The sequence below is a fragment of the Phodopus roborovskii genome, unplaced genomic scaffold (genome assembly GCF_943737965.1).
Source record: "Phodopus roborovskii unplaced genomic scaffold, PHOROB, whole genome shotgun sequence".
NCBI lineage: Eukaryota > Metazoa > Chordata > Mammalia > Rodentia > Cricetidae > Phodopus > Phodopus roborovskii.
In genome coordinates this window covers 10,229,398-10,749,754 of record NW_026126433.1, presented here as the reverse complement: position 1 = coordinate 10,749,754, position 520,357 = coordinate 10,229,398, and the positions used below count along the sequence as shown (strand labels likewise).

The window sequence follows — 520,357 nt, the reverse complement described above, 5'->3', positions numbered from 1 at the left end:
TCTTTTTCCCCATAAGCCTTCCTTTTTGTCATAGTCACTGTTCTATTGCTCTGAAAAGACACCACGACCAAGGCAACTCTTGTGAAATACAGCATTTATTTGGAGGCTTGCTTACAGTTTCAGATGGTACATTCATAATTATCATGATAGGGAGCATGGTAACAAGCAGGCATCTGCCGCAGTAGCTGAGAGCTAAGTCTTCATCTTTAGGCAGAGAAAGAGTGTCTGGCTTGTAGAGGCCTTTGAAACCTCAAAGCCCACCCCCAACTCCATAACAAACTTCCTCCAACAAGGCCACACCCCCTAATCCTTAAACATATTGCCACTCTCTAGTGGCTAAGCATTCAAAAATATGAGCTTATGGAGGCCATTTTTATTCAAGCCACCACACTCTCCTATAATTCCCTCCTCTGTTTTGATTTTGTTTGTTTCTTTGTTTTGATACAAAGTCTCATATAGCCTAGGCTGGTTATAAACTATGTAGCAAATGACCTTGAACTTCAGTGTCACCTGCTTCTACCTCTGAAGTGCTGAGATAACAGATGTGTACCACAACACCCAGCTCCTCTCCCGTGGGTACCATCTACCCAGTTGCCCATAATTCTGGAAGCCTTGGACTCATGCAATAGTATTCCCTTTCCAAAAGCTTTAATAGCATTCCTGTACTTCACACAATTCTTAAATTCATCAGGTCAGCCAGGCATTAGTACTTCATGCCTATAAACCCTATTATCTCAGGGCTAAGGCAGGAGCTTCTCCAGTTCAAAGTGAGCCTCAGATATAAGGCTTTTTATAAATAAAAAGTGTCTCTAGAATCTAAAACAAACTAAATCAAAACAAAATAAAATCTGTTACATACCTCCCATCCAGTCTCCAGGCTAACATCTTTTCTTCCTGCCAATTAGCAGCCACTCACTGTGAGAGTTACATCTTGTAACATGCAAATCTGAAGGCAGTACCCAGTGCCTAGCCCTCAAGACAATTTAATCTGCACAGCTTGGCAAACAAGGCTCACTCACCTCATCTATATGTCTCCTTGCTCCTGTGGCAAAGGGAAAGCACTCTGCCCTGACTTTGTGGGGTATCAGAGCACAGGAAGGAAAAGTTTTCCAACAGAGGAAATTTAAGTATGCTGTGTTAGGATTCTCTAGAGAAACAGAACTGACAGATAGAATGAATACATATATGTGTGTGTTTGTGTGTGTACATATACTCATATCCATTTATGTCACATACATGATTTATTGGAGTGACTTACAGGCTGGGGTTCAGCTAGTATGATAATAGCTGCATCCCAACAGAACATCCAAGAATCCAGTAGTTGTTCAATTAATGAGGCTGGATGTATTAGCAGGTCTTCAATGTATGTCAGGATCCCGAAGAAGCAGGCTTTAATACCAGTGAATGCCTCAGGAGCTTACCAGTGACTAAAAATAACAGAAGAAAGTGTGGCCCAGCATTTGGGTGGGTCTTCTGAGCTTAAATGATCCAGTTAACTAAAACTCCATCAAAGGTGTTCCATACTGCTTGTGGGTTTGTTTTGTTTTGTTTAATTCCCGATATAGTAACTTTGACAGCCAAGAATAGCCATCACATGTGAATACCTTGGAACTAATGGTAACTTTACATCTGCCAGGTTACCTTCCTTAAGTTAATGATCCACTAGGCACCATGGTGCAAGTCTGTAACCTCAGCATTGGTGTGCACATGTAAGCTAGAGGAAGACATTGGTGTCCTGCTCTATTTTACTCTCAGCCTTATTCTAGGTCCCTGAGATAGTCTCTAAATGAACCTGGAGCTAGCCTGGGAGCCAGCAAGCTGGGACCATCTTATTGTTTCTACCTCCCACAGGGCTGAGGTTACAGGTACATGGGGATACATTGTGGCTTTTTACATGGGGGCTGGAGATTCAAACTCAGGTCTTTAATACTGCACTGCATTCTTACCCTCCCAGCCTTCTCAGTTCTGGCTGTTTTTGTTTTTGTTTTTTTTTTTTTTTTTTAAGGCAAGCACTACCACCGCCCCACAAAGATTTTATTTGTTTGTTTGTTTATTTATTTATTTATTATACAATGTTCTGCCTGCCTGCCTACCTGCCTGCCTGCCAGAAGAGGGCACAAGATCTCATTATAGATGGTTGTGAGCCACCATGTTGTTGCTGGAAATTGTACTCATGACCCCACGCCCTTAACCTCTGAGCCATCTTTCCAGCACCCCCCCTTCTTTTAAAGAGAAAAAAAGGATCATTTTCTTTTCATTTGCAAGTTTTTTTTATATTAAAGCTTATTTATAAAAAGTAGAGTGCAATTAGATCCTCATCTTACAAATCATATGCACTCAGTTCAAGTGGACTAACGACTTAAACATGACAATTGATCTCTCTACAGAGTTGATATGAACATAAGTGAGGTTGTCAGGACATCTGTTTGGGAAACAAATACTGTGACATAAACCAAAAGGCACAGGAAAAGCAAACGTATTAAAACAAAATTGCTTCCCTATAGCAAAATAATCTCCAGAGTACACGTGTAAGGCAAAGAATCTAAGACTGTGTCAATGTCCAGAATATACCTAAGTTGAAAGATAACCAACCTGATGAAAAAGGGTTAAGGATATGATGAGGCCATTTCTGAAAATAAGATGCAAAATACCCAGCAGTATATTATTATGAAATCATTCCTAATGATGAGGTGGATACATATTAAAGATAGAGTTTAAATTTCACAAGTGACTTAATGGCTGTTACTGAACACAGACGTGTAGTGAGATATTCACTTTGTCCACACCTGTGGCACTGACCATGCTCATTGGGGATGGGGACAGGGGTGGAGGTTACTGGGGGAACTAGGTCTGGGGAAGGGGCTCTTGCTTGCAGCACGGGGACAGAAGAGCACCCGGAGGCATCCTTAGGACCAGGAACCTGTTGGTGTTCATTTGTCTCTGTTGTAAGTTATTTCTCCCTGAATAAACATCTATTCAGCCTATATGTTTTTCCTGATCCTTATTAAACCACAATACAGAAGACTTCTTAATGAGAAAGAGGCCTTTGAGAACAGTTGTAGCCTATGTCAGTGGTGTCACAGAGGCTTCTACTTATGTTTAGGAGGGAGGGGGAACTAAAGACAGCCCAAGATAGTTGGCTCCAGATGGTGCAGGCCATTCCAGGCTCCTACAACCACTAAGTTCTACTGAGTTAATTAGCATTAAAGAAACTTTGACATACTTGTGGCTTTTTCTCCCCTCAGAATTTCAGTTATAAGTCATTTCCTTAGAAAGCCACCTGACCACCCAAAACAACATTGCAACCATATGCTTTTAGATTATTTCAAACTACAGACTATGTCCCTGGCTTGTTTGATTTAACTTACCTTTAAGAGGACAATGTAATCAATGTTAGCATACCTTGGGACTCCCCATGCAGTCAACTTCTACAATCTCAACAAGCTTTAATCTTAAATCTTGTTCGCTCTTTCTCCTGCATTAACTTACCCTCTGAATCAAAGCAACATACTGTGTGTAAGGTGAGGCAACTAGGCCCAAGACTGCCACTGAAAACAGAGACTTGAAAACAATAAATGACCCACAGAAAATATTGAAAGTGACACAGTTTGATAATATCTGCGGTTTTGCTTGCTGTTGTGAAAATTAATTTCTTCAAGAAGTAAAACTCCTCTGTCCTTTTCCACACCATATTTGATGTGCTGTTCAATAAATAGAGAGGATGCTCCTTTGCTTGGGAGACCAGGCTCACACTAGATAACCTACTCAGGAGTCAATTCCCTTTCTTTACAGGGTATTGCCACAGCCAAGGTTGACCTTGAAATTCTGATCTGCCTACTTGCTGAGTGCTGGGCTTACAAGCATGTGCCAGCACACCCTGTTCTTGCAATGGTGAGGAGCAAAGCCATGGCTTTTTGCATGCTGAGCAAGTGTTACACCAAGAGAGCTTTGTTCTCAGCTTGTGTTCTCCTTTCATAGCGGTAATTGTGAATGGTGAAACATCATGAGCCCCAGGAGTCAGTGTAAATTCCAGCTTTCAGCAGATGTACGGCTGGGGTCTCTCTCTCTCTCTCTCTCTCTCTCTCTCTCTCTCTCTCTCTCTCTCTCTCCCTTTCTTCCTTCATTCCTTTCCCTCCCATTCTTTGACAAGATCTCACTATGTAGCCCTGGCTGGTCTGGAACTCACTATGCAGACCAAGCTGTCTTCAAACTCATAGAAATTCTCCTGCCTCTGCATCTCAAGTGTATTAATATATTATTTGTGATTTTTTTTTAAAGCTTGCCTGTGGATTCAGAAAGCCATAGAAGCCAGGCACACATTTTTAATCCCTGCAGCCAGAAGCTAGGAGGTGGTGGTGTACACCTTTAATCCTAGGACTCAGCATTAAGAGGTAGCTGGATCTCTGTGAGTACAAGGCCACCCAGAGCTACACAAGATTGACCCAGTCCTAAAGAGAAACAGCTCACATAAAGATGATCTCAGCACCTGGGATCACACTCCTTTAATCCCAGCATTAGGGAGGAGCAAGGTCTCAGTATCAGGCATTCATTCTCCAGCCACATTGAAGAAGAAGGCATTTATTTTTCCAGCCACACTGAGGATAGGAAGACATCCAGTCTCAGGATTCTCCAGCCACACTGAGTCGAGGCTTCAGAGTCAGTCTGTTCAGCGTGAGGTAGTGGTAAAGGATAGCTAGTGGCTGGCTGCTTTGCTTTTCTGGTCTTCAGCTTGAAGTTTGAACCCCGATATGAGTCTCTGGGCTTTTATTTATCGTGCAACACTCAAGTTCTGGGACTGAAAGTGTGTGACACCTTGCCTGTCTACTTCTTTCAATGCCTCTGAAAGAAAGGGCTTTAGTTCATCTTAATTGGTGTCATTAAAAAAAAAAACTATCAAAAAGAAAAGGTTACAACTACAAAACTCTTTTCCAAGCTACAAAGGGAGCACCAAGAATCATTGCAGTTTCTTAAAACAACAATAGCAACAAACTATTTAGGGCTGGAGAAAGGGTCTTGCAAAGGACCAGATTTCAGTTCCCAGCACTCATGTCAAGCTGTTCACAATCACCCCTAACTCCAGCTCCAGGGGATCTGATGGCTTCTTCTGGCCTTCAGTGGTACTTACTCTTGTGTGCACATTTCCACACACAGATACACAAAACATATAATTAAAGTCAAATAAATAATTTTAAATTTTATTTATTATATATACCATATTCTTTCTGCACACACGCTTGCATGCCAGAAGAGAGCATCAGCTCTCATTATACAGTTGTGAGCCACCATGTGGTTGCTGGGAATTGTTCTTCTAGGTCCTCTAGAAGAACAGCCTGTGCTTTTAACCTCTGAGTCATCTCTCCAGCCCACAAATACATACTTTAAGATAAAGTCTTTGCTTTACTTTTTACATTGGTACTGAGGATTAAACCCGGGTCTGTGCATGCTGGACAATCACTGTATCATTGGACTGAACTCCCAGCCCTCCCTTTTCATTATCTTTCCCCAGCAAGGTTTCACCCAGGCTGACCTCAAACTTCTGGTCCTCCTGTTTCTATCTACCCAGTTCTAAGATTACTGGTGCCATTACCACACCCCGCTGAGAATGGGATTTTGGAGCTAAGACATGAGAAGAGTTATACTGACCCTGTTGCTTGAGCTATGAGAAATCAGATTCTCTGTCTGTCTGTCTGTGTCATGTCCACGCCCCTGCCTGCCATCATGTAGCTCTGGTTGGCCTAGAACTCACTACGTGGACCAGGCTGATCTCAAATTCACAGAACTCTGCCTGCCTCTGCCCCTAAGTGCTGGGATTAAAGGCGAGCACCACCAGCAGCAGATCTCTTTGAACATCTTACTGAACGTACATTCCATTCTTAGTCTTATTCTAGAGAGAGGATTTTTGCTATCTTTTGCAATAGTGTTTGTTTTGGATCAGATGATTTATATGCTCTGGGAGATGCACAATGCAATTATTTGAGTTTTATATTTGTTTGTTTGTTTAATATTTTGTTTTTCTTGAGACAGGCTCTCTCATCTAGGCTAACACAGCCTCAAACTTGTCATGTAGTTCAGGATGATCTTGACCTTGGTGATCATGCTCCCACCTTTCAAAACAGGTGTATGTGCTAACCCCAACTTATTGTTTGTTTGTTAATGTTAGTTTTTCTTCTGAGATTGTTTCAAGTAGCTCAGCCTAGCCTGAAACCCCTTTGCAAAACTTCAGAAGGCATGCTGGCATCGCAGGCGGTCATACTCACAGCGTCCGCCAGGGGTTGCTGTGCGCCCTCCCGCCGCTGCAGCACCACCGCGCTTCCTGCAACCTGGCGAGTCCGTAGCTCTTGGCGAGGACACCGCGGAGGGGGCACATCCGCGCTCCCACTTCCTCCTGACGCAGCCTGTGATTGGCTCGCAGCCGTAAGACAAACACGTGAAGCTGCAGCTGAGACTGGCAGAAACTTACCGGCGGTCTCCGGGTAGCATCGCACTGTACGGCGATCAGCTTAGGACAGCCTAGGACAGCCCAGCCTGGGGACAATGAGGTCGTCGTGCGTCCTACTGGCTGCGCTGCTGGCGCTGGCCGCCTACTACGTGTACATCCCACTGCCCGGCGCGGTGTCCGATCCCTGGAAACTGATGCTGCTGGACGCCACTTTCCGCGGCGCACAGCAAGTGGTGAGCAGAACGAAGGGGATGCCCCATGTTGCCCCTGCTCCCCTAAACTAAACCCCGATTGCTTGTCCAGGTTTCCAATGGGTCCATTGCGATGTCATATTTGCATCCTTGCTCTGCAAGAGGGACACCCCAAGTGTCCCCTGTTCCCGTGAACGCTCATCTCCCCTCCCTATCGCTTCTTCCGTTCCCCTGGGTGTCATGTTTGTATCCTTGCAGTGCTGTGGGGGACACCCAGTGTCACCCCTGATTCCCGGAGCGCGCGCTTCCCCAGATCGCTAGCTCGATGTTGTTTGCATCCTTGACGTCCGCGGGCAGATAGGCGTCTGAAAACAGATGAAATTCTCGCCTGGCGGCTCCGTGACAGCTGTTTAACCTTTTCTAGGTCCTGCCCTGCCTTGCGCCAAACCCTTTTGCATTTTATAAACCACCCCACCCCCATCTTCGTCGTCCCACCGGCAGGCACAGGAGGAGTTAAATGTTTTTAGAGAAAGGCATTGTGATTCCCTGAAGAAGAGCAGAAGCGGGCGCGGGAGGCTTCCCGACGTTTCCAGGCATTCTGGAGACAGCAGGCCAGGAGGAACCGCCGTGACCTTCGATTCGCTCCCTGGCACCTCTTAGCTCAGCCCAAGAGAGAAGGAGGCTAGGAAACCTGGAGGGCTGTGAATGTTCTTGTTTGCAGGCTGTGCTTTCTGTTTGCCTGGCGGCGTTTGTTTTGTGTCCTTCGATGTCGGGAGATAACTTTGGCCTGAGCTAGGGCGATCTGGCCTTCATTAGCCTGATAGGGTGACATTTCTATCTCCACTGTACCCAGCACATGTAGGTTGCTCCCCCCATGGGCAGGACAGTGTAACTGTTTGGTGATAGGATTGTTTTTAGTATCAGAAACATTCTGCAGTCAAGGCTGAACCCCATGAGTGGATAGTATCTTTGACTGGTCTACATTATCCAGCTTTCCCAACTCTCCTTTACAATCAAGTCACCCTTTACCTCTGCTCTACACTGAGCCTTAATACTGTTTTTTGTTTTGTCTTGTTTCTTTGGCTTTTTTTTTTGGGGGGGGGCAGTGTTTTTGTTTTTGAGACAGGGTTTCTCAGTGTAATCCTCACTGCCCTTGTACTCAGTATGTAGACCGGGCTGGTCTTGAACTCACAGATCCGTTTGCCTCTGCCTTTAGTGCTGGGATTAAAGGTGAGAACCACTACTGCCCAGCTGTTTTTGTCTTTTTTTAGTATGTGATCATGTATTACATTTGTTTTATTACTAATTTTTATGTATGGATGTTTTGCCTACATGTATTATCTGTATACCACATGCATGCTGTGCCTCTGGAAGCCAGTAGAGGGTGTTGGATCACTTGGGGCTATAGCTATAGAGGATTATGAGCCTCGTGGGTGCTGGGAATGAGCCCAGGGCCAATGCTCTTAACCCATAAACTTCAGCTGGTTTTCGTTTTGTTTTTGTTTTTGTTTTTGTTTTTGTTTTATAGACAGGGACTCAGCATGAAGCTCCATCTGGCCTGAAACTCAATGTGTAGCCCAGTCTGTGACCTGCCTCTCCCTCCCAAATGCTGGAATTGCAGACCTGGTCCACTTTCTTGGCTTTAAGAGTGTTGACCTGTGGAACAATGATGTTCTCTTCTCTACAGGCATGCCAAGAAAGTCATTCTCTCCTAAGAAGCCTTTATAAAGTGAGTGTACCTTGTACAAGTAACACCTTTCTGAGATTCCGGAGAAGAAAGAGTGTTTACTGGGCTGGATTGGCCATCTTTAAAAAGTAGAATAAGAGAAGAAGAACACTGTATTGGCGTGAAGGTGCTTTGTTTTCTTGTTTTAGGTCACTGAAGCACTCTTTCATATCATACTAGTTTAGGGAAAGCCCATATTTGGAGGGAAGCTTTTCTTCCCAGCATGCCTTCCAGACAACCAAGGCAAGGCATTGCTGGGCTTCTGTGGTGTGCCCTCCAGCATGCTGGGAACCGGGAAAGTGTAATGCCAGGCAGGCATCCCCGAACTGAGGAGGTAATAAGTATTCTCATCTGGTGCTGGCCTGGGAGAGGGTTTTCAGAGAGTGACTCTGGTCACCTTCCTGCTAAACTGAGATTACTAGCAAGACCATTCAGACCAGAAAAAATATATTCCACTGAGAGAGAAATTTGCCTGAGTTTCCTCCAAACAGGGATTAGACTCAGAGTTTTGTACACACTGGGCAAACAGTGGACAAGTGAATGAGCTACACCCTCACTCTGGCCCAGTTACGTTTGTGGGTCTTTTTTCTCTTTTGAGACAAGGTCTCATTTTGTAGCTCTGGATGGTCTGGAACTCACTATGTAGATCAGGCTGGCCTTGCAATCACAAAGATCTGCCTACCTCTGCCTCCCAAGTACTGAGATTAAAGGTGTGCATCACCATGGCCCTCAACTGTTACTATAATTTCTGTTTGAGTGGTCCTTTTGAGACTGGATCTCTCACTTTATGTAGGACAGACAGACCTGAAATTTACTGTGTGGGTTAAGGAGGCTTCCAATTCCTGGCAGTTCTCTTTTCAGAGATTACAGATCTGTCCCCACTATGTGCTCTCTCTCTCTCTCTCTCTCTCTCTCTCTCTCTCTCTCTCTCTCTCTGTGTGTGTGTGTGTGTGTGTGTGTGTGTTATTGTTGTTGTTTGAGACAATATATCATGTAGCTAAAGCTGACTATGAACTTGTTATGTAGTGAAAGGTGACTTTAAATTCCCGGTCCTTCTGTCTTCACATCTCTAGTTTCAGTTTATAGATGGGTTGGTCTTTTCTTATTTTTGTTCTTTTGCATCCAGAGCTTGCTACCTGTCAGAAGCTGGCCTTCAGCTCACGATCATCCTGCTTTGCCTCCTGAGTGTCCCAGGAGTTTGTTTAAAGACCTGTGGCCTGTGTGGTGGAGGGAAGCTTTTCTTCCCAGCACGCCTTCCAAACTACCAGGGAAAGGCTATGCTGGGCTTTAATGGAGTGCAGAGCTCCACCATAGATTGTGGGGGAACTATGTAGGATTGTTCTTTTTGTTCAAACAAGATAAGCTTATTTATGGTTGCTGGGTGGTGGCAATGGCGGCAGTGGCAACACACACCTTCAGTCCCAGCAGTAAGGAGGTGCATCTCTGTGAGTTTGAGCCTCACTCAGTGAGTCTGCTGTACAGAGTGAGTTCCAGGACAGTCAGGCTACACAGAGAAACCCTGTCTTGGAAATCCTAAAACCAATCAACTAAACAAAAAAAAAAAAAAAAAAAAAACCAGAGAGTTGCCATGAAGTTGGCACACTCTTGTTTGCCAAGTAATTTTTGGCTCAATTAAAAAAGCCATTAAAGTTATTTAAGAGATTAAGCTGGACCTACTTTCTAACATCAAGAAGTTTGAGTGCAGCATGGTGTGGCGGTGCATGCACCTTATCATCTCCAGTACTCGGGAGGCAGGGGCAGGCAGTTCTGGGTGGGTTTAAGGCTAGCCTGGTTTACATTGTGAGCTTCAGGCTAGCCAGGGCAGCATAGTGAGAGCCTGTCTGAAAATAATTACTATAAGTGCTTCCTTGTTCTGTTGTCGTTGCCTGCACCATTTTCTTCACGTTTTCTACCATTTTTTTTTTTTTTGTTGTTGTTGTTTTGTTTTGTTTTTCAAGACAGGGTTTCTGTATAGCTTTTAAGCCTGTCCTGGACCTCACTCTGTAGACCAGGCTGTCGTCGAACTCACACACAGTGCCTGCCTGGCAGAGCTGAACCCCGGTTTCTACAACCACAAGGAAAATAACTGATAAAACCACTGGAAACACCCAGAATTCCAAGTAAATGTGGTATGGGATGACCTAGGTATCTGGAGTGTTTAAGCAGTCCTAACACCGGGGAGCTGGAGACAGGAGGAGACGGGTTCAAGGCTATCCCCTGCTGCAAGAAGCACAAACAACAAAAAGCAAAAGAAAGGGAGAGATCTGGGCAGCTAGGACTCCAAGGAAGGAAAGCTCAATAAATACAATCGCAATGATTGGACATAGGGCACAAGACAGAGGAAAAAGCTGGGTGGTACTGGCACATGCTTTTAATCCCAGCACTCAGGAGGCAGAGGCAGGTAGATCTCTGTGAGTTCAAGGCCAGCTTGGTCTACAGACTACAGAGCGAATTCCAGGACAGACTCCAAAGCTACAGAAAAACCCTGTCCTGAACAAAAAACAAACAAACAAACAAACAAAAAAAACAAAAAAAAAAGAAAGAAGTCCCCTCAAATAGTACTATAATATAAATAAGATGTAATACTATTATGAATATTTATTTTGGATATTATTTGGATATATTGTGGATGATATGTATTTTGTGTAACCTATCTAGGAAACCTAGCATGTATGATTATGTTATCACATTAGTTGGGTGATCTTCAAGAGTCTAAAGCTATGGGTTTTGACCCCCACAGGGATCACATACCAGAAACCCTGCTTATCAGATATTTATGTTATGATTCATAACAGTAGCAAGGTTACAGTTATGAAGTAGCAATTGAAATAATTTTATGGTTGGGGGTCACCACAACATGAAGAACTGTATTAAAGGGTTACAGAACTGGGAAGGTTGAGAAGCAGCAGGTGAAGAAGGTACAGCTGGATGCCAGAGGACAGAAAGGAGCCATGTCTAAGAGCTTCTTTCAAATGTTATGTATGTAAGTGGGATGGGGTTGTAGTTCAGTTGGTAGAGAGTTGGCAAGCACGGATGAGGTCCTGGGTTCAATCCTTAGTATCACGTAAACCAGTTGTGGCACTACATGCCTGTGATCCCAGAATTCAAGAGGTGTCGGCATCCTTATCTTCAAAGTGTGTCTTTGGCCAGCCTGGGATACATATTGGGGAAAAAAAGGAAAGGAAAAGGTTGTTGGGGTGAAAAGATGGGTGCTGTGTTGAACTTTGAGAGGTGAGCTGAGGAGAGCACAAGACCACTTCCTCTGGCAGTTTGGCAGTACCCGTCAGAACCCTTTGGCACATGTTTATTCTTGGCCACCAGTCCCTTTGGGTAGAATTTGTTTTGCCTTGGTGGATAGAAGCTGTAACTAGAGATGCAGATATTTTATAGGATTAAGAACCTTCTGCCAGTCCAAACACATGATTGTTTGTAAGTCAGGCCGTGGTATGGCATGCCTTTAATTCCAGCATTCAGGAGGCAGAGGAGGGCGGATTTCTGAGTTTGAGGCTAGCCTGGTTTACAGAGTGAGTTCCAGGATAGTCAAGGCTACTCAGAGAAACCCTGTCTTGAAAAACCAAAATAAATAAATAAATAAAAGGATGGGAGGGAAGGTGGGAGGGAGGGAAAATGGATTCTGTGTCAGAGGAAAGGTTTGGAGGTAGAACACAGTGGTAGAATGCTTATCTTGTATGCATTCGTCCTTCAGTTTGGTTCCGACACCCTGTAGTCATTTGAGTGAATGAAGATTCAGGAACAGTGGAAGAGGAGGGTGGGGTGTAGCTCAGCGTTGACTGTCTGCTCCTACTTCTGAGAACTATGCAGCTAGAATGTTTATGTTGTAAAATAATGTTTAGCGGGTGCTAGGAGATGACTCAGTCAACAGAGCAAAATGCTCTTTGTGTACATATGAGGACCTGAGTTCAAATCCTCAGTATACAAGTAAAACCTGTACATAGTACATGTGCCCAGATTCCCAGCTCATGCCTGTATACTCATTATCACATGCCTGTATTCCCATGTAGAACTATAGAAGCAGACAGTAGGATCCCTGGGACTTTCTGGCCATCCATTCTGGCTGAGTCTGGGAGTTCCAGGTTTAGCGAGAGACCTATAGTGTGTTAGTTATAAATCTTATGATAAAATGTAAAAAAATAAATAAATAAATAAATAAAAGTTACTAAAATAGTATTTCTGCTGATTTCACAATTTCACTCTATTTTTGAGCGTGGCAACACACACCACCAGGCAGTGTCTTCCTTCTTCATATGAATGACCACACTTTTGGAGTAGTTGAGCAAAGCTGTTAGATGTCTGCTCACGCTTAGAGCTTAATGTGACCTCATCTGAGCTCTCTAGGAGCCATGCTATGCTCCCATGTTGTGTGGGTGTGACTGAAATTGCAGCCCAGCTGGAAACTGCAGAGCTCCAGTGTACCGGCCTTTGTCATACCTTTTGAACTGGAAATTATACTGATCTCAAGTAAATTTTAACTAAGAATAGAAAGTGTTTATTTTGGCTTGTAGTTTCAGGGAGTACAGTTGATGGGTCAGGGAGGGATGGAAGTCCAAGCAGCTGTTCACAAGGCATCTGTAGTATGGGTTGTGATGGGAGGGGAAAGGGGGAGAGGGGAGGGAAGCCCAAGGCAGCAGCTCACATGGCACCTGTAGTCTGGGACGGGATAGGAGCTGGAGGTAGCCACTCTATTACATCTGTAGTCTGGAAGAAGAGATGGACACTGGAGCTCTAACTTCAAAATATTAGTAAATTAATTTTAATGATTTCCCTTTTTGAAACATTGTCTCACACTGTAGCCTCAGCTGGCCTCAAACTTACCATGTCCTGGGTGTAGGCTGGTTTTGAACTCACAACAACTCCCTGCCAGCCTCTGGATCACTGGGACTGTACTTGCAGGCCGTGATGCTTGGTAGCAAACAAGTTTTGTTTGCCACCTTTAGACTTGTGAGGAAGAACACCACTGCACAGAAGTTGGAGCGTTCAGTAACCATAGTGATGTGTAGCTGATTCAGTTGGGTTTCCTACAAACACAGGGCCGGGGAAGGACTTCGGGGAACGAGTTCTGACAGGTGAGCAGGAGCAATTGTGACCTGCAGACAGCACTTAGGAAATATTAAGGTCAAATTAATTCAGTTACCAGATGTGTAAGGCAATGACTAATTAATAGACTCATCTTAATGTTTTTATCGCTTCTGGAAATACAGCCCTGAGCAGAGAGAAACTGCCACTCTCATGTGATTGTTTGTGAGACAGCACATCCTGTTTCTTCCAGGCAGCCCAAGCCTGATCTGCATTTCTGCAAAGTGTGGAAGTGTGGTTTTATCATTCATTCCAAAATGTTCTTTTAATGCACCTCCTCTCAAAATAGTGAGCATGAGGCTGGATGTAGCTGAACAGTGGAGTGCTTTCCTAGAGTGAGTAAGATTGGATTTTATTCCTCTCATACAGAGGAGGTGAATAGAGAGGGAGCAGGAGGAAGGGAGAGAGGGAGGAAGAAGAGAGAGATGGGTGGGTTCTGGTTTTAGCTGGGTACGGTGGTATACTTGTATAATCCCAGTGACTAGACAGGCAAGCCTGGCCCTGGAGAATGGCAAGCTTAAGGCTAGCCTGGGCAACTTAGTAAGATACCTAGCTCAAAGTAAAAACAAAGAAAGCAGTGGTCAAGGAGAGATGGGGGTGGAATGTATACCTAACAAACACAAGGCCTTGGGTTCAAGCACACTTCACAATAGTAAAGAATGAGTGACTGGAATGTGTTTCATCTCCAGTGAAACTATGCTGAAATATTTGCTTATTCATTTTCTCCATTTTATGCTTATATAAAAAAAGAAGAAAGGACCTAATGTGAAGTGGCACATATCTGTAGACCCAACCTTGGGAATCAGAAGCAGGAGGATTAAGAGTTCCAGGGTCAGCCCTGGCTGCATAGTAAAACGCTGCCTCAAAGACAAACAGAAAACGAGAATGGAGACATGGGGCCTGGGAATGTAGTTCCGTGGTAGAGTACTTGTGTACAGTGCAAGAGGCTCTTGGTTCATTCCCCAACATCACAAACACGGAAAAGAATGTCATTGGTTGCCAAGTGACAGTCCTAGCAGCACTCCCAGGACAATCTAAGGTATGTTATATTATGAAATGGTAGCAATATATTTTTCAGTGTTTCTAGAATGAAGTTAAAACCCTACCACCTGGATGTCCTCATCTCTTACATATAATGTGTATGCATCATATATATTCTGTGTATAAATAGGGTGTGTGCACATGTACATGTGATTGCTAGGGACCCAGAACCTTATGCATGCTAAGTGTATTTCCCATTGAGCTACACACTCCTAGGCTTATTCAATAAAGAAATGTCCATTCTTTTCAGTGTATGTCTGAGGTGAGTACATCTGTGTTTATATATTCACATGTGTTTGGGCACACATGTGCAGGTGTGTGCTTACTTGAAGTGGCTAGAGGTTGATGTTTGGGATTTTAAAAAGTATTTTTTTATTTTGTAGTTTACATGTATGTATATGTGACATGTGTAGGCATGAACATGTCATGGCACACATGTGGAAGTCACAGGATAACTTGCAGGACTCAGTTCTCTCCATCTACTGTGTGGGACCTGAGGGTCGAACTCTGGTCATCAGGCTTGACAGCTGGTGTCTTAATTCATTGGCTTATCTCACTGTCCCTGAGCCCAGAATATCCTGCAATCAAGTCTTCCACCTTATTCTTTGAGGCAGGGTCTCTAGATCAAACCCAGAGCTCTGCTAAGGCTGTTGCCTCTAGCCAGCTTCTTCCAGGGCTTCTCCCAGGTTTCCCTGCCCCTGCCTCCCAAGGCTGGAATCACTGGTGAGCCACCACGCTCCCTCAATATTTACCTGAGTTCTGGGGATCTAAACTCCAGTTCCCTTGCCTTCACAGCAAGGGCTAAACCACTGAGTCATCCTCCCCAACCCTTAATACATATTAACCGAACACCAATGCTAGGAGTGGCAGAATGAATGGCAGACAGGTAACTGACAAGGTTACCTCTTGGTGAGGTGCAAACAAACACCTACTTATCCAGGATAAGGCACTGTGCTAGTTTGAGTGAAAATAGCCTCCATGGACTTATAGGGAATGACACTGTTGGGAGGTGGGGTCTTGTTGAAGTAGCTATGACCTTGTTGGAGGAAGTGTGTCATTGGGGGTGGGCTTTGGGTCTCTCTCTCTCTCTCTCTCTCTCTCTCTCTCTCTCTCTCTCTCTCTCTCTCTCTCTCTCTCTCTTCCTGCTGTCTGCTGATCCAGATGTGGAACTCTCAGCTCCTCTACAGCACCATGTCTGCCTGCATGCTGCCTTGCTTCCCACCATAATGATAATGGACTAAACTTCTGTAACTGAAAGCCAGCTCCAGTGAAATGTTTATAAGAGTTGCCAGGGTCACAAGGTTTCTTCACAGCAATAAAACCCTAAGACAGGCATCAGTGACAATCGAAAGAAACCGTACCACCCAAGGCTTGCTTAGTGAACCAGTGGGTATATGAGTATGTTATAGGAGCATGGGTGATTGCAAAGGCAGCTGTATCATGGAAAAGCCCACCCTGACTGGATGGTGGTACTCTGTAGCTCTACCAGAGAAAGTCACCTGTGCTCAGAAATTGTTACTTGTATTCCCTTGGGCGTGGGAGTGTGTGAATTTTGTAACATTCCTGAGCTTCCTGGGCTCTGTGAATTTTCTTCCCTTGCAGGGTTCTTAGGAGGAGCTTTCTTCCTGTTTTAAATTAACGTGTTATAGTTACATAACACACTTGAGTTGCCAGTGGAGTAAGAAGTGATAGATCATCTGATAGTGACAGGAACTATCACGGCACTCAATGATAAAATGTAAGTTATAGATGGGGCTTTTATTGGCTCCTGTGATATCCTTGAAGAGGACATCAGACATAGACCTGCAGTCAGAGCAGGGAGGTTATACACACACCTGTAATCCTAGACTGGAGAGGTGAAGGCAGGAGCACCAGGAGTCAGGGCTATATGAGACCAGACAATAGCGAGTAGCCCTGGGAACTGCGGCTTGTTCCCTTTCCTTTGGCATCTAATCTGTTAGCAAGGCTGAGTGTTGGCAGTACACTTACCGTCTGTTTAAGCACCTACTCTCTCGGATCCTATGCTCTGTGCTTTGTGTGGGATTCATTGGGTTACTCTAGTAACACACCAAAACAAAGACAAGTAACTTGCTCAGGATGACAGATGAGGAGGTAGGGCTGCCTTGTTCCATGTGCGGGAGTTTAGCCATCATGCTAACCGACTGCCCAGGGATCAGCTGAGAAAGGGGAAGTTGGCACTTACAAGAAAGGGGTGAAAGGGCATTTTAGCCAGAGCAGCAGTGAATGAATGAGGCCCAAGGGGAAATGGTGATAGAGTCTTAGACCAGCTAGAGCCTTCAACATTTCAAGACAAGAGTGGGGTCAGAGGGAAGTGTATGCTGGGCAGGGAGTGGCTTTTTGTCTGTGGTCCAGAAAGAAGGCAGGAAGTTATAGTAGTCAAGTCTGTGTCTTAGACTGTTTAATACTCAGCATTTTTTTTTAAAGACTTTCATACCCTAGGCTGGCCAAGAACTCCATGTAGCCACTGATGACCCTGAACCTCCTGTTTCTCGGCCAAATGCTGAATATACATGCTTGCACCATCCTGTCCTGCTGATGAGGTGCTGGCACCCAGTGACTGACTTTCAGGGGCTGCTGGTGGGTGAAAGTAGGGCTTGGGACCTTGAGGAACATTGCTGGGGATAGCTTTTAGTGCATACCTGAGTATGCTGGCTTACTGGAAGGTGACCTGGCTGCATATGTGGATTTCAGGGTCACTGCAAATGAGCACTTGTGTATAGAGTAGGAGTGAGACGGGGAAATCTTGTCCATGGTATTCCCAGAATACATACACAGGCCTAGGACTTCCATTGTGCTTGTGGCCCACTCCTATCATTCCAACACTCATGAAGCCCAGGCAGGAGGATTGAGAGCTCGAGCCAGTCTGAGCTATATAGTCTGATGCTATCCTGGGCTACATCCAGAGACCTTGTCTCAGAACGTCAGAAACAGCCAACCAGGCAAACAGACATGACTTTTATATACTTTGTGTAACACTCTGGGATTTGTGCAAGATTTCACTTAGTGCCTCATTTAATAGATCAAAACAAAACAGAACTGTTAACTGGTTGGCATTGTTATTTTTTAGTCAGCTGAACCTGGTGAGCTGAAGTGAAGGGTCCTGGCTGGCTCCCTGCTGGGGTGCTGTGTATACTTCACTGCTATGGCAGTCTTTGCATCTTGTCTCCCCCTCCCCCTTTAAATTATCTCAGGAAGCCTAGAACTGGCCAACTAGCAAAGGAAGGCCTTGGCTTTGAAATCCTGCTCCTCCTGATCCTTCCAGCCATGCTAGGATTGCAAGCATCATCATCATCCCAGCTTTTGGCAGTGATGGATGTTGAACCCAGTACTTCTTGCATGCTAGACAAGCCACCAACGAGCTCCCTCCCCAACTCCCAGGTCACTTAAGTTAAAGCAAAAACAAACAAAAGAACCATTTATTTATTATTTTGTGTGTTTGCCACCAAGTTTATGTAATTCAGTGTGGGGGAACTGTAGGAATTGGTTCTCCCTTCCCATCATGTAGGTTTCAGGGATCGGGGCCCAGGTTGTCAGGCTTGGCAAGCATCTTTACCATCTGAGCCCTCTTGCCGGCCCCAAAGACAACATTTTACAGACAATCATTCCAAGACGAAACTAGATAGATGCGTGCATTGCATTTATTTGACTTGTAGACATTTGGCCCAGCTGTAAATGTCCCTTATGCTCCAGTCACCAGCCCTCTACCCTCAGCTTCCTGCCCTTTTGTTAGAGTCCCACTCCTGCCTTGCTGTGAACTGTGTTGTACATGTGTGTGTCTGACACCTTTCCTCTCGCTCAATGTCTTCGTCCTCCTACCCTCTTGCTCCGCCCAATAGCCCCCATGTCTGTCCAGACGAAGGTCCTGGCGTTCTTGTCTACAAGACATATTTCCCCTTTGACCACCTTTGGTGTTGACAGTCAGTTATGATACAAGCTAAGAGAGTTGCAGGTTCTAGTTCCCTTCAGTCTGTTGCTCTGACCGAGTTGAGAATCTGACCTTAGTGTTCACAAACTTCTTACTGTGAACTTAGCTAAAAGTGGCCTTTTGTCTCTTTACACGCCCCTCTGTCTTGGGGGGGGGGTGGGGAGAAAGGAAAGATTTTTCCACCATTTTCCTGTAAGATGCATTTGACATTCCATCTCCCATTCACAAAAAAACATGGTTACATTCGTGTTGAATAGGCTGCTTATGTGGGATAAAGTAGACTTCTAATGCCAAGCTGCTCTCCGGGTTACAAGCATATGAGCTGCTTCTATAGTTAGGGAAGCGACTAATGAAGCCATATGAGTGGGAAGATGGATCCTCCCTGCACAACAAGAGATTACTTTGAAGACAGTTGATTAAAAAACATCTCTTTATTGTTAAGCCAAAGAGGTAGCAAAATTACAGGATGTGACTTAACAAAACTGAGGCCCAGCAAAGGAAGTAAAAGTGGAAGGAGGTACAGGACAGTTACAAACTAACAACTCAGGAAGGATACAGAGAAGGAAGAAAATGTGGCTGTGAGGACTCTTTCTGCCTTACAGGGTGAGTCAGTGGAAACTTTTGGTTAGAGGTTAGTTGGTGGTTTCTGATTGGGCAGCCTTAAGTTTCCTTTTACTGTTCATATTGAACTGGTTTTAGTTTGTTGAAGACAGAAAATCTGGCTCCAGGGACAGCCTGAGGCTGATAGCTTTTTCATTTGTCTTCATAGTGTGTTACCGTTGCAGAGTTCCATGGTTAGGTAACACTGGGAAATACTATTAGATGGTTAGTCTGTGTGGAAGTGTATTTTACAATCTGGAGTTTTAGAACTGAGTGTGGTTCTACCTTTCACATCTTTAATCTCAGTACTTGGGAGACAGAGACAGACACATCTCTGAGTTTGAGGCCAGCCTGGTCTATATAGAGAGTTCCAGGCCAGCCAGGGCCTTGTCTCAAGAACAATTTGAAAAGTAAGTACATTTATAACAAGCATACCTTGTACTCAAAGGCCAGAAGGGGACATTCGATCCCCTGAAACTGGAGTGAGAGATGCTTGTGAGCTACCATGTAGGCACTGGGAATCAAACCCAAGTCTTCTGCAAGAGCAGTTAGTGCTCATAAGCACTGAGCCATCTCTCTAACGCCTCTAAACTAATTTATTGACTGACAGGTAATTATATAAATGTGTGGAGTATATAGTATATTGTTAACATACTGTACTTTAGTTGCCCATCAGGCATTTATCATTTCTTGAGGATGAGAATACTCTGCTCCATGGGAGGTAGAGAGAAGAGGACCTATTCCTGAGGTTTGCTGGCTCCCAGCCTGGCTGAGAAAAATGCTAGCTAGCTCCAGGTTCAGGAAGAAACTCTGCCTCAAAGGTCTGGAGAGAAAACAAGAGATGGAGAAGATACCTAATGCCATTTTTCTGGCATCCATGTACATGTACACACACACACACACACACACACACACACACACACACACACACAAATAATATTTCAAATAATCAAAATGGTAGAGCTCTTGCCTAGTGTGTGAGACCTTTAAAACAGCCTTTAAAACAAACAACAAAAAGCAGTTGCATACCTGCACAATGCATGTTAAGTTTCATTTGACAGAAAACAATGTGTTTTCTATTGTTTAGTTTTAGTTGATTTTTATTTCCAACAAAATATCATACAAAGCCCGGATGTGGTGGTGCATGCTTTTAATCCCAGCATTCAGGAGGCAAAGGCAAGCAGATCTATGTCTGAATTTGAGGCCAGCCTGGTCTACAGATTTATCCAGGACAGCCAGGCATATACAGAGAAATCTTGTCTTAAAAAAACAAACAGACAAACAAAAACTCAACAAAGAATCATACAAATCTGACCTATTGTGGCCCCAGAGTTTCAACGAACACTAGAATTGTGAGTGGCCTGGTGTCTTACCTGAGACAGAAGCTTCCATGTGTTTGGTATACAAAAGGCTGTGGACAGAGTGCTGGCTTGCATATCTGAACTATCAATCTAATCCTCTTGCCATCCTCTCTCACCCTCTACTCTGTTCCTCTCCCTCTTCCTTAGTTTATTGACACCACTATCAATAACTACACTTGCTGATTTTATATTTCCCCTGTCTTTCTGTGGTAGTGGTCCAGTAGCATCTCACTCCATAGTTTGGTCGTCTTTGAACTTATGGCCATCATTCAGTCTCTGCCTGTTTTTGGATCACAGGAGCCCCCACTCCCAGCTTTGCTCAGTTACCTTTAATTTGTTTCCCCAACTAAATCTGTCTTCCTCTGCCTGGCTAGAAGAACCTCAGAGGGAAAGGGACATATGTCCGTGGGTTCCCCACCCTATGTACCTAGCTTTGAAAAGTCCCTGTCACAAAGTAAAGACTTGTAAATTTCCTAAATGAACAAGTGAATAAGAGACTCGTAGTAGCACAGAAGCTGTGACCAAAGAGGGCAGTGGTGACAACATTGCACAGGAGGTTACATCCCTTTTCTCTCTGGAGGCATCAACCTGCAGGGTCAGCTGGCCAGACCGTTTACTTCTGCCCTGCATATCTGTTTCCTTTCCATGAAGAACCTAAGTAGGAAGTGGATGGGGTACATTGTCCACTGCTTCAGAAAATGTGAACCCCGAGGTGACAGGGAAGAGAAACATGAACGGTAACACCACTTACCCATTTAACTGTCGTCTTCAGTTAGGCCTGGTGATACAAGCCTGCAAACCCAGATACTCACAAGGCCGGGGCAAGAGGATTTCAAGTTGAAGGTCTGCCTGAGCTTCAGAAAGACCTCAGAGCTGGCCTGAACAACTTTGTGAGACCCTATCTCAAGACAAGAAGTGGAAAAAGAATAGGGAATAGAGCTTCGTGACAGTTTAGTACATGGGTTCAATCCCGAGTGGGGCAAAAACAACCTACCAGCCAAATAACTATCCCTGCTCAAACTCATGCAGGTGACATGTAGCTAAGAGGGAGAGTGTGAGTTGGCTGGTTTCAGGTCTGTAGCCTCTCAAGTCCTCGTGGTGCTGTGGGAAGGCAGGTGCCAGCCTTCTTCAGGGATGCTGCTCTAAAGGCTCCTGCTCCATCTTGGATGCCATGGCTAGTACTTGGGATACTGCTAAGCTGTGTCCATAATAGTTCGTTCCAACTCATTTCATGAGTCCGTGTGGACTTTAGCCTCATAAAGTTTTGCCTCATTCATGAACAAAGTTAAACCTTCAGTTGTGTCACAGCTTGTTGTAGAACTTTGGCTTCCCCGGATCCAACTTGATTCTTGACCCCTACTTCTCGCATGGTAGAATTACTGGGGTAGAATCCAGGCTTCACGCATGCTCAACAAGTACACTGCCAACTTAGTTAATCTCTAACCTTTGTTCCTAGGTCTTCGTATTCAAGGAGTGAACCACAGTCTCTGTACAAAGTTGTAAAATTGTACTTTAGTAAGTGATAATGTGGAGGCTTAAGTAGCCCCCCCCCCCACCTCCCAGTGGCTACAGTACTTGGTCTGCAGTTGGTGGCCCTGTGTGGGAGGTTTCAGAGGTGATCATGCTAAAGGAAGTATGCCATTGGGTACTGGCTTTGAGAGCTTAAATCCTGCTTTCTCAGCATCCTGCATGTGTTTGAAGATATAAGCTCACAGCCTCCCACTGTAGCTTCTATGCCTGCTGCCCTCTGCCATGCTTCCCTGGTGTGATGGAAATCTTCTTCCTCTAACCACAAGCCCAAACAAACACTTTCTTCTATAAGTTGTCTTGTCCATGGAATTTTATCACAACGGAAAAGTAATTAATACAGGTAGCCATGCAGGATCACACATGAACTTGCACCTCTTTGTCAAGGGTGGAGACATTACCTGCTCTGGAAGTTGCTTTGTAATAGGTTTTCTGTAGCCCTATAATTGATTTCTCTGCTGACACAGTAAGCCAGATCAAGCTGAATCGAAACAGCAGAATAGGTTTATTTGAGCAAAGCAACTCCCAGGTAAGTCCTCTAGTCCCAGAAGTGGAGGCCAGAGAAGTCATGGGCTCAAACTAAAGCAGGAAGGTTATATAGTCTGTAGGTGAGGTGGTGATGATGTGTCCACCACAAGCTGGGTCTGTGACCAACTATGGTCAAAACCTGAATGCTTTCAGTGAGTATGTGGGCAGCTGGCAATTTCAGGGGGAGGAACTGCCACAGCTACCAAGAATGCAGAAATGGGCTTTTTGATGGGTTTTCTTTGTTGGAGATTCTCTGAGAGAGCAGAGTTTGTGTGCTTCTCAGACCATGCAAGAGCAAGCTGGAGGTTCCAATTGAACACTTTGGCTTTCTGGTTGGGTCACTGTCCTCTTCCATTGAGCTTGGTTGTGCACCTCTGTATGTCTAGGACACTTCTGGGCTACCACATAGTCATAGCTGTTTGACAAACTCAAGAAGAAGGGTCAGAGAAAATACTGTTAGGTCTTGTCTGTGCCCCTTAGCACAGTTTTGGGCATCATCATTATAACACCAAGTTATAAAGAGCCTTCCTGCTAGTATTTAGTGGATATGGACAGTAGCATCCCTGGTGGGTGCTGAGGGAGACAGCATAGGCAGCCTGGGTTTTCTATATAGGCCAGTGTCATTTCTTTTAAATAAGTCTTTTACATTTATTGTGGGTGTGTGTATATATATATATATATACATACATACATACATACATATATTTTGGGAGTCTGCTTATGAGCATACCTCTGATTGTTTGTTTGTTTGTTTGTTTTTCAAGACAAGGTTTCTCTGTGTAGCCCTAGCTGTCCTAGAACTAGCTCTGTAGATCAGGCTGGCCTCAAACTCACAGAGATCCACCTGCCTCTGCCTCCTGAGTGTTGGGATAAAAGGTGAGCACCACCACCACCTGGCTGATAGTTTTGTCTTTTCTCTCTTACTTTTTCTTGTTACTCCTTTCTTTAATCTTTTTAGTCCTTGATTTATGCCATGTGGAGAATGAGCCCAGTCTTTTAACATGCTAGGGAAGCACTTTTAAAAAATTAAATTAATTAACTTATTAATTTGCTTGCGATGGGATTTTACTGTAGCCCTGGCTGGTCTTGAACTGACTATGTAGACCACGCTAGCCCAGGACTCACAGAGATTCCCCCTGCTTCTGCCTTCTGATTGCCGGGATTAAATTTGTGTATCACTATGCCCAGCTTTTTATTGTATTTTTAAAACTCAGCATACATAGTAATAGGTTTCATTATGGTTCCGTGCCCTAGCCACTGTGAATACTGCCGTGATCATTGTGGACATGTGCTGTCTCTGTTAATTAACTTCAAGTCCTCTTGGTGAAGAGCCAGAAGTGAACAGCTGGGTCTTATTGTGGGGTTTTACTTTTTGTGGGAGCTCAATTCTTATTTCTCTAGTGACTTCCCATAGAGTAGAAGGGTTCACCCTTATCCATCTTGACTGCATTTGTTTTCATTGTTTTGATGACACCCATTTAGATAGAATTGTGATACAGTTTTAATTTGCATTTCCACATGTCTAAGGATGTTGAGCTATTTTTCAGAAACTTATTATTCATGGCTATTTCTTTTGAGGACTGTCTATTATGAAAAAACTATTACAATCTCAAAAACTAAAACATAATCATCAACAACAAAAACGTGGCTTATTTTAACAACCAGGAAGAAAAAGAAGAAACTGGAAAAACTATTATAATCAAAGGGGGGGGGATAAAAAAAAAAAAAAAAGGAACGCCTTTTTGGTTCATTTGTCTAATTATGGGTGATTTGGGCTTGCATATTTAGTTTTGCAGTTTAAAAAGATTAGTTTACTTGTTGAGTGTATATACACATGCTGTGGCATGCGTGTAGACATGCACAAGTCGTGGCACGTATGTGGAGGTCGGAGGACAGTGTCATGGAATCAGCTTCCCCATCAACCCTTGCATGGGCCCTTGGGGTTGAAATCGGGGCATCGGGCTTGCATGGCAAGTGCTCTTACGTTCTAGGCCTACTCCTCAACTGTTTGCCGCTCTTGATGTATTATGAATAGTAGTCCCCAGTCTGATGGATGGTGGGCACTTTTCCTCCCTACTTTGTGGGCTGTGTTCTCTGATAATTATTTCCTTTGCTTTGCAGAAGCTTTGTAATTGTCAATCCCTGGAACTGGTTCTTTTTAAAAAAAAAAAAAAAAAAAAAAAAAAAAAAAACCCTGCCTGTGCCAGTGCCTTAGGATGTCCTTCCTACCTTTCCTCTGGCGCTGTCAGAGTGTAGGTCTTACATTGAGGTCTGTGGTGCAGTTTGGCTGGGTTTTTGCACACAGTGAATGACTCAGCCCTAGTTCCATTTGTTGTGTGCATCCTGTCTCCCAGCACTGTTTGTAGAACAGGGTGTCTTCTCCGTATTGTGCAGGGTAGGACTTAGTTGCTCATATAGGCTCTTAGGCCGTTCCTGTGGCTTCTGCTGGGTTAAACCTGTGTCAAAGAGCTGAGTTCACACTGCTCTTTTCCCTTCACATAGCTAGGGCCTCTGCTTGCCAAGCTTAGAGAGCATGTGCTGGGCAGGTCCTCTCCACCTCCTCAGACATCATCCCCTTAGGTGTTCTAGCTGGGATGTAACACTGGGAGTGTGAGCAGCCTCAGGTCTGTGCAGGCAGAGGTCCTGTCTCTGTACTTTCAAGCTCTCCTCAGTATTAACCACCCCTGTGGAGGGACACAACTGTAGATGTCAAATGACCACTGGCTTTCAGAGTTCTATAGCTCTTCAGATAGCTAGCTTCCAAGGCCAGTTGTCCCGTTGACCTCAGGCTTGGGTTATTCTCAGTTGAGGTCTGATATTGGCCACACCACCAATGGGGTTAAAGGTTAGGGAAAAGTGTGTGTGTGTGTGTGTGTGTGTGTGTGTGTGTGTTTCCTGCCTGAGCTGAACTTCCTGTAACCTGTACAGCCAGCAGCTGCTTCCAGGCTCGTTTTTCTCACCTTGAGACTGTAAATCACTTGTCCGTAATTTTTCCCCACTCTCAGGCCCCCAGGGTTACTCAGTTTTAAACAATAGGCTCTCTCTCGGGACCCCAGCACTGCCTTCTGAGACATTTTGTGATAGATGGGCTTCTTGTCCACCTGAGGGAAAGACTGCCAGTCTCTTTTCTCCCAGGACTGCCTTCCTGTGGCCCACCATGGAGCCACAGGCCCAGGGCAGTTTGAATTGGCTTCAGTACACTCCCTTTTGTTTTCTCCACACTCTCTAGCTTTTCCCGTCACTACTACCTTCAGGCTAGCTTTCCTCAGCTTGAGACAAACCTCCCTGGGAAGAGGGATAGAGGGTGACTGAGTCTCTGGTATTTCCTTGATGAGTGATTGACAGCCCACTGTGGTTTCAGGAGGTAGAAGAAAGGTAGCTGAACTTGTTCTGGAAGCAAGCCCCTAGGCAGCACTCCTCCGTGGCATCAGTACTGCCTCCAGGCTCCCTGCTTGAGCCTCTGCTCTAAACCACTGAGCCATCGCTTCAGTCCACCCCTCAACTAGTTTTTAGAGAATTTAGTGGGTGGGAAAAGATTAAACAGAGTTTAATAAAGTCTTCTTTACCACTAGGACGTCTCAGTGTCTTTAAAAGGCTGAGCTGCTGTGAACCCGAGGGAACTGATCCATCCCTGTGTTACAGGTCACAGGGTTTTTGTTCTTTGTTACTAGACACGGCTACAGTGACTGGAGCTTCTAGGCTGAAAGTCTGGACAAAGGCAGCCCCAGCTGGCATGGTCACTTAGCCCCAGCATGCCCATTTAGGAGAGATTAATGTGAAAATGGGGGAGGAGATTTGATTAATGTGATCACATTGGAAAGAACAGGTCCATAAAGGGGTTCCAGTGACCCCGAGTCCATCTTATGGTTGTTAAGGGTTAAATGGAAGAATCAGAGCATTGAGCAGAAGATATCATAACAAAGCTATGTGGTCTGAAGTCTCCTTATTGCTTGAAGGGTAAAGGGGTTGGGGTAGTTAATTCTTAGGATATGGTTACTTCTGGTAGCAAAATGGGACTTGGTACCATGGCTGAGGAGGAACATATGAAGGTCCTTATTTGTTGTCTGTGTATCTATGTTCTGTCATCTATATATCTGTCAGGGCTGGAGAGATCGCTCAGTGGTAAGAATGTATACTGCTTTTGTAGAGGACCAGAATTACATTTCCAGGACACACACCGGGAGGCTCACAATGGCTAGCTAGTAACTACAAGTCTAGGAGATCTGACCTTATCAGGTGTTCAAACTCACACGCACACACACATACATAATTAAATATAAAAACAAACAAATAAAATCTACCTTTGTGTTTTGAAATATGGTCTCATGGGGGTGCATGCTGATCTTAGACTTGGTGAATAGTCGCTTGAAAACCTATTTCTCTTGCTTCCACTTCCCAAGTTAACCAATGATGACCCTTTATTAACATTTCTGCACAGACTAGGTTAGATCTCACTGAATCTTTCAGGGTCAGTATTTCTGTTGAGTCTCTTGGTAGTGTGTTGAAACAGAGAAATTTTGTTCAAGGACTGTGGTAGCTCAGTTGGTAGAGGGCTTACACAACATGCACCCATGGACTGGGGTGGCTCAGTTGGTAGAGGGCTTGTGGACTGGGGTGGCTCAGTTGGTAGAGGGCTTACATAACATGCACCCAAGGACTGTGGTAGCTTAGTTGGTAGAGGGCTTACACAGCATGCACACAGCCCTGGCTTCAGTCCACAGCACATTTAACCATGTGCTCCTCTAATAACAGCAATAACTTGAAGGAAGTTTGAGACCAACCTGAGCTACAAGATATCCTGTGATACCCTGTGTCAAAGACAGACAAACAAAACCAAAATAATCAAAAAAGATTTTGCCCCAAAGTTTCCCAGAAAAAAATTGTGTAGCCCTGAAAGAGAGCAAAGCCCCAAACTCTAGCAAATATTAATGAAATGAGGCAATTTTAAATATTTACCTCCAACTTTTATCTCCATAAATACTTATTCCACCATTTGTTGACTGCGTATTGTAGTTTAGTGTTAGGGTGAAGTAGTGAAAACATACCTTATAGTTTTCCTTATAACTCGGATGGATGAGTACCTGTCTTTAAAGCAAAACAATTACACCTTTATTTATGGTGTGCACACGTGAACGTACTATATTGTGTATGTTATGGTGTGCACATATGTGGGTGTGTGTACTCTAGAGTGTGCATTACATGCAGACCATAAATTGGCTACAGAGTCATGACATTCTTCTCACTGAACCTGGAGCTCCCCAGTCTCTGGGATCTTCCTGGTTCCCTCATCCCTCCAGTACAGAGTGAGACCTAATCTTCAAAAACAGAACAAAGAGTGGATGGCAAATACATGGACTCTTTGCATGTAATTAGCCCCTAAATTCCCCTCAGAGGGACTATTTAATATACCGTTACCCCATTTGATGTGTAGATGTTTTGGTGTTGACTGGATATGTCTAGTATTAAACACATTGTTTGTGATTGTGGGTGTAGAATAAATTCTCTTTTAAAGATTTATTTTTGTTTATGTATGTGGATGTATGTACATGTGAGTGTACGTGCCCATAGAGGCCAGAAGAGGGCATTGGATCCCCTGGAACTTGACATGGGTCCTGGTAACCAAGTGCGTTCTCAGGAAGAGCAGCCAGCTCTCTTAACTGCTAAACTTTTTGTTGCTCCAGTCCCCCTAGACTACATGTTCTTCAGAGTGAGTCAGTTATTTCAATGACCTCAGTCTGCCAGACCCTTAGCTTCTGGCACACTGTAAACACTGCAGTGCTTAGGAGTTATCCAAACTTGGTTCTACATGGCAGCAGCTCCTGTACCTCTGTACCTCTAAGCCTTGCAGCTGCTCCTGCAGACCAGCCTGCCTCCTGAGGCTTCTAGCCAAGTTGTGGCTGAGTTGTTTGAGTCTGAACTAACCAGCAGCTGTGGATGCTTCCTGCTGCCTAGGTTTGGACTTTTGTTCTGATGCTGATTTTATCAGGCGCCCTTGTTGGTGACACCCTGGTCCCTTGCACTGCTGAGTAGAGCTGCTGACAGAAAGAATTTGCTGCCCCAGGGGCAGAATTTGGGGGACTCTTCACAACCCACTTCCCTCCTCCATCTGATTTTAAAATTTGCACATTCTAAAGTTGCACAGCATGTATAATGAAGAGGTGTGCCTCAGAGCACTGGTTTGGGTAGTGGCTGCCTTCCAGTGATGAGCAATAATAGTCAGAGTGATGAGTCAGAATCAGGTGAACTGTTGAGTCAGATACCCATGCTGTAATCTGTGCTGTAAGGTCTGAGCAAAGCAATTAATGAGCGTCAAATAAGTGGTCTACTCACCCTTTTCTATCCATAAGATTGTCAGAGAACACAGAAAGTGAAGGCTCAAGTAGCTTAAAGCTGTACAGAAGGGTACATAGTGCATTTTAAAAATAGCTCATATAGAATGCATTACTTACTTATCATCATTGTGGATATTCATGAATGGGTTATCTTTACCCTCTGACTCTCAGATGTTGGTAAATATCAGTCAAAACCATATGCCTTACATATTTACAGTCTGCTGGTCAGTTTTTAAATATAGAAAGCCCTAGGAGTAAACACAAAATCATTTGTCAAAGACCTCATCTAATTTTCTGCTTCCTGAACTTTGCAGACTGAAGAAGATGAATCCAGCTCGTGCAGTACTCTGTGTAGTTTGTGTGTGAAGCCAGGCACAGGGCATGAGCAGGCAAGCATGGGCTGCTGTATTCTGGAAGCTGCAGGTTGTGTCAGCTGCTGTTTGGAACAATGAAGTGAAAACAAAAGCTTCTTATCCTGGCCATTAGAGAGGCGCTTTTGCAGTGGGGAGTTTAGGGTCAGTTCCCAAGGCGGTAGAAAATATTTTTAAAATCATTATTGGGGGGGGGCAAGAAAAGACTTCAGTGCATTTAAAAAATAGTTTAAGCTGATAGCTTAAGTGTCAGTCAAGCAAACATAGGAACTCAAGGTTAGATTGCTGAACTCACATTTCGTTTTTGCTTTTGCTGTTGTTTAACAAGCTAGCATGGCATCATGTTACTGTAGTTCCAGTGTGGAGCTCATTGGGCAGCCAACCTAGCAGAACCAATGAGCTCTAGGTTAAGTGAGAGGCCATGTATTTAAAAAAAAAAAAAAAAAAGATAATAATTGGGGGCCTGGAGAGATGGCTCAGTGGTTAAGAGCACTGCCTGCTCTTCCAGAGGTTCTGAGTTCAATTCCCAGCAACCACATGGTGGCTCGCCACCATCCACAATGAGATCTGGTGCCCTCTTCTGGCCTGTAGGCAAATATTCAGACAGAGCAATGTATAAATCTTAAAAAAAAAAAAATGTGGAAAGACACCCAAAGGTGACTTCTGGCCTCCATATGCATGAATATATACATGCACACACACACACTGACTTCTTGCCTCCATATGCATGAACATATACATGCACACACACACACACACACACACACACACACACACACACACGCACGCGCGCACACACACATGAACATATCCCCCCACACTAACAAATGCATGTGCCATACCACACACATATGTGTTTGAATATGTGCTTGGAAAGAGGCTTATATTCAAAATGTGAAGAACTCTTAAAAGTCAGTAATAACCACATCAAAAGGGTTGATCAGATTGACTGTTGACATTAAGGATTGAACCTAGGGTCTCCTGGGTGCTAGGCTCTGCTCTGCCCCAGGAAAGGAACTGGGCCTCAGACCCGGGCCTCGTCCTACTGTGCTCTTGATCACCTTAGCATTGGGGTAGGTAGCAGAGTTGATAAGGTCTGAGACTGGCCCTGACCACCCTGGAATCCTTGACTCAGCCACTGTCCACAGTGGACAACTTAAACAAAGAGACCATAGTGAAAAAAAAGGAGACTTAATTAGTGGAGTCGTACTGGAAAGATGGATAAATAAAGAGGTCCAGTGACCTCCGTGTTCATCTTCAGGTCTTAACAGGAGGTTTCAGCTTTACAAGAGGTCCAGAGATCTGCACAGCTCTGCAGTGTGGTCACAGTACGGTCCTTCTTCTGCCAGGTGTCTGACAATTCAAGACTGTGAGATCTCTTCCTGAGACAGGTTCCTCCTCTGGCTGGCATCAGGTTTCAGCCTTTTCCTTCTCCCAAGGTAACATTTTTGTTGAATACTTTGATAGTTTGATAGCTGAGGAGTGGTACAAGTGTGTCTTTAGAACATCTTCATTCCTCCCAAGATGTTTACAGGATGAGTAGAAAACAGCTTAATTCATGTTTTTTGTTTGTTTGTTTTGGTGGTGCTTAGCCTCCATTAAGTATACTCCCAGCCAGAACTCTTATCTTTTTATTCTGATTTTCACATCTCTGGGCTTGAAAGGCAAGGGAGATCAAGAAATGCACAGGGCTGATATTGGTACAGGTAGGGATCAGGGCTGGAGGGGAGTGATGCTGACTCCTTGGTCCTGACCAGTCCAGGCTGGAGCTGTTATTTCATCATTGCCGAGCCTGGGAGAGTCCTGTATCCTTTCCCAGATGTTTAAATGTCCATTTCGAATCCAGTTTCACTGCGTATAACTACAACAGGCTGAGTGTTCTGGATGGCTTATGATGGAGATCTACTTTTAAATGTGTTTATTGTTTTTGAGAACAAATTTGGTTCCCCAGTTATCACCTGTGGTCACTTTTGCTAAGCTTTCTCTGTAGTAAGAACAGTGATGACAGCAGACAATGGCAGCACATGCAATCTGTTCCATTGAATGATCGTCTAGAATGAAGGCTTTTTGAAATTTAACTAATACCTTAGCCATATGAAATTACTCAATTTCTGGTGATAGTGAAAAGACCCCCCCCCAAAAAAAAATCACAAATAAAGATCGGAAGAGGCTAGTGCATCCTCTTTGCTCTCCCTGAGATGCATCTGTAGCCCTAGAGGTGATCTGGGAGAACAAACAGCATTTAGAGGGAAAAGTCTGGGTATGTTGGATCTCTCCTTCTTTGGCCTAGAGTCTCTTGGGGAATTAAGGTGCTCAGGTTTGCTTTGAAGCCTGTATTGGAATTCTTGAATATGCAGGTTAACAATCTGAAACGAATTGAATAGCACTGTAATACAGTGGCCTCATGAGAGTCTTGTTTTTATAAAGCTTTGGTGTTAGAGACAAAGTCTCATGTGTCTCAGGCTGACCTTGAATTTGCTGTGTAGTTGAGGATAACTTGAACTTCTGTTCCTCTGCCTCTACCTTCCAAATGCCAGGATTACAGGCTTGCACTACCACACTTGCAGTGATGTGACTGTGGGTCAAACCCAGTTTTGTTAAGCCACCCCAGGGTGGCTTAGTGACGTTCTCTGTTTTTCTGTGGAGTCTATGCACCTGTGCCCAATACAGAACTCTGGGTCCAGCATACTCTCAGTGTTGGAAGAAAAGGCTTGATTTGACAAAATAATACTGGACAAAAAAAAAAAAAAAAAAAAAAAAAAAAAAACAGAACAAAGAAGGATAGAGGGATGTGTTGAAACAGATGGAGCCTGAGTAGGTTTCCCATCATTTGTAGTGGATGCTAAGTACCATCATCAAGACGTTTGCACTACAGCCAGGCTCACATTCTTGACTGCTGTCAACTGATGTCCAACGTTTCGGTAAAATTATCAGCTGCTTTGTGGCTCCAGGTGAGAAGCCTGCTTGCTCCCAAAGGACACTGCCAAATAAAATAGCAGGTAAAAGCTAAGTCATACAAGTTATGCATGAGTACAAAGGGTGGGGTGAGAGAAATGTGATTGCTGCATAGAATGGGACCAAACTGGAATGCTTAGAACACATCCATAACCCCTGCCCCAGGAAGCAGGAAGTTCAACAGGATCCTTAGTAGCCAGGATGATGTCAGCGCTCAGGGTGGGAACCTGATAGTAGTGGGTAACAGGTTACTAGGAAGAGCATTAGTAGGCAAGCTCTGGGAAGGCTGGGCGCCTTCATCTAGGCAGCTTGAGGTGGTGTCACCAGGGTGCAGGTCCATGAAATTGGTAAACGGAAAGTGTATTTATAGTTTGGCCAAGTTGGGGGACAGATTTCTAGTTTCTCTCCACTGTCTCCAAGGCAGTGAGCATCCCAGGCCAGAAGCAGGGGTGCATTTGTGGTTTCCCTCAGTGTCAGAATGTACTGAATAACAATAAACTCACAAAGTATGCTGGTTTCCTTGGCAGCAATTGCCAGTAGCCCTGCTTCCCCTGAAGCTGGCTGAGGTAAACACACGTCACAAAGTACAGTAAATAGAAGTTATCTATATTTATATAGGTAATATACTTATGTGTATCGTTAGGTCACACTATGGCTAAAGCAGTCTTGGCAGAATTCAAGGAGCTTCAAAGAGGCCTAACAGGGGCAAAGTGGAGGAGCTGATAGGAATGCAAAAAGTGTTTGAGGGTGTGGAGAACACTTGTAACACAATGAAACTGGCTGGATACAGTCTTGAGCGGTAAATTTGAGTTATAAAGGCAAAGGGTAGGACCCTCTCCAGGTGACCATATATGTTAATGGATGGAGAGCAGACCCAGACAGCAGGACAGACAGGGGCAGATGACAGACATTCTAGGTAGGCTACATCAGGGCTAGAGCCTGAGTGGAAGCCCCTGGGATAGTCAGGCATTCTCTGCTTGTTGGTTCATTAATGTGCACACTGGCTGGTCAATGGTGGAAGCCATCACCATTGTCTTTAGGTGTCTTCCCCTTTAGAGGGTCCCGGTGAGAAGGTTTCTTCCTTTCCTCAAACTAATGCCTGGGCAGTCCTCAGGCCTGGTGTACCTCACGTGATTTAAATGTGCCCATGCGATCCTGTACCCTCAGTCCATCCCTATACATTTATAAATCAACCCTTCTCTCCCAAGCATAGGTCCTTTGTCAGTCTGTGCCACATAGAGATGCCAAACAAATGGTGCCGTTCAGATGTCCACTAAGGTGCACAGTTATTCTTTCTCCTTAAAACAGACTCAAATGCTGCTTGTAAATATAGTCTCAGGGCAAGAAAGACTGACAGGCCACTATTCTGTGCAGTACAGAGTGACTGTGCGCAGGGCACAGCCTGATCACAATAGCAATGTTACTGTTTTAGAGAAAAGATTAGACGGAGGCCTGGAAATAATGTGTGGCAATTTAACCATAAGACAAGCTGTTGGAATGGTGTGAGATCATTTTCTGCTGGGCAGGCTCTTCCTCTGGTTGTCTGTCCTCTGACATCAGGGCATTCTCTGGGACCCTGGTTTTAGGGTCACTGTTTTAGTCGTCTGATAGCTGAACAGCGAGCACGAGGGTTTCTCTGTGGAATATCTCCTTGCTAGGGCTCAGCATAGGACCATCATGACAATGGGAACCCTATGAGAGCTACATTTAGAACATGTTGGCAGGAAGAATAGAGATGAGTTGATGGTTGCTTGGAAATAATGAGAAACAAGGAAGGAGCCAAGCAAAGAAACCAAGGTGTGTCTGACTAGAATCTAGATGTAGGCATGTAGTGAGTTACTGATGGAGAGTGTGGAGGGAAGAGTAGACCATGCAAATTTTATTTGTTTGTTTGACATAGGGGACTCATCATGCAGCCCTGGCTGCCCTGGGACTTGTCATGTAGACCAGGCTGGTCTTGAATTTATGGTGATCCACCTGCCTCTGCCTTCCAAGTGATAGGATTAAAGATGTGAACCAGTAATACAGTGATCCTCAACTTTCCTAGGGCTTTGACCCTTTAATACAGTCCTCATGTTATGGTGATCCCCAAACATAAAATTATGTTGCTGCTACGTTGTAACTGTAACTTTGCTACTGTTATGAATTGTGATGTAGATGTTTGTGTTTTGTGGTGGTCTTGGGCAACCCCTGTGGAAAGGTCCTCCAACCCCAGGTTGAGAATAGTTGCAGTAGCCACCTGACCAGTTTAAAAAGTTTGTGTTGCCTGGGATTAAACCATTGCTAGCTACTTAGCTCAATACTTCCAAAAACAAACAAACAAACAAAAACAAAACAAAAACAAAATTCCCTGAAGGAAAGCAATTTAATTGAGGATTTATTTTGGCCCATGGTTTTGTTGTTGTTTTCTGTGGTCTGAGGATCCAGGTAGGGAAGACACGATGGCAAGAGCATGAGGCATCTGCTCACACTGGATCTGGAATCAGAAAACAGCCACATGAACACCGGAGCTGAGCTCGCTTTCTCTTTCCCCTTTTCTGGTCTGTTTGGGAACTCAGCCCATGCGAGTGGCTGCCCATAATCAGAGTGGGTCTTCTGTCGTAAGTTGTACCTCTCTATAATGACGTCAGCAGTACATCAGAGGTGGTCTCTAGGTAATTGGAAACCCAGTCAGGTTGGCAATAAAGAGTAACCATTAGGCCGCACAGCACTCTACATTCCCTGTCCTGTCCGTGATAATTTTGAGGGACTTATAGGCTAGATCCTAGAGATGGCTGGAAGTGTGGATGTGGAGTTTGAAAAAGACAGATGAGGGGCTGGTGGCAGTGCCCGAGTAGTCAGTGTTTGAATAGCACCACCACACCTCAATTTAGTGAGCAGCAGGTGAGGCTCTCTTGTGTGCCAGGCACTGGACCATTATGGTTCATTGTCTCTCAAGGACAGCAAAAATTATGAGGTTGAGTACAGTAAAATATTGGACTTTGAGCTATGTCAAATGCAGGCTTGTAAATCCAGCTACTCAGGAGACTGAGGCTGCAGGATTGGAAGCTGGAAGCTGGGGCTAGCAAGATGGCTCAGCAGGTTAAAAAGGCTTCCTATACAAATCTGATGACCTGAACTCAACTCCTGGAACCCATGGAAGGGAAGACTAACTCTCGAAAGTTGCCTCTGACCCTGGGTTATAATTGCTGTGGTGGAACTCCATGACCAAAGCAAGCTGGGGATAAAAGGGCTCCTTTTGCTCACGGTTCCATATAAGAATTTAGCATCAAACCAGCGAGGACAGGAACTCAGGATGGCCAGGAACCTGGAGGCAGGAGCTGATGCAGAGGCCATGAAGGGATGCTACTTACTGGCTTGCTCAACTTACTTTCTTTTTTTCTTCTTTAATTTTTTTTTGTTTGTTTCATGTACATTCATATCTTGCCCACATGGTATATATGTGTGAAGGTATTCGATCCCCTGAAACTGGAGTTTCAGGCAGTTATGAGCTGCCATGTGGGTACTAGGAATTGAAACCAAGTCCTCTGAAAGAGCAGCCAGTGCTTTCAACTGCTGAGCTATCTCTACAGTCCCTTCCTGCTTTCTTAAAGACCCAGGACCACTAGCCCAGGGGTGACTTCCCCCACAATGAGCTGGGCCCTCCCTCATCAGACCCTAAGAAAATGCCCTACAGGGTCATCTACAGCCTTATCTTATGGAGGCGAGGCATTTTCTTTTAAAGAACTGATCCAATGGGATGGTTGTGAACCACAACATGGTTGTTGTGAATTGAACTCAGGACCTTCGTAAGAGCAGTTAAATGCTCTTAACCACTGAGCCATCTCTCTAGCCCTGGACTCATTTTCTTAATTGAGGTTCCCTCCTCTCAAATTACATTAGTTTGTGTCAAGTTGACATAACACTCTCCAGCACAGAGTTTAAAACTAAAAAGTTCAGTTAGAGAGACAGCTTAATGATTAAGAGTACTTGCTCTTCTTGCAGAGGACCTGGGTTCTGTTCCCAGCCTTCCAAGTTGGGCAGCTCACTACTGCCTATAACTCCAGTTCTTGAAGATCTACTGTTCTTTTCTGGAATCTGAGGGCAGCCACGTTCACATGTGCACATACTAAACACATATACATGCTGCAGTATACACATAATGTAAATAAAAGTTTAAAGTTCAAGACTACTATAGGAAACAGTGAGACTTGGCATCAAAACAGAATAGTTTAAAGAGGGTGGCTCAAGGAGTTACTCAATAGTAGAGCACTTACCTAGTGTTTGAAAAACCCTGAGATCAACCCCTAGTACCAAAACAAAATAAACAGAAACAAAACAAAAAACAAACAAACAAAAACAGAGCTTTGGAGATACCAGTATTTAAAGAAACTCTGAGATGGGCCATGGTTTTAATTCCAGCATTGGGAGGTAGAGAAAAGCAGATCTCTGAGTTCCAGGATAGCCTGGTCTACAGAGTGAGTTCCAGGACAGCCATGGCTACACAGAGAAATGCTGTCTTGAAAAAAAAAAAAACAAAAAACAAAAAACAAACCAAAACAGCATTTGTGCTGAAGATGAAGAACTGATCTATAAGATACATACATATACACAAAGGCAGGAGTTGGTTATGTTGGCCACACTTTAGTCCCAGCATTTGGAGGGTTGAGACAGAAAGATCCCAAGTTTGAGGCCAGCTGAGGCTATGTAGCTAGACCTTGTCTTGAAAAACAAAAAAGGTCTGGGTATGTGGCTCAGTGAGTATGTGGCTCATTTGGTAGCCACATTATGTAGCATGTAGGAGGCCATGGGATCCCTGGCAATTTAAAACCCAGGCATGGTATACATGTCTGTAATCCTAGCACTTGGGAGGTAGAGGTAGGAGAACCAGAAGTTCAAGGCTGTCTTTGGCTACAAGGTAAATTTGAGGTCAGCCTGAGCTATATGAGACACTGACTCAAAAGATAAATAAATAAATAGGGATTTGTGGCACAATAGACCAGAGCCCGGGGAAGTTAAAGGGGGGAACAGAGGAGATGGTTGGTGGAGCTTAACTGGATGCCATTGGTGAACTTAGTTGGGAGATGCAGTGCTGGAGCTCAGATTGTCATAAGGAAAAGCTAAAGAAATAGGACTTTTCATGTGGACAGACAACTTCACAGAGACGAGGGCAGTGGATCAGAAGAGAGAGAAAGCAAAGCAGAACATAAGCATAGAGTAACACAAGTCATTCTGTGCAGCTCGAGAAAGCGTGTGACAGACAAGATCACAGAAAAGAATGGTGTTGGTTGTGATCTCAAAGGAAGAAAGAAGAAATGGGACCTAGAAAACAAATGAAGGGGTGGTCTCCAGAGAGATCACACGAGTAGTTTATAGGAGTCAGGTGGAAGGTGACCCTCAGCCCTTGGAGAATGTAATTTCCACTGGGGCAGTTCTATCTTAATCCCCTTTGGTTCCCCCCCCCCCCAGTTCCCCTGCTCCTTCCTCTTTGCTTCTATCTCTATAGTCCATGCTCATCTGAAACTGGTGATCTTTTTTGCCCTTGACTTCTACAGACTGGGGTTATAATCTTGAGTCACCAGGCCCAGCCAAGTTCGGCCTTTATCTCAAAGAATGCAGTGTACATGCAGACTGCCCTCTTTTTTTTTTTTTAATTTATTTTTTATAACCAAGTCCATTTAAATGAAAACAAACATTTATAGACAATATTTAGGAATTTGGGCGTCGTTCTTTCCAAACTACTTCCTGCTGGTAAGAGGCGCTGTCATGCAGAAATCCTGCCTGTAGTCTGCAAGGCTGCTTTGTCCGGCTGTTTTGAATGTAGGATCTCTTGGTACTCTGTTTCAGACAGTCTGGCTTGATCAAACCACATTAGTCTGGAAGGAATACACATCTTTTCATTTTCTGTGGAAACAAAAATAGAAATCCCTTTCCCCAGTAACTTGTCCTTGAACTTAAATTTTTGAGTCAGAGCATTTTTTTTAATTTATTATTTTACATGCCGATCCCAGTTCCCTCTCCCTTCCTCCCTCTCCTCCCTTCCTTTTACCCTCTCTGCCCTCTCACATGCACCCTAACCACACTCCCTTCCCATCCCCCCACCCCAATTCCATATGTAGGGGAATGCCATCTAGTTGGGGTCATGTAGATCCAACAGGTCATGTGAAGTAGGGACTAGGGCCTCTCTCCTGTCTCTAGGTTAAGGCAGTTTTCCCTTCATGGGGGATGTGTTAGCAAGGTCTTTTTGTGCACCAGGGATACATCCTGGCTCCACTGTCTGAGGTCCCTTAGACTGCTCAGTCCTTCTGGCTGAGACTCATATTCAGGGGGGCCTAAGTCAGTCCCATGCTGGCTTCCCAGCTATCCAGACTCTCCTCTTTGAAGCCAACTCACTGTAGCTCATCCACCTATCCATCTACCCACCCATCCCTGCATGCATGTATCCATCCACCCACCCATCAATCCATTTATCCATTTATCCATCCACCCACCCACCCACTCACCCATCCATGCAGCTATCCATTCATTTATCATCCATGCATTTACCCATCATCTTATCCATACATCAGTCCATGTATCAGTCCATGGCATCAGTCTATGAAGCCATCCATCCACCCATCCATCTATCAATTTATCCACCCACCCACCCATCCATACATGCATGCATCCATCCCCTATACTTACTTACATCCATCCATCCATCCATCCATCTATCCATGCAGCCATCCACCCATTCATCCATCCATCCATCCATCCATCCATCCATCCATCCATCCATCCATCCACCTGAGGGAAGACAGGAAATAGTTAATTCTTGAATAGGTAGATACTTAGGGAAAGAGGCCTTGGACTGAATCATGCTGATCTCTGAATACTTTCCATTTAATCCAAGATGGCCTAATTCCCAGTTCTTGTCTGAAAGAATTCCTCTTTTGGTGGGGTTTATTCCTATTCTGGGCACAGGCATATTTTTCTCCATGGGTATTTCAGAAGTCTGCCCCCCTCCCATCTGGTTCTGGCTGTACTTAAAGTGACCACACCAACAAAGTGCATTTTGTCCATCCAATTCAAGAGGAAAGGGGATCTGGCCCTGTTACTACACACTGTAAAAGATAGCATGTGAGGAGTACCTTTGCTTCCCTATGTCTTGGCTGTGGGCTTTGGATTGCAAGCACCTCATCCTGCAATGCTTTACTAGACTGAGAAAGGGACCAGAGAAGGGATTGCTAAGAGGCAGCAATCTGTCTGTCTGTCTGTCTGTCTGTCTATCTATCTGACTCATGTTTGACCCACCTGTCTCAGCATCCCGAATGTTTGTATCACCATGGACATAGAATCCCTTTTACAGGTTCTTAGTATTGCATATAACAAAAGTAAAAACTGGACATAGGCGAGAATTAGACAGTGATGGACCGGAGAGAGGCAACACGAGGGCAACAAGCTGGAGCTCTCAGCAGCTGCTGCAGTGAGGGAGATGGACAGAAAGCAGTGCTGTTTTCTGAGTTGGAACTCAAGATGGTACAGGTCCAGCAAGGCGGCCTTTCAGCTGTCCTGAGAGCAGGGGCAGGCAGATGGGGTGCGCTGGGGATGGCGCCCCATCCTTTCACCAGAGTTAGTTGTTTTGGAGGACTTTGGTACCTTCACATTTTCTTTCTATCCTGGGTAAGGATAGAAGGGGTTGAAATGTGGGACCCTGCCTGCAACCAGAAACATCACTACTCCACCTTTCTCCTCTCCTTCTCTAGCCTACAGTAGAGTCGTGGAAGTTGAATGCCAACGAAAACTAAAATTAAATCTGCACTTCAAAATGACCATGGTAGCATGTGCTCTTAATCCTTGCCCTTGGGAATCAAGACAGGGAGATCTCTGTAAGTTCAAGATCAGCCTGTTCTTTACATAGTACGTTCCAGGACAGCCAGAGCTACATAGAGAAACCCTGTCTCAACTGACTCTCTCCCTAAATCTGCACTTAAAAGTATACTTAGACATAAGACTGCCTCAAAACAAACTCACCCCGAATAAAAACAGTACTAAAAGTGCACTGAAACCTTGTTGTGTTTATATATATATATATGTATATGTATTTATATATATATGTATATGTATATATATTATATATATATATGTCTAAATTTTAATGCAAAAAAATCTTTCTTTCATCCAAGTATATATTTTGCTGTACTTGATAAAGAAGAGCAGAATGTGGAGAGGGGAATCTTAAAAGATCTAGACAGAAAGAAATGACCACAATAGCGAAACTGAAGAACCACTGTCGTAGAACCCAGGCTATCCATCAGACCATGATCTGCAGTGGAATCCTGAGAGCAGCAGGCTCAGGTTGCAGGTTACTGAGATAGATACTCATGTGGCTGAAGCATCGAGCAACAGGTTCTCCCGAGCTCCTCTCCCTGGGACCTAAGAACACTTACAGTCTTACTAAATTTTCTGTTGCTGTGATGAAACACCATGACCAAACAATTTGGGAGGAAAAGAGTTGTTTCAGCGTACAGCTGGTAACCCATCCTTCAGGGAATTCAGGGCAGGAACTCAAGGCAGGAGCTGGTGCAGAGGCCATGGAGGGAGAGTGCTTACTGGATTGTTCCTCTGCTTGGTCAACCCACTTTCTTACAGCACCCAGAACCACTGCTCAGGATAGCACTGCCCACAGCGATCTGGGACCTCCCACATCAATCCTCAATCAAGAAAACGGACCACAGGCCAATCTGGTGGGGGCAGTTTTCTCAACTGAGATTCTGTCCTTTAAAATGACTAGTTTGTATCAAATTGACATAAAAACTAGCCAGCATACATATATAAACTTTCTCTGGTAATTTGTTTACCACTTTTAGCCAGCAGTTTCAGAACATGGCTGTCAATCCTTTTGTTTGGCGTTTTATTTTGTTTTGGAGACAGAGTCTCCCGTGGCCCAGGCTGGCCTAAAACTGTAACAGAGGGTGACCTTGGATTGCTGATTTCCAGCCTCACCTCCCAAGTGCTGGGATTACACATGGCTACCACCAATTTTCCGACTAGTTGCTGGTATTCTCTTTTTATAGATGGGAAATAGTGGCCCAGACGGGTAGTGATTGACTGGCAAGAGGAGATCTGGGATTTTGACTCAGGCACAGTGGCTTTGGAGTTGACACTGTTGGCCTCTGTATACTGTCTTTGCCTCTTTCAGACTGACTATATGTAGATATGTGTTTTCATTTATTACTAACAAGTTCATATATGTACATAATATATTTTGATCATACCTACCACAAACTCTCTTCCCACTCCATTAAGGCACTTCTGGCATGTCCCTTCCCACGCGTGCCCTTTTTATTTATTTATTTTTTAACTTGCTGAGTCTTGCCTATTGGGATGATGGTGTGTTGATAATCATGGCTGCAATGAGCTTGTGGGTACAGGAGCCATGCCATGTCCTGAAGACAGCATTCCCTAGTCCTCCTCCCTGGCCTGAGCTCTTACATGCTTCCTGCCCTCTCTTCTATGATGTTCCTTAAGCCTTGCTTGTGGGAATGGGGTGCAGCATGTGATTGGGCAGCATGGTAGAGATGTTCCTTTAGGGCTGAACACCCTTGTGTGGTGTATTGCCCCCCCCCCAATGCTGTTTTCCTCCTCTTTGCTACTTTGCCTTTTCTACAAGTAGGTATTTGATTAAGATGCCTGTCCATCCATTTTGAACTGGGCTTCAGCACGTTTCCTAGTTGCTCCTATCTTATCTTTGGCTCAGCTCAGTTCAGGCTGGATGCTCTAGCTGCATTTCATCCCTAGCAAAAACAAGCCTGTCCACTCTAAGCTGTACAAACCTTTGTCTGGGGCCGGGGTGTCCAACCTTTTGATGTTGTGACATGGTGTTATCATCTATAAAGATTACACATGGGAACTCTGCAGTGGAGTTAAAATGTTATTTTTTTTTAAGTACATTTGCCTTTCTGTATTTGAAGCTCCTGGTAGAGTCATGTATTGTGTGGACCTCTTGTCTGCTCTTACTGCTTAGCTACTGACTTACTAGTGATGATTCACTTCTGTTTTAGTTTTTTTTTTTCCTTTTGGGGGAGGGATTTGAGACAGGGTGCTTTTATTTTTCTAAAGCTAGGTCTTTCTCTGTAGTTCAGGCTGGCCTGGAACTTACTGTGTAGCACAAGCTAGATTAAAAGTCATTTTAATCCTCTGGTCTCAACCTCTGAATTACTGGCCCCACATTTATTACTTAGCCCAGTCTGGCCTCATACTCTTGGTGGTCTTCCTGCTTCAGCCTGAGTACTAGGAATATATGAATGTACTATCTCATTGAGTGTTCTCTATTACTTGTTTGTATTGCTTTCCTTTGTTTTGAGTCAGGGTTTCTCTGTATAGCCTTGTCTGTCCTGGAACTCGCTCTATAAACCAGGCTGGCCTCAAACTCACAGAGATCTGCCTGCCTATGCCTCTCAACTGCTATTCATGAGCCACCACCATCTGGCTTCCTTTTAACTTCAGAAGACTGCCTCTTCCTTCACCTCAAAGCTCTCCATACCCATAGCATTGCCCATACTTTCTGCATTGAATTCGTTACCAGAGATTGGTCCAATTAAAAACCAAAACAAGGGCAGGGCAGTGGTCACCCATCCCTTTAATCCCAGCACTTGGGAGGCAGAGACAGGTGGATCTCTGTGAGTTCAAGGCTAGCCTGGTCTACAGAGGGAGTTCCAGTATTGCCAGAGCTATTACACAGAGAAACCCTATCTTGAAAAACAAACAAGAACAAAAGAAAAAAAAAATCATGCCTCAAACAATTTATATACTAACAAGCAGAATACAGTTTCTTTACTGTACTCTTCGTTCTTTGTACAAATACTGTACTGTATTCGTTCTTTGGCCATCTGATCTGGGGAGGTAGACACATTTTGAGCCAGGATCTTGTATAGCATGGGCTTAGCCTCAAACCTACTACTTAGCCAAGGATGACCTTGAGCTGCCAAGCCTCCTGCCTCCATGACTTGTACTGGATTACAGATGTGCACCTCCACACCTGGTTTATATAGTACTGAGGATTGAACCCAGGGCTTTGTATGTGATGGGTAAGCACTACCCTAACTGAGCTACATCCCCAGGCCCCATTTCCACTGACTACAGGATAGCTGATTTAGTTTGTTGAGACAGGAACTTACATGTCCCAGGCCGGTGTTGACCTCACTATGTAGCTGGGCATGACTTTGAACCCTTCAGGACCCTTCTCTGCCCGCCAGTGCTGGGACTGTGGGCTTACACTATCACACCTGGCATTAGGGTAACTGCTGTTTTCTTCTCTGACATCACCCGTTCTTTGGAAGCTTTCTGGGTTCTTTGTCTACCACCTGCTTCCCCTCTTCCCCCTTGCCTTCTTTCCTTCACAGTCTGTTCTCAGTGCCACACCACGCCCCACCCCCAGCTGATGTTGTAAACAGAGCACACTGTCTATCTTTCAGAAACTCAGCTCATGTAGAGAATGCAAAGTAAGAAGCAGAACCGTTTCTGGGACGGCCTGGGTAAACTGAGACACGTGTTGGAACAGCATGTGGTGCCTCCTGACAGTGATGCCCTGGTCAGTGTCGGTGTACACCTGGTGGTTCTCACTGTGCGAGTCTAATGCTATTTTCTGATTTGCCAAAGAATTTAAATTTAGGATTTATGATTGCGATTTCATGTGCACTCACACACACACACACACACACACACACACAAAACCCTCCATGCTCATGTATTTGTTCCCCCATCTATTTATTTAGATTTAATGACTTAATTAATTTAGATTTATTTAATTAAGTATTTGTGTGCACATATGCTGCGACAATCATGTGGAGGTCAAACAGCAACTTGCAGGATTCAGTTTCCCTTTTCATAAAGGTTGCAGGGATCAAACTCAGATTATCAGGCTTGGCAGTGAGTGCCATCACCCACAGAACCATCCCGCTGGCCTTCCATTTATTTAATATGATGGATATTAATAATTATTTTAAGTTTTCAGTAAGTTGGACAGTTATGTCACATACAGAAATTGAATTATCTCATCAATATTCATTTCCCTATTGCTTATGGCAAATGAATATTCCCCAAATGCCGTTTGCTCTTAGCTCAGTCACCTCCTGGCTTGTCTCTCACGAATACTGGCTGGTGGGCTTATAATGCAGTGCTTTTCAGCATTTCCTGGGTGTACTGGGTAAACTGAGTCAAGTGATTTTGACTTAGCACACACTTCAGAGGAAGCTGTCGTATCATGTGCACCATCTCATCTGTAAAAACACCTCCATGGGGTCAGTGGATCAGGACCCTGCTGTGCAGAAGCAGAGGCATGAGTTCTGAGGTCTGAACTCTGGTCTTCATGATTGTGTAGCTGTGCTCTTAATCCATGAGCCGTCTCTCCAGCCCTGTTTGCTAAGGATCTTGTAGGAGTAGAGAGACAAGAATAAACTCCAAATGATCTTCGTTGCTGGGTGATGAGGATTCTTTTCTGACTGTCCTTTCTATGGGGCCTCAGTGCAGATGTCCTTTTGTTTATTTTTGAGACAAGGTTTTACTGTATAGTCCAGGCTAGCCAGGAACACTGTGCAGCCCAGGCTGCTTTGCCCTGTGCCTTGCTTGTATACTCTTTAACGATTTCAGCAAAGTTCCTGGTTATGCCATTCCTCCTTTCTCAGGTGTTCATTACTTCTCCCACTTTAAAAAAGACCAGACACATCTAAATGTAGAAGCTTTAAAACGCCTTCAAAGTGCTTGATGTAACATAAGACTTTGCTTTCTTTCATTTACTTGAGACTATAGTGTGTTTATTTGGAACGTTAGACTGGTTTTAGGAACTAAACATATTACAGTCATTTAGAAAACTACAGTTGGGCCTGGTGGTGCAGGTCGGAAATTCCAGCTCCTCTAGAGTGGACTACACAATGAGTTCAAAGCCAGCCTGGGCAATTTACTGAGACCCTGTCTCCAAAAAAAGAGTTTTTTTTTTTTTTTTTTTTAATTATTTGGAAATCTCATGTCATGCTCCCTGATTATGCTCACTTCCCAGTCTTTCCATGCTCAACACCCCTCCCTCGTGAGCCCCCCCCCACAAAACAAGAAAATGAAAAAGCAAGTCTATTTTGTGTTGACCAAACACTCATGAGAATGGTCAAAATCCCAGAGGCCACCTCCTGCCCCCAAGGTGGAAGAGTCTTTCTCTGCTGCTTCTTTGCAGAAGCCATCAGCTGAGGAAAGCCACACTGTGGCTGGGGACAGGGTGGAGCTGGTTTCCCAGGAACATTAACTTGACATATATGGTTCATGGCCCTTAGCCATATATGGGTCACAAGCCCACTCATGGCCCTCAGCAGCTGTGTGGGTCATGAGCCTCTCAGCATGGCCTCAGGTGGCTAACATGCGGCTCACATCAGGATGTCCCCCCAAGGCAGTAAAGACCGAGGGCAGCAGCACAGACTGTATAAGTCCACATGAATCTCAGGCTTCAACACAGTTTGGGGCAGCAGCATGGACCACAGATACCAACATGGCCTCCAGTGGTATTTCAGATCACAGTGGAACTTCGAGTAGGTCCACTCCAGACGGTGAACCTTCCCTCATCCTAGGCCTCTGTTGTTGTCCAAACTAGGGGAATCCCATAGCCGGGCAGCAGGAACCTAGGTTTGGGCTGCATCTGCAAAAGCTCCAGGTTATTGCACACCAATCAAGGACCATGCTGGGCAATGTCCACCAGCCCTCTTCTGTAAGGAGTATGGGTTTTTCCTCCCGCCGCCAGTCTTGTCCCGCCGCCGCGCCAGCCCCAAATAATACACAGAGACTCTGTATTAGATATTATACTGTTGGCCAGTTACTACTTTCTTATTGGCTAGCTCTGTCTTAAGTATTAACCCATTTGTGTTAATCTATGTATTTCCATGTGGTCTTCTTACCGGGAGCCGGCTGCCGCATACAGCTCTCTCCAGACTCTCCATCTTTGCCCCTCCTTCCTACTTCTTCTTTCTCCTTGTCTCCTAGTCCCTCCTATCTTCCTTTCCTATTGGCCAACAGTGCTTTATTTATTAACCAGTATGAGAAACATATACAGAATGACATCTCCCATCATCTCCTCTTTTCTTTTTTCTTTTCTTTTCTTTCTTTTTTTTTTTTTTTTTTTTTTTAGGCCGAATAGATGTTTATTCAGGGAGAAATAACTTACGACCTAGACAGATGAACACCAGGAAATTCAACCAGATCCTCTCCTGTCTGAGTCACGCCAGAAAGAGAGAGCCTTTCCTGGCCCCTCCGACCTCCTTCCACAGGTCACTCCGCCCATGGCTCCACCCCCAATGGGCGTGGTCAGTGCCACAGAACTATCTCACTACACTCTCCCTCACCTGTCACCCCCCATTATGTCTCCAGTTCTGCCTCTCTCCCTAGTGCATGCACCGCTGTGTTTTTCTACCCTTCCCACCTCTCCATTACATATCTGTTTATCATGGTGACACCCAGATACCCGGTTTGATAAGACTGGGCAGTGCTTGGGGTCCAAAAAAGAGTTTTAAAGGGAACTGAAAATGTGTTGTCAGCGCTAGGGCTGTGGCTTGGTGGTAGAATAGTTGTCTAGTGTTCTCAAGGCCCTGGGTTTGATGCCCAGCACTGCTAAAATAAACAATAAGGTCTGGGAGCATATGCATAGGTTCTGTGTAAACACTACTCTTAAAACAGAGGAAGGTGTGGGAGTAGGAATGTGGGGGGAGAGGAGGGAGAAAGCTCTAAGACCCAAAAGGGACTACAATTTGTTGTCATGTTCTAAGTGTCAGGTGACCTCTCTAGTCGAGGAGCAGTTGTTTGTAAGAATTCAACTGTCCCCAGGCAGCCAGCCTAGAATATGGAGCAAATCAAGATGCAAACTAAGCCAGGTTGTTGGTGGATGTTTGCCTTTAATCCCAGCACTCAGGTGGCAAAGGCCTGCAGATCTCTGTGAGTTCAAGGCCAACCTAGTCTGCAAAGCAAGTTTCGGGGCCTCCAGGGCCACACAGTCAGATGTTCTTCCTCTCCTTCTCACTCTCCTCCTTGCTCTCCACTCCTAGCTCTACAAACAAACAAACAAACAAACAAACGAAAAAATCCAACTCCAAAGGTGGAGTTGGTGAGCATGGTTTTGTGGGGGTCACTCTGGTGGCAACAGTTAACACCACTCCTGTTTTCCCCTCAACCCTGCAGAGTAACCTGATACACTCCCTGGGGTTGAGCCACCACCTGATCGCACTAAATTTCATCATCGTCTCCTTTGGCAAGAAAAGCGCAAGCTCTTCTCCGAAGGTGAAGGTGACCGACACTGACTTTGATGGGGTGGAAGTTCGAGTGTTTGAAGGCTCTCCAAAACCCAATGAGCAACTGCTACGCAGCGTGGTCTATATCCACGGAGGAGGCTGGGCCTTGGCAAGTGCAAGTAAGTCCGAGTCACCTTCAGGTGGGTCAGTGTACTTGGCTCTGGGAGGGAGTGTTTAAAAATGGGACTGGTTCTCCTGGACCATCCTGGTTTCTCCTGTCATTGTGGCCACATGAGCAGTGCCTCTTCATCTATAAGATTATGATATAGAGAGGTTTGGCTTATTGGTCTCTCCCTCCCTCTCTCCCTCCCTCCCTCCCTCCTTCCCCCTCTCTCTCTTTCCTTTCCTCCCTCTCCCTCCCTCCCTTCCTCTCTCCTATTCTTTCTATTTGCAGTGCTAGCTATTGGAAGCAAAGCTTTGTGCTGTGAGATGATGACTCCACCAATGAGCTATAGCCCCAGTCCTTGATTTACTTTTTAGTGCTGACAGATTGCTTTGTAAATATTTTCTGAGCTAGGAAAGTAGTTTAGGTGGCAGGGTGTTGTTTTTAGCATGCACAAACTTTGGTTTGAGTCCCAGAAGCTCCTGGTTGGATCCTCAGCACTACATAAACCAGAGGTGCTGTCATACAATTGTAATCTCAGTTGGAGACAGGGGAATCCGGTGTTCAAAGCCTTCTTTAGTTACGTAGTAAGTTTGAGGCCATCCTAGGCTAGAAACCCTGGCTCTAAAATATATAAAAGTCCTGTGATATAAAAATCCTAGACATACTGTGATCCATTGATAACTAGCTTTCTGTATCAAAATAAGGTAAACTTCCACTGGGCAAGAATATGGGGAAAGTATCTGTAACTCTGGCCACCAAGCCTGATGACAGAGTCTATCCATGGGACCCACATAGTAAAGGGAGAGAACTGACTCCCAGGAGTTGACCTCTGACCTCTACATGGGGATCATGGCACGTGTGTATCCTACATAGACACACATGAATGAAAATGTGATTTTAACAAAACAGAAAGAAAAGCAATTCAAACTTGGTCTTTTCCTTTATCATATTGTTATATGAATTTTTAATGCAGAAAATGAAAGAATGTACAGCTTTCTTTTACAACTCCATACCGGTCATTTATTCTGTTACTCTTTGGTTTGTTCCCAGTTTCAGCATGTGCTCACTGTATACATGTTTTCAGTACAGATACAGCCGTGGGCAGACCTGGACCATGGGTCACTGTATCAGTTGCTTTTTCACTGCTATAACAAAATACTGAACAAGAAGCAACTTGGGAGGAAGGGAAGGAGAGAGGGAGGGAGGGAGGGATGACAGGAGGGAGAGAGGGAGGGAGGGAAGAAGAAAGGAAGAGAGAGAGGGAGGAAGAGTCCATTGTGGCAGGAAGGTTGGCCAGGAACATTAGGTGGACTGTTACACTGCATTAAATGTTAGTTGTTTTTTTCAGTCATGGAATAGTGCCATCCGTAGTCAAGATGGGTCTTCCTTACCCCATTAAAAAGTCTAGAAACTTGTCACGGACATGCCCAGAAGTAATTCGATATCCTACAAAATTGACAGCTAGTGTTAACCATTACATTTACTCTTATGTGTGCTAGAGACAGAGATTCAAAAATGAGTAAGATAGGGCATCCGCGTTAGAAAGGGCATCTGAGTCTATGGCACTGTACACTTGACAGAGGAGATGCCATTGTCCACAACATGGAGTATGGATGGAGAAGGGTGTGGTCATGAGAGTCAGTCTGGCCACTGCCCCTTGATTTTGGCTGGTGTACCCAAGGTAGAGCCAGGCTGGTGAGTGTGTGCAGGTGGGCATGCATCCCTTAGCCTGCTGGCTCTAAGGCTGCCTTGCAAGCCCATACAGAAGGGAATATTAGGCATTCTGCTGAGACAGTAAGTCTCTTTTTGTTGTTTACTTGTTTGTTGTGTACTCTAGGCTAGCTCACCTCTATTACAGGTATGTGCCTCCTTCCCACAGTTTATGTGGGGCTAGGAACAGACCAAAGCTTCATGTATGTTAGGCAAGTGCTCTACCAACTGAGCTATGACCCTATCTGATGGGATTTAAATGAAGTTGAACAATTAGAAGGAATCAATTCTTGCTAAAATAACTTTTGTTCCTATGAACATTTGAGTCCCCTTTCTAGGAAATGTGAAAACCACCTAAAATTCTTTTTCTTTTGTGTTGGCTTAAAGAGACTTCTGTATTCTTCACACTGCCGATTTCTTGAATCACAGCAAACGAGGGTGTTAAAAGTGCAAAATCTTATAATTTGAAGAAGGAAACTGCCAATTTGCTGTGATTTGCTTTGAAAGCGTATATTTGAAGAGCTCCAAAATCAGAATTAATTTAGTATATTTCATGTAACCTGTTTTCAAATAAATGTTTCGCAAGTTAAAAACATATTCAAAGCTAACCTAATGCTCATTTCCTGTTAGTTATAGTAATTACATTTTATCAGAGAATAGATTTAATTTTTGCATTTGAATGTGTCTCTGTTTGCTTACCTTTCATTCTCTCACTTTCTAATCCTTCCCCCACTCCCTCCCTCTGTCCCTGGCCCTCTCCTTCCTCCTGCCTTCCTTTCCTTACTTCCCCCTTCTTCTCCTTTGGTTTTTTGACATAGTCTCATGTATCCCTGGGTAATCTCCATGCTAGCCTTGAACTCCTGACCCTCTTGCCTCTACCTCTCTGGTACTGAGATTAGAAGCAAGTGTTCCCATGCCTGGCTCACATGCAGTTTTCAGTGTTCGGTGCTATTATTATCTTAGCTTAAAAACAGTGTGTACTCAGAAACATGTGTGAACAACCCGAATGGCCACTTTTGTAATGATCCCTCCTTCCTCTCAGAGATCAGCTACTATGATGAGCTGTGCACATCAATGGCCGAGGAGCTGAACGCCGTCATTGTTTCCATCGAGTGAGTACTTACTAATATTTGTAATATTTTTATTTTTTTTTATTTACATGTGTGTGTGTCCATGTCTATGTGTGGGTATGTGCACATGAGTGCTGGTGCCCACAGAAGCCAGAAGAGGGCATCAGATCCCCTAGAGCTGGAGTTACAGGCTTGTGAGCTGCCCAGTGTGTGCACTGGGTACAAAATCTGGTCCTTTGAAGGTAGCAAGCACTGTTCACTGCTGAGCCACTTACTTCACCTCCCATAATCACAATTGTTATGAAGAATTCACCATCTAATAACCGTGTAGTAAAATTAACATATAGGGTCAAACTTTGGGATTTCAGATGTGTGTCGCCTTGTCTGTCTTCTTAATATTTTTTTGGACTGGGTTTAATTACACATTGAATTACTTTAAGTATTTATTCATTTGCTTTTTGACTCTGCAGCACTTCCTGTTCACTTGGTGAGCGCCTTCATAGTAAGCTGTATTCCTAGTCATCTTTTTATGTAGTGTTACAAACTTTTGGAAAAGAAATGAACTAGAACTAGCAACCTGTAAGTTTGATAGTAACTTTTAAAAACTAAAAACAGTTGGGATTTTTAAAGAGACTCTTGTTCACAACCAGCACTATTTCCTTTAAGTAGGTTTCTGTAACCCTTGAAGCTAGAGCACTCTGCTCAACAAATCTTAGGCAAGAAACTAATAGTAAACCTTATAGTAGAATTGTCTCTGCTGACTCGTTTGTTTGTTTGTTTGTTTTTCGAGATAGGGTTTCTCTGTGTTGCTTTGTAGACCAGGTTGGGCCTTGAACTCACAGAGGTCAGCCTGCGGAGTACTGGGATTAAAGGTGTGTGCAATTAGAAAATAGTTGAGTAATTTGACAGCTGTTGTCATGGTAACGTCACATCTCATATCTGTCTCCTGCCAGCATTGTCCCAGTGCTTTCAGACCCTTGTGTCACCTAACTTAATCTTCCTTAGGGTTTTCCTCTTCCTTGTCAGTTTTCCTACAGAAAACTTCAGCCACTTTCCTCTGCTTTTTTATATCCTGACACCATCTTCCATGTTTGACAGATTGTACATTTGACTGCAACCGGAATTAATGCATGTGGGGATGTTGGGGATTTCATTGCTGAATCATTTGTGTTCAAAAACATCCTAACATAAACAGGAAATTAAGTTATTGGCTGTATGGAGAGTCTAAATTTCTAAATTCTCATATAAATCACCCAAGCAAATATGGCATGGTGTTTTATTATGTAATCCTAGCATTTGGCTAGAGATAGGAGAAATGCTATGAGTTCAAGGCCAATCTGGGCTATATAATCATTTCTAGGTCAATCTGGGCTGTACAAAAAAGCCCTTTGTCTCAACAAAACAAAACAAGGCTAGGGAAGCTTGCTCGAAAGACCCCTTCATATCCTTAGCACTCACAACAATAATAACAAAACAAAAACCCCTGGTATGGTAGTGCATGCTAAAATTCCAGTGCTGAGGAGGAGGAGGAGCCAGGGGGACCCTGGAGGCTTGCGAGTAAGCCAGTCTAGCTGGATGGCTGAGCTCCAGGTTCACTGAGAGACCTTGTCTTAAAAAAGAGAGCAATAGAGGAAACAGCAGTGCTAACCTCTGGTCTCCTCACACTCATTCACAGGAGCATGAAGCTGCACACACATATCTCTCTCTCTCTCTCTCTCTCTCTCTCTCTCTCTCTCTCACACACACACACACACACAGTATGTATTTTACTATTTTACAGAAGAGGAAAACGGAATCATCTCATGAGATCAGATAGCTGAGTAGGAGTCTACACGATGTGGGGACCTAATTCCCTATTGGAAACTGTAGAGGACCCTATACCTTACTGATGACCAAGCCAGGAGTAGCGAAAGCTACTAATGCCACATGACCACACAGTGAAGGCACCATCATCTTATGTGACCCAGGCTAATCCAATTCTCCCTTCCCTCTGACGTCTTTCCATTCATGGCTCACCTCTCTCTTGCTCATTGTGGATCTGAGCTCTAAGGGAATCCTTCCTGATGTAGTGTGTGTGAAGAGCTGCTCTCCTGAGGCACCCGGCAGCCCCACCCTGTGAACAGAACCACACAGGGGTCTGAGGAGGCTGCCACCTCAGATTTAACTTCAGTTACTCTGTACACCTCTGAGGCTTCTGAACCTGCAGCCAGGCCTTCCAGATCCCCGAGGACTCTTGGTGAAGTTCAGCAATGCAGGAATCATCCAATAAACTGTGTGCAGGCCTCAGCCACTGACCTGGGGGTAGAAAAAAACACTGAAGGAGCCAAGCCCTTAGAGCAAGGCCCTAGCGTGTGGTGTTGAAGAAGCTTGAAGGGCCCTTCAGTAGTTTCCGCCACCTGTAGTTACTCAAAGGCCTGGAGAAGGAAGGAACTTGGGCTTACTTCACTTGGCACCTCAAGGATCGTGTTCACTTCGGGAACTTCTTTACTTGCTCTCAGGACTTCAGTATCAGCAATGGCCAGAACACCCTGAGCTCTTCCTACACACTCTTCTCAACCTTGGAGCCTCTTGACCCCAGTGACACAGGTGTTGCTTTTGAGTCTAGGCTTATCATAGAACAGGGAAGGGGAGATAAGATGTACTCCCGATTTTTAGAAAGCTAAACCCCAGACGCAATTGCCTTCTTACTTTCCCACTGTGCTGACTACATAAAGAGCATCCAGATGCTCAACCACCCAGGGTGGAGGGTGGAAGGGGGTGGGGGGGGTATTGCAGGGGCACCTGCTTCAGGAAACTCCCTGAAACTCAGAAGAAAAATGGGTTAGGAACCATTCTGGGAGCAGAAAACAAGAGCCCTTCACCTGGCTCCAAGTGCCTTATGTACGGCTGCAGTGTGAACACTGAGTAGATCCATGCTGACTTGGGGTTAAGGACCACACAGACTGTCCAGGGACCAGTTTAGGCAACTGAGATAAAAGGGCTTCTGATGGTCTAGTAGGCCTGCCCCAAGGGATAGTGCCCCAGGATAGTTTGGATGTAGTCCAATGTATTTATAGATGACAGCATCATGTCACAGTGTCAAACAGTTGGACAACTCCTCCTGATGCAGTGAGCAGATCTGCAGGAGTAGTGCCGCCGTCACATGCCGAAAGGTCAACTTACAAAGTAGTCGGTGCACACCTGGAATCCGAGCACACTTACCGTGGACGGAAATAGTGAGAGGTAGTTAGGGCCCAGGCCTGCCACAGAAAGCCTTCTACCCTGTGCTGTAGCTGAAGGATGGCGAGCATCATGTGACCCTTGTGTTTTACCTGAAGACAGCATTTGACGGGAGCTCAGTTCTTAGTGGCTCACTCCTTTCCTTTTCCTGCTGGTCCATGAATATTGGTTTAATGTCTCTCCTGGGCTAATTGCAGTGTTAAGTTCTGGTGACATAGCAAGTTAAGAGTTTATGCCCACCCTCACAGTCTAAATAAGAAACCTCCACCCAATAATTAAAGTGTGATGAGTGTTGAGAAGCAGGTGGAGAGCAGGTGAGGCACCTGGGGGCAAGACTATCTACTGTTTGAAGGGTCAAAAAAGGTTCCTTTAAGAAAGTGGTATCTGGGGCTGGTGGTATAGCTCAGCTGCTTGCCCAGCATGTGTGAAGCCCAGGGTTTGAGTCCCAGCACCGTATGTTGATGTTCTCCAGTGATCCCATCACTGGAGTGTTGGAAGCAGAAGGATTCATTCTTGTCTACACAGTGAGTTTGCTGTCAGCCTAGGCTACATAAGACCCTGTCTTCAAGAAACAAAAGAACAAAACAAAGAAACTGAAGAGAAGTAATGTCAGAACAGAGCCCCTTAAGGAAAAATGGGACTTGGCTAGACAGGATACCAAGGTTGTGGAAGACTACAGTGGCGGGAGGAGAGGGCTTTTGGAGGGAAAGTGCAAGTGAAGGACCTGGTCCCATCAAGGAAAGCAAGCAGAGGATCCTGTGGATCTCCAGGAATGGGGTGGATGCTGGTTTCTCTCAAGGCCTCCCCTTCCCTGGGCAGAGAGAATGTACTCTCAGCTGCACCTTATCTTTAGTGGCCCTCCCTTGGGGTAGGGGTGGGGTGGCATCATGGCTTTGCTTCTTGTGCACTGTGGTTTTAGTGAAGATGATGTCTCTGGAAGCATGGACCAGGGCAGCCTGGAAATGAATCATCCTGTGTGATATAAGCACCAAAGATAGGAATTCCTACAAATGTGTTGCCTATGCTGGCCGGCAGGGGTTAGGGGCATGCCTGATGGCTAACTTGCATAAAGGCCTTTAGTTTTAAAAAGTAGGTAAATCCTGAACCTACTGCTTTGTGCCTTTTAGCAGTTATCGAATGTCAATTGAACATTACGTATCTGGTAATCTTATATCTAATTTGCATGGTCATATTCTTATTCACATAACCTAGGACCATCTTGTTTTACATTTAACCTCTGTTGTTTAGTAAAACACAAAATGAAGACCATAAGATATAAGGGACAAGAGAGATTCATACCTTTCTTTCAAAGAAGCAGTATGACATAATTTTGTTAGTCGGGATTCTCTAAATGATATGTGCTTGTGTGTATAAATGTATATTCTACAAGGGATTTATCATACCACCTTTTTTTTATATCACCCTTTTTGATGTGGAAAACTTTCAAGTTTTTGCTTTTAATTAAATAATTATTTTTTTCTACATTTATGCTCCATTTTACAAAGCTGTTTTAAACCACATCCCATTCCACCAGATATCAGGTGAGAACTCAAGGCTTTGCAGAGCTGTAGGTTCCTGTTGCAAATGTGTCACACAAGATGTTGATGTGCTCGGGCTTCGATGGTCACCAGGGTATAAGCACTGGAGACTTCAGGTCCTTGTTTTTATTGCCCATGAAATTTTGGGTTACAGACTTCCAAAGACATAGTGCTCTAATGGGACGCCTCCCGGTGCCCATGTGCTTAAGTAGCTTTAGGGATACATGACCTAAAAGCCACATGGTCATCTTACTGGTAAGTATGCCCCTCTTTGTCCTCTTCCTCGTTGAAGCCATGGAGGGATAGACACACAAACACACACACACACAAGAAAACAATGGCACCAATGGGAAGCTCTGCTCAATACATGCCTACTCAGCCATGTCAGCTCCAAACAGCATCACAAGGTCTAATTCTACAGAGAAGACTGTATGGCTGCTTTGAGAAAATAGATTGTCTGATTTTCTTTGCTGAAGCTAAGTAACAAATCACCCTTTTCAAGTGTGCTAAGTTAATGTATGATATTTCTGATCACTTCTTAATTCAAAACCCAAAGGGGAAAGATGCCCGGCCATTCTCTTACAAGTTAGATCCTTTGGAATTTTAGATGGGAGGGAGTGGTTCAGAGAGAGAGCGTGCTCATTTTGTAAAGTGTGTAAGAATGGAGGATAAGGTCCACCCTCAGAACTTAAACATGGAAAAACCCAAGTGTGTTGGTGGTGGTGCACATTTGTAATCTGAATACAAGGGAGGTGAAGAAAATGGATACCCAGGGCTCTCTAGCCTGCTAGTCTTGTTTCCAGGCCAATGAGAGATTGTCTCAAAGGCAAAGTGGTGGCATCCTGAGGAATGTCAGTCAAGACTGACCCCTGGCCACCACTTACATATGCACACACAAACTTGTACCAGGAGACACTTGTACACACACACACACACACACACACACACACACACACACACACACACACACACACGGCTCTGTGTTGCATCCTTAGTCAACCTATGATTGAAAAATCCCCTGAAGCTGCTTCACACTGAATCCATGGATCCCCTTTAGCCTCTGGAACTACACCAAGAGACACTAGAAGCTTGTGGTTTCCTGGACTGCCTGGGCTCCTTCTGTGCCTGTGGCTGGGTACCTTGGCTGAGGGTCAGGGAGAGGATGTTGAGATAAGCACCTGGAAAGGGAGTCTCTCAGCCTTTACAGATACATCTCATGAAGACATGCCCTTGGGGACCTGCTGAGTTCTACACAAGTGTTCTACCACCGAGCCACTTCACGTGAGCTCTGTGACATCTTAAACTAGGACCAGCACTTTGAGAGGTTCACATTGTTTGAAAAGACTTCACTTCTGGGCTCAGGCACTCCATCTCTAAGATTTTGGAGGGGCCTCCTAATACCTACCTAATCTTTTAAACCTCCAACGTGTGTGTCTTTGAGTGTCTAGGTGCACGTGCACATGCATATAAAGGTCAAAGGGCAACCTCAGTGCTCTTGCTCAGGAGCTGTCTTCTTTTCTTCCGGAGATGAGATCTGTCACTGGCCTAAGGAATCTTCCAGTCTCTGCCCTTCCTGCACTTGGATTAGAAGCACCACCATGCCTGGCTCCTCGTGTGGGTCCTGAGGACAAAAGTCAGGCCCTCCTTGAGCATTCACAGCAAGTGCTTTCCACACTGAGCTATCTGCCCTCCCCCAACTTTCTGAGACAGGTCTCATTCTGTAGCCAAGGTTGGCCTGTAGCTCACACCCACGGTAGTCTTCTTGTCCAGCCGCCAAAGTGCTGGGGTTACAGATGTGCGCCTCCGCACCTGCTTTATTGAATGTTATTCTTACCCAGTCAGCCAGATCTTGGCTGTGATCTCCATCCTCCCTTGCTGAAGGATTGGTGGTCAGGGTAGAGTGAATGTTTGTGTTTGCAAGAGGCAAACTGAAAGCCGAAGCAGTAAGGGAGACCTGTCACCAACGTTCATGCATGAACCACACACTTCAAGGAGAGGATAAGCAGCTGATGACCCCAGTCCCCCCAGTCCTCCTACTGTCTGATCTCTTTCTCCCCCCCTATATTTTATTTTTATTTATTTATTGGAATAAAATCTAACTGAAGCTGGTTTTGAACTTCCTATGCAGTTAAGGATAGTCTTGTACTGTGATGTCCCTGCCCTCGCCTGACTTCTTGAGTTGCTGGGTTTATGTGGTGGTGGGGATTGAGCCCAGGGCTCCCAGCATAGTAGGTAAACACTCTACCAACCGAGCTCCATCCCAGACCCCACTGTATGGACTAATAAAAAAGAACTTTGTTAAAGGAACACATAGGTCATTCCTCTGGAGTTGTTTCTATCCAGTAGAGGGCATGAGATGGATATAATTATTAATTTATTTTGGATTTCTCCCTTCTGAAGATAGAGGATCTCCAGACTTGGAAGGTGGTAAGCCTCTATAAGGTTTCCAAGATGAATGTATTGGAATTTTCTTGGGAGAGAGGACAAGGGGCTGGGAGTAGCTAAAAAGGTTGTGAGTCCTCTCTCTGTTGCACTGAATCAACAGGAAGATGATGTCATTCTTGACTGTCAACCTTTCACCTACCTGGCATGACCTGAGGCAAACATTGTCCTCCTGCAAATAGCAGAGGGCATGGCTTCCATGTTATGCTATTTTTGAGGGACAACGCTTGTTCCAACCTTGATAGTCCAGATTATCGGTCTCTCTGCAGTGCCCCGTTTCCCTGGTCACTAATAAATATTAATGTGAGTGCTGGGGGCTAGAGGAAGAGTGAGTGCAATGCATGAAATTCTGGTTTCCATGCTAGCAACACTTAAACCATGTCTGTAATGCTAGCACTCAGGCAGGAGGATCCGATGTTCAAGGTCATCCTCAGCTGTGTAGTTTGAGGCTAGTCTGGGCTGAGACATTGCCTAGCAAAACAAAGGGTTAGCTCTCAGGGCCAGTGCTCAGTGGAACTGTTTGACATCATTCTAAACTCTCCTCTTCTCGACACATCTGAGGTGTCTGAGTTACAGTTTATGTCAGAGACCTTGGCTCCAAGAAAGGGGAGGGACCCAAAGTTATTGAAAGAAATGTCATTTAAAATGAACAGAAGGGGACTTTTGATGAGGAAATGATGAGGGAAGGTTCCTAGGGACAGAGAGGGAACCAGTGTGCTGCTATGGAAACAGAAGCATGTGCTGGTGTCCTTATGGGGACCTCGTGCAGCACTGGGATTTCTTGGGGATTTTTCTTCTAAGATAGATGCTGGGTCTCTGCCCACGGTGGTGGGATTGGAATATTTGGGCAGGGCTCACAGCTCAGTGTTTTTCAAAAACAGCATTAGGTGAAGTACAAGCCGAATTTAAAAGGAAAGTGTGTGTGTATGTGAGTGTGAGTGTGATGTATTTATCGTGTTTTGAGACACAGTCCTGCATATATAGCAGCTCTGGCTGGCCTGTACATGCTCTGGAGCTCGGCTAGCCTCGGACTTTTGACATTCCTCCTCCATTGCCTCCTCAGTGCTGGAGTTACATGTATGCACAGTATCACAGTGCTTGAGTTACATGTGTATAGATAACCACAGTGCTTGAGTTACATGTGTGTAGATAATCACAGTGCTGGAGTTACACATGTGTAGATAACCACAGTGCTGGAGTTACATATGTGTGCAGATGACCACATCTGGTGTGGGAGATCATATGTTTTATTTTGGCTAAGGTTTTGTGTTTGCTTATGACATTCAGCTCAGGTTGGTGGCTATTATTTATCTTGAATGTCTGGTCTTCCCACCTCCATAGCCTGAGGGCTAAGATCTCAGGTGTGTGCCACCACTCCTGACAAGGAAAAGAATGTTGTTAATGTGTAGTAATTTTGTATTGGAAATAATCGTCAATCCATCAAAACCATGACAAATGTTCTGAGATACCAAAAGCCTAGCTTGAGTGTTTCCTGCTCAAATGAGGAAAGGTGAAGTAGCATTGGACGAGAACAGACGTGTTTTAGAATGGGGTGGGCATGGGTTTTAGCGCCATCTTTAAATTCTACTTCTGCAACACACTCCACGTCTTCTTTAGGTACACACACACACACACACACACACACACACACACACACACACACGTGTGTACGCCTACAGTCTCAGTAGAATTAAGAGTTCCCAGTCATTCTTAACAAATTTGAAACCAGTCTGTTTGCATTACCTGAAACTTTGCTTCCCAAAGGGGAGGGGTAGAAAGAGGGAGGAGAGAACCCAACCAATAACACGTGTTAAGTATGTAAACAAATGTAGAGTTTGTGGAAAAGAAAACAAGAAAGGCTAACTATAATGGAACAAGGAAGGACTAAGTGCAGGTAATGGACACAAGTTATTAAAGAGGATATAAAGGCTAATTATATTTCTAGTTCTGTCATTATTTTTTTTTAATTTTGGTTGAGATAAGTGCATAAAAGTATATTTAATACTGATAGTGTAAATCAAATGTGAATTCAGAATGGCTAGATGTCTGGACTTCTGATCTGGTTAATTTTAGTGTGATGGTGTGTGTACTGACTGTTAATCCCAGGCCTTTTATTTATAATATAAAACTGATTTTTCTAGTGCTTTCCAGGGACATAACTTGGAGCTTGATCTGTTGACCACAGGCACCCTCTTCCACTCCATCCTTCCCTTCCTCTCTTGGGTCTCACACATGCTAGGTAAAGCACCTTCCCACTGGGCTATATATCCAGGCTTTTATTCTGTTTTATATTTTGAGATAGGATCTTCTGCAATCACCCAAGATGGTTTTGAACTCACTCTTGAGAGTCACTCCAGTCCCAAGAAGGTAGTATTAGTGGCCTGATCCACTAGGCCAGGTTGTCTACTTTCTTTAGATAAACCCCCATGAATTTCCTCCTAATTCTGTGTCTATTCCCACCTTTGTTGGATTTCTCAGGTAAATTTTCAGTACTTGAAGGTAACCTGAGTAATACTGCTTCTAGTACATTCATCCTCTGGCCTCCAAAAGTAGTTTCCTTTCTTACCAAGTAAAACCAATGGATGCTTTCAGCATCAGCAAAGATGCCAGGCACAATGGTCCACACTTGGTCCCAGCGCTTGGGAGGCAGAGAGAGGCAGTGATCTTTGTGAGTTCCAAGCCACCCATGACAACACAGTTAACCTTTGTCTTTAACAAAGATTGCACAGAGATCAATTGAGAGCCTAGAGTATGGACTTGTGTGGGGACTAATGGTGATTTAGAGTCTCCCACTTGCTAGGGGACTCTTCCACTGGAAGGGAGTCTTAGTAAGTTGCCCAGTCTGGCCTTGAACTCACTTGATAACCCAGTCTGGAACTGTCAGTCTTTCTCCCCCAGGCTCTGGGGGATCACAGGCTGGTCCCACCAGGCTGTACTAGACTGTGGATCTTCAGTGATACCATAGGTGTTAGCATTGTATACAGGATTATTTGCCATGCTAGCTCAGCAAGTTACCAGCTGACAGGGTTGATCACTAGGTACCCGAGTTCCCAGATTTTATTTCCCGACACCCAAAGACTCCGAGGCCTTGGTACAAGAGTGCTGAAAGTTCATCTTAATGCATGTGCATATCCTATTGCATATGTGTGCTGACTGCTTGTGTGCACGTGTGTGCTGACCGTCTGTGTGCACATATGCACTGACCTAGTTGCACATATGCAACTAGGAATGCTGTGTACTATGATATAATGGCCATGCTGGCTGCTCTGTGTCAACCTGACACACAAACTAGAGTCCACTGAAAGGAGGGTCCCTTAATTAAGAAAATGCCCCCATAAGATCCGGCTGTATGTCATTTTCTGAATTAGTGATCATGGGGAGGGCCCAGCCCTTTGTGAGTGGGTTCTATAAGAAATCAGGCTGAGCAAGCCAGTAAGCAGCACCCTCCACAGTCACTGCATCAGCTCCTGCATCCAGGTTCCAGCTCTGCCTGAGCAAACCCTTTACGACCCAACTTGCTTTTTGATCATGGTGTTTCGTTACAGCAATAGATAGAAACTGTAACTAAGGTAGTGATAGAATGAGAAACAAAACAAAACATTATTTTCCTGTCTTGACTCCTGAGATGCATCTGTTTTGTTTTTGTTTTTGTTTTTTTGTTTTTTGGTGTTTGTTGTTTTTTTTTTCAGATCAGAAATTACATGGAAGAGTGGGGATTAATACAATCTTGAGAGATGTCGCCACCTAGTGGAGAGAGTGGTGTAATCCCACTCATGTCAATGGAGGAGTAGCATGTGCTGTACTGAGCTGTATTGCCCAGGCCTTTTTTCTATTTTTGTTTTATGACAAGGTCTCACCGAGTTTCCCAGGCTGGACTTGAACTCACCATGTAACCCAGCAGGACTTTTGAATTTGGGATTCTGCCTCAACCTCCCAAGTGATTGAGGTTACAGTGTGCCCAGCCCAAGGCAGTGCTTGAATGGCTCACTCAGGCCTGGAAGCAAGTGGAATTACAGTCAGACTTCCCAGTTAAGGCTCAAAGGCTCGGTATAAAAAGCACATGAGGGGGCGGAGACTGAGAAGGTGTGAAGACTGAACTATAGGTACATACCGTAATGATGTTGAGAGTGGCCCCATCACGATCAGAGTTCTGGAATGTTTTGCAGAATTAAGATGACAAAGAACTCTGCCATTTGCAAAGTGTGCCCTAGGAGAAACCTCAGAAATATCCCATAGTGTCTGGACAAGGCTCTGTGGTAACCTAGATTTCCTTCTCCAGTTAAAAATGACATTTTCCAGAGTTCCAGCAAGCACATGCATTCCTTGGGTGAATGGCCGGCTGACACAGACCCCTTCAGCAGAGACAGCTGTATTTAAAGAATCGTGGTAAACGTGAGATTAATGAATTAATGATTAATGATGTTTAGCTTTTAACCAGAGCTGCCATGAGTGGTACATAGACTTTCAGAAATAAATCCCCAAAATCCATTATGGAGCCACAGTGTCTTAAGAGTACCTACACATTACATCAGGTGGTAGGTTTGATGTGTGAAAGCTATTTTTGTTTTGTTTTGCTTGTTTTTGAGATAAGCTCTTGCTATTTGACCCAAGCTGGCCTCAATCTGCATAGGCCACAGGTTCTGTACTCGAAGGGAAGCAGTGGGGGAACCAGAAATGTTAAACACACAAGGTTGATGCTTCAAAGAAAGAGATGTGTAACCTGATTTCCTCCCAGAAGGCTGAGAGTGAAGGTAGTTTATAGCCTGGCGACCTTTGTTCTGTCTGTGAGTGAGACCACGTCAGATCCTTCCCCAGGTCCCTAAGATGTCACCGGCACTCAATCTGTAGAACCCATCTTTATGGAAGAGGTCACATGTACTTTACGGAGTTATAAAGTTTTGATGTAGGCTTTATTGTGTTCATGGTATTGAGTTAATTATCACCAGGAAACTTTTTTTTCCAAATTTGCTTTACTTAACTATGCCTAAAATAACCTGATCCATGTCAGACTCTTGGCATTTGAACCAGCAACAGTTACTGAGTCCTGTTGAATGAGACTTCTTGCCTCATACAGTTTGACACTCTGCTGACTTTTGTGGTCACAGAGACCACCCTCTCCCCCCCATCAAACTCCAAGTCCTCCTGCATCAGCTTCCCCTGGGATTATTGGTGTCCACCCATCATGGTTGATGTTCTAGTTTGCTTTTCTGTTGCTGTGATAAGACACAACCAACAGCAACATGGCAGGGGGCTTATTTGGCTTACATATCCTGGTTCCAGTCCCCACTGAGGGGAGTCAGGGTGGAGATCTCAGGGTGGCAACACCCACCGTGTGCTGGGCCGCTCACATACATCAACAAGCATGAAATGCCCCACACATGTGCTCACAAACCAATCTGATGGAGGCAGTCCCCCAACTGAGACTCCCTCAGATTACTCTGGGCTGTGCCGCATTAACAGCTGAACTAACCAGGAGAGCCAGCTTGAACATCTTTAAAGGACTTTTGTTGGTACCAAGTTACCAACTCTACCTATTTTATGAGAAAATAAAGTATTTATCTTTGTTTTACATTTATTTTAATTTCTTACATATTTCTGTTGTTTTTTTTTTTTTTTTTTTTTTTTTTACTTTCCATTTTTTTCTCCGTACATGTTGAGTGGCCTTTACAATGTGACGACATCCTAAAACGACACCACTTTTGTCTTGGCAGATATAGGCTAGTTCCACAGGTCCACTTTCCAGAGCAAATTTACGATGTCATCCGTGCCACAAGATACTTCCTGCAGCCAGAAGTCTTAGAGAAGTACAAGGTAGACCCTGCAAGAGTCGCAGTTTCTGGAGACAGTGCTGGTGGGAATTTGGCAGCTGCCCTTGGACAACAGGTAACAGGGCAGCCTCGGGGCACTTGTGATAGATAGCAGGGTTGGGGGAGGGGGTGGACATGTCCCGGCTAGTCTGACCTTCTTCACATGCACTGCTGGGCTGCTCACCCTGTGGCTAGCACCCTCTTGTGACTGACTGCCCTGGGGGCAGTGGGCACAGAGACACTGAGAAGTGTCCCTAAAAAGGCTCAGGAAGACTTGTGATCTCGGCATTTGGGAGGTAGAGGACTATCTCACTACAGCCTCTTGCCTCTACCTCCCAAATGCTGAGATCACAGGCCTGTACCACCACTCCCAACTTACATGACTTGTGTTTTTGAGACAGTGTCTTGGTATGTAGCCAAGGCTGGCCTAGAACTTCTGCTCCTATTGCCTTAACTATCTGGAGTGCTGGGATTGTGGGTGCATACCACCATGCCTGGCGCATAGGCCTCAAAGACAATCAGAATTTCAGCTCCACCTTGGAGAGATACAAGCCCATGCCGAGGTCCCTTTGATCTATGTGAAGATAGTGTCCTCTATCTGCAGGAGTGTTGCAGGACTTCGTGCGACCACATATACACAGTGCTCACACATATCTTACCAGGAGATGGGACTCCAAGCAAAGTGAGGGTTGCTCGGTTTCCCTGATTCCATCCATTTTCTTTTGAGATATGGCATTACAAAATGGGGCAATATAGTCACCCTGTGGAGAGGCGTGGGTGAGCTGAGGTTGCTGGCATTGGAAGTCATATCCCTTCCACTTCAAGCTCACTCTGGGCATGCACTCATCGCTTGTCTGTATGAACTCACTGTCCCAGCATAGCGGCTAACTGCTCGTCACTGAGCACTGTAAACCTTGGAGCCTGTTCTTCGCCTCTAAGAGAGGAAGGTTTGAGATCCCCCCCCCCACTCCAGAAGCCATTGCCATTTGTCACCTTATAGGGATTAAAAAGTTAAATAAGACCCACAGTTTACTTACACATAATATGCAACAAGGTTTGTAAGTATTAAAAGATAAATAGAAACAAGCAGAGTGTTATTGGGGGTTTAGAGGCCTCAGGAGTCACAAAACAGTGAATTCATTCAGAACCTTGAGTCACAAACAACAGACATTCCTTAGGAATTGCCCAGCAGCTTAGCAGGGCGTGGCTATATGGAATGCTTTATTTCATTCATAAAAAGGCCCACTCGTTTATTTAAAACATCTGTAAACTGCTTTCTATAAAAGGATCCATGCAAATGACATGATATGTTTCTTCTATTCTAGTTTACTTACATTGCCAGCCTAAAAAATAAGCTCAAACTGCAGGCTTTAATCTATCCAGTCCTCCAAGCGTTGGATTTCAACACACCTTCTTACCAGCAGAATGTGAACACTCCAATCCTGCCACGCCACGTCATGGTGAAGTACTGGGTGGATTACTTCAAAGGCAACTATGACTTCGTACAGGCCATGATTGTGAACAATCACACGGCCCTTGATGTGGAAAGGGCTGCAGCCCTCAGGGCCCGTCTCAACTGGACATCCCTGTTGCCCCCATCCATCAGAAAGAACTATAAGCCTGTCATACAGACCACAGGTGATGCCAGGATCACCCAGGAGATCCCTCAACTGCTGGATGCCACTTCTTCCCCGCTCATCGCAGATGAGGAAGTGCTTCAGGACCTCCCGAAAACCTACATCCTCACCTGTGAGCATGATGTCCTGCGGGATGATGGGATCATGTATGCCAAGCGCCTGGAGAGTGCAGGTGTGAACGTGACCTTGGACCACTTTGAGGATGGCTTCCATGGTTGTATGATTTTCACAAGCTGGCCAACCAACTTCTCTGTGGGAATCCGGACTAGGAATAGTTACATCAAATGGCTGGATCAGAACCTGTGATGGAGTACACACCTCAGATGCTCGAAGCTCTTGACCTCCTCTGTTTGCTTTGGAAAGACCCGCACTTTTCAATCATTGGCACTTTTCCTTGCTTCTCATGAGTACTGGAATCTGTATCTTGCAGACCTTATAATAATCTACATTTAAAGAGTGACTCACTGACAAGTTTAAGAACATCTGGGCCATTTTCTCTATTCTTTATTATAGCCCGTGTGGTATTAATGGTCACAGTTTGAGGAGCTAGAAATAGCCCTAGGTCCTGCCTCTATTGTGTTCTTCTCTGGCTGTGGGTGAGGTAATAACTTTTGAGGAGCTAAAATTCATGTGAGCTTTTCTTCAGTTCTTCAGGTTGAAGTGGGGTTCAGAGCAGGGTCAGGGACACTCTGAGGCCAGCACTGGGGACTACATCTCCTCTCTGCCTCCGACATGGTTGTGTTTCCTGTGGGAATTTTGACAGGATTTCTAGCAGGACATGCTTCTTTTCAAAAGCTTTCCTTCTCCCAGAGGGTTAATTTATGAGAAGGATGCTGTACATTCAGTGGGAGTTAAGGGCGACTTGGAAATTACTTTCTACTCCTATTCTGAGAAGGCAAGATACTGCATGTACTGAATATTTCCCTGAGAAAATCTTTTGGAAACAAACTTATTTAAATGTAGAGTAAGTTACCTATTATGAAATAAGTCAAGATAGAAAAGCAAAATAGCCTATTGTTACTTAGGCATAGTCCTGGCATAAATTACTAAGAGTGGAATGTATACATTTGTAATAGTGAGAAAATAAACCCAGCTTAATAAGACCTTAAAATTATGAGAAATACCTTTAGAAGGGCTAGTTCATTTTTGGGAGAAGGGCTAGTCCATTCTTGAAAACCCAACTTTTTCACTTGTAGCTGAAAACTAGACAATTTTGGTATAGTATATTGTTTATTTTTTAAGTTATTTAATGTTAATATATATAGCTAAACAGGATTTTTCTGAAAGATATCTATTATAAAAAATTCAAAGATAAAAGGTATTTTAAAATGAAAACTACCATAGAGTTATATCCATGTGAGTAGCTAGATAAATTATAATAGTAAGGATCAAATACTTTGATATTTATATGCATATGTAAAATACAGTAATTAAAAACATTTTTACCTAGTGCAGACATCCAGGTAATGCTGGTTGGTCATCCTAATCCAAAATTTGAACTATCCCAAGACCCAGATGGCACAAGTGGAAAATTCCAGACCATGGAAGCTTATTTTGTGCATAAAATTATTAAACCTGTTGTGTGAAGTTACCCTCAGGCTATGTAGATAAGGTGTATAAAAAGCACAAATGAATGTCTTAATTAGACGTGGGTCCCATTCTCAAGATATTTTGTTATATATATGCAAGTATCCCAAAGTCTAGAAAAATTTAAACTCTGAAACACTCTTGTCCCAGGCTTTTCAGATGAGGGATACCTAACCTGTAATTTAAAGACACATATGCTCATCTCTGCCAGGAGAGCCCTCACGGGAATCCCTGTGTGTGAAGGGCAGACGCCAGCACTGCCCACTCCCCCGAGTTTCTCTGTGTAGGCTAGACATTCCAACTGCCCAGCCTTACCTTCATAAATGGTCTTCACTGCCAGTGTGGGCATCTTGTGTATAGGAAGGGATTCCAGATTTGAGATGAACACCCTGCCCTCCTTCCTGCCATCCCAACTTCTGCCCATGATGCATGCTACATTTAGGGACTGTCCAGAGGACACTCAACCGAGTCGTGAAGCAGTGCATCATGAAAGGGGAGCAGAGCCTTTCCAGTCCGTGAAGCATGGGTGCCTCCTGTTCCCAGCAAAGAGGACAAGTGACTTTCACTCTGACTTTCATTTATCTTACTAGCATCTTTATATGTAAAACAAATGTAGCACTGTGTGTGTGTGTGTGTGTGTGCTGTGTGTGTATGAAGATAGTCTTACAGGTGACCTTGCTGATTTGCTCAAGTCACTGTCACTGGCCTCCCTTTTGTCTGAAATTTGAGAGCAGACTTGCCTGACCTTCTAATATCCGTCTTTTCTGTGGTAATTTTTGATAGGTTGTACTTCTGAATACACCAACATCTCTAAACACTGATTTTACTTATGAATAGATTTTTAAAAATTGGCCACCTGGCATCAGTACCTCCCCCACGGGACCATCATTGTTGATGTTTAGGGTATAAACTGATGCCCATCTTCAAAAATCACAGGGCGTTTTTAAAACCTGAAATTTCCGTTCTTATTTGAGTGCATCTTGTCAAGGTGCTGCGCACGGAACCCAGGGCCTTAAACACTTGGCAAGTGCTTTACCCTGAGCTACACCTGGAGTTTCATTACTGTTCTACGCCATTTAAAGGTGTGAAATATATGTTAACTTTACCTCTAAGAAAGAGGAAAGTTAATATATTCACAGAGTTCCTTAAAATGGTATTTTCTTCCCAAATTATGAGCCAAATTCTGCAGAAATCATTCAGTGAATGGCCACATATGTCTGAAGAGCTCTCAGGATGAAAGGGGAATGGAGGGGACAAAGGGACCACCCGCTGTATCTGACAGAATACTTGGGTTTTATTCTTACAGGCATGTTATGCTTCATAATCTTTACAGTATACGACAGCTTGGTTCCTTTTCCTGTTTTATGGAAAGGTTGCACTTTGGAATACTAAGGTCTTTGAAATCAGAACATTAACAAATGAAGGAAAATGTTGAGATGCTGCAAAGTGTCATGAAGTACGATTCATCTTGTGTTTTCACATTTGTTTGTGAGGACTTGAAGACTTGCCTAATGATGGTGAATGGAATATTGTGCACCACATTTTAACCTTTGACTCTTTGCCAATTTCCCACTGCACAGGGAAAGGCCGATTTTATGAAGAGTTTTAGGAACAAGTGTATTTTATGGACTGAAAACCCAGTATGGCACTGGGAAAGTTTGTGTTTGCATCTTGTTTGGAATTAAAACAGGTCCATCTGGAAGCACGCCTCTGTCTCTTGCCCTGCCTACACTTCTGGCTCCAACTGGATTCAGTGACCGCTTTCTTTGTATCCAGATCCAGCCCAAATCCCAGGTCCAGCCCAAATCCTTTCCCCCTAGGGTTGACAGGTGGTTGGTTCTGTGACCTCCCTGATGACACTGATATCTTGTCTGATACACCATATCCCTGTCCAAGTGAAGCCTGCCATGGACTGGCCTTTGTCTGTGAAGCTCCATGCCTGTCCTAAGTGTTAGAAAAGGTGTGTGTGTGTGTGTGTGCTTGAACCATCTCAGCCAGAAAAGTCTCAGTAGTGAAAACAAGTTCTCAAGCCAACTCTGTTATCCCATTTCAGACTTGAATATTAGCTTAGTTCATATCAGTATTGTCTTAGTCACTATTCCATTGCTGTGAAGTGACACCATGACCAAGACAACTGTTACAAGACAGACAAAGTATTTAACTGGGGGCTTGCTTATAGTTTCAGAGTTTAGTGCATTATCAGCATGCAAGCAAGTACCACATTCTACTCTTGGCCCCCATAGGCTTGTAGCATATCCTAATGTGAAAATGCATTCAGTCCAACTTCAAGAGTCCACACAGCATTTCAGCCACTATTCCTAGAACAAAGAGCATAGTCAGGGCTGTCACAGCAATACCCCACTTCTGATACCAACTTCTGTGTTAGATACTGTTCTATTGCTGTGAGGAGACACTATAACCAAGACAACTATTATAAGACAAAGTATGTAATTGGGTGCTTGCTTACAGTTTCAGAGGTTTAGTTCGTTATTGTCATGATGGGAAGCATGGCTGCATACAGGCAGGTATTGGAGCAGTGGCTGAGAGCTATATTTTGATTCACAGGCAGAGACTCTGGGTTTGGCTTAGTCTTTTGAAACCTCAAGGCCCACTCCCAGTGACACACTTCCTCCAACAATGTCACACTTCTTAATCCTTCTAATTCTTTCCAATAGTGCCATTCCCTGGTTATCAAATCTATGGGCCTATGGGGGCCATTCTTATTCAAACAACAACAAATATAGAAATTTAGAATGCTTTTTTTTCCTGGACTAAATTGTTTGTATTGGTATGAAATGGTCACACACCACTTAACCCATGTCTATAGTGCCAGCACTCATTGTGCAGGGATAAGGCCTCAAGATTAAGGGTTTGAGACCCTGGTGCGCACACACACACACACACACACACACACACACACACACACACACACACACACGCGCGACATGCAAGTGTTCAAATTAGGCTTTCTGGTTAATTTATGGGGGACTGTGGATGCTAGGGAGCTGATAGAGTGTTTTCTGACAGCACATAAAGCTCTGCACCACATAAACCCATAAAACTAGAACAGTGGAATCTGTCTGTATTCTCAGCACTTGGAGATCCAGGCAGGATGATCAGAAATTCAGTAGCATATTTAATTATACATAGGAAGTTTGAGGCCAGCCTGAGGCACATTAGACCCTATCTCAAAAAGAGCCAAAAGCACAACAACAAAATTAAGATCCACCAATACTTTTAACCAATTTTCTTTGGGACTTCTTATTTATTTATTTACTTATTCATTTATTATGTATAGTGTTCTGCCTGCATGTATGGCTGCAGGCCAGAAGAGGGCTCCAGATCTCATTACAGATGGTTGTGAGCCACCATGTGGTTTCTGAGGAGTGAACTCAGGACCTCTGAAAGAACAGCTAGTGTTCTTAACTGCTGAGCCATCTCTCCAGCCCTCCTTTGTAAATTTTAAATACAATTTTTTAAACTTTTAAAAACAATTTAGTTTTTTGTTTTATTTTCAATTGCAGGGCTGAGACCCAGAGTCTGTACATACTTTGTGAATCTCTACCGCAGAACTGTCTGTCAAATCTTCTGATTAGTTTAATATAGTTTTTATTTTTATTTTTTTAACATTTTAAGATTTTATTGTGTGTTTCCCATCTCCATCATGCCACTGTGCATATGTGAAGATCAGAGAATGGCCTTTGAGCCTTTGAGATCAGTTCTCTCCGTCCACAATGTAACTGCCAAACTTGGGTTGTCAGGCTCAGTGACAGACACCTTTTAACACTGAGCTGTCTTGTTGGCACCTAACACTGTTTTCATTCTTTTTGACACCCCCTCCCCCGGCCATAACAGTACCTTAGGTTTTATTATGGAGCCACTATTTAGTCATCTAGTGTTATGAGTAATAATGCATGGAATCATCCTTAGCGGATTCTATGGCAGGTGGGGGGGGATTTGGGGGGGGATGACAAACACTCCAGGCAGATAGAGCTTAAGTGAGAAGTTTTATTAGAAAGGGAAGGGAAGGGGGAAGGAAAGAGAACAGAGGTAAAGACACAGAGAGACAGAGGACAGAAGAGAAGAGGGACACAAAACAAGTCCTGTCTGCCCCAGGGAAAGAGAGAGCATAAGTGGGAGGTCTTTGCTTTAAATGGGTCCTTTGCACCTGGGCTGACCAGATATTGCCTGAGTGCTTTCTGCCAGGTGAAAGGGGCAGGCCAGCGTAATGCCTGAATCCTTACATCTACGATATTGCTTTTAATATCAGGTTACCCAGTTCCACAGGTGAAAAATGTAATTTTTAGCCATGTCACTCAACACATAATTTTGTCTCCTTGGACAGTGAGAGGGCAGGTGACATCAGCTGCCTATTTGGGTGTTTTAAGTGGCTGACTCACTGTGAACACTTCAGATAATATGTTCCCTCCTCTAAGACCCTCCTCCGCCAAACTGTGCAACCAAGTTCTCTCTTAGCCCAACCTTCAACTCAGGCCGTTTTGGTCCAGGGTTGTATTTCCTATTCTCTCTCTCTGTGGAATAAACTTTCTGTTTTTTCTGTGTTGCTTCTGTGTGAACAGGTCCTTTCCTGTCATTTCTACTTCATCAATGCTCAGAGCTCATAGCAGACTTTGTTCTTTGGAGTAGGGTCTCATGAGTCCAGGCTGGCCCCAGTCTTACTGTGTAGCTGAGGTGACCTTGAATTTCTTAGTCCCTCTTCCTCTAGTGCCAGCAATACCATCTGGTCCACTAATTGGCCAAAGGCCTAGAGATTGAAATAAGAGACAAGACAGCGGGTCATTCGTTCAACTGCAATGTCAGAATGCCGACTGCCATTTATTGAGGGGCAGGAGTGGGCTTATATACTGACTCACAGCACAGTGGAAAACAAGAAGGTCAAGAGTGCAAGTAGGAAAATCCACCTTGCAAGCATTGTATTCTTATTCTGTGTTTCTCCTAGAAGTAACACGTTAGTGTCAAATGCCATTAAGGTGTGACATCAGATGAGGAAGGTCATCCGTGACCACACAGCAAGTGCAAAGCCATTTTGGGCGACACAAGGACCTGTTTCAGAAAAAGAAGAAGAGACTTACTTATAGAAAAAAACTATAGAAAATACATATGCTGTTTCAGAAAAAGAAGAAGAGACTTACTTATAGAAAAAAACTATAGAAAATACATATGCTGACTTTTGTGTATTGAAAACAAATCAGCCTTTCCCTCTTCATAGTGCTGGGTCAGTCTGAGGGCCTCGTGCGGGTATCCTAGGCGAGTATGAGCCTTCAGAGTCGCTCAATGCACCAATCTTGTGGTCTAGGAATGAGCTGGCAGTGTTTCTTGGAAAGACTTAATGAGTACGAGGGATATAAACTCAGGCTTTGGGATGGGTCTTCCACACCCAAGGCTCAGATTGTGTGCTCACGCCCTGCTGGGCCAGCCTGTCTCCATGGAGGTGCACTGCACTTCACTTGTTTTACACACTCCTGCTTTATAACTTCCCCTCTTACCCAAATCTGAATTTTTAACATTTTGTTCAATTTTTTTCCTTTTGTGATGGATGATGGCAAACATTTTTAATCCCAACAATGAGGAGGTAGAAACAGGTGGATCTCTGTGAGTTCGAAACCAGACTAGTCTACAGAGTGAGTTCCAGGACAGGCTTCAAAGCTACAGAGAAACCCTGTCTTGAAAAAGCAAACACGTTTTGATAGGTAAACTGGGTGGTGGCGGCACACGCCTTTAATCCCAGAACTCGGGAGGCAGACACAGATCTCAGTGAGTTCAAGGGCATCCTGGTCTACAGAGTGAATTTCATGATAGCTAAAGGCTACATAAAGAAACCCTGCCTTGAAAATCAAAAGCAATTTTTTTTTTTTTAAAAAAAAAAAATATGTGTTCATATATCCTAGGCTGGTCTCAGACTCATTGTGTAGGTCAACCTGCACATCTGACCCCCTGGGATTACGGGGGTGTGCCACCTTGCCAAGTTTATGCTGTGCTGTAGCTTCCTGCCTGCTAGGCAAGTGCTCAACCAACTGACCCATGTCCCTTTTCTCCCCCATTGTTGTTTACGACACAGTTTCACTTGGTGTCCCGTCCTAACTCAAATGCCCTAGCCTAGAACTCCTAAGTGCTGTAGTTGTAGCCTTGTGTTATCATGTTTGGTTTATGAGACTTTTTTCATAAATGTTCTCTTTCTACCCCGTGCTCTAAATCCTATTCCGTGAAAAAAAAAATAATAGTAATACTGAAGCCCACAATAGAAGTTTAATAAAATAATAAAATAAAAACATCTCCAGTAGGTGCCAGCAGAGGGCGCCCATGAAAGTCGATGGCATTAGCCACCTCACAGCACACTGTTAAATTGAAGAGAAAACATTTCCCAGTACTTTTCCTTTATTTATAAGAGATGAATAAGAAACTATGTCATATTTTGTCACAAAATAAATTAGGTGTGTTTTTTCAGTAGGGAAAATTTTAAATTCTCCTGAGCGCCTGAAAGAAAATGAGTTTTCCCAACAAACAAAAAGGACTCACGCTAACCCTTTGTTAGAGCATGACTCATCTCTCTGCTCATCAAAGGGTTTCATCTTTTCAAATTTTTTATTATTTCCATGTTTCTATTCAAGGTAGATATATTTGCTATCCACTTGGAGAATGATGGTGTTCTGTGTTTTGACAGCCTATTCATGTTGTGTTGATGGCAGACCCCATGCACTGCACTGTGGTTCTTCAGGTGTGAAGAAACCACCTCTGAAAATAAGAAGTTAGGTGAGGCTGTGTGGCCTTTGAGAGGCAAACACCAGGTCAGTTCCAGCAAAACTCAGCAGGGATATCTGTGAGTCGGCCATATTCTTAAAAATTAGATATAGCGTGTTCCAAGTTTAAGGAGAAAAGCTTGGCCCTTGGTTCACGTGGACCAGAGGACATGGCATGAACTAACACGTGGGCAACAGATCTTAGTTCCAGCTCTGCTGGCTATCTGTCAGTCAGGTCAATAGCCCCAGTCTTAGCTGTACCTTGCTGGGCAGGACACAGCCATTGCCACCATGAACTCCTAGGTGGCGGATGCTTGTACTGGCTCTGCAATGGCATGAGCCTTTTAACAGTCAGGCCAGGATGGAAGGGCTCCACCCCTCATTGCTGAACTTTTTACTACTGATAGATGAAGAGATGGGAGTTGTTAGCTTGCATCTGCTGGTGGCCTCACTAGGCTCCAATGGACACTTTCAATCCAACGATCACACAGATGGCCCTTGGTGGACAAAACAGAACCAAAAGTCATGAGCTTAGGAAAGTAACTGGAAGGGCGGGGCGGGGTGGGGGCTTTTGGTGAGATGGGAGGGGGTAAAAATGGTAGGGAGAGAGTAATCAGAATGCACTTTGAACACACATGAAACTGCCAAACAACAAAATCATAAATTATTATTCTTAAAGTTATATTTTTCTTTGCTTCGTACTTGAGCCTTAGAAAAAGCAAGTCATCCCCATAATGACTTGCCCAGCATGCACATGCTCCTGGGTTCCATCCTCAGTGTGACAAAACCAAAAACACTACAGTGAAATAAATGGTAGCACACGAGCAGTAAATCACAGCCAAAATGGGGATGGACATGCCAGTCAGAAAATTAGGGTTTGTAGTGGAACTGGGGGCTGCACCTGACAACCAAATCAAAAGACAAAAGTCAACAGTGATTAGGTCTTTAATTTAAATTTTGCTTGTTTGAGAGTCCTGCTTTGTAGCCCAGTCTTGGCAAGAACTCATGATCCTCCTGCCTCAGACTCCTGAGCAGCTGCAATTATGAGCATGGGTTCCCACACCCCACACTAGCCTTCATTTCAGGAAAAAAACCATATCTTCCAGCTTCTCTGGAATAATGATGTGTATGTGTGTGGTGTCATGGTTTTTAAATGTGTGTGTGTGTGTGTGTGTGTGTGTGTGTGTGTGTGTGTGTAAGCCAAAGCTTGATATCAAGTGTCTTCCTTTTTCATTCTCCATCGTACTTTTTGAGACAACGTCTTGCATGGAATCCAGCACTCGCCAATAGGCTAGCCTGGTTGGCAAGCCAGCTTCCAGGAATGCATCTATCTCTGTTTCCCAGAAACAGAATTACAAACACCTGGCACCTTGTCTGGCTTTATATGGGTTTTAGTGATCTGAACCCAGGACCTTGTGCTTGCATACTAAGTACTTTGCTAAGGGAGCCATCTCTCTTCCCCAGTGATGGTGTTTCCATGTAGCACTCACTTAGAAACAAAAAATAACCAACCAACCAAGAAACAAACAAAACAAAACTTCCTACATTGACTTAATGAAGCATCTCTTCAATTATCTTAAAGCAAAAACAATAGGAAGTATCCCATAACTAATTATTTAATGAGCTTCCCTGAGAACTGAGGTTGTGATTTAGACTTCTTCATTTCCATATATTAAATCAATGAACATAATTCACTTGTCTTACTGTCTGCCTGAAAGACTATTAAAGATAAAGCCAGAGAAGGGCTTTTCTACAAACTCTCCATTTAGTAAGTGTTATGTATTATTCAGTGGGTATCTAGGTATATTAGTTATAAAGTAATTTATTTTTTGTTCTGTTATAGTAGTGTTGGTGAAGTGAACAAGGAGACATCAAAGGGACATAGCAAATGAATTGAGTTTATATAAGAAATTAGTAACAAATGCAGGAACTGACGGAAGAAGATGTGGTTACCACAACCAAGCACTGGGCTGAGCTCCTGGATTCAGTTGAAGAGAGAGAGGAGAAATCATATGAACAAGGGATTCAGGACTGACACCTAGGAACCTGCATGGAGCTGAACTAGGCTCTCTGAATGTGGGTGATGGTTATACGGCTTGATCTGTTTGGAGGAGGGGCTGACAGTGAGACCAGGACTTATCCTGGGGTGCGGTGCATGAACTGGCTTTTTGGAGCTCATTATCTATGGTGGGGATTTCTTGCCCAGCCTGATTCAGGGGAGGGGCTTGGTCCTGCCTCAACTTGGTATTCCAGACTTCAGTGACTCCCAAGGGAGGCCTTATCCCCTCTGAGGAGTGAATGGGGGGTGGGGTGGGAGAAGGTGGGGAGGTGTGAGAAGGGGAGGAGGGGGAACTGGGGTTGGAATTTAAAATGAAAAAAAAAAAAACTTAATAAAAAAAAAAAAAAAAAAAAAAAGAGAGAACAGAGAAAGAAATTAGTAACGGGCCAGCAAGATGACTGAGCAGGTGAAGGCACTTGCCACAAGCCTGATGACTTGAGCTCAGTCTCCAGAACAAATATGGTGGCAAGACAGGATTGACTCTGCAAGTTGTCCTCTGACTTCTTGCATGATGTGGCACATACATGAGTACACACTCACACTCACACTCACACACACACACACACTCTCTCACACACACACACTCTCACACACATACACTTAACACACAGACACTCACAGATGTACACACAACTCACACACCCACACACACAGACATACACTTACACACACACATATACACACATTCACATACACACATACACTCACACACACATGCAAACATACACACACATACACACACAAACACTCACACACACACACACACACGAGTAAAAAATTGGCAACTAACGTCTCTTGATACTGGTAAGGAGAGCTGTGGGGACACACACTTTGCCCCCTTCTAAAATATTTTAATAAATTGCTTGTTATTATTTAACAGTTTTCAAATGAGAAAGAAAGGTTAAGTTATTCATAGGTAATACTCTATATGGAATCAGCAAAATGACTCTAAAACTGACTTTAATTTTCCTTTAATTATGTCAGAGCACCCTTCAAAAGCTGACCCTTGCAAGGAACAGACGCTGAGGCTGACAAGGCACAGGTGGGCACAAGTGAAATCCACACATCCATCATCAAACACGTGGGACAACAAGAGGTCAGAGGGCTGTCCTTAGATAGTGTGGTGTAAAAAGTTTGAAGAAATGGCTAGTGAGATTGCTCAGTGGTGAAGAGCACTGGCTGCTCTTTCAGAGAACCCACAGTTGTCTGTAATTCCAGGTCCAGGGAATCTGGCACCCTCACACAGACATGCATGAACACACATAAAATAAAAGTAAATGATTAGGCTAGGGGCTGGAGAGATGGCTCAAAATCCAAGAACACTGGCCCTCTTTCAGAGGTCCCAGGTTCAATTCCCAGCACTCATACAGAGGTGCTATGAGCAACCATATGGGTTCTGGAAACCAAACCGGGTTCCTCTGGAAGAGCAGCCAGTGTTCTCATCAAGTGAGCCATCTCTCCACACCCCCCTCCAAGCTAGTATTTCTTTAATATCACTCTGCATATGTGAGATGGGCCAGGATCTTGTAAGGATGCAGACTCCTGTTCAGAAGGTCAAGGTGAAGAAGCCTGATGCCGAGGATCAGCAGAGAAAACACCAAGCAGTGTGACCTGATAGCTAGCACACATTTACTTTCCTGAGTTCTCATCTTCACATGTATATACGTATGATGTTCAGGAGAAAGATATGAAGCAATTTCTAAAGAAATTGCCAGTGACTTGCTAACATTTTTGGTGTGGAAAGAGGAGTAAAAAAAAAAATGTATTTTTTTTTTAAAAGAAGAAAAACAAATGTACAACTCAGAATGGATTTGAGGCACATTGTGCCATGGCAGATTTTCTCTGAATGTCTAAACAAAGTTTAAAGCACAAATGCCAATAAAAGAAGATGATTCTGGTATAAGGCCAGCACAACAAAAAATAGTGATGTGTGGTTCAGTTGATAAAGAACTTGTCTAACATACATGAATCCCTGAGTTTGTGAGATCCACAGAACCCCATGGACCAGGTGGGGTAGTGTACTCCTGATATCCCAGCTTTGGGGCAGAGTGGAGATAGGAAGATCAAAAGGTTAGGGTTACCTACCGCTGTACAATGAGTTACCTACAGCTGTACAATGAGTTCGAAGCCAGCCTTGCCAACATGAGAGCCTGTCTCAGAAATAAACAGGCTAGTAGTATATTTTTAGTTATTGTTTTTATCCACCTGAGCCAAGATAATGGGCATAGATATTATACTAGAACTACAGCTATTACTACTGCTAAGTGACATTAAAATTGAGCATCGCTTTTTATTATTTTGTTGCAATTGCTCCAGCAATACAAGTGAACTAATTTGCCTCTGTGAAATGGAACAACATCTACTTGCTTTCATTATCTGCCCTGAAAAAGAACCATGTACAAGATTTAGACACTAGACCCTACTCACTCAATGTCTTTCTTCCAGGTCACCCACAACTCTTCTTCATTTGGCTGTGGACCAGAACATCTGACACATGCACATGGCATGATGGTCTCTCTTGATTCTAGTTCAGCAGGTGGGAGGAATTGGCAGAAGGATGAACTGAAGAGAAAACATTTCTGTGGTTCCTCCAATGCTGGCCCTTGAAGGGACACAGCTGATGTCAAGAATGAGGACCTGTTCTTTCCCTGCTTATTAGGTTTGTATGAGAGTTCCTGTGACTGCGTGATTGCTAAACCCAGCCTATAGTGTGTGTGTGTGTGTGTGTGTGTGTGTGTGTGTGTGTGTGTGTTATAACAAGGCCCTATGTTTAAACAGTTTATGCTTGGTATCTTTTGAGGGTTCTTGGGGTATTGATTTGAAAATTTGTATTCACTGAATCTGCACAATTTGCCAGTCATTACTTCTCTTGCCGGTAGCTACTCATGAGTTCCTGATAGCAAGTTGTCATCCTCTGTACTTTCTTGTCCTTCAACTTGGTGGGGTGATGGGAAATTTCCTGTGACTTCACATATTTCATGTATCTAAGAGGAATAGTTGATTTAAATAACTTAAATCTTGTATATATGTGTATATGATTTGGTGTGTGTATGATTTGGGGTATGTGTGTGTGGGTGACAGAACAACACTGTAGAATTGATTCTGTCCTTCAACCTTTATGTGGGTTCCAGGGATTGAACTCAGGTCAGTAGGCTAGTGTGCCAAGTGCCTTTACTTACTAAACCATCTTGGGGCCTGAATTAGTTGATTTTAAAGCTTGTTCCTCTCCTTCACAAACAGGACAAGGTGACAACTCCCACATTCACTACCAGACTAGACATTGGCAGAAGGACTACAGTGATTGTTTTTGTTTTGCCTGTCAACTTGACATAAATTGACACAAATTAGAGTCATCTGTGAGGTGGGAGACAGTACCTCCATCAAACTGGCCTATAGGCAAGTCTATAATACATTTTTTGATTAATGTTTAATATGGGAGGACCCAGCCCACTGTGGGCAGTACCATCTCGGGCAGATGTCCCTGGGCTGGATAAAGAAGCACACTGAGCAAGCCAGAGGGAACAAGTCAGTGGTCAGCTTTCCTCCAGTTCTTGCCCCAACTTCCCTTAGTGACTGGCTGTGAGCTGTAAAATGGTGGTTAATGTTGTCCATTGGACAGAATCTAGATCACCCAAAAACAAAGTCCTGGATATGTCTGTGCCATTTTATATTGGGTTAATTGGGTGGAAAGACTAAGCTTGCACATAGCACCATTCCATGGTCTGGGGGCCCCAACTGAATAGAAAGGAGAAAGTGATCTGAATGCCAGCGTTCATCTCTCTTGGCTTCCTGACTGCAAGGCCATGTGAGCAACTTCCTCATGCTCTTGCTGCCATGACTCTCTCTCAGGCTGTATTTAACCTCAGACTGTGAGAAAAGCAAGCCAAGCTTGAAGAATGACAAGACAATACAGAAAGAGGGAGCCTGGGAGGGAGGAAAGTAGGCAATGGGGTTTATCATGAGGCATCATGCCCTACTGGAGACTTCCCTTGGGTCTGGCCCTATCACCCACATGACTTCTATGATTCCACCCCAAGATTTGTTTCCAGGGTGGAGCCTATAGACAGGCCAGCTATAGTCAAGCTTGTATTATTTGTTCCAGTTCTGCTGAGTAGGAGTTGAACAACAAGATAATGTAATGAGCAATGTTCTGTCAGCCCTCATGGTCAACATTTGTTCTTTTTACTGGGGCCATAATAAATTTGTGTCCCAAACAGCACACAAAGTTCTATGTACCAAATTAAAGTGACCTCTAAGCCCTAATGACATGGTTGTTTTTAGTGTTTTTCCAGTTCAGAAATTGGCCTGGCCTAATGGAGAAAGATTGCTGTAAACCAGATGGAACACGGTCACCGTTGATGGAGTAATGTGCCCCATATCCTCCTTAGCTTGACTGCCATGTTTGGTGCAGCAAAAACTCAATGAAGGTGTAGGACACCCCAGTTTCAAAGCTGGGGATGGAGGAACATGGGCACATGAAACACCAATGTCACAGTGTGTTTAACTTTTATTTAATATTGTAGGTGCATTTCAATGGCATTCAGAACCACCACCACCACCACCACCACACACACACACACACACACACACACACACACACACACACACTTAGGCTAGATGTGACGTTGCCCTCACAGTCCCAACATACTGAAGGCAGCAGCTGGAGGACCACAGAGTCAAGGTCACTCTGTACTGTATATGGGGTTCAAGCACAGCCAGACACTGTCTCAAAAACAAAGCCAAATGACACAAGAATGACACGTTAGCTACTCTAAATAATTTTCTGCTTATAAATTGTCTTCTCTGTTACCTCAAATTCTAAGTGCAAAAATATTCTTTTAAAAAATATGACATAAAATCCAGAGGGAAACACTAACAATAAGAAACAGGATATATGGAATGCTCATATTTGTGACAATCACATCACCAATATTTTCTCAAATAATCTCTAATGCTTGGTGCTTTATGAGTCAGGGAATTGATAAGTTAATTGGTTTATTCAAGGTCACATGTGTTTTAATCTTGATTCTTCAGAGAAAATAGAATATATGGATTTTTCTGTGCAAATGTATGTTAAGGTACGTATATATTTATTTTAAATTTGTTATTTTTATTCATCAGGCATTTACATATCTGAGAAGCTGGAAGAGGGCATAGATTACTTGGTACTGGAGTTGGTGATGGTTGTAACCCACCTGGTGTGGGTACAGCAGCAAATACTATGACCCCAAAACACTTCTCCAGCCCCCAGGCCACATCTATAACATGTGTGGGACTGGTGATGTAACGAACTTGCTGATGAGCTTAATGCCTGATGTTGATCCCTAAAACTGGAGCAGGTACCATTTCCTATATGTTCCCTGATCTGTATCTGTGCACCGTGACAGGCATGCACATGCACACACACACACACACATGCATGTATGCACACACTCTACATAAATGAATATTTAAAGTTTACAAAAGAATGTGTGCACTCTAGTATATTAAGTAACAAAATATAATAAAACTAAAAATGTAATGTTGGGAGAAAGGGTCTCACACACTATAACTTAAGTTGACCTAGAACTGTTGCCCAGATTGCTATGTAACTTGCAGCAATCCTCCTGCCTTTGCCTCCCAGGTTCTAGGGTTACAGGTATTTGCTACCATGCCTGACTTAATAAAAAGACATCTCAAAGACTTGGCTCCTACTGGATGAATTGAGAAGCCCAAGGCCTGCAATTGATGGGCCAGAGCCTCAGGAGCACTAATGGCCTCATGTGTCTGAACCAGTGGGTAGAGCACCAAGGTCACAGCTCAAGGTCACGCAAATCAAGAGAGTGAATTCTCCCTTTGCATTTTGTTCAGGATTTTAAGAGACAAGTGAGGAAGGCAACCTGGTTTGTTCTGTCTGCAGAATAAAAATGTTAAGCTTGCCCAAAAATTCTTCACATTCACAGTAACATTTGACCAAACACCTGGAGATGTGTCTTAGTTAAGGATTGTATTGCTGTGAAGAGACACCATGACCACAGCAACTCTTATAAAGGAAAACTTTAAATGGGGGCTGGCTTACAGTTCAGAGGTTTAGCCTTATTGCAGTCATGGTGGGAATCATGGCGGTGCATAGTCAGACACGGTACTGGAGAGAGATCCAAGAGTTCTACATTTAGGTTGGCAGGCAGCAGCAGGAGGAGAGAAAGAGAGAGACAGAGACAGAGAGAGAGAGAGAGATTGATACTGGGTCTGGCTTGAGCATTTGAAACTTCAGTACGCACTCCAACAAGGCCACACCTCCTAATAGTCCCAGTCCCTGGTGACCAAGCATTAAAATCCCCTAATCCATTAGGGGGCCATTCTCATTCAAACCACTGCAGCATGCCACGGCTCAGTCAGCTTGGTATGTATGGTGAAATATTAACTATCACCTTTAGAGGATCCAGAAATATTTAGAGAAGCCTTGAGTTTCTCCCTGAGGGAGTTCATAAACCGAGTGAATTGACATAGTAAGATCCGCTGTCTTAGTTGCTGTGATAAAGACTCCAAGACCAAAAGTAACCTGGAAAGGAATGAGTTTTCTGGACTTACATATCCTGATGGTAGTCCATCATTGAGGGATGCCAAGACAGAACTCAAGCAGGACCAGAATGTGAAAGCAGAAACTGAGCAGAGACCATGGAGGAACTCTGCCTATTGCCTTGCTCTCTGTGGCTTGCTCAGCTTGCTTTTTTATATAACCCAAGACCACCTGCCCAGGGGTGGCAGCACCTTCCACAGTAGAAAAACCTTAATCAACAAAGTGTCCCACAGACTTGTTTACAGGCCAGCCTTGGCGAGACGTTTCCTCAACTGAGGTCCTTTCTTCCTATATGATCCTAGCTTGTGTCTCGTGACAAAATAAATGTGACTAAACAGAGCACCTATCCCGAATGTGGTCAGTTCCATTCCATGGGTGGAGGCACGAGACTAAATGAAAGGAAGCAGTTATTTCTCTTTCCTGTGTGTTGATGCAAAGTGAGCATTTTCTTACACTCTTGCCTCCATGTCTTCCTGGTCATGGTGGATGGTACCCTTAAACTGTGAATCAGAAACAAATGCTTCCTAGGGTTGCTTTTTGTCAGTTATTTCTTTACAGCAATGATAAAAGTCACTAATATGATATATAAAATTAACATAACAGCTTGAAAGTAGCTGAGAGAGGTGTTGGTGAGTTCATGCCAAAGTCTTCACACACCTGCCTCCCGGATGAGTTCTCTGATACAAAGCTCTGAACTGATGAGCTGTGCTGAGTGCTTTGAGCGGAGGAGACCTAACCACTGAGCCATTCCCCAGACCCCCATAATCTCAGCATAGCTACAGGCAGGAGGATGCAGAGTTTGAGCTACAAAGTAAGACTTTATCTTAAGTTCCCTTCCTCCTACCCACCAAGAGAATAAATGTTTACATTTGAAATTTTACATTGCTTGGCAACAGAATTTTCAGTCAGTGTTAGCTTTTTGTATTTTGTTAGAAACATTTATATTTACTCTGTAACTCATATTAATATTTATGCGTCATGCATTCATGTATGTAATAATATAGAATTTGCATATAACTTGCATATACGGTATATGACTCTTAAGAGTAAGCCAATGGAATGTCTCTACACCTCAGGTGGCTCGTCCCTTCCACCCCACCTGGAATAACTGGTGTGATACCTGGTTGGTCTGCTCTTAAATATTGTACAAGTCATGTATTATGTATGCCCAGCATCTGGTTTCTTTAGCACTTGGTACATATCAGGAGTTTGTTCTGGGATTCCATTGTGTACTGCTCCATAATCTCTCCGTCCTTGAATGTCTGCACACCCTCTTCCTGATCCAGTCTCTGCAGTGCTGGGGCTGGAGCACAGGGCTCTGGGCATGCTGGGCAAGCACTCTGCTGACAGGAGTTCCAGCACCAGCCTGCTCGCCACCATTTGTGATGCACATGTCTCCTCTGTGTTCTGGAAGTGTTGGTGTTTGGCCTCTGCCTCAGTGTCTGCAGTGAGGCTTGTTTTATTTCTTTTTCCTAGCAGGCCAGGAGCTCTTCTGGTCTCAACTTTCATATGTTGTTTAAGTCCTATAGGGATGTGTTACTTTTAAATAAGAACAAATTCATATCTTATGAGCATCCTTGTACTTTGATTTGGGTGAGCATAAGTACTTGCAATACTTGTGTACTTAGTAAGTCCTTGTGCAAAGGGACACATTCCAAAATCCAACATGGATGCCTGGAACCAACAGCAGTACTAAACGTCACATACACTATTTCTCATTTAATACATAATCTATAATAGAGTTTAGTTCATGAGTTGAGCATAACAGGGGCCTAACAATGATAAAATAGAATAATTGTATGTAGGTAGAGTTTTCTGTGAACACACACAGAGGCCAGAGGTCAACACCAGGGGTCTCTCTCTATCACTCTCCATCTTATTATTACTATTTATGTTTAAATATTTTTATCCTTGTGAATGTGTGCATATGTGTGAAAGTGTGCCATGAATATTCAGGTGCCCTCTGAGCTAGAAGAAGGCTGCAGATCCCTGGAGCTGTAGTGCAGCTGGTTGTGAGTCACTTAGCTTCTATGGAGGAGTAGGAGAGGCACCTGTACAAATAAACATTCACACACACATATACTCATGTGTACACACAAGCAAAAAAATAAAAACAAAAAAAGAAAAAACCAAAACAGAATGAGTTACTCATGTAATTAATCATGTAGAATTTCATTATTGATCTTGAAATATGGTCCTAATTATAAAAGGATTAAGTAACTTCAGCCCTGTGATGGTGCTATTCATCCTTGACTCCTGGCAGGTCTGTGGAGATGGAATTATTCATTGTATCCACACTGTGTCTCAGGTATTTTGCAAGGAGGCTCCTTACTTCACAAAGAGTATAACATCACACAGAACAGCTAAGAGATCTGAAAGGTCACGATGGCTCTGCTAAATCCATGGCTGTCTGCTTCCACAGTCGGCTTTTCAGGTCAGAATGCCTCCCAGGACCTCAAAGCCAAGATGATTTCCTAACCTTGGCACCCATGCCCTTTGAACAAGACACTGGTATCTTGATGCTCACTCTCCCTAGGTCAGTGGGCACTGCGCTGGTAGCCCCCTCATGTTTGTACAGAACACACATTTTGTGGGGGCCTCTCTGATATCAGAACCTCTCAGATTTCCGACGGCACTTCCAAAATGGCCCTACGTTCTTAATGTCCATGAGCAAACTTTGATAGATTCAGTTGAGAACAAAGCAAGAATTGAATAGCTAAAATTGCCCTACCATACAAAAATGGTGAGGACTTTGTGTCATATAATGCCAGTGCTTTGTCTCTGCACAGTACAGGCTTTCTTGGCTCATTTGCATAGTATGACTTTTCTGGAACTGTCCTATCTGTTTCACATAGTTCTGTATTAAAGTTTATACATTCCAAGGCTCATTAGCACCTTAAGTCTCCATTAAATGCGAGTAATTGTGGAGTGTGTGTAAGTCTGTCCACATGTTCATTCCAGATACCTACAGAGGCCAGAAGAGGGCATGGGGCAGCTTTGAGCTGACTGCTGTGGGCTCTGGGAACCTAACCTAGGTACTCTGTAAGAGCAACAAGTGCTCTTAACCACTGAGCCCATGTGTGTGCATTTCCATGTTATATCAAACCATAGATTACTTCATATCCTCAGAGTGCCTCTACCCAGTGAGGGTTTCCAGCGTTGGCAACTGTTTTCCTCATATGCTAATAGTTTCCAAGTCTTTGTGAAGATCTCCCAGACTTTTCTCTGGTTTCACTCTGTGCCACACTAGAAGCAGGTGGAAAAACTGAGGCTCAGAAAGCTGAATGATTTTTCCACGTACTCACAGCTCAGAGCTGCTCTGCTGAGCCTGGAATTCATTGTGGAAAACAGAGCCACAGGGCAGGTTTTGTTGACACAGTACTGCACTGATGTCGCTACAAGCATTGGCCAAAATGGTTAGTGATGGACATGTGGGTGGGATCAAGAATATGAGCCAAAAAAAAAAAAAAAAAAAAAAAAAAAAACAAAAAAGCTACTCTGGAAATCCAAAAGTAAACACGGATACGATCTGTTTTATAACAATCTTGGCAGAAAGCCACTTTTGTGTAATTCTGTATGAATCTGGCCTTGGGGTCAGAGCCTTTCTCTCTTGCCTCTTACTTTTGGCGGCCTGTCTCTGTGTGTCTGTCTGTGGTCAAGCACAGCTTGTGTGCCGGTCTGCAGCATGTGTGCTGATGCCTAACTGTGTGCAGGCTGTGTGCCAGTATGTGCCCAGGTGCCTGCCCTTGTCTGCTACCTAGCAGTTCATCCAGGCAGGGCCATTCTCTGAGCTAATAGACTGTATAGCATGGAGATGGCAAGGTAAGTACTAGATGCATACATTGGTGCCTCTCTGTTTCATGACTGAACATGCAATGTGACCAACAGCCTTACTCTACAGCTGCTGTGACTTTCATGAATGACTTACCTGGTACTGTGAGCCCCTTAGGCTGTTTTTGTCAGCTTTTACCACAGTGACAGAAAAGAAACTGACACCCCATAAAAACTCATATATATATATATATATATGTATGTATGTATGTATGTATGTATGTATGTATGTATGTATATATATTTTTTTAATTTTTATGATTTTTATTATTTGTGTTTGTCAGGTTTGATCACTGAGCCATCTGGCTGGTCACTTCCTTTTGAAGGAGGGGAATCCTTAGCCCTGAAGCCTAGACTTGAATAATACTGTCTCCAGCAGTCTCTGTCTTCAGGTTGGCTTCAGCAGAGGCGTGGTTGATTGGATGGACCTCTGGGCTTCAGCTAAAAGGATTAAGGCTCTGCTCTGAGATGCTAAGTGGGTTGACCCTCATGTTTCCTTTCCTTTCATGTTTCAAGTTCACTTTTCCAGAACTTTTCTTCAATAGAGAAACCGCCAATAGCTGCTGATGCCCAGCTTGAGACTAGCCTGCCTTCTGCAGTGGAAGTGTGTGGACAGAGATGCCCAGCCTGAGGCTAGCCTGCCTTCTGTAGTGGAAATGGGTGGGCAGAGATGCCCGGTCTGAGGCTAACCTGCCTTCTGTAGTGGAAGTGTGTGGGCAAAGATGCCCAGCCTGATGCTAGCCTGCCTTCTGTAGTGGAAGTGTGTGGGCAGAGATGCTCAGCCTGAGGCTAGCCTGCCTTCTGTAGTGGAAGTGTGTGGGCAGAGATGCTCAGCCCGATTCTAGCCTGCCTTCTGTAGCGGAAGTGTGTGGGTACAGTGCTTGGAAAAGAGGATGAACCCTTTCCTCGTCCTTCCTCAGCCACTAGAGACTCTTCTTCTAACTGAATGCTCTATCTACCTTGTCAGTGTTAGACTGAGGCTTCAAGACAACTCCCCAACCGTCCTTCTAGCCAGAAGCTGGTACCTACAGAAGTCTTCTAATGGACAAAGAAATTCCTTCTAGAAGCCCTCGCTCACAAAAGCCCACACATAACACTGGACAGAGTGGACACTTAGTTCTGGATTCCAAAGTGACATTGGACTCAGGACACATCTACACAAACACAGGCCAATATTCCAATACTGTATCAACCATGCCACTGCTTCCCACCCCTCTCCTACAAAAAGCCCTTAACCCAGTCCAGCCATTGCTGTTTTTTTTTTATTTATTATTATTTTTCTATTTTTTAAATCAATGTTTCTTCTGACAAATACAATAAAGTGGCTTTTCTTATGGTCAGACTTAAATTATTTCACTCCTTTCTTTCACTCGTATTTTTTGCAGGCTTGATGGTTTGACTTGAATCAGGGACTCATTATATAGCCCAGGCTAGCCTCTTGCCTCCACAACTCAGTCTCGGGGATTATGGGCATGCATATTGTGCATAGAAACAATTCTGTCCTTTCCCTTTTCCTCTCTCTTCTTCCTCCTCCTCTTCTGTCTCCTTTTTTCAGTGACATGGGGATGTATTTTGTAGCTTAGTCTGTCTTTGAACCCATGGTAATCCTCCTGGGAAGCTTCCCAAATATCAGGAATATGTATGTATGTACATGTGTATGTGTATATATACTGTCTTGTCATTTCTTCTCTTTTTTTCCACTCATCTTTATTCAACTCCATTTTCCTGATGATAGAAAAAAAAAAGATACTCATCAAGAGAAAAGATGCATGTTACACATGTACTGACAACATGAGTATTACTAGAATTGTCTTACCCTGCACTAAGGAAAAGGAAACACTTAAATCTGGGCATGCCTCCACCAGTCAGCCTGTCTTGTGCATTTCCTGTTTGGTCTGAGAAGGGTCAGTGCCCTAAGTGACCAAGGTGTTGTAATCCAGGCAAACCTGGCCCCGACTCACACGCCTGTGCGTGGCAGGTGTATGTATCCTGGCTCTTTAAAAGAAATACCCCTGCCCACTTTCCCTCTCTTTCCCGCTGTTCCCCTGGGGCAGACAGGACTTTTCCTGACTCCCTCTTCTCTTCAGTCCTCTCTCTGTCTCTGTGTCTCTTTACCTCTTTTCTCTTTCCTCCTCATCCCCGTCCCTTTCTAATAAAACTGCTCACTTAAACTCTGCCTGGCATGTTTGTTCCTTGTCAGCCATGTAATCATCCTCCGCCAAGGCCCCCCATGGGCTTTATTCCTAACACAAGGAATGCCAGCAACAGTTCTCTGGTTTCTACAGACAATAAACTTTTAGTATTGTTTTTTTTTTTTTTTTTTTTTTTTACTGGGGTACATTTTATGCACTCTAACTTCCTTGTTGAGTTCCAGTTTTGTGCCACATCCCAGAACTAGCCTCATTTCCAGTCATCCTTAAGTTTCAGTTCTGTGTAGGTTTCACTTTTGTTTCTCTGCATGGATTAAAAGCTGTTAGTGATTAACTCCAATCACCCAGAATGAATTGGTGTTGCTTTAAGGAAAGAAATAAAGCCACCTTTCCTTGGAGTCACTTAACCAAAATTGAGTCCAGGCTGGAATTCTCTAGTTCATGCTTCCCATATCTTATGTCCTCTGTTGTGTGAGTCAGAATTGTCTGCCTGAAGAAGGCAGTGAGCTTGTTACTCTATCCCTGTGTCCATGTCTGCCCAGGAGTAAGTGTCTGTCTCTAATAAAGATCTTTGCATTCTTGTTTATTGAACAGTATGGAAAGCATCACATGGGGGCGGGATTGGGTACTTCACAGAATTCTTTCAGAGTTTTACAAGGGATTACAAGGGATTTACAAGGGCTCCAACTGACCCACACAATGAATATCATTGTTTATCTATCATCATCTATAAAAGTTGCATTCAACCTTTATGGTGGATTTTCAGAAGTTGCAGCTTTCAGCAAAGGGTGTACATGTGGGAGAGGACATAATTTAAAATTATGGCCACGCACTAGTTTAGTCTCTAAAGGTTGACTCCCTGGGAAATGCACGGCAAGTAAAACTGATCCTTCTCTTAAAGGCAGACTAGGAAAACAGGCTGAGTACACAGAACCATAGCAGCCTTGCACCTTAAGCGACCTCATGTTATATTATTAACTCCGGCTGTGAGGTCCATCAAAAGTCCCATCTCTAGGATGTAAGAGATAGTTTCATCATAATGCATCACCACATTTCTCCTTTCAGTGGGAAGGTGGAGTGGACATTTATAGGTGGAAGGATCCCACCGCTCAAGTTACACATTCAGAAAATTAAGACAAGGCTGGATTGCAGCCCAGATGTTCAAGTATTTGCTTGGTGTGCACCAGACTTCCAGTTCAAGCCTAATCAAGCATGCATAAACCAAGCATGATGGCACATCACTGTAAGCCCTCTTGATTTTGAGTTACAGGTTGTATTACCATGAGCCAATTTGGTGTAAATGTTAGGTAAAATTTCACTGCCTTTTTGCTTTTGTTTCCATTTTGTGAATATCAAGTTATGGGCATATAGCCCAGGCTGGCCTATGGGGCCTCTTGCTTCAGCCTTTCAGGGAGCGAGATCACAGGGTTGTACAACCACATCCAGCTCCTTTGCCATTGTTTGCTTAAAACTTACAATTATAACGATATTTGAAGCACTCTGGAAGTCAGTTGCAGTAAGATGATATAATAATCAACAGAAATCATTCCAAAAGCAAATTAAGAACCAGTGAGTTGGCTCTGTATGCAGAATACTTGCTGCCAAGCCTGAGGATCTGAGTTCAAGTCCTGGAACACACACGGTGGAAGGAGAGAAGTGACCTCCACAAGCTGTCCTCTGACCTCTACACGTGATGTAAAGTGGTGGCTTGAGTGCATCCATGATATGCCTGTGTGGGAGAATGCATGTGCATGTGCACGCACAAAGAAATAAAATGTAAGCAACAGCAAAACAAAGGGCAGTTTTAATCAGTGTCCTTCAATGTTTAAGACATTTAATGGCAGAAAGCCCTTGAGTGAGAGGCTAACTATAAACACTTGACCAAATGAGACATGAATACTAGGGGGAAGAAGAAAAAAAAACCCAGCAGCTGTTTTTCTGTCTCCCACAGAAAGCCAAAACCATGAAAAACAGATAAAAAAATGGAAACCTAGAAGACTTAACAAACCAGCATAATGGCAGTTGGGATCCTGAAGTGAAAGGGTCCCTTGAGTCCCACCCAACACTTGGGAGGTAGGGACAGGCTGAGCTCTGTGAGGATGAGGCCCTCATGGTCTACATGGTGAGTTCAGACTAGCTGGGGCTACATAGTTCAACCTTGCCCCCCCCAAAAAAAAATCCACCCCCCCCCACTTCCTGCCCACACACCTACCTATACAGATGCTGGTTCTCTTCATGTATGTCCATGTGACATCAGTATTTCTAGGTCATATTCTGCCATGTAAGTCATTCCTTTCTCAGCAGAAGTCCAGCTGTTATTTTGATAGACTCACAACCAGCAGCTGTAATGACTTTGTTGTTTTCAGAGTTTGCCTATAAGCCTCTGGTGCTCCAAGAATGGCTTGGCAATAAGCAAAGATGAACCTCAATAAATGCTGAGAGTTGGGAATGTGTAAAGATGTGTAGGAAGAGGATATTTAGGGCAGTAAAATTATTCTGTATGATGTGACAGTCATAGACTAGTGCCATTATATAGTTGTTGAGCATGTAACTTAGTGTAAAATTTCATGTGTGTTATCAGGCAGCTAGTACATCAGAATGAAGTCCAAGTAAGTAAAGAAAGTGGGAATTCAGTTTACACTGGTGGGCTGAGTTTCAGGCATGGTGAGCAGGAATAAAAAAGGCAATGTTCCATAAATAGTGTTGGATGATTTCATAGTCTTCGTTATCGTTCATAATTTAAAGACAAACCCCTATACAGGGGTAAAACCCATTCATATAGTTAACCTTGAATACCTGGTGAACTGCTGAGCTACACAAGTCTTTAACTTTGAAAATGTTTGCCCTACTCTGAGACAGGTAATTGCTTGTTTTCTTCACAGTCAAATTCCTTGCCAACCAAAATTAATGAAGAGCCCTTTGTTCTTATTGATATGATTTCCTCCTGTTGATTTCTAGGAAGTAAAAGGTTCTTCCCTTGTTTTGCTTTGGTTCAGATTCTATGCCAGGAACAAATACAAGTTAAGTTTTGTTTTCTAAATTTTAATTTATCTTTCTTATCATTATTGTTATTCTCTCTCTCTCTCTCTCTCTCTCTCTCTCTGCCCCCCCCCCCAAACAGGCACGCATATGCCATAGCACACATGCAGGGGCCAAAGGAAAACTTTCTGGAGACAATTCTCTCTCTTCACTGTGGGATCAGGGGACTGAATTCAAACCAGCAGGTTTTTTGAGGAAAGCACTTTTATTCAGAGAGCCATCTAACCAGCCCAGAGTTTTCATTTTAATTTTTAAAATCACAAACATTGAGGCCTAGAAGACTGATATATTTACATTTTTTTAACGGTGTAAAGACTTTTATGAACAAAAATGCTGTCTTTTAAATGTCAGCGAGAGGGTGTGGTGGAAACACACTTACTTATCCTTTTACCACTGAGGAAGCTGAGGCCAGAGGCTCATGAGTGCAAGGCCAACCTGAGTTACATAGTGAAACTGTCTCAGAGTAGAAGTCAGGAAGAAATAGATACATCCTAACAGAAACAAATGATAAGGGACTTCATTATCACAAACCCTTCCTAAAAGAAAGGCTAGAGGAAATGCTACAGGCTGAAAGAATGAAGCCTATACAATCCATAAAGTGTATGTATGGAGAGACAAAGGTCTCAGTAAAGGTGAGAACAGGAACCATCAGGAAAGCTACTCTTGGTCTGGAGAGGTGGCCCAATGGGCAAGCACTGGCTGCTTTTGCAGGGGACCTCAGTCTGATTCCCACCACCTACATGGCAGCTCACAACCACCTAGTTCAAGAGGATTCAGTACTCTCTTCTGGCCTCTGCAGGTACCAGGCATGTAAGTGGTGCATTGACAGGCATGTAGGTAAAACACACACACACACACACACACACACACACACACACACACACACACACACACACATATATATATATACATATATATATATAAAATAATAGTTTAAACTTTTAAATAGAAAACCTGTTCTTCCTATAGCAATGGGTGGAAACTCTGTGTTTTGGTTTTCATGGTTTAAGGAATTTTTTGTTTTGTTTTGTTTTTAAATAGCAACTAGGCAGATGAGGTGTTTTAGGCATTTGATCTTAGCACCCCGGAGGCAGAGGCAGGCAGATCTCTGTGAGTTCAAGATCAGCCTTATCTACATAATGAGTTCTAGGACAGCCACAGCTACATATAGTAAGCCTGTATCTTGGTTACTTTTCAGCTGTGAAAATGAGACAACACACCATGACCAAGGCAACTTATAAAAGAAATAGTGCCATGCCTACATGGCAGGAGACTGAAAATCTGCAGAGGGTGTCGGGATTAATAACTCAGGCTCTTGCTTGATGTTAAGAAGGCTTCCCCTCTCCCCCCATTTTACTCCGGGGGCTAGCTTATATACCCCAGCACCAGATGGAGGAGGGGGAAATGGAGGGCGGTGGTTAGTCATCTCAGATTCCAAAGATTGGTTTGGGTGCTTTCAAGGTTGCGGAAACCAAAGGAGCATTTTGCCTTAGAAAACATGTTTGTTTTCCTGTGGGTACAGCTGTCTGCCCTGAGGGCAGCAGGGGGAAGTGAATTCTTAGCCAAGGTCTTAATTCCTACAAAATAGTTTGATTTTGGCCTCATGGTTAAAGAGTGTTGGAGTCCATGACCATCATGTTGGAGATCATGGCATCATGCAAGCTGCCATGGTGCTGAAACAGCAGCTGAGAGCTCACATCTTGATCTGAAAGCATGAGGCAGAGAGAACTAACTGGATATGGTGTGCACTTTTGAAACCTCAAAGTGACACACCTCCTTCTACAAGGCCACACCTCCTAATTCTTCTCAAACAGTTCTATCAAGCAGTCAAACATATGAGCCTATGGGGTGTATCCTCATTCAAACCTACTCCCTGTCTTGGTTAATAATAAAATAACAGCTACAGTCTTAAAGCTATTCCATGTTGAGTAGCCTTTGCTCAAAAGACTTGGAGCCAGAAGCAGTCAGATTTTAATTGTTTTCAAATGTTTGAGAATTTGCATATGCATAATGAGGCATCACTGAGGCAAGACCTTGGTCTAACTGTAAAACCTGTTTATCTGATCTTATATATCTCAGACACACAGTCAGAAGGAGATTCTATTCAGATGTTCTGGTGAATGTGTTAGCTACAAGCTATATGTCACATCAGGTATGGAATTCCCATCTGTGGAATAATATCAGTGCTCAAATAGCACTGAATAGTTAAGATTTCAGACTTGTGGATTATGGACATTCAATCTATATTGTAGTCATTTTGGACTATAATTCCAGTTTGATTCTGAAATAATTTTAGAAATAAGTGAACTAACATTCAGGGAATGGTGCCATCCACTTTTACCTTGTGTCTCCCTACCTCTATTAGCCTAATTAGCATAATTCTCACACACACCCAGAGGTTAGACAATCCCTCACAGGTGTGCTTGGAGGTTTGTCTCCAAGGTGATTCCAGATCCTGTCAAGATGACAAGATGTCAAGATGAGAAGATGTCAGGATGACAAGACTAATCACTCATCACACCAGGTCTGGAACAAGGGGCCACCTGCATCTTTAGCACTTCTCAAACAAAAGGTCACAGATGTATGTCTAGTTTTACAGTGGCTTGCCTTTAGTGTTTTGCTTATGAACCCTGGAAACGTCATGGTTAATGGTCTAAAATAGCCCATGTTGACCTGTTTGTTCTATTGTTACTGGTTTGATAGAGGGGCCTTTGTTATGCCTATTTACATAAATGACAAATATTTTGTCTTTTGACCAGGCTAGATTTTTGTTTGCTTATTTTGTTTTGCCATATAGTCTGCTTCCAGGCCACCCTGGAGAACTCAATGTGACCCTCCACCTCTGTCTTCCTGGGTGCTAAGGTTACAGGTGTGTGCCTCCCTCCTTGCTAGCACAGAGCTGGTTTTTGCTGTAGAACCTGTCCCAAGATTGGCATCTCGATTTAATTTGGTTTTGTTTGTTTGCAATTTTTCTGACTCTATAGTGAGGTCATTGGATATGGCCCAGAAATCTGAAGGTGTAGCACAGTGTGTGGAAGAGGGAGTTGGCGGAAGCCTGTGTGGCTGGCTGCATTGCAGACGATTTTGTCCATCAAGTTGGTGAGTCTCATATTTCATGGGTCATGACTGGCCATGTAGAGAGCAGAGTCCTGTCATCAGCAGAGTGTGACTTTGGGTTGACCTGTCAGTGAACCAGAGTATGTTCTATGGGGGAACTTCCTTTGGGAAAGGCCTTCAATTTGCAGTAGTAGTAAAGGACTGTCTACTTGTGGAATTTCTGCAGACTAAGTGTGTGACCAAGTAGGCATGGTCCTGTGCACTATTTCAATTTAATGATAGAAGTGGATTTAATGACAGTTTTAATTGACCCAGTAAAAAAAGAGGCAGATTAGGTCTCAGCAGCACTGACAACTGACAGGTGGCATTTTCTATCCCTGGTAATGTCCGGTGACAGGCCAGTCACTGCTGTTTAAGATAGGCATTTGATTACTGCTACCAGGAATGGCACCCACCTATTGCCAGTGGTGTCCTGTCCTTGTCAGCCACAGTTGTTATGCACAAGTGTTATGGAGATTTTCAGTTTAAAAGAACCAAGGAGGGCATGGGATGAAGCACAGTCAGTAGAGCAGTTGCCTCCCAGACATAAAGCCCTGGTCCAGACCCAACACTGGATAAAATTTGGTGTGGTGGTACATGCTTGGCAGCATATTGAATTTGAGTTCACCCTGGGCTATATGAGATGAGACACTGTTTCACAAGTAAATGAATAAAACTGTGAACCTCCAAAACCTGCATAGGCAGGATACTTTTTCTGGGGTTCTCCTTCCTTCTTTCCTTCCTTCCTTCCTTCCTTCCTTCCTTCCTTCCTTCCTTTCTTTCTTTCTTTCTTTCTTTCTTTCTTTCTTTCTTTCTTTCTTTCTTTCTTTCTATGGGCTGGTTCATATAGCCTGGACTAGCCTTGAACTCACTATGTCTTCTCTAAGACATAGTTCATCTGCTCTTATGCATCTGACACTCCTACCACCATCTCCCAAGTGCTGAGGATTTCAGGTGTGCACTACCATGCACAGCTGTGCACCACACACAGCTGTGCACCACACACATCTGTGTACCACCACACATAGCTGTGTACCACCACACAGCTGTACACCACCTCACACAGCTGTGCACATCTTGCTTTGTAGTCTTGTTTAGGGCTGGGAAGGGGAGCAGAGGAAGAAGGAAACACCCAGCAGTGGAATGTGCAGTCATCAGTGCCCAACAGCCTCATGGTTAAGGTGCTTTTGTCTTAGAGTTTAAGAGCCTGTTGGTCATGGATTTTTTCCTTAATCTTTCTTGATTTGTTACAGCGTGCTCTGACCTTAATTCTTCTTTTCAAAATTATTTATTGAGCTGTCCCCGACTTTTATCAGAATTAATGCTCTAGCCAGTTGAGGTCACTGCCTGGAACACATTGTCCCTCAAATCATATTTTTATCTGAGCCAACCACAGTGATGTTATTTATGTAGTTCAAAGAGAGGAGCTCATTCTTTCTAGGGTCAACCCCACTGAGGGAGAGCTCAGTTGTCTCACTATGTGCTTCCCTAGCCACATGAAGAAAAATTAATTTTGCCCAATTTTCCTTAAGGAAATGGAGAAGGAAGCACTGGCTGGTCAATGGCAACTTGCCAAATCTCGTTCTGATGGTGAAGAGTTACCACACAAGAGAGCTGCTGCTGGTTTGCTGTAACTTCTATGTCCTTAACACGAGAGCAGACTTTTCAAATTGGGCAATGGAGGGGCTGGAGAGATGGCTCAGTGTCAAGAGTCCTTGCTTCTCTTTCAGAGGACCAGAGCAATCCCCAGAACCCACATTTGTTGGCTCACAACTGCCTGTAACTCCAACTCCAGGGAATCTGACACCGTCTTCTGGCCTCCATGGGCAACCCTACATACTAACATATGCCCACACACATACACATAAATAAAAGCATATATATGCTATATATCTGATATATATGTGTTGGCTATATATGCATCATATGTGTATGTGTGTCCAGGTATATACACACAGGTATATAGCATATATGTGAAGGGAAACTGGGAAGTAGTGGGTCACAAAGATTCCAGCCTCCATGAATTCTTACAACAGTTATCTTCTTTTCTGCAAGTGAAATGTGGTATACATCAGTTTGGGCCACTTCCTGTGACATGGGCAGTTTGATTGGCTCTTAAAAGGAAGCACATCCCATAATGACCTAAATAGAGCCAACTCTGGGATGCACCTGGACCAGTGGTCTGTTCCATGTACAGGAGGCCCTCACAGCGACAATCACAGGCTCCAGTCTGCCACAAGGGCCAAAGGAATTGGTTACAGGATATGTCAGCGTTCTGAGTTCCTGAGGCTCCTAGGGCACTATGTATGAATCACAGTAGAGTAACTTGAGCATCCGTGTCCCTGACAGCCACAAAAATTTGCATTAACCCATGTTTACACTGCTACCCATTTATACTGAGATGTAGGCCATCTGTCCCTAGTAGGGGGCCTCCAAGCAGCAGTCTACCCCTAGGCTGTCTTCTTACAAAAAGGATAGGTGGGGCAGAAATGAGGGAATTGGTTCCCCCCTCCAGTCTTTCTCTTGACAGTAGCATGCATCTTTACTTTTGTAGCCCCCAGGATGTTGGTGAGGATGTGGAAGTCAGAGACCTATCTTCAAGGTCAGACCTGTCAAAGGAACTTTCTGCTACTTGAGTGCACCCGATTAAGCATTTTACCCTTACTGTGAAGGTGGTTCCTCAGCTTAGTTTAGGACTTTCAGTTGTGGGAAAATCTTACTATAGTGGACCCCTGTGTAATCACCATAGGAACACAGTCCTTCTATGGATCCAGGACTTAGCCTGGGATCTCTTATTGTCATTATTATGTATATGGAAGTGTGCTTGCCATGGCGCATGTGTGGAGATCAGAGGACAACCTCTGGTGTCCCTTTGAAGGGTCGAGACCCTCACCCAGCTCCTGCTTTGGCAGCCAAGAAAGGCTGCAGAAAAGACCTAGCAAGACACAGGCTCCTGACTCAGCAACATGTACTCAGCTCCCAACCTTACTCTAATTACTAGGAAGCCAGATACCCTCTATGTGGTGAGGAACCAATCAGAAGTTAGCTGGCGGGCTCTGGATGTGCATTACTGATAATAGTGGAATGCAGAACCTAGCAACCATCCTGGTAGGGCCTCTAAGCAAAGAAACATTTCTGCAGCTGCAGCTGACCAATCAACTCAGGACAGGTTGTCCAAGCCCAGAGGTGCACCAATCCTGAGACTGTTGCTATGCAACTAACGGACCCCCCCAGACACTCCCCTTGCTCTACCCCAATATATGCCCTGCCCCACTGCTGCCTGGGGTCCCCCTTGCTCCACCAGCTGTGTCGGATGAACAGAAGACCCGAGTTAATTCCAGTTAACTTGGTAATTATAAAGACTGTTTTGGCTTCTGATCTGGTCTTGTGGTGGTTTTGGGTCCAACACTATCTCTCTAGACAGTCTTCCTCCTCTTTATAAAAATAAGCTTTAGTTTCATTTTATATGTGAATCTGTGTCTATGTACCATGTACATGCTCAGTGCCAGCAAAGGCCAGAAGAGCATTGTAACTTGAGTTACATGTGAGCCAATGCTCTTCTTCTGGCCTTTGCTTGAGAATTGAACCTGGGTCCTCTGGAAGAGCCAATACTCTTAACTGCTGAGCTGTGTCTCCACTTCCAAACACACACACACACACACACACACACACACACACACACACACCTCTTTTTGAAAAATCAAGACAAGGTTGAATGTATACTGTGCTGGTCATGAACTTGTTATGTAGCTAAGAATGGCCTGAAGTTTTGATCCTCCTGCCTCTACCTCTAAGTGCTGGGGTGACATGCATGTGCTCACATGCCTGGTTTATGTAGTGATGGGGTCACACTTAGTGCTTTGTGTGCTAGGCAAGTACACTACCTGAATTCCAACTACCAGCCCTTTGGCCTTCTCTCCATGCTGTATTGCTTTCCAGCAATGATTATAGACAGGGAAGCTTTCAGTACACGACGGAAACATTTAAATGAAACAAGGGCTTGCCATTCTCCTCCTAAGAATAGCTCCAACTTTAAAACTCTCCAGAGTGGAAAAATGAGTGTGCCCTGTGAAAAAGGAAGAATCTTTTCCACTCGATTGTGTGTGTGTGTGATCACCTAAGGATCTTCAAGTCCAGATCCAAAATTCCCAGAGTTCATCATGAAGAGATCCTCCATTCTTCCAGACTGGAAGAATGGTTCATCAATGGTTCATTAATCCCAGCATGGCCCCTTGTGTAGATTCCTTAGACTCTTGGAGTTTAATTTCTCAGAGAGACATAGAAACCCCAGTAGCAGACTACTTGAGATTTGATTTAAAACAAAACGTACTGTGCGTGAGACTTATCAAGGCTAGTGTGAAAGGAAAGCAAATGACTGTGGAGGTGGCTCTGGTGGCTGTTGTCTGTGGATCCTGGTGAAATAGTAGGGATGGTGAGCATTTCTAACTTCCATTTCAGATGTCCTTGCCTCCAAGCTCACACATGTCAGGCTGACTGTGAGCTGCCTCTGTTACTGGACTAGCAACATTATTCCTGTACACGACAGCTCCAGTTTTGTGTTTTCTGCCTGGAGGATGTGCTTCACATTTAAATGTGTCTGCAGTTTTGCTTACATTTCTCAGAGACTTCCACCCAGATCCAAAGATGACTGAAAAAAAAAAAAGAGGCAATAATAGCCTCTGTTTCATATCAGCTCCATGGTTCCATTTCCTTATCTCTCAACAGCACCAAAGGTGACCCCAGTGGAAATGCAAAACAAAGGTAGAACACTTTATTTTAGGTACTGGTGCTAAGCATTCCCCAGTCTTAATTCAGAGGTGCACCTGCCAGCCAGTCTGGGAGAATACAAAACATTTCTTTTACCTAGAACAACATTTGCTCTGATTGATGACCATGAAAACATACATGACCCATTCCATTGACAATATGTGACAATGAAATCAGGGGAGACCAGAAGGGCCACTTCTGTGGCACCCAGTTTTGCCTGCCTCCCTCCCTCCCTCCCTCAGATTTATTTATTATGTATAGTGTTTTGCTTGTATGTATGCCTACATGCATAAGGGAGCAGCCAATTTCACCAGATCTCATTATAAGCCACCATGTGGTTGCTGGGAATTGAACTCAGGACCCCTGGAAGAACAACCAGTGCTCTTAACCACTGAGCCATCTCTCCAGCTTCTGGCAATCACTTTTCTAATTGCAGCTTTATCCTTCCCAGACCGCTCCTCTGTATTTTTAACTTTTGAACCCTTTTCAAAACATGCAGGGGTAAGGGGTGCTGAGATGAATGGATTCTGGGGACTTGCTGGCCAGCCAGCAAGAACATAGAACAATGAGTTCTATGTTCAGTGAGAGACCTTATCTCAAACCTTGATCAAAAAATAAGAAGGAGGGCAATAGAAGAAGGCACGTGATATGGACCTCTGGCCTCCACATGCAAAGCACCTGTACACACACACACACACACACAATGTCACACACAAAATGCACAGAATCATTCATTAGTTTCCTTTGATGTTGTAGACATATTATCCTGATTTCCTTTCTAGTGCTGTGACAAAATACCAGGGCCAAAACTGAGCAAAGGAGTGAGTGCAGAATGGGAACTGCTGTAGAGACCATAGAGGAGCTGCTTATGGCTTGCCCCTATGGCTTGCTGCTTTCTTGTACAACCCAGAAACCATCTGACCAGGAATGAAACTGCCTACAGCGTCTGGGCCCTCCCACACCAGTCATTAATTGCTAGATGACACCTGCCCAGACTTACTAGGCCATTCTGATAGAAGTATTTTCCAGTTTCAGGTTTCTCCTCCCACATGACCATACCTGGTGTCAAGTTGACAATAAACTAACCAATACAGAATTGTATATGAGAAACATGACCTGGAAAGTTTATGCCTTTTGACAAGAGCAGTCTTTATTAAATAACAGTAAATTCATAAGCTATGTTAGTTTAATTGGCTGCAATTTACCAAGTAGTCCCCAAGTCTCTTGATAACTGGTTGAAGCAAATACAGTTCATTTATTCCAATCTTAATGACTATATTTATTTATTCATATGTGAGTGCACATGTGTGCCAGAGTACGGAGGTCACAGAACAACTTTCAGTTCTATCATGTTGGGTCTGGGAATTTAGCTGAGTCAGCAAATGCCTTTACCCACTGGACCATATTGCCACCCCCAGGTACCTTAATTACTAACAATAAGTAAGTCTCAGAAAATGCACACCACGGAGTAAAACATGCATACATGTATATTACAGAAGAAAAGTTACAGAAGTTGAACCTTGCCAAGGCAGGCACAGAGCTGAACAGCACTGCAGTAGCTAGATTAGAAGTTTCCCCTCTATCCCTTAAGTTATTAAATACCCACGTGTGCAATTCATACATTTTTATTCTTTATATTAATTAAAAAATAAGTTATGCTTATATGTGTGCTTCTGTTTGAAAGTATGTGCACCTGTGGGTATAGATCCACCGGGAGGCCAGAAGGGGGCAATGAATCTCTGGAGCTGGAGTTATAGGCTGTCGTGGTCCACCTGATGCAGGTGCTAGGAACTGAACTCATATCCTTGGCGGCAGCAGCACATGTTCTTAACTGCTGAGCCAACTCTCCAGTCCCAGCTCCGTTATTTTAAAATGTTAATATATTTCCAACCTTGCATTTATTTAAGCTCCCCAGGAAATATTTTTAGGTGTCAATTAAAATGTGTGGAGCAATATATTTATAAAATTCTTCTAAGGATTCAACTGTAGTTGTGGTTGTTTTGTCTTTTTTTTTTTTTTTTTTTTTTTTTTTGAGATAGGGTCTCACTATGTAGCTCTGGCTAGCCTGGAACTTGTTCTGTAGACCAGGCTGACTTTGAACTCATAGCAATATGCCTGCCTCTGCCTGCAGAGTGTTGGGATTGAAGGTGTGCACCACCATGACTTGTTAAGCAGAATGGTTTTAAATAGGATGTTTACATTTTCTGATGTGCAGTTATTGGCTTGACTTCTCAGTTCTTGTACCTTCACAAACTAAAGGGAATGAGGAGGTACTCGCTTTACACCAACAGCAGTAAGGCCAAAGAGGTAAATTGCTTATTTTCAACAAAGAGTTACATTTTAAAAATTATTTTCAATGTTGCATATATATGTGCCTCTGTGTGATTAAGTACACATGAGTGCAGTGTCTTTGGAGGTCAGAAGAGGGTGTCAGATCATCTGGAGTTGAAGTTATAGGCAGCTGTGCACCACCCAACTTGCATTCTGGCAACTGAACTTAGGTTTTCTCCAAGGGCAATACATGCTCTTAATTACTGAGTCATCTCTCCATTGCCTCATAAATACAAATAAATAAAGATTTTATTTTTAATTATGTGTATAAGGGTGTGTGTGTATGTGTGTGTGTCTGTGTGTGTCTTTGTGTATGTGCACATGTAGAAGCAAGACATTTCAGTACTAACATCCTGGAAGATAAAACAGTGGTAGATAAGAGGGAAGGTTATGGTGAAGCAGTGGGGAAAATCTACGTGGAACCCAGGCCAAGGTGGCTGTTCCAGTTTTTACTAGAGCTGTGAAATCTCCTCCACTCCCAACATTTGTTAGTTCCTCAAGTTATTTTTTGCCTACATTGTGCACTACCGGTGACTTGCCAAGGTCAAAGATTACTTCTCAGCTGTCAATGGGAAGTGCACAAGAGTGTCCAGGGGAAAGCCTGCAAAACAGGAAGCTTGGTTCTTCCTCAGTTGGGGAATTCAGCACTTCCCTCACAGGTTAGCTCATACTTGCAGGCCCTGCTTTAACTACAATGGAAATTTAAATGAAAAGACAAAACAAGACAAAACAACAACAAACTGCCCAAGTTCTTATTTTACTTTCCAAAGCTAATCCTTTCTTGAACCATTGTGGTACAATGGGGTTTTCTTCAGCCATGAAGAAAAATGAGATTGTTGTTTGTAGAAAATGGATGGATATGAAGACTATCATCTTTTGGACAACACGCACTTCATAAGATAAATAAACACACACACATGAACACACACACACACACACACACACACACACACACACGCACGTGTACATGCACCAACACATGGTATGAAACTAGAAGGGGGGTCGCTGGGAAAAGGGATCAGTGAGAAGTCTCAGTGGGACCAGAGACTGCAATGACAATGTGGGTAGGGGATGGAGGATGGGAGGGGGGGTGGAGGGATGAGGGGGTGGCAGTGCCTTGAGCTCATGGCAACCTCCACTGTAGACTGTATTGCTTTAAATCCCTCCTTTAAGTAGGACTGTGACATTTGTCTTTCACTTAATCCCCCCCACCCCCATCCCAAAACTTCATTCTCATCACTACATATGTCTTAGTTTTGTTTTATTTTCATCTATGTTTGTGTGTCACTGTCTGTGTGTATGTAACTGTCTGTGGAGGTTAGAAAAGGTGTCCAGTCCCCTGGAGCGGGAGTAGTGAGCTGCTGGACGACAGGGCAAGAAACTAAACTCCAGTCCCCTGCAACAAGTGCTCTTGAGTGCTAGACTACCTCTGAAGCCCCTCTTTTTAAAAACTGAGTACTATTCCACTGCATATGTGCATCAGATCTCCTTTCTTCATAGCTCTGTCAGGAGGCCTACAGGAATGTGTAGTAATTTTCCAATAGACTTACTCCAAGTGCTTCTTCTCTGTGTGAGTGTTCATGTGTGTGGCAACGTCAAGATCAGAGGATAACAGGGAGTCAGTTGTAGCCCTCTGCCATGTGCGATCTTCAGATACAACTCAGCTTGTCAGTCTCGGTGGCAAGCATCGTTATCTGCTGAGCCCTCAAAGGAAGCCATTAGCCCACACTTTTGCCATGGTCCCCCAGATTTGGCAGTTTGTTGACAAAGGTTTTCCTATCTGATACTGGGAATTTGACTGATTCCTCCTGTTAAAACTTTTCTATTTACTGGAGAGACATTTCTGTGAACGACAGGTTAGGCACGAGAAGCCACAGAACTTGGAGTTTGTCAAGCCGACACGAACAGGTGACCTTTAACTGTAAAAATGTGTTCTTGTTGCAGAATTCTGCCTGACCTTGACTTTATTGTCAGAGAGGGGTAGAAGAAATATCTTCTCTCAATTCAGTCTCCAATAGCAGGGACCACCAAAAAAAAAAAAAATAGCTCCAGCTATGTTTCTCAGCTCAGAATTCCCATTAGAACACACACTGGTAGAGCTGTCTTTACTTTTTGTTTCAATTCGTGGGCTCTGTAAATGACAGTTACACTGACATAACAATGAAAAGTTATTTTTTTTTCTCTCACCATTTTGCTCTAGGCAGAGCTGAGAGGCCAGAGGGACTGTCCAAATCTGTGACTAATTCCCAGGCAGGTGCACTGGACACATTCTCAATGGATGCGTTCATTTCCCCTATTCTTCCTCCCTTGCAGGAAGTAGCACAGTCAGAGAAATAAATACACAATTGCCTATACATCCGAGAGAAGCCATTCTCTCTCTTAACTTTTTACAGTTAGTTTTTCAACTATTTCCCCATTTATAGATCTTACGTGCTCCAACCCCACACTGCCTAATGTTTTCCTTTTCCTTTTCTTTTCTTTTTTCCTTTTCCCCCCCCCCTCTTCTGATAGGACTGCACCCAGGACCTCAGAGTGCTAGCCAAACACTCCACCACTGAGCTGTAACTCCAGCTCTCTGTCTAAGCATTGTTTTTGTTTGTTTGTCTTTCTTTTATTTATTTATTTTTTTGAGACAGAGTCTCACTGTGTTGCCCTACCTGACCCACATCTAACTTTGGAGACCAGGCTGGTCTTGAACTCACAGAGAACCCTGCCTCTCTAGAGTTTGGATTAAATGTGTGCACCACCATACCTATCCAATATTTTTTAAGTGATTTTTATTGCAAATAAAACCCTGAGACCACTTGGCTCTTTTGGAGGACTAATTTATTCTCTTGTTATTTTATGGTGGTGCTGGCAATTAAATCCAGGGCCTCATATAAACTGTGCAGGCATCTCTACCTGATGGTCATCCTCTAGCCCAGGCTGTCTGTTTTTAAGGCAATAGTCACTGGAAAGGCTTGATGTGAGTGAAGTTCAACCACTCACCTCGTTGTTGCTCTTCAGGCAGAATGGAAGTCAATGTCAGACCAAGCTGTACACATGCAGACATCTAATACAAACATTTGCCTGTGCATGTCTGTGTGCTGTGCTTCGAACATGAAATGGCTGCCACAGGCTTGTGTGCTTGAGCAGGGAAGGGCACAGAACCTGTAGGAGGCAGAGCCTTGCAGAGCAAGCACGTCACAGGAGATGGGATTTGAGGGTCTGTAGCCTGGTCCTTTTCCTTCTCCTCCTTCTCTCTCTCCCTCTCTCTGTCTCTCTGTCTCTGTCTCTACTTCCTGTGTGCAGATGACATGTGATTAGTCTGCTTCTTGACTGTCAGCCTGCTCTTAGGCTTCTGCTGATGGGCCTTCCTCACACCAGTGACTTTTCATCCTGTGGAATTATATGCTAGAAAAACAAAAAATACAAAACAAAACAAAACAAAACAAAAAACAAAACAACAACAAAAAACACTTTTACCCAAGTCTCTGATGGTCAGAGCATGCTTTCACAACAGAAAGTAAATAATGCAGTGTGGCTCACACAGCTTTGTTCTGAAAAGACTGAGGACACCCTTACTTTCATATATTTAGAGGGACAGAATTCCACTCTATCCCAATGGGCTGATTTTGGACTAACTGTGTAGCCTAGGCTGGCTTTGAACTTGCAACAATACTGTTTTAACCCTCCTGAGGACTGAGATTACAGATGTCTTATGTGAAAGGTTCATTTCTTCTACAAATAGTACCAAGCAACCAGGAATTGTACTTTCAAGAGTATGATTAGCACAAGCATCCAATGGCTAAATGCACAGAAAGCAAGGATTAAGACCTTGCCACCATTCCTACAGTTACAAGAAGACAGGAAATGCTTGGCACATATGCCTTCTTCATAAAAGAATGGTGGGTGTCTAAAGCACTCTATTTCAGCTGGTCCACACACCTTCCCTGCTTTTCATTTTACCAGAGAGAGCTTGTCTCCATAGTCCACCTGTTCCTTAGTCAGCATTTTCCCAATAAAAAAATAATACCTAATGTTTACACCAATTAGAAAACTGCAGGGTTCTCTTCAAGGCTTTCACATATTTATTAAAAATACTTCAAATTATAATTTTTTTGAGATACTCATAACCCAGGTGTTTAAGCGACAACTTCTGCAGTTTATGCTGCTAGATGACCAGCTAACGTTTGCCTTTAAGGCCACAGGCTGAGTCTATGTTGACATTATTTGAAAGGAAATTAGAAATATCAGCACATTTTCATAGTGAAGTACCTATCTTTCATTTGTAAAACACCATGTTAAGTGAAACTAAGTAAATTTGGACCATATATATCATGTTGTCCCCTTTGCATATTGATGTAGGGGCCATCCATTGACTCATGGGAAATCTAGCAGTAGTCACACAGATTTAAGACTTAAAATCTAATGTAACACAGGTAAGATGGCTTAGCAAATGAAGGAGCTTGCTGTCAAGTCTAACAGCCTGAGTTCAGTTTTTGAGATCCACATGGTAAAAAGGGAAAACTGATGTGGCCACACAGAGCTTGGCAGAGGGTGTCGGGATTGAAACATTTAACAGATCACCACAAGAAGTTAAGAAGAAGCTGCTGCCATTTATTATAGAGAGTAATGGGCTTATATACCCAAGCCAGGGGATGGGCTAAGCTTAGGAGAAAGTCAAGCACCACCCATACCGGAAAATTCTGAAAATAACCTTGTTTGCTCAACCTTGCTTGCACAGAAGTTCTACAGCTGGGTGGGGAGAAGAGAGCTGTAAGCAACTGAAGCCAAGGCATTGTGCACGCTTAGCACTCTGCCAGTGAGCTGCATCCGGAACTTCTCTTCTTTTTTTTTAGGAACACAATCTTGCTCTTTAACCAGCCCCTGCTGGTCTCAAACATACAGTCCCCCTGCCTCAGCTCCTTTCAATGTCTGTCATAGTAAGCAGCCAAGGCTGATGGAAGTACACTGTGTTTCTCAGTGAGATGGGTCAGAGGAACCAGCATCAATTACTACTGATTTGGAAGACACAAGAATAGTTGAGAAGTTGAATCCCAACATTTCCTATAATTTATGAAGTCTAGTAATATAGTGTTCCTCATTTCAACTCATTTGATCTTTATAAGCTCCCTGAACTTGAGGTACCATTACTACTTTCATCTGTCTCAGAGGCAATTTTAAGATCAACTCAGCCTAGCTTGGGATGCTGTAGCTACCAGCTACTGAATAGAGGAACTGTAGCTAAAATGCTACCCACAAACAGTCCCTGTCCATGTAAACTACTTAGCAACTCTGTGTATTTTACCAGTAATGCTATCTAGACTTTTTTCAAATTCTTGCTTTGTAACCTCTTCATCATCACTGAGTCAGGAATTCTGAAGTCCTGGGAGGGAGCTCATCAGGAAAATGTGCCAAATGATGAAGTAATTGAATTTGAGTTTTAAAGAAGCCAAGTGTGTTGAAGTAAGTCTGGACTTCCTCATATCTTCCACCATTAGCTAGGTGCTGTAACATGTTTTTGTCCTCTGGAGTGGAGTGTGGAGTCAGTTCAGTTGGATTTCTCTGCAGTCAGGTCATGATATTGGTGATCAAGGTAATAGCAAGAGTTTTCTCTGCTTCACCCTACAGGCCTACTGGAAAACAGTCTCAAAGTCCATCTCCCATAACACAGGGAGTACAACTTTAGAGACCACATGGCTTTTGTTTTTCTTTTGTGTCTCTGTCATGAGCCTGAGCAAGTACATAGGAATGCCAACAGCTTTTCCTCAGGCTTCACCGCCTTGCCCCATGCACTGTTCAGCCTGTGCTTGCTACCTCCCAGGTTCCGCTAGCCTGGTGGGAAGCACATCTCTCCCAGAAAAGCATCCTTTTGAAAACTTTTCCTCCGCTGTATATTTTGGCCACCTTAGGAGTACAAAGAGTGCTGGTTCCTACAGCTTCTTACTCAACTATTCAGCCACAGAGCCAACCTGGGGGTGGACATGTTTGACCGCCATAGCCAGCTAGCTCTAGCTGCAAATGAAGAAGAGCCAATGATAAGTCTGTGAAAGGCTCAGATGAAAACAAAGTGACTTTTCTCCAGATCAAATTGTAGTATGTGTGTATGATTGCAAAAATAATGCAAAATTGGCATAGCAAATTAAAAGCAATATACACACAGATATATATATTCATAGTTCCACACCATAGGCGATAAATGTGAATTAAGGTCTCGCACACATCCGATTAGCACTGCAAGGACATTTTATTCACTATTCGTTGTACCCTCTTTTTCTCTCTAACCAATACATTGTGAGTTTTTCTTTACTCCATTAAATATTCTTTCACCCCATGATTCTTTTATCCATACATCTGGTTTATAAATTATGGCCAATCTATGTAATGTATTTGCTCCACGGCCACTGAAATAGTTGAATGTAATCAGTTTTATGTGCCTCAGTCTTTTATCTTTCTATTCCTGGGTCCTTGGGTTATTTCTATGTTTTAATTTTGTAGACAACAATGCAATGAATATTTTACACATAAATCTTTCTGCAAAAGTAATTGTTTTCTTGGCATGAATTCCTAGTGGTTGGAACTGCTGGTCTAAGAAGGATGGGCTTTTTATGGCTTTGATGCACAATACCAGTTTCCCTCTACATAATACTGATTCTTTCATGCCCAGTTATCAACCTTAACTCAATTATTTTGTTTAGTTCTGTTAGTGTAGCGTCTTAAAAATCATGTGACTATTGTTACCTTCTCAGCGAAGTGTTCAGTTTATATTTAATAAAGCATCGTTGTTGTTTTGAACAGCTTCACTAAGTCATTAACTAATGTAGGTGCAAGGATAAAGTGTGATCCAGGTACCACGGAGAGGGGAACATAGCAGAGGAAAGATAAGGAGACACAGTGTAGGTGTATGTGTGCAGGAGTATGCATGTACACTGTATGAGGGAATCTTGAAATCCACTCTTTTGTAGGCAATGATTGAATGTCAAAGAAATATGGCATTCCTCCTAAAGCACCAAATTCTAAAAGCACCTCTTAAAAGTTAACATGATTCAGCCACAATGGGTCACAAACTTGGTTGGAAAAAACCTGTGTCTGCAGAGAGACTAGGTAACCAACAGAGTTCATGGGGGGATACCCTGATCTCCCTGGGAAGGGTAAACAGAAGAATATTCATGAGTGGATTGAAGGTAAGTAGGGATGGAGACATGAGCAATCAGGGTGGGGGAGGAGCATGGAGAAGGAGAGTTCTGAGGGGGCTGCTTGGCGACATTTCCTGAAGGCAGAGGCCTAGTTCAAGGAATCTGCCAGAAGTCTATGGGAAGGACTCCAGCTTAGACTGCTAACAACAGTGGATAAGTAGTCTGAACTTGTCCCCTGTAACCAGATTGATGACTGGCCCAGAGAGATGTCATCCAGCAAAGGATGGAGGCAGATATAGAGACCCTCAGCCAAACATTAAGCACATTTTGGGAATCCTCCTGAGGGTAAGGAGAAAGGAGTGTAGGAGCCAGAGGGCTCAAGGACACCATAGGAAGGCTCACACAATCAACTAAGGCTGGCAGAGACCGAGCCAACAATCAGAGAGTCTGAATGGGACTGACCTAGGCATGATGTATATATGTTACAGTTGTGTAGCTTGGTCTTATAAGATTCTTAACAGCAAAAACAGGCTGTCTCTGACTTTTTTACTGGCCTTTGGACCCTACTTCTCATACTGGGTGGCCTTGTATAGCCTTAATAAGAGGGGAGGTGCCTAGTCTTATTGCAACTTGATATACCATTGTTTATTGTTACTCACAGGAGATCTGCCCTTTCCTGGATGGAGATGAGGCTGGGATAGGGGAAAGGGACTGGGAGAAAAGGGTGAAGGGGGTATGGTTAGGATGTAAACTAAATAGATGAGTAAAAAGTTAATGAATTAAAAACAAACAACAAAAAACCCTGGGTGTAAGGATTGCTTTAAAACCTCATTGTACTTTGGAAATTAAAGCAAGTGCTATGGTAGTACTTGACTTGAAAAATGTTATCCAAAATATATATTTTTTTTTTTTTACCATGAGGCCATCCAGACAGTTTAGAACCAACATCCTTGCAAAGAAAGAAAACCCACCAGCAATTTATCCCCAACACACTGTCTGGGTCAATGGTCACACACTTTCTGAAGTCCTCTCCCTCATTTTGTTTTACCACTAGACCATATCCAGTAATTGCTAGTTTTTTTTTTAAAGATTTATTTATTATGTATACAGTGTTCTGCCTGAGCACCAGAAGAGGGCATCAGATCTCATTATAGGTGGTTGAGAGCCACCATGTGGTTGCTGGGAATTGAACTCAGGACATTTGGAAGAACAGTCAATGCTCTTAACATCTGAGCCGCCTCTCCAGCCCGTAATTGCTAGTTTTATAGCTTGCAATTGCTTTTAAGAAATTACTTTGTGGAGATAAGACAAGGTTGCTATGATCTTTATACTGAGATTAAACTACTGAACTTTGAGACTCTTGCAGAAATAGATTTACAGCAGGATTGGAAACACACACATAGAGTTTGCCTGCACAGTCAATGGCTGACATGTTCCTTATTGAATTATCCAGCAATTGCTGTTTGATTTAGTAAGTCATATTAAGCAATTTCACTCAAGATAGTCTTCTCCTTCCTAGAATATGCTAACTAGCTCATACTAGTTATTTTGTGATGAAGTTGCACCTGCACCTTTCTTCTACTAAGTTGTGTATTTGTAAGGGTGAAATAACAGGCGATTGACTGCTTGATTCTCAAAGCAGGAGTAATGGTTATAATTTCTGTGTGTACATATATGTTCATATATGTGTGCATATGTGTGGATGCCAGAGGTCCACATTGGGTGGCTTCCTCAGTTGCTCTCAGTTTATTCATGAGACAGGGTCTCTCACTGAAATCAGAGCTCATTGGTTGGGTAGAGTGGTTGTCTCTGGGAGCTTCTATGAACCCAAGTTAATTGACTGGGTGAGCCTTAAGCACCTCTGTTTCGGCCACGAGCTTCTGCAACTGGTCAGGCTACGAGTATGTTGTCCTGTGAGTGTATTTTCCATACTGCTTACTTGAGATTTGCTTGGGTATTTGTCTTTCTAGGGCAATGGTCACTAGGTTTCTGTATGCTGCCTGGAACTACCTACCATGCCAACTGCTTGAGTAGTGTTGAAAAGACGGTTCATATTTGTCCAGATTCTTCAATGTTGTGACCTAACACTGACCCTGAACAACTTAGATAAAAAGAGTCATTGGAAGTGTTAGAATAATACAAAAGGCTAGGTTATCTAAACTCCAGATCAGGAGTATGGGGCACAGCCGTAATCCCAGAATTTAGGAGGCCCAGGCAGGAGGACTGCTGTGAGTGCAGACTACATGATAAGATGCTTTATCTTAAGATAAAGCAAACAAATACAAAAGCAAACCACATATAGACAAACAAAGAAAAAAAAAACAAAACAGAAAAAAATAAAGGAAAAAAGAAAGAAATCACCAACAATCCCAGCAGGAAGTGAGGGCAAAGCTAAGCTTTAAACAGGGTTGCTGTCACCGTGGATACTCAGAGCTAGTCAACTGTGTTCTCACTGTTGCTAAGCTGCAGAACTCTCCCAGTACTGGATTCTGGGATTTTGATTCCCATAGCTGTACCTACAGTGACTAATACCCTCCTCCTCTGGCTTCTGTAATAGCAAGTGAAGCCTGATCTCTCACTGTTGTTGGAGTCTTCTCAAATAAGGAGAACATTTGTATGGTAGGGAGCCAAACAAAACAAAACATATATCCATTATGTACAGTAATGACAGGGCAGCATTCCTCAAGAGTATACCTGTCACTGCACAGCCAAGTTGAACCCTTCACCCTGCAATGTTCTGTTCTTGCTGGGTAAGGATTTGCTTTTTTTTTTTTTTTTGCCTGTTGTGTCTGGTCTACCATAAAGGGATGCCACAGAACATTATCTCAGGCACAGAACAAGAAGTGAGCATATAAAAAGATGATGGACCCCATGGACTTATCGCATTCTTGCATGCTGCACCCATCACCAACCCTGACTCAACACTGCTAGAATGGTGCTGGTGGCAGACACTGCTTCTGCCTCTCCCTCCTTCCCTGCTTGCCTCTCCTTTCTCTGCCTCCTTCCCCTCTTTTTCTTCCTCCTCCTTTTTTGCTTCCTCAGGTAGGCTCTTATATAACCCAGGTTTGCCTCAGATTCTATATGTAACTGAGTGTGGCAGTTTTAATTGTGAACTTGACATGATCCATCTTGATGGGGGATGGCCTTCTGTTTACATGTTTCTCCTATTGGTTGATGGATAAAACACTGTCTGGCCAATGAGGCAGGACGATAGGCAGGACTAGGATGAGAAGAATTCTGGGAAAGATAGGCAGAGGAGCCTGCCAAAGACAGACGACATGTAACCACCAAAGGAGATACAGGCCTGGGCATTCTTCGGTAAGTCAAGACCAGGTGGAAATGCATAGGTCAATAGAAATGGGTTAATAATTTAGATAGAGCTAGCCAATAAGAAGCCCTAGTCACCCACCAACAGTTTTGTAACTAATATAGCATCCGTGTGTTTATTTGGGGCTGAGAACCTCCACAACACTATCTTCTAGTACCCATTTTGGGTGGTTCACAACTACCTGTTACTACACTTCCAGAGAGAGGATCCAATACACTCCTCAGGTCTTCAAGGGCAGGCAGACACATATAGCACACACACACACACACACAGACATAAAAATAAAAATTTAAATTAATAAATGGGATAGAAACCACATTCCTTTCAAAGGGATATGTTTTCCCTTCCTTCCTCCCTCCCTCCCTCCCTGCCTCCCTCTCCCTTCTCTCTTTCTTTCTTTCCTTCTTTCTTTCTTGTTGTTTCAAGACAGTTTCTCTGTGCAGCCTTGGCTGTCCTGGAACTTACTCTGTAGACCAGGCTGGCCTTCAACTCACTGAGACCCACCTGCCTCTGTCTCCCAAGCGCTGGGATTAAAGGCATGCAAAACACTGCCTGGTTGAATGTGTTCTATTTTTGGCAGACATGGTTGAGAAGAGAAACCACATGCATTTGTTACAGAAGCCTACTTCTAACACCTCCATGGAAGGAACAACTACAGCTGGGTCAGGCAACAACTGAGTTAAAGTGTTGACATTTAGCTTTTACCTAGCTCATATGGTTGAATCTTCTGGTACTACCTTAGTTACATCTGCTAAAAGTCAGAGCCATGTGGTAGCTTTCTGAGGGTCCAGCACTATCGCTTTGGAGGCCCCTTATTTCAAATAAAAATTAATAATTACATTTTATGACTGCAGTGCTTAAATGAGAAGTATAATTTGGGCTGAAGTAATTATTGTGCACTTATCATCTCACATTCATTTTCTTCTAAATTTAAAAGAATGAAAATGAAAATTTATCTAAAGATCCTGAAAAATTTTATGAGCCTTAGATAGTTGGCTTGCCATGCCTAATTGGGTAAGTTAGCCCTGATGAAGGAGTGGACAGTGAGCAATCCCTAAACTCTGTTAGCCATCATGTTTAGCCAATTTCCTTCAGTGCCGTAATTATCATTCCTACAATTTGTATGACATAAATATTAATATTATTCTCACTTCAAAGATGAGAAAATTATAGCCTAATGAAGTCACAGAGGATGTTAAAGAGAACCTAGAATCAAATTTAGTTAGTGGTGATTGTACAGCCTAAGAGATTCATGACTATGTCATATTATTCAATATTTCTAAATGAAACTTGAGCCAAACAGGTCATAAACACTATCCCAATATCTTTACCCGTTAAAAATACAGACCACAACAAAACACAAGTGACAACCATGAACTCCAGTACTGCAGGTGACTCTGGCCCAGTTAAAGTAATCACAAAGGAGCTGTCTTTTTGAGAGAAAAAGGAAAGTTGATATATTTATTTTTTCCATGCAGGGAATTGAGTTCAGGGACTTGGCCATACTAGGCAAGCACTCCATCACTATACTCCCATGTTACGAGTAGGCTTTCCCACTGGCCTGGTCTGACTGCTGCGCCAGCCCCAAAGAACACACTGAGAAGCTGTATTAGATATAATGCTGTTGGCCTGTTATTAGCATTTCTTATCGGCTAGCTCTGTCTTAAATGTTAACCCATTTCTATTAATCTAATTATTTTCACATTGTCTTATCTTACCGGAGGGAGGGGCCACCAGAATTCTGATCTCCCTGTCCTACATGTTGAATCCCCTCCCCTCTCCTCCAGAATTCTCCTTGTCTCCTACCCTATCTTGCTTTCCTATTGGCCAGCAGTGCTTTATTCATTAACCAATAAGAGAAACATATTTATTGAATGACATCTCCCATCATCTCCTCTTTTCTGTCTAAAATAAAAAGGGTTTAAACTTTAACATAGTAAAATACATAACAAGAGAGATCCGCCTATCTCTGCGGGTCCATTTGGAGTTCCTGCAGGCAAGATCCTTGACCCCCAAATCCGGGCCCTGCCAAAGAACGAGGTCTCAGCTGGAGAGCGCCAGTTTCCAGTGAGATCCCACTACCCTGCAAAACCTTCTCAAGTTCCAGCCCAGCCCTCGTCCTCTTCTGCCGGCTATTGGCCAGAGGTGAGTCTGGGCCCAATCGGGGCTGCCTGTCCCCTTCAACCTCTTTACCCCCCTCCCCCGCCTGAACTCCCTGGATTGGCCCCTGATCCTGCTGCTCCTGTCTCCGGTCCCCTTTGAGAGCACCCTTGGAGCTCTGATACACCCCCACCCATCCCAACCTCCAGCCTACCCCCCCACCCTGTGCCCTACCCCACCTACGGTCCTGCCGCTCTGGTTGAGCACTGGGACAGAGGGTGGAGCCAACAGTCCACCCTACTTCGAGAGACCTCTCGGAGCAACTCCGAACAAAGGAGACCTGACTATCCACGTGGGACCACCTGTAATTTCCACCGGCTTGGTCCCTGACCCCGCCTCCAGTCCTCTGCTGGAGTCCCAGGCCCCTCCCAGAGATCCGCCTATCTCTGCGGGTCCACTTGGAGTTCCTGCAGGCAAGATCCTTGACCCCCAAATCCGGGCCCTGCCAAAGAACGAGGTCTCAGCTGGAGAGCGCCAGTTTCCAGTGAGATCCCACTACCCTGCAAAACCTTCTCAAGTTCCAGTCCAGCCCTCGTCCTCTTCTCCCGGCTATTGGCCAGAGAGAAGCCTCCTAGAGAGCTTGGACCACACAGAGATACAGACATTGAATCTTTGATCCACATAAGCCCATCTGGGAAGGACCATAGAGAGAGGGAAGAGACACCACCAACACCTACAGGAAGAAACTATGGGAAGAAGGCAATACAAGAGAACACCTAACAACAGAAAGACAAACATGACACCACCAGAATCTAGGGAATCTACACCAACTAGAATGGAACACAACAACAAAGCAGAGGAAGCAGAAGGGTATGACTTAAAAATCACCATCATAAAAATGATAGAGGCCCTCAAAGAAGATATGAGAAAATCCCTTAAAGAAATAGAGGAAAAAACAAACAAAAAAGTGGAAGAAATGAACAAATTCCTTAAGGAAAGTACAGAAAGCCAAGAAAAAACAATTAACCAGGTGAAGGAAACGGTTCAAGATTTGAAAACCGAAATTGAGAAAATAAAGGCAACACAAATGGAAGGAAAGCTGGAAATTGAAAAGCTGGGCAAAAAATCGGAAACCACGGACACAAGCATAACCAATAGAATTCAAGAGATGGAAGAGAGAATCTCAGGCGCAGAAGATAAACTAGAAGAAATAGATTCATCGACCAAAGAAAACCATAAATCCAACAAATCCTTAACACACAATATCCAGGAAATGTGGGACACCATGAAAAGGCCAAACCTAAGAATAATAGGCATAGAGGAAGGTGAGGAGGCCCAGCTCAAAGGTGCTGAAAACATATTCAACAAAATCATCGAGGAAAACTTTCCAAATCTGAAGAAGGACATGCCCATGAAAGTACAAGAAGCATACCGAACCCCAAATAGGCTGGACCAAAGAAAAAAGACCCCTCGACATATAATAATCAAAACACCTAGCATACAGAATAAAGAAAAAATATTAAGAGCAGCGAAGGAAAAAGGACAGGTAACATATAAAGGCAGACCTATCAAAATTACACCTGACTTCTCCATGGAAACCCTCAAGGCCAGAAGGTCCTGGATAGATGTTCTAAAAGTATTAAGAGAACACGGATGCCAGCCTAGGCTACTATATCCAGCAAAACTCTCAGTCAATATAGATGGAGAGAACAAGATATTCAATGACAAAACCAGATTTTCCCAATATGTATCTACAAATCCAGCCCTACAGAAAGTATTGGAAGGAAAATTCCAACCCAAGGAAGGTAACTACGCCCACAAAAATGTAGGCAACAGATAATCCAACTACACCAGAAACCTAGGGTGAAGCAGAACAAATATATTCACAATACCACTGCCAACAACAAACCTAAATCAAACAACCATCAACAATCAATGGTCCTTACTCACCCTCAACATTAATGGTCTTAACTCACCTATAAAAAGACACAGATTAACAGAATGGATACGAAGACAGAATCCATCCTTCTGCTGCATACAAGAAACACATCTTAGCTCCAAAGATAGACATTACCTCAGGGTAAAGGGTTGGGAAAAGATTTTCCAATCAAATGGAAATAAGAAGCAAGCAGGCGTAGCTATCCTAATATCTAACAAGCTAGACTTCAAACCAAAACTAGTCAAAAGAGATGAAGATGGTCATTTCATATTCATCTCAGGAGAAATCCATCAACACAAAGTCTCAATTCTGAACATCTATGCCCCTAATACAAAGCCACCCACATTCGTAAAAGAAACACTACTAAAACTCAAAGCTCATATAAAACCTCACACACTTATAGTGGGAGACTTCAATACACCACTCTCAACACTAGACAGGACCACAAATCAGAAACTCAACAAAGAAACAAAAGAATTAACAGAAGTTATGTCTCAACTGGGGCTAACAGACATCTATAGAACATTCCATCCAAAGACAAAAGAATATACCTTCTTCTCTGCTCCACATGGAACCTTCTCTAAAATCGACCACATACTAGGAGACATAACAAACCTCAACAGATACAAGAGAATAGAAATAGTCCCCTGTATCTTATCGGACCACCATGCTTTAAAATTGGAATTCAACAACAATACAAATAGCAGAAAACCTGCAAACTCATGGAAACTGAACAATGTGCAATTGCACCACTCCTGGGTCAAAGAAGAAATAAAGAAAGAAATTAAAGACTTTCTAATATTCAACGAGAATGAGGATACAACATACCCGAACTTATGGGACACCTTGAAAGCAGTGCTACGAGGGAAGTTCATTGCACTAAGTGCCCATATGAAGAAAACAGAGGATAGTCACATAAATGAATTAACAGCGCAACTGAAAACCTTAGAACAGAGAGAAGCGAATTCACCCCGCAGGAGCAGACGCCAGGAAATAATCAACTTGAGGGCTGAAATCAACAAAATAGAAACCAGGAAAACAATACAAAAAATCAATGCAACAAAGAGTTGGTTTTTTGAGAAAATCAACAAGATTGATAAACCTTTATCCAAATTAACGAAAAAGCAGAGACAGAACATGCAAATTAACAAAATCAGAAATGAAATGGGGAACATAACAACAGACACAGAGGAAATCCAGACAATTTTCAGGTCATACTTCGAAAATCTGTATTCCACAAAAATTGAAAATTCAAAGGAAATGGACAAGTTTCTGGATAACTATCACTTACCAAAATTAAATCAAGAACAGACAAACAACTTAAATAGACCTATAACCCGAAATGAAATAGAAGCAGTCATCGAAAGCCTTCCAACGAAAAAAAGTCCAGGGCCAGATGGATTCAGTGCAGAATTCTACCAGACATTCAAGGAAGAACTAATACCACTACTCCTCAAACTGTTCCACAAGATAGAAACAGAAGGTTTATTGCCAATCTCTTTTTATGAGGCCACAATAACTTTGGTACCCAAACCTCACAAAGACACAACTAAGAAAGAAAACTACAGACCAATATCCCTGATGAACATCGATGCAAAAATACTCAATAAAATAATGGCAAACCGAATTCAAAAATACATCAGAGAAATCATCCACCATGATCAAGTAGGCTTCATACCTGGATTGCAGGGATGGTTTAACATACGAAAATCTATCAACGTGATCCACCATATAAACAAACTGAAAAAGAAAAACCATATGATTATCTCCCTAGATGCAGAAAAAGCCTTCGATAAAATTCAACACCCTTTCATGATAAAGGTATTAGAGAGGTCAGGGATAACAGGAACATACCTAAACATAATAAGAGCAATATACAGCAAACCAACTGCCAACATCAAACTGAATGGAGAGAAACTTAAGCCAATTCCTCTAAAATCAGGAACAAGACAAGGCTGTCCTCTCTCTCCATATCTCTTCAATATCGTACTAGAAGTTCTAGCTAATGCTATAAGACAACAAAAGGAGATCAAGGGCATCCAAATTGGAAAGGAAGAAGTCAAACTGTCTCTATTTGCAGATGATATGATAGTTTACATAAGCGACCCAATAAACTCTACCAGGGAACTCCTACAGCTGATAAACACCTTCAGCAAACTAGCAGGATACAAGATAAACTCAAAAAAATCAGTAGCCCTATTTTTTTCAGACGACAAAGAGGCAGAGAAAGAAATCAGAGAAACATCACCCTTTACAATAGCCACAAGCAACATAAAGTATCTTGGTGTAACGCTTACCAAACAAGTAAAAGATCTATATAATAAGAACTTTGTGACTCTAAAGAAAGAAATTAAAGAAGATACCAGAAAATGGAAAGACCTCCCATGCTCTTGGATAGGTAGGATAAACATAGTAAAAATGGCAATCTTACCAAAAGCAATCTACAGATTCAATGCAATCCCCATTAAAATCCCACCACAATTCTTCACCGACCTTGAAAGGATAATAATTAACTTTATATGGAAAAACAAAAGACCCAGGATAGCCAAAACAACCCTATACAATAAAAGAACATCAGGAGGCATCACCATTCCTGACTTTAAGCTCTACTACAGAGCTATAGTTCTGAAAACAGCCTGGTATTGGCATAAAAATAGACAGGTAGACCAATGGAATCGAATTGAAAATCCTGATATTAATCCATGCACCTATGAACACCTGATTTTCGACAAAACAGCTAAAATGATACAATGGGGCAAAGACAGCATCTTCAACAAATGGTGCTGGCACAATTGGATGAGGGTGTGTAGAAGACTGCAGATAGACCCATGTCTGTCGCCATGCACAAAACTCAAGTCCAAATGGATCAAAGACCTCAACATCAATCCAGCCACATTGAACCTCTTAGAAGAGAAAGTAGGAGGTACCCTTGAACAAATTGGTATAGGAGACCGCTTCTTGAACATAACTCCAGGGGCACAGACACTGAAAGAAACAATTAATAAATGGGACCTCTTCAAACTTAGAAGCTTCTGTAAGGCAAAGGACACAGTTGACAAGACCAAACGGCAGCCCACTGACTGGGAAAAGATTTTCACTAATCCTATATCCGACAAAGGGCTGATCTCCAAAATATACAAAGAACTCAAGAAACTAGTCAACAAAACACCAAATAACCCTATTAAAAAATGGGGTACAGAACTGAAGAAAGAATTCTCAATGGAGGAAATCAAAAAGGCTGAAAGACACTTAAGAAAATGCTCCACATCCTTAGCTATCAGGGAAATGCAAATCAAAACAACTCTGAGATACCATCTTACCCCTGCCAGAATGGCTAAAATTAGAAACACCAGTGATGACTTATGTTGGAGAGGATGTGGAGAAAGTGGAACACTCCTCCACTGCTGGTGGGAGTGCAAACTCATACAGCCACTTTGGAGATCAGTATGGCGGTTCCTCAGGAAAATGGGAATTAGTTTACCACAGGACCCGGCAATCCCCCTCTTAGGCATATACCCAAAGGATTCACATCAATGCAACAAAGACATCTGTTCAACTATGTTCATAGCAGCACTATTTGTAATAGCAAGAACCTGGAAGCAACCTAGATGCCCTTCAATTGAAGAATGGTTAATGAAGATGTGGCACATCTACACAATGGAATACTACTCTGCAGAAAAAAATAATGGTATCTTGAAATTCGCAGGCAAGTGGATGGCACTTGAAGAAACCATCCTGAATGAGGTAACCCAGTCACAAAAAGAGGAACACAGTATGTACTCACTCATATATGGATTTTAGACCTAGATCAAATGATCACCAGCCTATAATTCACATCACCAGAGGAACTAGGATACAAGTTGTATTCTAAGAGATTCATATAAAGTCCCTCACAGAACTGGGAAGGGACAAGTCCCCCAGACCTCAGGTATAGTGGGGGAGGACAGCTAATGGAGAGAGAAGTAGGAAAAAATGAGAGGGAGGAGAGGAAGGCATGTGTGACTAGGAGGATTGAGCCTGGTTAGGAATGGAAAATAGGAAAGAGAGAGAGAGACAGAGACAGAGAGAGAGAACATAAAAGAGGGAGCCAATATTGGTTTGAAGATAAAGTTGAACACAAAGAAAGGTCGAGGGAACTACAAGACTGCTCCCAACTAACAATCTCAGCTTCCGTGGAAAGGCTATCATAAATGCCCTTCCCGGAGAGTGAGATCAACAACTAACTTCTCCATGGAGTCCTCAACTAATGCCTGTTGAAAACAGGAGCAAGCACCCATACATAAACACTGAGTCAAACTAGAACCCAGAAGCAGATGGAGAGGACAAGACCATGCGGTAGAAGTACATAGAGACAGCTTACCTGAACAAGGAGGAGCTAAGGGCCACTAGACTGATAGCTGGGAAGCCAACAGAGGTCTGACTCGGACTCCCCTGAATATGGGTCTCAGCCAGAAGGTCTGAGCAGTCTAAGAGACCTCAGACAGTGGAGCCAGGATGTATCCCTGGTGCACAAAAGGACTTTGCAAACATATCCCCCATGGAGGGATAACTGCCTTATTCTAGAGATAGGAGAGAAGCCCTAGTCCCTACTTCACAGGACCTGTCAGATCTACATGACCCCAACTGGATGGCATTCCCCTACATATTGTATTGTGGTGGGGGGTTGGGAGGGGAGGGTGTTTAGAGTGCATGGGAGAGGGTAGAGAGGGCAAAAGGGAGGGAAGGAGGGAGGGAGGGCTTGGGGGGAGGGAGGGAGGGAGGGAGAGGGAACTGGGATCGACATGTAAAATAATAATAATAAAAAAAAAAAAAAAAAAAAAAAAACGCTTTGACTCCAAAATTTAAGTTGAAGAACAAGTTACTGGGGAAAAGTATTTCTATTTTTGTTTCCACAGAAAATGAAAAGATGTGGATTCCTTCCAGACTAATGTGGTTTGATCACACCAGACCGCCTGAAACAGAGTACAAGCTGATCCTACATTCCAAACAGCTGGACAAAACAGCCCTACAGACTACAGCTAGGATATCTGAATCTTCTTCGAATCCCCCAAGACAGCGCCCCTTACCAGCAGGAAGTAGTTTGGAAAGAACGACGCCCAAATTCCCAAATATTGTGTATAAATGTTTGTTTTCATTTAATTGGACTTTGTTATATAAAATTAAATAAAAAATACTCTATATGCAAAAAAAAAAAAAAAATACATAACAAAACAGTTTTCAAATAAGAACCACAGTTAACAATATTTTGTTCATTAACATTTAGCAAGATTTAAAGAAAATATTCTATCATCTATCCTATCTTTGTGAGCCTAAAGTCCTATATGTAACTTATCTTTAATCCTAATTAAGGAAAACTATAACCATAACTGTCTTCAACTCCATCAAAGACCACAGAAGGACAATATATAAACGCTAGAAATGACAGAGACAACTTGCCGCCTGGTCAGTCACCTGAAGTTCTTCTATAATGTTCCATCTTCAGTCTATAGGTTTCTTATTGGCTAGCTCTGTCTTAAATATTAACCCATTTCTATTAATCTAAATGTTTCCACAAGGCCTTGGCTTACCAGAGAGAGGGCCCGGAGTTCTGTTCTCCCTGTCCTACATGTTGAATCTCCTCCTACCTCCTCCTGAATTCTCCTTGTCTCCTAGTCCCACCTGTCTTGCTTTCCTATTGGCCAACAATGCTTTATTCATTAACCAATAAGAGAAACATATTTACAGCAGCTGAAGATGACTGTGAAGTTTTAATCCTTTTTCCTCTGCCTCCTGAGTGATAGGATTACAGTGGAGTGACATCGGTCCTGGTTTAGGCAGTTCTGGAGGTAGAGCCTGGGCTTTGGGCTCCGTGGATAAACACTCCATCTACAGAGCTACATCCTCAACCCTCCTTAGAGACTTTGTTGAGTTAAATTCTCTGTGGACAATGAAGATGTTGCCACTTATGGACCTTAGCTAAGACCTTCATGTCATTGCTTACAGAGCAGTGGGAGTCACAGAACCTGACCACATGACAGTGGCCCCACTGAAAGGTCAGAGAGGATCCAAAAGAGGGACAAGACAGTGCAAGACACCCATAGTACAAAATAACAGAATTCTGACCACAGCTGCAATGAAAATGGCCAGAAATGTAATTACAGGCTGAGCAAAACAACTGACCTGGATTCTCCTTGCATGGCTCTCAGAATAATTAACCTGACTCCAGTCACACATAGTGATCCCCATTAGCCAGATAAGGGGGTGCAAACAGGTTGTGTGCCTTCACTTCCGGGCCAATTACTCAAGCTCATGTCCCTGCCAGCAAGGTGTCTGGAACAACAGCCCTTTAAAATCTCTCTGTTCTCACATCCCTTGTGGGGAAAACATTCTGCAGGTGAGGGCCTGCTCCAAAGTAGAGGCAGGGGTTGTTTAGCTTCCCTTTCAGCAAGAGGGAAAACTGAACTGCCTGATGGCACTTTCAGCTGGATTTCCTCTTTCCAATAGCAACTATGGAGGAGAGCCCTACAACCTGGTCCAGACAAGTGAGCAAATGACAGATGGGTGGCATTTGAATAAGATGGGTCAGTAATCTGGACCAAGATGAACTGATGCTTCAGAGACAGTCAGGGTTCTCTGCCCAATGCTGCATGTCAGGTGGCCAGATAGTAGATTGTGGGGGATTTTCAGTATCACAATGTTAGGATCTGAGTGAGGGTATCGCCTCGTTTCTTGGATTGCAATGTTCAGTAGGTTCTTCAGGCTGACTTTTTCTGATGTGATTTTAATGTACCCATGTGCTCACATGGTCCCGACCTATTTTGAGAAGTTCAGGAATATGTTGTCAGTCTGTGGTGATTAACAGAAGATACTGTTATGTTTACGACAAGGAGTAGAGTCATCCTATCTCCTCCCAGACTGGAGCCAAATGCTGCTTAAAAGATGAAGTCACCCAAGGGAAGACACAACCTGAAAACACTGCTTTGTACAGTCTGTAGTGGTGTACAGCAGGTGTAGCCTTGTTTCAACACTCCTTATTAGGAATAAGTAAGCTAGCTATTTCTATCATTTCCCTGCAGATGGCTACAGAGAAGACTCACACACCCTTCACAAGCTTGAACACAGTTTGGAGAGTGGTCTGGATGTCATATATCTGTATTGCCACAGAGCAGGATCCCTCTAACCCAACTGCTACCCCCTTTTGAAGCTGGAGCCCTGTAAGAACGCATCCTTCCCCAGAGTCAGCCGACATAGCTACCAGTTCCACCTTGTCTACATGGTTGGTAGTAGCATCATGACTCAACAGAGAGCCCCAAACCCTGGCTTGCACTCACAGGATGCTTCATCCTCCAGAACACACAATTCTGCTCAGAATTGAAGCTGACACATAGCTAGTGACCTCTGTGCACCTGCACCTGGCTGACAGACAGCCAAATACCAGCTTATTAGTCAGAGAGCCATCCTTTCATTATCCCTTCTGTCCTAAGCATGCTGTCCAAGCATATGGGCTTGGCACATGCTCAGTCCCAGCCCAGTATTCACTAGGGCCAGCCCCACTCACTTATTAAGAATCTAACATAGACAGCTGTCTTTCAGTGCCCATCTACATCTGGCCTTAGTGAAACAGTCAGCCGAGAGCAGCTGGGCTAGTGTTGATGGGTTCCCTCTGCTTTCTACTTTTCTTTTCCCATTCCCAATATGTGTGGTATGCATGTATATATATGTATGTTTGCATCTGGGGCACGTGTGTGTGTGTGTGTGTGTGTGTGTGTGCACACGTGGTCCTAGGCTGGTGTCGGGAATAATTTTTGATTCATTCTTCTATCTTTATCATAGAATCAGGGTCTCACAATCAAACATAGAGTGCATCGATAGGGCTAATCTCTCTAGACAGCTTACTCAGAGGATCCCCTGTCTTCATCTTCTGGGGCTGGAATTCCATGGTCCACCATGGCAGGCTGGCAGTTACATGGATTCTGAGGGTCTGAACTTCAGCACTTATGCTTGAGCAGTCTCTCCAGCCCCAGTGTTTGCTTTCTGAGAAAGACTTCATTTTATCTTCATTTCTCAAGGACAGCTTGCTGGGCAAACAGTGTTCTTGGCTGCACTTTTGTTATGTACTCTTGACTATATTATTCCATTATCTCTTGGCCTGTAAGTTTCCTGCTGAGAAATCTGCTGGTGCCTAATGAGGGTTCTCTTAGATATATTTGGCACTTTTCTTTCGACATTTGGAATCCTCTCTCTCTGACTCCTTGATGATTACATTAATTGGAAAGGTCTCAGGTTGAGTCTAATGGTATTCTTTGACTCTCATGGATCTGGCTGTCAGTACCATGCCTGGCACTTGGGAACCTTTCAAATACTGTTTTGATAATACATACTCTTTATGTCTTTCTCCTTTTCTTCTCTCCTTGGAACTGATGAGAAGGATCTTTTTGTTTGCTTGATGCCCCATGGTCATGTAGGCTTTCTTCCTTCAGTTTCATCCACCACCACATCCACTTTCAGTAGGCAAAATAAAAGAACTGCATTCAAGTTCAGAAATCCATTCTTCCAGGTGGTGCAGCCTGCCATGTGCTTGTATCTAGAATGTCCCCTCACAGAGGCTCATGTGTTAGGGGCTTGGTTCTGGGCTCACAGCACCAAGGAGAGGCACAGGAGCCTTTAGGACTTGGGGGGTGGGGCGGCTAGTAGGGGGTGTTAGGTCGTTGGGATTCCCTGTTTTCTTCTTTTCTATTTCACACTCCTCTCTGCAATTCTGCCCCATCTGCTGTCACACCTAGGCAGAATCAGCAAGAACACCTCCTCACGGAGCCCATTTTCAAAACTGTGAGGTAAAACAACACTTTTAGCTTTATAAGTTTGTCATCTGAGGTACTGACGGTAGTAACAAACTAACACAAGTTTCTAGAGAACTTTAGCAAAATTCCTATACTGAAAACCTCACATTTTAGCATTATTAATTTTATGCCAATTGAGGAAAAGAAATGGAGAATGATGAGAAATGAAGAAGAAGAAGCATATGGTCTTGACTTTTAGACAGGAAACCCACCCCAGCTTCTAGTTTCTGTTGCACAACTCTAAATGGAGCAGCCTGAAGATGAGGCCAAAGAGTGGAAGAATAGTGTGGCACTGGGATCTGCATCTAGATGGCGTGGGAGTCCCAGGCTAGCACTTTGCTTATGCCTGGGCCCATATGTGAGCAACTCACTTCCCTCAATACTTTCCTGTGATTGACTAATTAAAAATTTATTCTGTGATTTCAATGGAGTAATAACTAACAAAAGCAATAGCCGGATACTTACTCAAGGTGCAGTTCTTCCAACAGTGATCCGAAGTCAACATATCTGACTGATATTCCACAATGCATTATGTGTGTCCATGAGTTACTGTGAAGTAGAAATGCATCCAGTCTCACACCTTTTCCTAAGAGCAGCTCAGTGATTTTGGAAGGGGCTAGCAGGCTAGGTACAATACAGAGGATACAGACATAATGACAACTCCAGTGCATGTCCACAATGTCACTAGGATAATAAATAAGGTTATTACTAATTTTTGTGTTCTTTGCTTTTCTTTAGACCATAAATGGAAGCTGTTAGCATGAACTTGAGGTAGATATATAATACATGCATAACTTTAAGCAAACTAATTTTAATAGCAGTGCATCTTTCAATATTGGAAATAGTATCTGCTCATTTGCATTTTAACTTGAAGGATCAAGGACAGAACATTCAGCTTGAGGTATGAAGGGGTACGCAGACAGCCGAGAACCAAAGTTCACAATGTCTCCTGTCCCTTTGTTCTTACTACAGACTTTGCAATGTCTTGAGAGGACTTCTTAGAGAGAGAGAAAAAATGCCAACCACAAGTCTAATGTACTCTGGGATGGACCAAGAAGAAAGCAAATCCCATGGTGAGACTTCACCTTGCTTCAAATAAATTGCCATACCTTTCCCTTCTTATAAAACATGATTTTAGTTTTTTATAAAAAACTGAAGTACTAATGTTTGCAGCTTTCAAGCAAATTCTGGTACTTAATTGGTATAAAGTATGTGAGACAAGGTTGGGTGAGATAACCTTATCTTCAGCGACGACGTCATGCATACCAGACCCTGGCATCACTCTTGCTAGTAAGAGCACAGCATGCTTGCTATGCCTCTGGAGATCTTATATTTCTAAAACTGGATGTGTCTGCTACTCCCATGTATTCTTTAACGTCTTATTTGTTAGTGTGAGTTAGCAGTCCAGCTTTCCTTAGGTGCTTATGGGCTCAAATTCTGCATCATTCTTCTCTATTACAGAAACCCCTGTTTTCAACAATTGCAAACTCTGTGTTCATATGGGAAGTGTTCCAGTGAGAAAAAAGAGACGCTTGGCTTCCAGTCCTCCCATGTTGGGAAGCGTGTGGTATTGATTAGCCCATCTTCTGCATTCCTTCCTGTTATAGTAGAAATGCATATAAGCACATTGGTGGAAACTTGACACAGAAGGGCAATTTTACCTGCATTAGCCAAGCTGACAACTATAATGTTCCCCTGTGACTGAACAGTCTCTAAGTCTGGAGAAGAGGAGTCCTATGAGGTGGTGATACCCCTTCCAGTCATTGACTTCCTGACTTATCTGGCCTACACTAAATGGGGGTGCATTGTCCTGGAGCCTCCGTTTCTGCATCTGCTTCTAGATCATGAACAGAAGCCTGGGACAGACCACATCTGGTGTCTGAGCCCCTGTGAACCTCAGTTCTTCTTTGCTACCCAAGGCATTTCCTTTAACTACCACACAACTTATTTTCTTTGTTGAGTTTTCCTTACTTTATGACACACTGTTTGCTCATCACCAGAGCAACTAGAAACATCAGCTATTCATTTCTGTCTCTCCGCTAAGACAGGCTCTGTCAATCAGGGCCACAAACACATGAAACAGAAACTGTGGTGAATTACGAGGGCCCGTGATTCATAATGACGTAGACACCTGGTCGATTCTGTTCTGGGGGCATGGCCAGTAGCCACTTTGGTTTCCAGAAAAAGCAGTATGAATGAGTGTAGAGGAGTCACCGAAGGTCTGACATGGCGGTGCCTCTGATGTGTCAGACCTAAATGATGTGTGGGCAGTTTGTGGTGGCATCCTTGGACACTTCAGATTCAAATCTAAGTTTTTTTGTCTCCTCCCTCCCTACCAAAATTTCAGCATCCCTTTTCACAACTTGTCACTTCTGTTTCCATTTATTTGAATTGCTCTTGTTTGACTGGCACTAAAACTCCAGTTGGGGTTTTGTTGAACTGTCATTTATAGAGTTCTGTGTCCACTGCAGCTCACTGAGGAACTCTTTCCTTTACTACCTTTGCTTCCTGTCTCTGGTTAGTGATTCACTTTGAATTTCCATTTGAGATGAAACCGTTGCTTGCAGAATGAACAGTCACCTATGGAAGGGGAATCATGCACAGAGCAGCATGTGGGAGTTTTCTCTGTACACTTTGAAAGGGGGGCTAAAAGCCCCACATTTGTGACCTTCTCCCCTTGCAGATGACACTGACTTGCCATCGAAGGAGCCTGAAGATTCCAGAGTCTTATGTCTACTCAGCATACATGGTGTGCACAGTGGGCCAGGCTCTGTGCGAGGAGCTGCCTACAGCATATGTGCCAAGTGTGTCATCCTTTCGTGCCACTTACATTCTTATAACAGGATGTCTAGGGGGAAAAGTGCACAAAAGCATAGATTATACTAACAGATTTCCGTTTTGACTTCCTGTAAGCTGACTTACAACAAGTAGTTCTTTTACATGTGCGTGATGACCTGAAACTACTCTCCAGATGCTAATGTCCTTATGTCCCTATCCTATACTTCTAACAAGAGTCAAAGGATCCCCAATACTGAATAAGCTAGTTGCTAGTTGATGGCATCACATGATTCAACTAAATATTATGGCACCAGTGAAACAGGGGGTTGTTTTTCAAAACATGAAGCTAAATGCTTCAGAAAGACTTGATACAGAAGGTTACAGAACATACAGTGTTCAGACAAGTGTTTGTAATCCCAGAGTTAGGGAAGCTGAGGCAGGAGGATTGTAAGTCTCAGCCTAGCCTTGGGTACATAGTGAGACCTTGTCTGAAGAACACAAAAGGAAAATGATGTATTGATGTGTGTGCCTGTTTCCTTATCTATTCCCTCATGGCAAGGTCTCTCCCTAAACCTGGAACTCATTTTCTCATCTACTCTGGGAGCAGCAAGCCCCAGCAATCTCCTATCTTTGTCATACCTGGAACTGGGGTTACAGGTATAGGTCTGACCTGTTATATGGGTACTGGGATCTGAACTCTAGTCTTCATGATTGCACAGTATGGATTTTTAACTGTTGATCCATCTCTCCAGCACCCATATTTTCTTTTTAAACTATGATCTTAAATGGAACATTGACAGTTTTGTATTTCTTGAACCGAATATACTCAGGAATGTGTCCCCCACCCAAGTGCTTTTCTGACTGAATATGCATGACTGCCCCACATGAAAGCCCTATGCTTTATTTATTGAAAAAGGACATTCTTTTGGTGCCACGAACCATCCCAGCCAGGTATGGGGGTCCCTGGGATGAGGATTTTCATAGACCAGGTGGGTAAGGATTCGGCAGTGACAAACAGAAACAAACACAGAGGCAGTTTGAATCTGAGTGTATTTTGCAGCTTTCAAGCAAGGCTTTTTATCCAGGATAAAGCATAGCTTCTCACTGAAGTAAACCCAGATAGAACAAATGACTTCATCATTACTAGGCACAGTAACACACAACTTATCCAAGGCTAACAATAAATCAGAAAATCATTCAAGGCTAACCATAGCTAACCACCTGTTTTGTAAGATCAGGTTAATAAATTTTTATAGTCAGTTATTGTTTAACATTTGTTGCCTAGCTTTTGTGAATCTTTGAAATATTGAACTATTTTGATTTTTTCTTATCAAAGACTTTCTTTACCAAACTTTTAAACCTACTCTCAATTACATATGTACAGCCATATGAAGTTGTATTGTTGGTAAAGTTTTCATCAATACTATTTGTACTTATGTGAATGACATGAATGATTTGAAAAGCGCTGGTTTTCCTGGAGCATAGGCTTTCAGGAACATTTCATCAATATGAGAAAAGAATAAGAACAGAGATTGCCATGATAACTACAGCTCAATATTTTTCCCTGGCTGAGAGTTCTACAACAGGTTCCAGGAGACCTTCTTTTAAAGTTATTGCCTCAGTCTGTGGAACTTGCCACACAGAATCTACAGGATTTGGTGTGGCATTTTGGAAACAAATTGCATGCTATTCTTACTTTTGGCAAGCAATGTACCATTCTTCACTCTTGTGTCTCAGTCATGCTTTTTTTGGCTTTGCAAGCACCAAGATGCAAACCCATTACTTTACTGAAGCCAGGGCACTTGCAACATTGTAGGCACAGAGTGAGTTCCAGGATAGCCAGAGCTACACAAAGAAGCCCTGTCTTGAAAAAAAAAATGTGATAAGGATGCTGAAGTGTAGCTCTCCATAATTGATGGCTTCTGGTGGGGGTGCAGGTGGGGAAGGATTCAGTTTTCTTTAAGGATGGTCCACTGGAGGTTTGATCATGCTCCAGTGAGTATGCGGGCAACACAAATTTGTTTGTTTGTTTGGGTGGGGGGGGTCACAAGGGTGAGGGTAAGGACCTGGGGAGACAAAGAAGTGGATGTGATCAGGGGCATTATGTGAAATTCCCAAATAATCAATAAAAATATTATGTTGAAAAAAAATTCCAACATAGAGCGCTATCAGAAAAGCTTATTGGCAGTTGGTGTCTGTTGAGGAAGGGAGAGTTACTCTCTTTGGGGGCTGTGGTTGCTGACTGGTTTCTCATGACCCAGTGGGTGGCCACACACTCATTGTTTTTATCAGCAGCATTAATTGGGCTCAGAGGGTTATTAATACAAACTAAAAAGAGGACAGGAAGCTGGACGAGGTGGTGGGGGCACCAGAGGGAACTGGAGAGAGGCAGTGGTAGGTAGACACAATCAGTATATGTTGTCTGTTCTGAAATGCTTTCCTGGCTGTGATAAATCACTGACCAAACTAGCTTGAAGAGAAAAGAATTTATCCGGCTTATTGGTTGAGAAAAGCCACACAGGAGCTGAAGCAGAGACCATGGAAGGACGTTGCTTACTGGCTTGCTTCCCTAGCTCGCTCAGCTACCTTTCAAATACAGCCCAGACATACCAGCCCAGGAATGACACTGCACCCAGTGGCTTGGGTCCTTCTTTGTCAATTAGCAATCAAGAAAATATCCCACAGATATTTCCAGAGGCTTGTCCATGGAACCCGTTCTTCAACTGAGGTTCCATTTTGTCAAGGATGTCAAGTTGACAACTGAGATTAGCAATGTCATTGCATAAACTGTAAAAGAATAAAAATACTATTATAAAAGAAAGAAAAACAAAAATATGGCTATTAATAGACAAGAAAATATGACATTTGGTTTATGTGATTTTTATATGTCACAAAGGTTACTCTTGATTTCCTTTCAATAATTTGGAAGTATAAAAATCAAGAGCAGAATGGAAACATCATTTAAATTCCTGAGATTAAAAAGTGCTAATGGTTGGGGCTGGGGAGATGGTTCAGCTGGAAAAGTGTTGGTTGTACAAGTATGGAGCCCCAGAACCCATAGACTGGAATCCCAGTGTTGAGGACACAGGAAGATCCTGAGGTGAGTGCCAGACAGTGAGATATTGTCTCATAAAGAAGATGGACGCTTAATTACAACACCACAATGGGGAATTATCTCTCAAAATCTTTAAATCATGTCTCACTGGCCTGCACTAAGCTTAGCCTTTCTGCCTATGTGTGTAAATAGCCTGTGTTAGTCAGGTAGTCATCAAGCACTTGAGATATGGTGAGGATGACTAACCTTTTGGTTTTGTTCATGTCTTGTAGCTTCAAATGACCTTTAGCTTCTGTTCCTCCAGGTTCAATTTTAATTTAAAAACTTATGTTTGATGTGAGTGTTGGAATGTTTTTAGAACATGCCACAACTAAGGAATGAAAATTGAGAAGTCTAAATGCAGATCAAGTGTTTAGATGAAGAGTTAGTTTCAAGGGTGGTGACATTCACTGAAATGTCATATATGTATCCTGTTTTATTTGTATTTATTTTGTAATTCTTGGGAGTCAACCAAGGTTCTCATGCTACATTTCCAATCCTCAGTATATAAAAACATATATCAGTTACATGTGGACATTCATAGTATTTTGTTTGTTTGTTGTCTGGTCATAGTTTGGGAGTGGGGACAAGCCCCCTAATTCACTCAAGTGCACTTCTTTTTCTTTTGGAATTCCATACCTACTGTCCATCAAATCTTAGCTTGATGAACAGGCTGTGGCTCTGCCCTCTTAGTCTGTATTTACTAGGCACCTCCTAAGAGCCAATCATGAATTATTCATTTCATCCTCCTGAAAACACTCCCCCCCCCCCCCCCGCAGTGTTAAAGTCTGGGACCAAAGTCCTTAGTCTGGCAGAGTGACCCTAGGATGGGAAGGGCAGAGATCTGACTCCAGTTAGCCTGAGCACCACTGTGTTTTGCTTGAAACCCAAAAGCCACAAAGGTCTCTTATCAGTTGACACTGGCCCCATACTGCCTGGGAGCTATGGCTTTGTTGTTAAGTAGCTGCCAATGGTAGCATTCTGTGCAGCAGCCAGCATCATCAGACCCAAGAGAATTTGAATTCTGTCACAGGCAGACTTCTTTGCTCCCCATAATGGGGTACCAGCCTGAAAGATGTTGCATAGGAATCAACACTGTTGCTGGAAGCTGTGCCTGTGTCAGACTCAGAGTCACAGAGGCTGGGCAGGGAGCTGGAGCAGTTTTAAGTATGCTTGCTTCCTGAAATGGGTGGATACAAGCTCTGCTCCTACTAGCTCTGCTGCAGAGAAACTCAGTTTCACTTTTGCTCTCAACAATGAAAAGAAACTGTGCCTAACTGACTTTTCAGTCCCTTGCTTCTGGGCTGCAGTTTCTCTGGGAAGTTAGACCCGGACAGGACCATGCCCTCCATGAGGACTCTGAAGGGTCCCAGCTTTGGCCAGCAGTTCTGGATGATGGTGATCTGCACAGTGCTCCTGCAGATGCTCTTGCAAGCCCTGTCTGTGGCTGTGACTTATGTGTACTTCACTAACGAGATGAAGCAGGTTAGTAGCAAGGTAGGCTCAGCAGTCTCTCTTCTGCCTCCCAGCTCGCTCCTCTTTGAAACATGAGCTGTGTGTTTATATGTGCCCTTTCTGGTTGCAGACTCTAACTACCCCTGATGAGAGGGCTTCATAAATGTGCAAGCGTGAAAGACTTCCAAGCAGCTATAGTTACAGCGTGGCTCCAAGTGCTACAGGGAGATGCCACAGCATTTCTAGGAAGTTTGTGATCAGCTTTTAAAAGTGTCTGTGCTTCATGATGTTAGTACTGTCACGGTGCACAGATGCTTTCTGAAAATGCTCTAGAGTTCCTTTTGTGTGTGAGAGAGACAGAGAGAATGAGTGAGTAAGGAAGAGAGGGAGAGAGAGGGAGGGAGGAAGGGAAAGAGGAAGAGAGAGGAAAAGAGGGAGAGAGAGGGGAAGAGAGGAAGAGAGGAGGAAGAAAGAGGAAGAGAGGAAGAGAGAGGAAAAGAGGGAGGGAGAGAGGGAGTAAGGGGGGGGAGCATGTGATGTGGAGATCAGAGGTCAATGTCAGGTGTCCTCCTCAGTTACCCTCCATCTTTCTTTTCTGAGACAGGGTCTCTCACTGAACCTTGAATTCCCTGATGTGGCTAGACTGGAATGTCAGCAAGTCCCAGGGAATCTTTCTGTCTGTGATGTTGGAGTCCCAGGCTTCTGGGGACCTAACTTGGGCCATCACACTTACACAGCAAGCCTTTAACTGACTGAGCTATCTCCTCTCCCTGTCTCTGGAGTTGCCTGAACTTCGGAGGCGAGGGAGGAAGCACATTGCCTTTTAGTGTCTGAGTGTTCCACATTTATTCTTCGCACTTTGACCCTGCAATAACTGCTGTCCTACATACGAGGACATTTACCTGGTATGGAATGAGAGCTGTAATAACCTGTGGATACAGAAATATGCATTTAGACGACAGTTTAATGCAGTGCTGTTTGGCAGAATAGTAGTAGGTATTCCCTTAGGGCAGATGAGCTCTCTGGCCATGGTTTCTTTGCTAGATTGATAGCACCAGGCACAGGTTTCCTCCTGTGAAGTGGATTTACCTCTAATAAGGAAAAAACTGGTTTCCCCATAATGCTCAGGCCACTTGTTGTTGTAGCTTGCAGGACTCACAGCTGGATACAACTGGTGACTTTTCTCTCCCAGCAGCCCACACAGCACCTTCTGGAATGGTGAGAGGCAGCCAGCAGGAAGGAGGCTTCCTACTCAGTACCTGTTTGATTACATCATGTCCTGTGACCATGTGTGCACCGCCTTCAACGATCTGGTCCTACCATGTGTTGGTAGGCAGCTGAGGGCAATGCCATCTCTTCTGTTGTTTGAAGGAGGCCTCTGGTTCCATACCTCACTTTTAAATGTCTCACACAGACAAGTCATGCTTTGAAAAGCTGGCAGGTAGAATAGTATATATCTGAACTAAAATCAGAAGAGAAGATTGAAATACCACATTTCTCAGTCTAACAGGGCTGAGGGTGGGGTGGATGTTAACCAGGTATTTGAAATGTTCTGGGGGGCACATTTAGTGAAGTGTTTACTGTGTAAGTGTGAGAACTGGAGTTTGATCCTGATCACCTAGCAGACACTTGTAATCCCAGTGTGGGGAGGAGGACACAAGAGAATCAATCCCTGGGGCTTGCTGACTGGGGGTGGGGGGTCTAGTCTGATTAGTGAGAGACCTTGTGTCAAAAAATTGAGGTGTGTAGCTCTTGAAGGATAGTACTGAAAGTAATTCTTGGGAACACACACATACACACAGATACTTTTTTTTTTTCTTTTTAAAAAAATATGTTTTGGTTTTAGGACTGTGGAGTTCCTGTATTGACAATAAGTGAGAACACATGGTCTGGATTTCAGCCTTTTTTCCCCCTTGGATGTAGTCTTGACTAATGATTTATAATAAGGAAGTTATCTGGACTTAACAACTCACAAAAAAGCAGTTGGACTTTAATTCAAGAAGAACCCAGATATAAATACAGATGTGAGCACAGAGGAAGAGAGTCATGTCCTTTCAGCCTGTGCATTTCTCAATCATGAGTCCCTGAGATTGGACTCAAGTTCTCACACCTGTCTGATGAGCACTGTACTGACTGAGCCGTTTCCCCATCTTAGTTTTCTATATTTCTTTCTTTAAAAACTTTAAAAATGTCCAGATATTGGTGGTACAGCACTTTAATCCCAGCACTTGGGAGGCAGAGATAGGTGGATCTCTCAGTGAATTCAAGGCCAGCTTGGTCTACAGCGTGGGTTCCAGGACAGCCAGGGCTGTTTTACAGAGAAACACTGTGTCAAAAACAAACAAACAGACAGACAAACAAAAAACCTAAGAAAAGAAAACAAAGCAAAAAAAAAAAAAAACCTTTTAAACATTATGTCTATTTTATTTATATGTTGTGGGGGGGCACATGTATCATGTGGGAGTATCAGAGGACAACTTGGAAGAATTAGTTCTCTCCTTCTACCTTATAGGTCCTGGGGACTGAACTCAGGTAATCAGGCTTGAAGACAAATACTTTGGTCCTTGAAGACAAATACTGCTGGCCCCAAGTTTGTATATTTCTGAGAAAAAAGGGGTAAACCTATAATCATTTTTTAAATTCTAAGTTTACATATGAGATTGGAGCATAGCTATGTTTACTGATTTGTGGCAGCACATCCTGAGGTTTGTTAACTTTGTCACATAAACAGAATGAGACTGTGTCTCTATGCACAGGAGGCTGCACCAATTTGCACACATTGCAAGTTTGCCTTATTTTAAGACTGACCTGATCCTCTGTTGACTCATGTAGTTGTCTGATTGTATAATGTAAAATTGTATATTGTCTTCAAAACTCTGCTAAAAATTTGCAGCAGTTTCAAATACAGCTTAGAATCTCTTTGCTTAGGCATGTCTTCTGAGGAAGAAAGAATGTGGTAGAGTGAGGATGTGGAGGGTGAGAGACAGCAAAGTGTTCAACACCAGTCACTCAGCATCTGTGACCAACATTGGTTTAGCACCTGTGGGTGCTGAAGGGGACTGGGGGGCGGGAACTGAGGCTTCCTCCCTGCATTTCTTTTGTCCAGAAATCATTACTTATGCATAAAAATGTCTAGTAAGACCAACACCAAAAGCTGACAGCTGTGATCTCTAGAGGGTAGGATGAAGTTGGTTCTTAGTTTTAATTTTTTATATATATTTTATACTTTATAAATCTGCTGTGGTGAATGTCAAAAAATATCTAAGCTCTCAGATATGGTTTTTATTGAGGTGTGCAGTGCTTAGAGTCCAAGAACTCGGGCAAGCAAAGCAAAAACTCTGCTATTACAAGTAGTTTTCCTGCCAGCCTGCCCCACAGCTGCGACAGCCCCAAATAACACACAGAGACACTGTATTAGATATAAAGCTATTGGCCAGTTACTAAAATTTCTTATTGCCTAGCTCTGTCTTAAATATTAACCCATTTCTATTAATCTAAGTGTTTCCACCTGGTCTTATCTTACCAGAGAGAGGGTCCAGAGTTCTACTGTCTCAGTCCTACATGTTGACTCTCCTTCTACCTCTCCCTGAATCCTCCTTGTCTCCAAGTTCCACCTATCTTGCTTTCCTATTGGCCAACAGTGATTTATTCATTAACCAATACAAGAAATACATTTACAGGATGACATCTCCCATCATTCTGCTACTGAGCTTTGCATTCAAGGACATACCACTTCCGTGTAACTGTAAGAGAAAACACACAGCAGAGTCTGGTCTCAACCATGCACACAGAGAGTCGAGCAGAGCCTAGGTGGATGGGGTTATTTTCAGCATAGCATTTTGGTTTTGTCTCAGAGTGTCATTAGATGGGGAGAGAATTTGCAGTTACCTTTATGAGAGTGTCCTTTACTTTTCTATGTCTTCTGAATGAGTCTAGATGTCCCAAAGTTTTTTATTTTTGTCGCTACCAGTGAGTCGCACCTCCAGCTTCATTGCCATTTATGTAATCACATTTATTTAATCACATTAACTTGTGTACCTTCTCCCAGAACTGGACTCAATCAAGATTTCCCCTCCCACATCCAGAAAAAGTTTCTGCAAAGTCCCAGAAGGTAGCTGTCTGCTATGGGCTCAGCTAACTCTCTTTCCTGGATACTTTGTATTCTCACCCTCCACCTCAGCTAAAAAGGGACAGTTAGACACCATCTTGTCTGAACAAATACAGCCACAGCAGCTCCTTCCTGACCTAGTTCCTAGCCTTCCAGGCTCCCTTTGAGATAAGCCATTGCTAGGAAAGAAGGAGACAAAGTCTCCAAGGACCTTAGTGTTCTCCACAGAGGTCCCTGAGGCTGTTCACCTGGTTTAAACAGTGGACAAAAGGTCTTTTTGAGGACATGTAGAAGCAATTCATTAACTCAGGTTTGTACATTTGCTTAGAGGTACATTGCTGAGTTTAAAACTATGTGGTTCTGAACAGGACCTCTTATGAATAAAGGATTTTTTTTTTTTTTTTTAATGAGATGGCTCAGGCTGGGAGTGTAGCTAAGATGTAGAATGCTTGCCCAACAAATAGAAAGCTCTGGTTCAATCCACAGCACCATATAAAATGAGGAGAATTATGGAATGCTGGTAACCCCAGAGCTTGGGAGGTAGAGATGGGAGGAACAGAAAATCAGGCTCATCCTTGGTTCCGGAAGGAGTGTGAGACTAGCCTGGACTCTATGAACCTGTCTCAATCAATCACTCAATCAGCAGATTTTTTTTTTCTATAGGAAGTGTGAGTTGTTAAATCTACCACCACCCCTAACTTTGCAGTACACCAAGTTTAAATAATAGATAAGATTATTATGTTTAGGCTAGGCATGCTGGGGCACACCTTTGATACCAGCACTCAGAAGGCAGAGGTAGGTGGAGCTCTGTTTGAGCCCAGTGTGTTCTACGTAGAGAATTCCAGGCCTGTTAGTTAGAGCTACAGAGTGAGACTCTGCTTCAAAAAACAACAAAAAGTTGACTTTTCAAAGTGACCACAGTTAAAGGCAAATCAACAGATGTTTTAAATAAGAAAACATTTCGTTTTTCCTTTGTAGTGACAGGGTCACACATGCTAGACAAGCTTTCTTCCAATGAGCTAGACCTCAACCCTCTGTTTTTGTTTTCTTGTGTTTTGTTTGATTTGTGCAGACTGATCTTGGATGTACTCTTTAAGCAAATCTTAAACGTGTAATCCTCCTGCTTCAGCATCCCAATTAACTGAGTTTATAGGCCTATGTCAACAGGCCTTGAGAAATAACCTGTTGCAAATTTAAGCTATTAGGAAAACAAAACCAAAGCCGAAAGAAGAAAAAAAATCTTTGAGGACTGATTCCTCCCCCTCTTTGAACCCTTACTTCCTCCTCTTCCTTCTTGCCCCTCCCTTTCCTGATTTGGTAACAGCCTTTGGTATGAGAATGTTCTGGAGCGATGGGATATGCATGAGAGTTATGGTATTAGGTAGTGGTCATTGACAAGGGTAAGAACTTTGTTGGCAATTATGAGGCTATTGTAAACATTGGCTTCCAGTTCTGGCAGAAACACCTTCAGCATGTGTAGTCTCCTTAGATCAGTCCCTAGGCTTTGTGAAGCATCAATGAGGCAGGGTACAGATTCCTAGTAGAATTGTGGAACCATCCAGAGTAGGAACCATGCAATAACTACAGTCTACTCAGCTGCAGGAGCTGTGGTGAAGATGCAGAACATTTCCCATACACCAAGGGCTTGGTTGCTTTTGTTAAGAATGTGGATTCCTCTCTCTACTTTGAACATAGGCAGCGTCCCAGCTTTGCAGGGAGAGCTGCACTGTCTCTGAGCTTGAAGAAACCTCATTACCACAAAGGTCTAATGAGAAACAAGTTCAAGTAAGGGAAAGCAAGAGCGATGCTAGAGAAAGGTCAGCGAAGAGCACCATGAGCCAGGGGCCTGGCTAGTCCTATACCCTGCTGCCACACCCAACGGCTTGGTTAACATCAATTTTGACTTAAACTTCAAACTATTCATGGTACCCAAATGCCTGTCAATTTTCATTATTCTTCATTTTTTCAGCTTCCAAATAGGTAAAAATATAAAGAACATGTGTATCACAGTTATATCCTATCTCCACCCAGCTGCAGAACAAATACTCCAGAAGTGGACTGCATTGCTTATTAAGGGAGGATGAGGATCCCTGGAGCTCCACTGAAGAGGAGATCCAACATTGTCTGCAGACTAAGAAGCAGCTGTATCAGTTCGTTGAAGAGGTAAGTACTCAGCAGGAACGTGAGGCCAGGGGACAAAGAATTTTCAGACTTTCAGGTCTGGAATTCTGTATTTTGCAAAAGAAGAAACTAAGTCCCAGAGGGCTTACGTGATTTTCTCCAACATGGTGCAACTCCATATTAGGCAGCAAGAAAAGCCTGGGCTGACTTTAGCCAGCTGCCTCCTTTGCATCTTACTCTGGAAACACAGACAGCATGTGCTCAGGGTTGCCCAGGGTCTCCTTGTTTGTTTGTTTTTATTTAGTTTTATTAAGAAAACAGAGAGGCCAAATGATGATATTTTTTATTCATCTCACATGGCTGATAAATACACATTTATTTATTTTGTGTGTGTGTGTGTGTGTGTTTGTGTGTGTGTAAAGAAGAAGAATACTTTGGGAAATTGGAGGTGAGGTCACCTCAATTCATTGTTAACAAATGATAAGTTAGGAAATGCATCTCTGGATGCAAGTTGCTTCACTGGGATCTCTGGCAGAAAGCTCAGGTTTGTTTTACTGTGGTTAGCTGATTTTACTTTTAGATTAAGTCAGATCTATCTCCTGCCTGCTTCCTTCTTAGGAAGCTGGCATTTATAAATATTTGCCTTCTGCCTTTCTGAGAAGGTCAGATGGAGACACTGATATTAAAAATACTCTGCAAGCTGTGAGGCCCCGTGCATGACATCACTGTCTAAGGATATGGTGGGAATTCCCAGTGTGGGAGTAGGCTGTATTCTAGACAACCTCAGCAGTCTATTATGTGTTCCATGGAAACAGTGCTGTTCCCGTGATCAGGGTTCCAGTGGGTGAATTGAGTGGTATTCACAGTATCATCCAGATATCACCTGGAATGTAGCTTCTAAGTCAAATGAATTAGTTTTCCACCTGGCATTCTGTGACTGCTCCTGGGCTGGGTGCCATTTCCAACCCTGTGAAGGTAACTGTACAGGAGGCCTCCGAAAAGCCCAGGCTTTGGATAGCTCTAGAAGAACTTTAGACATGGGACTTCTAAAGCCCTTGATTTAGGGGTACAGTGGGTCATCAGGAAGAGAAATTTGAACTAATCTGAAGGCTGGGGTACTAACAGGCAGAAAGCCTTCTATGTCCTGTAAACATTTGCCCATTTTGAACAGCATCCCACTGAATTCGAAGAGTATCTCGCAGGGAAGGAATCACCATTATGCTTTTAAAGACATTTTCAAACAGATAAAGCCCTTTCAGGTCAGATCAATTAAATTACTTAAGCCTTCTTAAGGAGCTGTAGAGTAGCCTTGACTCATGGTCACCTGACCTGCTTAAAATCATTCTTGTAGAATGACCCTTTCTTCGTTTCTTGCTTTCTTCCTCTCTCTATTCCTACCTCTCTTTCCTTTCCTTCCCTGTCTCTTTCCCTTTTGTCCCTGTCTCCCTCTTTCTTCCTTGCTTCCTGTCCTAGAATAAGAGAAGTAAAGAAAAACAGAAAAGAGAGGAGAAGTGGTCAAATCCACTGTTACTCCTTGTCCCTTCTCCAGAGCCCATGGGACAAATGCCAGTGAATGGTCACAACTAGGGTAGAGTCGAAGCAGAGTGAGACAGAGAGCTTCTACTTTCAGGTACAGGTTCACAGATGATGAGTTTCTGACATTTGCAATGATGTGGCAGTGATGGCATAGACATCAAGAGTAATGTGGGATAAATGGGATTCAGAAGTCATAATGACTCAAGTCAGGCTCTGCTTCCCAAACAGAAAGACTCAGTGTTCCCTTTTGTACTGATCTTCGCCATTGGTTACCACAAAGGGATGGGAATGTCACGATGTTTAGCAAGTTATGGGACTTTGGTATCATTTGTTTGGCATGAACTCAACATTATCAAAAGTAGAGAATAACACAGTGATGCCAAGTCAGACATTCATAGAGTGAACATATCTATGGCCATCTGTGCCTTTTGCGTTGCTTACATTCTATGGTTCAAATTTAGCTAATTGCTTTCAGTTGCTGGGCTTTGTCAATCACACACACACACACACACACACACACACACACACACACACACACGCACAGAGAGTGGAGGAACATAGTTATCGTCAGCTTCATGGAGACCTATGACTGCCCTAAAAGCAGTAGAGATGCCCTTCCGCCTCAGCTGCTCCGAGTGACAACCAGAACTTTCAGACTATCCTTTTGTCATGGTATCTGAAGATCCACCCCAGATCCTTCACGAATACCTATGTTTGGGTAAAAGAAGTTCTATATTGATATCACTGTAAAAATACCTGTCCAATGTCAGGATGAAAATCTAGAAGCATGTGTATTCTGTTAAATTTTTAGGGGAATTAACAAGCTTTATTCAATATTATTTGCAGGTGACTTTGAGAACTGCTGAGGGAATCTCTTCTACAGTTCAAGGTAGTGATATTTTGTAGTTACTTTTACTTGTTAATCTCTACTTCACAAGCTGAATAGCTTTCCAGTCTCTCCTTGCTCCCATTCATACACACCAATTAGATCCTCTCTGCCCACTGCTTGCCATGTTTATTGATTCTCTCTGTACTGAGGACTAACTTCTAGGCATACTCACAGTCAGAATTTTATTCTTTCTTTCTCTTATTTTTTTCCAATATTAACTTTCCCTTGATTTCAATTTCTTCACTTAGTGAATTGTTTTGTTTTTCCAATATACTATAAACAAATCATGTTAAGTATTATCTATAACTTGGCAGGAAGTAAAAAAGATAAAATCCTCCCAAAATTACTCATCTTTTCTGCCTCTGACCACAATGCCTCCCCCCCAAAGCCCCTCACTGCACCCCTCCTTCCTGGGCAAACTCTAACTACCCATGATCTCAGCTGTGGCTTCTACTAGAGGTCACATGCTCACCATCCTGCAGAATTTTCTTCACAACAGTTCTCATTGTCTTGACACTCAGGCTGGTGTATCTAACCTTCCATCAGACTCTCCTCCTCTGGCCAGTGTTCCCTTCACTACTTCATAGCTCTTTTGCTCACAAATTTCTCTTCTTGGAACATTTTTAAGGAAGTTCCCCTGTGTTTTGTTATTTCCATAATACTTCCTTTGATTGTCTCATTGTATGTTATACATGATCTTATCCATGTACCTACACGTCTTCTCTTCCATCACATTGAAGTAACTGTGAAGAAAATATTTGCCAAATCTTAATGCATAGAAAAGGCAATCTTAAAATTCATACTGAAGCATATAAGATCCCAGATAGCCAAAGCAATCTTGAGCATAAAGAATAATGCTGGTGGGGATTTGTAGTTATACTACAGAACCATAGCAACAAAACAGCATAGCACTGATGCAAAAACAGGCATGTAGCTCATTGGAATGGAACAAAAGAAGCCATCATCACCCACAGAGCTACAGATATGATTCTTGACAAATATGTCAAAAGTCCACTTTGGATACAAGTCACCAAAAGATGCACATGTCCACCACACACAGAAGAATGGAGAGAGACAAATAACTAAGAATGGATGGAAGACCTTGATGTAAAACTTGAAAATCTGAAACTATCAGAGATAAGGAGGTACAGACATGGGTGTGGACTTTCTGGAAAGAGCTCCAGGCACTCACACAGAAGCCATCAACTGACAAAAGGGACTTCATGAAATACAGCAAAGGAGATAGTTTATTGAAAGGATAGACAACCAACAAAATGGGAGGAAATCTTTGATAGCTACACACATGACAGAGGGTTAATATTTAGAATGTCAGCACACACACACACACACACACACACACACACACACACACACACACCTCAGAGCACAGAATAAGAAGTCATAACCTGATCAATAAATGGGCAGACAGTTCTCAAAACTCAATAAAACAGGAAATAAATATTCAACCTCACTAGGCATCAGAGAAATGTAAATTAAAACGCTGACATTTCATCTCACCCCAGTCAAAATGGCAGTTAGTCTTAAGAAAACAAGTTACAGCAAGCACTTCTGGGGATGTGGGCAAGAGAACCCTAATGCACTGCTGGTGGAAATGGACAGTCCAGCCCATGTGGTAACAAGTATGGTGGTCATCAAAGCATAAAGCTAACCCTCACATGAACCAGTGTTTACATAAATCAAGACACCACAGGCACACTTGCATGGGTACTCTATGTAAAATAAGTAAATGTGGCACCAATCAATCTAGATGCCTTACAACAGAATAATGGAAGGTAAAATGTCAGACAATGGAATTCTTTCAACTATAAAGAATGAAGTTACATCATTTGTGGAGAAATGGATACAAGTAGAAATAATAAGTGAGTTAAGCCCATCCCAGAAAGACAACTACTACATGCTTTCTATTATATGTAGATCCTAGATTTTATATAAACACACTAAATTATGTACATATGAAAGATATGAAAGTAGAAGGGAAACTATCTATGGGACAAAAATAACTAACAGGTGATGGGAAGTAGGGAGAAGGGGATGGGGGAGTCGGCTCAATGTACATTGTGTATCTGTATGAAAATGTTCTAATGGGACACAAAACCATTGTACCATGAACAATGAATATGTAAAATAAAAAAATTAAAGGTTAATTTTTTAAAAGATTTTATTTATTTCTACCTGCAATTTGCCTGCATGCCAGAAGAGGTCTTATTTTAGATAGTTGTGAGCCACCATGTGGTTGCTGGGAATTGAACTTATGATCTGGAAGAGCAGCCAGTGCTCTTAACCTAAAGGTTAAAATTTGACTCCCAAATCTCTATAGCCATGAAATTATTTCAAATGCAAACTGGACTGACTTGTCTATTAATTATTTAAAAACAAAATTTTAAGGGGGAGGTACAGGCAAATTATCAATTGTGTAGCAAATACAGGAGTGGTGAATGGACACAGTTGAGCACTCTGAAACTAAAGTGTAATTGACTCTGCATCTCCCCATCACATTAGTCTTGGATACCTTCCCAACATGCAGTTACTCTTAGGAATTCACAGCTAATGCCCTGGCCTCAGCAGTCATGCTGGCATTGGAATGATGCAGAGGTTGCCATAGCTCTTGTCCAAAGCATCACACACATTTGGGAAATGTTCTGTATTTTTAAGAACTCTGAAATCGCCCACAAAGGCGAATCAATTGGAGTAACAGCTGGCCTCTCAGCAGAAACCCTGAAGGCCAGGCAATCAGGGCTGATGCTTTTCAAGCCCTGAAATAAAGTAACTGCCAACCAAGACCACTATATCTAGGGCCAACAATATGGTTCCACTGGTCAAGATATTGACAATCTGAGTTGTATCCTCAGGTCAATGAACCAGTTGCAAAAGTTGTCCACTGACCTCCACATGCACACTGCAGCAAACACACACACACACACACACACACACACACAGAGAGAGAGAGAGAGAGAGAGAGAGAGAGAGAGAGAGTTATGTAACACTTAAAACAGACTACTATATTCTGCAAATAAAAATCAGGAGGACCAAACCTAACCTTAGCTACAAAGGAAATTCGAGGCCACCTTAAACTATACAAAACTGTCTCAAGAGAGAGCTAGAAAGATATTTCAGTGGGTAAGAGTGCCTGATGTATAAACATGAGGATCCAAGTTCACTCACACACAAAGCTGGACGTGACCACACATGACTGCATCTATTAGCACTGTAGATAAAGAGATGGGCAGCCACCAGCAAGGCTCCAGGTTCCAAAGCAGAGAATTAAATAGAACAAGACACATGACATCCTCTGCTGACCTATACATGATACATGCACCCTCCATGTGTACATACACAACACACAGACACACACACACAAAGAAAGGAGAGATAAAGATCTTTCATGATCTCACCCCCATACCGCAGTCATCATGAGTATCATAAACACAATAGAACAAACACTGGGGGCACCAGGGAGATCCTCCATACACTGTTGGCAGGAATGGAAATTTGTCCATCTACTGTGGAAATGAGGATGGAGGTTCCTCAGAAGTCTAAAAATAGACCTGTCTCACAGCCCAGCTACACCAGTCCTGGGAATACACCCAAAGGGCTCTAATCTACCTTTCTCCATCTTGCTTGTTTCAAAACCACATAGAATTTATCAAGTTCCTGGGAAGCTTTCAGGAGATTTTTTTGCTCAAGAAGAAAACATCTTCCTAAAATAATAAAAGTAATATTAACTGTGATTTATCACCAATATCAGATTTTAGAAGTGATTTCTCCTTTTTCATTCACTGACTAGTTGTGAAATTTTATTGCCTGGTTTTTCTCCCTGAACTTCCAACCTGGAAGATGGACCAATGCTTTCAACACTGTAACTTGCCTAGCTGCCTCCAACTTCACTTCCTCTGCCCATCAAACCAGACCTTGACATAAGTAGGCCTGAAGCAAATGCAGCTCTTCCCACTGTCTAGTCTTTAAAGGCAGCCAGACATCAAATCTTGTGTTTTGTTTCCTTCAAGCCAGACCGGAACAGCTCCCTGGCCTGTCTTCTGCCTTGAGCCCCAGCTTTAGCTCTCCAGAAATGCTTCACTTCTGTCCCTACTTATCTGTTCACCTCTGTGTCTTGGTTACTTGTGATCTTTCTCCTTGTCCCTGGAGTGGTGCCTGGGGTAGATGTGGTGGGCACTGGGCTTACTGACTGAAAAGGTCTTAACACCATCTCCTCAGCAAGCCCTCCCTGACCTCCAATCAGCTTACCCCCATCTCTGCTTCTCATAAATAATGATTTTATTTTCTGATTGGTATCTCATAAAATATAGCAAGTTCCTCAAGGACTCAGTAGAATCAGTGGCTAATCTGTATAGCTCTGAATAATGTGGTATAATTTCCTGTTCTTGCTATTTTTTTTTTTTTTTTTGCTGATAGAATATGGTTTATCTTAACCACATGTGAGCAGAAATGGGGTTTTGAAGCTAAGTTTTAAAAGACATGATTGTACCGGATATACATATCTGTGTGCAGGTGCTTTGGGAGGCCAGAAGAAGCTGTCACGTGTCCTCTCACAGAGAGCCCCTTGTCTGGCTGGCAGCAGTAACCCAGTGTAAGGAGTATGGTTTTTCCACCTGCTGCCCGGTCTTGTCCCACCGCCGCGCCAGCCCCAAATAACGCGCAGAGACTCTGTATTTGATATTATGCTGTTGGCCAGGTGTTAGTTTCTTATCGGCTAGCTCTGTCTTAATTATTTTTTATTTAATTTTATATAACAAAGTCCAATTAAATGAATACAAACATTTATACACAATATTTGGGAATTTGGGCGTCGTTCTTTCCAAACGACTTCCTGCTGGTAAGGGGCGCTGTCTTGGGGGATTTGAAGAAGATTCAGATATCCTGGCTGTAGTCTGTAGGGCTGTTTTGTCCAGCTGTTTTGAATGTAGGATCAGCTTGTACTCTGTTTCACTGTCTTAATTATTAACCCATTTCTATGTATTTCCACGTGGTCTTACCGAGAGCAGAGGAATGGCGGTTCTGTTCTCTCCAGGCTCTCCATCCTTACTCCTCCTTACTACTTCCTCTTTCCTCCTTGTCTCCTAGTCCCTCCTATCTTCATTTCCTATTGGCCAACAGTGTTTTATTTATTAACCAGTATAAAAAAAATATACAGAATGACATCTCCCATCAACCCAGTACCCTCCGTCTCCATTCCCTCCTTCCCACTGCTCTCGCCTCGGGATACAGGCATGTGCAGTGCCTGGGTCTTCAGACAGGTGCCAAGAAACCAGACTCAGATCCTAAAGTTTGCTCTAGAACTGGCGTTACAGACAGTTGTGTTGGGCTCAAACCCAGGGCAGTGTTCTTCACCCCAAGGCACCTCTCCAGCTCCACTATATGGGCTATTTTATGAAACTACAGGATCGACACCTGGTCAGACACAGCTGTGTATAAACAGGGCAGTGTATCTGAGAACTATTCCGACAAGTGCTAATGTTTCTCTGTGTCTTTTAGAAAAGCAACTAAGTATTCCTTTCCCACCCAGAAGTGGGAAACCTCAGAGAGTGGCAGCTCACATTACCGGAATCAGTCGGAGAAGCAGCTCAGCTTTAGTTCCGAGTAAGATCATGAGGACTGGAGCAGGGGGTGGGGCTGGCAGGGATTGGGATATTGCTGGGGCTGGGGCTGGGGCTGGGGCTGGGGCTGGGGCTGGGGCTGGGGCTGGGGCTGGGGCTGGGGCTGGGGCTGGGGCTGGCAGTGGGGTGGGGGCGTGAATGACACCCAGAAGTCTAGAATTGTTGCAAGTAGTTTATTTTTAGCTTTTATCTGAAATATTTCTATGACTGTAAGTGTCCAACAATGATCAAGTATCTGTTCTGACAGACAAAATTATATGCAAGGTGCCTGGCATAGCTGGCCGTGGAAAAGTGTGATGAGAGAATGAGAATGTTGCTCTCAGACTCCCACTCAGCCACCTTCCCTGCTGCCTTTGCTGTCTTGAGACCACCAGGCCCCTTCCTTCCACCATTACCCTTTTCTTTCTCTTCTTCTGCTAAAACAGTGGCTCATGGAGCCTAGGCTGGCTTTGAACTCCAGTTCCTTCTGTCTCAAGCCCCCAAGGGCTGGAATGGCAGGCAGCACCACACCCAAGCTTTTTTCTTCATCTCTAAAGTCGCCTCTCTCTCTCTCTCTCCATTTGTATCAACTCTTGCTTCTCCTCAAAAGGTCAAATGCACAGCATTGATTTTCACCCACCACAGGTGCTCTGGCCTCGGGGTCAGTCAACAGGGACCCTGTGGGAGGGAGGGAGTGAGAATGAGGGAACAAGAGAGTCGATAGATGAAGACAAGACAGTGTTCTGATCAAGTCTAATGACTATAACCACGGGGTTTAAGTAGTGGGAAAGTGTGGGGATAGGCCAAAGGGACAATGTGAGGGAGGCAGAATGTCCTTCCAACCAGAATGCAGCTGTTCTGCTATAAGTTTCTATATGGTAAGCCTGCAGCTGGGACTCTTTCAGGGTCAGGCTGCATTATATGCTTAACAGGAGAACAGTCTTAGGGGAATGGGAAATTACCAGTATGTTTGTACCTAAGAGAGTAGTAGGAAAGATGGCTGTTAAGATGCTAACTTTGCTCTGGGGTTCCCCCCACACAGGGACTCTCCTGAACCACAGGAACTGCCAAGCTTGGGTGTGCGGGGGTGGGGGGGCATGGCTGACAAATGAGGTACTGAAAAGTGTGGCAATTGCAGCAGGTCAAAGAGGTAGAGGAGGGTCCCAGGGTCATGTGGTTACAAAAGCCTTTGTAATCCAAGTCACACTGAAAGGTTAAGAAGTTGGTTTTGGATGGACATTGAGAAAGCTCAATGAATATACTGATTATGCTGAGCAGCTGGGGGCTCTCCTCACTGTGATGCAAACTTCCTCCTGACGTTTCTCTCCTTTTCCTGTAGTGTCCAAGGATGGGAAGACCTTGGGCCAGAAAATAGAATCCTGGGAATCATCAAGGAAAGGGCATTCATTCCTCAACTATATGCTTTTGAGAAATGGAGAGCTGGTCATCCAGGAACAGGGCCTATATTACATCTACTCCCAGACATACTTCCGGTTTCGAGAGAATGAAGACACTTCCCAGACAGTCTCAAAGAACAGAGGCAAAAACAAGCAAATGGTACAATACATCTACAAATACACCAGCTATCCAGACCCCATCATGCTGATGAAAAGTGCTAGAAACAGTTGCTGGTCCAGAGATGCAGAATATGGACTCTATTCCATCTACCAAGGCGGACTGTTCGAGCTGAAAGAAAATGACAGGATCTTTGTTTCTGTGACAAATGAGCATTTGATGGATTTGGACCAAGAAGCTAGCTTTTTTGGAGCCTTTTTAATTAACTAAATGACCAATGAAGGTCAAACAGTTCTTAAATGTCCAGTCATCTAGAGTGATGACTGTAGTTCGTGCTGTCTCCAGATACCATGCACAAGTCCATGCTCCATGCTGCTGGTGACTGTAAAGGGCAAGGAAGCTACTTTTGCAGTGGTATTGATGGCTGCAGAAAGAGGGACATAGAAGGTTTCTGTGACAACCTCTACCCCTACCACCCCCATACTAACAACCTAGATAGACATGAAGTCAGCTATTAACAAATACAATAATGGCTACTCCTGAGGTGTGGGTAGGGAAGAACTGTTTTCTTTAAGATGCTGGCACTGAGAGTTTGACCATGCTCCAATGAGTATATGGACAACACACATTGGACTTTGATGGGGGGGGGGTTCACAAGAGTAGAGGGTGGGCCTGAAAGGACTGGGAAATGAGTGTGATTGGGTTACAATCCTCCAATTGTCAATGAAAATATTATGTTGAAAAGAAATCACGATATCTCTCACCTAGAGTTTTAGGAGGTGTGTGTATGTGTGTGTAACTTTTTTTATGGTAACTTAGTGTGTGGTTCTCAAGTGTGACCCCTCTGTATAACAACATTGAGTCCCAAATTGGGATTACTGAGCCACTTTAACTTTGGGAGGAGGCAGGACTAAGATCTAAATCTAGGATCTAGATTCCAACACTGAGTGACACCCTGCCTTAATGTTTTAGGTAGCAGAAACAACTGAACACTGTAAGGTGTACGGTTTTTCCTCCTGCTGCCGGTCTGGTCCTGCCGCCACACCAGCCTCAGTTAACACACTGAGACTCTGTATTTGATATAATTCTGTTGGCCCGTTACTTGTTTCTTATCGGCTAGCTCTGTGTTAAGTATTAACCCATTTCTGTTAGTCTAATATTTCCATGTGGTCTTCTTACCAGGGAAAGGGGCCAGCGTCTTGTCTCTCCAGTCTCTCCATCTTGACCCCTCCTTACTACTTCCTCTTTCTTCCTTGTTTCCTAGTCCCACCTATCTTGCTTTCCTATTGGCCAACAGTGCTTTATTCATTAAACCAGTATGAGAAACATATACAGAATGACATCCCCCATCAGAGCACTATTTTAATTCCTGGTCCCCAAGTCTCCACCAAAGGAAACTTCACAGCACTCCCTATTGTTTGCCAGGCTGGCAAATGAAAAGGTCTGATTTCTAATTTTTATGTTGAACATAGACATTCTTTGTTTGCTATTTCGGTATGTTCAAAAGCCATGGTCCCAAGGGTCACTCTACTGAGAATGTGCTGGGGAGCATTTTACAATGCTCACGCCTGGATTCAACCACAAACCAACCGGATCGGAATCTTGGAGTGGTGCCCAAGGATTGTTTTGTGTGTGCATTTTAATTTCCTCAAGTAATTAGCAGGCAGCCTGCAGGACACATATTTATCAAAATGCCAAATGCTATGATTTAGAAATTAAATATTTAAAAATGCAACATATTCAGACCCTCATGATTAGATGTTCAAAGATTTAATTGGTGTGCAACATTAAACCCCATGACTTGTTTAAAGAAGCCTATATAGTCTTTGCTAAAATTGAAAACCCATATCTCAGGAAGCAACAGTGGAGAGAGTATTTTGGAATGATGCCTTTCTGGACAGTCATGAGTCCTTTTTTAAAAAGCACAAATACTTACCTGTTTGAAAAAGAAATAAATTCAGGGGGATGGGATAGGGCCTGCCTGTTCCTTGTTGAGTTCCAACCCAGCAAACCTCCCCACTTGAAGAATAAAGACAAAACTGCCATTCCGGCTTAATTAGACTGGGGGTCCTGGCCAAAGCGCTGGGTTTTAAGTGACAATGATCCCAGAGGACAGGTCCTCTCTGTGGTTTTGGAGAAGTGTCTAGACAAAAGCTTTTTCTCCTGCTCTTCAGACCAAAAGGGGCCATCTTATTGTCACAAACCATTAGTGCCACCAGGTGGCGAGGTTCCCTTAATTTCCTCAAGGTATTTATCCCTTTAAAGATGTGAGTGTAAAAAGTCTTCAAATTCTCAGGTTTAGGTGGCTAACCTTGGATCATAGGCAACTGGAGCTACAGGCAGGAAATCAGCTTGCAGATCAGGCTGGTCTTGAACTCGCATAGATCCACCTGCCTCTGCCTCCCAAGTGCTGGGTTTGAAGGTGTGAGCTTTGTTCTTTTATGTCAAATTCTAGGTCACACTGGTCTTTTGTCTTAAAAGCCCCAGAAAGCCATTTTGATGTCAACACTGAAACTGATCTAGTTATAATAGATATGGAGGCAGAAACAGAGTTCTGATTGTTCTTATTTTGTGAAAAATCAATGTACAAAGCACCCAAGATCACAAGCTATAACCTCTAATGGTTTATATTTTCCTCTTACACTTTTTTAAAAAATTATTTTATTGTCAGTTGTTCTTTACACCTTTGGGATCAATGTATTCTTCTGAATTACATAGTACTGAGACACACTTTGTCATCAATCTGAGGGTCTCTGTATTTGATCTAATGCATTTTCACTTATTTAAAAACTGTAAAATAGGTGCTCATTCATGTGTCTTTGTTCCTTGTTTAGTTTTCACTTTGTACTTTTTACTCATTCTCCAATCTTCTGTAGGATAATCTTAATGTGTTTAATGTAATGTCCTAGTTTACTTTCCTGTTGCTGTAATAAAATACCCTGACAACTACAATTTAAGGGAGGAAGATTTTGGTTTACAGTTCCAGATTATAGCCCACATTGTAGGGAAGTCACAGAGGCAGGAGATTTTGAGGACAATTTAGAACAGACAGCATTGAATTAAGGCAGACTTAGTAGTTCTAATTCACTTTCTTTATTTTTATACAGTCCAGGATCCTAAGCACAGGGAATGATGCCATACACATGAATAGGTTTTCCCACATAAATTAATATAATTAAGATAATCCCTCCTAGACATTCTCAGAGGTCCTTCTACCAGATGATTCTAGATTATTTCAAGTTGACAATTAAAGCTATCACAGGTAACTTTGTAATTTTTAAGGTTTGTTTTTAGTATTTGTTAATTTTGTCTTACAAGACCAATAGTTATGTTCGTTTCTCCATCTAAATGTAAATGTTATTGATCTTTGAATCTTGGATTCTTATCTACCTGCCTCAAACAATGGGGTTTAATTTAAGCAAGCTTCTTGGTTTTCTCTTCGGTGTCTCCATATTGCTGTGGAAACCATCAGTATTAGTGCTGCTGGTGTTGCTATGGGGGGCATTGCTTGCTTACACATTAATGCATGAGTTATTCCTACAAGACAGAACAATGGATTTCTCCACTGGCCTGATCTTATACCATAACTATGGGTTAGCACTACCACTTCCTTTCATTGAATTCAGAGGGAAAGAAACAACCCATGTGAAAGATCTCTTTTGTTTGTTTGTTTGGTATTTTGTTTTGTTTTGAAACAGGGTTTCTCTGTGGTTTTTGGAGCCTGTCCTGTAACTATGTCTTATAGACCAGGTTGGTCTCGAACTCACAGAAATCTGCCTGCCCCTGCCTTCCAAAATGTTGGGATTAAAGGCATGCACCACCACCGCTGGGTGTGAGAGATCTTTTGAACCCACCTCTCATCAGTGACCCCCTGTGCTCCTTCACCCCAGACCTGAGCAACCTCCAACAGGAGGAGGGCACCTCTTACCTTCCTGGTGATCTCTGGACAGGTTTATATCACTTGTCTTTACTACCTGAGGCATGGCAGTCCTGGGATAGGACCAGATTAACAGGCTGTATCAGGGGTCTGTGGTAGCTGCTATCCTATTTGAAACTGTGAATCTAGTTTTGCTCTTATTAGTAGCCATAAGAGAGACTATGTATGCAAATTCTCAAAAATAATTACATCCATGTCTGTGATGCATTATAGAGACATATTTTTCCTCTTAAATTTTAAATGGGTAAGAAGTTTGGACAAAGAAAAACTAACAATTTCATGATAGCAGTATTGAACTATTTTCAGCTGGCAGACTTTAAGGTGAGAGTCATAGTCATGACTAAAATATTAGAAAAAGCTTGCTTCCTCACTTGTTTATTTAAAATTGTAATTTGATTTAAAAAATAGACTAAGGAATATAATGCATAAAGGGCTGGGAACTGGAGAAGTTCATTGTGAGTGCATTTTCCTCTCCTGTGTTTCATTGATAACAAAGTTCAAGGAGAAAATTGCTACACATATTACTTGTACTTGAACATGAACACAGACTTTATTAGGACGATGATAGCTAAGACATTCCTCTCCTTATTATGTTACCTTTTCTAGAACAGGTTGTCTTTAAAACTAGGAAGAGGCTTCAGAAGAGATAGAACACTCATGCTATCTTAGTTACTTTTCTTGTTGCTATGACAGGATACTTTGCAAAATCAATGCAAGAAAGGAAGGGTTTATTTTGGCTGCAAGTTTGAGGATAGAGTCCATCATGGTGAGGAAGCCATGGAGGCTCCTGGTGGACCAGTTGTCACATTGAGGCAGTTAATCACATTGTTCCCAGAGTCAGGATGAGGAGGGTAACAGATGCTCCTATCCTGCTCCCTCCTTCCTTTTTATTCAGTCCAGGATTTCAGCCTGTGTGTGTGTGTGTGTGTGTGTGTGTGTGTGTGTGTGTGTGTGTGTGTATTCTTTATTGATTCTATGGAAATTTCACATCCCAATCCCGCTCATCTCCTAATCCCTCTTTATCCACCCCTCACATTTGCAGCATCCCCCCCACAAAGAAAATACCCTCAGATTAATTAAAAACAAAACAAACAAAAAACTACCTCTCTTCTCTGTCTTTCCAACACCCTTCATTTGTCCTGGTGGCATTGAAAGCCAAGGCGTGTCACAAAGTGTACCAGTTTGTCTGTCTAATCAGCCCCACTCACAAATGTTCATTGCAGCTAGTCATTGGTCTGATATGGGAGGCCATGGTGATGTCTGGGCCTAAACTTCTGCCAAGCGCCATGTCTGGGTCCACCCAGATCAGTGTGGACCCAGTGGCCACATGAACCTTGGACACTAACATGATCTCAGGTGGCTGACCAGACCCTGGACATCTGCAGAGCTCTTGGTGGTTACAGGAGTCATGGTCATCAACTCAGACCCTGGCTGTTGCAGGGCCATGGACCCAGACATGACCTTAGGTAGTAGCTCAGGCCCAGATGTCACTATGCCTCTGAGTGGCCTGCCATCCAAATCAGTATGGCCTTGGTGGCAGCATAGTCTCAGGTGGCTGACCAAGACCCTGGGCTTCTGCATGATCCCTGGTGGTAACAGGAGCCATAGAAAAAAATAAAAGATTATTTATGTGCCTTCCCACATGTTATTTCCTTAAAGGACTAAACCAAATAAGCATAAAACATACTATATTCTCTAATTTTCTATAAATTATTAATAAATAAGATGCAGACAGGTTTTTTTTGGAAATTATGGATGATGGCTTTCTACATTCTTCACACTTCACACTTAATGAGATAATAAGCATGTTATTCTTTGCAATATGATAAAAATTACAATAATTTTCTGTATAATAATATGTTATAGGTAATATAGATGTAATAGTGGATATTTATTATCAATAACATGAATATAATAATTTCAGGGTTTCAAAGCTACATTCTAATTTTAAAAAATAATAAACTGACCCTCATTAATAAAGACACATTTTTTTCTAGAAAGGGTTTCTCTGTGTAACTTTGGACCCTGTCCTGGAACTCACTCTGTAGACCAGGCTGGTCTCGAACTCACAGAGATCCACCTGCCTCTGCCTCTTGAGTGCTGGGATTAAAGGTGTGCACCACCACTGCCTAGCAGGACACATTTTTTTATTTGGAGACAGAATCTCTTTATACAGACCGGACCAGCCAGACTCACAGTGATCCATCCAGCTGCTTCAACCGCTCAGTGCTGGGATTAAAGGCGTGTGCCACTGTGTCCAGCCTGAGTTCCTGCTTTTTAAAGAACTCTAGAAACTCCTTACCTTTATAGGATTATAAGCTTCACCATGATGATGATGATGATGATGATGATTGAGTGAGGCCTCTGTTTCCACTGTGGTTTTTGGAGCTAGAACTCAGGCTGTGAGGCTTGTCTGGCAAGTCCCTCTGCTCACTGAGTCCTATCAGTACAGCCTTTCTTTCTTTCTTCCTCCCTCCCTCCCTCCCTTCCTTCCTTTCTTCCTTCCTTTCTTTCTTTCTTTCTTTTTCCTTCCTGTATTTCTTCCTTTCTTTCTCTTTTTTTTTTAACATATTAATACTTCAAATATTTTCTGTTTATGAAGATGAGGCACAAAGAACAAGCTGTTTTACCTAGAACTGGTTTTGACATTTTACTTAATTAAATTTAACTAAACCAATTTGATGGGGAGTGGGCATTGAATCCAAATCTCATATAGCCTAGGCTGGACTCAAATTCTTAACCCTTCTGCTGTGAGTGAATTCCTAAGGGCCAGGACTGTAATATGCATCATCATGCCTGGTATTTTTAAATAATCCTTGGCTCAAGTTTTGAACTGATTTAACAATTTATAGCTAATTTGTGCAGTTATATAAAACATCTGGCTTACTTATTGATTTTGCCTGATCCCTGTGACATCAGTCTGTAGTTATCGGGTCTTCTGGAGAATTCCATAGTTAGTCCTCTGTGCACACATATGTGGAGAGAGATAGTTCCTGGAGTTATTAGGGCCAAGGCCTCCCCTCCTCACCCCCCTCCCCACTCCCCTCTTCTATCAAGCTAGACTGCCCTCCCCCTCCTCAACTGTGGGAAGGCCACTGGGGAAAGCAGATTTATTCAATGTGTCTCTTTGAGAAGAGAAACAGGTGTCCATCTTCGGTTTAATTCAGAGAGCAAGAATTATTCATAAGCACGCAATCCTGGCCAAGCCAAGGTCCTGACCTTCATGGCTGTCTAGGTTCCAGTCTCTCCTGTAATAACAGACAGACAGAAGGTACAAACTTCTCCCTGAAAGACAAGCTTCTCCCTGGCTAATGCCAGGCTTCCAGACTCTTCCTTTTCCCATCATGGGTGTCTTGGGAAATTTCACTGTCTTGTGTTCATTGTCTCTGTCATCTGACTGCCAAAGGGTAAGCACCAGCATCTCTTTAGAATGTCTTCATTCTTGCCAAGACTATTAAAAGATTAGAAGTAGAGTCATCACACTGCTTTTCCTTAGCCTGCTCAGACAGGTGGAGAGTCCAGGTGTCATCTGCCCACAGCAGCTGAGGGGTAAGTGTTCAGTTGCCATTATTCCAGCATAACCAGCAGAAAGTCTAATTCAACTGGCACTAACAGCACAGAAAGCCCAAGGTAGAGCAATTGGCTTCATTACTTCTGCTCCTTGCCAGTGGGGAGGTGGGCATTCACCATCTCCCCATGCACTTTACTCCCTCTCTGTTGGCTTTTGATGGCAGGATGGTGACAACTGCTTCCAGCACTTCTCTACACAAAAAGGCTTTTTGTATATCTCTTTGTGAGGGATAAAATCTTTCCAAACAATTGCAATTCATAATTATAGACACTCCCATCCCTAACCTTTCATTAGCAAGGAGAGCGGCATTGAAATGCCCTTAGATGAATCAAAAGGACCCTTCCTTGGGCAGAGGAAGATGCCAAGCATTTCTGAAGCACTGTCCCAGCTGCATTTCCCAGGCTGTGACAAAGCATATTGATGAAGAGCAACTTAGAGAGAAAGGATTTATTTTAGCCCACAATCCCAGGTTAGGGCTCATCATAGCAGGACTGTCAAGGTGGAAGGAAGTTAAGACAGTTGGCCACATCACATTTACATTCAAGAGCAGAGAGAATGAATGCAAGCATGCTTGGCAGTCAACTAGCATTCTCTACTCATACGCTTCAGAGCCCTACACCAAGGACTGGTGCTGCTTACTTTCAGGTTGGGTCTTCCTAGCTCAGTTAAGGTGACCAAGAGAGTCAACCACAGACATACCCACAAGTCAACCTGATCTTGTGGAGACTCTTCCCAGAAGTTTCTAAGTCATGTCAAGTGGACTATTAAAACAAGTGTACACTGTCTCATTAAAGACCAAACTTGGGTCTCTGGTTGTAGGAAAGATAGAAGTTGGAGTCCCTGCATGGCAGCAGTCCACAAGTCAAAGGGAAGCCAAAGTAGAAGTGGTTCATAAAGTAGTGTGCACTTTCAGCCATCTGCTTTGTAGAAGAAATCAACTTAAGAACAGCTACATTTTCCTGATACATTTCCAAGGAAAGGTTAAATAGGATTGTGATGTCTCTTAAAAGAGACAGGAAACTCTACCTGGAAGAGACCAGTGCTTTTGTATTATATTTGTAATTCAAAGCAATTTTGGAGAAAATATAATTAATTGAAGCAACTCGATGTGCTCCGCTTCAATTCACAGAAGTCCCATCTCTGCTGGACTCGTGGTAGGACATTCATCATTAGTCACAGGAAATCCAGGGAGAGATGACTGATGAGGCCCTTCCATCTTTTGCCTCTACTTTATTCAGAATTGGCTCCATCTTCAGGTTGGTGACTGCAGTGACTCCAGTTACCACAACCACTCAAGGTGCTGCCCACAAAGGGGTGTGACACCAGCCCATTGGAGTGGGAGGGCCTTCCAGTGTCTCAGGCCAGAGCTGAGCTGTTTTTTGCATAGGTCTTTGCACAGACAGGTGATTTAGTGAACACCTCCCATAGGAGAGTTCTGACTGAGGCTTGTTACAGTGACTTCTGTGACCACTTCTTATCTCTCAAACTCAGGTCATGAGATCAGGTGTCAGCAAACTAATACTCCAGCCTGTTAAAACTGTGTTCATCAGGCTTATGTTCTTTATTCAGTGAGTACCCCTTCCTCACCTCCCCACTTCCCCTAGTTCCCTTTGTTCCCCTACACACACACACACACACACACACACACACACACCTTTATGTGGCTTTACAAATTCTAGGAACAATAAATGAGTCTTTTTTGAGACTGGCTTGATTTGCTTATCTCTGCTTTTATACATTTTCTTGCAAACAACATGGTTTCATTCCTTATGGCTGAAAAATATTTCATCATACACATATCACATACATACAGTAAACATTTTCTTCATCTATTTCTCTGTTGTTGGACATCTAGGCTGATTCCATCAGCACATCGTTTTGTTAACAATGTTTACTAGAACAGTATTCATTTCTTTGATTCATTTTTTTAAGTCAAGGACTCACTGACTAAACTGGAACTCACTAAGTAAACCAGGCCATCTTAGAATTTGGTGCAGCAATCCTGCTTTTGCTCTTAGAGTGCTGGAATTACGGGCACAGGCCATCATGCCTGGTTTCATCTATTTCTTTGGGGACTCTGGATGGATGCTTTCCTTATTCTGACAGAAAAAAGTAGTTGTGACTCACACTTACTAATGGCCTGCCCAGCCTAAGGAATTACATCCTTTACAGGAAATACTTTCTCTTTCTCCCTCCTTCCCTCTCCCACTCCTTCCCTCCCTCTCTCTCTCTCTCTCTCTCTCTCTCTCTCTCTCTCTCTCTCACACACACACACACACACACACACAGGATAGGGGAGAGTTACCCTCAGCCCTTCTTTTATTTACCTTTAATTGCCTTCTAAACACAGGACTTTAGATTTTATAATTATTGGAAGCAGGCAGCCCTACATTTATCATCATTGTGTGATTAGATATTTTCTACCTATTTCTCTGGAGCATTCCCAAACTGAAGAAGCCTAGTCTATACAGGGTGTGATACCTACACAAAGTCAAGTCACTCTTTTTCAGCAGATTCATGCTGCCTATGCAGTGCTCCAGGTCATGCAGAGCCCAGTGCAGTTTGAACTGACACTCAGGCTTATTAACACTGCCTTCCAGTGGTGCCTTCAGTAACCTCCATGGTGGTGTGGAATTGACCGATGTATATGGAGTAGTTATATCGCAAAATAAAGTTTTGTTTCTTTTTCTTTTGAAAACCTAGTTAGATGTTTACCAGCACACCATGGCTTCAGTGATTACTAATATCTTGTATACCTGCTCTGTTGTTTAACTGCATAAGAGACAACATCTGTGCAGCATCAGGACATGATCAAAATACTTTTGAGGCTCAAAATGAATTCTTAGTATGAAGTAGCCAGTCCATGAAATCCATATTCTGTGAAGTAACCCAATTAATGTTTTAAGTTCTATACAGTTGTGCTCATCTAAGTTTCTTTTAGAGGTAAAATATTATCTCAGATCATAGAGGTGGAATCAATGAGAGAAAAAGATGTTGCCCTTGTACTAGCTGAGACCACAAGCATATTTACATCAGGTAACTATTAGAAAGCACCTGTGTATGATTAAGGCAGGGACATATCCATTACTATACAAGGCTCCAGTGTTTGGAATTCACAAACAGTTTTGGGGATGTGGAGCAGTGTTCCCTGAGATCTGAAAGGAAGACTGGGGCTTGGAGTGGCTGCTTCATATCAGAAGTGAATTTATTTAGTTAACGAATGTCTATTAAGAATCTGTAAGTCCTAGATAATGATTTACAGCAATATTGACCCCCCAGGCTAGAGATGTCGCTCAGTTGGTAGAGTGCTTGCCTGATCACCACTACTGGATAAAGAAGATATGACAGCAAATGCCTATGATCCCAGTATTCAGGAGGCAGGAGAATCAAAGTTCAAGGTCTTCTTTTTCTACCTAGGGAGTTTGAGGGCAGCCTGGGCTACATGAGACCCTGTCTCAGTAAAATAAAAATAATTTAACATAGAATGATACAGATGACAAGAAAATTGTTAAAAGTTCAATTTTTCACACATGTGTGTGGTTAAGTAGGCAGAGAACTTGCTTACCCTGGTGATCAAGTAAGAGGCTGAGTAGGGGCACTTCACCTGGGCATGGAGTTGAAAGAAAATGGTTAGGGATATCAGTAAGTCCAAGATTTGCTTTAGAAATATTAAGATTTGGTAATGACAAGGTTTGCCTCAGGAACAGTGATGCAACAGGTGATGCAGACCAGATGGTCTGTCTGCATCTAGTGCTGTCTTTCCTCTCTAGCCTCCCCCAAGGACTGGTCCATGATTTGAACAAAGGGAAGTTCTAGTTCAAAAGCACTTGGACTGATTTCATGGAATGAAGTGTTTTGAGATGTCTTCTCAATCTAATATGGAATAATATTTTACACAATAAAATGGAATTGCTTAAGCAGTTAGAGATATGTGGAATTCTTTATCCATCCTAATAAATAGCTGCTTGCTGATTTCTTAGAAAAATCTGACACTTTTAAATGAATGAATAGATCTCTGTCTTAATGAGATTTATGAGACTAAAATACTTTCATTAAAATTAATATACATTTCAATATATAGCTAAATCATCTGAGGGTACATTGTCTACATTTATGAATAAACTTATATTTATAAATCTTTTCTATTTAAAAACAACCCACTCTCCATAGTGCCTTATTGTTAGAGATGAAAACACTTTCTGTCCATCTTCATAACTCCTCGCCTTTCCTAAAAAAACCATTGTAGCGCTTTGTCAGACACCTTAAGTTTCAAAGACCCAAACATACTACAGATGACGAATATAAAAGAATAATGTCTCCGCTGCAGATTAGCTTCAGAGGACACCAACTGTTGAAGGCATCTGCTAAGTGGGAGTTTTAATTGAATGGAATGTGTTGTGATTCTATCATTGAAGCTCATTGTCTCTGCACCATCTGTTGGGCAGTCTGAATTGCCTTGCCTACGTAGACAGATGTAATGACTGTATCCACTAAACTAAAATACCACTTGTGATGAACTCCCCTTTGTATTGTGTGTGTTTTCAAAGTCATTAGGAGATAAACATGTGATCTCAAACACCAACGGAACTCAATGACAAAATAACTTGATTTTTTTAAATTGGAAAAAGAAGCTACATGGAAATTCTTCCAAAAACATATGAATGGCCAATAAGCACCTGAAAAGATGCTCAACATCACTTGGCATCATAGAAATGCAAATTAAGATCACAGTGTGATACCACCTCACACTGTTAGGATGGCTGTTGTTTGGAGAAAACAATAAATGTTGGAGTGATTATGGAGAAACTTGAACCCTAGACATTGCTGTTGGGGATATAAAGTTTTCACTGTGAAAAACTACATTGTGGGTCCTAAAAAATTAAAGAAATTTCACATCACACACCCCCAATCCCACTCACATCCCAGTCCCTACACATCTGACTCTGACCCCTGCAGTATGCCCCCTCCCCATTAATTAAAACAAACAAAAAATCCACCTCATGTCTCCATCTTTTCAACACCTCTTCATTCATTCTAGTGGCTTCTGGAACTTCAGTGCATCACAGCAGTATACCCCTTTTGTCCAATCAGCTCCTCTCACAAAATGTTCATTGCCTTGAGTCATTGGTCTGGTTCCAGGTCTCTGGTTTCTGGTACACCATCATCACTGGGCACTCATCAAAACCTCTCTCAGATAATCTTGTTGCCCTGAGTCATGGAGACCCTGTGGTTCTTATTCTAAAGGACCAGTCCCTTCACCCACTCCAGCAAGTCATAGATGGGGTAGATATTAGGGTGGGATAACCTAAGGATGTGGGTCTGGGTGATAGCTGATCTTGATGAGGTTGGAGATTAAACTATCACAACTATTATTCTCTCTTTCTAGTTAGCTATATTAGGTACTAGACTTAAGTTTTCCAGCTTAGGACAATTCTATTGTAACCTCTGTTATGCCTTCACCCTAGGACTAGATATGTAGGTTGTTTTGTTCTCGATTTTCCTTTTCTTAGAGCACCCTTATTATTCACTATTTTGTATAGTTTTGTATAAAGCCTAAATCTTTTCTTTAGACTAAAAGGGGAATTGTAGTGGGATATTCACTTTGTCTCCTTCTGTGGCACTGACCACACCCATTTGGGGGTGGAGCCAGGGGCAGAAGTGACCTGGGGAACTAGGTCAGAGGAGGTGCAGGCTGGGACAGGAGGACTTCCAGAGGAATTCTTGGAAGCAGGAACCTGTTGGTGTTCACCTGTCTATGTTGTGAGTTATTTCTCCCTGAATAAACATCTGTTTGGTCTAATTGTTTATCCTGATCCTTATTAAACTTTGATACAACTAGTGACAGATGTCACAACATGCTAATGGTTGCATGTAGTATGTAGCATACATACTGACAAATATAGTGAGGTGTCTAAGTTCATGTTTTAGGTGTTCATACTGTTTTAATGTTATAGTCTATGCTATTAAGCACTGGTCGAGAGTACTTTTTCTTCTGCATAATTAATTTTTATTAATGAGAATTATTTTTAAATTGTACACATTTTCAAATAGAGCATGGCAATTTAATGTTTGGGTTTAATGTGGAATTGTCAGCTCCATCTTTCTCTGCATAATTCCCAAGCCTAGTGACCGAGTCTATGATGGGGGAGGAGGCTGGTGTGTGCTTAGGAATGTGACCCAGGCTGCATGTGCCTGTGCAGGCTGGCTGGTGTGTACTGGAAGAGCAACACTGCCACCTGGAAGAGCAACACTGCCACCTTCTCTGGACTAAGGCCAACATGTTTCACTTGGGACATCACACCTCTGGACCACTATCAACTCCTCTTCAGAATGAGGAGTCAAGTTTTTCACCTGTCCTTTGCTTGCTTTATTTTTAAAACATGTATTTTTATTTATGTTTTGACAATTTTGTACATTCATACAATGTATTTTAATCATAACTTCCCTCTGCTACCACATATCCAACTCCCTCTGGATCTTCCCCCTTCCCAAACTCGTCTTCCTTTCTTTCTCTTTTTCCCCCAAAGATATTTTAATGGCCACAGAGTTTCCTGACATAGTTGAACCATTTTTTCCTATTATTTAACTGGTGAGAATATGTGCTATCTGACCCCTTTCTGTGTTGTGGGAATTCATCTGAACCATGACAGGAGGGAGGAGGGCTCTCCTGTCCTAGACATAGAAGAGTCCAAACGTGTTCCGCAGCCTCCTTGCAGCTGGAGGAGAGATAAATTCCCTGTAAATACAAGGCACCTATTCCAGAATGTGTCAGGGTCTGTAGTTCTTCAGAGTCACAGAGTGTGATGGTAGAAAGCCTGTCAGACCTCAGTGACAGGAGATGTACACAAATCAGCTTCCAAGGGTAACAGGTTGTCCATTAGTGTGGCCAGATAGGGTGGCGGCAGTGGTGATACCCATGCCAAACAGACTCCAGTGTTGACCACAGAGTTCTCTCATGCCCCCTCACTGTCAAACTTGGCTTTCTTATCTTTCTGGAAATCCTTCAAGTTGTCCTTTTACTTTAATTAATTTGTTTATATTTATTTTTATGTCACATGTAGCCTAAGACAGACCTTGAACTTCAGATCTCTCTACCTCACAAATGTTGGAATTGAAGGTTGTGCCACCACACCAGCTTCAATAGTAAATGCACTTCTCTTTAGATTCTATCGGTAGCAGTTACATTGGTTTGTTAAGAACTAAGGACCCTGACTAGCAGAACTGTTGACAGGTTTTGGGAGTTGTTATAAACTCTCAAATGATGATCATCCTTGTGTTTAAATGAAGTTTTCATTTCCTTGAATCTATTCTCACACAAGTATCAAATGAAAATGATAACAATGGTATCAACTGACAAAACAAAACAGCATAGTGTGTAGGCTTCAAAAAGTACTGAGTGATCACATATGTAAAAGAATATGGATTTGCTTCATTTTGCATGTGAAAATGTAGTCTAAAATTGCAAAAGTATAATTTTTAGTTTCTTTGTTGTTTATTATGGTGTATGTGTGTTTGTGTAGAAGTCTGAGGACAATTTTGTGGAATTGTTTTTCTCCTTCCACCTTTATGCAGGTTCTGAGGATCAAACTCAAGTTGAGACATTTGATATCAAACACTTTTACCTGCTGAGCCCTCCCCTCAGCCCCAAACTACATTTTATGGTGGCTCTCTCACATAGGTATTTTATTACATTCTCCCTGACACACTCTCAGCAAAGTTAGAGAATAGAGAACATGCCACATTATGGCTTCAAGTTTAAACTGTCCATGTTGGAGTTACAGAAGAAATGCAAATAGTGGTCATGGATTCCTTCAGCTAACATGCACTCAGTACATACTGTGTGTCCAGTGTAGTCCAGAGGCTACATTTAGTAGGAGCTAATGCAAGATAGGCATTAATCACAGAAGGCACATGAGTGAAACAGTTGCATAGAAAGTGCAGGCTGACTTGCCCAAGACGTCTTGTGGACATGGATGCCAAAGCAGGATGGGGCCAATGGAGAAGAGTGGTTGAGCGATGGCACAGGGTTACTGGACTTCCCAGACAGAGGAAATGGCTTTGGTCCAATGCCAAGAACCTTTCAAGGAATTAAATGGCCAGCATGCTGTGCCATAAGGCAACAAATATAACTGAGACAATGCCAGTAACCTCATCTTACAGGGCACCTTAAGATTTAAGGTTCTTTCTTACAAGAGTAATACAGGGACACTGAGTGTGCTTGGGTGGGGTAGAGGCCAGAGAGGGTCAAATGCATTGTGCCTGCCATATGTAGAACAAACAGCCAGAGTTCAGAGTGAGTATAGGTCCCTGGGAAGATATTGGTGTTAGCTGTGGGTAGTAGAAAAGAAGGAGAGTTAGGTAACTCAGAATGTGTAGGGCCCCAGTCTTTGTGTGTTGGTGATATGTTAGATGAGAGTATTATAGTAGAAAAGGGGAGGCAGGTACAAAGATGAGTCCTTCACCTTTGGCTTGCCCATTTGAATGCATATTGTTGTCTCTGATGTAGGGAAGACATCATAGTTCATCTTGGGGTCCTGTGATTTTATTATTTGTACAGATCACCAGTTTAGTCTGGGGTATGTTGTTGTTTGGGTACTGTTGTGCCCAGTCCATAAGACCTCCAGAGAGACCATCAAGGAGCCAACTCCCCAAATGCAAGTACAAGGTCTCTTTATTGAATTCAAGCCTATTCAGGAAGCTTATCCCACAGACTGACTCGGCAGCTGCAGAAGAAGGCCCCCCTGAGCTTCACAAGCAAGGCATTTCTATATACTAAAACCACAGGATAGGGTGAAGGGTACAGGTTCAAAGCTGATTGTTGGGGTGTCTAGAGGAACTTGGGGAATTTCCATAGGTTAATCTTGGGTGCAACACGTGCCCATAAAAGTTGTTTTGAGACTCTTTTGATTAATCCAGGGGATCTGTTCTTCCTGCTGGGTCCAGGACTATGTGTGGGGTTATCTGTTCTTCCTGATGGCCTGCTTTTCCTGGAACTGGGTGGATGATGTGAGCCAGTCTGCACAGGTTATGGAGTGAAGATCCCATATTCTGTTTCTAGCCCTCTTTTCTGATTTTGGTCTCTCAGGTACCTTTGGGATATAATAATATAAATAACATAAATAGTTTATAATTTAATTATATTACTATATTAAATTACCGTGTTAATATTAATATTGTTTTATATAATATATTAATAATATTATATGGTGATTTTAATAGTATTTATTGTATTTATAATAATAATGTAAATAGTTTTATATTATTCAAACTTAGAAGAGCCTCTAAAATACCTATGGGTGTTTGTAAGGAATGCTAAGGTATAAGTCAGATCATGTGCTAAGAGATGAGCCAGCAGAGAAAAGAGAACCCAGGAAAAGAATTGTTAGTGTGTGCTTGGTAGTCTAATGGTTGCTCAGCACCAGTGATGCTCTAGGTCCAATCCCCAGCACTAAAAGGCTGTTTAACCCTTTAGACAGCCTCATGGCTGCTAAAGCAGGGTCCTGGGTGAGGGTCTGGTCCCTTCACTTCCGCATATAAGCCATGACATATACACATTACAGATACAACCTGATCGGCTGCCTGAGCTGGACTGACTTTCATCAGTCCACTTTCCCTTCCACGAGATGCTGCATTCCATCATGAACTGTAAGCCTAAATAAGCCTTGGAAAACAGAAAGGTAACTAATAACACCATTTTTCCTCATTAAAATTTGTCTTTAATTTTAAATTTTATTTATTATTTCTAATTTTATTTATTATTAGTGTGTTATGATGCATGCAAGTAAGCACATATATATCGTGTGCGTACATACGTGTGTGTGTGTGTGTGTGTGTGTGTGTGTGCGCGCGCATGTGCATGGGTTAGCAGAAAGTAGGGATCCAGTGAAGACACTCCACCCTAAAGCTGCCTTCTAATCAAACTTCAGAATTAAAGAACTGTATGTTCTCTAAAGATCGATATATGAACAAGATGTTTCAAAAGAGGAAAGCAGAGAGAAGGGCAATCAGCAAGAACATAATTCAACGAACCCTCCTGGTGTGGAAGGCCATCGCTTTAAAGTCAAAGAGCATCCAACTGCACAAGTGGGAAAAGAACAGACTCCAAGGTTCATCTGGAGAGACAGGGACCATCAGAAGCAAAGAGAAGATGCCTAACTCCAGCATCTTTCCTCTGTGACTCACCTTCCCTGTGTCCTCTCCTCTAGCCTACATTTAAACTCAGTGGTTAAGAATTCTAATTAATCCCTTAGATAGAGCCTCCTTGTCTGTGTCCCTCTTACACTTGTCTGTTCTGAGCCAAATTACAACCCGTTACATATTCCTTCCATTCCATCTCCGTACCTGTACAGCTGAACGTAAGAGCAAGGATGCAGTCCTATGAACTGCTGTTATTTTAAGTTCATAATCATTAACTTTAGGTGGGCTTTTCCACTGACCAGTAAATAGATAGTATCACCTGTTGTACCCTCCTCCCCATTTTATAGTGTTTTTAACCTCCAAATTCCTCCATCCAGCTTCAACTTCCTATATTGCTTAAAAAAAAAAAAAAAAAAGAGAAGCCACCAGAGAGAATTCCCACAAACCTAATGTGCTACTTCTGCCATGCGCCTATACCTGTGCCCATGGAGTCCATCTTCTTCCATGCCATAGGCCACATCATCCTGCTCTGTAAAAATACTATTGCAGCCATCTCCATCTATCTCACCATAAGTGTCTGCTGCAACTCCACACCGTTCTCTAGTTACTTATCCCACTCCTGTCTGTTCCCAGGCTCCAAATACTTGAAATGAGGTTAATTTGCATCATACCACCATGATCATCAGCAACTACTTCCACACAGCTGCGAAGGTTACCATGCATCTTACTGACCCATAGCAGGATCAGGTGGGCTTCCTGCTGGCAGAGCAATCAGACATCACCCAGTCTTCTCTTCTTACACCACCTGGTAGATCAGGTATGACTCTGCTACCCTTCCCATGCTGTGCTTGAGCACATCACACTCCTGGTATACTGCCTGGTAGATCAGGTATGACTCTGCTGTCCTTCATATGCTGTGTTTGAGCACATCACATTACTGGCATTGGTTCTACTCCACTGGGTGCTTGTGTCCTTAATCTGAACTTTAAGTGTGGGTAGGCTTCAAATCTCAAGGCTTTTGGGTCACTTTTCTTTTCCAGCCATACCCACTTGCTCAGTCATCTAAATTGGCATTGTGACATACATATCCACAGCTGACCACTGCCTGGTTCAATCTCTAGCTTTGATTGTATATCCATCTGCCTTCTCAAGTTCTCTTTCTAAGTCTGGAGTTTAATACCTCTGAAATTTAGCTCTTTCCCATTTTTTATATTAATGGTGAACTCATCTTTTGCTGTAAAGGTCAAAAGACTCACAAAGCTGGGACATACACAGCACATTTGTTCTCCCTCTCAGAAGTCCAAATGCTACTGATTTTCTTCATCACCCCATGATACTATCCTGAAATCAGTCATCGATGCCTCTTATCACCATATCTTGCCTCAACTTTTAAAATTGCTTCTTTAAGAAGCCTCCATGTCTTCTCAGAATCACAATGCTGCAATGTGAGATCATGTCTCATTTCTGTTAGCATCTGGTAATTTTCTGTATCAGTAAGAGGGAAATAAAATCATAGCTATGACCATCAAAACCCATTTGGTCCACCACCTCTGCTGTCTCCCCGTTCCTTGTCCTAGTCCAGTTTGATTACACCACTGAGGCTGTGTTGGATCCTTACACCTTTTCCATCACATTCTTTCATATTGTCAGGCTTGGTCTAAGCATTCACTAGTGGTGATGCGGAGTAGGAAATGAGACTTCAGTGTTAAGCTTTATGAGGCTGAGGTCATTGTCATGTGATGCAGTTTACAAATGGCTTTCCTTTTATACATGGTGTTAATTCTAAAGCCAACAGGGTTGGAAGATTACAAAGAGCAGAAAGATATGAAGTAGAGGATATAAAATACAACACAGAGTCTTTGATGAGGAGCTGTAACCAAAGGCAAACTGGAATCCAGTCAGCGAATGGTGGCCTCACATCCCTCCCGACTCTAGCTTCAGGCTGTAGAAGCCAGGGTCCTTCCTAGTGCAGCCAAAAGTGGGTCTGGCTCAGCAGTCAGAGAAACTGAAGGCGATCATCTCTAGGCACCTGGCTGCTGCCTAGACATATATAGCTACCACCGACCTCTGGTAACTGCTCAGATAACCAACCTCAAGAAGTTTTTGAGCAAAAAATATCTGCTACTTCATGTAAATACCACCAATTTTGAGCAAAATTCTCCTGTCCAAATCTATGCAAAGTCACTTGAGGAAGCTGTCTGAAAACAGTTTACCTAGACTGGCCCAGTAAAAAGCAACCCTTCTCACAAGGTCCCCTAAAGCCTCTACATTTGTTTTGCCTGGCCTAAAAGCAACCACCCTCACTGCAGATATTCACACATTTTTCAAGGCTTTACTGAAAAGTATCTTCTCTGAGTACTTCATTTAAAATTTTGTATTTTTCACTGGTAAATCCTGTGGAACAATTCCTTTGAAATTTTGTTGGAGGAAAGCTTAGTAAGATGGCAATCACTTGTAATCCCAACATTGAGAGGGTGGAGACTGGAAAACTGAATTTGAAGCCAGAATGGGCAATATAATGAGTTCTATGTCAGTCATAAAGACATGGGAAGGGGGGTGGCGGTGGCATTGTCTAGGGAAAATGATGTCTAAACTAAAATTCTGTTAACTGTTATAGACTTTATTTACTACCCCATTCATACAATTAATGAATAGCAGGAGTCTGAGAGTCTCAGTGGGTGGTGAGAATTTGACCTTCATGAAAGAGGCAGAATTCTTTAAAGGTAGCCCCAAGAGCTAGCTCCCTTGTCCCTTTCTGTCATTGAGGGCACAGCCTAAGATGAAACAGTAGATCCTCACTTGACAACAAATTTACCTTGGTCTTAGAATTCATCACACCCATAACTGTGAGAAAGGAATTTCTGTTTTCTGTAAAGCTGTTACAGCATTCTAAAAGGATAAAGTTGATTTAAAAACAAGCATGCAGACACCTGTCTCAGTATGCTGTTATCATAAAGAAGGTGAGGATGTAAAAGTCTCAAAATTTGACCTCCTATATATGTCTTTGCTCAGGAAGGTGTTGAAGTATGTGTTCTTCCTAACAAGGCCAACCAATAAAGAAAAAGACTCAAAGAGGGAAAAGAAATCTCAGGAAAATCACCATTCAAAGGAGATAACTAAATTAAGGGAGTATCTGTGAAGAGGGGACAGAGCAAAACAGTGTATTCTTTCCTAAAAAATTACATTTATTTATTTAATTTATATCCATGCATCCATCCATCCATTCCTGTGTGTGTGTGTGTGTGTGTGTGTGTCCATGTGTCCATGTGCCAGGACACACAAGTGGAAATCAGAGGACAATTCTCTCCTTCCACCATGTGGTTACCAACAATCAAATTCAGGCCATCAGGTTTGTGTTTTTATCCCTGAGCCACATCACTAACACGAGGCAGCAAATTCTTAATGTATCTCCAGGTAAACACAGTAGAGAGTTCACTGAGATCAGTGAGCTACCTGGAAATCAGTCAAATCATACAAGGAGGTTGTTCCAATACCAAAGAAAACAAAAAGTATTTCAAGAAAGGAAAAAATGTTACCAATTTATATTATGTAATCTGGATATACTGAGATTTACAATGTTATTAAATGTTAAGGGTGACTCTGGCCTGAGTTCACAGTTACACTGGAATAAGATAGAAGAGGACATGAGCACATGTGTATATGTGTACACACCTTCATTTGGTGATGGGAATCAAAGATGCAAAAGAAACTCATGCCTTTAATCCAAACACTTGGGAGGCAGAGGCAGGCAGATCTCTGTGAGTTTGAGGCCAGCCTAGTCTACAGAGTGAGTTCCAGGATAGTCAGGGATACTCACAAAGGAACCCTGTCTTGAAAAACAACAACAAAAGCAAAAGAACTAAAAACTCTTTTATTTATTTTTATTTATATCTGTCTATAGATAATAATGAATAAATCAATCTCAATCATTTAATAAACCAATATGTCTATATGAAATTATAAACTTATTAATGTATTTGAAATATTTAATCTTTAATATTTATTTACATGTGTGGGTAAGTGTGCACATGTGTGTGAGTACCCACAGAAGTCAGAAGAAGGCCTCAATGTCCTGGCGTTGGAGTTACAGTGGAGTTACAGGTGAGCCACCTGACTTTGGTGCTGATAACCAATCTTAGATACCCTGTCAGAGCAGCAAGTGTTCTTAGCTGCTAAGCCATCTCTCCAGCCCTGTGTGTAGAATTGAATGGATAATGGTTAACAGAAAATTACGGTTATTAATCAAATTAATGTTCACAGTCCATTTACATATGTAGCATCACCTAAGAGACACACTTCTGGCCAGGGCTGTGAGCATCTTCCCAGAGAAGTTGATCTGACGATGGAAGACCTATGTGGATGTGTGACAGCATCTGTGATTCCGGGCTGAGTAAAAAGAGGAAAAGGAAAAAAAGCAAGCTAAACTGTATTCATATGCCTCTTCTTCCTTAACGGCAGGAATCACTCTAGATTCCTCTCCTGCTCCATTCTCTGAGGCAGAGTCTGTAAGTCAAACCTCGAGTTCACCAATCCGGCTGGTCTCCCCTGCCAACTTGCTTTAGGACTCCTGTTTCCACATTCTGAGGCTAGAATGACATGTTGGCTGCTCTGCCCACCCTGAATTTACTTGGTTTCTGGGGAATCCAAATGCTAATCTTCATGCTTGCCAAGTGCTAAAACTGTTTAGCCATTTTCCAGTCTCTAATATGATGAGTTTTTAAGAAATATGTTACTCTTCTGATTAGGGAATCATAAATATTTTTAAATGAATTTCCAAACTGTGTAATTAATTTTTCAAAATACTTGCTGATGATAATATATCTTATTTGCTAAATAAGAACATTTGTTTTGGGTACTAGGAATAAATTTTCCTATAAGTATAATCTTGTGTTGATGTACTTGATATTAAATTTGGGTTCTTACAGCTTCCTGGTCTGGAAAGGGAGATATGTGTGGTTTTTTTTACTCTAAAATATATGCATGAGATTATTTAAATGAGGCTATAAGATATGGTAGAAAGAGTACAAGAAGCAAAGCCAAAGATTACATTATGTCCAAAGCTTGAATCAAACATTAAAGCAAATGATGTATTTTATGGGAGACATAACACAACACTTAAATTTTCTGAGTTCTCTATGTCCTATGTTTAAACATGTAATTTTAATAAAATATAAAAGTAATCAAATTACTAAATGTTTATTTTGGGTGCTCCATTTCCCTCATACATATACTATACTGGGTCTCATGGGTCATATAAATTTCACAGAACATCTTTGCTTTCAAATCATTTGTAGTCTGGTTGGGAGAAACAAAGCAAAGAATGCAACTTGTTTTTTCCAACTTTAGACCTCTGGGAACAATCTTATGCCCTGTTAGGTATGTGCCCTGTCACAGCATAGGGTCCCTTAGTTCCTGGTATACTTCTGTTGTGAATGGCCAATCACCCCAGGTGTGCACCAGGGATAGACCAAAGTACAATTTCACAGAAGTCCAACTTGGTGAGATCAATGGATTTATTGGACTTGTGTATAGAACATGAATGAGGTCATACTTACAAAAGTAGGTGAGCCCCCAAATAGCTCCATCACAACCAAATCTCACCCCACCATGGATGGCAGCCTTGTAGAAACTGCATCATAAAGTCCCACCTTTAATCAACTTTTGCCTGGATACTCCAGCATCTCCCAAGATCACTTGCAGCTAGGGGAGTGAATAATGGCCGGAATCCCAGATGAGGGTCTCCTAACCTTCAGTAGTAGGGTCAATAGCTTTGTCACTATTATCATCACTATAGACCTGGTACCCAATGTTGTGTTGCCATGGCCACAAGAAAGTTCAAGATAGCATCTTGTTATGCTCACAGGAAGAGTCCATACAACTTCCTTGTCCCTCAGAGATATGTGGTTGGCTAATGCCATAGGTGACAGATTTGAGTTAGCTCTTATGAACATCATCTTTCCCTTCCTCTTCTGCTTCTTCTTGGTCTGAATTCATTTGGATGACTAGATCTGTCTAGTATCAGCCTTGAGCCATGAAGCAACACTGATCTTCCTACTATCAGCATTGAGCCATGAAGCAACACTGACGTTTGAAGCCACTCTTGAGGGATGACAGAACAAAAAAGGCAAAGGGACCACAAGTTCCTAGTATCAGCCAGGAATGTTCTATAATGTGATTGATAAACTTTTGCCTTGTTTCAGTCTCCCTTTAGACTTCTTGGGTGTTTGGTCAATCCTACTCCTTATTAATATGGGAAATATGATAGACGAATAGGAAGGTACTGAAGAGATAGCGTAGCAGTTAAAAAGTGCTCACTGCCCTTAAAGAAGATCAGAGTTTGGTTCCTATGGCCCACATGGGTATCAATTCTCAGGTTCCTCTCACTTGGGTTATTTTTAATTTTTTGTTATTTTTTGTTTGTTTGTTTGTTTGTTATGTTTTTGTTTTGTTTTGTTGTTGTTGTTTTGAGACAAAGTCTCCCACTGACCTAGAAGTTGCCAATTCAGCTGAGCCAGCCGGCCAGTGAGGCCCTGGAAAGCTTCCTTCTCTCTGGACTCCCAGTGCTGGGATTACAAATGTGGGCTACTACACATGCCTTTTAGAAAGTGGATTCTAGGCATCAAACTCGGGTCCTCATCCTTGCAAGACAAGGGTTTTATTAACTGCTATTTCTCCAGTCTATATTAGCATTTAGGGAAAGAAATGTCACCCAAGAGCAAACAGTAACTGTTCGTTGGATCCACAAATAAGTGCTGCAGAGGTAGTATGTAGAGCCCAAGAGTTGAGTTTGGGCTCTGAAAACACATATACAAATTTGATATATGACAAAATACAAAAACAAAAACAAACAAATGAACAAACAAAACAACCCCACCTCTAGTCAACAGAGTTAAAAAAATGAATGTTTAAATAAATGATGTTGAGACAACTGGATAGCTGATAGGGAAAAAATAAAATTGGATCCATCTGACACACTATATACCAAGATAAACTGCAAATAGATTCAGAAATGTAAGGGTCAAAAAAATAAAACATCAAAATAATAGAATAAAACAGATGGATTTCTTTATAAACTGCCAAGGAGAATAGTGTTCACAAATGTGGATACAATCCTGGAGTCACAATAAACATGACAAAATAGGCATTAAGACAGTTGCATGTCAATAAAGAGGAAAAAAAGAGTGTAAGCAGAACTGAAATAATAAAACAAATAAAAACTTGAAGAAATATTTTTAATATCCACATTTCCAAGAAGCTCCTCAACACAAGGCTCTTAAAAATTCAACCAACAAGAACACTGGCCCCATGGGAAAACAGGCTGACATCATCACCCAGTGGCTCACATGATAATCAGTAAATTTCTCAAATATATGCAATTATGTTCAGTCTCACTCAAAATAAAAGGATGCACATTTAAATCACGTCAAAATAAAGTGTTTCAGCTGACAAACTGGCAAAATTTCGAGCGTTGACAACCCTGTCTGCATACCTGTCACTATCGAAGATGCAATCTAATAGAAATCCGTGGGAGAAATGGAGAACCGTACAATGCAACTGTAGCCAGTTTACTTTTATCCTGTGATTCAACAGTCTCCTCCTCAGAACAGAATGTGGGTTCTGCCTGTTGTTTTATGCTGAATTTACTTAAGTGTTCTCAAAGCTCACATTGAGCTCCCAGGCACTTCAAGTTTCACCTGGCCTTATTTGTACAATTTGAATGATTGCATTACAGTAACATTTGTCACTGTTGTTAAATTAAATTCTTATTTTTAATATCATTTTTACTGTATCTGTACATGAATAAACCATCACAGATAGAAGTAAAAGATTATCGAAACACACAACATGCACCCACACTTAAACATGTATGCTCACACAAAAATATCTGAAATAAATTTTTTAAGAAGACAATATATCAAAGATGTTGTAGCTAGAAGTAAAGCCACAGGGCTTTGAAGCCCTGCAACTTCCTGTAGATGGAAGTCAACAAGCCTTTTCCAAAAGGATAGCAGCATGAGAAATTCCAGGATATACTGTTAGAATCGAAAGGAGAGCAGAAAGGCTACAATGTATTTTACACAGTCACCCCTTACCCATGAGTGGTTGTTTTTCAAGACCTCACATAACCAAAATTTGTAGATGCTCAAGTACCTTCATAAATGAGCGCAGGATTCGCCCGCAACATATGTGTACCCTTTTGTGCACAGTTAACCATTTCTATATGATTTACAATATTGAATGCTATATAAATATTACTGTGCACAATTGTGTTGGGGATATTGACAAGAAAAATATCTTACATGATCAATACATAATTATATTTTGATTGAGCATACCCATATAAACCCCCAAAATATGGAAGACTCAATGTACTACTCTTTGTGTGGGCTACACACACATACACAACCAAACTTCTAGAAAGAGGAATACACACAGGTTGAGTAAATTTTATTTTACTTATTTTCTTTCTTTTTCATTGCTGATATTTGATACTGTACAAATCATATGTGATAAAGCTATGTGTATATATAATATGTAATGATCAATTTAGAGTAATGCACACTTCCATCTCTTCAAACATTCATCCTTTCTATGTGTTGGGGAACATGATTTGATAGGTAAAAGCCCTCACTACATGAGCCTGACGACATTGTTCAGTCCCTGGTGGAAGGAGAGAACAAAGTGCTGAAAGTTGTCCTCTGACCTCCACACATGCACCATGGCACGTGTGTGCCTGCATTCACACACACATGCATACATTTACACACATAATAATACCTACAATTTTAAAGTAAAATGCATCAAAGGTTTTGGGGACCAATAGTGAATCAGTTCCTGTCTATATTTAGTGACTTTATTGGAAAGTTTCTGACCCTCCTCGTCCTTCCCTGTCTCCAGTGATCACTCTTCTCCTCTATCCTATGAGAGCAGCTTCTGTTTCTAAAAGTGAGTAAGAATATGTGGCTCTTTGACTTCCTGTGCCCGGTTTATTTCACTTAACATAATGATCTCTGGTTCCATCAATCTTGCTGCAAATAAAAACGTGTGGTATTTTTTTCATACCACATTTTCCTTATATGTTGAGCAGTTGATGGATAGCTCTATTGATTTTATATCTTGGATGATGTGAGTAGTGTTGTGATAAATAAGTATACTAGGGAGTGCAAATATCTCTGGTATAATTATTTACTTTGTTTTAGTTGTATACTGTTTAATAGATCATATACTGTCATGTGCCAGCAGTGGGTTTGCTGGGTTAAATGGTACTTTCTTTTCAGATTGTGTGTGTGTGTGCGTGTGTGTGTGTATGTGGTATATTTATACAATGAGTGTGAATGTGTGTGTGCCTGTGTACACACAGAAGCTTGTCCTCCTTGATCACTCTTTGTGGAATTCTTTTGAGTCAGGAGCTACATTTGTTGGTGGCTGGTGAGTTCAGCAGTCCTGTCCCCATCCCTCTTAGTGCTGGGGTCACAGGTATGAGCAGGACCATTAGGATCCACACCTCTTCCTTAGGCTTGTGCAGCAAATGCTCCTACTTATGGAACCATCTTTCTGACTCCATTTTTTTCTTTAATCAGGAGTCTCCACACTGTTTTCCATATGGCTGTGCTAACCTAGGTATGCACCACTGGTATATGAGTTCCCCTTTCTCTGCAACCTTTTCTTGCCAGCATTTTTCATAGTTAACACTTGGATGATACCTATCATACCTGCTGTGATACAATGCCTCATGGTGTTGATTTGTAAGGATTATGATTAGCAGTACTGGGTTTATCTTTCTTTGAAAAATGTCTACTTTCCAAACATGGTATGTACTCACTCATATATGGATTTTAAACAGAGCAAAGGATTACTAGCCTACAATTCACACTGCCAGAGAAGCTAGGAAATAAAGATGACCTTAAGAGAGGCATACATGGTCCCCTGGAAAATGGGAAAAGGACAAGATTTCTCGAGCAAATTGGGAGCATGGAGGGACGGGGAAAGGGAGCTAGGAAAAAGAGAAGGGGAAGAGAGGAGGGGCGAGGTGGGCATGAGGGAATAGGAAGATTGAGACAGGGAAAGAATAGAGGAGATCAAGAAAAGAGATACCATAATAGAGGGAGCCATTATAGATTTAAGGAGAAATCTGGCACTAGGGAAATGCCCAAAGATCTACAAGGATGAACTCAACTAACAATCTAAGCAACAGTGGAGAGGCTACCTTTAATGTCCTTCCCAGATAATGAGATTGATGACTATCTTATATGCCATCTTAGAGTCTTTATCTAGTAGCTGATGGAAGTAGAAGCAGACACCCACAACTAAACACGGGCCGAACTCCTGGAATCCAGTTACAGAGAGGGAGGAGTGATGAGCAAAGAGGTCAAGACCAGGCTGGAGAAACCCACAGAATTAGCTGACCTGAACAAGGGAGAGCTCATGCACCCCAATCTGATATCTGGGAAACTAGCGTAGGACTGACCCAGACCCCCTGAACGTGGGTGTTAGTTAGAAGGACTGGGCAGTCTATGGGGCCTCTAGTAATGCATCAGTGTTTATCCCTAGTATATGAATGGACTTTGGGAGCCCATCCCATATAGAGGGATACTTTCTCAGTGTAGTCTAGATGCAAGGGGGAGGGCCTAGGTCCTGGCCCAAATGGTATGACAGACTTTGCAGATTCCCCATGGAAGGCTTCACCCTCCCTGAGGGACAGAAAGGGAATGGGCTCGGGTTTGGTGGGGATGATAGGGGAGGATGGGCGGGTGAGAGAACAGGGATTGAAACAACCTTGTTTCAAATTTAAATTTAAAAGGTGGGGGAAGGGGGAAAGTGTCTACTCTCTAGTCCATTTAACTGGATTATTGGGTGTAGACAGAAGTTTCTGTCCTGCCCCATCCTGCAACCATTCAGTCCCAAATAAACACATGGAGACTTATATTAATTATAAACTGTTTGGCCTATTGCTCAGGCTTATTACTAAAAAACTCTTACAACTTAGATTAACCCATAATTTTTATCTATATTTAGCCCTGTGGCTTGGTACCTTTTCTCAGTAAGACATTGCTTCCTCTGCATCTGGCTGCCAACTCACTCTCTGCCTTCCTCTTCCCAGAATGTTCCTAGTCTGGTAGCCCCTCCCATACTTCCTGCCTGGCTACTGGCCAGTCAGCATTTTTTTTTAAACCAATATGAATGACAAATCTTTACAGTGAACAAGAGCATTATGCCATATCAATTGTGTGTGGGTTCTTTGATGTAAAGTTTTTGGTGTTCCTTATACATTCTGGAAAGTAATCCTTGTATATAGACTTTGTAATAGAAACCCATGCTTCCTGTCATGCTTTAGACTCTTCCCATCCTATCTTCCTTTAATATGAAGCAGCTTTCTGTAGTTGAATTTCATCTATTTTCATTTTTTATTGTCTTTTGGGGGAGGGATGGGAGTGGGAGGAGATCTTATCCGAAAATTCTTTGCCTATACTGATGTGTAGTAATTTTGTAGTTTCAGGCCTTATCAATTTTGAACTGATTATTGTACATAGAAGAGGCTGGGATCTAGTTTTAGTCTTCTGTATATGTATGTCAAGTGTTGTGATTCCTAGAAATGGTGCTATATTACTCTTTCTCGACTCTGAGTCCTTGGTCTAGTGTCAATTCTTGAATTGCTATGGTATTTTAGAATTTCTGTTTGGCTTTTGTTTGTGTTTTGAGAGACTGGGAGTCAACCCAGAGCCTTGTGCTTGCTAAACGAGTTCTCTACCACTGAGTATACCCACAGTTCTGGTCTGGTATCATGATGCCTAAGCTTCATTTCTTTATTATATCTAGCTTTCAATTTTCCCTCAAGAATTTTTAAGGTTATATTTTGGGTCTCCAGGGTGCTGAGATTAAAGGCATGTGCCACTACTTCAGGCATAAAAGTTTTTCAGTTTTTTTTTTTTTTTAATTGATTATTGGGAAGACTGAACAGAAACATTTTTCCTGGATAGGTTTTATTTTAGTGTTTTACATTTAAATCATGTTACAGTTAAAGATCCAGTTGAGAGTCTGGACATATGGTTCAGCAGTTAAGAGTTCTGGTTGCCCTTCCAGAGGACCCATCTCTATTAACAGAATGCACCTGGTGGCTCATAGATATCTCTAGCTCCAGTTTCAGGGCATCTCACTCCCTCTTCTGGCCTCCATGGGCATTGCATGCACGTGGGGCACAGACACACACAAGCAAGTAAAACACCCATACACATTAAATAAGTAAATAAATAATTTAAGCATTCTCTTGAATATGTACGAGTGTTATGAATTTGCAAAGTTAAAAATAACTACTAACTTGAAGGTAACTGGAAGCTACATCATACACTAAATTGGCAAAGTAATTGATAACACATGTCAAAGCATTAACCCTTGTAACTTTAGAGCACAGTAATTGTACACACACGGGGTATATTTATTATAAGGACAAAAGAGAATTGCAGAAAACACAAAGCTTCATTGTCAGTTTTATTGGCAATGATTTCAATGTTATTAGATTGAAACAGATTAATGAGTATTGTATTAATAAGTTAAGTAATTATCCTCATATTGTTAGGAACTAAGTTATTGAATGTAAATACAAAGTCAAAGAAGTTAAATGTCTAATTGAAAATTGAATTGAGAGTGTCTACAAAAACATGGCATTCACCCTCTTGTTTAAGTGATTTCAAACTTATAGAAAAGTTGTAAGAAAATACAAGAAAAATTAATTCTACTATTTTTCAGATCTGTCTACTCTCTCTCTTCCTCTCTCTCTCTCTCTCTCTCTCTCTCTCTCTCTCTCTGTGTGTGTGTGTGTGTGTGTAGGGTCTATCATATGTTTGTGTGATATAGTCACCTGAGTGTGCAGGTTTGTGCACATGTCTCTGTATGTGCATGTACAGGCCTGAGCAGTATGTCTGCTTTATTTCCTTGAGACAAGGTGTCTCACTGGACTGCAAGCTTGCCTTTTATATGAGCCTTGCTGGTTAGTGAGCTCTTGAGATCTGCCTGTTTCCATCCCCCAAACCTGGGGTGGGTAACAGACAAGTACACACATTAGTTGCCAGGGGTTCAAACTCAGGTCTCCATGAATTCTGAGCAATCGCTGATCCATTTTCCCAGCCCCCAGATTCAATTTTCATTAACAATTTTCAGCTGTATGCCTTATCACTCGTTCTATCTATTCACAAATAGGGACCCTCCCACATGCATATATGCAAGTGTGGGGTCAAGCATGTGCACACACACAATTTTCTTAAACAGTTAATAGTAAGTTGCATATATCACAGATGAGTGTGTACATCTAGGCATCAAATTATTCTTTGCCATAGAGTTATCAAACTCAGCAACTTAATGTTAATCTAATAATTCTAATTATTCAATTACTCGTATCTAAGTGTCAGTTGGCACAAGAATGTCCTTTGGGGTGGTTTTGATTCTATGGCAAACAAGAAGCTGCAGTTAGTCATTATGTGTCTTTGGACATTTTCTGATTCACAGTGATGACCAAGAATGATCAGCTCTGTTTGCTTTTGTCTATTACTTATGAAAGAGTGGGTTTTAGCTTCACTTTGTCTTGTATAACACAGCAGCCTTTCAGGAACTGTTAAATCAATTACTTCTTATTTGGTGTTTGATTCTTCCTTGTGATTACATTTAAGATTTTGCATTCCTGGCTAGAATACAAAATACACACATAGGAACATGTGTTATATGCTTCTCTTCAGAAAGTGCTAGTTCATAAGACTTCAGGGCAATAGAAATGACTCCCTTTGCTCAAATAGAGTTTCCCCAAAATTCCACTCTCCACCACAAGTAGCAGAGAGTTTTTGAGTACTGTCTTATTCCCATCTAGAGTAAAAAATTTATATGGTGAGTTCCCAACTTCTGATCCTCCACAGCACAACACAGCTCTTAAAATCTGAGTCACAAAAGAAAGATTCTGGATCAATGTGAAGGAGAACACATTGGGTCAGCTCTCATATCAAAATAAAATCACCTGTGATTTCTCACTACTTGTTGACTATAGAGATCCATGGCTTACAGCATCACTCATCTCCCCATCACAACACAACATGGGCTACTGTTCGAGGTCCAACCCGCCTTGTGCCCTTTTCTGAACAGTTGAGCAAGGTCTGCTGTTGTGAAAGAACTCAGCCTCTTCAAGATCAGTTCCTTTGCCTGATCCACTGAGAAGTCTCTTCTCAAGCATGGTGTAACACAATCATTTTTATTACAAGCTCATTGTAATCCACCTGTCAATACTGTACTTGGATGGCTTGCCTAACTGTGTTTTCATCTCTAGATTAGAGGTTTATATATACTGAAACTGCCTGGGTTATATCTATTTTGTTATTAGCAATGTTTGATATACCTCTAAAGACAGTGTTATGTAGTTATGTAGGTTGTCATTGTGAAGAAATGGATTAATTTCAATAAATATCTCTGCTTCTTCTTGATAACACAATACAGACTTATTTGTATATCATCTATTTTACCTGTATTTATTTGTTTATTTATTATTTATTTAGGTGTCATGTGGAGTTGCTCACATGCACATGTGGAAGTCAGAGGACAACTTGCCACAGTCTGTTCCCTTACTATCATATGGGTTCTGAGGTTGGGACTCTGCTCATCAGGTTTGGAGGCAAGCTCTTTTACTTGCTGAGCTATCTTGTTGGCTATGGATTTGTCAATATTTTAGATAATTTCTAAGTCAGTTTGGTCCAAAGTCTGAAATGCAACAGTGACACTAAGCCATAATTTAGTACACTCACAGGCAAACTGTGAGTTAAACTTCTCCCACACAGCCTCTCTTTCATTGTGAATCTCTTGTGAACATGTACATACATCCAGTTTTTTGTCTTATGAACTTGTACGTTAACAGTTTAGGTAGTTAGAAAAGACCAGGTAAGCCATCTAGCAAAGACATTCGGTATTGCACTCAGGTATGCAAAAATCTCTCAATTGTAGTTAATGCATTACTTTATCCAGGAGTAGAAGAACGCGGTTAGATAGGGGTTTAAATGGTTGATCTGTATTTTGGTGGGTGCTCTCCCTTCCTCCTCAAGGAGGCTGCAAGACTGAGCTGTTGGAAAAGGCTTCAGGCTTGAGGGCACACGTGCGCTGGCCGAGGTGCTGAAAAGGTTCCGGTTAGCGTGTGGGAAGCAGCCAGAGGGTTACTATGCTCTCAAAGGTCTTCTCATTCTTTTTTAGGTGTGAGTACCCAGACCTGGACAGCAGATGAACGGGCCATTCTCAAAAGACTCTTGATACTATAGGGATTCCCTGAGATCCATTCCCCCGCCAGCAACCACGAAGCAACACAGCCCTTATTAATTTATTGAATCTCTAAAGCTTGACATCCATCCACAATGATCTTCATGCTGTCTATAATCTTACAAAGAAACAACATCAAATTAAAGTTCAGAAGGTTGGAGATCATGCCAGGAAAAAAAAAACAAAAACAAAAAGACAACAACACTACAGCTTCTAAATAGCTGACCTTTCCAACTGATGTTTTTAAAATACAAAAGTTTGCTGTGCATCCTCGACGTGGGTCACCCTCGCAGCACTGGCTGCTTCTTGTTCATGCACTTGCCACCTACTTTCCCCAGGCCGTGTTCTGTGGCAATCTGTCCAGCCCTTAGTTTACAGCAAGTAAAATGATAATCATGCAAATCCATGCCCTTCCCCATACCCACCCAGGGGGCTGGGATTTAGGACTGGGGCTTTTGGCACACTTGTGGAATGAACCAGTTCTGGTCTTGTTCTGTGACCTCAGACTAGGGAACATGCTTCTGGTTTTAAAATCCAGAGGCTCACGAAGGTGTGCTCTAAGATTGAGAGAGGCTCTTCCCAGGTGAGCACTGTCTCTTCTGATTTGGACACAGATAGCTTCTGTTTTTCTCTCTACCCTTCTTTCTTCTTCGAGAGGCAGAGTCCCCTTTTTCTTGCCACCAGGAGCGATACCAGCTCTACCCCGGTGGAGGAAGGGCTTCATCCTGCTGCTGAAGGCATCCTTCTTTTCTGTGCCACTACCGTCTCCACCCTTCACTCCTCTACCCCAGTGACCCGTCCTTCCTGGCCACCCTAGCGCCCAAGGCTAGGGAGAGGAGTCCTCACACTCTGTCTTTGCAGTGCCTGCCTCCTGCGGAGCCCACGCACTAGGACGCTGTGGGCAGTACGACATGCAGCTGGGGCGAGCACTCCAATGCCAGGCAGTGCTGCTGGCTCTGCTCGGGTGACAGGTAAGTGACTGTGTACACAGTCTGAGTCTGGTTTGGGAGACAAGGACTGTGGGGAAGAGAGTGGGAAGGGGAAGAAAAGAGAGACAAGGTAAGAAGGAGAGGAAAGTGGGAGAGGTGCATGGTGGGTCACTTGTTCCTTTTACCTCTAATCCTCCCTCCCCAATCTACCTTCTCCCTAGGCTTCTCATTTTCTTTCCTCTCCAAGCATCCTTCCGGCACGGCACGCTGCCGGCAGCTGTTTTTCTCTCGCACTCTCCCGCGCTTAAGGGGATCTCCACAGGGGACAGATCTCCGGTTGCAGCCCCAAGCCTAGCAGTATGTGGAACGCGACGCCCAGTGAGGAGCCTAACGCCACTCTAGATCTGGACTGGGACGCTTCCCCCAACAACGATTCTCTGACGGACGAGCTGCTGCCTCTGTTCCCCGCGCCGCTGCTGGCGGGTGTCACCGCCACCTGCGTGGCGCTCTTTGTGGTGGGTATCTCGGGCAACCTGCTCACCATGCTGGTGGTGTCCCGCTTCCGCGAGCTGCGCACCACCACCAACCTCTACCTGTCCAGTATGGCCTTCTCCGACCTGCTCATCTTCTTGTGCATGCCGCTGGACCTCGTCCGTCTCTGGCAGTACCGGCCCTGGAACTTTGGCGACCTGCTCTGCAAACTCTTCCAGTTCGTCAGCGAGAGCTGCACCTATGCCACGGTCCTCACCATCACCGCGCTGAGCGTCGAGCGCTACTTCGCCATCTGCTTCCCGCTGCGGGCCAAGGTGGTGGTCACCAAGGGCCGCGTGAAGCTGGTCATCCTTGTCATCTGGGCCGTGGCCTTCTGCAGCGCGGGGCCCATCTTCGTGCTGGTGGGCGTGGAGCACGAGAATGGGACTGACCCTCGGGACACCAACGAGTGCCGCGCCACCGAGTTCGCAGTGCGCTCGGGGCTGCTCACCGTCATGGTGTGGGTGTCCAGTGTCTTCTTCTTCCTACCGGTCTTCTGTCTCACCGTGCTCTATAGTCTCATCGGGAGGAAGCTGTGGCGGAGGCGCGGCGATGCAGCGGTGGGCGCCTCGCTCAGGGACCAGAACCATAAGCAGACTGTGAAGATGCTTGGTGAGTCCTGCACCAGGCTGTCTTTCTTCCTCCCTGCTTGCCCTCTATTTTCTGTTTCTAGCCCTCTCTGCTTCCCCATGCCCGCCCCCTCCAGTTCTTGGTCTCAGTTACTGCATTCCTTTTTCTTCATCTGTCTCTTCCTCTATCTTCTCTTCTCCAAGAAAAAGCTTCTTAAAATGAACATTACTAGGATGGAAATATCTCATCTCGGTTTGTTGTTGTTGTTGTTTGAGGTCCCTAAGTGTTATAATGTGAGATTCAGCTTCCTGCCTCACGTAGAATTTGTGGTTATCAAAGTAACATTATGACAAGCAGGCAGGGATTGGATTTAGAAATTACTCCATGGTGAATTTAACCAAAGAGCTGGATCATTCTGTTGAGGATTCTTTATGGATCTATTTGTTTTGCTCCCAGTAAGGGGGTTTGTTTTCTGCCCTGCATCTTTCTCAGACAATCATAGCAACTCTGTTTATTGAGGGAGTGCTGGAGCCCCCTCCTGCTGTGATTACCTGGGAAGCCACCTCACCTCAAGTTGTAGCTCAGCAACTTCTAGGTACAGGGGCTGGGTATAAGGTACTTATGGTTACTGCATCCAGTCCATCTCCTTAAAGGCATGAGCTTGGTGCAGTGAAGAAGTCAGGGTGACCATGCTCATATCCAAGAGGAACATCTCATCACACTTTCTCAAGACATGTCACGTCTATTGGCATTACTAGTTTCTGCAGAATTTCCTATTTGTAATTTTATTATACTTGAATTCTGCATATCAAATTGATAGAGATCTCCCCAGGCATGTCAAATTTTGTTTGCCAGACCAGGGTTTCCCTGATAGGAGGGATAGAGTGTCAGTATGCCTCCTGTGTCCCCCATGGGACTGTCAGTTCACACTCAGCAGAGAGAAAAGAGCTGCTGTGGCAGTTCTTCTGATGTGACTTGGTTCAAAGGAGAAGTTTCTAATTCCCTCCAATTTTGTAAGCTACTATTCCCCACCCCACTGGCATATCAATGCCAATATCCATTGTCTTCTTCCATGCCAATCCATGGCATGGTCAGTAAAGTGGTACAGGGACCAGAACATTATTTTTCCCTCGTTTCTAAAGTTTAAAAAACTTAATATAAAAATTCAGAATTCTTGCAGATAGAATCTTACATGTGTAAAATTAAGCCTTGAATAGGTGGTAACTAATGTTGGCTGACTTAACAACCTTTTACAATCTATTTATATCTGCTATAAATGGCATAGAATTGTTTTCTCGGTGGCTACTAATCCCAATTGCATGTTCAGTTCCCTGTAAAACTTACTCTAAAAATCCGAGTAAAAAAGTCCATGAAACATAACAGAACACAGTCCTAAAAATAGAAAAAGAAACGGGAAGACAGGAAAAGAAAAAGAAGATGTTTTCCTCCTCCCCTTACCTAGATAATTAAATTTAATGGGCCTATATTCTAACCAAGGAATCTGCATTTCTTAAGCATGCCCAAGAGGGTGCTGAGGCTATTGCTTAGTAGTTGAGTACTTCCTAGGCATGCCTAAATGAACCCCAGCATGGAGGGGGAGAAGTGCCTCTGTGAATTCTGACCCTCTGCTTGGCTGAGTACAAATACCTTGCCTCATTTATATTTGTGTTCCATGTGATGCATGTAAATGGCAGATAATCATTAATCAGTTGTTTGGTTGAGCCATTGTATCAAGTCAGTCACAAAGTCCTTAGTTATGAAGTAGGAAGCCTGGGAAGATGGGTGAAGATTGTTCAGCTGTTGGTCTGACAGACTCCTGGCACGTAAAATTGTCAGGATAGTCGGGGGCAGAGCAACATTTATGTGAGGAGCAGGACATTTTGTTTCCCATGTTATGAGCAATACACGATGTTGGTCAGTGGGCATGCCACTGAAGGAAATAAACAAGACTTAAAACTGTAAGGTGATTTGTGACATGCCTCACATTGATAGTCTCTCGCTCTGTGCCTTCAGCTGTGGTGGTGTTCGCTTTCATCCTCTGCTGGCTGCCCTTCCATGTGGGAAGATACCTGTTTTCCAAGTCCTTCGAGCCTGGCTCTCTGGAGATTGCTCAGATCAGCCAGTACTGCAACCTCGTGTCGTTCGTCCTCTTCTACCTCAGTGCTGCCATCAACCCCATTCTGTACAACATCATGTCCAAGAAGTACCGTGTGGCGGTGTTCAAACTTCTAGGCTTCGAATCCTTCTCCCAGAGGAAGCTCTCCACTCTGAAGGATGAGAGCTCTCGGGCCTGGACAAAGTCGAGCATCAACACATGACAACACATCGCAGCACCCAGCCCAGCCATCACTCACCACTCCACACCAGAAGCCATAGTCAAGCAGAACTTGGGAGGGAGCAGAAAGTCAGTTTAGGATTATAGACAAATGGATCTAGAGACAATTGGGGGTGGGGAGTAAAGCCAGATGGGTAGGGCCTGTGCAGTTTGATTTGATTGTGCTCTCATCAGAGCACTCATATGCCACCCCTGCACATTTGTCTCTATGGTTTGCATTTGGAGCTACAGACAGCTTTGCCACTCAGAGGAAGGAGGAGACACAGACTGGGCAATGGCTTTCCTTCTTGGTGGATAACACTAAATCCCATTTGCTTTTCTCATCATAATAAAAAATGAAATAACTTTACGAACAACTTAAGACATGATTTTTCAAAGCTAGCAATCTCCACAAAGCACCATAATGTAAGGCACATATGTAATCAATATGAAGCGATGGAAAAATCTCCATTCTTTTCCCCAACAGTAATTACAAAACCTAATATGTTCCTTACACATGCAGCCCACTTGAAGTTGGACAGTTAGTTTCATTAGTAATATTTGATGCATTTAATTTGATCATGGACAAATAGATTCAACAGCTTAAATTTCATGAGTACACTCATTCAAAGTTTTTAAGTAACATAGATTGCCTTTTTAAAAATCAGAGTTAGTTAAAATAAGCAATTCAGTTCTTCAGTTGTACTAGGTATATTTCAAGTGTTCAACAGAAAAACATGTCTAGCAGACACTCTAGAGTGCCTGAAAAATAATTATTACCTTCATGTAAAATGTTTAAAAATAAGCACCTGTTCCTTTTGAATGTTTTTAATAGTATATTAGTATAGCAGCATTTTAGAGTTATACCCAATGCTCTATCTTCATGGTGGAAGAGAGTGAAAGACATCTTAAAATTAAGTCACACATTTTTAAATTAAATTTAATTGCATGCATCAATTCAGGAAGTGAAATATTATAAAAAACCATAGACTGCCTTCTTTGGCTTAATATGTAAGCTAATCATAAGCCTTTCATTTGTGGATAGGTACTTATTATTTATTCTTGCCAGCTTATAGTAACCTAAAGAATATCAGAAAGCTTCAAATGCTGAAGGTTGGCTCATAATTTCCCCAACATTTATGCTTATTGCTATTCAAAACTTTAAACATTTTTCCAATCATTTATTTCAACTTGTCCCTGCTATGTCCTATCTCTTCAGACCTCACTGCTCAGTGATAGATACAGTCAATGGCTTTCTAGCTTTCTTCTTAGACATAATAGGTATACCTTTCAATAAATATTGTGCACTTTATTTATAAAGATTAAATTTTCATTTTTAAAGCCATTACTTTCTATATGTTCAAGTGGATGATCTGAATCTATAATTCCAAAATGATTGCTTCCGTTCTTCAAGTGAGCAGCTCCCACAGGAAGAACTGGTTGATCTGCTTAAGGAAGTTAATGTCTTGTACTCAAAAGGAAAGGTTACTAGGCTAAAGTAATGGATTGCCTCCTTGCTTTGGAAACATAAAGAAACAAGCATAATTAGAATTAGTGTTAAAGAAATATTTCTGAAACTATGTGGACATGAAAGTCACTCTGAATCCCCAATGTTACCATGCTGACTGTCTGTTAATTCTTAGGAGTGCATCAGCAAGTACACCCAGGCATTCCATTCCATGATATTTAATGGGTGCACTCAGCATCTGTCTCCTCACCAGTGCTCAGTAAATTAAAAAGAGCTTTTCCAGCTTCCTGATGTGTTTGTCTATAAATACACCACACTTGAGAGGAAATACGCTTTCAAAGAATAATGTTTATCACTGTTTTGGAGAGAAACAAGCCTGACTTCTGATTAATTGCTTAATTTCTTCAGTGATCCTACCTCTGTGGTCCATGCCAGCAGTCCTGAACTCATATCTAGGGAGTGCACCACAGAGCAAGGGCCATTATGTTTGCCACTGGTTAACCTGGGAAGTGAAAAGATGTATTTAGAGAAAGGAAACTCTAACTTGTCCTCTTCAATCATTGATTTCTTTTTGTGTTTGCAACTTATTTATGTCATTAAAATCTGTGTATCGTTTAAGACTCAGGGTAAAAGAAAATTAAGCTGAAGAAAACTGTGTGGAAATGCCTACCATTTCTCAACATTTGCTATGTGCCTGCTATGTTTTGAGCTTTGAGAAATTAACAAGCCAAAGTGTTTTATTCTTAGTGATCTCACAATCATCTCTGTGTTGTGTTGCTGTGAGTAGTGGACAGATATATTTGAATTATGAAGTAGATATCTCTAGTAGACAAACATCAAATGTCCCCATGGCAGGACTGCAATGGGCTATTCATCCCACTAGGGTGTCATATTCTTGACTCCAAATATGTTTGAATGGGCTATCACTACAATATTTGTAGGCAGAGCTAATTCCTCTGCTAGTGGGAATCACACTGAGGACACTCACAAAGGAAAAAAAGACAGCTTCTCTTTATAATCCTTGTGTCTATTACCTTGTTTACCCAGGAGTCAGGTTCTGTCACAACTTAGGCAGTGTCAAAGTCAAGGGTCACAGTCTTCAGTTCAGGAAGACACTGTTACATGAACAGTAGCTTTTTAAAATGACCACTTTAAACATTCATGCTCATTGATTACTTTAAGTTGGAAATTCTAGCTGGGTGTGGTGGTGCATACTTGTAACCCCAGCACTTGGAAGCTGAGGCAGGAGGGTTACTACTAGTTCAAGGACTACCAGAGTTGTCCAGTGAGTTCCATCACAGCTTGGGATACAGACAGAGAAACATCTCAACAAACAATCAACCATTAAAGTTGTGAGGAAATTTAGAAGTGCTCTAGTACAGCCTCCACCCAGAAAAAAATCACTTTAGAGTGAACTTCCAGTTGCAAAAAAGGCCTAGGTGATGTGAGTAGACTCAAGTCTAGTTTTTTTTTATGCAAATACTTTTGTTAGTTACAATTTTGGGTTTAACATGAATACTTTTGTCTTTTTTATTTATCCAAATACTTGAATTTAATATTTTTTTAAAAAGAAAAACTGTGAGGTTTTGTGTAAGACTGGTGCCTACACTCTCTCGTCTTTTAAAGGACAGTGTACATCTCTTTAAAACATTCACTGTATCTAGTGTAAATAAGAGCATTAAAAGAAAGAGGTGATGTCCTTGAAGACATACCATGTTGAACATAATATGTTAGCTAATGGATCATCTGTGATTTCTCTGCAACTGTGACAGTAGCTGGCATGTAGAGTGGTAAGTAGCACAGATCATTAGTGATAAATGATAGTTTAGTGGACTGGGAATATGATTCTTGTTTGTTTGTTTGTTTGTTTGTAGTTTGTAGGAAACTACACAGTCTGAATCGTGAGTGACCAGGCTCCCAACCTTAAGCTCATGCCCCTTTTCAGTTAGGATTCCTTGAGTGCAGCCATCTGGTTCGTTGCAGCAATGCAAATGTGAAGGAACTGAGGGTACTTTCCTGGTGGGGTTTACTGCTGTGGTTTTCCTTTAGAAGGTAAGCCTTTTCAGGATGCTGAAGGCTAGCCAACTAGGATAACATCGTTGACTCGTTGTTTAGATTCTATATGTTTATGCCCCTATTATTGTTTGCCTACTACTTACTGGAATTTCCATTAAGACTTCATAACTTTATTGTACACATCTTTGCTCAAAGAACTACCAGATACTGTCAAAAGTGTCAAAAGAAGAAAGAAAGAAAGGAAAGAAGGAAGGAAGGAAGGAAGGAAGGAAGGAAGAAAGAAAAAACCCTCTACCTTCAGAAAACAGTCCCAATGAAGATGGCTAGAATTTTTGCCAAAATATTCAAGAGTGTCCTCTCTAGGCTCCTCTTCCCTGCCAGACACAGAGAGCACTGAGGAACATACATAAGTATTTCAATCTACAAAAATATTTATATTCTTCACATTTAGTGTGTGAATTTAATGTATTAGAACACATGTGTCTGTGAATGTCATTAAACACTGTAGCACCATCACTAACATATGTTCTCCTAGGCACTACTGTACTTGGTCCATGTATGTCACCACAGTGTGTCAGAAATGTCACTAGGGGTATATTGGTTTCTTTCTTGGAAGGCTTTTGTACAAGTTAACTTCGCTGTAGCTCTCATATATCTGTCTCACAGAACTTGCAATCTCTTTCCTTGTGTATAATGACCAACAATTGCTTAATAAACATCACTTTAGAGCATTAGTGTGTTTTAACAGTTATAAATGTGTGAGTTACTCCTGCCCTCTGGCCCTGGTTTAGTTTTCTTTTGTCCTTTATGTTTCTAAGGTGGCAACATTAAGGAGCTGTCTATAGCAGTGGGCTGTTTCCCAGGGTTTCCAAGTTTGATAACAAGCCTTGGCCCCAATGTATGTAAATATTCAGAAGAGCAGAGAACCCTGTGAAGACCTGTGATTCCACACTCACCATTTTTCAGACTCTTCTTGCCTGCATTCCAAAGACCTGTGCAGTGTTAACCTGTGTGAGCCAGACCTCACACCCTTCCAGGCAGGCTGGGGCAGAGCCCTCTGTCCTTGTTCACTCAGCAGCTACTCACTTATGTTGGTCAGATGGGATCCAAAGACTGAATGTTCACGAGCCAGGCACTGGATCCCAGACATTTGGATCCCTGGGGCCAGAAAACAGAGCTAAAATTAGAGAACTCATCAACATAGTCAATTTTCATTTGGTAATTAAAAAGTGATGGAGTAGTCTACTACCCCAGCAGTGACTGTCCTTAGTCGTGGTCTCTTTCCATAATAGATTCTAAGTGTGTTCTATAAGTGCTTAGCACCCCTTTCTTGCTGGACTAATTTCCTTTAAGGGGTCATAAAATTCATCACAAATCAATACACAACTCCGAGAATAGCTTGAGAGTCTATGAGACAAGCTTCCAAACTGTACATATCCTCTGATGGTCATGTTTCATCAACACACAATTGTGGAGAAGCAAAGAGGAAGTGGACAGTGACCACAGCATCAAGTACCTGAAAGAAAGCCAGTCTGTTTATGAATAGGGATCAGCAATGTAAAGCAACGATGAAAGTCATCATTTATGAAATACCACGCAAAAGGCCTGCAATTAATTTTCTTGAAATTTCCCCAAAATATGCAGGAAGAAATTCTTCTCTTATCTACCAGAAGGAGAGGGAGACAAGGATGGGAGGGGGAGGGAGAGAAGGCTGAGATTAGGGTCTGATGAGGAAGGAGGTATGACTATAGCCACAGAGAAGAGACTGACAGGAATAGCAGGGCTGTAATTTGATCCCAGATTGCTAAAACCTGAGTCCCCTCATTTCCCCACATCATTTAAAAATATGTTTTTATTTATACATATATGTGCATGGGGGTGGGTATATGCACTCAAGTGAAGATTCTCACGGAGACTAGAAGACAGGGTCTGACGCTCTGGGGCTGGATGACATGTAGTTGTGAACCATCTGTGGATGCTGGGAACTGAACTTACATCCTCTGAAGTGTGAGCAAGCACTCTTAACTACAGAGCCATCTGTCCAACGCATCATTTCTCCCAGGTTAGAGTATCACATAGACATGAAAAACAAGTGAAAAATGATACTGTAGGAAATTTTCACATGTGTGAGTATATTATCTCATCTTAAAGAAAAAGGCTTGAACAGTAAAAGGGCTGAAAAAAATATACTAGCAGGTAAATGAATTCTATGAGATTTGGTGAAATATTTCTTCTGTTTTTCCACGGTTCCCAACATTTCCTTCTATGTTTTTTTTTCATCATATATTCATGGCTTTTAAAATTATTTGGAGGATAGGTGTACTGGCTAGTTTTTATATAAATTTGACATGAGCTAAGTGTGATCTGGGAAGAAGGAATCTTAGTTGAGGAAAATGTCTCCAGAGGATTGGCCTGTTGGCAAATTTGTAGGGTATTTTCTTGATTGCTAATTGATGTGGGAGGGTCTAGGTCAGTGTGGGCAGTGCCACCTCTGAGCTCATGGTCCTGCGGTATGTAAGAAAGCAGGCTGAGCAAGTCAGTAAGCAGCACTCCTCCATGGCCTCTGCATCCATTCCTGCTTCGAGGTTCCTGTCTTAAGTCCCTTCCCTACTTCTCTAGATGATATATTGTGATGTGGAATATAAGAAAAATGAACTGTTGGCTAATTTTATGTCAACTTGATATAATCTAGAGCCATCAGAGAGGAAGGCGTTTCAATTGAGAAAATACCTCCATAGGATCTGGCTACAGGCAAACTTGAAGGGCATTTTAAAAATTAGTTGTTGGTGAGAGAGGGCCCAGCCTATTGTAGATAATACCACCCTGAGCTGGGGGTCTGGGATTCTGTAAGAAAGCAGGCTGGACAAACTGAAATGACTTTGGTGAGATACTTGCTGTGAAGGCAAGAGGACACAAGTTCAAGTTCCCATGGACACATATATGTGCAACAAAAGGTTGTAACAAAAAATAAATACAAGTAACTCCTGGGAGCTTGCTGGTCAGTCAGCCTTGTGGAAAACATCAAGCTCCATAGTCAGTGAGAGACCCTATGTCAAAAATAACTGAGAGGATAGAGGAGGGCACTCAGCACATGTGTGCTACTAATTCTTGTTTTAGTTAGCATACAAAATAATAGGCATGACAGTGACATTTTCTTATATACCTATCTTCATGCTTTACTAGTTCCCAACATATGTGTAAAGAAGCTATGACAAATGAGAAAGTGAGTTATTGTAATGCAGAGATGGTTTACTCTCCCCTACTCCAGGCCCTGCTATTAGATCTCAGTCTTAGACTGTGAGGTGCCTGGCTTTAGTGAGGAGCACAGGCCCTGGGAAAGGTCTTCTAGTTCCAACTGGAACTCGCAGCCTGGGCTGGTGCTGTTTTCTCAGTAGGATACCAGCTGTTTCCTAGATGTCAGCCAGCCTAATTTCCTCCCAGGTCCCCTGATGTAACTGTACAGTTCCAGCAAGCTCATGGAAGCAGTAGTCACCTATCAGGTACTCATTAAATGGTTACAGTTACTATTTTTCACTTAGCAAAGGACAAGATAGCTCAATTGGAGCCCCATCTCTGTCCATGCTCTAGTACCCAGAACATTTCACTAGACATCTGGATTTTCAACTGACCCCAACCAGAGAGAGGCTTCCGAGTAACTTTATTGATGGATTGTGAAACTTGAGAGAGGCGAGTGAAAGCAGCTGCAAGCTCAGCCAGGCTTTGTAATTGCTCTGGCTGAGATATTGACCACATACTGGCAAGCTTGCCAAAATGCAACAGATAGAAGAAGTAGAGACAGTGGACTCCCTGGGGCTCCCTGACTAGCCAGCCTAGACTAATCAGCAAGCTCCAGGCCAATGGGTGACCCTGTCTCAAAACGCAAGGTGGATATCACCTGAAGAATGACTCCCGGGACTGACCTCTGGCCCACACATACACACATGCACAAGCACACGCACACATGTGCATGCACACACACACACACACACACACACACAACACACACACATACAGAGCGAGAGATGCACATGTACTTGCATACAGACAGACATACCTCACAGAAATCCTTTGCTTCCTCTCCCAGTAGACACAGTTACTTTTATTTCTGGATGAAAATATAGTTTTAGGCTCAGGAGGATGTGGAAGAAGATGGATGGAACCTTGTGAGAATCCTGGATCCTTGGCAGCATATCTCTGTGCACATCCCCTTGTGTACTACCTGGGCCTGGTCACTGTTTTAGAACCTGTGTTGAACAGTTTCTGCCACTTGAAGTCTGAGGGCTGATGCAGTATGCATTGACTTTGAAGCTAGACAGTTGATTTTATATACAGCATCACTACTGACCAATCAGCCACAGGAGATAATCACTTAACACCGCTCCATGCCCCAGGCTACTTGAGGGCACAGTGGGAATACCCAAAGTTCCTTCTTTTTGCCATTGGTAGCAGAGTCAAACTTCTTAATCCAAAAATCTAGCCATGTCTATGTTGACTCTCTTTCATAACACAATTTATTAGGCTTTCTCCAATACACTACTTCTAGTTTGGTGTTTTGCTACAGTCTCACTATGTAGCCCACATTGGCCTCAAATGCAGCATCCTAAGTTCTGAGACTATAGGAATACACCATCACATGTAGAGAAACCTGAGTGCAGTTCTCCCATGATGTTTGACCTTCTTCATTCCTTGTTGACAGTGACTTCACCTCCATCTGTCAGGGAACTATTCACTGGCTTGTATTTGTGGACTCTCCCTAAGGAATTCAGCATAGTTTTGGAAGAAGCTGAATTTTGTGTGTTTCAATTTATCAGTTTAGGTACATTTTAAGTAAGTAGTTACAATAATGAGTATAGTTTGTCTTACACAAGTTGGTGGACCAGAACTGTTTGGGTGTGTTACGGTGTGGACTTGTGACACTGTGGCATGGTATGACCTGAACATCTGTGAGATGCTGAACAGAAAGTGGTGAACACCAGTGACTTGCTTCAGAGTACTTCTTATTCCTATGCATGAACACTTAGAACAGAGAATTGTTGATCTCTCAAAATGGAATAAATCCAAGTCTATAGCAAACTTTAATACACTTTATAAATGCTGGGAGACAGTGTGTGAAGCTTCCCAACCCAAGGAGATGGTGTTTCTAAGGGGCAAGAAATGCTGCTTAGCCCAATTCCATTATTACACGTTGCACACATGCTTCATATTATCATGCTGCACTCCATTAATACATACAATCCTTATATGTCAGTTAAAAATGGTATCAAGCAAAATTGTTGAAAAGAATAAATTTGGTGCTGGAAATGTGGCTCAGTTGGTAGATTTCTTGCCTAGCTTGAAAAATGCCCTGGATTTTGTAGCCAGTGCTGCACAAACCTGCCTTACGGCTGCTCACCTGTGATCCCAGCACTGGGGTGGTAGAGGCCAGAGAATCAGAAGCTTAAGGCCATTTTGGGGCACATAGTAGGTTTGAGGTGAGCCTGAATTACACAAGAACATGTCTCTTTAAAAAGAAAACAGAGGAAGAAAGGAAGAAAAGAATGACCCTGTCAGAGATTGTCCGGGCTCCCCAGAAGCCTTGGCGGCTTCATTGTGGGTCAACTCCTGTCAGCTGGCTCTTGGATATGCTGAGCTGAGACAGTGTTTAGCAGGGTGATGGTGAATCCACTCTGCATGTAACAGGGGACCCTGAAGTCTGGGCACCGCATCCAGTTTCCATTGGACTTGGACCCTCTCCATTTTCCAGGACAGACCATCAATCTGCAGTTAGCTGGGGTGAGGCTATTATATCATCCCTGCCTTGTTTCTGGCTTCTGTTACATCTGTAACAGGGCCCCAGGCCTTGGCACTACTGATTCCATGGTGGAAGTGCCATTCAGGCTGTAAAACCCAGCACATAGACAGCATCACCTGCCAAAACTAAATCAAAGGCCTAATCCATCAAAGTCCGTAGTTCTGGAAAATTCTCTAAATGGACTACCCTTGCTTTTTGGCTTCTGTAGCTCTGATTCTGACTAAGTGTTCTGGTTAAATGAAATATATCAACCCAGAATATGGATTTTATTAAAAGCTCACCCTGAGAAAGGCTCCAGGCTACACTGGGATCCTGAACACTCTGTGTAGTCACTGGTTGGCTAATAAAGACTTTCTATAGGCTTAACCCATGCCCGAGCAGACTTCTCTGCTGAATTCCCCACCACACATCTGGCAGCATGGCAGGAACACTCAGGTTCAGGGAACAGAGTTCTCTCTTTAACCCACCAGCTGAACCCAGTCTCTGTGTCTCAGGGAAGTTAAATTTTCCTCTGTAAAGACAGAGGGAGAAGCGCCTACAAGTGACTCTGATACATGTGGCCAGGCAATACCTTCTTCATCTCAGGTAGGCAGATGCTTATTGCCCTTTCTGGCTGTGTGACAGTTGTCATTCTTCCCTTTAAGACAGGATGATGCCACCAGTCTGGCAGACATCAGGGTCAATAGGAAACAGATTATAGCTTGGGTACCTGGTGAACCCAAGGAAGTAGAAGTTGGACAGCCTTCCTCGGGAGGAATATCTGTTACAACAGGCTTTTAATTTGATAAATCTAATCATTTTTTTCTTCTGAGACAGGATTTCACTGTGTAATAGCCCTGATTGTGCTGGAACTTGCAGTGTAGACCTGGCTGGCCTTGAATTCAGAGAGATCACCTGCCTCTGCCTCCAGAGTGCTGAGATTAAAGGTGTGTACCACCACCTGGCTTTAACCATTTTAGTAATCCTTTCAATAAAGTTTTGCTTTAAGATGGGCCTTTAACATGGTTTAACATGGAGTGAGTTTTCAATCCAGTATGCCTTGTATAGTATTCACTTAAGTAAAGCAATTGTCCTTTGAAACTAATTTTACTTGTCTTAGGTATTCACACTTATACAGAGAGAGAGAGTTCATGACAACTGCTACTGTGCTGGCCCCATTGTTAGAAGAAGCTCTTGGGCACGGTTGATTGAGACAAATTTTGTATCAGTGTCCTCAGACACATTTAAATAACAGATTAGCTGGTCTCTCCAATGGGTTGGGATTTTTGTTTCTCAGTCTAACCTATGGAACTGAAGTAAAGATTTGGAAAGTTCGTGCCATAGTGAGGTTATCTGCTATAGTGAAATAGTTCGCATAATTGAGAATGTAGTAATTTTGGATAAAAATTTAAATATATTTATTCTGGGGTGATAGTACAAAACTCTTTTGGTTGGATATTCTGTCAAGGTTAAAAATAATGTTCTTGCTGGATTTTGAATCCTATGGGATAGACAGCATAGCTTAAAAAATAATAGTGGGGATCTGCATAATGTATAACCCATGTGTATTCGGGTTCTCTATTGAAACAGAACTGATAGAATATATATATGTATTATGTATGTATGATTGTATGTATACACATACATAGTGTGTGTGTGTGTATATACATAGTGTGTTAGAACGGTCTACAAGTATGCTCTAACTACTCTAACAATGGCTGTCTCCTGATGGAAAATTCAATCCAATGTTCAGTCCCTGAGGCCTGCTGTCTCAGCTGGTCTTCAGTATAATAAGACGTAGGCTCTAATGCCAGTGTAAGATTAGATTTTCTAGTCAGAGTAAAGGAAAGCAGGCAAAGACAGCTAGCTTCTTCTTCTGTATCCTTTATATAGGCTGCCAGCAGGAGGTGTGGCTCAGATTCAAGGTACATCCTCTCACCTTAAAAGATCTGGGTTTAAGGTGGGTCTTCCCAGTTCAAATGATTCTACCAAGAATAAACCTTTACATCTGTAGCCAACTGCTTGAGTTTCAGTTGATTTCAGATATGGGCAAGTTGCCCACCAAGAAGTGATCACATCATGAATTTTCTTATTTAGCTTATTTATTGATTGTTTGGGAAATTCACATCATGCATCCCAATTCCACTCACCTCCTGGACCTCCCCTCACCTCTGCAGCACCCCCACAAAAGAAAACAAAACAAACTAGGCAAGCAAGCGAACAAAAACAAAACAACCTCCCCAAAACCAAAAACCCCTAAACAAAAACAACAACAAACTTTTTCTTTGCTTCTCCTTCTTTCCTGCCTCTCAAACACCTGTCAATTTGTCCTGGAGGCGTTGGGGGCCTCAGCTAGTCACACAGTGTACCGTTTTGTCCCATCAGCTTTACAACAAATGTTCACTGCAATGAGTCACTGGTCTGGTTCAAGGCCTCTGGCTTCTGGTACACCATCATCACTGGATCCTCACAGGGACTCCTCTGGGATAGCTTGTTGCCCCTCAGAGTCCTAGAGATCCTGTGGGTATCATTTCATAGGATCACTCCCTTCAGGAGCTCCAGAATGTCCTAGATGGGGCAGATGTTAGTGGACCAACCCAAGGCCTGACTGTGTGGTACCTGAGCTGGTCAGTTTGGGCCACTGTGCCTTCCTGCTTCAAGCAAGAGGGTAGAACCAGCTCTCCTACTTGCTTGTCATTGGGATTGGTTCACCCTCACCTGTGGTGAGGGGTGGGGCTGTCTCTCAATTCAGTGTCCAGTGAGAGGCAAGGGCAGCTTTCTCAGGGCCAGTGAAGGGCAGGCCTGCTTAGCATGGCCCTCTGATTTCATCTTGCATGGTTCCTAAGGCCCTCCTGCAGTGACACGGGCCACAGACATCAACACAGACCACAGCTGCAGATGGCCATGGACTCAGACATGGCTCTTAGTAGCTGCTTGGGCCTGGACAACACACATCATGGCTTTGGGTGGAAACAATGGCTATTCAGGTAGGGGTGGTTCTGGTAGCCACATGGCCGCTGGACACCACCAAGTTCTCAGGTTGCGGCCCCTATCCTGGGCTTCTATGTGACATTTGGTGGCAATATGGAACTGGGACTTCAGCACTGATCCCAGCCACAATAGTACCATGGACCCAGACATGGCCCTCAGCAGCAGCCTGGGCCTAGATGACCCCTGGTGGCAGGGGTCTGGCTCACAGAGCCCCACCCTGTGGCATAGTCCCAAGACTCCAACGTAGTCACAGGCTCAGACCCAGATCCCAGGCCTCTGCGTGGGCCCTAGTGGCAACCTGAGCCACAGACTTCAACACAGACCCTAGCTGCAGCCGGGCCATGATCAATTTTCTTGTTTTTACTACAATGTGATGTTTTAAAATATAGAATTGGAAATCATCCTTATAAGCTTATTTATCTATATTTTTATTATTTCAAAGTTATATTTTTCTCTTAACACTTTACAAAAATCAGCAAATGTTTATGGAGGGCCTGACTTATACAATACTAGGTGCTGTGGCTTCCACTCTCAAAGAAAACAAGTTTTGCCACCATGGAACTAATACTGTGTAGAGGCAAAAACCAGCAACAAAGCACATGGAGAGGTTCCATAGAGACAAGACAAAATAAATCATTAAATATAGAACCAGGACTAACATGTCAGAAACCGCCTGGTGTATCCTAATTCCTCACTAGAGTGTCAGTCATTTTCATAGCTCCTAATTGGGGTTAGCAACTGCAAGAGCATTAGAGGGAAATTACTAGACTATTTTATAGGTGAATTTGAGGAGACAAATTTTGAGAGCTGAATAGCTAGAGATTGTGGTGTAGCAGAGAATTAACTGGATCCATTGCTCTCCATGCTGTGACTGTCCCGTTTCCCTGCTGCAGACAAGGCAGTTTAAGGTAGACACCAAAAGCAAAGTCCATGACACTAGCATGCAAACTCAGGCTATCAGAAGGTACATCTCCTTTACCACACTTGGGGGGAATTTTTAAAAGTCAGAGTGCATATGAACAGGCATAATTATCCCTTTCTGGCAAAACACAGAGATAAATCCTTCAATGCCACCTGACAGAGACTTGAAGGTGAGATGTGAGAAAAGCTGGGTGTTAAAATTGCTTGTAGACAGTCCTGCCAGATTGTTACCAAAGGACTTTGAGGGTGCTCTTGACTTCCTTAATCACAGTTGATCATTGTGGGAATAAAAGAGTGCACAAGATGCAATCTTGGTCATGTAGCTAACAGTAGACAGAAAGCAAGACACACAAAATGTCTTAAGTTTATAATCTACCCAGGGAATGCTGAGAATTTAGGGTATAGAGGAGAGGCTGTTGGACTAAGAAAAGCCATCTAAAGAAAATAAAAGTTGTATCTTTACATTATAAAAGTGATCATCTGACTTCATAAATGAAGTCTTAATGAGCTCGTTAGACTCTGGGGACTGAGGAAACTTAGGCAGAAGACAGGAGCAGCATAAGCAGGGGTACCTTAACGCCCGTGGTGTGCCTGGGGAGTTTCAGGCACAAGGGGCAGTCTATGGCAGTGAGAGGGCAGATGTTCAAGCAGGCCCAGGAAGATCACAGGAGGTCTACATGGAGATAGACTTTTTCCTCCATCACCACTACCACCATCAATCACCACAACCATCATCACCATCATCACCACTGTCACTACCACCACCAATCTATTAGTGGTATCTTCTCTGAATGATGTAATGTTTCCCAATTTAACAGTTTCCCAACCTTAGCAGTTCTTAATTAAGACACTGCTTACTGCAATTATCAATTCCAACCTTTTCTTTAGGAAAAACATTCATGAAGCAGTGTTGGCAGTGCTCCCTGGGTCATCTTTCCCTAGCATGGTTGTTACAAAGCAAGGATTTCCATTTAGTCTCAGGAGCCAAGAGCAAGCCTCAGATATCAGATAAATGCCAACTGTCATCTGTGATTTCAGTGGCTCCTGTGATGACTCGTTATCGTTTCTTGCTTCCCCTCTCCTTTCTATCTCTGTATCTGTCCCAAACAGCTTCCAGATATGAAGTCTTGATAGGAGGAGAGAGAGCAGAGGAGAGAGAAACTGTCCATTTTCTGCTGCACTTCTGAGAGCTAAAAGAGAATCAATCAGTGCTGAGGACATGAGGCCCAGGGGGACAGGGTCAACCCTGTGAAAGTTGTAAGAGATTATACCAATACTATCAGGCTCACCACATTCTAATCACTACCACCGGGGTGTGTCCAGCCTTTCGGTAGTAAGACATTACATGTCAACTAGATAGAAATGAAGTATGAGCAAGATTAAGTTCTTGCCTCTACAACAACATTTACATTGTGCTGGGAAAGGTGATACAATTACCCATTTACATTTGTTTTAGTGTATATCTGAAAAAACACCACTGTGAAGGTTCTGTGACCACCATTCTAGATAGATATCTCTATACACATTGCCCTTCATACAAATGTATATATCAATAAAATTATTCATTTGCCTGTCATTCTTTCTTTCTTTTATTTATTTTTGTTATTGTAGTTGTTGTTGTTTTCAAGACAGGGTTTCTCTGTATTGCTTTGGAGCCTGTGCTGGAACTCATTCTGTAGACCAGGCTGTTCTTGAACTCACAGAGCTCCATCAGACTCTGCTTCCCGAGTGCTGAGATTAAAGGCATGCACCACCAACACCTGGCCCATTTCCTTGTTTTGACTCAAGAAGTTATTAAGGAAATCTTATCTTCCCAGTGTCTGAGTCCTATAAGAAATTAAGCTAATGCCACGAATATTTATCCTGTAAATGTATTAGCTAAAATGTACTTAATCTTTTCTGATGAGCCTATATGTTATTTTCTTCCCTGTTCTTTTTTCCCAACCCAAGAAATGTCTTTTGGTTATGAATAGATATTCACACACCCCTGAACTTCACTTGCTTTATGTACGTGTTCAACTGTAAGAAAAGCTCTGCCAAGGAACCCAATTCTAGCTGAAATATCTCACACTGAACGTCTTTAAGTTACAAGTACTTATATAGTACAGTTGATCTATTTTAATTCTCATTTAGATTCTGAGACAATTATTTCTTGAGAAAAATTTATAAACTGGAAAATCTATAAGCTGATTTAGGTATAAAAGATGTAATACTACCTTGTAGTGTATGAAGGACCATTGAATTGCATGCTTTGAAATAATTTTGCTATTTATTCTACTTTGATAAAAATGCAAAAAGGAGAAAATAATACTTTTCTTGGGAGATAATTCAAATTTTCTTAACATACAAACAATTAAAATAAAATATGTAGATAACATATAATGGAGTATCTGGCTGTGTTGATTAAGTTGAAAGACCACTCCAAAAACAATGAGATGTGTGACAATTTTTATACTATGGGAACCTGTTCTTTCTAGTTACTGGTAAATGGAGTAGATATAATTATTGATTTAAGAGCAGACATGTGATTTGGGGCAATTTCATACTCTTGAGATATTGAATTAGTAAAACTCAAAAACCAAGATGAGTTGATATTAAGAGAACTAGACATTTGAAATCACATTCAGTCTGTCAGAGGTGTAGTTAAAAAATTAAGTAAGCCAAGTATAAGCCAAATTATAGTATGTAGAAATTATAACTAACTACAACAAATGATAGGTCTACATAAATCGCACATGCTTAACCAGAGGGGAAGGGGGTTCATAAGTGCACATTCAGGCCAGGTGTGAAGCACACCTGTAATCCCAGCCATTGAGAGGCAGAGACAGAAGAGCAAGGGTTCAATGCCAGCATGAACCACATAGCCAGACTCTGTGTCAAAAAGCTAGGAAAGGGCAGGACACAGTGACAACTTTAATCTTAGCACTTCGGAGGCAGAAGCAAGTGGATCTCTGTGAGTTCAAGGCCAGACTGGACTACATAGCAAATCACAGGGTATCCATGGTTACACAAATCCTGAGTCAATTTTACTGTATTCTCTCCACCATTCTTAGCACCCTCAAAATCAAATGATGGTAATTTCTCTACAGAATCTTTCCTTCCCTTCTTCAATTCCTTCCCAGACTTCATCTTCCAGGGACCTGAATATAAAGTAGAATGGATTGGCATCATTCATCCCTTCATTATTTTTTCTGTTTTTATTTATTCCTCTGGACACATTTCAGCTATTGCTTCCTGTTCTGGTGGAAGCTGCACCCCAGCCCCTGGTACCCATATATCCAAAAAGTCTGGGATGTTCTGGTGGAAACTTCACCTCAATTGCCCTCCCCTCATCTCTCTGTCCCCAAACCCTGCCTCATCTCAGAAAGCCCACCAAACACAGACCCTCCCCCAGAGATGCTCAAGACCATTCCCATAGGGTTTAAATTGCCCCCCCCCAAGAAAACAGACACATGGTTTCTCAGTCTTCCCCATCTCTCTGGTGTGTGTGTGTGTGTATGTGTGTGTGTGTGTGAGTGTGTGTGTGTGTTTGGGGGGGTGCTGAAAATCATCCAGGAACATTTCATCCATTAAACTTGGGCTCTTTCTAATTCAGTTTGATTTGGTCTTATTTGGATTGCTGTGTTGGTAGAGAGGCTTATTGGGGTGCAAAAACTTTTCACTTTCTAATATTCCATTGTGCCGTGCCTACATGGCCAGAGTACTGAGCTTGGCGGAGGGTGTCAGGATTGGAACATTTAACAGACCACCACAAAGAGTGAAGAAGCTGCTGCTTTTTATTATAGAGAGTAATGGGCTTAGATACCCAAGCCAGGGGATGGGCTAAGCATAGGAGGAAATCATGCACCACCCACACCTGGGGTCAAGGCACACCGGAAAGTTATGAGAACAACCTTGCTTGATCAACCTTGAGAGTACCAGAGTTCTACAGCTGGGTGGGGAGGAAGAGAACTATAAGAGACAAGTACTTAAATTTCCCAACAGTCTCTCCATTTTTATTTTCTAAATGAAGCGATCTCTGTCTTAGGTCACCTGGGGAACAAATACCTTACCCATCATGGGGAAATGCTCTCATCATTCCCTGTCTTAGGCAGCATTGATCCCTCTAGGAGTTGCCCATCTTTGGTTATCACTTCTTCAGCATCTGTAGCCACACTTAGGCTGATTCAGGTTACACTGCCAAGGCCTTGAGTGCCTGTAGGGTGATACTGTCTATTGTACTGGTTGCGGAATCCAGATGCAGGCACCGATACCCAGGACCCTGAGTAGGGATAGTGCAATACACCCTGACCAGTGCTATACCCATTCCTCCACATGGGACATTACATTTCACCAATCATTACCTTTTACAGGATCCACAATAGTGGCATTAATCACCTTAATAGCATGGCTCAACTGGGTAGTGAATTTGACAAAGATAACATTCCATCAGAAGCATTAACAACATTTCCAGGAGTCACACAAACAGAATGATAGTAAGACAATTGTTGATGAATCTCTAAGACCCCCTTTTCAGTCACTTTTCTCTGTAAACAATATTTGGGAATTTGGGAATCATTCTTTCCAAACTGCTTCCTGCTGGTGGTGTGTGGGGGTGGGGGTGGGGCACTGTCATGGGGATCCTAAGAAATCCTGGCTTTAGTGGTCTGCAAGGCTGCCTTGCTGCATCTGTTTTGATGTTGGATCACCTGGGACACTGCTTCAGGGGGTCTTGCTTGATCAAACCATGTTAATCTGGAAGGAGTCCATAGCTTTTCATTTTCTGTGGAAACAAAAATAGAAAGTCTTTTCTCCAGTAACCTGTCCTTAGACTTAAATTTTGAAGTCAAGGCATTTTTAAAATATATAAATTGAATTAATTTAGCAACATTGATAATCAAGTATATTGTAGCAATTATTCCTTCCTTAGCAATTGAGCAATTTAAAAACAATGCAATAGCATACAGTATCCAGACCCTTTGTATACTTTCACCTTCATGTGGCTTTTTTATTACTCCATTTATTTTACTTTTATATTTTCATTTTTTGAGACAAAGTTTCTCTGTGTAACTTTGGCTACCCTGGAATTTACTCTGTACACCAGGTTCACTCTGAAAATCACAGAGATATCTGCTCCCATATCTAGTATCCCCTTAAAAGATTTCCTTTCTATCATGATTTAAATTGGGCCTATCCTGTAGAATGGCCACCCAAAAGGCGGCAGGTCCCGTTGATCGAAAACCTTGGGTGCCTCTCTGCAGTCTCAGAAATTGATTATTTTAGATACAAGAGGAATTAATACCAATTGCGCTATCTGGTCTCCTTAGGGTACAACTAACACTCCCCTATCCACTGTTGTAAGAATTGTAATTTCTCCTGTATAATCAGCATCTACAATCCCAGGTAAGATGTGAATACCCTTTAAAAGAGCGCAACTGCGTCCTATAATTAACCCCATGGTTCCCTTTGGTAAAGGCCCATGAACTCCAGTTGGGAAAGCCTGAAATCCACCCCCCCCCCCAATCTGAGGCATTAGGACTGCTCTGGCGGAGGTACAGAGGTCCAATCCTGTGCTCCCTGCTAGTCCTCAACATGAATGGATTGCTTTGCGAGACAAATTGAATTCTGCCACTGCCTGCTGGTAGATTCATTGCTCTGTACACCTGTTGGGTTTTGGGGCCCTGGAGCAGGGCTCACTTCCAGTTTTCCTACGGCAAAGGCCGTCCTTCTATATCTATCTTAGACTGGCAATTATTGGCCCAATGATTCCCCTTCCTACACTTAGGACATAAGCCTGGTCCGGCAGCCCTTTGGTTGTTTTGTGGGGAGTCTTTACGGAAATGACTAGGCTGGCTGCACCCAAAGCAATTTCGATCGCCAACTCTGTCCAAGCTACCTCTGTTTGGTCTTTGATGAAGGGCTGTGGCTATAATCTGCTCTTGATGATAGGCTCCATCAGTGTCTCTGTATATCTTATATAGTCATTTAAACTCTTGCTTTTATGTGGCTTCTTTACAATATTTGTTAGCTTTTCAAAAACCAATTGCTTGACAACAGGCATGGCAATATCAGCATCTCCAAATATTTTATCTGCTAACGACAACAGCCTGGATACAAAATCCTGGAAAGGTTCAGAGGGCCTTGTAAAATTTGTGATAATTGATCTCCCGCTGCCTTGCTAGGCAAGCTCTTCCAGGCTCTCACTGCTGCTGCTGCAACCTGGACATAAACCCCAGGATCATAGCCTAACTGAGCTGCCAGGTTAGTGTATTGCCCAGCTCCTGTTAGCATATTAATGTCTCTTTGCAGGAAACTAGCCTGGGCATTCACAGGGGCTGTTGGAAGATACTGTTCTTGGTATTCTCCTCTCCATAGCAAAAAATCACTTCCAGAGAGGCATGTGGGACAGAGCTATTGCCAGTCGCTGAGAGTAAGGATTAAGGGCCATGAAACTGTGAAAGGTGCTAAAGGCCCATAAAAGGTAACTGCTTCCTTCAACTGTTTAATTTCCTTAAAGTTGAGGGGGGACATGTTGATGGATGGCTTGACCTGGATTGTTAGGATCAGGAACCTCTATAACAGAGCAAGTTTTTCAGAGATGGTTTTTAAAGGCCACCCCCCCACAGTGGGGGTTCATCATAGAGTATATCAAGATAGGCAGGGGGAGCAAAGGGCATTAATCCCTGCCAAGCTACCAAGCTATTTCCTTATCTCCCTTATCTGAAGAAAGACCCTCAGGACCATGTCCCCTATTAGTTTTTGTTTTGTTTTGTTGTTTTGTTTTTTTATGACAAAGCGGCAGCTTACTGAAGTCTTCAATTTCCTTTATTAAAGTTTCCTCCTTCAAATCATTCTCTTTGAAGATGTTAACCATTTTGTATCATTCTCTTTACTGGGGATCTGACTAATTGTTACTTTTCATCTAGTTTCCTCCTCTTGGACCTAAAAGCCTCCTTGGTTGTCTCTAGTTGTTTTTTCACTTTAACTTTGTCTGTTAGTAAGGCATCTTTGACTAAACTCCACAAGGAGAAGGCACTTGAAGCAGTTCCCATATTGTTGTATGTACCTTGTTTACCCCAATGCGCTCCTGCCAGCTACAGAGCTACCCAGTCCATGATGATTCCTCACTTCCCAAATCTCGGGGGAACCTCCACTTGCCGTGCCTGCACAGCCAGAGCACTGAGCTTGGCAGAGGGTGCCGGGATTGAAGCACTTAAAAGACCACCACGAGCAGTGAAGAAGAAGGAACTGCTGTTTATTACAGAGAGTAATGGGCTTATATACCCAAGCCAGGGGATGGGCTAAGCATAGGAGAAAGTCATGCACCATCCACACCTGGGGCCAAGGCATGGGCACTGCACAGCAGAAAGTTATGTTTGATCAACTTTGAAAGTACAGGAGTTCTACAGCTGGGTTGGAAGGAAGAGAGCTGTTGCAACCCAATTTCCCCAACTTCATGGTAAATATTATGCTACAGATTTCTGGCTAATTTCTCTTTCATTATACTTAACAAGTAGAGGTTTGACTTGACCATCAGAATGCAAACCTATGTGATCAGGGATTCTCCTCCTTAATTTTTCTTTTGGAATAAGAATGGTGCTTTGTATAATGAAAGTGCTTTGCCTGTTTGTTAAATGATTGAGGGAACATAACTATAACATCAAGACTTAAAAAAAAAAAAGACAGTCTTATATATCCGAGGCTGGCTTGAACTTACTATGAAGCCAAAGATGACTGAACTTCTCACCCTTCTGTATCTTCTGAAATACTTGGGTAATAGGCTTGCACCATCACGTCTCATATCATGTTTACTGAGGACTGAATCTAGAGTCTCATGCATACTGGGTCGGCATTCTTCCAACTGAGCCACACATCTCTGTCATGACTTTTAGTCAGTTTAACAGAGCTAGAAGAATCTCTGGTGGCCTGTGAAGCAGTCTAAGACTGCCGGTATGGCTGCCCATCACTGTTGTAACCAAAATCTCATCAAGAATGAATCCCTAGTTTCATCTCTTAATTAAAAATTGAGCATTGCTACCTACGTCATCCTTTTCACAGCACTGTCACACTTCCTCTCTGTCCCACAATGACCCGGTGAAGCAGGATGCCTCCTTACAGTGAAAGTGAAACAGCGCAGCAGCTCTGTAAGGCAAGGTGACTGACAACAGAGAATTCTACAGGTGTGTAACTGAGGAACCAGGGTTAGCATCTGGGATTAAAGCTTAGGTGTTATGAGAGATGCGCATTGTCATCTTGGAAGCTGGTTATTAGGGGAAGAAATCTAGAAACAAGAACCAGGGCAAGGGGAGAGAGCTGCTGTTACTGCCCATGCTGTACTTTTCTCCTGACTCCTATAACTATCGCCTATCCACCACAATGATGCTCTAGTTACTCAGTGCTGTGATGTAGTTCAAGTTCACCCAAATTCGTAAACCTTGATGTGATTTCCTCAATCCAAGAGCCTAGGTTAGAACTAAAACAAGTTGAGGGGGCATTCTCTGCCATCCTGAACCTCAATGTTTAATAAATTTGGTAATTAGATGCATAAAAATTATCACACAAGATTCAATGCTCATATACAAATTTCCTTATTCATTAGCTACTGGGTAGCTAATGTCCACTATGTTTTAGACAGTGTTCTGAGTATAGAACATACAGAGATCAAAAATCTTTGCTTTATCCCTGTTCTTGTGGTACTCTTGTTTTATTGGAAAGGATAAAGAAACATGTGATAAAGCAGCTCCATAAAATTGAATGTGGTATATGTAGTGATACTTGCTTGTAATCCTAGCACTTGGAAGGTAGAAGCACTGAGAAATGGGCATTTGAGGCCAACCTGGGCTATACACTACATTGTAGCCCAAGTTGGCCCTAAACTCTAGATTCTCCTGCCTCTGCCTTTTACATGGTGGCATTACAAGGTAGGTACTATCATGCCTGGCTTCATGAAAATAGTTCCTGTAGAAGGAAAAAAAAAATCTAGATTAAAATGACATAATACAAAGCAAGTTTTTTTGGCTATGATGAAATTGATGAGAAAGCATACATCATTTACAGGGAAGCTTGAGAAATCTATACAAACATGGAAATTAATAAAACATTCTTAAATAAACAATGGGCTGAAGAAGAAACCAGAGTAATGTTGGATGTGCCTGGAAATGAAAACGCAATTTATGAAGCCATTCAAGTTGTGTAGAGGCTGTTCTCCATCATAATGAAATTAAGTTAGGAATTAATTGCATAAAGCTACCCAGAAATACATCTGAATAACTCATAATTCAAAGAAGTCAAAATAAAAAGAAGCAAAACATCTCAAACTAAATAAAAATTGGGGCATATTGGACTTGGGAGAGATGCTCAGTGGGTAAGAGCCCTTGCTGCTCTTGCAGAGGTCCTGCTTAAAACTGCCTGTAACTCCATTTACAGGGTTTCTGATGCCTTATTCTGGCTCCCATGGGTTCTGGGCACACATGTGGTACACAGGAAAAAAACTAAGCCAGTAAAATCCATAGACTAGACCATCAGAATGCTAAATCATAACCTCTGCTTTAGAAACTAGAGCAAAGGGCAAATGAAATGCTAAGTTAGCAGAAGATGATCCCAACAGAGAATAATGAGATAGACGTTAGAAAAAATGGTAAACTGTGAGATAAAGAAAAAGAAAAATCCTGAAAAGCCCCAGGCATACCCATTCAAAGAAATGGAACCAAGAGAATAAACTGCCAAGTTAAGAAGGAGAGAGATGACACCATTATAGCTTTTACAGGTATTAATTTGGTAATAACAAGGAGTCAGTCATAAATGTCTTCATGCCAGTAACTTCAACTTAGATTCGTTCGACAAAATTCTTGAAAGACACGTACTAACAGTAACTAGATAAGAAACATGCAGGACAGGCACGTATTTACTGAAGACAACTAGAGTTAAAAGCTACTTTTAAAACAAAATTTTCAGGTACAAATGATTTCAACTTAAATAATATTAACAAATACAATTTTTATACATTTTTTCCAGAGAGACAAGAGAACAGAATAATGCTTGGCCCTTAAGTCGTTATTACTCAATTCTAACACCAGACAAAGATATCTTCAACTCATACATTTCAATAACTTGCTGGTTTGAAACTTCAGTGTTCATACATGAAAATTCCATTGCTCATTTTCCAACTCAGGTGGTTCTTACTGGCTATCCTCTAAATGATAACACAAGATGCTTGTTCGTTTTCCAGGACCCTTCCCTCTCCCCCCTTCGCTAGTCATCAATCAAAGGATTCAATAGGTTTATATCACAAACTTCATTGCTAAGCCTGGCAGGGACCCATCACTTCTTTTCAGCTCCAGGTGGCCAGTCCCTGGACTCCAGCTAATTGCAATGTTGTCAGAAAGCAGCAGACTCTATCTCCCCCAAGACATCTTCTCAAGTAACACCCAGCAATGACAGAGCAGTGTGACTCCATGCTCTAGTCTTTCACTATCATCCAGTTCTCCTGAAACCCAGAATTCTAGAAGTAAAATAGGAAATTTGATAAGCAGTCACCAAGAATACTTTGGGAGGAATGAAAGCCAGAATAAGACTGTTCCCAACAGAAGTGAAACGAGTGAGTTAGACTTTGCTCCAGAATTCACATGATGATATTCTATCCCCAAACCTTCAGCTGGGAAAATAAACACCAGAGCATAAAGATGTGAGATTTACAATTGTCTGACGGTCCCTGAGAGCTGCTCTGCCAGGTTATCACATGATGTATACTTGCTGTCTTGTAAACTATGCCACGGCTCTATAGCCCATCTGCAAATCTACCATTCTCTTCATCTTAGCAGACTCAGGAAAACAGAGGACAGACTAACTGTAGAAGGGAAAAGGGAAAGAACAAGATTGGACGATATAGGGAGAAGTGGAATGATGCGGCTGACTTGCTAAGGCCATTCCCTGGCCTCTCATGACTGTGGGGGTCACCAGGCCCCATCTCTTCAGGAGTAACTACTACAGGAAAGAAAACCCACCATGTCAGCCCATACCAAGCTGAAAAAAGATGACTCCTTCGGGTGACACTGGGAAAGAATTTTTGTGAAGATGCGCCCATCACTGTCGTCAAGATTAGGATGTAGTTCAGGATCGTTGCAGAAAAGAATCTAGTAATGTAATATGTTGAGACAGTGGGGATTTTGCAAGCTTGCCTCTTGCTCCTCCTCATACGGACTTCTCCAGACTGGACTCCAGCCTGCGAGAAGGTAACAACGCTAACTAATGACAACGGAGTAGCAAGCAAGCACTGTTTGTTACAAATGACATTTAAATGTCACATGTGGCTTGTTTATTAGGTCAGCAATAACAAGAACGAGTCCTTTAGAACTCAGAAAACACCCAACAGGCTCAGGCCTCTTGAGCTCAGAGTGGCTTAGGTTTCAATTGAGATGGGGTTTGCCACTTCACTGGATGGTGCTAATGAAACACAGGGCGCCACTATTCAAGTCTGCTTGACATTTAATTTGCTTCATGGGTCCTAGTATGCTCTGCTGTCTATAGCCACATGGTTTTCTGGGTGAGTAGTCCCTTCTTATTTAAAGAGGTCATAATGGGACAAAGAACAGAAAGAATGGAAGGTTTAGCCCTATGGACACCGAAACTTTAAACTCTAATCACAGGTTTCTAAATGTAATGGGCAGTTTGTGCTCTCAGTGTCTATTGTATTTTAGGCCTTTTTAAGCTTAACGTGGCAGTCAAAAAATCTTGGAGAGCAGTCTGGAGGCTCACCTTGTACCTGACACCCTCTTCTGGAATCCATGGCATACACATGCATACACACACACACACACACACACACACACACACACACACACACACACACCCCACAAAGAAGACAGAGAGAGACAGAGGAGAAAGAAATTAGAGAGAGAGATAGAATGCCAGAGACACAGAGAAACAGAGAGAGATACACATAAATAAAAAAAAAAGATAGCCCTGAAAAAAAAAAGATGGTCTGCCAGGTCACATGGCTTTCATGAATCCTGGATTATTCTTTAAAAAAATTACTCACTTGTATTATTACTTTTATTTATTATGCACACTTGAATGTTTGTGGGTTTCTGTGTTCACATTAGTGCAGGTGCCTTGGAGTCCAAAGGCATCAGATCTCCCTGGAGCTGTAGTAACAGGTTGTTGTGAGCTGCCTGACATGGGTGCTGTGGACCAAACTCAGATTAGTACACCGAGTCATGTGCCCAGCTGAGCCTATACCTATTGCCAGCCCTTGAGTATTTCCTCTCTTTGGGTCTTAGGCTATTCTGCATATATTTGCTGATTTGTGATTTGTGATTATATTACACATAATCCCCAAAATATTTGTTACTCTTTTCATTGTTGTGACAAAATACCAGGCAAAAGCAATCTAAGGAAAAAAGGTTTATTTTGACTCAAGATTTGAGCAACATGGCAGGAAAGGGGTGGTGATGGGAGCTAGAGGCAGCTGGTCACATTTTATCCACAAGGAACACTGGTGCTCATCTTGTCTTCCCCTTTTTATTCCACTGCAGCCCTGACTTCATGGATTGGTGCTGGCCATAGTCAGATTACATCTGAACTTTTTAGCTAAACCTTTCTTGAAGTGCTACCCCATCCCCATGTCTAGAGGCATGTCTCCTAAGTGATTCTAAAGCCATTCTAGATGACAGAAAGGATTCGCTATGATGGAGACCCACATCTCAGGATGGGCTGATTTGGGAAGTTTTCACTTGGGGATTTTTCGGGAGCCTGTACTTAGATTTTACAAGCTGGGTAAAAAAAGCTCAACTAGGTTGAACCAGAGGTGGGAGTAAATGTGTAGCCATGTTTAAGCTGTGCTTCATCACAGTGGCTTTGGATATGCCAACATTTCTTTTCTTTCTTTTTTGTGATAAATTTTTAAATTTAAATTTGAAATAATATTGTTTTACATGTCAAGCACAGTTCCTGTACCCTTCCGTCCTCCCCTGTTCCCCCCACCAACCCCCATCCCATCCCCTTTCTGCTCCCCAGGAAGCAGACTTCCATGGGGAGTCTTCAAAGTCTGTCATATGATTTGGAGCAGGGCTCAGGTCCTCCCCCATGTATCTAGGCTGAGAGAGTATCCTTCTATGTGGAATGGGCTCCCAAAGTCCATTCAGCATTACCAGAGGCCCCATAGACTGCTCAGTCCTCTTAACTAACACTCATGTTCAGGGAGTCTGGGTCTGTCCTATGCTGGTTTCCCAGCTGTCAGACTGGAGTCCATGACCTCCCCCTCGTTCAGGTCAGCAGTTTCTGTGGATTTCTCTAGCCTGGTCTTGAACCTCATCACCCATCCCTCTCTGCAACTGGATTCCAGGAGTTCGGCTCAGTGTTTGGCTGTGGGTGTCTGCTTCTATTTCCATCAGTTACTAGATGAAGGCTCTAGGGTGGCATATAAGGTAGTCATTAATCTCATTATCAGGGAAGGTAGCCTCTCCACTTAGATTGTTAGCTTAGATTGTTAGTTGGGTTCATCCTTGTAGATCTCTGGACATTATCCTAGTGCCAGATATCTCTTTAAACCTCTAATGGCTCCCTCTATTATGGTATCTCTTTTCTTGTTCTCCTCTATTCTTTCCCTGACTCAATCTTCCTGCTGCCTTATGCACATCTCTCCCCTCCTCTTCTTCCTAACTCCCCACCCCATGGTTCCAATTTGCTTGGGAGATCTCATCCCTTTCCCCTTCTCTAGGGGACCATTTATGTCTCTCTTAGGGTCCTTCTTGTTTCCTAGCTTTTCTGGTGGATATACCAACATTTCTATATTGTAGTTATCTTAGGATAGAGAAATGTCCAACAGAAATACATGACATTTAATGACAGTCTTAAAAACAACATAGAGATATTTTGGACCCATCCTATTGCTTAAAGCCGTTACACCTCCACCTAGAATGGAGGGTAGGGGAATTTGGCTATCTTTTGAGAAAAAAATTGGAGCCTCATTGGACAGGATAGGATAGGAAATGTATCATGGCCATCTTTGGAAAATACAAGCCATAGTGGCCTTGATAAAATAACTACTCTGGACAGCTCAGCCATTAAAGTCTAGGCTCACAACCAAACACCAAGAGGAAATAACTTCCCTGAAGCTCACTTTTCCTATGATATGAGAAGAATCATGGTATAAAAGATTGCTATGACAAATAAAATCATTCTCACAAGAGGTGTGGCTCCATGAGAACTCAACAGTTACCTTAATAATTGTTTGCTATTAACAGTCCTAGGTCTTAAGCAGCCTACCATTGTTTCTGCTTTATAGACATAGTATTCAAAATCATGGCAGATTTGTTCGTGATCTTCAAATTATATCTTTTGGAGTACTGATTTTTTTCCTCCTAGGGTCTGATCTGCTCTGACAATGCTAAACCTCTCACTAGGTCCTGGTCTCTCACTCTGAGCATAGCTTTCTTTCTCCTGCTTTCCAGCCTCATCTGCTGAAGGCTGATTGGCATGTCATCAAAGGCTGTGATTGGCATGTCATCAAAGGTTGCTCAGCCCTTCCGCAGACATCTTTCCCCGCTCTTAAACATTGTCCTTTCTCCCCAAGCTCTTCACCATCTCCCAGCTCCTCAAAGCCTTTTGCTATTCAGGGGTGACTCAACTCATTCTTTCCATCCTTGAAAGGACAGAGATTCCTTTTAAGCATGGAATTTCTGGAATTTCTCATCTCTCTCTATCCATTTCTTTGCTCAGTAGCCATCATCTTCTCTCTTTCTATGGCTGAGACTGTCATTAGGCAGTTCCCATTTGTTGCATTTCTGTGAATTCCAGCTACACTGACTGAACCTTTTCCCATATCTCCAATTCCCTCCTCCAGACTCTACCAAGTGCCCATGCCTTTCCTAACTTACTGTCTAAACATCAACCAAACACACCTTCTCTTCAATCTAGTCTTCCTCTTCAGCTAATTATTTTTCTTTTCTCACCTGGGAAATACCCTTGGGATGAGTAGGGTACATGTCTGAAGATACTTGATACCTGTATGGGTGTCTTCAGCAAGGTTTACTTTGAATGTGGCAAGTAGCACCCCAGGGTCCAGATGATCCAGAAGGGGATGAGAAGACCATAGAGTGTTAGCATATTCCTTGGCTTCCTGGTCCACTGTGATGAGGGCCCTTATCACACTGGCCTCTACCAGGCCAGACTAAAACCCTCAGATCGTGAGACGAAATAAACTTTCCTCCATTGAAGAGTTCCTGCCAGGAAATGTGGTCACAGAAATGGAAAAGGATCTAGCATATTCTCCTCTACTTTATCTGATAGAGACAATTAGCCCCGACAGATGTGTGATGCTCCCCGCTTTACTGTGCTAGTTATTTCACTTTATATTAAGTTCGGGATATAAAATGGTCTAATTTTATGATTTTTTTTCTCAAAGACAATTCTAATATACTCTGAAATTAACCCTTCAAACATGTTACAAGGCTTTTGGTTTTCATCTTTAGGAAAGAACTCAGTCAAAGGACACCGACAGCTGCGCCTAAGTTATCTGGCAAGCACAGAAAAGTAAAGTGGACACTCACGGGGAGCCTCTGTGCGTGCCCTGGGAGGGAAAACAGCCTGATGGGTTATGCTGTACACTTAAAAGCAGCTTTAGCTGACATTAATAAAGTGGGTAGCATAGTGCTTGGTTAAGGTGCTCCCCTTTCCTCCTGAATCATGGTGTACTGGATTCCCCTCTAAAGGTATTTCTTCTCATGATTCTTGAGCAGGGTTGAAGCTACAATGGATGTGACTTGATAATGAAGTCAGTATCCCCTGAAGATATGTGACAAATGGGAAAGTGCCCCACACCTTACTTCCTTATATGGAGGGAACAACCCAACTATGGCTTCAAGAATGCTTAACCACAAGGGCCATTCTGACCAGCAGGAGACACAGCTACCAAGGCAGAGCTGTTTCTTTTCTTGGTCATGTCTAGTTCTATGCCTATCTGGTATTACACAAGTATTATGTGGAATATTCCTTCACTGTGAAGATGTATCACAGTGATTGACTTAATAAAAAGCTGAATGGCCATTAGCTATGCAGAGAGAGGTTAGGTGGGGCTTTGGGAACACAGAGCTCTGGGAAGAAAGAGTCACCAGCCAGATGGAGAGGAAGCAGGATGGGGAGTTCAGAGTAAAGATAACCCAGGAGCATAAAAGTATGTAGATTAGTAGATATGGACTGATTTAAGCTATAAGAACTAGTTGAGAACACGCCTAAGCTAAGGTCACGCTTTCATTAATTAATAATGTCTCTGTTTTTGTGAGCTGGTAGCTCAAAGAAAAACCCATTTATATATGGCATCCAAAGTTGGGGCTTGAATATGTAAATGTAGGGCCCAGGAAAGCTAAGAAAAATTCTGGACAAGGAGCCAGATATGGCTTTCGAGTCTTACAGTCTCTCAGATGGGATGGCGCTCAGCATACAGAGGCACTGGTACTGTGTACCGCCTGCAGGCTGAAGTCGGTCGGCACTGGTGACATATGCTGAGCTGAGCCACAGGCTGCTGCCACAGCAGTTTAAGATTTGTCTCATGTGATCAGAGAATATTGCAGATGTCCAGTAAAAAACAGATCCAAATGGGAAAAAAAACCTCTGAACAGGTTACAGTGTTCTTAAAAAAAATATATGTGTGTCGCTTAAAAAAAAAAAAAAAAAAGAAAATGGGTATAGTCATAGAAAAAATAATTTACAAATAAGATAAAGTCTTTCTAGAGAAAATAAAACAATATAAAAAGATAAGCCATACAAAGATAGAAAATACACAGAGTCTGGATCCTATATGGGGTCTTACTGATTTTGAATCTTTTGAATGCTAAGGAAGAGAGAAAAACAGCTGCAGAGAGACGTTGGATTGTGAAAGAGACTGCTGAATTAAACCAGCCTAGATACTTTAGAAATTCCTTAGCTTTAAAAATGGAAGTAAAAACAAAACAAACAAACAAACAAACAAACAAACAAAAAACCCATATATTGTTTGGGAAAGAGGTTATGCTTTTGTTTCCTCAGAAAACAAAACGCTGTAGATGTGTTCAAGGTTAAATTGATCAGAGGAAACCTCCTGAAAATCCTGTCTTCAGACATAAATAAATAAACCTAAAAAAATCTATAAGATAGATAATATGTATTTTTCATGTTCAAACATAAAAAAAATCATCTTTGGCTGGCTTATGTACAACATATAGTCCATACTTGTGTTAATACAGATACGTATGTTACCTTTGAAAGTTTATGTATTTTCAAAGCCAGGGAACCAGACACCAAAGAGAATGGGTGGCCCAGGTGATCCAGCCTCTCAGAGTGCCTCTGCTGCTGCAGTTTTCTTAGAGTTCTGTATCCAGAACAGCTTCAAGGCTGCTGGTGGAGATGGTCCAGTCTCACAGACTATTCTAGCCATTGAACAGAGACTGGACAACAAATGTTATGCTTAGCCCTCCCAGGACTTGACCACTATCCCAATATTCTTAGGGTCCACTAAAGATGTTATTGTCCTCAAAGAGAAGGAAGCAGTCTAAATCTGGAGTATGATGCCCACATCCCCAAGAGATGGGGTGGGTGGGTTTTGGTCATTTGATGGGTTATGGATGTTTGTCATCACTTAGTGGGATTGGTTACAAATTGTTATTGGTCATGGTCATGAAAAAAGTAAACAAAGCAGATTATATTCAAGGATCTTTTTCTTAAGAGAAAAAGGGATATTGTATAGAAATGATGGGATAAAAGGTTGATTATTGAGTCTACTTTTGAACAACCACGAGTCTCCAATATTTTACTTTGGTATGGATTCTTGATACAAATTTAAGGTCATTTTTGTTATACTGTGTATATGTTTGTATTCTTGTTTAAGTTAATGTACCTATATTGCTCATTTAAAAATGTAAAGTGTAGTCATTGAAAGCTATTTAGGATAATAAAGAAATACAGATTAATAGTTTGTCGTCTATAACAATCAAACTTAAGGTCATATTAGGTATGTTTTCAAAGTCATACAGATACATTTTAGATAGGTGATCTTCAAACACTTCAAAAGCCTATAGAATATGATGTTTGAAATGTTATAAGGCTTTTTATGACAATGAGACATATCTGCTCTTGATAACACCAATTTACTTTACAAAAGGATGATGGGCATTGAAGAACTTCCATATGGAGTTTGATTTCTTTGTGGCAAAAGGTAGTCATTTGGGCAAGAAACTGCCCTTGCTTTGACTGCTGACAGTATGCTATCCAAATGGACAAGCAGGACACAAAAGAAAGTGACTGCCAAACTTGTCAAGATAGTCCTTCAAAAATTCCTGCTTCACAAAAAGTCTATCAAATATTCTAGACCCATAGGCCAAAGATAGATGCTCCAACATTACTGAAGAACCTTGGGATGACTGTACAGGCAGCCAGATGTCTCTGTCATTTCTTATAGTTTTGGAAGTTGCTTGCTCTGCACTTCCTGTTTACTCAGGTAATATTATATCCTTCTTGGATCTTTGATGGGGTTTTCCTAAGTCATGATAGAAAGTAAATTAGGTACAAAAATCTAGATTCATCAAGAGAGGAGTATTAATGGAGTATTTTCTCTGAGTTTGACAAATAAAAATAGACTGGACATTGTAAATATAATTCTTAACTGATATTTGTTGTTATTGTATATAGTTTTACTGTGTTAGAGTTAAAACCTTTCCTTTTTATTTAGACAAAAATGGGGAAATGTTCCTTTACTATGTGAAGATGTGTCACTGATTTGTTTAATAAAAAGCTAAATGGCCATTAACTAGGCAGGAAGAGGTTAGGTGGGGCTTCTGGGGACAGACAGCTCTGGGAAGAAGTCAGAGTCACCAGCCAGACTGAGAGGAAGCAGGATGAGGAGTGCATGCTGAGTTTAAGGTACTGAGCTACATAAAAGGATGTAGATTAATAGATATGGATTGATTTAAGTTGAAAGAACTAGTTAGGAACAAACCTAAGCTAAGGCCCAGCTTTCATAATTAATAATAAGTCTCCGTATCATTATTTGGGAATCTGGTTGGGAGGACAGAGAAAGGCTCATTTATCTAGAACATTTTCCATTACCCCCAAAGAAACCATGCACCCACTTAGCACTCACTCTCAATTTTACCTTACCTAGTCCCTGGTAACTTACCTTTTTGTTTCTTGAGTTTCCCACAGTTTAAGCATTTCATATAGATAGGACTGTACAACATATAGCTTCTTACCTGGCTTCTTTCATATAGTATACTGTTTTCAAGATTCATCTGTAGCATGTTATAGTTCATTGCTATCTGGTGTACTCATTCGTACAACAAATATACCATTTTGTTTATTCATCTGCTAATAGACACTTGGGTATGATGACTGAACTCTGTTCTATATGTCCATGAATGTATTTTGCATTTACAGATGATCTCTTTTGGGGATAATAAACCTAGGAGTGGAATGCATGGGTGATATAATTATATGATTAACATTGTGAAGATGTTTCCAAAGCAGTGGCTCTATTTGACATTCCCATGAACAAGAACAAGGGTGCTAATGCACATTTTCAAGAAGTTTTGTATTTTTGAATATTAAATATTTTGGGCTTTAGCTTATACATTGACATCTTTGACCCACCTTGAATGAATTTGTTTATGGTATAAAGTAGAAATTGAAGTTCTTTCTCTTGTAAGTGGCCATCTGGTTGACCCAACATCATTGACCCAACATTCCTTGACTCAGCAACTTCATCAAAAAGCAATTGGAATTACAGGGATTTATTTCTGGACTCCCAGTTCTTCCAGAGTTATCCTAGTTTTTGTTTTTATGATAGCACTAGGCCATCTCTATTATTTTATCTTTGTAGTGAGTTTTGAAATTAGGAAGTGCAACTCTTCCAATGTTTTGTTCTTTTTTAAAGGTGTTTTTGACTGCTTTCAGGTTCATGAATACCAATAAGGATTTTAAAATCAGATTATCAATTTTCCACATGCATCAATTTTCTACTTGACATTCTCACAGGGACTGTATTTCAGCCAATTTAGGAAGTATCTTTGTGATTTTAAGATTTTTAACTTATGAACAAAAGTTTCTATTTCCATGTAGAGCTCTAATATTTCTCTTCAGTTTTGGTACAGAACTATTGCACTTCTTTTTATTTAACTTATTGCCAAGCATTTTATTCTTCCACACTATTGTAAATGGATTTATTTCCTCAGCTTTATATTTTTGCATAGCTCATTACTAGCCTGGAGAAATGTAATCCATTTTTTTAAATCAATATCATGTCTTGAAACCTTTGTGCAACTTGTTTGACACCTTTTGCACATTCTTTAAGATATGCTGCATATATGCCAAGAGTAAACACTGTCCCCATATCCCTCTTCAGTCTGTAATCTTTTCCTTTTATTAGTGTGACTCCTGGTTGAACTCATTCATGCTTAACCTGTGCCCCTGTGCCTTTTACTTCTTACTGTTTAATCACCTCCACTAGGACACTGTACAATGTTTAAAAGGAAACAAGAGTCAATATCCCTGACTTTTTTATGTGGCGCGGGAGGCAGGCGGGGGTCGGGGGTGGGGGAATGATGGTGGTGGATCAGTTTTTCCTCTACTACTATGTTTATCGTGGGCATTAGAGAGATGTTCTATTTATTTTTCTTACTTTGCATATTGATCCCAGTTCCCTCTCCCTCTCCCACCCTCTCATGTCCCCGGACCACCCTCCCATCCCATTCCTCCTCCCAACCTACAGGTAGGGTGATGCCTTCCAGGAGGGATCAACAAAATCTTTCAAGTCATTTGGAGTAGGGACTAGGTCCTCCCCCTTGTTAGAGAGATGTTCTTACCAGGTTGAGGATAAAGGTTTTCTAGCTTGATAAATATTTCTATCATGAATAAATACACTATGGCAAAACAATAGGGGTTATGTTAGAAAAATGTATGGACCATGGCACTGCTATGTAAACTTTCCCATCAAATTAGTTGAATTCAAGTCAACAAGCCTTTTGTTCATTCTATTACCTAACCAGATAACATGTCATATGCTGCAGTGTTTGTAGTCCTCCCCAGCTCTTGAGGTACTCAGCCTCCCATGGCCTTGAATCTCTGACCCTCTAGCCTATCCTCTAACATGAAAGTGTAGGCATTTACAGTCATATGTAGGGTGACTGGGAAAGGGGTAGGAAAGTGAAAGTTGGATACATCTATTTGCAGCAAAGGCCAGAGAGCCAAATGTGGGCCTTAGCTAGAAGTATGGAGGTAGAAACCCATGATGCTTTCCTGCTCTATTCCATTGCAGGCAGAACATACACTGCAGTCTCTCAGGGAAGGGTACACTGGAAGCAAATCTGTGAGTTATTGCATTTCTAAAAAGTCATCTTCACACTTCATACTGTTTGATTAAGGTGGGACATTCTATAGCCTTGAAGCAACTGTGCTCTGTCATCTAGCTTCCGGTGTGGTTCCGTAGAAAGCCACTCATATCCTAACACCTCCATGTGGCCCGATTTGCTGCATTGTTGATTTTTCTGGCTCTAGCGTTTTGTAATTTCTAGATGCCACAGTTTGATGGACACCTCACTTGTCTCTGTGATGAAGGTCTCATGCCTCATTCTGGATACTCATATGATATACTTTCTCTTTCGCTTCCTATCTCTGGAGATGCTGAAATGCACCCCTGGAATGTCCTGGTCTGATCCTTGCTCTGTTTTTTAAGTCTTCATTTTCATCTTTCTTTCTCCTCCTGGAAATCCTAATTCCTAGGAAGCTTTTTTCTTATTGTTCTTTGGCATATTTTTGCTGCTGCTCATTTTTATGTTAGATGTAGAGACAGTAATTTAGTTTTTCAATCTTCTCCCTGACAGGTTCTTCTGAGTTGCTGCTTTGGGGTTTGTTCATTCATGCTAGAAGCTTGACCAGCTATCAGGTTGCCCTTGGTTAAGACAGGACTAATGAAGCAGGCCCAACTGGCAGCCTACATGAGAAAGAGGGTTTCAATCCAGCTGTGCAGTGCAATCAGCTGGAGATCATTGAAAACTGTTGTTGCTGCAGTCACATATCTCTGCTCCAGTGCAGACATCTTGAAAAGCTTCCGAGGAATGTCATCATGCAGGTAAGATGGAAAAGCCACCAAGCTATTTTACTGAAGAACTTAGATCTCCTGGAGACCCTGCCACCCTCTGTATGGCTCTACTCACCAGGCTTCATTTGCATGTACCCTCCCTCTCAGCTCTGGGTCATGACTCCTCAGGCAGGGGCTGTCAAGTTTAGCCTCCTTAGGATAGAATTCTAGGCAGAGGTGAGGGTAGGGAGGGCAATGTAAAAGGGAGGGGGGTATTGACAGAGCTAAGCAGATTTTAACCCATTCTATTCTTCGCTCTCACTTTTGGGGACACAGACACAACTGTCAGTTTCTCAGCCTTCAGGACATGGCATTGAGAATTCTGCACTGATTTCCCATCGGTGCTCATTTTCCTTCCTGACAAACAGGCATTCTGTGTTCCCTGGTCAGCTTTCCAAAATTCTAGTGCCAATAACCTTCTTATCCATGTTCCTGGTCTTGTGGAAAAACAAAGCCTTTACTATATTTTCTGCAGTGTCAGTTCCATGTAAAACTCGATGCTTGTTCAACTTGTCATTTTTTCAGTCATGACACAGAAAGGGAGGTGTGAGTCACAAACACTGTCCCCATGGTGTGCAGGCAGTGGGGTGGGCGAGCTTACTAGTGAAACAACCATAACGATGAACACATCACCAGGTTCTGACCCTCACCAGCTAAACCACTAAATTACTGTAGTTTATTCTTTCCTGTAGTCTCATAGAAGAAGAACACTAGTTCCTTGCTTATGCAGAGTGAGATCCAGAGGAGGAAAGAATTCAACACTGTATGAGGTCATCACGGGGCAGCACTCGGTAATGGGTGACACAGGGAGACCTGTCCTCCTGACTTCCAGAAGCAGATAAAGTATTAAGCTAATAGCTAAGCATACACAGAGAGGGGCTCAGTAAAGAAGTGGGGTGGATTTGAGTTACTCTGGGATGTCAGGGAGCTCCTGTAAGACCTCAACCACCATGAAACAGGTGACAACAAGCATCATCACCTGCCTGGGTGCTCAAGACACTTAAACTGGACCTTTTTTGAGATGTTAAGTGTTTAAAAGGAGCAACAATAAAAGTAATCCCACTCAAGGCTGAACAATCCTACTTACGTCAGAAAGAATTAAAACATTTATTGGGCATAAATATATTACATATACACTACAGATACAGTTAGGTATTACATATAGCATAGTATTTGCAAAATCTATACATTAAAATTGATATGGCAGTTTTAATACAATGTATATGAAATAATCTAAAATTTACAAGACAGAAAAACATGATTATTCTTTCTTCTAAAGTTGAAAAGCTTGGAATGTATGTCCAACAGTGAGGTAAAACATCTCGTCTTTCAATTTAAAGAATTGTGCAAGGATAACATTCAAACACATTCTATTAGGGCACTTTTCAATTTTGACACAAATACTGAATGATTGTAGCCAAAGAAACAGGGCTAGAAAATGTCAACATCTCAAGTTCGATATGAACAAGGCAGGTAATATGCAAAATATCCTTTAAAAAAGTTTTCTTGTTAAACCTTTTCATTGAGGACAAAGGGCAGTTTGCTTCAGATGACTGGAATTTCTGTGTCAGGGATGCATATGACATACAGAGAAGCATCAGAGCATCGGAAAGCCACTCACTCACTCCTGCGTACGGCAAAGGGCAAAGGGGAGGTTAATAGAACACTTTATCTTACTGTTCCTTTGTAATGACAATATACATAAAGTTATATATCCACAGCACATATACAGACTTGTGATAGAAAATAGTGCCATGTGGAGGAATCATTTCCTGTCTGAAGAGATTATAATGACAACCAAATAATGGAGAGCAATAGAATAAAGTGCTGTCTGCTCGCGTGTCACGTACTTCAGCTTTCTGATGGTCACAGGGCACGCAAATCTCCGGAAGATCAAATGCAAAACCTTTCAACCGAGTCAGAGGCCTCTGGACGGCAGCAGTGCTGAGGTGTCCAAAAGAAGAGTCTCCCCACAAATAGCTTTAAAATCACTCCACCAAATGTGCTCTCACCTGCTTTAATGGTCTTGGAAAGTGCAGATGTAATGTCACAGTGGGTCAAATGACACATTTAGATGAAAGGATGAATTTCTGAAGGCCAGAGCTTTGGCAAAAATATATTTACCTTGATACCATCAGTTTACAAGTCTAATTACTTTAATTATTATAGTCAATAACAAAATACAGAGCTCTCTACACAGAGTGTACTCAACTACACCAATATAGGCACACAATAATGCACTAATCTCAGCACTCTTCCGAGATGATTATGGTCTTCTGGGTACATGTAAACCTTTCAATCACTGATAATGGGATTTTTTTTTTTTTTTTTTGGCATTTAATGAGTTAGATGCTCTTCTTTAAAAACACAAGAAAATGTCAGAAGGTTAATACTACAGATGCTGCCAAGGAACAAAACTGACCTAAAATTACAAAAGTATAAAACACACAAAATATAACATGCTACGAGGGCAAATTAGTACATAAGTACATTTTAAAAATTTTACAATAAATAAAGATTGCACTGTAATTGGCATTTAAAGTACTGTATGCAGAATATAGTATAAATAAACCCAAAAACAAAATAATGTTGGTTTCCCCATGACTTTGGTATGGGAACATTATAAGCTAGTACAGGGTACTTACTGCATCATAGACAACATAGACCAAGCACAAAACAGCTATGATCAAGAAAAACCAAGGAGCAAAAATATACAAAAAAACCAGGAACAGGGGGATCGGCTGTGTCTGTTGCACCCTTTTGGAATACAGTTGCACCTCCAACTCTTAAGTGTCCCTGAGGTACTCGAACATTGTGGACTTCATATGAGTAATCCAATGACTTTGGGTTAGAACCTTTTATCTCATGACTCTACATAAACATGCGAGAGTAACACTCCAATAGCACCAGTGGATCCAAGATCTCAAAGCACTTACAGATACTGAACCGCCATTTGATTTGATTTCTCATGCATGGGAAAACAGGCACAGAGAGGTCACAGAGCAAGCTAGTGACAGATCCAGGGAGAGAATCTTATAAGCTCTTTGGCCCCAAACACACTGTGCTTATAGCCAGTTACTACTCCCTCTCTACATGTGGCCAGATCAAGCCCCCAGCAACAGAAGGATAAATGTAGATGGTTCCCTCCTGGGCTTTAGCAAGAAGATTTGTATCTCCTCCCACATTAGTATTATGGGCTCTGGAACAAGGTATTGAACTTCATTCATTTTCAATGACACCCCAGAGGATAGCCAAAGGTAAATCTTTCAAAAATAATGGGCCAACATGTAAGACAGCTCACAATTGTGAGGCATTCAACTGTCATGAGTTCTCGTCATATAATTCTGGTCAAACATAACAGAATATAATAACTCTACTGATTAGATTAGAAGTAGTTATATACAAAGACAGATAGGCAAGTTAAAGCAGCTTTTTAAAGTAGCTGAATAGGAAACAACTAGCTATTGCACAATGCCCTCTTAAAATTACTGCTATGGACTGATGTGGAAACCTACAACGCTCCATCACTTATAGAAGCATTTGGTTATGTGATTGCTTAGACAGGCAACTCATAGTGTTAAAATCATAAGGGACACAGAGTAGTAAAACATTTAAAGTACACACTTTGATTTAAATGAGCTAAACAGTTACATAACTGAGTGATGATAGGATGGTCTAGGTGGCCTCAGCCGAAGGCACACATGTTCTGTATGTTCTTGTGTGGCACTACTCTGACAACAGCGAGATCCCAGCCCTGAACTCCATACACTGTGATTCGGTTTACAGATACAGACGACCAAGAGGTGACTGTGAATATAAATTACTACATTGGAACACACACAAAAAAATCAAAGGCCTGCAAAAGACATCCGTGGAGACAGAATAGAAACTAGAAAGCTTGAAAACATAACTCACTGGGCACACCGGGCATACTGGGCACTGGGTGTACTGGGCACACTGGGTACTGGGTGCACTGCGCTCAATGGGCATGCGGCACTCACTGGGCACACTGGCTCTTGGTGTCTGGTGCTTTCCTGCTGCTCCCTTCTCTTATTTATTCCTTTATTATTATTTTTTTTTAAAAATCCAGTTTAACCTCTTCCTAGTTTTGCATCTCAAATAGGTGCAGGCAAACACTGACTGTTTCCCCTAGCTAAATCTGTAAAACAAGAAAAGTATATAAATCAAAGAACAAAAAGGCTCTGAGTAAATGTGTATTAAAATGTGTGGCGTTCCATTCACACCTCTAGTCTGCTGGATTTATTTCATTAAGAAGTACTGCAATATAAAGGCAAATAAAATGGACAAGGTTGCGAAGCCAAGCACAATGAGGGCAGCAAACTGTTCATCAGTGGGCATCATGCCCTTCATTTTCGGATCGTCCATGCTCCCCATGTCTCCCGTAAGCATGACCTCACGTTGCTGTAACACAAAGGCCACAGAGGGGCTGAAAGCTCCACTGAGCTCCTGGGAGGTGTCCACGCAGCGGCGACATGCACACACACGAAATCTGTAGTCTGTGTTGCTCTGGAGGCCTGAGATCTGGAATGTGGCTTCTTCTCCCTTGTACACCTTCAAAGAAGGAAAAGTTAGAGGTGAGCGACTCAGAACATTGTGGCTGCCACAGAAAATACTGTGTACGCCTGGAGCCTTGTGTTCAAATAAACGCTTAACAAAAGCATTATGTTCTTATGGAATCACCCTGTGAACTTACTTGGAACAAAGTGCAATATAGACTCCGGTGACTTGACTTTGCTAGAAGTGAATGTAGCCAATGTGTTAAATAATACAGATACAGACCTAAATTTCTACAGTACAGGCCGCGTATTAGAAGCGACTTAATACCAAGAGCTCTATCTTCTTATCTCCAGACAAATTACTATTTTAACGTGAAGCAAGAACTGCTGATACTGCTAACAAAACACAAACTTTCTCATTACCCACATTGTTTTTGACGATAGGCTATCAGTCACATCCAATCTTCTGACAATGTGACATGTTACCTACGTATGAAGTTCACACTCGAGAACTGTGCAGTCAAGTCACCCTCCCTAATTCTTATAAAATATTAAGAAAGTTTCTGAGTTTGTGGTGCACCTTTTTCTTGCTGTCCTCTGCCCCTGGGCCACGGGTTCATCACATCTACAGCTCACAAATGTGACATTGCCCCAGTCAAGATAACCCCCTCCCTCCCACCAGGTAAGCGCCATACTGCCTTCCAGTTCGGCAACTTGCTTTGCCTGAGGTATAAGTTCATACATACATATGCATACACACACAGAGACACACACAGATAGCAACAGAGACTTTCTTTCCTCAGTTACTCTGGACATCGCACTGCACTGGCTTTCTTTTTCAGCGACATTTGGGTTGTTCGCAGTGTGTGTATGTGTGTGTATGCCATGGATATTTTTGTGTAGACCTGAGATTTAAGTTGCATCTTTTTAGGGCTGACAGTGAAAAGTAGAAAGGCTTCATCTCAAAGCGGATCTACAACCCATGGGAAGGACTGAAGGCTTGCATGCACAGCACCAGCTGGAGCCCTGCTGCCAGCATCTTCACCAGTTCCCGCACATCCCTCATGTCATGGGTTGAGTTTCTGCAGTGGTGCAAATGACATCTTCTACCAGTGGCTTCCTACACCCTTTCACATGTGTATATGACATTTCTGTAACCCCTTTGTATAGAGATACACACGCCCTCTGCTCTGATTTGTAGGCTCTCTCTAGAGCTTAGGCTCTCAACCTTCCTAATGCTGTGACCCTTTAATATAGTTCCTCATGTAGTAGTAATGCCTGCTCTAGAATCTGGATCTAAGTTCTCTGGTAGATATATATGCTATGAAAATTTACTTCTCAGTAGTTCTGATATCTGAAGATATCCTTTGATGCAGTTCAACATTAAACAATTAATATCGAAGTCAGGTGTGGTAGCATACACCTTTAATCCTAGCCATCCAGGAGGCAGGGATGTGGGGGTGGATCTCGGTGAGTTTGAGGCCAGCCTGATCTACATAGCCAGTTCCAGATGTCAGAGTTACACAGTAACAGGCTGTTACAAACAAAACAAAACAAAACAAAACACAAAGAAACTGATACATCTGAGTGAGTGGTTTCTTTTCCTGTCCTATGAGTATAACCAATCTGCTCTCTCCCTGGGATTCTGAGATATGCCCTGCCCCTTAGACCCTAATATAATCACGGAGAGGCTTACTATTGCAGGGATTTGAAACTCTATTTAGAAATGATCATGCTTCGAATAGGCTGAGCTAATAGGAGGCTGACCAAGGAAGGAGGCTTCGTGGAGAGCCAACCATTCCTGTGATACTGATTCTTAGAAAATGTCAAGGAAACAATACATTAAAATTGTATGAAAATTTATGGATTGCATCAGGCTTAACAACTAGAGATGGGGGTTGGGTTGCAACTAAACCAAGTCAGTGACGTGTTTGGCTAATGAGTGATTTAAAAAGGAAGTGGTACTAACTTCCTTAGGTGACCTTGCATCTTCCCTGATCTGCAGGACAGTCACCTGCTGCAGGGGGCTATGGGGATATAGTATACAGCGTCTGCTGCAGGGGGCTGTGGGGATATAGTATACAGCATCTGCTGCAGGGGGCTGTGGGGATATAGTATACAGCGTCTGCTGCAGGGGGCTGTGGGGATATAGTATACAGCGTCTGCTGCAGGGGGCTGTGGGGATATAGTATACAGCGTCTGCTGCAGGGGGCTGTGGGGATATAGTATACAGCATCTGCTGCAGGGGGCTGTGGGGATATAGTATACAGCGTCTGCTGCAGGGGGCTGTGGGGATATAGTATACAGCATCTGCTGCAGGGGGCTGTGGGGATATAGTATACAGCATCTGCTGCAGGGGGCTGTGGGGATATAGTATACAGCGTCTGCTGCAGGGGGCTGTGGGGATATAGTATACAGCGTCTGCTGCAGGGGGCTGTGGGGATATAGTATACAGCGTCTGCTGCAGGGGGCTGTGGGGATATAGTATACAGCGTCTGCTGCAGGGGGCTGTGGGGATATAGTATACAGCGTCTGCTGCAGGGGGCTGTGGGGATATAGTATACAGAATTTGCTGCAGGGGGCTATGGGGATATAGTATACAGCATCTGCTGCAGGGGGCTGTGGGGATATAGTATACAGCGTCTGCTGCAGGGGGCTGTGGGGATATAGTATACAGAATTTGCTGCAGGGGGCTATGGGGATATAGTATACAGCATCTGCTGCAGGGGCCTGTGGGGATCTAGTTCGCAGCACTTGCAGCAATTAGCTGAAGGAAAGCTCAAGACCCTGACTTGGTGTGCACAGCATGTCTGTGGCACCAATGCCAGCAGTTCTTACGAGCTGCCATAAAGTCACAAGGGCCTCAGGCTCTGCCTGTGCAGGGTGATTTCCCAAGGGGCTTTGAGAATCTGCACAGGTAGCACTGGCTGGTCACGTCTCATATCTGTTTGTTTTCATTCATTCTCATAGGGGCCTCGTTAAGGGCTTCTTCTCCTGCCTCAAATCAATTTAAGAGGAGATGCTCCATTTAAGATTTTCTTATTGAAGTCACCAATCATAATATTGTAAAAATAAGTTTAAATGTGAATTATTTGTTTTTTTTTCCCCAAAGGTTATTTTTGTTCTTGATTTGATGCTATATTTTAAACTCATTTTGAAATGTTTACTTCAAACTGGAGGGCATAAGGCAACACCCAGGTAACTGAAGCGAAGAATCCAAGAGTTTTACTTCAGGAGTAACAAGCTGTGAGGTTAGAATCCCTTAAACAATAGCTTTTAGGGGAGGGGCATTGAGCACAGGGCTTGCTGGATTGCTGTAGGTTTGCTTGAATACCGCCCCTCCCTCACGGTATAGCCACACACTTCCCTGTCATGACTAGATGGACAGGAGGCACACTGGAACAATCCAAATTGGCTGGGTTATTAACTGAAGTGTGACAAAATAAATTAATTCTCCCAAATCCTAGGACCATGGGAGTCAGGTGTGTCCTCAGACACCCTGGCTCAAGAAGGAATCTGCACACCTGTAGACCTGCCCTGGGAGGTGACAGTGGTGGGGACCACCTATGCTGGGAAAGAGACAGGCGCAGCAAGGGTGTTGGGCAGACACTGCAAACTGCCTGTGGGTGTGGATGTCTTCAATAATCAGTGTCAACCAACGAGACATCTCCATAATACAGAGCGACTAGGAGTGGATCAACAACCTGGGTGCCATACCTGCACTCCAGGAAATAAAACAAATTCAGTTGATATGAAATTTCAAGCAGATGTTCATCCAAGCATTGTTCTGGTTGAAGGGGAAGTGGTCTTTATGAGAAATTAAAAGTAAACTTAAACTGTAAACTTAAAAGTTAGTAAAATAAATGGTAGCCTTGAAAGATTTCTACTTTGATCTATTTTGTTCTTGTTTTGGGCTTGAAACATGGAAAACTTTAGGTGACTAAAACAGCTTCATGGTTATGTGTTCAAAGTCATTGAGACACAGGCTGGCCCTGGAATCTGCTTTAAAATGGCATCAGAATAGTGTAGTCAACAGAAGATCTGTTCTCACTGTGCCCCTTGTGACAACATGACGCATCAATGACTATCCCAGTGCTGTATTCTGAAGATGATACAAGGTCAACATATGTTTATAGAGACATGTCAGCTAATTAATATAGAGACATGTCAACTAATTCAAGTGGGCGCCACAGAATTTCCAGTATCTCAGAGGTTTTCTAAATGCAAGAAATCTGAGCAATAATTATTAGTAGGAAATGTTTTCTTGTACTTTGTCAACTCTATTCTCACATGCACTAATTTTTGGTATAGACTATCGATATCTGAGTAGGGAATCTGTATACTTCTGCTTCATTGTTTGGTGCTGTGCAAAACCAAAAATGAGTTGCATGCATGTGAGAAATTTTAAGAATGCTTTGCAGTAATGCCATTGAAAAAATTTAAAAAGCTCAAACTCTTGAAAAACACTTGGAATGTTTAAGAGGCAGAGAGACAGACATATACACACATGACAGTGTGGTTATTAAAACAGGCTGACTGATTACATCACAATGACAACAAAGGAGAGCAGAACAAAAGGGAAGCTAGAACTAAGAAAACTCAAGACCGGAGGGGCATTGGGCCTGCCTATTGGAATCAACATCACTGTTCTTCCTATTACAGAGTAAACTCACCACTGCAGGTGTAATCACCGAGCTCCCTGGACACTGCCTCGTCCATGTTTGCAGGAAGCATTTACCGAATGCCTGACTACATGCCAGACTCAGAAAACTAAAACTGAATCACCCAAGCCCTCCTGTTAATGGGTCCTGTGATTAGCGTTGTAATGGAGGTATATGCAGTGCAGCACAAGGGCCCTGGCTCGGCTGTGGTTGCTGTGTAGTAACAATTACCTCCCATTTGCTTTGGTTTTGCCATTACGAATTCAAAGCCTGCTGACTATTATTCCACACATTATACAAATAGCCTTCATTCCCTCTCTCATGTCAGGACAAGGAAAAGCAATAATGAAAACACCACATTCAAGTTCATGCTTACCGAATAGTGAAAGGAAGAAAAAAGAAAACAAAATCCCCAAACCCAGTACATACTGTCCCTGATCAGCCATGTCACAACTGTGGCTTCTCAGGTCACTACGGCCCTTACTCATTTCTTGGTAAAAGTGGGAAATATGTGGACACCTCTTTTGACTAAAATACTACATTCTTGACAATTAACAGTTGTCTATAGCACTGACAGTAAGAAAAATATTCTATGGCAAGTATATGATTGTACATCATATCAGTACTTAGTACTCTAACTATGTAGCACTGAACAGTGGGTTCAGAAAAGATGATAAAATCTAAGTTACTGCATAGGTTAGTTTTCATTCTGTCAATGGTGGACATGAACATCAACAGAACACACAGTGCTGCCCTTTCCCCGCGAAAGTGGCCCTGAGAAACAGAACATTCTTTTCCAAGAATACTTAGAAAGCATGGTATGTGGAACAAAAGGTTTTAAAGACACAGCAGCGAAGACATGATGAATGTCCTGTTGAGAAACGAACCACTGTTTAGTATGAAACAGGAAAGCAAGCCCTTTTCTGGCCCCCTTGAGAGAGAGGATGGGACAAGTCTTACAGCTACGTCTTGCTGGAGAGAGCTCTTTTGATAAGTTGAACAGTGATTCATGTGAACTGACAAATTCTGAGATGCTAACAGGAACAGAACAAGACAGGAAGGTGAAAGGGAAGCCCAGGAGGGCCTTTGTTCCCTAGTGGGAAGTGGGGTGGAGGGGACATCATCAGCTCATGGGAATCAATACTGGCAGGTGTCAGATTGAAGAGAACGTTTGTGTAAGATGTCATTCAAACAATTGTTATTATCTGATGCTCACATTAGCAAATGTATCAGATTGTTCAGTAACTTCTTTGATATTTTAAGCATATTTTGTTTGCAAGAATTAAAAAAATTATAACACAAAACATCAGCAAGCAATTTAAGGGAAACATTGAGTTAGATTTTCTTCTTTTGTGTGTATCTGAAGACTCAAAAGGCTAAAACAGCAGCCTTTATAAAACAATGCTAACATTTCCCAGGACAGGTGGCATTGACTGTCACCCTTATGAGTTCAATACAGATAGACTATGAAAAATGCCAAGCAAAGAATGGACTTCACTTTCCTGATGGAATACACAGTCTTATGTCTCAATTTTATCAAGCAGCTGCTATGTTCTAGTCAGTGACCAGATAAGGATCACAAGGTATGAAAAACAGTAAAACCAAATTCACTGTCTGGCAATGAGAATCGTGTCTTCTTTTGAATAGGTTTAACTGTGATCTATTGACTTTGACACAGGTCATGTCACCAGAAGCCTGAATCCACATCTATCCATCTCAAATCAGAACCTGAACTCAACCAGGTTTCCATGTATTGGGTTTGCATTCTAAAGGGTGACAAGAAGCAACCTGGAACTTCTGAGTCAGAGGCCTTAAGAGTCTATTGGTCACCTCCCTTCCTTTCATTGTCACTTCTGTAACAGAGACAGACAGGACACAGGTTTTGATGGTTGGTTTAAGATGCCTTCCTTTCTGGGGTCACTTCAGTTTCCAATCATACAAAGGCTGGTATGTGCAGACTTTATGATATTAAACACATACATCACTTGAAATTCCTCACAAGTTTATACTTGGGAACTAAGATAAGAAGAACACCACCAGGTAAGAAATGAAACATAAATGATATAAGCTGGTGTCAGGCTGTTTCAACCACTGACTCCTAACAAATCCACAGCTCACTGCATCAAGACAAGCAGCCAGTCTGATGCAGACGAGCGACACACATATAGACAGTGGTCCATGGCTGTGCTCAAGGCAAGCATCCAGCCTGTTGTAGAAAGGCAGTGCATGCACAGACAGTGGGCCTTACCTGTTTGTATTCAGATTCTCTCCCGACCAATACCTGCAGAATGTAGTTAACGGGGTCGCCTTTCATTGGTGGTACCGTCTCCCATAAGATTTCACATGAATTTCCTTCTAACTGTGTCACCCGAGGTGCTGCAATACAAAACCAAACACCCAAGCTCAAAATTCCATGTCTCACACCAGCAATCCACATTCTAGTTCTGTTTGTGAGACTCAGGGAGAATGCCAAGGTGCTTCTGTCCAGCCAGGGAGGGAGCTAACCCTGCTGGGAAAGGGGAGTTACTCCATGACCAGGAAGCCCATTCATAGCACATCTTCTCATTAGCTCATTAGTGAGTTGGTGGCCTGGGTCACAGCTCGCTTATTTATTCATCTGCCTACCTACCCACCTATCTACCCACCAAACTACCTATCCATCCATCTACCATCTCCTATGGCTGTTAATCTGACTTCCCCCCTCCCTCCCTTCCTCCGTCCCCCTCCCTCCCTCCCTCTCTCCCTTTTTTGGCTTTGGTCACCTTCACAAGGTTTTTGGCACTTTCCATGCGCCAGGTACTATAGGGGTATGGAAATGAAGATCAAGCTGTTTCTAAGGGTACTAAGCTTAGGTAAAGAAGGAAAGAACACAGTATGGGGCAGGTACAGGAAGACACAAAGCATGTGACCAACTTAACACAGGAGGCATAGGTGGTACTGAACAAAGACCCAGACAGCAGGCAGCCTTGAGGCTTTAAAACATTGCCCTACATTTACACCTTAGTTTGTCCTGGAAGGATCTATCATGAATATTTAAAGCTAAATTAGTCTGTAGTAAGATACTTAAGTCAACCACTCCCCCTTGCCCAGGCCACTGTGCTGGAAAACTAAATAAGGAATCTCACCAGACTAATCAGACCTCCAGACCTCCAGGGAATCTAGGAGCCAAAGGCAGATCCTGGTCATAGGGTATTCGAGGAGGACCTTGCCCACATGTGGTAAAAGCACCATGGGATCCCTTATCCAAATTCTGTAGAGCAGCTCTTAGTGAGGATCACTGAGAGGCACTGGGAGCACTTCCAATGTCAGACAGACAGACAGTTGCCTCTGGAACATTTGCTAGGCACCACCCAAACCAATAATCCACAGCATGCTTAGGTTCTCTTTTCTTTTCTTTGTCTGTCCTAGAACTGGAGTTGTAGACCAGGCTGGCTTTGAAATCAGAGATCCGCCTACCTTTGCCTACCAAGTGCTGGGATTAAAGGCATGTGCCACCAAGCCTGGCAGGTTCTATCTTTTATAAAGCCCAGAGGCAAAGGCCTACTTGAGCTGGGCATTTGCTGCCAAAGTGGCCCAGCCCAGCATCATAAAGGACACATGACACAGAGAAAGAAGCAGCCAAGGTGTCTGTGGGGCAGGGGAACAGGGTGAAGACACATGCCATGAAGTAGCCCTGGAAGGAGTTACAACAAACCTGGCAGCCCCCATGCCAGACAGTGACCCAGGTTCTGGTCGCCCCTTATTTTCTGTAACTGACTCTATGCTCTGGATGTAGGGAGCCTCAATTCCTTCACACAGAAGCTGTCCTAGGGGTAAATACAGAGGGATCTTCTCCATAGTGAGTACTCCCGCCCCTCCACAACACACACCAACACACCAGGGCCATTTTGGGCAATGGCTGGCTGAGATAATGCTGCTTTGTTCAAGGAGAAGTTCCAGAGACCTGTGTAAGAACATGACTTCTGGTGAAAGGGACAAGGCTCATGAGCCCAAGTGCAAGCTTTGGCTCTTGTCACTATCAGCCCTACCATGCACATCTGCTACCTACTCATTCACAACTCTGTGACTGGAGATGTGGCAGACTTGGAGCGTTGGCCCAGCAAGGATGGCTCTGTCTACCCTCCTCCTTGAGAAAGATGGGAGATCTATCTATTTGCTGTCTTAGCACTTCTGCAAGACCTGATTCCTCCAAGGAAACCTTGAAAACTTCAGGAGAAACACTGATGGTCATTACCATGGGTTTTTAACGGCGCCCTCCATGGAGAGGCTGTGTGCCCACAGGGAAATGCTGACATTGCTTCAACCAGGCTCTACTTTCCAGGCACCAAAGTCACCCAGAGAGAAATGCCAACCACTGACTGTCTTTAGGAAAAGAGACTTGAAAACTATTTTTGGCAATTTTTTCTTAAACCATCTCTCACTCCTAACACACAGGCTGTCACTGTCTGTCTTCAGTTCCATATGTATGTGTGTATGTAGGTATGTATATATGTATGTGGATGAGAATATACTACATTATTTGCAATAAACATGTATGTAGAATACAGTAGTCCATACATGTAGGCATTTTCTCCAGATACCCACCACACAGCTTTCTTCCCTTTTTTTTTTTTTTTTTTGAGAAATTTTGCTTTCATCTTGTTATTAAGACATATGAAGAATGCATTTATGGTCAGAATTGAATTTCTTAGGTGTGATTTCAATGATCTTTCCCCTCCCAGGACAGTGCAGCAGGGTCTACTTCCACATACCTTTGAGGGTGGGAGGGATGCTTTTGGTTGTGCTGAAGGTATAGGTTTCGGAGAAAGGTCCCTCTCCTGCTTCACTTGCTGCCTGGATTCGGAAGGAATAGCAGGTGAACTCTGTCAGTCTCTGGACCTTGTAGGTGTGGCTGGGTCCTCTGTAGATTGAGACAAACCTAGGTAGAGAGAAAAGCAGAACTAATTAGCCACCTGAATTTCTTGTGATGATTAATTGTGAGGCAGACTCATGGAAAGACGGGGCTAACTCGATAAATCCCTCCCACCCCCTGAAGTGACAAGTTACTATGTTCAGTTCAATGTTCAAATAAAAGAAAACACACAATAAAGCACATACAAAGGGTAGAATCAATTTCAAAAACATTAGTTGTTCATGATTTTATTTACTAATAAAAAGCAGAATTTTCAAGTCTTTCCTTATGGTTAGTGGTAACTCACTTTCTATTATGTACTTGGGCATGAAGTTACTGTTCAATGGGCATTTGAGAAATAAGATGCCTATTTATTCATATATTTCCAGTAACAGAAGCTTAGAAACTCCTTTAAATGTTGATCTTTATTAATACAATACCTCACAAAAGCCCTTTCCTAAGCTGGCAAAGACACCCACAATTATGTATCTTTGAGAAAATACACAAAAAGACAAAAGGTAACGTGTTTACTGGGGCCATTAAAATAACAGAAAAAATGCCATGGGCCAGCTGGGTGGGTAGTTCTGGCTAGTAGATTTTGGTTTCTTCTACCATTTGGTCTGAAACTATTTCATACTTCTCCGATTAAAATATTTTTTAAATCTTAATTTACTCTTTGTGTGTGTGCCTCATGTGTGGGGGCATACATGAAAACCAAAGCACAAGTCACAATTCTGTATAGATGGCTCTCCACACCCTCCTTTATGTAGATAGCTCAGTAAGTGTGCCTACTCACTGAGCCATCTTACTGGTCCTTAATATTATTACAAAACATAATTACCTGAAGTATGAATTAAAAAAATAATGCCTTGTGCTTTAGGTATTTTCTCAGCATATCCTGAAAACTTAAATTTTCCCCTCCAGTGAAACTGAACTACCCAGAGCAACAAATATACTTTCATCACTTAATAACTGTATGATTAAAACCAAACAAAACAAAACAAAAGACAACAATGTGGTTTTCCAAAAGTTCTCCAGTACTTAAGCATCACTGGCCCAGGACATCCTGAGAACCGACTCCGAGTAATTGCAAACACATGGTCTTGGTCCACTTATGCTATGTCTGGCTATGATGTTCATTGTTGCCTTAGCATCCAAGGACACCCTGCTGTCCTCAGAAACCACTGAAAGGTACTCAGTGATGGAGTCATCAACAAGAATGTCTGACGGAAGCTGGCTTGGCTCAGGGAGAAGGAGAATTCTTGCATTCATTTAGCAGTCATTCTTAACCTGATGTGTGCTGGGCTCTGGGGTTGAATGAGAAGCAACCTCAGGGTGTTAGTCCTATGTGGGGGTAGGGAGCTCTGAAGGGTGGAAGCAACTTTTATCTGTGTGGAACAGTCCTAGATGGGAGGGTGGGGTGAACCCATGGGCAGTGAGATATGGATAGATCCAACAACTTGAAGAGAAAAACCTTGTCAGTCAATATCCAGTATCTAACATCCAGGCACTGGCCGCCAGCCTTTGTAATTGAGTTCCTAAGCCCTGGCAGGTTCGCTTACTGTTCTGCATGTTTTGCTACAGGAGGAAGTGCCTTTTATTGAAGACCGAACACCATTAATTTCAAGTAAAGCCAGAGTCCAGGTTGAAACTCACAAATAACCATGGCAACCGGCTTAGCACACTCAACACATGACTGCCTTAATGAAGACACCCCAGCTAATGTAGAGACAAGTGGCTACTTATTAACTCAGCTTCACCTGGGCCAGAATTGCCAGTGGGAGTAATTGCCCTTAATTGTATCACAAATGGAAGTCATGGTTTAAGAAGTGACACTGTTAAATCTCCATTATAGTGGCTAGCAAGCTGGAGTTTGTTGAACTGTTTCTAGCCCTGCCATACTCCAAGGTTGGTATTCCCTTTAGAAAATAGGTTTGATACATATTTATTCCAAAATTCAATTATATACCTAGGTAGAAGCACTAATAGCCACTACGAAAATCACCGAAGCAAATTAGCAATCTGATTCCATACAACAAAACAAACTGAGCAAGGAGAACACATGCAATTCTCAAATGTTTCTAGACTATTGGCCCCTTTCATTTCTTGTATTGCTCATGTTCCAGTGTACTTAACTGGTACTCGAATATATATATATATATATATATATATACATATATATATATATACATATATATATATATACATATATATATATATATATATGTATATATATATATATGTATATATATATATATATATATATATATATATATATATGCATGGTGGGAATGGTTAATAGTAATGGTAAATCGATGAATGTGTCATTAACACACATATGCTTAGGTTTAGAGACAATATTACCCATATCTGTCAGGAAGGCTGAATTTTATATAGAGAAAGCAACTGCAGCTTGAGGATGGTTTGAAACTGTTAGCCTAGAGTGCTGCAAGTCTAATGTTGAAGCATCTTGCTTGTAGTGAAGGCAGAACCAGGGAGTCACAAAAGGCCAACCTGGGATCAACAGTTCCCTGGGGACAGCAAGCTGGTTTCTGGCAGCTCTTCCTTCTTCAGAACTTCAAAGCCAACATGCTCTGGCCAGCCATGGTTTAGCACACTGCCTACTCTGGCAAAAGTAATTCTTTTCCTTTCTTTTCTTAAAAACTTACTTGTTTTATGTGCGTTTGGTTTTGCCTATGTGTATGTCTGTGTGAGGGTGTCAGATCCTTTGGAACTGGAGTTACAGACAGTTACAGATAGTTGTGAGTTGCCATGTAGGTGTTGGGAATTGAACTTGGGTCTTCTGAAAGAGCTGCCAGTGCTCTTAACTACTGAGCCATCTCTCCAGCCAGGTAACAGTAGGTCTTGGTTGGCTTGTTTATTGAAAGCCATCGCTGCTTTGCCTGATCTTCATCCCACGAAAGGGTAGGGGAGATGTTCTGGGAGGAAGACTTCTTTTTCTTAGTTTTAAAAATGTATATGGGAATGGCTGAACTGGATGGCAGCTAGTTCCTATGGCATGTATTTAACCAGTTACAGAAACAGCCCATGCTTGGTTGACCCTGAGTGAAGTAGCTATGGACCGGCGAAGGGAGGCATCAGAAGTTCCAACATTAACAGCACCAGAATCACACACAGAGTCAACTAAAGTAGATGTGCCCTCCTGGCCTCTGGGAAGGGGTGTGAGTCACAGAGGGACTCATAGATCCAAGGTCAGGAGGCCTGAGAAACGAAGCACGAAGGGGCAGCCAATGCTTGTGGAGGATTTTCCTCCCTCATCTCACTTGGGAGGTGTGGCCACATGGAGATGTCACAGGCACACAGCAGGCCTTTGTGTTCACCAAAAGCCCACACTTTCCTCTCTCTGCAGGTTCTTCTAGCCCTTTCTTACTTCCAAAGGAGGAAGAGGTAGAGGCCGATCTGCAAGAAGGAGACTATAGGGTAAGCGCCGAGGAAGAAGGGGCGCTAGTACTGGCTAAGTCATATTTCTTCATGTCTGACTTCACTCATCAAATAAATGCATTCTAATCCACATCAAGTCAGCACAGAAACCAGAAAATAAACTCTTTTATAAAGCCCTGCGTCTCAATCTTGGTTTTCTGAAAATATGGCATTCCTTTGACAACAGCCAATCTGATACTCTTTAAGGTTTTTAATTTGAAAAGTGTAAAGGGGTCACATGGCTTTATTTCTTTATACCTCTAAGATCCAGGCACTTCAGAGGCCTAGCAGTACAGGCTCTGAGAGAGAATAGGTCCTGTGGATTATGAAACACTAGGAAGTGCCTCTCTATGCCTAGGTTTCTCATCTGCATGGTAAAGTAAGGATGGACTTACAGAGCTACTGTGAGCTTTAAGTGGGCTATGAGAAGCATTAGAACTAGTCTTGATATGTAATAATCATTCCATCCATGTTAGTTATAACTGTGCATTTAACCCACACACGTGCCAGAGGCTGACTTTCTGTGCCCTCTATTGCTTTCAACCTTACTCCGTGAAGCAGGGCACTTCACTGAACCTGGAGCTCACCATGATGGCTGGCTTGGCTAAGAAGACAGGAATATAGTTCTCTTGTTTTCAGTCACCTCCTCTAGTGCTGGGAACCAAACCTGAGGCCTTAACCACTGAGCTAAACCCTGAACTCCAAGATGGATTGAGAAATAGTCCCGCTTTACCTCCCAAGAGAACACCTTGGAACTATGGGCAGACACAGACTGATTTTCCTTTCTGTTGGTGGAAAGCTGGCTATGTGGGGGGAAGAAATTCTTGCCCAGGCCACTGTGTTAGTCTCAGACCCTCCTTATGCTTAAGACTACCAGGGAACGTGGGTAGGGACACTAATGCTGTGGTGGCAGGGAACGTGGCAGGGACACTGTAACACTGTGTTAGTATTAAACTTGAGTAGCCACAACCAATGCCAATGCCTGATGCACATTAGGTCTCAGGGAAGTGTCTCACTAAGATCCTGAGCATTTCCTGGCAGGCCTTAGCATGCTGACAATAACATCTGCTTCCCTGTACTCCCCACATGCCAAGTGGAAAACACCAACCAACATGTAAGAAGAAGAAATACATAAACCAACACTCAAAAGGCAATATTAGCCATGCTGTCAGCCCAATTCTCTCATTTTCTCACTCTAGGAGGTGGGAAAGACAGAATTTTTCAGAGCCAGGGATGTATGCTGGGAGTTAGTACAGGACATCAAACCACAGCTAGAAACATTCTGGGAGAAATTTATAATACTCATCAAGTATTTGTTCTATTAAACTGACTTCATCTTCTTTCTTTTATATCTTCTTGTAAAAGGCCAACTTCATTGATAAACAAGTCAGACCCTCTCTGTGATAGAATGAGCCACACCAAACATCCCAAGATAACAAAGACTGAAGACTTCCCATTTATATGCAACCAGCTGTAAGCAGGTGGCATGGATCCTGCAGTGCAGTATGTCTCCATGATGCTGTCAATTATGGTAGAGGCATACATAGCCCAATTGTTGGCTTCTGTATCACAGCTCTCAAAGGTGTCCTAGAAGTCCTGGTCCTACACTAGTCATAGCTTCATAGCTAGACCTTGTTGCCATGATGAACCCCCACAGGCAGCGTAAGAAGCCAGTGTGGGGACACATGTGAGTCACTGCTGCACTGCTGTGCTGGCCTGTGGGTCTACCATCTCTACCCCCACACCCCGTGTGTGGGGTGTGTGTGTGTGTGTGTGTGTGTGTGTGTGTGTGTGTGTGTGTGTGTGCATGTGTAAAGCAGAATGGATAGCAAGGATGGAGTTCTACTGACCAGCTTGGGCTACTAACCAGGCAAGTTATTTCCTCTGGGAAAGGGGAGTGGCAGGACTCATTTTGTGGGATTGCTGTGAGAAAGAAATGAGGTAACAGATACTGCATTATACAATGGCTTGTAATTATGAAATATTCACTAAATGTTACTGTCCAAAACTATTTAATATTACCAATACTAATACTGTTGGTGTCAAGGCACCAAAGCTAATGAATGATTCACCTTATTCTCCAAGTACGAGACAATAAGATGTCTCTGCAAGGGCACTCCTATCACCTGAATTCTCTGAAGCTTTCTGGAGTGGCAAGCCCTATTCTTGGCAAGCCCAACCAAAGCACCCAAGATGAGAGCCAGAGACACTATGTGGGATCTTGGGGCACCTCACCATTATGAGACAGGGTCTCACTATACAGTCCTCACGATCCTACAACTTTAGGCTCTCAGCTGCTGGGATTATAGGTTTTGACTGAACTGGGAGATTCAGCCGAGGAGGGAGAAACCTAGAGGAAATATCTCCTGTATTAAAGATATACACTGGGAATAGGGAAACAGGCTAGCTGGGTTGTTAACACATTATCATCTTATGAAGCATTGACTTCTCAGTAGTTCTGCCTCTAACCTAGTTCAGTGTCACCAATCCAGGCTTCTTGAAATACAGTAGCTATATTGTGACAAACACACGTGGCACTTAACAGCTGCCAACGTTACAATGACTTAAAGATGGCTTGTCTCTCTGTGCTTAAGGTGATGACAAAACTGTGGTAGTGTACTGGAGAATACATGTCCTCATTATTCAAACCCAGGGAGATATGTGAAGACAGCGAGAGAGCCCAAACGCAGGCCAGACTTCCTCGTGGCCTGCCAACTGTAGCCACTCTGGTGGGTAGAGAATGGGGGAGGCTGTGGATGGGATGGGGGGACAGGGATGGGGACGTGTCTGGGAGACCTCTGCACTTGCCTTCTCAGTTTTGCAGGGAACCTAAAATACTTCTAAATATAAAGAGTACAGAAAAGTACTCTGAGAAAAGTTCGCCACTTCTGTGACTAGAAAATACTTGTGCTTATTCTGTCTGTCCCAGTCCTCTAGGGGCTAAGGGTGGGAGGACACTCCAGGGGCATGCAGAAACGCTGGCCTGAGTGCAGAGCTGGTAACCTTCACCATGGACTTGAACACGTCAGACAGACAAAAAGTTCGATTTCCAGTTAGTCCCAACAATCATGCTTACTTTCGGTGAGATCTAAGTGAAAGAACCCAGAAAACTGTATGACAGAAAACACAGCAGGATCTGGACAGTCTCAGCAAATGCCAGCAAGAGCCACCCCCTTCACCTCAGGGATTTCATCTTTAACATTCATCGAGAGAGAGAGGTGATGTGTTTGCATCGAGTGTAACTGATGGGGTAAGTGCAATCACATTGAATATTTATATGTCCTTTTATTTTAAATCATTGGGGGCCAAGAGAAAATTATATAGAAAGAATTTAGTTTTGAGTATTTTCTTAAAACAGTATCCCTTTGGAAGGACTATCCAAGAATACTCTGAATAACTTAGATCTTAAATTCTTTGTGAAAACAAGATTTAATGCTAAGGGGTTTTGTGCTTAGCGCTTAACTGCTCTTGTAATCTTTAGGCTCACTGCAGTTCATAGATATTAACTACTCAACATGACTAACCTGCTGGCCTAACATGGCCTGTAGTTCACAACAGGCTTCAAGTGGTACCCTTCAAAACACATTTCACAATAGCATAAATCAACAGCTGCTCACAAAGCCTGTGCAGCCAAATTCATTAACACTATATCCCCATCTTTCTCCCCTCTTTCTTATTTTCTCAGGGCTCTGTGGAAGGAAGGTGTGTGTGTGTGTGTGTGTGTGTGTGTGTGTGTGTGTGTGTGTGTGTGTGTGGTGTATTTTCTATGTCACTCAAATTGTGTTTGGAAACAGAAAATATTAAACACATGGACAGTAAATGCCCCCACTGTGCCAGGAACACAAAGTCCTACCATCTCTATGTAGAAGCAGATGGACACAGATGGTACTGTGTGGGGACACCTCAGGCAGGGAATCCATTTCCTAGACCAATGCTGACATTGGTGAGAGGCCCTGTTTATAAGAAAGTGCCAGAAGCCATTCCCAAGAGGAATAATGGAAAAAACGTTAATTACCTTCCTGGCCGTCTACTGGTCTTTGACTTGTGAATTAATTAGACTATAACAATTTCATTAATAATGATAACAACTAAATTTTTTTCAGATTTACTTTATGTTTGCCATATGTACATGCTTGGTAGTCATAGAATCCTGAAGAGGGTACCAGATCTCCTGGAACTGGAATTATAGATGGTTGTAAACTGCCATATGGGAGCTGGGAATCAAACCTGGGTCCTCTGAAAAAGGAACCGGTAGTTTTAACTGTTCAGCCATCTTTTCAGTCCCCCCTCTTTTTTTAAACAAGTAAAAGAATAAACAGAAACCCTATGCTTACTTTTTTTGCCCAAACTATAATTTAGACATTGACACAGTCAAAAAGAAATTTATTTGCATTCATAAAAAGTCCCCTTCCTCTAACTTTAGGGTTCTTCTGAGAAGCATGACACCCCCAGTTTTCTATGTGCATTCCCAGTTCATGGAATGAATCTTGCATCTGAGGACATGAGTCCCGGAGCTTTCCAGATGCCTGTCCACTTCTGATGAAGTGGCCTTGCTTCAATGCAGAAACATGCTGTTCATTTTCATACTATTTATTTATAAAGTAAATCAGAGGTAAAAACCATTATCTGGATTCTACTTCAATCAGATCTCAAGTAGTTCCTTCACCATCCCTCAGTCCTGATTGTTACAAAGCATTTGGTCTGAAGTTGAGCAAGCTAGCAATGATTTTTATTTTTTATCATGACTCTTGATGACTTATTGTAAGACACTAAAATATGCCTAAAATATTTGTCCTCTATTAATTAGGGGCTGGAGCCCCAGGCATCACTATCTGTACTTTGTAGCCTGGGAAACTTGGGTGAAAAGCAGTCCAGGCACACTCTGGTCATCTGAAAAGTCAGTGTGGATCTAGGGTTAGGAGAGAGGTCTAGCATGAGTGTTGAGAGCAGCTGCTACCTGGAGATTGCAGGAAGTAGACATGAGCCATTTCCCTAGCAAGGCTCATCAAATGGACTGGAAATGTGAGGGAAAGGAATGTTGAGCACATGGGCTGGTTCAGAACTCACAGCTAGACACTGAAACCAGAACCACAGTTTGAGAATGGAAGCCGGAGTTGCTCTGTAACAGAAACACCAAGACCGTTTATTCATGCTCTCTGGCCCCTTTCATTGTTCCCCACAGTGTATTCTTTTGGAGTTTAAAGAAACCCTGAAGTAATAAAGACACAGCTAGTAATACTGGAAGCACCAGAAAAGCTCCACAGCCCCTCACTGCTGGGGAAGTGTCACAGTTAGGAAGGCTAACCAGAGGGAGCAAGTCATGACTATTTATTCCATTAGATGCCTGTCCAATCTTCCTGGAGCTTCACTTTGAAAAACATTGGCTGACTGAACAAAATGCTGAGCAACAGATTATCCATAAATACATTCCTAGAATTTACAGACCCCTTGTTTTAGTACTGTGCACAATTACCAAGAACATGGCCGATGAGAGTCAGGCTTAACATCAACTCCAATTCCATTAGAACAGGCAACATTTCATTTCAGAAACACAGACAAATATACATCGTCTGAATTGTCAGTGCAGTGCTATGACCCAGAGCCTTGTGCGCTGATCCTGTTACTCTAGTGAGCATATTAGCTTAGCTTTATGAGAATGTTTACTCAGGGTGTGTATTTTCCTTGCATAACATGGCAACGAGAACTATTCAGATTCTTTGTGCTGGATCTGTTAAGAGTAATAGACCTAATCACTGCAAGGCTAAACTAACCTAATTTTTGCTTTTCTGTTGAAATTAAAATGCCTTGTACTGTCTGTTCACTGTTTAATGCTAATCATTTTCTCAGCAAGATCAGCTCTTCCAGACATGCCACATAGCTCATAAGACCTAGCATACAAGAAAAAAAATTCTGATAGTTGACTAATCATAATCAAATACTAGGCATAATCTTAGTCCTACACATAGGGGCACAGCTACAATGCTGCTCCATGAATATGGCCCTGGAATCTTGCAGATCAAAAGCCTGAATATAGAGGAAAGTCATGCCCTAACTAAGAGGGAACGGACTTTCAGTCAGCAGAGCTACAGGAATTCTTGAGGTATTAACTCCAAGGCAAGGCTTTGGGCCATGATGACCTATATGATTCCTTCTGTTTATAGGAAAGCGATCCAAATGGGGAGAGAGAAAGGGAATCTGTGGGGAGAGGGATATACTACCATATTTAAATTTTTGTTTAAAGCACTAAATGTAAACAAAGCTCCTAGTGCCTGGTATGTTCTTTGCATGCTCCCAATACACAGAATTTTCCTTCAGTAAGCTTAAAATATGTATTTGAGTCAGTGTGTGTGGTGTGTGTGTGTGCTGGTACAGGTGTGTGAGTGGGTACATGCAGAGAACAGAATTCAACATTGGTGCTGTCCTCGCAATAGCTGTCAACCTTCTTTCTTGTCACAGGGCGTGTCACTGGGACCCAATAAGGCTCAATTTGTAGGATAGTGAGCTCTCGGGATCCTCTTGTCTCCACTCCTCCCAACCCCTGTCCCAGTATTGCATAAAATCAAGTGTGGTGTACATGCCTATCTCAGCTCTTGGGAGGTTGAGGCAGGAAAATAAGAAGGGGAGGGTCACCCTAGTTACACAATGAACTGAAGGTCAGCCTGGGATATGTGGAACTGTCTCAAAGACAGAAGGACAGAAGGGAGAGAGAGAGGAAGGAAAGAAGAAAGAAAGGGAGGGAGGGAAGATGGACACTATGCTAACAGAACTGAGACATATTCAAGTCCAGTGTTTTGTCCTTGATCATGAGCTGGTGTTAAAGACTTGGATTCAAAGGGCCATTCGAAAGTGCTCACTTCCAGACACCAAGGAAGGTCATCCTCACACTGAAGTCAGGCTGTCCTCATCCTGTTAAAGCTCAGGAAAACTATTCCACAAATAGAATAAGAATGGATTATGCCCAACATCACATCACTTTAATAACTTTCTGAGAGCATTGACAAATTTAATTTAGAAAAGATAAATTTGGACTCCAGCTCATAAAATTAAGAAAAATATTGTTCCTAATGTTCAAATTTCTTAAATTGCCAGTTCTATTTAGGTAAGTGATTTACTTGATGAACAAGGCAAGCCTTAGCATCTCTTTGCCTCCATCCTTCTCCATACCTCTCCTCTTCTCTCAAAGGAGCAAGCCTGCACTGACTCCAAGAGTCTGCACTGTTTTCTGTCTGTCATACTGAAGTGTCTCATAATGGTCACACTCGTTTGTACAAATGCTTCTATAGTTTCTGCTCTGTGCAGAGGGGCCACTCTCAACCACAGTTTTCCATACGGGGTGCCCTTGGGTGGCTGTCTATGGGGCGCACCTGAATGGTTGTTCTGTCGGGATAGAACTACATAAGAACAGGGAGCCTTGCTGCCCAGGCCCTCCAAGTTTATGGACAGGTGAAGTGCAGGCTCCAGCCCTTCTGTGCTTTGTGTTCTGGGGGGGGGGGGGAGAACTAGAAAATATTCCCAACACATGCAAAGGCCTGGGAGAAAAATGCAAAGGTTTGCAAATATCTCCTAATACTGGATCTCACATGTATCTTAACTTTCGTTAGTTCAGAATGCTTGTTTTTGCTAGTCCTCTGTGGCTGAGAACTTCTTTCAAGGTAGAATAATGATTCACTAAAAACAGATCCAAAGAAACATACTGAACAGGACGAATGCTTTTACATAAAAAAGATGTTTTTCATTGCTAACCAACTTATCAAAATCGACCTCACCATCTCTGTGCTGTCAGTCCCTGCAATGTTTCCAACAGGACAAAGGGTGTCTTATTTCCTTCCCACCTGGTTTTCCTGGGAAAGCAAGTCAAGTTCAAATGTGTGGTTTGCGTGCACATGGTTCCAATGCCCAGAACACTTCTCCCCAGTGGCACTAAATTCTAGGATTTTCCCTGAGTTAAAAATAATGTACTTGTGTATTTTCCTCCTTCCCCTCTTTCCATGAATATTGTATTTATGTCCATTCAGATTTCAACAAAACAGCTGTAACAAACAACTGTTTGTTGTTGTTTGCTTTCGTCCATTAGGAAGTGAAACAGGGCTATTATTTTGTTAATCTGCATCAGGGACAGATAAAGATGAAGATACCACTAACTGTGCTGAGGGTCAAGATCTCGCTTTCAGTCTCCACATCAGTTCCTATACCTAACTTGTATCCGGGAGATTAGTGTTGGCGGCTCTTGAGGATACAACAAGACATTTACTTGTTCGCTGGGCTAAATGAGGTGCTGTACAATTTGAAAACATGTCTTATGCAGCCTCATATTTCCACTCTTTCCTTAAGAACTGAGGTGTGTAAAGTAAGCTAAACACTATAGAAACTGTGCTGGTCTGAACCTCATCACCATCATCTTGGTCTCCATTACCTTCCTGTTCTGCATCTTTTCCTTGATTTATTTCTTGCTTTCATTAGCCTCAGTGACTCCCTTTGATGCTGCCTCAGGCTCTCCTTTAATGTAGTGTGCAGCCATGTCCTTTGCCTGGTTCTCCTTCCTTCAGGCTGCTGTCACTGGAACACTGTCAGTGGGTAGGCAGGCTGTGTGATGACATTCAGAACAGAGCAGGAAGGCCAGAAGAGGCCTGGTGGATGCTCTGGATCACTGAATTTCTGTCTTTACCATGTCTTCACACGTTTCCTCTTAGCAGCCATGGGCGCTCATCTCTTCCACTAAGAAGCTGAGAGAAGCATGTGGGTGCTGTTTTCCCTGCTCTCAGGCACCTCTGCACACAACAGTATTTGCCCCTGGGTTTCTGAGGGTCTCCTTGGCCTAGGTTTGGTTGCTTTTCCTCAGCTGAACATCCACTCCGTGCCTATCCGGTTATCACTGGTCCTGATATTGTCTCCACAGAGTCCAGGCTATAGCTATGGTGCCTTCTCCCTTGGGCACTTCTATGGACCTTGGTCTCCACTGAAGGCCAACAGAACTCCACTCAGTAAAGTCAGTCTAACCCCTGACTGCAGAGCAGTGGGCCAAGAATGTGTTGGGAGGGGAGGAATGTGGTAACATAGCCAGGGGTACAACAGAGGCAACCACCATGGTAGCCCTGGTTTTATGCTTCGAGGAACATTGTCTAGTCCTGGTGTATCCAATCTATGGCGTACACATGTCTCACGGCAGCTGTGAATGTGGCCCAACACATTTGTATGCTATCATCATGCCATACTGTCAACAAGTTGGACACACTTAGTAGTTCACCTCTGCCTTGGTTTTGTGATAATCCTTCCTTCAAGCTGACTCTGATCAGAACCTCTGCTAACAGAATATTCTGTCACCACTAATTTCTGCTCAGCATTGAATTGTTCCTAAATACCACTTGGCTGCTGCTGTCTTCTGATTGGACATTTTCTGAGGAAATAAAGTTAGGTTAAGAAGACACGATGTGAAAGCCTAGATTTGATTTTGACATCTCCAAGTGTCTTCTGGGCCTGGAGTCTTATAAAGAAAACAAATCTCTTATTTGCTCTGGTTAATTTGCTATCACAACACCCATAGTTGGAGAGTGCATTCCCCATCTGTACATCACCCACAGCAATTTCAGAGTGGCAAACATGTTTGTCCTGATGGTTACTGAATATTTAAAGAAGTACCATTTTCCCCAGGTCCCATTTTCCTCTGCACTCGTGACTAATATAATGTTATTATATGGTGAGAACTTGAATCTGACAATTTTCTATTCTGATAATTTCTTTCCATCATCTGACTTTATAATGGGAAAAACATGCATCCATTGTTACATAGGGAGATCAGGAGCTTTCAAATGCTTAAGAACAGAGGGTACCATGTTGGGTAAAATGCAAGAGTCAAACATCTAAGTCCCTTCTTTCAACAACGGGGAACAGGGTTTCAGAGGAAGACCGAGTACGAGATGAACGCCAAAGCTGTGATGTGCCAGACATGCACTTGCCCGCCTCACCTCTTATTCCTGTCTTCCAACTGTAGTGTGTACACCATGTCATCAGCAGCATGAGTCTTGGAGTTACTGTCTCCCCATTTTAGCTTCAGGCTCTGTGGACCAGATGCAGCACATTCTAGCCTAGGAGGCGAGGGTGGTAATGGCCGAGTTTTTGCTTTAATGAACTGACTAAATGGTCCAACTCCAATTTCATTGATGGCCTGAATTCTGATCCTAGAGGTAGGGAGAAAAGACAGCATAGGTTTAGGAAGTTGACTTTTCTGCATTCAAAACAAACATTTGTTAGTACATTTACTTCCTGTCCCTGAAGCAAGGCTGTGGAAAAGCAGCTAGAGTAAATGCTAGGCAGCTCAAAAGAGGCTCTATGCTCTGTTTCTAGACATAGCACAACAGTGCATTAGCAAGTGTTCCTTAAGATTTTAACTGGGTAAAAGCAAGTTTGCTGTCTGAAGGACTCCTGCAGGGCACGGTCTTACACTCTGGTCTAGCCACTGATGACTACCGCAAAGCCAGCATTGGGATTAGGCTATGCATAAAGAATTCATTTAAAGGTGAACAAATTCCCACCAATCTTTTAACAGGACATTTGGCCTCTCCCCTTACCAATGACTCTGCAAGTTCTTAGTCAGAGCCAAGAGATCACCTGCTGGTAGTAGCAGGGTGTCACTTGGGTGTATGATGCTTACCATGTACAGTAAAGATGTGTCAATCCTTCCAAAATCTAATAGAGTTATAATGGTACACAAAACCTTACATGATGTGGATACCATCCCTATTTTCCATTTTCTTCTACTTCTCAACTTGCTGACTAGACACAGTTTAAATATTGAAACTTGATTTGAATTCATAACATAGCTTTCCAAAACACATTTTAATAGAGAATATAGTCTAAGGAGAAATATTGGAGAACAGATCATTTGTACATATTCCTATGATTTAGTTACTTTATATTACACTTACAGCTTTGTTTGTTTGGCCTTTATTTTTAAAGCCAGGGTTTCTCTGTGTATCCCTGACTGTGCTGGTACTAGCTCTGTATACCAGGCTGGTCTTGAATTCATAAAGATCCACCTGCCTCTGCCTCCAGAGTGCTGGGATTAAAGGCATGTGCTACCACCTCTGGCTCTCACTTATCGTTTTTATTGCTTATAGTTAAATATAAAGTACTACTTAAACATCAGAGTATGAAACATAATGTGTGATGCCAACTCTTCAGACATAAAGAACATATATCCACCTAGCGTTATCTGTAACTGTCAGAAAAGAAAGGTTTCTTCTACTTGAAACAGAGCACAACACTCTACCCCTCTTAAGCATCTTGGGTCTCACACAGTTGCTTCAGGACTCAGAAGCCTTAATTACCATCTGGTAAACATCAGGAAGTACAAAGTTAGGCTTCTCATAAACCAGCAGTGGGTTTCTGTTTCCCTCCTTATCATTCTTGGGGCTGAACTAACCTTAGAAGTTGGCCTCTATGTGGAAAGAGCTGCAGAGAAAGACCAGTTCCAGGGTGTGTATGGCTCTGAATGGGGTAGGAAACCTCTTTTCTCTATTCCCCCATTTCCTAGGCCATAAGCAATTCTATCTTGCTTACAGCCTAATGAAGAAAATCATATCAACTGATAAAATATCTTACACAATCCAACCTCTAGCAGCAATCAAAATGCTCTGCAAACTAGGAGAAGGGATCCTCTTTGATCTGAAAAGGGTATCTAAGAAAAGGTCTGCAACTACCCCCGACAGCTGTGAGAGGGGAAATACTTTCCCTTTAAGACTGGGAGCAAGGGTCAGCAAGGCCATATCACAGCATGGATGCCTGGAGGGTTCACCCTCTTATTTAACAGCATTCCTTAGGAATACCAACTAGTACTGAGAGCAAAAGGTATAAAGAGTTAGAGAAAAAAAAAAAAAAAAAAAGAAAAGAAATGGCATCCACAAGATGCCAATGAAGATGTTACAGATAACCAACCCAAACAGAGAGGCTAGGGAAGTCACGGATGGGACACTTCACATAAAAGTGTCAGTTCTCCCAGAACTCACCTATATATAGACCCAATGTTAAAAATCAGTCCCAGCACTTGGGGAGTTGAAGCAGGAGAATGGAGCACTTAAGGTCAGCCCCAGCTACAGTGTAAGGCCTTGTCTCCAAAATTAAATGAATACATAAAAGAATAAAGTACAGATCCTGGCAGGATTCTTAGGAGATAAAGACAAGCTAATTCTAAAAGTTATATGGAAAGGAAGTAAACTAGCCAACACAAATGTGAAACACAGAGTAAATGTGGAAGGATAGTACCACCTGACTTTAGGACTCACTGTAAAGCTACAGTGACCAAGACAGTGTGGTAAAGAGACAGACACATAGATCAATGGGACAGGATAGAGGCGCCAGAAATAGACCTACACAAATATGGCCAATTGATTTCTGGCAAAGGTGTGAAGGCAGCTCAAGGGAGGATGGATAGTCTTTTCAACAAATGGTTCTGGGAGCAACTGGATGTCAACAGAAAAAAATAAAAACTTCAACTTAAACTTCACACCTGAAAAAGTATGAAACAAACAACCAACCACAGTTTAGCTTAAACAATGAACACAGACCTAAATGCAAAATATAAAACTTTAGAAGAAAATATAGAACATTGTCATTATCTAGAACTTGGAAAAGAGTTTTCGTATGTAACATAAAATGCATTTGTGTGACAAGAGAGAGAAAAGAAAATTAGGTTTTATTCAAATTAAATCTTCTTCCACACTAAGAGGATGAAGATGAGCTGGAGTCTGAGAGATGCACAGTGGACATCTGAGATAAGAGACCTCAGAGCTCACAGCAAGGTGGAGGATGTGGGTAGAGTACAGTACCACAGACTGCCCACTCTCTATCTACACACACACACACACACACACACACACACACACACACACACACACACACACACACACACGGTAACAAGAGGAGGGAAGAGAGGGGGAGGGAGGAAGAAAACATCAAGCAACACAAAACTGACGGAAGACTAGAACAGACAACAAAGAGGATACATAAGCAAGGAAATGTTCCATATTGGTCATCTGAAAAAACGTGAATCAAAACCATCAAGGTACTATTATAAATTTGTATGTCTATACATATATGTATGTGTATTTGTGTTCATATAAAATGTGTGCATGAATGAAACAATGCGATACACTGCTTCTTGAAAAGTTCAAATATAGGGACTGGAAAGATGGCTCAACAGTTAAGAGACAGATCTTCCAGAGGACCTGGATTTAATTCCCAGCACCCACATGGCAGCTCACAACTGTCTGTAACTCCAAGATCTGACACTATCACACAGACATACATGTAGGCAAAACACCAACACAAATAAAAATAAATAGATTGTAAAAAAGCAAAATCCAAACATACCAAACATTTATGCTCTTAGGTTTTTACTCCAGAGAAATCAACACCAATACTTCACATAGAAGCTTACCAGTTTTATTCACCACATATGCAACTAGATGAGGATTGTGGTACTGATGGGAGATGTCATTTTGTAAATATGTTTCTCTTATTTGTTAATGAATAAAGCACTGCTGGCCAATAGGAAAGCAAGATAGGCGGGACTAGGAGATGAGGATTCGAGGAGGGAGTAGGGAGGAGTCAACATATAGAGACTTGAGAGAACAGAGGTCTGGGCTCTCTCCAGTAAGATAAGACCACGTGGAAATACTTAGATTAATAGAAATTGGTTAATATTTAAGACAGAGCTAGTTGATAAGAAATTATTAACAGGCCAACAGAATTATATCTAATACAGTGTCTCTCTGTGTGTTAATTTGGGACTGGCACAGCTCTGGGACCAGGCTGGCAGGGAAAAACTACTCTTAACAGGACACAGCAAATCCTTATCCCCAGTAGATGACAGAAAGGCCACCAGCCATCATGAAGGGCCTTACTTTTCCTATTTGTAGTATACAAGGAGAAATCACCTAAATTTCTTTGCATCTCACAGGAGCCCTTAGAAAAGCTTCACAGTATTAGTGGCTGTCCCCTTCTCCACACTTAGGCCTGAAGTGCAACAAAGGCTTTTGCAACCAAAGAGGGGAAATCCTTGAAAAGCCATCATGCTGCTGGAAGCCATGATGACCTCTCTGTGCTCAGGAAGAGGAGGCAGACATTAAGCCCAGCTCTTCATCACTGCACAGTCTGTGAGATTTATCTGGAGGTCTTTGCAGTGCCCAAGCCATCACTTCTTCCCATTCATTTAGGACAGGGTTTATCTATAGTCCCTGGCCAAGACGCTGGCACAGTCATTCAGAGCTGAGCTCCCCATGTATCCCAGGAAGCCCTTTACCCTTTCTTGTGACCTGTGCAGCTTAGCAGTCTTTGGCACACAAAAGGCATTGGGTGGCTTAGAATGACAACAAAAACCTGAGAGATGAGAATCATTTATAAGAACAGAAAATAGCTTTAAAAATTCAAGTTTTAGATAGTTTGATTAAATTCATGCCTTCAGAGCCTCTATAGCAGTGGTTCTCAACCTGGGCCCAGGCCCCTTTGGCAGGATTAGATGGCCCTTTCATAGCAGTCACAAATCAGTTACCCTGCATATCAGATATCTACATTATGGTTCCTAACAGTACCCAAACTACAGTTATGAAGTGGCAATAATTGTGTTTGGGATGTTAAGGGGTGGCAGTGTTCGGAAGGGTGAGAATCACGCTCTATTGTTCTTTGGTGCATTCGGAGCGCCTCATGCCTTTACGCCTATGGCTTTCTCACTGCTTACATTTGCTGGCACCTAATCGTTCATCAGTGCCAGCAAGAATACCATGGTGGCATGTGATGTCCCCCGGTGACCATCAGTCACCAGCACCAGCAGGAACGCTGTGGTGACAGCTTCTTTGAGAACCTGCTCCTTCTTTTGCTCTTTAGAAGTCACCTAACACCGTTAAGCAATGGTTCCCTCCTCAGTAAACGAGGGTGGCGCCACTTCGCTGAACTGGCTAATGACTAATTAAGAAGAGAGGAATGGGGCATATGTCTTAATTTTCAATATCTTTCCATCTGATTTGTATTTGAAGTGGCCAAAAGCACACTGGTGAACTCCAAAGTGAGATTTTTTTTTTTGGAGTTCTCAACACAATGACTACAACAGCAGAAGCCTGGACTTTGTATCACGATGCCATGTGTCCTTCTAACTACAAGGCCAGAACCTTGGTCTGTTTGACAGTGGAGTGAACCATAGCCCAGCTGTGTTCAGTGACTCACACTGACCCATGTGTGGGGTGTGCCCAGCTGTGGGTGTGTATCTTCCTGCATTCCCTATTTTCTTGTCAAAATTTGGAACATGGCTACAAATCCAATAAAAGGGCAATTTTTATTTAAACCACACATTCAGGTCACCAAGTGCTCTCTGCCAATTTATTCATCATTCCATCATGAAATCATCTACCTAGCCCTCAGAACACTCATTCTAACCATCCCACACCTTTACAAGAATACACTGTGTGTCAGTGTAAACAGCCAGCTGTATCACGGATGCATCGAGTCAACATTAATTAATTAGTCCTAAAGACTAAATAGCACTCAGCATTGGCACGGAGCTGAAGAACTGGGGAAAGGAAGCTGCCTCCCTCTCCAGGGAAATGCTACGCGAGGGGCAGAGGTGGCTCAGAAACCTGGGAAGGACGAAGGCAGCTGTTATGCTGCTTTTAGGGACATGGAAGTAATTCCCAGTTTCTAAGTTCCTGTGGAAAGATAGTGAGTACAACACAGCAGATAACAACACTAAAAATTCACTTCAGGGAATCGGAGAGGAAAAAAGCTTTAAGCTTTATTAAATTACCAAGATCTATTCCAAACCTTAATCTGAGAAGTGTCTTCTTTAGCTGAAGCAACAGTAACCCTGAAACTCAGACTGGATCTACAGATTCATCTTCCAAAAATATGCATTGTATCAGTTTTTGAAAGTTTGAAACACAAGGGAAGCAGGATATTGCTTCCAAATCAAGAAAGTGATGCAATCCTGCTCTAACAGTATCTTGGCCAGATTACTGTGAAACATTTTAACTTTCTGCAAGTCTGTAATATTCATTAGTATGCTAATATTACTGATTAAGTCCAATGAAGAAGCATGCATTTCAGGCTGGATTGAAAATCCACCATTATAGTGTCTTTCCTGTAGATGCCAAGTATTTCCTTGCTTCAGAAGGTCATAACAACCTTCCATAATGTACTTTATATGTACTCGGTCAAACTTCTGATAGCAACTGCATTAAAAGAAGAGTGACGTCCAAAACAAATTGTCCTTCAGGGAGAAGGGGACTGTCCTTAACACATCAGTCAGCCAGGCCTCATGATGCTGAGTGTGGGATGTGGTGACTGAGGTCAGGGCTTGGGAAGCCTGGGGTGGTGCAGACACCGGAAGCAAAGATGTTTGCCATGCCCTACCGCCTACCCTCTATCAGAAGAAGGCTATGGCTAGAGAAAATCTTCTGAAAAGACAAGAGAAGAAACACAGAAAATTCCTTTTGTGAGGAAAAATGGACCCTGAGAACAGTTGTTTGGAGAGGTCTCCCTTGAATGGAAGCTGGGTTGGCCTAGGCCAAGCCCCTCCTGATGCCTCAGTGACAGCAACGCCACCAGCGCACCTCCAGACAAGCCAAACTATAACATTGCAAGTGCCTGATTCACTTCTTTCTGACCCAAACCATGCACATCCAATAATCTACTGTATGCTTATGTCTAACCCAAGAAGGTAGCTGAAAGCTCTGCTAACACAGGCAACATTGCCAGGTGACGGCACTTTTAGCCCATTTCACAGATGAGGCAACAAAGGCATAAAGGACTTAAGTTACTTCCACAGGGCGAGACATGAGTGAGGGCCTTAGTCTGGCTAACGACTCAGGACTTGGCTCTTCCCACAGACCACCCCCCCTATCTCATTATGGTGAAGGGGTTATGATTCACCTTCAGCATCGAAAGTGCTTATTACATAGTAAGAACTCAATAAACGCTATTTTCACCCCCTCTACTTAGCAAAAATGGGCATAAGCGAGCGTAACAAATAAGCCTATTTTAATTTTTCGTTGTTCAGCAGCTCAGTGTGAGTCAGACATGTAATGAGGCTGTGATCTTAGGTGACCTCACTACCAGTTACGGCTGGGCAGAGGCAGCTGCAGCCCCCCTGACTCCCCAAGCCAGAGAGATCACTGTTCTGCAGAGAGGCCATCAGGAGACAGACTGTCAGAGAGTAATGAAGGAGGCCACGGAAGTCATGCTAGGCTAGAGTGGGCTGATGAGGCTGCGAGAAAACAGGTGCTGCCATTACGAGGCTCTCCGATGGGGCCCACTAAGGCACGGATTACAGAAGTGGGGTTCAGACACACTTACATATGCTTCTCGTGGAAGCCTAATCAAACTAGAGGTCCAGGTCCCACCCCTAGACTGATTCTCTTTTATAGGTTATTGCTTTCACTAATAACTGCCACCACGTTTCACCCATGACCCACTGACAACCAGTCATGAGTCCCGAGGCTGTAGTTTGGCACACAGAGGTGGATAACAGCAAAGTTTCTGTATGTGGAAGAAAGGAGGTTTCTAGTTTCAAATCTGCCTCTACTCCTGCTGCCTGGGATCTGTGCGCCTCGTCGTACTTACTCCAGTGACAACATGCCACTCAACTGTGCAGACAGCAAACAAAGTTCCATCTCAGAGCCAAGGTTTATGACCAAGATGCACTCTTCCCAATCAGTGTTTACCTTTATTTATCAAGGTGTGTGTTGGCAAATATGGCACAGAAGAGGCGAGACAACCATTTGCTGGAGTTGGTTCCCTTTCAGCGCCACATCCCTTCTGGGGGCTGAGCTCAGGTTTGCAGTCTTGGCCGCAAGCACCTTTACCTGCTGAGCCATATTGCCGACCCTAAACTTTATTTAAAATTCTTTTACTGTTCTAATTTACTTGTTAACTTATGTGTGTGCCACATGTCTGTGGCAGCCTACAGAGTCCAGAAAGGGGCACTGGGCCAGCAGAAGCTGAATTATATAGAAGAGATGGTTGTGAGCCACCTCATGTGGGTATTGGAACTGAACTTGGGTCCCCTGCAAGGACAATATACTGTTAACTGCTGAGCCACTTCTTCAGCAACAACCTTATTTTACTCCACATTAATTAATGAACTTATTTATTTATTTATTTAGGCAGAGACTCATGAGGTAGCCCTGGCTGGTCTGGAACTTGCTATGTAGACCAGGCTAGCCTCCGACTCAGAGAGATCCAGTTGTCTCCACCTCTAGACTTCTGGGATGAAAGGCATGTGTCACCATGCTGAGCTTATCTTCTTTAACATGCAGAGCAACAGGTTTCCCTATGACATTTTCGTGTACACTTATTTTTGCTTGTCTATATTCCTGTGTCCAAACTTCCTCACTCCCAATATCTTCCCTTTTACTTTTATCACATATTCTATTCTAGTCCCTTCTCATATGGCTCATTTCTTTCATATCACAGGCCCTTTCTAGTGAGCTAGCATCTACCCACTCACTCCCATATAAACCTTAGAAGCTCAGGATGACCCGTGCCTGGGGCGAGACCTGATCCTTTGAATCTTCTCATGGGTCTCCAGGAGTTACAGATGTTGCTGCCCCGGACAACACTCTGAGAACCACTGCTTGAAAAGTGGCTTTAGATACAGAGTTTTGATAAAGTCAAGGGACAAGATGGATTGCCTGGTGAGCCAAAGCTGGACCACTGCCTTGGTCATGGAGCTGTTCATGCCCAGGATAGGACGGGCATCACCAGGTGACCTCAAGCCTCTCTCCACTTACAGTCGGTGACTCTACTTGGCAGGACATGTGCAAAGGAATGCTGTTTTCCATTTTTTTCTCTTTAATCCAAAGCACAAATTCAATTTCAGATATAGTTTTAAACTTAAATGTAATACTTTTAACAATTGCTTTTTAATTCCAGCCAAATTCCAAATACAGGTTGTGCCAGCAAACCCTTACTGGGCAGTTCCTACAGTAGTAGGGAGATGGGTCTGCTAGAGCCCCACTTTCTGTTCCTGGGGGTCACTACAGACAGACCTACAGTCCGGAAAGAATGATGTGTAGCTCCTATACTCACAAAGAAAGGGGCTGGGGAGAAGGTTCAGTGGTAAAGAGCACTGGCTGCTCTTCCAGAGGACCACGTTCTATTCCCAGCATCTACATGGAGAGTCACAGCTATCTAAAACTCCAGGGGATCCCTGGGCACGGTATGCACATGGTACAGACATACATGGAGGCAAGACACACATAAAAGTGTTTTAAAGAATAAAGACACAAGTTCTTTATCTAAACCTCACACATAGTGATCATTACTTGTATTTTAACCAATTTATGGGAAAAAAATGTGAGGAAAAGCTGACCAGACCAAAATAAAGCCCTTAGATTTGTTTTGAAGCAGTCATTGCCAGAGCTCACTATAATTGCTGCAATTGTTTCTGAAACATAGACTCATGCAACCATGTGCTGACTAGACTTCTATACACAGCATTCAAATGTACTCCAGAAGCGTCTTTACCAGCTGAACATCTCACTAGATACAAAGTGTCCTTTTAATCTTCACATGCTCCCTAAACCTGCCAGGCACACTGTGGCCAAGAGGGTGTTCAACACAAGTGTGTTTAAGACAAACAAGGAAAATTGTGTTGCTGTTTTGAAAAGCAAACCAATTTTTTAATTACTCAGAAAAGAGAGATGGATACAAAAAAATCCAGGACGGAACATTTGGACCTCACAGCTGCTGAGCTACCTCCTTCTTTAGCTTCTGGGGATAAAAAGGGCCAGAGACAGAGCTTACTCAGCAAGTGGGTTTCACTGCAAGCATCAGGAACTGAGTTCAAGTCTCAGAACTCATGTAAACAGGCCAAGTGTATGGCAATGTCTTGTACTCCCAGCAATGTGGAGGAGATGGAGAAGGTAGTGGTTTTGGATTCACTGGTCAGGAGGAGACTAAGAAGCCAGCCCCAGGGGTTTAATTCTAGCACTTAGGCAGCAGAGGCAGGTGGATCTCTGAATTGGAGGTCAGCAGGCCTGCATGCTGAGTTCCAGGTAGGACAGGACTACATAGCCTCAAACTAAACCAAATCAAAATGAAACCAAAACAACAAACAAAAACAACAGAATTGAAAAAAACAAGATGGTGCCAAGGGAGGAAGAATGACATGGAAGCCTCCCTCTTGTTTCTGTAAGCATGCACACTCATGCACATCCAGGTATACACACACAATGTGTACATGTGCACAATACATGCACACATGTAATGTATACACATATACATACATGCACACGTACCCATGTATGCACACATACATGCACTCACAAACTCAGACTAGAGAATGAGAAAGCACTGCAGAAAACATAAAGGAGACAGCAGGTTCTCTAAAGCAGTGATCCTGCTTGGCTTCCACCATCCCAGGCCCCAGGAAGCATGTGTTTTGTTGGAAGAGGGTTTTGATGTGTGCAGATTGTTGGACACCTGCAGTGCTACTACTGGCTCAATTGTAAGCATTCAGTATCTACTTACTTATTTCTGACTAGAAGCATGCCTGGGACACAGAGAACATCTGGCCTGAAGACAACCAGTACCCCAGCTGCTCTTCCCTCACCACCTGGATAACCCAGAGTCTGAAGCAGGAGTCCCACTGGGCCACATTTGATTATCAAGACATCCTTCCTGGATATCCTAGAGATGTCCTGCTGGCTGCAAGCTTTCCGCTTTGTCTGAGTTATGGTGACTTGGAGATAGCTGGAGATAGTGCTAGATGTTTTGAAAGTCTGAAGGGCCAGGTAGGAGAAACAGCTACAACTAGAAGAAGGGTCCCCATGTGAGGAACTCAAGAGGGAGAAGGGATCACTCTTGTTAGCTGATCTTAAAGGGTGGTGTGTGATGTCACTTTTCACTGGCCCACTGTGGAATTCTGAACGAACTCTCAAGCACAAGTGTTCTGCGACCCCAGTTCTGCTCTGGGGGAGTCAACAGAATGAGGGGGTCCTGCTTGAAGGTTGTCAGCAATGTGGCTATGGATGGAGTGTGTAGCCAGATGGATCACAGAGAAAATACATGAATAAAAAGGGAAAACCAAGGGTATAGGAGCCGAAAGTGATTTCAAGGGTGAGTTGAGGTGAAATTGTCCCTCAAAAGCTAGGAATTGTAGGAACTTATCACTTACAAATTTTAAAGCTATATTTCATTTAGTACTTTTAAATATGTTACAGAGGAATGGCTGGAATGTAGTAATTATGAAGGATTTTTAGTCTCAGATTGACACTGTGGGCTAGTTTTTTTTTTTTAAACATCAGTTTTTTTTTTTTTTTTTTTTTTTTTTGTACTCACCGGTATATAGTCTCTGGAAAGAATTTCAGTTCAGGAACTGACATTGTGGACCAACCAATTTTTACACAAGTTTTTTGTACTCACCGGTATGTGGTTTCTGGAAGGAGGTCCTTTATCACTCGTGTGGTAGTATTGCCCACAGTAATGCACGTGTCTCCCAGATCAATGTTGTAAGCAATGATTTCAGACCCATTATTGCACGGCTCTTCCCAGTTCAGTACAAGGCACACAGAAGGTGTGTCCAGGTGGGCACTGAGGGGCTCCTCCTCCAGGACACACAGCGTGGAGACAGGGTCGGGGGCAGAGGCAGGTGTCTGGCAATGGACAAGCTCACTATATGGACCTGCACCAGCTGGATTAAAGGCCTGGAAAACAGAAGAGTACAGCCGAGTAACAACACTCCATCAGCACATGCCAGCAAATGTTGTTGTTAGCATTATTATTATTTTGGTGTGAGTCTGTGTACGAAGGCACAGGTATATATACATTTGTATGTGGAGGTCAGGGGTCATCCTTAAGTGGTCTCCACCTCTGCCCTGATGTCTAGGGTGGCATGTGTACTCTACTGTTTGTGAACATCTCTTGGGCTCCTCAGTTCACTCGTATTCTATCTTTAAAACCCCACTGTATTTCCTGTCATCTTTCTCATCCTCCCAGCTACTCAGGTTGTACCTAGAGTTCCTGGAAACACCTGTGTCCCAGTCACCCATGTCCCACCCATCAGAGCAGCTGAAGTCACCCTCCCTGGCATCTGCACTGACCCTGGCCACCAGTCTGGCCACGGTGACTAGAAGGACATAATAACACATAAGCCAGAACTTACTTCGCTTTGAAATTTTATTTTTCTTTATGTAAATGTATCTGAGTATATGGCACATGTGTACAGGGGACTAATGTGGCCAGGGAAGGGAGTTGGATATCCTGGAGCTAGAGCTACAGGTGGCTGTGAGCAACCTGACCTGGGTGCTGGGAATGAAACCTGGGATCTCTGGGAAAACAACAGAACTTTCAGCTTGAATCCTTTGATGGCCTCCATCTTACTTGGAATAAAGATGGCAGAATAAAGATGCACAGACCCTACTTGAGGCTCATTACTGCACGTCAAAAGCATCCATTAGCACTTGGACTTCATAATTCATTGTTTTTACTTCCATTGGTTCTGACGACCTCCTTGACAGTCCTCATGACATCCACCTCAGGACCTGTGCCCTTGTGATTTCCTATGTCCAGAGGTCTTTCTCCCAGACCCTGTTCATCTCAGACCTTCTCTGCAGGCTCTTGTTGAGCATTCTAGGTCATCCTCACACTTATCACTAGACAGATGGAGCTTATTTGAGGTTTGATTCCCTGCACTCACTCTGCCTGCAACTCTAGTTTGAGAAGATTTGACACCCTGCTGGCCTCTGCAAATATACATACACACACAGGCAAACCACTCATACACATAAAAAATAATTTTTTCAAACGAAAAGGAAGTGATAAATCAGTTCTCACTTGTAAGAGTGAAGCAGTACAAACTGCAAAACTAGGAAGACAAATTTGAAATTCTAAGCCTAAAGCAAAGCTTACAAGCTTCTTCCTTTGTTAATTAAACAAACAGAATTCTCCAAACAAAAGACAGGCTAAGGACATTTGCTTACATGAACCCCCATGGAGGCTGCAGGGTAATGTTCTGAGATAGTATGTCTTCATCACAATGCCTTGGCCCTTTTGTTCATGAATTTTAACTTGACAAATGATTTCATGAATCTCTATCTTGAAATTCAATTTAATTTCTGTTTTTTTGTTTTTGTTTTTTGTAGTACTGAGGACTGAACTTGAAGCCTTATGCATGCCACAGAGTTTATTTAAATATAAATTTATCACAAAGACTTGAAGAAATAAGATAGGGTGGCAGCCAGGGACCCTTTCTGCAAAGGGTTTTGTGTCACCATGCAGCAGAAGGGAAGTGAGCTGGCTCTTAGAATCAGAGTTCAGCTCAGATCTCCAGTCCCTCACTTAACAGCCCTGCTGCCTCTGTGGTCACATGGGTTGGTAATGCTGAGCCACTGAATGACTGTCCAGACCACACTGCGGAAGTGGTGGTAAAGTCACACAGCCAGCATGAGGCACCTTAGTTTCCTACTGGGAAAACCACACACAGAATTGCAGTTTCCCAACTTTTTTAAGACTCTGGGCTAGCTCTGGACTCTCAGGAGAGTTACATGGAGAGTAACTTCTGCACAGCCCTTACTATGCTTCTCCTAATACCCACATTTCACACATTGGACACTAATGACCCAAACTAGGCAGCTGGGGCTGGAGAGGTGGCTCAGAGATTAAGCATACCGGCTGCACTTCCAGAGGACCTGTATTCAATCGCCAGGGCCCATATGACAGCTCACAACCATCTGTAAGTATAGTCCCTCTTCAGGCCTATGTGGGTACTGCATGCATGTGGAACACAGATAACCACCATTCAGACAAACACTCATGCATATAAAATAAAAATAAATACACCTCTAAAAAAATTAAAAAGGAAAAACAACCCAGAAACTATCCTTGGTATAGTACTATTAACCACACTGGAGCTAATTTAAGTCTGAGCACATTCACCAGCAATGTTCTTCAACTCAGGGTCCTGTCCATTACTCTACTTCCCTTTGCAGGCTTGGCTACATAGAAAATTCTTTCTTGGTTTATACACTTGATTCAAACTCTTCAAAGGAAACTTAAAAGCATCTTTTACTAAGCAATACTATGGCCATGACATACAAATTCCTCTTGGGAATATTTATTTTGGTAATTCTTTTGTGTGTGTTTGTGCATTGTCCGAGACGGTTGGGGATTGACCCAAGGCCTAAAGGGTAGTTCTACCATTGACCAAGACACTTAATTAAAATTTCCCTAAGGAACAAGACAAAAATTCCTGAGTGAAACAAGAAAGGTTCTAAACCACTTTTTGAAAACAGCAGAGTTATGAAAAATGATTTTTTTGGAATGCCAAATATTCAAAAGAATACTCAGAGTTGGCTTGACCATACAGTTAACATCAAGTGGCTGGAATTTGCAGTTTCTATGTGGTTCACAGATACTAAAAAGTCAGTAAGGATGAAAAAGACTTGTTCCTGGTGGGATTTCTTCATCCCAGCAATAGTGGCGTGACAAGTGTTGACCCTCCTGTCAAAGGGTCTGGTTCATTTAACGACAAATACAGACATTTAAAGACATTTTCTATCACCAGCTGCCAACACAGAGACATGAGGCTATTATGAAAGTTCTATTCTATTCTGATCACTTTAAAAAACAGTTAGGGGAGGCCCATATTGAGGGACAATGTATATCCCATAGGAAAAAGGGAGGGCATATTAATATGACAGCTCTGTATTGGAATCCGGTCCTGTTCCAGTAATGGAAAAGGGGCTATGATGTGATGGGTGACCTATTTACACAGGAATGAAGGAATAAACACCCAACAAAGGTGTTTAATGAGAAATGTTTAAGATGAAGCAGGCTTCCAAAGTCAAGAGAAAAAAACCTACCTGTAGTCTGCAGCAATACTGTGCAGCAGGCAATAGGTCTTGTATCTCAAAGCAGGTGTCTGGACCATGGTAAACGAGTTCTAAGGATTCTTCATCTTCTCCCCATTCCAATCTGTACTCGGAGATGTCGGCACCAGGGCTTTCAGGGCTCTGTGGGACATGTTTGTCATTAGTCATTTTACTGAGAGGAGGGCAACACACTCCAGGGTGGTCCAATACGCATAAAGGAAAGGACAACACCCGACTTCCTCACAACTCTGACCACTTCCACAACTGGACGTGATGCAACTGATTGTCAGCTTAGTGTCTTGGGTGTGAAGGTAAAAGCAAATGAAACTGATGGACAGCATGTACCCTGACTCACCTCCCAACCCACCAAGACGCATCCATCAGGTGTGAAGGAAACACATGGCGCTCTGCACTGCCCAGGGGGCCCCGTGGCGGTGGTGATTTCTGACACATCAGAGTAGGGACCGTACTGAAAGAGAACACATGTGTTTCATGCGACAATTAAAGAAAAGCCCAGCAGTATCATTAATACAACTGACCAAAAGTATCACCCAATGTGATTGATAATGGTGGCTGGCATCTGCCTTCCTTTTTGAGACAAGATCTTTCCATGCAGCCGAGGTTAGCCTTGAACCCATGATGTTTCTGCCTCAGGCTCCTTAATGCTGGAATTTATAGGTATGTCCACCACACCCAGCTAGTTAATGGTATTTTCGTTTTGAAGAGCACACTGCCATAACATATTTTCGGAATGTCCTTGGTCTCTCATGACATGTCTTTTCTTTATATTAACAATGATCAACACATCTTATCAATTGGTCTTCTTTCTTTTTAAATAAATTTTATCAATTAATGAAATGCAACACTTTTCATGGAACCCATCTATATATACCACTGAGGCTCTCGGAGCCTTTGGCATTAGTTTATTCTTTTACATTTCTGCCCATCTGACACTCTCTTTGGGCCACCTACTCCTCATTTCCAATGCCCTGCATGTCTTTTAAAATCCACATCTTTCTACCACTTGAAAGAAAAAAAAAATAAGCAACCCTTGGAAACAAATAATAATTAAAATAAAAACAAAACTAGTAAGCTGCCTCCTCCTCAGGCCATCCCATTTGTCTAAAAATAAGCAACTTGAAGCAAAGACAACATGCTGTAATACTTTCTGGGGTGTGTGTCCATTCATGCATGTACAGTACCTGTGTGTAGGTGTGGAGGATGGGGGACAACATCTGTTTCTAGTGTGTTTTCCCAGACAGGGCTGTACCTCACTAAGTAAGTTAGCCTGGCTGACAAGCAAGCCCCAGGGGTCCTCCTGTTTCCACCTTCCCAGTGCAGAGATTACAAGCATGCTTTTTAAAATGGAGGCCTGGGCTCTAACTCAGTGTGAGCGAACACTCTCCTGACAGTCTGCCCACTTCCCTTAGAGAACGTTCATTAGCACTAATTCCTACAACTGATAAAGTTGCTGAGAGAACAAGAAATACTTTTCTTTCATGAATTATTAAAACGCACACACACACACACACACACACACACACACACACACACACACACACACACCCCTACATTCATGGAAAGAAACTATAGAAAACAGTGACAGCATCACTTCTCAAATAGGATCTTTTATACAGTGTAGTGACTGTCAGTGTGGTGCACACACTCCTGAGGAACGTCAGGGGGCTGAAGGGGCACCTGTGCTCTGATTGTTGGGGTGACCTCACACTTACCCCTCCATCATTCAGAGCCCGCACTCTGAAGCGATACACAGTTCCAGGAAGCAGGTTGCCGACAGTACACTCCAGCTCTGGCCCGTGGTACACCTCTGAAGCTACGTCCTCAGGTTCTGTCATCTCCACACTGTACTCGGATACCTCACAACCACTTTCAGATGCAGGGACATCTGAGGATGTAAAAATGTTTTCATCTTTAAGCATTTTTTCTATTTCTGTGTGTGCATTTATGAGTGTGCACCATGTGTAGAAGGCAGTGAAACCTCTCAAACTGGTGGTTGAGAAACACTCTGTGGGTGCTAGGAGCTGGACCTGGATCCTCTGCAATAGCAACAAGTGCTCTTAACCACTGAACTACCTCTTCAGCCTGAATTTTGTGGATTTCCGGTTGACTGTGTTACATTTGATTTTCTATTATTATTTTTCAAAAATAGTAGGCAGTGTGTCCTTTGATTTTTCTACTACAAGAGGAGCCTCCCAATCAAAACAGTGAAAAAGCTCCTGAATGATCCAAACTATCCAAAGCAAATGCATGTAATCATGTTCGACTATATGAAAAAGAATCCAGGAGTAGCAGGGCCACTAGGCAAACCTTCACACTTCGACAGAGAGAAGGGAAGGAAGGAGGGGAAAAACATCTCCTTAATGTCAGATGTAATGCGAAGTCTACATGACTCCAAACTGGCTTAATAATGCTCTAGACATAAGTGGTGAGCAGATGTCTGCTAATGTTCTACACATTTACACTTGCAGTGTGCAGCACACTGGAAGCTGTAGAAGGCATGCTATGAAAATATCAGGACCTGCCACCAAGGAATTTGATGCTACTCCTTGAACCATTTCTTGGTTTAATCCCTACATTCTGCAGATTTTCTTCTCATAGTGAACAGTCCCTGGAGAAGGCAGGCTAGTCCGGAATCTCCTCTAGAAATGTGACCTCTGAAAGGTAAGTAGCAAGAGCACATGCAGCACCCCAGAATGGGAGCAGGAGGAGCAGAAGGGTGTGGGGCGAGGGAACCAAGGTGCCCAGGTTAAGGAGAACACAGGTATGCCCACAGGGTGGCATGGCTTTCGAAGGAAGCCCTGCAGCCGAGTGACAAGGCACTGTGTCTTTATCTCCCACTGTCTTGGTCCATGCCAAGATGAAGATCCATTCACTCACCCCACTCTAAGTGGACTTCTTTGTGCTTTGGTCTACCCAAAACCCTCGGAGGTCGGCACTGACCTGGTGCAAGGCTTAGTGTACGAACAGGGAGACTTTCAGAACACTGTGGGAGAAACACCGGAAAGACCATTGCTTAGTTACTGTGAATTGCTCACACGTCATCCACCAGGCTAATTCTATCCCACAACTGTAAATGGGACCAAAAGGGAATTATACACTAGATTTGTGGGCCTGTCAAGCATTAAGCTCTTCAGGAGGGTCCACACCTGTCTCACGTGTTATATGTGGGCATTCATTGCACACAATGTCAGTTATAACAAGAGTGGTTCTCTGTGACGTCAGATAACTAGGATGGAGTATTGACCACCCTAAGTACATTTATTTTTCTTTACATCAATGTTAGAAATGCCCTTCATGAGAATGCAAGAGAACATAAGACAACAGCTGGACAAAATCAAGAATGGTATCCTAAATGGCCAGCCAGTCCCAGAAATGGCAGAGAAGGGTCAAAGGGAGCACTCGTCCACCAAGTCTATAAATGCTAAAATAACTTTGCCTCCCTTTTGTGGGATCTGCCTGTGCAAGGCTGGTGGTATGAAAGATCGCCATCTTACAAGAATGGAGGAGGCAGGGTGGAGCCAGACAGCTCCAACTCCTTCCAGAGTAGTAGTGTATGGGAAATGGACCCTATGTCTTCAAATAACACATATGCTGCCTCGAATGGTCCCTCACATGGAAGGTACCACTGAGGTGCTATGGCTTTGGTCTGGATATACTCCAACAGAGGCATTCCTGGCAGCCTTAGCACTGTAGCAGAGTGTTCTGATGGGACTTTTATCCCACAGGAGGGGTCTGTCTAGATTGGAACTCTAGGCACTGAGGAATTCCTATGTTATGCAGGGGCTGTGTGTGTGTGTGTGTGTGCGTGCGTGCGTGCGTGCGTGTGTGTGTGTGTGTGTGTGTGTAAAATTCAGGAAAATGTTGGACAGGGCAAGCCTTATATTTAATAATCCGTCTGCTACTGGGTAACTAGGTACCATATTTTTGTTCGTATTAATGGTTTCAAATAATCTATAGTGAAATCACTCTTATCACAGTGCCTCTTTCATGAATGTCAATGTTACACCTGCACTCTTATTTCAAGAGCACTCTTCACGCATTCATTTGATTATATTGGACTGTGTGTGGTAGACACTGAGTCTCCTGACATGCCACCTGCCTGATCTACAGTCATACATGGCTGCTGCCTGCAGACCTACCCAACAGCAGAGGTGTCATTAGCTCTAGCATCAGATTTATAGTTTTTACAATAGTCTCCCAGCAGGTGGCAGTAAAGGACCTGCACAGCTGTGTTAACAAACCAGCACAGCCATGCAGGTCTTGATTCTAAAGTCTGTATTTTTTCCTCCTTGAAATGACTGAAGTCTCCCTTATTTAGTTTGTGCAAATCCTAACTAATTTCATCTCCCTGATGTAACTATCTGAAAGTTATCTGAGAGATAAACCAGTGACAAACGCATCAGAGTGCCACAGAGAATCATTTGGGCCTATCGTTTCTGTGCTGCAAGTGTAAGTCCAAAGAGGATTTTCATATCCAGATGTGACACTAAGGCAGGCAGGCAGCATCAACAAGACACATTTAAAACTGCAACATATTCCGCTGTTACTGACATGGCACTTTCCAATCTGATCAAGAGGCCTGCTGCCACACCCTGGTTAACCAACCTGACTGTGTCCACCGGTGCTGATGCAGCATGCTCGCAGTTTGTACAAAGTACCCGGTTTCAGGTGGGTGAAGACATACTCCGTAGCTGACCCACTGTAGGCCACTTCCCACTGCCCAGCTGTGAAATGAGATGTGTGTAAGTTTAAGCCTTTTGTAACGGCCGACAGTCTCTGCTAGACACAGTATCTGAGACAAAAACCCCAAGTGGCTTCCACTTGACACTAGTATATATACGGAAGCACGTTTTACAACCACTGTGACATTGCTGACTATGAGGTCGGGATGTGGGAAGCCATATGACATGGGGGTTGGCACAGAAGAAGGGTACAAAGACATCATTGAATAGCTGTGAAATGGCATGGTGAGGATGTCATTGGGCCAGCTATGCAGGTGCTGTCCACATGACACAAGCTTCCAGAAAGTCTGGGTGCTGTTGAAGGTGGCAGTCGGTCAAACAAACCTTTCCAGACCAAGAGCTTTTGAGAAAGGCCTGTTGTCTACAGGGAGCGCGCTTATGACGGTGTGCCCGACAGTGCAAACTCACAGGTGAAACCCTGGAGTGACTTAGGAGTCACTTAGGAGTGACTTCAGTCCCAGGGCTTCTGAGACTGAAGGAAGCAGACTGGGTGGCTGGAGGGTGTTCCCCAGACTGGCGCCCACTGGGGAGAAGCCCATCACTACCTACTTTAGCATCAGGCTGCTGGGCTACCTTCTCTCTGGTTTTCTTTTACTTCACGAGTTGTGGAAGACATGCTCACACTATTCTATGGTGTTTAATACTACTGTCCACCAGATCCCTTAGCTGCCTATCATGTTAGACTTTTATCCCTACCTGTGGCACTTGGCCTTATCTGGTCAGAGTTAGGATAAAGCTCCATGGGAACTGGGGATTTAGACAGCAGTGCTCCAATTATGGGGTAGACACCCTACACTGAGGGACAACTGGAACAATGAAAATGCAAAGATTCTATTAATTACTCCCATGCACTGGCCATTTGTCAATGTAAATGTAAAATAGCAGACAAGAGAGTCACTTGTTTCCATGACTCAGGGTTCTCTCTTTTGTCACAGGCATGCATACTTTAAAAAAAGTAATGCTCACAGCAGCCTTACGAGTAAATTAGGTTATGTTTTAAAGTTTTGACAACTATATCTTTTTCTATTGAAGCCCACTGTCCCACTGAAGTTCTTACTACTACACTGTGTGTGGTAAGGGTGCTGCTCAGAGGATGACTCTGTGGAGTTGGTTCTTGATATCCACCTTTACATGGGTTTTGGGGATTGACCTCTGGTCACTAGACTTGGTGGCAAGTCCCATGGCCCCATTTTAATCCTCACAGTGAGAATATGGATGAGAAACCAAACTCCAGAGCCACAATGGAGGCCAGATGCCATGAAAGTCTGATGCCTATCATTGAGCACACTATCACCTGACTGTCACTGGACATGCCAGGATGCCAGGGAAGTTGCTCCTGAACCTCTGCCCACAATTTCTAGAAGCATGGCAGGTTAGGGGAGAAAGCCCCAGGTTTATTTATCCTGTGAGAGAAAGTATGGCAAATTAGGGGAGAATGTCTTGAAGTTTATTTACCATGTGGTTTCAAAATTGACATAGAAAAAAAAAAAAAAACCCAACATGTCAAAAAATGGACACTTCAAGAAGAATGAGCTGGGTGTCTGAAAGAGGAAACTGTACTCAAGGGTACAGTTCGGTGCAGAGGGCTTGTTGAGGGTGCTTGAAAGAAAAAAATATCAAACTCTAGTGAGAGGGAGGGACAGGAGATGACAGACAGACAGATAAGCAGGTAGATATGCCAATGCTTGGCATGGCTTCATTCTATCATTAGAACTAATGGCTGCCTGCTGCTGCGACTATAAAGGATCTGACCACATCAGGACAAGAACTCAGGGGTGTGAATGGGTTGTATAGAAGTTTCCAATGTCACCTTCAGAAGTTCCATCTGTGATCTCCAGCAGATACTTAAGGATTTCTGAGCCACCACTGTCCTTTGGAGCATCTGGAGAGTAGGCAGATGTAAGTGAGGAGAGCACAGAGAACAAATGAACTTATCATGACATGGCCTTCAGTCTGCACTGGACCAAAAGGCACAATTCATTTTTTCACAACCCCTGCCCCTTTAAAATTTCTTTCTTTCTTTTTTTTTTTTTTTTTCTTGAGACACCATCTCATACTTCAGGCTGGCCTCAAGGTTTTGGCAATTCTCCTGCCTCAGCACCCCATCCCAGTACTGATATTACAGGTATGAGCGTGTGTTGTCTCCCTCTTCCCACACTGGCTCCTCAGTGTCAAGAAACTGAATTTCATCAGGCTTCTATTGAAGGTTGTTGAAATGCAAAATGGAGCATAAGAGTTAGCATTTATTTAGTGAAACATGCACAAAACTTGACAAGTGGAACGACTTCCGTAAAAATGACTTTACTCTGGAGAATTCTGAAGTGGCTCTTTAAGAACTGATATTTTTATGCAAAGCTGCAATGTTCAGATATTTATTTTGCTTTATTATTTTTACTTTGTATATTTTATGAGCAACTAGACTCTTTTGAAAAATGAGAAAGGGGGAGAAAAGAAAACTGCATTTACAAATAAATAAAATATTGGAATGGAATAAATTCACTCCATCACACTTTCTACCAAGTGAACTTTATGTACCCACCCAGGGAACCAGATCTAGCCCCAGAGCTTTGACTGACATGTGCCCCAGGCAGTGTGGGGAGGGGGGCTCTGTCAGTTACCAGGGTCTCCCATGTTACCCGGGATAAATGGCCACAGATGCTGCCTGCAAGAGACTTTTCTGAGTATGAAATCTGGAGGCAGAATAACTTGGCCAAACTGTGAAGAATTCATGTCTGACAGCAGCCTGCCTCCTCTACATCCCTAGTCACAGGAGGAATTTCCCAAGGCCTTGACTTTCCTCACAGGGCCTGAGGAAGCTCACTTTCCCAGATCTTTGCATTACACACACTTCCATAACAACATTAACAACAGTGATGGCAAGGACAAACCCAGCATAGAGCTGAGGAGGTTCAGGGGGTCAGGATCTCAGGAGCAAGGGCATGCAATGCAACCCTGAGTCCGTTCTCTTAACCATACTCACCCTCCAGAATTCTTTGGTAACTCAAGATAGCATGCTCGAGCTTAGTCTCCACAAATGATCTATGCTTCAAACTGCACCTCACACACAGTGCCTTTAGAACTCTAAATTACTCTGTTTTGCCTTTCACTTGTTATTTACACATATTCCTACATAACATTAGTATAAAGCACACATGTCTTAAGCACTTTACATGTAATTACAAATGTTACAGCCATGCAGTAATACGCATGTCCCTGAAATGACTCACGCTACAGAGATGAACTTGAATGTCCTCTCAGGTTATCTCTGCCCCAAGTGAAAGACATCCTGAAATCATGGTGGTGGCTACACAAAACAAAATCTTTCATATTTAATTGCAACCTAAGCACTTTATGTTAAAAAAATTACATATCTAAATTTGAATTCCAATCTCAGTATTTATTTAAATTAGCCTTCTATTAAATTGTTTAAGGTAAGTCACTAAAGAATGAATTATCTAATCATGAATTCTCAGACTCAAATCAACAATTCATTTAAAAAAGGAGGAAAAATGTAATATAAGACAATTATAGAACAAAGAGATACCTGTTAAAATTGTTCATTTAAGTAGTCCACTACAGTCTGGCCAAACATTAAAAATCCCACTGCCTCCTCCAGACCTCAGGATGCTTCTCACACATGTATAACAAATGCATGATGCCCTCACACATGATATTGTATGTCTGTGTCTGACTCATCTCCACTGAAATTAAAACGAGTCAAAAAGGAACAGCAGTAGCTGAGGCAGAAGACGTACCCCACTTGACACTGAAGCCATGCGATGTGACTGGCCCTTTAATGAGGGGTCTGGTCGGAGGTCCAGGTCTGTCAGGACTGGTTGTACAAACCAGGACTTCACTGGGGCAGCTCCTCCCTTCCATATTAGAAGCAGTCAGCTGAGACAGGACCAAGAGAAGAGCAGCACACGTAAGTTACAGGCTAAAATTAAGTCCACAGTGACTGATGCATAGCTACCAGTCATGTCGCGTGTGTTTTCTTTCTTCGGACTGTCCGTTTAAGTGTTTGCGAGCACTCCCACTGCTTATATTTGGTTACTAACAATGGAAATAAAACTATAAGGCAGGTGTTAGCTAAGGATATGTGTATATCCTTACAAGAAGAAATATAAGCCTGGGGTAATTGTACATGCCTGTGATCCTAGCACATGGCAGGCTGAAGCAACTTAGCTGTTAGTTTGAAACCATTCTAGGTTATGTAGCGAGTTCCAGGCAATCCTGGAACATAGAGCAAGGCCATGTTTCAACAAAGGAGGAGGAAGCGGAGGCTACAGTGACAGCATATATACAATCAGTATGTTCCCACCTATTCTGTGTCTGACGAAAAGAAAACAAGGAAGGATAAACCAGACAAAAACTTTACTTATGGCAGAGTCAGACAGAGCCACCTGGTGGAGAATGCCAGCACTACAGCTATGCGCTGGGAGCCAACACTGGTATTTTTAGCATACCAAAAACAATTATAGTCCTCAAATAGTCAGTCACAACATTCCGCTTGATAATTTGACAAATACTGGAGTGACTACATGCCAAATTAAATTACTTAGCCCTAAAATTAGAGAAGCTGGGGTGGAGAACCCTCAGGGCATAGGAAGAGATGGGTGCCATGCTCAGAGCCAACAGAGGAAGCTGTGGGCTGGAAGGGGTCATCGCACGAGTGATGCAAAAGCAGCCTTCAGGTTTGCAGCCATATGGCACAGATCCCTACCGTAACGTTAGTTAGCGGTGGCTGTATACAAGCCAGTGTTTCTCAACCTGTGGGTCGGACAAACTTTTCACAGGGGTCGCATGTCAGACAACTATGAAGTAGCTGTACGATTCATGTAGTTATGAAGTAGCAATGAAGGAACTTTATGGTCTGGGGTCACCACCAGAGGAGGAACTGTGTTAAAGGGTTGCAGAATTAGGTAGGTTGAGAACCACTGGCCTAAGCTGAAGAAGGGATGGGATATAAAAGAGAAAAATAAAAACAGACGAGGAATGATGAGAGGACCAGCGTGCATGATGACGAGCAGCACAGGGAAGGAATGAACTGCCAGTGAGTGCAGGGACACACAGTGTCACGGGAGCACCTGCCCTCACAGTCACAGCATCTTCTCGGATGGTTTTCTGTCTACAAACTAGATTTTCAACTTAAAGCATGGTGGTGCTCGAAAGTGTGTGTGCTCCTTTGAAGGTACCACCTGTTTTAGTACAGTTTTGTCCTGCAGACTCCACTGGATGTACCTGGAGAAGCTCTAAAATGGCAGGGTTAGCACCGAGGCCATGAGACTCACCCTGAATTTGTACTGTGTGCTCCTTTTGAGATTTTTCACCGTACAGGTTAGATCTTCTCCACTGTACTTGGGGTGGAAATGGCTATCCTGAAAAGACAAAGCCAGACAGAGATATCATCATCATCATATCATATGGGTCTCAAATTCCGAAGGAGCTAGGGCCTTCTACTGTGGCTTCCTATCTCCACCACGGAGGCTGGCAGCCATTGAGAAGGGGGTATCAGGGGCTGATGGTGCTGTGGACAGCTTTCTAGCTTAAATTCCAGTCTCGTTTGTCACACTGCAGTGTAGCCTGGCTCTGGCTACCTGTATTAAGATTATGACGAAGCAGCAAGCACTTTAAACATTGTTATTTAACAATTAATTTGTCATAAGAAAAGCCTGTTGGTTGGGAGACTGACACTGCAAAGGGGCTGTGCAATAGCAGGTAGGCAAGGTTCCTGAGCTCACAGCGCTCTCTTCTGGCTAAGAGAGAAAGCACAGCATGCATGGCCAAGGACAACCTCCTTCCAGGATAGACCCTACTGTGGTAGAGGGATACACTCAGTTCATTCCATCGTGTTCCTGTGTCCCCTAGCCTCCCTCTGTCTCTCCATCCCTCTGTGCATTAGGCTCCCTTCAGGCTCAAGAGATCAGCCCTGCTAAAAGGCATACTGAGTCTAGTCTGTACACAAGATGCTTGCATGTCAGCTAAAGAAGGCAAAGGGAAAAAGAAAACTCTAGACACAGAGAAGGCATATCATGTGGTGTTGTGGGCTGTCAAGGCACATGAAGGCAAGTGGCTGTCTGGTGGAGCTCCTGAGATGTTGTCATAGCAGCATGGGTTGGTGACGTACAGTAGCCACATGTGGCTCTTGGCATTCAAACTTAACACAATTAAAAACTCCGCTCCTTCGGCCAGCAGCCAGATTTTAAATGCTTAAAGCCACATAAACCACGGGACCTGTGCAGAGAGCTCTACGTGACAGAGATGTTCCAGAGTGTTGAGGCAAGGAATATCCTGGTAGGATATTTGTTGAGATGTGAGAAGAGACCCAAAGGAAACCAGGAAAGTGAGAAAGGTATCTTCAAGGAACTGGCTCAGGAGACTACAGGAAATGCAAGACCACAAGGCCAGGGCACAGCGGTATAAGGGACAAGGACAGCGACAAAACCCAAACACACAGGGCCAGTTGGGGGGGTGGGCATTAGGAGACCGGGGGGCCCTCTGCAAGAGGGTGTGTCTAGGTAGCATGGGCTCTGTTGCACTGGTCATAGAACACAGGGGTGATATGGAGGCACAGTTGGAGTGCCGTTGCAGTCCTTCAAGGCAAGGGGAAGGCTGTGCCTTACAGGCTTTCTTAGCTGTGGACATGGTGAACATGTGTTAGATTTCCGGGTAATTTTAAAGGATGGTTTGAAAAAGATTTGCTGCTTGATTCTATCTGGGGTCACTGGATGGCTCCAGCTAAAAGGTCCAGCAGACATTTGCTGAGCTGGGAAAAGGTAGCTTGACGTGCACAGCAATGGTAGCAGTGGGGGGAACCAAGAGTAGCCCTGAATTTGGGTAGTAAGACCCACGTTTTCATCTTCCTGAATGTCCAGGGTGTAGGTAATCACTTCCTCAGGTGAGCAGCCTTCGGGCCTGGTCCACTGCAGTGTGATCCAGGTGACGCCAGCTCGGACGAGCCTGGGTGCTGAAGGCATCTGTGGGATGTTCCCCAGTGTGTAGCACACGACCTCCTGGCTGTAACCACTGCAGAGAGATGAACACAGGAAACATCTGAGAGCTGTGTCAGGAGGCCTGGTATTTTCAGTGAGGGAGGGAACGCCTCTACCCAGCCCCGCTGGCATGTGGTGGTGGGAAAGGACCCTGTACACAGCACATTTCCACCACAGCTTCTACTGTCTTATTGTGCCTCCATCGCCTGCATTTGACAAGCACTTCAGCTGGGAGAAAACAGGCTTATGATTTTATTTCCCTCAAAAGCATAGCACTTTTTCAAGGTAAGAGTAGCAGCTACTTCAGATGAATGTGTGTACAAACAAGTCACGTTGCTGAAGGAACACGAGTTTTACAGTTTTCCAAGCCTGTGGTGCTTCTAATTCATTTAGCGATTCCTGAACCACAGAAGCCTGTATCATTCCAATGTTTCCAGTTAGAAAACACTTAAGCTATACTGCTTTTTTAGGTACTGGGAGCAGTTCTAAAAATTCTTGTGATGTTATGGAGGGCTCTCCAGACTGGGACCACCAAATGCTTAGCCTCAAAAATTTAGTCTTGAAATGAGAAGATTTTTTTTCCCCCTGGATCAAGAGTTACCCAGCAAGAACAGAGACATCACCTTTGTTCAAAATCCCTAATCAATGGGCTCCTTGGTTAGTGTCCTTTCTTTCCTTCCTCCCGCAGCCTGGAGACACCTCAGACCAGGCAGTCCAGGTTTTCCCTGATTCTATAACTTGATGATAATGGTCGCTCAGCAGCATTTTCTTTGTATCAGCAACAGTCACAAAATGAAAAGGAAGGGCCTGGCGGACAGGCGCATTAAAAGTGATACGGAACAAGGAAGCTTGGGGTGGGGGAGATGTCCAAGAGGAAGCCTTCCTTTACAAAGCTCTGAGACCACCTTTCTCTTGGTCTCCAGGTGGGACCTCTAGTGGGGCTGAGTAAAGGCCAGAGTGGTCTGTCACCTCAAAGGCCATCTCCCTCCTTGGCACTTCCTCTCAGAATTGCTCAGTGTGGAGACGGCGTCCTCAAGTCTTCAGGCAATGTGGGAGACAGGCAGAATCATGCCTTGAAGGCTGAAGGGTTAGAAGATGAGGTGTTATACCTGGTGCCGATGTCATTCCGAGCAGCAAGCCTGAATGTGTAGCCCATGGCGGGACAGAGTTTTGTCATCTTGCAGTGCTTCTGGTTCCCAAAGAAACACTGCCTGAAGCCACTGTTCCTCTTTCCCTGGAAGGACACAGAAACGAAGCCAGCATGATTATCTAGCAGGAAGGCACCCAGCACACTGCACTCTTCATTTTCCTGTTTATTATTATTATTATTATCATTAGTCTTCTCAATTCATTCATTTAAAAACTTTAAAAAGTATTGTACAATCGGATGGGGGTTTGATGTGACATTTCCAAATAGATGCAAAAGAAAAAAATTATAAGAAATGAAATATTTTAAACAGTTGCTGAAATTTCTAGTTTGAATGAACTAATAACACAAGAAGGCACCCATGGAGGGACCCATATTGAATCTAAAGCATCCCACAGGGAAGCCTCACCCCAAACACAAAAGCCACACAGATCTGCCAGAGCCCTTTCGACTTGCATTTCTAACATGGTTTTAGTTGACAGTATCAGAAGGCTCTTTCTGACACAGGACAATGTGGCAGTTAAGGACCACACCATTAAGATCTGCCTCACTTGGGTTGGTGGCCATGGCCAGTTGAGCATGTGGGTTTCTGACAGAGCTGAGGGTTGACACTTTGGAAGGGGCCTTTCTCAGGAGTGCTCACACACCCCAAGGGCCCACCCCTGCAGCTGAACATCAGGCAGGTGCTTCTCTCTTCTGTCATGGTGGCCCAACCCCCCTGGCACACACATTACAAGGACAGTGAGCTGTTCATTTACGGATCCCTAAATACTGGTCATAAGCCTTTGAATCATCCTGCCCACATTTGTTTTCTTCCCCAAAAGAGCTCGACCACTGTGTGTGGACTTGAATTTCAGTGTCTGAGAAGCCTTGGAACATTGGTTGGAAGCCTATATACACCTCAGCCCCCTAACCCCCACACTGAGTTCATTCTAAGTTTATTATGAATATGTTTCAAGTTTATTGGAATACATTGCTGGCTGGTTAGAGGTCGAAGTTTGCCATGGCCTGGCAGCTATCTCTAAGCTTGGCAACATGGAAATGCCCTCCCTCCCCAGCAAGGCTTCCTGCTCTCTACCTGCCCTTATCTGGAGAATGTCCCTGGGCCTGGAGGACTGACATTATCTGAAAGCAGCCTCTAAGCCAGATGCCTGATTCATCTTTAGCTTGACCTTTGGCACAGATCCCTGCTAAGAAGACTTAGAGACTAAGAGCTCTGGTATATAGGATCCTACTGCCACATACCAAGCCTTGTGATAAGAGCATGACACTTAATGCAAATTAGGGTTTCCCCAGGCTCCCCAATCCTTCATATTCCTTATACTATGGAATAATATTGAGCTGATTCACTGAAATCTGATCCTAAGGGCTGTCCCTGCCCATGCTCATCACCATGTACAATGCTTTCTGGTGCTCCATCTGCCTTTTTTCCCTCTCAGACTGACAATTGACAGGCCAAGAGAGAAAGAGGACTCCACATGAGCTCTTTTATGCAAAAAGAAAAACATGTAGGGTATTATCTGTCTTCTGTCCTGGGAACTGAACTCAGGTTCTCATACACGATAGGAAAACACTTATCACACTTCCAATTCCCTCACTCCATTTTATTCTAAGGCAGGGCTTCCATAGCTCCTCAAGCTGGCCTTGAACTTGTAACCCTTCATCACTAACCTCCTGAGGAACTGGGTTATAGCTTATGTCACTAGGCTGAGTCTTCCTGAGGGGGCTCATGGTGCCACATTTAGGGAAAAGGGTCATTTAAATTGGGCCATGTCCAAAGATAAATTCAAATAAGCAGTTTTCTAAAACAATCTTTCCACTCATACTATTTTATGTATCGACCATGAAAACAGATAAGCAAAGAGTAGCCTGGCATGGTGGTGTACACATACACATGCAATCCCAGCTTCATGAGGCACAGGCAAGATGATCAGCATAAATTTGGGACCAGCCTGATCTACATATTGAGTCTGAAGTCAGCTGGAGCTACACCATAAGACCCTGTTTCAAACAAAGCAAAACAAGCTCACGTATTAACTAACAAATTCACAGCAGAGCTAACATTCTCATCAAGTCCACAGACTCCAGGAATATGCCTGGAACTCTCAAATTACTTCCTAAGGCATGAAGCTGGCAGTTTTCTTCTAAGCCAATTTAAGCATTTCAGTTTGGTGAGCAGGCTCTGAGCACAGACTGTGGGGACATATTCTAGGTGACGTGTAATTAAAAACAAACACACTAGAGTAGACAGACTAAACACAACGGTGTAAACCACATTCCTTATAACCCAACTGTCCATCTCTTCCCTAAATAAGATGGCACTGGCTCTAACAGAAACCCTGATGGTCCTTAAGAGTCAAAATTCATTTTGGTTTTCAAAATATATTCAGATCCAACTATGGACAGGCAAAGGATAAAAAGTGGAGGATTTTCCATCAGGACAGAGCAAAATCAAAGTGTGAGCACACTGCGGATATACACTGTCGCCTTGAGTGCTGAGGTTGGCGCAGTAGATTTATTCACAGGAAAACTGTGTATGCATCTATTTGCTTAATTCTGGCCAGTGTCTGATTGCACTATATGAGCATTCTCGTGTGTGCATTCATTTTAGTAGTATGTGGATCTGCCTTTATTCTGCTTCTTCTTCTGAACTCTGAAAGGCACACCCTGCCAATGAAGCTGTTATCCATCCCAAACCTTGGCTCCCCTTCAGGGCCTCACTTTTCCCTTTTCGATGTTTGGCCTCCATCACCCATTTCTGGTACTTAGGACTACAGCCAGTAAATGAAAGTCAATTTGTTTTAATATGTAAAAGCCATACTGTCTATGACTTAAATAAGCAGGAATGCAGAGTTGTCAACAGCAGATGCTAGTGTTCTCTTTTCAAAGGGGTGTGGCGGCTGCAGTGCTTACTGGAGATCTGGGGATGGAAACATCTTGCATCCTTCAAGACATCTTTGACTCTAAAGAGCAGAACCTGACATCTTTAGACACAGTATCCAAAATTTCTGTCTTGTTTATTTTCCTTTTACATGATGTGTGTTTGTGTGTGTGTGTGTGTGGAGGGGCGGGGGTGGACTTGTGTATGTGAATGCAGTTCTTGTTAGGGCCAGCAGAGGGCATCAGATCTCCTGGGCCTGGAGTTAAGGGCAGATGGGAGGCATCCAGTGTGGGGGCTGGGACTCAAATTCGGGTCTTCAGCAGTATATGCTCTTAACTGCTGAGCTGTCTCTCTCTAGCTGCCAAGCTTTCTTTTAATAACAACCCCTGAGATATGCTGTGATGCAGCTCAAACTCAGGAATATGGAGAAAGATTCAGTGTAGTTTGGACCATGGGAACTGAATTTTAGAAACAGTATTTGCTGAGTTTGATCAGGTAATTAAGGTTCCGGGTTAAAGAATCAAAGCTTGTCAGAAGTCCCCGGGTATAAAGAAAATCCAAGCTATCAAAATATTTCAGACAATAGAGAGGTTCTTGAATAAAAGAAAACATTCATGAATGACAGGCTTTATTATAAAAGAGGTATTGGAAAGAAAAGAAAAACTGATGCTTAAAAAAGCTATTGCTGTTCCAAAAGGGGCCACCAGATAAGAGGTTAGGAAGCAGAGATGTAGCAATACATTGGCCTAGAGACCAAATGCAGTGACACATGCACATCTTGCTGGACTGTCCATCAGCCTGGCTTCAACATGGTACATGAGAAGTAGGGTAAGTAGTGTTGAAAAGCACAGCAGTAAAAAGAGAAACCAATAAATAAGTTACATTTGTGAAAGACCTCCCCCCTCCATAGTATACAGGCGGTGTGAGGAATGTTTATAAACCAAGTAGGAGCCAGGGTTCATCTATAGAAGAACCACTACTGTTTTCTGATGGCACCTGTGGACAGGATAAAAAGATGACAGGGGTAGACAGGGCAAAAAGACCAAGTATTACCTAAGACAAAAGATTCCTGTGAATTGACAGAAAGGAGAATATGAATTCAATCTGTAAAAGATGTTCCAAATCAGTAAAGGTTCACATAGGTAGATCATGGCTATGGTTTCACATTTAACAGGATTCAGGGAGAGAGGGAGAGAGGGAGAGAGAGGGAGAGGAAGAGAGTGAGAGAGAGAGAGAGAGAGAGAGAGAGAGAGAGAGAGAGAGAGAAATAGAGAGGCGCTATGGCATGTTCTCTCTTCTCACAAAATCTAACTAAAGTACACAGGTTTGCTGAGCTGCTCTAAGAACACTTAGATTTTGTGTGTTTGTGAGTAAATATGGACAGCTGCACATACGTGAATGTGAGTACAGACCTGGAGGTCAATCTTGGGTGTTGATCCTTAGGCACTGTCAACCCCCTTTTAAAGACAGTTTATCACTGGGCCTAGACCTCACTGACTTGGCTAGGTTCTCTGCCTCCCTATGTGCATCCTGTTTTTAATGTGGTTTGGGGAGTTGAACTCAGATCCTTATGTTTATATAGCAAGCATTTAACCTCCTTGGCCTAGGCAACGTTTTCCCCATAACTGAGGTTGGTTAACCATTACAAAGTTCTCTGATATACAATGGTGTATAGAAATGGGTGATATCCTTAGGTATTTTATTTCTGCCCTCATCAATAATCTGGCAAACGATGGGCAGCAGGACAGCTGTGGACTGGCCTGGTTCTGACTGGTCACCCCTGCTGGGCACTCCATGGTGTGGTGTACAGGGCAGAGTAAGGTCCTCAGCAGCACCAGGACTGTGGCTTGGCGCACCAGGTGCAGTGAACACACGGAATCTGGAGCAGTGGACTTGAAGACAGGTTCTGTATTGTCCTCAGTATAAAATGAATGACGAGTTTATCCCAATTGGAGAAATGAGCAAGAGTAGCCAAGCTCACACCCCTGGCAGACCTGGCTACTAGGCTACTGACCTACTCTGATGTGAACTGAAATAACCCCTGCCATGTTCTGACCCAACTTCAATGCCAGAGCCTGTGAATCCAAAAGAAAGGCCGCCTTTCAGTGTTCACTGGCTTGCTTCCGTTCCTAAGCTGCGGTATGCACCTATGCATGTTTCCACAGCTCACCCTGAGTTCATCCAAGGGCAGCACTAATCTTTACCAGAATGCAAGAGTACAAACTGGGTGCAGACCAGCACTGAGGTGCCTCGAGTCCAAACCTGGGTGGCTTCCTTTTCCAAGTTCCACGGTCCCCACCCCTTCTAGCCCAGTGGGGCCAGTTTATCACTCTGGGAGCTATTTTCTGACCAGGACCGAGGTGCTGCCCCCGCCTCACAAACTCCTGGTTAAAACTGCTCTCGAGGAAAGGATTTGGACTTGCCAGACAGCTGGCTTGTGTTGATGGCATCTTCAGATCTTCCCATTCCTTAGATCCCATCTCTGCTCCCTTTTCCTCTTTTCATGGAAGAAAACACTCCTCAGCTCACCCCCCTCAACCCTGCACTGTGTTTGTGGAAGCCATGGTTCACCTGGCCTAGGATGCACACCTCATCTGATGGGAACAAGCAATTGCTTCTCTCTATTTCTACTTCCACACTCTAAAGGAGCCCACTATCTTCAGGGAGGATAGTCACAGCCTTCTAACAGAACTGAACACATGTGCTCAGCATCTGCCTCGCCTCGCCTCTCTCTTCTGGCTGCAATGACAATGGGGTGCATGTTACACTGTGTTCTCTGGGGCTCTCTGGGGGAATGGCAATAACTGGCAAAATGTTCAAGCATGGACAAGGGGAGAGGAGGGAGTTCAGGGGGAGCCTATGTGGATTCTAGCAGATTAGGACCTGCTTCTGCATACACTTTTAGGATGGGACGGTCCCTCTAGGGACAAAAATTATTTCCCCAAGGTATATGGATGCCTTACTCTACACTTTATCTTAAAATGAAATCTGGGGAAAATTTACACATGGAGATTTTGAAGATTTTAAGAATTGGACTTCATCTGTTCTCTTACCTCTTTACTGCCTACTTAAATATTTCTACCTTTCTAATTGACAGTTAAAAATTAAAGTCAGTTATTGGATAAGTTTATTTTATCTTTAGGAAAGTAATTTATTCCCCTACCCCCCAAAAGTGAATGCTTTGCTGCACTGTGGTGAGTCACCTGTTTCTCAGAGCAGTAGACACTCACTGGTGGGGTGTGACACCTCCAGAGAGACTCAGTGCCTTTCTTCCTGGGGACAGAGAGCCACTGAGGCATGCTCCTGCAGCTTGCCGAGCTGTGCTGAGGACCTTATCCTGCCCTCTTACCAAATCCTCATTTGCCCGATTTCTTCCCCTACACTGTCTCTCGCCCTGGCCTGAACCTTGCATGAGGTGCCCTCCCTGATTCTTGGGTTCTCTAACTACTTCTCATATCCCTTTCTCCTGCTCTTCCTTGTCGCCTGAACACACAACAGAAAAGCAGGAATAGGGAAAAAAAATATGTTTAAACATCTGTGATCTTGTATCTAACAGCTGAGGGCACAGACCTAAACATCGGGTGGTGTCTATCACGACTCAAAGCAGCCAAGAGAAGCAAATGTCACATTGGAATGATTTGGGACATGGGATGCTTCCAGTCCCTATCTGTGAAAAACTGAAGTCATTCTCCAGGCCTTACGTTTACAGGCAAACGGACTATGTCTCTTAGAACCAAGGGAAAGGAGTGAGTGACATACATGGCTTCTGGGATGGTGACAAACGGAGTGTCTGCCTCTTTGTTGGGGCATTCATTCTGCAGTCATGACCATCCTGAGACTGACATGCTGTGAGGAATTCCAGAGCCAGCAATGGCCTCTATGGTAGAGGACTGGGAGGACTCCCACCCAGTCAATGTGCTCTCCCAGCTGAAGCTAGCATTTCACAGAATTGACTATCTAGTCCCCGAGCCCAGTCCAATCCCTACTCCAGGATCCATGAACACAAGAAAGAGACTGCAGGGCTGGGATGTCAGCTGGCGGAGTGCTCACCTATCATGCACAAAGGCCTGGGTCTGACACCCAGCAGCACATAAATGAGGTAAACATGCACGCACGCACGCACGCACGCACGCATGCACGCACGTGTCCCTGCACACAGAGGCAAAGGCAGGGGGATCAGGAGTTTAAAGACATATTAGAAATCAGCTTGGGACATACAAGTCTCTCCCTCAAAAAATAATCAACAAACTGAAAACGGTGATTACTGCAAGCCATTATTGTGGTCATGTAGTCTAAAATTCCATATTCATCCAACTGATGCCCCTTGTCTTTTATCAATATCCCCTGTACCACACAGAACAAATACTTGCTGAAGACCACATGCCCCACCTAAACGTGTGTTCTGCTTTTGTATGTCCTCTCATACATGCAAAGCTATCCAATAAAGTAAAAGAACCTTAAGATCTCTCCCTAAAGTTACTGCAGATGCTAAAAACATAATCAAACTTCTAGACAATAATGATTAACTCAAACTGCGCCCACAACAATGTAATTACTTCAGTCATAGAGTTACAATTTAGACCAAACCAAAATCTTGCTTTTTTTTTTTTTTTTTTAAATAGTCCTGAGGATGGAACTCAGAGGTTCAGGTAGGACAGACAAGCACTGTACAACCAAGCTACATTCACAGTCCCTGGTTTAAGACTTTCTAGCATGTCATTCCAAGATTTGAGCACAAATCAGCTTTTCCCAGGCCCTCTACCCGTAAGTGGGCTTCTAGCTCTCTCTGTGTGTGTGTGGGGGGGGGGGCACAATGGAAAAGAGTTCCAGGAGAAAAGCCAATTTACAGGAGCATCAGCCTGGTTGAAAACTGGTAGGGAGGTACATAAAAAAGTACTTGATTCTTTTTATAGGACCTGGCTAATTTTTAAAGTTAAAATGTGTTTAAAAACAGCATGTTACTGTTTGTGTTAATTTGTCAAAGAATGCAACAGAAAGATTGAAAACAGTGAAAAATACTTTTTTCAAGTAGTTTTCCTCTACTGAATACCCTCCGAGCAGCTGTCTTCAGTATGTGGGAAGATGGACTGTCTACAAGGGCTGGCTTCTGCTTCAGGAACGTAACACTTCTGTGCTAATTCTACACACATAATTCACAAGCATCCCAATTAATTCAGGCTCGTGTTTGCGTGCCAGAGTAATTCTGTACACTGTGGGGGCTGTGGTGCCCTGGCTGCCATTCCAAATTAGCTTGGCACTACCAATGCTGGAAGAGAGGATGTCCAACAGAATTGGCACCAACAGATGAAGTTGGCTGGTATTTTCAATTGCCTTGAAATTAGTAGATTAGAAATGTCCACTTGTTTATTTTCCACAGCATCTTCCTTCTTGGTACACAAGAATGGGGCTGGATGGCTAAGTTGGCCATTCAAGCATGAGGACCAGAGCTGTATCTGGACAGGAAAAAGGGTGTCGTGGCACATGCTCATAATCCCAGAGCTGGGGACCCAAAGATATACTGATTCCCAGGGCTACTGGTTCTGTCTCAAAAACACAAAACAAAACAAGGTAGACATTGCCTGAGTGTGACACCTGCCTCCACACACAACCACATGAACACATATAACCAAGACCGGCTAAGACCAGGGTGCTAGAGCTCATGGTGAAAAGCTCTCTCTGGCCACATGCCTGTATCCTCATCTCTTTCCACTGTCCTTCTGATTGTACTTCCAAGGGTAATGAACTACCTGCTAAGTACCTTACATGAAGTGGATTGTGGCACATCACCTACTTTAACCATGGCTATGTACGGGGTGCAGGCATGGGCCAAGTAACTGAGCCAAGCACTCTCGGCAGTATAGTTTAATGTGGTAGCAATGCAATAGAAAATCAAAAAAGTAAGGCTGCTGGCCACATGAACTACTGCCAGGTTCTATGCTATGGTTTAGTCTGCTTATGCATCTATATTTAGATGTTGTTCCAGTACTGGCGGACCCTAGACAACATCAAAGGTAAACATTGGCTTGAGATGTGTTCAGCAAGTTATATATAATAGGGGTCTCAACAAGGGGAGCTGGGGACACTCCACATCTGGGTGGATTTATAAAGTTTCTAGAGCCAGATCCCACTCTGCCCTTGCACTGGTACAGCAGAGATTTCCAAGACAAGAAGTAGGGAAGGATGGACTGGTTTGTGGCTGCACACGCTGAGTAAACAGCTTACATTTCATCCTCAGGATCACTAGATATTCACTTCCCAGGAGAGGCATGGCTACTTGAAACAGGCAGGGATGGTCATCAGGCGCCTAGCTTTAGAGAAGCTGACATGGCTTTGTTACAAATCTCTCCAGATACTGGCATAGTCAATAGCTTGGATGACGGCCAGAAACATGTTGAGAATGTCCAGTGAAAGGGGAAGGAAAGGAGTGGTCACCTGAAGCTAGGGAATGGCTCAGTCCCACAGCACTTGAGGTAGCATGTGCCCATAATATCAGTGTTGGCAAAGTGGGGACAAGAGGTTACCTGGAGCTTGTTGACCAGTCTGGCTGAACTGGTGAGCACTCAAAAAGGAAGGTGAGGAGAATGGGAGAATGGAGGAAGATCTGACATCAACTTCTGGCCTCCAGCACATGTGTGCATGCAGAGAGAGAGAGAGAGAGAGAGAGGAGAGAGAGAGAGAGAGAGAGAGAGAGAGAGAGAGGTGGAGGCAGGAGAGACAGAGAGAGAGAGACAGAAAGAGAGAAAGAGAGAGAGTTGCCTGCATAACTGATGTCTGAACTGAAGGATAGCAGGTCTTGGCCTGCTACACAGGCAAGGTTAGGGTGGCTGCCTTCCAGCTGGCACCAGGAGGAATAAGAGATATAGTTGACAGAGTAGGTGTTGGGGACTGTGATGAGTATCTGAGATTTCAGGCAGAACCTTCCCCACAGTCCACAGCCCCAAACATGTAACAAATAAAGAGTGTTAGGATTCAGGCATTATACTGGCCTGCCCCTGTCACCTGGCAGAATGCACTCAGGCAGAACCCTGGTCAGCATGCAGGTGCAAAAGGCCCCTTTAAAAGAAAGACCTCTGCCCACTTACACTCTCTTTCCCTCCCTCTTTCCTGCTGTTCCTCTGGGGCAGCCAGGACTTTCCCTGTCTCCCTCTTCTGTCCTCTCTCTGTCTCGGTGTCTTTACATCTTTTCTCTACTCCCCTTTCCTTCCCTTTCTAATAAAACCTCTCACTAAGCTCTGTCTTCCTGGAATGTTTGCGTCCTGCCCTCCCCCCACTCCCCACCATCACCTGCCATGGAACCTGCCAAGGTCCCCCACAGGGATCTGTCTGGGGCACCAAGATCTTAAAAGAGGGGCTCCTCTCTTTTCAACTGTGCTTTGGAGTTCTTAACCCTCCTGCTGAATAGTTTTTGTTTGTTTTTGAGACAGGGTTTCTCTGTGTAATATGGCTGTCCTGGAACTCACTTTGTAGACCAGGTTGGTCTCAAACTCACAGAGACCTGCCTGGCTCTGCTTCATAAGTGATGGGATTAAAGGTGTGCACCACCACTGTCAGACATGTGCTGAATAGTTTTATGTTAACTCGACACAAGCTAAAACCATCTGAAAGAAGGGAACCTTCTCAGGAAAAGGCCTCTGAGTGAGCAATGCCATCCCTAGGCTGGTGTTCCTGGGTTCTAGAAGAAAGCAGACTGAGCAAGTAAGTCACAAAGAACAAGCCAGTGAGCAGCATCCCTCCATGGCCTCTGCATCAGCTCCTGCCTCCAGGTCCCAACCTCCTTGAGTTCCTGCCCTGACTTCAGTTAGTGGTGAACTATGATGTGGAAGCTAAAGCCAAATAAACTCCTTCCTCTCCAATTTGCTTTGGCCATGGTGTTTCATCACAGTGGCAGTAACCCTAAGATAGCTTTTTTGGCTGGGTTTCTTCATCTGCATCTTTGGCTGGAGAAGCCATTCCATGGCTCTCTGCCAGCTTTGGCTGTGGTGGTAAAGAGACTTGACATGGTGAAACATTGCCACTTTACCAGGTAAAGTCTAGCTTACTGCACTGGGGCTAAAGAACAACTGTGACAGACACATGCCCAGTGAGCCCTCGGCCCCACTCCAATCCCCACAGGAACAGTCGCTGTAAAAGACTCAAGACCACACAGGCGTGGATAAGCAGCACCTTCCCTTGACTTCGATCATCTCAACCCACAGAACTGGTTTTCTTGTTCTTTGGCATATTCCCTACATGTCCCAGGCAGAAGCTAAGCCAACAGCATTTGAGTGAGTATGTATGTATGTATGTATGTATGTATGTATGTATGTATGTATGTATGTATGTATGGCCTGACAGCAGCAATCCTGTTTAAACTCCTGGCAGAAGACAGTTATTCTCATGGCTGGCAGAAGATGGTCTATTCCCATATGGTCCTTCTCATGGCTGGCTTTCCTACTTAGATCCCAACATTAGCAAGGGATTTACCCATAGAGGGGACAGCACATGGAATTTGCTTTTGCTAAGTTACCTTATTTAGTCCTAATGTGGCCATAAGACGGCACACTTTATCTTTCCACTGCAGAGACTGAGGCTCAGGGATACTACTGATTGTTGAGGTACCATGACCTACAATCAGATGACACAGACCCCTTCCAATCCTGGTCAGTACTTTTCACTAGTGAACACATACACGGGAGATTCAGGAGATCTGTAATCACTCTGAGTGACCAGCTGAGTGACAGTATCCTCAAGTATGCACCTATGTCCAGTATCAAAGAGTACACCTCGGACTCCAGGGGACACCTAGCCACATTGTATACACCTGGACAGTAACACCTGGGGTTCCAGGGGAACCTAGAAACATGGTATACACCTGGACAGTAACACCTGGGGTTCCAGGGGAACCTAGAAACATGGTATACACCTGGACAGTAACACCTGGGGTTCCAGGGGAACCTAGAAACATGGTATACACCTGGACAGAAACACCTCAGACTCCAGGGGACACCTAGAAACATGGTATACACCTGGACAGAAACACCTCAGACTCCAGGGGACACCTAGCCACATGGTATACACCTGGACAGAAACACCTCAGACTCCAGGGGACACCTAGCCACATGGTATACATGTGGACAGGAACACTTACCTCAAACTTATGACCCTTGGCCCAATGTGAAGATGTGGGCCAGGTGAGCTTCCCCAGTACAACTTTCTTTGAGACTCAACCGCCTTTAAAAAAGGTGTTAAATACTTGTTTATTGTCTTGGTGTGTGTCTGCATGTGGAGGTCAGAGGAGACCTTAAAGGTATCAGTTATCTCCTTCCACCATGTGGGGTCCAGGGCTTGAATTCAGACTGTCAGGCCGCAGAGAGCACCTTTACTCCCTATGACCGCTTTTTCCTTTTACATTTTTCGCCCATCTTACTCTTGTCAGTGATCTGTAACGCATACCCCACAATTTTTCTCTACCCAGGTTTCTTTCTGCAGCCCATGAACAGCCTAGAGGTTCTGGATGTGTGGCCGAGGCAGGCAACTGTGGAGAGGCACTAGGAAGAACGGTTCCTGGAAGGGTGGAGCAGACATGGGCTGCAACACAACAATCCCTCCTAGTGTCTTGCCCCATCACGCCATACTAGGGCAGAGTCTAGAAGCACAACAACCCCTCCCATGGCTGGTTCCTTCAGTGGCTGACCTAAGAGACTTTCCACTCAAGCACTCTATTTCTCTGACTTCCCCGATCTTAGATTGTCACTGCCTTAAGAAAACAGACAGCAAAAGGCACAGGACAAAGAGCCACACACGGGACTAAGGAGGTGGTTTAGCAGGGAAAGCACTGGCATCATCATGAAGACCTGGGTCTGATCACCACAACCCATAAAAGCATCCCAGGCATGGTGGTATAAATTTGTAGTCTCAGCACCAGGGAGGCAGAGACAGCCAGGTCCCTGGGTTTCAGGAATAGCCAGTTCAGCTCATTTGTTGAGCTCAAGACTGCGAGATACTGTCTCTAGAAGCAGGGTGGATGGCCCTGAAGAACAGTACCCAAGTCTCTACTGGCACACATACAGGTATATGTATGTATGTATGTATGTATACATACATACATACATACATACATACAGCCAAAGGCTACAGCAGTCTCCATTGTCCAGTCAAAGCACTTTGCAATGTGTACCTATAAGTTGTTTATAAGACTCTAAAGCTACCATGGTAATTGCCATTAGTTACTCAAAGCTGTTAAGATGCAACTCAAATGCAAATACACTCTACAGAAAGCAATGAAGGTCACTTCAAACACCATTGTTAACTATTTTATCCATGTAAAATGTTCCATTTTTAACAGTTTTCCATACCTGATAAGTCACATTTTTGCTGGAGCATAAATTCTGAACTTTTTTATCTTTTCAAATTTAAGTTACAAAGATTAGTAAAGTTGAATTTTCTTTCTTTTTTTTTCATTTTCTATTTTTAAGTCCTCAGTCCCTTTTCCAAACCACAAAAAGGGATAATGAAGCAAGGATGAATGAGCACAGCAGAGTCTACAGGAACAGAAGGCACAGGGGCCTTTTGGAAGCAAGAACCTGCTCTGTGTGGTATCCTGCATGAGGTTCGGGTGTAGTGTGTAAGCGAGAGGATGCAGAGGCCTTGGGCCACTGGCTTGCAGCAGAGTAACTTTGAGGACAAACTCACACCATCATGGTCACTGTCCTTGTCACATGATAGGCTAATCCACAGGGACGCATGCATGGCATGAATGAGACTCCCAGACAGACATAAGGAGGACCACCATGTCATACTCCAAAAAAAGGAAACTAAAGCATGCTTCCTAAACATCAGGCTTTGCCTTATCAAAATCACCCATGCAGTGGAGATGAAAATGAAACCAACTGCTAACAGAAATTAATGTCTGGGGAGGCAGTGGAAATCTGGAATAGATAAAAGCTGTCTGTTTTCAGTAGCATTACTTGCGTATTGCAGGTAATTTTATTTTAATGCACAATTCACCGTACTGCTTCAGTCATAGTCAACAGCTACTGAGCTTTTCCATAGTCAACAGCTACTGAGCTAAATGTCTGTATTGATGTGCATTTCCTCTGTTTGACATGTCTCGGGAAAGACCAGTATCTCCGAAATGGTGTTTTGTATGGACGAATGTGAAAGAGGCTTACCTCATCCCATTCTAAAAGGTAGCTGGTGATTTTTGAACCATTGTCAATTGGAGCCTAAAAAAGAAAACAATGAAATGAGATTGGAGAAAGCTGTTCAGAGACAAGCTAGCAACTTGGTCAAAGATAGTGGCTGTCATGGCTCTGTGCTGTCCCCTCAGAGAGGGAACCAGCTGCTGCCGCAGGGCCTTGGTAGACACAATTACCTATTAACCTTCTACGACTCAGCTTTAAGAGCGGTCTCGTGGCTGGCAGGCCTCCCTGGACAGTGAAGCACAGCCACTTCCACCCTACCACACTCCTGCCCCTTGTCCCCTGCTTCCTCTGGGATAAAACTCTCAAGAGTCATTTTAGGTTCACTGCAGCAAGAGACAAAAAAAACCTGCTGTGCTACACACACTGCTTGAGGCTAGGAGCAGGCACAGTCATGCCTGCCTTTGTGTGACTTCCCCTCACAGCTTTGGATTTTTGTTTTGTTCTACTTTTTTCTTTAAATACTTAGGATTAGAGAACCAGCTGTGGCATTAAGTACCCCATCCTCAACCCCACCTCCTCCCATCTTACCCGCCTGTACACACACACACACACACACACACACACACACACACACACATGCACACACACGAGCATGAAGGCATGGAAAGGTTACATCCTCTGGGTAGACTACCAGAGGGGCCTATCCCTTCACATGTTAGCAAAAAGAGGCTTCATTATTTCTTGTGCTTATAAAAGAAAGCTGATATCAATGTCACCGAGCAGATAAGGTTCAACAAGGCAAGCAGAACTTCCTAGAAAAGAGAACTTATAGAACCTGAGCTATTATATTAGAAGGGGTGACACCATGGGGTTATTGTAGCACTTAGGGTAGAAAGTTCTAGAAAGACCGAGAAAATAGGAGGCAAACAGTAGGAGCCTATCTTTTCTCAAAAATATGGTATGTTTGGGTTCGGTTCTTCCTCAGAAAGAGAGGAGCCCAGCGAACTGCACCACACCTTTGCAGAAGGAATCCCAGCCCAGCTGTCTGCTTGCCAATGGTCTGTGATCTGTTTAATATCAACATGGAAATTTTATTTCCAAGAATGAAGATCCATGACGGATAACTAGAAGACTATATGTAAATCAACCATGAATATACCTAGCTTTGTAAGAAACACTCAGCAAATGGCAGCTGTTATTTTATCACTGTTGATAATAAAACATCATCAGGGCTCTGTTAAGAGCTACAGGTCTGTCTTTCCCTCCCCTCCTCCTTCCTGCTGAGCCAGCTTGCAGGTGAGTTGGGAACTGAAGGTCTGAGCTTCAGTGGGTCTGGGCTGGGGGCAGGGGAGGGTGAGGGTGAACTTCTAGGTAACTGGCAGAGCTTTCAGGAAAATCCAATTCTTTGGCTTTCTCAGTTTCTTTGTGGCATCAAGAAGAGGAGGCAGGTAGAAGTCTCTGGTGAACATGCCTTTACCCAGTGTGCTACCAGGGAGCCTACACAGCACATTTAAACAGACACTGAGCTCAATCTGCCCTTTGCAGATGACTGAATGGAACAGGGTAGTTTTGATTCCCAAGTGACTTCTCTAGAAGCTGCTGGTCCATCCAAGACCCGAATGTCACCCAATCAAAGAACAGACACATATCAGTGATTCCCAACTTTAAGTTTGTAAGACCCCGGGGTCCCTCTGGTAATCTTCAGATTTCTTGTATTTTTTTTTCCAAAAGGAATAGATTTTAAATCTTTCCTTCAGAAAAGATAGATTCATACTATCTCACATGAACTTATTTTTTTTTTTTTAAATGGATGTGTTTTGCCAAGGAATTAACCAACAATGATGAGCAGTTGGGTGCTAAAACTCTGAAAAGGTGGGAAATCACTGACCTGGATTATCCCTGGAAGCCAGGAAGGAAAATAAAAAAGTTCAGTCTAAGCCAGTTGAAACTTTGCCTTTGTCCCAACAACACAGTCAGTGTCAGCCACTGACTATGAACATGGCTACATATACCAGGATACAGAGAAGCCTGGCTACAGACTCTGTCACTCTACTCTCTCCCCAGACCTCTAACCCCCTCCACACTCTGGAACCATAAGCCTCCATCATTGCCAGCTATTTGACACTTTCTAACTACATTTTAAAATAACCAAGACAGAGAAATAATGATTGGAAAGGGTGATACTGATCTGTTTTCTTGAAAACAGGAAACTGTGATTAACAGGCTAATGTCATATTTTAAAGAAGGGGCACACTCTAAGATCACTTGCTAGGCAATGGTTATTTTTAGACAGTACACACTGTATTCCATGAAAACTACTGCATAGTTCAGGCTGTTAAAAATAGGAATCCTGATTGAGCTAATGACTAACTAGTGAAAATTAATGAAGTCTTAATGGAGTATAGAACACAATATATTCTGGGAAGCTTTAACTATTAAGCATTTCATCTTTACTTACAAAGAAGCTAAAAGAATCAAACCCGCTTTATCTTTAAACCTTCAAAATGCATGCTGGAGTTTCCAAACGTTTGCAGAAATGAACTCAAGTAGTAGAAAGTGATGGAATTGAGGGGTTTTCGGTACTTGTGTCACCTGTGACACACCGGGAGAGACACCGGTTCCTGAGAAGGTGCTCACACTGGACCCTGCAGGTCCTTCCTCCCACCTCCTCTGCCTGTCATGCAAACAGCTCCTTCCGATCCTCATCACTGGGTTCACGCAGTGATTACACAGCAAACCAAGCCCCGGTGCAAGCGGGATGTGTGAAGTGGCCACTGACTGCCTTGCCACCACTGTGAACATATTCTTGGCACTCTGAGCTACTCACCTTCCACTGCAAGGTGAGTGAACTCCTGCTCCTGTGTGCCAGTTTTGGGGGGAAGGGGCACTCCGGTGCACAGCTGTGGGTGGTAAAGCTAACGGCTTCAGAGCAGGCTCCCTTGACGGAATTGTACATGGCGTATACTCTGCAAAGGAAACAGACGGGCCAACTGAGCAGCAGTGGTTGAGATCCAAGATCAAGCTGTGAGCCGAGACTCACTTCATCCATGGCCTTTCCATAGCTGAGCAGGAGTTCTTACACAGGGGACCACCATGCTCTTGTCCTTAGCTAGCACTGGTCACTAATTACAGGGACAACCATCTTATGAGGTGTGACTTCCCAAAAGTTCCCACTCAGTCCCACTGCAACAGAGGTAACTCTGCTGACTGGAGTAGCATGCTACACGAGGGAGTGGAGGGAGCTTCACTTCCAAATGGCCTCCATATATACATTCTAAAAACCAATAGGCTTGGCTTGGATGGCTAGAAAAGGGTGAAAAGTACACTTGCTAGGAGTTAGTGAAAAGGAATGTGACCAGCGTTCACAGACTGCAGAGAAGGAATAGAAGAACAACAAGGTAGATGACACCTCAGCACTAGTAAGAGAAACACATATATAGAAGGACACCCCCATGACAGCACTTCTCAGAGCACCGTGTACATTTAGGTAAAAATGTGGACACTTTGCCTGAGAAACCTGTGGGCTACTGCCAAATGCATCTCTCTGCAATCCAACAAAGACAGCATTCCAGCACAGCCCATCAACACGCATATTTAATGCCCCCCCACAGCACCAAGATTAATGATTTTCTCTGTACTCTGAAGCACTTGGCTCAGCACTTAATGTATGCAACTGATTTTAGAGTATGTAACTAAAAGGGGCTCAGCACAAATGTACACTCCATCCTAAAAGGCAATATAAGAGTCCATCTTATATTGTGTTATTTGCCTCATGGGAGGATATCACAGCATTTGAGGAAAAGAAATGATACAACTGTGAGCATCCGCCCTGCCCAACTCAACTGAGAAAAGGCTCCTCCCTGTACACAGTGTGATGATGAATGGGACAATGCCAAACCAACGGCAGTCCATGTGTCATGATGGACTCAAGGAACCATACACTGTTACAGACATGGTCAGATTCAAGCTTAAATTTTATATCACAATTCTCCAGCAGAAGTCTTATGGGCTGTACCTGGACCAGGATCTACTTGTGTTGGAGGAGACCTGGTGTCTTTAAATATCAGTGTCATCTATAAACTTTAGGGTTTAGACTAATATCACCACAAAGGAGATAAACCGATGCTATGTATTTCCAATATATGGTCATAGCACCTGAGTAGTGAAGTGCACACCTATGATTCCTGCATGAAGGAGGCTGAAGCAGGATTGTGACTTCACAGGTGCCTTGAGCTACTATACTAGTAGATTTTGACAATGTAACAAAAGCTAGAGAGTCATTTGAGAAAAGGGTACTTCATAGAGAAAATCCCACTATCAGACTGACTTGCAGACAAGCCTGTGGGGCATTTACTAGACTGATGATTAATGTGGTGGGGTCCCATTAAATAAAAATCAAAGCCCACAGTGGGCAGAGCCATTCCTGGGTACCTAGGAATGGTAGACGGCATAAGAAAACAGGCAGGGCAAGTCAAGAGGTGCAAACCACAGGCAGACTCTCTCAAAGGCCTCTGCTTCAGTTCCTCCCACCTCCAGTTCCTGCCTTGACTTCCCTCAGGGACGAAGAGTTGTAAACTTGAGTCAGGTGTGGCAGTGCAAGCCTTTAAAGCCAGAGGCTGAGGCAGACTGATTTTTGAGTTCAAGGCCAAATTCTAGGACAACTGGGACTACACAGGGAAACCCTACTTCTAACAGTTTTAAGCTAAAAGAAACTCCTTGATTTCAAAGTTGTTTTTGGTTATGATGTTTTTTCACATCAATAGAAACCTTAACTAAGAATTACAAAATGAGTTCTAAGCCAGCCTAGGCTGCATAGTAAGATATGCAAACAAACAAACAAAAGCAAATGCAAAGGACAAGCCTTTGTCTATGAATCTGTGTGTAGATCTGATTATATGTCATTGCCACCTTCCTGTAAATTTAGAGGACAGGGAGGCATATTAAGCAATCAGAGAAACTTTAGTCAGCTAAACTGACAAATATGGAATACTCTACAGGACATGAAATGACCCCAATAAAGACATAAAGACCTAAGGAAAATCTATAGAGTTAAAGAAATTTGAGACTCATTAACCAAATGGCATATGCAGGCTACATCGGAATTTTCATAACAACAAATGAAAGAAAGGCAACCCTTCATTTTTAGGACAACTGAGGAAAAGTGAGCAATCTCTGAGTTTTGAAGACATTAAGAATTACTACTATGTTTTATGTGGCATGTAAAGATGGTAATATTATTTAAAAGTGAAATATATAATATCTGGATTTGACTTCAAGGTCTTTGATAAAACAGAGTTTGGCAGAGAAAGAACCCGAGGAGAGTAGTAAAAGTTGGATATGGTTATATGGGCCACATGGAGATACCCCGCTCATCTATAATTGCAGAGGCTGTTAAAGAGTTTGGTTCCAGCACCCGGGAAGCAGACACAGGTGGATCTCTGTGAGTTCAAGGACAGCCTAGTCTATAGAGTGAGTGTCAGGACAGCCAAAGCTACACAGAGAAACCCTGTCTCAAAATGAGGGAGGGAGAAGGGGAGGAGGTAGAGGGAGAGAGAGAGAGAGGGAGAGAGTGCAAGCATGTAGTCAGTATGTGTGAGGGTCTAAGGGCATGGGTTTAATCTCCAGCAAACCCTAGTCCAAAGTCATTTAAATGGTCAGCGTGTAATTTTAAAGCATACTATTAATGTGGTATAGTCAGTAAAATTTGATACATTATCTAATCACATCAGGATTATTTATTAGCTAAAATGGTTCAGTAAATAAACTAACCAATTGTAACTGTAACAGTAGCTTGCTACATTCTTACACACGATGTCTATAAAAAAAAAAAAAGGTTGAAATCTTTGAAAATGAAGTTTGTATTAAATGTTCCAGGGGCCAGCAACACGGCTCAGTGGTTAAAGGCACCTGTCACCAAGCCTGATGACCTGAATTTGATCCTTGGAACCCATCCCTCAAGTTGTCCTCTGATCTCCATATGCAAACTTCCCCCAATCAAACAAACACATAAATAAAATAACCCAAAATCTCCCCCACAAGGGTGATGGCTTTTCCCTAAGACAGGAAGCATAGGATCATTTCCTTGATGAAACAAATCATTGGATTTTCTTTTGTACTTAACCTCCCAAACCAGAACATTTTCCTGCATAATTAATTTTCTGTTGGGTTCCATATTGGTTTCCATGTCTATACCAGCCAAACACTTAGGAAGCAGGTGCTCCAAGATTTTCATCAGAAGGCTTGCAGCTCCTTCCACACATGTGGGACAACCCAGGAGCCGCAGGCTACTTTATAACTTCACCCTGGACTGGTGACATGATGTCACTTCTGGCAAATTGCTTACACTGGTGACTGAAAAAGTGCCACCAAGTCTATCATGGGCTTGCTGTCCATCCCGTCACTCAAAGCCCTGATGGGGCTACTACTGACAGAAATAGAAGTTCCTGTTTTTGAAGTGAAGTTGGAATTTGTTTTTTTAAAGGCTTTGCTATAGACTGAAGCACAGACAAAAGAAAGGGGGCAAGGACAGTGATGACTGTTGCTGGAGTTCCTTGTCCTGCCAGGTCCTGCTGCCCTCAAGCCCCAAATAAGCACACAGATGCTATATTAATTGTTAAACTATTGGCTGATGGCTAGGGCTTCTTACTGGCTAGCACTGTCTTAATTATTAACCTATTTCTATTAATCTAAGTATTTCCATGTGGTCTTATCTTACTGGAGAAGGGTCCAGGCCTGTTACTCTTTCCTCTGCTACATGGTGTCTCCTTGTAGCCTCTCTCAGCCTATCTTTCCCAGAATTCTCCTTGCCTCCTAATCCTGCCTATCTTCCTGCCTCTATTGGCCAAACAGTGTTTTATTCATCAGTCATTAAGAGAATCATAGGTACAGCAGGGCATCCCCCATCAGATGACAGTAGCCCATGCCCTGGGAGTCCCAAGGGTCAGTACTTATGGTCTGAGTCCCAGGTTCCCAAAGTAAAAGTCACCTCAGCACCACTGTTAACCTTATAAATCTGCCAACTAAGGCAGAAATGCCTGGAAAGAAACTTTGTAGACTTGTATTTATTTATATAGAAATGTGTGTGTGAGTGTACTCCTTCTCTTTAACAACTATGCTAGATTTAATTTTAATGGCTTTATACAATACATAACATTATATTCCTAATAGAAAGACTAATTATATTTTGATAATTATAAATTGATTCTTTTTAAACATTAGATTAGTTAATTAAAATGACTATTTTAACAAAACTCCAAGAAAAGACCTAAATTTTACAAATATATGTATACATTACATAAAGATATTTTTGCTTCAATCACAACAGTAATAGCAATGACAACGTGGTAGAACAGACTTGTAGAAATACCACATATATGTTTATAGGGAAAACAAAGAAAAAGAAACTTTTTAAACTTCAAATGAGTTTGAACATAATTTTCCACATGGCACATGGCTCAGATGGCAGATGTCAATAAAAATAGCACATAATTGATAGCACGGCCTAGAGGATGTCCTGGTCCCAGTAAACCCCATTGATTTGAGGGGTGACCAAAGGCAAGAGCTGTTCCTGGCCAGGTACCCAAGACCAACCACCAGGCAATTTGTGCTAAGATTCCATCTGGAGAAGAACTCTCTATGTAGAAAACAGTTTTGTTGTATCCTATCAGTACTCACATGGGGAGAAGGATCAAAAATGAGAAAAAGCAGTATGAAAAGATATCAGACAATCTGTGGGTAGGATAAAACCAGAGCAGAAAAAAAAAAAAAAAAAATCTGAGGCAGAGGAAGAGAACCAGTGAGAAGAGATGGGGACAGGAAAAGGAAATGGGGCTGAGTATGAACAAAGTACAATGATAAACGAAAATATCACAATGAAGCCCATTATTCTGCACATGAAAACAAAGCAACAAGGCCTACATGTAACTTCAGCATGCAATTAATTTAGGAATGAAATATTTATGTGCCAAGATGTCTGTTGGTCTCAATGAAAATTTCAATGTTAAGAATTGGAAGGGGGACTGTGGCTCAGAATGCTGAGCACCACATAAACCGGGTGTGGTGGCCCACACCTGTCATCCTAGCACATGGGAGGTATCAGGCAGAAAAGCAAGTCAACTCATCCCTGGCCACACAGACCCTTTCTCCAAACAGCAAAACAAACAAAAAATAACATCAGGAAAGGAAAACATAGCCCATTTTATGCTGTTAGAAGAAATATCCCGGTTGTCTTAGCTCCACGGGCTTGTAGCCAGGTGACGTTTCTAAATTCCTAATGAAGGGGGTCAGGGGCTTAGCTCTCCTTTTGTGGGCTGTTGGGTGATACAGGTCTTCCACAGCAAATAATATTTCCACGCAGTCCTCTGCAGTGACTACTGAATTTGCTATTGATACATACTCCTGGAACTTTGCAAGTTTGCTGTATCATTATAGAATATTACCGAAAACCACAACTGATCAAAATGCAGAAAACAAGAGATCATGTGATGCATCTAAGAACACAATTCCTGAACCTTAGGCTAAGGACTCAGTTCAGAAGTGCAGGGTCAGGGAGCCAGAGGCACAGGGAGTTTCCCATGAGACTGTCCTCTAGAAATATCAGGGGCAGGGGCACTACACCCCTGAAGACTCACAACATGGCTTCCTAAACAATACAGACATGCAATCTTGGAGGTAGAGAACTCAAGAGGCCTCGGCCCTAGACAACAGCCTGTGAGCAACTAAGGAATGCTGAGAGCCAGAAGTAATCTTCCTCAGGGAACGGCCTCCCCAGTTGCCATGCAATACCAAGGGGTCAGCCCTGGGAACACATACACATGCAATTAACGTTATATGGACTGAGAAAGTTGTAGTGACATATTTAGGATATTTACATAACTCAACAAGTAAAGAAAAAGAGGCCATGAATTTGAGAGTTAAGTGAGGTATATGGAAGGGGCTGGAAGGTAGAAAGGGAAGGGATAAATGATGTGCTTACAATTTAAAAAAATAATTACTGTTACAAAAAGATCCAGTTATCAAATGTTCTCCGAGTTTCCTCCATATGAGAAAGGGCAGATTTGTCATGACATTCAAGTTTCTTGAGAGTATTGTAAGGCATGAAAGGAACAGGAAACTAACAAAATAACCCTTGGGTAAAGCACCAACGATAACCCATGAAAGCAGGGAGTGAAGGGGAAACCCACATGTGCTAACCATGAAATGGACTGCACTCCATGAGTATCATGGTGGTAACTCTTCCAGTTTGTTCAACTGACCACTTGAAGAATGGTTCAGCAGTTTTGGTTTTCATCCTAGCTTTACAAATACACTTTTGAGTGATGTCTGAAGTATCTGTGTGGAAGCTAAGGATCCAGAACCACAAGGCTCTGGTTTAAACAGAAGTAGCTGTGGCAGTAGAGTTCACATATACCACACAATGCCAGACAGATGGTCACTACGATGACATAGAATAACCAAGTTTAGAGCACATATGTCCCTAATGAGCACACTGCAACCTCAATGCATGTTTCCCTCCTTTCCCCATTTGAAAGAGGATCTCATTTGCCAGGCTGGCCTCCAATTCCCTATGTAGCCCAGGATGACCTTGAACTTCTCAAGTGCTGGGATTGCATGTGTACAATAGCACACTTTTCTTTCTCTCTCTTTACGTTTCCACATTTAATTAAATGATTACTCTCTGTATGTGTGCATGCGTGCATGTGTGCACATGTCAGAGGACAGCTCATGGAGTCAGTCCCTCCTTCCAGTGTGTGAAACTGAACTCAGGTTTGGTTTTAGGAGTTTCTATCCATCACATTCACATCACTTCTGTTAAAGAGAAAACCAGGCCGTAGAATTTTTATTGACGTTGAAATTAAAACAGCTGATTTATGGTAGAACTAAACTAGAATTTGATGGGGGATGTCCTTCTGTTTATATGTTTCTTTTATTGGTTGACGAATAAAACACTGTTTGGCCAGTAGAAGCAGGAAGATAGGTAGGACTAGGAAACTAGAAGAATTCTGGGGAGAGAAGAGATGCCGTATAAAGACCAGGAAGACAGGACAAGCCAGGCATTTTCAGGTAAGATAAGGCCATGTAGAAATACATAATTAGTAGTTATGGGTTAATAATTAAGAAAAAGCTAGCTAGTAAGAATCCTGAGCCATCAGCCATCAGATTATAATTAATATAGTGTCTGTGTGTTTATTTGGGGGCTAATCTGCTGCTGAACCATGCTAGAAAGAATCTCCAGCAATAGAAAGAACTTTAGCCTCCAACCAGGCTATTCTGTCTCCATTCAGTCACAAGGGCTTCATTTATTTTCTGCTGAACTTGGAAACTAACATTTAGAAGTCTGCCTAGTTGGATGGATGGATGCACCATTAAGTACTGAGATGGGCTCCAAGCAATTTGGATCTCAGGGTGCTCTATCAGGATGGCCAGGCTTCACATAAACCAGCTAGTTCTGTCTGCTGGGGTCACATCATGGACCTCAGAAGAACCACAGAGGATTTGCAAACTATAGGTCACTCTACAAGGGCTTCTGCTTGGTCAAAATGGGTTTATTCACATCAGAGATAATTCATCTCTGCATTATTTGCCTATTTCAAAATCTACTGGCTTTTAAGACCCAAAACTGTTCTAACACAGGAAAGCCTATTCCTGTCATTGGGTCTGAACACAGAGGTTCTATCTATGATGAGCCACTGATGACTCTATGGTAAAACACAAACACACCCTTGATGTATGTATGTATGTATGTATGTATGTATGTATGTATGTATGCTAAGAAGACATTATATGCTAAGCCATGCCATCCAATAGATCTTAGAAGCTTTTATAAAAATCATTGTTATTGTTTTGTGGGGCAAGGGGGAACCCGGAGATGGATGTTGGGCATTTACCTTAATTGCTACTCTTTGAGACAACGTAGTTCACTTTACTGACTGAGTCAGCTCCCCAGCCCTAAAATTAATTTTTAAAAATAAACATGCTGTTTAGAACACCTCCCTTATTTGTTCCAGAGCAGCCCTGGGTCCTCAAACTTGCTGTGCTCTGTGTACAGAATGTGAACAAATGGCCATGGCTCTGGGCCCACACATTCAGGGGGAGGTGCCATTCAGTCCATTGGAAAGGAGGCATGGATGCACGTTGGTGACATGGGCTCTACATCTACTTCCTGGGGTGATTTCTAACTTACCTCACGTGGTAGTCAGTGGCAGGCCTGAGATCTTTCAGGTTGCATTCCAATTCTTCTCCACTGCAAAGACAAAAGATTGGTTAGTTTAATACTGATCTTAACGTCAAAGCAGCTTTGGGACAGGGTTTCACAGACATTTGCCAACAGTAACTCAAATACTACTAAGTCTGCCTTCACTAAAACCCAGAAATAAACCCTATTTGGTGGTTGTCTTTTTTAAAATAGAAAACCAGATTCCTTTGAATGATGCTGCTCAGATCTAAGAAACAACAAAGTCAATTAAGTTTTATGTGTCTTATGATTCTCTAAACCAAGACATCAAAGTAAATAAGTAGAGAGGCAGGCCTGCAAGAAAACATGGCAGCTGTCTAAAAGGTGGCTCCCAGACTTCCCCTTGCAAGAACCCCAATGCCCTCAGCAGCGGCCCCCCCTCTCCGCAATGTATTTATAGTTCAACCCAGGATCCCAAGGAACAGACATAAGTAAAACCACTTCTGTGAGCCAAAGGGGAAACTGCCTCAATCTAAGTGATAAAGAAACAAAATAAGGCATATTCTGTTTAATTGTGCCCAAAAGGCCAGGTGTGGTCACACATACCTGGAATCCGGAACTAGGGTGTTGAGGCAGGATAACCATAAGTTCAAGGCCAGGCAAGAGAAAGATATAGCAAAACCCTGATTTAATTTTTTTTTTTTTAAATGGATGGCATGTGTGTGTATCCATACCTTATTCCTCATTCTTCAAAATTATCAAGTGACATATTAAAAGAGACTGGGCAACTAAGTGAATTATTTGGCACTATCCTGAAGGAATAACAACACTAACTCAGTTTTCAGAACAAGAGATTCATAAAGTCAGTTGGCAAAACTAGAATTAGTTCTGATAATTAACAAAACTGATAATTACAACATGGCTATCTATAAAAATATCCTTGTGCTCAGAAAACATGAAATACCTAGTGGTAAAAGATTGTGATGTCTGAAAGTAAAGAAATTCATGTAGAAGAGAAAAAGACACAGCTAGTAAGTTTAATATAGTAAAAGGTTAGTGATAGAAACATATGTATAGAAGATACCTGCACACATTGCATCCATCTTTATACCCAATGTTTGCTACATCTGAACTTCTCCCAAATAAAGTTGTTCTAAGTTTCAAACCAGAAGCTATGTCCACACTTAGCCTACAGCTCTGAAGCTTGGCTTGCATTGCAACTGAAAATGTTCTGTGAGCTGCACAACTAGATAGACATGACAAAGACAGCACAGTCGTTGAGACTTTTAGCATCTACTGGAAGTGTGGGGGAGACCTAAAGAATCAACAGATCCCAACAAATGAAGTTGAAGGGTAAGTGCTCCCTTCCAGCAAAGACAGGCTTCCAAACCTAAGCCACAGTCTGCACTCTATTGCATACCTAGATCCTTGGGGTACCCGGGACTCTAGCTGTCAGCATCAGTGTTTATCTCAAATCAATGGGATGTATCTAGCCAAGGGCAGTGGTGTGCACCCGAACTCTATCCCTGTAGTCCTAGCTCCTGGGAAGTCTGAGGGATGAGGATTACATGAGTTCTTCACCAGCCTGGGTAATAAAGCAAGACACCTATCCCATCTCTAATATCTGAGTGAAGAGGTGGAAGGCTTTATTCTTTTCCAATGCATATCTAAATGTGTATTTTTTAAAAAAATAGAATAAAATGATTGAGAGCCAGAGCACAAAACTGAGGTTTTATTCCAAACAAAGAAGGCAATCTCTAGAGTGCTCTTGGAAAGGAGTGATGGCATGGCCTCTGGTGTGGCTCTACGGGGAAGACATCTGATGATTCAGGGTGAGAGCAGGTGCAGGAAAGTCAGGGGACATAGCAGGGACCAAGGAAGAGATGTCAGAGCAGAATGGGAAGAAGGGTCAGCACTGCAATGGCTCTTTTCTTATCTCTTTTTCTCTTTACTAGTCCACAAGTCGGCTTATCTGGGCAGGACATCATGAAAGTAGAAGAGAAAGTGGGCAACACTGCAAGGCATCGATGGGAAGAGAACTGAAGAGAAAGAAAGGCTTCTGGCTGAGACACAAATGGGATTTGTGTGAGGGAGTTACACTGCCATGCCCAGTCCATCAGGGCCACCCATGGGGAGGTCCAACAAGGAGTTCAAATAAAGCTGACTTTCTGATTTCTTGCTCTGCAAGCGTGAACCATATAAAGGAGAAAGGACTTGACCCTAACATTTTTACCACATTTAGAAAACAGCTATAAACCACTAGATCAGCTGATGTGTGGAACTCTGTAAAACAGAGGCTAATCTTGCCCTCGGAGAGCTCAACTCAGAGCCATTTAATAAAGCCTCTTAACAAAATGTTTTAAAGGAACCTTCAGTACAGTACAGAGGGTAAAAGGCAGGGTGAAACAGAACCAAAAAATAGTGTAGCTTTCAAAAGACAGGCTGTGATAGCATCAACATAATTGGCCCCATAAGCTCATAGGGAGTGGCAATACTGGAAGGTGTGGCTTTGTTGAAGTAGGTGTGGTCTTGTTGGAGAAAGTGTGTCACTTTTGAGGTCTTTGTGCTCAAATATTGTCCAGTGTCACAGCACACTTCCTGCTGCCCTCTGTTCAGGATGTAGCCAGCACCATGTAGGCCTGCAGGCCACCATGCTCCCTGGTGCAATGTTCCCCATCACGATGATAATGGACTGAACCTCTGAACTGTGAGCTGCCACCTCAGTTAAATGTTTTCCTTTCTACGAGTTGCTGTGGTCACGGTCAGGTCACAGCAATAGAAACCCTAACTAAGACTCAGGCCTAGAAAAAGAAACGGCTCTAATGTAGCTCACTTCACAGCCATTTGATTATGTCTTTACTGAAAAATTTAATCACTTTTTGTCCTAACAGACCTTGGTAGAAAATTTTTACTAATAGTATACTGACAACTAGCATATAATCAAAAGGTTTATTTCACCATATAGCCCTATATTATTAATTTCTCATGAATAGGTAGTTGGACAAAATTAATTAATTCCTGGGACTATAATTACTATTCCTCTTTCCAGTACTGAGACTTGAACTCAGGGCCTCATGCATGCTAGGCAAGTGCTCTGCCAGTGAGCTATACCCTCAGCCCCGTGATTACTAATATTTAAAATTACTGACTAAAAAGGTAATTTGCATAGTTTGAATTTGCCACCTTTTTCTCTTCAATGATGCAACGTAGTAGCAAAGAAAACCATGTGGAAACATACACTACCTGTAAATGATCTTGTATTTCCCATCTCTCCCTTTGTCAGATAAGGCAACCTCATAGCTGTAAGGAAAGGATAGACCACCATGGGGTCCACAGGACAGTCCAACAGGGGGTGCCCAGGACAGCACAACTGCTCTTGCTTGGATATTAGACACCTGAAAAAAAAGAGGGTGGGTTAAAAGTGTCCACATGCATTCCCCAATTGCACATGATTCTGGCACAGCTGCCCATAGCTTTGTTATTAGTAACTATGACACAAAAATTAATTCAAGGCAGCTTTAATTTTAGTCAAAGTCCTATCTATTGCCCTTTTGTTAAAGGCCTGATGTCCAAAGGATGCTGGGCTCCTGCAGCATCATCCTCAGTGCGCAGGCTCACTGAGTCTGACAAACACTCATGCTGCTCACTACCTGACAATTTCAAGGTAAGCAAAGGTGTTTCCTAGGGCCTTCCAGGTTGGCTGGAAGTTCCAGTTCCAGGTTGGCTGTTGACCTGTCCTGTGAAGGTAACACTGGCCCCATGGAGACCCTGGAGTCCTATGTATTCCCAGGAAACAGCAAGTGCCTTGATTTCTAATCACCACTGCTGTGTCTGCTCTAGCTACAGGCCCTCCTCAGGCACAGCTGGACACTCCCTGCTGCCCACAGCTCCAATCTGCTCATTTAGAACAAGTCCAGCCATGGCTTCCTTCCCAGCCTGGTCTCAGCTGCACCTCTGTCTCAGGCTCTCTAAGTCATTTCCCAAATAAGTATCTGTACGATCCATGTTTTAGTGCCTGCTTCTAAAGAAACCTAACCTGATGCATTAGGCTTAATTCTTTTTTATTTTATTTATTTAATTCATTATTTTACATGTCGATCCCAGTTTCCTCTCCTTCACTCCCTCCCTACTTCCCTCTCTCTTACCCTCTCTGTCCCCTCCAAGCACCCTGACTACACTCCCCTCCCATCCCCCCACACCCATTCCACTTGTAGGGCAATGCTATCTAGGTGGGATCATGTAGATCTGTCAGGTCATTTGAAGTGGGGACTAGAGCTTCTCTCCTGTCTCTAGGTTAAGGGAGTATCCCTCCATGGGGAATGTGTCCACAAGGTCCTTTTGTGCACCAGGGATACATCCTGGTTCCACTGTCTGAGGTCTCTTAGACTGCTCAGTCCTTCTGGCTGAGACCCATATTCAGTGGGGCCTGAGTCAGTCCCATGCTGGATTCCCATCTATCAGTCTGGGGGCCCGTTAGCTCCTCCTTGTTTAGGTCAGCTGTATCTATGTGTTTCTGCAACCTGGTCTTGTCCTCTCCCTCTGCATCTGGATTCTAGTTTGACTCAGTGTTTAGGTATGGGTGTTTGCTTCTGTTCCCAACAGGTATTAGATGAGGGCTCCATGGATAAGTTAGTTGTTGATCTCACTATCCGGGAAGGGCATTTATGGTAGCCTTTACATGGATGCTCAAATTGTTAGTTGGCAGCAGTCTTGTAAGCCTCTAGACCTTTCTGTTTTCTCTTCAAACTAATAATGGCTCCCTCTTTTATGTTCTCTCTCTCTGTCTCTCTCTGTCTCTCTCTCCTGTCTTCTATTCCTACCCTGACACAGGACCAGGCAATCCCCCTCTTAGGCATATACCCAAAGGATCCACAGCCATGCAACAAAGACATCTGCTCAATTATGTTCATAGCAGCATTATTTGTAATAGCAAGAACCTGGAAGCAACCTAGAGGCCCCTCAACTGAAGAATGGATAAAGAAGATGTGGCATATCTACACAATGGAATACTACTCTGCAGGAAAAAATAATGGAATCTTGAAATTCACAGGCAAGTGGAGGGCACTTGAAGAAACCATCCTGAATGAGATAACCCAGTCACAAAAAGAGGAACATGGTATGTACTCACTCATTTATGGATTTTAGACTTAGAGCAAAGGATCACCAGCCTATAATTCACACCACCAGAGAAACTAGGATACAAGGTATATTCTAAGAGATTCATATAAAGTCCCTCACAGAAGGGGGGAGGGACAAGTCCCCCAGGGCTCAGGGGAAGTGGGGGGGCAGTGAATGGAGAGAGAAGTAGGAGAAAGGTGGGGGGAGGAAAGCACGTGCAACTAGGCCTAATTCTTTAATAAAAATCTAACAATGGCACTTTCAAACTTTAATTTTTTTTTTTAGAGACTATTACAACGTGGGTCCTGGTCTGGGTAACTCATTAAATGAACAAAGGAGTGAGACTCAATATAAATGCTAAAGCTTAGTGTTCACCCTGTCTTTATAGCTGCCTACTTTGGCTCTAGGTGGGATACACCACCATGCAGTCCCTACAGTGTTCTCTTATTTTGCCACTATCTGGTCAATATAAACAATGGAAATCTATATACTCAAAATAATTTGAAAGCACAAATGGTGGATAGGGAGACAAATGTTGAGCATTGTTATTCATTCTGCTACTTATTTCAATTTTAGCAGACATTTCTTCTATATACTTTCTGTTCTGTATAGATATAGCACCATGGCACATTTAGTCAGATCCCTCTTCATCCTTTGAGACCACAGGAGAACTTTGCTCATTGCCACCACGGAGCCTTGATGCATGTGAAGTGATCCACTCAGTATCACGCCTCTGCTCAGTAGAGACTGCCACCACTATTAATCACATCCGCAACCTGACGGACTCTAGCTCTCCCAAAGGGCACAAACTAAGTCATATTCAATGATGCACAGTGGCTGCTAAATAAGTGTTTGTCAAATAAAAACTAAATCAGAGAGAATATGGTACATTCAGTTTCTTTGTTGTTTTGTTTTGTGTCCCTGGCTTTCCTGGAACTCACTCTGTAGACCATGCTGGCCTCATGCTCACAGAAATCTGACTGCATCTTTGTCCCCAGTGCAGGGATTAAAGGCATACACCACTACCACCTGGCTCCATTCAGTTTCCCAAAGAGGTAGCACAACACATACAGATGTATAATGTCTCTGACTCTTTGGACACGCGAGAGATCATCAAAGGACCAGTGTCCAGCCTTTCAGCTGGGGCTCCAGACTGCAGCCCTCTTGCTGCCAGCCTTCCACTGAACTACACCAACTAATGGGCCAGAATGTGGGACCAGGAACTACCCTGGCCTCTGATCTGCAGACTGACTGTCCACAACCTCCATGGTCCTCTCCTGCCCCAGTTTTGGTCTTTCCCACTGCCCTGGGCTTAACAAACTTGTAAACCCAGGTCAAATGCTGCCTTTGTTTCCACAGGAGTAGTCACAGTGCCCTTGTGAGAGCTCTGGAGAAATGGATCAGGACATAGTGTCCAGGTTCACAGAGCCCGGGGAATAATTACAAGAGACTGTGAAACTGACAGGCTCTACAAAGAGACAAATAAGCCCCTGGCATGTTTGTGAAGGTTTATCTAGATCAGGTTCATGCAGGTGGGATGAGTCTGAATGTGGGTGGCACCAATCAATGAGCCAGTGTCCCAGACTGGATAAAAAGGAGGAAATGAGTCAAGTACCAACATTCATCATCCCTGCTTTCTAACTAGGATGCACTCTGACCAGCTGCCTCTGCTCCTGCCACCACCATGTCCCACCTTTGGTGGACTACAGTACTTCAAAGTTTGCGTCACTATGAGCCCTTCCTCCCTTATGCTGCCTTGCTCAGGCACTTTGTCAAAGCAACAAGACAAGAAATGAATACAAGATGCACAAGGGCAGACAGGCACTGCAGAGCACTGGGGGCAGGCCGGGGCAGTCTGTGAACGGTCTTCAGTGTCCACTGGCTCGTGTGCTCTGGCCACACTTTCTGTCCCCTGGGTGGTTATTCCACTGCTGGGGCATTGATCTCTTGTTGGCTGATTTCTTCAATTAACTTTTCAGACAGTTTCTCATATAGAATATAAAATTCATCTGTATACCTGCTTGAGTAATCCTGAGCTATAGAGTATTTCTGTAACTTTAATTCCAAAGGTGCTGTTTCATTATGGAAGGTTCAGCTTCCATTAAGAAGAGGAGGCTCCCTTACCTGGTAGACACTTGCTGAGGTGATAAGTGACTGCCTTGCACCATTCCATGATTCCAGTGGGTAGTGACACCTACTCTACGATGAGTGGTGTGAACTTGCACATCTACAAACAGTCTGGTGAAAGCCAGGCCTCCAGATGGCAAACACACACATTCATAAATTCACACCCTTCACACTTCACCTTTCCTATCAACTGCTCAAACATATGTTCCTCCTTGAAGATTTAGTTATTTAAATGAGCCTAGAAGTGCCAGCTTAGATAGTGTTTACTTCTCCCTAGAAGATGAGCCAGCCTATATGTAGGCACTAGTGGAAAAGCAACCCTGCTAAGAGCCTTCCCAACACAAGTGCATTCTGGGAAATCAGCACTGCTTCCCGAGGACAGATGTTCCTATGAATTCCTCCCTCAAGCTCTGATGGCCACTGGCATCCTGTAGGAAAGAGTGCTGGGCATCCCTTTGGACTTGGAAGTCACTTCTACTTCCAGGTGGACTCCAGGAAACTATAGTTGTCGTCTTTGAAGACAATAACACCCTTGGTCAACCCTTGGTCCCAGATGTATTTACATCGAATGGGTCAAGGCTAGGGTGGTACAATGAGATCGGAACTGGGGGTCAACCCACAACAGGTATCTACGTGTCTGTGAACTTCACAATGCCAACACCTCTCTTTGTGCCCAACCTTTCTTGCCAGTGCTGATCACAGGGTCACCCAGAATGCTGCTCTTTTGTTCACTGCAGTGACCACTATGGTTACAGACAGTTCCTCTAAATACACTAGCTTTTAGGGCATTTGAAGGGGTTGGCCACCATGAGCAACAGTGGCAGAAGCAGTGATTAGTTCTGTATTATGGACAAAGGTAATACATACAAAGGGTCTCTGGGAAATGTGTGACCTAAGTCTGCATAGGGATCAGTCAACTGTCTAAAAATGCCTTGAGGGCTTATGAAACTATCTACTTCTAACTGGCTCCTCAATGGGTGCAGCTCAGTCTTTCCTATGTATTTAAAACTACAGATTCTAACTGTGTGGACTATTAAGTGTATTAACTTATAACAATCCTTACAGCCTTTCTCTTTGCCCCTTCTGAGCAGTGTTTGAACTAGTCAGTAAAACTGCATTTATTTACTTTTTATTCTCAGAATATAGTTATGTGGGAGGCCCTTCAATCTGGTGAAGGTCTGACTTCTACAGCAGCCTTCACAATGAATAACCCAAAAGAAAAGCACATAGCAGAGGAAATGGTATCCGACAGATACTCAAACCCACAACTCCCGAATCATCTGCTTTTCCAGCATGTGACGTGCTGCGTGCCTCAGCTCTGTTCCCAGACAGCTCTCAAGGAAGTGTTCCTCCTAGGTCTCACTTCTGCACTGACAAATCAATTGTTTCTTCACAGGCAACACTGGCCGATGGAAACAGGCACAAAACCCCAGCTGTAGGTTATATGCCATTACTGTCCTGAAAACCAGCTGCTCACCAGGATGTTGGTAATTACTAAGCCACACAGAGGGCAGCATTAGAGCTTCCCACCTCAGGTACAGCAGTGGCCATGACTGTCAAGTCCCCAAGATACCCAAGTTCAGAGCTGCAGGACAAATACCTTGTGTATCAATAGACAGACTTGATGAAACTGGCCAAGTGTTTGGATTTCTTTTAGGGAACAGTAGATGACTCGCTCAGTTTGGGGTGCCCAAGGTTACAGCAAGGTGACTGGGATCTGCAAGCCCCAGATGCCACTTGCATCAGTAGCACGAATTGCAAAGAAAAATCACATCACTCAGAGTTGGCATAAGATGAAGTGGAAAGGAAAAAGAAGGAAGAATGGCTCTTCCCAATTATGGGCCCAACCTTCTTCGGCAGCTCGGATTCACCGGGAGGGAAGCCTGGTGAGTTTCTCATCTCTGAGTGTAGTACAGAGCTGCTCTCTTGCCTGACCACATGCTACAAACTAGGAAGGAAAGCCTCTTCTAAGTACTCTAACAAAGCATAAAACTCCCCCTTTAAATCTCCACATCATTTTTATTACATTAACTTTAAAAGATGAAGACAGTGAGACACCTCAATTTACATCAGGAAGGATCTAAACATTGGCCAAGGTCAGGGAGATAGATAACAGCCATACAGTGTACAAACTCAAGAGGCATGGCCACTCCCTCCCAGCTGCTGCCTGGCACAGTGACATCCTCTGTCCCTTGCCTTCCTCCTCACTGGCTAGTCTGGAGACAGCTGTTCTACCCATCAGAATCTAGATATGTCTGTAAGATGTTTCTCCAGCAATAGTTGTCAAGGGTTCAATATGTGTCAAGGATAGTGACAGTTAGGTTTGGGGTGCACAAAGACTAAGGAACAATCATGCACAAGAACTTTAGAAAGAAGATGGGAGAGAGAAAACTACGCAAATGAGTGGCTGTGCTGGGGAATGAGCAGCTGTCACCAGGCAGAAGATGTGTACCAGGTCTAAGGAAGTGTGCCAGCCAGCCACCTCCTGCCTCAGTCTGGGAAGCCACCTGGGTCCTATGCAAGAGCAATTGGTACTCTTACTGGTTGAATTGTATCTCCAGCCTTCTGCCTTAATTTCTGGGACAGGTTCTCTCACTGAATCTGGGGCTTACTGTTTCAGCTGCACCTGTCAGCCAGCAAGCCCTGGAAACCACTGGTCTCTGTCCCCTTGTGCTTAGATTACAGGTGTTCCATCACACTTGGGTTGTTTATTTGGTTGTTTTGCATTTTTGTATGGGTGCTGAGATCCAAGCTCAGATCCACACATCTGCAGAGCAAGCTTTTTCCCACCCCAGCCCCTTAACCCTTTTCTAAACCTCTCCCTGCTCTTTACCTCTCTCTACCCGCCCCCATCTGCTGCTGTGTCTACAATGTGAACTTCATCTCTATGGTTACAGTCGCCCATTCCTGCTCTTGGCCCCCCTGTTTCCATAGCACCTTCTCCACCAGACATGTCCAACTGTGTGCTGTATTGATTTTTCTGGATGATCTGCAAGTGAAACAGACCTAACATGCCCAGGAACGACCATAAAAATACAAAAGGAACCTAAAATGAATTTACCCTACCAGAAGTACAGTAGGTAGCTAGAAGAGCCCTTCAGAAATCCCTTGAGAGCAAGACGTTCCCGAGCAATGGCAGGGATACATCCAGGCCACAGTGAGACTAGAGGTACTACCAGAGGTACTGCACACCATGAGGACAACCCACCTAAGGGCAACAACTGGGAAAGCTGGTGAAAGGGATGCTCTGATGCTAAAAGCCCAGCTACATGTGACATTCGGTATCAAATAGGTAATAACTTAATCAATTTATCTTTAGAACAGACCTAATATCTGGCCTTCCTTGCCACATTGGATGGGACCACCTAATCTGTCTGACTCCTGTACCACATTCCTGTGGACTATGAGGAGTGTGAGGATTCCTAACATCCCCCCACTCCCCGGGCCCACCCTTTTGTTCCAACTCATCTGCCAACTTGGATCAGTCTGTAAATGCAGCCCTGGTTATTCAGCACCTTAGCCTGGGAACTTACAATGATTGTTTGACCTAAGCATAATGAGTTCAGACTCCTCAAGTATCCAGCAAGGTCCCTCACAAGTGCCTATAGTGTCCACCTTCTAGCACACCTATGCCCATTGGTTTAATCCAACTGTGCCCCTGAGGTCAATGTGGAGTCTGTTTAAAAAAAAAAAAAAAAAAAAAAAAAAAACCCAGTCTCTATTATACACCAAGAATCAAGATTTTCCAATTCAGCCAGGAAAACAATCCCCAAAACTTTGGCTTTAGCTCAGACAAAAAGGTTGAATCAACATTATAAATTTCTAGCTGCGTTTCAAAACACCTTGAAAATGAAACTTAAATCTTACAACATTACCAGCTCCCCCCCATCTTTTTCTTGCTATTGTACCCAATGTCATCTAATATATTAATACTGTTCTGAAATCTACCTAAGGAAATACCTGGGATTTTTGAGGGTTTCAAAATCTATTATTCTTTCCTTTACAAAAGTAACAAGAAATTACCAAGAACAAACTGCTCTGTAGACCCATGACAATCTAATGGATGCATCTAATGGAATTCAGAACATCTGCACAAAGGTGGCATTTCATAGGTGACTACACAGAAACCTGTTCTAGATTTTCATGGTCTGTTAATAACTGACTACCATTTCAAGCTTATTAAAATTTGCAATGGGAAGGGGTCCTTCTGCTTACTGGTGTTGTGGCAAAATAAAAGCACATTGGAAATACTTAAGGACATGCTGTTCTTGCCAAGAGGTCCGGAAGACATACCTGTGGTTTCTCTATTCCCGAAAGAATGTCTTGCACCCTCTTTACTTCCAACTCATATTCTGCAAAGACAAGAAGGGGACAAACTGTTACAAGGCAGCAAGGCTGTCAGTTTCCTTCTCCATGCCTTAGTCACGGAGATCATTAAGTCAGTCAGTTGCCTGGTACTACACATTGCTGGTACCACCTTGAACACCGACAAGATCATCACAGTGCTTGTGTTAGCTTGCCAGTGTGCCTGTAAGTACTCACTAGCTAGGTCAGCTAGATTTAGTCCTACTTTGTTCAACACACAATAGGGAATAATAGGTCATAAGAAGGGCAACCAGGAGACACTTACAACTGGAAGTATACAGAGCACCTTCTAAGAGAAGGTGAGGATGAGTGAACTTTTCTTCAGGATGTATATATGTACATATGTATCCAGGCATTTGTTTACTGTTTGGATTATACATTTGAACTACAGTGTTTAAGTAGAAGGACTTCTACAACTCAGCTGGAGTTTGAAGAAGCATTAGACTTCTGCATCAATAATAGACATAAGGAAGGAGTATGATGGGTTAATACATTGTTGCACTGGTACAAGAAAAGAACAGTGCTACCTTGGACTAGAATTGGTGGTAAACAGTGAAAACACAACAAGGCTGGGAAACACAGGAGCTACAAAACTGGATATGTCAGACAGTAGTGAGGGAACTAGTAAAGATAAATTCTACTCTTCATCAACTAGATGGATGATGTTGTCTTCAATAAGGTGAGGAAAGGGACATTTTTATTGTGTAGTAAAGCCCACACCTCAGAAATACAAAGAGGAAAACAACTTGGCATACAGAGATGGGAAGGACAGATAGCCAAATAAAAATAAGTAACAGAAGTCAATCTGCTTCAATTCACAGAGACTCTGAAGTCAAGTCTAAGTCTAAGTTGTGGTGGATTCCACAACTATCTGTTCTGGTTTATGAGCCCAATGCTAGAAAGATATGATTCCCAGGGCATATGTTATTTATAGGTTAGTGGGGAGAAGGTAGCAGGAAATCCAAATGGTAATTACAACATCAGAGGATGAAGCTGTCCTCAAGGCAACCTGAAGGAGGGCAGTGGGAAAACTCCAGAGCAACCTAGATTAAGTGAGTCCCGTGAGGCAGCAGACATGGAGTAATGGTTAGCCAGCCCTGCATTTCATAGCGCCTGTGTCTACTATTCAGGTGTAATCTCAGTCACCTGCTCAAGGACTGTCTCACTGACATCCCACTCTGTCACTCAAGTACTATTGATTGCTTATGTACTGCCAATATCTGAAAATAATGACCCTGCTGATTTCTTTCATGGTCTAATTTGGTCTTTTCTACTAAAATGTGTCTGGATACAGATACTGTAGGTACAGATACTGCAGGCCTAGAGTACCTGATTTATTTCCTATTAAAAACAAAATAAAAACAGAGCCCTGTAATCTCAACACGTGGGAGATAGAGAACTGAGGAGCTGAAGTTTGGGGCTAGCCTAGCCTACACTGCAAAAAGATAATCTCCCAACTGAGATTACAAATAGCTGAATTAAACAGAGACAGTAACGCCAGATATGGGACTAATGGGGAGCGTGGAAGAAAAACCCAATCTCAAATGCTGGAAATGACAACATGGTGATCAAATATAAAGTTCCCTGGAAAGTGTCAGTGACAGAATGGCTCAAGGACAGGACAGATGTATGTGCTTGATGACAGGGTGGAGGCATTGGCCAATCAGGGCAGAGAGAAGAGTACAGTGGGAACCTCAGGACACATCTGGAAAGACCACATCTACCAGTGAAAGATACAGAAGGACAAGGAACTAATCTTAAAAGCATGGAAACAGAGACTCTTTTTTTCCCCTTTTTTGTTGTTGGTTCAAGTCTCACCTCCTCAAAGCATCTCTCTTCCCAAGAACATATAGTATCTTTAGCAAAGCCAAGGTTAAATTAAAAACACAATAAAATAAATAGTCAAAAAAAGAAAAAGAACACCACACACAGAGCATGTGTTATGTGAAATTTAAACTTTCCATAAATAATGGTTTTCATGTTTGCTTCAAAAAAAAAAAAAAAAAAAAAGGTAAGTTCAGACCGTTTGAATAACTGTACAGGCTAAACTAATTTAAACAGCCGTCTTTATAAACACAATTTACTCTTTGGTTTGTTTCATTTTTTTTTTTTTATTTTTTCCTTCTTAGAAAAGAATCTCAGGTCCACACTTGGCTGTAGCTGTAAAAAGTGTTTACATTCATTCCAATAGAACAACATCAGGACCAGTTTTCTCTGCACTCCATCCCTAGTCCCTAATCAGCTCATGTGTAGATGCCCCTCTGAATGTCAGGGTCTTCCTGATGTGCCGATGACCTCCTGCAGCTGCTCTTTAGGAGAGCTATGCCGAGGACTAAAAATACAGGGTCTAATCATTTGGGAGTGAGAACTAGATGGCCAAATAATATTTTTAGATGAAAAGAAAAATAGGCATCAATAATAAAAGTGAACTAGACATCTAATCAAGGTTTGCTAATATCAGTGAGAATGAATATAGGCAAAGGAAGAAAAAAGTATGTTCAAATAGTATTTTTCATGTAGAAAATCAAACTGCCTGTTACCAATTTGAAAAATGTTACTTCTCTGAGAGGGAAGAAAAGGGAATCAAGTACATACAAAAGTTTAATTACTCAAGGACCTTTACTTAGTGGTTAGTTAAAGGTATAAATACTAAAGATAACTCTCAGATCTCTTTAGTGACTTTAGATAGTGCTGTTAGTGCATGCTGCCCAAGCAAGGGGACTGGGCATGCACATAAAAGACAACATGCATCCTGTGCACACTAGCACTAAATTGGGTGAAAGCAGGAGGATCACCGGGACTTGTTGGATGCTAGCCTTAGCCCCTAAAATACTAACAGGAGCTCTCACTTTAGTAGAGACCCTACATCAAAGTAAGAAGACAGAGAGTGACAGTGAAGAGCACTGGATACATTCATGTGGCCTCTGGCATATGCACATAAACATATACATAACAACCCCCCCACACACACATAGGCACATACACACACCCTAAAACAAACCAAAAAAGTTAAGATCATCAAAGAATACATTTTCATAATATGATAATACAACAATACACTACAGAACAAACAAACAAACAAAAAACCCTTGAGTGGCTGCAGAGACAACTCAGTAAGTAAAGCACTTGCAGGATCTGAGTCTAGATTCCCAGCAAGCATACAGAAGCCAGGCACAGCAGTGTATGCTTGCAATCCCACTGTTAAGGAGGCAGAGTCAGGAAGATCCCTGGGCTTATATTAGTCTGAATTGGTGAGCTCCAAGTTCAGGGAGATGCCCTGTTTCAAAAATATAAGAAGAGTGACTGAGGAACACAACCTCTGGCCTTCATACATGCACCTGCATATACCCGTGTACATACACGAATATAAGTGGGCACACACACACAACCACAAAATTGACATCAAATATTTTGATACAAAAATGCAAAACAGAAATCTTTTGAAGTATTTAGCCAAGAAAGTGATTACATCCTTTGGGATTCTGAAAGATGGATGAACACTAGCCCATCAATGACAAAAAAGAAAAATGCCAGCAAGCTATATTTCAGAATGTGACAGGTTGTATTTCGGTCTAGAAAATATTGTCAAGGGTGGCCTGGGTTCCAAGAAGATTCTGAAACATGAGAGAGGAAAAAAAAAAAAAAGAAAAAAGAAAAAAGAAAAAAGAAAAAAGAAAAAAGAAAAAGAAAAAAGGAGAAATGAATTCCTTTTGCAGGTGGAGTGGCCAGCTGGATGGAGAGCCAGCCACAGAATGGGAATGGGACAGCAAGGCCTAATGTCCTCTGCGCTTTAGTTGCTATTTGTGGAATTCAGCAACAAGAATCATTTCTTTCCCGGAGCAAGTTTTGAGACAAAGTCTTCCAGACACTTGCACATTAATCCACCCTCAAGCGAATGGGCCCTTCCTGTAAAGGCTGCACCTGTTAAACCAGAGAACAACAGGCAGGGCTAGGATTGGGGCTTTGATGAGAAGTCAGGGACCAGGAAGGTACCAGAGTCTTCTCAACTCCCACAAACTCTACACATGCCACTCAATGACCTTGCTTGTTGCAAGTAAACTAGAGCCTGCCTGAAATATCAGAAGATTTAACTTGCATTTCTGACAAATTCTCAGGGAACCCCATGTATGCATGGAATCACACAGAAACAACTAGCATTTTTTATAATCATAAAACTGGATAAAGGTCCTAGGTAACTTCATGCCTGGTGAGCTTAACTCAGGCACCAGCTCTCGGCTCTGCATTCCTATGTGTGTGGCTGGGCTGTTTATTACTGAGCCGAGCATTCCTGTGCCAGATAGAGCTTTTTTATTTGGGGAGACTAAACTCCACGGTTATCCATCCAGGGTTGTTGCCTCACTTGGATGCATGACAGAAAGGCAACTTGCTGCAGTTGCTTTTAAACAGGACAGAACATACAAAGGTAATTAAAGTTTGTGCATCACTTTCACAGTAGCATCTAGAAACCTTCCCTCGCATGCTTTTCCATTAAGACTTGGCAGAACACAGTAAAGAATTTTCAATTAACTTAGTCAATACTTTCGTAAGACCCAGGATAGATGGGCAGAATCCACAGCATACAATTCTTTAATACAATAATTCAAGAGGGATTTCTAATAATTATAGTATTTATACTGCAAATTTTGAATTGTTTCACAGCAGCATTTCCTTAATTATGTCTCATATAACTAAACTGTTTGGGGACAAGGCTAGACATTTAGTCTCCTGTTGAAGTACACACACGGAAGCTCACCACTGATATAAGAATCTCAGGTGGAATGTACTGGAACAATAAAGTCTGGCCCACTGAGAAACTATTACACTGAGGAGACTTGCTATCTCCCTCAGGAAATTTCCAAGCATGACAAGTGCATCACAGTCACCAGGCAGGAACATCAATGAGTGGAGGAGGCGCTGTAAGGAAGAAGAAAAGTACTTCACTGCCTAAAGGGGCAGCCACCGGACTGTTTAGTTACTCATAGAGTACCCATGGGTGTGAACTGACAGGTGTTCTCGTTTTTCCAGAGAACATGGAAATTCAATGTTTTATGGGAAATTGCTGGGATTAGGTGAGGCCTTGGGGATGCAGCCTCTGAATGGGATCTGTGTTTGAGAACACAGTAACAAGGTGTGCTCTAGGAAGCAGGAAGCCACACACTGGAATGTGCCTGGTCCAAGATCCAGAGGTTTCCACACAATCATCACAGTCAATATTTGTTCTTTAAGCCTGGCTATGGTGTTTTGTTTTGTGTTCATGTAGAAGCCAGATTTCAAGCCTCAGTCATTGCTCAGGATGCTGGCCACAGTGGGACTTCCTAACTGGTTGAACTGGCTAACCAGAGCTCCAGAGATCTGCCTGTTTCTATCTATCCAGCATGAGGATTTCAAGTATAGTTGTGTAACACCATACCTGGTTTTCCCCATGGGTTCTGGAGATCAAATTCTGATCCTCATGTTTGCATTTCAAGGACTTTACCCACTGATCCCCACTTCCAGCCTCATCTTCTCCTTTAAGATATGCTTGCAGTAAACAAAACTTTGTTGGGATGCATTGTTATGTTGGTAGCTATAAGATAGTGTCATTCTGATTCCAATAGTCTATGTGAATGAGAAGTTCTTTTCCTGTTTAAAATTATCCACAAGTTCAGATGCTTTTGTTGTTGTTGTTGTTTTTATTTTAAAATCTGTTTACTTAGCACACAAAATTATTAGGTTTCATGGTGGCATTTTCAAACCATTTGTTGTTTCTGTGGGTCCCCGTTCCCCTCCTTGAACCCTTCTAGCCCTGTCCTACCTGCTCTATACTTCCTAGTCTTGTGTGTCCTGGCCCATCTCTCTCTCTCTCTCAACATCTCGTTTCCACTCCTGCAGTTTCCTTTCTAGTTTCATAGGCTGTACCCACAATCACCCCCACTTACACAGGTGAACATGAGAATCTGGGCTGTGCATATGAGAGAGATTTTTCTTTCTGAGTCTCAATTCCTTCTCTTCTAGAGTGCTTCTTAGAACACAGTTTTTAATGCCACTGTGTTATACCTGGTAACAAACACCAGCAACATTAATCTTTGGTAAATGGTAAATTTGCCATAAGTGTAGCTATCATTCTCTGGTTCCTTTTGTCCCTTGCTAATGGCTTGTGCTGTGGAACACATGTTAAGCACTACTTTTAAAATGGTGTGACCCACACACTACAAAACACACAGTGTCACCAGATCAGGCCTGTTTAAACAATTTTCCATTCATGACACCTGTCATATACCTCCAGGTCTGCAGGTACACAAAGCAAACATAACCTGACAATAATTCACAGAGCAATTCCTTTGAAAGCATTTTTTTTGTAATACACATTTTTTTTTTGTGTAATACTTATTAAGGATGAAAACAAATTTGCACACTAATACGATTGTTATGCTCATTTATTTTCACATAAAGAATTAAATCTGACTGACTATTTCTTGTGGCAGGACATGGGACATCCTATATGTTTCCAGATGTGATCACTATTTTTATTTTATAACCATCAATGCTGACAATTCAACTCTGCCTAAACTCATAGTATAAAATGGCAGAAGTGTATTGAAAGTCAGTTCAGAAGTTCTTGGAAAGACTGTCTTCATCCCAAATCAAAAAATTACTGGAATAGTTTTTAAAAAAATGAAATCAAGTCAGCAATTAAATTGAAATTTTTAAAATCAAACATTCTATCACAACCCAATCCACAGATATGCTCCATTTGAAACTTATATGCAGAGGAATTACAAGGGCATACAAAAAGTCTGCTTTCTCCAATTAAGCCATTATATTTCCACAGCAGTGGGCAACTTAGTGTGCATAGTAAAATGATTCATCCACAACTAGTCTTGAATCTGAAGCAAGGTACTCCAGGCAGCACTGGGATACAACGTGATAGCAAAACAAAGTAATGCAAACTGTGTGTGGTCAAACCACGAAATCATGTGATGCAACATGGCTGCTTCTGCCAGGAACACTTCAGATTTATTATGAGTTGGTTTTGAATTAGTTAATACCTGGTTATTGAGTGTTAAGGAGTCTTTTATTATTGACAAATTTTACCTGACTCCCACACTCAGTTATATGACCTCTCATGAGGGGTGAGGTCCTTGGTTTTAAGAAGGTGGGCACTAGGCTAAAGATGAGATACTTCAGTAACAATCTGGAGTAAACAGAACATTTTGATCTGTCCAAAGCCACTTCTACCTAAAGATTTTATTTAACTTTGAGGAAGAAAACCCTAAATAGTCAGTGTTCCTTTATTTTTTTTCACAGTATTGGGATTGAACCTGGGGCTTCATACATGACGGGGCAATTTTCCTGCCACTGAGCTACATCCCAGCCCCGAGAAAATCATCTCAGCATCCCTAGCTCTGCACCTTTTAGAAAACAAAGTTGAAAGTAAACAAACAGTCCAAACTCCATCTTGAGTGACATTTTAGAATATTTCAAACTTCAAATATGAATCAGAGTACACTTCCCTAGGAAACCATGGAGCATATTTGGCTTTCCTAGTGTAGTATAATTTCTGCTCTCAGTTCAATCAGGTGGTGCTTCACTTCTAGGTCTTCCTAATCAACATTCCCTTTTAAGAACTAGATAATCAAAAGAGACAGCACCATCTGCCTTGACACCCGGAAGAAAATGGACTGTCTTCTAAGTGCACTGAGGTGTAAAATGAATTAAAATGAAGAGTTAAGATTTGGCAAGGAGGAAGGAATATGGACAACCAGTGTTAACTGGAGAGGCGGACCCAGATGGGAACTACTCCAAGCACCCAGAGGTCCTCTTGACTCATAAGATTTCCCACTTACTCTCTAAAACAGAAATGATGAAGAGACACCTGCAAATCAAGTCACTATGTAGGTCATCTTGACTTGTTCTCAAGCCTCCTACTCTGTATTGATCTTGCTGTCTCATTCTGTATTTATTGTAAAATCAAATTACTTGGAACTTATACCCTCAGCTTTGTATGTAAAGGATCCATCCATCATGAGCCATGAAGATAGCTCTCTATTGTATAAATGGGATAGGATCTCTTGTTTGAAAACATGACATAGATGGCATAAAAATGTCATGTGCACATATATCCACTCCCATTATAATGACACAAGCTTTCCCCCTAAAATACCAAGAGCTGAATACAACAATATGACTCCAAATTTACTCTGTAAATGGCATCATCTGCATTAGGCATTTGTCACAGTTTATATATGCTATGGCACACTCACTTGGCTGCCACACCCTAATAACGGAAGTAGCCACATCCTGGACTCACTAGATTCAAAAGATCCCTACAAGCAAAAGCAGCTATTTGGATTATAACCTAAGCTGGGTGAGAATAAAAAATGGACAAAAAGAAAATATAAAAGGTAAGATAGAAAAAAATATGAAAGAGATGCCTGCAATGGGAAGAAGGTAGATAGAAAAGGAATAATTGGCAGATGAGAAAAAGATAGCTATCAATGAATACTCTAAATCAACAATTTCTAACCTGGGTAAATAATTTTAATATTTTTTGATTTTAATACAAAATTTTCATTAATACAAAACTGTAATACAAAAGGCAAAAGACAAAATTTAAGTTAACCAGGGTAGGACATGGGTAACTGTTCCTCCTCTCCTGCCATAGTGGACTACATCACACACACCCAGCCAAGCATTGCCTTTAGCTCCCAGGACTACAATGCCCCTTTCTGTAGGGTTTCCTCTAACATTCTGCCTTCCTCTCTATAGACTGGTATAGACCACACTATATTTCAACTCCTCACCCACAGCAATCTTCCAGTCTTCCTGTGAATTCAAGCTTCACGAGTTTAGTCATCAAATCTTTGCTGTGAACTACTAATACCCCAAGGCCTAACTGAGTGCTTGGCACAGCAATTCTAAACAAATGAGAAAAACAACTCCCAAGACAGACACTGAACTTTATTTTCTCTATGTGAGAAAACAAGCATGAGGACATCATGATGGAGTGAGCTGTAAAGGAAGGCACCTTAGGAAATCACAGCATTGCAGCAAATATCACTAAGATAAAATTGTGCCAGAAACCTGTTGATCTACACTGTCATATGAGATACATACACCATCTAAATAGATTCAGTAACTATCTCAAATTACATGCAGACTAGAAATATTTCCCTAGCCAGAGTGAAGTCTGCTTAGCAATACCCTCAAAAGTCATCATCATACCTGCTGTCACGCTATGATGCTAAATGCAATTTGGGGAATTACTGATGTAATGGATCTTATCGTAGAGGATAGTTTCTTAAACTGTGGGTTACAACCACAAGTGAGGTTGTATAAAAGAACAGGGTGCTCTGAAAAGTTGGACAACAGTTAAAAAAAAAAAAAAAAAAGGTTCCTAATTGAGCGATGATCAAAGATGAACTCAAGATCTAGTTTGCAGTGAATCTGAAGAGCATATGGCAGTTTGCTCCCCCGTGCTGACTTCCATGACTTCATGTCAGCTTTGGTGCTGAGATGTATGTGCACATGAAATGACCCCCAGGCTTGGGTGTTTAAACACACTGTCTCCAGCTGCTGGTGAGCTGGTGGGGCTGTTGTGGAGGGCTGCAAGCCTTTAGGAGGTAGAGACTTGAGGGAAGAAGTGGATCTGTGAGGGTGGAGATGGGCCTGGAGGTTTTACAGCCTAGTCACATCTCCAGTCCTTTCTCTGCATTCAAATTGCAGAGGTAGTGACCAGCTACCACATGCCTCTGTCATCATGGCTTCCCTACCACAGCAACTGTATCCCTTCCAACCATGAGCCAATATAAGATCCTTCTTCGCTCCAGTTACTAGACCCCACAGTATCAGAGTCACCAAGACTTATTTCTTAATATGAAAATTAGTAGTGTATCTGACTCAGTAGTATGCAAATCTGCTTTTGTTTTTTACTAAGTGGTAAATTCATGATCCCCAAAGAATTGCATTAAAACTCTTTATGATTTTTTGTTATTTGATACATCTGATTCGTAAATATATCTTACGCACCTGCACACCTAGGACTGTACAAAGATGTCTCAGAGAAAAGGGGCCAAAAGACAAGCAATTTAAGAAGCCCTGCTCTAGTAAATATCCTAAGGATAGAATTTAACTAGAGATAGGTATAAAAATTATATATGTGTATGTCTGTGCATACATATATATGTATAACCATATATATATATACACATTTATATAAATCATATACACATAAGTTTCTTTTCCTATTTTCCCCCCTAGGGTTTCTCTGTGAAACAGCCCCGGCTGTACTGGAACACACTCTGTAGGCCAGACTGGCCTCGAATTCATACAGATCTACTTGCCTCTGTCTCTCAATTTCTGGGATCAAAGGCATGTGCCACCACCACCCAGATCACATAATTTTCTTGTATACACATTGTACATGGTACTGTGTAATAGAGGGACAGTTTCATATAAATATATTATTTGTTGAGTAAGTTTTTAATTGGCTATATATGAATCATATTTTAGAAAGTTAATTTACAATGCAGATTTGTTCTGAGACGATAAAGCAGTTAGCTTGCTTCAGTGGTGAGCTGTTTTCCAGCTATCCTATGCCATGGTGGTTGTGTTATGCATACAAATTGTTCATCTATGAAGATCCAAGAGGTGGCACTTTTACACCTATTTAACAACTGGAGACTCACCCAAGTCAAAAAGTGGGCCTTCTGAAGTACATGCTGCAGTCTTTACCCCTGTGCCCCTTTCTGCCTTTGTGCATGTGACACATAGTATGGTGCCTTTGTTCCAGACAGCAGTCAACAGACAGCAGCCCTCAGAGGGGAACCCCATGTATTAAAAGCTTCGTGGGCCCTCACTCAGGTGTCAGCCCACTGCCGTCTTCTTGTTCCTGACCCACCATGTCCTACTGACCTTACTTTGGGATTCAAGTGAGATCTTCAGCATTATCACCCAACAGGCAGTTGAGTACAAAATAATTATAGCAGGAGTTAAAGTATGTCTACACTATTCCCATATCACATTCAATTATAGAAGCTCTACTTGGAAATTCAAATAGATGCTATAGAGACTTATTTCAAAAGCTGGTCGCCAAAAAGACCATTTGCTGGAATAATTCACAGACCATTTTGTGCCAATGTGCTGGAAAAACAATATTCTCTCCCCTCTCTTCATGCATAGATATATAACACTCAGGTGGTTATCAGAGGATAGAAGACTCAGTATTGGGCAAAAGTTACATGCTAGAGTGTTTTTGCAGCTGACTGTGATGTGGCTTGAGAGAAAAAGTGCATGCTGGTTCCAACAGAACAGAAACTTGGTTGACCCATAAACTAGAGCTGTTTTTGGTGTGTTGCATTGCCTGAAATGTCCAAGTGTTCTTCTCCCCTTCAACAGTTGAGTACAGAGTGTTTCCAAAGCGCAGAATTTAGCTACAAGCCCTGCTGTTGTCTGATCACACTTGCAGAAGAAAGCAGTCACCTCTATGAAGTCTCTCAGCAAAGATAAAGACCCTGTTCCTAGGTAAAGCACCACTCATCAAAATTTGAATTGTTGTATATTAGTTGGATGGTATTCCTAACAGCCTCAGCAGCCACTGGGCACAAGTTTGTTCTGAGGAGAAAACACAAATCTACAACAAACGTGCCCCAGGCATATGTTTCTGAGGATGCAAATAGTTATTGTGTGTCAGTCTAAGCCCCCGTGTTTTTGCAGACCAGAGCTACGAAGGCAATGTGGGAGTGGGGTACACTAGGGGGAAGCAAGATACACAGGCAGAAAGGAAGCTGCAATGATGCCGGGGATCCATTGGGTGACTTGTGTGTACCATGGTACTCTTATAAGATACGGACACAAGCTGGAGGCAAGGATGGGTTAGCAGAATTCACTAGTAATAGCTGAAATGTCTAGTCATGGCTGGTTGTGATATAGTCTTCACTTCCAAACTTGAAAAATGCAAGTGTTCATTTTAAAGCAAGTGTAAAAATCTTATTTTCTTTCCTACCTATTGTAGTATAAGCCCATTATTAAGAGTTAGCTACCAAGATGAGATTTGGGGCAGGAAATTCCATTATTTATAATGATGCCATCTAAATAAGAGACCTATTAATATTTATCAAATCCAGCAATTTAAAGATCATATAAGACCAACCAGGGTCAGAGTCCAGCAAAAGAAAGTGAAATAACCTGGAGAAAATGCCCAGAAGCTTTGAGCTAAGATACTGACTAGCTTCAACTGTGAAATTGCCTGAGTTCCATCTGCTTACCAGCTGTAGCCCCTAATCCCCTCTAATAACTTCAGCTTGCTTGCGCAAGTTCATGAGAATCAAGATGTCTTCCAAATTTCATCTCCTGTTGGCTGCCAGGATTGATTTTTAGACAGCAGCCTCCAGCTGAAAGCAACATGAACTAGGTGTGAGCAGCAGGTGTTAACCGTGAGCGGTGAGAGGGAGAAAGAAGATGGAGTGGAGAAGGAAACAAAGTCAGCTGCAAGATGACACAGCAGGGTCTGGAGGGGACTGTGCTCTCTGGTGGAGGCCTAGGGGCTTCAATAAGGACTCCCCCATTCTTGAAATATGAAAATAAAATTTATAAGAACAGCACTTGTAGTTAAAAGATGATATCTTGCTGTGTCTAGCATGAGGCTATGTCCCTTCCCACTTATCACTTCTGTTGGGGACTCTGAGCAGAAATGATCTCAGACCTGGAACTGTTTCTTGGCTACTGACTGCCACCAAGCTCAGGACTATGGGGTACTTTCTTACAAGGCTCCAGGAAGGGTGGCCATCACAGCCATGCTCAAAGCTCATCTGCTGGAGAAAGTACCAAGTTTGAAAGTTGCAGACAGCTTCAGGGTGCTGTTTTGTTACTCTCAAATGCTGAAGTACCCTTCCACCCCTGCTCTGTGATGCTTCTGTTCCTGACTTGTAAGCTTACAACATATTTGTATTTACTTGTTTACGTTTAGTTTTAAGCTCTTGCACTTTTAATGTTTACTGCTAGGATTATTTTTCCCTAAAGCAAATTACAAACCCCTGCTTGAACACAGTGCTGACCTAGACCCAGGTGACAGTCCATAAGCACTAGTTACAGGCCTTGCTTCTACCCAAATGTATAGAGAAGCACGTGTCTATCCCAGGCTTTCTATCTCCAAAGTTTCCTCTTCTAGATGCCCTTATGAGAGAGAGCGCTGAATTAAGATGATTCTATTCTGCTTTCAAAATGCCAGTGCACACACTAACTACCTGATAGGATCTGCTATCCTGGTGCTTTCACAAATAATTGTGCATCTTGTACTCTTGCTAACATCTGGAAGATGAGGGCTCTCAATTTTCATTGCATTTACTTTGGGACCACTCTTGTAACAATGGAGGGATCAGTTGGTGCTGCCCTTGCCAGCAGAGCGAAGTGGGCATGGAGGCAGGGACTTAAGTGTTAGGGCAAAGTGACCAGTTAGTGATGTTCCACAGTGCCTCCTAACACTTAGGAAGACATGTTTTTACTTCATTTTCTAAGAAAGTTAAGAAGACATACACCATTCTGAGTAGGAATGGTGCTGGCTAATAAAAGTTAACATGTTGTTTAAAATATATATATTCTTTGCCAAAGTGCTAATGGACTCTGAGGGCAGCTGGCGACTGGAATCACTCCCAAACTATGGAATGAAAAGGGTGGGTTGAGGGCTCTGAGATGGTGCAGTCAAGAATGTGTTCCTGGAAATTTTAATTTCTCAGAATTACATGAGCTACCACAAGAATTAGGAGGAAAGAGGGAGAACACAAAATTCAGATTAACTAGCAGAAAAAACATTGGGCAACCAGACGTCACCATAGCCACCAAGGGAGGTTCATCCTTCCTTAGAAAACACAAAGAAATGGTAATGAAAAATTTCCACATTTATTTAGCAGGAGAAAATGCAAGGCTTAGTGTAGGGAAGGCCACCATCGGTGGGGATGGATCAGACTTAACAGTGAATTTTTACCCAGCATTCAGTTTGTCAAGAAAAAGCATTTCATCTCAGCTGTTTCTTACATCGTCTAATCCTGCTGTTTTGACTAATACACTATCTCATGATTCTTTCCAGCTACAAGGGAATTCTGTATTTTAACCCCAGCCTTATAAAATGAAAAACAAAAATGTAAATAAAAAGCAAATTCAGCATTTTATGATATCTATTAAAAAACATTTGGAAGTACCCGTGAGTTAACTTCTGCCAACTCGGTCAGTTTTAGATATATCCTAGGGGATGAACTCCTATGAGGGATTACAGACAACATGCACATACACAAATGAGCGATACTAGGTTAGCTAGTGGTAGGGAGTCAGCAAGGCTGGAGTCATCCAACATGGCTCCTCTGACCATGAACTATTTGGTCTAATCGAGGAAAGTAAAAAACAAAACACAAACACAAACACCACTGTCCAAATGGCAAACTCTCAAGGAGAGTGAGAAAGCCCAGAACAGGAAGGATGGGAAAGTGAGAAAACTGAACAGGAGGTTGGGGGCAGACAAAGTCCCAGGCTGGGAAAGGGGCCTCCATTCTATGCTAAGTTCGAAAGGAAAATGTGGGAGATTGAGTAAACAAGAGCGCTCTGGCAGTGTGTGGAGAATGGACTGGCAGCAGACAGACTGAGAAAATAAGAATTCCATTTCACACATGCAAGCTTTATGGAAGTGTTCATGCATGCACATGCATACACGTACATGTACACACACACACACACACACACACACACACACACACACACACACCACACACCCACACACCAAACACTGTAAGGAAAGTAGCATGTTTCGGATATCTAGGAACTTGTTACTTGTTTCACAAATTTCTACACCTAAGTCTTCACATATGATATTAACATGTAAGAGGAACTGCAAGAGGGCATATCTGATAAAATGTCTGGGAAGTGGTGGTGTGCCTGCTCTACCGTCCAAAGGAGCTGCATGGGAACAAGCTAACTCCCCATCAGCTCCCATCCCTGTTGTTTAAAAGCATCCCTGTTTCTAACGGTTGCCAGTCAGCAAGACATCAGAGAGTGGAACATCACTCTACACAGCAAGCAACACCATAAGCAGTAAGCCATACTGTCTACATTTAGTATTTCAATATATTTCCACAAATGTAGCCCATAAGAAAAGGCAAATTCTACTAAATGGAAAATATATTTCAGTCTCCAAAGCTGCGCTCAAATGGTAAAATGACTTAACCAGACACACTTGAACAGTTTTGTCCAAAGCGCTTTATTTTTCTCCTTTAAATTGGTTCCAAAAGCAACTGGCAGGGCATTGAATACACTGTGATTGATGCGCCTCTGGAAAGAACACGTAAGTAACCAAACTACCAGCTCACCAGAGCAGTCAGAGCAGCACAGCTGAGACAGAGCTCCAGATTCATCACAAGTTAAACTGGAAAAGCAGTTCCAGAGAGCCCATGTTGTCTAATGCCCAGATGCGCCTCGCCCTTCACTAAGATCCTCGAAGCATCCTAAGCAGTGAGCACACAACCAAATGGGCTGAACCTGAGCCAGGCTGCAGGGTGCCACTGCCTTCTCTTTCGCTAGCTGCAGACAACCATGCTTTCATATCTGTGTCCTGACATTATTTGTCATGGCTATGGCATAATCTAGCTGAGTCTGGCCAACATTCTTTTCCTCTACAAATTTTCTAGTCTCTGCACTGGCCTCCATCATTCTCATTGACTTCCCATTTTAGAACATTCTGTAGTTCTGAAAATTCACAGAAGATAAGAGCACTGACTAACTCGATCATCCATTTGACGACACACATGCAATATAATGATGCCTGCCTCATAGTGATGTGTATGTATATGTGTGTGTACATGCATGCCCATGCATACTGATACAGACATGCATATGTAAATGTACATATCCCACCAAATTTGACAAAATTATATACTTCTGGAAGAAAAGGGACAGACATCAAATATTATCTCATGTAGTTTAAAATTTTCTATTTTTCCAAGTTAGGCAAAATTCTTTCCCAATGGTAAAAACCTAAGTTCATTGTAACAAACAACAATTACTAAGACTATAACAAGGCACTTAACTTGTATGTACTGCCTAGATCACATTTAAAACTTGAGGGGCTGTTAACTCTTTATCAAGATTAGGCCAAATAGATCTGAATAGACGGCAATTCTCAAAAAGACACTGGAACCATCCATGATGTCAACCAGCTTGGCTGCTATGGAAAACATCCACTTGACTGCACATCTCCCCATGAGCTTCAATGGGGTATGTTTCTAAGCAGTGGATTCTAGAGATGGTGTTAACAGATCCCAGTCTGAAAATGCCCCTGTAGGACGCAGGAAACTGAATAAAATGGAAAAGTTACATGCAACTGTTCCCACAAAACATTCAGTCCTCTCATAACTCAAATTTCTCTTGAATAAAAGTAATTTTCTAGGAATGAAACCAGTATCCAAATAGAGTATAATCACCTACAATTAGTTCTTATGAAAGGTTTAATCCCACAGTGATGCCCTCCTCATTGGGACAGATTAATAACATTCTAGTCATTGTGTCAAGTAAATGTTGGATACTGGGCTCCTTCTCCATTTTATTCCTTGGTATCTTTTCGAGACAAGGAGTCTGTAGCACAGGCTAGCCTAGAGCTCCTTACACAGACAAGGGCAGTCTAAAAGGCCTGCTTCTCGTGCTCTTACATTCCATATGCTGAGCTTCTGGTCATGTCCTATCTTGCTAGGCCTCCCTCTTTGACTTCACTATAAAATCCAGTGCAGCCTTAAATAGGTTACTGTCCCCACTCCTGGCTCAAAATAGAACATTAACAAAAAATATAGTGGTTGCGAAAGTGACAGTATTAGTGAACAATTACCCTAGTTCCTTGTATTCAATATTCTTGGCCCCAAGCCTTTCAATTACTTTTTGATACTGAAAATGGGACAGAAGTTAACTAACCGGCCTAGCAGCAGGTGAGAAGCAGAGCAGAAGATGCTTTGTTTCGAGGTCTACTAACTGTCAGTCATATTGGAGGTCTATGGTTGAATTTTCAATATTTGATTATTATTGACCTTTTAAAATAGTAATATCCATGTGCCCACCCAATATTACAAATGGGTCCTAGAGATAAATTATGAGCAATTCATATTTTAGCTTCCCTAGGTAGGCAATCTTTACTGCAACTCTTAACATCAGCAATTAAATACTCTCTTTTCTAGGCAGCTTAGCTAGGTACTAAGGAGATTAAAGATAGAAATAGATAAAGGGAGGCCAGATCCAGAGCAGGCTGAGGTGAGAAGGTCTTTTGCCCAAGACTAGCAAGATCTTGTCTCAAAAACACAGTTAAAAAGATAACAACAGTGAAAATGGTCAGAAGGGAAAAGTAGAAGGGTGTGGAAATAAGTGGGTCATCTGCCTCCTAAGGAAGGACATGAAGTTATCTAAATGCCATTCTCGTCCACAGATGAACCTCATGAACATGTGATAGATACAATGTGTGAGCAGTTGAACCTGGACATGTGCTGACAGCTGTGATTTTTTCTTCAAAATCAGTACTAAAAATATTCCTTAATATTCATTTCAATCTTTTTGATACACTCCAAAACATAAAATAAAAGTATCTTGGTAGTAAATGGATGAGCGACTTAATAAAAAAAAAAAAAAAAAAAAAAAAAAAGATAAAATCTAGTCATGTTATAAGTGATAACAAATACATCAAGTTTTACAAGACATACAGAAGAAATATGAAGAAAAATACAAAAGAGAAGAAAAGAGAACCCTAATTTCTGTGTGCAAAGCATTATCCAGCTTAGAAAACAAAAGTGTTGTCGTGAGTACAGACAGTAATAATATGGAAGACATTATATTCCAGCCATGGAGCGGCCTGGTCATGGAACTGTATCTAAATGGCCTAATTGTGATCTTTAAAAGGTGATTCAGAAAGCAAGTATGTATACTTGACAAATCAGGCAACTGAGAAGTCAAATGTTATGATACATGTATTATACCAACAACAGAGCTTTCTTCAGGAAAATATCAGTGTGATGGGGACTTTCTAACTCAAAAGGGACAGTTTGATTTTCATGCCTAAGACCACAACAGCCAGAAGTTAAAATATGACAACAATAATTCGCATACATGTAGCTCTTCTCTGAGCAGAAAACACTTTTGAAATCAAATGGTATTGTGCAAATTAGAGTCACTGTCCCATGGTGTAAGTTGTAAATGATGCTGTCAATGTACTTAAACAAACAAGCACATACTTGACAGCTGAATAACGCAGGCACCAGCAGTCCCATTTCACTTAAGCAAAACATAATTTTCTCAAGAGAGTGTCTGAGAGACCTTGATCTTTTATGAGGCTCTTTGGAGCAATACCGCACAAAAGATAAATCGTCTCAAAGGACTACATATTAATTTTTTAGATGTGCTTGGCAAGGCACTCAAATAGTTCTGAGGAACTCGATGAACCTAAAATATGGTGCGTTTCCCTAGCCCTTAGTCTCAGAATCTTACTGTTCTAGCTCATGTCTTTTCAAGTAATGAGGAGAGGCATATGGAAGTTCACCATGTGAATTAGGTCATAAATGCACAGAAGGAAAGACTGGTTCAATAAAACATCCCAGATTTGTTCTTCCACACAGTTTCTACATGTCCCTTTCAGGCCTTTCTGATAAATCTACAAAGCAAGAATGGGGTTTCATGGAAGCACTACACAAAGTCCTTTTACTATATTTAAAGGTGACCCAAGAGTGACTAGGTTTCAGAGACTAAAGATAATCATGCTGACTAAATCCATTGCTCTTAAGAGCAAAATAACCCAGGGAGATAAATGAGATGTGGTTGACCCTCCTTTAAGCCTAATTTTCATCTTAAAACCCAAAACTAGAAAACTTCTGATTCTTGATTTTAAAAATATCAGAACTCTAAACCATGATATGCTACTATTCTTAAATTTTACTGATGAATTATTTGTTTGTTTGTTTTGGGCAGTCCAGACTGACTCAACTAACCACAATTCAGAGGACAACCTTAAACTGATTTTTCTGCCTCTACCTTGGAGAGCTGTGCTCACAGCATACATCACCATGCTCAGTTTATGCAGGGTTCAAACCCAGAGTTTCATCCACACTAGGCAATTATATTATCACTTGAGCAGCTTCTCCAGCACCAAGAATGGACTGTTAATTTGGTTGTGAAATCAATGTATGCTGGAACACAAAATAGGAAACCCAAGAGAGAAAGTGGTTTTATTCACATGGATTGCTGCAAGCAGGCCTTCTGGTAAAAAGCTCTTGGGTTAGGACAGGGAAAAAAAAATCCTCCGCTATCTTCCTGGCCTACCCCACACCTCAGCAGGAAGAAGGAATACACAGCATGGAACTACAAAACCTCTCTTTTCCAAATTACCTTTTCTCCCAGATCGGTCTAACCTTCCTGGCCACTGCATTGACCCCTCCTGCCACTGCTACTTTTAGGACTCTTACTCAGCTGCCACTCTCTGAGGCCCCTCTCTTTTCTCTTTCCTCCTGGCTGTTCAGTCCTTCTGAGCTACCTGTTTTCTGTTGTGCTTAGGACGCACCATCCCTACCCAATGAGCACATGTGATTACTTCTGCCCTCTTCCGAACATGGAAAGACCCATTGCTACTGAGAAGCAATTCCAGAGCAACTGAGGCAGCTCTGCAATGCACTTGACTGAAGTCACTAGGACCCAAGTCACAAACAAACAACACTGGAGCTAGTGGCCCACATGTGTAATGCCAACACTGGGGAACAGAGACAAAGCAGATTCCTGGAGCCAGCCTAGGAATCAGTAAGCTTTGGGCCAGTGGGAGACCTGTCTCAGCAAACCAAAACAAACACACCCCAAACAATAACAGACAAAAGTGCACAGGTGCATGACACTTGAGACTACGCTCTGTCCTCCACCAGCACACATGTGTGTACACGTATACACACACACACACACACACACACACACGCACGCATGCACGCACACACACACACAGAAAGAGAGAGAGAGAGAGAGAGAGAGAGAGAGTGACAATCTAGGAGGGGAGGGGGAAAGATGGGGTGTTTCTAAAATTAAAGTTCCACACCAGAGAGAAAATAGGGATTGAGAGTTTACTACTGGGTGCCAGCTCTCCCTACTTTGTAAATTCCCACACTAAGGGAGTGTTGCTGTTGTTTTCCAGGGACCTTTTCTAGTTCACACCTTGTGTTGTCTACTTCATAGCATTACAGAGCCTTACCACACCACCAAAAGTTGAAGCAAGGTAGCATTGTGCTTACATTGTGTGTCTGGCTGGACAAATTCAATTTAAAATGAAAGTCAAGGCTGATCACTGCTGGAAATATGACTACAGGGCATATCTGCAGTGTTCAATGCAGTTGTCACATTGTGATACTGATCATCAAATCCAGCAGGTTGGTTTACATGGTGATCCCAGAACCCTGCTCAATGGAAGGGACAGAAACAAAGACAATGGTGACCTAAAGTAGGAAATCTGCCAGAATGCTTGGTCCATAAGGGATACATGCCATGCGGCCCTTCAGCCTCCATGATGTTGCACCCCACCCTGTAGATACCACCTGCCGCAGACCCATCTATGGTGTATCCAGGCAAGAGATGTGACTGCAGAATCCCAAAGTATCATAGATGGTGTACATGGTAAAAGTTTTTGAGATCTAACCTATCTAGGTAGCTGACTGAGCTGGAGTAGAGCATACCAGATGCCATATCCATTGGCTCAGCCTCACAGAGGAAGTTAGTAAAAGACAAGAGCCAACACTCAGGTTATGTCCAGTTAATCTCTCCACCCAGCATTTCTAACCAACAGTAAAGTCATCTAGAACATTCACTGGGCTGAGTGGGTTTGGACACAAAGTTAGTTAGTGGCTCTCCTCAGGCCTAGACAATACAGATGTGTAGGAGGCAGAAGAACAGGGAACATCTGGAATATTAGCCATTGACCTGCGCAATGTGGGTGGGTGACCCTCTGAAGCTCCTCCCTCACTTGCACCTTGACTGCCCTATCACTCTGACCCAGACAGCAGGAGGCCTGCCTGGCTTCTCTATACTCCAACAGGAAGCAGTTCTCAAATGCAGGAAAATGTCATATCTTTTTTCAAACCCCTTGGTAAGTGTCTGCAATCACACAGAGAATTCATGGCAACCCCTTGAGCTGCTGCTGTTACCCACCCCATTTTATACCTATAAGAGGAAAATGAAGCTATGAGAGATTAGCTTTCCTACCCAAGGGTGCATGGCTCCTACATGACAGTGACAGGGCTAGAAGGAAATCTAAATGTGTGAAATGCCAATGGTAAGTGACTTTGCTTCTATGTATATCACACTGATGAAGATGATGACCTCTACCGCAGTTAAACTCAGAATAAACTTTAGCCAAATGAATGTGTCAATCAATCAAATTGAATGTTACTACACATATACCAGAAACAAACCATATCATTGCATCTACGTGCTATTTAAAGGGTTCTTGGGGAAGACATGCAGTCTGCCAAAACGGGTTACAACACCATCTAAATGCTGCTCTGATCAGTACCCAAGAAAGTAAAAAGGCAGAGAAAGTAACATGGGTCTGCAGAGCTCAGTACTACATGTGGGAAAATCTCCCAACTCCTCAGACTTCCCTGCACACTGACTTCCAGAGAAGAAGCAGAGTCTGTCTGTAGAGACCTCCAGAAATCTATGGTCTGCTAGTGGCAGGCTACATCCAGCCTCTGGTCTTCGGACAAAATTTATTTGTGCAAGCAAGATATCACCACACTTGCATGTTTTCTTCCTGCATATAGGTTAGAAACTATTAAGCTCTAAGAATGATTTAGTAGATGAAGATGCTGAGACTGACATGACAAAAGCATCAGTGTCATGCCTGTTAGGTGGCAAGCACCTAGTGGTGTGCATCTTTACCCAGCACTTGGGGGACAAGAGGCAGGCAGATCTCTCTGTGAGTTTGAGGCCAGCCAAGTCTACAGAGCAAGTTCACAGAGAAACTTTGCCTGCAAACAAAACAGACTCACGTTTTTTAGGATCCTGAAAATTTTACACTGTAGCAAAATACACAAGAAGGCTAAAGGCAAAGGGACATGACAAAATAACAAGGACAGTAGCCATTCCGGCTACTGAGTTTGGGCTGCCATTCTTGTCTCTGCTGAGCTGCCAAGCTTGTCTTCCTAGCAGTGAGGTTAGCACCCCAGTAATGGTGGGGAATGGGCATGCCTAGGTCTTAGGGAGTCTTCATAGTTTGTTTCCTGCCCTCTTGGATCTCTGAGAAGGCTGGCCCAGTCACAAAGCTCACAGCTACTCCTGACAAACCTTCTGTCCCTCAGTCTTCTTTCCCATCCCACAAAGATAGAGCCTAAGTTAGCTGGGCCCTCGCGGGAGCCCTGCCCAAGGCCACCCTGGCTGATGGGCTGGAGTGGCCACCAACACTAGATGGAAGTAGGGGTGCCAACTGCTGTCTCCTGCTGAGGAGGATGCCTTTCAATCTGGTCCAGGGATGCACACTGTCCTTGAAGGACTAAAAGCTACTCCGGCTTGTTCAGACTATTTTCACTTTCCAGACTCTACTTGGCAGACGGAATGGGAGGATTCCAGGGACCTGAGCTCACTTTTAATGGTTTTTTTTTTTTTCATGTTTTCTTGGTATCTTTGCCATGTTCAAGATTTATAGGGAGCAGAAGGCAAGCACACACTCAGGATTTACATCAACAGCAGTGGTATGCATGAAGCAATCCAGAAAAGCTATAGTACCAATGCAGAGGGGCCTCTCTCCTCCCTGCTTCTCTTTCCTGGGTGTGGAGTACATGTCTGGATGCACATCCACATGGGTAGAGGGGCCCCAAAGATGACGCTGATGTCTCCTTTAATCATTCTCCACTTTATATATTGAAGGTGTTCCCAGCTGAACCTGGAGCTCATTGATTGGCTATCCTAGCTAGTAAGTACTCTTGGAAAACTGTCCCCTCCCCTGCCATTACAATGCTGAGATTAAAGATGGAAGCCACACCTGCCTGGCTTTTTTCAAATGGTGTCTGCACTCAAATTTGTGCAGCAAGCACTGAGCCATTTCTCCAGCCCTTGATATTTCTTATTACTAAGAAATCAACCTTTATAGTAATTGAGAGTAAATAGACCCCTCCCCTCTGAGTGTGTGTGTGTGTGTGTGTGTGTGTGTGTGTTCCACTTTGAGATAGAATCTCTTGCTGTTTAAGCATGCATGGCAGGTAATTCAGATCACGAAACCAGAGGATTCTGGTCTCCACCTCCCATGTAAGTTACATACTCAGGACTTGAACACAGGTGCTCACACTTGCTTAACCACCGAGCCATTTCCCCAGCCCAAGTACTACTATCCGAGTGTGATTGCAAAACATGGGAAGACAACAAGATGTCAAGGAGCACAAAAACAATTAAAATCCGAGCAGCAGATAAGGGGGTGTACTGTGTGGGGTCAGAAGGCAGGCACCACTGCTGAAGGAGGAAGGTCCAGAAACAGCCCCCTCCTTGGCATTCCATGTTACCTCAGAAGCTAAGTGTGTGTGTGTGTGTGTGTGTGTGTGTGTGTCTGTCTGTCTGTCTGTCTGTCTGTCTGGCGGAGTCTTTGCATTCTTAACTATCCAAAGGTCAAATGCTCACAGTGTGAGGCCTGGGGTTTTGACTCCCATGATAAGAACCCTTACCATAATGTCTCTATCTTTCCCAGGGACACTGTAAGTTCTGGAGGTCACAGTGTCAGCTGCTACTTCTATACTAGCGACACAAAAGGAACTCTCCACCACCAGGGTACCATTAATGCCTATCATCACACAGAAAACATTTCAATTGAAATCATGAATTTTAACTGAATGTCTCCTACCTCTCTCTCTCCATTCCCACTTTCCTACCTTCACCACTGAAAATCGAGATTCAAACTGGGATGGCATTCATTAAGCCACTATTTGTCAAATGCTACAGTGCTGACCATCGCTTGGAGTGCCCACTGAGCTCAGTACAGGCAAGGGCAGAATATCACTACAGGAGCGTGAAGGCAACCTGGTCTACATATTGAGTTCCAGGCCACTCAAAGCTATATAATAAGAGACACTGTCTCCAAAAAGAAAAAACAAATGTCTAGAAAAAAAAATCTAATTACTGAATAGAACTACTGACTGTAACACATCTGCTTATTACACACACATGATTAAACAATCTCTCAACCCTAATACCTTTCAACAGTATACATATAGTGCAGGTGAAGCCATCCTCACTCATGGGCCAGGGATGAGTAAACCTGCTGGTATAGCAACTACACACATCACATATATTTTGCCACACAGGAGACAACACTCGGTCACCTCTGTTTTTCTCTCTCCTTACCTCCTCCCCATTCAGCAGTGCTCATGATGAACATGACTGTTCTGGAGTGCAACTTTTAAAACATTGAGTGTATTTTTTTTTTTAATGTATACATTTTTTTGTTTGCTTGTTTCTTGCATGTGTGTATGTGTACCACATGCATGCAGGGCACACAGGGGCTAGAAAAGGTTGGGTGCCTACAGATGGAATTACAGGGAGCTGTGAGGTACCGTGCGAATGTTAGGAACTGAACCTGGCTCCCCTGGCAAGAGCAGCAAGCATACTGAGCCATAGAGCCATCTCTCTACCTCCTCCCACCCCCCACTTCTCTCTCAAGTCAAGCTCTCCCTATGCAGATCCCCATACTTTGGAGGACATGACAGCTCTGGCTGAGAACTGGCTCCAACTGAGCTACTATCCTAATACATTACACTTTGGTTTCTGCCGTGAACAGAGTACAATGAATTAGCCTTACTCTCACTGAGGAGTGAGGCTGGCTTCAGCCTCTGGAGTAAGTGGTCATGACTGTTTCAGCAGGGCAATGACCTCAGGGCAGGCTCAAGGCCCCTAGCTCTTGCACAACATGTATGTAAAAACAGAATGTTTCCACTTCTACTCCGGAAGGTCGGTATTCAATATCCAAGCACCAATCTAAAAATCAAATGCTTCAAGAATAGAAAGGGAAGCAACGTAACCCTGTGCTGTCTGTTTTTACTAGCCTATCTGCTACCTGACACCCTGAGGAGAGGCTTCACTGCTACCTAACATCTTGAGGAGGGTGGCTTAATAGAGAAGGAGACTTCTGAGCTGGTTCTGGAAGGCCTGAGTTGGTATTGACTAGACAGAGGAGCTGGAAAAACAGGGCAGGAAAAGATCACAAACCACACTGATGGAATGGGATCAACCACAGGGTATCTGGTGGGACCGCTGACAGACAACAAAAAGCAGGATATTATACTTCAGGCAGTTTAGACTCTGCAGATGATTGGGTGCCTCAGAAGCTCAGGACGGAACAGCATGTTCAGATCTAATTTAACTGTAGCCATAACACAGAGAATAGGATAATCAGACTCTGAGAAGCAGAAGGAGGCAGGGGAATCCTAAATGGAGCTTAAGAAACATACACAGAGATGCCAAGGACAGGGCCTATGGGAAAAGAGGTCCAGAGTTCCTTCCTCTCACACTGAGGCTGAGAGAAGCTTATGAGTCTCTGTACAACTTGTACCACCAGCCCTGGGCCTGGGGTGCTCCTCTACCCCAGTAGCTATCTCTCTCAAGAGAAACTGGAAGGAAGCTTCAGCATAGTGGTCCAAATGCTAGGGTGAGCCTCCATAACACAACAAAGGTGCAAGCTAAGGAAGCCTGTTTTATAGGAGAAGAAATGTGAGGGATATGGAGGAAAAAAAGAGAGTTGAAGCTCAATCAGTACAGTGGTTGCCTAGCAAGCATGAGGACCTGGGTTCAATACCCAGAACCCCACAAACAGGAGTCGGGTGCCTCTCTGTGATCTTAGTAATTTAGGCAGGGACGGGGGGTTGAAGAATAAGGAATTTGAGAAAGGAGATTGTGGGGAAAGGGAAAGGCCATCAGAGAAGATGAAGGGGTACCTGCATTGATAAAACAGAGTCCCAAGCATGCAAGAAACATGAATGATCAAGTCCTAAGGGCTACCATTTCATTGAGGTATTAAAAACCGAGTTAGGCTTTTAAATATTCAGTTGTGGGGATCGACATATACACTGTACAAATGAGGACACAGAAATTTAGGGAATGCTGAAGGCAAATCATTAGTGAGTGACAATAAAGCCTGACGTGTCTGACACTGATGTTCCAACTGTTCTAAGCCCATGGTCTACCATCAGCTCCAAGGGTTTGCAAGAGAACAGGAATTCTGACCGTTGCTGAAAGTGTGATGGGTTTTTGGACCACTGAGCTATTTTCCTGCAGGTAAAAGCAAAGACAGGACGATTAAGACATGAGCTTGGAGTACTCCTTGGGCAGTGTAGCAGTTAGTTCCAGGAAGAGGGAATGGTCCCAGTTTCAAAGAGAAACTGGCTCTGGCAAACAAAGCCATTCAGAAATCTGAGTCACTTGCCAATATATGAACATCATTGTGTACCCACCATGTACTAAGCACAGTACTGGGGAGGTGGGAAATGAAGACCATAAAGCTGTTACTGGACCCTATGTGTACTCTGAACTGTCTGTTCTCTAGTGGTCCTTCACCTTACAATAGCTGCCTCTGCCTCGACTGAGCATTAGCCCAGCTCGGGGGCTGAGGGGATAGGTCAAAATCACTGAGAAGATGAAATGAGGTTTGGGCATCTCTGGTCCACGGTCCTATCTGTGCTATTGAAGTGGTTAACTGACAACCAGGACATACTTTTCTCTTCTAAAGACCATCAATCATTTCCATGTGTCTTACTGGCAATACCATCTTTTTACTCTTTTAGGAGTAGTTAGTTTTATTAAACAAATCACCTGAATTCAAAGTTGACTAACCCTCTCCGTGTTGACCCCTCCAGTTCTAAGACTGGACTGAGGTATCAAGCATGCTTGGGCATACATTCTAGCACTAAGTTGCATCCCTGGTCCCTTCCTATCCCTTTTAAAAATCACTTGATTAATGTGGCAATAAACAGGTAGATGACTAATGCTGACTCCCTGAAAAGCAAGACAATTATGAAGCAATGGGATTGGTATTCACTGGAAATGCAAATGACACAACAGAAGCAGAATATGGAGTGGTAGATACCACAAGCCACATGCTGGGATTAAGAACACATCCTGGTCTTGAACAAACCACACATGAAAATCATAGCAGCTTTAACTGAAGTTTAATATTAATTAGGTGATGCTGAGATCTTAAGAGTCATCAAAAGCACTAAGGTCCAGCTGCCTGCTGAGCCATCTCACCAGTCCCTGTGATTTTCATTGCATGGTTAAACCATGTGGAGAGAAGGACTGGGAGATTCTGGAGGTGAAAGCTAATGTAATGAGTAAAGGGTCACAGGACAAGTAGACTGATCTCATTCTGCCCCTGTTCCTTGTGAAAAGCTGGGTTATTCAGGTCCAAAGCAAATGTGAGCTCACCACCATCTAAACAAAATAACTGCTTTCTATACAACAGCCAAGGCCTCATGCTCCCCAACAACCCTGCCCACTTTCTCTCATATGAGGCAAAGCATGAAGCTGCTCGGAGACCCAGGAATGAGCATTCCATATAGATGTCTATGCAAAGCCAGCTCTTTCCCAAATGTGACAATATGTAAATACAGAGTAGAGAGCACACTTAGGTACATGAGTTGTGAGACAACTGCATGAAGAGGAAAGCTGTTTGTCTTGACAAAGTGAATGTACAGCTGCATTAACATTTGCACCAACTTTGACACTGCTTCACCTAATCTACCTTCCTGTATTGTCTTTGCTCATGATCTTTCACTTAAATTTCCTTCTATACTAAGTACCTACATCACTTCCCTTAAATTTAGACACTGTGAACATTTCCTTTTCATATTTGGGTGAAATCTTCCTTTGAATAATCTACACCGTGTGTGTGTGTGTGTGTGTGTGTGTGTGTGTGTGTGTGTGTGTGTGTGAGAGAGAGAGAGAGAGAGAGAGAGAGAGAGAGAAAGAGAACGAGGGAGGGAGGGAGAGAGAGAGGGAGAGAGAGGGAGAGAGAGAAAGAATAAGAATTATCTTCTATGGTTAATTTCAAATATTGTTAATAAAATACTCCATATTATATTTAATATGACATTATTTTACAAGCATGACCAAAACAATGTGTCAATCAGAACACAAAATATTTTAAAATAGGAAAACCAATTCCCAATTCCACACAACTACTGCCCTGTGTTTAGACTTCATCTATTTTAACACAGTGGTATGAGCCTTAACTCCACAAAAATGGGTGGATGTACCTTAGAGGATTGAAGTACATCTTGAGCACCACAGGAAGCCCCATACCTTGGAGAGAAGAGTATTTCCTACAGTACACACAGCACCTTCACTTAGGAGCTGTTTCAAAGACTCTCAAGTCTGAGTCTTTTTCACACACTATCTGTTTGTGTTCTGTTTAATAATTGTCCAAGTGCAATGACTGCAGGAAATAGGGACAACACAGAAGACAATAAAGGACAACATCAAAGGAATCCACACTGCCCTCCCAGGGCACTATTTCCTCGCTGCCCTTGTGTTATACCTAACTTATCAACCCTGCATGGACTACAGGGAAATTCCATCTACAAGCCTGTCAGATGCCAGTCTTCCAAAGACACGCAAATACATACAACTTCTACATTTTCCAGTCACAAAGGTCCTCACAGTTTTATGAACATAAGGAATCATTTGGCCTATAGAGGGTTTAGTACAGTGGTTCTCAACCTGTGGGTCTCAAATCCTGTGTGTGTGTGTGTGTGTGTGTGTGTGTGTGTGTGTGTGTGGAAGGGGAAGGGTCCTTGCTCAGGGGTCACCTAAGACCATTGAAAAACACAGATAATCACATGCTGATTCACAACAGTAGCAAAGTTACAATCATGAAGTAGCAATGAAAATAACTCATGGTTGGGATCACAACAACATGAGGAACTGCAACCACATGGCTTAGAAGATACAACATGAGGCTGACAACCACTGGCTTAGAAGATACAGTGTCTGTTGTGCAAACATGAGAGTGTGAATTTGAATCCAAGTGCCTACATAAAAATCCACACATGCACACACGCATGTGCGTGTGCACACACACACACACCTAACTACAGTGCTGTGGAGAATGGGGAAAGGGGCTTCCTGGATGCCAGTCTAGCACCAGGTTTAGGGAAAGACCCCGTCTGAAAGGAGTAAGGTGAAGAGCGAGCAGGTAAGATACTCAATATTCTCTTCTGGCCTCTGTATGCACTTAGAAAAGCAAGCAACCACAGACATGAGCACATATACCACACACGGCATATTCAAATATATACACATACACAGTCACACACATATACACATAAAGGGCTAGGTGCCATATCAGTTATCTATGCCTGACATTTGTTCATCTTTACTTGGTAGTATTTATTTAGATCTATAAATTCATATAGTGGTCAAAATGTTACCTGCTTTAGGCCTCTGCATGTTTTTGTTTTTGAGCCATATATATGCATGTCTATACATGTCTTTCAGCCTTCTTCTATATGTCTAAGGAGAAAGCCTGCTTTCTTTCTCCTGTAGCAATGAAAATGACTACCTCTAAATTTCACTTAAAATGTAATTAAAGGTAAGCATGCCCCCTCAGCCCCACAGATCTATCCCCACAAGCTTAACCTAAAAAGTGTACACTACACTCATAGCCTTCGGAGCTGCTGCCTCCGCTCACGGTGAGCCTGACTCTCTACCACATTTCCATCTGTCAAGTGAAGATGCCAAAGGACATTCAGGACCACCCTTGCCTGAAGCTCAACTTCAGCTTGGGCCATGCACAGCCAACTGATTCATTATGACATCAAATAACTACAGCTGTTTTCAGGAGGTGAAATTACTTGGGATTAGAAGTTGCTCACGCTTGCCAGAAAAAGATTCAATTTCTTATCTTCCATATCTCTCAATGTAGCATGAAAACAGCACAAGCAGGCCAATGTGAAAATGATTTCCAATATAGTTTTTAGAAGAAACGTGATGAAAAAATTCACATAAAATGTTACCGTAGTCTTTCCTTTCTAAGAAAGGGATAAGGTTGAGCCAAATGGTTCCCAGAAAAAAAAAAACCTGTAAAAGATGACACCCTCAAAATGCCCTGGTCCACATGGTTACCTTGCAAGTCTGAATCACTGGACTTGGGGCTGCTTCTTGCTCTTCGCTCTGACTTTTTGATGCCAGGGCCACCTCCACTTCCACCCCCAACTCCTGCGCTGCTCCCAGCACTGTGACCTTTCCCGTAGCCATTGTACACTGTTGCGCAGTTGCTCTTGTAGATGGTGGAAGGTGGGCTGTTCAGGCGGTTCTGGCGGTCAATCTGGCGGTCCTTCAATTTCTTGTGTGGTGGCTTGCTATACTGGTCTTCTCGGGTGATGTAGCTTGACATTCCATACAGTGGGATAATTTCTAAAAATCAACGTGTGATAAATACAACCTCAGTCTACGTGTGCCACAGTGAGTGATTAAAAGGTCAAATAACCTGTCCTCTGCCAGAAGCAATGCAAAATAGTGCTATATACATTTTAAGATATACTTTAAAACAATGTTTTCAATACATTATATGTTCATAGGGTTTGTATTCCTTTCCAACTATTCAAGAAATCATCAGTTATAAAAAACAACACAGTATGTGTAGAATTTCCCATAAATTATGGAGAAAAATGAAGACAACGAGGTTATCCTCAAAGACTTCAATGGCAGGTGAATTTATAACTAAATTTGATCTTGCCTTTCTCAATGTCTTTAGTAGAGTCAATAAATAAAAGAGAACAAATAAAATATCCCTTTACATATATACATAGACTCAAAAGATTTAAAGGAATAACTAATCTTAGAGATACAACAATGTTTCCATTGAAAAGTATAGCATGATATGAAAAGAAAAATTATTTTGGGTATGAAAAAGCCAAAATTGGAGAAAATTATTAAAGAGAATAAAGTGACAAAATGTTGTCAAAAGTAACCAAAGATATAAAATGAGGGGACAAAGAAATGTGAAAAAGAAGAGTCATCTTTGCCATCTGTAGCTAAACTTAGCAGCTGCCATCTCAAGCCTCTCTCTGGGAGTGATGGGTGGTGCCTGCTTCACCTGCTTCACTGTGCACTTCTAATTAGGTGAGGAGAGACAGCAACTCACAACAGTTCTTAGGATCTTAACAGAGAGATTTTATTTTACTCATTTCATTTCTGTAAATTTAATTTCTGTGTCTGATTATGTGGCCTGCATATACGATGTGCACTGTGGGTGTGCCCATGAACCCCACAAGTGTGGGGTTCACTCACCCTGCAGCTTGCAGACAATTGGTGAGTCACCATGCAGATGCTGAGAATTGAATCTAGGACCAATGATCTCAACTGCTGAGCCAGTTCTCTGCCCCTTACTTATTTTTCTTAAAGATAATTTTTTCATGTGTGTACACATGTGTGCATGTGCCATGGAGGCCAGAAGATAATGTCTGGATGCCAACGAAGGTGCTGCATCCTCTACAAGAGCAGGAAGTGCTCCGAACCACAGGGCCTCCTCTCTGACCTCAGGAAATTTTATATGTGATTTTATAAATTCTATTTTTGGCATCAACAGAAAATGGCAATATTTAACACAGATAATGCATCCTTATCTCTTTTCAGAAATAAAAGGACTTCTCAAATATACAGTAATTGTATAAATTGTATGTCACTTGTGGGCATAAAAAGAGAAGACTAACCCTAACTTCTTGGAATGAGCAACCTAAAGCAAGACATTGCTGAGCAGGGATGCATGGGAAACTACATAATTTGATGAATATTCCAGTCTACAAAGGTAAAATCCCGCTATTTATGTTCTTTCTGTTTACACAGACTATTTACATCATTACAAGACAGCCAGTGTGAACCAGAGAATGTGAGAAAACAAATACAGCCATATCCAGAAAGAACGTGCTTACATGAACTATGCTGGCATGCGCCAGATGCTGGCAACTGTCCTAAATAGTGTAAATATTCCACTTGAGAGTTAAAATTGTCACCGCGGATGCCCATGTAAGAATGAATATTCTAAACTTTCATGGTTCCAGGAGTTACTGTTCATTTTTTTTTTTTTAAAGGTATACACATCGAGAAATCAGGAGGGGAAGCTCCACTGATGTTTCCAGAATATGGACATTTTGTTTTATTACCATCATTAATGTGAAGCTAAAGGTAACACTTTCATTATTTGTATGTTACTGTTCAGTGTTATTTTAATGAAACTATATCAGAGTACACTGTGAAATGAAGAATAGACAGTGCTGGCTTAATTCTAATGATGGTTGAAATCACAGTTTTACCTTGCCTATGATTATAAAGCCATCATTTATACAAGAGTAACTACCAGGCACCCTAGAGTACCCATGCTAAAATAAGTGCATCCCAAGACTGTGAGTCAGGGGTCAAAACTCTGCAGAATGTCAGTGAAGTCACAGTCAACCAGACATTCTGACCAACTCTCAAGTTTAATTTGGATTAATTTAATATGGATTATGACAAAGCACCAAATACCTTTTCACAAATTAATTAACTTGGTGAGGGGTACATGACTACGGTCTCAACAACTGTCAGGCACAGGCAGGAAGATTGCTATGAGTTTAAGATGACCCTGGCTCCAAATGAGACCATGTATACAAAAAGTTAACAAATTTTTTTTTCTAAATGTTTTCATACCATTATTTTTTTGCTTATGTCATTAAGAAAATAAAGATTCAATTAGTAAATGATTGATATAGGTGGTGATATTTACCTCATGATTGGCTATGACCTTCCTACTCCCTTTTATGAAAGCATGTTAAATTTCTCCTGACTACCAAATAATCAAATTTTATTCCTAAGTTACAACAGGATATGTAATTAAAATATTCATCTCAGATTTCTCTTTTGTTTATAATAAAAAGAAAGACAAATGACGATGTGAGATGAACAGTAGAGAGAAAATGGGTAAGATGAGTGATACTGCAGGAAAAGAACAGGGAAACTTGCTCAAAGACTAAGTTGTGCAAGAGAAATTCCTCTCAACCAACACAGTAAATGTTTAAAGTGGTAAAATGCTCCAACTCAAAGTGAAAGGAGCCCTTTACAAAGTCCTAGAGCCAAAGTCTATTTTTCACCTCCCTTGGCTTCTTAGCATCCATTCTGATGGTCAGAACTTCAGACAGAACCCACATCAGAACTTGAAAAGACACTCGCTTCATTTCAGTTAAGTATCTACCTAACAACTGGTGACAGTGTGGCTGAGGTAATGGCTAGTCTCAAGCTAAAAACAGCTGCAAGACACCCACACCAACAGCAAGATGATTGTTGAGTTCTGCCAAGATATATCTTTCAGAAAACCCAAAGGATATTGAGACTTGAAATGAGGCAGGAATCACCTCAATTTCCTTTTTCCTGGCAGACCATGATGATGCCAAAGAAATAATGGGGTCCAGCTCTGCCCGAGGCTACTATTATATAAACATGCATCAACGGGCAGAGGACACAGGGCAGATGGCTGCTTAACTTCCAAAATAAAGATGAACTATCCTTCTGCTTGCTCTTGGTTAGGGGGAGAAGCAAGAAAGAGCTGTGACCCACCAAGTCAAAGGATTCATTTGAGGCAGAATCTAAGGCAGGAAGCTTGGCACAGCCCATGAGTTTTTTTACCAGTCTCTTTCTACCTTGCTTATTCCATAGGAGACAAAGCGTGGAGGCCTCACAAGTTCTTGGAGTAGAGCCAGTTTCAAATAACCTTGATGCCAGCTGTAATAGACTCACCTTGCTCACTATATATTGTGGGGGGAAGATGATGCTGAGGGAAAAACTGCGGTGGCATATCTCCGGGCACGGTGACAGGTGGATAGTAGGCGGTGTGCGAGTTCTGAATGAAGTGTGGATGGTGAGTCAGATAAGGGGTTAGGTGATGGGTTGGAGACATGGCTGAGGGATAGCTTGGTGGGTAACACTCAGGAGACTGGGGTGTGACCACCACCCGGCGGACTCCAGTACTGTCTTCAATCACCTAAGAAGAAAACAAAAGGACTGTATGTAACTAGCATGCTTTTAACAAGCACACCCATGGATACCAAAATATTATTAATTACCCTGTTAATTACACAAAGGAATTAGTAACTTCCCCATTAATTGAATGATTCCAACTCTAGGAAACATTTTGCTAGTAAATCTAGGACTTATTCAAATTTGAGATTAATAATAATTGTATTGGATAAGTAAATAAAATTCATGTTTAAACTAATGTTAGGGATATATATATATATATATATATATATATATATATATATATATATATATATATCCATACACTCATGGGTCATGTAAGAATGCTTTCAGGGCTGGGCTTACAGACCAATGTGAGACCATCTACTCTATTGCTGCTTGAGTCTCCACAATCTATGGATATTAGGAAAACACAGAGACATTGATGACAAGAGTCATGGAAGTACACTAAAATACCATTTACCTGAACTAGGGCGAAGGAAAAATGAAAGGATTCTGACCAACAAATCACTTAAGCAATCGCAACTCAGGATGTTCAAATGTGTGCATGGCTGCCCTGATTTCACCAAGAACTCTGGCCATGACACCAGGCACGACAACCTAGCCCAGGCACCCTCTCATCTCTAGGAAGGCAACCAGGGAAGAATGCTGTGACAGTTGGTGCCTACCTGGCTGGTGCTGTGCTACTGTTTTAACCCTAGTCTTGATACAACACAAGCAAGGATGTACATAGTCCAGATGACAGATGCCACAATGACAAAGCAAAGCTATGAGGCACCACAGGGAGTGAAAGCATGAAATGACAGTCACAGAAAGCTAAGGGGCTCCAAAGCCTGTGGGGCTCAAACAATGGATGGAATGAACTCTAGGTTGGGGCCCTTGAGGGAGAAGACAAGAAACTCCAGGAGTTGAGGCTATAGCTCAGCCATAGAGATATGGGCCTGGCTTTGCTCAAATTAAAGAAAGCAATATATACAAGTGCATACACACTCACATTCTCTCTCTCTCTCTCTCTCTCTCTCTCTCTCTCTCTCTCTCTCTCTCTCACACACACACACACACACACACACACACACAGTTAAATTGAGAATCTGGGACCAGACTCACCAACACTTGGTTAAATCAATTATTTAAGAAAATGAGACATATACTTGGATAGGTTTTATTTTTGGATTTTTTTTTTCTTTTTAACCTTTGAAATTGAATCTGTATATTGAAATAGATTTTTAAGTTGCATCTCAGGGTTGATAACAGGACAAAATAAAATAGTTTAATTGTGACTAACAACAAAAACGTATCTTATGCTTAGTTTCATGAAAAACAAAAAACAAAAAACAAAACAAAAAAAACCTCAACAACAACAAAAAGTATTGCTAAAGCCAAACTGGAAAGCGTCTAAGTGTTTAGTCTACAGTTTAGTGTATGAAATATTTCTGACTTGAATTAACAGCCATGGGCCGGTGTTTATGTTAAGAAAACAGGAGGCTGGAGAGATGGCTAGGTAGTTAAGAGCATGTGCTGCTTTTCTGGTGGTCCCAGGTTTATTTCCCAGTGCTTCATGGTGGCTCACAGGAGTCCAGACCTCTAGGGATTACATGCTGTCTTTGGACCCTGTGGGCACCTGCACACATATGGTGCACATGAACACACACAGGTACACATATATGTACAAAAGTTAACATGACAATGTCTACTGTACCAATTAAACTCAAAATTTATTCACTGAAATTGGAGCTCTAAATAATTCTGTACTGGAGCTCAGGGCAGCCTTTGCGGTTCTTACAGTTCTGAATAAAGCTACTTCTAAGCATTCAGCTGGTATTTACAAGTCCATGTGTAGTGGTTTTTAAAGCAAGACTCAGGATGTGCAGGCATAGACCTACACTATTTCATCCTCTATCTAAAACACGGAGCACACACTTGTATGGAACATGCTTCCTACAACTGCAATACCAATGTTGTGGGTGTTTCTTACCAGTGATACAAAAATGGCTATCCCAGAGTTCTCCATCCCTCTCTACCTTTCAGTAGCTATTAGGAAAAAAGGGAAGGCATATTCCACGTGTTCCATCTTCATAAGATTCAATCCCCAAAGTTCAAAGAAGCAACGAACTTCCCAACAGCTCCACATGTCCTCCGGGGGCAGCCACGTGGACTTCCGTGATGTAGTAAAGCTTACAGAGGCCACTTTCCAGGGCAGTGATTATAATGAAAATAATTTGTTCTCAGCATTTTATAACTTCTGACTTGCTATAAGCATATTTTTTCTAAAGTCTGTCAAAAAACCTAATTGACACATAGACGTGAAAAACTTCTCACTAGTTTTACAAGAACACTTATCCTTTTAAAAATGTTCCTAAAAATGAATAAAGTATGAGGCTGGAGAGATGACTCAGAGTTTAAGAGACCTGACTGCTCTTCCAGAGGTCCTGAGTTCAATTCCCAGCAACCATATGGTGGCTCACAACCATCTGCAACGAGATCTGGTGCCCTCTTCTGGCCTGCAGGCAGAATGCTGTATACATCATAAAAAAAATCTTTAAGAAATAATAAAAATAGAATAGATTTATTCTGAAGAATCAATTATCTTTATATACATACACAGGAGGGTCCTTGTCAGAAAAATAAGTAGCCTTATGAAGCTGCAAATTGATGTGCACATAAAAACTGCCTGAAGCCCTATTCTAATTACCCTAAATTATTCTGTGGTATTTGTGAGAAATATTTACATATACATGCATAATAAGAAACTTTAAGAAACACTTTCTTATCCAAACCAGGCCTGGCTTTCATCTTCCCAAAATGAAGTATTAATTCTAAACTAAGTATAATAAAAAAAAAAAGCACATGATGAGAATTTGCCTACTGCCTACACTTTACTTATCAAATTCAATTATGAACTCTACCTAAGGAAATTATTCTCAGGTTTCCCTAAAGAATAACCAGGGCTGAAGCTTTGTCAGAATGCAACTTCAGAAACGGTGGTAATTATATCCATTGTATAATAAACATAATTCTGTGTGTGTGTGTGTGTGTTTGTATGTAAATTCTACTATAAGAAATCAAACATCTGAAAAGTTCAATTCAAAATACCCAAGGCAACAAAATGCCTTCAAACTCCATAGATAACTCTACCAGAAAAACAAATTCATTTCCTTTTGGGGTGAATGAAATTATGGCAATGTCTGGAGGCAGACAAATAACATATTCAACTCAGCAGTGGCTTGCTGACACAAACCACAGCCAACCACTGAATATTCAAAGGTGAGGGGAAACAGCCTGGGTTCTACTCAGTACTATTACAAAAGCCCAAATACAACAATTTCAGGATTCAGAACTTCGTGCATCAACACAAGTGCCACTCACATCCCCAGGGAGGCCTAGAACTCTGGGAAAGGTGGGTGTGCTCTCTCTCTCAGATGGTACCTACTGTGAGTTGCATTATGCACTCCACTCAAACCTTCTCTTAACTCCCTATGCTGAAGTGCTCATATTCATGGCCTCAGAACGTGTGTGCAGGTAGACTTTAATCCAAAGTGAGATGAGGCCCCAGGGGTGGACCTTGTGAAGCCACCTAAGGAATATACTCATTTATATGGAAGAAAGAGCGGCCTTGGAAGGCATTCTGCCTTCTTGGATGTTTAGCCTCCAGAACTGTAGAAATGCATGTTATATTCCACAGGCCACACAACTATGGTACTTTCATGGGCAACTTTAGGAAAGTAAAAGCAGCTAAAGGAGTCTTAGGGCAGGGTGGCTGAATCCAAGTTTCTTTACCTTAAGGATATAAATAAGCCTTCCCTGATATAACAAAAGTAAGTAAAACAAATATGTGACCATTTGGCTTTCATGTACACCAGCCCCCTTCCTCAGTCCACTGGAGAAAGCCAACTTGATGGCCAACAGTGCCCAGATCTGATTGTCCTATGGGAGATGTCATTCTATAAATGTGTTTCTCTTGTTGGTTAATGAATAAAGCCCTGTTGGCCTATAGGAAAGCAAGATAAGTGGGACTAGGAGACAAGGAGGATTCTGGGAGATGTAGTAGGAGAGTCAAGATGTAGGGACTTGAGAGAAGTCTGGACCCTCTCTCTGATGATAAGACCATGTGGAAACACTTAGATTAATAGAAATGGTTAATATTTAAGACAGAGCCAGCCAATAAGAAACACTAGTAACAGGCCAACAGCTTTATATATAATACAGTGTCCCTGTGTGTTATTTGGGACTGATGCACCTGTGGGACCAGGCTGGTGGTAAAGGTGCTCGTAACAAAATGGCACCTACAATGTGGGTACTAAGATCTTCCACTTAAAACTTGACAAAAGCTTAAACAGGGATTTTAGAAACAAAAAACAGAGACAAGCAAGTCTTCTTGGTAGTAGCATTTTTCTCGGGTGGGCTGTTTTGCTAAAGACAAGCGGAGACTCGCAAGGCTCCTTTAAGGGAGGTTTCCTGACTCAGCATAAGATGCAAACCCTGCTAACAACTGAATGTTGTGTACGGCAAATGGCAGTGGCAGTGACCACATCTCCAAGCCAGCAACATACTACTTGATGGCAGCGTAGACCAAGACAGTAAGTACTGAGCACAGCTATCAGTGCTGGTGGGGTAAACATACACCCCCCCCACATGCCATCTTGGATAGACAGAGGCTAAAGCAGCTGTGGCTTTCATTTTAGCAATGCTGTTGTTTCAGATAGAAGACTTGTGGCCAGAAAAAGAGAAAGATTTACAGTAAAGATAGATTAAGATAAAGAAAAGCCTCTAATTGTTTACATTGTGGTTAAAATATACTTAGGCTTGGGAGAGAAAAAGAAAGAGGATAAAATGGTTTGAGAAAAAAATAGAATGAAAGAGAGTAGCTGGGTGTGGTGGCAAATACCTTTAATTCCAGCACTCGGAGGCAAAGACAAGCAATACTCAGTGATTTCAAAGTAAACCTGGTGTACAGAGTTAATTCCAGGGCAGCCAAAGTTACACAGAGAAACCCTGTCTCAATAAATGAAAAAATAAAAGTGAAAGAAATGGAATAATAAAAAGGGCACATAAAAATGGAAAATACACAGAGAGTCTGGATACCTTATGCTATTGTGTTGTCTTCATACAGTTTGGCTATTGAGGAAATAGCAACAACTGGTAAAATAAATGCTGCTGAATTAATCAAATTTATATGTTTTAAAAATGCTTTGACTTCAAATTTTAAGTCAAAGGACAGGTTACTGGGGAAAACAATTTCTATTTTTTTTTTTTTTCACAGAAAATAAAAAGCTTTGGATTCCTTCCAGACTAACCTGGTTTGACCAAGCAAGTCCCCCTAAAACTGTGTCCCAGGTGATTCAACATTCAAAACAGCTGGGACAAGGCAGCTTTGCAGACCACAGCCAGGATTTCTTAGGATCCCCATGACAGCACCCCCTACCAGCAGGTAGCAGTTTGGAAAGAACTATGTACAAATTCCCAAATATTATTTATAAAAGTTTATTTTCATTTAAATAGGGTTGGTTATAAATGGTTAATGATCACAACCAATCTCTTTTTAAAGGCAAAAAGGGGATTATGGGATAGAAATGAATACTTAGTGTTAGAACAGATTTTCATTTACTGATATAATTTAAGGTCAATTTTGTGATATGTATATTTCTCCTCTTGTTTAGATATTGTGTTTATATAGCTCATTAAAACATATAATGTATGATTTAGTGCAGACTATAGTTATCTATGATATTCAAAACTTAGGTTTTCTAGATATACAGAGATATATTTGAGATGGCTAAATATTCCTCAAACCTCTCAAAGACCTACAGAATATGGTATTTAAAATGGTTTAGGGTTTTTCTTTACAGTGAGCCACAACTGCTCCTGGCCACAACAAGTGCATCAGAAGGGAAGATGGGCATCGAAGAAACTTGTTAAGGAGTTTACTCCTTATATGGCAAGACTAGCCATTTGTGCAAGATACTGTTCTTATCTGGACTGTTTGACTTTATGCTGCATAAACTGGATATGCAGGACCCACAGAAAAGTGACTGCCGAAACAAGATGGACAGTGCTACAGGGTTCCTGCTTCATGGAAGAGTCTGCCAGACAGTCTGCAGGACACAGAGAAAAGTGACTGATAATCTGCCAATACAGGTGGACAGTTTTAAGTTTCTTGCTTTGCTGAGGAGTCTGCCAGACACTATGGCCTATAGGCTGAAGATGGATGTGCCAATTTACAGGAGAACTTTGGATGACTGTCCAGGTAACAAGATATCTCTTTCATTTCTAGAATTTATATATTATCCTTCTGTAATCCTTGGTGGAGTTGAAGACAGATAGTTATAATTTCCCTTAGTTAGGATTAAATATAAGTTACATGTAATACTTTAGATTCACAAAGATAGATTTTCTTTGAATATTGCTAAATGTTAATGGACTAAATATTGTTAACTATAGTTCTTACTTGATACTGTTTTGTTATATATTTTACCTTGTTAAAGTTAAAACACTTCTTTTTATTTAGACAGAAAAGAGGAGATAATGGGAGATGTCATTCTGTAAACATGTTTCTCTTATTGGTTAATGAATAAAGCTCTGCTAGCCAATAGGAAAGCAAGATAGGTGGAGCTAGGAGGCACGGAGGATTCTGGGAGATGTAGTAGGAGAGTCAAGATGTAGGGACTTGAGAGAAGAGGTCTGGACCCTCTCTCCAATAAGATAATACCATGTGGAAATACTCAGATTAATAGAAATGGTTAGTATTTAAGACAGAGCTAGCCAATAAGAAATGCTAGTAACAGGCCAACAGCTTTATATCTAATACAGCATCTCTGTGTGTTACTTTGGGATGATGAGGCTGTGGGACTAGGCTGTTGGGGAAAGTACTGGTAACAGTCTTATCTCATCTGAACTTAGGCACCACATCCCTCTCACCAGTGGACCCAACTCTTTATATGCATCCTCACCTTGATTAATAGCTGTTCATCCCCCATCATCTGCCTTCAGAAGGAGGCAGACAAGTGAGAGATGTCAGATGCTGTGCATACTTGCTGTCCTGTGCCAAAGACAAAGTGGCTGGCATACATACACCATATTAATTGGGAAAACCTGTATCTAATTACTCATGTGTTTGAATACATATGACCCAAAGAAACCACCTCCACACACATACAAACAAAACCAGACTAGTCCTGAGACAAAACCTAAGATGATCTAGTGGGGGCAGTGAACAGGGTGGGGTGAGGTTAAGAGACAAATTCCCACACCAAACCCAGATGTCCCATATAAGCTCCCTGTCTACTGGAGAATTAGACTTGAGGTTGCTGTGTTAGACAGAGGGACACAGAGTACAGAGTGTGATTTAAATGCAGCTAATGATGTTATGTTGTCAAGCTGGGGTCTTTTACGGTGGCCAATATATCACTTCATCATAATAGAATTACATGGAAATTATGAAGGCTGATAAGTTAACGTGCAAGTAGTCAAACATTAAGAGTTAGGGCACATGTGTTCTAACTCAGTATTCACAGTTGCTATGTTTTAATGTCTTCAACCTGAAAGAAGCCAAGATGCCTTTAGTTCCTGGAACAGGGAGTGGCATATACCACTGTCAAAACCTTGTCACCATCACCATTACCCTGTCCATCACCTCACTAATCCCAAGGCATAGAGCTATAGCACACAACTATAGAAAGAGGGGTATTCTTAAGGGAAGTCAAGATAGCTCACCCAAACATAGAACTTTCAGGAATGATAACCAATTTTAACTCCAAGAGTTAGAAATGGGTCTTGTAAAACAAATGCACATTTTAAGTGTCTTTTCTGTTCTAAGAAAAATGCCTAACTGGAATGCTCTGGGGGAATTTGAATACACTCCTTTGTTCTCAAAATGCTTTCTTTCTAACCCCACCAACCTGCAAAGGTACAAGAATTAAAGAACCTTGAAGAGCAGGAGGCAGAAAACAAAACAAAAGCTTGCTTTCATGGTCTGGCAGGATCTAGAGAGTGAACAGGGCACAAATATGGACAGAGCATGGGTTGCTCCACAACCAGACTGGGGGACAAAGGAACACTCTGAGCCTAGGCCAAAGTGGGAAAGGAATGTAAATTAATTGACTATAACAATTAAAGGCAATGGCAATGAGTTTTGCAATTTCTGCATCAATTTATAATTCATAGAGTGCTTGGAAACAGAATCTAACTCACAGAAATAATAAAATGATCACAGTCTTAAATTCTACATAAAACATATTCAAGTGAGATTAAGTAATTTAATATGAGTAAGGTAGTTGATAAACTCAATAGCCAGGGCTCCAAGGCTGACAAGACACATCACTCCATTTATTGGGGGTGGGGAGAGAGTCAGACCAAATTCATTCCACAGGTGTGACTCACCAAAGCACTGGGTACATGTAGATAAAACAACAAGTTAAATTTCCAGTCACTCCTGAAACACAGCAATTCTTTTAGACTTCATTGCTTTAAAGAACAGAGGTCCTATGGTATAAGTGTTTCTGATATTAAAGCAACCCTCTCCGGCTACCCAGGCATGGTCATGTCCTCAGGACATCAGCAACTGTTCTGGAGGTACCAGTACACAGAACTGAGCCCTCTGCACCAATTCAATAGGCAAATAGCATCCTCACAATGGTGTCTCCCTCCTTCAAGTTCTCACTCATGGCCATGCAGTCAGGAAGAACACAGACAGGCTTTCGAGACTGAGGCTGTGATCCAACAAGATTACTAAACTAGCAAAGGTTAGCCAGTGTCTGGAACACTGTCTCTGCCTGCATTATCCCACTAGGATTTAGGCCCCAGGCATCAGGAAACAGGGAAACAGAGCTGTTCTATTTCTAGTGATGGACAGAGCCAAGACTCTAAGCTCCAAATGCATGCTCCACTATGACTTGCCAAGTACTGGATCCCAGTCCTTAAACAGGACCTCTCCCAAGTGAGATGGCAGCACCAGAGGACCCTGGCTTCACAAAGCACTCTGTTTCTTTTCTAGCTGTGCTTTTTTCTGTTTACGGTGTTGCTAGGGGTCAAACCCCAGAGCTTGCTTGTGCTAGACAAGCAGTCTACTACTGAGCTACAACCCCAGGCTACTTTCCCCAACTTCTAAACTGTCAATTTTTATTTTCTTTGATTATGAATATACACACAACTTACAATGGTATTGGCGGTTTCTCTGGCATTGTTACTTATAAAAACCTTTATGTTCCCATACCATAACAGCATTATACAGATGTCAACAATATTTATGCTTACCACGACTACAAAATTATTGTGATCAACAAAATCATGCTGCACATTGTTATTTAATTTAACACAGCAAAAGAAACTAGTATATCATCTTTTAAAAACCATTCTCTGTAAGTATTACATTTCCCATTTTAAAATGTTCCAGTACCTGCCAACAAATTCCTTCTCTCAGAGTGATTAAGAATCCATTTGAGAGTCAGACAGGGGTGGTTCACACTTTTTATCCCAGCATTCGGGTGGCAGAGGCTGGTAGACCTCTGTGAGTTTGAGGCCAGGCTAGTCTACTAAGTGAGCTAAGTTAGTTCCAGGACAGATAGAGCTGTTTCCAAAAGGCAAAACCAAACCAAACCAAAAACAGAATTCATTTGGGGCCAGTGAGATGGCTTGACAAGTAAATCAAAGCCTGTGGAGCTGAGCAGTAACCCTTAAGACCTGCATGGTAGAATGAGAGACCTGACTCCCACAGGCTGTCCTCCGGTCCCACACATGTGCAGGTGCACACAAATGACAAGTACACGTAAAACATTTTGAAGGAAGTGACTCTGATGATACCCAGACACTACCTATCACAAAGTGAAGTAACTACAGATCACAGGAAACACAGCTTCGAAGAGTGTGTACCAGCCAAGAGTTACCTGACTTCAGTCCATTTTTCTCACCCAGAAAGTTGAGAAAGTATATTTTTCTTTAAAAAAAAAATATCAGATGGGCTGGAAGATGGCTCAGTGGTTAAGGAAGGGCAGTAGGCGTTCTTACAGAGGACCTGGGCTTGGTCCCCAGCATCCACGCAGTATCTCACAATCCTCTGTACCTGTAGCTTCAGGAGACATGGTGACCTCTTATGGCCTCTGTGGGCACTTCATACACCTGCTTCACATACAGACAAGCAGGGACACACTGGTACACATAACTAAAAATAAATTGAAACATCAGATAGGCATAGGAGTTATTAATTTGGAAAGAAACAGTGTAGTGACTATGTGATAAAATCAAATGTGGTATGTGTGATGTAACAAATAATTCGGAAACTGTTTCTGGGTGTGATGCTGCTTCAATGTCAATACCACCATGAACATGAACTATGGTTCTTGAGTGTAAGTATAGTAAATGCCAAACAGCCATACTCTGTGAGGTGGCTTCAGAGACTTAATTAGGCTTTCAGATAATCATCATTGTGAAGTACAAAATAAACAGAAGGATCACCTCATTTCAGATTAGAAGGGACTCAAGATGCACTCAAATTTATTCCTCCCTTGTAAGGTAGAAATGACCCTACCACCCAGCAAGTGTTGAAAATGTCTATGACATGCCAGGCACCTTTCAAAGAACTGGGTACCAATCCACTGCTGAACAGAAATGAAAATGTACCACCTCTATGGAGCTTTAGTGTTAAAATACAGCAATGACAAATGAGCAAGAAGGAGATACAAACAAATAACTGCTGGAACAGTTCTCCTCTGTGTTTTCTCCTGCTGACCTTGTATTCTACAATCCCATGATGTCAGGATCACAGAAACAAAAGACGGACGTACAAGGGAAAATTCTGGTCAGGGAGATGGAGAGAAGGTGCAGAGAGACGCATACTGCACACCACCTTGTGGCAAGGGACCTTTTGGGGGCACACTCCTTTAGTTCTGTAATTGTTCCTCATACAAGGTAGAGCATAAGTGAAGGATGAAATAGTGTGGGAATACCCAGGCTCTCCTCTCTTTCCCAGGCACACTCACTGCTGTAGAATGCCCCATCGCTTTTTACATAACAGTGTCTTCAGCAGACCCAAGCTTGAAAGAGCCCAGTTTCCTCATGATGGCAGGCAAGAGGGTCAGGGCAGAGGGAGACCTCTACACTTTCTTCTGTTCATGGCTTTCAAAATGCTAATGGTGGAACCAAGTAGTGGTTACCCCATGGGCTATGGTTATAAAAAGGAGGCAGCATAGGCTAACACTTACATGTTAGCTAATTCCTCTGTGACTTTACCCATTCAGCCTATGGGTTCTCCACAGAGGCTCTCATTGACGACTAAATGTGGAGAACAACCAAAATAAAGATTTTCATCACTGTGTGTGTGTGTGTGTGTGTGTGTTGCACATGCACACATACACACACGTGAGCCCATGTGCCAAAATGTGCATGTGGATACTAGAGGACAACTTGCAGAAACTGTCTCCTTCTCACATGAGAGTTCTAGGGAACTAACTGGCTGTCAGGATTGGTGATGAGCATATTACCCATTGAGTCATCTTTGCTGGCCCACAAATCAAATTTAAATGCATTTTCAATCTGGTTCTTTTCTCTGCCCAGCTAAGTGTATCTAGTCCAGTGAGTATGGACCCATTAACTACTTTGCCCAAAAGATGGCTAGAAGAGTATAACTCTGGACATTTCCCTTATTATGTCAGTCATTTTGGGAAGAGTGGCTTCCCACTTGGATGGTCAGCTCTTTCCATATGCTTTTCACATTGTTGTGTCAGCATGAAGATTTCGAAAGGTGGAAAATAAGGCTCAGGGCACATGCTTGAGACATTTTTACACATAAATTGTCCAGAAAACTAATGATGGAGGGGAAGGGACCATAGAACCACAGCCCAGGGCTAATGATGGAAGGGAAGGGGCCATATAACCACAGCCCAGGGCTGATGGAAGGAAGCTGCTTCAGTCGGCACGATGCACACTGAGCAAGGCAGGCCCTGTCAGACTCTGGGTTAACCAGAGCAGCCTTCCTCATCATGACCTATACCTTGTAACATCAAGTAGGCATATATGTACACAGCAAAAAAAAATGGAAAAGTTAAGTGGGAAGTGATCACAAATTGGAACGAGACCTCCACTGATGGCCACATTATTTCCAAATGAACTATTAGTACTGTCTGAAATGCTAGGACCCTTTAATATAGTTGCTCATGTGGTGATGACCCCATGAAATTATTTTCGTTACTACTTCATAACTATAATTTTGCTACTGTTATAAATTGTAATGTACACATCTGTTGTCTGACCATCTTAGCTGATCCCTGTGAAAGGGTCATGATCTGCAGGTTGAGAACCACTGCTCTGGATATGTTTTAGGTTAGGAAGATGATAGTAGTGACCACGAAAGGATTAAGTTCCCTTTGTAATGCTTATTCTTCACTATCAAGCTTGTCATAATTTGGAATCACTATGGCAACAAAGCTCTGGCATGTCTGTAAGGCAGTTTCTATGGCCTGTTGATTAAGGAAGCCCTACCCTAAATGAGGGTGGCACCATTTTACAGGATGGGGTCCCAGACTGAACAGAAGAGGAGTGAAAGAGCCAGCAGCAACATTCATCTCTTTTTGCTTCCTGTGGATGTGATATGACCAGCTGCCTCATGCTCCTGCCTCTGTGCCTCCTCTGCCATGATCGACTGATGCTTTCATCAAATATGTTGTCAGAACAAAAAGCGAAATCATGAACACATGATCTTACATGTGTACTTTCTAGCAATTGAGCTTTCTCTCATTAAAAAAGGTCAGGTGAGTTTTTCTCATGTCTTCCTCAACTCCATAGGTCAATCAACTGGGTGAAATCCTGCTTTATCAGAGGCCACCAAGTCAAATGATGAGATTCCCCCTGGTGCTCAGGCCACAGTGGCTCATGGGTCCCTGGGGCGGCCTTCCTCACCAGAATAAATGCTGGCTGTGCCTGACAGCACTTTCACAGCCACCTATCACTGTGCCTGTCAGTCTGTCTTCTCTAAGATTATCTTCACACGACTGGCACCAGCATTTCATGTATTTATTTACTGAATGCATCAGTTTGCCTTTTAAAGGCTTTCAAGCTCCTCAATAACAACACCGTTTACTAAGACACCCAACAAGGCTTCTCTCCAACCTGAAGTGTTTGTGTCATATCACGTCTTTATGTGCTTTGCCTCTGTCCTCAGTTTTTTTACACCAACAGATCATCCACACACAAGTAGCAGGCCGTTGTACATTGGAGACACAGAGGCAGGCACACTGCCCAATGACACTCACACTGTTGGGGAAGGAGTGCCTCCATCAAGGCAGGCTCTACACTGACTTAGATAGATGGTGGGCAGAGGAAAAGAATCCAGCACATTCAGAAATGCCTGGGATGCAATCTGGCCCTCTGGCTCCTCCTATGTAGTCAGAGGGTGAAAATCATAGACAAAACTAAATCACTCAGCACAGTGTCACTGTCACAGAAACTCCTACCACCAATGCCACACCGAAAGCACTGAGGGGCAGGGCTTTCCCCCAGCTACTGTTATTATTTGCCTTTTCATAGCACAGTAAGTTTATCACTGCCTCCCCTCTCTTGTGTAACAGCTTTGTTGAATATGATTTATTATCCTTTGACAGCGCCTGATTCAGTAAATTTTTACATCGTCACCAGCTTGAATACCATCACTACTGTATACTTTCTGAACAGTTTAATTACCCAAACACATACTACACCCACCTGTTAGCAGTTAGTCACTCCCCATTCCTCTCTCCCCAGGCCTTGGCAATCACTAGGTCTCTGGGGATTTGCTAACTGTGGATATTTTCCATAGCCATGATGGTGCAGTGTGCAGTTTGTGCCTCGTTTCTTCTCAATTCAATTCTTTTCAATTACCTATCATGATATGGTCATTATCCATTCATAAGCTGACAGACATGTGGGCTGTTCCCACCTTGAGGTCACTGTGAGGAACTTTTGTGAGCATGTGTTTGTACAGTCATGCGTTTTCCAGTCTCTTTGCCTACACACTTGAGGATGCTGCTGCTGGGTTGTATGGGAGCCCTACTTCGCCAGTTGAGACTGCTGTCCAGAGTGGGTCAACTATCTGACACTACCATATACAACGGATGAGTGTTCCCTGTTTCCTTGGGGTTAGTATATCTTGACACTATCTCTCTTTTTTACTATAGCCACTTCAGAGTATGCGATACATGATGAACACCTTTTCAAATCCTAGCTGGTCTTGTACGTCACCACAATGTAGACTATCTAAGCCCTTAAGTTGATTGGTTATTTTTGCAGTGCTGAATATGAATCCAGGGCCTTGGCTGTGTAAGGCAAAATCTCTGCCACTGAGCTACAATGTTTATAAGACATTGTTTGGATTATGTTGTTCTTTCATTCTTGAGTCACAGGAGGTCTTCACACTTTATAGATACATGTCACTTCTTATAACTCCCCCACAGCATATATTCTCTTACTTTTAGCTTGAACTTTTCTTTTGATCTCTTATAAAACACACACAAATTCAATTTACAAACAGTTAATACTATATTTTCTCTTTTTACTTTACGGTTGATGTTATCATGTCTAAAAATTTATTATAAATAATGTTATGAACATCTATCCCCAAAATTTTAGTTTTTACTTTTGCTACCAATCCATTGTGAGATGATGTTTGTGTAGGATGTGAGATGAAAAGTTCAGAATTCAATGTCACTAATTGGGAGAATCCAGTCATCCCAGCACCAATAGTGGAAATGATTGTGGGTTTTTTTTTTTTTTTGGTTGTTGTTTTTTGTTTGTTTTTGGTTTTTTTGGTGGAGGGGTGGTTCTTGTTTGTTTATTTTCTCCACTGGATTATCTTGGTATTCCCTTCCTTTTTACACATTTAGAATGTTTCATTACTTATAGAGATAGACCACTCTGATACTATTTTTCAGTTATTAGGTGCTCTATTACTCTGCTTGAATTTCTCTCATATAATTATACCTCACTTAACAAATGGGATGTGCTCTGAGAAATACAGCAAGCAATAGACAGTACTACTATACGAATACCACAGAGGATATATATAAAAACTAAGTCAGCTACAAGGTCACTGGGGGATACACTCTTCCAGAAGATGTGAAATCTGTCACTGACCCAAACGATATGTGGCATGCATTTTGCCAATGGAGCTACTTCTGCAGGCCCTATTTCGTTTATATACACATGAAGATCCTGAATCCACATGAAGCAATGATAGTTCTTGGGGATATATATATATAAAATGTATTATGTCCTGTGACAGAGACAGGACAAATCACCCTCTTCTCTGGTGTTTGGAGAACAGAATGCCTATTTCTTAAAGGCCACTGGGTAAGAAAGGGTGGCTGTACAAACAATGGCTCAGAGTATTTCAAATGGCCACATAATGAGTAAAAATATACACAATTATGAAATGAAAAGACATTGTCTTGAGACGGATGTTTACCATGAGGAGATGTGGTTGACAGAACACCATGAATGTGAGCAAGGCTGAGTGACAATGGTCTCATTCACCAACCTACATTACTCTAATTCTAAGTGGGCTCTCGATCTGAGTAAGACACCCATGTGTCTGGGGAGAGACATTGGGGAGAGAACAGAATGGACCAGTTCTAAGTAGTCCCGACAAACACCTAGCTGAAGTGGGGCTTCTCTTTGTTTTTATGTCAACATGACACACAAACCAGAGTTATCTCAAAGAAGGGAACCTTAATTGAGAAAATGCCTCCATAAGATCAGACTGTATGTCATTTTGTTAATTAGTGATCATGGGGGAGGGCCCAGCCCATTGTGGGTGTAGCCATCACTGGGCTGGTGGTCCTGGGTCTTCAAGTCAATAGGCTGAGCAAGCCATGGAGAGCAAGCCAGTGAGCAACCTTCCTCCACGGCCTCTGCTTCAGCCCCTGCCTCCAGGATCCCGCCCTGCTTGAGTTCCAGTCTTGACTTCTCTTTGATGAAAACAGTAATATGGAAGTGTAATCAAATAAACCCATTTACTCCCAACTTGTTGTTGGTCACAGTGTTTCATTATAGCACCAGAAACCCTGACTAAGGCACTCTCTTCCCACAACTTCATGACAACTGTGTTTCTTGTTCCTTACATCTCTTTCTGATGATAAGTTATCCCAGACATTTTTCACTGGGTTCCACCCGCCTTGTTCCTTTGAAGTGTGGAATTTGTCCAGCCCTGGAAGATGAACATACATCCTGCTGCCTTTTAAATTCAAAATTTTCATACTAACAACAAGCTATGTTTCTCAGACACTTTACCACAGCATTCTGTTACAGATATAATCTACTGCTGAAGGTTAATAAACTCTGGGCACACCCTGTGCTCCAAAGCCCAACTGAAATAGCTCCAGCTGAAGGACAACTCGCTGATAGAGATCTTGCCTTGCTGATTTCAACTCCAGGCCCTGGGAAAAAAAGTCTACACAGCTGGTTACAAGATTCACAACTGTGTCCCCTCTTCCTTTCCCATCCTAAATCACAGTTATTCCATTCGTATTATATACTTCCAGAATCTTCTAGCATTCCCTGACAGAGCTGTCAGCTGGGAAGGAAGGTCTGTCAATGTGCTTCAATAATAAGCTTTCAGCTATGCTTTTACGCTTCTACTTTAATTTTAATAGAAGGTTTTTGAATCAGAAATATCCTAAGGCAGAAAATTTCTCCCCCTTTTTTTTCCCCCTCTGGTAGGATTTTCCACAAATACTCTGCATTTAACATAACAACAGCAACACCGACAGCAAGAAAAGGCAGGCTTTTAGGCACAGCTTCTCCCAGATTCCAGTGTCCAATCTTAACTAGTGTTCCTTAATGGCCTTTAGCATAAAGAAAGGTGTTATTTTTCCTGTCATAATGGTCATAATGGTGAGAACCACACTGTGCTCAGTGGAATGAAACATTTTTCAAAATCAATGGGATAGAGCAGAAGAACTCTGACTGTACTTGTTCCTCTCTATTAATCGATTGGTGGCATGACTGTCCTTCATCACCCCCACCCCATCAAGTGGCTGGTCTGCACCCTCTCTCCGTTTACTGATTCTTATGGACAAAGACTTGTGTAAAACAAGTCATTTATTTACAGCAGTTGGAAAACTGGCCAACAAACTGGCAACTCAAACAAAAATGTCAAATTGGCTCCCATTAGTAAGGGTGGAAAAAAGATAAAATTATAGTGTTTGTAGTATGCCTTGCATGGTAAAGGAACAGCTGTTTTTCACATCAAAGGAAGATAAATGTTCACTGATTCTTGCCTGAGCTTCAACAATTTTCCTAAGTACCATTCCATTTTTATTCTTCCTACAAAAGAAAAAAAAAAACCAACCCCCCAAAAATATTAATAATGGAAAATTGCTGATTTTTTTTAAGTGTTTCTAAGGTATGGGTACCAAGGGAAAAAAATGTTTAAAAAAGGAGGGTATGTGATTATCATTTCTTATGAGTAAAACTGTAAATATTTTCTTTTCCTATTCTTCTGAAGTTTTCTCCCAATTTTTCTATCATGTGTATGATGCTCTTACAGTTACGAAGAACCAATAAAAGAGCAAAATGAGAAAAAATGTTTAGTAGTGGGAAATGGTGAGATATAAGGATTGGCTGAGCCTTGGACAAAACTCAAATTATACAGACATTCACTGGATCTCAGGCATCCCAAACTTCGCAGGTACCCTAACCTCTAACTCTAAACACTCCTTCTTATCCAGGCAGAAAGATTTTTATCCATTAAAATTTTTGTCTTGAGCTGGATGTGGTAATGTATGTCTGTAACCCGGCATTCAAGAGATGGAGGCAAGAGGATCAGGAGGGCAAGACCAGAAGTTCAAGGTTATCCTGGACTACACGGGTTAAACCTGAGCTATCTGAGTTATAGGACAGATGGACTTCTAAAACACAAGATTCCACAGAGGAATTTCATACAGACATTAGGTTTGTAACCAAGCTCACAGGTAGACAACCTTCTGGCCTTCTGTTTCCCTCTCTCCGACTCTGGTACTTCAGGTTACAAAACCTGGGAAGTGTCAAGCAGTGCCCTAAAAATCACAGCACTATCTCCTGACCCCATTTGTTATCAACTTAACATAGAAGAGGAGGAAATCGCAGAAGTACTGTCTCCAGTAGGTAGCTTATGGCATGTCTGTGGGACAATTCTCATTACTGACTGATGTAGGGCTCAGCTCACTGTGGGAGGTAGCATCCTCTAAGCAGGCAGGCCTGGGAAATGTAAGATAGCTGAGTAGTGAGCCTGGGAGCAAGGCAGTAGTTAGCCCCTTCCTGGAGTTCCTGCCTTGGCTAAAATATACCTTTTTCTTCCCCAAGTTGGTTTGGTATATGTTTTTATCACAGCAACAGAAAGCAAACAAGTGAGTGAAGATGCCAGTCAAAGGTCATACCTGTGAGATATAACCTGGAGGCACATGGATGGGAGGAATGGACCCATTAGGTGACATCATGGGAACCTCAGCAGGTCCTGAAAGATATAAGAGCAAAATATTAATAGATGGAGAGACACGCATCATTCAATGTAATCATTGAGATTTTTAACATGCCATAACTATTTGACACCATGGGTGAAGTAATTTCCTGGCTATACAAGTCAAGGAAACAAACAAAACATATACAAAAGCAGCAACAACAAGAAGGTTATAACCATCTCTATTAATATTTAACAATTCCCTAAAGGCCACAAATTCCATCGACCAAAACTATTCTGTTAAAGCCAGCCTAACAGAATGGAACAAAAGCCCTTTTCCTCCTGACATTAAATGACGTACTGGAATAGTTCAAATTTCCTCCTAACAACCTTCAACTTTACTAAAAAAAAAAGGATTGTAATTAATATATATAAACACATTTGTAAAGTGAGTATATTTTAGGTTCAAAAGTTCCTATAGGCTTTAGATTTATGATTTTATATGATTTTTATTTTTAATAATTTGTTATGACCTACCATTAATATGAAGGGTATAAAATCTTTAAAATAATTCAAACCTGCTGAACCTGGTAGTACAGTCCTATAGTCCCAGTCCTGAGTAGCTAAGGCAGGAAAAAAAAATCATAAGTTCAAGGCCTGCCTGGGCACCTTTGAAACATATAAAAAAAAAATAAAAAGTTGAGTTATTTTTTTTAAAGAGTTTGGGGAATGGCTCAGTGGTAGAACACTTGTTTAATATAAGTTCCTAGGTTTAGTCTCCAATATCATAAACAACATGTCAACCAACTGTTTGATCTGTTTCTCATTAAGTAGGGGCTGGTCTAGAACTCCCACCATGCCAAGTTTTATGCAAGTCCGGGGATCCTACCAGGGTTTTGTGCATGCTATCCAAGCATTCTACCAAGGAATGCTAATCACATGATTAAGGCAATCTAATGAATGGCAAGGTTAACAAGTTACCTAAAATGTAGTTTGGGTTAATGTTTCATCACAAACTAACTGCCATACACAAAAACAACTCTTTCAAGGAGCCTACCATTCAACAATTTCCCTTCAAGTGAAGGAATCTTAGAACTTACCTTCCACAGCTAGCTCTCATAAGCAGTTAGCAACTCACCCCCAAATGTTACCCAATGCTATGAGTTTCACTAAGAGGTGCGACTTCCAGGCTCCAAGCACTGTGTCGTTTATTTGCTTTCTCCTGGTGGGTGTTGTACTGCTGGCAGTAAAAACTGCCCAGCTGGAACAAAACCCAGGAGAAATATGCCATTTTAGTGAGCAAAAGGAGGCAATCCTGTCACCCAATCACTTCATTTACAAGTAAACAGAGTGTGCCTTTCATATCACAATCTTGCAATCAGGATAGGAGAGGACCAGTGATGTGGGGAGGATTGGCATGAGCATGAGCAGGTCTCCAAGTTCAGGGGGAAATAGCAGAAGGGCAGAAATGGTGAAAGACATCATACGAAACTCCAAATGAGAGATCACTGCACATTCATGGATAACACATCAAATGAGAGTTCACTGCAGGTTCATGGATAACACATCAAGTGAGAGTTCACTGAATGTTTATGGATAACACATCCAGTGAGAGTTCACTGCACATTCATGGATAATATATCAAGCCACTGAACTCTGACATCCCTACACTCACAATGCCAGTGGTCTCATGGGTGCCGTGAACCAAAAGCAAAAAGAAGGTGATATGCATCATAGCTCAGTGGTCGCACACAGGCTTAGCATTTTCAAAACCCTGAGTTTCATTTCTACCATGCCTCTTACCAAAACAATGAATCATTGTATGACACCATTTTATTTTTAAGTTAGAATTAAATTTATATGGCAACTGCTAAAGGTGTTAGTTTCCAAGTCTATCTTCCTTACTGACATCAGCATCTTTAAAAAAAGCCATCAAGACCTTTGTGTTCTTGTTTGAATTGACTCATTTAAAAGAATCGTACTGTCTTTGAAATCCAAACGTAAATGCACTTGGCTCCAAAGAACAGGTTCTAGGCGCATGAGCCCTCCCTGGTTTTATACCTCTGTGTATCCTTGAACAATGAACTCATTTAACGTGGCTACTTCATAAGGTCAGGTTTAAAGATGAAATTCATTAAAACCTGCAAAGGTAGCATGAGAATAATAAGCACATATCTCATCAACATTCTATGAGGCTTTTGATAATGTTCTAAAACCTTTATTTTTATTTTATTTTTATTTATGTTTTGCCTACATCTATGCCTGTGTATTATGTGTGTTCAGTATCCAAAGATCGCCTAAGACTCAAGTTACAGATGGCTGTGAGTGACCCCATAGATGATGGGACTTGAGCCAAGGTCCTCTTGCAAGGGCAGCTAGAAGCTCCTAACCACTAAGCCATCTCTCCAGCCCAGTACTCTTCCTGACTGCTATTTGTTGTACTCTCTTTTTTGTTATATTTAAATTATAAAGAATATATTTTTTAAAAATATGTCCTGATAAGGCATAAAGTCAACAAATGTTTATAATATACACTATTTGCTTTATGGGTGACTCTTCCTTAACAGGCAAAATATCAAATATTTCATAGTACAACAGGCCAATGGAATATGGCTTTTGGAGGGGTATATAGGGGGACTCAAGTCAGGGTTTCTTTGTATAGACCTAGCTGTCCTGGCTAGCCTTGAACTCACAGAGATCCCTTTGCCTCTGCCTCCTGAGTGCTGGGATTAAAGGTGTGTGCCACCACCAATTGTCGAGAGATGGCTTTTTAATTATTAAAATATATACCAGGCTAATGATCTCTTAACCCCAAGTATGACCCTGAAAACTGGTAAAGCCATTTGTGAGAAATGCTTAAGGAGTCTAGGGCAAGCAAGCAATTTACAGCTAGAAGAAATGCTTTCTTCCCAGCCTTCATTTCAGGAGTTGCTAAAAAAAATTCCACATGCTTGGCCTTTCTTCCTCCTAACACCATCATCAAAGCCATTAAAAGGCCATTTCAGACACTGTATAGCGGCTTTTTAACTGCAACTCTGTTGTGGAACCTCAGGGTTACTCTAACTCCTGAAGTAACCCTGGCCCCATCGGTCAGGAAACAAGGCCTCCTACACAGTGGCAGTGTGAGCGCCACTGTCCTCCTCAACACTAGTCTCCAGTGAGTTCACCATCTCTGCCTGATCATATGTGTTGGGAATGCCCCCAGCCACATTCAGCCTTCTCTAAGAGGCACAGGTTTCCTTTCTCTAGAGATTGAGTTCTACTACTTTATCTATATCCTCACCAAAAACAACACCTAAAGGATACTGGCGGGGGGTGGGGGGGGAGATTGTTCAAGCCACCAACATTGGCTAAATTCATAGGAAGATGTCTCTCAAATAGATTTGTTCCTTGCCTATACTAGGACATTAATAAACTATGAGACTTTTCAATTATTTTGAAACAATTTTATAATGTTTCTGAAGTCTTACTCGATAAACTAGTTATATATAGGCCTGTCTATGTGGACATATAAAGATATGCACACATAAATTACAGACACCTACAGGATGCAATGAGGCTTTGGTTTATAAGAACTAAGAAGTCTGGCTAGAGAGACAGAAACTATTCTGCAGACATATGAAAGCTGTTCCATGTTCAGCTTCTAGAACTGGAACCAGAATGTTTATTGATCCCATTAGCTACATAAAATGAAACAAAACAAAACAAAACAAAACAAAAAAAAAAAAACAACTTGGGGAAATCCGACAGATTTTAGGCTTAGGCTGTAACTTCAATATCAAGAATTCTCACTTAATGTCATATGTAAGACCATGACTCTCTGGCTTCTATCATTTTATCATCCAACTTCAACAAAGAACTATACAATCGGAGCATTTCAAAGACAGCTACTATTTGTTAGTGCATTTTCACTTACTTGTAGCAAATCTGTATCCAGAAAAGTTAGAGACTAAAGAAAGACTCTAGCCCCACTATTCCTCAGGAGCCACATACTCATGGAGAGTTCCAGAGCTTACCTGCAAGGCTGAAGATTAGTCTATAACCTTAACACAACTGACTCCATGACATAAAACTCAGCAGGTAGACAGCACCACCTGACAAAATGAAAACCAAGAACTAATCTATCAAAGTTCTGGGAAAGCCTCTAACTGTATTAACTATGGTTTTTGGTTTCTGTAATTCTGTTTCTGGCTAACTGTTCTTGTTACCTGAAGTATTTCAACCCAAGACATGACGTTTGTGCTTAAAAGCTTTCTCTGAAAAATATTCAAACACCCAATATAGTCAATGACCAGCTACTAAAGACTTTCTATTGGCTTAAACCCCTGTTGAGGCAGACTTCCCCAGGTGAATAGCCAACAAGTTCCTTAACCTCTGTGTCTGTCTTGTGACTAGGGATCTCAAGAACTCAGAAGCCTAGAAAATGCTTGCTTGACACTGTCTTCGGAAGCCTCATCTCATATGGAAGCAAACATTGACTAGAGGAGGGCATCCTAGTGATATTGAAGAATCCCTCAGGGGTGGAAACTGGCAGTCTAGGACAAGTCACCATTAAAATAAGCCCCAGAAAAAGACCAGCTATAAATAAATCTATATAAGATTTTGCCATTTTAAGTGGTGGTTTAAAAAGTTGAGTAGTCACCATAAGTAACAAGTAGTAAACAATTCACTTTTGTAGTTTTCTCTAAATCGATACTTGGTTTTCCATATGACTATCAATAAATAGTGCTTAGTACCACACATCACATTCTCCCTTGATTAACTTCAGCACTGTCTTACTCATAAAGGGATTTAAGAAGGCTGAAATACCAGCTGAGTGAGATCAAAGGTGAAAAGTGAAAAAACCCAATATATACTAAGAAAGTAACCATTGAGTCTTTCTAAACAGCTGAAAGGGAATTCTTGAAGGAATAGACAGAGCCCTAGGTAAGGCCACAGCCACTTGGCTAAGAGATCCTCATGGGAAAGTAATTATCACACCAAATGGTCAAAACAAAAGCATCTATACTGTTTGCATCTTGACAAATTCAAAATATGGGGTTCTGAAGAACCCGAGCGATGTCTAAAGGTAAGACCAACACTATTCCTGATGGCCTAAGAAACAAACAAATCAAGAGATTGGGTATACACTCTGATAACCCTTGACATTAAGAAAGAATACTCACAATAACCCTACAATGGAAGACATTTATAACAGTATCTAAAAGAATAAGGTACCTACAAATGACCTTAAGCATAGGGTGAAAGATGTGAGTACTGGGACTACAGAATATGCTGAGCCAGTTAAAGAATGGAAGACGTAATATTACTTACACAGCAATAATATCCCAAGTGATCTACAGAAAAAATTTAATTCCTATTAATATTCTAGAGACCATGTGGCACAAAAACACAATGGATTTTATTCGGTGGTAAAAGAAAATTATGCAATATTCAGGAAAATGGATGGAACTGGAAAATATTATGTGATATATCTATCTTCAAATAGAAATACTACATATTCTCTCTCATATGCAGCTCCTATCTTCTATCTATCTATCTATCTATCTATCAATCATTCCTATTTTTGGAATATGTGGATTCCAAACTAGAAAGGAAACCATGAAAAGTAGGAAAGAGGCCTCAAGGACAAGAAGTACAGAGGTGATAGAGAGCTAAGTGACAAAACAGAGGCGGGCACACTGGAGGTAGTGGGCTAGGAAAAGGAGAGATATCAAGCATGATGGATACTCTTGGGTGTGTGGCTAATTTTATATCAACTTAACACAAACTAGAGTCACTGGAGAGAATGGAGCCTTAACTAAGAAATGCCTCCATAGGATAAGGCTGTAAGAAAGCCAGTAGGACATTTTCATAATTAGTGATTGACGGGGGAGAGCCCATCCCACTGTGGGTGAAGCCAGCTCTGGTAGGGTGGTCCAGGGTTCTATAAAAGATCAGGATGAGCAACACCACGGCGTCTACATAAGCGCCTGCCTCAGCTTCCTGCCTGTTTGAGTTCTTGTCCTGACTTCCTTCAATGATGGACTATGATATGTAAGCCAAATAAACCTTTTTCTCCCCAGTTTGTTTTTGGTCATGGTGTTTCATCACAGTAATAGTTACCCTAACTAATACTGAAGGGCATACCTGTGGGGGACTTTTGATTAAGTTGAAGTAGAGAGATCTAATTCTAACCTGGATATATAAAGTAGGAAGACAAACCTTTAATCCAGATCTTTTGAAGTAGGAAAATCTAACCTGGGCCATGCCTTCTGCTGAAAGCCTATATAAGGCCACAGAAGAAGGAAGCCTTCATGGTTTGCCTTTTTGCTCTCCCCTTGCTAGCAAATCCATTCCTTCACTGTCATTAGGTCCTACTTTTTCAGGATTACAGCATATACTAAAGACTGGCTGAGACATCCAGCCTTGTGGACTGAGCAACTACTGAATTCATGGATTTTCCATTCACAGTCAGCCATTGTTGAATTAGCTGGACCACAGCCTCTACATCATTCTAATAAATTTCCTTCTACATACAGAGGCTCATTCTATAAGTTCTATTACCCTAGAGAACCCTTACCAACACACTAGGGTGAGGATCAACCAAGCAAGGTATGACAAAAAAAAAAAAAAAAAAAAAAAAAAAAAAAAAAAGCCTTAAGGAAAACTGTTACTTTGTATGTTTAAAAAAAAAAAAAAAAAAAAAAAAAAAAAAAACCAAAATTTGAATGTAAATAAAAGTCCAAGAATCATACACCCAGGCATGCTAATGGCTACAATCCAGCACTCATATAGAGGCATAGTAGGCTAACCGGACTGCTGCAATGTTGAGATCGCTCTGGTTTACACAGTGAGTTACAGGCCAAGCAGAGATACCCAGCATGACTTGTCTCAAAAGAAAACAAGCTAGGGCCTTCAAAGAGGAAAAAAAGAATAAGCTTGGACTTCTGTTTGAGATCATATATAATGATCATAGAACTAAATAAAATTAATTGAATATTAAGGCATGGACCTAACTTTCATGTATGAAAATGTGACAGTCTTTGTGACATTGTACTGTAGTGAGTCAGGCATGATGCCACAAGTACAGGGATAGAAGGAGAACTGAACTCCACCAAAATAAAATACCTTTGTGGATTAAAGTCATTACCAAGAAAATAAAAACAGTAAAATGGACACAATGTAAATCCCATCTGTTAAGAAATTTCTATCTAGAATATAAAGAATTCTTACACATCATCAACAACAACAACAAAAATACAAGTAACTTAAAGATGGGCAGAGGAACTGAACAGGCTTTTCTCAGACGAATCATGAGTCACAAGCAGCATCTGAAAATGGCTGAGCATCATCAGTCAGGAAGGGGCTCAGATCAAAGCATGGTAGACAGCCTCCTGATACATGGCAGCGCGGTGGCTATGTTAATACAGATGGGGTGGAGAAGACATGTGTCAGTACAAACACAGAGAAACTGGAACCTTGCATGTTGAAGGGTAGAATTCAGAGAAAGAGCTGGAAAACTGGACTTTCTCATAAAGTTAAGCACAAAACTATCTCATGAACTGATGCCTATTTGAAGCTAACTTGATTTACACAGTGAGTTCCAAGTCAGCCAGAGTAAGCTAACATGTTTATAGATTCCCCTACCAATTGTATACCCCAAACGAACTAAAGCAGGTACTCAAGTAAATATGTGTATGGGCATTGTTCACAAGAGACACAAACAAAATATGTGTGGTGTCTAACAATGCAACAGCATCATCTATAAAAGGAAATACAGCACTGACACACAACGAGTGGATGAACTTCAGAAACATTGCATTAAAGTCAGCGCTGTCATACTCTATGTGATTCTAATTACATGAAACATTAGGAAGGAAAATCAATTCATAGAGGGACATTGGTTCACTGAGTGACTGCTTGCTGACCATGTGTGAAGCTCTGGGTTTGACCTCCAGTATATAAGTAGTAACAATAATAACTAATTCACACAGGCAGAACTGATTGGTGGTTGCCAAGAGTAGGGGCAGGGTTAAGAAAAGAAGAGGAGGACCAGAGGGTTAGAGAACACTTATCCAATAGGTGGAGTTTCTTCTGCAGTGAAGAAAATGTTCTAACACTCGACAGAGATGGTGGTTATATAACACAGTGACTAGGTAAAAGCGAGCAACCCTTGGATAGCAGGTGCTCTCTCTTGGGAGGATTGTAGAAGCAGGGGACAGATACAAACTCAGGCTTCAGTAAGGATAGGGCTGTGTTCTGCAAGTCAATGTCTTTGGGAAGACATTGTATGTTGGAAAGAGGAGTATGCCTTCTTCATTTTGCTGGGGCCAAATGGTTGTGCTCAGTGTCTAGCATCTGAAATGACACCTTGAAGGGATATGAGTGCATCAGTGTTTGAGGTCTTATTTACATATCTGTATACTCATCCTGAAGCCATTAGCTGCTTGCAGATAGGATGCATCTACCAATCTCTGCATAACAGTGTTTGGAAATAGCATTGCCTCAATATACTCGCTTTTATGTTCAGTTCTGTTGTTTTACCTATCATTTGTTATATGCATAATGTATTATTATTAATACTACTTTTAAAATGAAGTAAATGTATACATAGTTGTTTTTCATTTCTTGGCATTTACCTAGTCACTGTGTTATATAACCACCATCTCTGTCGAGTGTTAGAACATTTTCTTCACTGCAGACTAGGGCACAGGGGTAGAGCAGTAAATGCTGAAATTTTGCTAAGCTATCAGTGCTTTAATTTTATTAAAACTCATCACATGTAAAATAACTTAATAGATCTGAGGAGGCACAGCTTATCAAAATCTAGTGAACAAAAGTAGACTGAAGCAATGAAAAACTCACACAAACTGTGTGCATGCCTGTGTGCGTGCGTGCGTGCATGCGTGTGTGAGTGCATGCGTGTGTGAGTGCTTTCAAACTTGATACATGCACAGGCTGTTCTGGTCATTCTTCTCCCCTTGCAAACCGTATTGCTTATTTCCCAGCATCTTTCATTCATTGTGGGTAGCAACACTGTGTGGGGCTGCATGAAGAAATGTAGGAGTGTAAAAAAAAACAAACAAACAAACAAACAAACCTGGGCCAAGAGTAAAAGGCTTTCAAATGTTTTGTTACCAAAAATTAATGTGAACAAAAACACAATGAATCCTGGATGTTTCTGGTAGCGCTTGTCCATGCAGCATCACTGCAGCCTTGGTTCTGAATACATAACTTTGCCCTGAGCATGCAGTCATGGCACCCAATGCCAACAAACACTGCCTGGAGTGCCAGGGCTCAGATCAGAAACTAAAGTATATGAAAAACTGTGGTGATTTCATGAATGAACCAAGTTTTCTGTAGAAACACAATGGTCTAATTATGGGAAAAGGCCCTATGCTTTCCTACCAAAAGTCTTCAAGCATATAAGTATGGAATTAGCATGTATTTGGATTGCACTGTGTTAGCATGTTTGATTTCTAAAACCCTTGTTTGTATTGCTGATTTGAATTACATCTTTAAAATGTTATTAAATTATGCTCTGGATCAGAATAGAAATTTCAACCATTTCTGAATTGTCTTTAAATACATTTCTTTGCCACTTGGTACTACATATTTATGGGGTATTGTCTGCACTGACAATTTTTAAAATAAAAGTATCAATCAACTATGAAAAGCCTTGAGGTGCTTATGTAAGACAGTGTCAAATATTCAGCCAGGCATATCTGTTTCATTAATTTGCACCTTTGCTCATCTTTAATAAATGACAAAATTATATGCAAACCAAAGAATTGTTTAAATAGATTTCTTACCAGTTAATGTCTGGTTTGTATCCCTGGTTTAAATACTTTTATACCCAAGGTTGTGTAAAAGTTTCTGATAAAAAGGCATCAAGAGAGAGAAACATTAAAAAGCTCTGGGTTATTTGGTATTCATTAGAGAGGAAACATCAATAACACCATAAAATTATTTCATTTCTAATTTTGAGTGCTATAATACAAAGTAATACTCAATGAAACTCTTCCTATTTTTTTAAGTTTTCATGCAAATTAACATCCTGCTGCCTTTGCAGATGACACCCACACATAGCCAGAAGTAGCCAGAAAGAGACCTACTGTAGCAACCCGAGTACAACTTAAAGAGTTGGATCTGGCCCATCTGATGGGTGAGGTTACCTTTCCTCTGTCTGTCATTCAGAAACAGGTCCAAATGGGGAGAAGTAGGCCCAAGGCATAAAATAAGAATAGAAGCCAACAAAGAAAGATTCCGGCAGATGATGGCTTCCTTCTCTGCTATAATTTCTCTTTCAAAAGATAAAATTGAAAGTAAATCAGTTTATTGTAAAACATGTGAAAAAGTTCCTTGTATTCAACAAATTTGCAAAAAAAAAAAACCCCAATTCAGATAGCATGCTTATAAATTACTTTTAAAAATCACAGTATATAATGATCTCATTTTATTTATTTTTTTTACTGTGGATTTCCTTTTGGACTGGATTGCAGTAAATACATTCCACCACACTCTTCAGTTTTTGATGAACTCCTATAAATACACTAATGTTGGACAAGTTTTCCACACACAGTTATTTGGGAACTTAATCCCCTGCATTAGAGCCATAAGACTTCCTCTGACAGGTGTTCACAAGAATGCCTGGGGCATCTCAGATGACTGGCAACACTGACACACGTGAAATTCCTTCAGAAAGTCATCTCACACCAGCCAAGTTCAATAAGCCTTATAGTCCCTTGAGAAGAGCTAGTTACACTATCCAATAGTCACATGACTGGGCAGTAGTTAAAAAACAACTGTCTGAAAATGTTCTCTCTCTCTCCACAAACACACACACACACACAACACAGACAAAGTCCTACACAATATGTGCAACATATATTGTATTCTCATTCTATCAACATGTAGAAATACATGGGTCCATAATTTACATACCATATATTGCTATATGTGTACACACACACACACACACACACACACACACACACATCCCTCCTGACTTTACTCTCAGATACTTTATAATGACTACTTTATTTGAAGCTCAAAGCCAAACTACCAAAGAGCTCTGAGAAAAAATGAAATGGCCAGCTTTACCTATCAGACCACAACACAATTCAATTAATTTATAACAAAAGACAGGGAATGAGTTAAGCAGTAGGCTTATTTCCATAAGAAAAAACAGAAAGACTGATTCACGTACAGAATCTTAGCTTCATAAATGCTGGATTCTGAGTCAATAGACCTGAAACACATGATGGAATACACATTCCAAAAGATGAGGGGAAGAAGCATAAAGTCTGGTTGAAAAAAGCACAGTAGTCTTTGCTGTGCCCCCATTGTACAGCTGCAGCACAGGTGACAAGACCACGCCCCTACAGACTTCACCTCAGTCTCTCCCCGGGGAATGTTACTAAACCCCTCTATGCCTCAGTCTCCCCCTAAAACAAAGCAACTGATACAGTTTCAGCATCCCTAATCCAAAGTGTTATAAAACCTAAAATGTTCCAAGGACGCTGTAAAAGCTCTAGATCCACATTTTCAGAGCAGGATGCTCTATAAGGAAAGAACACACATTATTTAAAACTCAGATATTCCAAACATTTCTGGTCCCAAGCATTTCTGATGAGGACCCCTGCCCAGAATCAGCCTTTCAAGACTGTACTGTTTAAGGGAATGAGTTGGCACGCAGCAAGTGCTAACATGCTCAGCTTGCCAGATCAAGCTACCTGGTGGCCCCACAGCTGGAGCAGACCTTCCTCTCCTTGCCTAATTGGTATAGACCAGATATACGCCATTATGGTTTTGGAACTGCACACTCCCAGGCACAGGTAGTAGTAGATGAGGAGTGAGGTACAGGCAGCCAAAAAGGAAATGTTGTGTTTATGGAGTGAGCAAAGAACTCTGCTTACATCAGCTGAGCTCGTCTATAGTGGGGACTCACTGATGAGTCCAGGCAGTAGGTTTTATTGCTGAATGAGATGTTCCTCTTCCACTCGTTAAAACATTTGGATCTTGCAGGCAACTACACAGTTTCCTCCATAATGCCAAGCAAAGCAGGAGCAGTCCGTAACAGGTACCTTGTAGCCTGTTCAGGTCTAGATGAACAGGCGTTTTGCAGAGATTAGTCTAAACGGCACTGTTGCCCCTCCCACACGGAACAAGACTTCTTAATTTTAAAACCCACAACAACGGCTAACCGTCAGGAATGGCAACATTTTCCCACAAACCAAGATCTCAATTTGTATAGCAAATACTAGAACATACTAGAACATACAATTACCACAGACTTCAGTACAGAATGTGACAACAGAAAATGGATTTTGGATTTCATCTTCAAGTTTTCATATACAGCAAGAATGGAACTCTGAAATATAATATAAAGGATGTTTACGCAGTCACAGAACTCCCTCATATCAGTTAGCTTTCACACCTGAGAATTACTCGGTATGAAGAAAACTGATCACAAGTGTATTCCACACGGTGGCAGAGTATATACTACTATACTTCGGGGTGTGCCTGACACAAGTGAACAGAAACACACCATTCCTTGGAAGACCCCTGCATGAAGTTTTATTTTGCCTATGAGAAATCGGGACTTTTGTCACAATTCTATTTGCCAAAAGAGCCTGTTTATTTACCAAAACTGGCTACAAGGGACTAGAAGAAAATATTTCAATGGAGCTGTCTCCTGCTTTCTTCCTTTCTCTCCACTCCTTTCTCACTCCCCTTGAGAAGTGCCTCTGCTACAAGTTTGGCTTCTAAGGGCCTGATGAGACCCTGGATGCTACAGTGAATGCTGAGGCCTGAAAGAAGTATTTCTCTCTCCGTCTCTTTGACTCAGAAATTCTGAACACAAGAGGATCCATTCAAGGCATGATGGAGTGCCTCACAGGGGCGGCAATATGTTCCCAGTTGGCAAACAGAGACCTGTTTGGACATTGACTACAGCATCCACTCAGCAAACATCAGCTTTCAGAGGAGTTCACAGGAGAAACAGGGAGATGCTATAGGCCCCTTTTTCAGGCTCCAGCTCCAATTTGGGACAATCTTTCTAAACAAAAGGCTTTTGTTCCCAAAGTCACAATTCAGTGGGTCCCAACTGCTTTCTTAGAAGCTATATCCATCTATTCAAAACAGCATTTGAGCCAAAAATCATTTATAAAGATCTGGAAGGACAAGAAAGTGATGGGAAACACCGCAATTTCCATCTATACAATAATAGACAAGGAATGAGTTGGAAACTATACACCAGGCAGCTAGGATACAGCTAGAGAAGAAGGCAGCAAGCACAGTGCCTTCTCGAGAGCAGGGGTGTCGGTAGTGTGGCAAACTGAAGAATATAAGATCAGAGGGAAAAATGAGCAAGTGAAACCTCCAAGTTCCAGTCAGGTAACATTCCTCTGTGGAGGTAGTTCCTCTTTCCCTACAGGTTTTCAAAAGAAAATCCTTATACAGTTTCATTAAAATGATCAGTTCTGAAAGATAGCAATACTGCTAAGAGTCCTGTTCAGCCAAAATTTCACCAAGTCCTTCACAACTCAAGTGAATACACATGGAACAGACACCCTTGCCTGAGCTCTGTCCTGACTCTGGGCATGACTTGCTACCATGACCAATGTAGCCAATGATGGAAACCTGTCACTATGACATTTTTATTAGCATAAATGCAAGGACTAAAACTCGGACAAACCTGGGACCTAGCTCAGTGGGTGAGCATTTGCTTAGCACTCACAAGGCTCTGGGTTCAGTCACCAGAATTTTAAAAGCTTTCATTTGAAACATAAGGGGCAATGTTAGAAGAGAAGATAAAAAGAAAGAAAGGCTATATCTCATAGGGTATGAGGGTACCCACAGTCTTAAATATATTCTCCTTATTTGTAAGTGTTGATTCTCCATCAATACAATACATGAAGGGCAAATGTCAGAACCCAGACAACACCCCACAAATGTATTTCAAAGGAAACATTCTAATTGGGAAAATGATTGCAGTTCAGTGGTCTGCTTTTGTACAAATCACAAGCAAATAGTTTTCATATTTTTGTTTGTTTGTTTGTTTTTATTTTTATTTTTTTGAGACATGGTTTTTCTGTGTAGGTTTGGCTGTCCTAGAACTCACTCTGTTGACCAGGTTGGCCTTGAACTCAAGAGATTTGCCTGCCTCTGCCTCTGAGTGCTGGGATTAAAGGTGTGTGCCACCACCACCAGCCTAGTTTTCATATTTTTAAAGAGCTATAAAAAGAAACACAGAATATATGCATCAGAGAGTACATGTCTACCAAGCAGGATATTTTCTTTCTCTTCCCATAATGAGCTTGCCAATCCCTGTGCTAAGCCACTACAAAAGTCTTAATTCCTGGTTCTGCTTGAGACTAATGAAGAATGTGTTTTCAAATAATGCCTGTCTCAGTCCTGTGGAAGATGACATGCAAGGGCTAGAACAGAAGTACCCAGCCTGGAACCCACTCACTCAATAACATTAAGACAACCCTAAGACTTTACAATAAGTCAAACCCTTCATCCTCTGGGAAGAGACGTGATAAATCCTACAATTTGCAGAATGCCTGACTTATACAACAGGGAGGCGAATAACCAATTGCCTTACAAGAGGGTATTTGCTGACCTGAGTGAGTCAAAGCTGTGAAACAAGGGTACCAAGAGGTGGAAGGGACTTTGCTGTATCATCTGGAGTCCACTAGTTTTCTTGGAGAATATGCCAGAGGAAATACAGACCAAACAGGGAGCCATCCAAGGAGAGTTTCTGTCAAACACGCCTTTTCCTTCTGTAAGATGCTCTCAGGCATCCTCACACAGACTGGTCTGCATGGTAAAGGGTGAAGGATTCCTACCATCTGCTTTTCATGAAGGGGTTGCTAACACTCAAGTTTCACAAGACAACTGAAGTATCAGTAAAGAGAGGGAAAGAAAAGGAGTGAGGAGAAATTCTATCTGGTCTCAAGACTGTCCTCCAACTCTCAAGATGGCCAGCCTCACTCAGCCTGGAAATCTGTATGGTTGCCAGTAGTTGTTGACTAAAAGCCCCAAATTTCATTTACTTGAGAATTTATTCATGAAGACAGCACATACTATATTTATTTACTTTTAACACCAACTTATTTTCCTTTATCTTTGTGTATGAGTGCACATTTGAACATCTATGCACGTGAAGGCAGGCATACGACAGAAGAAAGTCTTGGGTACCTGCCCTCACCTTCCAATCACTTGAGATGGAACCCTGTTGTCAGGATACTGGGTACACCCTGCTTGTCCTGTTAGCTTCTAGTCTTTGCCTGCAGGACCTGTCTCTGTCTCTCATCTCCCTGGAAGAGATCCTGAGATTATAGTTTTTGTGTGGGCTCTGGGGTTTCAAACTCTGAACCTTATAATTGCAGGCAAGTACTTTTAACCACTGAAGCATCTCTCCATCCCCAGTAGTCAATTTTTAGAAACTAATCATATGTGTGTACACATATGTATGTATGCATGTATATGAAATTCTAAATATAACTTCTAGCCAAGGTATTGCATCATCAAAAAACTTAGGGAGGGCTACCAGACAAAAGATAGATAACACCCAGTTAGCACCAAGCTGCCGATACACTTCAAGGAGTTCACACCAGGATGTTCCAGACACTGCATGAGAAATACATTAAGAAAATAATTCTTGCATACTTGAAAGTCAACTTTATCTGGGCTTTCTGTGTATTTGCTGGCTAAATGGTACCTTTTACCACAGACACAAAGAAGACATTAACATCTGTTAAACAGCTGCCAGTATACACCATACCCAGACAGGAGGGTGAGAAACTCTGGATGACAAGGCTGCTCATTTCATCACAACTTTGGGCAAAGAGTGGTATAGAATGAGGGGTCACGACCCAGCTGGAGGTTGCTGTTGCCTAACTGCAGGGAAGGAAGGAGGCCAGGCAGGGGACTCTAGGGGAGATGATCACTCAAGGACTGCTGCACTTTCTCTGGAGGCCACTTACAAGATAACTGGAAATGGCACCGCTGGGAGCTAAGCAAAGGGCCCACCTCACTGTACACAGGGTCTTCGTGTCATTGTGCGTGTTAGCAGTGTTCTTTCCTCTGCACAGAGAAAGAAAAGATGGTTGGGGAGGGCCTTGCTAACATGGGGCTCTGGTTTTACCCCTAAAATTACAGAAAAGTCACTTGTGGTGATACATGCTAGTAATGGCAGAGCTGAGAAGGAGACAGGGAGATTCCTGGGGCTCACGGGCTAGCCTTGCAGCTGAATTAGTGGGCCACAGCCATTAAGAGACCCGATGTCCAAGGAAAAAGAAAAGTAAATGAAATCTGAAGGATACTGAGGGTCACCCTCTGGTCCCCAGACACACGCATACACGTATGCACCTGTGCACATTTGGGAGAGTGTGGAGAAAAGAAAAGGCTGACTGATGGGCACTCCAGGGGCATGGAGACAAGCTAAGATGGGACAGGAAAACTCCACCCTGCTTTTCCCCATGGAGCCTTCCCTGAGAGGTGCCTTGTCAGGACACAGACTCTGGGCCAGGTTTCCAATGGAATGTACCAACAGCTCTTCCCCGTGCCAACTGCCAGGGACTGGCAGAAGCAAGGGGCTCTAAGAACATGGCCAGAGTAAACGGCCACTCAAGGACACAGGTGTTAAGTGCAGCAACTGTGAAGTTCTGTTCATAGAAACCCATGCAGAAGCTGGATTTAGCTAACAAGGCTGCTCAGACTCAGACTCTGCCCATGTGTGCATAGCAATGGGACTGCAGGGGCAACACCTGCCGCTATAACAACCCTCTAAGGGAAAGCATGAGTGTACTCAGAGAGAGAGCACTTCAACTCTTCTCCTCCAAGCACCATCCACTTCTGGAACTTTACTTTCCAATTTGTTAAATTATCATTGGGGGTGGGGAGGCATGTGCCATGGTAGACATGTCACAACTCTTTAAGTGTCAGTTATGTCCTACCGTGAGTCCCTAGATTCAACCCGAGGCCATCAGGATTGATGGCAGGTGCCTTGACCCACCAGGTGGCTAGTCCTGGTTTTACTTTTCAAATTAAGGGCATGTGTTCCACTGCAGTCATCTGGCTGAGCTCTGATTCATATGGCTGAAACAAATGAAATGCTCTCCATGGGGAGACCAGTGTGACGGCATAGCTGGGGCAGCTCCATTCGCCCTCCCTTGGCATGCTAAAGACACAAACACTTCTTCTTCCTCTTCTGGTTCCTTCTCCTCCACTGGAGATACCTCACATGGGGGATCTGAACTGGAGTGGGAAAAGGGGACATCTAGATGGAGAGCAGAGGATGCTCACATACCAGAGTGGGAGGTGCAGAGTGCTGGACCTAGGAACACAACATCCATGGTAGAGCTCTCTGGGTCTAGGAACACAGAATCCATGGCAGCAGCTTGAGAATGGCGTCAGTCTAGATGGGGTAAAGCGGAGATCTATGCAGAGGGATATGGGACAAGAACTAAGGGTGAAGCTGAGGAAACACTGAGGTTGGTCTCAGGCATGGGGGGCCATATGTGTTCCTGTCACAAACATAATTGAAGTTTCAAAATCAAGCTTGGCACAGTAAAAGTAAAACGTAAATACTATGTGCTGTAGCATTTGTTATAAAGTGTTGGATCGTCTCATAAAGACTGATACCACCTGATAAAAATAATTTCACACTTTCCTCCTCACCACCTCCATCTAAACATTCCTCTCTCCATCCCAAATGTGCTCCTGAGAACCCCTAACAAACACAGTCTGTGGGGGTGGGGAGCACACAATTTAGCACACATGTTGTTCGAAGTCATTACCAGCAAAATGGCTTTGATTGTTGCAGCACAACATTTTTCTATTGCTAATTTGACTTATGAGCCATGATTTGACTTAAAATAACTTGGACTTTGCTTTCTGTCAGGTTTCCCAAACTCAGGTTGGTTTCTATTCCCAATCAAGATTTACTTGTGACCTGGGAAACTAATTCTGTAAGGCTCTTTCTTCATAGCTCTGATTAGCAACCAGCCAGCTAAAAAGTCTAAAGAAGTCATTGCCTCACCAAGGCAACTCAATAGCATAACAGGTTTCTTAGCAACAGGGTAGTCACAGTAACCATTCACCATGGTGTAAGAATTAGGTTGCCCACTCCGAGTTGAGGCCAGAGCAATATTTTAAACTCATTAAATCTATAGGCTCAAGGTAACCCCCAAACTGGCAATGTCCCGTGTGATCCATCTATGAATTCATATTGCTCTCAGACTCTGTGGTTCTAGATTATAATGTGTTTATAAACTGTTTTAATTCCTCCAAATGCTCTTAATACCATTCCCTTTAATACGAGCCAGGTTTATGGTTCAAAATTATATTCTTTCCATAGAGTAATCTTCCAACACAGTTACAATTGTCTCAGATAATTCAGGTTAGTGGATTTTGGAGAAGCTATGAGGCATTATTCAGGTACAACAAAACAAAACCTTTAGTGTGTGCATCAAGAATTCTAAATTCCATTTCACAAGGCAATCTTTTTTTTTTTTTTTAATTAAGCAATGATTGTTTTGAATTCACTCCAATCCCCAAGAAACAAATGAATGGTGGTTTGCTATGAAGGCAAATGTGCACAGCCATTTGCCTACATATTACAGAAGATTAATAAATGTTCTCACAAATCTAGAATTTGTATGAATGGCAATGTCTAAAAACAAACAGCATATATTCTATGAGCTGATGAATATCTCTATTGAATCTCAATGAAGAATTCCTTGAGCTGCCTAGGTGTAGCTTTACCTCTGCTAAGAAGAGACTCAAGAAGGGGCACTAATGTCATGGAATCTCTAATTCACAAAATGTTTTCCACAAACGTCGTGGCTTCACGTTGGGAGCTTCTTCTTGGTCCATCCCACACTGTGAAGTAATATCCTGAAGACACACAGGACTGATCACTCAATGTGACCATTGTCATGTGGGTACCACCATGCCTGCCCATGCCTTCCTCTCTTGATGGGTAAGCCTGCTGAGATAAGAGCCACACTTTACATTCCGGTTACTTCTAGAGCTTGCCTCTGAAGTACCTGGCAAGCCCTGAACCTTCAGCAAGGGCTGCTGGTTAAACAAATGTATCCATCAGTGTTAAGCTACAAATGTGTAGCTCTCGCATGGTTGTAAATTTTGGTCTGTTCACCTGTAACCTGTCTTGACCCTAAAATGTAACCATTTTTCCCACTCCCTGTTTGGTGTATACTCTAGATTTTTCAAAGGATGACACAGTTTTGGAAAGACTGCTGTGGTCTCTCTTTTGCGACAATAACTTGCTACTCTTTTCTTACATGGAGACATTTTTAGAAATCAAAAACATCTTCCTTCCCAAGTCAGAGTGCAAGCACAGAAGAAGCAAAGACAACCGCCATTCTCCCCAGCAAGGCTGACGAATCAGCCTTCCCAAGCCAAAGTCACTGCCCTCCCTGACTGAGGACAGGCAGCAGAGGTGCCAAACACAGCAGTCAACATTGTCATGGGGCCTGGGGAACAGGAAATCACCCCATGCAAAAGATTCCAGGTCAAGCAAAATAAGAAGTCCGTCCACAGAGGTGGCCTGTTAAGAAATGTATACCACACAGAAGCAGTCAAACTAAAAATTGTCAAAATTGTCCAAGCAGTTAGATGGCAGAAAAGAAACAGAAGAATTGGGGCCCAATACTCAACAAGAGTAACACCAAGTACAGATCAGGAGAAAACAGCCGAGAAGGGCAGAAAAGAGTACACACAACCACAAGCAGACATGTAGAGCACTGGTCATTTGCAAATGAACAGCATTCTTTATGATACCAAAATGCTAAACAATGAAATCTACATATACTTATCCAAGTGTGAGTTTTGAAGATATTGCTCTTTCTGGTCTACACAATCTGCACTGGCTAAGGTCACACTAACTGATCCTAAACACAGTCCCAGGGCTCTGCAATGAAATCCTTGGTAGTGAAATCAACCCCAAAGCCTCAGCTTCTTTATGGGAGAACCTGCAAAACTGATCAGCCCGGCCTGGACACTGGAGATAGTAAAAACCAACCTAAACTAGAACTAGTTCATCCCGATTTGGGGTAACATAGTGAGCTTTCCACTGCCCCCACCTCCTTCTCTTGCCATAAATTGAATTTCCTCTAAGTATGAACAAGGAAGGTAAGTGGGAAGAAATTGAAGGTCTGGTGACATCCATGTCCCCTGGGCCAAGGTGGCTGCCTTCATTCCAGGGCAGAGCAGGCTAATCCACATAGCACCCTTCCCTCTAAGACCTGAGCCCTCTCTGAATCCCCTGCAACACTCCAATCCGCCTTGTTACAATGCCTAGGAGCAGGCAGGGCTGTGCACACCTCACTTTTCCTGCAGAACAGACTACTCGGGGACATTAGACAAAGTTTGATGCCATAATGCAATCCATTATTTTATATGCTAACTAAAAATAAAAACAATAACCCAAAGGAATTCCAAGCTGGATCCTTTGTTTAGATGGCTTGCCTGATGTGAGAAACTAGGCTCTCCTGCTGATGGAATGGGGACAAGGGTGACAAGGGCCTCAATTCTCCTGCTGATGGAATGGGGACATGGGTGCAGATGCCTCAGTTCTCCTGGTGTTTAATGGAGACAATGAATAAGACCTCACCCAGATAGAGCGATGTTATATAAGTGTTGGTATTAATTAAACTAAAAACAAGCTACCCTCCATCTCTGCCTCTCCTCCCTTCTCACTCTCCACCTCTTCTTCTCCCACCCTCCCTCCTTCTCTGACAGATGCTCCAGTCACCCCATAGTCTATAACCTTTGACAGACAGATTACCTGGCTGCTCTGGGCCTTAGTCCCTTGATCTTGAACACACAGAGACCTGGTTTTACTCTAAGGTACGATTTCCTTCTAAAGCCAGATGACATCTTAGGTACCACAAACTCAGCAGCAGCCTTTCCTCATCCTGAGGAACAAAGAGGAAACTAGAGGAAAACTTTCTCACCAAGTCTTCTCTCCAAGATGTCACACCAAAGGAGCTTAACTATTACAAATGAACAAAACTGTCAATTCCTAGTAACATTTGCTGGCACCAAAGCTGAAGTTGGATGCATGATAAAGGGAGAGCTTCCCTCTTGAAACTGTGAAGATGATGCTGCAATCAGATTTCCACTGTCCGAAGAACACCTACCCTACACTCTGAGAGCCACCCTTCCTTGTGGCTCACCTCAATGCAATCTGCACTAAGAATATTAAAACTATCTAACTTGAAAGGTCAGTGGAAGAGCATTTGGCTAGTTGAATGTCTGGGTGTTTCTACCTTGTGCCCTTTTCCATACTAGCATGGTGACCACCCACTCTTCCGGTCTGTGTACCCTGAGACACGTGTCTTACAATCACTTTTTGAAGGGGCAGAAATTCTTAGAGGAAGGAATCATAAAAGAGAAGCTTTTCTAACGGGGCTCCATAGGAAAGGTGGCATGGTTTAACAGGGGGACCTAAAGGCAGACTGCCTGGCTTAGACTCCAATCCCCACTGCTCCAAGCTCCTTCAACCTGTTCAAGCTTCTTAACTTCATTGAGTTTCTCTGTCTGTACAACAGGAGTGTAGTTAGTGATCAAAGACTCAGAAGACTACTATGCATATTAATGAATAAATGAAAGATTCCAAACATCAGGAATGTGACTATATTGCATAATCTCTAAAGTGGCAAAGAAAAATAAATCTTCAAAGCTCTGCTTTTCTGGAACTATCACGTATTAGAGATAAGAAGACACTATTTTTATGCTCCAAAAATAGGAGACAGTACCTTGTTGCCATGGTGATGACTGGTTGAGATAAGAGCACCCGCAATGGAAAATTTGGAATGGAAAGCAGCCAATTACCTATGAAGGTCATTGCAGGGGACAGAGATGAGCCAGCTGTGAGCCCTCTACAACTTTATCCCAAATACAAAATAATTTCTTCCTCAATTTGACAATTAATATTGTTACTATGACAATATTGTAATTAAACATTCCTAAATTCTCTATTTTAAAAGAGAACCATGATAGGAAAAATAAATTATGTTTAAAAAATTAGAAACTATGAACATCAGATTATTATGATCAAAGTGTACTATTTACTCAAGGTTACTGCTTCTCCATAGCAGCTGTAAAAGCACAGCATATATGTTCTAAATGCTTACCTGTCCTACATGGTCATTCATTCTAAGGCCCCTCTTCCAGTAGGTAAGGAAAACATCCAGCAGAGAAACAGTGATGAATAGAATAAAACTATGTCAGAAAGAAAGTGAGCACATGGCATTAAAGGACTATGAAGTAAGGAGATGTACAGGGTTTCACACTAAGAGGGTCTACTGGACATTTGGGTTCTAGAACAAATGTCTAAGCACAAAATATGCAGGGTGTGCTCAGTATGTAGTCCTAGACCTGAAACCCAAAGATTCCAACAAATTCAGCCTCAGCACTCTAAATATGAAAGTCAAGGAGAAACTGCTAGGCTGGTCTATATAAAATGTTACTTCAAAATAAAAATGGAGAATGCTGAGATGGCTCGGTGAGTAACAGGTGCTTGCTGCCAAGCCTGATAGCCTGAGTTCAATCCCTAAGACCCACATGATAGGAGGAGACAAATGACTACCACAAGTTGTCCTCTAATCTCTACATGTGCACTATAACATTTGTGTGCACATACACATATATACATATAGGCAAACACATAATAAACAAACATGAAATAAAAAGTAACAAAAAACTAATAAAAATAGTATGTTAAGTATAACTCAATGTACATTCTTTAGGTTGAGTTCTAATTTTGTTATTTGTTTTGTTTTGTTTTGATACAGGGTCTCTGTATTTAGCCCTGCCTGTCCTGCAATGCAATACTTAAACTAGGCTGGACTCAAACCCACAGAGCCTCTGCCTCCCATATGTATGCCACCATGCCTAGTGAATTCTAATTAATGCCAATACATATAAAGAGATTAATGGCTATAAATACGAGATTAATGGTAATGTGTGTAGTTTGGCCAAATGTATCTGGAATATATCTTCAGACCATTATTCACCAAAGTTAACTAAAGAGTTATAAAAATAACAAGGTCTTAAATTTTTATTAAGTATCACTTGTTGCTTCTACCAAATTATACTTGAGAGAGTCAATCCATGCTATGTGTATCTAATCATTTCTCTAACATTTACCTATGACTGAGTGTCCAGAATCACAATGGAACAGTGGCAAACACAACACACAACACTCCTACACAAATGAGGCCCTGTTAGTCAATATATGTGTAAATGAAGCAAAAGCAATCACTTTATTATTTGCCTATTATTGGTGCTAAAGACACACAAAGAGGTCAACTGTTTATGTAACACATTTCCATTTTTTAAAAGAATTTCTTATAAAACAAAAAAAAGTATCGATGCATTTTTTTTTTTTTTTTCCTTTTGGTGTAATCTAGACAGGACTGGAGTCCGTTTCTCTAAGCCCAGTGCCACGGAGGCTGAAGCAGAAAGTGGGATGCTCTGAACACAGAATAAGACGTGGTCTTGGAAACAAAAACTGAACCGCAATACTTAACATTTTCAAAAGAAATTTACAAACACAAGAACATATACATGGCTGATGTTTTTCATTAGATTTGTGGAAAATAAGTGAAGCCTGTGTTTCGTTTCCACTTTGTCTTGTTTGTGTCATTTGAGCTGATACCAGGACCACAGCAGCAAGCCACTAGGTAGGGACACTGCATGTAGTTATCTGGAAAGACTCTATGCAGGGCGGGGCAAGTGTCACCCAAAATCCTTAAGCACAACAGGGCCAGGATTTCCCAGTTCCTCATCCCTGCTGTACTAAACGTAAGCTGGGTCACACTGAGTTTTGAAGCCTAAGTCAAGAGGCTAATCCACTCTGGTTACTGAAGGATGACACTGAGAAGCCACAGTGAGATACTGGTTGGGAAGAAATGTCATCTCCAGTGTGACTCATAGGAAGAGAGGAGAGGACAGGGCAGTAGAGGAAACTGAGAAATGGAAACTCCTCAACCTCAGCCCCACTCCACCTTCCCTGTGAAAGGCACTAGGCTCAAAGGAGGACCTGAGGGCTTCCCACCCTTCTCCCCTGTACTTCTTAGCCAGCACTGGGACAGGATTTTGTAGAACGGGGGAAAAACACAAAGATCAGGAAACTGAGGGAAAGGCATTTCCCCTCAGGTCAGGCTTTACAGTCTGTAAAGGCTCTGCAAGGCCAAAGGGGCAGCCAAGGAGTCTGGGGACAGTTTCCTGTGAAGTCACCCGCATGTGTTCTACCTATAAATTTTTAAATTCTTAACCGAACCAATAAGACAAATGCTTTGGATGTTTTAACAAGGATGTCATCAAGCAGCTCAAATTCCAAATTTGGAGTTTTTTTTTTTTTTTTTAAAGTGTTATCATGATGGTGAATCTCAAATTCATTTAGATCAAAAAGAAACAGATGAAGGGGCACAGACTCAATTGCTTACTTTCTGTGATTTCCATAAACAAAACAAACAAACAAAATCAAAAAAAGCAAACTGATTGCACCTCTTGGCTGAGGAAAAAGAGGAATGTATGTTCATTCTTTAAGCTCCCAACCTTTACATCAGGTTTCACATCTTCTGTCCTCTCCAAGTCTTTCACCTGAGATCCAGATAAGAAATACAACCATTTTTAACCAATTACATGTCCTCTCCTTTTTATTATCTTATCTTTTTTACATCTTAACTCCCTGGTGAAATAAAAGGCAAGCAGGGGCATACATACTTATGATGCATTTTTTTGAGAAGCAAAGACAAGAATTCCCATCAAATTCACACAGTATGATTATTTTCTTATAATTAAAACATGAAGTAAATACACTGAATAAGCCATTTGTCTTGTAAATTATGAAAGCCACATTCATTGACTCTATTGTGATGGGAGATGCCATTATGTATATATGTTTCTCATACTGGTTAATAATAAAGCACTGTTGGCCAATAGGAAAGGAAGATAGGAGGGACTAGGAGACAAGGAGGAAATAGGAAGTAGTAAGGAGGAGTCAAGATGGAGAGTCTGAAGAAAGCAGTATGCCGCCGGCTCCCCAGTAAGAGAAATACATAGATCAGCAGAAATGGGTTAATACTTAAGGCAGAGCTAGCCGATAAGAAAGTAGTAACTGGCCAACAGGATAATATCAAATACAGAGTCTCAGTGTGTTATTTAGGGCTGGCGTGGCGGCAGGACAAGACCAGGCGGCGGCAGGAGGAAAAACCTGTACTCGTTACACTATTGATCCATTATTTAACAATAAATTTTCTCATAACTAGGATAAACATACTATAAATAAAGTGAAATGGACTGGCTGTGCTTGGCCAAGTATGCCCTTAATCCTAGCTCTAGGGAGGCAGAGGCAGACGGTTCTCTTTGAGTTCTAGGCCAGCCTGGTCTACAGAGTGAGTTCCAGGACAGTGAAGGCTGTTACACAGAGAAACTCTGGATCAATAAACCAAAAAGGAAAAAAAAAATGTGTAATAATGTACATACTATAAAGCACCAGGAATTTAAAAATGAATCCATTCCTTTCCAAATCATAAGACACACACACACACACACACAGAGAGAGAGAGAGAGAGAGAGATATGCAACAAAACCTATGAACACTTGAAAGCAGATTAAGTAAGCCTCATATATCGAGTGTCTCTAGCCTTCTCATCAGAAGTACTGAAGTTTAAAATGCAGTTTTATAGCACAAATGGCTTTTCACAGGTGAAGCCCTATGTGGGAGAGGATGTCTTCCATGTCTAGTTGGAGTGCTTGTCTCTAATCAATTTCCAGGTTATCTTTCCAATTAACAGGTGTGGTACAAGGTAGGTGAAGGGTAGAAAAAGGTCACGACATTTTTGGATTCTACCTAGAAGAAAAAAAAATTGGCAGATTCTTTCTCCAGCCTTTTATAAATGAAAAGGTTATGGGTCATGTGAACAACATTTTGAATTTGACAGAATGGGAAGCTAGGGTAGTTTTGTGCTCAAATACTGCCCATGGTAATGGTCTTTGATGAAATCATATACCTTCTAAGTGACAAAGTCCAACTGCTTCCCATCTACCCTCCTGAGAAACACTTAGACATCAACTTATGGAATAGTCACAACAGCCCTGAACCTTTGAAGTGTGTGTGTGTGTGTGTGTCACAGAACGTGTGTGCAGTGTATACAGCCGTGCACATACACAAGCCTACAAGATGAGTAGATGTTGGAGGAGGAAGTTGGATGTGCCCCTCCCTCACTCTCCACCCCATTTCTTCATCAAAGAGCATTTTACTAAACCTGGACTAGGCTGGCAGCTGCCAGGTCCCCAGGGAAGCCCTGCCTCTGCTGTCCACAGCTTTGGGGATACAGGCACACGGCCACATTAACGTGGGTGTTGGGGCTTTGGGGGTCGAGGCACACAGCCACATTAATGGGGCCCAAACTTGATTCCTTATGCTCGCACAGGAAGCATGCTTACACATTAAGCCATCTCTCTAGTTCCCAGTGTTTGAATTTTAAGTATTAAAGTATTTTCTGAAGGAAAAAAAAATATGCACAAGAAAATTCCTCATTCATGCTGACTGACTGGTTTGTAATTCAGGAACCCCAGATGCTGGTGATCCTGACACCTCTGCTTATACTGGGAAAAAAAAAAAAAAAAAAAAAAAAAAAAAAAAGAGGCAGGTGGATCCTTGTGAGTTCAAGGCCACCCTGGTCTGCATAGGAAGGTCCAGGCCAGCCAGGGCCATATAGTGAGATTCTGTTTTAAAAAACAAATAATTGTAAATCTGAAAGGAATATTTTGCATTTAATGTAGTTTTTTTCTTTTTAGAATTTATTTAGTATGTGTTTGGGTATATATAACCATGCACATATGAAGGTTCAAGGACTTTTTTGCAAAAGTCCACTCTTCCTTCCACCACTGGCAACAGGAATGTTACACACTAAGCCACCTCACTGTCCCCTTGAAGGGGTGGTTTAATTTACTGTACTTTCTGTACTTCCTTCACATTCTGTATTACCTTGATCGCAATGGTGCTGTGGAGCATCTGTGTGCACTAACTCTCTACAGGAGAGAAGGGGAAAGTTCTCACACCCATATACTAGATGACAAACTGAGTCTCCAGTCAATATGGCATTAATGTTCAACCACAAGTCAAAAAAATATGGAAATAAAAAGTATCAAAGCTTTTCCTCCCTGACAAAAGAAACCCAGTAAAGTAAATTTAGGTAAAAGACAGAAGGCACTCTTAATGGCTGCCGACTGTGCTGCCTTTACAAAGCTGCACGTTTTTCAGCACACAATAAGATCAATGGCCCCTTTTTAATAATTTTCCTTTTAGCAACCAGAGATCAGGGTCCGAACTGCAAACAAACACACTCAAAGGCTGGAAAAAGTAATTAACCACTTCCCTGTAATATTTCCCCTCCTTTGGTGGGTGGTGATGGCACACACATTCAATACCAGTACTTGGGAGGCAGTGACAGGTGGATCTCTGCAAGTTTGAAGTCAGCCCAGTCTACAGAATGAGTTCCAGGACTGCTAGGTCTGTTACATATAGGAACTCTGTCTCAAAAAAAAAAAAAAAAAAAAAAAAAAAATTAAATAAAATCTCCCCTCCCCACCCATGACACAGGGCTGCAAAGCCCTAAGAAGCCATTTAGTAGAAGGAGTCCTTCCTCTCCACAGTCTGGGACCTCTTCTCCAAAGCTTTGCTCAGACAATCGGTGATACTCTTTATTACCAATCGGACATGTGAGAAACAAGTGGCAGCAGGAGACAAGAACTCTGGGCCGTCTGGAAAATGGGGAACACTCAGAGAAAGCAAAGCAGTGGTAAACAACACAGCAAAAAATACAAAACGAGGCTAGTAGCTGAACATCAGCCCATCTTCCATGAGAAAGGATGGACAGAGAGGTAAATGAGGGCATGGAACTACATGGTCAGGCACCTGGGGATGAATGGGGTAAGTACCCAGGGTCCAGAAAGAATCAGCAATTTGGCAGAAGCACTGTATGAATGGTTAGGCCTTCACCTCTCATGACAGCAGCTAGATACACAGGCTGAAGTTAGGAGGCAGCTCAACCACAACCAAACCAAGACCATCTATCTTCATTCCTAACTAACACAATAGAAACACCTCCATGCCTTCATCTTCCCCACCTGTTCAAGGTGTCTCAGTGTTTGTTGGCTTGTTTATTTGTCTGTTTGTTCATTCTAATGAGGCCAATCTCAAGACTGAAATTTGAACAGCACAAAGCTTGATAAGTTTTTTTCCTAAGTCTTAACAGATTCCAGACATTCATACACATATACTCAGGAACCAGCTATTGCAATTAGCAAACTGTTTAGATTTTTTTCCCTTCCTTTGACTTAAAAATACTAGAAGGAATTTCCAGCAAGATGAAACTGCCACTCAAATTTAGGAGTTTTTAAATAGATGGGTTTCGTGTTTCTCGGGCTAAAAATAATAGTCTGCACGTTAAACTCCAGGCTGTATAAATAAGTTTCAATTCACAAGACTCATCTAAGTGGAGTCTGAGCAGGCAACAAAAGACAACTCTACAACAGGACTATTTCTGGAATAAGGCCCAGTGTTCAAGAACCTCTAACATTGAGAGTCTTCCAGTAAAAAACAGGCATAGTGTCCCAAACACACCCCAGGGCTCTCAATGCTAGCAAAGTAGAAGATGAATGTGCTGTGGTTGGAGAAAATGGGAGCTATTCTGCACCCAGGGATATCAAAGTGGCCCCATGCTCCCAGTGCCCATCCTGAGGCACACTCATTCCTCTGGTCGGAGGAGGTGCCAAAGTGTGGAAACATTTTCCCAATGGCCACCTTTAACAGCACCATGAATAGACCCTCAGTTCGCTGGTGCAGTTCAAGTTTTGCTGGTAAATAACACATTCCTGAAACACACTATGCCAACACTGAACAGGCTTCACTGGAGGTTCCTCCCAAGCTGCCCAGCACTCCTACCACAGTAAGGGCCTTCTAGTCTAGGCCAGCAGGAGGTTTCAACCTTCCCAAAATGACTCAAATAGCAGTTCCATCAACTATGAAGCATTCTCCCTGAGAAGCAACCAAATAACCCAGAGCAACACCTGAGCATAGATGTTTTCCTCTTGGGACTTTTTGTAGTTCTGGCTGGCCTGAAACTTGCTATGCAGACAAGGCTGGCCTCAAACTCAGAGATCTACATACTTCTTTCTTCCCAGGGCTGGGATTAAAGGTGTGGGCCCTCACCTCTTATGTCATCTCTGGATTTTAATTTAAACATTTACAGTCAAATTTAGGCCTCACATGATAAAAATAATCGGAGACACACAGTTTGATTCTGGAAGACAACAGCAGATAACATGACCATCAGAAGAGAGTGTATAAGGTCCCTTCAATGCATCCTAGAACAGCAAAGTCCCTTTTTGTTTTACTTTACTGCTAACATAAATTTCAGCTTCATTTTCTCTTATTTCTGAAAGGGGGAATAGAAAAACTTTTCTATAAATCTTATTAATGGAATTCTCTCTAAACAGCCTGAAAAACCATTTCAGACCCATATAACACAGGCAGGAAACCTGAAACCAGGACTAATCTATAAGGCTGAGGGGAATAAAGGGGCTTGCCACTGAAGTCTGAGGACCTGAGTTCTAATCTCCAATACTCACATAGAGCTAGATGCAGAAGAGTGAGAAGGTATAATCCCAGCACTCTTTGGGGGAGATAAACCAGGAGGGTGAGACAGGAGAAGGCCCAGGAGCTCACAAGCTGGCTGGCTTGGTTTAGCAAACTGAAAAGGGGCAAAACAAAGATGTTCACTCTCAAATGAAGTGGAAAGTGGGGACTGACACGGGGACGCGTGCGTGCGCACGCGCACACACACACACACACACACACACACACACACACACACATCCATGAGCAACAAAGGCAGATGCCATTATGACCTACTCAATGGCTTGGGTGGCCTGGTGTATGAACCCTGAGAGCAGACCACACATCCACAGGTACATGAAGCTTCTTTTTATGAGAAGAAGGAGGCATGTGATGCAGAACCAGCACAAAGGCGCTCTAAAAATAATAACCCTCCCAATCCTTCTTGTCAACCACAACAGACCTATTTTGCTACAAACACATCTACTTTCACCACAGTCCATGTTTCCAGTGTAGCGCCAGGCAGACATGGATAAGGCCACTAGGCCCTGGTATTTACTGGAGAAATCTCTCTATGGAGCTTTCCTTCCTTTCTTCTCTCTCCTCCCCTCTCCTCTCTCTTTTTTTTTTCTCTCTCTCTCTCTCTCAATTTCAGAGTCCTTTCATTAGTAATAGAGCCAGCTGTTTTCTATTGGCTAGTAGTAAGAAAGGCAAAATTCATGCCTGCCCACCACTGAATCAAGCCATTTGAAAAGAGCTGCAAGAACAGGACTTGTGAGTCAGGGGAGGCCCTGTGCTCTGAAAAGAGGAAAAAAGTAAATAATAATAATAATAAAAAACAATACAGCAGTTTTCCTCTCATGTGTCCAAAAGAATGCAATTCCCAATTCCTCCCTTTAAACCTCCTCCAAAGCCATCACACCAAGATGGCATCACTTGTCCACTCTAGTGTCCGAGTAAACTGTGACAAAGCTATCTTACACTTTAATAAAAGAACGGGGAGAGGAATGGTGTTAACATCAAAGTTTCCATTCCCAATGTGTGTCATATCAAAAACCCAACACAATAGATGAGAATGTGCTGCTGAGTCAGTGATGTGACCCCTGACTACAGAGGCCACGTGCTCAGCTAACATCAGAGGGGACAAAGCTGCTTGTTTGGAACAGGTGTTGGAAAGTGTGCATCTGTACACTCTTAGTATATCTTAACACAAGTAGCCAAAATACTGTTCTTGTCTGCTGGGATTATTCTTATATTTTTGGTTGTGAGCCTGTAATGGCTGAGCCATCTCTCCAGCCCGTGATTATTCTTAATAAAGGAGTAGCTCTGCTGTGAAACTGGGGGTCAGGAGCCGCCATGCCCCATTTCTGGAATGTCCCCTCACCCCTGAACAGGGTGACAGAGACCTTGCATAAAATGTCTCCATTCATACAGCTCAGCCACTATCCTCATGCAGCCACAGGCAGGCAGTCCTCCAAAGGTCTCCTTTCTTCTCTGACTGCCCACCAAGGCTTAGCCCAGGGTAAACAGAGAAGACATTTAACATTAGAGCAACACATAGCAGGGTGCTGTAAAAGTGGCCCCCAATACACATAATGAAATCCTATTGGGGAGTAGACATAGGAGGGGCCACAGGGCCTGCTGGCCGGCCTCACCCTCGCCAGGTGAGCTCTAGGTTCAGGAACACTCCTGTCTCAGAAAATAAGGAAGAGAACAATGTAACACTGAACTCCATATTTGCATCACATGAATCCCGTGGGATGCACAAACATGTGAGCACAAACATGAACACACACAGACCCAGAGAGAGAGAGAGAGAGAGACAGAAGGAGAGAGAGTGTGTATATTTCATTACCTGAAGTTATATATTACAAACCCGGAAGCTCTCCTTCCCATCTCCCTTTCAGTTGGGCAGCGAATAGGGATGGAGGGTGGGGGTGTCCTAGTGGGAAGAGGTGACCACAACAAACAAGAAGTGGCAAGCAGTGGGACTCATCCTTGCTTGATTCTCTGACCAATCATTATCATAGCAAAGGTGAACTTCAGTGCCTGCGCTGACCCAGTGAACACATCTGTTCTATGTGGTATTATCGGCAGCTTGTTCATCTGAGCAAGAGGGAGCATGGGGAAGGAGGGGCAACAAGCACAGCATCCACCCACCCACCCACCCACCTACCCATCCATCCATCCATCCATCCATCCATCCATCCATCCATCCATCCATCCATCCAAGCACTCTGCACTGAGTTGGAGATGACAGAAAAGTGATGCCAGTCCCAGGAAAGGAAAGCTTGTAAATCCTTACAAGGTTGAAAACTAATTCCTACTTCCATCCCCGTGGGCTTGCATTTCTAATACCAGTGCAATGCATGCATGTGTATGTATGCATATGTGTGTGTATAAACTTAAAATTTTAATTGTTTTTAATTAATTTTAGCAATTAAAACATTACTAGCATGTTTTAATGTATCATTTAAATAACACTGACAAAACTAAACAATTAAAAAAAAAAAACTTAAAATGTTAGGAGTTCTGCCTGAGGTAAAAGTACATGGCAAACCTTGATATGAAGCCAGGTCAGTGCGACACAGCAAGGGACAGGGCTACAAGGGCAGGTGCAGTGGCTTCAATGCTGTGAGAAGGCTAATGTGGCTAGGAGGTTACCTTAGTTTGGTTTTGCTTGTTTTGTTGTTTTGCTCTCTTTCGTGTGCTGGGATTAACCCTGGAGACAAATGCTCTAACAGCCCCTTCCATTTCTAAAACTCACATTCTGACTAGTGCTAAGCAATTATATATATTATGCATTATTTATAAAGTGAACTTTCAGTGGCAGAACAAGGTGTTCCTCTTTTAAGGTTTGAATGTAAACAGTTTTCTACAGGTTCATTTAGTTCCCAGATGTTCCCCACGAATCATTTAGGAGGTGGAGCATCCCTGGAGGAAGTGTATCACTGGGCAGTGGGTCTTAGGGGTTAGAGTGCAGTCCCACTTCCTGATCCACTGAAATGTCACCACCAGAGCAGCACATCACTCTTACCATCACCCACACCCTGCCATGATGGACTGTGTACCCTTCAACTGTGAGCCACAACCTCCCAGCAGTTAGTGACTAAGCCATGGAAACCCAATACATTCATGCAGTGCTCCTGGTCCACTGCTGGTGGCACATGCCACAAGGAACCCAGAACAGGCATTCAAAGCCAGACCCCGCAGACTTTTCTGGCTGATGGTCTTATCTATGTAATGTTTTCTAATTATTTGATATTTGCTCAGCAGCCAGGAAACTTATGAGTCATCTCCACTGTTTTCAATGTTGTTTTCCCACTTAGTTACCCAATCCCTGAAGTAAACAGAATGGACCTGCTGGGAAAACAAAAAGCCCCTTAGACACAGTTAACCCCTGAGTCATTTTAACAATGACTTTCCCACCCTGCCACTCTAAACCTACCAGGTGGCTTGGCTCCACTGGCATGCCTGGTTCTGGGTCCTGACCCTCCACCAGATCACTCACGGCAAAGCATGAAAACCTTGCACAGGCAACCTCGCCCTCGCCTGTGGTCCACCTCTGGGGCATCAACACAGCATCTCATAAAAGACAAGGAACAGCCTAGGCCCGTGACAGGCTTGCCAACACTGATGCTAAAAACTAAAGGTTTTCTGTGAGAATAAAATGGCCATAAACCATTAAACCAAGACAGGTGGGTAAGTCTGATCAATCAAACCTGACTGTTCCAGCATGAAAACCACTGAAGCATATCTCCAGGTGAGCCTGCGTTATGAAATGCTAAGTTATCAGCTATACACATGATCAAACAATAACCAGCTAACCAGAACAGAAGCAAGGATCCAAACATTTACTTTTCAACTTCCCAAACAATAAAAGTATAAAAATTATGCTAGAATGTTAAAAAAAAAAAGTAATGTTACAAAATTATCCTCCAACTGTGTATATGCAGAAACCTGATTATTACAAAAGACCTTTTAAGTAGTAAGAACAGGTACTAGGTGATCATTGGTTTATTAAGCTGGTCAAACTCATAAATCAATGGCTTTACCACACACTGAGTTCTGTTTGGTCCCTCACTAAAGTACCTCACTGAATGTCACTTCTCTTTCTCACTGTTTCCTCCCTATCTCCTAGCTATTTTATTCCTCCACTATAATCAAGTATTAACAGTACAAAAGGTGACAATGTCCAACCCCCACCCACAAGCATCCCACTGAGCACAAGGCAATAAACAACCTGGGCTCCACAGGGGAGGTGGGATGCCCCCTGGCAGTATACCGGTTTCCTGGTATGGACATTTCCACCCAAACCATTTGTTCCATGAACATGACATCACTGAACACAGTAAGGAAGCAAACAGCACTGATATTTTCAATCCTTTTTTAATTTTTCTGACGAAGTTTAGAAGAAGTAAGATGACCATATTCCCTGAGTGCTGAACCATCTTATACACGAGATGCCTACTGAGACCACTGAGAGTTCTTTTGGATTCCCACTCTTCAGCTACTACCTTAAGACAGTCATCATTATTTTTACGAGAAAAAATGAACACAAGATCCCATCTACTAAGGTTCTGGAGAAGCTGGATGAAGTCAGCGCATGTACATTCCATGTGTCACATCTGAACATGATATCAAGGGTCAATGGCAGAAGATTAGCAACACTATATGTCACATAGGCTGTCAAACAGTCCCGTGTGGACTAATAGGCAGTGATGCACTCATTCTTCACTTCAAGAAGTCATTCTGTTAATGGTAGCATTAACGACCAGGTCCCTATGGAGGCCCTTTACAGAAAGCTACTATCCCCTAGCCAAAAGAACACAATCAGCTTCTGGGTGGAAACGTGCCATTGTGCCCCCCTTAAGAATTAATCCAGTTGACCAAGTCAATCATCTGGCCAAGGTACCACCCCTCAGGAAGATGGACTCACCTAATGTTATGCCAACTAATTGGGAAGAATAATTCCTTTAGTCTAAGATGTTTGTTTCTCCTTCCCAAACTCCCTGCCTTCTGTGCATCTTTTATGATGCCCAGCCTCTCAGCTGTGTTAAGCCTGCCCATTAGAATGGTAACTTCGTTTTGTTCCCTATCTCTTTCTCAAGTATGCTCTCCTGACATTTCGGGCTCTCTCTCTCTCTCTCTCTCTCTCTCTCTCTCTCTCTCTCTCTCTCTCTCTCTCATTGCCCTCTCACCTCCCCTGCCCTTACCATGCAACCACTTGTCTCCCATGCGATGACCTCTACAGAGGAACGGGCTGGCCCAACACTACCAGCATGGCTTTCTCACTTCCTCCTCTCCATCTTCCTCCTCTGGGCAGCTGCCAAGATTTACAGCTTGCCTGCCCTGGATTTTTCTTCTAAACATGAATACAATTGTCTTTGAACTTTCCAATGAGCCTGTTTTGAAATCCTTTTGTAAGACTAAGAACTCTGATAGGCAATCCCCATATGGCTGGCAACCGTTCCCCAAAATTTGTAGAGGGCAGATATTTTCCTGCAGCCATTAGAAATTATAGCAGGAAACAGAGCTGCCCACTATACAGTAGAACATCCTAAAGACTCACAAACTGAAAGCTGACTGTGCCCAGGTAAGGTCAGAAAAAAATCATGCAACTTTGAAATGGTCACTTTGCACCAACGCAAAAAACAGGCTCGGAAAAAACTGTTCTTTCTTTTATTGGAAAGTGCCAAGTGACTGCAAGTTTCCTAAAATGTCAATATGTTTATTAATAGGAATTAAAGATGTTCATTTACATTTCTCCTGAAGGAAGATTCTTGACACTCATGGTACTCACATACATAGAAGACAGAAAGAGCATTAAAAGAATACAGCCCAGACCGCCCTAAAGGAACAGAATGGAACAACCTCCCCTATTAGCCAAGGTCTTTCTGGTAGATGTGCTTGTATGATGGAAACACCTGTGTGTCTGGATCGCAAGCAATCCTTGAAAACTACACAAAACTTCAGATAACACCCATCTGGATGGGGAAATAGCACCTGAAGCATCTCTTGATTTCCAACTACTTTCAAAGATTACTTTGCAATATGGACATCTTTAAGAGATCATCAGATAAATAAGATCTCAGCTAGAGAGGATGCAAATTTGTATGATCTTGGACTGACATTTAATATTTCTGTGCATTTACTTATTTTGAGTGTGTATGGGGTGGGCGATGGAGGGTATGTGCCATGACACATGTGGGTAGGTCAGAACTTTCAAGGTTCAGGTTTTTTCTTCCATCATGTGGGGTCAAGGGATCAAGTCCAAGTCATCAGGTTGACAGCAAGCCTCTGTAACTGCTGAACCATCCTGCTGGCCCAAAATGGAAATTCAGTATAACAAAAAATAAAAGATTTGCTTTTCCACACAATATAGTAAACTCAAACTACAATTAAGTTTATAAGACACAGCAATTCTATTCATAAGAAAATAAATAATAATTTGATGTGAAGCATTCAAATTCAAATAAACCATATAAAGCCATTCAACAGGCTCATTTAAATTTCCAGTATCAACAGTAGAGTCTCTGCCTTATTCTTCTTTGAAATTGATCACCTCTGAAACAAGTAAACAATTCAAACACAGAATTCACTCTGAGGTATGATTTAGTTACAGCAATTAAAGAGGAAGTAGTCCTGAAATGTCAACTAATGCCTAACTATTAAGAGGAAACAAAGCAATCCCTACTATCTGAAAACTCTAATGAATGGTTATCATTCTCCAGAGACAGAGAACATAGTCCAGCACGTCTCTCCCTCAGATGAATCAGGGCCTTGATTTATCCAGTCGAGAATCAAAAGCAAAGGAAGTGAGTGATCCGTTCATCTCTTAAAACTTCATATAAATCACTAAGGTGGAATTTAGCAAAAATTATTGCAATAGTGGATTAGAGTTAAAACAAAGGACAAGTGTTCCTCTAGCAAGAACCTAGCAAGGGCCTAGGTTTGATCCTCCATGCAGCAAGTCAATAAATAAGTTATTAAATGGCAAATATATTTAACTGAATGAATGAATCCAAATGTGAAATAGTGCTACCTTAAATTATTTTAGATTTTTATTAGCTATAATCAATATATTTAAGTGATACTATTATGTAGCTTAATTTTTAAGTTTTTTGGTTGTGAGCCTAGCCTTTAACGGTTAAGCCATTTCTCCAGTCCATAGTATAAATAAAATTAACCCAGAGGAAACATGATTTTATAAATAAATAAATAAATAAATAAATAAGACAAAACTCAGTTTTATTTCATTCATTACAGGCAATGAAGATAGTTTTAGGCATTCTATAGTCCATCCTGCTGTACTCTAAGCCTTGGCCATATGACCAAGGTCCTCAATTTTTTTCAATGGCCTTCCCAATTCCTGTTAAAGGACAGCTAAAAGCAGATAGCCAGTATTAGTAAACTCGGAAGGCACCTGTCATGGCTTCTGTTTGTAGTCTCTTCTGCAGATTTTGCTGACTTGTTAGGGGTGGGATCTGAAGTTCAGAAGACACTGACATACACTACTGTAAGGAGCAGGCTAGTGGTGCTGAAGAGGGGTAAAGCCTCAAGTATAGTCAACAATGCAAGGTCAGCCCCTGGGTAGGAGTCAGCGAGGGGCAACCCCTCTTCATCAAAAGGATAACTATAGACTGGTGATTCCATTCATCCGGCTCCAGCATGGGTGATTCCATTCATCTGGCTCCAGCATGGATTTATTGCTACAATGTCTTATGCAGGAGAACTGTGAAGTACCAGGACTGAATACTAGGGAGGTGCCTGCTGACCTTGGTTTCTGAACCATTTCATATGAAGAAGTAATAATAGGTGGATAAGAAGACAGCCCCCTTTGGGCTGGGGATATAGCTCAGTGGTAGAGCCCTTCTTAGAAAAGTTCAACCTTTAGGTTCAACATGGAAAGAGGAAGAAGGGAGGAAAAGGAAGATGGAAATTTTAAGAGAGAGAGAGTGTGTGAGTGTGTAAATGTGAAGATGGATGCCATGGTTGTGCGTATGGAGGCCAAGGAACAACTTGTAGAAGTCAGCTGTCTCCTTTTTGGTTCCCAGGGATTAAACTTAAGTTGTCAGTCTTAGCAGCAAGCACCTCTACCCACTGAGCCACCTTGCCAGCTTTGACACTGTTTCTTTACATGTCAGCATATTAGCTGGCAGCCTCCGCAGTTCAACACAGACCTTGTGGAAGGTCACAGGCACAAAGCAGTTACCTACTCTGCGACTTTTTATAAGCTACATGTAAATGTGAGTTTTCGTTTTCTATCTGTGGATAAAATAGCATTGATATGTAAGGGCAATAGCCACGCTACCATGTAGATTACTGAGCACAAGTGAACTTTTTATAGTCTATAATCTGATGAAATACACCTCAAAAGGTTAAACAAACACTCAACAAGGGAAAGTGCTTTGACCCGGATTTTGATAGGGTTCATTTCCCGATCATGATCAAACAGACTAATTAACTCCTTTTTAACCAAATAAATTCCAGTTTGCTCTGCAGAGTGAGCACTTCCGAAAAACTTGAAAGGGCGACCTCAGCCACTTCTCTGTGGTTGAGCTTTGCAGGTCCCAGGAGCAGAGAGAGAAGACAAAGGAAGCTTCTTCGTTCCATTGGCAACCTGACACCCTCAGTTCTACCTGGTATCCTCTCACAAATTAAAGGAAATTCCTGTGCCCAACCCTTGCCAACAGAAGGCCACAAGCAGCCTTGGGGGCAATGACTTGACTTGCACAGCTACATTCTGCCCTCAGCTCTAGCTTCCGGCTTGCCTGCAACGGACACCAGGATGAACTGCTGCTTGGCTGCTGGAGGCAGGCAAGCACTCAGAAGGAGCTGTGCCTGATGTTGGAAACAATGTTTCTGGGTCAGATTTGGTCAAACTGCATTTGGGAAAAAGAACAATAATTTTAAAAGACACCAAACAAACGATATCCTCAGATCCTTTATGCAAAACAATTGTACTCATTTATTCAATTGATGACGGGAAAACATATGAAACCAATAAAAACTTTAAAAAAAAATAAAGAAAGAAAAAAAAAAGTCCAAGAGATGCAGTAATGTGGCTTAGCAAGGGCTCTGAAGTTTCAGTTAAACAAAGAGTCTCCTGAAAAATCTGTAATGCAGAAATTATCTCATTACCAACACACAAAAGAATGACTGCCCTCCCCTCCCCCCCCCCACACACACACTGCTGTGGCTTCCTATTCACAGCTGTACTGGAAAAAGAGATTCACCAAGAACATTTGGAAAAAAGCCTTCAGGCATTTTTCTTCCAGTCTAAGTTGGGGGGGGGGGGGGAGAAGGATGAAGGGCATGTCACTGAAGAGACAGCACCTCTGCCACTGAGAAAGCAATAACCAAACGAAGCTATTTCTCCCCTTCAAACCATTACAAAGTCTAACCTCATCGAAAACACAGCAGTAAAAACAGTAACAACAGAGACTGGGGACTTACACATGCGAAAATAATTGAATGACTTACTGAAGATGTAATTAGACTTACCACTGCTCATTTCCAATCTCTTTACCTCTGCCACCCATTCCCATTGTTCTGGATTTTGCTGGGAATTTGGTGTGGATGTATGTATGTGCTGCACATGCATGGCAGGCATACGCCTCCACATGTGGAAGACAGTCTATGAGTTGTTCCTCTGGTACCACTCACTTTTTTTTTTTTTTTTACTTTGAGGTAAGGTCTAAAGCTGACCAAGCAGACTAGACTGGCTGGCCAGCAAATCCAAAGTATCAGTTTGTGTTCTCCAGCCTGGGATTATACCACATCTATGTTTATTTTTAAACACAGGGTCTCACTCCATAACTCAGGCTAACCTGAAACTCACTATGGCCACGCTGGCCCAGGATTCTCCTTCCTGAGAGTGCTAGCAATAAATGTATGCACCACAGCTGACCTAACACCTACCTTTTCTACCGGGTTCTAACCAGATGGCAACTGATCCATCTCCCCAGCCTGGATTTTGGTTTCTAGGAACAGGCTTCTGCTGCCTAAGACTGGGAGGGTGCTGTACAAAGCACAACAAAGGGAAACAGCTGATGGGACAAGGAGAAACACTGGGACCACTCAATATAACCATTTCTAAAGTCTATATCTGTGCAAATCCAGGGAAACTGAAATGCTTTCCCAATCGGCAACTATCAGATGGCCTTCACTACTTTCTCTCAACCTTTCACTACCCTCTTCTCTTGAGCAGGAATATAAGAACTATCTTTACATTTTGCTGGAAAGTGTCTAATTCCAATTTCTATAATTCTTCCTTTCTTTTTTATTGGGGGTGCATGGGGGTGGGCATGGTTTCACTATGCAGCATGGGCTTGTCTTGAACTTATAGAAATCCTCCTGCCTCTGCCTCTTGACTACTGAGATTATAGGCGTGCTCCACCATGTCCAGCAGTGATCATAAATTCAAAGTACTGCAATGTTTGTATGTGTATGCATGTGACTATAAATGCTAATGTTTGCACATGTATGTGGAGGCCTGAGCTTGACATCAGGTTGTTCCTCAATACCACTTTCCATCTTATTGTTTTATTATGTAGTTAGTTTTTTTGAGACAGGGTTTCTCTGTGTTGCTTTGGAACCTGTCCTGGAACTCACTCCATAGACCAGGCTGGCTTGGAACTCACAGAGATCTGCCTGCCTCTGCCTCTCGCGTACAGAGATTAAAGGTGTGTGCCACCAACACCTGGCTTCCATCTTATTTTTTAAGGTATGGGCTATCACAGAACCTGGAGTTCAGAGTCTTAACAAGTTTGGCTAGCTAGCTACCTCCAGGGATGGTCCTCCCCAGCCCACTTCACACCCCAGGCACAATGTTGCAATGCCTTTTTGCCCTTTCCGCTGATTATCAGGGAACTGAACTAACACTCTTAGGCTTGTTTGCACAGCAAGCCCTTTAGTGACTGGGCTATCCCCCAGACTCTGCATCTCTAACCTTCCTGCCACTGTGTCACCTGAACTGAAAACATCTGGTTGTTCTCTCTGGTCTGCAGCCACAACACTGCTTTCACTCGGAGGCACCACAGAAGCCAAAGGAGTAGTATCTAAACAGTATGACCCTGCCCAAGGCAAATATGCTCATCTACAAGATGAAAAAAGTACCCACAGTCAGTAGCGCCTCAGCATGGAGGGCCCTGAGCTCAGGGTGGCCAGGAGAGAAACATCTCGGCTCACCACAGGAGAAAGAAAAACAGGGCCTCAAGCTCCTTCCTAGACCTCCCATGGGCATTAGGGTTAGATAACTGGATAGCTCAGTATTAACACTAGAAATAAAGGAAACCAAAGTTATCACTGGATTTGTTCAAGCAGGTTAACTGAAAGGTATTAACAGGCAGCTAAAACAAAAGGGTGGGCAAAGCATCTACTTGAAAGCTGCAGAAATGGGCAAAAAGGCACACCTAGACACCTGTACCTGCAAGACTTCTGAACCCTCAGTCTGAGTCCTGAGCAGCTCCTACACACAAGACACAACTCCCCTTGCTAGCTTTGTAGTATGCTTCTCTACGTTGTTAGCCTTTTTCCCCTCCCCTAACCCCCCCCCCCATCTGTCTGCACATCGTCTGCTGGGCTAAGAGCTCAAACAGCCCCCACCACCACAAGCCTCAGCAAGACTATGGCCTGTGAAGGTGGCAGTGTGCATGCAGTCTAGCTTTCCACAGCCCAACATCTCTCAGTGTCTCAGGCTAATTGGGAATAATCCATCCCGGAAGTTCACTCCCACTGATAAGAACCCTTCCCTAGAGCCAAACAAACCACTGATTCCTGTGGAGGCCTTCAGTCCTCTCCCAGAGTGTCTCCCCCCTCCTCCCTCCCTATAAGAAAGGTGTCTTTCAGGGCTATCAACAGGGAAACCTCAACAGTTCAGAGCTTACTTTCCCCTCCCTGTTTGCTCCTTGCCTAGCTGGAGACGCCCACCTTCCTGGCTCCCTGCTCAGCACACTGAGGTGCTCTGTTCTGCTCAGTGGCAGGAGGCCACGTCAGCAGGAAACAGCATTGGCTGCCAGCTCACATTCAAGGCTGTCTGGAGCAAGGCAGCCTGCAGCCTAGGACAGAGGCCGCCTCTGTGGCCTTTCACCAGCCTAGAGGAAAGCGGCCTCTGCACATCAGTGACAAGAGCTCAGGGAGACACCAAACACCTTGGTTCTGTCTCCCCATTTCTACACGTTCCCCAAATAGCTGCAGTTACAGTAATTCTCCTCCCTCCCCCCTTTCTCTCCTCAGAGCACTCACTGTACTACTTCCAAATTCATATTTGGAAAAGGCTGCCACAAGCCAAATCAAACTTCATCGTGGCTTTCTGGCTCCTGAGCGCGACAGAGGAAATTCTACAAACCCAACTGAGCAATCTCCGTGGCCTGATAGGCATGAGTCAGGGTGGAAAACTTGACCTAAGGGGCTGACGCAGAATAGTGGTCAGTCCGTGTCTGTTTTTTTTCTTCTGAACTCACACAGTAAATACAGTACACAAAGAAGACATGTCAGATGCCAAGTGACACCTCACAGGACGGATTAATGGTAGGCAACAAGTAAGCCACCCTGTTCAGACATCCTGAATCAAGGACAATCCCGTATTCATGAAGCTGTCTCACTAAACTCCTATGAAATCCATTTGAGACAACCAACATGATGGAGGGGGGTCAATGTGTGAAGCAATGGAAGCCTCTGGAATTTTTAAAACTTAAAGGACAGATTTACCAAAAGCCTAAGTAAAATAGACACAACCAGCAAACCTGGCAAACATACACACTCACATACACTGTCCACTAAGAATAAATGTGACCAATCACATGCCAACATGCATACATACATAGGACTTATAAAAATAAGCCTCTTAGGGCTGGGGAGATGATTCATTGAAGAAACTGCCTGTGTTCACATAAAAGCAAAGTTGGGCTTGGCAATGCATGTCTGTAACTCTGGAGGAGGGTGGGGGGCACAAGGCAGTGATTCCTCCTGCTTTCTACTTTATTCAGTGAGAGACTCAATCTCAAGAAATAAAGTAGAAAGCAACACAGGAAAACATTCAATATTGACCTCCGGCATCACATAGGATAAGCCCATGATGTATGCACACACAAGGACACAGGCACACCACACACACTTTGACACAAGGCAGACATGGTGAGGAGCTAAAGCTAACAAAGACCATCAGGTCATGACTTCTACACAAGTCTTCTAGTGCATATTCAAACATGATGATGTTTAAATAAAGCAATCATATTTCCCCAACAGAGATGCAGAAAAAATAGAAACCAATTTCAGGTTTTTCTTTTTACAAATGCACATATGAAATGATTATGCAAACATCAAACTAGGAAAGACTCACACCAGTTTGTGATTTTTGAGGTCTAATCAAATCTAGATGAAAAAAAAATGAAAATCAAATTAGCTTATTTCCTTGATGCCAAGGAATCTTTTTCACAGTTTAACATCTTATAGGAGGAAAAGAAGCTTACTATACACAGTGGCTAGTCAACTCAATGGGTGCTCTTTTTTCCTTAGTGGTGTGTTTTTAAATCAGTGGCATAGTGGATTTGCTCAAACATCCCTAAAAAGCCAACAGGAAAGGTACAACCGTGTGTTCTATTCCACAGGAGAGGCACAAAGAGCAATGCAATCCAGCTCAGGGCATCGCAAGGGCGACACAAATTCCTCCCCTGAGTACCTCAGAGAGAAGAACCACTTTTTGTAGTTTTTGTAGTTGATCAGTGAAAAATAATTTAATGTTATAGTTAATAGAAAACAAAAATAAAATCCACTTTTTTTTAAGACAATGTAAATTAGATGCTTGTAACACTATCTTTAAAGATATATCTGGGCAGGGGCCAGAACAATGGCTCAGAGAATAAGGAATCAACTAAGCAAGCAAGAAGACCGGAATTTGGATCCCACAACCAACACAAATGCCAGGTGAGCTTCATCATGTATGTAAAGCACACATGCAAACATGAAAAGAAAATAAAGATAATTTAAAAATAATATACATATATTCTAGGTATAATATACATGTAATTTCTCAGTCATTTAGCATCAAGCATTGTGTACTTAGTCTTATTTAGTGTATTTGTGTGTGTGTGTCTAAGTATAGATACGTAAGTGGAGGTCAGAGGTTAACATCATATGTGATTCTTCACAAGCTGTCCACATTGTTTTTTGAGACAAAGATTCTCACTGTCCAGGAATTCGCCATATAGGCTACAACGGCTAGCTGGCTGCCTGGCCAGTGAGCCCCAGAGATCCACATATCTCTGCCTCCCCAGCTTCTGAGTCTTGAACTAACTATTTCTGTTCATTACCTATGGAGCTATCCACCAGACCCATCTTTTTAACTATGGGTAATTCAAACCTACAGCTAGAATGGATGGTGTGACTAGCATAAAGCCATGTGGGTTAGGTGGATAAAGCTAACTAAAAACTAAACCATATAGAAAAACACTAGGTCTTTTACTTTATTTTTTGTTAATAGTGTGGGTTAAATGCATTAATAAAATTTCAGACAAAGTAATATATTACCAAAAATAGGAGTCTCAAGCAATAATTGAATACCTCACTTTCATATAGGAAAGCCCATCTGAACTCTTGAAATATGCCCACATTAGAATCTGATCAAACTTGAGGGTCCTTGTGAAAGAGGACAGTGGCACACAGGATATGAGAGAGTGACTAGCTACCTTCTCCACTGTGTGGTAGAGAACTCCAAGGCCCTGGAGAAGGGGACCAGGCTGAACAGAAGTCACCCTGCATCAGACGACCCCACTGTTCTTCTTGGGATGCTGGAAGATTTGTCAGGCTTTCTTAGTTAAAAGGGAAGAGAAAAATTACAACTGGAATCAATTGATTTTTTTTTGCATGGGTTCAGGCCCAGAGACACCTTTGATGTAATCGCATCTTTAGAATGCTGTACAAAGCAGAGAGTGTGGAATGCCCACAGCTACCAAGTCTGTACCAGTCAGGGGCTAGGCCACCTGATTTGCTTTCCTGCTGAACTGTTTACTCTGTCCCCTCGATAGGATTTCCAGAGTTGCCTTTCAGCACTCTGGCTCAATTTCTAGACTCTCATTTTCCTCAGTCTGTTGCCTGGCTAATTCCTTGCCTTCTGAGTGTTCTGGGGACCACCGCCAAGATGCAGGTAGAAGCCCCTGCTGTTCTTGAGTTCTATCTGAGCTGGGGTTGTGCATTCTGTTTGCTTCTAAAGAATGTTAATTGCAAATACCAGCATGACAGGTGCAGTGAGAAGTCAAAAATCAGTCAATAAACTCAGCACAGAAAACAGCCAAAGGATACCCCTGCCCGCCCCACATACAAGAACACCTGTGTCCCCCAAGCCCACCCTCACACACCCTCTTATACACACCAGACTAAGTAAGGACATTCCTTGGCATTTTGACTTTATAGAAAACTGCTCTGGGAATAAACAATTAGACTCTGAAACAGGTCTTGAACAGTGAGACCAAAGTTCTAAATTTCTACAATGGGTTCCTGTCTACATGGAGAAATGAAAAATGATAGAAGGAATCCTGTGATGTGCTACCAGGATGCCCCCTCCCATCCATATGTTACCATGGTGTCTTCTCCCATCAATGAGACCCTCCTGGGGTGCTGGGCTCTCCTGCAGCTAGGCTTAGGCAGGCAGGGTCCTGTCTCTCCTGGACTGACTCATTTCCTTTTTCCCTGGTTTTCTGCTTGAGCCCTTTCCTGTTTGAGATTATTTTCCACATTAGACCTCCTACTTTTGATTCTTCCCTTTGGGGGTTTCCTGCACTGTGACCAGCTGACTGAGACGTGTACTTGCTTCTTATAAGCATTCAGATTATGTTTCCTATCTCTATAATTTCCTAACTCAGAAATCTCCAAATATGAGGCTCTAAAATGTCACTAGGATGTCTTTTCTAATCCTGTCATTATGTGGGAACTGAGGCAAAGAGAAGAGAAAAGGAAATCCCAAACAAAAAGACTTCAGCAGAACCTTCCAAACCAGAGCCCTGATGCAGACTTCAGTTCTCTAGAACTTAATACAACAAGAGGAGGAAAAATTCAGACACACAAAAACGAAAACAATTCTATGAGCCTTAAGAAATCTGGGTCAAAGCTGGGTGGGGGCACAGGCCTTTCATCCCAGGACTCAAGGAGGCAGAGGCAGATGGATCTCTGTAAGTTCCAAGACAGACATCGCTGTTACACAGTGAAACCCTGTCTCAAAAACAAACAAATGTGATGTGTGCATGCATGTGTACATGTTTCTGTATGTCCAAGCACATGCAAGTGCACATACATGTGTGTGCATGTGAGGCTAGAGGTCAACATTGGGTATTTTCCTCTTGAAGTCTTAAAACAATCCAGTGCAATGATTTTCAGTAGTTCCCCCCATCTCCAGTGTTACCCAGCAAAATATTCACATGGTAAAAAAATCTAAGTCTCAAGCTGCAATTTACCATCTTTTCCTACAAAGTCAAGAAAATTTCCTGGAGCTGGAGTTACAGGTGTTTGTGAATGACCTAACAAGTGTACTGGGAGCCAAACTCTAGTCCTCTGTAAGAAGAGCAATCTCAAGAATCTGAAGATTACCAACTGACTAGATGTCTGGCCTGTGAGATCCAAGGAGCCTCCCATGCTGGCCTCTCAGTGCATGTGCTGGAAAGCCTGGCTTTTCTACTTCAATTTGCAAGCACAGGAGCAAAGCTTTACATATTTAAAAACAGAAAAATGTGAGCAAAAACTAAGACTACAAGCCATGAAGTTACATGTGACAGACAGCTGGGTGATGTGGCACTGTTTGCTCTTCTGAGTTGCCTGACATGGGAAGATCTGTGACATTTAGAGAACTCCAAACAGTGGTGTCATCTTCAGAGGTGACATTTTAATCGCTGATTAACAAGCCTGAAAAGCAAAAGGGTTCAGAAAGTGCATTCCTGTTGCATAATTCTTAAGCATATTATTTTGAAGTGTTAGGACAGAATGTAAAAACATCTTAAAAAAAAATCGCAGTAACTCTAGTGTATTTTCTATAATGATGCAGAGTAAGGAGCAATAAAGATGAAAGCTTGATCAACATCTACCCATGACCTGGAGTCTGACCTTTCTTATTTCTGATGGTCTCGCTAGGACTCAGAAGATGTTCTTTTTTTTCCTTTTCTGTTTCATGCATATGTAAGTATGGTGTGTGGACATGGAAGTATGCATGTTCCTAGGTAAGTGGGCATGCAAGTACACATGTTCACTGGCATGTAGGTGTGCAAGTACACGTGTCCACAGGTGTGTAGGCATGCAAGCACACATGTTCTTGTGTGCTTATATGTGGACATGCAACTTCAGGAAGTCACAGGTTAACAGGTGTTTCCTTCTGTCATGTCTCACCTCAACTTTTTGAGACAGTGTCTCCCACTGAACCTGAAACTCACCAATTCAGTCAGGCTGGCCAGCAGCAAGCTGCAAGGATTGATCACTTGTCTCCATTTCTAGGATTCTAAGATTACAGGTGTGCACCACCATGCCTAGCATGTTTGTGGGTCCTAGGAATCTGATTTGGTATTCTAGCTTGTGCACCAGGTATCCACACTGAGCCATCTCCCAATCCCTCTGAAATTTTTACTTCGTTCTAGCAGCATCTTCTTTAGCTACGCAGCAGTCCTTCAAGATATACAGCTCTAATTCTATAGAAATGGGCACTGAGGGTAGAAATGTGCAGTGACTCACTATTTAATTTATAACAGATTTCATTTTCAGTATTTCTTTTTAAACACACACACACACACACACACACACACACACACACACACACACACAGCTGTATCAATACCCTGAAGAAGCCAGATGAGTGTGGCAGATCCCCTGAAGCTGGAGTTTTAAGTTGTGAACCACTAGACATGAGTGCTGGGAATTGAACTAGGGACTTCTGCTAAAGCAGCAAGAGCTCCTAAGTGCTGAGTCACCTGTCTAGAACCCAGTGCAAAGATTTCTAAGCCAGGCAATGAGACTTTGGAACCTTCCCAATGCAGTCAGTCGCCTGACTGCCTGTGGTCATCAATTTTCAGTGTCAACTTGACTGGATTCTGAATCACCTAGGAAGACACACCTCTGGCTACATCTATGAGGGGATTTCCAGAAAGGTGTATCTGAGGAGGGAAGAGTCACCCTAAATGTGGACAACACCAACTCATGGAGGTACCCAAACTGAATAAAAAGGAAAAGCAAGCTGAACACCAGCACTGTTTCCTGACAGCAGATGAAACGTAACCAACCCCATGCTCCCACCATGACAAGATGGATGTCTAACCATTCTCAAGGTATGATGAGCCAATGTAAACTCCTTCTCCTTAAATGGCTTTTGTGACAAGTATGAGGAAAGTCACATATACACCAACTTTGTAGTGGTACCCGAGAACAGGACACATTAAATTAGATAATGATGGAAAGGGGTGTAAGAGCTGATACTAATATAATACCTATAGATGGGAGACACTGAGAGAACCTGTCTTCCTGGGCATAAGAAGAGGGTCTAAAGCCTGTATGGAAATGGCTGCTCAGGCTTTGTGTGAGACTGAATAGCTACATCCAAAAGAAAAGCAACATCCAAGGCTGGGGCTACAAGGAGACCTACTTTGAATGTGGACAACAGTGAGCTCACTGTGCTCCAAATGAGCCTCTAGTTGAGCAGTGCACACACTCCCATAAAGCTCCAGCTGAAAGGTCTCAACAGGTACCACAGCAGCAAGCCCGGGGATGCAGCCGATTGTAAAGAAGCAGCGGACTGGAGGATGATTTCCATGGTAGGACAGAAAGTCACTCCCCATTAGAAATCACACAGCTACTTTAAGAAAACGATTAACATTGTATACAATACTAGATAATGATGATGACAATGATAATGATCTGTCAATAATCATGACATTGATAATGGCACTTACAATGAATTTTCTCACAATCCTATCAGGGAGTCACTGGCCCCTGTTTAAGACAACAGACACACTAGGTGTTTCTGCTGGGGAAGGCGTCAGGCACTGATGAAGCCAGCCCTGTGACACCACTCTGTACAATCCAACCTTTGCTGCCTCCCCGTCCACACCCTGAACTTTCTGCCCTGCCACCTTTGGTCTCTATCAGCCCACAGGGTGAAGACTTGGTTAGTGAATACTCAGCTGCAAAGCAGTAAGCAGCCTGCTCTGTAGGGGCATGTCAATCATGGACAGCTATGCATTGTTTGGAGAAAAGGCTACAATAACTGTAAAACAAAGCTAAGGAACATCTCAGGGATAAGATGTGCTTTTACACTAAAGTAATTTTTCTCTATTTCACGAGAACATACAAATCTAATGGACATGTTTGTTTTTTAAAAAACAGAAAAGCAAACACACCAACAGGAGAAAGAATAATTTGTCCTTAAGGCGACATTTAAGTCTTACGGGTTTTTGAAGATACAGCTCAGTGGCAGGGTGTTAACCTAGCTCACATTAGGCATGTGTTTCATACCTTCTCAGGAGGATGAACTCATTCTCGTGCACAACAGCTCTGGGGGATTCAGCAAGATATTGGGGCTAGCCTGGGCAAAAGACCTACCTGTTTCATGCTAAGATTTGCAAATCATAGAATCACTTCAGCTGATCAGAATCCCAAGTCCAAAACAGATTCTCGTGTAGAAAAATGAGCTACCACATCCTAGCCCTGGACAGAAAGCATCATTTCCAATATGGATAGGTCAGAATTAATGAAATAGCATCAAATAAGCAATTTTACATCCAACATACTGAAATGAACATTAGTAGTAAGTGTACCCAGTCTACAGGAACTTCACTTTTAAACCATCTCAAGATTGTTTTGTTTTGTTTTTTTTTTACCCCCCCCCCCCAAATCAAAATCTGGTTTCATTTAGGCCCTGGCAAACTCGCCGTGAAAAAGCAGGCTCTCTCTCCTGGGTTTTAAGTTAGTCAGAGAGCAGCTTCTCATTAACACCCAGTTTACATTGAAGGAGCTGAAAACACAGTCTAGCTCAGCTGGGGAAGCTCAGTTAGGACACTGTTCACAGCAAGGAGCAACCTGAGTTCCCTGGAACCTGCGGAGAAGCTGTTGGGGAGAGTGACAGCCACAGTTTCCATCTGTCCAAATCTAACAACAAAATGCTCCTGAAGGAACATTAGGTACCCTGTGCCATTCTGCTTGCTGCATCACGTGTTGGGGGAAGGGGACAAATGAGGAAATGCAGCATGAATCCCTCTCAATGGTGTCATTCACAGAGCCACAGAGCAGAGCTCAGTGTCCATCAATGGTGCAGTTCCCACACTCTCTGCTGTAGGAGGAGAGTGACACAGAGCTCCCCCCCCTCGGGGGGGGGGGGGACAAAAGAGAATAAAGTTGCACACTGTAAGGGACTCAAAGCTGCTCTATCCCAGGGTGGCTCTAGAGTCTTTTCTCATGTTTCCCTCCATATGCTGCCATCATTTCCAGGTCCTGACCCACTCAACACGTGAGCAGAATAATGCCTGCCATTGGAAAGGGATACCACAATCACTCTGGCCAATACCATGGGCAAGGGAGTATTTTTAGATAATAGCGTATTTATTAGAATAATGATGCTTTCTAAGCAATTCGATCTATTTTTGCTCAAATTGTCACAATATTCACCTTTCTTTCCCCAGGTCTTAAAACGTGAAAAAATATATTATTAACAGAAGGCCAGCATGGTAATTCCTCAAAAGTTAAAGATGTTTCACTGGGAATGTTGATCAGTGGTAGAGTGCTTATGTAAAACACTAGGTTCAAGCCCCACTCTCCAGCGTGGGGGAGGGGAGAAGGAGGGGGTGAAGAAAGGAATGGTGAGGGTGGAGGGAGGTGCAGGAGAGAGGAAGAGAACACACACACACAGACACACACACACACACACACACACACACACACACACACACACACAGGAGCAACTAAAGAAGAGAAAGAAGTCACTCATTGTTCCCCTAGAGCAAACAGTTGGCTTCAAGCATCCGTGTGATTTAAATTTTAAACATTCTGGGGAAGTTTCTGAGACCATGGAAAGCATATTAACTCAACATAATTAAACTCTCACTAAAATAGTAAAATGTAAAGGCAACATACTTGGCATGATACAAACATGAGTCCACTCAGCTATCAAGCTAGACTGCTGGGGGAGAGGGGGAGCTGACATCCCAGTCTAACCTAAGGGCTAGAGAAAGGGTTACATCTATAGCTGACCTGTGTGGTGCTCCCTTTCCCTGCTCCTCCCCAGCCCAGAGAAACGTCAAAGTGGACTGGCAGTGGTCCAGAAGGGCTCTAGGAATGGGCAGACCTAAGGCCTTCCAGGAAGTGAAGTGTTTGTTTTGGCAGGAGGATTCTGCAGAGAGCAAAGAAATGGCCCAGATAGAGAGATGGCATGTGTGGACAGGAAGGAAGACTACCATACCAGCACCTCAGCTCAGACAGGGACACGAAAACAGTGAGACACACACTGACGTCTATTAATTCCTAACTGTAAGCAGAGGCCAGAATTCATACTGATTACTAAAACCCTTTCCCCTGACCATTCTTGATACAATTTTGTCTGGTAAAAGAAGGAAAATTCTTTAGTCTCTTCTGTAATAGGTACAACACAATCTCTAAGTGAGTGTATGCTGTGCCCCTTGGTATCCCCTTCAACACTTATGATTTATATTTCTTGGTAAATATTAAGAACTATTCCATCAGAAATAAATCAGCTTTCACAGCATATTGTATGCTTCCTGTGTTTCTCTTCCTTCGTTATCACCAAGGACATTCCCCAAAAAACAAATCTTTTTGTTTCCAAAGCAACCATATTCTTCAACATTAATCTGTTCCCAACTTCCAAGCTGCTGCTGTTTAATGACATCATACTGAGTTTCTAAGGTTCTTTTTAGTGAAGCCACAATGATGTACAGAGAAAGTTATGTGGTGAATCAATTAAACTATAAACAAAAGGGCTGACCTCAGTATGATTGCAAAATTTCCAGAACTCTAATCTTTTATCACTAGTTTCCCCAAAAGGGTTCTCTAGTCTGCTAGCTACTTGCAAAGCAACGTTAGCAGACTAACAGTTTCAACCACGATGTAAAACAATGAGTGTGCCTAAGAATTTCTAGGAAGGTCACCTCCACCGATGACTGATAAATTAACCTAAGCAACTTTAATCCCAACTAAAATTACAAACACCTCTTTCAGAGGGCTGTACAATATGATTCAACTTCTGTCTCTTTTCTCATAGGTTTTGATGAAGCACAGGGGCTGGATAGGAGCTTGCTTTGCAAGCATAACGGATTCAGCCCAACCCCCAGACCCATATAGAAAATCTAGGCATGAGCTGGGTGGCGGTGGCACATGGCTTTAATCTCAGCCCTTGGAAAGCAGAGACAGGCAGATCCCAGTGAGTCCGGGGCCAGCCTGGTCTACAAAGTGAGTTCTAAGACAGCCAGGGCTACACAAAGAAACCCTATCTTGAAAAACCAAAAACAAGAAAACAAACAAACAGAAAACAAACAACAAACAAAAAATACCTGGGCATGCGGGTGTGCACTTGTAACCCCAGCACTAGGGAGAAAGAAGCTGTAAATCCCCGAGGCTCACTGGAGAGAGATTGGCCTAGTAGATAAGCTCCAGGACAAGAGACAGCCTTATAAAGCAAGGTGAAGAATACTTGCAGAATGGCACCTGAGCTTGTCCCATCACCTCTGTGTGCACATACAGTCACACAGACACAACCTTACAGACACACACACACAGGTACACACACGTGCACAGTCACACACATGCTCCCCAACAGCCACATGTACACATATGCACCCACACAAACATGCAAACGTGCAAACACACGCTCACACACAGGAAGGGAAACTGCCTCTCCTTGGTTTGAGTACTCCACTGTTATTCTCCTTCTTTCCTTGGTAATTAGTGAGAGAGTCAAGTCTCGACTTGGAAGCTGTGTTCAATGGTGACACTGGACAAAAACAATTCAAACTCTAAACATTGTCTGCTTGTCGTGAACCAATAGGTGTATCACAGTTCCACTAGCAAAGTGACAGTCTACCTCATCCTGTCTTTTGAGTTCTCCTGCTGGCATTCTGTCCCTAGTGCTGGATAAATCTTGCAGTGTGCCTCACAGAAAACCCCAGGGCATGGAAATGAAGTCGTCGGGCTATGGATTCAGCCACACTAGGGATGAAATGTTGTCTTTGTCTCTCAGGGCCTGAGCTTTCAACATGAATCAATCCACAAAGGCCGCAGCTTCCTCGTGTGTCTGTCACGCTCACTAAAGTAGAACACTCACAGTACAGCACGAGTGGGGTAAGGTATGAAATCCCAGGTAACAGAAGGAAGCCATAACAGCCTGTGCCAGAAGTTGCAATGAACAGCCATTCTCCACGTGTGGAGAAGGCTAAATTTTCTGCCTGGGTGCCTGCCTGTGCTCCAGACTTGGGGGCAAGGCTTATGGCTCCAACTGCTAGCAAATTGCCTTCCACACTTCTAAGTTCATCCAGTTGCCCCGTCCTCCCCAAAACCCTAGCACAGCAATGTGGTTCCTGGTCCCTGCCTCTCTCACTCTGTACAGGGGCAGTTCAATTAACTGGGTCAGAGACCACCATACCCCAAATGAAGATAAGTGTAGAGTCTAGGTCTCCAGAAAAGAACAAAGAATAGGAAGGCTGAAGCAGCCAACGATAAATAGACCTCATAATTCTGCTTTAGTCAAAGGCATTTTTAAATCCCGGGGAGGTATTACTATCACTTATCACCAAGAACCATCAGGAATAAACACAAAGTCCCTTTGTGAGCAGAGCAATATACTTGCAACATGGCCTGTGAACCACACCAGTTACTGACATGAAAGCCAACCCCATGAATATGTATGCACATGTCTATACACACACACTACAGTCACATTCATATTCATACACACACTCCTATAAAACAAACTACAAGGATCCGTGTTGATTGATGCAGCAATTTGCTTCTAAATATCCCACCTTATCTTCTCAGCTGTTGGGTGGACTCGGATTATCTGAAACTTCATGGGCTCCTTTGTTCCATAACCAGAGACTCGGCTACTCTGTGGCTTGTCTAAGAAAGAATTTCACTGTAGTCTAGGTTGGCCTTGAATCTTACTCACTGTTTAACTGAGGATGACCTTAATTCCACATCTTCCTGGCTTCACCTCCAACTGCTGAGATTTTTGAACCGCTTTCTTCCTTAACCACAGCTTCAATCTACAGAAGTTTCCATCTACACCCTCTAGTGTGAGTCCAGAAGACATGGACTGTCAGGTTCTTAACTGCAGACAAGGTCCATTTGTGGTAGTACTACAGGCAGGAAAAAGAGTCTATATCCCACACTACTTCAAAATGTTCATGTCTCTTCCTTGACCTCAAGTTTTAGCCTCCTTTTTCTCAATGAATACTAAGTTTATAATACTAAAAATAATTCCAATGGCACTGGCTAAAGAAGTACAGTCAGCGAAAAGTCATTAATAAAATCATTAAATTATTCCAGTTGAATTCCAATTAAAATTTATGAGGCATAAATCTTTAACATATGTTCATTTCTTTAAATTGTAAATTACTGTTCTTTCAAATCCAAGGAAGTCTTGTACAGTAAAGCACTCTGCTGTTTTCTCAACAATGAAAAAGAAAAGGCAACTGTTTCTATGAAGCCCATTACAGGAAAGTAAAACTGACAGGAATTTCCTCTCACCTGATATGTATTGGAAAAGATGTCCAGGTTTTAAAAATAAGTCTTCTGATTAGATTCACTCTAATCAACAGCCTAATACTGAACTCAATTACATCACTAGTCACTATTTGCCCCACAATCCCAACCACTAAGAAGAATTCTCATGAGCTAGTCTTTCCAACATGGTCATCATTACAGCCCAGGTATAAGGCTGGCATCACCATTCCACCCAAAATTTTACACCGGGTCATTGCACCTGCAACAGATCTCTCCAGAGACCCATTGAGAGGAGTGCACCAAGCAGAAGCCAGTGGACGTCCTAGATAGCTGTATCCACAGTGTCTCACTCACATGTGACGCTTGTTTAGGGACAAGGTTCTGGATTCTGTGGCTAGGTACTTGGTAAGCCTTCTGGAGATCTCAGGAGGGGGCACTTTATATATGGAAAGGGCATGAAAAATCTGGGGCCACAGGGGCAAACAGGGTTGGAAGCTGCCTCCTGGTACTCATGACCTTGATTCCACTTCTGCAGGGGTGTGGAGGGCATAGCTCTGACTCCCTCTTACCATGAAGTTGGCCACTCTAAGGAAGCTGGCTGCCATAAAAGTCCACTACCCCATCCTCTGCAAGGAAGCAAGGAGAACAGTCTACTAGTAGCCTCACAAAACTAAATGTCACCAACCAGGATCTGAGCATCTAACCTGGTGAGAGGCCTGCAGTGAGTACCCACACTCTGACTTGAGCTCTCTGGGTCCCAGGTCCATAGGACACAGCCAAGTCACTTCCTGGCCCACAGAAACAGAGGTAATGAATATGCTGTGTTATGGCGCCCAGCAATGGATAACTAACAAGTATCCAATACATAATACTACTGAATGTAACGGGCAGAGAATCATAGTATATACTTGAGAGCATATGACAGGAGAATAAAAAGAAGACACATTTGCTTCTAGAAAATCTTATGTAAACACACTGGGAGAAATTTTACTTCCTTCATAATAAAGGGGAAATCCTTTGATTAGAATGTTTACCAAAAAGCTTCCTTACCTTGGATGCACTGCAGTGTCCCATCTTCGGCTCTTATTGTAAAGGTCTCACCTGGATTAACTTGGACAAGAATAACCTGTGAGAACAAGATAGAAACTTCCAGTTAGCACCAGTGCACTGGGCATTCTAACAGAAACTTCCAGTCAGCACCAGTACACTGCAAACTCTGATAGAAACTTCCAGTCAGCACCACTTTAGCACAAATTCTGAAAGAAACTTCCAGTCAGCACCAGTACACTGCAAACTCTGACAGAAACTTCCAGTCAGCACCAGTCCACTGCAAATTGTGACAGAAACTTCCAGTCAGCACCAGTGCACTGGGCATTCTGACAGAAACTTCCAATTGACACCAAACACTGTGCATCCTGCCTCTTTTCCAATCTGAGGTTCTGTACTCAGCTGGAAGCAATGTCACCAAATCTTGTATCAGTACAAAACTTAGGGTACAAATTTTAACCCCACTCAAATTTTGGGAAATATAGGACAGACGTGGCACAATATACTCTTGTAGGATCACATGCATAAACACAAATAATTTTTTTATTTTAAATGTTCTCATGAGATGCAATTTAACATCAACTTCTTTTTATGTACCACAATGTATCTCCTCTGCCACACTATTCAGATCAAAGTCATTTATTTATAATATGAATCTTTACCATCCACATATTTAGTTCAAGTAATAATTCACAGCAGGAGATACTGCTGAGGCAAGGATTTCTTTTAATTAGGAAATACATTAACTGAAAATCATCAGAAACATTCAGGGGAAAGCAGCTCAAGCCTCACCCCAGATGCTTCATCTTATTTTGAAGAATAAATAGTTACAAAATAATTTGCTTTCTCCCCCCCCCAACAGTAATTGAGTCAATAATCTTTCAAGCTCCCCCACCCCAATTTTCACCAATATGAAGGTGAGATACCATTTTAAGAACTCAAAAGGAGGGCTGAAGAGATGGCTCAGTGATTAAGAGCACTGGCTGCTCTTCCAGAATTCCTGAGTTCAATTCCCAGCAACCACATTGTGGCTCATAACCATCTGTAATGAGATCTGGTGCCCTCTTCTGGCCTGCAGGCACACATACAGGCAGATCACTGTATACTTATTGGGGGGGGAGGGGGGCGTCAGAAGGAAATCCCTTTAGATCTATAGAGTGATTAAGGCATCTCCTGCTCTCCAGCCTCAGGTTTTAGTCATTTCTTTAACAGGGAAACGGAAATCGTCTGAGTCAGCTTTGTTTATATAAACATACATCATGTCTCTATTACACTACACCCAGTAAAACAGCACTGCAGTAAAGGGAGGGAAATGGACCTAAGGGAAGGGGGAACCACAGACTATCAGGGATATGAAAGGAAAGGAGGAGTAACAGGGAATGAGGGCTAAGTGGGGAGAGGGTTGGAAGAACAGTCACAGGAAGAATGGTAAAGAAAAACATATGGAAAGCTAGTACTTTATAAGCTTCCTAAATTTATTTATTTTTCATATAAATAGTTTATTTGGAGCTACCCTACATAGGGGATAATGCTTGTCCAAAAATCCCATGCCAGGTGTGGGATATCTCCCCTGGAGTCATTGGTCAGACCCCCAGAACAAAGTAAGCTATTATCATTGCTCTTGGTTACCCATCAGAACTTGATGGGTAAGACCCTACTGCTGAAGAGTCTAATATTTTGGTCACAGGACACAGAGAAATCAAGTTGGTGCTACCTTGGAAGCTTCCTTGGTGCTGGTGAACTTTCATGGTACCACAAGCTGTAATACAAGTGACTTACTTAGCTGTGGACTCTGAGTACAGTAATGGCCAACATAACAAGACATGCCCATGATTTCCATAGCAGTACAATGTCACAGGGGTACCCAACCATTTTCTAACTCAGAAATCCTTTTTCTTTCATGGCACTTTCCATAATATTGCTGGGGTTTATTCTCTGGGCCATTGCTGACAATTCTATGGGACAAGAGTGTATATGAATTTCGGGTTGCCAAAGGTAATCTAGGACACAAAATCTGGGTATTCATTGACTTCTTTCCTTACCCTAAATCCACAGGCACACATCATAAACTTATTCTTATCCGTTTAAAAATAAAGCAGATAGGTTGACCCCATCACCATGATGCTAGAACTTGTCTAAGGACTTAAAATAATACAAGTATCATTTTCTTAAAAGAATAGAAACAACAGTAACAAAATACTTTTTTGAGAATTCTATACATGTTACAATGTAGTTGATCTCATTCACTCCCCACTAACTCCTCCCAGATCCACTGTGTGTATTTTTTTAACCCCCAATAATCCACTGGGCTAATATATGTTACCCCAAGTTTCATGGTGTGGGGCCATCCATACACTGGAGAATGGATACGCAATCAGAGGCCACACTTAAAGAAAACTGACTCTCCATGCCCTAGCTGCCATTAGCTGTCGCTAGTTCCTCAGCTAGAGGCAGGGGCATGGTGAGCCTTCCCTCTTTCTAGGCTAGAATGAGGACTACCTGATACTGTGCAGTTAAGATGGCTGCCAAGGGAACACGAGTGCAGCATTTCAGTCCAGTCCTCCCTGGCCTCTGGCTCTCAGAATCTTTCTGCACCATCAAGGGGCTCTTTTATGGTCGACCACTCCACAGATTTACATTCTACATCTTGACCAGTTGTAGGCTTGCTAGTTACTGCACACAGCGCATAGAAACCTCCTGATCAATAATCAGGAAAGTTATATGTAGAGGAAATTTTGATACTATGTCCATACAGCAAAACATAGTAGTATGTTCAGCCCTGGGCCTATGATCATCTGACCACGAGCTGACGATCTTGCTCAGATTTAAAGTATGAGGCATGTGTTTCCTCCTCTTTCACATTCCCACATTCAAACATTCTCTTCTTCCACACACTTGTCAGCAATAGCCCAGAGAATATAACCCAGAGGTATGGTGGGAAATGTCAGAAAGAAAATGACTTCCTGAACTGATGTCATACTCTGCCTACAATACTGCATGAAGAGTCATGACAGGTTTTTGTGATCACTGACTAAGCCACAATGCAAAGCATGATCTGGAATCATCCTGCCTCCTCCAACACACACACACACACACACACACACACACACACACAAGCTTACAATCAGTTCCTAATCCCCTATACTTCAATTCTTCAGAGAGGAAGATGATAGGTAAATGACTTGTAAGCATCATACCAACATATCTCTCTTCAAATGTTTTAGTTCATGTAATTTTCACTGCTGCTAAATTGCTATGACAACCAGGTTATAATCTATCAAGCTACCTTACAAATGAGGCAAAGTTTGTGCCTCCTAAGAGTGATTTCTCACAAGAGCAGAAGTCACAACTGGAACAAACTGTTCTGAACGTGGCATTGGTTATTTTTAGGAGAAAGCATTTTATTTTACTGAGGCTGACCACTGTGCCACTGTCACTGCCAATGACAAGAGATAAAAATAAAGCTGTGACACAGCAGCCCAATGTCCTGCCGACAGACATGAATGAGCCGCCTAACATTAATAAGTTTGGAGGAGTATGTGTCACATCTGGCAGACAAAGGGCACCAAATCTTCTGTATCATCAAATCAATTCTCTCCTGCTTCTCCCTCCCTCTCCCTCTCCCTCTCTCTCTCCATCCCTCTCTCTCTCCCTCTCTCCCTCCCTCCCTCCCTCTCCCTCTCTCTCTCTCCCTCCCTCCCTCCCTCTCCCTCTCTCTCTCCCTCCCTCCCTTTCTCTCCCTCTCTCTCTCCCTCCCTTTCCCTCCCTCCCCCCCCCCCCCCTCTCTCTCTCTCTCTCTCTCTCTCTCTCTCCCCTGCCTCACCCTCTCTCCCTATAGCTGCCCTCCCCTGACATAGCTGCCTTGAGTTTCCTTTAGACGATGAGTGAAACCCATCATCATTTCTGTTCCCTCACTGGCCATTTGCTGCTTTTCAGAGTTAGCATTAAACCAATTCACATTCATGCTGCGCTGTCTTTTGTCAAAGGGGAAAAAGAATTATTTTGTTCTTCTTGAGATGTTTTCTCTGTGTAACCCCGGCTGTCCTGAAACTCGCTCTGTGGACCAGGTTTGTCTCAGACTCTCAGACATCCTCCTGCATCTGCCTCTCTCTGCTTCTGCCCCTCTCTGCGCCTCTGCCTCTCTGCCTCTGCCACCCCAGTGCTGGGATTAAAGGCATGCAGCAAGAAGATATTTCATTCCCAGAGAACTGACAAAAAAGAAAGCTGTCAAAGGAAGCCAGCATGCTTCAAACCTCAAGCTACATTGCTTCATTTGATCTATTCCAATTGCAAATGCCACCTGAGCTAAGATGTATGCCTGTATGTACACACGCACGCACACACACACACACACACACACACACACACACACACACACACACACCAACCAACCAACCCCTACAGGTTCTCCAACTCATCTCTTTTCTCCAAAAAGGAAGTGATGGTTTGCCAACAACCAGAACTCATCACTGTGGTAACAATGCACTTGAGAACAATGTCCCTGGGCTAAAGAAGCAAACAGGTAGACCACAAAGATGCTGCAGGAGACAAGAGAACCCAAGAGCTTGCCCTGCTCAGCCATCCTCCACGCAGCCAGATTTCAAAGCTGGCACAACAGTAAGAGCTAAGAAGCCAGCAGATGGGTTCCACAAACAGTGGTTCACACCAACATGCCATCAGCACAGCTGGTAAGACAAACATTCTCCTCCTGCTTCTTCCTGGATTTCTGTACTCTTTCCAAAGGGTCCAAGATGTTTTAATGCCTGCTTTTCTCAAAATATCCAAGGTTTCAGCAGTTAGAGCACTTGCTGTTCTTGTAGAGAAAGGCCTGGAATTAACTTCCCAGCACTGATGTTCTGTGGCTTACAGAACTCCAGCTCTAGGGGATCAGGTGCATTCTGCAGGACACCACTGACACTCAAATACATGGGTATACCAACACACACACACTAATAAAAATAAATCTTAAAGAAAAGAGAGATCCGACATTCTCTCAACTGTCTATTTAACGTCTATAAAATTACCTCAGTGTGATATAGGCTCCTTTAGCATCACCTTCTCCCAGGCATTTTTTTTCTTACAGTGACTCTAAAGAGTTACTACTTATGGGCTGTGAGATGGCTCAAAGCTTAAGAGCACTGACTGCTCTTCCAAGGGTCCTGAGTTCAATTCCCAGCAACCACATGGTGGCTCACAACCATCTATAATGAGATTTGGCAAACATGCAGTCAGAATATTGCATACATAATAAATAAATAAATAAAATTTTTAAAAGTTACTACTTATCAAACCCATATGATTCCAAGTAAGAATTATTAACCAAGTTTTATAGATAGAAAAACTGAAGCTTAAAATACACAAAAGAAATTGGCCCAAAGTCACTTGAATAAATGGCTGAGCTAGGCTGGAATCCAGCTCAGGCTGAGCAAAATGCAGCCTTGCACTCATTAACACCACCTCCACCTCCTAGAGGCATGAACCTCACAGTCTGTCCTGCACCAACTCAGCCATCCCATGATGCTTCTGCCTTCCCAGGGCTACAGCCAGGATGCTCTCCCTCCCAGTGGTGCCTCCTCCTGCCTCCTCCCCCATCTACTGCTGCTATGGCTGGCACCTGGGTGCCTGACACACCCTCCTTCTAGACTTGCCCTTTCCCTTACTGATTTCCCTTTTTGGTGATGTCCTGGATTTTGCATTTAAAGTCTAGCTAGAAAAGCTCCCAGCAGTCACGGTGGACAGTCTCTGTACCTGCTAAAATCCTTACTCCTGGGAAGACCCAAAGGAAAGCCTGGGAAAGCAATTGAATGGGAGTCTTGCAGAATCACCACACTGTTTCTTCAGGTCCAAGCTAAACATAGCTCTCAAGCATCCACAGTAACTCCATCTTAAGCTAGGTAAAACTATTTTGATTCCTCATTTCTTGACATTATAATTTAGCCTTTATCATATTATACACACTTAAAAGAATAAAGAATCCAAATTGCAGATAAGAAAAAGTATCTCCTAAGCTGAGGCTATATCTCAGTAAAAGGTCTGCTACACAAACTCCGAGCCAGAACCCATAAGAAAAAACTTAGCTAGGCATGGTGACACTCTTGTAATCCCCACTGGAAAGGTGGAGAGATCCTCAGGTTTGCTGACCAGATAACCTGACCTAAGCTCCAGGCCAAGGAGAGACCCAGACTCAAAAAGCAAGGTGGATGGTGGGTAGGGAAAAAGGGAGGGAGGAAGGGAGAAAGGGGGGAGGAAGGGAAGGAGAATGAGAGGGAGAAAGAAAATGCATCTCTTAAAAGTCAATCTTTCAACAGAAAATAAAAAATACCCTTTAGTACTTGAACATGTCAAACCTCAGAACAAGTTCCCATGCACAGAAGGTTCAACACTTTAGGTGGCATCCAGGTCAGCGTGCCTTCTATCATTTCCTAGTATACAATGCCTTCAGAGTATTTTAAGGACATAAATAAGAAGCATTGGACCACAATGCTAAACTTACAGTTTTTCTCTGATCTGCTTAAAAACCAACTGAGATATAGACCATGTGTCTAAGGACACCAGGATAGAGTAAGAATAGCCAATCTGAAATATGGAAGCTTAGTCCCAGCTCTGCCACATAGCCCACTTCGCCTTCCAGAGCTGGGGTGTTTCCTCACTATAAAGAACAGATACTATTTACCCACCTCCCACAAGTACAGGCCTTACCTGCTTAGCAGCTATTACTAATATTTCTTACCACTGACAAGTCTGAATTAAGTGAGGGAGATTAAAGAAAAACAGTTTACCCAATTTACCATGTTTCATGTCCTCTCTAAAATCTAAGTCCAGCAGACTCTCACTCTGAGCCCAGTTTCCGTTCAATCACTGGCTGTCTGGATCTCCCAAGCATGCACATTCCAGGCTCTATTCAGCCTCCTTGGATCCTGGCAACAAAGGTGAGTCTAGAATCCACTTGCAACTTGCAGAGGTTCTAAAATCTAAGCCCGGTACAGCTTTGAATAAAAGGTTGCTTGCTATTGAGGGCCCTGTCTGGCTGCTTTGGTTTTGAGTTCTTAATTTCAGGTATTTTGTATTAATATCTTTGAGATTCAGGTAACACGCCACACAGTTCATCTACATGAAGCATTTTTAGTACATTCACATAATTGGTAGCCAGGACATGAAATATTTGAGTAATTTTTCAACAGCCCATCTTCATTCCCCATGTTCCCTCAATTCCTCCAGCCCTAATGAACTTCTGGTTTCTGAATATTTGCTTACTGTGGACCTTACAAAAATACAAAAATAAACAATGAGGACGAATCCTTTCACTCAACATAAAATTGTCCAGGCTGTCTGTGTCATCTCTTGTCACTACTTTTTCCTTCTGAGTAATAGTCCATCTTATGAATGTACTATATTTGGTTCATCTATTACCAGTTAATTAAAAGTTGATTTGTTTCTACAACTCTTAGGAAACTAACTCCTGTTTCTCAAGTATGCACTCAGGAGTAGATAATATTCTAGATATTCCTCTACAATTAACTTTTATGGAAGAGCTCATACAAGCAGAACTACTTGACATGTGGCTGTTTTCCTACCCAAAAGCCACCCTCTCAATGTACACTGAAGATGTGAGCCCAGACAGATCCCTCAGGATGCTTCAAGCATTTGGCTTTCTAGATACTTAACAACTCACTGAGAGTCCCCACACACACACATGAATGAAAGAGCTCAACAGTTAAACAAATGGATACCTCAGAGCAAAAACAGTTATACAAATGGATACCTCAGACCATCACAAAGTTTAAGGGAATTTTCTTCTGTTATGAGTAGTTTTCCCGCCAGCCTGGTCCCACAGCCAAATCAGCCCCAATTAACACACAGATATGCTGTATAAGATATAAAGCTGTTGGCCTGTTACTAGCCTTTCTTATTGGCTACCTCTGTCTTAAATATTAACCCATTTCTATTAATCTAAGGGTTTCCATGTGATCTTATCTTACCAGAGAGAGGGTCTGGACCTCTTCCCTCCCAAGTCTCTACATCTTGAATCTTCTACTACATTTCCCAGAATCCTTTGTCTCCTTGTCCCACCTATCTTGCCTTCCTATTTGCCAACAGTGCTTTATTCATTAACCAATAAGAGAAACATATTTACAGAATGACATCTCTCATCAGTCTTCTTTAATGGTATCAAGGCATAAAGACTAAAGCCACGTTCAAAACTATAAAGCTATAGGAAAACAGTCACGTGCACTGCCAAATCTAGCACTTGGAAGTGGAGGCAAGACCAGGAGGTCAAAACCAGTGTTGGCTGAAAATGGATTCAAGACTAGGCTGGGCAACATGAGGCTCTGTCTTGGGGCAGGAGGGAGTGTGATTTGTCTCAAATGCTTTGGGGATGAAGAATCATCTTAGCAGTAGAACATTCATCCACAACACATGGATTCAAGGCCATCATCATGTGTGTGTTGGGGGGAAAGGGGTAGTGCTTCCAGTTTTCTGTTTCGTATTTGAGTGCAAGAGCATCTTCACTAAGCAACTGTTGGAAAGTCAGGCATAGCAATCTCCAAATCTCAGCAGAACAAGGGCCTTGAATACATTCAAATGCCAACTTGTAAAACATCACTGATCTTTCCGAATCTTCCCTCTTTCTGCACTGAATCCAAATTCAGGACAAACACTAGTCTCTACAGAGTGCACAGGAAAAAAAAATGTGACAAAGATTTTCCAGCCTGCCCTGCCCCTCCTCCCCATGGGCCCCTGTTGCACACAAATGTGGACCTGATTGGCTACACATGTATTCTGGGGTCAGCTGATGCACCATGACAACAGATTGGCACAGTGAGCCAAGCTTAAGCTCCATCTGGGACAAATAATGTCCAAGCACACTGTGACTTCTTTTGTTTATATACACTGACTAAATATGTCTTGGTGGTAAATGAACTAACTCTTGAGATTTGTTTCCCAAGGCCTCCAGAAAAATATTCTGCACCCTGAAGCGACTCCCTGCTTACAGTTCTTTCCAAGGCTGTGTGTAAGTGATTTTTAACAGAACACATGATTTTGAACATTTAATTAATATCTTGAGGAGGATTGAAGTCCAAGCAGCCCTTCCTCAATCTGAAACAAAGAAAAGGAAGAACTCTCCAGCAAGTGGGTGTGGTGGGGGCAATACAGTTCAATACAAACCCACATTGACACTTGATCCCACCTCCTTCAGGACCAGCCGCCTCCTTTATGATATGACAGGACAGCCGAGGGGCCATTTCCTTTCCTTTTGAAGAATAACCCCAGTTTTTGTTTTGACCCTGGCATTACTTAAGAGAAACAATTACAAATTCAGAAAGAAAAACAGACTACCTAATAGTTTCAAGTAGTTTCTTCGTAAGGGGGGGGGGGTCCAGAAGACAGGGTTTCTATGTGTAGACCAGGCTGTCCTAGAACTCAGAGATCCACCTGCCTCTGCCTCCCAAGTCCTGGGGCTAAAGGCATGTGCTGCCCACCACCTCGCTAGTTTCATGTCTTATAAAAGATTTCTTAGGTCTCAAAACCTGTCTCTCCGATGATTTACCTTTTGAATGGAAATGAAGGGTGTGTTTGAGAGGACAGAGAGGCAAAAGAAGAGGCCCTCTCATCCTCCCCTCATCTCCATGGGGAAGAATCACAGCTACCCCTCCCTGCTCACCAGTACTGACCCCAGAAGGGAACTGCTGCCAACCTCAGGGGAAAAAAAAATTATTCCTAATCAAAACCCCTGAAACCCCACAGAGTCCTTGGCTGGATCTGAAGAACATGACTTCCAACTTCTTTTCCAAAGGAGAATCAGACCTCCAGACATCCTCACATCTCTGAATCAGTCATTTACAGATCTTGAACATAATACAGGGATCATAATCACATGAACTAGTAAAGAGGTGTGAGAGGGTGTGTGTGTGTGTGTGTGTGTGTGTGTGTGTGTGTGTGTGTGTTGAGGGAGGGAGGGAGGGGAGAGAAAGAGAGAGAAAATGTTCCTCTCTCCTGTCTGCACACTCTTGTGAAGACCAGAAGTCAATATTTGGCACCCTCCTCTATTCCTCTCCCCTTTATTTTTAAGAGATAGTCTTTCCCTAAACCCAGAGCATAGCAAGGCACAAAGGTCCACAGATGAATCTGTCTTCAACCCCACTCCTAGTACTAGAATTGCAGATGTGACCATCCCTGCCTTTTACAAGGACAGTGGAGATATCATCAGGTCCTCAGGCTTGTAGGACACTGCAGGTGCTTTACCCACCTCCCCAGCCCCAAGAACAATCCTGTGTGTAAAATGTATAATGCACCACCATGCCAAACTCATCCTAAGTGCTTATCTGTATACTAAAAATGAAGAAAGGCCCAACCCTGGCAACACTACCTTCCTGGAAGTTTCTAATAGGACCTGGGTGAGTTTAAATCCCAGCCGTGTGACTTGCCAGCAGCAAGTTCTAATCTTTCTTCCCTTAGGCTTCCCTAGAAACACAGGCAGCTTCATCTTTCATGCTATATGACCACTTGATAACTAAGTAATTAGTGAAGACCCTCCCACCCCATAAGCCCTCAACTCCAACCTCCTTCCCTTGCTTCAGAACAAGCAATCAAACTTGGAAGTGAAATTCATTCTTTCCAGCAGTTCAATTACTGAGCTCAAGTGACCACTCAACTAAAAGTTATTAAGGCTAAAATTTTTCCAGTGACCTGCAAGTCACACTTTAACTTGAGGAAAACCATGGGTCTAATCAAACACATCGGACCTTTACTTTATCTATCACATTGTTAAAGCAAAGAAATATGTGGGAGAGTCAAATTCACAGGCCGTCACCCTAAGCATCCCCTGAGGTGACTGTGTAACCAATACAGAGCTAGCCCCTGTCCCTCTCTCCAGCAGGTACTCATACCTGGTGGGATATTGTCTTCAAGGCTCGTTCACTGAGAGGTAAGTAGTATGGGGTGGAGGGGCAATTGTTGTACACTAGGAGCATTCTAAGCACCAACCACAGCAAAGCACTTTACAAATACAGGAGAGTATAAGAAGTAAAGTGGAAACCAGGCACACTCCTCTAATCCCAAAACTTGGGAGGCAGAGGCAGGCGGATCTATGAGTTTGAGGATAGCCTGGTCTACAGAGTGAGTTCCAGGAGAGCCAGAGCTACAGCGACAAACCCTGGAAAAGAAGAAAAAGAGGAGGAGGAGGAAGGAGGCATATCAACTATACCCACTATTGGTGGAAAGTTTTCTCTACCATCCAAGTCTACATTCCACCAACACTCAGGATTCTTTTTTTAAAAAAAAAAAAAAAAATGCTATAGCTTATATATAGTTTATAAAATGTAATTATATCTATATAATAGATACAATTTGCAGAAGGAAAAGCTACTGTCTGGTTTTTGTCCTTTCCTTCTATTGCAGGGGATGGCAAGGTGACAAGGAGGCTGTGTGACTCTGACATTTAGAAGGGTGCTTCTGAGTATGTATTCTTTAGCAAGCCTAACCCCATAATCAGGCCACAGTTGCTTTAGGTGTCTGTCATCTGCATTTAATTGACCAGTTACTTGCAAAGCAGAAGGACCTGGTAAGGCCTGTTCATTTTAGCCAAAGGCATCTCTAATCCACTGCAAGGAGCAGGAAACAGGAAGCCCGGGGCAGGGCTAAAGAGACAGGAAACTGCTCAGGCAAATGAACATGCATCTCATAAAATATGTTGCCTTGGAAGGAAAAAGCCAGAGGGTGAGAAGTAGTTACCAGCACAGGCAAGAAGCCTGAAACAGCACGGAATTGTGCTGCTTCTGGGGCTTCCAGTTATTATAACACTAGGCCTAAGAGGGATGTGACTGAGAGGCCAATGGCCTCTTAAACAGAGGAAGCAGTATTACCTGAAAGGAGCCAAACCCAGGTTACCTAGATATAAAATGGCATGTTAGTGACTACCTACTGAGAAGTGTGCTTTACTTGGGGAAATGCAAGAGAGGGGAAATGAAGGTAAATATCTATATTCTGGATGTGGAGATTCATGTTCCTAAATGATGTGACCTGCTTGCTATGGTCATCTTTGGAGTATAACAGTCATACTATTATATTACATAATCATACTTTATATCTATCATCTGATCACAAAATGCCTACCAGAAACAATTACATATTAACATGTCTTAACATACATACAACAACAATGTCTTAACATACAAAATGTCATCTTCACACACACATAAATTATTTTTACTATCTGATACATCAAAAGCTATCGTATCACATCCATTGTGACAAACATATCCAAAACAAAAAGGATCAGAGGTTGGAAATCTATTGTATCATCGTGTTCCAAGAAACACATTTATACATGTGTGTTATGGTTAGTGTTCTTAACCTGACAGAATCTAGGGCAGCTGGGAGATGGGCCTGCAGGCATGCCTGTGGGGATTAGCCTGCTACATTAATTGATCTGGGAAAACCCATCCTAATTGACTGTGGGACAGTTCCCTGGACTGGTGTCCTGGACTGCATAAACACAGCAAACAAACAGAGTACTTATGTGTACTCAGCCCATCACTTTCTGGCTGCCATGGTGGGCTGCATCTCGAACTGTGAGCTAAGATACAGACTTCTCCCTTAAGTTGTTCCAGTTGGTGTATTTCACCACTGCAACAGGAAAACAAAGGCTTGTGTCCTAGTGTTCTATTGCTATGAAGAGACACCATGACAACAGCAACTCTTACAAAGGAAACCATTTAATTGAGCCTGCTAGCTCAGAGAGGCAGAGAAAGCACCCCTCGCTGACCTTCCTCCTCTGCTGATGTACCAGAAAAGAACTGTCTCCTACACTACCGTTTTTAACAAAAGTCAAATTGAACATCCCTCCCTTCTACACTTCCTATGCATCTCTCTACTCATCCTCCTGACCTCCTCTTTCTCTCTATGGCTTTTTCCTATCAGCTGGTTGCTTATTCTGCCTCTTAACCTATGGTTGATTTTATTTAATCCTGTTTACACTATTCAAACATAAAACTCTAGGATTAAAGGTGTGCTAGAGCTGAGCCATACCATAACCAGAAACAGGTTTTTCTTCCAGTAAATAACAAAATCTTGGGGTTCACAGTGTGATCAAATGCCCTGCAACAGCAGGGAGCATGGCAACATTCAGGCAGACATGGTGCTGGGTATATCTTGATTAGAAGGCAAAAGGAAGTGGACTGAGACACTGGGTGTGGCTTAAGCATACGAGACCTCAAAGACCCACCTCCACAGTGAGACACTTCCTCCACTAAGACCACACCTACTCCAACAAGGCCACACCTAATTGTGTCACTCCCTTTTGGAAGACATTTTCCTTCAAGCCACCACATTATGTTTTTAAAAAAAAAAAAAAATTACAGCTAGGCAGTAACAATAAATTTACTTTTTAGAACTCTCACTAAAGACTCTGTTTAAAGAATATACATATCACATATCTACATCTTTACCTCTAGGACACTTGAACCTTCAAACTCTTCACTGTTCTCTAACTGGACTGTAAGAAAAGAGCCAAGGCATCATGTTCAGTAAGTGCTCTGTGTAGAACCTCAAACTTTATTTGCTGAAAAGCAGGGGCCGAAAACAAAACACAGGTTCTAACCTGTAGGAGGTGTTATAGAAACCTTCCGACAAAGCCAGTCACAGAAGCCTCCTGCTTCACAATACATGTCATCAGCAATTCCAACAGAAAGAGATTGCATCTGTGTGAGCAAATTATGTATGCCTAAAATTACGAATGATTGTCATCACAATAAAAGTACAGTCCACATACAAAAAGTTGTCAAAAGAATAAAATTTCCAAAATTAAATATGGTATACATGGGCATGAGATGCAATGGTGATGGTCAATAAGTTTAAGATATTCCAATAAAACTGAGTCATACTCAGAGACTAAGTGTGAAGTGGTGAGACTTCAGGATGAGGGGTACGTCCCCAGTAGAAGCAGTGCCTACTCCTGCCAGCCAACTGCTGACAACTTGGAACCCCCAAGTCAGTGTTGTCAGACCTTCTGGACTCCCAGATACATGGGAAAAGCTCAGGGTTTTGACTAATCCTTCCTATCTTATCAATAGTTGTTCCCCAGGATTTAAGGGGAATTGGGTGGAGGCCAGTTGTCCCATTCTTCCACCGGTGGCCACCAAAATTTAAAGACACTCAGATCCCTCATGAAAATGGCATAACCAGCTGGGATGGTGGCTACACACCTCCCAACACTTGAGAGACAGAGGCAAGGGAATGTGGTGTCTAAGATCATTCTCAGTTACAGGCTAGTGAGGAATGTAAGATCCTGAAAACCCCAAACAAACCAACAAAAGGCAGAGTATCTGCATATAACCTTCATACATATTCTACAGACCTCAGAAAATCTCTAAATGCAAATGCTATGTAACTATGCATTATTATTTAAGGGGTAATGACAAAGGAAACATGTTGCTAGGGCATGCTCAGTGCAGGCACCATTTGCCTTCATTTGTGTAAATGTTTTCAATCCACAGCAGCTGAGTCTGAGAATAGGAAACCCAGGGATATAGAAGGCCAACTATTTCACAAATAAGTCCCACCTCCCCTTTTTAATTTCTTTTAACTATTACTCAAAAGAGGCACACAGGCATAATAATAACATTAATAAATTAAATGAAATTTTAGGAAAAACAAAAGGGCCAGTGAGATGGCTCAGCAGATAATGGTGCTTGAGCCCCTCCCAGCCTGTAAATCCTGAATTCAATTCCTGTAACCCACATAATGACGATAGGAGAGAACTGATTCCAAAGTTGTCCTCCAACCTCCATACACACTCATGCACACACATGGTATGCATGTACCACATACACACACACACACACACACACACACACACGTGCACACATACACATGCACCATACATATACACACATGCATATGCAGGCACATATACAAAATCACTATATGCATGTAGCACACACAAAAATAATAAATAAAGGATTTTATTTATAAAGGCTTATGGCAAATTTTTAAAGTGGCAAGTTTTTAAATGAATTAAGTTTTTTCATTTCTCTCATTCTTTATCCATTCAAAAAGATTTCCTGCCTGCAACCACAGATGTGGGACACAGCGTGAACAAGAGGGACGGGATTCCTTTCTAGCTAATGACACGGAATCAAACAAAGACAGCGAAGTTGCAAACAAGGGCAATGCTGGAAACATCAGAGACATAACTGCCTCTGCTGAGCAGTGTAGCCCAACAACACCAGGGTTTCCTTTCATCCCCCACTTCTGAAGGCAGCTCGACTACCACCATTTGCAGGCTACTGCAGACCATTGATGCCTTTGGTTAATTAAATTCTGAAGTGTCTCTCAACCCAGACAGCTCAGAAATGTCATAATTACATGCTGTGTGTCCTAATTATTGTGGGTGCCACATATAGCAACAACCTCCAAAAATACAGATCAACATTTACCTTCCTAAGGCTGAGAGTCTGCCTGTGCCCCCTTGGAAGCCTTTGTGGTAAGAAGACTTGGCAAACCGAATGCAAAAAGGACTGAAATATCAGACCACAGACTACAAACTCACACCTTTCTTAAAGTTGCAAGGAGACCCTGGTAGCAAAAGTGACTTTCTCTGCAGCTGGGAAACTGCTCTGGGTAAGGGATGCATGCTATCTGCAATTCCATGGAGTCTGTGATCCTGGGAAATAGACAACACAGGTCAAAGGGGCAGTAACCACCAGACTGGAACATTGAAGATTAAGCAGAATTCCTAAGGAATAAATTAAAAGCAAAGTCTCAAGGAAAGATATCAGAGCTTGTTTTTTTTTTTTTTTTTTTTTTTTTTTGGGAGGGGGGGTGAGGGGAAGGGAGGCGCTGCTCAGTAGGTAAGACACTTTGCCTTGAAAGCACAAATCCTGAGAGTTCAATCACCATGAACAACATAAAAATGTCCTAGTGAGATGGAAAGAAGAGGATTCTGGGGCTAGCCTATCTGGTAAACTCCATCATGCCAATGAGAGACCCTTTCAAAGAAGTAGCCAGTGTTCCTGAGGTGACATGTAAAACGACCTTCGCCCTCGACCTGCACATGCACAGTTTACCTGCACACAAATATGCACACAAGAGAACTCACTAAAGAGAAATCACAAACTGGTAACAAGAGATTTGCTTGTGGCAAACTTAAAATGTGAACTCTCCACTGAACAGACTACAGAACCCTCTCGTTCAATAAAACTGAAGTTGGTTACCTGATCTGAGAAGCCTGCAGGGAAGGCTGCAGGGTGATCCTGGGGCAAGCTAGCTTCTGCTACCCAGCTGGCTGCTCTTTCCTCAATCCCTCCTCTACGCTCTGCAATATTCTGTACCCCAAGCATTCATGCAGCCTGACATATATGTAAACACAGCATCTGGGGTTAGATTTATAAGTAAAACAGAACCTACTCCTCAACTAAACTGCTCATTCCTTTTAGGCAAGGCAAGTGCCTGTGTCTCCAGTATCTAAGAAGGTGCTGCCACTAAGAAGGTGCTGCCACAGAAGACACTTGCAAATACTTAATAAGGTGAATGTATCTATTACTCAGTCAAGTCATAATCCACCCAACAAATCCTACCCTCTCACTCCTTGCTTCTCCCAATACCAACAGAGAGAGGTCTCTCTACATAGCAGTGGTGGAGGGAAGCTGGGAAGCAGTCTGAAAGAATGTTAAATATCTGTCCAAGCTGTGCATTTCTTAGGCATCAAGATGTTGAACAGTGTGGCCCAAGACCAAGTCTTGCTGCATCATGTGTTCCAGGTTAAGACCCAGCTCCAAGCTTAGATTCTATCCTAAGAGAAGGGATGCATGCACATGACAGTATTCCTCAATAATTCAGCAGCCTTAGTTCAATGGCTGGTCTCATTCTCACTCGAATAAGCAAGAGTTACTTATCCATTTTCCCCACTACATTAATTACAAGACTTTCTTTTCACTGCATTTGAAGTAGAAAAGTCCTGTGCTATATAAGATGTAAGCACTGAATGCAAGAAGGAAGTTGTTGGGGAAATGCTATTAAGAAGAGCTCACCCAAAGTGGAAAAGGTCATGGAACTGGGAGAGAACATTTGATGTCAAAGACGTCAGTGATGAGCACCGTCTGAAACATGGAAAGTTCTCCACCTAATACACTGTCTAGAAGCGTGGATTCAAAAGAATGTCGGGAAAACTCTGGCTATGGGTTCTGTTCTGGGGAAATGAGAGATTTCAAAATCAAACAGAAAGAGGGAAAAAAAATCAAATGAGGAAAAAAAAGTTCATTCTCAATAAAATGAAGTGCTATAGGCCAGCCAGGATAATTAGAATTGAGGTCTCTTTAACAGCCTGTCCCTAGAACAAGTCAGAAGGCATGCTACCCTGGGCTGGCTAGATGGAGGAAGGTCTTTACATTACTGAAGCAGCTTTAAAAAAAAAAAAAAAACCCCACAAAGCTTAAAAACAAATGTTCTAGAAATTTAAAAAGGAAACTAAAAAAGGAATCCAGAGTTAAGAAACACACCAAACAGAACATCTACCAAATGACCAGGTTGGGGGGGGGGGGGGAAAGAAAGATGAAGACAAAAAGGAGGAGGAAGCTCAAGCCTGTTCCCATTGGCTGTTGTAGTTCCTTTGCACCTACAGAAATGTTTGGAATATCCTCTGCACAGGCAGAACTATTAAGAGCACTGTGACACTTGAAAGGTTCACTTCAGTAAGCTCCTCACAAAGAGACAGCCAGGGGTAGCTTCTTGTAGTAAGCACTGAAGTTGCCACGGCACTGCTTACCATAAAAAAGTCACCTTCAACAAGTCTGTCACACAATGCCTGCAAGGTTCATCACAGAGGTCAATCCTGTGCCTCCAAAAGGTTCTAGTTGTGGCAACAATATGCCTCGGTGGAAGGTACAGCAAAAGCCTCAGAAAACGTCTGTGCAGGTCCAATTCTGTGCAGAGTGTTCTATAACACAGGCTCACCTAAGCACAAGGACATGCGGCTCTTAAGACAAAGCCACAGTGCCAAAAGAGCAAGTACTCAGGACTCCTGCATCCTTTCTCAGAGGTGCCTTGTTACCTGTCTATTTAAGGGACATCTCTGGTACTGCTTTGCCACTGTTGCTTTTCTGGCTCTTCAATTTCCCTTTTCCTCATGTGTCTAGGCCGAAGTTTAATGGAATCCTGGATTCCGTTATGCTCACCCAGACCAGTACAGAAGCTAGGACCCAAAGCAAGGAGTAGAAGCTTAAGAAGTGAAAGAGGCACAGGTCAGAGGTGTTCGGGACACAAAGGGATGAGGGGATGCCAGGCATTCAGACCACCCTGTGCTGAGCCCCAGGGATAGATGAAGCAGCAGCATCCAGGCATGATAAATCTCAGTCTGATCCTAACAAGTTAAATATTTCAAACAGTTTACTTATAAAACAATGTCCCTTTAAGAAAGTTTTGCATTGATATCATATTGTTGTGGGATAATCTTTTTGTACATTGTGGAGATGTGGCTCTGCCAAGACAACTACTGATTGGTTAAACAAAGAGCTGAATGACCAACAGCTAGGCAGGAGAGAATAGGTGGTACTTCTGGAAAGAGATAGGAACTCTGGGAAGAAGAGAAGAGGTGGGATTTGCTAGCCAGACACAGAGGAAGTGGGACTCACAGTACTGAGTAGAGGAAATGAGCCACATGGCAGAACATAGGTTGATATAAATGGGTAAATTTAAGTTTTAAGAGCTAGTTGGGAACAAGCCTAAGCTAAGACCAAGCTTTCATAACTAATAAGAAGTCTCTGTCATTATTTGGAGCTAGCAATCCAAAGAAAGTCCAACTACATCAAATAGTTAAATGTTAATGTTAATGCTTCCAGAAAAATCTAACACAGTTAGATTTAAAAAGCTAAAACACTCTCCATGATGTTATGTGCATGAATGTTTGTCCAAGTACATGTGTGGGAGCCTGTGTATATATGCATGTTCATATGTATACATGGGGTGGTCAGTATACACATGTCTACACATCCTTGTGGAGGTGAGGTCAACTTCTAAGGCTGTTACTCAAACACAAAGAATTTTACTTTGAGAGAGTCTCTCCCTGGCCTGGAATTTGCCAAGTAGTCTAAACTGGCTGGCCAGGAAGCCTCATAGAACCCATCTCCATCACCCCAGCACTGGATAATAAGCACATGTCCCCATTTTGGTTTTTGGTTTTGGTTTTGGTTTTTAACATGGATTCAGAGGATCAAACTCAAGCCCTATACTTTGCTGAGTGAACTACCCTCCATTAAAGTTTCTCCTCCATTTGGAAAAGTTTTGTATCTATTTATAAAATATATAGTTAATAAACTTTCCCCTTTTAGCTTTATAGAACTCTTCCCAATGGACCAAATATACTAAGCCAGCATCTACACAGAGACAAGTCAGAGGCACAGGATAGGAAAATGCCATGTGTTCTTCTGGGATATCCAGTCTTCTTGGTCTTCAGTCACGTCTCTGTGTAAAGGAGTTCACTTTTGAGGGAAGGTTGGAAAATTCTGGAACTGAGGGCTCTTTATGCTGCTAATAAGCTACAACAGGCTACTCTGGGCAAACTGAATCATAAAATAAGGGCAAAATCACCAAAACACAAAACTGCACTGAAGCAACAAGGAAAGGTGTCTCTGAGAAATCTAGCTGGCCATGTGTGCCAACAGGGAGTCCTGAGTTGCTTTCCAAGCTAATCACATTTGAATAGCTTGGATTTTTAAGTTCCTTTAATTAGTAAAGCTGAAGGAGACAGAACTTTGAATCCTGAAACCATTCACAGAATTGCCAGAGCTTTCCACAAACAGCTGTGAGACTAGAGCAAAGGAGAGTAGGCAGCAGTGGAGAAAAAGGCCAGGGCTGGCCAGGCAAGGCCAGCAGGCTATGAGACAGGCTCTGCTCCAGGGGCAACAGGGTGGCTTTGTGTAAGGGATGAACATGAAACACTTTACATTTTCAGAAGACAGCTCTAGCTTCTATCTGGAGAATCCAGCATAAAAGCAGAAGCAGAAAGACCACTGAAGACAACCAACATACACAGGAAAAGTATGGGCCCAGGTAGTCGCAGACACGAAACAGACCTCACAGGTATGAACGCAGTAGGCACTGCCAATGGATGGAAAGCCCAGAGTTTAGAATGAAGTACCAAAAGTGTACGACGAGAAGATACTGTGGAGAATGCACAGATGAAGCCTGGGAGGGAATGAGAGCTGGGGTGGGGGTGCCCAACAGAAGTCAGTGACAGAGGTAGGAAAGGAAACAGCAGCAGTGAGGGGGGCCTGTTTGGGCTGGGTGTGGCTGTTTATATGTAAAAAACAGAAGATGCTACACAGTATGATGGAGCCTTGTCCAGGAAGAAAGAGGCATTGCTACAGAGGTGAGAGGGACTGAACCACACCCCAACAACCAGTGCTTAGGAAGCACCCATTAGGTGTATGTGGTGTTTTGTTTTATAAGATTCATTTTATTTTTATTTAATGTGTGTGTGTGTGTGTGTGTGTGTGTGTGTGTGTGTGTGTGTGTGTGTGTGTATACTCATGTGCAGTGCCCATGAAGGCCAGAAGAAGGTGGCAGAGCTCCCAAAGCTGCAATTACAAGTGGCTCACCCAACATGGGCAAGAGTAGCAAATGCTCTTAATGGCTGAGCCATCTCTCTAGCCCTTGTTAGATACATCTTGTTCTTAAGAACACCACAATACAGAAGAAAGTAAGAAATGATTGAGCAGCAAGGTCAGACCCATCAGCAGTGCATACAAAGTACCTCTGACCGTACCTGACAAAGAGAGTCAATGAAAGATAATTCTGGGGGTGGGGGAGCAATGGGGAACACATATTCATATCAGCAGATAAGTGTTCAAGTTACTTGAATTATTATTTTGGATAACTATTTTTCAAATTTACTCCTAACTTGACCACTAAAAACACAAGTATGTTTATACTTAAGAAAATGTGGTGGGTTGAAAGAAAATGCCCCACCAAAGGAAGTGGCACTGTTAGGAAGTGCAGCTTTGTTAGAGCAGGTATTGGTCTTGTTGGAAAAAGTATGTCACCGTAGAAACAGGCTTTGAATGCTTATATACGCTCAAGCCTTGCCCAGTGTCTCAGACTACTTCCTGTGGTCAACATGTAGGACTCTCAGCTCCTTCTCCAGCACTGTGTCTACCTGCATATCACCATGTCACACCTTGATGATAATGGACTAAACGTCTAAAACTGATAGCCGCCACCCCATTTAAATGTTCTTTCTTTATAAGAGTTGCCATAGTCATGGTGTCTCTTCACAGCATCAGAAATCCTAACTAAGACAGAAATGTACAAAGAAAAATATATTTATGTAATTACAAGGTAGAACAAACACAATTTTGTAGTTTTTTTTTTTAAAAAAAACATAATTACTAAAGACAATTCAGTTTCAGTGATAAAAACCCAAACAATTTACAGTTTATATTTTCCCTTAAGTCCTGCGTAGCTGACTTTCTAGAAAGCTGTTATGTGCCATAATGTTAAGCCATGAATGACACATCTGGTTAAGTACCCTCAAAGGAAATCCTTATGAGTTCCACAGTAGAGAGGTCACTCCAGGAGAAAGGTCACCCCAGGTTTCACAGTGGAAGGGTCACCCCAGGTTCCACAGGGGAAGGGGCACCCAAGTTTCATAAAGGAAGGGTCACCCCAGGATTCAGGGAAGGTTCCCCTGGATGTGTGCAGATCTGTCAAGCACAACAGATGAATGAATGTACAGACTCACAATGAGTCACTTAAAAAAATAATTTATGTTGTACTCTTTACAAATACTAGCTGAATGAGGTAATAGTTTCTGATCTCAAATTTTTTCCAAGTATTTTAAAAATAATACAGTACCTATACAACAACAAAACATCCCTAGAACCATGAAAGTTAAAGCAAAGACTTCTGAATCCCCAAACAAAGCAAATACTCAGCTAATGTTGCCCACTTGGAGGAAGTCACCAACCTGCTGGGCTGCTTCTCCGTTCACCAAGTGTGGCATCATGGCCACCTCCCCATTGAGCAGGGGTGGCAGTTCCAGGGGGATCTGGTCGGTCATCATCATGGTGACGTACATTCATGGAGAACTGTCCTCAACCAGCTACCTGCAAGAGAAACACCCATGTTAAGAAAGGAAAAGAAGGACCCATGACTAAAGTTCCCTAAAGTGGGCAATCTAAGTGTTCTCTGTTGAAGCCCAAGAGTCTCGCTCTCATCACAGAGAACTGCTTAAGTACTCCATCAGTCCCAGGAGTGGAACAGAGGAAGGACAAGGAAATAACAGAACTTGAAGGCCAAAACCTGGATCCCAGGGTTTAGGTTAAAACTTTAAAACATATCAATAATGGTAACAACCCTACCCCAAAATCTGAGGACAAACTAAGATCGTATTTTCTAAAATAATTATGTGTAAGCCACATGAGTGCAGATACCCACAGAGTCCAGAAGACTGCTATATCTTACGAAGCTGGAGTTGCAGGCAGTTAGCTATGAGCCACCCAATATGGCTGCTAAGGACTCCATTCAAGCCTCTACAAAATCAACAGGTGCCTTTAACCATGGAGCCATCTCTCCAGAGAATTTTGAGATGACAAACAGAAACTACAGTGATCATCACTAAGGTAATGACCAAAACAGAAGATACATCCCAAAAGAACTACACTTGCCATTCACAAAAAGCTTTCATTAAGATCAAAATAACTTAGGAGCATTTAACACAAGCAAACCAAAGTTGAATACATACACTGTGGCTTCAATTATCAAGTTAAATGGCTAAGTAACTTAATCACCCATGTCCTGTTTCTCCCCAATCATTTCTTTGAGTTGAACACCAAGGGTTTCTCTTACTCAGACACCCTCTGGGTCCTTCTGCATCTATGATACTCCCGAGCCAGTTGGGCTCAAAAGCAGATTCCCTAGTTCACACAGAATAAATTAAATTTACTTGTGTATTCAAAATAGCATAAATTCAAAAAAGCTTTTCTTCCCTCTCATAATTACACCTTCCACCTGTAGTCAGCTTGACAGCACACCAGGAAGAAAAGAACAATAAATTCCTAGGGGATCATAGCCTGTTCCATAAAAAGTATGTGTATTTTTACACTGTGGCATAAAAATCTAGGAGCACAGAAAAGTGTGTGTATGTGTGTACATGCTTGCATGTATGTGTGTGGTATATATAAATCACATATACCCAATTTTAAATGATTTCAGAAGAAAATTGCCATATATTTAAAGTCCAAAGTTCTATCACTCATAAAAACACCCTCAAAAATTTACATTCAAAGCTATTTGATTAATGAGTATTTTATTGTTAATGTTCCAGTCAATCTAAATGCAACAGCAAATTCTTTAGTGGCTTTCTTGGATTTGTACCAGGTAGGTATAATAAAAACAAATTATTTATTTTCATCCCTGAACACCTCCATTCTGAACAATACCCATGCTTCTACCTTCCTCTAACCCATACGAGGTTCCCTTCCTGGAAGTGTCTAAGGATATCTGAAGGCCACCCAAGAGATAATGGTTTTATTTTAAATAGATAAAAATGTATACTATCCATTATAACTAATTATTTATGGTCCAAACACAGAAGCCCTGTCCCAGCTGGGGAAGTACATTCCATAACAACAGGTCTTACAGTAACTATTGGGACAGTTATACAGGGTGCCAAATGAAAATGCAGCCCAAAGACCAGTGGCCTAGTCTGAAACTCCTACATTAAAACCAGCATAAGCCTGCAGACACTATCACAACTTAACTGTGTGATTTTGACTAAATAAGGAGTACTCATGTACATGTACAATTTATTTCTAACACATTTAATGTTACTAGTTTTGGGGTTTTCTTGTTTTTGTTTTTTTTGTTGTTGTTGTTGTTGTTGTTTGTTTGTTGTTTTGTTTTGATGAGACAGAGTTTCTCTGTATTGCTTTGGAGCCTGTCCTGGAACTCACTCTGTAGACCAGGCTGGCCCCAAAATCACAGAGATCCACCTGCCTCTGCCTCCAGAGTGCTGGGATTAAAAGTGTGTGCCACCAATGCCTGGCTAATATTACTAGTTTTAAAGGTACAAATTGCTTCATTTTCCCAAATGAACATATTTCTTCCATGTAATGTTTCATTTGATATTTCTTAAGATGTATATGCTGGGGACTAGGGAGCATGTTCAAGCAGACCAAGCATGAGAAGCCATGGAAAAGATGCTGGATATTGTGGCATGAGTTTGTAATCCCAGTGCTTGGGAGGTGGAGACAAGAGAACCTCCAGGCCTCATCAGTCAACCCACCTAACCAAATAGATGAGCTTCGAGTAAATACAAGACCCTGTCTCAAACAAACAAACAAACAAACAAACAAACAAACAAGGTGGCAGCATCTAAGGACCAACACCAAGGCTGACCAATGCCTCACCTGCGCGCGCGCGCACGCGCGCGCATACACACACACACACACACACACACACACACACACACACACACACACACACGAAAAACAAACTGGCTTACAGTAATTTATATTTATTTGGGTTCTCATTTAGTACAAGGAGTACTCTGCTCTAGTCCCTTCCTCTCCCTGTATAGAAGCTTCTTGCAGTTGCTGGAGAAAGTGACACAGTTGGTGACTCTGCCTTCTCTCTCTCTTCCTTCTGCAGCAAAGGGCACCAAGGTCCTCTCCCACTGAGATGGCACAACATCCCCTGGACTATCTCCTAGACTACATGGAACCTGAACTCTCTGTTGTCACCCAATGAGACAGGAGTAAACCAACTGGAAATCCTGCGCCCAGCGCACCTGAACATTGTAGGTCCTGGAATTGCTACCACTATGTAAGAGCACAGAAAAGAAATATAGAGGTTTGGGAGGCTAGGAAAGAGGGAGCGTGCCAGGAGAATGGTTCCTTCATCAGGATCTGCTGACAGTTAATGCTGCTTGCTTATGCTGCACATAGTCCAACACAGCCACATGATATTCGTGAAACTGGAATTGAGTCTCAACTCAATACAAAATGCAAGGATTTCAGGTCCCCTGGGACTAAAGAATAACTTAATACCACCACCAAATCTAACGCTGACAATTCCAGTTTTAAAACCTTTCTGGTTTTCTTTGTGTTGAATAACAGGACCTGCCATGGAGAAGACAAAGTCTCTCCAACCCCACTAAGCAGCACTCTCTCACTTGAGTGCCAATCCCAGAGTAGAGCCAGATTCCAAGTTCTGCAACAGTGGGATACGGTGTAGACCATAAAACCTGATGGGGGAATGTCCTTCTGTATGCTGTGAATATGTGTTTCTTTTATTGGTTGATGAATAAATGCTGACTGGCCAGCAGCCAGGCAGGAAATACAGGCAGGGCTACCAGACAAGAAGAATTCTGAGAAGAGGAACACAGATAGTGAGTCACTAGAGAAATGTCATGTAGCTATTGGGAAAGTAGAATGTCCAGGCATTCTCCAGAAAGAAAAGGCCATGTGGAAATACACAGATTAATAGTTACAGGTTAATAATTAAGAGAGAGCTAGCAAGTAAGAACATTTTATAATTAATATAAGCCTCTGTGTGTTTATTTGGGCCTAAACAGCTGTGGGACCAGGCAGGACAGAAACCTCCATTCACAAAACCCAACCCTGAAAGATGCCCTGTCTTCCACACCTATCGTGGCATATACAGAACACACACACACACACACACATACACACACTCAGAGAGAGAGACTTCATACACCATATATAAAATTTTAGAAAAATATTAACATTATCTTCAACAGATTATAAGGTACCATATTGAGGTAGAAGACACATCCATGCAGGGTTAAATACCCATTTTTGTGCTCTATGAGCGCGCACCAGGCACTTACCATCTGATCAGGATGCAAGGGAAACACAGAAGCAATCTGTTCTCTCCAAATACTCAAAGCAACCACCTATCAAGCTGCCCTAAAACTGCTTTAGGGCAGAAATGGCCTAGCAACATGGACCACAGAGAGAACAAGAGGAAGACAAGAATGAAGGCTATAAAAGAATGAAAGCATATGTATAAAAAGAAACTTTGGGAATATGCAGTGGTATCCCTTTGGTGGAAGACTTGCTATTCAGCAGGATTCATTTGTAATGATTTTAGGTGGGAATTACAAATTTTCTTCATTACACAATGAGCAGACCATACAGGTTTTTTTTGTTTGTTTGTTTGTTTGTTTTTGTTTTTTTAACAAAATGAATCTAGAGCCTTGTAAATTCAGTCAAAAGAAGGTGACCAGCTTGGAAGTTTCTAGATACCCAAAGAAAATCATGTCTGCTTTAAGATGTTATTTTGTTTTATTTTGTTATATTTTGGTTTATAGACAAGAGTACTGGTTATGTAACACAGGTTGGCCTCAAACTTCTGCTATAAGTTACAAACACTCCACCACCATAGTTAGCTCCTTTAAATTATTATACCTAGTCTTTCTGTGTGTCCTATATTCCAGGCCCACGCACACATGCACTCATGCATGTACACACAAGTATGCACACAGTAATAATGATCACTTTCTCTCATCTCAGGGCTACACTATTAAGTTTGGTGTCCTGTACTCTAAAAATCCAGCTGTCACTCATATAAAGAGGCGTGGTCTCTGGGTGAGGCTTCAGAACTCCCCTATACAACTTAAAACACCATCTTCCTTGGCCACTGCCTCAGCATCAATTGCAGCTAAGGGGCCAATGTGTACTCTCCAGGTAATGAAGATATACACCTCACTTGGAAAATCTCAGGAGAAACCACACTAAGGAAGCCTTGCTTATTCAGCCGTCTACCCAAGAAATGTGGATCTCGGGTAAACAAATGTACCTCAAGACTCTCGGATTTTAGTCAAGGAAGCCCATGGGATCTGCCAACAGTAAGGACATCTCACAATGTGTCTATCCCTTAAGACCATTAACTTTTACATGCTACAAAACCAACCAGAAAAAAATAAACAGAGTGGATTGAGTCTAGAATATACTCTGCTAATCTGCACACACAGCTTCCCAGGTTCCCTCTTCTATCTGACTTTGACCTAGACTTCCAGCTCAACAACCATAGGCCCTTGCCACCTCTCTCCTTCATTACACATCAAAACACTAAGCCACAGTGTTTTGTACCCAACCAGTTGTGTTCTGGATGAAAGGGGCAGATGCCATGTGAGTCTTGTGGTTCACAGCCCTTCTCCTAGGAGAGCAAATCCCTGGTTCACAGCTAGACAGGCTATCCCCACCAATAGCTCCTGAGCTACAAGAGTGGGGACAGACACTCTAGAAATAAAAGGAACAGCTAGCTCTTCACTGTTAATAATCTGTTCCTTTATGAAAGACTACCGTATTTTAAAATAACCTCACAAAGGGGTGCAAATTTCTCCATCTCCCAAGGCACTTGACTTGGTACTTTTTCTTCTTTCTTCGCACTTTGGCCCTAGCCTATCCTATGACACATCAAGGCCAAATTCATAAACACCCTGACTTGCAGAAGGGAACCCATGACCCATCTCCAGAGGGTCTCTACACAGGAAGAGCACCCTCCTTAAAGGCCAAAGCCCTAGGTACTGCTGGGAGTTATTATGTCTGCGAACCTGCCCTCAGATTAGTAACCAAATGTCCTGATTCTCACTCAGAGGGCCAATGATCCAAATTTCCATACATTAATTCAAGATAGGACACAAATTAGTGTCAGATGAGAGGAGAAAGAGCAACAGAATGACACCAAAAGGGCCAGGCAAGGCCACCAGAGCTCCAGGAGCAGGGCCAGGATGGAGGAAGAGCAAGAAAGCCAAGCAAAGGCTCAGGCCCCATGCTTGCCTCCCTGTATGCTGGCTGCTATGCTAAGGAGGGAGAGGGTATCTAAGAACACACAGTCAGTATGAACTTTTGCTTCCATGGCCCAATTCCAAATGCATTATTGTCTTGCATTATGAATGTGTGTGTCATGTATGTACATATGTGTGTGTACACGTACATGTTCAAATGTGTGTAGGCACACATGTACAAGTGCATGTACACATATGAGGGTGCATTTGGAGGCTACTTATTGACTCACGATTTCTCATTGAACTTGTAGCTTGAAAATTTTGGCTTGTCTATCTAGCCAACTTACCCCAGGCCTCTGTCTCCTTACCTCACAAATGCAGGTTATAAAACTAAGAAACACAAGGACCTAAAAGGAACTTGCAAATAATCTCAAAATTGATGCTTCAGAAGTCACTAATGTTAACTTCTACTCCACATATTCCACAGAGCTAGTATCTTTTCCAATTAAAAAAAAAAAAAAAAAAAAAAAAAAAAGACTAACTAGGCACTATCAGGCAAGCTAGATACTGTGGAAATATTTTAATTCTACATGCTACATGTTTGTTCTCTAGTCTAAAGAGAATATTGCCATGGGCTCACTGGAAAATTCACAGCTTGATTCAAATTTCATGAAAGGCTCCTTCTCTACTAAAAATACCTACTGAAGCCAAGTGAGATAGTATACACCTGTGAACAGTCAACAGGGAGGCACAGTATTTAAAAACCAAACCAACACATTGGTTTCTAATAGTGAGACTAGTGCAGGTCAACTTTCTGAAAACTGTGACTGCAATACCAGAAAAATGTTCTAGCTATCTAACACTGAAAAAGGCTTTTCTAATGGTTCTTGGAGATAGGAGACACTATGCATAGAGTAAAAATGACTTGGAAACATTATGAAATCATCAGAAGCCAAGAAGAGAGGCTGTTGGGGGAGGGGCCTGTGTTGATGGGGGGAGAAGTTAGAAAGGCTATTAAGGAATTACTATATTGTATATTTTCTTTTAAACCAATTTAACCATGAGATGACTGAGGTTTTACAAGGGATTGCAAGACTGGCTTCTAAATCATTTCCAACAGAAAAGCAAAACCTAATAAAACTTAAGTAATGACAGACATTTACGCAGGTGATTTATGTGTTTATGTTATAGTTGTAGAAAAAAAAAAGGAAAAAAATCAAAATCTGTCAGAGTCACATGGCACAGAAGAACAGGACCCAGAGCCCCCCATTCAGGGATCACTGTATAGCTGCTGCCAGTCTCAAGGATGGACAGCTTCCGAAGGGCACACTCCCTTCCAGACAGCCAGCAAACCAGCAGAGTCTGCTGCTGCAATAGATGCTCTAGCAAGTACCATCTGCCACTCCATTCCCTCTCCCCTTTTGACCAGATAGATACTAGTTTTGAAAAGTAAACCCTTGGCTGCTCACTCCAACCTAGAAACTCTGAAGAGGCCACCATCCATGAAGCCTTCCCAGCAAAGCTATCCAGGATTTCTTTAGATTTATTTTATATGTAGGAGTGTTTGGCTTGAATGTATATCTGTGTGCCACATGGATACCTGGTGCCTGAGGAGGTCAAAAGAGGGCATCCGTTCCCCAACTGCGTTTTAGATGGTTATGAGCCAATGTGTGGTTGCTGAGAATCAAAATCGGCCGTCTGCAAGCACAGGTGCTCCTAATCACTGACCATCTTTCCAACCCCCTAACCCAAACAACTGACGGGAAAGGGATTAAAACAATAAGTATACTGAAAGCTCCTTTGCCTCCAAAATCCTAAGAAAAGTTGCTCATCCACGAGCACATGGCTGTTTAGACCACTTCCCTGACAATTAAGAAAAGGGCCTCTTTCCCTTCCCAGGAACAACACTGCACAGTAACCTACATCAGCACAGTGACCAGTTCAGCCTTGTGGATTCCAGTGTGGCCATCAGGAGACTGATGTGGAGACTCAGCCATTAGGTATGAAAACCCAGGGTGGTTCCGTGGGTTTCCTTGCACTAAATCTCTCCTGCATGCTCTGTGAGCAGGAGCAAATGCTACAGGGAAAATGCTCCCCTTTGCTGTTTTAGAAACCAAATTAATAGATGGAGGGAAGAGAAAGGGATATGGAAAACAGAGGAGGGGTGATTGTAACTGAATGTTTCCCATGATCCAGCGCTGAAAACAGCTCAAGGGTCGGGGGAGACTTGATGAGGAGGCTGCCCCAACATTGACTACTAGAAAATATGAGCCCTAATCTGGGGTTTATCAGTAATTGACACTAAAGTTGAACAATTAATTTTGTCTTTTACAAAGTAACACAATTAGAGATGAGCCCTTCAAGTGTCTTTCTGTTCTTAAGAGATTATGTTTTTCACACCAATTACCTACCGTGCTTACTTAATATAGATTAAACTAAAGCTCCAATAAAAAGAGAATCTGAAAACTTCCTGTCTCTCTTGCACATTTAGGAGTGGTTTCAGTCCCCTTATTAAAAGGGAGGAAGAACTCCAGTAGAATGGGGAAACATCAAAATGCACTAAGCACATTGTGCTGGTGATTGCTGTGTTTTTATGCCAATGAAATCTAATTTTACAGCTGAGTTCTACACTGTGCAACAAAGACACTTGCCATGGCTTGCCACTTGAATGAAGGAAGGGGAGGTGATAATTGTTCATGCAGAAAAACCTCTTGAGACATGAGCAGTACCTGGAGGTATGTGCCCAGCTGGTTGGTTGAGGCACGAATAGTTTGGAATTTGCCTTCTTGTCTGATAGGCGTTCATTAGTGAAGTCAAATCACAGTTGTCTGGGAGGAAAAAATCTTAACCTTAAAAACATTCCAGCTTTTTGCATCCAGTTAGAAGCACAGGAGATTTGACAGGAATCCTGTAAAACGGAGTTCTTCCCATTAAAAATAACACTAAAGGCAATGAAAATGAACTGCCCATTTTGCTCTTGTGAGAAAAGAGGGTAACTAACTAGTCAGCTGTGAGGGTCCTGTCTTCAACAAACCACACATCCATAGATGTGGGCTGGGGACAGATCCTAGCACTTTCCTAGTCCTCAGTCATCAGACAGATCCTAGTGAGCTCATGGTCCCTGGGTCATGCCCAGCACTTGAAGAACCAGGACAATGTTCACAGGTGCTTCCTTCTGTGACTTGGCTTTGAACACTTTTCAGTGGCTTTGCTTAAATCATACAGTGTAGTAGTCATGGCAGAACTCACAGAGTTACTTGGGGAAAGTGCTAATTTCAGGAGGAAAAAAAAAATTCAAATATATGTTTCCATTAGTATACAGTGGTTGCCCAGTGCCAGACCTTTACAGAAAAAAAAGGAAAGAATGGCATTGCTATATACACACAATCTCACGTAGGCAGTACTCCGTCTACAAATAGTAATGAGAGGGGACAGGGCTTATCTACAGAAAAGTTTACCAAAGCCTTACTGGGTTTGCTTGCTGTTTTCCAACAGAGTTTAAGCAAAATTGCTGGTGTAATTAGACATTTTCATTGGAACACCCAGATTCCAGGTCCCCTCATACCACAGTAACTTCCATACCCTCCCTGACGTCCCAAAGATGACAACCTAGCATCACAAGAAAACATTCCAGAACTCTAAGCCCTTCTCACATACAGCCAAGATAACTTGGGTGCATACTTTCTCTAAGGATGACAGTAAGTAGAAATGTATTTTCAGTGAAATGTGGAGTTTCATGTATAGTTCCTTATACTTTTCCCCATGGGGCAATATAAGGTAAGTCACATAAAACAGGCTGAGGACCACCTTGGAAACCTGGAGTGGAGAAGTCAGAAATCCCATGCCCCCTCCCAGCCCCAGCTCATGCCTTAACCAGCCTGCATACATAACATGCCTGCCACCCTGGAAGCCCTGCTACAGGTCTCACTGCATTCCAGGTCTCTCTAAACAGGCTCCTGAACCCCCAGTGGCCCTACCTACACAATAAGTAACTGGTTCTTGAACATATAACTTCTGGACTGTTACATACAGCCATATGAGGGAGATCTCATATGAATTGGGTTCATCTGTAAATCATCTGCATATCCACCTGGGTCCTAACAACCAAGAACAGCACCCTGTCAAGGGGGAAGGGAGGAGGTCTTTCAAGCAAAATCAATGGACTGCTTTCTGGAAGGGTCTGGAGGAGTTCCAGAACATGCCCTCGGCCTGCTATCAGAACATCTTTCACACAAATTCCACGTGGCTGCACAGCATCCTTGTGAATGGCCAACACCATTTTCATGACAGCCAAGTGGTCTGCCCATGGAGAAGCACATACAGGTGCTGCCAGTGGGTCTCCAAAGAGCTGAATGACACTGAGACTCAAACAGCAGAACACAACTGGATGAGCCTACAGCAAAATGTGTGAGCTGGTGAGTTTGACAATCAGGCAAATAAACACAAAGGACAAAACCCAGGAATGTTGAAGGTGAATTCCAAAGATACCCTAAGAGAGTCAACCTCTCCTCCTTGCTCCATCCCTGGCCCTTCTAAAATGGCAGTTGACTTCCAGGCTTGGGTGAACCTTTACCAAGACATAGATTTCACCATTCCATAGCACATTTTAAGACACTTTAAGGAAGGCTAAGCAAGTCTAACATACACTAACTTAGTCCAGATGGAGAAACTTGGAGCAAAGGATAGAGAGAGAGAACCCAGGGGGTAAATGTGCCCGCTTTACCTGAAGACCTGCAGTCTATCCCTGCAACTGACATGGTGAAAGGAGAGAGCCAGTTCTAACCTCTGTCATACACACTCACACTCACACACACACACACACACACACACACACACACACACACACACGTTAAATAAAATACAGTAAAACTTTAAAAGCAAAAACCTTAAGAGCAGAAAAAGGGCAGAAATCAAATTATAAATAACTAAAGTTGTGGTTGCTATGGTGACTAGGAGGTGTGCTATCATTAAATACAAACAAAATTACAAGAGAAGGGGTAGCTTGGCAAGTCACTGACTGCTGGGGAGCTGTTAGAGGTTTCCTAAAGAAGTTCTCAAGATTTTTAAGTCCTTTTTATCTAGTATATAGAAAAAAACCTTAGATGTTCCTCTCTGTAAGAAACAAAACAATACTAACCATATGCCACAAAGGACTTAGCCAAAAGATGCCCTCCAAAATAACATGAAAGATAACCAACCCACAGCCTAATAAATACCTCTGTGTATCAGGCCCTTTTGCAGGAGTTTAAAATAAAGGCCAGAGGTTAAATGGCATTGTAGTGAAACACTACACGGGATTAGGTAGGATTCAATCCACACTAGACACTTCTGGCAAAACTCCACACACGTCTGCAGACCTTAACTGTCTAAACTCTTTTATCTATAAACCCCATTGTCTAAATTTAGCTTCTCAGCTGTGGCCTCTTTATTTATCATTGAAATCTGACAGGTGTTGAAAAGGTAAATATCTGCAGAACATGCCCCCTGCCTTAATCTTCATTTTAAAGTAATAGCCATTGTTTGAAATTATACGTATGTGTGCAGGTTTATGCAGCTGAGTGCAGGTGCCCATGGATTTTAGATCTTCTGGAGCTAAGGAGGTTGTGAGCCACTCCGCACAGGTGCTGGGAACTAAACTTGAGTCCTTTTCAAGAGCAGTGTACTCTTAACCACTGAGGTATCTCTCCAGAACCACAGAAAACATTTTTTTGGTGGGGCCCAACTTTGGTTGCATCACCAGCCTAAGTGTATCTCTCAACCCCTCAGCAAAGAAACTTCTTTTTGCAACAGTGACTACAGAGATCCACAATTTGTCAAAGCAGAGAGAGTGTCTGTGGAGTGTCCAGTCATAATTGGTAAATCTGCAATGCAAACTCTACAGTCCTATCCCCCTGTAATCAGATTCACGGCCTCCATTAAAAGCAAAGATCAGCATCGCGGGTGTCAAGACAATCAATGCTGTGTGGCCATTCCTAGACTCTTACCTGCTCAGATCCCTGCCCCCACCCTGGCGGGTCACTTGAGCCCATTTGATGCCCTGCAATGATTTCATTAAGCAGGGTCACTCCTCTAGTTATAAATTTCAGAAAATCCAAAAAGAGTTTTCCTGGGGCATAAAGAGAACTCTTCACACAAGAACCTCAAGTTTCAAACACAGAGAGAATGACCAGGAAGACATTGAAATTCACTTCCTAAAGTAGTGAAGGAGAAGAATCTAAATAAACCACAGCAAACAGGCTTGCATTCAGCAAATGTGCTGTAGACCAAAGACTTCCCTTTCATTTTTAAAAATAGATTTAACAGGCATATTAATTTCCCACTGGCCACTATAAATAAGTGGAACTCCAAAATATCTTTCTTTGCAAGGGACTTTCTAGCCAGGCACTGTCCGCCAGACCCCAAGTGGAAAGTGTATTTACATTGCCCAGAGGCTGCATTGTGAGCTGTGGGAACCACTTTTCACAGACCTCCCATTCAGTGAAGGGCCCACAATAGGTGCTTACACAGGAAGCAGGACTCAGCACAGAGCACCTCTGCAGTTCCAGAGAACTTTCCAAGGTCGCCAGGATGGTGAGCCACTCCAAATGCCATGTTCACAGACCCAGGCTGCCTACACTTGTAGACCAACAAAGCTGATGTTGTTTACTGCAATTCTCTGGACTCTCTCCCAAGGTGAAAGCAAAACCGGCAATGGGTTCATTTCATTTTTCTAGATACATCTCCCAATGTGTCATTTTACTTAATTAAAACATGCACGGATACATGTACACATGCATGCATGCATGCACACCAGAACTGGGATGATAACTCAACAAAGTGCTGGCCTTGCAGGTATAGGGACTTAGTTTAATCCCCAGAACCTACACTGTCTAGTGAGTTGTAAGTCAGTAAGAGACCTTGTCTCAAAAAAGAAGGTGAGCAACCTCTGAGGAGCAGCACTCAAGATCTCTCTGGCTTCCATGTGTGTGTGTGTGCACACAAACACAAATTATTGGAAAGAAATCTAATTTAGAAATTTAAACCTCTAAGCCATGAAACAATTTCCTTAAATTCAGTAAAATAAACTCTCAAAAAGCTATTCTTAAAATAAAAAAAAAAAGTTGCAATGGTTAATATGTAATTATAAAATTAAAACTTTAAAGTGGGGCTTCAAAAGCAGGCTACTGATATTTGACTGCAAAGCAAAAATAATTAATTGTCATGTTACCTCAATCAGAAAAGCATGGGGGTTTCAGTAGAATCACAGTAGAAGGAACTAAAGATAACAGAGGTCATTTAAACATTAACCATCAAGTGGATCTCCCAGTAGGTGAAAATACAATTAATAAATCTAATAACCTTGGTAATAAATTACTACTATGACTTCTCCCTCTACACATTTTCTACACTGTATGACTCTTCCGCTACACAGACAACTCAGCCTGGGTCTGTAAGGAACATTTGATTCCATTCTCAATAACCTCAGTTTCTCAACTTGCAAAAGAGAAGTAATGGCCACTCCCTAACAGCAGTATTTTTTAGGCCATTAAAAAAAAAAAAAAATGATGTAAGCAGCTTGTCTGACTTACTTTTTTCATTTCTCAAAATAATCGATTTCTTGTCGGCCTCAAGAAACAGATTCCAGGAGAGCAACAAGATCACAATTTGCATACACAGTCTCTATATTTTACAGAAAACTGCTTCAGGCCATTACTTTATCCCTGTCAATCAGAAATCATGTTCTAGGGTGCATGGGTGTGTGTGGGTATGTGTGTGTGCAGATGCACATGAATGTGTATATACATCCATGTGAAGGCTGCCTCCCCAGCACTGGGATTACAGACATACCCCACCATATCCTGCTTTGCTAATGTGGGTTCCAAAGCTCAGGCCAAGGATTTTACCAATGGAACCATCTCCTCAGTCCAGAAATCCTACCTCCTGCTGCCTTCGGAAAGTCACTATGCAATGGGGGGGGGGGGCAGTCAGCCAGGAATTTCAAGAGGAGGTGCTCACAGTTGGATTATATAAATTATTTAAAAGACTGACTTAAAATAGAAACAAAATGTTGACAAGCTAACTTACTGGCTAATGCAGCAATGAATGAGTTAATGGTTTTCCTTTTCTACTTAATACGTTTTAAATATACCCATAATGAGCATCTATAGTTTGCATAGTGACAAAAATTAACTTTTAAAGACCCATATAACTCAATACTTTGCACCACGTGATTGTTGGAATTTTAGTAAAGGAATACTCAGAAACTACCATTGAACAAAAGGACCTGGAGGAGCTGCTTTATCCAAATCTCAGAGCTGATAGCTAGCTACCATTCAACTCTGGCTGTGGGACCCAACAATGGCAGAACATCTGCAGTTAAGTAATAGTTTGGTAATGTTCACAAAACCAGCCCTTGGGTCATCTTGTGAGTAATCCCTAAATTAGGCATGCTCCCTAGGACCAACCCAAACATCTAAAGGGGGGTGATGGGTGGGGCCCATTCCCCAGGCTTACTTTTTTTAGATAACCTGATCCATAAAAGCCTCCTCTTTTTGCCAAAATAAATCTGACTTTCTGGGTGGAGTGCGCTGTCAGTCAAGTGAGAACCAGCTAGTACAAACCTAAGAATAGAATCTGCTGCGTACTTTAGCTACAGCGACTATGCTAGTCCCTAACTGCCACAAAAAAGCTCAAATGCTCTGCCTGAGACAGAGGGTGGGGTCACAGATGTTCCTGAGACATGAGGCCTCACCTTCCAACACTGAAGAAGCCAATACCCACTCCTATCTTGGCAGATTCATTCCACTGCACCAGCCCTCTTTCAAAACCTTGGGAAACCATTTGTCCCACATTTTCATCCCATGTTCCCATATGTAACACACAGGTTCGATCTTAAAATATAGGAAAGTATGAAGCAAGTTATAATCGTTCATAATCACATACTCAGAGACAGCCCCAAATAAAACAATGATGTGAGCGTGCCAGTCTTGTTTTGTGTGTGCTGCATGCATATTAGTGTGTAGGTACATGTAATCCACACCCATATCTATAAGCATGTAGAGACAAAACAAGCTGTCTGTACTTCCTCTATTGCTCTCTGCATTACCACCCAGATACAGAGCCTCTCAGTGAATCGGAACCTTGCCTCGGTGGCTACACTGGCTGGTCAGCAAGCTCCCTGGACTGTTCTTTCTCCAATCCACAATTCTGGGGTTATAGGCACTTGTACCCATGCCTGGCTTTGTACATTGCTGCTGGGGACGTGAACTTGAGGTCTTATGCTTGCATGCTTTGTGTTCTTACCCACTGAGGCCCCTCTCCAACCTGTATTTTTTACTTTTGATGGTTATGACAAGTGACAACTTTTGAAAACTAAGGCTGAAAACAGAGCTCAGCCAGTGGAGTCTTAGCCCGGGAGGAACAGAGCCCGGGGTCTACCATTACCACAATATAAACCAGGTGAGGCAGTACCTGCCGGCATTCCTGTCACTCAGGAGGCAATGGCAAGAAGATCGATTCCAGTCATCCTTGCTACCCACTGAGTCTGAGGACAGTCTAGACTACAAGAGATGTTATCTCTAAAAATAACAACAACAATAACAATAATAATAATAAAGACCTAAGCAACTACTGGTTCCTAACTTTGGCAGAAAGGCAAAAGAAGAAACTAGGAAAACAGATAACATATTGGTTAGCCCTATGTGTACCCGAAGGCATGTTTGTTTTCCTTGGAAATGATATCTCTTAAAGACAATTATGAATGAACTCTATGAAGTAATTAGAATACAATTATGGCATCTATGTCTACCATGTATTCAAATTTCTATATGGCATGATCCAAATACCTTATTCATATAAAGGAAGACATGGACGCATGAACAGCTGGAAGCTGGCAGGTTCTCCATCCATGTGATGAAACACTATGGCAATTTGAATGGCTGTGAAAGGAGTCTACTGCATGCACAGCCATTCAGAGACTGATGCATTAACACCAGCAAGGCTGAAGCTGCCATCCTATCTGCGTGAAAAAGGGTGGGTTCATGTTGACTTTCTCATGGGATATGTACAGGGTACTAGGGAGGGTGACCGCACACCTATAATCCCACCACATCAGAGGTACAAGCAGGGGGTCACAGGTCCCAGTCAGCTTGAACACACAAGGAAACCTGCCTAGAAAGCAAGGAGGTTAGAAGAGGAAACCACAGATAGGAGAGAAGAGGGGAAGGAATAAAAATGAGGAGGGGACAAGAGAAAACAGAAAGGAAAAGAAGCAGATAAAACACTAGGGAAGCAGGGTGAAATGAAGCTTGTGTTTCCTTTTATTAATTGCTTTCTTTTTTCTTCCTGGCAGCACCACAGAGCCCAGGGCCCCGTACATGCTAGAGGAACACTCTATCACTAAGCCAGACTCTCGGCCCTCTTTTTACTACCAATTTTGAAAGAGAGTCTCGCTCAGTTGTCCAGGCTAAGTTTGAACTTGCATTATAGCCAAAGGCAGGCCTTGAACCTGCAACCCTCTTGTCTCAATGTCCTGAGTACATTGTACAATATACATCCTTGTTTTGGGGGGCTGGAGAGTTCAATCAGTAGCTAAAAGTGCTTAGTGTTACAAAGGCCTGGTTCGATTCCCAGCAATCACATGGAGGCACTTCACCTCTTTGGGCACCAGACACATATGTAGTGCAAAGATGTACATGCCTGCAAAACACTCATACACATAAAATAATTTTTTAAATAAAAGTAAGGGGAGTTTTAAATGGCATTTCTTAGGAAGGGAGAAGAGACTACTCTGTGTGATAAAGGGGACAATCTGAGAAACTGATCCTTACACTGCTCTTACTCATTACCATTATGCTAGAACTTCTCATCTAAGTAAGTCACAGGCATATGCATTAATTAGCCTAGGCTTCCATAGGGCCTAGATTAGCAACATCACAGTCATCTACTTCTGTCTTTCCTCTGGGGCAGGGTTACCTTCGAGGCAATAACACACTCAGGGCTGTCCCCTCCTATGACAAAATGGTCTTCTGGAACAACTCTGGAAGGATCATATGGGATTGTTTACATCTCATCACCATAGAATGTGCTATGACATTCGGTGGCTAAGGAATAACTAGGCAGTAAGCATTGTTTAGATCTCTTGAATCTTATGGGACCTCCATAGTTACAGAGAACATCTTTAAGTAAAATCAGCCTGTCAAATGTTCTGGTGAAAAGCTGAGAAGTGAAGAATGGACATCTGGGAAAAGACAATCCTATTACAAAAAGCACCCCCACAACTTCCAGTTGTGAACCACTGGCTGTCACTGCCTACCTCCCACACAACCCACCTCCCCATCACTGCTGGTGAGACAGCTCACCATGGGAGATGTGGACATTAAAAAATAGGCACCCCCTCCATTGCAGGGCCACCTGAGCCACCAGGCAAGGACCATGAGGTTTGTAAACATCCTAGAAACTACTTTACATTTCAAAATATACAACAACATCCGATCTAAAAAGGAACTTCACAAATTTCAGTCCTCACTCAGACTTGTAGAATATGTAAACATCCCCCATATAAATATCGTAACCCAGAATTTTCTTTTATTATCGCATATCCTTCGGCTAGTTATCCCAGGATTTCCTCTCTCAAAGAGTCAGTAAAATGTACTTACATGGAACAACAGGAAGATAAGAGTAGTTAAGGTTGGAATTAGAACTGTCCCTGAGTCAATGAAAAACATGAATTGCTGGATATTTTTAAGCCATGCTTGCTTTGAAGAAGCCTGTCACTTCTACCCCTTCCTCTCCAATGACACTAGTAACAAGAGCACTACCCTAGCTCTGTAGTGCATTAAGTGGCAAGTACATTAGGAAAAGGCATAGGACCAATTTATCGTGCCTTCTCTCTCTCTCTCTCTCTCTCTCTCTCTCTATCTATCTATCTATCTATCTATCTATCCATCTATCTCTATCTTTTCCCTTTGGTCCATTTTATCCAGTAAAATGTGGGCCATATAACTCATTTCCAGGATACCCCTTTCACTAAGCTCCTGCACACTCACTCATTGAGCAGTGATATTTTAAGCAGAGGTCAGAAGGGCATCATGGGAGATGGAATGGTTGAGGGGATAGCTCCACAAAACAACTATTTTAGGTGTGGTCTCTCCAGGTCTGGTCCTGGGCCTACTGTCAGCAGAACTAAGGGGGCTGCAGGTTTGGAATGTGGACTCCTCACAGATAAGATGGGAGATGGATGCTGAAAAATCATTTTTAACAATAAAAAACAGTGAAGTGCTGATATATGTTACACAATCCTTGAAAAAGCCTTACTCAGGGCAAATGTCCACAAAGAGTCATACATTATGTGATCCCCTCTACATGCAATGTTCAGAAAGTACAGAGACAGAAAGAAGACTACAGTGGGTTGTTTGGAGTTGGGGAAGAAGGAACTGCTATCCCTAGTACATAATGGGTATTGATTTGAAGGCACAAAAATGTCCTAGAATTTGGTAACAGCAGTGAGTGCACAATTTTAGAATTAAGCTTGTGACACTGCAATTTATAAGCCAGACAAGTAGATTGCATTGTGTGTGAACTGTAACTCGCAGATGTTACATGGCTCAGTCAGTAAAGTGCTTAGCCAAGCAAGCAAGAGGACTTGAGTTTAATTCCCCAAAACCTACATTTAATAAGCCAAGTGTGGTATTGGAAACTCATAATCTAAGTCCTGGGGAGGCAAAGACAAGTCAATCCCTGGGCCTCAATACCCAACTAGCCAAGCCTATGTGTTGAGTTAAAGGTCAGTAAGAGACCCTGACCCAAAAAAAGCAAAACTAAATGAAAAGCCAGGTGGATAGAGTCCTGAGAAACACTTGTGTGCTGTGCATACACAGGCACACAAGCACACAAGCACACACACATATACATGCATCCAAGCATGCTGTCGAGTCAGTCTCTCAATTCTACCTTACATTTCAGAGATTTGAATCTCTCTCTCTCTCTAGAAGGCCTTCCCTTTGAATAGAAAGGATACCCATGCACATTTTCTTATGGCCTCCAGACATTTTCAGTATGTCAGTGTCAATGTCAACATTGCCTTCTTAAGGTATCAAGGAGCCATTGTGCTGCGTAATGCTCACAAAGCTTCAGCTCCTGTGCACGGGGTAGGGGCGCATGCTCCTGACACCAGAAGTCACAGGCTGCAGCAAGCAGACTGTCAGCTCACGGCCAGTCTGAATCTCTCTCAAAAAGAAAAGAAAAGGTGTGGGGCCTCTACTAGAGGAAAATGGCTGCCTTGCAAGCATAAGGATCTGGGTTCAGTCTCCCTAGAATCCACACTTTTTGAGGGCCATGAGTGGTGGTACACTGTGCACATCCTTGCACTAGAAAGGCAGAGACAAGCAGGGCTCAATGGAAAGCTAGCCTAGCTTACTTGGTAAGGACCTGAAGAATGATACCTGATGTTAACCCCTGACCTCCACATGCAAGTGCACATCCCACACATATGAACACTACACACACAAAGAAAAAGGCCATACTTTTAGTTCACTAACAGGTCTACCTACAGCAGGTATCTGCATAACTGAGCTGTCATTTTTATATTGTTTTATACTGTTTTCCAGCATGGTACTACCAAGCTGTACCATAAAGACATACGTGTTGAGGGGTGGGGGGGTGTTCATGTGTGTTTCTGTCTGTAACAATTCACTTTACGACAGCATTTGTAAACAAACTTATTGAGATCCAAAATATCTTGATGACCATGAGATGAACAAGGAGGATGGCCCATCTTTGGATCACCACTGAAAAGTCTTAGTCTTAAAGGCATTCTAAACCACTGACTCAGTGTCCCCATCCTGCCACACACAGCACACATCAATAAGACAGACATTCCTGGAAAGGGAAATGGGCACTCTGCAAGCACACACTTGTGTGGCTGCTCTTGTCAAAATATGTAAGATATATATTTCCAGCACTCAGGGGGCAAAGGCAGACAGATATCTGTGAGTATAGGGCCAATCTGGTCAACACAGTGGGCTTCAAGCCAGCCAAAGCTATACAATAAGACCATCTAAAAAGAAAACAAAACAAAACAAAAAAACAAAATGTACACACATAATTGCATACATATACATATTTGATAGTAAATGATATTTAAGTGTATTTCCAACTAACAAAAGCAAACTTTTTGAAGAAACTGATGGTTGTGTCAAATTTAACATACAAATATGCATTCTTACATTTTTAGCACCACAGCTACAATACAAATTCACATTAGTGTACACACATTACACATGCATATATACAAAACAAACACATGAGTGTACATACATATACAGAGGTACATGCATAGTCTACTGCACAGAAAAATAATGCCCATTTCTAATTCGGCCTACAAATCTAACTTTAATCATTTCTAACTCAGGAGGTTGAGAATTCCTAATCCCAAATGCTCAGGGACCTCAGACTTTCCCCAGAATATGGAATATTTCCATGAGTTCTGCCAGTAGAACATCCCTAATCTGAAAATATGTAACCCATAATCCTCCAAAATCATATCATCTTTGAGTATGAGCTCAGTATTCAGCAAGTTACAGATTCAAGAATAATAGATAAAGTTACAGATTCTTAGATTTCCTGCCAGTTATGGGAAAATACCTACCAGAGCACAGCAGCTTTTCTCACAGCTTACTTACCATTCTTAAATTCATTTTGGTAACTCATGTGAGTTAGAGGAAGCAGCAACCAAAGCCACGGACTTAAACACAGCTGAAGCCTTGATGGGCCACATAAAGTCCTATGTGCAGGACTTACAATGACTGCTGTCTCAAAACAAATCCTTCCAAAGCTCTTCAGAAGAATGCTATTGCTCTTACATCCAACTGCCTCTCCCTGATCCCAAGCTCAGCTGGTCCTGCCTTCTCCCAGGCAGGGAAGATTGCTGACATGAGAACTTAGCTTAGTCATGTCTTTGGTACGCAGACCCTACAAAGAATAGTGTCGCTGTGTAAGGTGCAGCCACAAGGCTATCACTTCAATTCATTTTCACAACCTCATCCTCCTCCATGACAAGCAAAATGATACGTAGCCCTAAGCTGGGAAGCAAGGACACCTTTGTCTTTGTGATCCCACCAAAACTGCTTCTGGGTTCCTCAACATAAATTGTACCCATTTCCTGGTACACACTGTTTGGTGGCCCTAGGTTTTCCCTTGCACGACCAGACCCACCCATTTGCTACTTGCAATGTGGCAACAGATTAACTGCCCCAGTTCAGTGATCATCATAGATGACTGTCCAAGGTCATGAGATTAAAGAGCAACAAGATCATGTTAGCCACTAGTGAGAAAACAACAGACTTGTAATCAAGCCTTCCTGGAGTTGACACAGGCACACAATATTGAACAAGTCACACACAAAGTGCCCAGCCTCTACTTCAGATATTTGACATTTCAGAGACAATATTTATGTCTAGGAATCCAAAAATGTCTCAAAAACTTTAAAAAGCATCTGATAACTAAAATACTGGAATTGCAGCTGGGAGATGTAGCTCAGTTGCTAGGTGCTAGCCTAGCCTGCACAAAGCCCTGGGTTTGATTCACAACACTGCATAAAACTGGTAGTAATTGTCAGCCACCCCAGCACTAAGGAAGTGGAGACAAGAGAATTAGAATTTAAGGTCCCATAGCCTGGGCTATATGAAACCCTATCTACAGAAAACTAGACAGGCAGGCACCAGACAGTGCATGCCAGCAAGTGGGTATGGTTTATGTTGGGGAACCCGGATGGATGATGGATAGATGGATGGCAGGCAGGCAGGCAGACAGGCAGATGACAGAGTTAGCTCATCTAAGATACACCACATCTAAGGGATATCGCACTCAAAACAGACACAGCTGAAGAATATCTACTGAAATCTCACTTGTGGCTGAAGTGTAAGAAATGAGTGCAAACTCACCCCTCTGTTGTTCAAGTACTGCTATACTAACCCTGGAAATCCAGTTTTGCATTATGAGAAACTGTGCTTTCAAGCTAAGACTTCAAAAGACCCTGAGATAATAAATCAAAATTGGGATTAATTCCACACCCTTGGTCTTCATAGAATGGCCTTACTGGAATCTTCGTTTTCAATGTTCCAAGACCCTCTAGCCTAGATTAAGGCAATATTGTGACTGCATTCCTACTTAAAGTCTTCATAGTATGAAGCACCTGAGAAAGCTCATGATATGTGTGTGCAATGTTGTACTGCTGCTTCAACCAGCTCATGACTCAAGACTGGTGACCCAGGGAAACCTTCCAGACACCCCCACCCCAGCACACAGCTGTGCCACACTGCATCCTGTCTCCAACATTCCTCAGGAAATTCACTCATCCCTGATGAATTCCGACTGGTTTTCTCTGGGGTTTAAGAAAATTCTGAGGTAAAACTTCTTGCCTCTAATGTCATATTTTATCAGGTATTTCATATGATGCCTTTGCATGTTCTTAATTCTTTAATCCAATTCAAAAACCAAAAGCAGTAAAGATTAGTAATGATTTTCTCTAAATCTAATTCTTATCTTGTGGGTAATGGTTGATCCCAGTGAGTTTAAAAAACTCAAGAGATTAAAAATCCTATTTATTCAAAGTGAATTCTGTGCAATTCAATCCCCATGTACAGTTCCCTTGGTCAATGTCTGTTCTATCTCATGTCCTTACCACTTAAGACATCTAACCATAGTCTATACATCTCACACAATTCATAGCTAGCACAAAAAGTCATGAATTCACATCAGCTACCTTTTTTTAAGAGTTATTTTTAAAGTGCTTCTTAGCAATCAGTTATACTTTTAAACATAATCCTGAAGAAATAGGCTTCAGGAACCTACTAAATAGTAACTATATTTAAATGGAAAAGACATTTCTCAAGGATTCCAACCACATGCCATTGTGGCCTGAATCAATCCATGTGATACTGAGGAAGACATGTGGCAAGCTTGAGAACTGAGCTGAATCCATGTTCTGCTCTGGAGAGCTGACTTAGGCCTCCATTTATATACAGTATTGAGTATTTAATCCAGATGACAGACAAACTCCTACTGTGAGGGTCTGTGGTCATGAATTTGATCTTTTGTGTGTGTGAGATTAGTCACCAATATGGGAGAAACTTCCCCTAGAAAGTACCTCATTAGCCACATACCTCTAAACAAAAAGGATTGCTGTCCAACCATTGCTCAGGACACACCTTGGAAGACAAGCATTTCTGAGTTTCTAGCTCTTCCTGGAACAAGATATGGCAAGCAGTTTCCTGGTTCTCGGTCATTCCTAACTCACTCGGCTGAGGTGGAGCTGAGACCTGGGAAGAGGACCATACTTGTTTCTTACTACCTAGACTGGCCCTGCTACCCATGTCTAATTGTTTTGAGGGAAGGGTCCTGGATTTCTTTCATGAGTTATACAAGAAGCTGGTAATGAGGAGCGCTTTAATTTTATAGCCCTGGCAAACACCAGATTCCAAATCATATTTTCAAATCAGTATCACTCGCCTGCCACCGGATGTAATTCTCCTCCCAGCACGTCACCATCAGCACTAATTTGAAAAACATAACTTCAGCATTTAAAATTTGCAATGGAAATCTTAAAAATCTTCTTTAATAAGCAGGCCCTGTGGGATAATCTGTATTCTGTTTCTTATTTTTCAGGTCCTAATGACAAGAAAAGGCCTCTTGCTTCTCAAATCACTTTGCATTTATAAGTATATTTTCCATCTAAGTCTATAAAGTTTATATTTTCCACACAACCAAGTTATAGTCTCTTCCAACACAGACTCAGTCTTATTTATCAAGCTCCCCAACTGATACTGCATTGTCTCTGCCCTCCACACTATTTTCTGCAGGCAGAGTCCTAACATGACAAGTACTACCTCTGAGTGACAGCAGCTCCATAGGAACAGCAGAGCCACCCACAGCTAGATGGCAGCTTGTGATACCGCCATGGTAAGCTGGGTGTCCCACCTAGATGCTGGAGGATACGTTTCTTTCAACATAGATATGTTATCTTCTGGTCCCTAAATAAAGACTCAACAATTGTTTTCCCCATTCTGTCTGAATTCTATGCTAACTCAATCATGTCACCAAAATTATATCCCTGAGACTATCCTTAAAGAAATGTTACTATAAACTTGGGTTAAAAGTAAGAAAAACCGAGAAAATAGTACACAGACCAAGAATGTATTACATATGCTGTCTTTTCTCCTGAATTCATCTGGGTGAGAATTTCCAAATGTGCCATGGGACAAATGCCATTCTACATGCAATTACATCCCACAGGAAAAGGAAGATTCTGGCAAGTCAGCTGAGAAAGTTAAACAGTAAAAGGTTCTTAAACACTAACCCTAAAGCAGCAATTTCACACAGAGCTATTTCAGGAGGAAGGCCACTGAATATAAATGTTCCTCAGCCCTTGAGCTCCCAGGAGAATGACTGAGGTAATGGCAACCAATAACAATGTAAATCTCAATTTTCCTAAAGCAATCTTAATTTTATAGAGATAATGAGAACATATAAAATGTTATTAGCACGGCACTCACATAATCCCTTCAAGTAAGAACTTCGCTCAGTTTTCAGGTAAAGTCAAATAAAATCGGCTCTACTAACTAAGCCCATAATTAAATAAATAGTTCGTATGTCTGAAGGAATCATCATATAATCTTATTCACCCATGTAATATCAATATATAAGCTACTTTTCTACTTAAGCATAGTTTGATTGGCCCATTGTAACACACTCTAGGGACTGCCGCCATGTGTAAATGACAGGGAACCTGAATTCAAAATTTTAAGATTTCAAGGCAATAACAAATCTAAGTATTTGTTCTATCCTGAAAGTTTCACTTTCCTAAGCAACTGTTTTTAATCTTTTGCATTCTATACTACCATTACAAATAGAAACAATGATTGTCTCTCCAATAAGAGATATATGTTACATCTTTAGGGTCTTTGCAATGTTTTATGTGACTGCCAATCTTAACACCTGAGGATACCACTCAACTAGTTAACAACAGAGGTATTTCCCATTCTCATTCCACAGACAGCACTGAACTCGTGTCCTTGAGGTAACTCTCTGTTCCTTTTGCATACTGTCAGCAATCAAAACCACAAACTCCAAAAGGAAGGAGGGCTCAGTTCTCTAAGAAACATATTCATCAGGTGCTATGGTGTTCAAATGCCTACAAGAACCAAAACAGTGTTCATCTGCACCAAATCTACCTTCCCTTCCCACCCTTCTCAAAAGATGGCTACCGAGAGCCAGTTTTTCTTATTTAGTTGTTTAATTAAACTATTACATGATAGCAAAAATACTTCAACGTTACAAAGTAAACAGAGACTAACACTGTAGAGCAATTGCCCCTTCTGGACAGTAGCCCTGTACCTTCACTGCATGAAGGCAGGTCACAGGGCAAGGTCTGCCCCTTCACTGAAATGAAAGTAGGTCACTTACATGCCACTTCCAATTTTCCATAGACACAAAATGAAGCCAAAACCCAAACCAAATCTGTAGGTTCCATCTTGTCATCTGAGTTTGTTAAGTTCCATCTCATAGAATGAGGTGAGGCAATCTATGGCATCCAAAAACAGCCAACCACTTGCACCATGTGACCCCAAGGATCAAATCAAAGTTGTCAGGCTTGGAGGCAAATACCTTTTCCTGCTGAGCCTTTGCATTTGCCCTCATCTTTCGTATACTGTATAATCAGACAGAAATCAAAGAATGTCAATGCTGTGAGAGTCCTGCACAGGCTTCTCATCTCATGCTCCTGTAAGTCCTCCTCAGCCTCAGCATTAGGGACATTTCTCCAAATTATGTTTGCAGGAACAACCTTGCCCATGGAGCAAGAAGCATGCTCACCCACTTACTGCATGCTATAAAAGCAGCTAAGTTCCCAGGTTCAATACTGCTGTGCATCAACACAAACTCATGGCTGGGTGGGATGAAGCCACCTGGATAACTCCCTATTACCCCATGGAACCCAGAGCAATGGACTGACTTATATGCTGATGTGCATCCCATCTGGTGACCTAAGCAATAAAGTCCTTTCTCCATGACGCAGACATCCCTCCTCTGATACAGGTGAGACAGCCAGAGGCCACAGAGGGCTTGTGCATGAGTCATAATGGAACCCAAATATTTATTTACTTGTTCACTCACATGCTTATTCAGAAATGTCCTACTATTTTTATAAGCCCATGCACACTGGCAATCCCCCAGCTCTGATAGCATGCCTAATTTCTTATGTATTTGGTCATTTAAGCACATTACTATAAATACATATATGATGAAATATCTCACTCCATATTAGGTTTCAGAAAGAGTTATGGCACTCCAATAGAATCCAACTGTCACAAACTCATCACCTCACTTCTAAACAAGGAGCTAGAGGGCTACATCCTGCTTGTGAAAATAGACTTACCAACCAACTCTGCCTTCCTCTCTCCCTAAGCACAGAGCATTTCAGAAGAAGCATTCAAAGTTCTAGGCAGAGACCTAGAAGTCCCACCAGCTGAAGTCAAACTGTTCTGGGCCTAACTCTGCTTTCCCTTGTCACAAGAAAGCCAGAGCACAGAGAACCGCATCTTTTTCCACTAGTGATTCCAATAACCTGAGTTCAGTCTATACATGAAGGGAACATTCCTGCTGCTTTGTCCAGTGCTGGAGTGGTTTATGGAGTGTGGCCCCGCTGAAAGGCTAGAGAATGAACTAGATGTCCTCTCAAGATGCCTCTCAGCCTGAGAATCCCATGATGTGCTTATAATGGAATTTGGCTGCTCTTATAATTAGAAATGGAGCTTGCTAGTCACACATCTGGATCAGATAAACCTGCACAAATAGCACTTCACCAGAAGCAGAAATGCCAAGCATTCAACAGCTGTGCTGTGACATCAGCCTCACAAATAACAAGGAATACTACTTATCCATAGAAAGGAAATGATTAGGACAGGCAGGAATAAAGCTTAGTTTATTCAAGTTAATCTTTGTGCAGGAAAATGTTTATAAAAGAAAAATACGTATTGGACAAATTTCATATTAATTTATAAGTGGTGCAGAAAAGAATTCCCATACATCAAAAGACCTCAAACACTAAAATACTATTTATTTCTTGCAATCATAGTGAATGATGAGTCTCCTGTTATTGAACTATTATAGACATCATAGGTATCCATGACTTACAGCAATGTGTAACAAACTAGAATCAAAGGGTCAAATGCACTCAAGAAATAGTCACATCCATAAACCAAGTGTTGAAAGTTAACCAAGTTTCACCAACATGATGTTTCGAGCAAAGGGAAAACTGTTGCATTAAACAGAACAAAATTCTTCCTGGCCAATCTGGCTAACCACTACTTTGAAGCACATCTCCAAAGTCTGGAAGCTTAATGCACTAACCCAATTCCTCTGAGGAATAAATGGAAAATTCAATTTTCCCAACAACCCACACCTAGGAATTCTAGTTCTGGGCCAATGGTTTTTGTACAATGTCAAGAAAAGGGGAGCTTAGTGTATAGCTCAGTGGTAGAGTGTTTGCCTAGCATGAGCAAGACCTAGGTTCAACTCTCACCACTGAAAAAGAAGGAGACACGAGAGGAGAAGAAAGGGGCAAAAACAGTAAAACTCAAAATCCCAACGAGACAAAAGAAAGGCCACAGGGTTTCCATTTCTGATTGATGAAAAAATAGGCAGAAGATCAGAAAAGAGGCAAATTTCCATGGTTTCTACAACAGGAGACCCCAAAAGGTAATTAAATCCTTACTTTGCATAACCTACAAGCACTAGTAAGGCTCATGGTTTCAGCCAGTCTTAAGGGATACAAGAGGAAATGGACCAATAATACTTAGAGAAACAGAAAATGAACCACAGGTTCCAGTCTTTGCATATCACATTTTAAACAAACAAATCCTTGGCACAAATGACCTCCTGATGATCCACCCATCAGTTTTCAAAGGATCTTGATTTACTCCCAAGCCCTGGGAAACAGCTTAAGAGTGGAGCTCTTATCTGGAAGGATCAGCCAGGACCTTACATGGTCAGAACAGCAACTTAGGCTCTTCAAAGAATCCAACACCCAGATTCAAAGACTCTAAATGACATAAAGTTGTCTGTAGCATGTGAGATGCCCTAAATAAATTCAAACAATGAACTCATAACTTATGTATGTATTCCTTGGGGATGAGCATGTTTTTACTTATATGAACATCAACTTTGAACCCATGATCTGCTAATCTGCCTATCAAAATACAGGTGAGAGCTAGGCTCTCAGCCCCACCCCAGAATGAACTGCAGACACATGATTTGTTCCCCTTAAGCTAACAATAGCCCCAAATTCCAAAATTTGAAACAGAATGCCTTCAACCTGGAGACTTCCAAGATACAGTCAGTACCAAACTATGCCAAATTTCCACTCTGTGTGTCTCCAATTCTTCCCTAATACTCCAACAGGCAACATTGGGACTCTGGGAAGCCTGGTGGCACACATACAGCCACACACTTAGTAAGTTCACTGGGGATGTGAGGGTGAACTTGAATGTTTTATACTCACTCTTATTTTTCTGCTTCTGAGTTGTGCATCACTGTTTTGCTGACTAAGACCAACTCGTCCTGGGCCTTTGAGAATCTTTACAACCACAGACAAAGAAGAGCACAGACTGCAGGAGTGACTTTCTGCTGCTCTGCTTTTCTTCCAGGAACAGTACCCTCCAGGACAAGTAGAGACTTGCCAAACAAACAAGGAGCACTTAGAATGAAGCCTGGCTCCCTCCCCACACCCAGTACCTTCCTTTAAGGGCACTGGCAATTTCCCAGATGCAGCTATCTAGGAATCACTTATCATCACCACATACTCAGAAAAAACCTGAGTGTCAAGTGAGACCTTCTGCCTTGCTGGTTAGAAAACATGAAGGACCCTCCTCACAAGGTTCTTTCCAATTATCGAAGACTTATTAATTCACTTCCCATTGGCTGACTTCCCTGCTCTTTCTTCCTCATAACTTAGCAAAAGCATAGGGGTGGGTGGGTGGGTGGGTGGGTGTGTGTCGCCCAAACTCATTCTCCCCAAGCTCTCCAGCTTTGGAAAAAGCCTTAGCCTGTTTAGGATGTTAACAGCCAAGAAGACCGTGCAGGCTCCTAGAACTCGTGTCTATTTCTTACTTCTCTTCAATCAGCACACACAATATTTAAGTCTCTGCTCAAATTCTTTGTCGACAGCGTGACTTCTGTCCAGTCCTTACAAAAATCCACAAATTCCTATTTTTAGCGCCATGTCTTCCCAATTCTGGGATAAATGCTGACATTCCTATGAAGTCTGAGTGAATTACCACCAAGATCACATATCATCAGACCAAAAACTAGAGAGCTCACCTCCTATATCACAGTCAACATATGGTAAATGAGCATAGGTCCAGCGCGATCAAGGGGCTTTTCAGCACCAAATGAATGCAGGCACATCGCGATCACGTGACTCTTCTTCAACACGGGTCAAATGACCACAGGCCCATCGTGATCACGTGACTTTTCTTCCAAAAGCTGTTTCGCGGGACTGTGTGACACCCCACCCCCACTCCGGTTGCACGAATGCCCCTCAAATCGTTGAAAATAAAGAACCTCCCTGAATGGCGGCCAGCCAGCAGAAATCTACCAATTGAATACAAAAGAATTTAGTATAGACTTCCCTCAGTAATGACCAATGTGAAAACTAAATATGCCTATACAATTATTCAGTGGGCAGCCTGCTCGTTTCAAACATGCTAGTATGGAAGGCAGAGGTGGGCTTTTTCACATGCCAAAACTAACATTTCCAAATGACAAAAGGGACATGGCAGGTTATGCCGCTCAAGTGGTTCATACCACCTCCAGCAGATACAGAGATCATCACATCCCACTGACAGGCGCATCTGCAATAGCTTGCTCAAATTCAAGATTCCATACACACTGGCACATGATCAAACAACTTCTTCTAAATGTTAAACCAAGGGAAGGTGCATTTTACAAACTGAAAAAAGCAAGTTGTTGTTGCATGTGCTGGTGGGGATGTCACAGGTGCATGCATGGGGGTGGTATATTCATACAAGTAACACTAAACAGTCTGAGCAAAACCAGCAACATCTACAGAAAAAAAAAAACAGCCATAATTCTATAATTCTGAAAGGAAACAGGCAAGGATGTGCAAGGAAGCAAGGAGATCTTTGACCATGTATTCATGTTTGGAAACAATGAGATAGGAAAATGTGGCAAAGGCACTTCTTGCCATGCCTGATGACCTGAGTTCAATTCCTCCAGAGACTCACATGGTAGAGGAGAACGATTCACCTCACCTGTCCTCTGAGCATCTCATGGACACACACACACACACACACACACACACACACACACACACACACCACACCACACCACACCACAGACAACACACACACATTTAAATTTCCTTCTTTGGCAGGGGGGGAGTCAAATACTTCTATAGCAAAGGCCAGATTACAGAAAATAATTCACTCAACCACACAGGGGGTCAAAGTCTTTGTTCCCAGAAGGGAGGGTGCACTTGTGAATTAGGTGCTGTAGTGTCCCCAGCTTTACTTCTACACCTGATGTAAATTGCCATCTGTTAACTTGGACTAGAAAGCTCTGATCGATAGCTATGTAGGTCAGAGTAATGGAAATGAAGAGCAGTATGTGCAGACACTCCCAGATGATCTTCACACCCCTGGACCACAGTCTTCCCTATGGACTATGGTCAGAGAGGATGCTTGCTTCCCAGGCCCCAGTGTCATCGAAGGAACAGTTAGTCCTCTCAGAGATACCCCTCTGTTTTCTGTGACAAACTCCTTCCTAATTTACTAATTTTTCAAAAGATGTAAGATTCAGACCACTTCTAAAAGATGAACAGCAGCTTCACTTACGAAGATATTTTTGATGTACCAGATTTCTTAAATTATCTTATTACAACGACCATGTCATTTTGTAATATTGTTTTAGCCAATCAAATGTTAGGCCTTGGTTACTTTTCCTTGTCTAATTCTACTTATCTAGAGTCATTGTAAGGCTGTACTTGCTGTGTATGTGACTTTACTGGCTTATATGATTTTATGTGTATAGACAAGTGTTTTCTAACTCAAATATAACCTTTGAAGGTAGGCACTACATCATTTATTTACTTGGTCTACAACAACTTCATTCCAGCACCACAAATTTTTTAAAAGGAATTTGAACCTCTAAGACGATCAATGACTCAAATATGCCCAGATAATATAATTCTGGGAGACTCCGAATTTTGTTTCCAAAGGACATATCAAGTTCCCAAAGAGCTAAAGACTGTCTTACTGTTTGGGGACACAAACTGACTATGTACATACCTTTCCTAAACCATTACGAACCTCAAAATAACCTTCTAGCTCTAACTTCAAACTACCTTATTCAACAGGTTAAAAATCATAAAGGGAACAATATACATAGCTCTCTTCAAATGTGTGCTCAAAAGTGGGCCCTGAATGCCAAACAAGCATGCCATTATATCAAGCTGCAAAGGAATACACATGACCCAGCTCTACACAGGTCCTCTGAGAAAGCACCTGGATGACACACTGTCACAGTCCTGGAGGCTAGGGCAAGTCTCTACAAAGTCTAGCTGGGAGCACAATCTCTGAGACTGTGGTGGCCACAGGAACCATGAACTGTCCTTATACACAGTAGAAGTAGTAAACATGGGCAGAGCAAGAATACGTGGAACGAATATATAACACAGAGACAGCAGGAAAAAGAGTCCATCCCAGTTCAATTCTAGCTTGCAATTGCATGTCTCCATTACTATATTTTAAAAATACTACAAATCCAGGGACAGTGCTCAGGAGGGTATTAAGTCAAAACACCAAATTGAGTAAGGGCAACCTCAAGAGCTGGAACCCATAAGCACAGAAAGGAAGGGCTTACACCTAGCAGAGTACCACAGCCAAGCCGTTGGAGCTACCTCTGTGAAGAAGCAAACTTCTTCTTGGTTGCTATGCAGTTGTTTCTTGAACTGCGGGTCAAAACCCACTCCTGGGCATATAAACAATTTGGTGGGCCACGGGTTGGCATTCTTTCAATAAAAAGTAACAGGATCAAACTGCATGGCGAAGAGAAATGGCAAGTGTGGATTTGTGGAACTTCTGATTCGGTTATATGAATATAAATATCTGTGTGTTTACAAGCACACTGGAGCCATTCAGAACAATGAGAGATTTCCAAAGTCAAGGCTTAGCCTGGGTCTCTCTCCTCACAGCTGAAGCCCCGTGCAGGGCACATGCCTAGACATCAAGAGGGAACCTCTGTGGCCACCTGGTTAGCTTTTTTCACAAAATGAAGATACCTAAAGGCACACAGAAAGACAGCATCAAGGCACAGGCTACAGTCCACATGGGTCCTCACAGTTAACACTATATAAGATGACAGACATCATACACCTCAGAGGGCCAGACATGGGAATTATCAACATACAAACAATAAAGAGACTTTATTTATAAAACTCAGAAGCCCAATCATGCTTTAAAGAAATAAGGAAAAACTAAAAATAAATGAGTGGTTCATAATAAATCCGACAATAGAATTTGCAAGATAATTAGCTAGCTTTTTGGCTAAAATTAAAAAACAAGTGAACTATTTTAAAAAAAATGAAATTTTTCATTATGGAAAAAACTAAAGCTTTCTTTAAGAGGCAGAGTAAAGCAGAACAAACCTCCAGCACTCCTGCCAGAGAACCAGGCACAGTGGCCACAGGTGTTCACCTCTCTCTCCCTGCCCCTTCAGACCCAACAGTCCCTCAGCTCTGCAGCAGAGCACCTTCATCGTCCTCCTGCCACCTGCCCTCCAACCCCATCTCCTGTGGATCCCACAGACCTTCCCCTCCTAATCTCCCTCCTCACTGGGGGCTCTGTCTCAGCCCCCAGACAGGCTCACACACGCGTGCTCTCTCTGTCTCTCTCTGTCTCTCTCTCTCTCTCTCTCTCTCTCTCTCTCACACACACACACACACACACACACACACTACCACCACCACCCCACCACCCATGGCTAACCCAAGGCCACTCCTGCCAGGGAAGCAGGTAGGCTGACTGAAAATCTTGCTCTCTCCATTTGTTCCTCTAGTCCCAACCCCCACAGTCTCATCCCCAGCTCTGTAGCAGAAAACCTGCAGCTGTCTTCCTCTCCTCTCCCACCCCAGCCCCAATGGGTAACAAAGATCCTCTTCTCCAACCTTCCTTCCTGCAGTGCATCCCAATATTCCAGGCTCTCAATATCAGTTGGCATTCCCTGTGACCCCACTAACTGAGCCAGCCAGGGAAACAGGAAGATACTCCAATTTTTCCTCTTACATTAATGATCAACTATGTAATCTTTCATAAACCTAAAACTCAATTTATATACTCAAACTACACAAGGGACATTTTCATTGAAATTATAAAATCATTTTCTGTATCTTGGTTATGTTACTCACTTTTAATAAAATAATGGCAAGATTCTTCTTTAAAGAAAATTACCTGTAATAAAATAAAAGTTAGTCTCAATGACTATATACTTTATCTTTTGGTAAGTTGTGGAAATTTAAAATCTCAGAAATCAAAATGCCCTTTGTTGTGCCTTCCTGGTAAAGAGGCGTGAACCCCCGAGCCTTGAGTGTCTGCGGAACGTGGAAAGAACTGTTTAGTAAGACTGGTTTGCTCAACTCCCATTTCTATCTATTACCCATCCCATCCCACCTCTAAGAACAAAATGACTCCTCCTAGCAAACTCCAAGGGAAACAACTCTGGCTTCCACAAAACAGACAACCACCCCACCCTTTAACATTCACATTATTCACTGCCCTCAATTTACCATGTAAATTTAGAGGCCCACCCAGGTATTCCTGTAACTTCTTTCAGAAAGAAAGCACAAAATAATCCCCATGTTTTAAGGCAACCTTTTGTTCTTCCTCCTAAGCCACGAGGTAAGAAGAAATCCACAAATTTCCCAAACATGGGAATGAGGAGGAAGGTGACATCTTCAGGTCCAGGGGCTAACAGTGTAGCTCACTCACTGGTAGAGTACTTGCCTAGCACCACACAAGCCCCAGGGGTTCAGCCCCAGCACAGTATGGAAAGGGGCTGCATTGATTGCATCATGTTTAAACTGTATTTAATTCTACACAAGAAAAGCAAGAAGCTGTTGTTACTGGAAGGAAGTTGGCAGAACAGGGTGGGTGACAACATCAATTATGCCAGATGCAGTTCTGCAATAAGCTAACCATGGGTCCCCAACTGGCACTCAATCCTGTGACTGTGACCACTAATGAGCTTAGGGTCTGCCAAGTTTCACGTGACCGATAGTTATGAAATCGTTTCCTTTCCATGTGTCTCAAAACAGACTTAAATTACCTTGTTTTTTAGCCTTAAAAGCATGATCAGTGCTACAAAATAGCAAGCTAAGACATCCACAACCACTGTGAAATCACCCTCTATAGTCAGAGGAGTCCAAAGTGCAAGCAATAGATATGGCGGACTGCAGAACAAGTTATGACATACAAAAACATGAAGTAACAATTCGCTCTGAACTGGAACCATCTAATGTCTTTGGTACCGATTTAACCTTATGCTATTTTTTTTTTTTTCCTTTTGAAAAAAAGAAGGGAGTTGGCTCAGTGGAAAATGCTCTTGCCTCAGAAGCATAAGGAACAGGACTCGGGTCCACAGAGCCCATGTCAAAGCTGGGGCAAGGCAGCATGCCTGTAATCCCAGTTCTCAATGATGAGACAGACACAGTGCTCCTGGGGCAGGCTGGCCAGACACACTAGCCAAACCAGCAAGCACCAAATTCAGCCAGAGACACTGCCTCCATAAATAAAGTAGAACACATGTACATAGGTGAAGGCACACACACATATCACACAGAATATGTAACTCAATTTAATAAAGAGATCAAGAATTGCATGTCATTATAAATCCTTGTCTGCTGTAGCTATGGGAGGGCTTGATCTCATGTGATCACATGCATATGGGTCTGGATGGTGCTCAGTTATGGAAACTACAGAATCTATAAAGAGAGTTAGTTCCGAACACCTGCCTAGTGGGGACACTTCTACATACACAGCAAGGAGGTCCCCACAAAGGCAGTCACAATGCCCACAGGGCAGAATGCACACAAACACCTCCCTCAGGACAGAAGAACCCTTTCCTTTAACTGCCTGCAAAGAGGAACTGGCCCATTCGCAGGCCATTTCAATCTGATGTTCCCAAGTCATAACCAAACTCATTCATGGGATACACCCCTTACTTGAAGATGTACTCAACAACCACCAACTTAAAGACAAAAGACCTGGCTTTCAAGAAGACAGCAGTGCTAAAATGGCAGTGTAATAGGGAAGGAGTCAAGAGTCTAAGAGAAAAAATATACAATAGAAAACTAATTTTGTTTGCCTCCGACTCACAATGTTTGGAGGAAAAAAAAAAAAAAAATCAAAGCCCAACTCCAGACCCAAGGCTTAACAAGGAACTGGGTAACTGCACCTGGCTAGATACTCACTGCTAATGTTAGCAGCTTAAACCATAAACATAACAATGTCTGTGCTAGTATGCTAAAGGAGAGGACTGGAGACATGTTGAAGTTCGTCAGCTGAGTGGCTAACATCCAAAACCTGCCGTCATCTGGAGGCTCTCTGCCTGCTTCAGAGCTCCATCACGGCCAGTGGCACAACCACCCAGGCCCTTTTCATCAGCATAAAGAACAGATTAAAATCATCAGACTTAAGTGCCTCATAAAAGCTGAGATGAAAGTGCATTGTAAGAGGCACCCGTCCATAGTTAATGTGATCTCATCTGAAATGAAACTCAGCTTCATTACCACCAAATTACCTGATGCACCTCCATAGGCAGGAACTGTCAACATGATTCGGCAGAGCCTGGCTGCAGAGGAACATAGCACACCCTGGCTTCACAGGGTGACACACAGCACACACTGACTTCACAGGGTGACACACAGCACACACTGGCTTCACCGAGAGGCTGTTACCCACAAAGACCATTTTCCTGTCTTATTGTCACCACTCTTTAGTGTTAAGCTTCACCAAGATGCTGGACTCTTTACAAACGGAGAACTCCTCTGTGAGGCTGGAAAAGATAAAGGCATGTCAAAGCGACTTTCACTGAGCTAAGAGGAATTAATGAAGAGACCCTTCTAGATGTGGCAGGCTGGCAATCTCGGATGTGAGTGATCAAACAGGATTTTGTTCTGTGGCATTCTAACTTCAAACACTCAATTATCTGATTTGTAAACCTATCTTCACTCTCATTAACATCACTACTGTGTAATCACACAATCACAGGCTACCCTAATAAGGTCAAGACACAGTCACAGAAATGGCTAGATATGGCCATTACCCCAAGAAAGGAACTCTAAATTCTTCTGAATTCTGCTCTAAAACCTCCCTGTCAAGTTTAAAAGTCCGTTAAAGTGAAACAAAATCTCAAATTCTGTTGCCAGATTTCAAGTGCTCAGTGGCTGTATGTAACCAGTTTTATTAGATAATACAGACAGGGTATTTCCATAATTTCAAAAGTCCTATTTAAAAACCAGTGCTCTGGAATGCCATGGTCTTTGATTTTGAGTTTTGTTGATGTTCTGGCTTTGACAGATTATCATGTAGCCCAGGCTGGTCTCACACTCCCCATGTAACCAAGGATCACCTTCATCTTTTGTTCCTCCTCAACCTCATACTCCTGGGGTCCCAGGCGTGGAAGCTGGTTTTCACAGTACTGAGGATGGAACAGTGGCACCTGTGTGCTAGGTTAACACACTGAGCTGATCCTCAGCCCAGACATCAAGTTTTCACTGAAGCACACAGGTGGCCACCTATGGAATGGAATACAAGCATTTCACCTCCTAAGGAGGTGTATTCCAGAGCTGTTACTGAAAAATCACCCCGCTCAACCACTTACCATCACATCTCTAAACCTCAGTTGTCTGTCTATGAAATAAAGACCTGCCTACCCTTGGGTCAGCAACATAGCTCAGCAGTAAAGGGCCTTGCCACCCAGCCTGAAGACATAGGTTTAATCCCTGGGGAGTAACACCAGGTAGAGAGACTGGATCCCTACAATTTGCCTGCTGACCTCTATTAAAATACATTGGCTTCTATGAACACCTACCTTCCACCACCAAAACCACAATTTTTGTGGTTTTTTTTTAAAAAAGGACTTACCTTTGAAGTACTGTGAATGAATTATTAAATATTAATTCTTTCTCTAATTTCTTAAATTTCTAAATTATTATTATTATTATTGTGGATGGAGTGGAGGTGTGGAGGCAAGTCTGCAGAGTCTGTTCTCTCCTTCTACCTTCCTGGGACTCGAACTCATGTCACCTGGCTCACACGGCAAGCACTCTTACCCAAAAGTGGCTCCCCAGGCTCCAGCATTCTAATCCTTGCAAAGCCCCACAGTATGTTTTCAAAGCCTTTCTAGTCAAAAACGATTTGCTTCTCCTTGTATGTGCGCCTACTGTGACAAGTCTCCATCCATTCCAAGAGATCTCAGAGAAAAGCCTCAGATTGCTTATCAAGGGTTTCATCTAAGTGGAAGACTCATCTACCACGTGCTGGGCACTGGGGCTGATCTCCAGCACCATTAAAAGAGAGAGAGAGAGAGAGAGAGAGAGAGAGAGAGAGAGAGAGAGAGAGAGAGAGGTGAGTCATTAGCCAAGACTGGTCTAAGTCTGATGACATTTCACAAATTAAATTTTTCACCAAGATTGAGTTTAAAAAACAACAAAACAAAACACTCAACTCTGATTTTATTTCTCTCATTATTTAGAATGAGTCTGTAATTGTAGCATGTATAAGGTTAAGTCAGGAGGATTAAGAGTTCAAGGCCAGCTTAAGCTACAGAGCAAGTCTGATGATGCTAGCCTGGGCTACATGAGACCCTGTCTTAAAAAATATTTTTAAATGAATCATTTTATTGATTTAATGAGTACAAGAATTTTCCAAGACAGAATATATTCACAACACTCAATATTTATTTTTCTTTCCTTGGTGTGTGTGTGTGTGTGTGTGTGTGTGTGTGTGTGTGTGTGTGTGTAACATATATGGGCCAATGAAGCATTTTCTTATATTCTATATTTCCCTTAACTACCTACAAATACATGCTTCAGTGAAAAGTGTTGGAGAACTTATATTCAATTTACTAAAACTTCAAGTCAGTACAGTCTAAATAAAAGACTGAGCGTTGTTCAGAGGTACTCCATGGAACCCATGTAAACAGTTGAAAAACAGAACCACCATAAAATCTAATCCTAAAAAACACTATGTTCCTCTTGACAGTTTAAAAGTTAATAAACCATATGTTTCTTCCAATAAAAGAGACAAGTGTAAAAAGTGTAAAGCATGCGTTTGCTAGCCAAACAGACAAATGAATATATGATTAGTCCATGTGACTTCAAGCCAATAGAGTGTCAATTCTTTCAAGTGACTTCCTTCACCAGGGCCAAAATAAAACACAGGGTAAAGTAGCTAACACACTGTGTAAATAGGGTCGTATTGTGATATAATCCTTGAGTTCAGAATGTACCCCTTTTGTTCAAAACAAACAAACAAATAAAAGTCCAAGGTTAAGGTTGCAGTGTAGTTATAAACTCACTTTGGCAGTAGAAACACCTGAAAGCTATAGTTATGTTGTGTATTTTAACTACTCTGCCCACCTATAAAGAAAAATGTCAATATACTCTATCAACAGTCAAAAAAAAAAAAAAAAATATTAGCAAACTAAAAACTTCTTGTTTACCCAGTGTCAAGCGAGTAAAAGACATGTGCCTACCAACATATCAACAGTTAAAGATTAGCAATTTTGAGATACCATGCCCTAGAAAGAAGACCTGGAATTGAATGGTTGCTCGGTGTTCATTCTGTATTACAGAAGGACGAGCTCTCTCAGCCTGCCTTTTCTCACCTGTAACTAGAACAATAGTAACTAATTTGTTTACTTCAGAAGGTTACCATGAGAACACAACAAATTACATACAGGAAACTGTTTTGTAAACCATGTCACTCAACTCAAATATCAGGCGTCAACATGTAAGCTACTTTAGTGGCCTCTCTGGAAATGGATTCAGGCCAGTCCCGTTTCAATTCCAAAAGAGAAGTATTAAAATAACCTATGTGGACTTGTCAGCCACATTCTGATTCCTTCCTGGAGAAGATGACGTAAGAGCCACTTGGCCAACACCTGGAACATATGACTGAAGATTCCCTGGAAAATCAGACTGGAGGGTGGGCTTGAGGGAGAGAAGGGTGAGAACTGGGAATCAGGGAGCACCCAGGGAACTTGCCACAGTGGCTTGTAAAATCCACTGGCTAACTGTGGTTCTCTGAGCTTCTCAACTTCTCTCTTCATAGAACTAGGTGCTTGGTTCAGCCACATTAAAGACAGAAAGCACTTTCAAGATGTTTCCTACCAAAGTAAAGTAAGCAAATACCCAAGAACCTCTGATTGTTCTCATAAAGGTACTCAAACAGGTCCTGATGGCCTGAGTTTCATCCAGGGACCCACATGGTAGGAGAGCAGACTCCCTCAGGCTGTCCTCTGGCCTCCACACACATTCTCTTTGGTGTGTGTACACCCCACATTCACACAATCAATGAAGAAAAGATAGTTTTAAAAAGATATTAAACACAAAGGGCTGGGAATATAGCTAAGTGGCAGACATTTGCCTAGCAGGCTTGAGGCTCTCCATTCAACCTTTTAGTTCCCTAACAACTAAAAAAGATATTTAAAACTGTCTCCTGCAAGGATGGGAGCAACAATGATCACCTCCTGTGGGTCGTGAGCTAACCCTCCCTCACCCTTCCTCCCCTGACAGCCTCTGGACCTACTAAAGCAAGGCAGAATGGGCAGACTGTACCAGGTCAAAGAGGCTGACAGTAATGCCCTCCAGCATAAGCCGACCCAAGCCACCAAACTTATCAGGAAACATTCCATGAATAGGACAGTTTACAGAGGAAGCTAACATTTCAGGAAGAGCTTGTGTTATATCCTTTCCCACCTCACACACCAGCAGAGGGGTGACTCTGCTCTGTAACTTAAGTTATAGTGTCACACAGCTTCTTGGTGCCTTGGTTTCTCCACTCACCAGGTGGAGGTGAAGCCAAGCTCCTGGGGAAGGGGTGACTAATACATACAAAGAGTATAGAACCTGGTATGGAATAAGAACTCAGCCCAGGGGGGTATTACAAAATTTCCCTACAAAACAGGCTTCTTCTTGTATTAACTGCTACTCTTCAAACAGATATTTAAAAATGGGTTCTGATCCAAACACTTGGTTATCAGTTCTAAAGGAAACACATTAATTTAAGTAAACTTCTTAAGGCAAGCAGGCAGGGAGGGAGTGCCGGGTTGGTTGCTTGTTTTTTGTTTGTCTGTTTGTTTTGTTGTTCTTTTGTTTTTGGTTTTGTTTTTCTGGGTTCAGCATTATAACCCACAACAAATGGCTGTGGTCCTGGTAATATGAAAAGGACCCTCCACTCCTTCTGAAGGAGCCCATCAGTAGGGGAAGATACCCTCTGACTAATGACAGCCACCTGAAAGACAAAAGAGAAACCACTGAAAATGCTATCTGCACTGTTATGTCTTGGATTTTAAAACCCTTCAAAGGCTTCATCTCTAGCCTTTGGTACTAGCAGTTGATGGAACACTTAGGAGGCAGAGTCAACAGGGGCCCTTTAAGGTGTCAGTGACTCCTCCCTCAAACAGCCCTTTCTCCTTCCTAGCCTGCAGTAGCTTTGCTACTCTAACCTATTGCCAATTCTGACCAAACAGCAAAGCCCCTGGGACATGGACTAAAGCCTCTGAATTACAAGGCTCCCCTTCTATATATTTATTTCCCTCAAGTACTGTCACAGAGAGACAAAAGGCTAACAGAAGGGCTATAGGGTGAACTCCATCATGGTGGCACTGAGAACTAAGAACTGAACACAAAACCTAGGCAGAGGAGGAGCTGAGCAGGAATCTTGGGGATGACGGGTAAGCAGCAAGCTCATCATGATCAGGAAGGTCACAGATGGCAACAAGATGGCCTGATTACTGGGCTTCTGGGGGACACAAGTCCTCTGCCACCAATTCCCAGAATTCTATTAGAAATAAGCTGGGGAGGAAAAACACAGAAAGGCACATCACAGGGGTAAAGCAGTAACAGGTTCTCCCTAGCCTACACTGCAAGCTCTTAGATCACAAGCCCTGGGAAAAAAGCAAAGTTCGACTCTCAATAGGCCTATCCAGTAACTTTGTTTCAAGAATGATCACATCACATTCTATTAATGCAAGGAAGAACAAACAGTATACCTAGTCACACTATAGACTTTGTCTCCAATAATAAACTATTGTTGAAACTATAGCTCTGGCTCACAGTAGTTTGTCTTTCAAACAGACAAGGAGGCGTTCCTTTTGCTTTAGACTTTTCTAATGTTTCATTCATTGAAATAAAGTAACAAAAGAGAAAACAGCCTTACTCTGGTGTCATTGAGGAGACAGAAAAGCCTCAGTAAGCAGCTTGAGAAACTCACCTCCATACCCCTTTCATCCTTCTCCTAAAAAAGGTGAGGGGCTCCAAGAAGCACAGTGGTCAGGACAGCTCCTCCTACAGATTAGGGCTCAGTCCCCAAAGAGGTCCAGAAATAATTATGAGGCCAAGTAATGGCCGCACTGCTGTGGAAATAGGATGGAAAGCATTCAAGACTGAAAGCTGAAGCGGAACACCAAAGACCTCCAGGCTTCTGCTGGCTCACCAGACTGGCAACGAGGAGACTGGTACAGATGGCCCTGGCTGGAAAGGACACCCACCCAAGAAACTGGTTCCATCCAGAGCAGATATCCAAGGAAGAGGAAAGGGGAGCTAGTTCAAGGCCCAAGAGCCCACAATAAAAGATTTTGTGACTGCTACTGAGCAACCACAACATAACCTGTACCCTTTTCCACAAAAGTGCTGCCTCAAATTCATCACCTCTAACACCCTTACAACCTCTTAGAAATAACAGTCAAACAGCTTTTTGAAAGTTATCTCAATTATGTATCGAAAACTCAAAGAGATAAATATTCTTTTCTGAAGCATGCAATGTAACGTCTGTTCCCCCATGGGCAGCATTTTCTTCAAAAACACAAAGAGTGTTAATGGTTTTCAAACTTCCAGGTTACTCAATAACCACAAAAGTAACTGAAAGTTGTTAGAGTAACGGGCCAGTTTAGGACTTAATCAGAGCCTTGTGACCAAACTTTACTTAAAAGGCTCAACTCAGGCAAGCCTTGAGTTTCCCAGGGGAAAAAGAGCTGTGTTTCATGAAGCCTGTGGCAGTCACCTGAGTGAGCAGAGAACACTCACAGTTTCACCAAGGCTGGATGTGGGCAGGCAGCAGGGAGTTTTCCCATTCTTAGCCTGGGTAGACACCACTTCACTGAGTCTCCCTGTTCTCATCTGGAAACTAAGAACCACAACACTTCCCTTCTAGGGTTAATAAGAAGGAACATAAAGTCAGGTGCAGCTGTTTTAAGATTAATATTCAGGCTAGTGTATAGTAATGTGCTACTCTATGGCATTTTCATACTTAAGTGTGACTAGACTTTATAGGAATTCTGGTATCCAGAATAAAACAGCAAACCCGGGTGATCACTGCTTAGTGCCCCTGACCCCTTCCACAGCTCATCTTGCAAGACTACACCAAAACTTCACCGTTGACATAGTGACCACAGAATCCTGGGGAAACAAGAGAGGAGATGAAGTAAGAAAAACTACTGAATCAGCAGTGGGAACTAAGAGCCAGGCTATCAGAGCTGCACAGAACGTCAATGAAGCTCCCTAAATATGATCAGCTGGAAGAGCCATGGTCTAGTTACACGTTCATCCCTTGTAAATATGAAACACCAAAGCCACCAAAGGGGACAGAGCATATTAACATTACATCTCACCAAGAACAAAGGTATTCGGAATATTAGATTCGGTAAGTCCAGACACAGTTTGCCCTCTCTGAGAGAGAGGTGGGGGGGAGGGAGCTACACAGAGGATAAAGCAGGAAGGCCATGTTCTCATACAAACATGATCAGCCTAAGTCTATCCCTGCAATATACTTTCCGACTTGAGTACAAGGCTTTTTTGACCATCTGGAGCTACTCCAGGCACAGGGCCAAAACTTCGCAATTCCTTTTCAATGTAAATGAGAGATCAATAACTGCCATGTCTCCAACAGCAGCCACATGTCCTCTGTGCTCCCTGGAGTTTCACACATACAGTAAAAACAATATGCTTCCAACAAAATAATGCAGCAACAGTGTTACTTTGGAAGAAGGCAACTTTTTTTGTATGTATGATCTTACTATACTGTTACATACGCAGAAGTAGACCATTTGTGAGTTTTACTGATGAGGACCACATCTGGATTTTAGTAAAGTTTGTATGCATCCATTACTGCTATGGAGATCGCACAAGAGAAATTTTTAAATGCCTGCCCACCCCACCCCCCATGGGGACATCAAACATCACTGTCATGTGGGTTACATGATACACCAGATGATAGTAGTGAGCTCTGGGCTAACGGTCACCTGCACATTGGCAAGAGCTTCTTCTTAAACCCAGAGTTCAGCAACATCCCTTTGTTCATGGGCTTAGCAAACAGGCAGCTCTCACATGCCAGCTATGATGGCAAAGAACAAAACACAAATCTTGGTGTTCTATGCTACTGATAGGCACCTGAAGGTCCAGGCATTTAAATTTGATAGTCAGTACTGTGGAGGAGGCTCAGTAGGTGCCCGCACCTAAACATGAGCACCTGAATCTGGATCCCCAGAATGCATGTGTAACCCCAGCCCTGGGGAGAGGGCACATGTGTTAAGCCCAGGACTGGGATGAGGGCACACCTGTAACCTAGCACTGGGGAGTAGGGCACACCAATAACCCCATCACTGGGGAGAGGGCACATGTGTATCCCCAGTGCGGAGGGAGGGTGGGATATGTGCACAGACAGGCAGATCTCTAAACACACTGGCCAACCAACCTAAAATCAACATGCTTCATGTTCAGTGAGGCTCTACCTCAAAATACAGGGGTGGAAAGGGAAAAGACACCTAATACCTACCTCTGGCTCATGCGCTCACGCACGCACGCGCGTGCACACAGTATATATCTCACAGACACCAAGAAAATTCATTAAAAATATATTTGGAAATCTTCCCCAGAAGCATGATGAGACTACATCAACCAGTACAGGCTTTCTGAAAACTTTTTTGGAGGCAGCAGGGTCCAAAGAGATTACATTCAATAATGGAGAACTACTTTATCTCTCTAAATGGAATATTTTCAATCATCTGAAGTCGGATACAGTAGGAGCAAAGATAACTTCTAAAAGAGAAGACATAAGGGGTTCTACAGATCAGTAAAAGAACTGTGGCTTCAAGGCAAACTCTAGACAGGGTCAAATAAAAATATAAACTAAGTAGTAAGTCTGCCCAACCAGGATACTATAACAGAATACCTTTGACTAGATAACAAACAACAGAAATGCATTTCTTACAGAGTAGGGCTGGGGGTAAGAGGTGGGAGCAGGGAGGACATAGATCATTAAGTAGAGTGCTCACCTAGCACCCACAGAGGTAGTTTCTCCTGAGCTGTCCGTCTTGCCCTGTCTTTATGAATGGTTTGTCTTCAGAGTAGTATTTATTCACCCTACACCTCTTGCCACTCAGTGCCCAGCACCCATTCTCCTTGCCGCTCTCAGATCTACCCTGGGAAAAGGGAAGGGACTTACCGTGTAGTCACACAGCACTTAGAACTGTGATGGAGGAAACAGGCAGGCTCCCTAGGACAGGCTCACTGCAGGACCACAAAAGGAAAAGGGACACTGACAGCATCACATTTCCTGGAAACTTGGTGTCCTGTATTCAAGTGGAACCTCAAAGGCAGATCTCCCTGAGAAAACTTCTGGGAGAAGGGTGGTCAGAAAGAGAACACCAGCAAGGATGGGCAGCCAACCGGGACAAAGAGTCAAAACAAAAGCAGGGCCCCAAGATGGCTCAGGGGCTAAAAGGCTTAGTGCTTGTCACACAGGCCTGAAAGCCTGAGTTCAATTCCCAGAACCCACTGACCCACAGTGAAGGAGGGAACTGACGCCTGGAAGTTGTTCTCTACCCTTCACAAGCATACTGTGTTAACAGGCATGTACAAGTCAAATGATAGAATGGCATAAACTGAGAATGCTGTTATTTTAAGGAACTGGAGAACTGAAGGAAAATGGTGAAATACACACAAAGACATCCTTCAAAAGCAAGATCAATAAGCAGAGTGCTACAGCTCAAAGCTATAGTCAAAGCACTGGAGGGTTGAAGGCAAAGGACTGGGAGTTCAAGGCCAGCTTCCACAACACAGCTAGCCTGGGCTACAGGAAACCATGTGTCAACAAAGAAACAGGGTATATAATAAAACAAAGGCTTAACAAATAAGAAAGACAGCTAAAACAAAAATACATTTAAAAAAAATGTTGCTGGCTCCATCAGTGGAGAAATCTTAACCACCTACAGGAATAGAACAGGCTTCTACAGCAGAAGTTCACAGTAACTTTTGTCAAAGGGTCAAAGGAGAAACAATTCCTGACAGTCCCCCACTCAATTCTACAGTTGTTCTCAAAGTCTGGCTCTTATCACTTAATCTGTCACTTAATTAAGATTGTATCCTCATCATCATATGGGATGCGGGAAAGATCCAATAGAAATCAAAATGAGAAGGAAGGAGAGGAAGTAGGGGGGAGGGATAGAGGAAGGGAGGAGCTAATGAGCACTTTAAGATTTAGCCAAGTGGTGGTGGTGCACACCTTTAATCCCAGCAGTCGGGAGGCAGAGGCAGTTGGATATCTATGAGTTTGAAGACAGTCTGGTCTACAGAGCTAGTTCTAGGGCAGTGAGGATTCTACAAAGAAACCTTGTCTTAAAAAAGAAGAAGAAAGGAAGGAAGGAAGGAAGGAAGGAAGGAAGGAAGGAAGGAAGGAAGGAAGGAAGGAAGGAAGGAATTGGAAAATAAAAAGTTCTAGGCAGAAAGCTGGGCCTGCTGGGTAGCAAATGCCTATAACACAGAAATTGGGGGATGATGGCAAGAGAGTCAGGAGGTCAAGGCCAGTCTCAGCTGCACAACTATGTGAGACCCCACTATAAACAAATAAACAAAAAAGAAGACTTAGGCTGAATCATAAGGTGCATTAAAATATTACATATAAAATCAGTTCTGCTAATATTACAAAATAGCAAGCATTGTGCCCAGACACCAGGGACAAACACAGAATACCACTTTCAAGGAGAAAAGTAGCTGACAACTGAGGTACAGCAGGCAGGTCTGGACAGGTGGAGAAAGGGAAGCCACTTGCCAGCCTTAGAAAAGGAAAGAGGTCAACTTACCAACAGCTTTCTAGAGGGCCTGGGAAAGGACAGAACAGGGACTGAGCCCTTCAGGCCCTCCAAGCTGGCAGGCACCAGCACCAGGCCATCTTCACAAGCCTGTGTGGGAAGCCATTAAGAAGTACAAAGACTCACATGCGTCACTCGTGACTTATCTCGGTGTCTCTGCACAGGTAACCATACCGATAGACAAAGTCACATTTTAACACAGATTCTAGTAACCTGGGTCATGCTGAAAGGTTAACACTGAAGAAAAACCAGAGGTCCCTTTGGCTCTCTGCCCTGACTTCGTTAAGATTGTGCAACTAGTACAAATAGAACCATTTCCTGTCCACTGCACAAAGCAGTTAATGGACGGTACAATCCGGGGGATGATTTAATGGAAGAAGTCAGCCTGATGGTGTCTTACTGCACTCTGTTTTTAAAAGGCACAAAAGGAAAGGAAAACACTGGCCACCCGTATCTTGCTGAACAGCAGTCCCTCCTTTGTGCTGTCTTCCCACACAGATTGCAAATGGCAAAGCCAAAGGAATTTGCTTGAAAATAGCTATGAAACCATAAGCATCATCTATTCTTTATCATTATTAATAAAGTAATACAGAGGATGGGCAGGACTGGCTCAGCAGCTAAAGGCACTTGCTGCGTAAACCTAATGACCCAAGCCCCAAAAGTATGCCCAACTCCCATGAGAGGTACAGCACACAAGCATCAACACTCAAAAACAAAAAAAAAAAAAAAAAAACAGCACTTTTAATCTTTAAAGCAATATACAAAGTAGATCCAGCTATGGGGCTCAGGTTATAGCTCTGCTGGTAAAGTGCTTGTCCAGCATGCAATGCATGAAGCCCTGATCCCAACCACAGAGTCCATAAAATGGGCATGCAGTGTATGCCTATACACTCAGCATCTGGGAGGGAAAAGCAGGAGGATCAGAAGTGCAAGATCATCTGCTGCTATACAGTGACTTCAAGGTCAGCCTGAGCTACCTACAGCCTATCTCCAAAAACACCTGCTCTAACTTAATGCTGTAAGTTCAGAAGCACCCACATAGTCTAAGTTCTCATTCTACAGGGCAGGTGTCAAGGAAGAAAAGGGAGAATGGAGAGAAGGAAAAACACATCCTGGGCTCCAAAGGCCCACATTTCCCTCCAGTTAGTCAAGCCCTTTTGAGTAAGCTAGATGGGGTGCGATTTTATTACCTGCAAACACAATAAACTTTCCCTGAACACTACAATTCTTTCCATCTACATGCATATCCAGGCAGCACAATTGCTGCCTTTAGTTGAAATTTCCTACAGTTCCAAGAAACAGAATTGTAACTCTGCTTCTAAGTGAAAATCTACCCACAGTGTCCTACTGGTTCAAACACATGGCATCTCTATGTCAAAACAACAGATGTGTAACGCTCATTAAGTCACTTGCTCAGTAAACACTAATTGAGCACTCATTGTTTGCCAGACACTATGTAGAACAAGGAACACATGCAGCCTGCCTTCAATGAATTCCTATTTAGTAGGAAGTCAATGGGAAGAGGAATCAGAAGTCTGTCCCATGCCCACCACTACCTTGTCACACTCAAGCACCATCAACCACCCTGAGCAGACAGTAGACTTCAAGTGCTGGTCCTTCATGTGACTCATCTGCTCCTGTCATCTTCCTCCTTCTAAAGGGTGAATGAAATGTATGGCATGGACCATACTTAAAGGTATTCTTCCCATTGTTGGGGGGCGGGAATCAAATTTATGAGCTCAGGGATTCAGAGGAAAACCTAAAACTGAGTTTTAGGACCTTGTTTCCAGAAGAGAAATTGGGGGGGGGGGGCAACTTAGAAAAAGCTTCATCTCAGCCCAGCAATACCAAGTCAGAGCACACCACTACAAAGCTATGCCTCAAAAAGCAATGGACTGACACCCAGAAGGAAAAAGGCCCCATGTGGGGCTGGAGAGAAGGCTCAGCAGCTAATCAGCAGCTACGAGCACATACTGCTCCTGCAGAGGGCCCAAGTTTGGTTCCCAGAAAACCAAAAACCCTCATCAGGAAGATCATGTATGCCTGGAACTCCAGCTCTCAGTGATCTATCTCCCACTCTCTTGTGACCATAGACACCCATACTCTCACTAAAAAAAAAAAAAAAAAAAAAAAATTACTATTTTTCTACAAGTCCTCATCGGGCATCAAGACTGAGCTTAAGAATCCTTAAAAAAAAATCAAGAAACATTAATCTCACTGTCCACTGGATATTTTTCATGGTGGTATTAGTTCTACAGAAAAGAAGCAATCAGTGGAAAAAAACCATTTAAGACAAAGATCTCTCACTGTCTATAACAACTGACTTCCTGCTAAATCCTAGAAAGCCAAACCATGAATTCCCTAATGCTAAAGTTCATAGGATGACTAGCTAACTGGTTTGAAACATTTCTAAATGAAGGTTCTTAATAACATCAAAAGGACAGGAATATTTGGCAAGTAGCTTTGATTGACTGCATGGTAAACATCCTTACAAGTAAGCATAGGTCCACATCCTGGAAAGAAATAAAACAGCATTATGCTCAAGATTAAGCAAGTTTATATAAGTTATCAAGTAAAATGTATTCAATGATTGCTTATCCATGGCAAAATGAATTGCATTACTGACGAAGAAAAATAGTCACACCTAACCTATATCTATGTCCTAATTTCTTGTCAAACAGAAGTACATTAGATACATTTCAAGTAAGTGTATTACTTTACACCTGTCCACATAGTTAATAATCCATACAACCATTTTGAAACCTAAATACCCAACCAAGTAATTCTTCGGATCAAAATTCACTGCCAAATCTTTAGCTAGGAAGGGAATTTTTTCAAAGCCCTTAACTCCCTTGCTGTGTATAAGTTTCAAACTCTTTGTTGTCACAGGTCATAATTAGTGTCAAGAGTTCTGAGAACTGATGACACAGAAGCCTCAACACAACGGCTGTGGGTCCTATGACCCCTGACATGGGAAAGGTCACAAAAAAGCCTGACCATTTTACAAATGAAATATAAAACTTGGGAAAAGTTAGGAGCACTTCCTGCTACATATCAAACCAGGTGCTATCATCCAATGCACAAAGTCATGATGCTAATCAAGTGTTCAACCTCTTGTTTGCACTTGTAATAAATGAGGCAAATAAACATGGAAAATGCTAGCGGCCATGAGACCTGTAATAACATTAATTAACCTGGACAACTTGTCAAAGGTAAAGAGGCCACCACTGTAGACAGCCGTGTACCCAATGCTTTACTAATTAAGACAAAGACAAAGAGAAATGCTGATGAAGCCATCCTCAGTTTGCTGCTATCTTCCTGCAAAGATGCTGGAAGGTCCTTGCTTATCAATGTACCATTTCAGAAAGCAACAGAAAGTTCTCCATTTACGGATATGGAATGCAAAGTGAATATATGCTGAGCTACAGTGCTAACACAAAAGGGTGTCTTCAGTATGCACCACAGAGCCATTAAGATGGGAGATTTATGCATCTCCTGTTGACTGAGCAGCTGCTCCTTCTAGCAAGGTTACTTGATTTTAAGCAAGTCCCTGTGATCCAAGGTCTTCCTCTCACAATATATTTCATAGATACTGAGTGTCTCGGAGTAAATTAGACAACCAAAGGGCTGTAACAAAACATCTCAATAAGTCAAAGACTATCAAAATAGCAATAAAGAGCTCATGGTTTAAGTCAGGCAGTGGTGGCGCACATCTTTAATCCCAGTACTTGGGAGGCAGAGACAGTTGGATCTCTGTAAGTTCAAGGACAGCCTGTTCTACAGAATGAGTTCCAGTACAGCTGGGACTGTTACACAGAAAAGCCCTGTCTCTGAAAAACAAAAACAACAATAACAAAGATCTCATGACTTATAAGAAAAGCACATTTAAAAAGGTTGGTTGTCAAACAAAGAAAAAAATCCTCTTAAACACAACACATATAATCAATAGATCCCAACTTGCCTGTGAGACTAACTCTTTAGCATAGTGTAGCTGTAACATGTGACAACAGGTCTGCCTAAATTTTTTCTCTGTACCAATACTATTTTTGTCTTGCTTTAGGAATCACAAGTAACTACTTATCCTAATGAATATACAGACTCTCTCCAATATGACTGTTGTACATGCCCACGTGTGTTTGTGACAGGGTCTCATGTAACCTAGGCTGACCTCACACACATCACACTCCGAAGTCTGAGGATGGACTTGAACTCCTGATCCTTCTGCCTCTGTGTCTTGGGTTCTGACATTATCCTACCATAGTTGTCTGATGCCGTGCTGAGAGCCAACCAGGGTTTCATGCATGCTAGACAAGTGCTCAACCAGCCGAGCCTCATGCCCAGCCTGAGGGATGCTTTCAAATCTGCAAAGTGATCTGTGAGAAACAGGTTGCCAACTGCCAGAGTAATGTGGAGCAATGAGGTAACTTGCAAGCATATGGCTAAGGCCAAAATTGGGCCAATCTGACAAACATCAGGAAAGGCTGCCTGCATCCCAAACTTGCACATAAACCTGTTTGTGATTCCCATGTGGGAAAAGGCCAAACGTCCCAATAATTAAAATGAAAAACTAAACTTTTTAAATGATACTATTCTTACTCCAACAGTAAGTCTCCATGATACACTGTTGGGATTTTTTTTTTTTTTTTTCCTCTTTGCAAGTCACAAAATTGAATTTTCTTCATTTCTAGCCAGGGGCTACTCAAACAGATCTAATGGGTGTAGACAGCACTTCCTGCCTACTGTAAGAAAATAATGGGACTGCCATTATTAACATGGCCGGAGGCTTTCATAGAGGTGGGGCTCAGGAGAAAATGACCTTTCATTCTCATCCGTTTGCCTGAATGACTGCTAACTTTAAAAAGGAAAGGGGGATGTTATTTTTTCCCCCAGCACGAAGGTCTACTGCTAGCTCACTCACCACTCCGATGTAAGACAGCCTCCAATTCCCATCATGCTTCCCCATTCAACTGTGTCTACAAAAAGAACCTGACAGTAAACAGCTGGCTGGAACTTAGCTTTCGTTTTACCTTTTACTTTTGGAAGCAGTTTCACAAAATTTACAAGAGGTCAGTGAGGGTTAGGCACTCCTAAAGCAGAGAAAATAAGTAGTCTAGTCATCAGCACATTCTGTGTCATTTATCTTATTACAATTTTTTCGTATGTGTACATGAGCACGTCTGATGGTCAAATGACAACCAACCAACCGGGTAGATGTCGTCCCCTTATACACTTTAGGTATGTTGCCAGGCCTGCCTCAAGAGTGCCTTTAACCTCTTGCAGGTGCTCTGGGTCACCTTAATGAAAAGGACATCGTATACAAAGGGGAAAAAAACCTGGTAGCCAAGTTACTTCCAAGTCGTCCTCACCATTTCTTACCAAGGTGTTCTCAGGAGGAAAGTATGTAAGGTGCTGACGTGGAGATAAAAGGCAGGTTTGGGGATCCCCATGGTTTTACCCACTCATGTCAAGGCTGGATCTCACTGTCAAAAAAGAGAGAGATGCACAGCAAAGGAGAAGGAGTGGAGGAGAGGGATTCTCTCTTACTGCTTCTTTTGATCCTAGACAGAGAAGAGGAGGAAGCAGACCTGTTATCTATCTACTTAAAAAGGAACAAACTCTCTTCTAGGAGGCAGGGAGAAAGAAAAATGCTAGAAGGAATAAAGCTGGCCATCCTAAACAATGCTTCGCTTTCAGGAATGCCCTCCCCACCCATCCCCCCCCCTGCCCAATGTGTCTCACATGTATACTGCCTCACTCCGAGCTGCCACTCCCTCACCAACACAAAGCGCTCAGGAGTGACTTCACTTGAACAGGGACATGAGTTGAAGCCAAAACTCAAGAGGAAGGCTGACAGACATTTCATTTCAAACAACTAAACTGTTTAGGTAACTACCATCCCATTATGAAAGCACCTTACCAATTTCTGAGGGCCCAGAGTAAAGCAATAAAATAAGATGGCAGTGTCGCTTTCTGGGCAGGTGGAAGTCCCAGAGTCCTCCTGACAGACAAGACTGGACTTACAGACTGGACGAAACAGGATCTGAAGCCCAAACCCTCCAGGGCACTCACACTCAGCCATGGACTACAAATCATTTAAATTAGGGTTTCTCTCCTTACCCAAACATGAATTCCAAGCTAAGTGAGTAATGTCACATGGCCCCCAAGCATGAAAACTATGTGATAATCATCTATTATTTATGCGCAAGGGCTAAAGAATGCTAAAGAAATGGTTTCTCTAAAAAGATGTTTTCTTTAAATCTAACATGTCCTATAGTCTAACTTTCAAGAAAACCATTGTATATTTTCCTTCATGAAAATGTATATATTTATTGGCTATGATTTCTTGAAAAATGTTATCAAAGGTATTTCTTGGCTAGAAATAAAAGGCAATGAAGACATACAAATACCCCAATCAATTTTGTTGTTTTGTTTTAAGAAAAGAAAAAAAGAGAGTTCTCTGTCAAACAGAACTCTGAGAGCAGGGTAGAGTCACTCTCTTAAACTAGCCCATGACTCAGAGAATGGGAAAATCTGTCTCCCACATGAAATGCAATAGAATGAACAAACTCACCTTGGCTGGTACCATAACCTTCCTCAAGGACCAACCAGTCCATGGCCCAACTATCCCAGCTCTTCAAACTAACAAAGACAAATTTGCAAAACAAGAAGTAAATGGCAAACACAAACATGTGGGACCCAGAACTACAGTGACAGAGGAAAGCTACAAGAACCCATATTGGAGACGATGACTGTACTGTGTTCTGCCTGCATGTATGTCTGTGTGAGGGTGTCAGATCCCCCTGGAACTGGAGCTACAGGCAGATGTAAGCTGCCATGTGGGTGCTGGGAATTGAACGAAGATCCTCCAGGAGAGTGGCCAGTGCTTTTACACACTGATCCATCTCTCCGGCCCCTAAATAAGCTCCTAAGAAGCATGAAGTAATTTAAAAGAATTAGAAGGTGATATATAAGTAGGAAGTGTCCCTGTTCTCATGTTGACCTCGAATCTAACAAGCAAATGAGAAAGCTAAAAGAGTTGCATTTTGAGATCTCCAAGATTGCCACAGGCATCACTGATATCTAAGGACACAAGATGGGGAACGGAGCAGGTTAAGTTGTGTCCATAAATCTAACAGTCTCTTCAATAAATGATAAAATGGCATAGCAGTCTAAACTACTGCCAAATAAGTCTGGAATAAAATATAAGCTTCAAAACTCGTTAATCTTTTTCTTACCCCATCATCACAGACCTCTCCTTAAATTCTAATAATGAAGTTACTTCCTAAAAAACTATGATTTCATAATAATTTCCTCAAATATGAGTACAGAAGGCTGAGTGTTGTGTGTACCTATTATTGCAGCACAGAAGAGTCAGGGAATCAACATAAACATGAAGCCAGGCTGGTCTATACAGTGAGTTGCACGGCTACATATCCAAACTATGTGTGGGGCAGAGTGTCAGATACAAGAGCAAATTTTAGTATCTCCTACCCAAAATTAATTAATTAAATCTCCACTTGTTGGTGATGGAGGTAAAGTGAGAAATAAGTCCAAGTGATCAAAAGAATTAGCAAACCAAACTGGAGACAGGCTCAGTAGGTAGGAGTGCTTTCTGTGCAAGAGTGAGGGCCTGAGTTCAAATCCCCAGACCCACAGAAAAAGCCTGGTACACACAGCACACAAAAAGCTGGTAACCACAGCACAATAGGAATTGGGACAGGAGGCTTGCTGGGGCTTTCTGGCTGCTAAACTAGCTCCAGGTTCATTCAGGGAGAGACCCTGACTTGAGAGAATAAGGCACACAGTAATGGAATAGGAATTGGGGTGTGTGTGTGTGTGTGTGTGTGTGTGTGTGTGTGTGTGTGTGTGTGTGTGTGTGTGTGTCCTGCTTCTACACCTGAATACACAAGGGAAGATATTTTTTTACAAAGTGAACACTCAAATTTGATCTCCCTGCTGTCATGAAGTATGAGGATACCCCACAACCAACCAGCCCTAACAGGGAGGATGAGGGCCCTCTGCACAGGCAGACAAGGCAACAGGCTCTCGGGACTACTTCTATGGGATTCGGCATACACAGCCAAACCGGTAGGTGATTGGAACCACTCACCGGTCCAAGTAGACAGTAAGCCATTCTCCTTTGCACCAGGATCACCTTTCCATGAAAGATCAAGAAAATCACCTTGGGCAGTGGTCGTGAGGAGCATCTTCACAAGCTTTCTTTGTCCACACAAACTTTACAAGGACAGACACCGGTGAGGCCTCCCTTCAGACCCTTGTCCTTACCTCACCTCTGGTGAGCTCACTTTCTACAGAAAGTAGAAAGCTACAGAGTAGAAAGCTAAGTGACTTCTAACAAAGGAAGCATTTAGAGCAGCCAGCTAGCCAGGTTTAGCCTTGGCTGTCCAGGAAGGCACAGGCTTCAGGCTCCTCTGAATCTTGAGGTCACCACAGGAGCCTCTCTCCAGCTCTAGGCAGACCTGTACTTCCCAGAAATGTGGCTGCTTTGGTACAACAGACACTACCACAGGGTTCACTGTGAAAACAGAGACAGGTCAGTAATCGGAATGTGTTTGCTTTTCCAGGTGCAAAGGAGAGGTACAGCATGTCATTCCATAAAGTAGCTTAACTCAAAGACATGGCGGTGAGTTTGAAGGGGCTCTCTGCATAGCATGCAACATGTGTGTACGATGATGCGCCACTGTCCCTTCTTGAAGCAACTGCCCCACATTCTTCCCATTCTCCACATTTAGCGTCTTACTGATTGCTTTCTTGGAAGATGACTTTCATTCTCCATGTTTTCTCACCTTAAACTTAAATTGGTATTACAGAAAACGATCCAGGAAAAAATCTCCCTCTCAGGAGAGCTCCAGAATATTATAATGTTAACAAAAGTTTATTTTAGGTTTCTGGGCAATAGACAAGAAAATGGAAGGCATTCAGTTTTGCTTGGACTTAATATTCAGCTACCTAGGAACACACACACACACACACACACACACACACACACACACACACTGTTCCAACTTGGAGAAACATGCATGATAATAAATGAGGAGCCAGGCATAGTTGCACATGTCCGTAATCCCAGTACCTCAGAGGCTAAGAGGTGACTGAAGTAGAGTCTGATGGCTATAAAGGCTATAAAGCAAGTTCTAGGTCATCCTGGGCTATATGACAGACCTTGATTTAGTATGTGTGTGTATACACATATATGTGAATATTAATATGTATACACATATATGGTTATGGTTATAGTTATCATTTCTGCTGGCTCCAATAACAAGCAAAACCTATATAATCAAAGGCCACACTTTTAGCAAACAGAAATTTTCTAAATCAGCAATCTGAGTTTAGAGTAAAGCCACAAAAAAAAAAAAAAAAAAAAAAAAAAAAAATTTCAGCTTCGGAGCCTGTCCTGGAACTAGCTCTTATAGACCAAGCTGATCCTGAACTCACATAGATCCACCTGCCTCTGCCTCCCAAGGACTGGGATTAAAGGTGTGTGCCACCAATGCCCAGCTCATCAAAGTTCGATTTTTCTAAAATACCAATAGATGAAAATCTAAGTTTGCACAATAAGGTAACTATATCTTTAATTTATTTCAGTATTTATTATCCTGAGTGAAAAAAAAATACAATAGGAACTCAAAATGTCTATAATTAACAGGATTCTTCAATAGAAGAATCCCAACTGAGTGCTTAAGAAAGGCAGTAAATTCAAACTCAACCTGGGGCTCAGCTATCAACATGCAGGCTCTTGAGTTAGGCTGGGGGTCCAGCATATTGGTAAAATGCTTGCTCATAGCACATGGGCCCTGGCCATCTCAGCACCAAAGAGGGGAGGGAAAGGAAAGGGAGGAAAGGGGAGAGGTGAGGCAGGAGAGACCTAATTTAGATCAGCAATCATCCCTTTTGTCCAGAGAGACAATGAGACAACCCAACAACTCCAAAGAGGACATGTTCTAGAAGATATTCAAGTTTGAGAAAATGATAAACCAGCAGTTCTCAACCTGTGGGTCGTAACCCCTTTGGAAGTTATATATCAGATATCCTGTATATCAGGTATTTGCATCATGTTTCATAACAGCTAAATTATAGTTATGAAGTAGCAGCAAACTAATTTTATGGTTGGGGGTCATCATAGCAACATTAGGAAGGTTGAGAACCACTGTGATAAAGTATCTAAAATGATAAGGCTAGAATGCACTGATGATAGGCAAAGAATGGGACATTGTTTTCCCCTTAGTAATTCCGTAAGCACAGTGTGGCTGTTAAAACCACGACTCTAGCTTCTTTTCCTATTGCTTGGCAATTAGTATTCCTCTTAAGGAAAAAAAGGTCACAAAATGACCAGCTATGGTATAAACACTCACACAGTGGTGTTTTGCCAAGCCATATATATATATATATATATATATATATATATATATATATGGTAATATTAATATAATACATGGTTATAAAGAAAAGAAAATATACCCACTTAGAGAATACATGTGTACTCTTGTCACACCATTATGAGTTCACTATTTTCCAAGAGCTCAGGAATAAAAGGCAAATGCCTTATGCAGCAGCAGTAAGTGAGGTCTGATTTTGCCTACAGGACATTTATATGTGGTGTAAGTCTTTCCACTGGCATATTTATCTAACAGTTCCAATGTCTCAAATGTATAAATTAGCCATGATGCTCTTAAGTGACTATCTCCAACATGACTACTTAAATCATACCTCCTAGAAGGAAATATCAATGTGCTTCTAGTATGGAAGGTTCATAAACTGTCCATCTAGTCCAGACTTCTCCATGGCTCACCACACATATCAGGAAAGACTATGTGTTCTTATAGGGTTATATATACAAACAGGCCATATGCCTGCTTTGTGTAAGTACTAAGATGCTCTGTTCACTTCAGAGATCTACAACTTTTAACTGCTTCCTCTTCCCTTGAAACCAGTTAAAACTAAGGAGACACATCTCACTAGGGGAAGGGAATAAGGGATGTTCAGTTGGCAAGGCTTGCCTAGCATACAGAAAGCCCTGGGCTTGATCCCCAGCACCACATAAAATGTGTGTGATGGCCATGAAGCCTTTAATGTAAGCAAACACCCAGGAGGTGGATGCAGGAAGATCAGAGAGTCATTCCGAGCTACACAGTGAGCTGGAGGCCAGCCTGGGCTATGTGAGCCTTTTTAAAATTTTCACACAATATAAGAATATGTTCACATCTTAGTCATTTTTAAGCATGCAGTTTTTCATAGGGTTACATACATTCATAATGACTGTGCAATCATCTTCGCCATTCATTTTTAGTTTTTCATCATTCCAAACACAGACTCTATCCATCCATTACAATACCCCCCAGCTACTTTGTCTCTACAACTTACTGATCACTAGTATCTCATGCAAGCAGAAATATATATATATATTAATATATGACACTTATCTATGGTGGTTTGAATGAAAAAACTCTCCCATCTGCTCATGTTTTGGAACACTTTCTCTCCATTCGGTGGTGCTGTCTGGGAAGGTTAGGGCACATGTAGATGGTAGACCCTTGCTGGAGGGACTTGGAAGGTTAATGGGCTTTCCTCAGTTCCTGCTCTCTCCTCTCTCCTCCTCTTCATTCCTACCTCTCCTCTTTCTTCTCTCCTTATGCTTCCTCATCAGACAGCTTCCCATGCCTGCCTGTGGCCACGACGTCCCCACCACGACAGACTTATACATCTGGTCCTAGAAGCCAAAATAAACTATTCCCTGAGTTGCTTTTCTTCAGGCATTCTATCATCAAAGCTATTACATTAGTCTTCTCTGCTCCAAGGTCCATCTGTGTTAAAGAGTGTGTATTCTCCATTCCCTCTCGTCGCTGAATATTCATGAAAAGTACCTTATTTGGTTTATGAATTCATCTGTAGATGGGCATGGATTATTTCCAGTTCTGGCCTGCTACAAATAATGCTATTCTAAGCCATGGTTTAAACATATCTGAGCCCATTTTCTTCTGGGTCAAAACCTCAGAATAAAGTGGCTGGAAATATGGTAATTCTGGTTGAAAATTTTTATGAACTACAAAACTTTTTCACAGAAAATATACCATTTTACATGCCCAACAGTAACACACAAGGTTCTAATTCAATGTATTTTTAAGAATTCTCTGATTCAATAATCCATAATGATATTACTCTAAAACAGAACTATTTTCCCTGAGGTAAGAAAACATGCAATAGAAAAAACAGAGGCAGCAATATGTATCTCTTTCATTATTTTCCTCAACTAGTTTAAACAATAGAGGGTACCAGTTGGCTTTAATTGATATCTATTATTAAGTTCTGTGCAAGAAATCAAACCAAAGGGCCTTTTATACCAGGCGAGTGCTGCCTCTTAAATGTCCTTCAGGAACCCCTCCCCTGCCCAGAAAACCTCTTAAAACATGAGAGAAAATGGAGCACAGATTCTAAATATACATGAAAGATTTTGGACTACTATAAAAAGTTGGCAAATCTCATGATATTTCACCTCAAACTGAAGATGTACTGGCAGCAGGTGACTGCTAAGAGGGTCAGTTTTCTTTAGGAGTGTGGCCTCTTGGAGGTTCCTCATATCCCAGTAGAAGATATCGTAGCCATGTACATGCAAACAGTAAAAATAAACTCAGTGGGTTAAATACATGAACTTTTTTTGTTATTGTTGTTTTGTTTTGTTGGGATTTTTGTTTGTTTATTTGGTTGGTTGGTTGGTTGGTTTTTGTTTTTGTGGGGTTTTTTGAGACAGGATTTCTCTATAACCCTGGCTGTCACGAAATTCTATCTGTGCATCAGGCTGGCCTCGAACTCACAGAGATCCACCTATGTCTGCCTCCGAGTGCTGGGGATAAAAGTGTGTGCCACCACCACCTGGCAAATAAATAGTTTAAGTTGACAAATCTATCCCTATAGCAGCCATGTTCTAAAAGACCTCATGTGTTGAGTAACTGGGTGTAAAATATACTGAGATCTTGTTCTAAATTGCTTTTTGTTACTATGGAAAACACTGACTAAAACCAACTTGTGGAAGAAAAGGGTTATCTGTCTTACAGGTTACAGTTTATCATGGAAGGAAACCGCTGCAGGAACACAGAGGCAAGAACCAGGGGAGAACCACTGTTGACTAGCTTGCTTCCAGGCTTATATTCAGCGATCTTTCTTATACAGACCAGGATCAGCAGTCTAGGGCATGGCACCACCTACAGTGGGCTGGGCCCTCATACAACAATTATCAATCAAGAAAATGCCTCGAAGACTTGCCCACAAGACACTTGACGGAAGCAGTTCTTCAATTGAGGATCTTCTTCCCAGGTATGTCAAGCTGACACCAAGATTAGTCATCACAGATGTCTTTAAAGACATTACTTATTTCTGGTAAATTCCTCCAGTCACTCAGAATGTCTTCCTTTAGTGGAAGCAGGAAAGGAATGCATATCTAACCTATCTAAATACTTAATTCATGAATTCCTACAACTAGACCCAAAGGCGAGGCAAAGGCAGCCAGTCCGGCTAGAGATGCAGGTCAATTGGCAGAACGCCTGTTTAGCAAATGTAAGGCTAACATATAGCAGTAATTCCAGCACTCAATCCCAGTGCTCAGTCTCAGCACTTGGGAGGTACAGGCAGGAGGAGCAGACAGGAAAGGCATCCTCAACACATAGTGAGGGAGGTCAGCCTGAGCTAAATAAGACCATCCCAAAAATTAAAAACAAAAGAAATAAGATCCTTAAAGCCTTTGGGGACCAACGAAATGGCTCCGGCCTAGAAAGGTACTTGTCATGCGACCTGAGTTCAATCCCCAGAACCTATGTAAAGACTAAGAACCAACACAAATTTACAGTCTGACCTCACTCATTAACATGTGTGTGTGTGTGCGCGCGCGCGCGCACACACACACACACACACACACTTTTTTTTCCCTTCTTTTATTTAAATTTGAAACAAGGTTGTTTTAGATGTCAATCCCAGTTCCCTCACCCTCTCATCTTCCCATATCACCCCCACCAAACCCCAGCCCATCCCCTTTCTGCTGCCCAGGGAGGGTGAGGCCTTCCATGGGGAGATGTCAAAGTCTGTCATATCATTTAGGGCAGGGCCAAGGCCCTCCTGCCCCCCCCACACACACCCTTTTTTAAAGGCTTTAATTCTGCTATCAAGTACTTAGAACTGAGGAAGAAACAAGGACAAAGCAAAATGTCACAAAACTCCAAAACAAGTGGGTAAAACTGTGCTCCACTTGTGGGGCCAGTGGGGCAGTGGACGCAGAACCACCCCCAGCCCACGCTGCGATCTCACGCTGTTTATAAGGATACTGCTTTTCCCATTGTGCTAAAATGGTTTGTTCTCTTAATTAGATAAATATTTCTCCGGTGATGTATTTAAACTTTTGATATGTATTCTAAAACCTTTTTTGAACACTATTTATTTACCTGAAGGGAGGACTTGCATACATCATGGCATGTACTGAAGTCGGAGAACTTAGCAAGGGTCAGTAGATCCTGGGGTTCTAATTCAGGTCTCCAGGCTTAGCAGCCAGTACCTTCACTTGCTAAGCCATTTTAATGACCCCCAAACCTTTTCATCAGGAATAGGAGGTAAAACCTCATCCTAGCTTTGACTGGACAGTTGAAAATTTTAATTAGCTATACCTAGAACAATGAAGGTACTCTCCCAGAATCCAGGCAATCCAAGCCCCTACTACATTAAACCAATTTGTTTCCTGGAGTTTTATGTGTAAGTGTAAGGGACAGAGGTCAACACTGGTGTCTTCCTCAGTCACCTTGTTTTTTAAGATAGGATCCCACAGTGAACAGGAGCTTATATGGACCAGCAAGTCCCAGGCTCCTCCAGCACTGCAATCAACAGACATGCCCCACTCCACTCAGCTTGTGGCATGGTATGGTGCTGGGGATCTGAACTCAGGTCTCAAGCTTTTACTACAAGCACTTTACTGACTGAGTCATCTCCCAGGCCCCTGAATTGAATTCAGTAGGGTGAAGGCACTCCAGTTTTACTCTTTTTCAGATTTTGAAAGGGCGAGAAAAATTGAAGGGGCCACCAGTTTGCTCTAGGGTTACAGGAAGACTATTCTCTACACTTTCCAAAAATATTAGCAAAGCAGTTCTGCATGTGAAAAGAAAACTGCTTTGCCTCTGACAAAAGAAAAATAAAGTAGAATATTCTATTAAGAAAGAACCGAGTCTAGATGTCAGTGTTCTGCATCAATAAGGGTATGAAATAAAATTACACTCTCAGCTCAAACAGTCACTTAACATAGGACACTTTAAACACTGATGCTAAAACCTCCACTCATATAGCCTCAATTCACAAGCCCCCCACCCCCCCCACACACATACATACAAACACACACACAGAGTCTGTTATGTAAAAGTTATAGGGAAGTTACATGACACTATAGTCATAAAATATAATAATAGTTCCCATAAGGAACTGTGCTGGAACTGATAATATTGCTAGAAATATCAGAACTTATGAATGCAAAACGAGCACATCTCAAACTCGAGCAATGAAAAGAAATTCCAAGACTGATCTCTTGTCTCAGGAGGAAACATCCTCCCTGGCAGATGGCTGACCCCTGGACCTCACAGGATGGCAAGCTGTAGTTTTAAAACTCCAAACCCCTCTCGTCCTCCACTCCTGTCCCACATATCTTTGGTCTCCAAAGACTGATCCTTGCTGCTAAATCTACTACAAATAACTGTCCCCCAGGTGAGCCATGACTTCAGACTGGCATCTCCTTGGCTGTATAAGGCAAAGGGCTCAGTTAATCCCCAAGCCACCCTCCCTGTACTGGGTTTGACACTGTGCCCCTGTCTAGCCACCAGGACCCAAGCATGTTCCTTGGCTCCAAAACATATAACCTAAGCACATGTTTATGGACATTTTACATATTTAAATACCATTAATATAAACTGAAGAACCAAGCTGTTCCTCCTTTACCTACAATGCATTCAAAACAGCAAAAGAGCTAAGGTTTACCTGGAAAGAGTCCTACAGGAAACTCTCTCTACTCACTGACATCTAGGTAAAGAATAACAGTTGTGACTCCCATGTGGAACACAGGGAGGCTGCAAAGACTGGCCTGCCCTGAAAACATGAATGTTTCCCAGCTGCAAGTGTTGAAAGCTCAAAGAAAAGTCTCAGATAACATAAGGACTAAAGCCTTGCCCACTGTTCATTATTGCAAGCTCCCCTCAGAAAATGAACTTCCTGCTTCATCTCTACAGTGACCCTGAACCAAGAAAGCCACAATGGCCTAGCCATGCACTCAACATGGCTAATCCAGCCAAAGGTCAACTTGCCAAGCAGCTCAGAGATGACAGCTTAGGTGCAGGGCCAGCATTTGGGGCATCAGTTACAGGCTATCCTATTGGGAATGGGAGGAAGTAAGGAAACAATCTAAGCTTAAAGGTTTATTTACTGACCACAAAACGAAAACTAAATTATTTTTTCAAACTGTCCCAGCACAAATCCACAGTCTCTAAAAACATGCAAATTTCAAAGGGCCAGCTCCAACTGAAACTCTGGAATATAATGAACTATTAAGTTTATATTAAGCTTTGTCAAGTTTGAAGACACCAACTAATGTCCAGGGTAACTAATTTTAAAAGATAAATGAGGTGCTTTCTCCTTATATTAAGATGAGGAAACCCAGGTCAAGAGAGGTTCAAAAGTTTACCAGAGACACATTGGTGGAAAGGAAAATGATGCCTTGACAAACTAGGCTGATGCTAAGATACTGCCCTCAACCTTTGCCTGTCACTCATCATCTTTAAGATTACAGCGAGTCTCTCCTCTGTATTAAACATCTTGATGTCCTAACACATTGAACCACACATATATCATGGTTAAATCTTGTTTCCATATTTGGCACACTCCCTAGGACACTATAATTCTATTTATAACACAGTTCTTACCCTGATTCTGAGAAAATAGTGTGATGTTCCCCACAGCCAGGAATGGGTATGAACAAGACATTCGAATGTCTGAATGTTCTCATTAACCAATACCTGGTCTGTAGATGAATTCGTAACTTTCCAATAACTGGAGGCAATGTGATTTATATTCACACTAAAATAATACTGCAATTTAAAACCCATTCATTGATATAAGTCTTTGGGATTCTACCATATTCTGGGGTCACAACTGTGACCTGAGATTATTTCTGTAACTCTGGAGGATACACACAGATCCAAATATATTTATACTGAACATGCAATTGTTCCTTTAAAATCCTAATAAAGTGTGGGCTGAAAAGCTGTCTCAGCAGTTAAGAGCTAGCTCTGCTCCTGTGGAGGGACAGAGTTCAGCTCCCAGCATTAACATGAGACAGTTCACAACTCCAGCTACAGGAGAACTATAACTTGTGCCTCAGAGAGCACCTGCATTCAGGCCCACATGCCCACACACATATGCAGCTAATTAAAAATAAATTTTCTTTAAAGTTCTAATAAACAGACATTATTTCTCACTTGTCTTTTCCTGGAGTGTTGTATTTGAGAAACAAGTCCAAGTGATCAAAAGTATGAGCAAGCCGAACTGGAGACAGGCTTAGTGGGTAGGAGTGCTTTCTGTGCAAGAGTAAGGGCTTGAGTTCAAATCCCCACACCCACAGAAAAAGCCTGGTACAGCCACATGCTCCTGTAACCACAACACAATGGGAATTGGGACAGGAGGCTTGCTGGCCGCTAAACTAGCTCCAGGTTCACTCAGGGAGAGACCCTTTCTTGAGAGAATAAGGCACACAGTGATGGAATAGGAACCCGGCATTCTCCTCTAGCTTCCACACCTGAATACACAAGGGCACACACATTCACAAATGAAACACTCACATCCCAAAGTTAAAATTATTTCTTTTCTTTATACCATGGGGGAAGGTACTTTTTTACAAAGTAAACACTCAAATACTAACTTGATCTTCCTGCTGCCATGAGCATGAGGTATGAAGACATCCCCCTCCATGCCAACCTCCCCTATCCTCAAAAAAAAGAGTAGTGCTGGGTTCTGTGATATCTACAGATAGAACTGAGTCAGATAAATGAGCTTGGACTTTCACTATCTCGTACAAGATCAAGAAGTTTTGGGAATTCCTTTTACCAAATGAAACTCTAAAAGGCAAACAAATTAAACGAGTAAATTAAACCCAATTATCAAAAAAAAAAACAAAATTCTCTGACCATTTGTGTATTGCTATTCAAAGGGTCATTTGTGCTGCTCTAGTCTAGCATAATTTGTAAATGAATCTAGTGCTTGATTGTCTAGGGGGAGTTGTTTTTTGAGACAGTGTTATCACCATACATCCTTGGCTGGAGGTCCTTATGGAGACCAGGCTTGCCTCAAGCTTAAAGAAATCAACTTGCCTCTCCCTCCTAAGTACTGACACTAAAGGCATGGGCCACCATACCTGCTTGGTAATTTAATTTTATGTTTTGACAGTAAAACTATTTAAATTCTTCAAAGCAATGCCTGATGAACAGGTGGTGTTCACAGATGAATGTGAGAAGTTGTGCTTTTGTTTCTTCCAACTCTATTATGGCTTTCATCTTGCTTCCTAATATTTATACTTCTTTGGGGAGGGAAGAGGGTGAGACATGAGTCTCTCTACTTAGACAAACTGACCTGGAATTTACTACATAACCATCAAACTCACTTGATCTTCCTGCCTCTGCCTCCTGAATGGCAGGATTAAAGGTTTGAGCCACAATGCCTGGCTATTATACTTTATTACCCTGAAATAAGGATACAAATAGGCTATTTTTACAGCCATTCTACACACAATTATTCCAACTAAAGAAACTACTTAAAGATCTGCCCATCAGTTTTGACTATGACATACAAGCATTTAAAAGAATAAGTACCTATTTTTCCATCCTTTTTGGAAAAGCACACCATGTCAGACTCTAAATTCCATTTAGAATATGAATTCAAGGGCTGAGCGGAGGATCTAGCACTGTGGTAGAATACCTGCCTCCAGCATGCACGAGGTTCTTGGTTCAATCATAAGTATCCAAAACTAGATAGATAGGTAGGTAGGTAGGTAGGTAGATCTATCTATCAACCAAAAAAAAAAAAAAAAAAAAAAAAAAAAAAACCAGACACCTAACTTTCAAAAAGCAATACACTTCAGTTGAATGCCTTGTGAATAGGAAAGTTCTGTGTTTAAAATAATTTAGACAAAATACAATTCAAATACAGGTCTTGAGTCACAAAGCCACATTTCAAACACTCAATTACACGAGCCTCCTGGCTGCAGTATGATAGTCTAGACAGAACATTTCTATCCCTGGAGAAACTCTATTGGATGTTATTCGAAACTACTGGTATCTTGATTTCTGTGAACTTAGATGCCCTTGTTTGCAAAATGTACATTTACTACAACTTCAAAATACTGGAATCTTAATCAAGCAATGTATATAAAAGGCAGAAATAGTGTTTACATAAGAAGGAGCAAGCATGGTGGTTCATTCCTGTCATCCCAGCACCTGGAAAGCCAAGGAAGGGGAATGACTCTAAGGGGCCAGCCTGGGCTACAGAGTTGAGAGTTTGTCTCAAAACACCACAAAGGAAAAAAAAAATTTGGAGTGCAATCCTCTATTTTGTTCTATGACAGTAACCCTGAGCCAGCCAGTCACTTCCCTTCCCTGTGGATCATTTTCCTAAGCTGAGAAGTTTGGGGAGTTTTAAGAGTTGAGCAGAAGGGGCACAAATGTCCCTGGAATAAACAACTAGCTAGTTCCTGGTGCCCATCCTCAGCATTCCTCCAGAAGCCCCAGAAGACAGGCTCTATACAGCCCATGCTCTGATAGCAGTTACTTTTAAAGGGTCTTAAAAGATTACCAGTATGTCTTTCTGAAACTGCATATACTGTCATTAGATCCTAAAGGAACACTATCTTGTGAAATGAATGTTTCCTCTCATATGTATTCAAACCAAAATGCTTGAAAAGTACATGTGGGTTTAAAAACAATATTAAAACAGCATTTAAAAAAAAAAAAAAAACAAGTATCAACTAACTATGTTTCATCTTTAGCCAGGCTGCCAGTGTACCCTCCAGGGTCTCAACAATGTAAGAACTGATGAACAGAACTGGAGCCTCCCGGCCAGAAGCATGGCCAAAGTTTACCCTCTTCAACGGCTGCTCCTAGGGAGCCAGGAAATTTGCCGAAACCAGTCTTTACTGCATCCAGTATCAGCCGCCAATGAGGAGTGAACCAACAGCCCCCACAAAAGTCACAAAACCAGGCTCAGAGCAGCTATGGGCTGTGCAGCAGAGCTCAAAATCTGAGTCCCAAGCTAACCTGGAGGTGCAGGAAGCCAGGAACTCAAATGCAAACGGAGCAGTGAATTTTTGCGCAAAGCTTGAATTTTGTTCTGTTTTGTTGTTGTTATTTTAAAAGAAATGTTATTCCAGAACGGATTTCTTTTCTTCCGGGTCTGTCTGTTTCTACTGACTCTCTGCCACAACCAAGGTGCCTCCCCTTTCCCAATGCCCCACCTCTTGCCACATTTATAAAAAAGAAAAAAAAAAAAAAAAGACAAGAAAGAAAAGTGGCATATTCCCTCTCCCCTAGCTTTTCCTAGTAAGGCCTGGAAACTGGAGGAAATTCAAATCAAATTAGTTGCACATTAAAAAATAAACAGACAAGCATCAAGGGTGGCTACCCAACAAAGCCCTCACCAGTTCCAAAATATGATTAAGCCAGGGACGGAAGAGGGGGAGGGGGACTAGCTGGGATGGAGATAAACGTGTGCATTTTTGGCTCCAGCGTCAACCTCATAGCGGCCAAATTCTACATTTTGTTTAAAGAAAACGCTGGGCCTGAGAGAAAAAAAAATAAAAAGTTGTAACTTTTAAGGAAGTCTGCAATCGACACTGTCTGGATAAAATGCAAGTGCTTCCTTGGTCTGGGATCGCCCGGGTGGGAACCGAGGTTCGAAAAATCTCCAACCCCAGCCGCTCACTCCTGGAAGGCACCCGGCCAGCGGCGCCGCCCGGCGGTCCAGCCAGGTCTCCCGGGACGCCCGCAGAGTCCCCGGGGCTCCCGCCGCCCGGCGCTAGGGACGCTAGGCGTACTCGGCACAGGGCCCCGGGCCCCGCTTTCCGCAGGGAGTGACAGGCCCTTCCCACGGCGGCTCGTCCCTGCCTGCCATCCGAACCAGACGGTCCCCGCGGCCCGCCCAGCCCGCCCGCCGCCTCAGGGCGCGGATTCCACCCGCTCCGTCTCCCGGCCGCCCCACCCCCGACAGGGGCGCCCCTCGAGGCTGACCGACTGACCCGCGCTCCGCTGGCCCACACGCACCGGGTCGTCCTCTGCTTCCCGCCGCGCCCCGCTCCCCCGCCCGATCCTGCAGCCGCCTGGCTCGCCGAGTCCAGCCGCGGCCGCCGGTTCCCGCCCCCAGCCCGGGGGGAGCCCAGGGGGCAGGACGGGGAGGGAGGACGTGGCGCGCAGAGGTGGCCAGCGGCGGGCGGGGAGTGTCCCCAAGAGGCCCTGGCGGGGGCGGGGGCGACCGATCGCCCAAGGACCCTCCCCGCAAGTATCCCGGGTCTCGGGTCGCAGCCCGGCGCCCCCGAGGGGGCAGAGGCGTCCCCGACTCCCAGCTCCGCTGGCACGCACGCCCTCCTCCCTCCACCATAAGGAAATCTACAGGCTCCCAAAGTGACACGTCGAAGATTCCTCGGCCTGGCCGCGCGCCCTCCCCCTCCCGGGCAGCGGTCCTGCCGCGGGGATCTGGGCGGGGGAGCGGATTCCTCGGAGCGACGGGCCGGGGAGGAGGGGAGCTCCAAGTCCCGCATCCTCCGCTTTCTTCCCGGGCGAACGGGGACAGGCGGGGCCGCCCCCTACTCAGCCGAGAGCTTCCGATAGCAGAGCGGTCGCCGCGACCGGGACTCCGCAGCCAAGTTTTCCTGGGGCATCCCAGAGCGCGCTGGGGCCGAGGGCGCACTCGGGCAGACTCGGTGTCCCGGCCGGGGCTCCGAAGCGCGGGGACCCGAGAGCGACCGTGGGTGGCACGTCCCCAGGCAGCCCGCCGCTCTCGCACGCCTTACCTCCCCTCGAGCTGAAACGGGGCTCCGGGCGCCCGCGATCCGGGTCGCCCACGCCGTCCCAGCCAGCCGCCTGCGGGATCCCCGCCGCCCCCTGCGCTGCTGCCGCCGCTGCCGCCGCTGCCGCCGCTGCTCGCCGCCGCCTCCTCCGGCCGCCGCCGCTGCTCAAATAACTACCAGGAGGGTTTGATGGGGGATTCCGCCATGTCAATGATGTCGGGACCACATGGGGATCCGGGGCCCGCCCACTGCCGTATGCCTCAGAGTACACACGCAGAACAATCGCAAGCTCACTGTAGCTTGGCGAGGCCTCCCTTTCCCCCTAAGCCAAGCCTGGCTACATACAAACTCATTTTGGTTCAGTGGTATAGAGAAAACTGACTGGAGGGAGTTAGGAGACTCTGGACGAGGTGCTGATGGCGGAAACATTACTATGAATGTGATATTTGCTCAATAATCATTAAAGCTGACTTGTTAGTTTTCACCTATAACACAGATTTCCTCTTTCCGTTGTAATCCCCTGAGGAATCTTCCAGTGACTTGTCACTCCTTTAACTTCCCACAGCATTCTGATCACGCGGCTAATAAAGCATCTCTGGCAAATTTTAAGTTATCAAAATTGAAGTCTCTGTTTTCCTTTATAGTACCAGCCTTTACTTGTAAGAGTAAAGACTGCTTCTTTTTTAGTTTTCATTAATACTTAGTTTGGACATACTTTATTTCTGTTGTTTGAGTGGATGTATGTGTGACTTCATATGCACATGTGCCATGGCTTTTGTGTGGGTAAGAAACTTGAAAGTTAGTTCTGTCTGCCTCACATGGGTTCTGGGGATCCATCCAAATCTGGTGGTCAGGCCTGGAGAGCAAGTTCCCTTACACAGGGAGCTGTCTTGCTGGTCCTAAAGACTGTTTCTTTTTGTTTATCTGGATTTTATACGTCAAATGAAAAAGGACCCATTAGCTGTCGATTGAGTATGAATTAAATATGTAATCTATTCCTGTTTCAGAGACTATCGAAGGCTAAGGGAGCTGTAGCATCCTGCCCCATATACAGAAAGGGTTTCTAGAAGCAGGAATGTTCACTAAGATATGCAACTCTCCTTCTCTATTACTTAGGTATTTTTAATAACTCCACCCAGCATCTACTATTAAACTGTTCTACAGTAACCAAAATGGACCAATCACTCTTATTAGATTAAAGCATAACAGTAAATATTACTTTATTAAAACCCAAGGAAACATATGAACCCTAAGAAGATAGTGAGCACAAGCAAGATGAACCCTCTGTCCTAAATTATTCCTTTCATGTTGATGCCTCCAAAGGGATTTTGAATCCATCATTCTAAAATACAATTCTAATCTTAGCTCTTGGTCCTGTCTGGAAGGGAAACATGTTCTAAACACGCTTCCTCAGGGCCCACAGAGCTCAGTCCCAATGATTCAGGCTCTGGCCACACATTCTGAATTTGAGCCAATGCCTTCTCCCTCTTCCTTTGGCCATGCCTTTCAACCTGTTTACCTCCCCTGACTCCCAAAGATATTTCTGAGCCTATGTGTGCCTTCTTTCTCTTTGTCCAAGGCCATCCTTCTCGTCCCAGAGTTCCAACCAAAAACACTTGCCCTTTCCCAGCCTCCAGCCCACAGTTCTTTGGGAGAAAATTATTTTCAGTTCTCATATTGCTCAGAAGTTTTTTATTTCTTCCACTTTGGCTGAGTCATGTCCATTTCTTCTTCTCTATGTCAACTGAGAACTGTCCTTTTAATATAGAACCCACTTTTGTTTGTTGAACATATTGATTATAAAGTGTGTGGGAGAATTTGAAGGACAAGATAAATGAGCAAACTTTAGAGGGAAAAAGGTTAAATCCAGTAATTAAAGGACAAGCTTGGGGGAAAAAAAAAGTCAGAGTAGATGAGAAAAAAATTAAGGCTAGACTTAGTTCTGCCTATTTCTCCCCACAGACTGAATTTCTCTTTATTAAGAAGAGTCAGCATAGCCAGGTGTGGTGACACTCCCTAATAACCACAGCCCAGCCAGAGATAAGGACTTATCTCAAATCCCACCTCCCAAGAAGAAGCAATATGTCATGATGCACTAACTTAAAATGCATGTCCATGTTATGCTCTCCTTATTTTAGCCATCTCCTTAGCCTGACCTCTGAGACAAGTTTCATACCAGAAAAGAAACACAGTAAGTGCTTACAAAGAGTAGCAAACAGTGAATAACAAAAATCATAGATGTCATAACCACACACAAGTTACCAAGTCCCCTGTGCCTGGATTTTTTTTTTTTTTTTTAATGAAATTGTGCCATTGTTTCCTGCTAAAATCACAATCTCAATCACCTGGTACTCAACAAATAAATATGAAATCCTCCTTGAATGAGTGAAGGAATGAGTGAATGAGTGACTGAGTGAATGAAGCTGTCTCTCCTAGAGGTATTAATGAAACAGAAAATTAGAAGCTTCAAAGAAAAAGAGGACTTTTGATCAAGGGCTCCTGACTAAGGAGAGACTTAGCTTTCACACAATGGGAAACATTGGGATTATTGAGGCATGAACTGATTGAAATGGGTTTCAGGGATGATTGTTTTCACAGCAGGATGTAGAACAAAGCTTGAGTCAGAGACATATTCTGAACCTAGTTGGGAATTATGAAGGCTGGGCCCAGAGTCATGTTTCTGGAAATGGAAAGAAGGGACTCAATCTAAAATGATGGTATCTACTACCTGGGGTCAGCAATCTGGGCCACCAGCTGCCCAGCATCCCAAATTATGAAAACATGCTTACAGTTAACACTCTACACTCTACTTAAATCCAAAAGTAGCAACCAGATGAAGATCTTTGAAATTAACATGTTTACACAAGCCTCATAACACAAGCCAGGCAATTGTGGCTCACACCCTTAATCACAACACTCCAAAGGCATAGACAGGTGGATCTTTGTGAGTTCGAGACTATCCTAATCTACAGAGGGAGATCCAGGATAGCCAGAGCTGTTATACAGAGAAACAAACTGTCTTCAGAGAAGCAAAAAGAAAGGGGAAAGAAAAAAAAAAAACTAGATAACAAAACACAGTATAAAGACTGCAAAACATTCTGTCACCCATGGAGAGTGTAGGTTACCTCACAGGAAACAAAAGCATGCAAAGTTAGACTTCCCTGATCTCGATTTACATTGTAACAAAAGGAAGCCAACACTAACATAACGGGAAAGGAAGCTTGACAGCATTGTAGTCTGACCGGTTTGGAACTGAAATGTTTTCAAAGGTAGATGTGGCTAAGGTACAGCTTGTACAAGTTCCAGCTATTGCCCAGCCTCAGCATCCTTCCTCCCAGGGTAGCTCAGGCAATAGCATAGACTGGCAAAGGCTTGCACTTATTTTGAAACCTAAGCTTTGCTTTAGATAGAAGGCATTAACTTTTCCACCTACAATGTATCCTTATGTCCAGAGCCAGACCTGGAGTCCACTTTTGGATAAATGGGGACAAAATGCTAATCAATCCTTTCTGAAGACCATTCAGAATTTACTAGAACACTGACTAAAGGACAGTCAGTTGAGTTCACAGGACAATAATAAAAAGGAGCACAGCAACTTTAATGAAACAGATTCTTCCAGAACAATTTATCTAGGGTAAAGCTGTGGTTCTGCCTTTTTTATTATTGCTCAAGGCAAAACATGAACAAATTTTAGACAAGTGTAAGAGGGAGAATGGTAAGGAAGAGGAGGAGGAGCAGGAAGAGGAGGAGAAGGAGAAGGAAGAGGAGGAGGAGGAAGAGGAGGAAGAAGGAGAGAAACCTCTCCAATAAGATCTGTCCTGTAGGTATCAGAATGATTAAGGAAGAAGCAAAATGGTTGTCAAGATTTTGAGTCCAAGGTTAGAACACATGCAGGCTAGAGAGGAATCTCAAGTGTCATTCCTTGTTTTAGGACAAGTTCTCTCATTGGCCTAGAACCTTCCAAGTAGGCCAGGCTGGCAGGCCATTGAGTCCTAGGGATCCTCTGGTCTCTTCTGTCCCTGAAGTGAGATCACAAGCATGTGGCATCACACACAGCTTTCTGTGTGGGCACTGAGGACCAAACCCAGGTTTGCACAATATATAGTAAACCCTTACCAAATGAGGTGTCTTCCCAGCCAGCAGGTCTTAATCTGTCTCCCAAAGCTGCATCTTTTTATCCACAGCCTAAGACCTGAGACCAAAGGAAAGGAAAGTGCCTCTTGTGAAGCTACCTCTCACCAGCTGCTCCAGCTCCAAACCACCTTCTGAACCAACTCTTTGCAGTGTTCTCCCCCACCCAGTCCCTAAGAAGCAGACAAATGGACAGCACTCCCCTTCCACCACCTGCCATTATTCCCTAAAGAATATTCTCCCAAATAAATGTCTGTGACACACAGAAATCTTCATGGATATCCTACCACTTCTAAGGACCCATGAGTTCATCTCTGAAAGCTAGGTAGCCCTTCTCTATTCCATGTGTCTCGGCATGATCAAAGTACAACAACAAATAGTAATTCCTGTTCTGACCTCAATTTGGACTAAATATGATGTTAACTTTGTTAGTAAATTTCTTGTCCTATTAACTCATGCTTTTATGCCACAGAAACATGTCAAGATGCATACTGTATATTCAACTGATAAAATCTTAATGTTAACTTGTTAATTGATGGGACACTTAATTTTTTTAATTTTATTTATGTTGCATCCTTCTACTTCAGCTAATTAAGACGTTTGGAGTCCAGCCACATAATGGTTGGTGTTAGCTGTCAGCTTGACAGAATCACCAGAGAGACGGGCCTCCTGGGCACATCTGTAGGTGATTATCCTGATTATGTTAATTGGTGATGTGGGAAGATCCATCTTAACGGTGGGTGGGACCAGTTCCTGGGCAGGAGATCCCAAACCATATAATCAGAGAAAGTAAACTAACTACAACAAGCATTTGTTCTGTTAACAGTAGATGCAGTGTGACCAGCTCCTGCCTTTGTGACTTCCTGCCCTGATGGACTAAACCCCTGAACTGTGATCCTAAATAAATTGCATGTGTCAGGGTATTTTATCACAGCAACAGAAAAAGATACTAAGACTATCAACAAACATCCTTTCTTAGTGTTTTGACATTGATCAACATGATAGGAATTCTTCCTAGGATGCCATTCACATCACTAATAAGATCACAAGGCTGAGGACACACCCAACCATATTGTTCTCATGAGTTATTTAAGAATCCAACCACATCCATCATATTGACTTGCTCTGAACTGTGTCACCTCGGGAAAGCAGATTGGTCCAATCATGTCTGAGTGGTGATTGGTATCTTTTCCACCCACCCTCCCATCTGATTTGCTTTTATGGTCATTATCTCTTCTTATGGAGTCAAGACTACTAAATGATTTGCCCATATATATTCCTTCCTAGCTGGTATAGACTCAAATGCTTCAGGCAAGGGGCCCGGCCCGTCACTGTAAAAAAAAAAAAATGTCATATACTAGGTGACTCCACCATTCAGATGTATTTCTGACAGCTCTGAACGGGGAATCCAAGATCAATGCACTGACTGATCTTTTGTAGGCTGAAAATTAGATTCCAGCTATGTGTCCATGAAGAAGAGCCAGAGAGGAAGAGAAAGAAGGGAGATCAAATATGAACAAACGGAAGGATATCACCTACTCCCTTAAGTTCTTCACACTAATGAGCTAATCGCCAAAGGGCCCCATTTCCAAATCCCATCATATTAGAGAGTGAGATTGGGGCTGGGGGGACACAAACAGTCCCTTCACAGAGAAATAAATGAAGAAAAGTATCTAGTTTGAGCAGTATGGCTCTAATATAAACAGTTTGGGTCAAGGAAAGATTCTGAGGTTTGACCTAAAAACAATAAACTTAATCACAGAGACAACTGGGCTGCCTCTGTCTTGCGAAGGGTGGGGCACAATAGTTAAAATTGTTTCTCATCTTTTAAGAAAAGTGTGTGTGTGTGTGTAATGTATGCACCTGCATGCTTGTGGGGGGGGTGTATGTGCTTTGGGAGTGCATGTGTCTCACAGTGTACATATGGAGATCAGAGGACAGTCTTGAGAAAGATCATATGGAAGGTGTCAACCTTGAGCTACAAGTGCTGTTATGCACCCATCTTGCAGGCTTCCATCTTTAATATAGTCACAACAATGTCTGTCTTGTAAGCATAGACTCTAATATATAATTCCTGTGTCTCCAACCTTACTAGCCAAAATGTCTAAATACATTAACACCAAGAAATGCTCTTTCTACATTTGAGTAACTACCATTACATAGGACTTCAGATGTACTACCAAATTTTTCTAATTCATTCTAGAAGTTTCCTATGTGTTTGTGAGCAACTTTTTCAGTTTGCTAATACCTAAGAAGATGATTTGGGAGCCCAGCCAGAGGTCTCCTCCACATCTCTCTGTAAAGTTACACCAATCTTATGACAAACTACTTTCTTAATGCCATATCTAGTTATACTGATAACCAATGAAAGAACTCTTGGCTACCAAAATCTTATGGTCATTGTTCATTAATTCACTGAGTACCCACTATAATGCAGGTGTACTTTATGTATTGCGAATCAGACCTGGGTCCCTACCACTAAGTCTTATGTTCTTAGAGAGACAATGCATAAGTAAATGTATGACTCTACATTGAGGAAAGAACTATGAAGGAAGATCTAGGTGAGGCAATAGTCGATAAAAGAGAGGGCAGGAGATTTCTCAAATAGGAAATTCTCTATAGAAATGGTACATAAGGTAAAACTTACCAGGGTGAGGAGGAAGAGCAGACTTTAATATTCAAGCAAATGTAGAGTAAAATTAGAAAAAGGAAGAGGCTGACAATGAGGAGAACTTAGCATTCAGATACCTTCAATTCCAGTGGTTCTCAGACTGAGTGAGCAGCGAGGACATTGGACTGCTGAACAGAGTCAGATCATATAAGGCTCTGCAGGTCAGAGTGGAGGTTCAGATACTCTCCCAAAAGCTAAAGCAGACTGTGCCTGCCTGCATGCCTGCCTGCCTGCCTGCCTGCCTGCCTGCCTGCCTGCCTGCCTGCCTGGTTTCATACTTACTTATTTTTGAAGCAGTCTTGTGTAGCTCAGAGTAGCCTTGAACTCACTAGATAGATGAAGATGACATTGAACTTCTGAACCTCCAGCCTCCACCTCCCAATTAGTGGGATTATGGTTATGCACCACCAACCCACATTTATGCGTTGCTGAGGATGGAACCTAAGGCTTCATAGGCAAGCACTGCGCCAACTGAGCTGTGCCCCTAGCTCCCAAGATGGAATTTAGAAGGGAGAATAACGTGATTTGATTTACTCCTACACCAGGCAGAGAGGTCTTTCATATCGGGATCAGGTAAGAGCTGGTCTCTTAGTTTGGACCAGGGCAGCTGTGGTAAAGATAGTAATAAATGAAGTAGAACTAGGGATGTCTGATAGGACAGACCCAAGCTCACTGACTTGTCATTGGAGGAGGAAAGATGTGTGAAGAAATTACTTTCTCAATTTTCACTTGTCCTTGCAATACAGACACTAATTCCTGAAGGATAAATACGTAAAGAACCAAATCCAAGCTGTGGTGTACTCCAGCATGCCTCCCTTCTCAGTCCCTGATCCATGACTGATAAGGACAGCTGTGACTCATTCCACCACAGACAGTATTCCTGGGCCCTCAGCTCAGGGAGCTTCTCAGAGGATAAGATTGCTTCCCAGCCTCTCACAGAGTCTCCACAGCAGCCTTCTGAGGCCTTCAGGCCTTCAACCCCAACCTCAGACCAAGTCTGTACTCCAAACAGATACCTTAGTGATGAGTAAGGAGTTACGGTTGCATTCCAACCCGGTTAGAGCAGAGAGTGATACTGTTAATCTTATCAAATGGAAAGGGCACTGGTGGACAGGCCAGCAGCTTAACTGTTACCATGACAACCTTACTTCTGTGGAGCTCGCACTGTATCTGATATATCTGTAGAGCTCAACATCAGAAGTCATTTGCTTCTAATGTCTGGGTCCTATAGATGAGTGAACAGGCTTATTTGATAGCCCAAACATGTCTGTATTTTGTCCATAAAGATATCATAAGACTCGCCTCTAGGCTGTTCTACTAGCCTAGTAACCCTATCAGCCAGATGAACCTGATATGTACTGAGATTTGTTGAGTATGTTTGGGTCTTGTGACTCATTCTCCTCTGTCCCTTCAGAATGACAGCTATTCACCAGTTCTCAAGTAGTACAGGAGGTTACTGTACTGTTGCCTGATGTCACTGAACTCTGTGATGTTTAAAAATGAAGTTTCTCTCACCAAGAAGTGTTCTCTTATACCTTATATCTGAGCTAGAGAAGAACATTGCCAGTGTTTATCCTATGGGCAGATGGTCAAGATTCATATAATTTGATCACAGTAAATCACTGATAAATTTCAATAAATACATCTAAGTTTTTTCTTTCAGTGGTCTTTATGTAAAAGTCGCTAACAACTTACCTTATTCTCAGAAGTTTGGTTCAAGAAGCATTTTCTCTCTTTCTTTGTTTTTGTTGCTGTTGTTGTTTTGTTTTGTTTTGTTTTTTGTTTTTGTTTGTTTTTTTGTTTTTTTGAGACAGGGTTTCTCTGTGTAACAGCCTTAGCTGTCCTGGAACTCGCTTTGAGGACCATGCTAGTCCCAGTGCTGGGATTAAAGGCATGTGCCAACACTGCCAGGATCATTTTCTTTCTTAATGAAGTGATATGCTCTCTTTATTTAACAGGAATAAGGTAATTTATTTTGATTCCTTTTTGTCTTGGTAGCTAAGAAAGTCAGAGATAACTTTTGTTTCCAATTACAGCAATTATCCTTAGCCTAGGGTTTCTGGTAAGGCCATTCTTCCTTTATCTGTATTACATAATTCTTATTCATTCTTATTCATTGGATCCTTATTTTAATTTACTGTTTGATTTGAGTGTGTGCTGTTCTATCCTTAGGAGAGGTAGGTATATTACTTTGGGCTATTTGGTTTCAAGGAACCAGACTGTCATTCAGAATGAGGCAAAATATATATATATATATATATATATATATATATATATGTCTTGAGCCATAATAATACTGTTATTACATGAAACTACCTGCAGTAATTTTTGAAGTTCTTTGGTTCATATGTAAATAAAAGTATCCATTATGCATTTTATGTTATTGTTGAGATCATAACATAATTACATTTCTTCCTTCCCTTTCCTCCCTCCAGGCCCTCCTGTGTACCAGTCTTCTTCCAGTCTATGGCCTCTTGTTTTCACTAATTGTTATTGCATGCATATATGTATATACATAGGTATTCCTAAATATAACCTGTTCAGTCCATGTGAGGTTATATGTATGCATGCCTTCAGGGCTGGCTATTTGGTACTGAACAACCAATTAGTGTGCTCCTCCCATTGCTGTTGTCCCTGTTCACACAAACTGTAGGAGAGTCCAGCAGACTGGAGCACCAGAGAAGTCTCAACTCAGCGGTCCTCCTGGGAGGACACCAACCTTTTCCATGTTCCCTAATGTGTTCACTGGTTGAATGATGCCCACTTACATTATACAGAGCCGTAGATGAATGGAGCCTTGTTGCTGGCAGTTTCTTTCCATTCAGGCCCTGCCACCCTTCTCAGTCCTAAAGAAACACAGGGATACTATATCAGTTATAAAAAGTTGGCCGCTGACTAGGGCTTTTTTTTTTTTGGCTAGTTCTCTTTTAATCATTAACCCAGTTCTATAAATCTATGTGTTTCCATATGGTCTTATCTTAGTGGAGAAGGGTCCAGACCTGCTACTCCTTTGTGATCTACACAGAGACAGTTTTGGTGGGTTTCCTCTGCCTACTTTTCCCAGAATTCTCCTTGACTCCTAGTCCCACCTAGGTCAATCAGTGTTTTATTCATCAACCAATAAGAGAAACATGTACACAGAAGGACATCCCCCATCAGAGCCTGCTTACCTTATACAGGGCAAATTGCTTTACTTGGAATACTGGTTAAGTGTTAATGTGATCAGAAGAAAGGCAGACAGGCTCAGCCTCCATACTGGATCCCTCACTTCCTAGGGAAAAAAAAAAACCTCTACTTCTGAGAAAAACATTGTTATTATCTTCAGGGTCTGATTTACATGTACGTCCACCCAGAAACTTTCCCCTTCCCCTTCAAGAGTGATACAAATCAACTGATCACCAGCGATGAGATCTTATCAACCACCTCCCCCTAAAGATGAA

At 42.6% G+C, this 520,357-nt stretch overlaps 4 protein-coding genes across 9 annotated transcripts; 3 read left to right on the top strand and 1 right to left on the bottom strand.

The window, feature by feature from the left end:
* The first annotated feature begins 6,322 nt into the window (after positions 1 to 6,322).
* Nceh1 (neutral cholesterol ester hydrolase 1) lies at positions 6,323 to 68,207 on the top strand. The gene is made up of 5 exons (XM_051185903.1): positions 6,323 to 6,672; positions 47,280 to 47,508; positions 50,248 to 50,317; positions 63,186 to 63,357; positions 64,607 to 68,207. The coding sequence occupies exons 1-5, from the start codon at positions 6,535 to 6,537 to the stop codon at positions 65,222 to 65,224; spliced, it is 1,227 nt and encodes a 408-aa protein (XP_051041860.1). The 5' UTR covers positions 6,323 to 6,534; the 3' UTR covers positions 65,225 to 68,207.
* A 63,324-nt stretch (positions 68,208 to 131,531) lies between these two features.
* Tnfsf10 (TNF superfamily member 10) lies at positions 131,532 to 148,164 on the top strand. Its single transcript, XM_051185902.1, has 5 exons — positions 131,532 to 131,756; positions 137,866 to 137,997; positions 140,338 to 140,380; positions 145,892 to 145,996; positions 147,332 to 148,164. The coding sequence occupies exons 1-5, from the start codon at positions 131,613 to 131,615 to the stop codon at positions 147,775 to 147,777; spliced, it is 870 nt and encodes a 289-aa protein (XP_051041859.1). The 5' UTR covers positions 131,532 to 131,612; the 3' UTR covers positions 147,778 to 148,164.
* Positions 148,165 to 181,719: 33,555 nt separating this feature from the next.
* Positions 181,720 to 184,840, top strand: Ghsr (growth hormone secretagogue receptor). Its single transcript, XM_051185709.1, has 2 exons — positions 181,720 to 182,503; positions 184,475 to 184,840. Exons 1-2 carry the CDS (start codon positions 181,720 to 181,722, stop codon positions 184,777 to 184,779), a joined length of 1,089 nt encoding a protein of 362 aa, XP_051041666.1. The 3' UTR covers positions 184,780 to 184,840.
* A 36,265-nt stretch (positions 184,841 to 221,105) lies between these two features.
* Positions 221,106 to 510,258, bottom strand: Fndc3b (fibronectin type III domain containing 3B). Of its 6 annotated transcripts, none has more exons than XR_007834627.1 (27): positions 510,119 to 510,258; positions 441,826 to 441,964; positions 419,868 to 419,943; positions 364,452 to 364,528; positions 345,838 to 346,081; positions 342,193 to 342,483; positions 312,004 to 312,062; positions 303,709 to 303,860; positions 300,475 to 300,534; positions 292,120 to 292,258; positions 289,320 to 289,373; positions 275,251 to 275,375; positions 274,001 to 274,175; positions 272,441 to 272,527; positions 270,905 to 271,043; positions 268,960 to 269,031; positions 267,013 to 267,131; positions 265,285 to 265,390; positions 264,120 to 264,292; positions 262,742 to 262,855; positions 262,378 to 262,527; positions 258,941 to 259,221; positions 247,495 to 247,707; positions 233,952 to 234,118; positions 231,449 to 231,576; positions 221,873 to 224,594; positions 221,106 to 221,649 (listed from the first exon to the last, which is right to left on the bottom strand). XR_007834627.1 is itself a non-coding variant. In XM_051185898.1 (27 exons), the coding sequence occupies exons 3-27, from the start codon at positions 441,934 to 441,936 to the stop codon at positions 224,283 to 224,285; spliced, it is 3,624 nt and encodes a 1,207-aa protein (XP_051041855.1). In that variant the 5' UTR covers positions 441,937 to 441,964; positions 470,147 to 470,301; positions 509,348 to 509,428; the 3' UTR covers positions 221,106 to 224,282. The 6 variants fall into 6 exon arrangements, 5 of the variants coding, with proteins under 5 accessions (XP_051041855.1, XP_051041853.1, XP_051041854.1 ...); XM_051185898.1 differs by lacking the exon at positions 510,119 to 510,258 and adding exons at positions 470,147 to 470,301; positions 509,348 to 509,428 and having other exon boundaries at positions 221,106 to 224,594; XM_051185896.1 differs by having other exon boundaries at positions 221,106 to 224,594.
* Positions 510,259 to 520,357: the final 10,099 nt, after the last annotated feature.

Excerpts from the sequence above, each read along its gene's own strand:
- Ghsr (XM_051185709.1), top strand. The coding sequence starts at position 181,720 with ATGTGGAACGCGACGCCCAGTGAGGAGCCTAACGCCACTCTAGATCTG. Across the intron at positions 182,504-184,474 it reads GCAGACTGTGAAGATGCTTG|CTGTGGTGGTGTTCGCTTTC; the intron begins GTGAGTCCTGCA and ends CTGTGCCTTCAG.
- Tnfsf10 (XM_051185902.1), top strand. The coding sequence starts at position 131,613 with ATGCCCTCCATGAGGACTCTGAAGGGTCCCAGCTTTGGCCAGCAGTTC. Across the intron at positions 140,381-145,891 it reads AATCTCTTCTACAGTTCAAG|AAAAGCAACTAAGTATTCCT; the intron begins GTAGTGATATTT and ends TGTGTCTTTTAG. Across the intron at positions 145,997-147,331 it reads CAGCTCAGCTTTAGTTCCGA|TGTCCAAGGATGGGAAGACC; the intron begins GTAAGATCATGA and ends CTTTTCCTGTAG.
- Fndc3b (XM_051185896.1), bottom strand. The coding sequence starts at position 441,936 with ATGTACGTCACCATGATGATGACCGACCAGATCCCCCTGGAACTGCCA. Across the intron at positions 264,293-265,284 it reads AGAAGTCCACTTAGAGTGGG|ATGTCCCTGCATCTGAAAGT; the intron begins GTGAGTGAATGG and ends TTACATCCTCAG. Across the intron at positions 262,528-262,741 it reads GCGTCTTGGTGGGTTGGGAG|AGCCCTGAAAGCCCTGGTGC; the intron begins GTGAGTCAGGGT and ends CATGTCCCACAG.
- Nceh1 (XM_051185903.1), top strand. The coding sequence starts at position 6,535 with ATGAGGTCGTCGTGCGTCCTACTGGCTGCGCTGCTGGCGCTGGCCGCC. Across the intron at positions 6,673-47,279 it reads TCCGCGGCGCACAGCAAGTG|AGTAACCTGATACACTCCCT; the intron begins GTGAGCAGAACG and ends TCAACCCTGCAG. Across the intron at positions 47,509-50,247 it reads CTGGGCCTTGGCAAGTGCAA|AGATCAGCTACTATGATGAG; the intron begins GTAAGTCCGAGT and ends CCTTCCTCTCAG.